The 442,226-nt window shown below is 48.4% G+C and overlaps 9 protein-coding genes, 6 long non-coding RNA genes, 2 other non-coding genes and 1 pseudogene across 35 annotated transcripts; 8 read left to right on the forward strand and 10 right to left on the reverse strand.

Annotated features, from left to right (window-relative positions):
* Positions 1-5,893: 5,893 nt before the first annotated feature.
* Positions 5,894-6,786, reverse strand: LOC101669986. The gene is made up of 3 exons (XR_199188.1): positions 6,702-6,786; positions 6,495-6,626; positions 5,894-6,371 (listed from the first exon to the last, which is right to left on the reverse strand). It is a non-coding gene; the product is annotated as an uncharacterized LOC101669986 (long non-coding RNA).
* A 3,564-nt stretch (positions 6,787-10,350) lies between these two features.
* LOC101692325 (somatotropin) lies at positions 10,351-12,605 on the reverse strand. The gene is made up of 5 exons (XM_013054253.2): positions 11,930-12,605; positions 11,525-11,685; positions 11,237-11,353; positions 10,929-11,090; positions 10,351-10,650 (listed from the first exon to the last, which is right to left on the reverse strand). The coding sequence occupies exons 1-5, from the start codon at positions 11,937-11,939 to the stop codon at positions 10,450-10,452; spliced, it is 651 nt and encodes a 216-aa protein (XP_012909707.1). The 5' UTR covers positions 11,940-12,605; the 3' UTR covers positions 10,351-10,449.
* Positions 12,606-19,944: 7,339 nt separating this feature from the next.
* CD79B (CD79b molecule) lies at positions 19,945-23,426 on the reverse strand. Of its 2 annotated transcripts, none has more exons than XM_004749159.3 (6): positions 23,269-23,426; positions 22,548-22,595; positions 21,373-21,675; positions 21,005-21,123; positions 20,697-20,738; positions 19,945-20,585 (listed from the first exon to the last, which is right to left on the reverse strand). In XM_004749159.3, exons 1-6 carry the CDS (start codon positions 23,330-23,332, stop codon positions 20,487-20,489), a joined length of 675 nt encoding a protein of 224 aa, XP_004749216.1. In that variant the 5' UTR covers positions 23,333-23,426; the 3' UTR covers positions 19,945-20,486. The 2 variants fall into 2 exon arrangements, with proteins under 2 accessions (XP_004749216.1, XP_004749217.1); XM_004749160.3 differs by having other exon boundaries at positions 22,548-22,592; positions 23,269-23,425.
* A 3,090-nt stretch (positions 23,427-26,516) lies between these two features.
* SCN4A (sodium voltage-gated channel alpha subunit 4) lies at positions 26,517-70,628 on the reverse strand. The gene is made up of 25 exons (XM_004749158.3): positions 69,772-70,628; positions 54,682-55,323; positions 54,482-54,600; positions 54,256-54,345; positions 53,831-53,959; positions 53,244-53,335; positions 51,281-51,613; positions 50,591-50,654; positions 50,206-50,347; positions 49,172-49,381; positions 48,425-48,578; positions 46,375-46,613; positions 44,455-44,628; positions 43,324-43,680; positions 38,856-39,344; positions 36,890-37,022; positions 36,087-36,241; positions 35,364-35,537; positions 35,155-35,277; positions 33,567-33,845; positions 33,248-33,301; positions 32,841-32,978; positions 32,330-32,434; positions 31,506-31,776; positions 26,517-30,743 (listed from the first exon to the last, which is right to left on the reverse strand). The coding sequence occupies exons 2-25, from the start codon at positions 54,952-54,954 to the stop codon at positions 29,518-29,520; spliced, it is 5,523 nt and encodes a 1,840-aa protein (XP_004749215.1). The 5' UTR covers positions 54,955-55,323; positions 69,772-70,628; the 3' UTR covers positions 26,517-29,517.
* A 5,169-nt stretch (positions 70,629-75,797) lies between these two features.
* PRR29 (proline rich 29) lies at positions 75,798-81,200 on the forward strand. Of its 6 annotated transcripts, none has more exons than XM_004749153.3 (6): positions 75,814-76,416; positions 76,713-76,767; positions 76,974-77,080; positions 78,041-78,270; positions 78,431-78,507; positions 78,691-81,200. In XM_004749153.3, exons 1-6 carry the CDS (start codon positions 76,357-76,359, stop codon positions 78,717-78,719), a joined length of 558 nt encoding a protein of 185 aa, XP_004749210.1. In that variant the 5' UTR covers positions 75,814-76,356; the 3' UTR covers positions 78,720-81,200. The 6 variants fall into 6 exon arrangements, with proteins under 6 accessions (XP_012909992.1, XP_044936836.1, XP_004749208.1 ...); XM_004749152.3 differs by having other exon boundaries at positions 75,819-76,416; positions 76,692-76,767; XM_013054538.2 differs by having other exon boundaries at positions 75,798-76,416; positions 78,431-81,200.
* Positions 79,572-94,306, reverse strand: ICAM2 (intercellular adhesion molecule 2). Of its 3 annotated transcripts, XM_045080900.1 has the most exons (6): positions 94,145-94,306; positions 93,829-93,866; positions 84,171-84,275; positions 82,215-82,478; positions 80,560-80,880; positions 79,572-79,885 (listed from the first exon to the last, which is right to left on the reverse strand). In XM_045080900.1, exons 2-6 carry the CDS (start codon positions 93,860-93,862, stop codon positions 79,737-79,739), a joined length of 873 nt encoding a protein of 290 aa, XP_044936835.1. In that variant the 5' UTR covers positions 93,863-93,866; positions 94,145-94,306; the 3' UTR covers positions 79,572-79,736. The 3 variants fall into 3 exon arrangements, with proteins under 3 accessions (XP_044936835.1, XP_004749214.1, XP_044936834.1); XM_004749157.3 differs by lacking the exon at positions 93,829-93,866; XM_045080899.1 differs by lacking the exons at positions 93,829-93,866; positions 94,145-94,306 and having other exon boundaries at positions 84,171-85,515.
* An 11,600-nt stretch (positions 94,307-105,906) lies between these two features.
* On the reverse strand, positions 105,907-183,994 carry ERN1 (endoplasmic reticulum to nucleus signaling 1). Its single transcript, XM_004749150.3, has 22 exons — positions 183,755-183,994; positions 158,702-158,822; positions 140,935-140,968; positions 139,889-139,961; positions 135,885-135,957; positions 133,429-133,551; positions 131,849-131,950; positions 130,740-131,001; positions 129,456-129,534; positions 128,469-128,634; positions 123,548-123,666; positions 120,884-121,075; positions 119,065-119,332; positions 118,218-118,308; positions 117,744-117,933; positions 116,872-116,971; positions 116,394-116,593; positions 115,808-115,955; positions 113,829-113,956; positions 111,530-111,653; positions 111,028-111,095; positions 105,907-110,504 (listed from the first exon to the last, which is right to left on the reverse strand). Exons 1-22 carry the CDS (start codon positions 183,806-183,808, stop codon positions 110,292-110,294), a joined length of 2,928 nt encoding a protein of 975 aa, XP_004749207.1. The 5' UTR covers positions 183,809-183,994; the 3' UTR covers positions 105,907-110,291.
* LOC106005495 lies at positions 124,263-129,489 on the forward strand. Of its 3 annotated transcripts, none has more exons than XR_006607012.1 (3): positions 124,263-124,307; positions 128,326-128,493; positions 129,361-129,489. It is a non-coding gene; the product is annotated as an uncharacterized LOC106005495 (long non-coding RNA). The 3 variants fall into 3 exon arrangements; XR_006607011.1 differs by lacking the exon at positions 124,263-124,307 and adding an exon at positions 127,451-128,234; XR_001178891.2 differs by lacking the exon at positions 124,263-124,307 and adding an exon at positions 127,451-128,234 and having other exon boundaries at positions 128,326-128,393.
* Positions 168,547-170,094, reverse strand: LOC123392287. Its single transcript, XR_006607013.1, has 2 exons — positions 169,752-170,094; positions 168,547-169,410 (listed from the first exon to the last, which is right to left on the reverse strand). It is a non-coding gene; the product is annotated as an uncharacterized LOC123392287 (long non-coding RNA).
* A 10,933-nt stretch (positions 183,995-194,927) lies between the features above and the next one.
* LOC101689014 lies at positions 194,928-195,317 on the forward strand. Its single transcript, XR_001178888.2, has 2 exons — positions 194,928-195,020; positions 195,232-195,317. It is a non-coding gene; the product is annotated as an uncharacterized LOC101689014 (long non-coding RNA).
* TEX2 (testis expressed 2) lies at positions 194,960-301,076 on the reverse strand. Of its 5 annotated transcripts, none has more exons than XM_045080904.1 (12): positions 300,945-301,076; positions 254,312-255,980; positions 236,370-236,570; positions 235,095-235,434; positions 233,473-233,720; positions 222,868-223,014; positions 217,968-218,067; positions 209,555-209,687; positions 204,046-204,171; positions 201,911-202,120; positions 199,636-199,756; positions 194,960-195,079 (listed from the first exon to the last, which is right to left on the reverse strand). In XM_045080904.1, exons 2-12 carry the CDS (start codon positions 255,953-255,955, stop codon positions 194,960-194,962), a joined length of 3,390 nt encoding a protein of 1,129 aa, XP_044936839.1. In that variant the 5' UTR covers positions 255,956-255,980; positions 300,945-301,076. The 5 variants fall into 5 exon arrangements, 4 of the variants coding, with proteins under 4 accessions (XP_044936839.1, XP_044936840.1, XP_044936838.1 ...); XM_045080905.1 differs by lacking the exon at positions 194,960-195,079 and adding an exon at positions 196,351-198,034 and having other exon boundaries at positions 204,046-204,165; XM_045080903.1 differs by lacking the exon at positions 194,960-195,079 and adding an exon at positions 196,351-198,034.
* On the forward strand, positions 195,082-195,153 carry LOC123392320. The gene has a single exon (XR_006607041.1). It is a non-coding gene; the product is annotated as a small nucleolar RNA SNORD104 (small nucleolar RNA).
* LOC123392323 lies at positions 195,347-195,482 on the forward strand. The gene has a single exon (XR_006607044.1). It is a non-coding gene; the product is annotated as a small nucleolar RNA SNORA76 (small nucleolar RNA).
* On the reverse strand, positions 280,585-280,758 carry LOC123392305 (annotated as a pseudogene).
* A 110-nt stretch (positions 301,077-301,186) lies between the features above and the next one.
* Positions 301,187-303,484, forward strand: LOC106005494. Its single transcript, XR_001178889.2, has 2 exons — positions 301,187-301,301; positions 303,068-303,484. It is a non-coding gene; the product is annotated as an uncharacterized LOC106005494 (long non-coding RNA).
* A 5,375-nt stretch (positions 303,485-308,859) lies between these two features.
* Positions 308,860-314,318, forward strand: LOC123392288. Its single transcript, XR_006607015.1, has 2 exons — positions 308,860-308,917; positions 313,842-314,318. It is a non-coding gene; the product is annotated as an uncharacterized LOC123392288 (long non-coding RNA).
* A 28,329-nt stretch (positions 314,319-342,647) lies between these two features.
* On the reverse strand, positions 342,648-400,800 carry PECAM1 (platelet and endothelial cell adhesion molecule 1). Of its 3 annotated transcripts, XM_045080906.1 has the most exons (17): positions 400,620-400,800; positions 396,974-397,130; positions 396,862-396,888; positions 386,158-386,451; positions 383,778-384,083; positions 379,896-380,171; positions 375,434-375,682; positions 373,900-374,175; positions 370,197-370,484; positions 369,450-369,557; positions 368,299-368,326; positions 367,016-367,092; positions 364,779-364,832; positions 363,162-363,224; positions 357,646-357,702; positions 348,468-348,490; positions 342,648-343,693 (listed from the first exon to the last, which is right to left on the reverse strand). In XM_045080906.1, the coding sequence occupies exons 2-17, from the start codon at positions 397,035-397,037 to the stop codon at positions 343,664-343,666; spliced, it is 2,220 nt and encodes a 739-aa protein (XP_044936841.1). In that variant the 5' UTR covers positions 397,038-397,130; positions 400,620-400,800; the 3' UTR covers positions 342,648-343,663. The 3 variants fall into 3 exon arrangements, with proteins under 3 accessions (XP_044936841.1, XP_004749204.1, XP_004749205.1); XM_004749147.3 differs by lacking the exon at positions 400,620-400,800 and having other exon boundaries at positions 396,974-397,221; XM_004749148.3 differs by lacking the exons at positions 357,646-357,702; positions 400,620-400,800 and having other exon boundaries at positions 396,974-397,221.
* A 25,708-nt stretch (positions 400,801-426,508) lies between these two features.
* Positions 426,509-441,736, forward strand: MILR1 (mast cell immunoglobulin like receptor 1). 3 transcript variants are annotated; one of them, XR_001178887.2, is made up of 10 exons: positions 426,510-426,637; positions 426,733-426,774; positions 429,314-429,589; positions 434,991-435,278; positions 436,921-437,031; positions 439,018-439,107; positions 439,660-439,716; positions 439,844-439,912; positions 440,783-440,996; positions 441,083-441,736. XR_001178887.2 is itself a non-coding variant. In XM_004749142.3 (9 exons), exons 1-9 carry the CDS (start codon positions 426,520-426,522, stop codon positions 440,833-440,835), a joined length of 1,104 nt encoding a protein of 367 aa, XP_004749199.2. In that variant the 5' UTR covers positions 426,510-426,519; the 3' UTR covers positions 440,836-441,736. The 3 variants fall into 3 exon arrangements, 2 of the variants coding, with proteins under 2 accessions (XP_012909989.1, XP_004749199.2); XM_004749142.3 differs by having other exon boundaries at positions 440,783-441,736; XM_013054535.2 differs by lacking the exon at positions 439,844-439,912 and having other exon boundaries at positions 426,509-426,637; positions 440,783-441,736.
* The last annotated feature ends 490 nt before the right edge of the window (positions 441,737-442,226 follow it).

Here is a 442,226-nt window from a genome sequence, read left to right on the forward strand (position 1 = left end):
AGGAAGTCTAGAGGCTCCTGCCTTTGCCTCTCATTGCCACTTGGTGTCACTGTTGACAGTCCTACACAGGCCCTAAAACCTCTTCCACTGCCCCGGATCTTTCAGGGAGGACTCTGTCTCCCTGATTCTCTTCCTGGGGCTTGGTCTAGCTAGGGTGATTCCTTGCGTGAATTTCCAGAGTTACAGACCTCACTACTTTAGATTAGCCGTCTAGCAAGGTGCTTCAGATTTCAGTAGGTCCCTCCCTGGGTAGACTTGGAACATCTGTCCCCTTCCTTTCCTTCCCCAGGAATCCACACCACCAGGGGGCAGGCAGCCCCTCCTAGCCAATTCTTAAAAGTACAAAGGATCTCATTCCATCTCTTTTCCGGAATAATAGAGCTGGTCTCTGCCCATTCTTCTGAGGGTGGCTGCCTTGCCTTCAGGGGACCCCACCCCAAAAAGGTCTGCATATGCCTTTCCTGAACAACCATCTCACACTTAACTGTAGCTACTCTTGATTATCTTCAGGCAAAGAAAGCTACCTTTAATACTCCAAAAATGTATTCTCTTAAGAAAGTCAAGGTGTGGGTGCCTGGATGGCTCAGTTGGTTGGTTGCCTGCCTTCGGCTCAGGTCATGATCCCAGGATCAAGTCCCCCCACTGGGCTCCCAGCTCCACAGGGAGTCTGTTTCTCCCTCTGACCTTCTCTCTCATGCTCTTTCTCAGTCCTCTCTCAAATAAATAAAAAAAATCTTTTTTAAAAAAAGTCAAGGTGACTTTCTGGTGTCTTTCTTTTTAAAAGATTTTTATTTGACAGACTAGCTAGAGAAGGAACACAAGCAGGGGGAGCGGGAGAGCGAGAACCAGGCCTCCCGCTGAGCAGGGAGCCGGATGTAGGGCTGGATCCCAGGACCCTGGGATCATGACCAGAGCCAAAGGCAGACACTTAACTGAGCCAATCAGGTGCCCCTGGTATCTTTCTGCATAGGCCTGAAAGAAAACAAGTTAATTCTTTGATAGAACCTTCTTACTATAGGGATACTACTAGTAGTTACCTATCATTTTAGGATTAGAGTTGGAAAGAAATGACATAGTACTTATAAAACACACTAGCATGATATACATGTGTACACAATATCGGTTCTCATTACACTAATAATGCTGGTAGTGATCATACCCATAATCATCTTGAACTGAAAACAAAAGTCAGAAAACCATGGCAGTAGCCATAGAAGGCCACCAAAAGCCACATACACCACGGACATCTCTTTTCTCTTTTCCAGTGAGTTTTTCTTCCTTTTCTATTCCTTTCCCTCTTTCTTTCTCTACTTTTCCCCCTTTTTTTGTTCCCTATGATGTAGGGCTACTAGTAGGAAGACCAGTTGTACCAGTCTGCATTGAGCTGAGGTGTTCTGAGACGCTTAAATCAGTAGTCTTATGCAGATCAGGAAGAGTTGATGACCGAAATACTTTTATCACTTTAAGTATTTTTCATGTTTGCTGGGGCTTCCCGAATTAAAGCTGAGATGCTAGGTGGCATGTTTATTTGACCCAGAAGACCAGGTCCGCTCATTCTGAGGAGTTGTGAAGAAAGGGGAAGGGTCAGTTCTGATCTCAAATCTGTATAAAGGATCAAAGCAACATACATGTTTCAGCAATGCTGATGTGTTAACCTTAAAAACAAAACTGGCAGTTATGTTACCAGCAAAAAGGGGTTTATTAGAGAATAGCAGAGATCTGTAATCCAGGATAAGCAAACTGTAGCAAAACCCTACGGAAATCTGTAGACCAGAGGTGTGACTTGGAAGTATGGTAGCTTCTCATTGGCTGAGTTGTGAGTGTCTCTCATTGGCTGGGCTGTTGCTGGGGGAGGAGGAAAGCCTTTCTTCCTCCTAAGTAATTGGCAAAGCAATATCCAGGTGCATGGTCTGTCTCCTCTTGGGTCTGCAATTACCAAGCGGTAGGGTATGAGAGCTCCCCCTGCTGGTCTCCCAATTTCTTTCTAAACAAGATTTCTTTTGATTAGTTTTCACATTTCCCTTTTATGATCAAGATCTTTCTTTGAAAGCATCACTAGTCAAGAGTCAGGTTCTCCACATTTCGTGATTTTGTCCCTCGGTACCACGAAGGACCCTTCCTAGCTGTCATGTTCTAAGTTGGTAGGAAAGTGCCCAGCAGCTGGAAACCACTCAAGCCACTTTTGGGTAACAAGGAATGTTAGGAGGGCTAACTCTCAGGTATTTCCCCTCTGTAGTCCATATGTGTCAACACTGTACGCACTGGAGATCATCTCCAAGGGCCAGCCAGCCTCACCTTATTGTGTACATTGTTTTTAAAAGTCTGATAGGCAACAAAATACAAAAACTCAAAATAATGATACAAAACAGAAAAGGGAATTTAACAATTCCACATCATACAATGGTTCTAAACCAGGACTCTAGGTCTGAAAGTAGCGGAGAAATTTATTTGCATTCATTCAGAGTTAGGGAAGAAAGGTTCTCCCTGTGAAGGCCAAGTCTCCACTTAAAGCAATCGTGAAAGGGGAATTGTGGCTCCTACAAGAGCACATGGAGAGAATCAGCCCCGTGCAGTTGGGAAGATACAGTGCAGGTATAAACATGAAGCAACAGTGCACTTTTTGCAAAAGAGCAAACTTTGAAAGCTGTTTAAGAACGGTCCTGTTGGGGCGCCTGGGTGGCTCAGTGGGTTAAAGCCTCTGCCTTTAGAGCTCAGGTCACGATCCCAGGGTCCTGGGATTGAGCCCCACATCAGGCTCTCTGCTCAGCAGGGAGCCTGCTTCCTCCCCTCTCTCTGCCTGCCTCTCTGCCTACTTGTGATCTCTGTCAAATAAAAAAAAATCTTAAAAAGAAAAAAAAAGGTACTGTTATCTCAAAAGAACTATTTGAACCAAATGTGTTATTGATAATAGTCTCTAAGGTTGCAGAGAGCCTGAAGTTCAGAGACTATGAATTTGGATAAGAGTCTAAATTCAGTTAACAATTCAGATAAAAGAAGCCTTTTGTGAATCCCGAACCTTCTAATACTTCAGAAAAAGCAAGTGTAAGATTCATTTGTCCTGGAATCATCATGAGGCTGTTTCTAAAAGCCCATAATCAAAAAAGGTTTCCCCCTTTTGCACAGGCTTAGAAAATGCAGACAAGGGAATTATCCTTCCACGAAAAAAAACAATGGTGAGAAAAATGTATACAGGCCCACCCTGATGTCTTGGAAAAGGGGTCTCATGAGATGTCATCTGCTTCAATTCTGGGCAGTCTTACTTTCAGGTCACCAGAGGGCATACGGGTCCAGTCAGGGTTTGGGCTTTCTTTAGGAGGGTCACTTGAATTTGAGAATCCATTCTCTGGAGTTTGGTGGCATAAGAGTTGATTAGAAGTTCTTGATAAAGTCCTTTCCAGTGATGTTGAAGAAAGTCTTTTTGGAGGGGTCTTTTCCAAGAGATGAAATCTCTAGGTTGCAGGGCATGAGGCTTAAGGTCGCCATCTCCCAGGAGTGTACCATGAAAAGACGGCTGTACCAAAGCATGGTTATGTTAACCAAGCAGTTAGGCCTCTGCAATCCTGAAGTGTATCTTCTTTTGTCTACTGGGGGTCAGAGGAGGCATGGGTCGAGTGCATCAGACATCCCGTTACAAGCTCAAAGGGTCAGATTCTGAGTTCCGGAGAGGGTAGATCTGAGATTTAGGTGTAATGGCAGTGGTTTTGGTCAGCGTATTTGAAGGATTTCTTCAAATTTTGCCAATTGAGTTTTAATAGTGCCATTAGTCTATTCAACCAAGGATTGGAGGATCAAGGATGGTATGAACAATGAAAAGCGTTCTGAAACCAGCCAATAGCACAGATTTTATTTATTTATTTATTTATTTGACAGAGATCACAAGTAGGCAGAGAGGCAGAGAGAGAGAGAGGAGGGAGGAAACAGGCTCCCTGCAGAGCAGACAGCCTGATGTGGTACTCAATCCCAGGACCCTGAGATCATGACCTGAACCTAAGGCAGAGGCTTAACCCACTGAGCCACCCAGGCGCCCGATAATTTTTTTCTAATGGAATTTTAGCCACAGAACATTGGCCTGTCTGCAAGAGAAAGCATGGCACTAGTGAGAAACATACAAACCATGACTTAAACATATCCACGAGACAGGGAAGCTGCAGGAAATCCATTTGTACACACAGGTTTCCCTGAATTATACTTTAGACAGATGGGACAAGGGAGGTAGGTACTTTTTGTGACCTTGTTAATATTTCCCCACCAATATTCCATGAATGCTATTACTTCTAGAAGACCAATGCTTAATGCAAGTACAGCGCTAAGGAGTAGGAAATTTAGAACTTCTGGTAGGGCTGGATTGTTATTTGGTCCAAACCTGAGGTTCCCCTTTTTAATGAGGCCACAATGACGAGATTTCCAATATTGTTTTTCCCTCTCTGGGGCCAACTGTTGGGTATCTCTGGTTAACTTTTCCAAGTTATCATCTGGGAGAACATCACTTTGGAACATGACAGAAGTTTAGCACTGCTGTTGGCAGAAAAATAAGTGAAGTGGTTTACTGTGGCATCCAGAAAGCTGATTCTTGAATGCCCAGGACCCTTAGTAATAGCCAGAGCAGCCAGCAAAGTATGGTATTTAAAAATTTTGGGACATAGAAACCATTTTAAATTTTATTTCCATCGGAGGTAGAGACACCTTCCTGTTTCCATAACATTCCAAAGTCATGAGCTACCCCCAAAGCATACCAACTATCAGTATAAATGCTAACAGTTTTATCCTCAAGCTAAGTTACAAGCTGGAGTAAGGCTAAATTATAAAGGTAAAGCTCCGGTCTCAATGACTTCAAAAGGAACTGCTATAGCAAACCCAGCACAAAATTTACCATCCTTTAAATAAGAACCATCAGTAAGGGGCACCTGGGTGGTGCAGTTGGTTAAGCATCCGACTCATGATTTCAGCTCAGGTCATGATCTTGACATCATGGGACTGAGCCCTACATCAGGCTCCACACTCAACGTGGAGTCTGCATGGTACTTTCTCTCTCTCTGCCCCTGCACCCCCCCTAGTACACTTGCCCTCACCTGTACTCTCTCTCTAAAATAAATAAATCTTTAAAAAAAGAAAAAGAAAAGAAAAGAAAGATGGGGCGCCTGGTTGGCTCAGTGGGTTAAAGCCTCTGCCTTCACCTCAGGTCACAATCCCAGAGTCCTGGGATCTGGCCCTGCATTGGGCTCTCTGCTCCTTGGGGAGCCTGCTTCCTCATCTCTTTCTGCCTGCTTCTCTGCCTACTTGTGATCTCTGTCTGTTAAATAAATAAATAAATCTTTAAAAAGAAAGAAGCAAAGAAAGAAATATCAGTAAAGCATGAAAACCCTGCATTGGTTAGAGGTGTTTCCTGTATATTTCCATGGGGGGGGAGGGGGTGTCAGAAGGCAATCTGTCAGTGTCAAGCAGTTGTGAGGGGTTTTGTCTGGGTCTAAATGTAGTCCTTGTTTCAAGATTAGATGTCCTAAGTGTCAAACCTGAGTTTGAGCAAATGGCCTTTTTTTTCAGACCTTATGTCCCTTTAGGGCCAAAAGTTTTAACAGGTGGATGCTGTCTCCTGTGAAGACATTTGAGAAAGGGAGCAGAGAAGTAAATCATATACAAATTGTAACAAAATCGAGTCTGGCAGAAAACTTTCTATCACCCAAATCAGCTTTTAAGGTTTGTGAAAAGTAAAAACGACTGTTTGTAACCCTGGGGGCTTACTGTCCGGGAGCATTTCCATTCTTCCCAAGTGAAAGCAAACAGGCATGGGCTACCTTTATTAACGAAATGGTAAAAATGCACTGCATAGATCAATTACAGTGAAAAATTTGCCTTCAGAGGGAATGGATGTCAGTAGCATATGGGGCTTAGGAACAACAGGTGCCAAGCGGTAACAATGTTATTTATTGCTCAGAGTTGGAGGACAAACCCCCATCCTCAGCTACTGGGCTCTTTCACAGGTAAAACAGCGGTATCACAGGGACTAGTGCAGGGGATAATGAGGCTCCGAGCCTTGTAATCTCCTACTATATATAGCCTTGATGCCTTGAAGGGCTTCTTTATACAGTATTGATCCATCCTAAGAAGAGATTTTGAGAAATCCAGTGAAATCCTGATGGGAGGTGCACTGTGCATTCTGCTAGTATTACCGGAAGGTGTTGCCCATAAAGAGGGCGGTAGCGAGGCCAAGAGGGACAAATGATAACGGCCCCCAGACTCTGATGGAGGGAGTCTGATCTCTGTCACACCAAAGGCCAACAGACTTCCAACAGGCACCGTTCCATCAGGAGCAGTCTGGTTCCAGACAGGAGTCAGACCGAAGGGCAGCCTAATCCGAAAGGAACGGTTCAGTTCTGGAAAAGAGTCAGACCGAAGGCCAAGTGAACACTCAGAAAAAATGCGATCTTAAAACAGATCCTGAATAAAGCCTGGAGAACTCAAAGAGAGCAGAGCTCAAAATCCAGGGCGAAACTTACCCTCCTCAGAGTCCAAGGTCCCAGAGGGCGCAGTGAGCCCGGTTGGCTCTGCGGGTACCAGCACCACTTTGCTCCCTAGCTTCAACATTGTTACAGTTTCTCTGGATCCCACTCACAAGCATTCATGTTAACCTTAAAAATAAAATGCCTGTTATTTTTACCAGCAAAAATGGGTTTATAGGGGAATAACAAAGAGCGACAACTCACTCAAAGCACACCACAGCAAACCCATACGGAAAACTGCGCACAGAGGACTGCCTTTTTATAGAGGAAACCTGACGTTGGGAAGACTGCTGTAAACAGAAAGTCCATTGGAGTAAAGTGAGAGTTGGAAGTATGGTGGCTTCTCATTGGCTGAATTGTGAGTGTCTCTCATTGGCTGGGTTGTTGCTGGGGGAGGAGGAAAGTCTTTCAGTCTTTCCTCTGGTTGCCTGATAGTAAAGTGGTATCTCTGCAGCGTCCATCTCTCACTGCTGGATCTGCAAATGCCAAGTGGTAGGACACGAGAACTCCCCTTGCTGGCCTCCCAACTCCGTTCTAAACTAGGTTTCTTTTTACTGATTTTCACAGAAGAAATTCAGGTTAGAGTAAATTTAAAAGAGTACATGGAGTCAGAAAAACATTATTCCGTGGGGGTAGGGAAGTTCCAGATTACTTGAGCTCTGGCTATTGAACTGTTTCTTCGGGAAATCTCACTGATCTTACTTTTGGGAAGATTTTGCATTTGAAGTTTAAAACACATTTTAAAGTTGTGGTAAAATATACATAACATAAAATTTACCATCTTAACCATTTTTTAAAAAAGAATTTTATTTTTAAATAATCTCTACACCCAATATGGGACTCAAACTCACAACCCCAAGATCAAGAGTCAGGTGCTCTACCAACTGAGCAAGATAGGTGCCCCCCATCCTAACCATTTTAAGTGTACAGTTCAGTAGTGTCAAGTACATTCACACCTCAATCAGTCTCCAGAAGTCCTTGCTTTGCAAAACTGATATTCCACCTATTAAATAACAACTCATTCCCTCTTCCCCCAGCCCTGGTAACCAACCACTCTACTTTCTTGTCTTTATAAATTTAACTATGGTAAGTACCTCCTGGAGAGAAATCATATAGCTCTTGTCTTTTTGTTACTGACTTGTTAAAAAAATTTTTTTAGAGGACTGTTTAGAATTAGAAACAGAGAGAAACACGACTGACCTAGGTCTTCATCATGGGTGGACCTGGATATGGGATCTTTGCTGTCCCTAACTCAGTGGTTCTCAGCTTTGTTTGCACATTAGACTCAGTTTTTAAAACCACCTCTTTCTGCATCCCTTCCAGACCAATTAAATCAGAATTGCAGGGAGTGGAGGCTGCTGCAAAAATTGTTTAGAAAACATTTCAGGTGTTTCTAATTTGTGATGGAGGGTGGCATCCACCGCTTAATTAAAAAGCTGAAAGGCAGAATAACATTTGTCAAATCAAGACGTTTAGGGGATGGCCTTTGAGGTCTTTTTAAAATTCTAAAATTTGGCAAAATCAGTTAGTGTCTCTCAACCAGTGTTGGTGGATTGGATTCTGCAAAACCCAGAAGGAGCCGAGAGGTCGCTCCCAGGACTGTGGCTCCCCCTGCAGTCTACTGCTGTCATGACAACCCCACTTTAGAACCCTCTCCCTAGTAGCTTACCCCTGTTCCATAGGCACCCTTCTCCTGCCACATTCATTCAACAAACACTGTACTTTTTAGAGATGGTTCACATTTCCTTCTCAAACACTTATGCAAGCTAAGAGGTCATTATATTTATGCTCATTACCTCAACTTCTGAAGAATATGAGATTTCCAAATAGTTATGAGATCAAATGAGGGATAATACACGAATATTGCTTTTTAGCTTAATGTAAGAAATACGTCTCTGAAAACAGAGTGGTTTAATAGAGTGAGTTGTCTTGTGAGATAGTGACTCCCTTCACACTAGTGCTACACAATGAGTACTATCTCTAAGCGATGCTATGGAATAAGAGTTCCTAAATTAGAATGAATTAGGGTTACCTATGAATCCTTTCCTACCTCCAAAGTCCATGATTTTAAGCAAGACAATAAAATAATGATTTATGGCAGAAGAATGGTTTCTGAGTTAAGAAGTGGAGCTTGGGGTTCTGATAATTCCATCTTTCAACCATTCCCCAAGAACTTACTAAATGTAAAATATCCAAAATGAATACAGGTGGGTCTTGTTCTAAAGAAAATCCATCATAGCTTACACAGATTTGAACTTTTCATAAAGATTAATTAGGACACTGACTATTGTGTTATAAAAGAATTGTTGATTTTGCAAAATCATACTTGGATACTAGAGTTCCTCTGAGCATCTAAGTATTGATTTGTAGGGCACTACTTAGCGAAGGTGTTTAGGTGACCAAAGACTTCATTCTTTGTAAGTTCATGTGGAAATAAGAACCAGTTGAGAAGCTATCAGCAAAACAGAATTTGATTTGATAACAAGTATTTAAACATTCCCTCAGAAAATATGGAACACTCCAAAATTCAGTGTAAAAGAGCAGCAATTTCATGAGGGCTGTAATGTGTCAACACTGTAGAAACATCATTTTACCTAATCCTAACACAGCCTTGCAAGGCAATTTGTTGTCATTCATTTTATAGGTGAGAAAACTGGGTCCCAGAGAGGTTAAGGAATCTACTCATGAGCCTAAATTCAAGTCCAAATATTTCTGATTCATTCTTTCACAAGTTATCCCAATCCACTACCCTTAGAACAAATTACGCACTGACAGCTTGAAGAGCAAATAAGTTTGGGTTCATTTTTGCCCTTAAAAGTGTTTTCAATATGGGTGCGCCTGGGTGGCTCATTCAGTTAAGTGTCCAACTCTTGGTTTCGGCTCAGGTCATGATCTCAGGGTTGTGAGATCGAGCCCCGAGTCTCACTTCCGGCTCAGTGCCCAGTCTGCTTGAGATCTTTCCCCTTCCCTGACTCTCCTTCTGCTCCCCCCACCCCATTCACACATGCTCTCTCTAAAATAAATAAAATATTTAAAAAAATTTTTAATGTGAATTAGTCACTGATGTTTTAAAAATCAGATTTCACATGAAAGTCTGTATGTCCTGTGTGTTTTAAAAATAACAACCTTGCCCCGTGGTTCTAAATGGGGCAAAGTCTGGCTAGGCCCCCAACTTCACTGGGGTCTGAATTCTTCAGGTTGCTCTGGTCCCTGTGATCTGGGCTGTACCTCTGATGCGGAAGTGGAGTGTCAGTTAGGACTTACCCCTTCACGCCCAGCCCTCCTTACTTTCATAATTATCTACCTGGCCCCCACTGGTACTTAATTTGCAACCCTGATTTAGTGTCTTTCCTCCACTTCCTTGCCACCATTCAGATCCCGAATATTCTAAAGCTGTTTTGCATCGTTCCCGCTTCCCAAGAGTGGCAGGGTCTAACTGTGTCTTCATCTTACACTTTCTGCACAAAAGTAATTCTGATTTCTCTTGTTGTTTTCTCCCATGTTGGGGCATTTTGCTTCTGTACTTAACAGCTTGCCTTGCTTTCCATGTCTTCCCGCTCTTGGGGGCTAGATTTGGTGTTGTGGTGCCCATGGGGGAGGGAAGAACGTCTCCAGGGAATTTATGGGGGTGCTCCTGACCTGTGGTTGCCCAGTGAGCTGGGGCCTGGGGCCTGGGGCCTGGGCAGGGGACTTGATGCACCATGGACAGGAGTGAACGTGTCAGTTTCTTTTTAGCCCAGGGAGAATGGGGTCAGTGATCCTCCCCCGCAGACCCCACAGGATGCCAACGGTTGTCTTCCCAGCCAGCCACTTGCCCCGCGAGATAGCATGACGCCCACTCAGACGCTGTGATGCAATTTCATTTTATTAGGAAAGCACAGTGGACACCGGGAGAGGCCCTTTCCAGGGTCAGGGGAGGCTGTGGGGATGGGGTGAAAGGAAAGCCCGGCAACTAGAAGGCACAGCTGCTTTCCACGAAGCGGCGACACTTCATGACCCGCAGATACGTCTCGGCCTTGTGCAGGTCCTTCTTGAAGCAGGAGAGCAGCCCATAGTTCTTGAGCAGCGCGTCGTCGCTGCGCAGGTTTGTGTCAAACTTGTCGTAGGTTTGCTTCAGGATCTGCCCGGCCCGGGGGCTGCCGTCTTCCAGCTCCTGCCCAAGGGGAGGAGGGACAGAGAGGCCCAGGCGTCGCCCGCTGCTCCTTCCCTGTCCCCCAACCGCCAGCGGCCCTCCCCTCCAGGGCTCCGAGAAGGGAATGGAGGATTCCCGGGAGGAACCGAGTAAGCGTTCTCAGGGGTCAAGGTCGGACTGCTTGCTCTACAGGAAGGGGCGCCGTCTCCCAGCCCCTGCAAGACCCCCCCCCCCCGCCCCTCGTCAGAACCAGCGGGGCCAGCAGGCCCAGGGGAGGGGACCCGCGGCGCCCTCCGCACCCGCATCAGCGCTTGGATGCCTTCCTCCAGGTCCTTCAGCTTCTCGTAGACTCGGTCCGAGGTGCCGAACACCAGGCTGTTGGTGAAGACCCTGCTGAGGAACTGCACGGGCCCCAGCCACGACTGGATGAGCAGCAGCGAGAAGCGGAGCAGCTCCACGTCCTGCGGGTGGAGGGGGTGGTGGGCCCGCTGGCCTCGGCCCTGGGGGGCCTCCCCCGGCCGCCCTCTGCCCCAGGGGCCGGACTCCTGCAGAGAGCAGGAGCCCCCTTCTTGGAAGGAGGCCCGCCGGCCCGCCCTGGGCCACTCACGGATCTCTGCTGGGCCTCGTCCTTGCCGGTGGGCGCGGGGATGGTCTCCGAGAAGCAGAAGGCGGCCTGCGCGTTCTGGATGGAGTACCTCTGGCCCTCGGGGATGTACGCCCGCTCCTGGAGGAAGGATGCCCAGGTCCTCCTCACTGCCTGACTCGGAGGCCCCCTCCGTGTGTGCTCAGGGGACAACCTCTTCGCTCCTCGGTTCCCACCCCCTTGCGTCCCAGGGGTTGGGGGAAAGTCACCCCTTCCTGCCCCACCCCCAGCACCCATTCCTGGGAAGCTCACAAAGTCTTTGTAGGTGTCGGCAGCCAGCTGGTGCAGGTGCTGGGCCCGGAGCACGGCGTTGGCAAACAGGCTGGACAACGGCATGGCCGGGAAGGCGCCCACCTCCTGAGGCCAGGGCAGGCAGAGCAGGGCGAACACCAGGAGCATGGAGTTCCGGGGACCTGCACACAGAGGGACACAGAGGGCAAGGCTGGGGCCCAGACAACGAGATGCCCGTTTCCTGCCAGCCCTTCCCCTGCCCCCAGGGGCTGAGAACATTTAACACTTGGCCAAACATCTGGGCAGAGCCCTCTCTTCTCCCCTCCAGCAGCCCCAGAGCCCAGGGTTAGCGCCCCAACCATTAGCAGGCCCCCCTCCCCAGCCCTCCCTTGCCCCTCAGTACATGCCAAGGCCAAGGGGACTTACCAGCAGCCATTGCAGCCAGGTGAGCTGTCCACAGGACCCTGAGCGCTTTGGGGAGCTGGGTGCTGGGATCCTGGAATCGGTCCCTTGCGGGCCCTTTTTATACCCTGGTCCCTTCTCTCTCCCCCTCTGCCCCCACCTATTTTCTCTATACATTTATGCATTGGGCCAGTGGCCGGTCTGTGCTGATGGATAATTTAGAGCCTCCTCCCTCTTGTCCTGTTCCCGCTCTTCTCGGGGTCATGTCCCCCAGGCCGGCCCTGGCATTTCCGCCTCTCCACCGTCGCCGGCCCTGAGGACTGTGCACACAGGGTCTCGGCTGCAGAGACCACCCAATCTGTCCTCATTTCCAGGGGCAGGTGGCAGGTGCGATGTGGTAGGGCACCATCATGGGGTGGTCTGCCCAGGGGAGGAGGACCCAGCCAGTCCCCGAATGGGGGGCCGTGTAGGCCAGGTGTGCTGTGAGGGCTGTACCTCCCCCTCTGTTCCTATTCCTCCTCCCTGCACAGCTGCCCTCTGTCCACCAGGGAGAACGTGTATTTGGGGAAAGGGCGCCCAGAACAGCCCAGGATCCTGGGGTTTCTGGGTACAATTCAGCCCCAGGTTCCACCTCTGCTGCTGTCACCATCCCCCCGCCCCCTTTCCCGCCATCGGACCACTGGGTCTGGCCTGAGGCAGGTGGTGCTGAACGCGGACCTCCAGAGGGCCCCGGCCCCACACTGTCTGCCCCTGCCTCCACCCCGTTTTCCTGAAGTAGGGACACCTCTAGGTGACTGGGGCGAGTCATAACCTCCCCCCCAGCTCCTCAAACATGCTATAGAGATGCAAACCAAGAAGAGAAGTGCCAGGGACAGACCCAGGCTTCTGGGGCTTCCCCCCTCCACCCCCCCACCCAACCCAGCCACCGCCAGAGGATCTCCAGTTCGGAAGAGCCCTTGAGAGTTTGGGTCTCGTCCCCATACTGGGAACTTCGGGTACAGCACCCCCAAAGATGCTCTCTCCAGTTACCTCAGTTACCTCCCGGTCCTCCTTCTCCTTTAATATTTGTATAGAACTCTTCACGTTGTGACCTGTTTGACCCTCATGACCATCTTGGGAAGGCGGAATTATTGCCTCCCCATTTTACAGAGGAGCTGACTGAGGCTCAGAGAGGCTTGCTCTCGCCAGCTACTTCAGCCAAAGTTGACCTCCCAAACCTTCCTCTTCCCCTGTTGATCATCCCAAACCCTTTCTCCAGAGCAGACTGGGTGGGCCACTTAGTTAGTGTATCTTTTAAATGTCTCTCAAAACAGAGATCCTGGGGCACCTGGGTGGCTCAGTCGGTTAAGCATCTGCCTTTGGCTCAGGTAATGAGCCCATCCAGGGTCCTGGGATCGAGCCCCGCATCAGGTTCCTGCTCAGAGGGAAGCCTGCTTCTCCCTCTCCCATTCCCCCTGCTTGTGTTCCCTCTCTCTATCAAATGAATAAATAAAATCTTAAAAAAACAAAAACAAAAACGGAGATCCCGCCCCTCATCATGAGGATCCCTTTGCTTCACTTTGTCCTCTGCCATGAGGCGGGCTGTGGTCCCTCATATCCCACGCAAGACTGGGCCAGACATGGGGTGCATGTTGGAGACCAGGTAGCCGTAGAAGGCGGCGGCTGGGAAGGCTGGGTAGGACAGTCACCTTTCAGCCTCCAGGCCAGGGCGTGGGGACATTGTGGCCTTGGCAGGCCACCAGCATCAGATCACCCCCAGGACTAAGAGCGGGAATTTCCCTCCCTGTACACCTTCCACCTCTTGAGTCTAAGAACATTTAGCACTTGCCCTGTGGGAAAATAAACAAATGAACCAGTAAACCCTTCTAGAGGTCGTTGGCTATGGTGTTGGCAACCAATGTTGAAAAGCCACACCCTTGTGGTCCAGGATGCAAGTGCTGGCCTCTTGCCACCTCCCACTTTTAGGTTACACTTCCTTTTCTCCCATCATTCGAGAATCATCGCCCAACTGTGCCCTGAATCATTGTCTGCTGGGGAAGGCACTGGGATGCACAGAGCTCTTCCCTAGGCAGGGCTGAGGGAGGACCAGAGGGGGCTGTCATTGAAGATGTAGGCCTGAGGAAGAGGGGGGCATGGGAAAGGCTCTCTGCTCTTCCTTGCAGCTCTACTACAGTGGAGGGGCCAGGAGCAAAATGGAGGAAGTTCTTGGAGCTCCACACAGCTTTCTGCCTGCCCCTTCCCTCTTTGTGGAGGACGGATGTGGAACCCTTCATGACCAGTTTCTAGCTAATGGTGGGGGAACTTGTATGTGAACTGTGGACCATGGTGAGGCCTCAGGCCTCCCTTAGGAGTGAGGGTACAGGAGCCCAAGTTGGGGACTGCTCAAGAACCACACAAGATGGGTACAAGGGAGGTGTGGCTAAGGTTCTCCTCAGGTGGAGATGGAAGAACAGATGGAACCAGCCAGATCAGGGGACTGGACCTTCTCTTCTCACCAAACCCACTTCCATTGACCCCAGAACTAGACTGGCTCACAAGACTCTGGAGGTCCCTGAGGATGCCCCATTGGGGTTACCACAGTGGCAGCTAGAATGGAAGGGTGTGGAAGTAGACTAGAGATTTTCCCTCCAGTGCTGGGGAGTCACCCATCCTTTCTTGGGGCACCACGGGGCCAGACCCCTGGCTTCTCCATGTTCAGAGACATAGAACCATGGCCTCCGTGTGGTGGCTAGTGGGAAGAGGCTGTGATTAGCATCTCTGGGGTCAGCCTCAAAAGGCTCAAGATGAATTGCCCATCATCTTGGAATCCATGAAATTCAGTGTTTGGAAGCCCTTCATATTTTCAGATTTGAAATCTGGGGTTTTCCGAACCTATTGTGGAAGTTACAGATCGGCTCTTGATCTGAAAGTGACTTCTTTCAGGCTTCAGGAATCCCTCTGAGGTTCAATCCATGAGGTCTGGAGTCATTTTTTGGAGTCATACTTACTGCTGGCTCAGGGACAGCCTCAGAGGGACGGGTGGCAGTTCTTTCCACTCCCGCCACCTTGGTCACTTGAGGTCCACATTTCCCACCGCGAACTCGGTGCTGCTTTTCTTGAGGCCAGACGCTGGGATTGTCCCTGGGACGTAACTCCGCCTCCTCTTTGCTTCCAGCATGAGTCCCAGCACCACGTCAATCATTCCGCATTGGGTTAAGGTCTCTAGAGAATATTATGTGGGGGTTCCCAAAGGCTTCCTCAGGGGAGTCGGGGAAGGAGAACAACATTTCTGAGTGCCCATGATGTGCCAGGCTCTGTCCTGGCTGATGCGAGCGGGACGCCCATTTCAGACAAGGACACTCAGACTCAAAGAAATACTGAAGTTTGCCCACGGTCTCTTAGCTCCTAAGTGACAGCTGTCCAAGGCCCCCATCTTCCCACCACATGGGACTCTTTAGAACCCTCATCCTGGAAAGACAGGGCCACTGCCATGCATGGACAGAACTTTCCTCAGCACAAAGCTAACAAAGGAGGGTCAAGTCCCTGCTCAGAAGATGTTCAGTGAAGCTGGGGGGAACTGAACGGAAAGAGCTTCACCCCAGAATGAGGTCCACTGACACCAAGAAAAGCTGCAGAAAAAAACAACTCGATGTAACCCGATTTAATGAACCAAATCACATCATCCTTCACATGTGAATTGCACGTTTCAGTGTGCATCATGTTTTCACTTCCTTTATCTCATTGGACCCTTGGGTTTGCCACAGGGCTCAAGCATGGAGGAAGGGCCTTGGAGGGGTTGGGAGGTGGGGCATAGGATAGGGGTAGGCACTCCTGTGGGCTGATAAGAGGGCTGTTTACCCTGGCTGAGAACCTCTGAACCATCTGCGAGTGCCTCACAGCCTCTGTAGCTGGCCCTATGAATGTCCACTTTGGGGATTATTCCCCAGGAAGACAGTCCTCTGGAAAAAGAAGTAGTGAAAGGGTGCCTGGGTGGCTCAGTTGGTTGGGCGACTGCCTTTGGCTCAGGTCATGATCCCAGGGTCCTGGGATCAAGACCCATGTAGGGCTCCCTGCTCAGCAGGGAGTCTGCTTCGCCCTCTGCCCCTCTCCCTGCTCTCTCTCTCTCTCTCTCACTCTCTCAAACAAATAAAATCTTAAAAAAATAAAATAAAAAAGAAAGAAAAAGTAGTAGTGAGTACCCAGGTGTGTCCAGCAGCTGTGGGAACTCTGGGGTGCTTTCCTGATTGGTGCCTTTAATTGGAAATCACCTCTGACTCCTTTAACCTGATTCAGTGCTTATTTATGGACATTTTATGCCCCTTGTGGGACTGTAAACCCTTTGAGGGTGGATTCTTGCCTTTTATCTATTCATTCATTCACTCATTCTTCACATACTAGCTGGTTCTAGAAGTAGTCATCGCTCTATGTGCTAGATAGCATACCCAGCAGATGGGCATACCCAGATGAACAAAAGGCACGGTTCTTTCTCTGCTGGAGCTTACAGTCTAAGGGGAAGAGAGGCAAGAGCAAACACATAATATGTAATGGCAAAATATACCAGGAAATTTCACATTGTGAAAAATGCCATGAAGGAAACAGCTAAGATAGGAGAGAGCAAACCCTGGGAAGAAGGGGCAATGGATAGAGGGCACAGTCCCAGAGCCAGGAACTCAACCAGCACGTGCTAGGTGGAGTGAGCAGAGGCGGGGACAATGCCAAGGGAAGAATGCAAATACCACCCCCCCAACTTGGTCAGGGAGGCCAGTTTGTGTCTCTGTGTCCTCCTTAGAGAGAATCTAAGTACAAAAAAAAAAAATCATAAAAAGTACAAGATCTAACAGTGCACAGCACCACATGCATGAAAAAACTTGAATGAAAAAAATAGACAAGGCGGTATGCCCATACTGATCACAAGTACACACAAATATTCTACACGGACTCATGACTTACAGAGCCTGAGCCCTAAGCGGGTCCTCCGGAGGCGTCCAGGACCACTCCTCCCTGCCCTCCCACCCCGAAAAAAAGTGGAGTTCGGTAAGAGAGAAAGAGATCTTTATTATTTTCTTTTTAATTTAAGAAATGCACTAGGATCCATCGAAATGTGCTTTAACAAACTATGCTCTGAACTTGGGATGTAATGCTGGTTAATTTTTGTGCTCTTCGGAATCATCTAGGTTTCCAAGTAAAGACTTTGGAGTTGGAGGGGCCACTGAGGTATCCCAAGTAGAAGGTTTGGCATTGCTTTGTTTTTGTTTGCGATGGAGTCCCCAGCAGATTCTGAGGGTGCCGGAACCAGGAGTGCCGTGGGGAGCCAGACACACCCGGGAATTTCACAGACACGGGACCTGAATCCAACCCCAAGGGTCATCTAAAGTGCAGAACCCTCACAGACGGAATCTGGGAATCCCAAACCCCGAGTTCCATGATGGCCTTTTGAAGCCCCTTCGCAGAAGATTCAGACCCCTGCCCGAGACTCCAAACACTACCTACCGGCGACACCCACACAGCGGCAGCTTTTTGACATTTTGTTTTGTTTTTCTCTCACCTCTGATTCTGCTGGAAAAAACACCCAACCCTCAGGTCAGAGCACCCCCAGCCTGGCAGCACCTGCATCGAAGGGGCCGGAAGTCAAGCTAGAACGAAGAAGGAACCAGCCTATGCTTATAGCGGGGCCCCGAGGGACCCGGCTGGATTCCCCCAGTGGGCAGTGGGGCTTGTGCCCACCAAGGCGCCTCAGGGCTGTGTTCTGTGGAAGGGGAGGCCTGGGGGACCCGGCCAGAGCGGGTCCCTGGAAGGATGGCCCCATGGCGCCAACTCCAGCCCGGCTAGGTTTCATGTCCCCATGTGCTGGAACCTGAGAACAATGAGAAGTGTCTGCAGATGGCCAATGTTGCCCCAGGATTCTCTCCTCCCTGGTTCTCCTCTTTCTTCACTTCCTCCTCAGTGTCTCCATACTGCACACTCCTCCAAGGGAGGCAGCGGCGAGGGACTGGGAAGAACGCTGGGCCTGGCATCAGAAGGTGTCCCGTGCCCCAGGAGCTCTGGGTTTGGCCCACTGTTATCTCCTTGAACCTTGATTAGCTCATTTATCAGATGGCGATGATGCTGCCCCCTTCCAGGGTTACAGTGGGGCTCGTGCAAGATTATGTACATGAACGTGGGGTTGTCCGATACAATTTTATTGGCATTTCAGAGGTTCTCATTATGTAAGTATCTTAGGGGCCCAACAAAAGATTTTGGTTCATGTTCCGTACCCGGATTGCAGTGGGAGGTGCGTGTTATATCAGTCTGCACAAATGATAAAATTCATCAAACTGTACACTGAAAGAAAACAAAGTCAGTTTAACTGTACGACAAGGTTTTTTCTTAAAAACAGATCAGCATGTGGTTCCTGACAAAAACTTGCCCTGAGACAAGTTTTTACGATTCCCATTCTACAGATAAAGCAACTGAGACCTGAGACGTTCATCACCCCCAGCAGCCTCATGCGGCTTCATCTGCATTGCCTTAGTCAGTACTGGGGGCTCCGAAGCTAGATAGAACCATAGCCAGAGCATAAGCCCCTAAAACAGAAAAACAAAAACAAAAACAAAGAAAAAAAAAAAAAAGGCAAAGAGACCAGGGAGGGTTTCTACATCATAACCATGAGGGCGAATACCCTCTAGGGTGTCTGGGGAAGGAGGCAGAGCTTACGGCTCAAATCCTTCTCTGCCAACAGCACTGCCAAATGTTAGGAAAACTCAGTGATTCAAAAGTATTGGTCTTTTGGTAAAGCCAGGGCCGGTCCTAGACTCAGGGCAGCCCCAGGTCAGGGGAGACCCGGCTGGGGGGAGAAGTGAAGACACCCTCCCACCCCCAGCCCGGCTGCTAGGGTCCCTGGCGGAGGCAGGAGGACAGAATTAGCGCCACTATGCAAAGCAGCAGGAGAGGAAGGGCTCCAGCTCAGTGGAGGCAGATGCCAAAACAAACCATTTTCCTTGGGCCACCAGGAGGCCACGGAGGCCTTGCCCAGCATGGCTCCTGGGGAGCGCCACTGAGCCAAGCATACACAGAGTGTTGGGAACCCCACGTGCGGGAACCTTAGCCCCCCAGCCCCGCCCCCGCTGCAGGTCCAGGGACGTGGTGGAGTGGGGGAAGCTGGTAACAACTGGTGGGTATTCTTACTGGTTCCCACATGCTGGTCTTGCTTCTCCAGTTAAATTGGCACTTCCCTGGGGGCAGGGATTTCTCTGGCCTGAATCCAGAGCATGAGTGGCAAAGAGGTGTCTCCGGGTCCCCCGAGGTCAACAGGAAGCTGAGTGACACCTGGCTTTGCACGCGGAGGTTCACTGCTCTTAAGCTCCTAGCTGGGAACTGTTCCCAGTTACTCCTGTGGATGGCAGATTGGGGTCCTAGTTTGTAGGGCCCTAGGGATCTTTTTGTAGGGACGTTGGGGCCTTAGAGGGCCTCTGATGTGTTGCTGGGAAAGGCTGAAGGAATCACCTAAGGACCCCCCAAACTTCACCACCACAAAGCCTCTCTCTTTAGGGATCTCTCTCTCTCTTGCATGGCTCTGGGTCAAACTTAAAAACAAAACTTTCAGGTGTGGTGGGAGTAGTTTAACTGGAGAACAAAGGCCAACACAGGCAGCGCGACGCACAAACGGGGCTTGGGCAGGGACGGGGGGCATTTCAGAGGACTTCTCGCAGATGGAGGCCTTCATGGACAGTAGGATTGGGATGGGCGGGCGAGGGCAAGCTCCTTCAAGGCTGAGACCCCCTGCCCTCAAGAGCAGGACCCAAGTGCTGCTTGAGGGCTAGAGGGAATGCAGGATGAAGGCGTCTCTGCCAAAAAGGGCTACCAGCCTTTCTCCCGTCTGGGCCCAGCTAGGGAGAGCCAGAAGGGCGTAACTGCAGACCCCAGCCAGACTTTCAGAGAGAAGCCCTAGTGAGCCCAGGAGAGGTCCACGAGACCCATGGCAGTCATCCTCTCCCGCACCCTACAGGGCCTAGAGGCCCAAACACTTGTGCCCAGAGAGATACGCTAACCCACCCCATACCCATAGATGTCACAAGCCTGTGTGTGGTTTCTCGACACACTGTTTATTCCATGGGAGAATGGGATCACGGCTGGGAGCCCCCTGGGTTGGGAGAGGGAGGAGCCGGTGAGAGAGGGAGCGAGAGGGAGGAAGAGTGTGGGAGACGCATGTAGCCCTCTGTGGCCCATCTGTGGCCAAGTGGGAGGGCCCATGGCTTTTCCTGGGCTCTGCAGGAAGCTGGTCTGCCTGAGTCCATTCGCAGGTTCCAGACAAGCCTCTGCCTTCCCCATTCTGAACGTGGGCTGGATCCCCACACAGCACCCCCAGAAGTCTGGGTCCAGTCTATCCCCAGAGAACTCCCCATTCCAAATCACTGCCCGGCCCTACAGCCCTTCTGCTCCAGTCTCTGTGGCAAGAGCTGGGGACCAGGCGCCAGGGCGGGGGGCCAGGCAGATGCGGTGGGCCAGCTTCGAAGGCTGGCCGAGGTCCAGGGGAGAGGGGACGAGCTGGGAGCTGGAGGCGGCTCTCACACAGTCAATGCAGGCCCGGCTGGCGGGGCCCAGGGGCGTGGGGAGGGCCGGCCCCTCACTCTTGACCTGGGTGCTCCCCGACTGACCATTTCACCTCTCCTGTCCGCAGAGTCACTATGTCCTCATAAGTGGCCGTCTGGTCGATGTTCAGGCCCTGGAAACACAGGATGGTGCTCAGGCCTTGACTCCCCTCTGACCACACCAGCGGACGGTGTCGCCAACCACCCCACTGCCCTCAGCGTCGCGGGGTCCCCCTCTGCCTTACCTCGTAGGTGTGGTCTTCATCCATCCCAGCCTTGCCGTCATCCTGGCGGGGCAGGGGATGGAGAACAGAGCGTTAGCTGCCCCCCATCCCATCCGCAGCAGGGCCAGGCTGGGGAGGGGCCGGGGAGACGGGGCTGGGGTGAGGGGTTGGGGGCCAGGGGTGAGGGGGTGAGGAGCACTCAGAACTGAATGGACGAAGGTGAGACTGCAGAGACGAGTCAATGGGTGGGCTCCAGGGCTGGGGAGATGGAGAGCCTGCCCACGTCTGGCCTGTCCCAGGGCCGCCCCCACCCCAGCCGCCGTGGTCACCTTGTCCAACAGCAGGAAGATGGGCACGATGATGAAAAGGATGATGAGCAGTGTCTGGATCATGATGATGCCATCTTTTAGTGTGTTCCTCCGCTTCAGCTGTGCCAAGGTGCTTAACCCTGTGGGGAGGTGGCAGGGGCGGTCGGGCCGTGAGGGGGGTTGGTGAGGCTGGACGCCCCCCTCCTTGGGCCTACGCCCCTCAGGACCTCCTCAGTGGCTCTCCTGGGAGATCTACGGCCGTGGCCACCTTCACAGTGTGGCCCCCCAACCAGTGGGAGTCTGGGCCGGGGTGTGGATGGCTCTCCAAAGGCTCCGTGGCCCCGAGGCCCCCTGTCCGACCCTGGTGGGAGGACAGGCCCCAAACACACCCATGACTCGCAGTTCAGTGCTGCAGCCCTTGCTCAGGAACCCCTTTGGGCACTCCTGCTGGCAGATGTAGATGCCGCTGTGCTGGGAATGGATGCCTTTGATGGTGAGCGTGGCGAAGGTGTCATTCCGGGTCTGCAGTATGTCGCCCTCTTTCAGCAGCAGCTTGGGCTCCAAGTCCATCTCCCGCTTCCGGAGCCAGCTCACGGTCCCCGGCTCATCAGTGTAGCACCTGATTTCCACCGTGGAGCCCCTTTTCCGGGCTATGAAGCGTGGGTTCTGCCGGATGCCGGAGCAAGTGCTTCCTGAGGGTGCCAAGGCCGGGGGGGGGGGGTCAGCACCCTGCGGTGTGTCTTCCTCGATGCCAGCCCCACTGTGGGCCCCTCCCCTTGTGGCACTCCCCTGGCTCAGCGCTCCCCCTCGTCTGCTCCTGGGTGTGGGACAGTCATGAGGCAGGGGTGTGTGGGAGCTGGGCCACATGAGTGGCTACAGGCCAAACCACTGGGTCCCGCCCCTTTCCGACTGCCCCCACCTCAACAGTTGATTTTCCTTTAGAAGGGCTTTAGAACCTTCCTACACCTTTCCATGCCCATATGGCAGCATGATCTGGGCCTCACTCACTGGGGCCCAGAGGCCCATAGGACGGCCCCCCCACCTGGCCTGGTGCTCCCACTTTCTGATTCCTAAACCTTCTTTCTCAGCTTGGCAAGCTCTCCCCACCCACCTGCTCCAAGAACCCCTCTCCTGCATCATTCCCAGTGTTCCCAGTGAGGGGCCCCTGGGAACCTCAGAGGCCCTGTGACCTGTCAGAGCCCCTAAGGTTACAGGCTCCTTCCCCTGCTGAAGCCGACTCCCCAACTAGACAGACCCAGCCTGAGTCCTCGGTACAATTCCCGCTGGCTTCCCCCCTTCACCCTGGGTTAAGCCATACCCCTTAGCTGCTGGGACTGGAGCACTTAGTCTAATGAGGGTGAGAGATGGCAGGAGGGGTGCTGGGGGGGCCCTCGGAGCCCGCCATCTGAGATGGAGACCCTAAGGTAGCCTAGAGATGGGTGTCCTGGCTGGGGAGATCCAGGGGGACAAGGGCACAGGGGCAGCTATGGGACAGCCCCTGGGACAGGAACCAGCACTGGACACACACATACTTGCCCCATAAGGGGCAGGGGAAGTTACTGACCTTTGGGATCCCGGTACTTGTCTTCTGTTTTGGCTGCGAGCGCACCTGCTGGGTGGGAGGAAGTAGGCGGGGCTGGCTCAGGGCTCCCCACTGGAAACTGGCTGCCCCACCCCTGCGGCCCCCTGCATTCCTAGACCCACTTCCTCCTCCCAGGCCATCAAGGTCAAGACCTCTGAGCCCTCCCTGGCACCGCTCTGGAGAGACTGGAGTGGGGAAGTCACCAGAAATCCACCTCCAAGTCCCCCTTTTGCCTTTGGCCTGTTGGCTGGCCTTGAGCAGGCACCTAGATGAAATCGGAGGAAAGTCATAACTGGAGGACTGTCCTGTCTTCCAGACCAGGGGACCATTTCTGGAATGTGCACATCCCAGGGTCTGGTTGGGGGCAGCGCCTCTCCTGTGTACCCCACCTTCCCACACACAATGCTCTCTGGGGACTGGGGGTAAACCATACTCCTCTCTTCCTTCCCAACCGCTCACCCCAGCTCAGCCTGACACCCTCCAAGCAGGAGAGGGACTGGGACCACAGACTCCTGAGCCCATCAGCATGGTATCCCCACAGACCCAGGCCCCACGGCAGTCCGAGAGAGGCAGGAGGCAGAAAGCGTGAGAGACAGAATGGGGAGGTTGGAGAGAGCAGGACACAGAAGGGTAGAAACAACCAAACAGCCAGTGACAGAGAGTGAAACCCGTGGGCCTCGTTTGGGGGAGGGGGGGGGCGTACCTGAAAGCAGCAGCAGCAACACCAGACAGTTGCTGGGCACGGGAGACAGCACCAGCCCGGCCATGGTCACCAATCCACTTCGGACTCCAAGCTGGTGACTAGGACAGACACTTCTGGGTGGGAAACGTGTAACTGCCTGGGCTGCAGCCTGTCCCCTCCCTGCCTCTTCCCCACCAGGCCCCTTCCTGCCATGCAAATTGGGACCCAGGGGAGGCACCAACTCTCTCGGGACCCTGGGGGAGGGCTGGGCTCTCTTGTCAGCTGTGCAGCTAAGGCTCAAAGGACACCACAGTGGATGACCCTTGGAGGCTGCCAAGTCTCTCGAGGGCAGCTTGTGCTTCCCTCCCTGTGTCCCCACCCCACTGACGGTCATGTCCTGGGGTCCCCAGGCTTCCATTGCATAGTCTAGGTTCCCAGACCCTTAGCTGAACACATCTGGGGCCTGTGGGTGAATGTGAGCACAGCTCCTCGGCTCTGGGACAGCCAGCACTCTGCAGGAAAAGAGGCACCAAGGAAAAATGGAGCAGTGGTGCTGGGGGAGGATTGCTATGTGCCTAGCCCAGGTTCCCAGAGGGCCCAGAGTGCGGCCTCTCAGTTGGAGTGTAGGCAGCCATGGTGGGGATTGATGAAGATTTGACCCTGGGGAGGAAGGGAGCCACAGAGGTTCTTGAGCAAGAGCCAGATGTGGTAGCTACTTGGGAGAAGACATAGTCCAGATCCTGGCAAGAAGCCTCCCTCCTTCACTTGGTGAGAGAATTTGCTAGAAGCTGCAAGAGGGGGTGGACTTAGGTAGAGAGAGCTTAGAAAAAACCCACCACTCAGCAATCAGGGGACTCCCAGAGAGTTGTCCAAAGCTCCCAGGTCCGGGGGGGGGGGGGGGACAAGAGACTAGTGTGGGGAAAGCTCCAGGTTCTGACACTTGAAGGCTCTCTGGCTTTATCTTGCCAGTCAGTAGAGGGGTGGATGGAACCACAGTGTTCAGAAACTTGTCTGAGTTTCTGTTTTTATGTCCCTGGGTCATACACAACTTTGGCACCTTGGGGGCCGGGGCTGCCCTTGTGCAGTGTACAACCTGCACAGCCACACAAGGCAGGCTTGCATACCTCATATATAAGCTCAGCCCTGCAGCTGAGCTCACTCTTAGTTTTATGTCTCCCCCCCTTGTCCTCTCAATCCCTCTCTTCTCCCAACTCCCAGGAGGGGAAGAAAGAGGCTGAAGCCTATGTGTCCTCTGTCTACATCTCGTTCTCCTGCCACCCTCCATTTTTCAAACAGCCTATGTTACCAGAGGGTCTGTTTGGGTTCAGAGAGATGTGGACCTGCTCCATGCCCCAGGGTTGGCAATGAGAAAGGCAGGGGTCTGGGTGGTGCCCCCTCAGTCCTGGTTGCTACAGGCCTTACCTGGACGGTACGGGCCACTGCAAAGGAGTGCCAGCCAGGACCAGAGCTATAGAAAACAGGGACAGAAGGGTTAAGCTTTCATCCAAGAACAACTCGTTCCTCGCAGTCCCCAGATGTTCTCGCTGTTTCCAGATGTTCCAAATGGAAAAAAAAAACCAACAAGCCAACAACATTTCTCTGAAAAGGTGTCAGATGTTCAGTTCACAGAACAAACAGCCCAGGAATATAAACATCACCTGAGGTCAGCCTGGGGACCACAGGCCCCTTGTGTGGGGGCAGTGAGGGGGCGGGGGTAGTTGGTTGGAGACCCCACCCCCAGAGGAATGGGGGAAATCCAGGGGTTTTTTCCTTTAGCAAAATACTTCCTCACAAGGGAGACCTTGGTTAGCTTCAGACCTAGTGCAGCCCCAAATTTGGGAAGATGATCGGGGAAGGGTTGGGGTACACCCGTGTGTATGTGCACGTGACTGCTCACACTGCGTGTTGCCTGGGCTGCCTGGTGTGGACTCTGCTCAGGAGCTGGGCCGAGGGCCCAGGGTGACTACAGGGGAGCACGGAGGTTGGGGGGCAGATGGCATTTTCCAAACACATCCACACACCCCCATCCCCTGTGGGCTGGCATGCAGATGTGTTCTTTGGACTTCATTCCCATTCATGCCTGGCAGGGATCCATTTTCAGGAGTGGGTGGAAGCAGTGGGGCCCCCACCGCCTGTGGGGTTATTTGTCACAGCTGGGGCTGTGCTGTTCCTTCTCCGATGACAACAGCACAGAGCTCTATCTGGGGTCGTGACGCCTTTTCTTTCCTGGAACAGGAGGCCCCATAAGCCCATTCCTGCCTCTGTCCCCAGCTACCCTGGGCTGCATACCCGACACTTGGCTGCCTCCACCTCTGCTTTCCAGGAAGGCAGCATTGAGACAAGAGATGGGGGTGGAGAGAGAGGGGACAAGAGGCTTAGGAATTGGAGTAAGCAAGAGGTCAGGGACCCCCAGCACTGCTGGAGAGGGTGAGAGAGGGCAGAGTCTCAGTTTGGAAGGAGGGGCTCAGACCAGTGCCTCTCCCCCTCAGTCCACTCTGCCTGGCTCTGCTGGGCTTGCTGTTTTGTGGGCAGAGGGTGGAGGCCCACTGGCTAAGAAGGAGGTGGGTTTGATTCCTGACCCTGCAGCCTACCAGCCAGAAAGCAGACCCAGGTTTGATTCCTGACCCTGCAGGGTACCAGCCAGAAAGCCGACCCTGCCAGAACCTGGCAGTTCTCATTGAGGAGTGGTCCCACCCCACCCCAGGGGGCAATTGCAAAGGCACTGGGGCCAGCTGATAGCTGATGGAGGGGAGGACTTTGAAATATTAGCTTGTGCTTTTCATCTAGTATTTTGCCTTTTTTCCTCCACTATTCAAGGCTCAGGGGAACAGTGGGTCAGGGCTCCTTGTTAGCTCTCCTGTCCTTGGAGCTGGAGAAGCCCCAGGCACAGTATGGAGAAACTTAGATTGGGAAGGAGCACCCCCAACCCAGGGAGTGAGGTCAGTACCCTGGTTAAGGGCTCAGAACCCTACAGAGATGCTGAACCCCTCTCCCCAAGCATAGAGCATAGCAAGGAGGGAAGGGGCCTTAGGAATATGGCGGAGGGACATCAGGGTGGCCTCCCCAGCCAGCACAGGGTCCATGTAACCTTAGGACCCAGGAAAAGAGGGTGTAGAAATATTGTAAAGTACTAAGTGTTTCCTCATTTGTGCAAATAAAGCTTTGGACGTTAGGAATCAAGTTGTAGAAAACAAAATTATATATAAAATTGTATTTCACTCACCAGGCTTGCGGACTTAGCTCACTATGTCATATTACTCATTATCACAGGTCCAGGGGACCCTGGGCTCTCTGAGGTCAGAGTTCAGAGGTCAGGTCCTCTGCAGACAGTATCCCTAACTGTGGGGAGGGAGTGTTCACACCATGGGTCCCTCAGGCACCTTGGGGCCTCTGGGGGCGCAGAGAAGTGAAGGGGGCTTCCAGAGAGGAGGGGCTGGGGCTACTGGGTCCGAGTACCATTTCCTGGGCACCATCATGGGTGGGGGAGGGACTGCGGCGCTGCCTGTTGGAGAGGGGCCCATGCCCCCTGACCTCGCCTGGCCTCCTGATAAGAGGTTGGAGCTGTAACCTTAAAAATAAAACTGCCAGTTATCTTACTGGCAAAAGACGGCTTAATTCAGGAAAGCAGAGAATTGCCACACCACACAAGCAAACCGGGTAAAACTGGAGGCACCGCCCCAAGGAGGAAGACAGGCTCCTTTATAGAGGAAAGGGGAGACTGGGAAGGCTGCTGTAAACGAAAAGTCCATTGGAGTGAAGTGGGAGTTGGAAGTATGGTGACTTCTTATTGGCTGAGTTGTGAGTGTCTGTCATTGGCTGGGCTGTTGCCGGGGAGGAGGAAAGTCTTTCCTTCCCCTGCCAGACAGTAAAATAGTAGGTACATGCAAGGTCCATTTCTTCCCAATGGGTCTGCAATTGATGAGAAATGATGGAAACTGAGAGATCCTCCTGCTGAACCTCCCGACTCCGTTTTAGTGAGGTTTCCCTTTATTAATTTTCAAAGTCCAAGTCTCCTTTTGGAGGGGGTCAGGAGAGAGCCGGACTGCGCCAGAAAGGGAGTTGGGGCCCTCCTTATCTTGCCCTCTACCCACATTGAGGCTCCCCAAGTCCTCCCCATTTTGGCTCCAATCCCCACCAGCCCTTCTTGCCTCTTGCAGCCCTCAGACCCTGTCAACATCCGCACGAGGAGGTGCAGAAGGAAGAAGCGAGCAGGTGAGGCACGGGGATTGGGGGGTGGGGGAGGGTTGAGGGGTGGCAGGTTTATTATAAGAACTGTACAAAGGAGCCCAGCTTGGGTCTGTTCCCACCCGGACAGAGTGGGGATGGGCGTAGGTGTGGACGGGGGCCACAGGTCAGGGCCAGGGGCGGGGTGGTCTCTGTAGTCTCCATGCAGTCTTTGGGTGAATATCCAGTTCAACAGATGCGGAGGCTCTTGGGGACACCCCAGTTTGGGGGAAGGGCAGGGGACAGGGTACTGGTCAGGGAGGAGGCTGCCCTCTCTAGGATGCATCTTCTGAAGGAAGAGACAGACGGTTGTGGGAAGGTAGGAATGGGGCTTCCTTCCATGGAGGACACAGGCAAGAGACAGGGAGCGGGGCTGAGGCAGTGGGTGTGATGAAGGGAATAGGACGAAGGGACAGTGGCTGGCCAGGAGGCAGAGAGTCAGGCAGACAGAAAGAGAGGCTCCAGCCTGTAGGCACACGCACATGCGCGCGCACACACACACACACACACATACACAGACCCACACCCACAGCCACATTGTTTTGGAGGTTTTGCTGCTTCCTGAGTTTTAATCAAACTGTTCACAAGAAACAAGAAAGAGAAGAGGAACTAAGGCCAACGGGGACTCAACGTGCAAATCTCACTATGCACGTTCACACTCATTCACACACTCACAGCACAGGCACACCCCATGGACAGGACTACACAGGACACACACACGCGCACACTCGTCACACTACAGGGGCACGCGGACACTACAGACAACACACACACGCGGGGGCAGGACACAGTGCTTTGAGGACTCGAATGCACACACAGCTGTACACACAGGCATGAAGCAGACCCAAGGTACACGCACAAGTGAGTAAATCCAGTGATGCCTGAGGTGTCTCCATGCCTCCTCTGAGCTCAGCCTCCATCTGTTCTCCGGGAGCCGAAAAGGCCTGGCGTGGCCATGCCCGGACCAGTGGTGCCAATAACACCAGGCAGCAGGAAGTTGGAAGGTTGGGCCCGAGCCAGGGGAGCTGCGCACATCCCGGTGTTGAAATCTAACACGGGCTCAAGGACAACACTCTTAGGATCACTTTGAGGATGGGGAGAGGAGGATGAGGAGGGACGGAGAGAGGGGTGTGGCAGGGGCTGAGGGGATCTGGAGGCTGGCTGAGGCTACAGAGACCCTGTGGTGCTAAAGCAGGAGGGAGGGAACAGAAACCTACCCCCAGGCTCCAGGGTCCCTGCCCTTGCCCCAGGTCTGGGTGCTCTGGCCAGGGAAGCCTCCAGGGCAGTGATGCAGCTGGCGGGACCCCACCTCTGTCAACCCTCCATGCTTCCTAGAAGAAGATCATTCTTGAGGGGAACCCTCCCTCCTGCTCTTCCCCCAGGCGACGGCCGGGGGAGCCAGGGGCTGCACAATGGACAAAGCAGGGCATGGTTTCAGGGGCCACAACCCCAGCCAGATGCATCAGGATCCAGTGGCCAACCAGACTCAGGGAACCACTTGTGGACCAGTGACATTTCTCTTCTCCAGTTAACTTGTGGTCTGGAAGGACGTAGCTGTATCCCAGGCAGGGGAGGGCTGGTAGGCTCTGGGTCAGGAGTCTGCTCCCACTGAGGTTAAGACATCTTTAGCCGGGAGAGGCCTGAGGGGCTTGAGCCACTTCCTCGGGAGAGGCCTATAGCCCTTAAGACTCTGGTGGAGGAGCGCAGCTCATCCCTCCACTGTAGGCTGACTCCTCCCCAATGTGGGGGGCAGAGATTTCTGATGTTCTGACCTCCCCCAAGAGGAGAGGCAGCAGGGCCCATGAGGAGGTGAGAGCAACTTGAAATGAGAAACCATGGACGCGGGGAGAGCCTCAGGCCCAGGGTGGTCTCCGAGTGCAGTTCCCATTTTCCACGGCCTGGGGGGTCAGCCCCCGTGTGGCCAAATCCTGTCCCAGCCAGGGAGCCGATCAGCTGCAGACTCAAAGCCTGCTCCCTCAGTGAGCAGGCACCATGAGGGTTTTGGGGGGGCTGTGCCAGGCTCAGCGGGCCACCTCGCTGCTGCTATTAGACGAGAGACTCTTTGACCCCCGGGCGCACTGTCTGCCCCAGGGGTGGGGAGGGAGGGAGGGCAGCATCAGAGGGGCTGATGGGTGTGAGCCCGATGGCCGATCCGGAGTCCCCCGTTGAGCCCCTGTCCTCACCCGTGCCCGGCACGCTGCTGTTCCCATTCTCTTGGCCATACATCCTGCTCATGGTGGTGGCAATCAGGCCCTCCTTCTCGGGGCCACCGTCCCCACCGCCATCCTGGCCGTGGCGGTACATGTAGGATGCCTGCTTCACCGTGCGCTGGAGCAGGTGCCGGCGGTAGGCCCTCTGGATCTTGATGGCACACACCTCCTCGTGCTTCCTCTTGAGGGTGGTGGTGATGGGCTCATAGGAGACCTTGGAGGGGTTGGCTGCCATGAACTTCTCCTCCATGGTCTCCTTGAGAGCGTCCATTTCCCCAGAGTCGCCTAGGACCTCCTTGGTGAGGGCAAAGAGGATGTCCAGGCAGTGAATTTTGTCCCCCGGCACCATGGGTAGGTCCAGCGTGATGAGCTTGATCTTGTTGGGCTTGGCGATCCTCAGTGGCTCCTGCAGGGTGTCTACAAAGTCCGAGAGGCGGCTATAGTCGATGAACTGCGTGGCATCGGGGTCAAACTTCTCCCACGTCTCATAGAACATCTCGAAATCGTCCTCGCTGAGGGGCTCGCTGCTCTCCTCGGTGGCCACGTTGAAGTTCTCCAGGATGATGGCAATGTACATGTTGACCACGATGAGGAAGGAGATGATGATGTAGCTGCAGAAGAAGCAGATGCCAATGGAAGGGTTGCCACAGTCACCCCTGACGCTGGTGCCCGGGTTCTCGAGTGTTGGGTCACAGTCGGGGGGCCCACTGTTGAGTATGGGGTTCAGGAGCCCATCCCAGCCGGCTGATGTGGTGATCTCAAAGAGACAGATGATGCTGTTGCCAAAGGTCTCAAAGTTGAACATGTCATCGATGCCCGACTCCTTCTTGACATAGGCAAAGTTGGACATGCCGAAGATGGAGTAGATAAACATTACGAGAAAGAGGAGGAGGCCAATGTTGAAGAGGGCAGGCAAAGACATCATGAGGGCAAAGAGCAGAGTCCGGATGCCCTTGGCCCCCCGGATCAGCCGCAGGACACGCCCGATCCGGGCCAGGCGGATCACTCGGAACAGTGTGGGTGACACGAAGTATTTCTGGATCAGATCGGAGAGCGCAAGGCCTGCAGGGAGAAAGAGTGAGGAGCTCTGTCCTTGGGGTGGGAGGCGGGGTCAGGGAGCAGGTGCAGGGGGAGGGGGGCGGGGGGCATGTGGGGCTCAAGGGAGCCTGGCTGGTGTGCTGTTCCCCAGAAGGGAGCAGGAGAGGCACAGCCTAAATGGCCTGACTGATGAGGTTGGGCTCTCCAGGGTCCTGGGTGTGGGAGCTCTGCTCCATCCTGACACAGCTGGAAGGAGGTGAGATATGCCCAGGCTGATGGGGTTGAGGGTAAGCCGACTCCCAAGGCTGTTTGTAGAAGCCCCAGGTGAGACAGAGGGAGGACAGCTCTGTGTGTGACTCTGAGCCTAACTTGTTTGTGACTCACCTTCCTCACCTGTAAAGCAGAGGTGGTAACAGCACCAACCTCTTGGGATAGCACAGTGTCAGGCAAATTGTAAATGATCAATAAGTGGTTAGTTGCTATCACACTGACACACGTTTGTGCACTTCTGTGTGTACAGATGCTAGAACCATCTGTCTTCCACTAGGCACCTCGGCAGCCGAGTGTGCATCTACTGATGAAGCGTGTCGTGGGTGTGCAGCTGACATCCTGCCTGTGAGCCCGGCCCGTGTGCTTTCTGGGCATGGTGTGGACGCCAGCGGCCTATGCACGTGTGTCCGTGTACATGCGTGTGCGAGATTTCCAGGTGCAAGGGCAGGTGTGTGAGCACAAGGACGGGAGCCACAGGCCTCCCTGGGTGGGTCTTCCCAGCCCGGCCCCGCTCACCCACGATGGACAGGATGACGACCACGAAGTCGAAGATGTTCCAGCCCACAGTGAAGTAGTACTGGCGCAGGGCGAGCATCTTGAGCACGCACTCGCCAGTGAAGATGATGATGAAGACCATGTTGATGTTGTACAGGATGTCCACCTTGAGCTGGCTCTGGTCGTCCGTCTCCACCATCATGGTGACCATGTTGAGGCAGATCAGGATCATGATCGTGATGTCAAACACCTGCTTGGTCACGCAGTCATACACCATGCCCTGGATCTTGTTCTGCAGCATGGGGAGGGGTGCGAGGGTGTGGGGGGTGGATGTGGGGGGCAGTGGTTAGTATCCACATTGTGTGGACAGGCCAGGGGCATGGGGTGACACACAGCATGACGGAGGGGTGTCAGGACTCGTGGTAGAGTCGGCCATGGCAGGGAGGGGAGACCTGTCTGGACAGGATGTTCTGGGGGTTCCATGGGTTGCTTCCTCCCTCCAGGACCCTTTCTCCCCTCAGGTTCCCCCGGCAACCTCTCTTCCTGCTCCTGAATTGTTGCTCACGAGGGAGGGTGTCTGGACATTCTCTTCTGCCCACTTCTAGGGGCCTCCCTCCCACTAAAGGGATGGGCAGATACGGCGGGCTGTGCAAGGCCAGGTGAGGGGCAAACCAGTAGCTGGGGTTTGAGGCCACTGCTGCCCCAGCCTCACCCCAGGTGGCCCCAGCCTCACAGTAGGGACACTGCCTGGTGGGTAGGGGGCAGCCTGCATTTGGTCCCCATCGGCCCCCTTGGGTGGAAGGTTCATCCAGGCTGTTAGGAGGAGGGGCTCAGAGGGCTGGTACCTGGGGCCGGGGAATTGGCTTCTGAGGCTTCTTGGAGCCAAGCTTCTTCATGGCATTGTAGTATTTCTTCTGTTCCTCTGTCATAAAGATGTCTTTCCCTCCAAAGTATAATGGGATGGTGCCAGTAAGGTTGAGGGCCCCTCTCCTGTGTCTTCAGGGCCTCCACATCTCAGGCACCACCCTTAAAGCAGCCCCCACACCAGCAAGGGGACCTGGAGGGGGCAGAGATAGGGGCTGAGGGAGGGGGGAAGGAGGGAGAGGCAGGGTCCAGGGAAAGGAGGGAGGGGGGCGGGGTGACAGACAGAGTGTGGAAGAGGACCAGCACTGGCTCATAGCCTAGGCCAAGTCACTTTCTCAGAGTCGCCGGGGAGGATCTGAACCCAAGCTTGCTGCTTCAGTCATCCCACCAGCACCACACAGTAGGGGCTGAGGCGGCATGTGGGACTATATGAAGGGTCGGGGGAGCGAAGAGAGGGAGGCTAGAGCCCAGGGAGGGTGGGTGGATACTCATCTTCTTCTTCTGCTGGTTGAAGTTGTCAATGATGACACCGATGAAGAGGTTGAGAGTGAAGAAGGACCCAAAGATGATGAAGATGACAAAATAGAGGTACATGTAGATGTTCACCTCGTACTGGGGCTGTTCTTCCTTCTGCAGAGGCCACAGGACAGGACAGGATGGGACAGCCACAGGGATGAGATGGAATGGGACGGAGAGGTTGAGGGGAATGTTGGCTGCTCCCTGCTCCCCATCTCACTGTTGGCAGGAAGGGCATCCTAGGACCCAGAGGTGGACCCTTCTACCCCTCAGGCTGCTGAGTTTGGGGGGCCCCTCAGGACGTGGCATGGGGCCACGTGTTTCTGATCTGCACCCTCTCCCCTGGCTTGCTTGCCAGCCACATTTCGGTGAGCCCCACTCACCTCCCGGGAGTCCACCGCCGCATACATGATGTCCATCCAGCCCTTGAAGGTGGCCTGGGAGAGTGTGTTTAGGTTTGAAGAGAGGAACTGCTTCCCATTTCTACCAGCCATGAGTCTCCCTCCTCACCCTAGCGTGGTCCTCCCCAGACCCCACAGGGCAGGCATCACATAGAGACCAGAGAGGTCTAAATATTACCTCAGGGTCCCACCACACCGGAAGGGGGGGGTCCTAACGAGGAGCAGCAGTGGGTGCAGGTACAGTAAGAATCTGGGAGCACTTCCATCTCAGTTTAGTGCAAGGGCAGCAGGTTACACTTACCACCTGTAAGAGGGAGAGGTAGCCTAGACCCACATTGTCATAGTTGACCTTGACGTTGAGCCAGCGGACCTGGCCTGTGTGCATAAGGCTCTCACAATCTGATTTGTTGTTGACCTCGGAGATGTCAAACCTCTCAGAGGTGGTGGTGTTGATGCAGTAGTAGAACTTGCCGGCAAACAGGTTGACGCCCATGATGCTGAAGATGAGCCAGAAGATGAGGCAGACAAGCAGCACGTTCATGATGGAGGGGATGGCTCCCAAGAGGGCGTTCACCACCACCTGGGGGGCCGGGGTGAGGGCTTGTTGCCAGATCTTTACCCAGGCTCCTTTGGGACAGGGCTCCCCACCTTCACTAAGGGGACCAGACAGGGCTGGGCATGGTTATTCAGGGAAGGCTTCCTGGAGGAGGGTCGCTCTGAGCCAAGTCTGGGGGAGAAGTCTGCTGGGCTCTATGTTGGGAGTGGGGGTGGGGAAGTGAGGAGTAGGGTTGGGGTGCTGCTGGCCTAGTGGTTGAAGAGGGCTCTCTGCTTGGCTGGAGCTATCAGCCCAGAGTCAGGGCATTAGGCTTCTCTGGAAGCAGCCTGGCCACGGGTCACTAGGCAGGAGACAAACACTCCTTTCTTGGCCCCCATAGGAAACTCAGCCCCCGTGACCTGGCACCCTGCTCATCCGTTCCTAGCATTAGAGACATAGATACAGAAAAGCCATCGGGGTCTTCAAAGCAGAAGGACCCTGTGCCCCACCCCCAGCCCTGGTTGTACAGGCTAGCTTCACTCTGTCGGGTTGGCCTAATCTTGAGAATCGTCCTTTTCTGAGGAGAAGGTGTTTCATGACTTCCAGACAGAGTGGGCGGCACAGACCTGGTGATGCCTGGGGTACAGCTCTATTCTTGGCCGGGGCACCAGCCAGCTGCATGGGCAGGTCATCTCGCCTCGGGGAGGAGGAGTCCCTGGTTCTGAGGTGGGAGGACCCAGCATTGGCTGGCCCCTTGCATGAACAGGAGGGAGCCCCTCTGGCTGAGGGCCCTGCTGGCCTGCGACCAGCTGCTTCACAGACATCTGTCCCTGTGATGGGTCTTATTATTCCCAACAGACCTCTCTTAGCTGGGGAAGTCCCAATTGTCTTGGCCAAAGCTTCTATTATTTACTGTCACTTCTGTTCTCAAGGGCCTGATGGAAGAGTGGGCAGGCTCAGAGCCCAGGCCCAGGCCCTGCCTGCTTGTCCAGGTCGCAGAGTTCTGGTAGGCTGGGGTCTGAGGCTGGGGAGGGACATCTTGACACCCACGGGCCTGCCTCCCTTCTTCCTCCGTCCTAGGGAAGGAGAGCCCTTCCTAGGAGCTGATGCAGCCTCTGCTGCCCCCCAGCGGTGGCAGGGATGAGCTAAGCAGGGGCTGAGCGATAGAAGTGGCATTTGGGTGGTATGGGAGGATGTCTGGGGGCCTCAAATCTGGCCTTCAGCGGGGCCCAGAGTCTCGGGCCTCTCCTCCCCCAGCGGTGGCTGGAGTACAGACCTGTGCTCACTGCACCCTGCCCTGCGGTGGCTGCTCCCCCAAACCCTAGCCCTCCTCAGAGCCCCCTTGGGCACCCACCCGCATGCCCTCAAATCGGGACAGTGCCCTCAGGGGACGCAGGGCCCGCAGCGTCCGCAGGGATTTGATGGGTCCCAGCTCCGAGTAGCCCAGCCAGTTGGCCACCAGACTGATGATGGAGACCTGCAGAGGGAGAGTGGGCTGGTCAGGGTGGCGGGACCTCCTCTGCCCCGGGGGTGCCTTGGGATCTGGCCGTGGGGCACACTCACATCCACAATGAGGAAGTCCAGCCAGCACCAGGCATTGGTGAAGTACACCTTGAAACCGTAGGCCACCCACTTGAGCAGCATCTCCAGGATGAAGATGTAGGTGAACACCTTGTCCGCATACTCCAGGATGGTGCGGATGACTCGCCGCTGCTCGATGTAGATGTCCTCAAAGGCCTGGGGATACCAGCATGGCTGGGGGTGGCCAGAGCCACAGAGGCCGGGGCAGGAACCCCATCCCCCACCCAGTCTACTGCCATGGCTTCCCCCGGGTCTGGGCTGGGACCAGGCCGAGGCCAGGCTGTTGGCTTTTCCCAGACTCTGTGGGGCCCATGGGGCAAGCGAGTTTCCCCACGGGGAGAAGCCGCTCAGCAGCCCTTCCTCAGGTGCAACACTCAGTCATCTGCTTGGGGGCCTGCACTGTGACACATGTTCAGCCCTGATCACCCCCTCATTCAACATTCCCAGGGCCTTCCCACCTCTGCCCTGGCCGCCACCTGTCACTGGGGGTGCACACAGAGTTGGACCCTGCCTGTCGCTTTACGGAAATGAACACTTTCTGTGTCATATCCTGCAAGCACAAGCTAGTCCCTTTAGGGTTCTCTGGGGCCGAGACCACCCAGGTCTCATCCCTCCCATGGTCTGAAAAAGGAGGGAGTCCCAGGAGGGCCTCCTTTGGGCCTGGCACCTGCCGCTGCCCACACCCGCCCCCCAGGGCATGCCTACCAAGGCTCCGCTGCTGAGCAGGATCATGAAGACGATGAAGGTCTCAAACCAGTTGTGCTCAACAATCTTGAAGCAGGCCCTGCGGAGCGCCCACCACATCTTCCCACGGCCCTGGGAAATGTCCACGTAGAGGACAGGGCAGCGTTGCACGCAGGCTGGGGGAGGGAAGGGGGCAAGGGTACCACATCACAGGACTGGGGGCTGGCCCCAGACCCACAGGCAGCATGCTCCCACCCCCTTCCCAAGATTGGCTGAGCCCATCTTCCCCACCCCTCCCTGGCAAGCTTCACACTGCCCAGCCCCGGCCCTGGGTGCTGTAGGGGGTGTGCAGGGCTCTCTGCTGCAGGGCCGGGCTGGCCTCTCTCTGCTGGTGAAGCCAAGGAGGGTAATAGTCCTAGAGCAGCCATTCCAGAGCACCTGCCCCTCCCAAGCACTGGGTCACACTCAGGACCTGGTGGCGGTTCCGTGCGGCAGTCCGCAGGGCCTGGTGTGCACCCACTGCACATGCCTGAGGCTCAGGGGTCAGGGGCTGGGAGGCATTTGGGCTCTGGTGCCCCTCCCTGGGGCTGTATTGCCCCCAGGCTGTGTCAGGGCAGGGCAGCATGGGGGGTTGGGAGGAGGCTCTGCCTGCTCTCAGTGATGCACATGGTCTTGAGATGTCCTCGAGGAGGCAGGTGGTTGGGGCTGGGCCGGGATGTCACCTGCACCCCAGCCCTAGCCTGGTCCACCCCTTCCAGGAGCTGCTGGGCTAGGGGAGGCGCCAGGGGAGGCGGTAGGGGGGCACCCACACAGCTCGCCCTCACCCTCCGTGAAGCACTCCTCGGGCTGTTCCCCATCGGGGTTCTCTTCAGCCTGCTCCTCAGGGTCCTCCTCAGGGGGCTTATAGTCGGCGGTGCTGCAGACGGAGGAATTCCCATCCAGGGGCTGCACTGGCTTCTGCAGGGGACCACAGGGTGACGTGAATCCTGTGTTCTCCCACCAGGTGAACGGAGGAGGTGAGGATGAGGGACCAGAAGGGAGAGGAGAAAGGGGGTAGAGCTGACCTACTCATTCATTCAGCACTCATTCATTCCCTGAGCCCCGGGTTATGGAGCCAGTGCTGTGACCTTCGCAGAACCACAGCAACCAAGGCAGCTATGGTCCTGCCCTCACGTACTTCCATTTGGAGCAGGGCTGGGCCGAGGCCTGGAAAGGGATGGTGAGGACAGGAGGAGGCAGGTGAGGGCCTCAGGTAAGGGAGGAGGCTGGGGGGTGGTTGAGCCAGTCTGGGGAAGTGGAGGAATAAGAGGCCTGAAGGGACTTTTGAGGGAGCATGAAAGGGGTCAGAATGGAGCCGGGGCTGCCAAAGCCCGCAGGGAATTGCACGCAGCGTCCTCAAGATCTTGGCCTTCCCATATCCAGGGTCTGCTGGGCTGAGGAGCCCAGAAAGGATGAAAATCTTTCCCCAGCAGAAGCTCCAGCCTGGGGCACAGGGAACCTGATGGGAGTGGGGCAAGAACAGGGAGGCGAGTGTCTGGCCTGCCCAGGCCCCTCCCCGTCCCGAACCAGGTTCTTGGCCCTAGCCGCCCTCCTCAAGGGAACCCCTTCATGGCTGGAGCTGAGGTCCCTGAAGGGGAAGATGGAGAGGACAGCTCTGGATCCAGAATGGCACCGGAAAATTAAGGAGGTCCCCTTGTGCCCAGCTGACAGAAAAGGAAACTGAGGCAGGCATTAGGTCAGCCAGGGCACCCACTAAGCCATTTGTCCTGCTTGTGTGTCCCAACTCCCACAATCACCCTGGGAGCCTTGTTTGTCCCCCTGAGAGTCCCCGGAGCCTTGGCCCTGGGTGCTCTCCTGCCCTCCCCCACCTCCGCTCCTCATACCGAGGTCGGTGCCACATTTCCCTGGGTATTTATAGCTTGGCAGGCACTTGGCCCCTTGGTAAGTCAGCGTGACACAAATCGGGGGAATAAGGAGTCAAGAGCTTTCAGTGCAAAATTCTTTGAGACTCCAGTGCCCAGCCAGGCCCAGGGCCGAGATGGTGGAGATGGGGAGGGGGCCCTGCCCTACCCGAAGTACTAGCCCTTCCCTTGCCAGAGCTGGAGGACGGGATTTGGGGCTCAGAGTCTACTCCCTGGAGAGGCTCAGGCTGAGGCTCCAGGGGTGACCACCAGTCCCTCTGTCACCCTTGCTGGGAAGAGGCAGGAGGAGGGGCATCTCCTGGATGGGTGGGTCAGGGCTACCCCTGAGTCTGCCCAGCTCTCTGCTCTCCTTGTACCCAGCCCCCGTGGCCCCCCCAACCCCCTCCACCCCTCAGAGTCCCCAGTCCAGACCCAGCACTTTGGCCCACCCTGGGAGGTTGGCACCAGCTCCAGTGAGATAACCGGAGGGCCTTCAAGTTCAGAGGAGAGCCTTAAGAGGGTCATCTTGGGTCCTAACCTTGGAGCCAGGGTGCCACAGATAGGAACGTCCTGTCCAAGAGCACCACCTGCTGGTGAGAGGGGGGCCCAGGTGGAGGTGCGGAGCCAGAGTGAAGGGACACTGGGCAAGGGCAGGCAGGGCCCATCTGGTTAATCGTCAGTCAGCATGCACAGAGAGCCTTCTGTGTGCTTATACACAGCATCTTACCTACTGCTCCCGACCCTGCCCTGAGAGAGGTGCCATACGCCCATTTTACAGATGGAGAAACCGAGGCTCAGGATTTGTGACTTGTCTAGGGTCACACAAAAATTTGAAGCCATGTTTATCTGACCCCTGGGCCCCTCAAGCTGGGTGCTGTGATGGGCTCACCTTGCTATCCTCAGGCTCTGAGAACGTGTCAGTCTCCTCCTCCGTGGGCATCTCCAGGTCGGACTCCTCGGAGGCGATGGGCACATGAATGGTCAGGTAGGGGTTGTTGATGAAGTTGAGGTGGTCCAGCTCGATGCTGGGGGGAGAACCGTCAACCAGGGCCACGTGGTTCAAAATGTGATTGTCCTTCTTCAGGTCCTTGTCATCCTCGTCGGGCGGTGGCTCCTTCTTCTCGTCCTCTGGGGTACTCTCCCCGGCCTCCCCGGCCTCCCCAGCCTCCCCAGGCTTCCCGAGGCTGAGCATGATGTCCTTGGGGCGCAGGACCTTGCCATGCAGCAGTCCCAGGAGAAAGACTTTGGCAAAGCTGATGCCCCACTTGATGCGCCCAATGGCGATCTGCAGGTTGTTCATTTCGCCATCTTCGTCGGAGGCAGCCAGGCTGTCAGCGCTGAAGGAGCTCAGCAGCAGGGCCAGGAAGAGGTTCAGGACCTGGGAAGCAGGGGTTGGGAGGAACCTGAGCTCAGCCTCAGGGGGCCTGCCGAGGGTGCCACCTTCAGCCAGCATGAGGTGCCTCAGGCCTCCAGATCAGACCTATCACATGGGGGCATTTGAAGGGTTATCACCTAATGGAATCCTCACAACTGCTTGGGGAGGTGGAGCATTCCTATCGGCCCCACTTTGCAGAAAGAGAAGTTGAGGCTTAGGCACATGCCAGGAGTCTGCAGAGAAAGGGTTTGGGGAGGGTAGAGAAAGGGTTTGGGGAGGCCCATTGGGTGACAAGGACTCTTTCTAGGACTCTGTCCTCCACCTCCGCTGCTTGAGAAGTAAGAACAAAGAACAGGTCTCAGGTTTCTGAGTTTTCAGGACTTATTGGGACCCTGAATCAGCTGAGCTTTCTTTTCCTGTCTGTTACTAGAGCTTGTGCTCCCTGGTGCTCAGAGCAACGTACCCTATTGCTCTGAGAAGGGCATTTGCTAGTCGCCCCCTTTTCTCTCCTTGGGATTCCCTGCTCCACCTGGCTTTCTTCCCACTCCCATTTCCCTGCTGGAAGATTTAATACTGGTCTACCCCTCCAGTCTCCAGCTTTATTTTCCAGAGACAGACCATAGCTGAGCCTCTCCCACTGTGATGTCAGGGAGCTCTAACCTAGTAGAGACAGACATTTGACCAGATCGGTGCGGTGGGTTTGCGTGGTAGTAGAGACTGGGGTGCGCAGGCTTTGAAACCATGCTGCTTGGCCTTGAAGCCCGGTGTACTAGTGAGGTGTCCTGAGGCAAATCATATCGCTGCTCTGTGCCTCCGTTTCCTCATATAATGGGGATGGTTCTAGTACCCACCTCCTTGCATTTTTTGAAGATTGAAAGATCAGCGTAAGTAGAGCACACAGTAGGCACTCAAAACATGCTGGCTGTCATGTGCGCAAGGGCAGAAGGTATAAGGTATAGGGAAGAGTATGATTAGCTCTGAGGTCAGCTCAGCATTTTATTAATAAGGAAACTAAGTCTCAGAGAGGTAGAGGGATATGCCCTGAGACATCCAACACAGTCAGGACTAGAATCCAGGTGTCCAGTCATTACATAACTTTGGAAGACATCATTCATTTAGACTACAATGTGAATGGCAGCCCCAGAGGTTGTGCCTCAACCTTCCTGGTAGCTCTGCCTTCCACCAGTCTCCCTTCCCCTGGGAACAAAGAGGACAGTGAAGCCCAGCTGCGGTGGGGGGTCCTGGTTCCTGCCAGCCAGAGGCAGGGCTGGGACTTACTCTGGGCACCTAGGGACAGGGCTGGTTGTATAAGTGGGCAAGAAGGAGTAGGGGAGCCTGTACACGTCCACCCTCGGCTGACTTCTCCATGTGGCTCTCATGGCCTGGTTTCACTGGGACTCCTCCAAGACCTTTTTATCATCACCTTAACTACCATGTTAGCAGAACGCCTTTAAAGTTCGTATTTCTATAGATACACACAACTGGGGAGAAGGTGTGTGGGGGGGGCATTCCTCCCCATCTCCCTGCCCTCTAGCTGCTTTTCTGCTTTTGCCCCCAACCAACATTTATGGGTCTTTCTTTCCCTTTGCTGGGGTGAGGGGGGGGGCATCCAGTGTTCAGAAACACATCTGAGATGGGAATTAGCTGCTCTCTGGGTCAGCAGGGTTTGCACACGGCTCCTGCCTAGGACAGAAATAGCTGCGTCAGGCAAGGCGTGGGGAAGAGGGCTGGGGGGAAGGGGGGTGAACATCATGTTCCCCCAGGGGCGCTGAGGGGTGGGTTACCTATGCCCTCATCATTTCCTCTTCTTCGCAGTAACCCAGAGCAAGAGCACAAGTGCCACAATGCAGGGGGCATGGGGCCCCACACTCAATGGCAGGATGCCTCCAGTGCCCTCTAACAGACACTGGCTTCCAGGAAGCCTGGGGGGGGCAGTAGGCGGGGACAGTGCCCAAGGAGCTGTTGGTGCCGCCTCCCTGGGCTGCTCTACTCCCCCTGAGCCAAGCGAGGGCAGATCAAGGCAGAGCTGGGCTGGGAAGGAGTATGGGTGGGGTGTGTGTGTGTGTGTGTATGGAGTGACACGCCTGTGTGACAGCACACTGAGGCAGTGCAAGGGTTCTAGACTGCTTGGGTTCTGATCCTGTGCAGGTTACTAGCTTCCCTCCCTGAACCTTTACTTCCCTGTCTAAAATGCAGAGATGAAACAGCACGTCCCCCTGAAGCGATGGCGAGCATCAAGAGATAGACACACAGAAGGCGCTCAGAATGCTGGACAAATGCACATGGAGGTCAGCTGTCACTGTCGTTACTGCCCGTGTTGACGCTGTCGTGCTCACCCCCCGCTGCTGTTACTGACGCAGACTCAGGTTCTAGTCCAGGCTCAGTCTTACACTAGCTGTGTGGTCCCCGGCAGTGGCTTCTCGGAGCACGGTGCCAACATGACCTCCCTCCCGGGGTTGGGAGAGCATTAGGGATAAGGCAGGGAAAGCCCTCTGCGCAGGCAGGAGCCCAGTCCTCGGGGAGAGTGGGGGTGACCCCTATGGCAGAGACCTGAACCACCACTCTGCAGCACCCCCCCCAGGGCCCCACCTTGTAGACCAAGCGCTTTACTGGGCGCTCAGACCATGTGCTCCAGTGGGTCCCCACCGTCACCATCCCCATTTTCCACGTGAGAAAAATTGAGGCCAGAGAGATGGTTAAATAATGTCTCAGGGTTTCCTAGTCAGTATGTGGCAAAGCAGGGGCTTGCAATGGTTTTGAGTTTGCCCACGTACAGACAGAAACCCCCGCAGACCCTTTCAGTCGTGCTGGGCCCTTAACCTTTACCTGCACAAGCTTCTACTCAGAGCTAGCTACCCACGCCATCCCACCCCCGTTCTGCTGGGACATCTTCTCTATCTCTCCCCCACACCCCAGGCCCTGGGGTTCTCCTGCCTAACTGTCCCTGGGGGCTCAGGACCTCAGTGGAGGTGACACTGGACGGCTCTCGCCGCAGCCGGAGCTTAGCGATATCTGAGAAGTGCTGACCCAGCAGCTCAAGGATTCCGCCGGCCTTTGTGGAACGTGGGGACGTGCGTCTTCCCACCCCCGTTGCCCAGGGCAGCGTCGGCCATGGGGGCAGCTGGGCACCAGGCTCCACAGCAGCAGGAGTGCTGCCCACCCTGAGCAGGGCAGGAATTGTGGCGTCAGGGTGTGGACACAGGCCACCCTGGGGCCCCAGCCACAGAAATGCTGGTCAGTGTGACGGCAGCCCGCACCCCTGCTCATCATGGGGCCCCCTGCGGCTCCTCCCCAGCACCAGCCCCACAGGGAAGCCCTGAGCCACAGAAAGCGGCAGGATGAAGGCCATTTATGCCATACTCTGGATTCTCCCTACTCCCGGGGCTTGATGCCAGGAACGGAAGAGGGTGAGAGGGTGAGAGATGGACAGGAGGCCCTGGAGTCCTGGAGCCAACCCCGCGTGCCACCTTCCCGCACCCAGCTGACCACAGAGCAGTCGCTCGTTCAAGGTCACACAGATGACAGCGGAGCTAGGCCTGGAGTGTGGGTCTGCCTCCAGCTGTCATGTTACTTTGCCCCAAATGCTAGGCTTCAACAGTACTACTCACAGTGTCGCCTCTGGACCTGTGACAGCTGCGCTGGTTAGAAAGGCAGATTCCCAGGCCCTGGCCCCCAGGCTGCTGAATCAGACTCTGGGGACGTGGGGCCAGGAATCTATCTGGGTTTTAAGAAACTTCCAGGTGATTCTTAAGCAGGTTAAAATTGGAGAGCCACAGTGTTAAACTGTTTAAAATTGCCCTTTTGGGTGGGGGAGGCAGACTATAGTCCAGTGGCAGTGATTTCATCCAGCTTAACTGCATGGGGCAAAGGCCCTGGAAAGACAGCCCAATTTAAAGGACTTAATTGAATGTGACATGTTCCGCTTGAGTTTCCTGGCAGTGGTGGGGGGGGAGAGAGGAGCCACCCAGCGGGCCCAACTCACCACTAGGTTGCCAATGACCATGACCATGAGGAATACCGTGAGGCACATGGCCTGGCCGGCCACCTCCATGCAGTCCCACATGGTTTCGATCCATTCCCCGCACAGGATGCGGAAGACGATGAGGAAGGAGTGGAAGAAGTCGTGCATGTGCCAGCGGGGCAGGCTGCAGTCGGCGGCGATCTTGCACACGCACTCCTTATAGCTCTTGCCGAACAGCTGCATGCCCACCACGGCGAAGATGAACACGATGATGGCCAGCACCAGCGTCAGGTTGCCCAGCGCGCCCACCGAGTTGCCGATGATCTTGATGAGCATGTTCAGCGTCGGCCACGACTTGGCCAGCTTGAAGACCCGCAGCTGGGGGCAGGCGGACAGCAGGCGCTAGTGAGGCCCAGTCCCCTCCCCCCACCCGGCCTGATCTGAGGGAACCCCATCCTTGGGAGAAACAACTCTCCGGAACAACTCAAATCCCTGCCCCGTGAGTGAGCTGAGGCCTCCGTCTGCTGCTCTGTTAAATGGGAATCCTCCTATCCGACCACCTCATCCTCTTTATGTGTTCAAAAGAAATGAGCTGTATCATTTAAAGATATAGGCTGAAGTATTTACGGAGACAGTTTATGTCAGGATTTGCTTTCACATGCTCCCCCCCCACAAAAAGTAGGGGAGAGATGTTGATGGCTGTTGGAATGTTGATGGCCGTTGGAGTGGGTGTAGGCACACAGATTTCAGTATACTTTATATGTTTGTGGATGAAGGACAGGTCCCGTAATAAAGTTTGGAAAAATTAGAAGTGTTCCTATGGGGTGGTGGAAAGGATCCTAAACCGGACTCCTGATTCTACTACTAATGAGCCTCCCGAGCCCCAGCCTTCAGATCTGCAATATGGTCTCTGCTCCACGGTCACCCAGGTCCCTGGGAGTCAAGCCCAAATGTCAGCTCCCAGGGCTATCATTTTGGTCCCTGGTAGCCCTATGTGATAAGGGAGGGGGCTCTCTTTCTCCCCATTTCCAGTCAGGAAGGTTCTGAGTGGTGGAGTGGCATGCACAAGTAGCTTCTTGGGGATGCCTCCTCCCATCCCCCTGCATACCCCCACCCAGCCCCTCCTCAGCCTGGCTGCAGGGCCTCACGCACCAGTCGGAAGGAGCGGAGCACGGACAGCCCTTGCACATTGGCCAGGCCCAGTTCCACCAGGCTGAGGGTGACGATGATACTGTCGAAGATGTTCCAGCCCTGCTGGAAGTACTCATAGGGGTCCATGGCGATGAGCTTCAGCGCCATCTCTGCTGTGAAGATGCCGGTGAAGACCTGTGGGGTGGGGTGGGGGAGTCCACATCACAGAATCTCAGTTTGCACGGGACCTGGGGAGTCCCCCCTGACTCCCACCTCCTGGCAGAGCCTTGAGCGGGGGCAGGCAGTGGTACCCGCGGCCTACAGGTGTGCATGCGTGCGTGTGTGAAGAGTGGAATGGTCCTGCCCCAGGGCACAGTGGGTACCACTCTGAGACACCTGAACCCATCCGCTTCTGGCATTGTGCCCATGGGCCAGTCACTTCACTTCTTGTGGCCTCACCCCAGTCATAGTATATAGCACTCATACAGCACTTTGTGGTTGATGTGATGACCTCACTGGGATGATGCCAATTTCTACATAGTTGTGAGCCATGGTCCCTTGTCCCAGAAACGAGAACATTGAGACTCCGAGAGATAAGCGGCCAAGTGCTTGCTCACGCCACCCACATGGGAATGAGTCAGACCTCAAACCCAGGTCTTGGGGTACTTAATTCAGTCTTCTTGTCTCTACACCCTACCCTCTCTACCCTGACTGGCAGGGGTCCTGAAGTCCAGCAAACCTTGGTCGAATTAGAAGTCTAGGGTAGGGGCCCAAAGGGGGAGGCCCAGGGATCCAGGAGAAGGCCCAGTGATCCAGGAGAAGGCTCCATAAACCAGGCACAGGGGTGTAAGGGCTGCCTAGCCTCTGAAAACTCCCTGAGCGCAGCCCCCCTCCTGCCGGGCACCAGCTGCCCTGGTCTACAGCCTGCCCAGGCACATGCTGAACCCTGCCCGGGAGCTGTCCCTGGCCATAGCAGGTGCCCAGACGGCAACGGAGTGTGGGCAGGGGGTAGGCAGGGGGCGGGCAGGTGGCAAGCTGGGCCCATCACGCACGGCCAGCAGCTGCAATGCGAGCCCAGGGCACACCCTTGCCCCCCCAGCCCAGTTTGGCCTGGCTGCCTCAGACGGATCCATGGGATAGACGTGCCTGCCTCATAGGCTGGGAGCCCAGGGTCTGATGCCCACGCCACCCACATCATACTGCCACAGGCCCCCACATCTCGTTCTCCTTGGGCTCTCCTCACCCTCAGGGTCAGGGGGAGCATCTCGCCCATTTGCTATCTGGAAACATGCTAAGGGAATGGGGAAGGGTGGGGCAGGGCTGGAGGACGAGGCGGCTTTTTCCCTTTGTCAGGCTCCACTGGGGCTGGAAACGAGGTGATAATGCTCCTAATGGGCAGGGATAAGCAGGCGGATCAGCGTGTGTCAACAATAGCCAGGCAGGAAAGGCCTGCAGGGAGCAGGCCTGGCCACGCTGGGGGAAATGGTAGTGGGCAGTGGGCTTGGGGGGGGGGGTGCGCTATGCCTGGGGCACCTCTTGGGCCTCAGTGCCGAGGGCCATATGCCCCCACTTTCAGGCCCTTTGGTCCCTCTTAGGCCCACAACAACCTCTGAAGGTAGAGACCTGTCACTCAAGTCCCCACCCCCCACCTCTGCCTCCATCCAGGGCATGGCCTGGACCACAGACACCCTCAATCCTGATCCTGAAATGTCTAGCACCTTATCCCCACTCTCTCTGCCTCCACATTCCCTAAAAAATTCCACATCCCATCAATCACCCCATGTACCTCCCTTACAGCTCAGTTCCTGTCCCCCGTATGCTGGGAGAATAAGCTCAGCTTGTCCCTGTATGCCCCCAATAGTGCCCCGTATTTCCACACATCCCAGGGGGCCCCTGCCCCATCCTGCCTGGGAGTGACACCTCTCCCTGTCCCCTCCTTACCAGGTTGCCCACGGTGAGCACATTGTCGAAGTGCTCTGTCATTGGGTAATGCTCCATGGCCATGAAGAGGGTGTTGAGCACAATGCAGATGGTGATGCCCAGGTCCACGAAGGGGTCCATGACAATCAGGTGGATGATGTTCTTGAACTTCACCCACGGGGTGCAGCAGTTCCATATGAGGACTTTGTGGGCACACTTGTACCACCACGGGGGGCACTTCTGGTGGGCCTCTTCCAGCTCTGGGAGTAGGGTAGAAACACACCTGATGAGCACCCCCAGGCCCCGTGTCCTCCTTCCCTGACCCAGGCTTATATCCCACCTTCCAGGCCTGCCCCCTGAATTTCACATCTCAAATATATCCCCTCAGCCAAGCCTACTTTAAGCCCGCCTTTAGGTGGGTTGCCCTCAAGACCTGCCCCTGGAGGCCCCACCCACATACCCCAACCCCCTCAATGTCCCACCCCCCAAAGCCCCGCCCATTAATGTGCCCTCAAACCCCCCCACCCCCTCAGCCAGCCCTACCTGGAGCCCTTCTCTTAATGCCTTGCCTCAGGCTGGGCCTTCTTGGGATACCTCACAAAGCCTGGCCCCCAGTGACTCCCACCTTCTGCCCATGGTCCAGGGCTGTGATCTTTGGCAGAGGAGACCCCTGATCTCTGGGCTGGGCCTGAGGGTCCCCAGGGAGAGGTGGGAGGCCCCTGCAGAGGGTTGGGTCCCATTCCACTTGCTGCTGGCCAGTGTCATTCAGAGCAAACCAAGGATCCCCCAGAGGGCTCTCCCTCCCATTGTCAGCAAAACTGACCCCTCCACTGTCCCCAGCCAGTCTAGCCTTTCCCACCAGAGTGGCTTTCTGGAAACATCCCCTGTTCTTGCCCCGCCAGCTCTAGAGCCCAGGGGCTCTGTCAGGCCCATGGATAAAGCTGCCCTTCTTGCTGGTCTTGAAGGCCTCCGCTGCCTGTGGGAGTCCTCAGCCTCAGCAGGATCTTATTTCATTATGAGAGAAATGCTATTAGTGTCCCCCATCTCTAGATGAGGAAAGAGTTGGAGAAGTCCCACGGAGACCTGGGTTCAAGTACACGACTGGGACACCCCCCCGAATTAGCTAATTGGACCTCTCAAAGGCTGCAGATTCTAGTCTGATAGTAACAGCCCCACCCCCAAACTGGTGACCCCCAAGTCACTTCAGGTGACTCAAACAGTGTCTGACACCCAAAACTTCTCACAATGGTCCCAGCCAGGGTAGCGTTAAGTGATCTTCTCAGCCAGTGACACCGAGGGGCATGCTCTGGGACAGATCCCTGGATGCCTGTCATATAAAGTCAGGTGAGAAAGGGTCCTCTAGAGGTCTTCAAAGTCCTCTAGACCCTCCCAGTCCTTCCTGGCTAAAGGAAGGGGAGTGGGACCTGAGAAGGGAACCAGATCTCTTCCATGTTGGATTTCCATTATTCTTCCTTCCCTTGTTTCCTCCTTCCTTCCTCCCTCCTCTTTTCTCCCTCCCTCCCCTCTTTCCTCTCATTCATCCATACACCCATGTCTCTTCCCATTCATTGATCTTCCAGCCCATCCATCCATCCATCCATCCGTGTTCGTGTCTATCCACCCTGCCCTTGTTACCTTATCCTGTTCTTTCCCTGAGACTTGTAGGACAGTATGGGGATTTGCGGGAATCTGTGACTCTACCTGGGCAGAGTTTGGCCTTCGGCCTTTAGTTTTTGCTCAGAAGACATATGAGGAGCAGGATTTCCAGTTTCTAGAACACTGGGCCTTCCTTGTTAGTATGATCCTCCTGTTCTTCCCCATTGTCTTGGCAACTCCCAAGGCCCTCCTGGAAACCCCCATTTCCCACAGCATCCTGGCCTTGCAGCCAGAACTGGGCCTGGCTAAGCCAGGACTATATTTATCCCGGCCGTTTCTTCGATGCCTATATTAAGTTACTGTCCTTCTAAAGCTGGGCCCAGCCAGGCCCCACCTGCCTCCCACCCCAAGAGTCCGAGTGGCCTAACGGGCAGGACAAGCAGAATAGGATGCCTTAGGGGTGTCAAGCACTCACCTTCCATAGCGTCTGAGATACCACTGTCTGCACTGCAGCTCTGCCGTGGGGGCCCCTTCTCCCCAAGCGAGGTGTCTAGGCTACCATTGCAGTCTTTGCTGTGGGCTGGGTCCCCATCGGCCTCCCCGCCTTCCAGAGCCTGGGCAGCCTTGGCCTGTGGATCAGCAAGGGTGGTGGGCACAGAGTCCAACTCAGAGCCTGGTGGATGGACTAATAGACTCTCAGAGCTTCTTTCCAAGTCCTTTAGGATGGGGCCCCTCTTCTTGTCCTGCGCTGTGCCTGGTGCGGGTTGGGGGATGGCCTCGGTGGTGATGGGATTGACAGGGTAGGAACCAAAATGACTGAAGACCTTCATCCCTGAAGACCCCCCACTCTTGGAAGTCTTGACAAACCCTACACTTCAGGTGGTGGTGAGGCAATGGGGGGGCTGCACCCCAGGGTCTCCCTAGGACCCACCTCTCCCCCAGCATGGACCCATATCCTGCCCAGAAAGAATCACAAGACCACAGATATTTGAGCTGGAAGGTTACTTCAGGTTTAACTCCTCCAGATCCTTTGCTGTTTATAGGGAAACTGAGGCAGAGAGCTGCAGAATACTCTTTCTACTGCCTGGATGTCTCTCATCCCACTGAAGCCCCCGGCCTGGGGCCTTATACTCACCCTGCCTTGCAGTCCCCGACCCCATGCCTCTCCCCCACTCTCAGCCTCCCCAGGAGAACCCTTAGCCTCCTCTCCCTGAGTCCAGACCTTCTCCAGCTCCTCCTGCTGCTTTTTGAATTTCTCCAACATCTGCTGAAACTCTTCTTCTTTCTCCTGATCCTCGGCCAGGGTGGCCTCATTCTGCTCTGCATAGGCCATGGCCACCACCGCCAGGATCAGGTTAATGAGGTAGAAGGAGCCCAAGAAAATGATGACCACAAAGAAGATCATGTAGGTCTTGCCAGCTGCTCGAAGGGTCTGGGAAGAGGGGGAGAAGGAGAGGGAGTGTAACATGGCCCCCTGCCTACTTTCACCCACCACCCCTTTCCACACACCCATTGTCCAGAAACAGGGAGGGTCGCTCACAGAGCATGGTGATTTGAGGACCTTGAGGCAGGGGATAGCCATCTTTGGCAGGCTAAACCACACTCTGGGTAACTTCAAAATACACACTTGAGACCCAGACTTTCCTGGTCTCCTGACTCAGAGAGCCCTGAGGACCAGAGACAGATATCTTGAGATCAGAGAGCCAGGATAAAAGAAAATTTTTAAAAATGGTGAACACGGGCTTTGGGGTCAACTTGAATCCTACCGTTGCTTGTCCTGCGCTGCGCCTGGTGCAGGTTGGGGCATCTAATACAAGCTCAACAAATAATAGTTGCCATTATTATTATCATCGTCGATATCATCCGTGTTAGACACATTACCAAGAACCAGAAGGCACTGCGGCTCCAGAGGCCACCTGCCTACCTATACAAACAGTAGAAGCTAAATACTTGTGTTGGGGCCATGTTGAATTTCTAAGCTGCCCTACTGGTTGCTGTGAGGCCTGGGGTCTGTTCCAGGCCCAGATCTCAGCGCTTAAGGCAAAGGTGGAGAAGGAAGAAAAGGCTGTGCCTCAGATGTGGCAGGTCCCCAGTGTCAGAGGCCTCCAAGAAGCTGTCTGCTGGGGCCCTGAGAAGGTTCTCAGAGAGGAGGGGGCCTTGTTTCAGGTCCTGCCCTGAGGAGGCTGTGGTGGGGGAAGGGGTGGTGGCGGTTGGGCTGCAAGGCAGGGCTTCGAGGCAGGGCAGTGGCAGTCCTACCAGCTGGAAGAGATTCTCCCAGTAGTCCTGGGTCATGAGGCGGAAGAGAGCCAGGAAGGCCCAGCTGAACGTGTCGTAGCTGGTGTAGCCATAGTTGGGGTTCCGCCCAGCCTTGATACACTCATAACCCTCAGGGCAGTGCCTGTGGATAAAACGAGGTGTTGGCTTTAGGAGGGAAGATAACTCGAGCCGAGGGACAGTCGGGGAATCCCAAGAGGAAAAATCCTCTAGTTCTGTCTGCGCCCCCCAAACGCGGAAGGGTTCCTTTCAGGTCCACGGGTTTTTCTTACGTTCCCATCCACCCCACGTCCTTGTCCCTAATCAGTTCCCGACTTCGACTTCCAACATCCCTCGGACACTTTTCCCTGCCACCCTGTACACTCACCCGGCATCGCTGCTGTTCCCACAGAGCAGGGCGTCATTGGCACCCTCCAGGAAATAGTAGTTCCCTTTGGGAGTCAGAGGCCACAAAGGAAACATGTCATCCACGTGGACACACTGTGGACACACGCACCCGTTGCACGCCTGTGGGCACATATGTATCCACCACATACACCAAGAGGAGGCTCTCTGGCTGCCCCTGCCTCTCCTGTAAGGTCTCTGGGTAGATACAGGACAGGGGGGGACGCCTGGGTGGCTCAGTTGGTTAAGCAGCTGCCTTCGGCTCAGGTCATGATCCCAGCGTCGTGGGGATCATGCCCCTTGCTCGGCAGGGAGCCTGCTTCTCCCTCTGCCTCTGCCTGCCATTCTGTCTGCCTGTGCTCGCTCTCTCTCCCTCTCTCTCTGATAAATAAATAAAAATCTTAAAAAAAAAAAAAAGATACACGACAGGGAGCCAAGCCGCTGGCGGCGTCAGCTCCGCACCTCGGCTGTGAGGTGAGCAGTCGGGATGCGGCAGGGGCGCAGAGAGCCGGCGGAATGGGGCGCATGCGCGTAGGCGTGCGCATGCGCGCAGCTCCCACGCACCTGCGCGGGCAGCCCAACTGAGGGATGAGCCGGTGTGGCGACAGCCGAAATCCAGGGGCCGGGTTGAAGAAGGGGTACTCCCCCCTGCCTCCCCAGGGTGAGTTCTTACTTTCGTCACTGATGTAGGCTTCCCAGTCAAAGGTCGAGTTGCTGGTCCAGCTCTCATGGGTGTTCCACGTGTCGTTGGCGTACCAGGTGTCATTGCCGTACCAAGCGTCATTGCCGTACCACGTGTCATTGCCGTACCACGTGTCATTGCCGTACCACGTGGTGTTCGTGTCATTGAAGGGCGGGGGCCAGCGTACGCACTTCTGCCGTAGGTTTCCCATGAAGAGCTGCAGCCCCACCAGAGCAAAGACGCTCAGGCAGAAGACGGTGAGGATCATCACATCGGACAGCTTTTTCACCGACTGGATCAGGGCCCCCACAATCGTCTTCAGCCCTGACCAGAGGGAGGGTGAGAGTAGGGGGTGGGCAGGTGGAAGGCTCCTTCTCATCCCCCCTTCAGGCCTTTGCCTACCACATCTCTTTCAAGGCTTGACTTACTAGGAGCACCACTACCCTGAAGCCTTCCCACATGTGCCCACTCTTCTCCCATCACATCCCAGATATGGAGCATTTGAATGGCACAGAGTCTCGGCCATGAGGAGAATGCACTATGAGGACTTTCCAGGCTGTTGCCTGACGTATAGAACAACAGACAGGCACATGGTGGTGTTGAATAAATGTCACCAAGTCAACACTCCCAAACTGTTTTACACAACACTGATCTCCCCCAGCTGTGCCCTTAAAAAAGAAGGGGTTCAATAAATGTTTGGGCAAGTCTCAGTTCTAGATTTTGCTCTTGGAGCATGACTGTAGATTATTCTAACAAAGGCTCTGACAAGTCCTGTAGAAACAAACACACTTTAATATCATGTTTCCTTAACTTACTTGACAACAGAACCCTTTTTCTTACAATGCCTATTCATACCCAAGGAACAGCAGCTCTAGACTGAGTTGGAGATGTTATTGCAACCTGACCCTTTGGACAGACAAGGCATAGAAACTCTTACAAACTTCCAGAGATGGAGTCTCATCATTTATGGAAAAGCCATAACTTCTTCTTCTTTGGGCCTATTCAGAGTGTTTCTTACTTCCATATCATTTCATTTCCTTTTCTTATCCTGATGCAGAAAACAGGCGCTCAGCACCGCCTTATCAAAACCGCCTTATCAAAACTCTCTGAGCTGGGAAGATGCTGGAAGCCTGGCATTGAGGAAATGTACTCTGGCCTTTACTCAGTGACCAGTGAGCAGTGTGGCCTTCAGGAAGTATTTCCCCTCCCAAGGCCTGTCAAGGTCTCACTTTCCTCAGACACATTTGCGGGTGTTGGACGAGGTGAAAATGATGGTGCTTTCCAGCATTTAGACCTAATCCTCCTCCTCCCAGGGTTCTCTCTTTTCAGACTGTCTTTCATGAAGCTTGTCCGGTTTCTCCACATGCTTTTTTGAGGGTCTGGGTGATCTGGATTCTATTTACTTCATACTTCTTGATGCATTACTTTGGAATTGCCCTGGCCTTATTGCTCAGTGGTTATGTGGCGTGTTCCTTATCAAGCTCTCAGGGCTGGGACTTTCCATCACTCATTCCCTTTGTCTCTCTCAGGTTGAGTTCTCTGCTCTGCCCAGCTGCTCATTTCATTTAACACACATCCATGCACACTTACTCCTCGTAACACCCCAATGAGTGGGACTATTACACACACATTTTATAGAGGAGGAAACTGAGTCATAGGTAGGTTGAACCAGTTACCTGAGGTCAAAGTTAGAAAGTGGTGGAGATGAGACTTGAGCTCAGGAAATCTGGCTCAGAGTCTGTGTTCTAACCACCTTGCTGTGCTGCTTCTTGTACGCCCATCCTCCAGCCTCTGGCTCCTTCTCCTCCCTGGCCATGGGGCCCCCTGACTATGTCCAGGTTTTGGCGTCAGAGCATTGTGACCCTGGGTCAGGCTCCTGGACCTGAGTGTTAGGTTCCAGGCCTGGGCATAGGGGGGAAGCCTGCTGGCCCAGGCAGGGGGTCCCCGCACCTACCTGGGATGACTGTGATGGTTTTCAGGGCCCGCAGCACCCGGAAGGTTCTCAGGGCTGAGATGTTGCCCAAGTCCACAAACTCCGTCAGGTACCTGGGCCAGGGGGTTGGGGTGAAGACTGTGTCAGAGTCAGGAGCAGATATGAGGGCAGAAGTCACAGCTCCTCTAGGCCCAGAATGAGGATTCCTGAGGAATCCTTGTGGTTGGGGTTACCACAGGTGTTAGAGGGAAGGCCATGTTAGACACCCCAAGGTTCCTCCTGGGCCCTGAGAGCTGGGAAGACAGTGCAGGAACTTTGATGGGAGTGGGGGTTGGATAGCTCAGCTCTCCCATGGGATCGGGGTCCAGCACTGCCGCGTGTCGTGGCACATGGTGCATGGTGACACATTGAGGAGGCATCAGGAGAGCCTCCAAGCCAGACCCCAGCCATGGCATCCCCTAGGATGAGACAGCTTACTGCACACCTGCCTGTCAGCCCTGCAGCACCCCCCCCCCCAAGAGGGTCAGCCCACTCAGCTTCCCCCTTTGAGGCCTGGCCCCCTTCTCTCCCACTCCTCTGCCTTGGGAAGCCCCCCAGGCCCTGCTTACGCCATGGTGATGACGCTGAAGTCCAGCCAGTTCCAGGGGTCCCGGAGGAATGTGAAGTCGTCAATGCAGAAGCCCCGGGCCAGCATCTTGATGAGGGACTCAAAGGTATAGATCCCCGTGAACGTGTACCTGGTGGGGAGAGGGTGGCCAGGGCCAGGCGTGGCCATGATGGACCTCCCAGGAGGGAGGTCACAAAAATGAAATATGCTGCCCGGGGGGTTGATTGGTGAAAGTGACAGTGTGCACCCCCTCCCGGGGGGGGCAGTGTTGATGGGGGGGACAATAAGAGTGTGTGTCTTCCTGGAAGACAAGAGCAGTACCACACGGGGCACCCTCAGGGTTCAGACCCCTGGGGTGGGCTATGTCCCAGACAGGGGTGGGGTGTGGGGAGGGGGCCTCCGAGGAGGAGGAAGGAAGAGACTTACTCCACGTGCTTGGACCAGGAAGGCGGGTTGCTCATGGTCATGAACACGCAGTTGGTCAGGATGGTGATCATGATGAACATGCTGAACAGCGTCAGGGGAGGGTCAAGGACAGTGAGGGAGCAGGTAGGAGCAGAGGTGGGGGGAGGGCCTCCTCGCCTATAGCACCTGGCTTTGCCCGCCCCCAGCCCGTTCTTGCCCCGGCACACGCCCCGCTTGGGCAGGATATGAGTGGATGAGCACTTTGATAGCGCCACGTCTGACGACACTGAAGGGACTCAGCATGTAGAGGGCGGGTGTCGCGGAGAAGCGGAAGATGGCCTTGCCCTTGTTAAGGACGATGAAGGTCTGTGGCAGAGAGGGAGCTGTGAGACCCAGGGACAGGCGGACGATAGACAGGTGGGGAGAGGAAACCCTACTGGCCCAGACCTTCTTGTCACTGTAGTAGGGGTCCAGGTCCTCCAGGGGGATGCCGATGACCTCGGGTGGGGGGTCCCCGTAGATGAGGGGCAGGTTCTTGCCAGCCTCCAGGTCACTGCGTGGCTTTCTTTCAGGCTCCTCGATCTCCATCTGCTTGTTCCGCTGCTGCCGGGCCTCTTCCTCCAGCGCCCGCCGCTCTATGGCCGCCAGGGACTCCCGGGTGAAAGGGCGCAGGCATTCAGGGCCCAGAGGCACCAGGGTGGGCAGAGATGAGCTCGCCATCCTCGCATCCTGGGCTCGGCGTCCAGGAGGGTGGCAGGTGGCCTGCGAGACTGCAGTGTGCCGCTCCCTGGGGGCTGGGCGCCTACCAGGCCCTGGGCCTGCTGTCTGCTACTCACCTCCTGTCTGCCCCGGGGCCAGGCCGGGGGTGCTGACGTGCAAGCCCTGTAGGGACGGGGAGCTGTGCCTGTAAGGCCTGGGCAGGTGCTGGACACAAGAGCATCCCCCCTCGGGCCTGCACCACTCTCCCCAGCAGGGGGTGGGCTGCCCTTGGGACAGACAGCAAACCACCAGGTCCTCTTCGGTGGGGCCAGTGCCCCAGTGCCTTCAACCACCTCCTGCGCCCAAGCTCCGGAACTGGGTGGCGTCAGCCTATGGGGACAGAGAGAACCACAGCTGGCTATGCTCAGGTGGTTCTGTCCTGCGGCGAGGAATTTGTCTTTCTAGTCAGATGTGAATGTGCTCGAGGCCCTGAGGGTCAAGAGGAAAGGCTTGGTGGGAGCAACCCTAAAGCAGGAGTGGCAGATGGATTTCATCTTAAGGGCTGACCTAGTTCAGCTGCTATGGGAGGCCTGGAGATGCAGGTGGATACCCTCCAGGCTGCAGCCAGCCTGGGTGGAAAAAGGACTGTTGTGATTGATTAGTGATGTCTGCCAGGGCACGAGAAAAGAGAATGTAGTGGATCTGCCTGTATTTACCATCCTTGGTCTGGAGGGAAGGGGAAAGAAAGACGTGGGGTGGGGGCTACTATATCCTGAGCTTTGGGAAAGCATGATTTGGATTAGGAGAGGGAAGAAGGAAGGCACCCAGGCTCTGCAGAGGGTCCCTCCAGTTCCCGCCCACGGAACCTGTGGGATCTATCCCATGGGCAAGCAGAGGGGTTGGAGCAGGAGGATACAGGGTGTGTGTGTGTGTGTGTGTGTGTGTGGCCACAGCAGGAGAGCCTGCAGATGTTAATGTGGAAGAGGACGACACAAAGCGACACAAAGGCAAGGTCCTGGGGATAATGACAAGGACAGTTTCAATGGTGGAGACAGGGCTAGAGGTCCCAGGGACTGTTTTTGGCTGGTGGTCCCTGTGTGGACTGGGTGCACCCCCCCTGGAGCTTTAGAGGCCTGTGAGAACAGTGTGGACTGTCCCTTGACCTCTCCTGATGGCCCCGTCTCCTGCCCAGCCCTCCTGAGCCCATTCCCTGTGCAAGGGAGGGGGTGGGTCACTTCTCTGAAAGGTCCTGGGGAATGACCCACGTCAGCAGGCAGGCACAGGAGGACCGCCGCAGCCCATTCACACGAGCCATTGCAAGGCCTGCCCAGACAGACACCCCAGAGCCACCTCGCCACCAAAGGGGCTTAGACAGACCCCGTCAGAGGCCCCCAGAGCTCCACTGGATGGTGGCCCTTTCTCAGTGGGCTCCGATGCCTGCACAGTGTCCCTGCTCCAGCCAGCACAGCACTTCCTTGGGCTTGGCCAACAGGTGGGGAGGGTGGCCCAGGGAGAGGCCAGAGCCATTGGGCAGAGCCGGCCACGCCCCCTGGCCTGGCGGCCCAGCTGCTCCCTGCCATCACCCAGGGAGTCGTGTTTCCACGGGGATGACTCTGCTCATCCCTGCTGACCCCATCCTTCAGCTGCTCCTCGGCCCCATTGTGGGCGTGGGAGCGTGTGTGTGCAAGCACGCACGCATACACACACGCACACGCCCCGCGGTCCCACCCTGCCGCCAGCCGCACACCTCCCCACCTTCATCCCACCCCCGCACCCACAGACACGCCCAGACCGAAGACGCTGACCTGCCTGATGGCCGTGCGGACAGCCCGTGGCTGCTGGGCGCCCTCCCAGTTCACAAGCCTCGCTTGGCAACCATCCTCTGGCCTGCCACTGCCCACTCTGCCCTTCACGGGGGCCCAAGTGGGACGACAGTCAACCAGAGACAGTTTGGCTCCACCCCATCCCTCGTGGAAGCCACACTTGCTGGAGTCCCCAGAGGCCCCCCCAAGTGCACAAACCCTGCAGCTTCTTCTCAGCTGGCCCTCCCGCGCCCCTCAGGCACCTCATGCTGCCGCTGTCTTTCTCCTTCTTCCCCTTTTTCTTCTTCCCCTCCTCCTCCTCCTTCTTCTCTCTCTCTCTTTTTTTTAAGAGACAGTACCGCTTCCTCGATGGCTCCAGACCAGTGGAGTCACGGCTCCCTTCCTGCAGCCAGAGTCTGCAAAGCTCTAAGGTCAGCGGTAATTCACTCCCTGCTTGCCAGATTGTCCCTTGGTATCTGTCTCCCCCACCAGACTCCTCACAGCCTGGGGTTTGGGGTCACCACTGAATCTGGTGCCTGGCCCATTGGCACAGGTCTGTTTAGAGACGGCTGCCCAGCTCTTGCCTCTCTTTCCTCCCCTGGGCTCTCCCCCTGCCAGACTCTGGACCCACACAGGCAGGCCTAGCACCTCTTCCTGCTGACCCCAGCTGGCCCCAGGCAGAGTCCGCATCTCCCCCTTCAAAATCTGTACTTCATCCTAAATCCCTGTCCTGCCCTCTTCACCAGGCCTGAAGCCCCTTTGGCATCTGGATGTCTTGTTCCAGGAGGGGAAAAGTGCGTCCCTGGCTGGGCCCGCTGAGGCATGGATTTGGCTGGTGGTACACCTGGTCCAGTCCCACGTCCAGCACCCACAGGGCTCTCCGTCCTTCAGGCTCTTGCTCCTTCCTCACCCTTCACCTGCTCTGTCCAGATACCCCCCACCTGCCTCCCTACTTCCCACTGGGCTCCACTATAATCCATCACCCACATTGCTGAAATCACAAATCTGATCAAACCTGGCTGCTCCTTCAGTGGCTTCTTACTGCTTTGTAGTGTGTCCACACCTTCCACCTGGCCTCCCCGTCTCCCCATGACCCCAGCCAACCCCTGTACCGCCCTCCCCTGCCCTGCACGTGCCCACACTCTGGCTGTGCCACTGCTGTCTCTCAGATGGGCCAAGCTGTTTTATAGCCACCCCCGAGCCTTTGCTTATGGTCTGCTTGCCTTCCTGGAACACCCCTCCTTTTTGTCACCCCAGAGAACTTTAATTTGTCTTTCTAGTCTCAACCTACACAAGAACCACTGCCTCCAGAAACCCTCCCTGGATGCCCTGAGTGGATTTCTTCTTTGTATCACCCATGTGCCTAATGCTGAGCAAAAGTGTTTGTTTGTGTTTTTTTGAGATTTTTTTTTTAAAGATTTTATTTATTTATTTGACAGAGAGAGATCACAAGCAGGCAGAGAGGCAGGCAGAGAGAGAGGAGGAAGCAGGCTCCCCGCTGAGCAGAGAGCCCGACGCGGGGCTCGATCCCAGGACTCCGAGATCATGACCTGAGCTGAAGGCAGTGGCTTAACCCACTGAGCCACCCAGGCGCCCCGAGATTTTGTTTTTAAGTCATCTCTACACCCAACATGGGGCTCGCACTCGGAACCCTGAGATCAAAAGTCACATGCTCTACCGACTGAGCCTGCCAGGTGCCCCATAAGAGGTTATTAAATGAGTGGATGAATGAATGGGAGGAGCCCTCCACCTTTGCCCCTCTTTCCTGTAAGCACACCCTGAATCTAAATCATGACCAGAGACCATATGTCCTTTAATAGTCTCTCCCCCGCTCCTACCTCTCAGCTCACAGTCAAGTGCCCTTTACTGTGATCCTTGGGATTCTTCCAGCCTTCACCCCCTTGTCCATGCATTTTCTAACTCTCCAGCAGAACCCTCTGACTTACCCAGCTTACCTATAAGCGCCATCATCACAATCCTTCCTCGAAAATACTCTTGACTCCGGCTTTCTCTCTCCTTCCATCTCACTCATCTGGGGAAGCCCCAACCCGTCTCCCAGCTGTGCTGTTTTTGGCTCAGCCCTTGAGAGGCTAGACGTTGCTGGAACGAAGGCTGGGCTGGACAGGGTTTGCAGCCGACGTGGTTACAAATGTCATGTGTGCCCTCACCTTTGTCCTGGAAGTACAGGTTTCTCTGGTGCCCTCACTTTTCCAATTTGTGAGAAAACTACTCCATGCCTTCTCTTCTTTCCTCAACACCCCCACTCCACGGTCCTCCCTGGGATGCGCCCAGGCAGTGACTTTTCCTGGCCTCCAATGCGAACATAGCATCGCACACCATCTAATTGACAAAAACCTCTTTGCTGCCCCTGCCCCTGCCCCTGCCATCCTGCTAAAACGGAAGATGAGGAGTCACCAAAGCCATGTGGGCTCAACCCTGACCCCTCTTACCTTCCTAAGGACCCCGTTCTCTAGTTATCTTCTCTCTACCACTGTCAACTTCTTCCTGTCTATGACTAGGCTCTCCCATTGCAAAAATAATGGTGGTGGTGACAGAAACCACCCTTCCAGCCTCATATTGCCCTATTTTTCGATTTCCCTTCATGGAGAAACTTCTTAGAAAGTGTCCACACCAGCTGTCTTTACTTCCTTACCTTTTGTTCACTCCCCAGCCCATTCCAACCTGGCTTCCATCCCCCTCCCCGCCACCAACTCAACTGAAATGGCTTTTGTCAAGTCACTAGCACCTTCTCTACTGCCAAGTCTGCTGAACACGTTTCTGTCTTCACCTCCCTCAACCTCTCATAAGTATTCAACCCACTTGGCTGCAGCCCCCTTCTGGAAAGGCTCTATTCGCTCAGCCTCCCTGAGAGTACATCCATGGTTTCCCTCCTACCTCTCTGGCTGCTTCTTTTCAATTTCTTCGCTTGTTCCTCTTTCTTCCCCAGTCTCTAAAGTTTCTCAGTCTGGGTCTAGATGGCGTCATTCCTAGGGCTGTAAGTAGTGTGACAAGAATAGCATCACATTTCCTTTGAACTCCAGACTGATGTATGCAATTGCCAACTGAACCACTCCATGTGGAGAGCTAAGAGGTATCCCAACCTATGTGTGGTATCTGGGACGAAGCATTTGTGCTCTTCAACTGTTCAACCCATAGTCTTCCTCAACCCAGAAAATGTCCATCCATCCATCTGGTTGCTCCAGGCAAACATCAGGGTGCCTCCTGAATGCTTTCTTCCCCCTCGCCTTCTACACCAAGCCCATCCAAAGTTCCATTAATACTATCTCCAAAATATACGCGACCTCCACCTTTTCCCCCTGGACCGTATCACAATAATCTCTTGCAATAGCCTGCTTCCTGCTAACTTTTTGCCCTGGCCCCTGCAAATCTGTTCCATAGAGCAGCCAGTGATCTTTTAAAAACAAGAAACTAATCATGTTGTTTCTCCTGCTTAAATTTTTCCAGCAATTTCCTGTTGTGCTTTGAACAAAACCTGAAAGTCTTACAGTGATCTGCAAGGCCCGGGTGATCCAGTCCCTGCCTCCTTCTCCACCCTTGTCTCCTGATTTCTCCCTCTTCCTTCTGCCCCAGTCCCACTGGCCCCTTTCCAGCTCACCCCCAGCCTAGGCTCAAATGTCTCTTCTCCAAGTGACGCTTTCCTTCTCTACTCTCTATCACAGTCTCCTGTGTTTTCCATCACATATTTTATAATTGATAATTACTTAAACAAGTAATTTGCCTAATTTTTTTAAAAGATTTATTTATTTATTTATTTGAGAGAGAGACAGTGAGAGACCATGAGCAAGGAGAAGGTCAGAGAGAGAAGCAGACTCCCCGTGGAGCTGGGAGCCCGATGTGGGACTCGATCCCGGGACTCCAGGATCATGACCTGAGCCACCCAGGTGTCCCAGTAATTTGCCTAATTTATTTTGTCTGTCTTCTCCACTAGGCTGAAATGCCAAGAGGACACGAGTTGTCTGTCTAGCTCGCTATAGCCAGTCCTGGGACTAGGCACACAGTAGGCACTCAAGACATGTTTGCTAAAAGAATGAGTGGATGAAGACTTAAATACAGACCTGCCCAGGGATAAAATGGATTCTGATATATTTAATCCATCAGTCCATCCATCCACCCATCCATCCATCCATTCTGTTCGTAAGCCCGAAGCTGAGCCAGCCCTGAATAGGACACAAAGATGCACCTGTTGGGCATCCTGCTTTCCAAGATCTGGTGGTTGGGGGAAGGTGGACACGAGCTCATGTGACTATGACATGAGGAGAAAGCGATGATTGCCCTAAAGAGGGTAGGTCATTGTGGGAGTTCATGTGGATGAATGGTTACTCCCAGGTCAGGGAAAGAAAGATGGGGTTTTTCAGTTGGGCTTCAAAGGATGCTTAAGTTATAAACACAGAGAAATAGTGGGGAAGAACCTTCCAGGGAGAGGGAGGAGCCAGAGCAAAGACAGAGGCTGGACATAGGGAGCTGCAGTCTTTGTGGGGCAGAAAATCTATTCAGGGATTTGGGGAAGGTGTGTTGGGCCGCTGGCCATAGCCTCGATTTTCAGGCATGGGAGTCTGGACTTCACCTTGCAGCCTTGGAGAGCCCCTCACAGGGGCAGTGGGTTGAGATAAGACCACAGTTAGTTGGCAAGTATGTGCCTTCTGTCCACCCTTTCAATGTGTCCAGAATAGACAGGACAAGCTATATTGTTTCCAGTGGAGGAATGAAGGGTTATCTGGGATGTGTGCACGGTGGCTTCCTGGCAAGGACAAGCACCACAGAACCCCATATCAAGAGTTAGGTGTCATGATGGCACATCTCCATGTGGCTCTTTCAGCTACAACCTGGAGTAAAGGAGGCCGACGTGACAGCTTGAACCTTCTTCCTCCCACCTGCCAGAAATCCGACTCTGGCCTCCACCCCCAGTCTGTCCTTCAGATGTGGCAGCTGAGGGCCTGCAGGGGGCTCCCGACAACCTCTTCCCACTGAATTTAAGAACTTTGGAGTTGCAAGGACTCAAGAGATCAAAGAGTCCAACTCCCTCGTTTCACAGATGGGGAACCTGAGGCCCAGAGAGGAGCAGCAACTCCCCCCAGATCATACATTTATTCATTCGACAAACATTTCTTGAGCATCTGCTGTGTCCTGGGTTCTGGTCTAGGAGCTACAGTATAACGGTGGCAAACTCCCTGTCCTCACTGAGCTTGCATTCCAGAGGGAGAAGGCAGATAATAAATAGGGAAGCAAATAAGATAATTTTAGAGAGTGATAAATGAGAGGCCACACCAAGAATAAAACCCAGCTCCCTGGGCGCCAGGGCCAGAGCCCATTTAGTAAGTGAGAAGCCCCAACGGAACTTGCATTGAAACGGAAGTTTGGGCGGAAGTGGTGAGTAAAGTCAGGCCATCTTGGGGGCCTGGAGGTGGTGAGCAGACAGGGATGAGGGTGGGGGAAGAAGGATCAGGAGTCAGGGAGCTAGGCTGGGGCCAGCTGTCCAGAGGCAAGGAGCCAAGTGTAAGGACACAGGAGGCTGAGGCGGCTCCACTCTGGAGCAGGTCCAGCCCAGCATTGTCTTTCTCTGTGGGGCTGCCAGGTTGGAACACCCAATTCCAGACATAATCTGACCACAGACAACGGCCTCTTCCCTCCGGCCTAGACACCCTTTGTATTCATTCATCCCAAGATAGGATTCATTTTTTCAGCAGCTACTAAAAAGGTGAAATTTGCAATCACTCCTGGATCTTTTCCTCATTGAACTATAGTCAAATTAGACCTTCCCTATCCTATAAATTGTGCAATTGATTTTTCCCTTTTAAATCCAGGTGGACCCCAAACAAAATATTAACAAATCAAATCCCACAGTGTATAAAAATCAGTATAACTACAACCAAGTGGGGTTTATCCCAAGTATGCAAGGCAGGTTCAACGTTAGAAAATCCGCTAACGTAATCCATCACATCCATAGGTTAAAGAAGAAAAATCACATAGAATCATATCAAGGGATGCAGGAAAAGAACTTGACAAAACCCCATACCCATTCATAATAAAACAACAATAACAACAACAACAATAACGACAACTCAGTAAACTAGGAATAGTAGAGAGCTTCCTCAGCCTGATAAAGAACATTTACAAAAAACCTATAGCTAAATAGTACTTAATGATGAGAACCTAGAAGCTTTCCATTAAGGTCAGGAACAAGGCAAAGATGTTGCCTTCTACCACTGCTTTCCAAAATCATACTGGAAATCTTAGCTAATGCAATATGACAAGAAAAGGAAATAAAAGGTATACTGTTTGGAGAGGAAGAAATAAAAGAATCTTCATTCACAGATGACATGATTATCTAGGTACAAAATCCAAAAGAACTGACCAAAAAATCCCCCAACCTGAAACTAATAATGGTTTCAAGATGCAAGATTAATATAAATTTAGGTGTTGGACTTTACATTCTACAAGTTCCCCTTGTCCATTGCACCTCTTCACTTCTAGGTTTTTTTTTTTTTTTTTTTAAGATTTTATTTATTTGACAGAGAGAGAGAGAGACAGCGAGAGAGGGAATACAAGCAGGGAGAGTGAGAGAGGGAGAAGCAGGGTTTTCGTGCTGAGCAGGGAGCCTGACATAGGGCTTAATCCCAAGACCCTAGAATCATGTCCTGACCCAAAGGCAGGAGTTTAACGACTGAGCCACTCAGATGCCTCTTACTTCTAGTCTTTGTGAAAGCCTATTGGATCTTGATTTTTCCTCTCAGTTCAACACCCTCACAGCTGGGTGTCTGTGATCCTGACTGTCCCAAATTATTGAAAACACAATTCAGGATAGACATCACTACCACATCCACCACCACATACTTCTAGAACCTTTTCTCCTAGGAAACTTTGTCTTCAAAGACGGTCCTTCAAACATCCAGAAACCCACCTCACTGCACTTGCATTGGCACAGGATCCTCCAAGAAGCGTCAGCCATGCCATACTAGCCTGAGATATAAAAGCCACATGAGAACTCTCCTGGAAGATTGAGAATGGATGTGACCTGTCCCTCGAAGCCTTCCCTGTTCATTCTAGGGCTAGAGCCCATCTCTGTGGATGCAGAGATGGCAGGTAACTTGCTGGCCTTGCTCAGGACCCAGTCATCATGCCTCTTGCCAACCAAGCATGTCTTTCCCTGGACAGCAGAGTACAGTCCAGGGGCAGGCTGTTTTGTTTCTCTGTGGACTGGAAGCAAGATTATTTCAGAGCTCCATGTGGCCAGTGGAGACCCCTTCTTAAGCTTCATCTGCAGTGAGGGCTCAGACTCAGAAGTTTCTGGGAAACTGGAAGAGATCAAACTTTTCCTAATGTGCCAAAGACAGCGCTGGGCATCCGGATGGCCTACTTCCCAAATTCCTGCATTCCCACTGTGGCCCAGCTCCAGGAATGCAAAACGGATCCCTATGCCCCCTCGTTATAAATCTCAAGTCACAGTCTTTCTCAGCTGGGGCAGTGTGGGGGTGGGGATGGGAAAGGGGTAGCTGTGTTGTTTCTCTGCCAGCACTTAGGGCTGAAGGGTTGGCAGGCCAGGGCCCTGGAGGAAGTCACCCCAGGTGCCCTGCACTCTTGATCTAACACTCTGTAGAGGAAATCTGCTCCAAGAGGTCTTGGAGGGAGGCCTGGAGCCGGAGTGGAAACCTCCGGACACTCAGGAGCCCCAAGAGTTCTGGAAACAATCAGGGGCACATGAGGGGTGCTGCAGAATGAGGGGTGGGCAAATGATGATTGTACTTTCCATGTGGGGCTCACTGGACCAAAAAATGCCTCCCCCTTTTTTAGGGACGTGAATCAACCAGCCTAATAATGTGTCTGCTGCAAGGGGTAAGTGTGATAGTGGTGACCACATTTATTTTGTACTTACTGAATGCCAAGTTTGTTTTCTTGTTCAGGATATATCAGCAGCCCCTTCCCCGCCCCCCTCCCCCTAGTCAGATCCATTCTCTGCCAACCCCCAACAGCTCTCAAAAGTTTTCGCCAACTTGCCTCCTCCTCTCAAACCTCTTTGCCTTCACCCAGAGTGTTTCTGGTTGGCTTGGGGCCCGATGAAATAAAAAGCCCACAAATGGGAAATAAATCCTCAAATGAGCTGTGTTTGGGTTTTGTGAACTGTGTCCCCTTCTTTCTAACCCCTCCCAGCTCATCTGTCAGCAGCTCTGGAAGCCTGGAAGCTTTTCTCCCTAGAAGCAGGGTTTTCCCCTCCCAAGACTGAGCTTCAGATCAAAGGAATTCGTCTAAAGATGTCCCACCTCAGTCAGCATGGGGAAGAGTCCGTTGGGAGTGAAGGAGGTTGGTTCCTTCAACCCCCAGACCTCAGCCCCTTCGCCCAGCCTGCTGATATGCATAGGCCCTCGAAGTGGAGGCTGAAGGATTATTTCTTGAAGAAAAGCAGTCATGGATCTGTTCATTTGGTGTTTACTGAGTGCCTGGCACTGTTCCAGGCTCGGCCTCCCAGCGGACAAGTGGCAGGCACAGAATTTGAACGCAGCTCTCTGATGCCAGTCCACATGCTTGCTCCTACAAACGCTGCCTCCTCCCAGCCCTCTGGGGGACTGGGCTGGCCTGAGTCTCACCTGTCTGTCCTCTTCAAAGGGCAGACCAGGGTCCTTGGGCCAAGCCCCTAAAAGGGACCAGTTGGGGCGGGCATCTGGCGGGCCTTGGCAAGACTAGACTCAGGCCTCCTGGGGCCATGTGTGTTGAGAACTGTGAGAGCGGGGACCATGAGTCAACAGCTTGGTAAAGAGACTTCCTTGAGGTATGGGTTTCTTTTAGACCAGTCGACCCTCATGTACCCACTAAGTCCCTTTGCAGCCCCTTGTACACACACACACACACACACACACACACGCACACACACACACATCGCTTCTATGAGTCATTTCTCAGCTGCTCCAAAGGGTGGGGAGGCTGATTCGTTCCACCCAGGCCTGGGGCTTCCTGCCCTCTGCTAGCTTGGCTCACTCTCAGGAGCCCCCAAGCATGACCACGAGGGTTCTGTGGATGTCACCCCTCAAACCTGTGCACGCACACCCTCTCCTGGACACATCTGTGCCACATCTCCCCCGCCTTTGGGCAGATCCACACCCCCCGCCCCCGCACACTGGGCTGCTCCCCTGCCCTGCCCGCTTTGACCTGCAGTCCAGCCCATGAGATGCCTGCTTCTGTGCTCTCCTCTCGCTGCCCCACACCCTTACCCTTCCCAGACCGTGGCCCTGCCCACTGGGGCCCCCCCCCACACCTGCCAGGTCCCGGGAGCTGGGGATCACGGTCACCAGCGCCAGGAAGAGTGATCCTCTTGCTGCCTGTGGAGCCCTAGTCCCATCACCGGAAACCCACAAGGAAGGCTGGCAGAGTCATTCTGCCCCTTCAGCCAGCGGGGCCCTGCCACTTTTTTTTGGAGAACTCCACTCTACACCGGAAACCGCTCTAGGGATGTTTTCCCACCAACAATTCCGGTACAAGGTCCTTCTCCCCAATTAAGGCCAATCAAGATTTTACAAGCCTCCAAAGAGACCGGAGTCACAAGCTGATCTTGCTGGAATGGGAGCCAGAGGGACTCGGCTTGGCTTTTGGAGTCACTGTCCTCACAGCAACATGAGTCAACGGCGGACCCTCCTGAAAGGGGGTCTGCCATCCGCTTTATAAAAGAATCTTCCTCACCTGAGGGAGACCAGATAGGAAAAAAACGCATTTCCCCATCCCAGCTATGCAGGGTGCCCAGCGCTGGGGAAGGTTGTCCTGCCGCCTGCCCGGCAGACCCGCCTTCGTCACGCCTCTCCCTCCTTCCGTTGCCCACCCTCCCCCCGCCCCAAGATGAGACATGGACATCAGAGTCACAGCCTGGTAAGAGCCACGATCATTAACTACTAGTTAACATGTAGAACTGACTACACGCCAAGCATTGTTCTCGGCACCTCCCATTCACGAGCTCTTACTCCTCACCATGATCCTCTCGTCACGCCCTTTGACAGAGAAGGAAACTGAGGCATAGAGAAGGTAAGTCACTTGGTGGAGGTGATTTATGTAGTAGACTGGGGCTGAAACCTGGCCCGTGGGGCTCTCAGGAGAACCCCGGCACTTGAACACTAAGCTATACCGTCACCCGGGTCTTACGTGGACCATGTCCTTCGAGCACCTAACTTGTGGGGAGCGGGGAGGCGGGCAGGGGCACCTGGCTTCACAAACCAGTTAAAAAACAGAGTGGGGTCTGGTGACCATTGTGGTTCTGTCCTTTGCATTTATGCTAGGGCTCCTGGCAGAGGGCAGTAAGGCCTGAGGGGAAGGGGCAGCCTGCCTGTCGAGGGGCACAGCTCCCTGCCACCCGTCTCTCTGTCTGCTCCTTGAGCCCCTCCTGCTCCTCCTGCTGCCCCATCCCCCAATGATGGCTGTTGACTGAAAACCTCCGGGAATAAAAATAGCTGTTGCTGACGAGGCAGAAGGGGGGCCAGAGCACATGAAAGGCCTGGGGCAGGGGTGATGGAGGTAGAGGGAACCTGGGATCCCCCCAGCCCCATAAGCACACACCTCCTAAAGGTGTAAAGCCCCTGTATACCATGGCCTGTCTCTGCTGATATAGAGTGGGGACCCCTGCCGAAGGCCCAGCCCCTGCCCCAGCCCTCAGGCTACCCATGGGAACCCCCTGCACTGCCCCCAAGTCTCAGGGGCCAGCTCTGCCCCCTATCCAGCCCTGCACCAGCGTCAGCACCCCTCACTAGCTGTGCGCCTTGGGCAAGGAACAGGACCCCCGGAGCCTGAACCCTTCCTCAAGAAGAGTCAGCACCTGGGGTGCTGACGACCACCCCCCTCGTCCTGTCCCTTCTCCCTACCTGCTCTCTTGGGACTCGGGCCTCAGATTTTTCATTTCCCATCAATGCATCTCTCTCCTGGAGAGAGCCCTTCTGCTCGTCTCGGTGAAGTCCAATCCCTTGTCTCCTCTCTTGCTGTGCCTGGCCCTGGGAGACTTCTCTGAACTCGATCCCCAGCTGGACTCCCCCCACCCCCTCCCTGCCACTCTCTACACTTTTCTCTGTTCTGGGGGCTGGAATGGCCTCCGGCCTCCGAAGGCAGGGCCCTTGTCAGGACCGCCTCCATAGTCTGGCCAAGAGATGTGTGTTTCAGGATTGAACTCGGGCTTCCCCGGGACCCTGGGCCCAAGCGTGGGACCCAGAAGCCCAGGCGAGGGAAACGGGTAGGCAGGCCTTGATGCTCAGGGCAGTCTAGAGCTAGGAAGGTGGTTCCAAGTCCCGAGTCCTCACTTCGGGCAGGTTCCCAACCAGAAACCACAAGCAAAGCCAGGCTGGGACAGGGGCACCTAGGAAAGACCCTTAATTATCTTCCCAAAACCCCAGTAAAAATCCCAGCCGATCCCCTGAGAGATGACTGGCATGGACACGGGAGGGGGCCCTTGGGTTATGTCTGGGACCTCATATCGCCCACATAGGTGATGTGGCTCCAATACGTATGTGGTCACCTCAACTGTCCATAACGTGGCCTCCAAGAGTGAGACCGCCAGCCACGGCCAGGGGGCTGGGGATGACCCAAGAGGAATCTGGAGGGTCCTGGGAAAACCAGTCCTGCCGCCCCTGGGGTCTCCTTAGCTCTCCAACTCAGGGCCCTGGGAGGCAATCATGGTCTTGGTCATAGAAGAATGACAATAGAACCCACCATTGGCTCTTCCTATCTCTCTGTCAGACCCTTCCCCTCTCCAGATGAGCCAGACTGGCCTCAAACTGGTCTCCAGCTGTTTTCCTCAAGCTGGCTGTTCTACAGAGGCTAAACTCAAGGGCCTTCCAGTCTCCCTTGGGCTCTGCCCTTCCCGGACTCTGGGGTGACTTATTTCCAGGCAGGCCCCCACTACTGCTGGTATGGGTGGACGGAGCCATGTTTAGGATCCACCCGGACGGCCCTCTCCCCACCTGGGGCAGTGTGAACCCTTGTGGTGCCCCGGCCTGGTGCCCCGGGCAGGGGGAGGGGCCGCAAGACGTGGTTAGCCTTTGCCGGGTGGACTGGGAAGGCGCTCAGGCCCTCTGTGCCACATCAGTGCCTTCTTGGAAAGACTCAAAAGCCCCCACCCCACCCTCAGGGCCCTCTAGATGGGGACTTCCCGATCTTTTGAACAAATGCTTCTCTCTGATAAGCAACACCACACTCCTCTCAAACTCTTTCTCCTACCTCCGCTCAGACCTTTCGGCTTCTCGAACTAGTGGCTGCCGGCCCCCTCTTCCCCGGAGGCCGAGGTGCCAGCTCTGCCAGCAGGGAGGGGGAAGGGGCTGCGTTCTGCCCTGGCGCCAGGGCCCCTCCTGAACTTCCCAGCGGCCCTTCAGTGCTGTGGCCCCATCTCCTTCCCCCTGGGCCAGGCTTTCTGCCTTCCCCACTTGTCCAGGAAAGGACACTTTCTGCCTTCCCCACTTGCCACAAGCTGCCCGGGGAGAGGCAGGGGCGGTGGGCAGAGCCTGGGCGGTGCAGCCTGAGATGTGTCCTCTGCTGGCATCTGGAAGATTCCTGTTTCAGCAGAGCAAAGGAGCCGCCACCACCCCCCACCCGGCCTCCCGCGGCTCTCCTCCCCCTACAGCCCTGCTTTCCCAGCCGGTGAACAGGCTGAGCCGCCACTGGGAACAGGCGTTTTCGCTTCCCCGCTCTCCTCTCCTGAAGACACTCAGCCCAGTCCCGTCCCTGGGGTCACCCTGTGCTCGTCTGTCTGGAGCTGAGACTTTACCACTGGGCCATTGGTGACCTCAGGACTCTTGCTGAGGGCAAAGACAGCCAGCCAGGGGCACCGAGGGCAGCCGAGGGGGGCCCCAAGAGGCGAGTTTGGGGACGGGGAGGGTCAAGGCCCAAGGAGCTCGGCTGCGGCCGGGGCAGAGCAGGGCCCGGTGTGGGCAGGAGGACAGCGGTGCCCGGAGCAAAGTGGTGGCTTCCTTGAAGCCAGGCTGGGCATGGGGCCAGGGTGCCCTGCTCCTCGGGGTGGCCGGCCCTCGGGGTGCTGGGCGGGGCGGGGTGCGGTACTCACTGCTGGACAGGAGCGGAGTGCTTGCGGCCGAGCCTGGAGCGCCGTGCCCACCTCGGGCTGGGGCTGGGGCTCTGGGGGACTTGGCCGGGGGGCCGGCCGGCGGGGACAGCTGCTGCCGCTGATGTCACAGGGTCATGAGTGAAACCTGAGGACTGGGCCAATCTTCAGGTGGGAGCCTGGGCTGCGCTTCACCGGGTGTGCTCGGGCTTAGCCCGGGACCGCTCGGGCCCGGGGCCGCTGGCACACTCTTGCCTGTTCACACTCACACACGCGCACACGCGCACATGCACGTGCACACACAGTGGGGCACGCGGAGGAGCCCATTCACATGGGTCCTTTCCCACCCTTGAGGAGCTTACCCAGGCTCATTCTACACAACAGGATCCCTTCACACTCATTCCCAGGAGCCCCGGCGGCATGTGCCAGCTCGCACACTCACACTCGCTCCGTACACACTCACGAACGTGTCTCCCTACAAATAACCATACTCACACGTGCTCAGCCATACACATAAATCACCCTTCATACATTCACACAAACCCTTCCACCGTGTGTTACCTCCATTCCCACACATGCTCATTGCTCACACAAACACGCAACCACACTCACATCAGGCTTGTGCATAGACTTGTATTATTACATACATATAGTCATATCTACTCTCCCGCCAAGGTGAACAAGAACACCACGTATTCCGGACACTAGACTTTTATCACTGTGTGTCCACACACCTATACTCACAGTCACGCTTGGGCTTTCACGCACGTCCGTGCATGTCCCTCCTATCTGCACCGTTGTCTAAGTCCACGCTCCTGTTCCCATGTGCACAGGGCCACCTGTGTGTACCTATGGTCACTAGATATTCATTAAGTGTGTGCCTATCTGTACACACACACACACACACACACACACACGCATAACTGTCCACTGGACGACACAGAAGTCTCTAGAGTCATTTCTCCACCACCACTCTCCCCACCACCCCCGCCACCATCCCACTCACTAGACGTCTGTCCCTCAGAGCTTGGGGAGCGGAGGGTGGGTTGGGGGCAGCATGAGGTGGGTTTAGCTGCCCCCCACCCCCCAACTACCCCCCGACCCCCTCTGCATTCTGGGGCTGTGAGGACCCCTAGTGGAGCTGATATGAAACAACCCACCTCCCAGCTCGCCCACCGCACTTGCCCCAGGCGGACTACAGAACCCCTCCCTGGCTGAATCCAGAGTCACTGTTCCCCAAAGCTCCCAGCATTGCTCCCCGTCTCCCATGCCTGTCCCTGACACCATCTTTTCTGGTAGCCAGAGCTCCAGCCGAGCAGAGCCCAGGACGGAGTGACCTTTGTGAGGGGCTCAGGGAGGCCTGGGGGGTGGTCACCCTCAGTCCGAGGCTGGTTGGCCTCTCTCCTCCCAGCACACTCTCGGTGGATCCAGCATCAGCCTTGGTGAACCCCTTCTTGGGGGCCAGGCCTGGTTGTGGTTGGAGAACTTTCTACTATGCCTGCACTGCCCACATCTCTCCCCAGGGGACCAACACCAACTTCATACCCTCAGAGGTATGTCTCCAAAACCTACAGGTGTGAAGTGGGTGTTCTCTGTGTGTGGTTCTTATGCTGCTTGGCTCCCACACCTTTCTGACACAAGTTTTCCATGTCGTTTTATTGCTAATGTGATCCGGGTGTCTGCACACCCCTGCCTCTTCTTTGCATGGATCCTCTTCTTTTAGCGCTCAGAGGAAAAGCAAACATTTTGTCTCTTCCTTCCCAAGTTGTCTCCCTGAAACTGTTCCCTAGGGTTCCTGTCATTACTCATGGCCCTGCCTTGGCTCCAGTTTGCTTTGCTGCTGGCTACTGTCCCCTTGGTAGCTCACTCCTCCCTGTCTGTGGGCACTGGAGAGGAGGTAGGCAGGCAGCTGTCATTCCCATTTATGGTCTCTACCTGGGCACTACCTAGAGCTCTATGGGGTAAGAATTTCTTTAATGAGGGGCTGAAGTAATTGAAGGGAATTGTAGCATATGAAGGGTGGGGAGGGCGGCTGTGTTCGGTTGTCTGGGTCGTACACTGTACAATTCTGGGCACCAATCACATTTGTTATCATTGTAGATTCATGTGTTTAAGATGATAATTGTCTAGCAGATGGTATCAAACTATCTGGAGGACAGGGCTAATGTTTCTAATTTACGTGAGGTGTCATTTGGACTAGGAATAAGACTGACTGGAAAACCAAAGCTGTATGTGAAATAAGACTTTTCCCCAAAGCCCAAGAAGAATGATTATCTCTCTCTCTTAATGACAATATTCCTCCTTCCTTTGGGGAACTTCTCTTTCCCTACCTTAAATATGTCATTCTGGTATGGCTGCTGATTACACCCTCCACCTTGGCCATGGAGGTGGCCAGGTCACCCAGGTCTGGTCAATGCTCTTGGCCACAGTGGTTGGTCCCAAAGGTAGATATGTGGCACAGGTAGGGTCAATCATAGTCCCTCCTGGGGATTTTTGTGTATCCATACAAAAGAAAGATAATCTGTCTCTCCTCAGGATTCTCTAAGTTTGTGTAGAGTAACTGAAGTAAGTCTGAAGGTGCCTGAAGCATGTCTCCCACCAAGTGGAAGAGCCTGTCTGTGGGATAAGGAACGAGAACACCACACACAGGTGAGGGAGATGAGAGAGGGACCTGAAGGCCCTGCTTGACCCTTGAGTCAGTGGGACTACAGAGCAGCCCTGTCACCGTCCTCCCCCATCACGTGAACCAAAACGCATCCCTCTTCCTTAGGCCAGTTTAGGCTGAGTTTCAGTTGGCCACAAACACAAGAATTCTGCAGAATAGGACCACCTTTCAGAAAATCCTACCCTGACCTTGTCGTATCCTGTCCTGGCCACTACCCTCCACTCCTCACCCCCACTTGGGCCTCAGTTTCCTCCCTGAGCCATTCACTCAGGGGGACTCCCTGGGATCTTCAGCAGGTGCTCCTCCATGGTTGGCGGCACGCCAATTCCAGGGAGTAGGGGAGGGGCTCAGGGCTCCATCCCACAGCTCACAAGGAGAGCCACAATCTGGAGAAACAACACAGTCAGAACCTTGAAGAAGAAAACTGGAATTTCTTTACTGTGGTATTTTCAAGGCCTTCCCAAAATAGCCAGTCAGTCAGTCATGTAAATAGCTCCTTCCAGTTAGTGTCCCCATTAGGACCAGGGCCCAAGAAAAGGGCCTGCAGTCGGGTCGTCTCTGCTCAGCACTTCCTCATCTGTACCAAAAAGAAACACTGAAATTTCCACCAGAGTCCTTTTCTTTTCTCTCCGTTCCCATCTGAGGAGGAGAGGAAGGAGCTCATGTTTTGTGTGTGTGTGTGTGTGTGTGTGTGTGTGTGTGTGTGTTTTTAAATGACTGCGCAAGCTTCCTTTGAGTGACTTGCCTTCAGTTATATAGCCATTCCCTTCTTGGAGGACACTGGTATGTTCAATTTTCGACCCTTAAAAATAACACTGTGATGAACACACTTGAAGAGAAATCTTTTGCTGTGTTTAGTTTATTCCCAGAAATAGATTTACGGAGGCAACAGGGAGGACTTCTGATACATGTTGCTGTGGGACACTCGGAAACAAACAAAAGAAAAACCCGGTAAAACAAAACAAAACAAAACAAAACAAAAGCAAAGATACGAACGAGAGTCCTCATGGGGACAAAATGAAAAGGAAACAGGTAGAGTGCTCAGTGCCTCAAAGAAAGTAATAGTGGGCCAGCCAAGTGGCTGGAAAGTCACTTCCTCCCGTCAGACTAATGTCAGATCTATAAGCAAAAAAAGCTCAGGCAGATAAACAAATGCAGTTTTGCCATTCTTCAAAAGGCAAATGCTTCGGTTTCCTTTGACAAAGAACTCGACTTACATACGGAAACCAGACCATTTTACCTCAGCCCTATCTTCCAGAACACGTGTGGGCTCAACAGACGATCTTATGTCTGAGGTACTGAAGTAATCGCCAAGCCCTGCCTGTTTTCCACAGCTGCCTCCAGCCTGCTCTGGGCTGCTTTTATTTATTTTTAATTTTTTATAAGATTTTATTTATTTGAGAGAGAGAGAGAGAGCGCACAAGCCGGAGGAGGGGCAGAGGGAGAGGAGAAGCAGACTCCTCTCTGAGCAGGGAGCCCACCGTGGGTCTTGATCTCAGAACCCTGGGATCATGACCTGAGCAGAAGGCAGATGCTTAACCTACCGAGCCACCCAGGCGCCCCTTTGGGCTGCTTTTAGAGGGAGGAGGATGGTGGCCTCCAGCGGGTCTGCCTGCTGCCTGTTTTGCCTCAGTTTATTCCATTGGCTCTTACACTATCAGATGACTTTTCTTCAGCATCTGTTTTGCTATTTTACTTCACTGAACACAGATTTATCATAGAGCTACTAGGACTGCGTTTTCCAGGAGTTTTTAGCAGCCCAGGGACAGAGACAGAGAGAATGGGGGGCTGGTGTCTTAGTGTGGATTCCCCCAAAAGCAGAGCCTGAGACAAGGATTTGGGAGCAAGTAGTTTATTTGGAAGGAGCTCCCAGGAAGCACTCACTGTGGAGGAGTGGAGAAATGACAGAGGAAGAAAAAAAGCCAGTGAAGTGTATATTCTCTTGGTAAGTAGGTTGTAACTGGGAAACAGGGAGGTGTTGACAGACTTCGGGGGGTAGGATTCTCCCAGAGTTGCCCCACTGAGGCCAGCGGGCTCTACTGTCAGTTGCTGTCCCTCAAGTGCATCAGGGTTGCTTCTGGCCAGAAGTCACTGGCCTGCCTCACCTGTAGCCAGAAAATATCCCCAGGTGGAGACGCTGTAGGTGAGTTCAGGAACCAACTGTATACCATGTATACCATTGGGAAGATACATCCCCGTCAGACATTTGTTCTTCCTAATTCTGGTTGACATACACGAAGACGTGAGGAACAAGATGAATCTTCCTAACACATGGCCGTGCACACATCACCCCCCCCCCATTTCTGTCCTGCTCAGAATGCACCAAGAGCTCTCTATTACCCACATGGCACAGCGTAAATTCCTGACGGGGCCTGTGAGTCTGACCTGTTTCTGGCTGGGCTGCTGGAACTTCTCTCAGCCCAGACCCTGCACCACAGTCAGACAATGTGCCCACTGCATCATTACAGGCCTTCCATGCCTGACCCTACACCTTTGCCTAGGCTGTGTCCCCAGCCTGGCCTGCCCTCTCTCTCTCCCACACGGTTTGGCCCCATCCCAAGATGATCCGCTTGAGAACGCTATCCCTCAGTGATCAATTCATCTCTATATGACCCCTTCTTCTAGGTCTCTCCCGCGGGAGCCTTGTATTTTCGCTCCCTTCTCCTGAGTACATTTTCACTTCCTAACAATGCTGGGACCAGCCAGAATACACCACTGTGCCTCCAGTGTTCAGAAGGGCCCCTTGTGGGCAACTCCTGGGTTAAGGTTTTGCTGATGCTAAACACAAGGACTGGTTTTGCCCCTCTTGCTGCCATGAGGGTGCAGAAGGAAAGACGGAAAGATGCCCCCTCTGGGCTCCTCCCACTCCATCCAGGCCTGCCACCAAATTGCCGGATGTCAGCTTGTTGAAGGCCACTGAAGTGGTAAGACTCCCAGCTAAAGCTCTGCCCACAGGTCCCCACCCAGGGACTAAGACACAAGCGAGGAGGTCCGAATGGTCTTTGTGGTTCTAGATACCAGAACTCCCGAGAAGAGGAGCTGAATAGAAGTAGAGGGTGGGGGAAAGACAACTCAAGGGCGCTAATCCCAGCTTCCTGTCTGGATTTTCCTTGACTGCTGCTCAGGGCCTATGTTAGGATGGTCACAGCTGCCGAAATAGATCTCTCCCCTCACCTGTTCCGAAGCCAAGAAGACCTTGATAACTTCCTGTCAAAAGAATGCATGCTTTGGTCATTTTTCCAGGATGTGGGATAATAATGGGGGCACTGGTGCTGATCTCGCCATGCTTCTCCACCTCTGTCAAGCAGCAGCCAGGAATGAGGGAGCAAAAAGCCACGGGGGGGGGGGAGGGAGGTTGGGGGGGGGTGTCATGGGGCCAGCCACCTGTTTCTGGCCAGAGCCCAGCCTTTTCTGTGAGCTTGGTTGATGTTTCCGTCCTTGGTCGGCTCCAGAAACCACTCCTGGCCCAAAGGATGCCCCTCGGATTCAGACTGACGGAGAACACACCCTTTGCCTTCAATCACCTGCCCTTCCCTGCCCAGCCTGCGTACAGAATGTTCTGTTCTTGCTTAACTCATCACCCTAGCCAATCCTGGGACCTGAAAACCAAGTGTTGGCTTTGGCGCCGGAATTCCCAGCCCCTCACTCATTCTTGGTCCCAGAAGTGCGCACGGGTGGAAGGTACAGCGAGGACCAGGGAGCTCGGCGGCGCAGGGGTGTTGGAGGTGGACATCCGGCAGAGGGAGCGGCCTCCTGGGGCAGGGAGTCCTTGGGGACTCCTTGTTCCCCGCCAACCCTCCGCCAAGGTGAGGAGAGCAGAGCGCGCCGGGAGCCCCGGCGCCCGGGAGGGACCTGCGCATGCGTGGGAAGAGACTTTGGCGTCGCCCTCGTCGCCCAGGTAACCCCGACCCGCAGGTGCCCGCATGGCCTCCGGCACTGGAGGGAGCTGGGGTCAGGCCCCACCGCAGAGTGCCGCCCGGACGGTGAGGGCTGAGCCGGCTTTTACCTGGGAGGCCTGGGGGGTTGGCTGACTGGGGATCCGTCCCCGGAGGGACAGAACCCTGGAGGAAGTGGGGTGGGTGCAGAGAGCGACTCCAGCCGCCCGGGAGACTCCGGGAACCGGGAGGCGTGCGGGCAGGCAGGAGAACGAGGTACTGCGGGGCGAGGCCACTCGCGGGGTGCACGGGGGCAGGGGGTGGGGAGAACTTGGTCCGATCCCTTGCCGGCCACGCAGAGCTGAGTCTCTCCCTGCCCCCAGCCCTGGGTGACGGTCCTGCAGCCCGTCGTGTGGGCGGTCCCACCGCCAACCCCGCAGCCCGGTGGACTGAAGGAAGGTGAGACTCCGGGCTCACCCGCCTTGGTACCCCACTCTGCTTCGCGCATTCTCTGGGCGCCCTCGCAGCACCTCCCTCCCGCGCGGTCCTGGGCTGGGCGTTGGGGGGTGGGGCGGGGGAGGTAAGGCCCTGGGAGCGGGCGGTGGGCAGTGGGAGGCCTGGCGTGGGTCTGCTGAACTCCCCTTTCCCTCCCGTCCGTCCGCCAGACCTGCTGGAACTGATGTTGCTGCAGAACGCGCAGATGCACCAGCTGCTGCTGAGCGGGCTGGTGGCCGCGGCGCTCAACCCAGGACCAGCCTCTTGCCACCCGCAGGTGCATCAGCTGGGGGTGGGGTGCAGGTGTGCCACCGCGTCACCCACCTGCAAGTCCAAGGGTGGGGATCCACCTTGGGTGGATCCTGGAGAAAAAGAATCAGGCAACAGTGCAGCTGTCCCCACTGGGTCCCTTTGGCATCTTATGTGCCAGGGCCCCAAAGCAGCATGGAGTGGGAGTCCCCAAATCCAGAGCACTCAGGTCTTGTGTTCAAGGAGGTCTCCCTGCCAGTGTACCCCCTACTAGACTGCAGGCTCAGGAGGATAGGCACCCTGTACCCAGAGTCTGCAGGTTGCCGAATACTTATTAGGAGCTCTGGTGATATTTGTTGAACAAATAAAAAGATAAATGAATAACTATGAATACAAGGTGACTTAGCCCGACCAACACAGGGAGAGCAGAAAGGTACGAGCGAGCGCGCACATGCGCGCACTGGGGCTTGAGGAAGGGCTCCTTGGAGGAGCAGGTGACCTTGGAACCAGTCCTTGAGAGCCACGTAGGATTTTGGCGCTTGGAGGAGGCCAGGTTGTGTCCACCATCCAGGCTGTGGAGGCTGCTGGCCCTCTTCACACCCTGGCCTTCGGGGGCACCTGGGATGAGCACCCCACCTCCCTGATGGGGCTGGTGGGTCCAGGGGCAGGGGGCAAGGCCAGATGCGGGTCACTGGCCTCCTGACCCCGCTCGCTCTGGAGTCATACCTGGATTCTTCCAGTCCCTGCTCAGCCACTTATTAGTGGGCGACCTTAGACAAGTTCCTCAACCTCTCTGAGCCTCAGTTTTCCCTCCTGCAAAATAAGGAAAAAACGTCTCCAAAGTACCTGACTTGCCCACAGTAGCTGCTCAGTAAAGGGCAGCCGGTTTATCATGCTCGCCTGGGGAAATCAGAGGAACAGAGAAGTGGGGGTGGGGACACCGGGTCCTATTTCATCCTCCCTCCTCCCTTTGACCCCCAATCCCCAGGTCTACCTGGAGGGTCAACAGGAGGAGGCGGAGGAGGAGGAGGAGGAGATGCAAGCCCTGGAGGAAGGGCCTTTGGTGATTCACCACCACTACCTGCCCTGCCCGATGCCCATGCTGGGCCCCTCGCTACCCTGGCCGGTCTCTTCCCCTTCCCTCCCCCAACATCAGCCCCACTTGCAGGACACAGCCAGGATTCAGCACTGCCCTCCTGCCTCTTGGAAAAGGAAGGGGTAAGTGAGGACAGGGGATCTGGGTGTTGCCGAGGTCCTGCTCTGGGGCTGGGCTGGAAGAGCCCACTAGGAGCTGGGCGTGGGTGAAGATACCTCTGGGTAAGGCCCTAGAGACCGCTTCTGATGCGGGGGGGTCTTTCTTTTCTTTCCTCCATGTTAGGAGAGCTGTAACCGTGCCCCCACCCCCACCCCCCAGTGCCACAGGCACTGTGGGTGCGGATGTGCCCCCTGCTTCAGGTAGGGGCAGGGCGGGTGGACAGTGGGGCCCAGGGATGGGTCAGGAGGCCAGGAGGGCCATGTTGGGGGCAGGGGAGCACCTGTCATCACTGCTGCCGGCCACTGGCCTATCCCCTTCCCTTTCACTCCTTGGGGCCCTGTTAGGCAGGCGGGAGCCAAGACACAGGTGTCGTCTCTCCCCAGACTACTATGATGCCGAGAGCCTACCATGAGGACAGACACCGGCCCTGGGACCCTGCCAGCTTCATTGCAGAGCTGGAAAGAGCCCTGGAGCCCCCGAGTGCCCCTCTAGAACCTACGACTCTGCACCCATGCCTGGCAGCCCTCCCCAACCCACCCCACAACCCCTCAACCACAGCCAGGCCCTCTCCTGTGTGAATCAAAACCCTCTTCACCACATGGAGACCTTGAACTGGCCTCAGCTCTGCCCCGGAGCACAGGCCCCTCTAAGCACATCCAGAGCTGGGAAGCCACCGCGGGTGGGGGGCCTTGGGTGTCTGGGAACCAGAGCCCTCCCTTGACCTCCTCCACTCACCCCTATCTGGGATGGCAGTGCTGTCGGGTCTTGGTGGCCTAGAGACAGAGCAGGAGGTGAGGGAGGACTTGTGTAAAGCTCTTTGAACGCCTAGAGCGATGGGGGAGAGGCCTGGCTCAGAGGGTCCTGGAGCTGAGCCAGTTCCCTTGGGCCCACCCTTGCCACAGGAAGCTGGCTCTTTTGGCCAAAAGAAGCCAGAGCCGCCCTGCTCCAAGCAGGAGTGGCCTGAGTCTCCGAGTACCAAGTAGGAACGGAACGTCTTTCTGCCCTCCTGGGCCAGGGCGTGTCTCCCCCGGCGTCCCTCAGGAGAAATGAGTCACTCAGGGCTCCGAGAGGATGGGTATCTGGTGCCTGGGCTGGTCAGCATGGGGACACCCCAGGGCCTGGGCTGGCTGGGGCTCTGGAAGGTCCCTGTGAGGGAGAAGCTTGAGGGAGGCTTAGGAGACCTTTGGGGAGAGAAGTTCAGGCCCGGTGGTTGCCTTTCCTGGCTGTGGAGTTCTATCCCAGGAGAAGACATGGAGGCACAGGATTGGGTCCACATGTTTATATGCAGACTAGTAAAGGAAACGACCCCATTGTCCTCGGCCAGGGCTAGACCACAATCCTGAGGAGTCCCGCTGAGTTCCAGCAGATGCTGCGGCGGTGGCCGTGCCACTCATGTAGGCTGTGCCAGTAGGCCCGACTCGGGCCCCACCTAAGCATCTTGTACCCCGTAGGCGCCCATCCGCCTCTGGCGCCAGTGCTGGCCCAAGATGAAGCACAGGAGGATAGATGTCACAAACAAGAACAGCAGCACTGACACGACGGAGATGATAACCACCATCTGGTTGTCCGGCGTGGGTTCTGGGGAGGGAAGAGGGGTCAGGGGTCTTAGATGTCCCCTGGTCCCTGATGGCAGGGCCCGGGGGGAGTAGTGTCTGCCTGTCACCTCCCCATGCCTCACCGCCACCTAGGCTGCAGAGAGGAATGACCAAGGGTGTAGGATCTCGGGGAAAGTTAGGTGGGGTCCGGGCTACCAGCCAGCCCTCGGTGAGGCCGTGGATGTTCTCCTGCCACCGGCCCTTGGCACCAGCATATGCTGGCCACTGTGGCCTGGATGGCAGCATGGTCCAAGCCCAGCCCTGCCCTGGGCAGAGCCGAGTGAGCTCCTACCAATCCTACCAAAGTCTCCGGAGACAGGGAACACCTTGACCATCGAGAGCCACGGAATAGAGGAGCTCCAGGGGACCTCCAGGCCCAACCTCTGAACGCAAAGAGGGGCCATGGCCAGAGAGAGGAGGGTGCCTTGGTCAAGGTCACGCAGTTTACTCATTGCTAAGCAACTAGTTCAGTTCCAAACTGGGCACTCAGAGAGAGCTCCGGGGAAGAGTGAGAGGGAAGCCCCGGGATTCAGTGCGGGGTCCCTGGGTGCCTGCCCCCTGAGCCGGCGCAGGGAGTGCTGAAGGCTTTTTTCCTCCCCTAAGGAACAGAAAGCGATTGTCCTCCCCCACCCCTCCCATCCTGGGGGCGCCCCTCACCGTAGACCTTGAGCATCTGGGGCTCGGAGACCTGGTGAAAGATGGCCCCGCCGCGCGAGCTCAGATCCAGGCGGGCGTGGCACGAGAAGTTGTGGCGGCCGTCCTCCCTGTGAGCCATGCCCTTGTGCGTGGCCGTGGCTCCTTGGGTGTCATTTTTCTCCCCCGTAAAGGTCTTGTTGCACAGGGTCTCCTTGCCACGGAGCAGCGTGAGAGTGAGGCTCTCAAGGGGTTTCACATCCGGCACGTGGCACTCAACGGTGAAGGACTTTCCCACAGCCACCCACGTGGGCTGTATCTTCAGGAGCATTTGCTTGGGAGGGTCTGTAGGGAAGGAGGAGGGAGAGCTGGTCGGGGCGAGCGTGTAGTCCCAGGCTCCCCACCCTGCCCCCGGCACTGCTGTGTTCTCGGGGCCTCGGCTAGACATGGGAAGGGGGGCCCCGGCCCGGCCTGCTCTAGAGCACAAGGTGGAGGATGGACGGGCTGGGAGTTTTACCAACATGACGTTTTCTGGAATCAAGAATCGAGGTGGTCAGGGGTCTATGAAGAGGAGGTCTAGAAATTGTACAGTTGACTAGAAACAAAAAAAAATGTTGTCTCCTTCTTTTCCAGAAATCAAACAAATTTCCATATCAAACAGCTCACCAGATCATTGTCCTGAGACTAAAAAGGGAGTGCTCACTGGAACTGGGCCAAGAGTTGTGGGGTCTTCACTTAAGGGGTGGGGGCTGGAGTCTGACCTGCCTTGCTTAGTTAGACCTGCCATCCCTTGTCTATTAAACGGGACCCTCAGTGGTAGCCTGGATACCCTGCCCCCCTCACCCCGAGGTCATATGTTGGATTTAGGACATGTTCCTTTTCACTTGATCCCCTGATGCTGGTCATGGGGAGCACCAAGCCATAGCCTTGGTGCCGAGATGCTGAGAGAATCCTGCCCTCTGGGAAGGTCTCCCCGGCCTGTGTGCAGGTGTGTATGTGGGGGGGATGGTTCCACATTTGCCAGGGGCCCTCAGGAATATAAAAGCAGGGGTGCCTGGGTGGTTCAGTTTATTAAGCATCCAACGCTCAGTTCCGGTTCAGCTCATGATCTTAGGCTTGTGAGATCGAGCCCTGCGTCTGGCTCCACACTCAGCCCCGAGTTGGCCCGGGTTCTCTCTCCCTCCCTCTCCCCTCTCTCCCTACCCACCTCTCTCAGATAAATAAATAAATCTTTAAAAAAAAAGAAAAAAGGAAAAAAGGACTATAAAAGCACCAGGTGATGGGTTAACCTCCTCTCCGTGAGACAAAGGGGTGACTGGAGAGCATGGTGGCCCTTCTGTTGGCACCCTGCTATTTGTGGGGGGGGGGGTAGGGGGTGTCTGGTGATGGGGCTGCTACTAAGCAGGAAGGAGACTGTGAGCATGGTGGGGAAATGACTTGTAAATCTGTGCAAACCTTGCCTGGACTGTCTTCTGAGCAAGCCACAGAGCTGGCGTGGCCAGCAGGCTTGAGGAAGCCAGGGAAGGTTGTGAGCAGATTCCAAGCCCACGGGCAGGTCTGGCTCCCTGTCACCCCAGGAGCCCCGGGGGGTGGGGGCCAGAGCGAGTGCCCAGGGTAGCTCTGCAGACAGCAGACACGGGCTCTGCCTGGTGAGGAGGGCCCCACAGGGCAGCACTCACAGAACACGCTGACGTTAAGACTCTTCAACTTCTGACTCCCGAAGCAGGAGAAGTAGCAGTGGACGACGGTGTCCTGATAGATGTTGGAGACCAAGAACTGCTTCCACTGGGGTCCAGACTGGTTCAGGGTCTTGGTGAGCGTGGTCTCCAGGCCCCCGATGTTCGGGTTTGCACAGCTGGTGCTACAGTTGATCAGCTGGGACCCTCCGGGCTCCACCACCAGCTGCTCCGGATACATGTGGACCTCGAACTCCTCCCCAGACCCTGGAAGACCAGAAAGACAGGGCAGCAAAGGTCTCTGCTGCCCTGCCCCCTGCTGGCAGTCTGATCACGGGGCAGGTGCCCAAGAAGATAGGCCAGAGATGGCCCCTCTGCTGCTCTTCTCTTGTTCAGGCCTTGCTATTGCCTGTGTCTAGACTGTGGGCAAGGCTTTGCATATTGCCCGGGTCTAGACCACAGAGGCTGCCCCACAGCCATCTCCCTACCTCTGGGTGCTCTTCCTCCAGCCCACCTTTGGATGAGTCTTCTCCGCGCACAGCCTCCCTCTCCATGCAGAGGGATCCTATGCAATCTTCAAAGCCCAGCCCAAATACCCCTTCCCTCCATGAAGGCCTCTCAGAGATGGAGGTGGACTGGGTCCTCTGGGCTTTTCCTCCCTCCTTTCCTTCCTTCTGCAAATACTGTTTGATTACCTGCTGTGTGCCAGGCCCTGTTCTAGGCTCCAGTGACACAGCAGTGACCCAAGCAGACCCAACCTTGCCCTTGCAGAGCTCCCATTATCACGAAGGACACAGACAATAATCAGCAAGTGAGATAGCCAGCTTGTCAGACAGAGATCAGTACCTGAGGCAGGACAGGAATGGGGTGGAGTTGCCATTTTAATAGGGTGGTCAGTCCGGACCTCACCAAGGCATCGACATTTGAGCAAAGACATGGAAGAGGTGGGTGTGAGCCCCGCAGATACTTGGGGAGCAGGGAGTGTTCCCGGAGTTAAGACCCTGGGTCAAGGGCATGCTTGGTGTGCTTGGGGACCAGCAAGATCAGGATGGGGTAGAGCCCAGTAAGGAGGAAGGCAGGGGGAGAGTAGTTCAGGAAGGTAATGGGACCACCTTGCCAATGACTGGTAGAGCTTCTAGAAGGCAGGGCCCAGATTTCCCTCAGTGCTCAGCACAATGCCCCGTGTGTGACGGACATTTGGAAGTATTTGATGCATCAAGACTGAGTCCTCGGAGCTCACCTCCCACTCAGAGGTCCTTGATCTCAACCAGCTGGGCCTGTCCTGTGCTCCCTCCACACCAGCATGTCCCCCCTCAGCCCTCAGCGAGTGGCATATAATGAAGTGGCAAGAAAGGAGCTTTGCAGGTGGACGGTGCTGGATTTGAATCCTGAGCTGTGTGACCCTGGGCAGGGTGCTTTCTCTCTCTGAACCTGTTTCTTCATCTGTCCAATGGGCTAGTAACCCCTTTCCTGCAGGGTTGTGGTGAGGTAGCCCTTGAAAAGCACCTGGCAGGTTGTCCAAAACAGGCTCAGCACACGGTAGCACTTTCCTCCACAGTCCCCTGACTCCCTAGAGGACTCCCTTGGACAGTAGTCAAAAGGCCATGTCCTCTGCTGCCCCCTGCCGTCCCTGGGCCACATCTGAAGAACGCCAGCATCGCCTCCGGCCTCAGGCCTCACACAGCCCACCCCTCAGCCTCCCCGACCTGCCACTTCCACAGGCCCTGAAGCCATGGGGCCTGTTCAGCCTGCTGTTCCACAGGCCGGCTTCCCCCACCATCCAGGATCATGGGGGAACACGGCCGGCCCCGCATCTAGTGCCCAGGCTGGGCTCCCTCTGTGTTCAAAGCCTCAGTGACTTCAGGATCAGCCCGGCCTCCCACCCCAGATGCCAGGGGACCGGCAGCTCCCATTATGGGCTGGCACGTGCCAAGTCAGGAACCCCGGGTACCAGCTCACCTGGGCAGCAGAACAGGGCAAGAAGGGCGGTGGGCAGACCCCAGCATCCAAAAGGGGACATCTCGAGGGGCATCCACGGGCTTGCTGGGAACAGCCGAGGGCCTCCTGGAGGGAGATGGTGGACCCAGGTCAGGGAGTGGTGGCCCAGAGCCGCAGCCCGGAACCCCAGCCTTCTATGAGCTGATGACCACATTTCCTCTCATTATCTGAGAGGTCTTCTGGAAGCCACGTGGAAGGCCAGCTCTCAGAGCTCCAGGCCTGCAGGAATGCAGGCAGAGGAAGCTGGGAGGGAGCCGATAAGCCAGGGTATACCCTGGCCTCCCGCCATGCTGCTGGGCAGGGGGCAGGGCGAGTGGCAGGCTCGCATGTGTGCGAGGGTTGTGTGTGCACATGGGGCTCGGGGCACTGTGTGCACACAAAGGACAGTGAGGCCTACAAGCCCCAGACCTGAGAACCCCCAATCCCACAGGTTACATTATTGAGTTCCCTTCTGGGAACAGAATATCTGAAATCAGGTCTGCCCAGGACATGCCGCCTCTGTCGCAAAGCGGGCCGGGAGCTGGGCTTCTCTAAGGACACCCGGGCAGGCCCTGAAGGTGCTCCAGGGGCCACCCCCACTGCCCCCTGACACAGCTACTGAAACCTCCACACCCACTGGGCTCACGACCTCAACCCTCCCTGACCCAGCCGATAGGGACAACTTGAGGGAAGAGCTCCATGACAGTCCCCAGCAGCCCAGGCGCTGACAGAGGTAATGGGGGTCGGTCGGGCTGTAGCCCAAACCCCCAGCCTCCATTTCCAGGGCCTGGCTTATATGGTGTCTCCCCCCCAACCCTTCAGGGGAGCCTTGGTCCAGGGAGGGGGGCATTACAGTGCTTTGTCACCTACTCCCGGAAGCAGGAGTCCCTGGGACCAGCAGGGAGAGGCAGGAGAGGAGTGATTCTCCTTGCTTTATCAAGGGGGGCCCCAGCATTTTCAGGGCTCAAGCCCAACTCTGTTCCTGGGTTGTGAGGTCCTGGGTTGTGAAGTTGTGTCCTTCTCTTTGGCTGCTGAGGCCAAAGGCTGTCATCACCGAGTATGGTGTGCAAGGGCGGCCGGTCAGCCTGGATGCGGGGATGTCCCCAGACCACACTGCTTCAGAGCGAGGCAGAGAGAGGATGGAGAGTGAGCTGTGACCCCAGCCTGGGATCTAGTCCATGCGGCGCAGCAGGGAACACTCCTCCAGCCCACGGAGAGGCAGAGGGTGCGGCCTCAGGGCTCAGACAGTGGGTGCTGCCGTGCTGGAAACTCTGTGGTCTCCAGTGGGTCAGAGTAATAATAATGAGGGCAGCGACAGCAGCAGAAATTATAACAAAAACCCTGCAAGAGTGAACTGACTCCGGGTCAGCACGGTCGTAAGTGTACCTCTGTGAGGTAGGTCCTCTCGCTGTCCGCATCTTAACAATGGGGAAACTGAGGCACAGGGTGATGGACTTGCCCAAGGTCACATCCCGAGGAGAGAGTGAAGTCTTTCTGAGTGAGAGGAGAGCAGGGCTAAAGGAGGGTAAAGGAGGGGCTCTTACAAGCTACATCCCCAGGAGACCCTTGAGAGAGAAATGCAAGAGAGCAGAAGCAGAGGAAATTGCTGGGCCTTCCTTGCCACGAGGAGCTGGGCGGGGGTAATGGTGGTGGTGGTGGTTATGGGGGGTGTTTTGTGTGTGTGTGTGTGTCTGTCTGTCTTTTGCCCAGGGAGTTCCAAACAGCTTCTGGAAGGGTCTGTGCCTGTGAATCCCAATGGCACACACAGCTGGACCAGCCAGACTCCATCCCCACCAGTCTTCCTCAGAAGCTTCTGGGGCCCACAGGTCCTGCTTTAAGCTGGTCAGCCCCTGTTCCCACCCACCATTTCCTCTTTGATCTCTAGGGAATGTGGTTTTGCATCTGATAGCTTACACATCAACGTCCCCCACCCCCGCCCCCTGCTGGCCTAAACCCCGCCCCCCTGCCCCCACCCCTCCGCCCCTGCCCCGCCCCCGTGAGGGTGGAAGCTCATTCTAGAGCTGTTTGCTGTTCTAGAGCGGATATGGTAGGTTGTACCTGGCAAAGAGTTGATGCTGAGTAACTGTCCAGTAAGAGGATAGATGGAGGGAGGAGGGAGGGATGAGTAAATGAACAGAAGTAGTTTGTCTTGGTGTACAACCCAGATAAGATTGGATCGGAGGGGGTCTTTCTCTTTGTGCCCAGTGTACCTTTCTCCTGGTGATGTCTCTGCTGACCCCCAGGCCACGGAGCTGAGCTGAACACCTAACAAGGCCAACCAGGGCTCCTCATCCCCCAAAGATGGGCCCTCAAACCGGGCAGTGTTTTTTTTTTTTTTTTTTTTTAAAGATTTTATTTCTTTATCTGACAGAGAGAAACCACAAGTACACTGAGAGGCAGGCAGAGAGAGAGAGAAGGAAGCAGGCTCCCTGCTGAGCAGGCAGCCCGATGCGGGACTCGATCCCAGGACCCTGAGATCATGACCTGAGCCGAAGGCAGCGGCTTAACCCACTGAGCCACCCAGGCGCCCCATCCGGGCAGTGGTTTTTCTGGGACTTTCTGAACCAGAACTGGTAGGAACTAGCCCTTCCCTTTCTGATCCTAGCAGAGGCCCCCATGAGCCAGCAGCTGTCGGCCCTTATGCCCCCAGCAAGTGAAGAAGCTGATAGAAAGGAACTTGACTCAGTGGAGGGAAGGTGCTTCAGAATTGTCCCAGGTCACGTGCTGGCTGCCAGGTGGCCTCTGGATGGCAGGGCTGGTGATGATTCTGTGTGGCAGAAATGAAAAAGCTTTCCAAGCTGGAAGGTCCTGGCCCTTCAAACCTGCCCACGGGAGTCAGGGTCCTTGGGAAATGGGCGTTACTTGGAGCCTCGTTCTGCCTCCTGGGACTTCTGGGGAAGACTTGGGAAGGCGGTGCTGGGGGCGGAAGTGCTGTCCTTGCATGAGGCCGTGAGGCCTTCTGGGAGAAAGAGTGAAGTGGATTTGGCAGCTTGATGATCAGACCCTAAAAGGCCAAGGTAGACGCTTCCAAACGAAGAGAGAAGACCAACACTTCCTGTCACCAAGAAGATGCCCAGGGATGACAGGAACCCAACCATGATGTTGATGAGAGAAGAAATTCAGGTGCTCCTTCTTGGAGCTCTGTTCTACTACCAAATAGTCCCTGCCATTATCTTTAGGTCTCTGAGCTCTCCAGTGGAGGGGACAAGAAAGCTGGAAGCGTTAAGATGCAGGAGCATTTGAGGGGAATGGAGATTGGTGTGTTGGTTTTTGGGAGTGAACTCATCTCTTTACAGGGTGGGGAAGGGTTTTATCATGACTGGGTCTTAATCCAACGACTTCTCTTGTGTTCCCAACAAAACCATCTTTCAAGAACCAAGATGAGAGAAAGATAAGCAGAGACTGAGTTTACCCTCAAGATACCTTCACTAAAGGAATTTTTAAAGATGTGCGTCCAGAAGAAAAAAATGATTGCAGGATAGTTTTCTATGCAAGAAGGAAGCATGGGAAAATAAAATGGCAAAGGAATATGGAAGATAAATATGTAATTTTTATAATATTTAATTTGAGAAGTCTTAAAAAGTTCAAAACTAAAATTCTGGGCAATAATATTTAAGAGAGGATTACAGTTAAAGCTTTCTAAACTCTGCATTGTTCGGGAGGGAGGATATACTTTAAGCTATAACAAGCATGGTAAAATTTCAAGAAAAACCAGCAGAGAGTGTTTAAGCTCTAAACCCCTAGAGAAGGTTAAAATGGCGTGAACACAAACAAGCTTCAGTCAAAAGAATTAAAAGAGGAATGGAAGAAGAGGGACAAATGTACATTTTTAAGAAGATGGTATTGAAGAGCCCAAATTTGTAATAATCCCAATAAAGATGAAAAATTTAACTATGGTTAAAGGAAAGAGATTTTCAGATAGAATTTTTTTAAAATCCTTGCCCTGAGGGGGCACCTGGCTGACTCAGTCAGTGGGAGCATGGGACTCTCTCGATCTCAGGGTCATGAGTTCAAGCCCTATATTGGCTGTAGAGATTACTTAAAAATAAAATCTTAGGGGCACCTGGGTGGCTCAGTGGGTTAAAGCCTCTGCCTTCGGCTCAGGTCATGATCTCAGGGTCCTGGGATAGAGTTCCGCTTCGGGCTCTCTGCTCGGAGGGGAGCCTGTTTCCTCCCCTCTCTCTGCCTGCCTCTCTGCCTACTTGTGATTTCTGTCAAATAAATAAATAAAATCTTAAAAAAAAAAAATCTTACAAAAAAGAAAATCCTTGCCCTGTGTGAACCTATTTCTGTCTGGTGTCTGGATTTTATGCAAGGACAATGCCTTGTATTCATAAATCAGTCAGAGCAGAACAGCCAGGAAGAGGAATAGTGCCTGGGCTTGCTGCCTTTATAAACCTTCAAACTTTTTTTTTTTTTAAAGATTTTATTTATTTATTTGACAGACAGAGATCACAAGTAGGCAGAGAGAGAGGAGGAAGCAGGCTCCCCTCCGAGCAAAGAGCCCAATTCGGGCCTCGATCCCAGGACCCCAGGATCATGACCCGAGCCGAAAGCAGAGGTTTTAACCCACTGAGCCACCTAGGTGCCCCTAAACCTTCAAACTTTTAATGGGATTCAGGGCAATTCCCTTGGAAACGACAAGGTCTCACGTGACCCGCATGACCTGGATCGCGATTCCCTCTGGGGCCCTGGCGACAAGCTTTTTCCTGCACATGCAACTGAGTTCTGAGTCACTTTACCTCTCAGACAGCTTAAAGCCAGAGTGTGCCCTGACCGTTTATCAGATGTAGGTCAGAGGTGTTGGATTGAAAGGACGGATAACATATGGATGGGAACCATCCCGGCAGGAAGCAGAAAGGGAGGGACTTCCCAAGATGGAGAAAGAGGGTCTGGGAGGCAGTAACCTCTTGTGTCCTCCCTTGCTTAGATTTCTGGTGATACCCCCATCACAGGGGAATCTGATTGGATGTGGAAGCCACATCCTGTTCTCAGCAAAACTTGATTTCCGATTTCTAAGAGAACAGAGGAAGGAATGGGAAACTAACATTTGATGTGAAACTAACAGTTGATGTGTATTCTCTGCTAGGAACTGAACGAGGTTTTAATACATTGTTTTATTTAATGTCACACAAAAATAAGGAACCATTCTGCATTCTGATTATGCAACAGAGAGAGTAGGGCTCAGGTGAATTGATGGCAGGCCGAGGTCATGGAGCTAAGAAGTGATAGAGCTAGGAGAGGAGAAATTAGGAAAGATCGGTGGTTGCTGGGAGTCGGGATGGAGGGACGGGTGAATAGGCAGAAGACAGAGGATATTTAGGGCATAGAACGTATACCGAGACTGAATGCTGATATAACCATGACTTTGGGTGCTAATGAAGTGCCGGCGTAGCATCACTCAAGGTAACAGACATACTCCTCTGGTGGGGGGTGTTGACGAAGGGGGAGTCTCCACATGCGTGGAGGCTGTTTTGTATTTTGCTGTGAAGATAAAACTACTCTAAAAAAATAAATTCTATTTTTAAAAGTAGCTCAAACACACAAGCTCAGAAGAGAAACTTCTGGATTAGGATTCTTGCCAACTTGTTGAAAATACAGGTTTTTAAACTCAACTCTTACTCAGTAGGGTGTCGTGGAAGTTGTGGACTCAGTCGTTCCTAAATTCTCATCTCGGATTAGATTTTTAAAACATGAAAATACAAAACCCAGGGTGCTTGGGTGGCTCAGTCGGTTGAGTGTCTGTCTGCCTTCGGCTCAGGGCATGATCTCAGGGTCTTACGATGGAGTCCAGCATTGGGGGGCAGGGGGTGGGGCAGGGTCCCTGCTCAGCGGGAAGCCTGCTTATCTCTCTCAAATAATTAAATAAAATCTAAAAACACACCCCACCCCCCACAAAACCCCATTCTCTGGTGTTTATGAGACACACCTAAGGCATAAGAGTATGGGGTGGTTGAAAGTCAAAGGCTGGGAAAGAATATACCCAGCAAACACTAACCAAAAGAAAGCTGGGAAAGTTCTGTTGATATCAGAGAAAGAGAACGTCTAAGACAAAAATACGAGGGATAGCATGAATGTCTGGACTAAAGGGAGAGATCAGCAGAAAGTTAAAATTCTTCTAAATTTGTAAGTATCCACCTTGAAAGAACCAGAAAGAGATCAAACCATGATTACAGCAGGGGATTGTAATGCACGTGCTCAATTAGGAATAACGAAGCCGACAAACAAGAGTGTGAGGAATGGATGAGTTGAAACACATAATTTAAAAGCTCGATCTGCACCTAAATTAGAGACCACAAGCTCTTCAAAAAGATAGATTTTAGGGCACCTGGGTGGCATGGTCTTCGGCTCCCGTCATGATGCCAGAGTCCTGGGTTTGAGTCCCGCACTGGGCTCCCTGCTCAGTAGGGGGCGCTGCTTCTCCCGCTCCTCCCCACTCATGTTCTTTTGTTGTCTCTCTCTTAAATAAATAAGTAATAAGTAAAATCTTAAAAAAAAAAAAAAGGCTTTATAGCCCCATATACTCAGTAATGTGAAAACGTACTCTGACCCACAGGTCAACAGAAGACATTGCAATGACCCGTTCAAAAAATCTTCGCATCGAGCGATACATATATTAAAATGTCTGGGATGCATCGGAAGTGGCACTTGAAGGGAAATGGATAGCCTTGAATGCTTGCATTCAAAAAAAAGTCAAAAATGAGTATTCAATCTTTAGGAGGTAGTCAAGAAGTTAGAAAAAGAACAGCAAAGAAAACCCAAAAGTGACTCAAAAGGGAATCAAGATCAGGGCAGAAATCAAAGTAAACAGAACAACAAAGTAAATGCAAAAGGGAAAAATAAGGAGCAAAACCCAACAAAATAGAAAACAAAACTATGGTAGACAGGATTAATGAAACCAAAAGTTTTCCGGAGAAGCTCATAGTGCGGGCAAGTCTCTGGGGAAATCTACTTACAAACCAAAGAAGGCACAAGTCGCCGTTATTCGTTATTCAGAATGAAGAGAGGATTACAACGAAGACAGTACAAACCTACAGAAACAGAAGGTTGACGTGGTTGCCAGTGATTGGGGGAGGGGAAGTGAACTTGTGTCTTTCGCATAGTTTCAGTTTGCTAAGACGAAAACACTCTGGGAATTAGCTGCCAAACAACGTGAATGCACTTAACCAATTCTACACCCGAAAATGGTTACAATGGTACATTTTATGTTATGTGTATTTTACCACAAGTAACAATTTTAAAACACTATAAATAAGTAACGCAAAAAAAAAAAAAAAAAAAAAAAAAAAAAAAAAAAAAAAAGCAAAGCAGGCCAAATCTTAGAAAGATAAAATTTACTAAAATTGATCTGAGAAGAAATAAAAAAATAAAAAGTCTGAATGGTTCTATAACTACTAAAGAAACAGGGGCGCCTGGGTGGCTTGGTTGGTTGGGCGGCTGCCTTCGCCTCGGGTCTTGAGATCGAGCCCCACATCGGGCTCCCTGCTCAGTGGAGAGCCTGCTTTTCCCTCTCCCTCTGCTAGCCACTCTACTTGTGCTATCTCACTGTCAAATAAATAAATAAATAAAATAAATCCTTAAAAAAAAAAAACCCTGAATCCATAATTTAAAATCTCCCCACAAAGGAAACACCTGGTCCAGATGGTGTTATGCAAGTTTAAGTAGAGGCAATTCTAATTTCATAAAAACCCTCCCTGAGAATGGAAAAAGCAGGAACACAACTCCTTCTACGAGGCCAGGGTAACCTTCACCTTAACATCAAAATGAGACCAGTGCGGGATGAGAAAGAAAGATTAGAAGCCAGTCTCACTCATGGATATAGATGCAACAATTAAACGAAAAATGCTAGCCAACTAAATAAATACATGTAGCAGTGTATAAATATACACATCATATCCAAATTGAATTTATCTCAGATATGCAGATGTGGCTTAACAATAGAAGAAAACCCACAGATATCATTTATTATGCCGGTAATAGAAGACTTTGTGGGGCGCCTGAGTGGCTCAGTGGGTTAAGCCTCTGTCTTCGGTTCAGGTTATGATCCTAGGGTTCTGGGATTGAGCCCTGCATCTGGCTCTCTGCTCAGTGGGGAGCCTGCTTCCCTCTCTCTCTCTCTGCCTGCCTCTCTGCCTACTTGTGATCTTTATCTGTCGAATAAATAAATAAAGTCTCCAGAAAAAAAAAAAAAAGACTTTGTGCTCTGTCATATCACTTCTGTCCTCCTCTGATATCAGTAGTACTTAATGTGGATAATTTCGTACAGACTTAGACTTCCCTCGCCCTGCAGTGTCCCGCCTCAAGTTTATACCATGTTTCTTTTTCTTTTTTTTTTTTTTTTAAAGATTGTATTTATTTATTCGACAGAGAGAGATCACAAGCAGGCAGAGAGGCAGGCAGAGAGAGAGGAGGAAGCAGGCTCCCCGCTGAGCAGAGAGCCCGATGTGGGGCTCGATCCCAGGACTCTGAGATCATGACCTGAGCCGAAGGCAGTGGCTTAACCCACTGAGCCACCCAGGCGCCCCTGTACCATGTTTCTTTTTGCTTCTTACCCCCAGTCTTCTTCAACGCTTTAGAAGCCACATATCAGCCTGCTAAGTGTTTCCCAAAAGTGTGAGAGAAGTTCCCTAAGACACATCCCTCCCCCAGTGAGGGACCAGCTAGAGGATGATATGAGCTTCAGCTTCCTGTACTCCTTGGGTGACTGTGGGAGGCCCCTGGCAGGCTCCTCTGAGCGGGAGTCAAGCTCCCTTTGCCTGTGGCCACGACATCAGTCACGCACCTTTAACCGGCTTTTCTTTCTCCCCCTCTCTGTCCCCCTGCTCTTTCACTCCGGGCTTTCTGGGATCACCTCTCAAATAACCTACCTGAACCCAAGTCCTTGTTCCAGGCTTTGTCTTTAAAGGAGCCCAAACTAAAAACTTACTTAACAGATTTAAGAAGAAAAAATAGGATCATCTAGAAGAAAACAAATTCAATATCCTTTCGTGAAAAAGATCTTAGATTAGAAGGAAACCGTTTTTTTCTTTTAAGTAATCTCTGCATCCAACATTGGGACTCAAACTGCCATCCCCGAGATCGAGAGTCACATGCTCTACCGACTGAGCCCGCCAGGCACCCCTAGAAGGAAACGTCTTTAAGCTGGTAAAGAGAATTTACAAAAAGCTTATGCATGGATTATATTTAATGAGTAAATCTCAGGAGCATTTCCTATAAAAGCAGGACCCAGAGGAGGATGCCCACTATCTTTGCTATTTTCAACATTGCTCCAGAAGTCCTAGACAAACTATCAGCGTTTTCATATGATAGGATTGCGTGGGTCGAAAATCCAAAAGAATGGTCTCACAAGCGATTCCAAATTACAAGGGATTTTAGCAAGCCAACTAGGTTTCAGATCAGTATCCAAAAACAAGTTGCTTTTATTATGTCTATGAGTAACACAGAATAACATAATTTTGAAAGCACGTCACTTATAGCAGCAGTAAAAGAGGAATCACCTAGCAAAACCCGTGTCAGACTGATAGTAAGAAAGTTATCAAAGGGATTCATCAGGAACCCCAGATGCCATCCCAAGAAGAAGGGGATGATTCCTTTCTCTCTGCATCTGCTCGGAGCACAGCTCTGACGGTTCAAGCCTTACCCACATGGGCCCGCCGACCAGAAGGCAGCCTCATGCTTCTAAATCCGTCATCCGAAGGCAGAGCAGGAGAGGAAGTAGGAGGACAAAAACAGGAAACAACCGTAAAAGCAAGGTCAATCTGGGCGGTGGGGTGGGGGGCCCACTTCACCCAGCGGGGAACATCTGCCCAGAAGGAACTCTGGGGATCTCTGCCCGCTTTCCTCCCCGTTCCCAGGGAAACGGGCCAAGAAAGGGGAAGGGACTAGAAGTGAGGCCTTGACAGTCCGTCGGAAACCCTTTCCATGCTGCCAAGAGGGAAGGGGAGTCGTGACCTTACCCGTCGTCGTGGTGGTGGTAGTGGGCTGGCTGCCGATGGGAGGGCTGTGCGGGGTTGGGGGGCAGGAAGCAGGGCAGCCGGAGCCCAGCGCCCGGAGAGTGGAAGGGGAAAACGTGCTCCCACTTCTGCGTCTCTGCGGTTCTGCGTGTGTGAACTCGGACTCCTCCCTCCCTCGGCACGTCGGAGTTACGTGCTTTCCTGTGCCAGGCTCCCCATTCGAATAAACCTCATTTTCAGACCCCTCCCGCTTGTACTTTTTTAAAATGTGGCAAAAATACGCGCAACTAGAAAAGGTACCGTTTTAACCATTTTTAGGGCACCGTGCTCGATTGCACTGTCCTGCTCCCATCACCGCCACCGGCATCGTCTCCTTTCGGGACTGCAGCGTGGTCCCATTAAACACTAACTCCCAGTCCCCGGCCCCTGCCAGCACCCCCGCAACCACTGTTCTTGCCTCTGACTGTGCAAATCAGATTACTCCAGGAACCAAGCCTCAGCAGGACCCTACAGTGTCTGTCCTTTTGCCACTGGCTTGCTTCACTTCACGAGATGTCCCTAAGGGCCGTCTGTGTCAGAGTTGGTGTCAGAAACTGCTTCTTTTTTAAGGCTGAGTAATGCTCGGCTGCCTGCGCTCACCCTACTCCTTATCCACTCTGGGTTCCTTCCACCTTTTGGCTACTGTGCATAACGCTGCCTTGGATGTGGGCACAGACAGCTCCTCCAGACCTGCTTTCAGGTCTTCAAAGTGTAGACCCCATAAGTGGAATAACCAAGTCCTATGACAGTTCTAGGTGCGAGGTTTTGAGGAACCGACATGGGCTCTCCCCCGACTCTCTTTCTGGATGTGCGGTGTCTGCACTGCTGGGGGCCTTTGATGGGCAGAGGGGTCCAGGATGAGCTGCCTGTTGTTCCCCTGCAGGAGGCTGGTCACTGTCCCCAGAGCTGTATGGACATGCCCTGCCACGAGAGACTTCTATTTGTGACGAAGAACCATCGTGGATCTTGCCACATTTGCCACCTCACCTAGCAATGAAAAAATAAAACCTACCCCAGTGGAGTGGTTTTGTCCCAATAGGCAGAAAGTATCAAAGCCAGGTGCAGGGGTGGGTCCGGGACCGCAAGCTTGACTCACACACCAGCGGGGGATCTTGCTCCCACAAGCCAGCCCTACATACTATTTAAATTCCAGGCTGAGCAAAGTCATAAATTAGATTATGTGACAGACCATGGGGCAGGGAAGGCCATGAATGCTGAGGGTCTGCTGGGTTCTGGAACAATCTCTCTTGGCATCTTCGTGCATTGGTACCTACACAAAAGTTCTTTTTGGAATCTCCCTGTCATACTGCTGGTGAAACAAAGCCAAGGTGGGATGTTGGGTGGGAGGGCTATCAGGGCCCAAGGCGTGGAGTTGCCCACGTGACTTGAACCTTTTGATGGCATCTGTCATAGACACAAAATAGAATGCAGTCTCATTGCAGTTTCCCTAGGAGTTATGCCTGGACTTGGCCCTTTCGAGAGGAACCCCTCCTTTCTCTATTCTAGAAGGTTTTCTAGGGAGCTTCTGTCCTCCTACTCGATACCACTTTCCTGGCAAATGATTGGTCCAAGGTTGGTGCCGCAGTGCCCCATGTTCAGGTCTAACCTTGAGGGATTTTGGTGGTGGTGTTGTTGTTTAACAAGTTGGAGAAAGAGCCTTTCCCTGCCTGGATGCAGAGATCAGAAGACAAATGCCACCTGAGGCTATCACCCCATTCACAGGAGAGGGGGGATCTGTAGAAGGTGAGGAGGTCAAAATGCACAGAGAAGAGGTGAAAACATTCTGATGGCATTCTGGCTCCTGGTTCCAGCTATTCCTGAAGGCCTGTTCTTGAAGGTGGGTTTCCATGAGCCTATCCTTTTGCCATTTTTGCTTAAGCCAGTTTCAGCTGGATTCTGCCCTGTGTAACCAGAGTCTGGAGTAAGAAACTATGAATCATGCCAGAGAACCTGATCAGTCAACCAAGGAATCTTCCAGAATAAAATTGCACATTGATTGGATTGGCTCTGGCACCGGTGGCTTCATCTGGTGCTGGGTCTTCACAGTAAGAGGGCGGGTGAAAAGGCATCAGTGCTTGAGAACATCTCCACATGCCTTTTGGTTTAAGGTTTAGGAAGTAATACAGCATTTTGGCAATTGCTTTTTGAACTCTCAGTGGGTGAAAGCAAAATTGCTTTGTGTTGAGGAAAATCCGAGCGTGTAAGCAGTTCATTGTAGATTGCTGTGCCTTGCGTAGGGTTCCTTCCTAATTCAGACTTGCTCTGTTTTGTCAGAGGTGGCATCTTGCTGCATCTAGACACTCCCTGGGCCAGGAGAGCAAAGAGGGGAATGCGTGGGTTGTCTGAGCAAGGTACGTGGCTCATGAGGCATCAGGCCCCAGAATCACTAATCAGAGCCAGGACTGTAATAACAGTAACAACTTGGTACTGAGGGGAGGGCAGGAGCCTGGCAAGACTTCCCTGATGGGTGAGTGTGATCTTGGGGACCCAAGCTTGCTTTTTAGAGGGGGCGTAATGAGAGAAGGGGCTCGGGAAGTAGGCTTCAGCTCTGGCATTTATAGGCTCTTATCAACCCTTCCTCTGTCCAGGGGGGTCTAAACCTGGTCCCCAGCACTGCTTCTGACTCTCCTAAAATACAGTGAAATTGGAATTTTATATATATTATTTTTAGTGTGTCTCAAACATCGCACATGGTAACAGTGGCAACTTGTGTATGTATAGATTGTGTTTTTTAAGCTCTCCAGCTCATTCCGGGGTGCACAATGCAGAGCACCAGCACGCGGGGTGGAAAAGCAGAAACGGGGTGAGAAGTCGGGAAGTGAGCAGGGGCAGAAGCATGAGGGCTTGGTCCTCTTTGGTGCACTGGGGAGGGCAGGGGTCAGCTGGGGGCACAGAGCGCAGAAGGTGCTTGAAAATCCCCAAGAGTGAGCTGAGGAAGGGGGAAGGCCACCGCAGTCCCTCTTCCGAAGGGTGGGTGGCATCTTCTTACTGCAAACAGTGTCATACTCCACCTGGATACCAAGCTCGACCGAAGCCTGGCTGTGAAGCCCCCAGAGCCGTCTCAGGAGAGGGCAGCTTTGAGCAGTCGAGATGCTGGGCCCACCTCAGAACTGTCTGATCATAACCCTGGGTGCCTGCATTCAGAGCTGCGCAGACAGTTCTGATGCCTCATTCAGGTCCATCCCTGACCTGCAAGCCCCCAACCCCTGTCTCTGCCCCCCCACTCCCACCGTTTTGTAGCTTCTGGGGCAGATCCTGTTTCATGTCTATTTCCTTCACCTCACTGCTAGGTTTCTGGGGCCCTCGTCTCTGAGCCACCGAGAGCAAGCTCAGGAAATGCTTGTTGGACTTAATTAAGCTCAGGGACTTGGCTTTCTGAGACATGAGCAAGTGCCCTCGAATTTTCACTCATATCACCTTGGAGAGGCCCATCCCCAGAGCTGCCGATTCACCCAGTCTGGGGCGAGGCCAGAGAATTTGGATTCTTAAAATCTCCCCTGACGATGCTGATGCTTCTGGTCCCAAGACCACATTGTTTTAGCAAGAATAAGAATATGCCCTCTGTTTAAATAAAGTCAAGGCGGAGGTCTGGGTGGCTCAGTGGGTTAAGCCTCTGCCTTCGGCTCCGGTCATGATCTCGGGGTCCTGGGATCAAGTCCCGAGTCGGGCTTTCTGCACAGCGGGGAGCCTGCTTCCCTCTCTCTCTGCCTAACTCTCTGCCTACTTGTGATCTCTGTCAAATAAATAAAGAAAAATATTTAAAAAAATAAAAAATAAATAAAGTCAAGGGAGTTGCAAATACAAGTAGAAACAGAGACTCAGAGTAGAAATTCCACGTCCTTGGAAGGCTAGTGCTTCATGGACTCAGCGGCCTTCAGGCCGAAGGATGGAAACTGTGGGTCATTCTGGCAGAGTGTGATTCTCTGCACAGCTTCTTGCCGGCTGTGTGACCTTGGGCAAGTTGCCTAACTTCTCTGAGCTTCAATCTGCCTACTTGTAACATGCAAGGAATACAGACAGCCAACGTTTCTGCTGCGCTTACTCAGTGTGGGTGTTGAGTTGAGTAGTTGGGTTTTTTGAGCAGCCATGCAGCAGCAGCAGCAAGAGGCCACACAAGATTATTCCAGGAGATTGGGATCCCTCATCTGAGCTCTAAGACTCTCTTGCCCACCTTAGAGGCCCCTCAAAGGGCTTCTGGACTACTGCATGGATCCAGAGAATGTCAGACCCCAAGACCACCCCATACAGGAGGGGGCTCTACATTTTATGTTACGTCAGTGCTCGAGTGAGAAGAGCTTGTGTATAAGCATTACTTTCATAAAGGACTTGAGTTGTTTACAAAGCCAGGTTCTTTGGCCTTTTTGGGGGGGATCCCAGTCTCATCTCATAGAGAGCAGACCCCCAGAGTTCGGAGGAGCAGTGGTCACACACGGGACTGGGGACAGCAGGGTGCTGCTGCTGGCCCAGGAGGAAACGAGGCTGCACACGGGCGCCATCTAGTGGCCGAAGTGACAAGGGGCCCGCCCCTATTTCTGAGAGGCAGAAATAAATTCTCCGGATGGAGTGGCAGTGGTAGGTCACATTTCTTTGCAAACACAAAGAGGCTGGAAATGGGCTGGGATCCTGGGGGGCTGTTTTTAAGGAAGGTGATCTATATAGATGCAGCAAACTTATCCAGAACCACTCAACAGCCCAAGTGCTGACCGAGAGCGAGTTGAGAAGACCTCTCCCAGAAGGAAGATCGCCTTTTCCCTGGAAAACGTGGATGCCAGGGTAGGCACCTGTTGTCTTTTTCTTCCTTTCACCTTTACTGCAAGGGAGAGAATAAACTGAGATGCTTGACTAGGCACCCCGATGGGGAAAAGAGCTGCTTCCTTAGGAAAGACACCAAAGGCAGCTCCTTGGCTTGTTGGAAAAGCAAAGGCAAAATCCAAGGGTGTGTGACGTTATTTTTTTTTTGTTTTACTGCCAGGCTGTTCTCTTTCGGGGCCTGAATGATAGATTAGGAGATATATGAATATGGGTAAAGATTATTTTTTAAAAATTAAGTATTGCAAGGTGTTTGTTTTTTTTCAGTGGTTCTGACTGCATATTCTTTCTGTGCAAGGGACCCGCTGCAGGGTCGGGACCCAGCAGCAGGGATAGGACCTCAGGGGGCAGGTGCTGGGGCTTGGATCCAGCTTCCCTGTTCCCCTCACGGCTGTGTGGGGCTCTCCGGCCACAATGAAGCCACCCGGCCAGTCAGGTTCGGTTGTAACACTAGAGAATTGCCTCAGTTCCTCTGCTGGGGTAGAAGAGGACCTCAGTAGCTGATAAAGTCAAGGTCCCACAACCTCCTGGGCACCCCATGTCCCTTCCGGCTGCTGAACAAATGTCCTTCCATTCACATCACAGCCTGAAGGTGAGTTAACCCACCCGTGTGTTGAACGGCCCTGGACCTTGTCAGTCTGAAGGACGCAGTGCTCAGTCCCCACCAGCCCCTGAGCTTTCGTCCATTTTTCAGGACGCTGCTTCTCTCTGCTCAAACCTCCCATTTGCCCTCTGAAACCTGGTTCACTGGAGAAAAATTTGCCCACACCCCTCCCCTCTTCACAGACCCTCCATTTCCTCACCTTGGCTGGAGCCTGGCCATTGGCCGAGGATGCCTCTTTCTTTGCATTCTTCCTGAGTGAAGACTGAAAGGCAGAAAAAACCTCTGAACCGGTGGGTGTTGATCATTGGTTGTCTCCTCATGGCTTCCTCATGGGAAGCAAGCCTACCCTCATGTTCTGTACCCCTCTTAGGCCCAAGGCAACTCCCCGTCTCAAGGCCATTGCCCAATCTGGAATTCCTGGAGGACTTTGAGTCTCTCTTCCTGTCTACTTCTACCTCCCCTGCCCCCTGACTCTTGCCGCCACTGTGGTCAACCCCAGTGTCTACCAGAAGACCCAGCTACACCTGAGCCTCAACAACTGCTTGCTTCCTCAAACTGTAAGAGTCTTCTTCACTTTCTCTCACCACCCACCCCTGCAGCCAAGTCTTACTTTGTCCCCATGCAATACTGCTCCACCTCCATATCCTTCATCTCCAGAATCTCTCCTGACCACATTCCTGTCTCCCTCCATCGGCTGGACCCCAAGGCCAACCACTGTCCCATCCACTCCCTCGATCTCCCTTCTTTGCACCCGTGCTGTGCCCACACAGTACCCCCACGCCCAGGAGGCTAGGTCTCCTCTACAGGCCGCAGCCCTAGCCAAGGCCTACAGTAACACACGAATGAGATGGAGCTGAGGAGGGGCGCATCTGTCCAATGGAACCAGAGAGGGGCTTCACCTTGGAGGTTCAGGACAAGGATGACGGAGGCTGGGAGTGACATGTTAGAACCAGAATGAATTAGAAGTTGGTTCACAAAACATTTGACCCCTAATGTAGAAGGACAGATAGTAGCGGTTCATCCCCAAGCCAACTGTCAGAAGACTCTTCTCCAAAAACTTTTAAGGACTCCAGAGCAAAGATATCTGCCCTCTGGCATTTAAGGACTCCCTGTATAATAACAAAAACAAAGCTTACCAGCTGACAAGCTCTACTTACCAACGCAGGGCTTCAATCAGCTTTTGCTGCCTCATTTTTTAGTTTGTATAACCCACCAAGCATCACCAACACTTAGGAAAATCTTCAACTTGGAAAAGAGAGATCAAGATAAACCAAAATTACCCCAAAGGATACAGAGATGATACAGAGAACTGAAGAAAGCCGTTAAAAAAAAAAAAGTCTAATTAGTATCCTCAAATACTAATTTCCCCATAAGAAAGCGACGGGGATCAAGAGCTCTTGGAAATGAAAAATGATTGCTGAAACTTAGAAAAGCGTCATGGCAAATTTTGGAAATAAAGCCGAGACGTTTTCCAGAAGGAACAAAATCAACAAATGTAATATAAGAAATAAAGCATAAGCGTCACGGAGGATCAAACCCAGAGTCCCAACATTCTACTGTTGAAAGTTAAAAAAAATACAAACAAAAAATGGAGTGGAGACAATGATTTAGAAGTTAGACAAACCAATTTCTCCTGACAGAAAGACACAGGCCGTTGGGTCGAAAGGACTTGCCAGTGTCCAACTCAAGGAAATGAGACCCACATGCAGACATGTCTCTGTGAACAGGCAATAGCGAGATTCCTTCCCAAAGTTTCCATGGAACACACTGTCCTAGGGACTGAGGGTGGGTGCTGGGGGGTCTCGGACTGAGGGCATGACCACGTTCCTTCAGGGAGCCAGTAGCTGAGGAAACCAAACTCTTGCTCTCACCCGCCCTCCCAAGGAATGGGATGACCAGCTGTTCCTCAGCTCTGGGGACCGGCTTGTGGAACCCAGCCTTTTTAAAAAGTATGTACAATATCAATCCAGTTTGGATTTAAAAACTGGTATTCATTTATTTTTGATAGGTGAGAGACACTCCGAAGATAATGGTGCTTATCTCGGGAACTTCCTTTCTGTGATAAGCACTATGGCCTAGACAGATGGTTTTTACCCTTAGGTTATGCCAGAATCACCTGGAAATCGAAGAAGACAGAGACCCGGGCTTGTTGAAGCAGGGTAGGACCGGGGCCTGTGTTAAGTTTCCTGTTTCCCACACCACGATGCTGATAAGATCAGAGTTCGAAAACCACTGACCTAGCTAAAAATTCTAAGACTTACCAAACAATGACACTGGGTTTTGTCATCCTGGTTATAGCAAGTCCTATCGAAGAGGGCTTCCTTGGCAACCAACAAGTTCTCCACTCTCTGTCTGCCCTTCACTCCCTGTGACAGCCACCCAGCTGCTGAGAGTGACATGGCTTCCCACGTTGGAAGGGAGTAGGTTTCTGAGTCACCAGAATGGAGGTCAGCCCCGCAGCTCTACACCACATGGGCCCTAATGTAAATTATCTACCTTCTGCCCCTTAGTCCCTACTTTACTCCCCTTTAAAATTGTTCCGGGAAGAGTGGGTGCCAACGAAAGGGACTCTCCTTCCCAACTTCACCCTCCTCGGGTCCCCGCCAACTTGGACATCCCAAGCCCTGGGCAAGACCACTGTGAACCCAGCAGGCCTTGTGAGGCCAAGCGAAGGCGGTGTGTGTGGGGTGCTATTGCCTCCCACTTCCCCCGTGGGGTTCAGCCGCTTCTCATCAGGGTTCAGGGTTCACCATGAGCACCGGTAACCACCAAACCATCAGGGGAACACAGGTAACCATAGAAGCCAAACGGGGCATCCAATCATGACGGGAGGGGGTGGATGAAAGACAGAGCGGCAGACAGAGAATCCTCTTCTTTGCTCCCCTCAGATTGTTGGCAGCACGAACTTTTTTTTTTTTTTTTTTAAAGATTTTATTTATTTGTTGAGAGAGAGAGCAGGCACAGGCAGACAGAGTGGCAGGCAGAGGCAGAGGGAGAAGCAGGCTCCCTGCTGAGCAAGGAGCCCGAGGTGGGACTCGATCCCACGATACTGGGATCAGGACCCAAGCCGAAGGCAGCTGCTTAACCCACTGCGCCACCCAGGCGTCCCGACAGCGCAAACTTTCTAGCTGGCTAAAGTCACAGATGGCTGCGTACGGTCCTTCAGTTTTTAGGTGACGGGTAGCAGCCTTTTTCTGGGACACTTTCTACGGGAAGGGTTAGTCAGGATGGGCTTAGCTGGGCTGTGGTAATTAGCCCAGACATCTCAGTGGCTCAACACAAGGGTTTGTGTGTTTGTGTATTTTACGGATGAGAAGTCTGTTCTGAATCGGGTGACTTTTCAGGACAGCTTGCTTTCTGTGTGGGGCCTACCTACATGATTCAGATGACTTCCATTTTGTGTCGTTTCCATATGTGGCCTCCACGGTGGCCTGTCACGCGTCAGAAGAAGAGCGAGCTGGAGGCTTGTGTCCCAGCTGGTCAGGGCTTTGGCTCAGAAGTGACACTGTTTATTTCCCCTGTCACCCATTGGCCAGAGTTAGTCACGTGCCCCAACCTAACTTCAGGCGAGTCTTCGGGAAGTTTGTCTTCCTAGGAATCCAGAAAGAGGAAAATATGATTTGATGAACATGTTATTATCTCTGCCACTCCAAACATCCTTTAAAAAAACAAGAATTAAAGGCAATGATTCAAGATATCCTGTTAATATATGGTGTTTTGGTTTTTTAGTTTGTTTGTTTGAGTAGGCTCCATGCCCAGTGTGGGGCTTGAACTCATGACCCTGAGATTAGGAGTCACACTTCACCGACGGAGCCAGCCGGGTGCCCCTCCTGTTAGTATATGAAAAGCTGAATGGTGTTGCGGTCAATAGGAAATCTGTCTGTAATCCATCATTTCCTGAGTTTATTTGGTCACTGGGGCCTTTTGCCTAAGTGCAGTATTCCTTGGAACTGGAATTCTGAGGCACATACTTGTCCTCAATGAGTCAACTGTGGCTTGTGTCACCACTCTTAGAGCACCTGTGTCTGGAACAGCAGACCATCCTGGCAGAATCTTGGAGAACACGAGCCCAGCCCCCTCCTATCATCAACAGATCCTTTGAGGGGGTCCCCCTCCCCGCTTCCTGTGATGCACACCCAGCCAGGCAGCCTTTTTCAGGAACTCATCACAGCGAGGGGCAGGCCTCAGTCGTAGATGCGTATTTGGAAGGGCCCTGAGTGCAACGTCTGACCCCAGGAAGAATTTCTTCCTGATCTGTTCAGGATGAGGCCCGACCCCTCTGCTGGATTCCTGCAGAGACCCAGCCCTCACTCACTTGTCCAGCCTCCTTCAGCACTGTGGGCAGCTCAGGCTCCGGTCTAGAACTGGCTCCCCACTAAGCTAGCCCAGACCATCAGGAACAAGGGAGCAAAGCCAGTTCCTCATAACGTGACAGATGTCTGAGGCCCCAATATTTCTGGTTTCAAGTGTCTATGGCAGTTTCCAAGCCTCTTACGGCCCTGCCCTCCATCCCCAACCTCATCAGCATGTCAAGGCAGGGCCCCCCACCATCCGTTGGGTTTGGGCTCAGCATTCCAGCTTCTTGCTATCTTCTGGAATCTTGACTGGGTCATGAATCACGCTGGTGAAGGGTCATTCTTTCCAGGTTTGTGATGCCGGCAGGCAAACCCAATGAGCACACCTTTATGGCTTCACCCAGATCACGAAGCGGGCTTGGGTGAATCTGGAGAGGCAAAGGTTGGGGAGGGCAGAAAAGAACACCCACTGAGCTCACCTGCTAACCCTCTCAGAGGCCAAGTTCACTCAGCCACTGCCCCGCCGGCCCTGCCTCTCCTGTTTCTGGAAACCGCTCCCTCTGCCCCCTGCCATCTTTTACTATGGTTTCCCAGGGGCTGCCATGTTCTTACCAGCCCTGCTCCCTCTGCCCACAGCTAAGTGGCTCAGATACAAGGTCATCACCTGATCTTTGGTCTTGGTAAAGGGTCCAGTCAATGCCTCACTGAAGTAAAAGATTACATTTTTGATCTGAAGGGAAATGCTGGTCTGCAGGGGGAGAGGAATAAGGTCAGGCACAGCGCCTGGCCCAGGGGGAAGGGCAGACCGGTGGGGCTGTTGTTGGCTCTTTTCATGAGCTCTTGTAGCTCAGGCACGCACCCAGCACAAATGAGAGATGGGACAAATAATAGAGTAAGAGTCGGTGCCTTTGCTGATGAAACGCTGTTGGTATATGTACGCATTTACCTGATGAAATGTATCCAAAAAAGCACCCTCTTTGCAGTCCAACACTGACTCAGCATCCAAGCAGCGAACGCTGCCTCAGTGGCCCGGAACCACGGCCCTGGCCATGTCAGTGTCTCGACCACCTGCTGGCCTCCCTCCCAAGGACCCGCGAGCGTCTCTGTTCTTGGACACAGCTGAGGGTGCTACCAGCAGGCTCCCTCCTTGGCCTGGACCCATTCCAAATGCAGCCCCTGCTCTGGCTTCGCAGCTCCCTGGGGACTCCAAGAGCTGGTTCTGCGTTGCCATCGAGTGGCGGGAGGCAGCGAGTGGGCGTCAACAGACTCCTGCAGCCCCTCCTGCTCCCTCGGGTTTGGGCCCATCCGGGGGGTTCCGGGATCCGAACTTCAGAGGGCCCATCCCTAATTCCCAGGCGTGCTCCTGGGACCTGGCCTGGCCGGAGGGATTGGGCCGGAGGGATTGGGCAGTGGCCAGGAGAGGGGAAGAAGCCGGTCCCCGGGCCTCGTGAGTGGTCCCTTCCTGCCATGCAAGAGAGAGGAACATCCTCGGCTTTTTCACCAGATGGAAAGGAAGAAGCAGGCTGGTGGGATTCTAGTTCCACCCAGACCGGCCACTGGGCTCATCCTTAGGCCTGTGGGTAAACGGATCAGGTGCCCCTGACACACCAGGTCACGGCTCTCCCAGTGCTGCGCAGGCTGAGTTACTAAAGCAGTTTTAACCCCATTACGGGCTCCTCGGTCCTCCTCACTGTACACCCCCCAAACTCGGCCTGGAGTCTCATTCTCACCATGGGGCGTTTCAGTCCCAACCCAACCAGGCCAGCTTCCTGGAATTCAGCCTGAACCAATACTTTTGGGGACTCCCTGCAGGGTTTCAAAGAACCTTTTCTCGCAGCCACCAAGGAGGATGTTCCAGCCCCCTGGACGGCGCCGCGGACGCCAGCGGGCAACCGCAGCCTCCCCACCCCGAGTCAGCTGCTCACCTTCACCGCCCATGCCCCTACGGCCAGGAGGACCGCCGGGAATGACCCCTTGTTTGAGAGCGGGCGTCAAGTCCTCACGGAGATGAAGCCGACTTCCAGGTCTAAAACTACCTTTATTTGTGGGGGGCGCCGCACAAGACGCCTTCATCAATCAGCAGAATTATAAAACTGTACAGGAGGTACAAAAATAGGCTGTGTAACTTAGATAATTACCCTCACATCAAGCTTTAAAAATACACATAAAAATTGTACAATCTGGCAGTTTATAAAATATAAAGCTAAAAAGAGGATTGTAGGTTCACAGAGAGAATTCTATCGCACAATTAACACATACCCACTAAACAACCGTTCACGGAGAAGACACGATGGCACAGAATTTTTTAAAAAAATCACTTAAAAGAGAAAACTTGAACCCTGACCAAATTTCTCACCCTTTAATGATAAAACTACTGTGAGGCGTCCATCCCTTGGAAGGATCCAGTATAACTTTTCCTTTTCCAGTTTTAGAATGGTCAGGGGTGTGTTGTCCAAAACAAATCTGATGTGCTTTAGAAGCAAGTGCAATTATAGCTGGATACACGTCAGAGTAAAAATTAAATAAATATAAATAGGTTAAATAAATAGGTCATTGCAAAAAGAACACTACGCAAGGTTTGCATTTGAGAATGCCGCCTGGTTGACGGGTAATGCTTCCTAGGTAAGTGGGGACGCCCCCGTCACAGCTTTTGGGATACTGAAAAGGAACACTGGACCCGCCAGACGCACACAGATCACAGGGGGAGGCGAGAGGGGCGGGGACTTGGGCCGGAAGTGGACCTTAAGGCTGCCCCAGGGGGAGGCTCACTGCAGATGCCTTCTTGGTGGTTGGCCAAGGAATACAGAAAGGATTCACGCGCAGATACAAGCAACCAGAACCAGGGCTACTCACAGCAGAAATCACTGCTTCATCAAGAAAACAAAGTAGAGGATGAGGAGACACTTTGGTTTAAAAGATCATGGTCCAACCTTGGAAGGCGGAACTTTGGCTCATCTCTATGGGACACCCAGCGACTTTCTTCTAGGAGAAAGGCCAAGGCCAGGCCAGACTCAGTTACAAGGACTACGCCAGGATGGTGAAGGAGTGAGCAAGGAAGAGACACTGGGATACATGAAGAAAAGGGAGTTCAGATACTAAATGAGCAGAGAGAAGGCTAAAGAGAACGTAAGGAGGCTCTTCACAGGGGCGCCGCGCTCTCTCTCCCGGCTCTTGTGGCACAGAAGATAGCAGCAGGTGAACCAGCCTACCTCCTGCCAGGACCTCCAGGCTGAGGACCCAATACACAGAGCAGGAGAGCGAGAGCAGACTCAGGAAACCCAAACCCGGCCAGAGTCCAACTTCTGGAGAGACAGCGGCCAAGAAGAGAAAGGCCTACAACCCAGAGGCTCCCCTACATCTGCGAGAGCTCACATCAGCGGCCAACGCGTCTCTCACTGTAGGGAGAAAGAACCGCAATGGGAAACAGATCACACAAAACTTAACCAAAAGTTGACTCTGAACAAGGCCTTCCTTCTAGAATCGGGAGAAAGAAAATCCTTTGCTGGGCCCACTGACCACCGTGTCACAAGTCGGAGTGAGGTCTCACTGAAAGGCGTCTGGGACAACTATGGCACGGACAGAGAGGGAGAGGGAGAGCCCCCCCTGCATCCAGGGTTTTAGATCCGCCACTAGATGGTTTAGTGACTCACCGCAGACGCCAGTGATTCCCCCAAAGTGCAAGTGCTCTGACGCCCAGGGACATGTGGGCTCTTGCTCAACTGTGGGTGAAAAGACTTGAGAAACAACAAGAGAAATTCTGGCAGGTGCACTGAAGACCGGTTCAACACAGGCTTCAACACCAGGCTGAAGGAGAGCGGCCCTGGGATTCCCAACAGAGGTGACTAGATGCTGCTGTAAAAATGAAGACCGCGCACTTCCAAGAAGTTAACAGCCTTCCTGGAATTGTGCTTAAGATCCACCAGCTCTGCTGTGACAGGACACACAAGGCTGCAGAACCCTGTTCTAGCAATGGTGCAGAGCACAACAGGAGACCAGGATTCTGGAGACGAGGGCGAGATGCAGCAGAGGATGCCCGAGCTGTTTCCATGATGACGGGGCCACAGGACACCTCTTCAAGCCACCTTAGGGGTTGAGGAGGGACCAGGTTCCTCAAAGTGGAGAACGGCTCTTCCCAGAGCCCTGATCCTTACTATTTGCTGTGTCGCTCCCTCCACGCTCTCACAAAAGCAGAGGTTTTGTCTGTCTCGTTCACCTCTGCGTCCCCAGCCCCCAGGATCTGGCCTGGCTCACCCTGCAAGTACTCAAAGTCAAATACATCGAATACACGAGTTTGAGAAGGTGCGTGGTTAGAAACAAAGGTGAGAAGTAGAAAGGGCATTTAAAAAACAGTTGTTCTAAACACAAGCTGGGCCCAAACAGGGAGCGGACCCAAACCCTGGGCAGCCAGCCGGGACTCGCTCCCCGGCCCCCCCCAAGGACACTGTTCAGCCACGCGACGGAAGCAGCACAGAGCCCACAGCCAGCCCACCACTTGGGGCACCTCCTGCACCTGACTGCCTGGGGCGGCGGAGGCGAGCAGGGATCACACTCAGGCCCGGCAGCAAAGTGACCGCAGATCCTCAGGGACAACAGCGCAGATGCAGCAGAGTGGGGGGAGGACAGCCATCTGGCTGTGTTCCTGAACCGTGGGTGCCGTGGCAGAAGCCGCAGCACGATGCGCGCCCCCAGCCCCAGGGCTCCCAGGTCTAGGCGGGGTAACCAGTGAGGAGTGAGGGTAACAGCAGGTGGAGGATAACGGGAACTTAAGAAAAAAGTAAGTCCGGTCACTATGAAAGGAAGGGAACTGAATTCTACGAAGACACAGGAGAGCTTCTGATGAGTGGCTCCCAGCCCAGCCCGCCATCAGGAAGCAGCTCCCAGAAGGAACGGTGCGCGCTCGGTCCGTCAGCAACATCCCTGATCCCGAGCAGGGTCTCCGAGCTCGCTGGCACCGAACGAAGGGCGAGGACCCACTGACCCGGCTGGACAAAGGACACGGGGGACATCGCCACACTGTACCCTGATCACACTGAACCGCTAAGGCTCTTGGTAAAGAAAAGACAGCAAGTTTGGACTGAGACTAAAGTCAAAAACTCTACTAATTTTAGCCAAAAAGATGGTATTGACATAATTGAGGGAATATTACTTTCAAGTTGTTTAAGGGATGCGGACAGCCTTGCTATACTGCTTTACTCTTCGGCATCAGAGCACGTTCGGAACGTGAGCGCTCTTTCCGGAGGGGATGGAGGCTTTTGGTACTACACAGAACAGAGTGTATTATGCATCTTGCATTTATCTTCTTCACGAGTAAGCTTCAAGTTCAGCTTACTTCTGCTAACGTAGCATTCTACAGTATGATCAAAGTATAAAGTTATTAAAATCTGCCAAGAGAAACACAAAAGCCTGCCCACGAAGCTCGTGGTGACTCCAACCTCTGCTCCCGACCCCCCGGCCCGTCCTCCTGTCCAGGGACAGAGCGCCTCATTGCCCACATGCTGGCCCAGGACTCCCCCCAGGGTGGCCATGAGTGTCGCATGTGGCCTTCTCCTCTCTGGTCCCAAAGGCCCGTTCCTGCCTGGGTGCTGCTCTTCTTGATGGGGCAACTTATCACCTTGCCCCCGCATGCTCCTAGACATCCCCCCAATCCACCAAAGGCCACCAAAGCACTAGACTACTGTGGACTCAGGACAGAGTAACCTCTTCGTGTCTAAGAGATCAGCAGACACGGCCTCGTCTTCCAGTGGGCGGCGCTCACCTGCCCCAACGCGGTGCCTCACACTCAGGACCCTCGCTGCCCCCAAGGAACACTGGCTCTAGCGACCTGGGGAACTCCGGACGCGTTCGCGATGAGTGAGGCATCTCCGATCCCCAGGAACGACGCCCTCCGAACGACTTCCTCCTCCCCAGCGCCCCTCCCCTCTGGAGCCCCACTTAGAGCAGAGGCTCCATTTCGTGTCCCTCAGCCTCGCTGCTCGAGGAGAGAGGTGCTCCTGCTCCCGCGCGGAGGCAAAACGCAGGACGGCCTCCCCTCTCTTCCTTACAGGCCACGGGCTGACACCAAACAGGAAGTTTAAAAAATAAACTGTAGGTCTGAAGCCAGTGCGTCCAGGAGAAGGCGGAGGATGCTTCTGCCACTGCGTCTGGGATGGGCCCTCCTCGGCCGAGGACCCCAACTGGAAAGGTTTCGTGGCCAACATCTTCCCAGCTCCCTACAGGTCAGAAGGGGTCGCGGTTCCCACCTCCTGGGGTCGGCGTCTTCCTCTGCTGGCCGCGGAGTGGGCAGCTCAAGGCACTTGTTTTGGGAGCCTGGTCTCCCTGCTAAGTGGAGAGGCGTCCGGCTCGGACTTGCAGAGACCAGGCCACAGTCACACCTGGGGCCACCAGAACGGACGGTCACCCCGGCTCAAGGGGTGTCTGCAGTCACTGGAGGCCAGGGCTCTGGGGGCTCGTGGAAGTAGTAGGGCTGGAAGAGCCGCTCGTGGCCGCACGGCTCCATGGCCCGGTAGGTGTGGGAGAGGAGGTGGGGGAAGCGGGACGTGAAGTAGCGCACGAAGTCGTCGGGGAGGGAGCCCAGCGTCTCCCGCACCTCCGCGGGGAGCTCCCGGTAGTGGTGCTTCTGCAAACAGGACGGACACACACACGGAGGTTAGCAGCTGGAAAGCCCAGGAAACACCGGTCAAAGATCCTCTCGAGAGTCAAGGAAGACAGAATGTTAGTTGGTTCTCTGTCGGGGAGAAAAGGCGCAGGTACTCAGCGGTCCGTCTGCCTACATTCCCTGCTCTCCCTCTCTCAGGAGGACGCCTCAGAGCCGAGTCAGGCCCAGGGCTGGGGAGGCAGGGACAAGCTTCCCTGCTGGAGCAGCCCGGTGGCCATCGAGGGGGTTTATACTGTGCTGTCTCAGGCAGGAACAGGGCACACACAGGTCAGCAGAGACCACAGACGACACCAGCATCAGACAGCCGGCTTGCCAGAACGGAACTACTCACATCTCAACATCGCAGAAGAGCAAACCTGTCTAAGGGAACGAGTTGGCCCTGCGAGGTCAGAATTCTAGTAGGAGGGGAAGGACCCACAGAGAACAGAAAGGCGGAAGGTGGCTGGACCCGTCGCCGGGCCCGCCGGGGGTTCACGCCGCTTACCTTGTTTCTCATGGCTCGGAGGAGGTCTCGGACGGAGCCGCCTTTATAGGTCCTGAATTTCCGCAGATCTAGGGAAGAAACCAGGAATGCCATATGACGAACCCATGTCTAAAGAGGAAAATTCCCGGGGCTCCTGGGGACCAAGCGATCAGACTGAAACACGACAGAACTACGCCATGCTCGTGGCTGACAGGAATGTGTCCCCCAGAAAGAGCCTGACCAGGGCAGTGCAAGGCTGAATTCTACCTCCGGGTCATACCCACGAGCACAAATAACCATTCAGAGCATAGCACCTGTCACTGTCTCTGTCACGTGAAGAGACAAAATGAAACCCACATCTGTGTAATGAACCCCAGAGGACACACCCACGAAAGCCTCAACCCTGTGACATCTGGAGCCCAAACCGCCCGGAGCCGCCAGCTCCACATTCACTTCTTAGAAACGGCTGCTGCTCTGGAAACGTTTCCGCCGACCGGCACGGCGGGGGCTTCAACGTGGTCACCTGTCTGCAGGGGGACGGTGATGTTCTCTCTCCAGTCCATCTTCACCACAGCTCTCCCGCCTCGCTCCAGCTGCTTCACTATCGGGCCGTCCAGGGACTCCTTTTCTATTCGGTCACTCACGTCCTGCGAGGGCGACAAGGGAAGCAGGCGATGGTCAGTGTGTGGAGAACGGGAGGCTGGAGAAGCGATACACTCACGCACAGAATGGTCACTGCCACATAAGCCTCGGTCCCCGGCACCAGCAGCAAGTGCTGTGCCTCAGTCCCTCCCGATCTGTCACCCTCTCTCCTGCGAGCAGCCCTGTCTGTGGCTCACTGGGGAGAGACCCACATAGACCACTTCTGTGACAGGGGGACGTGTCGCACCTCTCCACAAACCCAAATGCCACACCCGTGTCTCACCCCTGTGCACGCCTACTGTCTCTCACACGGAGGCGAGATGCAATCAACTGACTGTTCATCAGTGAACAACAACAGCTCAGTTCTGCTCTGCATCTTGGGCTTTTCCGTCTACGCAAGGAAACGGGACACGCTCAGATCCACAGCTGGTCAGAGCCCCTCATACAAACAGAAATGACAGATGAGGCCCTCTTCTAGAGGGAGAAAATTGCTGACGAGAGTGTGGGCTCTGGAGGCCCTGCCCTGGCCTCAAACCCTGCCCCGTGTCTGAGCTCGAGCTCCAGCAGCCGAGAAAACCGAGCGATGGGTCCCACACGTGTTAACGTGGCACAAACTCACTAGCCATAGTCTTTTCTTTCTTTGACGAAGGTGAGGCTAGACTGGCTGACTCAGACTTGCAGTAGCTAGAGGAAAGCCCTGGACGGGTTAGCTGCTCACCCCGGACGCCCTGCAGACACAGACTTCTGCCGCAAAGCCGGGACAGCTATACGGGGGGAGGCAGGTGTGGTCACAAGATAGGGGACTTGGAAAAATGAAGACTTTAAATCCTAACCCACAGCGGGCTGGAGGTCCCTTTGTGTGAGCTTTACTCCTGTTCTACATCTTGTCATCACCAAAGGAACCTGACTAGTTTCCAGAAGCCCCTGGAGGACACCTGACCTCCTAACTGTAGTATTACGACTCTAATGAACAATCCTGCCCACTGCTGCCCTGGGAAATGGCACGAAAGCCTCCCCTTCTCAATCCATTCAAATATCTACTAAGCACCTGCCACGAACCAGAAATCAACCACTCCTGGTCTCAGGGAGCTTCCATGTTGGGAGGTAAGGCTCTACTCGGACTGAGGGTTCAGGGTGACGGTCACTCCTAGACCCAAGCTTCACTCTGACCCAGACCACACTGCCCCTGGGGGCCTGCCTTCCAGGGCGGGTGCACTGGGTATGATGTATCTGGATGAGCTCTGCTGAACTGACCCCAGGGAGAATGAGAAACCCGTTTCCTTTCCACAAAAGCCACTAGGCGGGCAACACCACAAAGTCTTAAAACGGCCAAACCACCGGTGGAGCTCAGCTCTACCCATCCTCTGAGTATGCGTCTCAGAATCCACCGTAAGCAAAAAGAGATGTGGGCAAAGAATAGGTAAAAGAAGGTAGAAAGAATCCAGTGTAAGTAAATGTTTAGATTTTGGAGACTTGAATGAAATTATATAATGCCTAAGAGTTCCTGCACAGTAATCTGTGGTGAAGATTCGAGAAGAGTGCAGAGGTTCAGTTAATAATTGCTGGAGCTGGCAGACGGGAAAAGGGAAGTGCATGATCATATTTCCTCCATTTTTGTGTGTATTTGTAAGTTCCCGCAACATAAGGTTTTTAAATTACGGCACATCCACAGGACTGAGTACAAGAGTAGTTAAAATATTAGAATTAAAAAAAAATTTTTTTTAGAACTTTAAGATGAAAAAAATTGGATGCTAATATACTACATTAAATATATTAATAACATACTACTATTAGGGGCACCTGGGTGGCTCAGTGGGTTAAGCCTCTGCCTTCAGCTCAGGTCATGATCTCTCTCTCTGCCTGCCTCTCTGCCTACTTATGACCTCTGTCAGTCAAATAAATAAATAAAATTAAAAAAAAATACATAATAAAATATTGTATCAAAATATTAGGTGCTGAGGAAAAAAAGGACACAAAATTGTACATACAGTTTGACCCTAACACACTTTTATCTGTATGAAGAAAGTATGTTAAAATATCAACCATGGTTCTCTCTTGGTTATGGGATTAGGAGTCATTTGTTTCATTGTCTTTTGCCATATTTTTTAAAATCTGGGAAAAGTTAAATGAAGGCTTCTGATTAAAAAAATACCCCCAAACCCCAAACCCAAGAGGCTGACCTGGAAGAACTGCAGCTGCTTCTCCAGGCTCCAGAAGAACGGGTGCTTCAGCACGTGTTTCGCGGACGGGCGCTTCTGAGGCTCCATGGCGATCATGTTCTCTATTAATTCCCGGGCAATGACGTCTTCTACAAAGGAGGAAGACAAGCAAGTCGTCACTGTCCCCGGCCACGGTCACAGTGAAATACCCGAACCTTAACAGCACGCGTGCCTTTTGATTCAAGATTCTACTGACGGGAGCTCATTGCAGAAATGGTTTAAGAACGTGCACACGGGAAGCCTGGGAGGCTCAGTGGGTTAAAGCCTCTGCCTTTGGCTCGGGTCATGATCCCAGGGTCCTGGGACTGAATCCCGCATTGGGCTCTCTGCTCAGCAGGGAGCCTGCTTCCTCCTCTCTGCCTGCCTCTCTGCCTACTTGTGACCTCTGTCAAGTAAATAAATAAAATCTTAAAGAAAAAAAAAAAAGAACATGCACAAACTTTGGCCAATACAGGGAGTTCTCACCATGAGATCTGGGAAAAAGAGTAACTGGAAATACCCACTAGTGGAGGCTCTGGGAATGCCTCAGGGTCCCAGGCCATGCTCTGAACATGATGCCCCATTGAACACTGATCAACATGGAGAGGGACTCAACGGCATGGACGATTTACCTCCATGTTTTACACAAGGACACATACCTGTCTAATTAGATGACTGGAATAAGATATACAAAGGTATTAACAGCAGGGACTCCTCACTGTGTTAATGGAATTGGGGTCTTCATGCTAACCTATTGTTTCTATAGGGAATAAGGAAAATTAATCCATGAGCAAAACAGAAAATTAATTTTGATTTCTTTTACACATGATCTTAGCCAAAAGGCCGAGAAGCAATAGTTTTGATTTTTTTAAAAAAAGATTTTATTTATTTATTTCACAGAGAGAGATCACAAGTAGGCAGAGAGGCAGGCAGAGAGAGAGCAGGCCCCCCGCCAAGCAGAGAGCCCAAAGTGGGACTCAATCCCAGGACCCTGAGATCATGACCCAAGCTGAAAGCAGAGGCTCAACCCACTGAGCCACCCAGGTGCCCTTGATTTTTTTTTTTTTTTTTAAGATTTTATGTATTTGATGGGGCGCCTGGGTGGCTCAGTGGGTTAAAGCCTCTGCCTTCGGCTCAGGTCATGATCCCAGGGTCCTGGGATCGAGCCCCACATCGGGCTCTCTGCTCAGCAGGGAGCCTGCTTCCTCCTCTCTCTCTCTCTGCCTGCCTCTCTGCCTACTTGTGATCTCTGTCTGTCAAATAAATAAATAAAATCTTTAAAAAAAAATATTTAAAAAAAAAAAGATTTTATGTATTTGAGAGAGAGTGAGCAAGCATGCGCATGTGAGCAGGGGGAGGCTCAAAGGGGGCTGGAGAGAGAGAATCCCCAGCAGACTCTGCACTGAGTGTGGAGCCCAATGTGGGGCTCAGTCTCATAATCCTGAGATCGTGACCTGAGCTGAAATTAAGATGGTTAACCAACGGAGCCACTCAGGTGCCCCCGTTTTAATTTAGAGGTGGCACTGGGTATTATGGGTCAGTTACAACACAGGAAACCCTGAAGTTGGCAAGGAAGGCTTGTTGCCCCTGCACCCAGAGAGCAAGACTCAGCCTGTCTGTCCAAGCCCAGATTGCACCCACTGACCACCGGCCTGCACACGCAAAGTTTATGAAGCAGGGACTATTTGTTTTCCTGAATGTTTATGCAGGAAGGGACCTCAGGTTATTTAACCCTCACAGGTCACAAGCAAGAAGACAGAGGTCCCCAGAGGGGGTCTTTCCCAGGACATCGAGGGGCTTGAAGGAGCCTCAGAGTTGCCGGCCTTAGGAAGAGGTGCTCTAAGCCAACCTAGCCAACCTTCCACCAGCTTGGGAAAGCGTCCTCAATTCCCGGAGGCCCACAGAGTCTATCTGGGCAGCTGGGGTGGCTCCCGACCCCTCCTGCCCTGCGGCCCGCTCACCGTGCTTCTCAGGGTGCAGGCAGTCCAGGCTGTAGGCTCCCAGGAGGATGTTGGCCTGCCGCTGCAGGGACTTGCCAAAAGGGTGGCTGCCCTCCGATATCACGTAGTAAAAGACACAGCCCGCAGAGAAGATGTCCACCGTGTAGGTCTGAAGAGAGACGGAGGGGGTGAGAAGCCTTCTGGAGAATTATCCTCCTCACTCTGCAGCAGTGAGGACAGGAGTATTACTGCTGCTTCACCCACCCTGAAGGGGCCCGGGGAGACTTGACTAGCATATTCGAAGCGCCCAGGGCCCTGCTGGCCCCGGGCAAGGGCTGCGGGCATGTTGGCCTTCACAGCAGGAAACGTAGGCTCTAGAGCCGAGGCGCTGGGGCAGGAAGTGATTAGAAAAGTACGGGAGTGGGGGGAGAGCCACTGCCCTTGCATTCGTCTGAACAGGACCATATGGCAAGTGCCAGCAGCATGCTGTTCACATAGAAGCTCTTTGACAAACATCATTCTCCATGTGCCACAGTCCCCAAGCCTTGAATTCAGGGGCTGTGTCTCTTGAAGAGGCAGGAGGCCGAGAGCTGCGCCCGGGACTCACAGGGTTGTCCTTGCAGTCTTCGCTCAGCATCTCTGGGGCGATCCAGCCTTCCGTGCCCGGCACTCCGGAGCGGCGGCTGAAACTGTGCCTGCCTACGGCTAGCTTCTTGCACAGGCCAAAGTCCGAAATCATGGCCTTGATCCTGCCATGTGCGTTGGGCATGGAGAGGAGAATGTTGTGGGGCTTCAGGTCTCTGTGAACTAACAGAACGCTCCAGATCAGTCCCACACTCACCACGAGTAATGTCAGGGAGTGCACCCTCTCAGATTCCCAGTAAGCCTGCTGCCACCTCTAAGGGTTCTAGCCTGCAACTGTGAGAGTCCTCTTTGAACTCTTATTGTCAGAAGGCCACCAAACCTCGCCATGTGCATACCAGCGATAAAGCACAGATTCTCAGCAGAGGGAGGGACCACGCCTGCAGCCGCCAGCCTGCCCCTCCCCCAGCAGGGGTGCAGCCTGGGAAAGGGAAGCGTCTCACCAATGTTGAGGGAGTGCAGATGCGCCAGGCCCGAGGTGGTCTGCTGCAGCAGGGTGATGGGCTCCAGGCCGAGGTGGGCAAAGTCCTTCTGCTCCACGTACTGCAAGAGACACGAGGCCAAGGTCATGCACACAGCCCCTCTGCAGGGACAGCCCCAAACCAACCCAACCCCCTTCCCCTGACACCCCCCCCCACAATACATTCTTTTTTTCATTCCAGTGATTTAATTTTGTTTAGAAAACTCCTGCCTGCAGCTTTTTGCTTTAACATTTGGGATTCGGTCCGCTCATTTTCTTTGATCCTATTTATACTGACAACATTCTCTGCCCAACAGACTTTCTCCTGAAGCCAGAGGCTCAGTTAACCAAACAGAAGTCCCGAGGGACTCGTGTACAGTGATAAAGGTAAGAGTGCAAGGAATTCAAGTTCATGGCCTCATACAGGCAAACCTGCAAGTGCAGCCAGCTAATACCGAGACAGGTTCCCGGTGAGCCTAGAGATCGAGCTTGAGCAAAAGGGGTTCGCAGGAGGATCTCCAAGGCCTGACTGCTCGGCCAGCATCCTCCAAGCCCGCACTAGCCCTGTTCAGGGTGAGAACTGCAGGGTTTCCTGGGGGCAGTGGAGACAGACACCAACTGCAACCAAAGATTGTCCCACCCAACTGAAGATGAGGGGCTGAAAAGGCTCTCCTTCCGGGCTATTTGTGGTTAAGCGGGTGTGTCTGTCAAAAGCACCAAACTGTTCGCTCAAAGTCCTACACTGTTTTGTGACCTCAATGAAGTGAATATAAAGAAATAAAAGAAAAAGAAAGTGTAATCCCTCGAGCCACCGCTGCCCGGAGGAGGGAGGCTGCAGCCGCCCGGGGCTCCCACCTCCTGCAGGGTGGCGGCGCACAGCTCGATGGCAATGTACTGGAACTGTCGGTCCCTCTCCGTGCAGAAGTAGCGAATCACGTTGGGGTGCTCATCGGATTCTCGAAGCAGCTGGACCTCACGGTCCGCGAAACTGAAACACTCAGGAAGGATCCTCTTGACAGCCACGTCACGGTTGTCAAACATGCCCCTGAGGACAAGGATCAGGGGCTGGGTTGGGGATGCAAAGCAGGCTGTGGAGACGAGAGACCCACAGGCCCACGGTGCTCTGTGTCCCTTGAGGCAGCAGCCACCCCGTGAGCTCCCCAGCCCTAACCAAGCACCAGGTGGCCTTCCCTTCCTCCCCAGAGGTGAACTCCTCCATCTTGGCCTCTGCTATGACCCTGCAGCACTCCCGGGGGCCTGGCCTGCCACATGCAAGCGGACAGGTGCTCAGACAGGAGGTGACATCACAGAGCTCTCGGAGCCACTCACCGGTACACAATCGTGCCCTCAGCTCCATGACCCAGCACGTCCTTGGGACAGAATGAAATCTTCCCAACTATCACCATGTTGGTTTCCTCATCTGGGACGAAACAGGAAGACAAAGTGGTTACAAACGAACATAATCTCAAACCCCTCGAGGCTAGAAGGCTGCGAGCTGCCTGAGCCCAGATACAGAAACGGATCTCGCAGGCTGTATGTTCCCAGCCCGTGGCGAGCGGAAGCCGGCGGGCTCCACTCCCCCCTGACACCGGGGCCACAGGCTCCCCACCTCCTGCTGTCTGTCCCTGCCTCAGTGTTACTGTCGGGAGACAGTGGTCCACCACAGATGTACCTACAATTTGCAACCGAAGCCTTTGGGAAGCACAGCCAATGTGCAATGGAGGGGCCAGGAAAAGGCCTCAGACTGAGACTGGGGCTCAAGTCTCTTGCACGAGCTCCGCGTCCAGCCCCTCTGACTATTACCCCCAGACCAGACGGCTGGTCTGAGCCAACCCCCCCCTCCCAAAGAAATGGGGGTCAACAGCGGCAGTGGTAACGGGGCTGTGGGCTGCCTCAGCAACGCTCTCAAGTCAGACACCCAGGGGACCTCGGGCTAGCAGCAACTGCCAGCCCCTCCAGAGCAAGACGGAGGGAGAACAGGATGGTCCCCCAGAGGGGAAAGGCCCTGGGGTGGCGTGGAAGCCAGGCCACCAGAATGACAGGGCATGAGGTGAGAACACAGTGAACCCTTAGAAACGGCACTCTGTGATCCCGCGGACGCTCCCTGGGAGGAACTGGTACTGGATGGCTCTTAGACTATGTTGAAATGAAAAGAGAAAACAGCAACTCGTTTTACCCTCATCGTCCTGCTCCAGAAAGGGGCTGCTGCCAGCCTTGGAGGCAGAGCCACTGGAGTGCAGCGAGTGGTTGGAGGCTCTGGGGGACGTGCTGGGGCTGCTGGTGCCCGAGCTCTCCGAGTACAGGCCGGACGAGTCCAAGGGCTCAGCATCCTGAGCCACGTCTCCAGGTGGATGGAAGGGCAGCTGCTGCTGTTGCAGGAGCTGTATTTTCTCTAGTTCCTTCTGGAATTGCTGGTGCTGGAGCTGCTGCTGCTGATGCATGCTCTGGGAAGAGAAACCCGCATCCAGACAAGGGCAGTCTGCTCCCTCCAGGGACACACGCGGGCGCAGGCTGGTAGGGAGAAGCTCCCCATGGCAGAGGAAGCAGGGGCCCTTTATGAGATCCCACAGGGACCAGTGAGAAGGTGCAGGAGGCAGGATGGGTTCAGTGACTGGGGCTCTAATTGCCATCTAGGATTTCCCAGGAGAGCCCACGCCCCCTGCTGGAGGGGCCTGGCAGGGGCAAGAGGAAGGACTGATGTAGGTGGAGGTTGGGCCTGATGAAGGGGGGAGGGGTCCATTCAATTCTAAAATTCTAGGACTTTTATGGAAGTCTGGAGTCGTTATAAACATGGAACCAAACAGAGCATGGGAAGACCCGGGCTTGCTCAGGCTGTGCACTTGATAGAGGCTACGGCTCTACGTCCACGACGGCTGTGCACTTGATAGAGGCTAACACACAGATGGTCACTGATCCGGATGGGCAGGGGAAGCGGCTGGGGCTCACAACCTCACAGCCATCTCCCCACAGCCACACAGCCAGGATGTGGCTGTAACATGTGGCCTGGCCAAGTCCCACTTCCCCCATTTCGTCACGCTGCCTTCCCCACCTCCCCTACTCCTCTCATCTACCCCGCAAAATTCGGGGGTCATCATGTGAAGTAGCAGTGATCCGTGATCATTACTACCTGTGTGGGAAGAGCACTGAAGGGACGGCTGTGAAGCCGACCTCCCGTCCCCCGGGAGTTTTCTGGCTCTCACGTATACTCTTACACTCCCTCTCTGAACTCGGGTTCAAAACCAGGAAATGCCAAAGATCAGCTGAGTAACACTGGGAACGTTATTTAACTTGCCCAGAACTTAGCTTCTCTGGGAGTAAGGCAGAGCAATGATGACCTCCCGGAACTGTGGGAGGTAAGATATAAAACACTGCAGGTGAACCCCTCGGGACAAATGGAAGGGTTTGTCATTCCTATTCCTGAATGGGACATGAGCCTCCTGGACACTAGTACTCTAAAATGACACTTCAGTGCTCTGAGCAACTTGATGAAGGAATATTCTAGAATGTTTTATCCAACTGATAACCTATTCAACTATGTAATCTTAGCTCGCTCACTTCCAACAGAAAGTAGAAGGAATGCCGCCTTTTCCACTCTCGCTGGCATCTCTCACAGGCAGTTTGTAAGGAAGGAAAGCTAAGTGGATTTTCATCTATCATCCCTATTCTTAAAAAGGAAAATACAGTTAACTATTCGAAATGATCTGCAGAAGCAAGGTTTACAAATCAGTTTTTACGATTAGTTAACTCTATGACATAGGTAAAAAAAAAAAACAACAAAAAAAACCCAAAAAAACCAAAAACCTGTCCTTTCCTGAGAAGCTAGTGTCTTTTTAACAACAATGTTTCTAAAAATAAGCAAATACTAACTCTGAAATGTGAAAGGCAATGTGTGTGCTTGTCTGATCTGATGCGTGTGCGGAGCTCACGGGCACCAGGTGACCAGCCCGGAAGTTCAGAAACACCCAGGAGAGCGAAGGGAAGGGGCAGAGCTTTACCAAGGGGTAGGTGATGATGAAGGCCACCCAGCCGATGAGCAGGAAGGTGCTCAGGATGATGGTGGCGATGTCCTTAAGCACAGAGTCCATGGGGGCCTCAGGCTTGGCTGGGGCACGCTCGTATTTCTCTTCCACATCCTGTGAGACGGTGGTAGGCGCGTTTTCTGAAGTCTGGTCAACCAGGCTGATAACCTTGTATGGGACAGAGTGACTAGGTCACTGCACAATTTCTGGCCAGATATAAATGAGCCAAACAGTCAAGAGTAGCCGTGACTACCAGGCAGGATCATGCTGTAGAATGTGCTGGGCTTTTTTGGCTAGGCTCACCAAAGATCACACAGCCAAACAATGGCTCTGCCTTTGTCAAAGTGACTGTCCTGGGCCAGGCTGTACTGCAATGCAATGAGGTTATTATCAGTACTCAAAAACAGCTCAAGAGCAGTACTTTTGGAAGGGTCTTTAGATCCTATATTCTTTAGAAAATCCTCACTGAAGACAAAGATGTCCTCCTTTGAGGGTCGATTTGATATCTGAGAAAACTCTGACATCCTTGGTGACAAAGTCTAGTGAAAAGGTGGATAGTCACTTTAATAAAACCGTGTTACATTAAAAAAGAAAACCCTGTGTGGGGGCACAGATGTGGCTGAAGAAAAATAAAGCAGCCTGTTTCTGTCACTTGTAAACTTCCAGGGCAACTCCAAAAACAAAATCATTCTTTTCAAGTATCTCACTATTTTTCAAGGTTTCTGAAAAGCATCAGAATCATCTGTTAGTGTTAGACAAAATTTTACTTGGAAGCCCAAAATGGAACCAGATAAAAGTGGACCTTCCGTCTCAGTTTTTTGGAGTCTCTAGGACTCCAAGAACAGTTTGGGAAAATGTATCGATGTGTTCTCAAACATCCTGTGCCCCGGGAGCGCCATCACTGTTTGCCCGGCGAAGTGAACACAGCCCCTGGGCAAGCGCAGAACTTGGCATCCCCCACCAGGCACCCACCTTTCCCCGCAGCCCAGACTTCTGCCTTCGCTTCTCCCCGCCACTCCCCCCACCCACAGTGTATGGGGTGGTGGGGGGCTCGGCCGGTGGGGAGCAGGCAGCTGAGGAATGTCTGCTGAGCACAGGACCAGGAACAACCCTTGGTTACATTCGGTCTGAGGTGTTTGTAACAAAGGTTGTCTTGTTGCTGTGTAAATGCAACTCAGAGGATTTTAGGGGAGTTTTAAAAAACTCTGTTCAAGTTTGGATGGTTATTAAAATCTTAACTGTGGCTATCTCTGGCCTTAGAGTAAGGGTTCTGTCTTATTTTCTTCTCTATACTTTTATTTTCTAAGTGTTCAGTGGTAGATGCAAGTAAGTTTAATAAGATCAACATCAATGCTGTCCGAGGTCGCTGTCTTAGGACTCAAAGTACTTCTCCAACCTGCTATCTTCAGAGACCACAGGCAACTCGAGATATCTCGCTCTAGATTCTTAAACAGCTTCATGATTTTCCTTTCCTTTCTCTCTGGATCAAATCTGAGCCCTACAGTGAACTTGCCGTGATCGCGGCCCCCACATCAGCCAGTCCCCCTCGTCTTCCTCAGACCTTGCCCACAGTCCAGGCCTCTCTCAGGCTTGCGTCCCCCGTGGGGGGGGGGCTGCAGAAGCTACCAAGTCCGAATGGCTTCTCTAGACCCCCTTCTCCCACCACTGGCCATGCTGGAACCCCTCCTACCTCCTGCCTCCTCCCCTCGCTCTGTGCCACAGAAGGCTGCCCCACCTATGGGCACAGCAGTGGTCTCCCTGCCCTCTGGTTCCCAACTGAGACCCCAGCAGATGGGGCAGGAGGTGGGAAAGGAAGTCCAGGTCGGTTGCTGATTATGCCAACTGAAGCTCCAGGCTGTCCACTCCTGCCCCCCAATTTCAGGCTAAAGGATGCTAAGAGAACGCCTAGGGCTGTCCACATCTGTGAGAATAATCCCTTTACTAACTCCCCTCCGATCGTTCTAGTCTGGATGGCCACCTATGTCCGGCAGAGACCCTGCCCGGCACTCTGTGTCCCCAGAGCTAAAAGGGGACAGCCCAGGGCAGAGGCTCCCGGTAGCTACCACCCGGGGGGGCCTCCCTGCTGCCCAAATCTCTGTTCTGTGGGCACACTGGGCCCCTGCCACACCAAGCCTCTATCAGACCAAGCAACCGAGCCCACCGTTTCCAAAGAGCTACTCCTGGTTTCAAGAAGCTTCGGGTCTCCCACCTCCTCTCACCAACCGTTGGCTCCACTGCCAGGTGCAAGCAAAGCTGGGTGACGTGATTCCTCTGTAGCACATGGTCCCACTTCCCACCGCTCCCCACGTGGTGGCCTCAGAGCTGGTCTCGGGCCCAGAGCTGCACATGCAGGGTTCGTGCCACCTCCGGGTCTTCGTCTCTGCTGCCCTCTGTCCTCTGGTGCCCTTTACCCCTGTCCCATCAGCCAGCCCCCTCCCCCATCCCTCTGCCTTTCCCACCGCCCTCACTAAGTGCTCTGACAGTCTCCCCACCGGGCCTTCACTGGGTGATGTTTGCTGTGGGTTCCCGAGCAGTCTTCTCCCCTCCCGAGTCCACTGTGAGCCCCAAGGCAAGGGCAAATGCCTTCCCCCAACACCTGACCCGAGGAGGCAGGAACTAACTGTTCACGTCCCCACTCACTTCCTCGAAGCTCTTCTTGTCTGAGTCTGCAGGAATCACGTTTTCCCGATGTTTGGGCAGGTTGTTGGGGAATCTCTCCAGCATCTTGGTAGACGCGGACAGGGGGGTTTCATGGTGTCCTGGGAGAGGAAACACATTTCCATGAGACCGGCTCCCCACATGGTGGTGGCCGTCCATGTCAAGCTCAGGCAACTGTCGCTCCCTACTGAGGGGCCCAGAGGGTGAGCACCCACATTTGTAAAGGGAGAGAAAATGAGGGGCAGTTACCAGAAAAGTCTCATTAAGACAGAAATTTTATTACTCAGTGGCAGGTATACAGTGTTCTGAATCTCACAGTGAGGGGCAAAGAAGTGTCCTTGTCAGGAGAGGAATCAGGATCTTTGGGATATGTTCAGAGTAAGACTTGTGTGGGTAATTCCTAATTTACTTGTGGGCTGCTGAAGCTTCTTGAAGCTCCATTAAAAATTCAAGCAGTTTCTCCCTTCAAGCACTACCTCGTAACATCACCCTACTAAGGCTATCACATTCCCACCTTAGTATTTAAATCGCTCGGGTGGCGTTCTATTCCTATTATCTAAATTCCATCCTGGGGGGGGAGGAGTCAAGATGGCGGAGAAGTAGCAAGCTGAGACTGCTTCAGCTAGCCGGAGATCAGCTAGATAGCTTATCTAAAGATTGCAAACACCTGAAAATCCATCGGCAGATCGAAGAGAAGAAGAACAGCAATTCTGGAAACAGAAAATCAGCCACTTTCTGAAAGGTAGGACCAGCGGAGAAGTGAATCCAAAGCGACGGGAAGATAGACCCCGGGGGGAGGGGCCGGCTCCCGGCAAGCGGCGGAGCAACCGCGCACAAAATCAGGACTTTTAAAAGTCTGTTCCGCTGAGGGACATCGCTCCAGAGGCTAAACCGGGGCGAAGCCCACGCGGGGTCAGCGTGGCCTCAGGTCCCGCAGGGTCACAGAAGGATCGGGGGTGTCTGAGTGTCGCAGAGCTTGCGGGTATTGGAACGGGAAAGCCGGCTACAGAGACAGAGCCGACAGTAATCTCGCAGCTCCGTGTTACCTTGAACCGGTCGCAGGCTCGGTGAGCTCGGAGCGCGGCCGGAGGTCAGGCAGACGGGAGTAACTGGGCGCTGTTCTCTGAGCGCGCACTGAGGAGTGGGGCCCTGGGCTCTCGGCTCCTCCGGGCCGGAGACCAGGAGGCCGCCATTTGTATTCCCGTCCTCTGGAACTCTACGGAAAGCGCTCAGGGAACAAAAGCTCCTGAAAGCAAACCCGAGCGGATTACTCACCCCGGCCCCGGGTAAGGGCGGTGTAATTCCACCTGGGGCAAAGACACTTGAGAATCACTACAACAGGCCCCTCCCCCAGAAGAACAACAAGAAATCCAGCCGAGACCAAGTTCACCTACCAAGGAGTGCGGTTTCAATACCAAGGAGAGCAGCAGAATTCCAGAGGAGGAGAAAGCCAAGCACGGAACTCATGGCTTTTTTCCTGTGATTTTTTTTAGTCTTGCAGTTAATTTAATTTTTTCTTTTTCATTTTTTTTTTTTTTTTCTCGCCTTCGGGTAAAATTTTATTTTTTTTAACTGTTACCTTTTTCTTTTTTAACGATTTTTTACTAGTTTATCTAATATATATATATATATATATATTTTACATTTTTCTTAGGTGTTTTCTTTTTTTAAATTCCATCCTGGGAAGGGGTAAATTATTCACAAGAGAGAAACAGGATGGGGCGCCTGGGTGGCTCAGTGGGTTAAAGCCTCTGCCTTCAGCTCAGGTCATGATCTCGGGATTCTGGGATCGAACCCCACATCGGGCTCTCTGCTCAGCAGGGAGCCTGCCTCCCCCTCTGTCTCTGTCTGCCTCTCTGCCTACTTGTGATTTCTGTCAAATAAATAAATAAAATATTAAAAAAAAAAAAGAGAGAGAGAGAGAAACAGGACGCATTTGCTAGGGGAACCGGGGGGCACAGTTCTCTGGGCCCTCACTCTCATCTCTATGCTATTTGAAGACTACCTACTGTATGTTACACATTTATTGAGCATCGTCTGTATGCATATTACTGTAAGAGAGACAAAGTTGAGTAAAACTGGGATTCAGTATGGCTCGAAAATCTGTTTAGCTCTAACATGAAATGACGCCTATACTACCCAGAAGAGCCAGTTAACTCTCTCACAGTGCGCTGTTGGCTCCAGGACACACTTTTCTTTGTGTTCTCTCCCTGTGATGCGGATCTCACTCTATGATCTTTCCACTGTTGTCCCAAACCTACCAGAGATTCTTATGGTCTGTATTTCCAAGACAAAAATAAACAAGAAAAATCTTTATCTTTAGGTCAGTTCTCTATAAGATCATTCTTTCTTTCTTTCTTTCTTTTTTTCCCTAAGATTTTATTTATCTATTTGGGCGTGGGGAGGACAGAGGGAGAAGGAGACTCCCTGCTGAGTGGGGAGTCAGACATGGGATCCAGGACCCTGGGATTATGACCTGAGCTGAAGGCAGAGGCTTAACTGATTGAGCCACCCAGGCATCCCTAAACACGATCATTTTGTTCCGAACCACCACGTTTCCCCTTGTCTGTGAGAACTATGAAACATGCTTTACTCGGAAGTAGGATGTCCTCATGTGGGGTCTTCCTGCTTGAGACCCTGGAATCAGACCTGCTGATGGGGCCCAGAGATCTGAATGTGAGTGTCTCCGGGCACCTCTGAGGCTCACTAACAAGAAACCTTTGCTCTAGGAGAAAACAGGTCGCCCTCCCATGTGCTGCCCTGTGCTACAGGGCCCTGCCTGCCCCCACCCCCGCCCCCAGGGCCTGCTCCCTGTGTTTCAAGTCCAGCCTCCCCTGTAGGGATTTAGTAACAGACAACTACAGACAGGATTAGCCCAGATCCTTACTTCCTGCTATACTTCCGCTCACAGACAGGTGTCTCCCGTAACTGGGCCCTGGTGCCATCAGGCCGCACGCTCTGAACCAACTTTTCCACGAGCATCATCAGGAGATCCCAACACATTTTTGTACAAACAGTACCTGGTCTTTGGGATACAAACAGTACCTGGTCTTTGGGATTTATCTATCATCATCATCACGTCTGGGCTCTAGAGAAAAAGCACAGGCCCTGGCCCAGACCCATGGACTCAGGATTTCCAGGGGTCAAACATGCTTGTCTGACAAAGCTCCCACAGGAAGCCAACAGTACCCCAGGTTAAGACCACCAGACCACATAGCTCAAGCTAAGAGGACTCATTTTATTTTCAAGACCAATGTGGGAAGCGGGGATATCCTTAATGTCTTCTTCCAAAACTAAATCGAAGGACACAGTTGGACATAAAAGGGCATGTCATTTTACCTGTGGCCCCGAGTCTATGCAAAGATTGCCAAGTAGTTCCTTATTTAAAAATGACTAGCTCCGGAGTTCCTCCAGGGGATTTCAGAAGTGTGGGGTGATTCCCTAATGACTTCTTAGCACTTTGTTGAGTTTCTCAGTTTTCTTACTTGGACAACCTTTCCACTTTAAAAGGATATCATTTTGCAACCTAGTCATGAAGACTTTGGCCCCATATTTTTTGTAGTCTTAGGGACATATTTCCTTAGTTTTCAAAATTTTCTCTCTTCTTAGCCACTGGCGGGCTGGTTATGTATCCCTTAACTCATACAGAAAACTACATGACCTTGTAATTTTAATGGCCTCTACTCATCAGCTCTTTTCCCCCTCACATTGGCCAGTCACGCATGCTCTCAAAACTACTTCTGTTCAAAAGAAAGGTAGAAGTGGGGCGCCTGGGTGGCTCAGTGGGTTAAGCCTCTGCCTTCGGCTTGGCTCGTAGACTCAGGGTTCTGGGATCGAGCCGCGCATCGGGCTCTCTGCTCAACAGGGAGCCTGCTTCCCCCTCCCCCTCTGCCTGTCTCTCTGCCTACTTGTGATCTCTGTCAAATAAGTAAATAAAATCTTAAAAAAAAAAAGGTAGAATTACTCTGTTACCTCTTTTGCCCATTATTTGGCAGAAAAAATAAGCAGAAGAAAAATGACTACAGAGAGTCAGAAGAACAAGACCTGGACAACCATACAGGGACGGATCGGGACTCCGGGACGCTCAGGCTCCTATCTGCAACTCCCAGTTACACCCCTGCCCCCAGCCCCCATCCCAGCCTGGGTGCCACCACGGGGCCTCCTGGGCCCACATGCTTCCCAGCTACCCCACATCCTTTCCTGGTGCCTCCAGCATTGCCCTCTCTCTGCCCCTTCCACTCAGCAGCTAGCAACCACTTGCCTCCCGTGCCCCCTCACAAAGTGGCATCCCTGCCTCTCACATCTCTGGGGCTAGGAGGCTAAGAGGCAGCAGGAGTGGGGGGAGACAGGATGCACAGAGACAAATCAAATTTCCCCACATCCGGGGACTTCTGTTGTGGCTCCCTGACCCAAGCCCAGCCTCAATCTCTTTGCCACCTTCCATTCCTCCTGGATCTCCAACAACCCCCCCCCCCACACACCCTGTCTCCAACTCCCCCCAACCATGGAACTCTTCCATAGGAATCGCCCTGGTTTCCCAAAAGTGGAGCAACAAGGCTGTCTACCCCACAAGGGGCAGCTGGCAGAAATGAGGAGATGGGTTCGAAAGTGCTTAGTGCCAGTGCCTGGCATATAATGGACGGTCTGCGCGCCGGATAAGTGCACAAAGGTTATGTTAAGTCTGTACTTGGGTTTTGGAACATTAATGAATTTTGAGAACTGATGTGGTAACACAACTACCTTGTTTCTTTTCCTTGCAGATAAAAACAGTGCCAGGTCTGAAAGACCATCTTGGACCCGAACTAAGCACAATGCAGAGTTGACCACGGTAAGGAGCAAGGCCGGTCTTTGCCCACCAGGGGGCAGCACGCTGCGGCAGAAGGGATGAGAAACCAGCGCTTACCTATCAGAAGCCAGTAGTTCCTCAGGTAGTTGAGCTTGTTCTTGCCTTTGAGCCCAGGGTCAAACTTGACGTCTGTGCTGGGTGTGATCACACACTCCCCTTTGTCCCCGATGGTGACCCCATCAGTCTGGGGGCCTTCCAGCAAAGGCAGAGTGCTGCCTCGGGGCTGTGAATAAAGAACAGGAGTGAGGTCTGGGGCAGCCCTTGTAGAGAAGCACCCAAGGAAAGCGATTTCTAGTGTGGGGCTGGCCCAGGACAGCCAGAGCAAGACACAAAGCCCTCACGTGGCAGAGCCTCCTTCCTCAACACCTTCATCAGGGGCAGCTTTTTAAAGTTCTTTTGTCTGGGGAAGAATGTGTGTGGAATTCGCAGAGGCTACTATGAGAAGCAGAGGTAAGTGAAGGAGCCCACAGCCCACAGCCTCTGCCCGGACCAGGGTAGAAGTTCTGGCCAGGAGCCCAGTGCTGGCTCCGCACTTGGAAGAGGCTGGTGAGGTCTGAGGAGGCCTCGAGAGGTCACCAAAGGATGGGAAGGATTTGAGCAGGAAAAAGGAAGGGAGGGCATTTGATGCGTGAGGCACAGCCTGAACAAAGGTGGAGAAAGCCAAACAGGAACCTTCTGGAATGAGGGAGAGATGGCCTGCACAACTCCCACAGAGACCCGAGCAGTGTGGAAGAAGGGTCCTGAGGGCCTGGACAGAGACAGAGGAGGGTGTGAACACCAGCCTGGACAGTTCAGACTTGAACATGAAAGCAAAGCAGAATGTCTTGGGCTCCCGGGGCTTGGGAAGCTGCTCTTGTCATACATCTTCCCTCAGGAAGTAAAAAATGGTACATGGGCAGGAACTGTTTCTCGGGATCTAAGACCTGTGTCTTGCATTCTTTCCCCACAGGATGTTCAAATATAATTCAGAGTCATTCTTTGCCAAAATGGAAAAGGAGTGCTTGGGAGGAGGCTGCCCCTGTGAGCCCCGGAGAGGAGACTTACCACAACGGCGACTCCCTCGTGAACCATGGAGGGGGAGGCATACAGGCTGGTAGAGTACTTCCCGACATACAGGGTGGGCCTAGGAGACAAGCAGAAACATGCCTTCTACAGTCACTTAATTTCTATGTTCCACAGAAGGGGCCTTTCTGGAGAGAAGTGTGCCAGGCCCAAATGCCACGCTAAGAATAACCAGATTAACCACTGGCACTCCAGCAGCGGAGTGAAGGCAGGGCTACCATCCTGGGAACCTGGACTGCAGGCCCCGGCTGTCGCTGCCTCCAGAGGCGTGCACGAGTCAGCCAACTGCCAGCCTGGCTTCCCCTCACCCGCCAAGGGAAGGCTGCGCTGGACCGTCCCCATGCCTCCTGCAGAAAGAACCACGGACAGTGCTCACCCGGGAAGGACCAAATGCTCGCAACCACTGCCAAGACACTAAGGTGGCCCGGACCACAGCCCGCTCTGACAACCGAGCTGCCATTCTGTCTCGTGACTCGTCGGGAGTCTAGAGGTTCTACAGAAACCCTGAGGCACACTCGCTGCTCTCAGCTGGATGACTGCAGCAAAGGGGTACACAAGAAGTTCCAAACCAGTGAGGGTGCTGCTCCCCCAGCCGGTGGGCAGTGAAGGGGCAGAGGGGGGAGGGTCCGGCTTTGTCTGTGGGGTCGGCGTGAAGAGGCAGGGGCTGCACCTCCAGACCCTCGCGGTTACCAGCAATAGCCAGTGTGGGGTTGGTCATCACTAAAGCCTTGGAACCTCCCTCGACAGACACCTGCCGTGCGAAAGGTGCTGTGCCAACTCGGAGAGCGCTCACGGCCCCACTGCTCTCCCTGTAGCCCTGCGGAGCGGGAAACGGGGATTCAGCAAGGCCACGGGACCACGCTGCCGGCTGCTAACAGGTGGGGATGGCGAACACAAGCCAGCAGAGGCTCAGGCTTATTACACGCGGTAACACTCTTTCCCTCATTTTGGAAACGAGTATGACTTAGAGTGAGAATTTAGAAAATCCAGAAAGCTGAAAGGTAAAGACATCTCTTGTCCTCCCACCAGCTGAGACAGATGCAAACTGTGCTGGGGTTCTGTATCAGCGGTCTCTTATCCCTGTCCAGAATTTTGATTTATGTGATATTCGAGAACTCTGAAGCATCAAGGCATGCCCCAGTGCATAGACGCATCTCGAACTTTCCAATGGGGCCAGTCCTGGCTCTTTATCCACCCTGTGCCATGGCGTCCTGCAGACGGTCTGGGTCATGGCTGCCCTCTTCTGTCCTGGGTCCCCTGACTCACGTCAGCTTGCTCTTGGCCTCCGTCTCCTTGGGGAATGGGTACTTCCACTTGGTGATGCGGCCCACCTCCCCGGACATGAAGGTCAGGTAGCGCAGGGTCTCCACAGCGACGTTGATGTGCAGCACCTTCTTCAGACCCTCCCGCTGCCAGACGTAAAAGGCCACCACGGGTGAAGCGTAGTTTTGGATCCACAGGACGTCGCCAGATTCACTGTCCACGGTCACCACCAGCCCGTCGCCATTAGACACAAAGTGGGACATCTCTGCACAGATCAAATAAACAAAGCATGTGGTCTCACCCCATCTCACGCCCGACCACATCCTCTCTCTCCTGGCAAGAAGCAGTCACTCAGCTATAGGAAACAAGATTTCTGGAGCATTCTCAGATAGCCTCCCAACGATGTCACTCGTTTCCAGTGAACCCAGTGCAGGCTCTACAACATCAGGACAGTGAGAGCTGCCTGCTTCATAAACGTAAGCTAGGACCACTCTGGACGGTGGTTTACCTGGTGAGACTCTCGGGCGCTCTACACAATTAGCCGGAGTCGACAGTGAGGAGGAAAGAGCCAGGGAAGAGGCCCAGGATTCGGATATTTTATAGCAATCATTTCAAACCAACTGATGGAGTGGAAGGTCAAAGCTGACCACTGACACTGCCCCCATCTGCCCACAGAGGAGATCTCTGTCAGACGTTCAGGTATCAGTGTTCAGATGGCAAAATTGGCTTTCAGTTTTCATTTGAGTTGGGAGAACGTTTACAAGAGAAATAAACTAGGGGGATGAGTCACATTTAGGGGATGGACTGTTCCCGTCACAGCATACTTAGTTCTGCTTCCCAGGGGCTTGTGGTGTGTTCCTTCTGGGACACAGAGAGACTCAATATGGCGCTTGACCCTCCTCTCAGGCTAACTCCCCACCCACTCTACTAAGGTTACCTTCCACGCTTCTCACCTAGGCCCCTGCCTTCAATACCGACTGTCAAAGCCTTGGTATCTCCAAAAGCTGGTGGCCAAGAGCGCCTTAAAAGAACACCCGACATTTGGGAGTGACAGCGTCCTCAGTGGTCACACGTACCCCGCCAGCCTTGTGGAGCCTCCCGGGAGCACTTACTGTAGTCCCCGTCGTCCTCAGGCAGCGAGGCTGCGTAGTCGAAGTAGGTGGCGTTCCACCGGAGCTCGCGGGTTTTGGTGTCGTACATGGTGATGGTGTATTCTGGAGAACACACACCGGCCTATTACCTGCAGGGGCCCCAGCACCTGCTGAAGGGCCGACCTGACCTACATGACAATGGACAGACCCTTTCTACATGTCTGTAAAGTGTGCAGGCCATCCGTAGGGAGAGAGAAAGGCCATGTGGGCAGGAACCGAAGTCCCAGACACACGGGTGAACCTGGCCGACAGCGTGTGGAACAGGGACCAGCCACTCACACTGTGCCCTTAGACTCATGACTCACAGAATCAATATCACTGTGTTTATTTTTTATTTTTTTGCTATTGTGCATCATGATTTTATTATTATTTTTTTAATCACAGTATCATTTAAAACCACCTAAGTGGTGGAGTGGTTTAGTATATAGCAAAAGATAGCTGATGTTAGAAACTGGTACCCAGAGATGGGATAGGGCTATGACAACACAAGGAAACGTGTGGCATTGGCTGGGACAAGGTGGTGGGGGGAGGCTGGCAGGCCGACATGAAGACTGAAGGAGAGGAAGGAAACTGCTCCTGGGAGCTGCCAAGGGGTGGCCCAGGCTATGACACGGTGACACTAGCACAGACCACTGCTTGCAGTAACTTGGAAAAGCGCAAGAAAGCACCTGGCGATCTTGCGGGTTTGGCTGCGGGGATCTTCAGACAGAACTCAGAAAGTGCCAAGCAGGCTCTCCTAACTGCATGTGATGTATTGTGACATGGAGGGGCTGAAGAAGAAACCATTCAGTTTTTAAGCTGAATACAAAGAAAATCTAGAGGGGCCAGGACCAACACTCCAGCTGGAAGAGCCTCACTATAAAAAACGGCCTCAAGGTCAAGATCAAATCAAGGCAAACAGGTGCGTAGCTGGTGGAGAGGGATGGACCCACTGCTGAATGTCTTAAAAAACAGCAATGCTAGGGCACCTTGGTGGCTCAGTGGGTTGGGCCTCTGCCTTCAGCTCAGGTCGTGATCTCAGGGTCCTGAGATCGAGCCCCAAGTCGGGCTCTCTGCTCAGCGAGGAGCCCGCTTCTCCCCTCTCTCTGCCTGCTTCTCTGCCTACTTGTGATCGTGCGTGCGCTCTCTCTCTCTCTCTCTCTCTGTCAAATAAATAAATAAATAAATAAAATCTTTAAAAAAAAAAATAAATAAAATAAAACCAGCAATGCTTATTCTGGAAACTGACTGGAAAACGTTTAAGTCTGGAAAATATAGCTGCGGAGGAGGGAATAGAGGCCGTGGCCCCATCATGGGGGTTCTGCAGGCCGTGGTGCTTCGGGCTAATCCCTCCAGCCACGAAAACCCTGGTAGGGGGGCAGGGAAGGCTTTTAAAGGGGGAACCAACGTGGTAAAGTCTATGTTTGGAGAATACAGATCTGGCCACCTTCTAGAGAATGAAGCCCAGAGCAGCAGAGACCCAGGGGGAGGCTACTTAATGTCTTTTTTGGCAGGGGGGGGGGGGACAGACAGGTTGTACACAAGAGAAGGTTCCTTCTTACCTGTTCGCCCAAGATACAGCAAAGAGGTTGACGGGCAGAGACTGTCTGCAAAGGCCGACGACAGAGTCTGTTGCTTCTCCCCGGTCAGAAGGTCAATGACATACCAAATGTCCTGCTTTTTACCTGAAAAGTCACAAGGACACACTGTGGTTTATACTCACCCCGTATGGAAAAAAACATATCCCTGCCAAACTAGCAGGCCAAGGTGTTTCCTGTGCTGTGAGGCCGTGAGTTCTCGTGATGTTGAAGACATTTCTCTAATGCTCCGAGGGTGACAAGATGAATGCTACAGCAGAGAGAATAAAACTTCTTGGCCCACTGGGTCTTCTAATAACTTAATAACCTAATGATGGTTTGAAAATGCCTTCAAACCTAACAACCTAATAAAACTCACAGACTTCATTGCTTTGATGAATGGCCTTAAATATGAAAAGCCTGGCCTCCGAAGGACAATCCTCTTCCCACAGACCAAGCTCTGTGTAAATAGAGAAATTCACCCAGGGTTGACTTCTCTGGTAACCGTCATTCACAGACCTCTACACCCCTCCCTAAGGAGCCCACATGTAAAGAGGATCCACAGTTACTGTTTATAACTCTACTTAGCTGATACCTGGGACTGGGTAGTAGAGTTGGTAGCAACTTGGTATTCATGAGACCAAGCTTATCTCAGCCATGGACCCCAGCATACACACTACACCCCCACACCTTGGTTGGCTGGTTAAAAGGTATGAATAGGTGGACAGTACAGCCAGACAACACCACTGGGAAAACTCAAAGCATATGCCTCTGCAGTACATACTCCAGAGGGTCAGTAGCATGGGCCTCCCCTCTGAAAGTCAACACAGTCACCATAAGGTATGCATTTCTATTCTGTAAGGCATGGTCTCTGGTTACTGGGATCTTTCTAACTTATTGGACAAGGGTCCTACTTCAAGGGACTCTTGGAAGCAGAGTACAGAGATGTTAAGATCACATGTCTGTGACCACAGATCACAGAACAGGGCATCAGAATTTGCTGGAGCTACACTTAGTTCTAACAGATGGAACATACATGCCTAGTCTATTTAAGAGAAACTTGTCCATGGATAACGTTCTGTTCTCAACGACAAAATCTTAGTATGAAAAAGGTCTGCAGATAGAGTGAGAACATCACCAAATAGCCGTGCCCATGATCCCTCCCCATCTGGCATGACACCCTTCTGGTTACTTTGAGGACCATTACCATCTGGGTAGCTCAGCGACCTCTTAAAGGATGCATCGGGCAATTGCCACAGTTTTAAATATGCTTAATGAACTCACTTAAGAGGACACCACACAAGGATGATAGAAACACACTAGCCTAAATGCATCTTAAGTAATGAACCGCTGCCAAAAGCTAGAAACCCAGACAGACAGCAGTTACACAGATGGTCAGAAGATGGTCAGGATGGGGCGCCTGGGTGGCTCAGTCAGTTAAGAATCTGCCTTCGGCTCGGGTCATGATCCTAGGGTCCTGGGATTGAGCCCTGCATCTGGCTCCCATTTCAACAGGGAGCCTGCTTCTCTCTGTTCTCCCCCTGGGTGCTCACACTCTCTCTCAAATAATAAATAAAATCTTAAAAAAGAAGATGGTCAGGAGGGCCTGGGGCATGGCCCAGGAGAGAGAAGAGAAAGCTTGTGTGGATCACTTCCTCTGAATCTCGAGGCTTGGGGCTGCCTTGTCCTGAAGGTGTGGAAGAAAGCGACAGCTCCCGAGTCCCAAGCAAAAACTTAAAATCCAGCCTGTACGCGAGGCCCAGAAATGCACATAAAGCTCCGGAGGCAGGAATAGGCAGTAAGTGCTTTCAGTTCCTCAGAAGGAAAGCTGCTATGTAAATATAGGATATTATTACTACTATGATTTCAAGATAAACACAGCTCTCCTTTGTATTACAAATGCATTTTTATTGACATTTTGGCAGCAACACGATAAAAGAAAAGCAGGTGATCTGATGCTTTCAAAGAGGTGACCCCATAGGTATGAAGGCAGCTTATCTGGCCAAGCTGTTAAGTGCTGTTTTATCCAATATTCTGATAGCAGGAAATACTAAGAAAGTCCTATAATTAATAGGCAGAAGCTGGCTTCCCTTTCTTGGCTCAGACTATTGTGTTCACTTTAAATTTCATCCAATTGCTTCTGGGTATGTTGCAATCTTTAAATCACTGGGGTAAGTCAACACGGCAGCTAAAAAGCTTGTTAAATGAGTAACCATATTAATGGTGTCAAGTCTGCTCCCAAGTGGAGGGAACCCTTTCTTAATTGGTCAGCTGATCCTGGCATGAATAAGCACAACCGAGGTAAGAAAGACCTTTCCCAGAAGGGCTCATGGGGAGTCACTGCACACCTCTCTCTCTGACGTGCTACCTTCCCAGATTCATTTCCCAGGACTCATTTCCAAAGAGATCAAAGTTTCAATGTTGAAAACAGGGACTCTTACCCATGTAGAGAATTCCTTCTGAACTTCGGCATGGGGATGCCTGTACCAACTCTGGGATGGTAAAAGGAAGTTTCTTTAAAAAAAAGGCAAAGGAAAAATAAGTTAACCAAGTCTTGTGCAATTATTAGAATATTACTGCACAATCTGTTTCTGTTACCCAATTCTGCTAATAAGAGAGAGGCAGTGTGGATGGTTGATGCGAGTTTTCCTTACTGGAAACCAAGGAGAAGGGCTGCCCCAGGCTTCCATATCCACTTTGAACAAGCTTCGAGCTCCCGAGATACTTTAAGGAGCCCCTTAAAGTATCTTGTACAGAGCACTTCTGGGGAAGACACAAACCTTTTCTGAAAAGACTTATACAAATATGGAGAAGTTACACAATCTTTGAAATTGGGTGTGTGTGGGGGGAAGGCAGAAAGAATTCTCTTGTCTTTGAAAATTGACCCAGAACCAGCTAGGCTAAGTAGAATGGCATGGTTTTCAGAGTGTGGGTGAGCCATGAGATTAATTCTGAAGAGAAGCAACTTCAGCACCCAGCTGAAGCTTTAAGGGAAAGGAGACATCATCATTATGTGGGTGACCCAGGAGTTTGAGGTGGAAAAAGTCATTTTGATGGTTTCTTCATTAAATAATGCTCTTATTGAAAAAAACAAGAAAATTAAGTCTTGGTATTAGAAAGAAATTATGGTAGGTGCCAGGAAAGGAAACTCAAACTCAAAAGAATCCATGTGTTTCAACAGCATTTCATCATACAACTGAGTCTACAGCTGACATCTGATGAGTTCCTTTGGTTAGTGTTCGTTTCGGTATACTTTATTTTTGGAACGTTCTGTGTTCTTGAAACTATTCTATTTCTACTACACCGTCATCTTTTTCTCCAAAAAAGAAAAGATTTCTCTCTAGTTTTAATAAACAGAACTTGAAATAATCAATCATTTGGATTTCCCCCGTTATCCCCACATTTAAATTGAGCCTTAGAAAAGGAGAAATGCCACAGAAAGGCCGTCATAGCTGACTGGGTTTTGCCAGATGTTTTGGAGAATCACAAAGTCATTGCAAGTCTTCCAGTCTGGAGCCTATAGTCTGCTGAGCATTTCTACAGGCCCCCCTGTTTAAGGCCCAAGCTGGGAAACACACAGCTTGCAGAACTGTTAACCCACAACACAGGAAGACGTGAGGGCTGGTGGTCAGAGCATCTTTTGGAAGTTTGAGCTCAAGGCCCAAGTTACAACACTTGATGCTTTGGCCTTGGACACACTTCTTCACCTCTGTGGGCGAAGTTTCCACTCCTCTTATGTAGGAGAATATCTGTATCCCAGAGGGCTGCTGAAACATGAGACAACTTCCAGAAATCACTGTACACGGTGTCTAGCGAACAGAGATACAGGCTCTGGGGATGTGAAGGGAAATGCTGACGGGAGAACACACACATCTGGACGCAAGTCTTGCCTTCCTTTCATTCAGAAGATGAGGTTAAAATACCCCAATTAGAGCTCACAGCCACTTACAATCTAGACCACTGGTTCTCAACCTGCACATTAGAATCACTTGGAGACTTTCTTAGAAAAAAACTTTCTATTGAAGCAGGACACAAATGGCACCCGGAATTGTACACCTCAGCTCAGTGCAACGGCACGAAGTGAACCAACCCACGTAGCCAGAATGTACATGAAGCAGCAGGACATTTCCAGAGCTCCGAAATTCCTCCTCTTGCCTTCTCTTCCAATCCTAATCTTCCAGGGTAATCATTATCCTAACTTCAAAACAGCATAGACTAGTTTTTCCTGTCTTTGAGCTTTATATAAATGAATCACTGAGTGTGCAACCTTTCTTGTTTGTCATCTTTCGTCCAACCTCAGATCGGTGAGGTTTCTCCATGCTGCCGTGTAGACTCACAGACTGTTGGTTCTCGCTGATGCAGACTATTTCATTGTATCGCTGTTCCGTGATTTCTTTATCCTGTCTACTAGTGATGCTGTCTGGGCAGTTTTCACCTCTTGGTTATTTTCAGAAACGCTGCGGTAACTCTGGGTACCTGTTTGGCGAATGCTCACAGGTGTTTCTGTTGGGTACATAATAACCTGGGAAGGAGGACTGGGTCATAAGGCTTTACAGATTCTGCCAAACAGTTTCCAAACTGGATATACCAAGTGGCCCTTCTCCAGCAGTGCCCAGGAGCTCTGGTTGTTTCACTACTCCTGCCCCAACCCCTGTTTTGTCTATTTCTCTCATTTTAGTAGTGGGACACTGTGATTTTTATTTGCATTTCCCTAATGATTAATGAAGCTGAGTATCTTTTCATATGTTTAAATGACCATTTGGATAACCTCTTCTGCTATTTCTCTATTAGGTTCTCTTTCTAATAATCCATAGTTCTTTACATATTCTGAAATATGAATCCTTTGTTGGTGTCATATGTGTATTGCTGGGTACAGCGTGGCCTGCCTCTCTTAACAGTGTCTCTTAAGAAAGAAAAACTCTTAATTTTAATATAATCATATATATATATTTTCCCTTTATGGTGAGTGTGGGGTGTTTCTGTTTTGTTTATCTCATTCTATTTAAGAAATCTTCTCTGGTGCACCTGGGTGGCTCAGTTGGTTAAGTGTCCAACTCTTAGTGTTGGCTCAGATCTTGATCTCACAGTTTTGGAGTTCAAACCCTGCACTGAATGCCAAATTTGGCATGGAGCCAACTGGAAAAAAAAAAAAAAAGAAAGAAAGAAATCTTTTCCTACTTTAAGGTTGTGAAGATGTTCCACTACGCTTTTTTCTTAAAAGTTTTATTCCACATTTCACACTTCGTTACGCCATCTCTCTGAAACAGAGTCTCATGTGTCCTGTCTCACTCACGTGAGGCAGAAGTTAAGATACTTTTTCACGGACATCGCAGCTGACTCATGCCATTTATTCCAAGACCACCTTTCTCCTACTGCCCTGCAGTGTCACCCTTTTCATAAATCAGGTGACCATATGTGTGGGCCTGTTTCTAAATTCTCTTATCCGGGGAACTTTTAAAAATTGCTGATGACTGGGACGCCTGGGTGGCTCAGTTGGTTAAGCAGCTGCCTTCGGCTCAGGTCATGATCCCGGCGTCCTGGGATCGAGTCCCATATCGGGCTCCTTGCTTGGCAGGGAGCCTGCTTCTCCCTCTGCCTCTGCCTGCCATTCTGTCTGCCTGTGCTTGCTCTCTCCCCCCTCTCTCTCTGATAAATAAATAAAATCTTTAAAAAAAAAAAAAAAAAAATTGCTGATGACTTAGATCAATTAAACAGAAACTTTTGGGATTGGGGTACAGATTTTTTTTTTTTTTTTTTTTTTTTAAAGAGTGCTCCGGGTTATTACAATGTGCAGCTAAGGTTAAGAACCACCGGTCTAGATTCTCAAATGAAGATGGCATGAGAATGGAATCTCACCAGCTCCCTGTGCCGGAAGGGGACATTCGCTGGGGTGGGTGGGGGTAAACAATGCTTTAAACCTCCAATTTGAGAATCGCTAGTTACAGCAAATCCTGCTGCTAAAGGGAGTCTCATACCTCTCCAGCATGCTGGCTGGCCCATGGGAACCTGCTAGTCCAGGTCAGTGTTTCTGAATTCTGGCATGTAAAAGCTCATTTGGGGGGGGGGGGCACCTGGGTGGCTCAGTGGTTAAGTGTCTGCCTTCGGCTCTGGTCATGATCCTAGAGTCCTGGGATCGAACTCCACATCAAACCCCCCACTGGGCTCCCTGCTCAGTGGGGAGCCTGCTTCTCCCTCTCCATCTGCTCTTCCATCCTGCTCCTGCTCTCTTTCAAATAAATAGATAAAATCTTATAAGAATAAAAAATTAAAAGTTCATTTAAGAAGCTTTAAAAAATAAAAAGATATTGATGCCCAGATCTCACCCCCAGATCACACAAATCACAGTCTCCAGGGATTTTTTTTAAGCTCTCAGGTGATCTCAATGGGCAACAGTTGAGGACCACTGGTCTGGAACCTCGAAGTACACAAAGTTAAATACACTCACCGTCAGGCCTTCATTATTCTTGCCTCCAAGCGTATACAGGCTGCCGTCATTGGGATCTGGGAGGAAGGCAGGCCTAGAGATTGAGCAGTAAGTATCAATGATAAATTATAGCCCAGGGCACAGAACAACATCCCAAAGCCATGCATAGTCATGATTGGGGGAAGGGGGACATGTGTGTGTCAAAGACAATTCCACCCACCGCTCTTTTACTTTTAGCCACAAATAAAATATCCCTATGGTGATAGGCTATACTTGAGCAGAAAAAAAGCAACCTGCGAGAAAGAAAAAAAGTAAAAAACCATAGAAGAGTAAATCATCATTTGGTCAAAGCGCTCCAGGTGACGATGATGAAGTGAAAAAGAACCCATTAAGTCTGCTTTTCAGTTTCTAAATCAATTGTGTATAGAACGTCAACAATTAATATTTAATAGCATGGAACAGTATGTAAACAGGTAGGACAAATCTACCTTAGTGTTCAACAAACATTTATTTTTAAACTGGAGGCAATAAAAGCAGACTCGGAAAGCTTGACATCAGAGAGAACCTGCCAAGGAGAGGGATGAGGGTCTCTAGTCCGTGGCTTTCCATGGTCTTTGGTAAGGTTAACCTGGTGAAGTCTGAACTAGGACTAGGCACTCAGAAACCCCTTGCTGAATCTTTTCTGTGCTTAGGATGCCTCCAACATTTGAGCTCTGACAGGTGCCACAGCACGCACTCTAGTAGCAGGTCACGTTCGCGTTTCCTCTCCATGGTATGACAGTGAAGAGGCAGAGATCTAAACCCTCTGGCAGGACTTTGGCAGCTTAAGCTCAAAACTCAAGTTTCATCTCAAGGAAGCCTTTTTAATATCACTACCTCCTTCCCCCAAGGAACGGACCACCCAACAGAGACCATAGCACCTGTAAGACTTCCTGTCCCCATCATTCTCGTTATACCTCAAGTGTATGCATATATGCACTCCCAGCGACTAGATTCCTAAATATTGATGGAATAGTTTTTTAAAAATGCATTAAAGGGGAAGTACTGAAGCAAATCAGAAGACTTACTCTTCCACATGTGTTGGAACTTGCAGAACTGGATCTGTGCAAAACAACAACAAAGGCATCATCAGACTCTAAAATATCAGATTCTAAGAGGTCCCCAGGAAAGATTCACAAATGGTATCAAAACCTTAAATTTACCAGATATGTACATGAAGGCACTTTACAAAACACACACCCAGGGGCACATGGGTGGCTCCGTGTTAAGCATCTGCTTTCGGCTCAGGTCATGATCCCAGCGTCCTGGAATTGAGCCCCATGTCAGGCTCCCTGCTCATCAGGGAGTCAGCCTCTCTCCCTCTGCTCCTAACCCCCCTCATGTACTTGCTCTCTCTCTCTCTCAAATAAATAAATCTTTAAAAAAAAAAAAAGAAAGAAGAAAGAAAAAGAAAGCACACACCCAAAGACACAGATTGTCCCCGAGACTGGATAGAGAACATAGCAGAATGGAACTGATGCCAAGAAATGCGTACATGGGGGCACCTGGGTGGCTTAGTCTTAATTTCTGCTCAGGACATGACCTCAGGGTGATGAGATTAAGCTTTACATCAGGTTTCACGCTCAGCACAGAGTCTGCTTGAGGATTCTCTCTCTCTCTCTCCCTCTGTCCTTCCCCCACTCTCTAAAATAAATAAATATTTTTTTAAAAATGAGCACATAACTTGAGAGATGGACAGTGAAGGAAGAACCAGTCGCAACCCACAGTGGACAATGAGTCACAGTGTCACTCTCTGACACACCAAGGCCTTTTAAAACCTAAACCATCACCTTGTCACAGATTGCTGTAGAGGTACTAGGAACTCCCATTCAGAAAAACAACACTGTGGCTTAAGAATAAATTTTCCTGTTGATGAGAATCTGGTTGGTGGCAAACGGATACACCCCACTGGGGGATCAATATGACAATCTTACAGCCTCCAAGTGCTCGTTCCCCTTGACTCCCTTTGATCCATACATTTCATTTCTACAAAATCTAGTTTAAATGTAATATAAAACACAGAAAATGCTTTGTGTACAAAGATGCTCACAATAGCATTACAAATGAATTAATTATTCAATAATATGGTTCAGTTAGGGAATGTCCACTTGGCAGAAAATAAAGGCTTCTAAAAGGGCTTATACAATTTTATTTTTTTTAAAGATTTTATTTATTTATTTGACAGAGAGAGATCACAAGTAGGCAGAGAGGCAGGCAGAGAGAGAGAGAGGAGGAAGCAGACTCCCTGCCGAGCAGAGAGCCCGATGCGGGACTCGATCCCAGGACCCTGAGATCATGACCTGAGCCGAAGGCAGCGGCTTAACCCACTGAGCCACCCAGGCGCCCGGGCTTATACAATTTTAAAAACGTATAAATCTTTATACTGTGATGTTCAGGAGAAAAGATAATGTATACAGAGTAGTAATGCAGCTGAGGAGAAAATCTTCAATGCACATAGGAAAAAAAAATGATGGAAAGGCAAAAAATTTAAAAAATGCCTTCCTGTTAAAAAAGCTCCCTTCCCCACCCCGGGCTACACAGCCACACCATCCACAACCTAAGTCAGGGGTGGGGGAGTGGGGGATGGGGCGTGAGGACAGCACATATTGTCACGGGGTTTTGGATGCAGAATGCCAGGCTCCCCAGGCTGTGCTGCTGATTCCCCAGCCCCCCTGGCATTCTCAGATGAAGAAAACTCTTTCAAGCCTTATCATCTGTTGACTTTACAAGCCCAGCTCCCACATGAAAGCACACACGGTGTTCGCAGGGACAGAAGCACACACAGCACATGTGGTCTGTGGGCTGCAAACAAACAATTCATTACACCAGAAACATCTTAGGAAACAGGAGGAACTTTCAGTTAGGAAGCGTCTGTTTACCGTTCCCATTAATCACCTGCGGGCACATGTTCACAAACAGACTGACGCAAGACACAGGAAACAAGAGACAGGTCACCCCCCCGCCCGCCCCCCGACAGAGGGGAGGTGCAGCCACAGCCCTGCGCCCCCAACCCAAACCGGGGAGGCGACAATGCCATGGCGCCAGGGAAACACAGCGGCCAGAGGGCAGCTTTTTGTGTTGTACATTTCGGCTGCTTCAAGGTACCACAGATAAAAACAGCCGAAAGATGCGGCCAAATTCTCGCACTTCCCCAGAAACAAGACCCGGAGACTGACAGGATCTCGAGTCCTGGTCACGGGGTTATCTTTGCGGGACCATGCTTGCTCATGCTTGGGGACCTGTCCTTGGGGGCAGATCTCCCCAGTTTTCTAGAGCTCATCCGCTGGCCACCTGACACTGAGGACTTAAGTCCCAAAATGTGTCCTATACCTGACAGGTTCCAGTGAAGACAAAGGCCACTGGGAGGAGCCAGGGAAGGAGCAGTGGGACAACTCTCCGGGTGTGTTAAGAACTGTGCTTCTAGAATGGTAGGCTTAGGAGGAGAAGAGCTCCAGTAGGAGGAGCTTCTGGTCATCTTAGCGTCCCATCCACATAAAATGCAGTCCCTGGAGTGAACATGGGCAGAGAAGGAAGCCAGGTCACAGCACCCCCATTAAGTCAACTCCCACAGGTGAAAAAAGTGCTGCTTGGCTTCTGAGGGCCAGCCATGACCTACACCCTAGATTTTTGTTTTCTTAAAGAATCATTTGCATCTGTGAATATTAAAGTATTACAGAAAAAAAGGGGTGTCGGGGTGGCTCAGTTGGTTAGGCGTCCAACTCTTGATTGCAGCTTAGGTCTTAAACTCAGGATCATGAGATCAAGCGCTGTGCTCAGTGTGGAGCCCGTCCCCCCCAACCTGTGTGAACGTGCTCTCTCTCTCTCTCTCTCAAATACATAAACAAAAACCTTTAAGTACTACAGGGAAAAAAAAAAAAACATATGCAAGTGCAGATAAAACAAAAAATGGAAGCCTACTGATAAATATTAAAGACGAGGGGTGCCTGGGTGGCTCAGTTGGTTAAAGCCTCTGCCTTCAGCTCAGGTCATGATCCCAGGGTCCTGGGATCAAGCCCCACATCGGGCTCTCTACTCAGCCAGGAGCCTGCTTCCTCCTCTCTCTCTCTCCGCCTGCCTCTCTGCCTACTTGTGATCTCTGTCTGTCAAATAAATAAATAAATAATCTTAAAAAAAAAAAAAAAGTTAAAGACGACCGTGGCAACACTGGGGAGTTATTTTGCTATTCCTTCTCCATATGCTTGAAATTCTCCCTAACATAACAGGTTAGAGATTTTTAAAAAAAGCTTGGAAAGCCAGCAAAATAAAAGCAAACAGCATCATCTGAAAATGTGCAATGAAAGCCTAAGGTGGAAAAGTGGTTGTTTTTATTTAATAATGAGAACTGGTATCAGGCAAGATTCTTGCTTTAAAAAAAAAAAAAAAAATTCAGCCATGTGAAAAGAAAGCTGGCCTAACTATAAGGCTATAAACAAACACTGCTACAAAATAAGCCACTCTATCTATATGGAGACCGATAAGGATAAAAGGCGTCCCACAAAGCTGTTTTACTTTCAGAAGGGAAAAAAGGGGTGGTGCGGGGAGGGGGGGAGGTTCCTGTGCAAGTATGAAAACAGGTGTTAATCGAGGTACAGGTAAGGCTGGAGGAGAGCCAGACATGAACTTGCTCCCTGCTCCCCAGGTAGCAGCCACGGGACGGAACCCCCTTCCCTAGGGGGTCCAGCTCAGACTTGAAATGACATAATCTTTACACCCAGAGACCCAATGAGGTTGGGTGACCTCATTGCTACTGTTGTGCTCACTGAAGCCTCCTTTTGAACCAGGGACAGAAATGCCGCATAACAGATGGTCACACCCTTCCTTTGCCCAAGTTCACAAAGGTGAAAATGGAAACATTTTTATCTCCACAAGACATGGATTTTTATCTTTCCATGAATAGTTTTTCTGGTTTTATTCTCCATCCTGTCCTCTCTGAAGCCTCATGCCCTCTCCCTCTGTCCTGGGCCACACGTGCACTCTTGACCTTGCTCCCCTTCTGAGCTATGGGTCTTAGCAGTTCCATCCAGGAGCACCAACAGCTCTACCGTTTCTGCAGCTTCTTGACCATTCTGGCCACCGCATGCACCTGCTGCTCTGCCACCCACTAGGAGGCAGCCCCTCCACTGCCACTTCCCGTTCTATGGCTTGCCCTGCCCCTTGAGCACAGCCTGACTTCTGCTCCTCATCAATGAAGAAAAACATATATAATAACACCAATAACCCATGAGGCATCTCTCTGTGGATTAAATAAGGATGGAGTGTTTGTTAAGACTTAAAGTCTGTGCCTTGAGAGTGGTGATGCTTGTAAGGACAGAAGTCAGATTATCCTTCTCTACCACTCAAAATCTTTTGGTGGTTTCCATTTCAATCATAAGGGCCAGTGGTCACCCAGTGGCCTATAAATCCCACACAATCCCACCCTCCCAACCTCTAACGCTTTCTCGCTATTTCCTCCTTGCTTATTCCAGCCGAGCTCTTCATAGCCCTCAAATACTGTCTAGCCTGCTCCGGCCTCAGGCACTTTGCATTTGCTGCCCGCTCTGCCCACATCTTTGATCAAATATCACCATCTCAGCGGGGGGTCTTCCTTGACCACCTCCTATCCCTCAGGGATCCCCTACACCTCTTCCCTCCTTGATTTTTCTCCACACTTAAACCACCTCTGAAGTTCAGCGTATTTAACTTATTTTTTAAGAAACATCGACTCTAGCCACTGATTAACTTTTTGTTGTCTGCCATATCCCCAACACCTAAAACGGTGCCTGGCACAGAGGACTGATTGGAACAATCAGTTCAGGTTCGTTTCCTTCCTGCCTCTCTTCCTGCCCAGTCTGGACATCCATCCTTAATGACTTTTAATAATCCAGTAACTAGGTTCTACCACTCCTCAACCCAAAATCTACCCAGCCATCCCCTTTCCTCCATACCCAGGCTCTGAGTGCTGCTGAAGAAAACACTAAATCACTCTTGGAGAAAGCATTCTCCAGCTGGGCCCCAAGTCCTAAGAGATGCGCTTATCTACTTCCTGGTTGGCCTCTGTTCCCTCTTCCTCCCAGCTAATATTTCAAACCTTCACTCCTTGCCTCAAGTTCCCCTCCTCTGCACACCTGACTCTGCCTTCTGCGGCACAGGGGGGTAAGCGCGGGCGGAGTGAGCGCTCGCAAACTTCCCGCCCTTCTCCTCCAGTTTGCCCAATTTCACTCTTTCCTTCTAGCCCGCAGGCGGTTACCATGTCTCCAAGGCTCTTCTGGTCCTCCTCTGGCTGGCTAACTTCTTCCTCCCCAGCCCACAACACACCCAACCTCTGGGCTCTCCTTTCTCTCCTTTCAGGTGTACAATCCGAGAAACGCACACATCCATGTAACCACCCTCACACCCTACGATGTTTCCGTCACCCCAAAGCATTTTCTCACGCTTCGCTATCCCCACCTTCAAAATCCCCAACTCCCACTCCATGACCACCAATGGATTCGTCGTGTTTGTTCTAAAATTGCACGAATGCAGTTCCCCCGTTAGGTTCTCTTGAGTGTCTGGGTTCCTTCTCTCTGCATCTGTTTTTTTGAAATTCAGCTATGCTGTTGCACGTTGTCACAGTGCTTTTATATTGCTAAGTACTGTCCCACTGCGTGGATGTGCCACGATTTGTTTACTGATCTGCTGAGGGACACTGGGTTATTCCAGTTTGGGGCTGGAAAAACATGACTAAAGCTGTTAGGAACATCTGTGTGCAAGTGTTTGTTGGGTTTTCACTTCTGTTGGGAAAATACCCGGAACGTGGAGCCATGCTGGTTTACATCTGACTTGACAAAGAGCTGTCAAACAGCTCTTCGAAGTGGTTGCGCTATTTTAGGTTCCCACCAGCAGAGGGTAAGTGTCTGTATACTTGACTCTCCCCTTAATTCTAACCCACTCCCATTCAATTAGATCCTAGCTGTGTTAAGATTCAGTCCAGTAAACATTTCTCAAGATCTGCAAACTAGGCAGCCACCATTTCTCACTGGGTCTCCCCAGCAGTCTCCTCATCAGCCCCCCATCTGGGGTCTCTAGCTTTCAGACGTGCATTCTACCTACCGCCTGCAAGGGCTTGACAAAGGCAAATTCGTTCACGTCTTTCCTCCACAAAAAACCCTACAATGGTCCTCCCTCTGCCTAGTGAATACTTTCCATCTCTGTGGCTCAAGTCAGAAGATCCCAAACTTTCTTGGTTCACGGCGCCCTTGGGCCATACTTTACAGTTCCATTTATTAAATAGTTAGTTCTACACAACCTAGGTATATAGGGACTAGCAACTCAGAAGCCACGTGAAAAAAAGGAAAACACATAAATGGAAAGAAAACCATTTATTTCATTCTTAACCATAATTACTTGCTAATGGGATGTGTGCTTGCTGGGTGCCGTAAGATATCCCAAAACTTATAATCAGATTAGACACTGGCCCCCCTCGTTACCATTCCACATTGATTATCATGTGGTATTTTATCACAGCAACCACCAAAAATTGAGCTTTGCAAAGATACACTGTTGAAAGGAAAGGAACACAACCTAATGTTGAAACTAGAAACTGCCTTGAGTGTGGTATCTGACACTTGTTGAGTACCGCTAGGCTTCTCTCAAATATTTGAAACAAGGGGCACCTGGGTGGCTCAGTCAGTTAAGTGTCTGCCTCTGGCTCAGGTCATGGTCCCACAGTCCTGGGATGGAGCCCCACATTGGGCATCCTGCTCAGCAGGGAGCCTGCTTCTCCCTCTGCCTGCTACTCCCCCTGCTTGTGTTCCCTCTTTGGCTGTCTCTGTCAAATAAATAAATAAAATCTTCAAAAACAAAAAATTTAGAACAAGGTGCAATGCCTTTTGTGAATATACTGTGGCACCCAGGGCCCCTAAGCACAGCTTGGGAACCAGAGGCCTAGGCATTCAGGGTTCTGCAAAATCTGGGCCCAATTCTTCTCCAGGCTTCTTTTTCAATCACGTCTCTTTCCTGAATGCCCCCATGCTTTTGCGTTGGTCTCTGCGCTCCAGGAGACCAGAAAATGACTGCCCACTGCACTTGGTATCTTCTTAGGAGGCATGGATCATCCCCCCCTCCCCAGGCATAGGCGACCCTTCTGGGTCTCAGATATCACGAGGCTGGATTTTCAGCAGGTTGAAGGACAGAGCCCATCTATGTTGTATTCTGTGAAATATACATGGAAAAGTACATAAACCTTATGTACAGTTTAATGAGTAATCAGAGTGACGTCTGAGGTAACTGCCAAGGGGGCCTCTGTTCCCTCGTACTTAGTAGACGATGCTGTTTGCAGAATAAAAGGGAGTCAGGAATTTAGGATATTCAATACTGTATGTGGGATAGAGTCATTCCAATTTCATTTTTCCAAATGAAAAGGACTTTTCCACACAGAAACCTATGCGATAAAAGCTAAAGAGAGCTGCCACACACCATTGTTTGTTCACTCACATTTGAGATTTTACTTATTTGACAGAGAGAGAGAGCGAGAGAGCACACAATCAGGGCAAGCAGCAGGGAGAAGGAGAAGCAGGCTCCCCACTGCACAAGGAGCCCAACACGGAGCCCAAAGTGGGGCTTGAGCCCAGGAGCCATGACCTGAGCCAAAGGCGCTTAACTGACTGAGCCACCCAGGTGCCCCATGTTCACTCACATTTTAAAATTATTTAAATGTATGGGGAAAAAAATGATCTGGTATTTGCTACAGAAGGAAGAAACTGAGGGGCGCCTGGGTGGCTCAGTGGGTTAAAGCCTCTGCCTTCGGCTCAGGTCATGATCCCAGAGTTCTGGGATCGAGCCCCGCATCGGGCTCTCTGCTCAGCGGGGAGCCTTATTCCTCCTCTCTCTCTCTGCCTGCCTCTCTGCCTACTTGTAATCTCTGCCTGTCAAATAAATAAATAAAATCTTAAAAAAAAGAAGGAAGGAACTGAGGCCTGCCATGTGCTGACAGCCCCTGATGGTGGGCACTGGCTGCACGAGGATTTCATGACACTGGTCTACACTTTTGTGTGTTAAAGTTTTTATAAAATGAAAAAAATTTTTAAAGAGAACTTTAAAAAAAGAAGCCATTTAAGGAAAGCCTTTCTGGTATGTCCAGAAGAGACACCTGTTTTTCCTGCATTCACCTATAATACAAACCTTCACTTTTTTTTTTTTTTTTTTAAAGTAATATCTGTACTCAACATGGGGCTCGAACTCAGGATCCTGAGATCCCTACTGACTTAGCCAGCCAGGGGGACCTAAACCTTCCCTTTCTAAAGTGAAGCAGGGTTCATTTTAGATCCCCCAGGGTTTGAAGGCACTGGAGGGAACCAGGCTCGAGGGCAAGGAGGACCTGGTTAGCAGCACAGCACACTTCCCGAACACACGCCTAGCAGAACTGGCGAGGGTGTGGGAACACAGAGGGGGTGATTAGTCAGAAAAACCGAAAAATGTCTCTGATGAAGTCAACCAAAATTTACATAAGTGTCTCAAACCAGACCTCAGGTCTGCCAGCCTCTCCCTAGAGGTAGCTCTGGGCAGACTTTCTTCCACGTAGGAAGGAATGGGTTCCTTTGATTACGGATGCCACAAGAACAGGTTGCCCATTTGATTGGAGCTTAAGCAACCTTACAAGATCATTCTCTTCTCTTTCTCAGATGAGCTTTGATATTTCTGGAACACGCTGCTTCTCTGGTGAGATCTAGATGAGCCTCACCACATTCTTTCCAAAGCACAACCACCTCGCTGACCCCTACACTGTACCTGGCATTTAAAACTGGCTTACTCTCGGACTAGAAACTTCTCTAGGTACTAGATGACTTCTCTAGGTAAAACTAAGATGTCCCAGCACATCTGAAATTCTCCAAACCAGCTCCTACTATCTCCAGCAATGATTTGAACTCTTCTGGGTTGGCCTTTCTGAAAGGTATTTATGGACCCAAAAGTCAGAAATGAAGGCTCCTCATATACCAAATATTTAAGAGCCTTGTCCTTCCCTCCCTCCCTTTCTGAGAAAGAGTGTGACAACCCAACTACTGGTAATCATCTGTTGAGATTTACCACAGGCATCTTGAAAGCAAATGCTGGGCATGTGCCAACTGTGTGGGATATGAAAGGAGTTCATAAAGCCGACGTCCATGAACAGTGAATAATGAGCTGCTGAAACCTACAGTATGTACCACGGGATTTCCTGGGTGACGGAAGTCACTGAGGGCTAGTGTACTCGAGGAAGACAGACTTCATAAAGAAGGAGGACTCAGAGGGCGGGGATGACCAGACAGCATAAGTGAAGAACCATCACCTCCATGTGTGGGAATGAAGACACAGGCTTGGCAAGCGGCAGGTGTTCCTTCTGAGGAGCCACAAAAGTAAGGCCAGACAGTAGGCAGCGAGGCCATGGAGCAGAAAGTTGTGAAAACTCTGATGTGGTACCGCGGGCGCTAACCAGGGGCTGCCTGGAGGCTTCTGAGCAAAAGGCGCTCCATGTCTGTTGAAGGAAGGTTAGGCAGGCGGGCATCAGGGCATGAAGTAAAGGAGAAAGGGAAGGAGTCACAAAGGGCCGGGAGGAGGGCGGCCCGGTAACCCCAGTCCGGTGGCCTGCACCTGCATCGGAGTGGGGGCAGGAGGCAGGACGGCTGGAAGGGCGGCAGGAGGGCTGGTTTGGAACCAACAGGAGTGGGAAACGTCGCAGCAAACCCTCCTGTTCAAAAAATGCAGTGGAAAAAGGACGCAAAGAGGACATGAGATTTAATCCTAGCAGATGGTGAAGCTAGACTGGCTGGTCTGAAGGCAGTAAACCACTGGCATCTCCAGAAAATGCTGAAGGTTCTACTTTCTTATAAAAATTATTAGTAAAAACAAGGTCATTCACCCTTCCTAACTCCAAAGGTAAGTCTCCCACATAGGTTCAACGCACTCCAGTAAACCAGTCAGGGACTTCTTCTCCCCAGCGGCAGCTCACTTCCGTCCCCAAAGGAAAGTACTCCCGTAACCTAAACCTCAAGTTCCCATTAATTTGTAAGATCCAACGGGTACGGCAGCAAGTCTCAAATGTTCTTCAAAGTTCAGCTTTCATAGGAGAGCATTTTATTTTATTTTTTAAGATTTTATTTATGTATTTGAGAGAGAAAGTATATAAGGTGGGGGGAGGAGCAGAGGCAGAGGGAGAAGCAGACTTCCCTCTGAACAGCAAGCCAGATGCAGGGCTCGATCCCAGGACTCCAGGATTGTGACCTGAGCTGAAGGCAGACGCTTAACTGACTGAGTCCCCCAGGCACCCCAAGGAGAGCCTTTTCATGCAGGCATCTAACCAAGAGCGGATCCTCAAATTCCAAATCTCACCAGAACTGGAAAAGGACATAATGAGGTTTCTTGCAGGTGAAGCTCTGCAAGTCACCAAAATGTCACGTCAGACAGAGACAAGCATGCGGCGGGACCAAAGTCATCTGAAAAACCCCCCTTTCCACCGGCTGTCTGATTCTACTGTGTTCTTGCTCACCCTCCCCCAGCAGAAGTGACTCAGACCTCAAAGTGCACATTGATCACCGTAATCAACGGTGCAAGAATTCAAGGAGGAGAACAAGGCGACTCAGTGTACGGCCTGCGCCCAGACGCCTCTCCCGACGCAGAGCGGCACAGAACTCACTCGTGGGCAACGGGAGTGCTCTCAAACCTGGCACAAGTAACAAAGTCATAGCCTTCAACATTCACAATCATATCCCCAAACAGACCTAGTAATGCTGCGGAGAAGACCCCCAGAGTTGAAATCTGTGCCACTCTGTGTGGAGACTGCTGTTTTAAGCCTAGAAAATTCCGAAAGAGGAGACCGATTAGAACTGCTAACTAAATGTTCCTTCTTACAATTCCCTTCTTCTATTTCCGTCACACCTCTAAAGGCAGACCTCAGACTCTTCCAGAGGAACAGGCACGCTGTTTAGGGATAGGAGAGAAAATCAACTGCAAAAAGTCACGAAATCCACATGAAACTCAAGGTCAGGAACTGGAACCTGCTGGGACAATGGTTCAAGTGACAGATGACACATCCCACGGGGGCAGAGTCTAGTCTCATCTGTTCTCAGGCTTCCAAAAGACATCTTAGTGGGAAGGGTTCTGGGACCCAAGTCAGCATTAGGTTCCTGAGACATTTACAGAGCATCCCTGGCCGTCTAGAGAGCCCAGCCTCGGGAAGCTAGAATTTAGGGGGCAGCTGGAAGGTTCAGTGAGTTAAGTGTCTGACTCTTGATATCAGCTCAGGTCATGATCTCAGGGTCATGACATCAAGCCCTGTGTCGGGCTCTGTGCTGAGTGAGCAGCCTGCTTACGATTCTCCCTCTCTCTCTCCTGCTGCCCACCCCCATGCTCTTTCTCAAAAATAAATTAAAAAATAAATTAAAAAAAAGAAGAAGTTAGAACTCAGTGGGAAGACAAACATAAACAAAAATTCACAAGTACCCCCAAATCCACATGAGGAAGGGGCTCACCCAGCTTGAGGGGTCAAGCAGGTGGCCTCCGAAGGGGCTCCTGAAGGATGACTAGGAGCCTGTCCAACACTGCAGGCTGCTGATGGGGAGGGAACACAAGCCAAGGCCCCGTGTCTCTGAGGCCTGGAGGGGTGGGTGAGGGCCAGATGGTGAAGGGCCTTGCCTGTACACCAAGGAGGTCAGACGAGACCCTGTAAACCGGTGCTTCTCTAACTGTGGGGAAGGACCAGCTACTGAAAATTCCAGCCCATCGTGGATGATGCCTGGGATCCCTCTCGCAGACAGCTGGGCAGACCACACCTGGAGCGCTGCCTTGGCCGGCACAAGGCTAGCTCCGCAGGGGTATGGCATGGTCCGTGGTGTCATTAGAGGGCAGGTCTGACAGCAGCGTGATGGCTGAAGGACAGCCGGAAGCCCCTGTGGTGACCTAGGAATGGATGTTGAGAGCCTGGCTAAGGCACTGGCAAGGAGTGCAGCGAGGAGTCAGATTTGAGAGACGCTACTTCGGTCGCCATGACAGAATTCAGTGAGCGAGTGGCAAAGCATCATGCTACACTTAGCCAACTCGGGGCCGCAGCAGTGGTCGGCACCAGCAGGAACCATGGGAAGAGGCATGTGGTAAGAAAGGAAAACACACGTGACATCTGAAGAAAATCTTCCCCTATAACTCTAGTGTTTCTTTTACTCGGTTTTGTCTAGCTTAGTCTTTTAAATAATTCTAGTACATTTTAATAACTAGTATTTTCAAGGTGAACGCAAGAAGCCTGAAACCAGCCCTGGAGATACCAAAGAAAAGCTTTTCAGCCTCACCAAGCCAAAGCAGGTTTTAGAAAACGGACCTAATGCCACACACGGCAGCAATGCTTTCTGTTTGCATCTGGGCTGAAAGTGCAGAAAGCAAACACCCTAACTATCTTCACTGGTGAAATTTCAGACAAAGACAGACAGTTCTGGTGTGGCTACAGTCACAAAATCTCAGCCTAGGAAGATCGCACCTCACTTGGTATGTCACACCTCAAGTTAGTTTCTGAAAACAAAACTCATTTTCTGTACTAGGTGCAGTTTGCTGCTGCGGTGTAAGAAATCTCCACTTCTGGGAACAGCAACACATGTTTGGGTGAAGAACAAAAGCACCTGCCAAAACTAATCTGTGGAAAGGAAAAAAGAAAACAAAACTCTCCCAACTTGTTGGCCCCTGAAATGAGTAAACAAATCAGGAAACCATGAAATGGAGTAACAGGGATATAGTCTGTCCAACCTCAGTTTGGGGAGTCACAGGGGTGTCTATTTCCATCGGCAGTCTCTTCTATTTGACTCTGATTCCCCACTGCCACTCAGACCCAAACCCGTGACCTCCCTTGCCTGGACTGGTGCAGTAGCCTCCACCTAGTCTGCAGCTTCCTCCTGGCCTCATCAGCTCAGTCTCAACACAGCACATGCCGACCCTGTGAAGTGGAGGCCAGGTGTCTTAGTCATCGCGGGTTGCCTCAACAAAATACCACAGCTTTAGTGGCTTCAACAACAGACACTTCTTTCTCACAGTTCCAGAGGTGTTAAGTCCAAGATCAGGGTGTCAGCATGGTTGGGTTCTGGGGAGAGCCCTGTTCCTGGCTCGCTGATGGCGGCCTTCTTGCCGTGTTCTCTTGTGGTGAGAGAGAGTAAGAGCTCTGGGCTTTTCCTTTTCTCAAAGGGGCACTAATCCCATCATGGGGTGGAGATGGGGACTCCCTCATGACCTCATCTAAGCTAAATCCCCCAAGCTCCACCTCCAAATACTATCACACAGTGGGGTAAGGCTTCAGCACGTGAATTTTGGAAGGACACAAACATCAGTCCATAATACCACGGCATGTCACCCTCTGCTCAGCGATCTCCAATGGTGACTTCAAAAAGGCCAACCTCCTCATACCAGCCACCAGGCCCTATGGCTCTATGGGGAGGGCACAGCTTGCTGGTACTCGGGAAATCTGTGAGGGCATTTCTTAGTGATCCCAGGGACTGGTGGGGGGTGTATAGGAGGTGAGGGGGGAACACAAGCACTAGGTGTGGGGCACAGAGCACTGCAGAGCCAAAGCCCATCCCAAATCTATACATGCTCTCGCGTCTGTCAGACTCTCCCACAGGCCAAAAGCCTTTAATAGCTCCCCGATCCCACAGCCTCACTTGTGTAAAAGCACAAAGGCACTTTTCGCATAATTTTATACAGCTCATCTTCTCAGAATGTAACTACTGTATAAATCGGTTGAGGTCACACTGCTTTGGTTTGGAGCGTTACCGAGAATTATTCACCGTTTTGGAAACCCAGTCCCCATCAGGATCCTGGTGTTTTGCTTGGTCCGTGGTAGCGGGCACCGTGTTCACTCGGAGGTGGAGCATCATGGTGTGTCAGATCATTACGTGTTAAACTGCATACACGTGAGTAAAAGTTACTTTTCCATTATTCCAGTGTTAGCTGGGTAATACACGCATTTCTTTCTGAAATTGTGTGTGTGCATGTGTGTAGCTTACGGTCTTACACATTTCATTCCGGGACATTAGCGGGGGCATTTTTATAATAAATAGTCTAAGAAGACAGTCTATGTGTCCTCACGTGACCGGTGCTCTGAGCTCGACTTCTGCTACCCTTCCTCACCTTTACCCCCGACTCTCCCTCCAGCCACGCCAACACCATTCCTCCTCCAGCCCGAAGACTCTCCCACCTCTGCCCCTGCTAAGTTCTGCCTAAACACTCCTCTGCCGCCTTGAGTTCTTGCTCAAATGACACCTTCCCAGGGGCATCATTCCTGCTTAAAATTGCAGCTCCCCACCCCTCCAACGCCTGGTACTCCCTAATTCCACTGCCCTGCTTTACTTTTCCTCTATAAAATCCGCGAATTTATTTCCTTGTCCATTTTCCACTAGAATGAAAGCTCTAGGAGGGCAGGATTTTGTCTGTTTCGTTCACCTGCTGTATCCTCAGGGCCTAGAGCAATGTGGGGATACTTTTAAAGGTGATTCACAGATTAATGGTTTAAAAATACCAATTCTGAAAACTTTAGTTACAATTGCAAGATTAAGGGGTGCTTGGGTGGCTCAGTGGGTTAAGCCTCTGCCTTCAGCTCGGGTCATGATCTCAGGGTCCTGGGATAGAGGCCTGCATCGGGCTCTCTGCTCAGCGGAGAGCCTGCTTCCCCCTCTCTCTCTCTGCCTGTCTCTCTGCCTGCTTGTGATCTTTCTCTGTCAAATATATAAATAAGATCTTTAAAAAAATTTTTTTTTAAATTGCAAGATTAAAACTGAATTAAAAACTCAGGGTCTGTATATATTACCACTTCTAATCTTTGTATAGAAATACATATATATATATATGCACCTGGGTGGCTCATTGGGCTCAGGTCATAATCTCAGGGTCCTGGGATAGAGACCCTCATTGGGCTCTCTGCTTAGCGGGGAGCCTGCTTCTCCCTCTCTCTGTCTCTGCCTACTTGTGATCTCTGTTAAATAAATAAATAAAATCTTAAGAAAAAAATATATGTGTGTGTGTTGTGTGTGTGTGTGTGTATATATATATACACTGTAATAGACATAGTACATAGATCTGTAGAAATACATATTATATATTTTATACAGCTACTGGAATCCAGGACTGAATTTAACTAAAAAAAAGCCAACCTATTCTCGGAAAAATGAGACTTAGAACATCTTAAATATTACTTGAAATTACTAGACCTTGCTGAGATTTCTCAAATTCTCCCTTTAAGTGTCTTTTAACACCTCCCTGCTCTGCTTCCCTAATCTGTTGCTGGATTCTACTGATTGCATTTCTGTCCCACCTTTCCCCTTCCCCCTGCCCCCTTTGCACAACCCTGGCCTCCCTGTCGCCAGCCTATACTCCCACACTCCACTGCAGGATTAAAGGTTTAAACCTGTTGAGTCACTCACCTGCTGTCACATTAATGGTCCCAGCTTCCTGCTCATTCAAATACAAAAGCCTCCATGCTACCATAGGGGCCAACATCCCCTCCAGCTTCTCTCCTATCACCTCAGTCCTTAAGCTCCTCTCAGACAGGACCTGTTCCTACACCCCAGACCTGCGGCCCCTTTTGCAGGCTTCGAAGTCCCTACCACCTCCCTTAGAAACCCTGGGTCTGTGCTGGAGCTATGGCACCTGTCATTTCTCCCTATCAGGCTGCGGGCTCCTTGAGGACAAGGACGGGCTGCTTATTCTCAGTGCCCTACAAAGTATCCTTCACAGACTAGATTCTCTAAACACTTGTTAATTAAGTAAAAGAGAGAACAATTCTTTAAGTTCTACAGTATGGGAGCGAAGAGAGGCGCCTGGGTGGCACAGTTGGTTAAGCAGCTGCCTTTAGCTCAGGTCATGATCCTGGGGTCCTGGGATCCAGCCCCACACTGGGCTCCCTGCTGCTCCCCTTGCTTGTGCTCTCTGTCAAATAAATAAATAAAACCTTTTTAAAAAATTAAAAATAAAGTATAGGAAAGAAGAGATGGATTTTTATGTTTGTCTAAGTAACAAACAAGGTGAGACACAGCTTTGCCAATACAGCCAAGGCTACTTGTAGAAACGAAGACTTCGACAAGATCATTTTAAAACAATACATGCAGGGAGAAACAAAGCACAAGAATGAAGTAGCTTGGGCCAAAAATGCCCTGCCTGGGAATGCTGAGACTGAGGGCCCAGCCCTAATATTCAACAGTAAAAATGTTTATCTCAATCCTTCTGTTGAGGATTTGTTGAATTCGCCTTTGGACAAAATCAGAAATTGTGAAAATTTAAAGAACAGTCCTTTTGTTTTAAAAACGTTAAAAGGGGGACGCCTGGGTGGCTCAGTGGGTTAAAGCCCCTGCCTTCCGCTCAGGTCATGATGTCAGGGTCCTGGGATCGAGCCCCGAATCGGGCTCTCTGCTCAGCAGGGAGCCTGCTTCCTCCTCTCTCTCTGCCTGCCTCTCCACCTCCTTGTGATTTCTGTCTGTCAAATAAATAAATAAATCTTAAAAAAAAAAACAACACGTTAAAAGGTGGGCCACTGGGGAGGCTCAGTTGGTTTAGCGGTGAAACGCCCACCTTCCGCTTGGGTCATGATCCTGGGGTTCTGGGATGGAGCCCCAAGGCGGGCTCCCTGCTCAGCAGGGGGTCTGCTTCTCACCCTCCCTGCTCATGCTCTCGCACATGCTTGCTCTCAAATGAATAAGTTTAAAAAAAATTATTTAAATAAAAACTAAAAACATTAAAAGGCTCAAATAGGAAGGAGAGAAAGTACGAATAACATTCTGGGAGCCTGTAATGCAATGCCAAAGGCCAGATCCATAGTCTCCCTGTGGCCACCCCTCCTGAGAGCTCTGGTCCTTTCAGCTGCCTGGGGTTCCTGCTGAGCCCAGCAGGAGCCAGACAGGTGAGGCAGGTGGTCTGTGGTAGCCCAGTTGCCATCATCTCTGGGTGGCAACTAGGTTTGCTGTCGAACTGGTAAAATGGTGTGTGACCTTCTGACATATGCCAATTTTTTTCCACTTAAAACACTGTTTTGGAACATTTTATTATCAAAGGAAAAACACTCGCTGTGCTCATGAAAATAATGAGTCACGTCACAGAGCAGTGACGAAAGAGAGGCATGCTGGTCAGACCCTAATCTACAGCCAAATCAGAATTATTACTGGACAGAATAATAGAGATGACTCTGAAAGCCCCAAATCCTTGGATTTGCATGGCTTTATCCAGGAAGATTGCTTTGGAAATCAAATACCATTTCCCAGCTGTAGGACTCCACTCTGCTAACTATCACCAGGAAGACAAGATCATAAAACAGGAGGCATGGCAGATTAAATGAGAAACGAGCTCAGTCTTTCACTTCCCTCAACGTAAAGACCCAATAAAGTGGCTAACTTGGATGAATGTCAAATTTTACAGCCCTTGAGGATTTCAGCCTCTATAAAAACAAATGAGTAATATGAGGTTATAGAAGACAGTTCTTGTAATTATGATTACAAGATTCTAATCATTAGATAGAACTTAAAAAAATTTAATGTAGTATGCCTTTGTGAAAGACCTATCAGCCAGAACTATTAATAGAAAAGCCTAGAGCTACTCAAACATGAAATCTAGAAAGGAAAAAAAAAAGATAAAGTTTGCCTCTTCAGTTGATGCATTTGGTGAATGATCCCCATTCAAGCTGTAAACGTACCCTCTGAGTATAATTCCCTCTCTTCTCCTTGATGCCACTATCCTTGTTAATTTTATTAAAGATGTGTAACTGTTCTTCTCTTTTTTTGGAATAGATTTCCTCAGAAAGCAGCTGAGCAAATGCCCATGTCACCCAAGGTCCAAAGCCAAAATTACCTTCTTTTAAAGTCCATTTGATCGAGCCTGTCCTCTTGCTGACAGCATGCAAACTTCCATCCAGAGTTGACACAAACAACAAGGTTTCAGGAAGCGTCACTGTGCTGGGACTTCCAAAAATCTGCAATGAGATGTAGAAGAATCTTCATGTTCAATAGGATTCTTCGTCTTTGGCATGCACAACCACACACAGAACCCCCGGGGACACCCCAGAAGCTTTCCTTCTAAAATCCGCCACCTCACAGACGAAGACATTGCAGTTACAGAGCCTATGTCCAAGGGCACATGTCTAGATAACAGCCAAGTCAGCACTAGACCCCAGGTCGCTTTATGCTATCTAAGCAGCAATCCTCCCTGCAGACAGATAGGCTTATAACCTCATAGGACAAAGACAAGGATTCTGAAATAATCCATGGGTAGCCCCCACTGAAACGGGAGGAAAGTATGCTCAGCTTTCTAATGAACTTCCTTCTCTTGGTTATACTTCACCTTCAAAAAGGTCAAGTATTTGTCATCTTGCAAAGCTCCATGGTAGAGAAGAATGCCAACATACCACATATACCCACATGCACTTACAGAATTAGAAAAAGGTGAAACATTAGGGCAAAGTGTTTAAAGCAAAATAGGAAAAAACAGCTCTCATTTTATAAAAAAATTTATGTAACAAGAAAACAGCAAGATTTCAAAGAAGGTTATAAAATGTATGAGAAACACAACCCAAATTGTTCTTCACTTATAATCAAAATATAATTTAAATAAAAATGTACCTTTTATGCTTAATGAGTTAAAACACGCACTCTTTTTACAGAAAAGAGCCAAAGGTAGTGAAATTTACTTTCTTATCCATCGTTGGTAGCAATGAAAATTAGAAGTTGGTGCACTCTTTCTGGAAAGCACAAAAGTGCTCAGATTTTTGATCCTATAATTCTATTTCTACATCCTGAATAGTTTTCGGATGTGGAAAAAGCTGTGTGCCCAATGGCGCTCATTGTATCCCATTTACAAACACAAAAACTGGAAAGATCTGAATTTCCAAGATCTTAATGACTGAAATAAATTATGACACATACACTCAATGGAATATTATGCAATCATTAAAACAGCACTTCGGAAAATTTACAGCAACGCAGAAAAATGTTTCTATCAGTCTTCATGTGAAAAATACAGAATCCAAGATTTAATGTACACTGTGGTGACAATTATACTGGGCAGATTTTTTTGGTCTGCTTATCCTCTTGGCTTGGCTAAGAACTGTACCCTCCCCCACGCAGTCTCCACGGAAGCAGCTGTGTGTGAATGCACACGCATGTACACACGTGCAATGCACACATGTACAGGGGATGGCTGGTAAGGTTTCCTGGGACAATAGCCCTTTGAGGTCTGGGCCCATTCAGCCATGCCACCTTATATAGTAAGATTTTCTCTTCGTCAGCACACTGTCCCACAAATTATCCGGTTCCTGGGGGTCTTCAATTAAAAATGGGCCGACATAACTCTCTTATACTGTGAGAGTTTGGATTTGGGCACAAAAATTTCAAAATACAGGAGTATGGCTGGCTTTTAGCACTAAACAACAAGACTGGGGGTTTACTTGTGCACAGCAGCCTGACCTCAAAACACCTGCACACTCTTAGTAAGAACCAGGATGGCACTTAGTCGCTTAAGAAGGAAAGCCCCATGTCTGTCTCCAAAACAGCCCGAGATGGCAGGACAAACACCGGGTCCCTGCACTCCTTCTCCAGGGTGGAAACCTGCCAGCAGAGGGGCCAAAGCAGCTGCTACACTGTTCTCCCTTGCCGGCTCCTGGCCTAGAGGTGAAGAGGCTCTACCCTTTCCTTCAAACAGAGCCAGGGCCACTCACCTGGAATGGGAGAACCCAGAACAACCTTCCCCACTGCTGGCTCAGTCTATCCTCGGTATGAAGCCTCAACCCAAGGAAGAGGTGTCTGCTTTTATTATTTTTTTTAAAGATTTTATTTATTTATTTGACAGACAGAGATTACAAGTAAGCAGAGAGGCAGTCAGAGAGAGGAGGAAGCAGGCTCCCCGCTGAGCAGAGAGCCGGACGTGGGGCTCGATCACAGGACCCTGGGATCTGACCTGAGCCGAAGGCAAAGGCTTTAACCCACTGAGCCACCCAGGTGCCCCGAGGTGTCTACTTTTTACCTGGCTGGGAAAACAGAAGCCTCAGCAAGGGTGGTGCCTACCCTAGCAGGGAGTCCAGTGTTTTGGGGATGAAATCCTTTTAGCCTACAGGGTATAGGCGGTGAGAAGCTTCATCTGCACCCGCTCACACCCGAAACGCACATTGCCCAGAGCACACGGGCTTGTAGAACAGTGGCCCGCAGACAAGACCACTGCGTGCTGTCGCTCAGCGAGACTGAAGGCGAATCTCCCACGGAGAAGGTGGAATGGCTTTGCAGCTGATGGGGGACAGCAGGACCATGTCAGATGGGGGCAGTCTAGAGACTGAATAACTCAAAAGGGAAGAATGTGTGCACATCTGGGGACCAAGAGGTGGAAAGGCCTGCTGAGTCCCCCTCCACCTGTCAAAAATCCCCTCAAGAACAGGCATTTTGTAAGTAGGTCTCGGGATGACACAAGAATTGTACTGAGCTCTGTGGACCGCTCAGCTGGTAAGAAACTAAACTCAGGCGATTTCTGTGAATGTTTGCTGGGTGGGAGAGAGACAAAGACTGAAATGGGGAAAGAAGCCTGAGAAGAAACACAGCTGACAGACAGAGTGCGCGCCCAGGCTTCGACCCTTCCTCAGGCCAACTTCCTGTCCTTGGGCTCAAAGAACCTCATGAGAAATTCCCCCTTTGCTGACATTTCTTGGAACTAGATTTCTGTCCCTCACAACCCAAGACAAACACACACGCCCCTATGAAAAAAAAAGTTATACATATGAAGATGAAGGAAATATTACAAAATTATAGGAACACTTTTTTCTCCTGTATTTTCTTAAATTTTCTATAATACAATTGTGTAATCAGCAATGAATTTTTCGTAAAATAGAAAGGAGATGGCCCAGTGAGCAGGTGGGAGAGAAGTTCAAATTTAAAGGAGCTTGAGCAAGCCTGTAAGTTCCAGATGAAGTGCTTTCCATATTAGGATTCTCAGACAACTTGGCCACCTTTGATCATTAACGTCCACAAGACAGAAACAAAAGTTTAGAAACAAAGAGGTCCCTGGGTAAGACAGTTCGTATCCAGGAACGGATGAGTTCTGTCATTGTTATTAAAGCCTATAGTACAATTTTAATGAACTGAATGCCCCCAAATATATCTTATCACAGTATTAATATTCAAATGGGTCAATATTTACTAAAACCTATCAGTGCTGCTTCATTACTAGTGTGGAAACAAAAGCCACCTGCCTTGTCTGAGCATCTTGGAAACCACAGGAAGAGCAATTGTCTATGGTTGGTTGGTGAATCGAAATAAAACACTAATCACATAACTAACAGAGTCCTCTGAAAATCTCAAAAATACCAGGTTTGGCTAGAAGTTGAATTTAGCAACTGAGAGCACTGACAGTTAATCAGAGTGTCCACACTGACGTCACAAACCCTGTCACAACAGTCTTCTCTCTTCTTTGGAGGCTGCTGATGGTTTCCAATTAGAATGTTCGGGGAGCCACTGTGAACAGTGTTATTCTCTCACATGGCAAATTAACATGACAACATTTCTGGCTTTTCTCCCCCAGCATTTTTGAAAGCGCGAAAATGCCTGCTTCCGAAGGCAGTTGCTATTACTAAGGTGAATTAAATAAGCTTCCAGATACCTTCTGGGATACTGAGCACAGCTCAGAACCATTTGTACCTGGATGTCTAAAAATGCTGCTTTACAATAATGACCTTGCACGTTAGCTCACCCAGCCATTGTAGCCGCCAGGGCTCCCTTCTCTCTACGATGGAAGAAATGACCGGAGGCCCTATGTTACACACGCTCATTTATGGAGAGCCTGAAAATGTAAACAAAATGCTGATTCTGCAGATCGGCTTTAAGCTGACTACCTGGAATCTGACTCATTTTTCCAGCGAGCGGGATATGTACTCATGGCTTTGATGGCTGCTTCTAAGAAGTAATCACAGTGACACCATGGAGGGGAGAACTGGTAGCGGGTAACCAAGTCTAACCTAACACTGAACACCCATGAGCCAGCTGGTCCTCCCCCAAGTCTGACCCCGCTCGCTCTCTCCCAGGAGGGGACCCCGACGTAACAATGCTGTCTGCGAACAATGAACAAAGCCGGGCAGTTCCGGGCAGAGGATGCTGAGCAAAGGGTCGCTAGCTAGTACAACCCACTTATTTCACGTAGGTTCATTCAGTGATGGTAGAACTGCCCTCATGGCAGGCCTGCTCGGCCAGGACTTCAAGAGCCTTTCTCTTGGGAAAACAAAGGCAGTACTGGAACTGCATCCTCATGTTCAAGGTTCTGATGGTAAAGCAAAGCTCAGCATCTACACCACTTCATAAAACACACCACTCATTCTGCCTTTCTGCCAAGACGTGGAAGCAACTACCAACAGCTTAGAGATGGTTAAAATGAGAATTTCATTCTGATATTCTAAACTCCGCTGACTGTTAGTTGCTCTTGCATTTATTAATTCAACACCTTATATTTCAGGTAAGAAAAAAAATCTTTCCTAAAATGAGTTCTGAAATAACTTTGTTTAGAAAATGCCTTCAGGGGTGCCTGGGTGGCCCGGTTGGTACAGTGTGTGTCTTTTGCTCAGATCATGATCCCAGAGTCCTGGGTTGGAGCCCCACGTTGGGCTCCCTGCTTAGTGGGGAGTCTGCTTCTCCCTCTGTGCTCCCCCCCATCCCACTTGGGCATGTGCACACGCTCTCTCTCTCAAATAAATAAAATCTTAAAAAAAAAAAAAAAGAAAGAAAGAAAGAAAAAATATCTTCAATAAAGAGAATTGGACACCAGAGATTGGATCTGTTGAAGCAGCACAAAAACAGAGGAAACCACTTCTCCCATACCTGCCCCACCCCCATTTTTGAACTAGTACTTGGGACTGGTCAGGCAAGGAGGCAGTTCACCAGTGCCTGGAAAGCAACCAGTAAAGCTCAGGTCTTAGTTTCATTTTTGGGCGCTGTGTCTACCACTGAGGTGGCTACTCCTTTTCACTCACCCTCTGGCCCCCGCCAAGGAAGAAGAGCAAGGAAGCACACACCAGCTCCTCCAAGATTCAGAACATGGGAGAACCCAGTGGTCCCCATCAGGGTTTGCAGAAATGCTGCATTTTCCAAAGAAATACAGTACTTAAGTTTCAGGCACATATTTCAAGAAACAGGCCACACACTGACTACCTAACAACAAGGGTCAGAAATAAGTTAATAAAAATAGCACAGACTTTTCATCTTGAAGTCAGTGGGAAGGAGTGGTGCCACGCACATGTGTCTCCTACCAGCTTTCCAAAGTCATCTACGCTTGGTAAGTGTGGTAGTGCTGGTTCTGTTTACAACACTGGTGATGACCCACTCCCCTGAAAAAGAGGTGTACATACACACCCAGAAGACCCACCACCGTGAACAAGGGAGCCACATCCTTCTCAGGTGGCGTGCCCATCAATCAAGTCAAGCCCAAGTTCGATCTATATGACAACACTGTAGCAGTAGCTTAGTCAGATAAGCAGAAACAGTAAAACTAGTTACAATCTTTTCTCTGAATCTTCTCTACTTCCTACCTGCGCTCCAGCCACAGTCTGCACAATAATATTAGAATATAATAATCCGGCTAGTAACATCATGATTTTTTTTTTTTTAGAAGTACCACACCAATTTCCAGGATACACCATTGAGATGGACCAATAAACTATTGAGAGGCATTTAAAAAAAAATTTTTTTTTAAGTAATTTTCCTCCATCTTCATTGGATTACTTTTACATTGCATAAACCCAGCTTTAGTTTCTTTTTTTCAGGCTAAGAAAGTAATTCCTCCAAACTAAAAGTACAATACTTGCGTTACTCGAGCAAGGATACTGGCATGCTGCCAATAAAATATTATTACACAAGATAGCATGTACCTAAATTCCTGGAACCTACCACCTCCCAACTACAACCGGTCTGCCTTATGCAGTGCAGTGGCTCCTTGCCAGGCCTCAAACCCACTGGGCACTGGCAACAGAGGCAAAGTGAAGGTAAAGTGACTTACGAGCTCATTTTGGTTGGGATAATACATACACATTACGGTTTTGTCTTACTACTTAAGGATACATGCGATCTTGAGAACAGTTAAAACTGCATGTCCCCAGATGCAGAATAATGGATTTTGAATGGATTAGAATGTGCTACGGAATCAGAGTTTACAATTATTAATCTTAGCAACAATGCTCAGAGATGAGAAGGGCCTTCTCTGTGGGGGATGTACAATGCCAAAGGAGGGAAGAGAGACTGCTTGTGTGGATGGAGTACAGGAGGTGGCCTCTGATGGAGAAGAAGACAGAGGAGAGGGGTAGTGGCTAACAGACTGGATTATTCTGCTGGTCATAATTAGCTGAAAGCTACAGGATGGATGAACTGATTTTATAAGAGATCAGTAAGACACTTTCTGGCATGCCATAATAAGACATCACCCTTAGGGGCTTTACTCATGCACACATGCATGCACACGTATACACACACACGCCAACCTGTGTGGTAATAGGTCAATTCAGCACAAAGTACCTTTTTTTAAAATTTTTTAAAGATTTTTTTATTTATCTGACAGAGAGATCACAGGTAGGCAGAGAAGCAGGCCGGAGGGTGGGCAGGAAGCAGGCTCCCCGCTGAGCAGAGAGCCTAAGCGGGGCTTGATCCCAGGACCCTGAGATCATGACCTGAGCTGAAGGCAGAGGCTTAACCCACTGAACCACCCAGGCGTCCCCAGCACAAAGTACCTTAAAATAGTATTCTGTAACATGGTCCCCTGGCAGGCACTGAACAATATTCAAGAAAAAGGGCATTTGTATCTATAATTCTATTTACAGCAATATCATTTACTTCAGACTATAAACTTCAACAAAGCCTGGCTATTTGCAGTTCTGGTTGCTTTATAAAAGTACCTAATAGAGCCACTGATCACATCGTAGAAGACCATGCAGATGACTGCCAAAAAACTATCAAGATTCCATCAAAGCAGAAGACTGAAATCAGTGCCCAGTAACTGCCAGCACACTCCCATTACATAAAGATCTCTTATTGACCAAAAAAAAAAAAAAAGTCCTCAGGAGTTTAAGCCTCTTAGTAATCAGGAAAAGGGGGCTAAACTAGCAGATCCCCAAGGCCTACCTGTGAAGGTATCTCATATGTAAAAGCCTGATCAGAGAGACAGACAGAGATTTTTATTCGAATCATACTCTGTTCCCCAACCTCCATCTCACTTACATTTCTGATCCAACAGTAAAGTGCTCCTTTCCAAACATGGAGACTTCCATATATAGCCAAGGGTACCAAATGACACACAAAACTCACTGTGTTTAGTCTCCTGCCTGCTGCCTTGGGATAAAGATGAAGAACAGAATTGAGACATTAGGGATATTAAGAGATTTGCCGGTTTAACTGTGTCTGGTTTTAGTGACCTCTGTCTACTGCAGAATCATTCCTCCCCCTATTCTACTTTGTTGAGCTGCAGGGGTAGGTCAGCAATAATCCATCAGCTCGATAGTTCCTTCTAACCGGACTACTGGCTGTTATGTTTCCTGATATTAAGTCAATAAAGGTAACCATGACATTTGCTTTGGATGGGAGTCAAGTGTCTGGTTGGGATGCACAAAAGGGCAAGGCCTAACCGAACAGCCCTGTGTGGTTTCCAAACTGAGCGGCTAAGAGAGTTAAGGCTGCATTTGTGGCAATTCTTGTGTATGGTGTAATTAACCACCACCCAAGACAGTTACAATTCTTCAGTTTAGGCTACTCTTCTAATAGTTGTCATAAAAGGTTCCTCCCAAGTCCGCTTGTTCCCGAGCCCAAAGACAGGTTACTTTTACAACAGGTGAATATATTCCCCCCAAACTGGTTCTGGGGCCCCAGGCCAAGTGCCTGAGTTCCAGGAGCTGGCACTTCTGTTTGTCTTCATGGTCGCTCTGCCGTCCGCTTATACTGATACCACGGGAGGGGGAAATACATTTGGGCATGAAGGGTGCTACGGGAAACCTTGTGGCACACCATGGCCAAGGGAACAAGCCCTCATTGTTTCAGGTGCTATCAAATCCCCACAGCCCCCGAAGCATTTTATGGACATGAAAACTAAAACCCAAGGTTTCACAATCCTTTAGTGGCTGAGATTCAGAATACAGGTGTTGCCACTATTATTTAGTTGCTTTCGCCAAAGGGAAACAGCAGCAATTGGGATCTTGTAAAAACTGAGAGCCCTGGGGGAACCTGGGTGGCTCAGTGGGTTAAAGCCTCTGCCCTCAGCTCAGGTCATGATCCCAGGGTCCTGGGATTGAGTCCCACATCGGGCTCTCTGCTCCGCAGGGAGCCTGCTTCCTCCTTTCTCTCTCTCTGCTTGCCTCTCTGTCCACTTGTGATCTCTGTCAAATAAATAAAATCTCTAAAAACAACAACAAAACAAAAAACTGAGAGCCCTGTGAGGCTCACTTACCTTAATGGAACAGCATGGGAAATGAACTACACTACGAACAGTCTGCCGTCAACCGCCAGCACAGTGGGGAACTACCAGCCTCACAAAAAGCCTGATTCCATCTATTGGAGCTTGCATACTCAGGTGCAGTTAAACGAATTGTGAAGAAGTCCCCCTTCAAAAACTCCAAGGGGGGGGGAGCAGGACTCCATTAGATACCAAAATTTTCACTCCTAATAACTGCAACTGATTTCAAACTGTCAATTTCACCCTTTACATTGGCTAGAGATTTCTTTTGGGGGAGGGGAACAACTGGGGCCAAACAAAATGTGGGTAAGTGCTTTAGTGGAATAAAAATGATCTACAAACAACTATATTTATGACCTAATTGCCACCTAAGCTTGCCAGATGTTGCCAAGCTTTATAATAGAAGTTAAACACTATGAAACGCCACCTCTAGTTGAGAGAGATACCTGGCCAGTCTGTTCTCCCCTAGACAGAATCCCCACTGTTGCAACAAGTACATTTGAGGAATACGACTTCCCTACTGGCCCAGTGAGCCACACCCCGTTCTTCTCTCCAATTAGCCTGACAGGCATTGAAGCCATATGGCTCCGTATGATACAGATCAAACAGCAGGGACTATTTCCGGCTTCTGGGACAGGCCATTTTGGAGATGAAAAAGAGAGAGGAAGCCAAGGCCTGGAGAAGTGAAGTGACTTGCCCAAGGCACCAGAGATGGTTAACCGTAGACCATAGACGTAGGACTGGAACCAAGGCCTCCGCCTCTCCGTCTGGGCCTTGGCTCACTATACTACACTATAATTTCACTACTTTAAAATCACGGCTCTCTGACAACCATAAGCCTAAATTATTTCAGGCCTGGAGCTCCCCTTTGAATTCGGCCGGGGCAGCGGAAGATCAGTAAGCATCCTGCTCTGATGGGGGGGCAGGAGCTCTTGGAGGAGACCAAAATGTAATTTGTGGATTCTACACAGACACCCAACATACCAAAAGGCACTGCAAATTAGATGGGGTAGGTGGAGTCTTTAGAAAATGTTCTGGATAAAAATTCCCGAGATCCCACTGTAGTCTAAGTGGATGAGAATAACACCAGAAAAAGTGAAAGGCCACAGCCTCGGCCACCATAAAAATATTCCTGCGATACACATTTATCCAACCCAGTTCCAATGGTTTAAAAAAAAAAAAAAACACAACTCTTTGAACGTGATGATGATGATGATGATGACACAGTAGCCACTGCCAAATCCTTTGATGAAGCGAGTCATTTCTTTTAATGCCAGTGCCAAGGAAACACACATTACTGATCAGCATGGGACAACTCCTTTGAACAGCGAGAACCATTTTAATGACCAAACATATACTGACGGGCCTCAGGCAGTAAGCCGTGACTGCTGCACTTAGCAGGAACAAGAGGCTCACAGAAAAGGGAAGGAAATGCAGATCTGAAATATTGACTTTTTCATGTGGAAAAAAAAAAATCGGATGCCACCAGATTTCCGTAATTTCAGCCCAGGTCTCTATGTCCCAGGCTCCTCTGAGAGGCAAATGTATACAACCCCATGCAATTCTCACACACGTGGACAGAGCTAGGAAGGCAAAGGAAACTGATGGAAGACTGTTGGCACAACCAAGTCTACAGAGCTGTGGTTCGAAGACCCAGGGCTGAGAAACCAGAGCAAAGCAAGGGGACACGCCCGATGGAACAGGGCTGTTTTCTCCAGTTTATGGAGTGGTGGGCAGAGAACAGAAGCAGGAGAGCATTGCCGACAGGGAGTTAACCAGGCCTTTGGGGTCAAGGTAGAAAACCTTCCAGACACTAAGGAGTCTAAAACTCCCTCCTGAGAAAGGAAATATGACCGTCTGGCGTGGGGTTGGGAGGACAGTGCTGCTCAACTGCCATCAGGCTCTGTTTTCCCAGAGGCCTCTCCTCCCAAAGTCATCATGCTGGCCAGGCTTCTGCCTCGTCGGGAGGTCATCCAATCTTACTGCCGATTTCTTGGGTCAATAAAGTGGCTCATGAGGGCATCCGCATTGCGGGACAAGGTGGCGAAGCTCCCAAATCTGTTCTTTCTTTTGAAAACTGAGGAACAGCAACATCTCTTTAAATGCTAAGAAAGCAAAATAAATGTTAAGAATGTTAAAGGCAAAAGTTATGTAAACACTAGGGAAGATCACTGTATTAACGAAACTGGTGGTGGCCAAAGACGCCATCGGAAAGTAAACACACTCAAAAACCTGACTATCCACTCTGTCTCAAAGCTCAACTGCTCCGCATTTACCCTCATGGGCAGACAGCGAGGAGACACGAGCTGCTGTTAACAATCTGAATAATTAAGAAAAGGTTAAAATATGTTTGGCTGGTAGTATTTAAGCAGGGGGGAGAATATAACTGCTGAAGAGACTTTCACCAAACTGTACATTTCAAGTTCAGGGACTGTATTTGAATTACCTGGAAACTCACTCATGTCGTACCCTCCGTTCCCTGATGATGCTTGAGAATTCAACTTCCATTTGTTACTCTTCAATGTAGTGCCTGGCAGTGTGGCTGTTAGAAGGGCAGACTCCGGAGCCAGATCGTCCCTAGACAGCTCTCTGTGCCTCGGTTTTCTCATCCGGAAATGGGGACGGTAATAATACCTACTTCAAAGGGCTGTTGGGAGGCCCAGCATACCCCAAGTTCTTAGAACAGGGTCTAGTATGCAGCAAGCACCGGGTGAGGGCCCGTTATTATTATTATTTTTTAAATTTATTTATTTGACAGATAGAGATCACAAGCAGGCAGAGAGGCAGGTAGAGAGGCGGTGGGGGGAGGGGGGAAGCAGGCTCTCTGCTGAGCAGAGAGCCCAACGTGGGGCTTGATCCCAAGACCCTGCGATCATGACCTGAGCCAAAGGCAGAGGCTTTAACCCACTGAGCCACCCAGGCGCCCCGAGGGCCCGTTATTATTACGACAACTAATCAAGAACTACATAAGGCAACAGCATCTAATCACAACAGATCTATGCCTGCCCTGGCGGACTTTACAGTCTATTAAGGGGCCACAGTAGTCAAACAATCACACAAGCAGAATGATAAGCTGCAGGGAGTGCTGCGAAAAGGGCACACGGGGAAACCATGAGAGCCTAGCAGAAGCTGCTCTGGTCTCACGCGGGGGGTGCCCAGGATTACAGTGGCGAAGATCTTCCGAAAGGAGTGAGATTTGAACTAAGATCTATAGGAAGGAGGGGAAGGAAGGGAAGAATAGCCTGGGCAGAGGAAACAGCCTATGCAAAGGTCCTGAGATTAAGATCATTTAAGGTGCTTGAAGACCTATTGGCCCATGCTGCCGGAGAAAGCAGAGTCGGGGGATGGGCCAAGGTGGGGCTGAGGCAGCAGAGAAAAGCCCAGGGGCACATTCATGCACAGTGAGCCACAAAACCAGAACCTTCATCATGTGCTTGTTTGTTACCTTTGCAGCTTACAGAAAGAATAGGAAGGTGGGCTATTCTGATTGGTGTAAAGCTCATCTAGAAAGGAAAAGAACCCTCCCCTAACATGAAATATTTGATACACCAAACGCAGACAATCTGTGTTCATACCCCAGGTGAGGCGTCTTCGGTGTTTTAACTTAAACTGATGTTAGACTAGTGCTTCTTAGCTGGTTTAGAGCTGAGTCTGAGCAGAACACACCCAAACTTCATGGGCAGGTTTAGTAAATCACTTGTGAAATATGGCTACAGAACACACCCCAGTACAAGGGCTTCTGCTTTCCAAGACCCCTCACCCGAGGGACCTCTGACTGGCCACCCCTCTGAAGCTCTCTCTTTAAACTTCAGGGGTGCTCCATCCCCCCCAGTACCTGTGGTCAGTGCCAGGGCCATTCATGCCCTGCAGGCAGAAATCTTGAGGGTACTAGCCTTATAAAATGGGGTAAGTCACCGGATCACAGTCCCACATTACTCAAGAAGGTTGGCACAGATATGAAGGATTTATCAAGCTCTTCCAGGCACTCCCTGTTTCACACCTCTTCCTGTTGGCTGACACTTCCATGGCCAATCTACTAGTTCACTCATTTCAACCCCACCCCCAGTCTTTTATCCTACAGAAACACAGAAGAGGGGTCCTGTCATTCATAAGGCACTGGAGCTCCAAGGTCTATAAACTCCTGCCTTCAAGGAGTTTACCATCTGGCAGAGCAGTAGTACAATCCAAGGGAAATGATAGTAGGTTCCATATCCATGTCTGGAGCAATTCCCTAAGATTCTGAACCCACACTTCCCTGTTCAGGCCTTCTTCTCACTCTGTGGCCTAACCTGTGTTCATGTAACTCCAAAGCCCATTAATCATACTCTCAAAATTCCAAGTTAAAAAGCCCCAAAGTTCCTTAGGTGAGCCTCGTACATGGTCAATGCATGCTTCTGGGTGAATGAAGCTGAAAAGAAAGCAGATGGGGCATGGGGCTATGAGCTGGGGTTTGGGCTCTGGGCAAGTCATTATTATCTCTCTGGTTATCAGTTTCTAATTCTACAAAGTACCATGACTGGGCTGAATCTGCCTGTTAGCTTAGAGATGTGATCATCGGTGATTTACCAGGCCCTCACCCCTCCTCAGGCTTGACTGCAGATTCTTCTAGCCCCAACCAATCAACACATGCCCAAAACCTGCAAAAGAATTCAAGAATTTAAAAAGTCTTAATGCCTTTAAGCAGAGTCATTCCCAATCCTGGTCTTTCAACTTCCCACCATCTCTGCTTATCTTGAAATATTTCAACGTTGGAAATTAGTAATAATCTGATTCACTTAAGGTTCAGGGTGGAGAAAAGAAATACCATAGAAATCAACTAATGTTATGTGGGAGGAAGTGGGTGACTCCCATGCGCACACTCTTGCTATAGATACTAAAAACCAACCACCTAAACTGAAAGGGAGACCTCGGTCTTCTCCAAACCACAACTCAGATAAGTGATTGAACTTTACCCACGCACCAAAAGCCCTAAAGATTTCCAAGTACTGATCTAACAGACCAAGAGGACTTGGGATTGGCAACTGTGGTCTGGTTCGCAGTCAGCTGAGTGCCAGAACTACAGATAAACTTGTTCTTCATCTCTGTGCATAAAGGAAACTGTTTTCTTCTTTGCAAAACCTGCAAAAACAGCAAGTGGAAAATGAACCGTAACTCAACTATAGGATCAGGTCACTGGATTGTCCAGAGAGAGGTGGTGCCTTTGAAGTCAGAGATTCCCTGAATCCGGCTTTACATCTTTGTTGCAGTATCTGAATTTATCTGGAGTGCTTACAGATATTTCTACAATGGGAAAAAAAAAAAAAACTAATTTTGTTTGTAAAAAATATATACACACCACATGCGCATTTGGGAGCAGAGCCATCACAAAAATCAAAGAATTGCTGGCTCTGTTTCTTGGACTGGGGGGGTTTCTGAGATTTCTTTGATAGAATTTTAAACTTTCTCTTGCTATGCTGTCATCAAAAATTGGCAACAGTTACACTCAATACCTCATATTTGCTCAGTGTTTTCAAACATACTTGAGTTGTCAATACCGGCCCTTCAGGAGACGAGAAACAAACTCAGGTACAAACTCATATATTAACCCCAACACTGTGCAATGTGATGTCACTCAGAGTGAGGGAGGGGCTCTTGCCTAGGACAGGACAGTGGTCAGGGAAGGCCCCAGGCTTCAGCTGCGCCTTATACGACAGGTGAGTGACACCAGATGAAACCACAGTCCATCATTGTGGCAACTCCCTTGCTCTGCTCTAGGTTTTCTCTTTCCATAGAATTCTATCACTTTCTCACAAATACATATATGCATTTATCATGCTGTTGTGGCTTGACTCTCTCCACCAAGTAGAAGTCTTCATGAGGGCACAGGTCTTTGTTGTGTTCATCAATGGGCCCCAAGCCCCGCAAACAGTGCTTGGCATAGAATATATATCCATCCAGTAAGACAGGTGAATGAGTGAATGAACAGAGGGAATCTACCACATTCGGGAGCTAGTGAAGCTGGGCAGGGGGCGGCCCAAAGCAACCTTCCTATCTTTGACCACCCAGGTAAGAGTGGATGTAAAGCTGTTGAGGGGAGGTGAGGGGTGGGGTAACTAGTCATTTTAACCTAAATGGTTTCCCAATTTGGGAAGATATTTAGGAATTGGCTGGCTTAGATTTTCTAATTTCATGCCTTTATTTTATGGAGGAAACAGGAAATAATTCATTTGTCCAAAGTCTTCTAGCTGGCTAGCACCCAACCCCTCGTCTCCTACCTCCCACTCACTGAAAAAACACCCGTGTATCATATGGGTCAAAATACACATGAAAACAGAAGACTGTGCCTATAAACTACATTTCAGAACAGCTAAAATGACAAACTATGCCTGTCTGTCTACTGAAGGAGGCTCCCCTCCTCAAGTTCACCCCACTCTGTCAGGTCAGATGCCCAGGCCCAGGTAGAGGCTGTCATCAAAGAGTGACCTCCCAATCCTACTGATCTCTGTCCCCCATTGTTCCAGCAGGGCATTAGATGTGGTCAAGCCCAGTCAATGTAACACTTAGAACTGAGGTCCCCTTGCTTCTAAGCCACTATTCGGATTCCTAGGGTAACATCCAAGGTTCATCCAGTTGCTGAGACAACAGGCTGGCCAGCTCCTGAGTGCGTTCTACAGTCAGGCCCTTCAACCGTGCACCTGCTGCAGATCCCCAGGGGCTGATGAATAATCTGGATATCCAGGCCTCCCAGGAGAAGGGAAGGCGAGTATCACAAATCATACCCTCCCATGATTGGCTTCCAACCCCCATTCTCACCCTGATAAGAAAGGCCCTTTTTGTTTATATGCTTCATTCTTGTACTTTATCGAACCTACTCCTTTCACACATTTCTTCCACACCTACTCCCCTTAGCTGCCTCACTGTGGCTCCAACAGGCTCTTTTAACTCAGAGAGGGGGGGCACCTGGGTGGCTCAGTAGGTGAAGCGTCTACCTTTGACTCGGGTCATGACTCCAGGCTCCTAGGATGGAGCCTCACATCAGGCTCCCTGCTCAGTGGGGGAGTCTGCTTCTCTCTCTGCCCCTCCCCCTGCTTGTGCAGGCACGTGCACGCTCTCTCTCTCTCAAAAATAAATAAAACCTTAAAAAACAAACAAACAACTCAGAGAGGGTACTCCAAAGGAACCTGGAAGCCAGTATTATTCTGATTCATTAGGCCTCTTAACATATGGAGAAGGCAAAAATACTAAGTAAGCATGCACTAGAACTTTAAAGAATTCCAAACACCTTATAATTCAATGACTAAATTTATTTAATACAAAGCCAGTTTGGGGGCACCTGGGTAGCTCAGACAGTTGAGTATCTGCCTTCAGCTCAGGTCATGAGCTCTAGGTCCTGGGATCGAGTCCACTCCCTACCCCCACCAGTCCACCTCAGGCTCCCTCCCAGCTCAGCTTCCCCTCTCCCTCTTCCCTGCTTGTGCTCTGTCTCTCTCTCATGAATAAATAAAATCTTAAAAACAACAACAACAGAAAGTCAGTTTATAAGCTAAAGCTGATTTCTTAAAAAGCAATTTCAGTAGTTAGTACCCAACTGTCTGGAATTACTTGTTCTTTTAAAGTTGGAGACTATGATATATTAGAAAAAGCACAACACAACTGGCCTATGACTAGTTCAGCCACTAACTAGCAGGACATATCAATCCCAATTTCTCTACAAAATGAGCCAAGCCTGTCTCCAGTTTGGTCTAGTGCTCTGTGATGTGACGGGACACAGGAGAGAGACACATCTGCTCTGTCTACAATGAAGGTACAGGAATTACCTGACAGCACATCAGAATCATCTGGGGGCTTGGGAAGAAGAAAAAAAAAAAATTTTTTTTTTAAAAGATGGGTGCTGGGCTCCATTCCTAGAGATTCTGATTTCAGTCACTTTGGGTGGTACCTCAACAGAGGGTATTTAAAGAGCTCCCCAGGTGCCTCTGGGTGACTAATTCAGCCAGGGCTGAGAGGCACTGCCTCAAGTAACACATTGCTAGTTGCAGCTGTGGCCCTCTGGGCAGGTGTTTCTTTCACTCCCAGAGACCCTCAGGAGTGAGGGGCTGTTTAAGAGAAGAGAGATCTGATTCGGTTTCATCAACAAAGTCCCATGACCCTACTGTAGATCAATGACAATATCTAGGGATTCTGACAACACCGTTTGTTCAGAAAACATAAGAGAAAACTTGGTTTCCATGACAAACACTTCTGCAGCCCAGACAAACAATTATTCCCTCATCTGAAATGTGGGGAAGAGGGGAGTAATCCACTGGAGAAAGGGGTGGTTTTGAATGATAATGATAAATTAGTCTACTAACTAGGGAAATCATGTTTCATACATAAGAGGACAACCCTAGATCAAGGTTCATTTTTTTTAAACAATGAAACATCATGCTGAGTGAAAAATGAAACTGACTTGGCATAATCACAAACCATTTAGCTCGCAGGGCTTGGCAATGGACAAATTAATCTCATTACCGAGGTGAGGAGACCATGAAGAGGGTCCCAGGCACTATGGTTGACGCCCACCCAACCAAGTATCCTGGAACCCCTCTCACTCTGTAGAAACACTACTGATGAGATCCCATTAAAGAGTATAGCAACATCTTCCTCTCTCCTACTCCCCCCTAAGAAATCCACAACCCACATGCCTGACCATGAAACAGCTCCTTGTTTTATTGGTCTTAAAGAGCTTCAAAAAGGAATATTCAATCCTTACCTGCTGAGTGCTCACCGCAGTGGGTATGGCCAACTCCCATGCTAAATGCCACAGAGGATACAGATAAGTAAATCAGGGCCCTTCCTTCTAGGGCAAACCAGCAAGAAAACTGACAGCCCTCTCCCCCCACCAGGGCCCCTTCTTGGTGGCCTCCTGTCTCCCTCATTACACTCTCCTGAGACCCACCTAAACTAACCTTCATCCCTCCACTGTGGTCCAAGGGGCAAGGCCACTCTCTCTCCTGTCACCACAGACCCACTTCCTGGTGCCGGAACCGCTCCAGGGAGGTAAGGGCCCCTGCAAAGGCCAACACTCCAGGCCCAGCCTGATGATTAGAGGTTCTAGCTTTTCAGGATCCCATACCAAAGACTGACTGCACCATGCAACTCTGGGTAAAGGCTTCTAAGACCTGAACTTTCAGTTTTGCTATTTCAGAAACATTTCTGGGCAAGATCTTACTGAAAAAAAAAAAAAAAAAAAACATGCACCTGCTTGGATATTATTAGACCTAAGCAAAGAATTGAGCTTCAACTATGACCTGGTTTTAAGGGCTGCTCAATCTCCACTCTATTCACCTTCACTGGACTTGGCTCTAGAGTTGACAATGATCCTTCTCGCTGATGGACAGTCTCAGGTGAAGGCAGTGTTTCCACCTCAAAGCTACATCTTTCTACTACTGGAACAAAGTGTAAGAGGCCATGACTTTCTTGGGAGGAACAAGAGCATCATCTGCACACATTCCTGAAGCTTCCAAGAAAGTCTGCTTTCCTCTCTGCCCATTCCTTCTCTAGAGCCAATCTCTCCTTGCAGCATGGTCGGTCATCTGCTCAGGGTGTGACTGGGTAAACTGACGGGTTCTAACAAAGCCACCAGGACACAAGCACTGTGGGAGCCCGCTCTTCAAAGGGAAGCGGGAGGATTAGGCTCAAAGTTCAGTTCCGCCACGGAAGCATGACCTTGGACAGGTCCCCAGCCCTTTCTGGCCTCAGCGTCCTCATCTGTCTGCTCTAGGAAAAAGCAGAATAGCTATTGTTCAACTTGGGAGGGGAGGGCATGGTATATGCTCCAAATATCACCCTCCAAGGTGCTCCCACTCTTACTGATGGATATGCACTCTCTTATTCCTCACTTGGGGTGGGGAAAATACTGAGACCCATTGGGCTAGATCAACAAGACTCCTGCTACCCTTACTCTAGTTACTCGGGAGGCTACCCATTTATTTGTATGTGCTCCCACTGCTCACAATATTTCTGGAGTTTTTTGGAAATCCCCTTCAAAGAATATACTTTTGTATCCCCTAAGTGACAATTCATGCTTAGTTGGTTTTTAAAAACAATCAAAAATCAAGTCCAAGTATCCTTAATAAATTATGCAATCAAGCTGAGTAATAGTTTTGATCAAAATTTCAGCATGAACCATGGAGAAGTTATATTCAAGCAAACACCGGAAGGAATTGGGAAAGGTTTTAAATTGTGTAAGTATTATTGGCTTAAGAGTAAATATTTGCTTTTTTAGGGTTCCTGAATTATTAAATGGGTTAAATGAATTCCTAAATGAAATACTGAAAAGAAAAAAAAAATAACTGATTTGTATGACATGAACCCTGACCTCTAAAGGAGTGATTATTTGGAAAGACACAACATTCTTTTGGACAAGTAAGTTTAGGTATGTTTGTGGAAAAGACAAAACACCACCAAAGGCATAATTCCATTGCCAAGTGGTACCTGAATCTTCCCAGGAAAAACACTTGTATGGACAAATTATTAAGAACTATGGTCGGGGACAGTCAATGCTCCAACTCTTGATTTATTAAGAGTCTCGAGGCAAGACTTTAAATGGCCTCATGACAAACTACAGAAAGAATCTTGTCTGCAGAAGGTCGGCTACCCTCAAAACCAAACTCACAGAATTATCCCGAGGTATTTCAGGGCGCTCGTGGGAGTCACATCTGTTAGAAAGCTGATCTGAAACCACTGCAGACCAAGTTGCTTAACACATTAGAATAAAACATTTCTCAGCAGCTTTTATGTATATAAGTTGTCAGCAAGACACTGCTACAGGCATTTACATCTTCAAAACATAAACAAAACAAGATCTAGACGGTCCATTTTCGCTTGACCTAAAATCCACACTGCTAAAAGAAAACAGGTTACTTTAAAATGGTTGCTATAAAACCAATTTAAAGGTTAGTGTTGTGTTTTTTAAAACATCCAGCATTCCCTGGAGGCTGGGGAAGAGGGCAAGAGTAAATAAGATTAGCAAATTCTGATTCTGAGAATTTATTCCAAGGAAATAATTAGGCAGTTAAGATATGCTTAGCACAAGAGGGTTTATCACATTGTTGTTTTTTGTTCTTAAGAAAGATTGTATTTATTTATTTGAGAAAGAAAGAGAGAGGAAGGAAGGGAGAGAAAATGAGCAGGGGGAGGAGCAGAGGGAGAGGGAGAAGCAGACTCCCTGCTGAGCTGGGAGCTGATAAGGGGCTCTATCCTAGGACCCTGAGATTATGACCTCAGCCAAAGGCAGACACTTAACCGACTGAGCCACCCAGGCACCCCACCACACTGTTTGTAGTAATTAAAATTAAAAACAGCCTTCATAGCTAAATGGCTTACTGGCCAAATTATGGTATCCAACCCCCCCCCCCCAAATTATGGTTCATCCAATGAGAGAAGCAGTATGCGACAGTGAGAATAAGCTGCAGAATTAAATTTATCGGCACAGAAAGATCCAGGATATGTTCCAGTTTGAGTAAGAAAAATATCTACACAAATATGTGCACAGAAAAAATGTCTGGAAGGATATATATCAAATCATTAGGGCGTCCCTGGGTGGCTCAGTCAGTAAGCATCTGCCTTTGGCTCAGGTCATGGGATCGAGCCCCGGGTAGGGCTCCCTGCTCAGCCGGAAGCCTGCTTCTCCCTCTCCCACTCCCACTCCCTCTGCTTGTGTTCCCTCTCTCGCTGTGTCTTTCTCTGTCAAATAAATAAATACATAAAATCTTTAAAAAAGAAAAGGGGGGAAAAAGCACCAAACAGAGATTTGAAGAAAGAGAAATACACCTTTCCTTATAATAATGGGAAAGCTGAAAACAATCTATAGGACCTGGCAGGGTGGCCACTAGGCAAAGCATGGTTTATTACCGTATCGATCTTGGTCAGTGCGACCCCAGTCTCCAAACTCAGGCTGGACATAGAAGGCTCAAATGCTTTTGGCATGGATGATGGTTTACCAAGGTGCTAGTCGAAGTGACAAATTCAATAACATACTCAGAAAATTTCCTACCAGTTATAGAAAGCTTCTGTGAAACTAAACATAAATATAGAACATGTATTTTTATGCTGCTGTATTTGCTGTGTAGTTGTACATGAACAAAGATCATATGATAATCGGAAGTGATGTAGAGGGGCGCCTGGCTGGCTTGATCAGTAGAGCATGTGACTCTTGATCTCAGGGTCGTGAGTTCAAGCCCCACATTGGGTGTAGACCAAAAAATAAAGAAAAATTTTTTAAATGTAGAGACTAAAAATAAATTTTAAAAAAATGCAAGGAGGGAGCTTATGATTCCTTTTAAAAGTTCTACTTTTCCTAGCCCATATCTTGTCTGTGACACTCACTTAAATATCACTAAGAATGTGTTGCTCTGACACAAGGAAATCTGAAACCAAAGAGGGGGATATAGGTGAAGATAAAGATAGAAAAAAAAATCCCCAACCCCTAGGAAATACAGCCAACAAGCATGTTTATTATTCACAAACTATGATTCACTGTCCCTATTTTTTCAAGCCAGCATCACACTCTAATCATATTGCTAGGTTACAGGCCCCTAGTTATTTGTGCATAATAAAAACTGAATCCATTAAAATGATACATTACATTTTTCTTGCCTATATCATCTCTTCAGGGAGAACATTTGATCATTATAAAACATAGACAATCTTGAACCTAAAGATTACTTTGGATCCCCAAACCAGAGAGGTTTCCAGTGAAAATGAAATCATTATCCAAAAATTCCTCAACCTGAAAAATGGAGTCAAAATCTGACGCAGGCAAAGAACTCTCACCCCCAGGACCATGCAGGTGGCATGATTCTGTCCAGACAAGAAGAAACCTTTACATAGCTCACTAGTTTTATGTTCAGGAATACAGCCTACTCTTGAACACTGTCAAGAGGAACTCTCATACACACTTCTCTCCTGCTCTGAGAAACTAAACTACTGTGGAAAACCCAGAGGCCAGGCATGAAACAAAACACACACATGTGAACTACAGTCCAATTTCATGATCAGAAGCTCTGATATGAGCTTAATGAAACATTCTCCTCATGGCCTCAGTATAAATTCTTGATATCGCCTAGTAAGATCATTCGTGGAGGTGATAACTATCAGAGCAAATGATAAGCCAGGACATTTCTAGTTAAGCCTCTTGTCTCAGATGGTATCCTCAGTGTGTTTTTGTACACACATGGGCCTTGGTTCTCGGTGACATTGTTTACTCTCCTCTAAAACCAAAACACTGGCTGAATAAAAGAAATCGTATATATTGTAGCTGAAGATAGCATTTTGCCTCCCATGCTTCAGATCTGTTTGGTACCTGACAGAAACAGTACATAAACACCATTAAATAAGGACTAAAGGACAGTGATGATGTAATACAAACCAACACTGGGTACAAGATCCAGGTCCAGGGAGGAGGGAAAACACTCACTAAATAAGCACAATTTGGATTAACAAGAGGCAGCCTGAAGTTAGTAACACCAATGTTATTGCATTTTTGGATATGATAGCCTAGAGTCTCAGCCTAGGATGAGTCAATGTCTAGCTCAATCAGACGCGCTCGTGAAAGAAACTCACAGTATTGCTTCCAACGCACGAGTTATTTCATCAATCAGAAAGAAACAGCATTGGGGCATCTATCTGGCTGGCTCAGTCCGGTAGAGCATGCGTCTCTTGATCTCAGGGTCATGAGTGCGAGTTCCACAATGGGTGTAGAGATTACTTAAAATAAATTTAAAACTTAAAAAAAGAGCACTGAAAATATTCTTTGGAGGGGCGCCTGGGTGGCTCGGTGGGTTAAGCCTCTGCCTTCAGCTCAGGTCATGATCTCAGGGTCCTGGGATCGAGGCCTGCATGGGGCTCTCTCCTCAGCAGGGAGCCTGCTTCCTCCTCTCTCTCTCTCTCTCTGCCTGCCTCTCTGCCTACTTATGCTCTGTCTGTCAAATAAATAAACAAAATTTAAAAAAAAAAAAAAAGGAAAGAAAATTTTCTTTGGCGAGTGTATAACGTTAAAAAAAATAAAGACAGTAAAAAACACGGGGGGGGGGTTACATTTATTACCTACGATATACAAGGTGCCTTCACACGTGCTAGTTATCCCCATTTCACATATCAGTGAACAGACTCTCTAAAGAGTAAAATAATCTGAGGGCACAGCTGGCAAGTGACCAGTCTGAACTCAGGTTTGTCCAATTTTACACCCAATAGGTTTTGCGGAATATCGCTCCTCCCACTTTAACTGCAAACTCTGCAACAGGTTCCACTTAAAATTTAAAATAATAATTCTATGTTTGGGGATCAAAATTTTTACTGGTAGATACTTCCAGGAGTAAAATTCTGACATTTTACTTATAAAGCAGTTACACTAAAATGTAGCTTTTTGATAAGGGTCTGGAATATTGTACCATGAACTTTGAGAAGTTTGGATTTCTAAATACAATTTGGAAATATTTACACAAACTGAAACTATAGTCCCAACTAAAGCTAAATAGTTATTTTTGGCTCTAAGTTACTGAATAACTAAAATACTAGAATCCTGCGAAATAACAGCCAATGGAAAGATGTGGCAAAGAAAACCATATATACCTCGACCCTGATATGAAATGATCGATTTCCATGTCATTTGTTTGCTCATCATGTTTATACTCTTATTTATGAACAAATGCCGAGGAACAGTTAACCAATCCAGGGTAAAGTGTTCACATTCAAAATGTGACCCTAGTTGTGAAAGTGGATTCTCTTTTTTAATTAGAAGAAAAACTTGGGGCATCTGGGTGGCTCAGTGTGTTAAGCATCTGCCTTGGTCTCAGGCTACGATTCCAAGGTCCTGGGATCAAACCCCAGTGGGGCTTCCTGCTCAGCCCAGAGTTTGCTTCTCCCTCTCCCTCGGCTCCCCCCGCCCTTCCCCTGCTTGTGTTCTCTCTCTAAAATAAATACAGTCTTAAAAAAAAAAAAAAAAAAAAAAAAAAAAAAAAAAAAAAGAACAACTTACATGAGTTCTATCAGGAAATGTGTACAAATTTTCCCCTTAAAACACCCCCAAATTTGAAAAAGGTGATCTTATATTTTACTTCATCTATTTTCAAGGTCTTGTTACTCCAAGAGCACAGACTTTTACCAAACATGCATGACCTCTGAAGACTTCACACTTTGGCACTCAGGTATACACATGTCAATTCTCCACCCCGACACCTGGTACATGATATACCATATTAAAAGGCACATAGTGGAAGTCATTAAACAAGAACCTGAACCAATGTACCATACCCACATCCTGAACAACGAGGTGTTTTGTTGTGTTTTTTTTTTTTTTTTTAAACCACTAATTTAGGTTTTTTTCAACTAGAAGGAAAAAAGCCAAGTCTGTCCACAAAATGTCCTCCCCGGCCACGGGGCCCAAATCTACAGCCTGAGTGAAGGTCTTAAAATAGTTAAATAAATGTAATCCAGCCATTTCTCTGCAGGAAAAGATGAAAAGACCCTTCAGGGGCGCCTGGGTGGCTCAGTGGGTTAAGCCGCTGCCTTCGGCTCAGGTCATGATCTCAGGGTCCTGGGATCGAGTCCCGCATCGGGCTCTCTGCTCGGCAGGGAGCCTGCTTCCCTCTCTCTCTCTCTCTCTGCCTGCCTCTCCATCTACTTGTGATTTCTCTCTGTCAAATAAATAAATAAATAAATCTTTAAAAAAAAAAAAAAAAAAAAAAAAAAAAAAAAAAGAAAAGACCCTTCAGACCGCTCCACAGTGCTCTGACGTGAGGAGACAGTCTCCATTTAAAGTTTTGAAGAGGCTTCACTGCTGTCTCACATGGGATCTTTAAAAAGAGTGTAAATCCCACAGCTTAACTTGCTTAACGAAGTCTTGGTGCCCAAAAGGATGCCTCCTGCCTCTGCACATTTAGAAACCTGCAAGGCAGGTAAAGCAGAATCATACTCGCAGGTAAAAATGCTTACCCGCTCCCAGGGGCGTTCGTTTCCCGAAGTTCTCGAATTTTTAAAAGTTCAAACAAGGATTATAAACGCAAGACATTCCCCTCCTCCTCGATTATAGGGCCCCTTCTATCCTTGCCCCGCGGCCACCGCCAGACAGAGCCGGCGCCCACCTGTGGGAAGGGTCCGGCAGGTGGGGCCGCCTTCCAAGCGCCTTCGAGAGGCCCCACGGTGCCGCCGGGTCGACGCAAAGTTGTGCGGGAGCGCACGGGGCCCCGGGAGACGCTGCCCGTGACAGCCGCGCTGGCCCGCGAGGCCCTTCGGGTGGCGTGCGCCTCGGCCGGGCCGACCGCGGCCGCCACTCAGGCCGGCCCGGAGGTGCTCGCTCCCCGCCCGGCGCCGTCTCCTACGTCCTGCCCGAGCGCTCGGGAGCCCGGGCCGCCACCACCGCCGCGATCCCGACTCGGACCCCAGTCCGCCCCGCGCTGTCCCCCACCCCACGCTCTCCGGGTCACTCACCCCGGGGCCAGGCAGCAGCAGCGCCAGCAGCACCAGCAGCAGCCGGGCCGGCATGGCGAGGACTCGGGCCTGGCTCCCGGCCCGGCCGGCCGGCTCTGGGGGGCGGTGCGGGCGGGCGGGCTGAGGACGGGGCGGGGGCGCCGCGACGACAGCGCCGCGGCGGCCGGACTTCAGCGGACGCAGAGCTGACTAGGCGGTGGCAGCACCCCCATGCCCAGCCCTATAAGCGCCGGGTGCCGGCGCTTCTTCCGGTCGGGGCGGGGACGGGGGCGGGGCCGACCGAGGGGCGGCCCCGAAACTGGGCGGGGGCCGAGCCCTGAGGCGGAGCCTGGGGCGGGGCTGTTCTGGAGGGGCGGGGCCGGGGCGGTGCTGGCCTCCTGCGTTCAGGGAGTCACGCGGCCGCGGCTCCAGCGGAGAAGGACCAGACCTGGGTGTCCCGCGTCTAGGGGCACTGAGCGTTTGAGGCAGGGAGCTTTGCCGAGGGCTGAGGGAGGCTGGCAGTCCCGTCCCGCGGGTGCACCCCTTCCCCACGCGGTCCCCAGGCGGTCCCACCAGTTCCACGGAGAGACCCGCTGTGTTAAGACTGAATCAGGGGAAAGTCCAGGAGACTGGTGGTGCCGGCTGTCCAGAGACCCCGCTTCGTCTTTCCGTTGTGGTGGAATGATGGACGACCTCCAGAGCCAGGGTCCGCAGCTCTCAGGGACTCCAGCAAACACGACATTTCTGCCATGCGCGCAAGTCCACAGCTCTAGGGTGCTCTGTTTTTCAGCGAGCCCCAAAGCCCTTTCTTCCGCTTGCCCTCAGGAATTCCCCTCAAATCTCGTCCAACAATCATCTCTTCCCTTTGGAATAAACTACAGCCAAGGCATTCTCCAATAATTATAAGCAAAGAAAGAATCCATTTCAGCAGCTTGCGTTGTGTGTTAATGTGGCATTTCGTAGATGTGACTTCGTGGAGCTGGAGATGACATGGGTCACAACTCGTTGGAGGGAGTGGTTATGTTGAGGACTCATACAAGATCTATTTGAGGATTGTAGCCTATCAACCTGAATTTAAAAGTCTGGCACCCATTTGGTCACAGGGTCCCCAGCTGCTCTCCACTTGGATGGAAGTGGAGAGAAAAGACATATTGTTTGTAACAGGAGAAACTAAGACTCAAAGCATCACATTTGCATATCCTTGGAGAAAAAGAAATAGGGGATAGCGACTTCTCTAATTTTTCCTGACTTGCTCACATGACAGCCAAAGATTTTTCAGGGTTTGGGGGAAAGGAGTAGGCAATGCTAGAGAAAACAGCAAAGAAGTAGCGAGGGACAGCCCAAATATCTAGATCAACCCTATTCAAATATAAAATAGATAGATGCTCACTGGAAGCCAAAATCCATAAACAGAGTTCCCTATTCCCAGCCCCCAATGCCTGGATCGAAGTCAAGGGACCTGTCTCTACCACTGCTGGAGAGCCTAACACCAATTTTTTAAAAAAATATTTTATTTATTGATTTGACAGAGAGATCACAAGTAGGCAGAGAGGCAGGTGGGGGGGTGGGGGTGATTAGCAGGCTCCTCGACCCTAGGATCATGACCTGAGCTGAAGGCAGAGACTTTAACCCACTGAGCCACCCAGGTGCCCCCCTACCACCAATTTTTCAGAGTGTGATGAATCTTGGCAACTGTGAAAGAGGTAGACATATTTTGAAGAGTGGTATCCGCACGTTTCACTGTAGAGAGGTTTGGGACTGACAGAAAGATGGGTGGAAGCAGAGGGTCCATCACTCCTAGCAGAATAGCCCTGGGTCCAGGGAGGAGCCTACAATCCAGAGACTGGGAGGGGCTTTTTACCTGTCCCGCTTGCCAGCTGAAGACAGGATCTGCAAGACGAGTTGAGTTGAAAGAGGAGCTTGACTAGAAAATACTGCTTTCACATCCCTTCTCTGGTGCTTTTTCTCAAACAGTGTAAGTCTAGGAGGGGAACTTTCTGGCCTGGAACTCTGGCAGCCCTTTGACAATTCAGAATGTCACTGTGACCCTGTAAGCACAGTAGATGAAACACAAAAGGGAATCTGACTCATCTGACTCATAAATTAGCTTTAAAGATCCAACAAAGAAAACAAGAAATGTGTTCCAAGGAGTCTAGGCCAGGTAGGTATATTTTGTATCTCGTACGCAGTTGGACCAAATCCCCAGGCCTTAACTGTGCTATTATAGATTGTCAGAATTTCTCACGCAACACTTAGACTGTTCTTACACTTAATCAATTCCCATGTTTTATGTGCTTCTCCACTTAACTGGCAACTCCTATGATAAGCTCTGTTTTTATTTATGATAGCATTGCCCATAAGTCTGTTCCGTAATTACGTACTGTTTTGACAGTTTTTTGCGTATGATAAAACAAAAGCTGGCATCACTGATAAATAGAAACAGAAATGGAAATATTTTTGTAGGGAGCCTTTGGATTGGACCTGTAGAAAAGACCTGAAAATGAGCAGGCAGTAAATGACCTTTCTGGAAATTGCATTAAATAGCATGCTCTAAACAAGGCCAAGGTCATGATCTTTGTGTGAAGATAAGCCCTCTCTTTTCACCAAGGCAAGAAAAATATGTGTATGGGATTCGGCACTATGTCTGGAATATGTCTGAGGACCGGAATATGTCTGAGGAGCTGGGGGTTGGGGGAAAGTAAGTTCACAAAATCTTATTTTCACTTCTCTCTGAACCAGTGATTCCCCAACTTGGAGAATGTTTAAAAAACAGATTTCTGACACCTTTTCCTGTCCTCATCCCCCACTAGCATTTCCAGGGATGGACCCCAGAGGCCTGTATGTTTTCCAGTTTCCGCAGGTGACTGAGGGTAGCCAAGAGCCTTTGCCTCTGCTCTCTCATAATGTCCGGTGTTAATTCCTGCAGCCGCTAATCCCTTTTGTTTATTTTAGCAAATGTCGCCCTCTGGTGGGATAAATCATGACTCAGCCTCTTCATTTCTGTTTAAAACCCTTCAAAATTTCATTTAAAAATGATTAAGAGGTTGGCTTGCAGATAGCTATTCAGTGAGAGGGTAGCTGCCTTTGAAAGACTTTTTTTTTTAATTTAAAATCAATTTAATGAACATATGGCATATTATTCGTTTCAGAGGTAGAATTCAGTGATTCATCAGTTGCGTGTAACACGCAGGGCTCATTACATGAAATGCCTATTTAATGCCCATCACGCAGTTATCCCAGCCCCCCACCCACCACCCCACCAGCACCCTTCAGTTTATTTCCTACAGTTAAGAGTCCCTTATGGTTTGTCTCCCTCTCTGATTTCATCTTATTTTATTTTTCTTCCCTTCCCCTATGTTCTCTGTTTTCTTAAGTTCTGCATATGAGGAAAATCATATTTGTCTTCCTCATGAAGGAATCTTGAAAGGGAAAGAAGCTGGTAAAGCCGAAAAGAGAGGTCATGGTTGACAGTTCCAGGACCATCTCAAAGGAACAGTGTCTTTATGAGAATGAGGGGACTGACTTTTTTGTGATGTCGATGCTACTGCAGCTGCTTCCAAACGGATTTGACCTTCCAGCATGTCTAGGGTAGTTACGGGAGAAGTCAAACAAGGAGGCGAGAGTCTCTGGTAGCAAGTGAAATCTTTATCTCCTTCAGGTTCCACCACTGAAGGGAAATGCAAGAAACGCTGCTGTCATTGTGAGCAGTGTGTTTAGGTAAACAGAACTTTGGCTCGTCCTGTTCCAGGATGACCAGATCTGGAAAGAGAGTGACACTCTGAAGAACTCTTTACCACAGAATCCAACCTACTGCACACTTCCTTGTGTTGCAAAGGGGAAGTGTTCCTCATTATCACAGTGAAGGGTTATTGGCTGTTGGCTATTGTTTGGGAATGTGCGAGTACATGCTTCATAGGGTCACCTCACGTTATCTGAGCAGTTCCAGGAGTGGGTGTTGTTTGCCCTGTTTTACACGTGACACATTGAAATGTTAAAAGGTCCACAGTCTGGTGGGGGTAACACATAGCTAGAAGGGGCACGACCTAGATTAGGACCCAGCTACGTATATGACGTCAGAGTTCATCTGGTCAACCCCAGATGCTATGACATGCTCCCCCATTAGCTGCTTGTTATTCTTGCTCCTCCCCTAGCGTGATGACAAGGAACTATTATGTGACGTGTAAACATAGTTAGGAGCCCAGGTTGGCGTTTCCCTCGAGTACCGATAACCACCAGAAATGCATACAAATGTGTGGTCGTGAGGGGCATTGCCTCAAACAACGTGTAAGACTCCTAGCCTCATCGGGGGAGTGTGCAAAAGAAGGCGAATAATAGAGCAGCCACCTGGGAGAGAAGAGTGAGCTTCCTCCTGGCAGTTCTGCCCTGTGAGATAATCCAGTCTAATCCTGACTGATTATTTGTTCACTCGCCTGTGAGCTGCCGTATTTCCCACTCAGTTGTACCAAGTCTGTGTGCCACCATGGGGAAGCGTCCATGGTATCACCGTTTATCAGAAATGTATGTTCTCCAAGAGCCAACTCAGCACCAGTGTGAAAATGGCTGTCCTCTCAAAATGCCTCCACTTCCTCACTGGCCAGTCCCTCCTACTCCCCTGGGGTCTGGCTTATTTCCACAGAACTCTCTGGAAACTTCCTTCAGGCAGCTCATAAACATTCTTCCTCTTGTGAAATCCCAGTGGCCATGGTTCGTCTAGTTTTTCCTGAGCCTCCCTTCAGACGTGTTAATAGTTCTTCTTTCTGAACTTTCCCTCTCTGGGTGTTACCTTTTTCTGGCTCTTTTTCCTCCTTCCTGTGTTTCTCACAGCTTAATATGCAGACCTTACTTTCTCTCCTTTCTCCCTAGAACTCATTCACAGACATAACCGGATTTCAGAGCAGAAGGCAAACTTAGTTTTAATCTAGTCAGCTTCCTTTTGCAGATGACTTCATCTCTGACTTCTCCACAGATGATGACGACTCATTCATTCATTCTTTTAGCAAGTATTGCCAAGGGCTTCTGAAAACAAAGGGCCGTGAGGGAATATGACAGAGTTTGCAGGCTGGCGAAAGTGTTAGGACGTGCCCTAAAATAAGCACCGCGCAAGGGCGGCTGTGAAAAGTTTGAGAAAGCAGGAGTCAACTCAGAAACAGAATTATGGTGCTCCAGAGAGATGGATCCTGTGGAAGGAAAGGGATGGGGTGGATGGAGCAGGAGCAGGGCAGAGGCATGCACTGAGGGCTTCATGGAAGAAGTGGTTTCTGCACTGGGTCCTTTCAGATTTGGCAGGGGAAGAGGAGGGCCAGAACAAAGGCAGGAGGAAGGGGTGACCCTGTGTGGCTTCATGGAAGCCCATGCTGACTCCTCGGTGAGCCCGTGCTTGACGTCCACACTGGGGACCGGTAGGAGATGAGGTGGGGAAAGCAGCCGGATGGGCCAGTGGGGAGTACATAAATAAAAATTAAAAACTAAGTAAATAGGGGCTCCTGGGTGACTCAGTGGGTTAAAGCCTCTGCCTTCGGCTCAGGTCATGATCCCAGGGTCCTGGGATCATGCCCCGCATCAGGCTCTCTGCTCAGTGGGGAGCCTGCTTCCTCCTCTCTCTCTCTCTGCCTGCCTCTCTGCCTACTTGTGATCTCTGCCAAATAAATAAATAAAATCTTAAAAAAAAATAAAATCTGTTTAAAAAACATTAAGTAAATAAATAAAAGTTAAAAATAAAAAGATAGAGCTGTTTTTTCTCCTTTGAATCTAGACGGGCTCCAGGATTGGTCTTGACCAGAAGTGACGTTCAGGGACTTACCAGCCCAGGTTTAAGAGGCCTGGCAGCTTCCATTTCCTTCCTCTTAGAATTCTCACTTTGTGGATACTCCTTCTTGGAACCTGGTGGCTGTGTTGGGAGAAGCCCAAGCCACCCACAGGCCACCTGGAGGACAACAGAGTTGTCCTAATTAACAGCTTCAACTGAGCCCCCAGTGGCCAGCCAGCCCCAGCAGTCAGCCATCTAGGCGAGCCTCCTTGAATGTTCCAGCCCAGTCAAGCCCCTAGGTGTCATCATCGGACGCCACATGGAGCTGAAGAACTTCTAAGCTGAGCCTAGTGAACTCTCACACTTGCAAGAGATACTAAAATGGCTGATGTTTTTAGCTCTGACTCATGGCATGGTTTGGATATGCAGTATTACACAAGCAAAACAGCCACCCATCTGGCCACCTTCACTTGACCCTACTCCACCTAGAGTCAGAAAAAGAAACTCATTTCCTTTCTAGTGGCCGAGCCAGGAGGTAGGAGGCCCAGGAACTGCCTCCATCAGGTAGAAAGCCAACAGAAAAGAAATTGACTAGAGACACACAGATGGAGTCAAGGTGCCCAGGACAAGTGTACGTTCTGATTTGATTTGGCTTGAGATTGGCCGGCCCAGCCTGTCAGGCCTCCTCTACGGAACCAGAAGACCTTCCCCCATTTACCTCAGCTAGCTCGAGTTGGGTTCATCATTCAAAACCAATAAACCCTGATTAAAATGCTGGCTTAGCATTTCTAGAAGGACTAAATCAACAATGGGTTTGACCACATGTGGCCCACAGCTGACCTTTAGTAAAGCAGAGTTTTCTTTCTCCTTTTTTCTTCCCCACCTACACCAGCACTCTGAAGATGACTCTGGTCGAAAGAGGTTGAAAAAGGGACCTGAAGTACATAAAATGTAAGGGTTTTCTTTTTACCCTCATCTACACTGTGGGCTGCTTGAAGATAGAGACTCGGCTTCACGTTTGTATTTCTTGTGCCCAGAATAGGATGAAGCGTGGAAGGACTTTTAAATGTTTCCTGAAAGAGAAAGTGAATGAGAGGCCACATCTTCTGAGACCATAGAGAAGGGTCTCAAGGGTTGTGTTAGGTTGAGGTAGAGAAGAGGAAAGTTGAGGGAAGTTACAATGGGATGATTTGGGTCCCCTTTGGCTTCCACACATTACCTCTCTCCACACATACACCCGTGGTAGCCATAGGAGCAAGTCACAACGCTGGCAGGATGATTGTTCTAGACAGTGTTCTCTGTCTTCTCCATCTTCCTTTCTTTCATTTTTTTAAAGATTTTATTTATTGGACAGAGATCACAAGTAGGCAGAGAGGCAGGCTCCACGCCGAGCAGGGAGCCTAATGTGGTGCTCAATCCCAGCATTCTGGGATCATGACCTGAGCCAAAGGCAGAGGCTTTAACCCCCCTGAGCCACCCAGGCGCCCCTTCTCCATCTTTCATCCCCACATGCTGGTGACCCTCTCGCTTCCCAGGAGCCCTGTTCCACACTCACCTCAGGCCCCTCCAGACTCAGTACCCTTCTTGACTCTCCTCCCAGGGACTCAGGTCCTAGATCTTCTGTATAACTTCTGGGTCCATCTACCATTCTGAGTTGGGACTCCCCACCATCCCTTCTGCTCCTGGTCCCTTGGTTCACTGGGTAGTTCCTGGGGTGGGAAGTTAGTAAGCCTTCCTCAAAAGTGAGGTGTGTAGGTCTGTATGTTGGATGAGCTCCACATTCTCAGATAACGAGGAATAGTTTTGACCAAATGGGTGGTCCTGAGGAGGTTGCATGGAATAGTGATCAAAGAGCATAAGCTTTAAAATCAAATTGTTATGAATTCAAATCCCAGCTGTGCTTGGCCATCTGTTAACTTCTGCAAATGTAATCGAATTACTTAATCTCTCTGAGTCCTGGTTCTGATTGCTCTGGAACTTAGAGCTAAAAAACAGAAATAGCATTCCCTACCTTTCAGGACTATCCCAAGAATTAGAACTAAAGTATGTCAAGGGCCTTGCCTGTGGTAGGCACTCCCATATTAGTAGCTCATGTTATTCTCGGGGGGACGGGGGTTATAAATCTGGGCTCTGGAATGTCACAGGAAGCTTGAACTCCACCACACGGTCACTCTCTTGTTTAGAACCCATCAATGATAAATTGGATTTCATCAAAATTAAAAATGCCTCCTCTTTGAAAGACACTATCAGGAAAATAAAAAGGTAAATATTCCCAATACTTAGATATGAAAAAGGATCTAAAGAACTCATATAACTCATTACTAAGAAAACAATTTAAAAAGTGGGCAAAAGATCTGAGCACGTTACAAAAATAGATATAGTCATGGTCATATGAAAAGAGGGTCAACATCTTTGGACATCAGAAAATTGTAAACTAAAACCGTGATGAGCCCCATTAGAATGAGTGACAATGTCAAGTGCTGACCAGGATTTGAAATAACCAGACCTCTCATACATTGCTGGTGGGAATGTAAAATGGTGTAATCACTTTGGAAAATAGGCTCTTTCTTATAAAGTTAAAGATATATGCTTATCACATGATCTAAAAATTCCATTCCTAGAAGGAATGCAAACAAATGTCCATAAAAAGACTTCTAATGTTCATAACAGCTTTATTCATCATAGCCCCAGACTGGAAACAACTCAAATTCTGTAAACATGCGGATGGAAAAACAAACTGCGGCATATTCGTATAATGAAATCCTACTCAGCAACAAAATGGCATCGATCATTGATACAATAATATGGACAAATCTCAAAAACATTCATTTAAGGGACAGGAGCCAGACACAAGAGAGTACAAACTGCGTGAATCCATTTACAAGAAAATCTAAAACAGACAAAACCATTCTGTAATAACAGAACATGGGTCAGTGGCTGCCTGAGTTGGTGACTAAAGGCGGGAGTGGGGGGGCACTGATTACAAAGAGGCAAGAGAGAAGCATTTTGGATCAGTGAGAATTTTCTGTGTCTTGAGTGTGGGGGAGGCCACACAAATGTGCCTATTTGGTTTTTGGTTTTTGGTGTTTTTTAAAGACATTAAAAAAAAAGTATATTTTATTTATTTACTTGACAAACAGAGGGAACAGCAGGCAGAGGGAGAGGTAGAAGCAGGCCCCACGCTGAGCAGGGAGCCAGCCGTGGGGCTCAATCCCAGGACCCTGGGATCATGATGGAGCCGAAGGCGGACACTTAACCAACGGAGCCACCCAGGCACCCCCAAATGTATCTATTTGTAAAAACAAATAAGCAAAACCCAGGGAAATGGACACTTAATATGGGTACCTTTTACTGTATATAAAGTTTAATTTTTTATAGTTTAATTTTAAAAGAGCAACTGCAGAAGAGAAAACCCAATTGTCAGCTGATTGCTCAATGATCCTATAAAAATTAGTAAATGCTTTCAAAATTTAACTGCACTGAGATACCATTGTATACTCACGTATGAAAAGTCTGACAATATCAAGAATTGGAGAGGGTGTAGGCCAATGCGTGAGTGCAAAGGAGAGCATCCACTTTGGAAAGTTATTCCCTATTATCTAGAAAATTGGAAATGTGCCTACCCTACCGCCCAGCAATTGTGCCTCCATCTACATACCCCAAAGGAACTTGTTGGCACACCCACAAGAATATTCGGAATGGCTTCCTTTGCAATAATGCAACCTGAGCTAAATTTAAATTAAATTTAACTAAAGACTGTGTAGAAAATAATGAAAATAAGTACAATGTAACTACAAGCTCAGGTTGAAATGGTTTTCTTGTTTTTAATTAGGAGGAAAAAAGGAAAAATTTCCCCAAGAGAACATGGAGGAAATAAAACCAGATATTGTGACTGGTTGCTGTTCTCCCTCCAGGTAAATTAAGCTCTCTTGGGACAGTGCCATATTTTTCTCCATTACAGTTCACCCTTGAACAGCATGGGTTTGAACTGCGTTGGTCCGCCTTTTTTTTTTTTTTTTAAACAGATACCATACAGCACTGTAAATGTATTTCCTCTTTAAGAATTTTTAAAAAGATTTTATTTATTTATTTGACAAACAGAACACAAGTAGGCAGAGAACCAGGCAGAGGGTGAGGGAGAAACAGGCTCTCCCTGAGCTGAAGGTAGCCGCTTAACCAACTGAGCCACCCAGGCGCCCCTGATTTTTTTTTTTTAAGAGAGAAAGAAATAGGGAGAGGGAGAGTGTGCGCAGGAGCAGGGTGAGGGGCAGAGGGAGAAGAGAATCTCAAGCAGGATCCACGCCTGCCAGAGCCCCGCCTGAGGCGTATCTCACAACCCAGAGATCATGACCTGACGTGAAATCAAGAATCAGGAGCTTAACCTGCTGAGATACCCAGGCACCACCCCTTGGTGGTGGTGGGAGAGTCATAATAGAGTCAGGAATTTTCCACCGCTGGGTGGTGGGTGCCCCAAAGCCTCCCTCACCCCCTTCCTTGTTCAAGGGTCACCTGTAATGAAGAGGGTGCCTGGGTTATAGTAAGAGTTCAGTACTTAGAAGTACTTCTAACTTGCCCAAAGTTGGGCATTCGGCCCTTGGGGCTTCCACAGCAGATCGCTCATAGCTCTGTTTCAGCATTTATTTATTTACTTACTTATTTATTTATTTTAAAAATATTTTATTTATTTATTTGACAGACAGAGATCACAAGTAGGCAGACAGGCAGGCAGAGAGAGAGGAAAGGAAGCAGGCTCCCTGCTGAGCAGAGAGCTGGATGTGGGGCTCGATTCCAGGACCCTGGGATCATGACCTGGGCCGAAGGCAGAGGCTTTAACCCACTGAGCCACCCACTGAGCCACCCAGGCGCCCCTGTTTCAGCATTTATTAAAGCACTGCCCTCACATAAGTTTTCCACATCACAGCAGTCCTTTAAAAACAATTATTTCTTTACCACTCAGAACGTGCAGGGCAAATGACATCATTTCATTTAATGTTCACAACAACTTTTTTGGATATTCCTAATCTCCTCCAGTTGAGGGTCATACAACAAATTCGTTACAAAGTCAGGATCTGGTTGCACGTCCTCGACATTCAAAGACAGACTCTTCTTAACCGAACAGGTTACTTTCAAAAAAAGGACAAGGTTAGATTATCACCTTTATATGCTCAGCTCCTAGCATACCTCCTGGAACAGAACATCACAAACAAGTGAATCAGTTGGGTCCTATTTGTAAACTTTTCTGTAAACTGCAGAGAAACGGGCTAATTACAAGCCTGCAATCAATACAAGAGAGAGAAAAATGCAGACTGGCAGTCTTTCTTTGATTCCCATCTCTATGGTTGGCATGTGACCACTCTACACTCTGGAGGACTCAACGAGCACAGCCGCTCCTTAGGCTACGTTACGGCACGTGACCGGATGCTTCACTTGCTATTGGTTACTGCCGGCAAGGCCCGCCCAACCGCCTCCCATCAGCTCCTTTAAGTAGAAGCCAGAAGCAGCGCTTCATTCTTTCCGGGACTGAGACGCTGGAACCTTTTGGTGTGTTTGTGATGGGCTCTAGCGGGTCGGCGCGGGAACCGGGTGGGTCGCCGGGGGTCCTGCAGTGATGACATTCCCAAAAAAAAGCACGTGTTAGACTGCTGATGCGGGTGATGCGAACAACAATCTGAGCCGGGCCTCCGGGGTTGCGGCGGGCGGGGACCGGGCTTGCGGACGCAGCCCCACTAACCCACTCCTCTCGTTCTTGCAGGTTCTGGCCGGGCCGAGGGCGTTCGATTTCTCTGTCCTCCCCTTTGATCTCTCCCCACAGCCCCTCAATAAAATAATTTGATGCCAGTGCCGGCGTTGGGTGTTCTTGTCGCGACGCGCTGCCTTTGAGCCCCCGTTGCGCCTGCGCGTGGCGCCGGGGGTCAGGCTGCAGCGCCAGAGTACTGCGCTTGCGCATAACTGGGGCCGCCTGGTTCCCCCCGCCGGCGGCCCTTTTAACCGCGAGCTACAGAGCGGCGCTTGGCTGCAGGGAGCTGGGAGGTTTTCCGCGGGGGGTTGCGACGACTCCAGCCTGTCTCGTAGCCGGGTTGAAGCGCCCTGGAGAGACGTCGGGGATCCTGTAGGCTTTGCTACTCAGTGCCCGGCACGTTCCTGACCGTGATCCTGGAAACCTGATTAACCGTGGATGGCCTCTGAAAGGCGGGGGTTGCTAAATGAGCAGTATAAGAGCCCCGGTATACTTAACAGGAACTGGTTTCAGTCTTGATGCGGCATGAATTTGGAAACTAGCCTGGCCAAGGTGTAGCAGCAACACACCTAGGAAAACTATCATTTAGGGCCAACTGCGTATTTGTATCCTGTGCTGAGCATGGGATAAAGGCTTTGGGCAAATTAGCCCAGTTAGCCTACACAAGGTCGTTGTAAAGATATATTTCATGCATTACTGGGCCCATCAGGCACCAAAGTAAATGCAATGCACACTCCTTCCCAATCCAGATTGATGGTGATGAGCCATCTCACCCGGGTTTAGGTGAAAGGTCTATCAGTTCTGAGCACAAGGCAGCACTGCTGAAGGGCAAGGATGCACGAGGGCCGTGTTTAAACTACTTTGGCATATCTTAAGTGCAGGGCGCTTTAAGTTAACAGGATTAACTACGCTATTGAGGGTGTTAAGATGAGTGTAGAAACCAGACTCTCTTGGGTTCTTAAAAATCTATGACGTCAGGGTGTGGTGAGGACCACCTTGCAATATTAGCCCATCTGGTGGTCACCCAGGAATTGGAAGCCACTTGGGCAGCTGAGTGCCCAGGTGACTTGTACACACTTTATTCTCTCCCTATTATCCAAAATGGATTGAGTAGAAATAACTTGGATGCTTATCTAGTGTTTGACATTGAGATATTTATTTTGTGAAACAACGCAAGCGACTGTAAATCCCCACATACTATTTAAGTGCAATAGGGTAGTCATGTGTAATCTCTTTACACAGTAGTGCATCTAGTCCTCTGCCTTTAGTTATTGCACAAAAATTATAGACCAGTGAACAAGACATGCGGACTGACAGGCAAATCGGCCTACACACAGAAATTAGAACAGTACACCGACTGGAATGATCAAATAATTTAAGTCAAATGTTTTAATGGTGCAATTAAAGTAATCAAGGATTCAAATATATTTTTTCAATATATTAATTTCTTTAAAGTCATGTTCAGGCAAGGTGCTGTTTAAAAAACCACTATTAGCTTTGTCCACAGATGTAAGTTATCAAAAGTTACCCACAGTAGTTTTGATGTTGAATGCAGCTTTTAAAACAATAAAAAATTGTGTTTTAAGAGTACTTCTCAAAGCAAATTCTACAACTAGGGAGCTCCCAAACTTGTAAACTAAAGATTCTGACACAAATGCACCAAATAAGGTTGGCAACGTTAAAGAAAGGTCACATGGATTTTTAGATAATGTAGTGTTTAATGTTGAGCAAACTTGGTCTTGACTCTCAAAGGTGACAGTTTGTTTTGGCTGTCAGAAGAGGAAACTGTCCACAACCTCAAAACCAGTTAGATTAACCCCTAAACCAGTTGATTAACAAAGCATGTAGATGCCTATATAAAGCACAGAGCACATAGGAGGTGCCTGATAGAAAGATGTGGATCTGGCTCTACCCCGACCCCAATCCACTCATGATGTGCAGTATTTGACATTTTCACATATGCTCATGTCTCAGGAAAACATTTGGGATTAGTTAAAACCAGGTGATTGTATCTCATTGGTAGAAGGCTTGGGATGGTTTGATCTCATGGCTTTGCCTAATGTTCACATAAATCCCACTGTCCCCACCCCTGTCGATCGTATGTTAGTGTGTATGTGTTCTATGGCTACTTGCTTCCAAAATGCACAATATGAGAAAAAGTTAAGTTGCTATGCGTATCTCTTTATCATCAATGAAATGGTTCACAAAATTCCACTCCCCACCCTTCACATGTTCCTGAATTGACATTCTCTGGGAGCATGGAGGGCTATATCACCCACAAGATGCAGAAGTGAAAAAATCGTTCCATTGTGCACCAGCCGCCTGAGGAAAAGCTTTGGAGGAGTTGAGGCAAAGGGAAAGCCTTCCAGTTGTACAGCTTTGCTTTTACTGTGCTCTGGCTGCCACAAAAACTGGTAGACTCAAGAAAGCCATGGAGTGAGTCATCTGTAGCCTCTGGGCCCACTGTGGTGATTGTCCCACAGTCCCCTTGGCTGAGTCTAAGCTTTGCAGCCAGCAACCTGGACACCAGTTCCCCAGATGCGTGGAATGATACCTCGCAGTGGAATGGGCACCAGCAGGCAGAGGGCAGAAGCTGTGGCACGAGGAGAGGCCAGTGCTACAGCACGGATGACAGCCGAGAACCCCACACCTTGAGCTAGGTCTCCTAATACTGGGAAGGTCAGATCTTCACCCATCACAGCTGATCAGCAGCCTCCACAAGTGGGTCCTTGAGGAGGCAGGAAGCGGAGCGAGGGTCCATGGCCGAGTGCATTATAGGGATATAGACATCATCCATGTTTGGCATGACAAAAACTTTCTGTAGAAAGAAATAGCCATGTGGAAGAATGCTTGCTTTTCTCAGGGTGTCACCCTATTCTGTTCTGATCATTTTAGGATTTGGAGAAGTTTTAGAAGTACACATGAAACAGCTTCGTGCACATTCTAAACTAGTTTCTCTGCCATATTTAAAAAGTCGAATCACATTAGCACATGGACTCAAGAACTCAGCTCTGGGGCAGAAGCAGCCTTTGATTTCATGTACATATGATAAAATTCATAAATAATAATGAATTCATGAATGAATTCATAAATAATCAACACCATTACTTTAAGAAAATTGGCTTCAGGGACTTTTAGTATTTCCAAATTGCTAGGTCCAGAACACAAATCCCAAGTGAATTTTATTCATTTAGATCTTAGCAACAAATGTAAGCTCATTTTTTTCACCCAGAACCAGACAAAGCTATAAATGAAAGAAATCCTACTTTATAATGAACATAAGAAAAACAAGCAGTGATTGATAGTAATGGTGCTTTGCCTACCCTGTTTATAAACTAATTTTATGCAAGTGAATTTTGGCAATACGTTAAGTCTCCAGTAACACCCCTCTTACGAAAGCATACACAAAGCAAAAAAAAGATGGCTATGGGAGGTTGTAGCAATTACTCATCAACTTCCCAACTTGCCTCAAAAATACCAGATGCCAGGGTGCCTGGGTGGCTCAGTCAATTGAGTGTCTGACTCTGGATTTCAACTGAGGTCATGATTTCACAGTCATGAGATAGAGCCTCGAGTTGAGCTTTGCAATGGGCTTTGCACTCTGGAGGGAGTCTGGTTGAGATTCTCTCCCTCTCCCTTTGCACCTCCTCACACTCTCTCTCTAAAATAAATAAATCTTAAAAAAAAAAAAAAAAAAAAACCCAAACCCACAAAACCCAGGTGCCAACCTCCACCCCTTGTCCTTTCTTTGTGCTCTTTGTACCCCAATATCCCTGAAAGAGATGACCCACTCTAATGCCTATTGTAGGATCTAGGGAAAAGGAAAAAAACTAAAGATTGTCTTTCCCCTCCCTAGGTTCAAAGTACTTTTCCACTTGATGATATTGCTAAGCTTTCCAGAAACTGGTTTTCGGTTAACATTCATCCATAGCTTTTAAATATGAATATAAGTTTTTAAAGGCAAGAGCTCAAGATATACCCCTGCAAAATTAGGGGTCTCCTTCAAAAGGTGAAACTCATTTACAAAGTAAATTGTTTGCCAATTTATGACACCTTAAAAGACAACCATGCCTCGAATTCCTGACAGTTGATCCCAGGGCCTTGGCTATACCGCTGTTTGCTTGGGCGGCAGAAAGCAGAAACCAGGCTTGGAGAAAGAGCTCTGGCTTAGCGAACCCACCTTTGGGGCTTCCTCTGAACAACTTAACGGGGTTCTGTGGCTAGGGCTCGGGGTTTCTGAGACTGTACCTAAAGTGGTATGCCCGTTTGATCATGATGGGTACTTTCCTGGGATGAGGGCCCATAGCTTTCAGTAGATTCTCAAAAGCAGATCCTGACCTGGATGGACCTCAGAACCACTGCTCTGCCCTGAGCTTTGAGACTCTGTGAAAGGCACACCAGGTGACACCACACGTTTACCTGAAACTCTTGTTCCAGTTTCTTCTCTATCCAGTCTGTCACATGAACTAAAGTCACTTCTCTCTCTCCAAGTTTTGGCCGAGCTTTCAGCTCTACATGTGGTGGCTTCCGGAAACCGTACCTTTTGAAGAAAACAAGTAGTAAACAACTACGTTTAGATGCAAAGAGACAAGTGGACAAGTACCAACAGCAAACACTGTTCATTTACCCAGGGCTATCTGCCTAACTAAATGTTCTCTTGCTGTAAAAACCCCTCTAAAATGATTCAAGGCACCAAACAGGAATCATGAGCTCCCACATCCCTGGACTACGTGTAAGGCTGTGATGATCCGAGAACAGTTCTGACAAGCTGGGAAATTTAGGAAGCACTACTGGAAAAGTCTGACCTGGGCATTATTTTCTGTTTGGTTTTTGTTGTTGTTGTTGTCATTTTTCCTGAAACAGCAAAGATCTTTGTTTCTATTTTAATAAAGGTAGTATATGTACATTGCAAATCCCAAAATATACATGTGTACGAAGGAGAATGTGAAAGCTACTGCCTCTCTCTGAATCTCACCCCCAAGACAGGACCAGGGAGGGTCAACTTCCCTCACACTCCTAACATGCATATGTAAACAAAGAACATTCTGTAACCTGCTTTTTCTTCCCATCCCCCACAGCATGCTTATTAAGGCCTCCCAGTAGAGCAGACTGGCATTCAGAACTGTTGGCAAAGGATCCAGACACGAGACTGTGTGCTATCAAACTACCTAAAAACTTCCATTTGTCATGGATCGATGTTCTAAAAATTACAACAAAAATGTCAAATTGCTACAAGCATTTCTAAACACTCTCAAGATCTATACTTAACTTTATGGATTCATAATAAAGGCACTGGGTAGTAGGACCCCAGAAGCCTTTAATTTTGTCTTCCACTAAGCAGTGGCACCTGTAACTAATACATCTTAAAGCACGAAAGTGAAGAAATGTGTCAACTCTATTAAAAAAATATTTTTTGTTAGGTTTGGAAGACTGTACAGTAAGATATTAATAATGGTTATTTGTGGGTGGTAAGATGAGAGGCGTTTTTTCCCCTCCACTTTTTTCATTTGTTCCCAATCACTTTTTTTTTCCCAATGAAACTACTCTCAAAAAATCTAAAAAGGCATTTTACTCTTTTTTTAAAAAAAATATTTTATTTATTTATTTGACAGAGAGAGATCACAAGTAGGCAGAGAGGCAGGCAGAGAGAGAGAGAGAGAGAGAGAGAGGAAAGCAGGCTCTCTGCTCAGCAGAGAGCCCTATGCGGGACTCGACCCCAGGACCCTGGTATCATGACCTGAGCCGAAGGCAGCGGCTTAACCCACTGAGCCACCCAGGCACCCCTAAAAAGGCATTTTAAAGTTTTTACTGGGAAGCACTGGTATCATCTTCAAATGGTTAGTCAACTGAAAAACTGTCTTCTGATCATTCTCATAAACCCTTCTGAATGCCAGGGGTATGTACCAGCACGAGTTTCAACTCTAGGATAGAACAGAGCTATCTTTTTTATGCCAACATAGTTTCTGGTACAATGAAGTCTCCTGCAATCACTGTATACACTTATTATATACATTTTAAAGGATCTGGAATGTCAATTTTTAAACTGAAGTTCACAGATAATGATTTTCTTCTGCTGGTCCCATGAATAATAGGTTATTTCAGTGTTTCTCAATCCTGGCTTAGTGCCCCATGCCCTGGATCCTGGGGCTGGGTAAATCTTTGTTTTTAATGAGTCTGAGGTTGACTGTGATACGCAGATAGGGTTGAGAACCACTAGTTCATACGATGACAACTCGGTTAGACCGGCTACCACAATTACCAAGTGCAGAGGTTCTGCCTCCTTAACACGGAGGTCCAACCCAGGGAGTCTTCCCTAAACATCTCGGGCTCTGCTGAATGCTTAAGCAGGTAACAGTGGTACCCATCTCTGCGGGATGCTATGAGGACTGATGGCAAAGAAGCGACACCCCAGGCCAGGCAGAGAATAAGAGCTCTATGATGGCAGCTGTTCTAACTGGTGGAAAGAGCTGGCTTCCAAGGGGAGGAAGACCAAGAAGAGAAACATGTGAAGAGGAAGCTTTCAATGGGAATCAAGCATTCACAGAAGAAAGCACAACTGGATTTGCAATGGACATTAAGGTTCCATGATGGAACATCTGAGAGTGCTTCTGCCCAGGAGTGGGCACTTTCCATCATTTCGGGCTAGGGGGGAGGCAGGTGGGATATGTAGGGTCACGTGACCAGCGGTACGCACCATATTCGGTCAGTCGGCGGAGGTGGAATGTTGACTGCCAAGGTTCCTCTGCATTCCTGCACTTCCACGGTTAGCAGCAGGGGTGTGTTGGAGACTTCTTCAATCTTCTTCTTAATGAACTCTGTCTCTGTTGCTTTTTGGAAGTATTTTGACTTGGTAATTTTATCGACAAACCTCATGATCTTACTTGTTCGATGACCTCCAACATACCTTTAAATGAGGGACGCAGACAGGTGTTAGATAAACTTTGCCCTCTCTCCCCCGCAACCCTGTGGCTCTTCATTCACCTCACCTTAGACAGGAGTTTCTCAACCGAAGCGCCACCCACATTTTGGACTGACTAAGTCTTTGTTCTCGGGGCTGTTCCGGGCACTGTAGGTGGCTTAGCCACATCCCTGGCCTCAACCTTCTAGACCTCAACAGCATGCTTTCCTAGTCATGATAGTAAAAAATGTCTCCAGACATCGCTTGAGGTCCACTGGGGGCAAAATAACCTCCAGCTGAGGAAGTACTACATTAGAGAAGCTGCAGAGAGTGGACAGAGTCCACGTCATGTCCAACAGAGAGACAGAGTTCTCACAGCACAGAGAAGGCATCTCACCTGTCCTCCTCCTACCTCCTCTTTCTTCTCCTCCTCCTACCTCCTCCTCTTACTACTACACCTACTATGACTGATTATAAATCCTGCGTCCTGTTAGAGAAACTGCCCCATCTCTACACATCCAATAAGAAATCATGTCCCTGCAACGACAGGGACATAAAATCCAGCAGTTAACTGACTGCCTTTTGTTTATTTATTTTATTATTACTATTTTTAAAAGAATTTTATTTATTTATTTGACAGACAGAGATCACAAGTAGACAGAGAGGCAGGTGGGGGGCGAGGGGGAATAGGCTTCCTGTCGAGCAGAGAGCCCGATGCAGGGCTCGATCCCAGGACCCTGGGACCGTGACCTGAGCCAAAGGCAGAGGCTTAATCCACTGAGCCACCCAGGCGCCCCTTGACTGCCTTTTAGGTGATGTTATTATCAACTTTAAGTGGCAACTACTTTTCAAAGGGCTTTAGAACTCCTTTTTAAAGAAAACTACCCATCAAGCTGGCACGTCAGCAGGCCAAAAAAAGCAAGCTTTTCTATCAGGTCCTAGCTATATAAGACTTCCCTCAGAAGAGAGGATATTTGCTTTTAACAATCCTCCAGAGTTTCAGAGTGTCAGGCACAGTATGTGTGTATAGGGAAAAGCAGTCATTCTTAGGAAGGTGAAGAGGGTAGGTTTTAAATAACATATACAAACTTTAGTATCAACTCCTCAAATGTCCACACTCTCTCCATCTTGTTTCGGATTTCAGAAGCAAACAGGCTGCTCTTTTCTTACTAAGTGCTTCTCAATCTCTGGTGTCTTTATAATCTTCGTTTCTTCGACTCACTTTAAGTAACAAAAAGCTCCTTATGGAGAAGCTGTGTAAACCCTCCAACTATTCCATAATCCAAGTAACAGGCAATAAAATTCATGATCCAAAAGATCAGCTAAGTGACCCACATCTTCGAACTACACCAAAGAAATCCCCTGCAGTGTTCCAGTCTTGCAGGAAGGTTCCGGCAGCGCCAACAGAAACGCAACCTGACCAAGGGGGCGCAGTGCCCTCTGCCGACACCAGGGGGAGGTGTTGCGTAAGCTGTGTCTCTGGCCGCAAGCAGGCCTTTCAATTCTGTACTCCTAATTTTTTTACATGCAAGGGATGAATTACTAAATTCTAATGATATAGTATATGCTAATATATTAATTATAATGCAACATATGCTAATAATACAATATACAACATATGCTAATTATTTTAATTAGCTAATAATACAATATATACTAACTAATTTGAATTTAAGTAACATCTTTAGAAAATATTAGTTTTCTTCAATGGCCTGGGAAAGCCGTTCTGATGGGGGAACCTTCTCAGCTCAGGAAAGCTATTCAGGTGTTTTTGCTCTGGGGCACGGGGTTGGAAGCCACTTTGGGTTCTTAACGCAAAAACCGTTCGCTCAACGTGAAGGCGTAAGAAAGATTACTGCGAAGAGGGGGAAAAGCTCACTCCCAACTTGGCACCTTGACCCGTGGAGACTCTGGAAACTGGATCCACTCACCCTTCGGCCCCTGGGAGAAGGGGTTTGTCTCCTGCGCTGGGCTCTGGAGCGTCGTCTTCCTCTGAGGAGCCAGCACTGGAGGACTCCTCCTCGCTGTCTGCCAGACAGTACGCCCTGGGCCTGCAACTGAGGAGGGCAGAGTCATCACCGTAGCCTGCCCGTGGGGCTCCGCTTCGACAGAGAACACACATGCCCCACCGCAAACGTGTCCTCACTCTCCCCACCCCACCCAGAAAAGACGAGGCCCAATCCAAGAGCCTTGGGATTGGTCAGGGTACCCGGGACACTCTTCAGCACCAAGTCCCCCGAGAGCAGCACGGAGGACTTGGGCCTCAGGAGTTCCATCTTGCGCATGCGTCAGGACAGGTGGGGGCGTGACAGAGAATGCAGTGACCTCATCAGCAGCGCGCAGGAGCCACGTGGGAGGGAAAATGGAAAGAACGATGGTTGCAGGGGGGAGGTGACAGCTTATGTTGGTGACATGACCTCCTCTCACCCATGACAGGGATGTTCAGGCAAGTCCCTTGACTCTGGCTCAGCTCTGTAACTATGATGCTTCCTTCATCGCCTCCAGATTCATTTTGACTCAAGACTCCTTCCTAGTGAACCTACGTAGCCTACCCCATACCTGCCTTAGCTCCTAAAGGCCATAGAAAAAGTGACAAATCTCAACAATCACAAGAGACAAACCTCAAGGGACTCTGGGAAGCAACTGATGGGAAAACCCAGGAATTTTCCTGGAGAAATACAAAGTAAAAAACCATTTTAAAAATAAAGTAATACGAAGCCTCATCAAGGAGCAAAGTCCCTCATTAATCCTTCCAGGTTGGATACTCAGTGTCCAGAGGCAGGGGGGTTACTAGAACCCCAGCAGGGGCAAGTGCCCCTCTATGGCACAGGGCGGGGTTCCTAGCTGAGCTCTGGCCCCATGAAAGGCAGTTCCCTCCCTGGATGGCGGCTTTGCTTCAGAGGAGCAGAGAGGCCGGGTCCATCTCTGAGGCTCAGACACTTAACTGGGATGAAGCGAACAAGGAACAGATCAGTCTTGGAACACTACTAAGCAACCAAATGGTCACAAAGCAGAGGCAAGGCCTCGTATTTTTGATCAGGACAAAATTACCAGGACAGGAGAAGGCAGCGGGGCTTAGGTCCTATTCCTACAGGTGCAATCCCTTTTGGGGTCTTCCTCTGATGCTCAAGGAGGGGGCAGGGGGAGACAGCCATTTTTTGGCCAATGGAGGCCAAGGGCACCCAAGGGCAGAGTACACACATGAGTGCAGACCTGAAGGGCCAGCAGAGGCCCCAGCCCTGGAAGGGTGGGGCTGAAATCCCCACCCCTGAACAGGAGCCGGACTGTAAGAAGACCTCACAAGCATCCTCCCTGGCAGGACACCCGGCTCCTCCCCAAGCCCAGCTCGGAAACACGAGAGCCAGCTGTTTCAGCCAACAGGCTTGAGCGTACAGTTAAAGGGAAGCTCCCCCTGCAGATATGAAAGCCTCCTGTCCCTGGCCAAGACGACAGGACCGGACTGACTCCGCCTCCTTCCATCAGTGTCCGGGCTAGTCTGGGAACGCTTATGGGTGCCCGCTGCTCTCAAAGCCATGGCAGAGTCTCCCGTGGTCAGGCAGCCCTCACAGAGATCTTCTTTTATATAAAATATGCACAGCAAAATAGTATTCCCAAGAAAGCCCAAGCTGGGGGTTGGCCTGAGGAAAGTCAGGGAGGCAAATCCCCGAAGGTCACACAGCCACCTGAGACGTCTGTTTTGCTCATCCAGCAGCACAGCGCCCGGGCTCCCTGGCTCACAGACCCAGTGCTAGCAGGCGAGGCGTCTGTGTCCTCCCGGCTCAGGAAGCTGGTTCCTCAGCCACGCAGCACAGAAAGCTGCCTTGCGATCTGGGGCTGCGGTGAGACCCTCTGAGCCCCTATCCCCTCCTGTCCCCACTGGTACTTGTCATCTGGCAGCCCCCAGGCCTGAAGCAGAAGATGCCAAGGGCTGAGCACTGCAAAGAGCTCTCAGGTTCCCAAATTAACCCTCCGCAGGCCAGAGAACAGGAAACATTCTGTGGCTTGAAGTTAGTCATGGAGACAACACCCTATCAGTTAAAGTAGACCAGGTGACATCAAATTGTGATTTTGGAACAAACGGTACCTCTACATGGCACCAGCTAATTAAATGTGTCACTCTGTTTGGCAGATAGTTTTGTAACTGAACGTGCATCTGAAGATCTCATGATGGCAGCATGAGCTTCAGAGAAAGATACACTGCACTTTGTGTATAGTGTGCTAGAATGTGTTAATAATAACGTATATAATGCTTATTAGCCTCATTTTTTAATATGCATCTTAGAATCCAGATGAGTATGATATCCTTTCAAAAAGCCACCTTAAAGGGCTAATTCTAGTTTTGCTGCTGCTGCTAAAAATCTTTTTGGACATGTGCTTAGAATCAGACACATAAGAAAAAGTGAATTATTGTATCACTAATACTCTATCTTGGACAGACCATTTCATTTCTTGGTCTCATAATCACCATTGCCTCTGAACAACTATCAATTTCTCCAGGATCCAAAGCAGGATGATTTGCTGATGCTCAAAATAGTTAAAAGAATGTCACAGACTCGAGAGACAGTTCTAAAAGGCAGCTCCAAAAAATACTGTAAGTGAAGGATGAGACAGCCCAGCGAGATGGCCACCATACATGTGGCCTAGGCACGCACGTGTGCACACCCACAGAGAAAGGTCGGGTCACGGGGTGGGCTGTAGGCACCTGGCTCCCCAAAACCAGGAGCTTTGCGATAGTGGTGGTTTGGGGTATGCTATGGACTACAGACCCAATATGGAGGTGGCAGGGGCACCCCTGTGGGGACTGGCTCGCTGGACACAGGTTGCTGAGGTAGAGCATGAACAGGCCAACTGCCTTATAGGAAACGCCCTCCTCCAAAGCCACGGTCCCTTCAGAGAGCCCCCAGCATGGAGAACATTTCCCTGGCTCCCTCTGGTCCTCTTCGGGTCAAGTCCTAAAGTTACGACTGCTCAGCTTGCTACCTGAATCCCACTTTGAGCACCTTATCACCCCAAAGTGATGTTAACTACAACATATAAAATGGCAGCTACTTGGGCAATAAAGATTAAAGGAAAAAAGTCTACGAATAAAAAGTATACACACATTTAAAAGAGAAAGGACTTCACTGGACTAAAGCCACAGAGGCCGCCATTTCTTCCTATCATCCTCAGGGTAGTAACGTGAGGACACGAGCAAACTTTCTACAAGTGGGGCTTCCCGCAGGGTGAGCAGCATCTTCTAGAGAAACACCCCCGCCCCCAGAGCACGATTAGTTGCACACTTAAAGGGGGACTGAGAAGAAGCCAAGAGACAAAGCAGAGGCCCTTCCACAGGCTACTCTTCAGAGAGATTCACTGTTAAGGGTGTTCTAATACGCTCAGGACTGAGGAAGTAAAGGCGTGGATTCTAGAATCACTTCTGGGATTATTGGGTTCTTAGTCATGGATGGGCTTTCAGAGGCTCTCAATATTCCCAGAAATTGTGAACTCAAATGGTATATGCACAGGCATTTTCAGGGAGAAGGATCCAGAGCTCTTGGATTCCCAACGGGGTTCTTCATGTTTAAAAAAAAAAAAAAAAAAAAATTAATGGTTCATTTTTCCAGGCCTCTTTTACCAAATGAAGTACCTTTGGAGTGGCTCTTTTTCCCTGCTTTTAAAATTAAATGACAGCTGATTATCCATTAACATATAAGGTAACACCCTCATAGGAAGAAGCAAGATATTTTATACCAGACTCCACCAGGAAAAAAAAAATGATACTTCAGAAGTATACTACAAAATCATACTACCATATTCCCAAAGCAGAGGATTTTTTTTTTTTTTTCCATGCAGTCTGGAAAACACTGCTTGCTCAGAAACCTATTTCTCCTCTAATCAGCCAGGGTTTATGAACTTGAAATTGTGCCAAGAGAGCCATGTGAGTAAGGGTGAACGTGGAACGCCTACACGGCCAGGATCTCAGGGACCTAGCTGTGTCGGGGCCCCACCTGCTGCCCAAGACGCCCATTACCAATGGTGCTGGCACAGGGCTGTTTCCAGAATGGACTCCTTCTGACTGAAATGGGCTCTGTCCCTGGCAGTGCAGTGGGGGCGTCCAGACACAGGAAACTGAATCTGATTAGAGACTTAGATGAAAACCCCAGCAACTCAGATCAGGGAAGTTGGCAAGACTTTCCCTCCCAGGAAAGCCTCTTATAGACTCTGACCTCAATCCTCTTAGGTCTACACATTGAGCCTTTATGTCCAGGAACATGATGAAAGGACAAGCTTCCTAGTGGCGTCACGTGAGACCAAAACAAGACTCAGCACCCACAGGGTATGAAATGCTACACGGAGAGTTGATAAACACCACTCACCAGAAAATAAAATCCACAGATTGCCGAATCCAAACACATTTTAACAAATAGCAGAAAAATGAAAGGAAAATAGCACAGATACAGGTTAGATTGCATACAGGTGGGGAAATTCTCTAATTATTTCATTAAATCAGAATAATCTAAGTAAAAGCACATTCTCGAATGTATGAAACCTCCCTATCTGCTATGACCGCATGTATGAATATACGCATTAGTCAGCATCGTAACTAAGCACAAATCTAAGAGTCTGTGTGTCTTTTATCTAGACCTTGAGAAGGTGGCTCCTTGTGGGGTTTTCCTGCTAACGTACCGTTGATTCCATGCCAAAGGGATAAAAATGTGAGAAGCAGATCCTACTCAGCATTTTTAGTTTGGTCAAAACAATACCATAATTTAAATTTGTGGTCAGAGGCAGTCATTTTAAGGTACATGGGAATGTAAAGTTCTAGCTTACCCATTCTAGGCATCTAAGGGGGAAAAAATTAACCTTCATTAACTATCTCACGAATTTGAAATGTTTACCAAATCAGACAAACTCTGGGCATCAGATACAAGATCTTCTACAAAGAGAAGAATTCACTACTAAGCAAATCAATATTGTATTATTTAAGGAAAATACATCTCAAAACACTTTAAGAGCACCATGCTGGCTGCAAAATTAATCGTCTTATTAGAAATAATTCAGACTCTGCGTGATTAAAGCACATAGACCCCCTAGGGCCCTTAGCATTGCCCACACAATGCTATCTGGGGCTGCAAGTTGAAGGAGGAAGTTTCTGGATGATGATTCTCTTCACAGAGCATTTTACTGTGCAGATGAGCCTGTCCTACAGGTCTGGGTCAGTGATGCTTTCTGGGTAATTGATGCTGTGCGTCCCACCGGCAACACTGAGGTCACAAGGCGCTGAGCAGAGGTGGGGATGAAAACAGGGAATAAACCCCTGAAATCCTCTGTGGTCCGGAAGCACTTGCCCGGAAACTCACTCAACATCTAAGGCTACTACATATCTAAGCTGTTTCTCAAAGACTAGAGGGAGAGGTTGGTTCCCCAGGGTTGGGTTAGTAAATTCATACGGCCCCTTACCCTTCTTTGCCAATTTCTCCAACCTTCAGGGCTTCAACAAGAGGCTCTTTACCTAGTTTGGTCAAATTCATTTTGGTCTCGAGAGTCATCAGAAAGGACCCATTGTAGGACATTTCCAAATCGATCCAGAGTCCTGGAGAAATGGTGAAAAAACAGAAGTTTTTTTTTTTTTCACCCCAGAAAAACATGACTATAGATGACAGTATAAAAATATGTATTTTAAAGTATCGAAGTAGGTATCACATTGAAAATCTGTAGATTTATATCGCCTGACTACCCATGTGTGCAAGAGGAGGTCCTCCTGGAAAGGGTTCAAGCGTTTGTCAACTTGCCAACACGTAAATATCCATTAAAACGGTGAGCTCACTGCACCTGTGAGTGCTGGAGGCGTCCTGTTCTCTGGGTTCATTCTCACATGTAGTAGGAAAATACACTCCCACCAGGAGGATGGCTTGACCCAGGGTGAAGCCAGGACAAGGCCTGCTGATTCCCAGCCAGTTATGAGGCAGAAGAGAGGTGCGGAGACCTCACTGAATGCAGGGCTATTCTTTAAAGACGTGTGTGAGAACCACTGCCTTCAAATGATCTCATGGTGGGGGAATGGGGCACAGGAAATGCTTCAGACTGAGCTCAGTATGATAAGGAGAGGGACAAACATCGTTAGCACCCTTTTCTTTCTAGAAATTGCTTAGCAATGCACAAAAGAATTCACATTCAAGCCCCAGAATTACCTGGATAAAGTAGGGTAGCCTCTTGGTAACTTAGTTTAAAACTCCATTCTTGGAGTGCCTGGGTGGCTCAGTGGGTTAAGCCTCTGCCTTTGGCTCAGGTCATGATTTCAGCATCCTGGGATGGAGCCTCGAGTCAGGCTCTCTGCTCAGCAGGGAGCCTGCTTCCCCCTCTCTCTCTGCCTGACTCTCTGCCTACTTGTGTGCTATCTCTCTCTAACAAATAAATAAAATCCTTAAAAACAAAACAAAACCAAAAACGCTGTTCTTTACAAAAGACACCAGTGTCAGTGAGCTCGTATGTAAGAGGTTCTCAGCCTTGTAGAATTGCACTGGGATGGGCCACCGACAGAAGTGGCCACTAACCAGAAGGCCACAATGCCATCAGGGACCATCACCCGACCTTCCACACCAGGACTCTGGGGTTTGGGGGTAGAACATGCTATGCCGTGAGTGTTCAGACTCAGGGTTCCATAACACTTCACGGACTTTCAATCAACGTGGGATCCCTCAAGTGGGTGTTTAAATGTTTATCAACTTTATAGATCCTCATAAGATGCATGACAACATCGAAAAGGAAGCAGGAAACTAATTTAAAACCATCGTTGACACACAGCAGGATTTTCAAGCAATTACAGTAAATAACCAATCCCCCATTTGGCCACCGTTTCAGATGAAAGCTCTGCTTCACCTCTAGAGGCACTAATGGTGTAATTCCTTACTAAAGGCGGAATGAGTCCCATTTTGTTTTCAACAAAATTCTTTTTATCATAATTGAAGGTAATTGTTTTCCACAAATGATATTAAGTGATATGCAGCTCAATGCGACTGTCTTGTTGGTAGCAGCTCACAAAACTGCTTTATTTCTTGCTTAAATTAATAAAAAGTCATCAATTAGCTTGCTCTTCAAAGGTACTGTTACTAGAAACAAAGGGTATATCGGTTTTAATGAAGAAAGTCACCAATCACTTCCGGTGGAAAGGGATGGAAAGGGAACAGGGCAAAGGCTAGATACGAACAGGCTTTAAACTCAATATAGATAGAACATCAGTAAAGAAGATACTTATTGGGGCGCCTGGGTGGCTCAGTTGGAAGCGCAGGAAACTGCTGATCTCAGGGTCATGAGTTTGAGCCTCACATTTAGTAGAGATTATTAAAAAATAATAAGTAGGGGCGCCTGGATGACTCAGTGGGTTAAGCCTCTGCCTTCAGCTCAGGGTCCTGGGATCAAAGCCCACAGTGGGCTCTCTGCTCAGCGGGGAGCCTGCCTACCCCTCCCCACCCTCCTACTTGTCATCTCTTTATCTCTGTCAAATAAATTTTTAAAACCTTTAAAAAAAAACAAAAAAAGAAGATACTTGTTACTGTAGAATATCTCCACCTTTTTTTAACTTGAGAATCGATGGGCTCCGACTACCTGGCCGCTGTCTGTATTCAGAAATAACTTCTGAAAATCCTGGTCAGGTTTCTAATAAATATTAATAGTATATAGTGCCTTTGAGGATTGTTCTAATAAAGGCACCAGAATTTTACTTCTTTTCAAGTAGGTGGTTTTGTTTGTCTGTTTTTTAAATGAGGGGACAAGGCCATGGCTTAGGGCGCTGCTGGCTTATACCCGGGTAACTGCGACACCCCCCAGGGACGTGTGGGCCAGCGTCCCCTCTGCCAGGAGCTGAGGGGAGGCAGACAGAGGAAAGGGGCATATGGAGCGCTGTCACTCGGACCAGCGCTTGAGCTCCACTGGATGTTTCTAGACCTCTGTTCACCAGCCTCCTCATGAGCACAAGAGGGACTATACTGCCTCTTCAGGGGGAGGGCTGGGTCCTTCCAGCCAGGGCTCTTCCCTCACTCTGCTGTCACCAGCCCACTTCCTTGCCTCCAGGACTCTCTGTGCCCACCTAGCTTCCTGCTGTTGCCATGGTAGAGGGGAACCAGACCACAGGAGGCCGCTGGGCCAAGGGGGCACCGGGCAGGCAGAGAGCCCTGTTTGGGCTGGGGAAGGCACGAAGCATGCACCCTCTGACCAAGCCTCTGCGTGAGGAACGGGGTCTGATGTATATCATTGTAAGCGTCCCAACAAACCCACCCCCATGGCCTTGTTCCGCCCCGGTTCTCAGCAAGAATCGGAAGAAATCAAGAATGGCTTGACAACTTTTGAAAACAGATCTAAACTGCAACCATTCCAACAAATTATTTTACTATGACACGCTTGCATTTAGATGAGGGTAAGGAGACTATTTTAGCATTAGGTGCAAAGAAAAACTTGCTTCTGTGACAATGATTCAGCGAGCCAAAGAGCACCCCGAAAACCCTGCAGTACACACAACCTGGCGCTGAGACCGAGCGGTTATGTAACGGGTGAGTCAGGAGGCACCTGCCTGTGGGACCGAAAGATGAGATTCACAGCTCCTGGGGAGGCTGTCTTCCCATTGCGGACAAGCATGTCAACAGTGTGAGGACAGGGACACACGCGGCTCCACGAGTGGTGTCCGAGCTCGGACCGAGCTGACTGCGGCTCGTCTATGTGAACGTGGTCCCAGAGGTTTTTCTTTTATGCTCCTGACAAATGTTAAGACTCTTTTGTGAGGCATTTCATTTGAAATGCTGCTTTCTGTAACCATCTGCTTTTGGTAGCGCTCAAGGACAAAAACCAGAAGTTGAGCGAGATAATTTTTTAAGCCACTCAACAGGAGGAAGGCCGTCAGTGCACACAGAGGTTTTCCAGAAAGACCATGAAGACAGAGGGTCTCAGTGAGTCTGCTGGGGCTGCCGTAACAGCTAACACAACAGGCATTTTTTTCTCCCAGCTCTGGAGGCTGGAAGTCCAAGATCAAGGTGCTGGCCAACTCAGTTCCTAGTGAGAGCTCTCTTCCTGGTTTACAGAAGGTCACCTTCTCACTGTGTCGTCCTCACGTGGCAGACAGACACAGCCTGCTGACGTCTGCTCCTAAAACCCATCATCACAACCCCTCCCTCAGGAACTCATCTAAACCTAGTCACCCCTCGAAGCCCAGGTACCACCATGTTATAGGTTAGGGCTTCAACATCTGAGCTCAGGTTGGGGGACGGAGGGATGTTGAGTCTCTAACAGACTCCCCCCTCCTCCCCAACACACACACACACACACACACACACACACACACACACACGCACACACACGAGGTGAAGAGTGGCAGCTGATTACCACCAAGTCTCTATGAAACCAGCACATCATATGGCAACATGGGGCACACTCTGACAAAGACAAAGATTTTCATGCCAGGAGCTTTGAGGAGCTCAGATGGCGGTTTTTCCACTCCTCAGCTGAGGGCAGGATTGGTTACCATCATCGCCACTCCGAGGGAGACTGCAGCAGAAGTTACAGCCTGCTCCACCAAAATGTTCCTCGAGTTCTCAGGGCAAGACATCCAAGCAAACCCTGAGGTAAATCCCCACCCTCAGGCACCTGATGCTCAAAGACGAATAAAGATGGCGGGAGCCACCTGGGGCAGACTGACCATGGCGCCAGGAGAGATGAGCATGCCCTAGTGTGCGTCACCAGGGACAACTAGACTAAGGGTCCCTCAGCCTTCTCTGGTGTTCTATTTGATAGATGCTGCGGCCTCAGGAACAGTCCAACTATGGCCCCACAAACCTAATAATTTCACTCAGGAGCCCACTGCTTTATTACCACTAAAATAGCAAAAAGGCATCCGTCTCACTGGAGTGGGCTTAACAGGGTACCTGCCGCTTAGAAGGGGTAAGAGAACCCACAGCCTTGCCCGTCTGAGCTGGGCCCTTATCCGCTCCTCCATTTCTCTCTAATTGTAACTATTACTGGTTGATTTTTCACTTTGAGAGGCAACATTTGGCATCCAAAGAACAAACTTCTTAAAATGGAACATTTAATAATATATGACCAAGAACAGATGTTGGGAGTTAGAGGTTCTGGGAAAAGCATACCAGTGATTGTTTTGTTCCTGGTGCCATCCTGCTCGCTCATGTACCCCAGAAAACTAGCAATCCTTGTATGACAATGTGTCTTTCAGGAGAGATGCCATTCTGTCTGTCTGAACTGTTCTCAGAAACAGCTCCACGTCTCAAGACTGATTTAGTTGCAAATCAAGAGTCCCCCTCATGCACCCCAAGTTCCCCCAAAATAGCATTTTTCTCCTTTTCCGTGAAAAAAGTCCTTTCCCTTTCTGCAACATGATCTGGTTAGATTGTGTGGGCCCGCTCTGTCAGCACTGAGCCCCACTGTCTGGCCCTGTCACGGGGCTCAGCCCTGGGCTGCTGCTCTCCTATTTGCTCTTTAAAAGGGCCCAGTGGAAGGAATGGGCAGGTCCCAGTGGTTCCAGTTTTCTGCAATACTCAGTGGCAAAATCCCTTCAGCCTCAGCACTGGATAGAGACACGAGGCACTAAAGGATAAGGTCCAAAAGACAAGTCATTGATGGGGGACACCCATCAGTCACGCCAAGCACGTCTCTGAAAGCAGACCAGGTTCCTGTTCCTGTGGGACATGGTACTCCTGCCACAGAAGCCAAGACCTTTGTCAAAACTCAGGCTGTTACTTGGGTATCTTGAAACGGGGTATAATCAGCACAGCACTCTGTCTGTGGGAGACGCTCAGTGTCTATCTGCAGACCCACACCATGCGCCAAACGTCCTGAAGACTAAAGGAACTGATCTGAACCCGAGGGGTCGCAGCGCACACCTGTGGTGCATCCCGACACTGGCTGACATGCTGCACGCACTGCTCGGACTCCCCTGGGCGTCTGCGCCCACTGTGCCCCCACACACGGCCTCAGTCAGAGGTGCGCATGGAGCGAGCAGGGCTCAGAGATGAAGCACGAGGTGTGCAGCCAGTTTCCAAGGGACAGATCTTCTCTATCTCTCAGCCACCCGCCTCTGGTGGGGAGTGAACCGCCCCTGGGAAAGGCGGTCATTCAACCTGCGACACCAGCTGTGTGTCCTGGGACTCAGGCCCCTGGTGGCCAAAAGGTGATTTCAGAACTATAGACATCACTCCTTTTAGTGGCAAGGCCTCAACACCTGAGAATGGCCTTTTTCTTTCCATTTATTCCTATAAAATGGGTCAAATGGGCACCGGAGCCGCCCACATTCTAAAGTCTCCAAGGGCAATAGCGCAGGGGCCACAATGGGTGGTAAAAGTAACAGAAGCCAGCACTTATCACACGGGGCTTCTAGGAGCTCCACACACTCACTCACTCAGTCCTCAGACAAGCCTAGCTTACCGAGTCCTAGTCTCCTCTGTGGAGAGAGAGGTTAGCGGGGTGGACAGAACCTGCCCCAGTCCCCAGAGCCCTGAATCCCAAAGCCTGGCCCTAGAGCTATGTTCAGAACCACAGCTCATTCCTCATCCCAAGGATGGAGTGATCCAGCCAGCTCGCCCGGATAGCCACCCTCCTCCAATTCCCCAGCCATGTGCCTCCAAAAAACTGCACAAGTTAGGAAACAAGAAAGAAAAGAAAGGGGTGTGTTTGTGCATGGCGGGGGAGGGATTCCCCCAGGAGGTGCCCCCTCCTAGTGCTATGGGAGCCTTATTCTACGGGTCCCCCGCAAGGTAAGCTCTGCTTCCCAGCATCAGTTTTAGCCAATCACTGTTGATTTTCATTTCCTTCAAAGAAAAGTTTACCTTAGAGCAATGGAATCCAAAACAGAACATTTCCTTTACGTTTATTTCTGTTTTAACTACCATATGCATCCTTTGTTGACTTGGAGAAACCAAATTTGATCAAACTTTTAAAAGCCACAGGCTTTATGTCTTTTATCACTCCTTTCGTAACATTTCTTCCCTTGTTACATAAGCAGGCAGATGTCTAAAACTTGCCCTGAAAGGAGTGAAAAAAGCCTCAAATGGATTAAAAACTGGCAAAGCTTTGATCTGCGTAGTGAAATGTCTTGCTCCAGAGGAAGAGGAAAGAGACTTAGGCATTTGGTGAATTTCCCTCAAAGCCTGACAAAGCTGCCCTGGGAGTCTGCAGAGTTCAAAGCTACAGGGGACACTTGTGAGATGCGGCAAAGCCCAGCTGTGGCTTCTTTCTTGCTGGAAATTTCTACTAATTCAACAAAGGACAGAGATAAGAAACTGCCAACACATTAGGAAATAGAGCATGTCCACATGTTATTTACTTTCCTTAAGCCTGACTCTGTGGAGGTGCATGTTAGCTGATCATTTACCAGCTCGTTACAAGTCAATCCCTAAAGAGGCAAAGAACAAAGGGGAGCCCAGAGCCTGCCAGAGCCAGAGGAAGAAAGGCAGGCAGACCCATGCATACAGATGAGGTGGAGATCCTAGCCAGGTACTCAACACATAAATAATGCATCTTTTAAAACTTCACATGTGGTTAAAAGAACTCTAGCTAAACGATTTGCAGATTATCTTTTCTAGATTTACCCTCAGTGCACCAGAAATTCGCCAAATCCAGGAGCTCACAGATTTATCAAAGTGTAGACAGGATCCAGGGGTTACAGGTAACCTCAACATGCAGATATTGGACTTTTGGATTTGTAAATAGCACTCTGGTCTATTTCTGAAATCCACGGAATGCTAAAAACACGGAAATACGGGCTTGCTGTCAGCTGATATATCGCTAAGGAGATAATCAGAGCTGCTAATTGTAGGGCTAGGAAAAAAATCTCTGTATTTACATCAAACACAGAAAATGATTTCACTAAGTATGATTTAAGAGCTATCCAACGCAGCCATACAGAGACAAAAGTAGACACTGCAGTCTATAAATTTATAAAGAACACTTACTTCAAAACAAACGTCACTCTTAGAAAGTTGTAAGTATTTCCTCCCCTACCTTTTGAGGAATGACGTTCCAGTTTAGGCGGAAAGAGGTACATGGGGAAAGGAATACTCTAAAAAAGAAGTCGAACGCTTCCACGATGGGGAGATTTTCCTGACTGTTCTTGGATTATTCTGGCCTGTCTGGCCCATTGCTCTTTTCACCCCACTCCTCTGTATAAAATTTTCCATAATGGTCCTTTTAAAACTACGTGCCACAAAATACACGTAAATCTTCACGTCATAATTTACTTAAACTCAATACATCCTAATCAACTCTTCTTGCCCCAACCCACCAGAGTAGGTATAAATACTGTGTCAGGAGAGGGTCTTCAAAATCAAACTTGAGCACCTTCCCCCAGCAGAGAGCTCTACTCTCAAAATACTGCTGACAACATCTGTCTTCATTTCTTAAACATGTCCTGAGCACCTACTAGGTGTGGGAAGGAAGGCAAGATGCAAAACATGAAGGTCAAAGAACCTGCAACCTAGAAGTTGGGACAAGGTAAAGGCGTGAACGCGGATGGAGCAGTAGCAGCTCCTGGTGAGAGATGAGGACTGTGGGGGGCGCACACACGAGGCCACGAGGGACGGGGGCTATTTTCTGAATCACACAAGAGCCCGGCCCCGTCAACGGGCACATGAGCATGTTTGGACTGGGGCAGGACTGGCAGGGATCTGAGAGACTAGAAGAATTAGGAGGGGGATCTATTCCTGATTTGCTGCCCATCAGTTGAAGGCTGTGACTGTTCCCAACAAAAGATAATCAACATAAGACAGATGCTTAAATTGTCCCCGACCCCCTCCCAACACAAAGCTTCGGTGATCCACCTGCAGTGATGGAGACATTTCGACCTGCGCACAAACGGTCAGTTCTCTGCTCGAGTTACCTTGGTGATCAACGTAAGGCTTGAAGGCCTGAAGGATTTTTGGCACAGCCACCCCCATGTCAAGTTCCGTCAGAGTTAGTTCATTCATAAAGTAGGGGAGCTGGAGGAGAGAGGGAAACAATGATTGAGACGTTAGTTACCTGGTCAATGTTAGAATTCAGCATCCGCTCAGGAAGAGTCAAGGTCAAGGTTTTGGGGACACATTCACTTAACTGAAACTTATTGAGCATGTGTTACATATTAGGCATCATCCTACAGAGAGAACTGTGGGCAATCAGGCAGGTCCTTGTTCTCACGTTTTGTTTTTTTTTTTTAAAGATTTTATTTATTTATTTGATAGACAAAGATCACAAGTAGGCAGAGAGGCAGGCAGAGAGAGAGGGGAGGAAGCAGGCTCCCTGCGGTGCAAAGAGCCTGATGCGGGGCTCGATCCAAGGACCCTGGGATCATGACCTGAGCCGAGGGCAGAGGTTTTAACCCACTGAGCCACCCAGGCACCCCATCTTGCGGGGTTTTTGTTGGAGAGGCAGAAATGGATAAATAAACAGATAGATTTATTTGTAATCTTATTTATTATAAATAAGTAAATAAATAAATAAGATAAATAGATAACTTGAGAGAGTGATTGGTGTTCCAGAGAGTGAGCCAAGTGCTGGGACAGAGGGAGCCGGGGTGTAGGGCGGGGTGGCTATTTTGGCCAAGAGGTCGGTAAAGGCTTCGGTGAAGAATGCCGTTGCTGGGGGACCTGACTGAGGAGGCAGAGCCGGCCATCCTGGTCAGGTTAACAATGCCCGGAGCTGACCAGTGTGTGTGGAGCAGTGAACCCCTCTTAGATGCTCAGTGAGGAGTTCAGAAATTGCTACAGCCTGTCTGACAGGCAAACTCACAATATTTATTTAAATCTTTGGGGAAAAAAGAGAATCACATCCCTTGACCCGGTGCTGGACATTTTCTGTTTGCCCCCGGCCTAGATATGAGTTCCCCTGAGAGGCTAGTTTGTGCGAACCACACGGATGGGCTCTCCCGCCCTCTGGCTTGTGGCTTGGCCAATGGGAAACACCAGTGGGCAGGGAAGATGGGAGGTAATGCGGAGGGCTGTTGTCAGGTAGTTGTCCCCTCCCTCTGTTGAAGCCCATGGCTCCTGTCACTTAGGCAACCAACCTCTCCACGCGGCTGTGCTGCCCCAAGGTCTGGTAACTCCTTCCCACTTTTGCCCCTACAGGGAGTACTAACAGCTCCCAGTGCCGCCAGCTTTGGTCCTACCCTATCAGTTTCTCTACATTGGCCCACACATTTATAAATCTTTCCTTAATGAACTCTCCTCTCAGGTGACGCCACTTGAGAGTAACATCTGTTTTTTGCTGCGACCCCCAACTAATACAGTGTTGTAGGAATTGCTCTAAAGGAAATAACTTGAGTATTAATATCATGCTTAGAAATTTCTTCTTTGCCTCAAGACTACAGAATTAATTCATCTGTTTCTTTCACCTGCATTTAGGTATGTGTATATATTGTTATTTTTTTAAACCTGTGGCCCATTCCCCATTTCAGTGTAAGATATAGTTACAGCTCCACCTTAATTTTTTTTCCCCCAATGGCTTGTCAGGCGTCTTACTGAACACCCAATACTTTCCCTACTAACCTGCAGCAGTGTCCTTAAATGTGAGATTCCCATGACACCGGCACCTGTAATGACACCCTGTTTTTCTACCAGCATCAAACTGCTTTTTTAAAATAAATATACACTGAACATTTCCCATAAAACGAGGCAGCATTTAGCCAGGCATGGATTTAATGCCTATTGTGGCTGGAGCTCTTCGGTTGTCAAAGGCATACACTTTGACGATTGGCCAGAGAACTCCCTCTCTGCTTTTCTGCAGGGGTGGGTCGGTCAAAGTTACAATGTCTGTGATGAACAGAACGTGACCAAAGACAGTACTCAAATGCACAATGTGAATTGGTAGTTGCTGGGTTTGGAAAACCTTTTTCTAAGGTATCAATGTTACATGGTGGCTGGCCTCCCAATCAGCCCACAGAATGTTACTTGGCCAAAAATGTAGCCGAATTCTTGCACCCTTGCCCCAGACTGTCTATTAGTATCACTTGATACTAAGTCAGGGGCCTGCTGGGTTCCTATGGGAACAGGAGTGTGACACTGAGCAAAGGGGGTGAATGCCGTGATGGCATTCCCGGAGCCCTGTGCCACCTCCCACCCGGCCCATCCTGCACCCTGTGGGCCCTACCAGGGCAGAGGAGGGACCTGAGACAAAGAAGAGATGAGGAACCCGGGACTGGGACAGACTCAGCTGGGCTGGGCTGAGCTCTAATCATCAGTAGGTAGAACAAGGGCCTGCTTCCTACTTCTTCCCCTGGGGGCCCAATTCCAAAATTCTGGAATTAAGCACCTTTCCCCTCCAAATCACAACTGATTTGAATCAAAACTCTCAGGACCAGGCCGTAGTCTGGTCCATCTCCTTCCTACTCTGCAGGGAAAGGCAACAAAAGGTCACTCCTGCTCTTTTCAACCAGAAATTCTCTTTTTCCCATCCAAAGGTACCACAGTAAGACGAGAACCCACTGCCTGTTCTTTAACCTCCTGAGTGAACCCAGTTGGACACGCAGGTGTATAGAACATTCTCAGGTTGGTGGGGGGAACTGCTGGAAGCTGTCTGCAGTCGTAACATTTGCTGACACAGGGCACAAGAGGCCCTGACGACTGATGGCCCCAAGGAGGTGTTGGGAGGGACTGGCTGAGGCCAGGAATGTACTTGCTGTGGGGGCAGAAACTCAGCTTGTTTTAAACCATCCCTGGGCATCAGATACACACACAGCTCTGCTCTTTCACACCATGAGTCACTGTCACATGTGAGGGTGACAATCTGAGACTGCAGGGCAAGGCCAGCAAAGAGTTCTCCGTATGTCAGGACTTCAGGGAAAACCAGGAGACAGGGGAGATCTTTGTCAGAGCGGACAGCTCAGGCTCCTCCGGCCATTCTGGCTCTTGGACTGGCCATTAGCCAACACTCACTACTAGGTTTCCTTCTTCCCAGAATACTTGGCTCTTAGTGATAATAAGAGTCTTTTTGGCAGGGGTGGTGGTGGGTTGAGAACTAGAGTAACAGCCTGCTACCTATCTCTTCATTCCATTACATCCAGGGTCTCCTCTGGACTCGCAGGGCACTGAGGTCAGGGTGGAGGTGTGAGACTGGTGACAGAGGGAGCGCAGCCCACTCCTGGATCCAGGCCACTTGTCTCCATCCCCACCTTCTAGCACTTCTGACCTCTGTTCTAAGTCTGCAAACTGAAAAGCTCACATGCCAGCAAAGGGGGAGAAGAAGAAAAGCTTCCTCTGGGATGAAAGAAGCCACCGTTCTCCAAGACGGCAGAGGTTCCATGGGCTTCCAACACCTGAGGGAAGCACGACATGCTGCCCTACCCCTGTCGGTTTTGAAATGTGTGTAACACGAATAGGAGTATCCCATCTGGAGTTGAGGTGCACCCTGCTTTCTGCCTCCCCCTGCCGGGACCCCCAGCCCTCATACTCAGGGAAGGGCCTGCAGCAGTCTTTGGGAAGAGAGGAGTGCCAACCCTGCTTGTGTGTTTTGACCCAGGAATTCATCAAGCTCTCCATCTTTTTCCAGAAAGGGGGAGGCGGTGAAGTGCGCCCCAGCTCGGCTACTTGTCTGTGAACAGGGGAGGGTCACTGCTGCTGTCTGACCCCCCGCCCCCGCCGGGCCTGGCTAGTAGAGTGCATTCTACCCTCGATCTACCTGAAAACAACAGGCTGACTCGTGTCAATAGAACCCTCCCAAATCTTTGCCCCAAATTCTGCCTCAAAATCTGCTCTACCAGCTCAGAGCACAGACTCTCCTCTTCATCAGGGGTTAGGAAAAAGATGACACCGGTCTGCAGCTGGCAGATAGAGCTTGCCAGAGCTTGACTGAGCCCTAAGGGGTTGGGTTTGTCACCCAAAGGAATGACAAAGCCACATCGAAGCTCCTTCATGCCCTTATTTTCCTTCTAATGTAGTTTTCCCTTAGCTCACAGTTTCCTAACCTGGAGACCTTGAACCCTCTGAAGTCATGGGCAAAATTCTGCATCACTGTGCATTTTTCTAGGGAAAGGATCCATTTGTTTCTGTGTCTCAAAGGTATCTATGACCCAGAAAGATCCATGGATTTAAGCTGCTGACTGTGCAACTTCATCTGGGGATCAAAGGAACTCTTCCTTGGCTGGGTCTTTCCTGGGTCAAAAACTTACTTCTACGTAACCTACTGAGGTCTCTGGGTTGGCAGAGGTGATACTAAATGTGTCATTTAGTGGCAATCGTGAGGAATATTTATGCAGTTTAAACTTACTTCCAAGTGGGCTTGATCAGCACCAGGACTGTTGTTTTTCAGCAAAGACAGAGCCCAAAATAAAATACCATCTGGCCAGAAGTAAAGGTCGGGCCCAGACACATTTAGAGTGCCGTGCTAACTTTCCCGCTTTGAGAGCGAGCACAACTTGAGAAAGAGGTCTGGAGTCTGGCACTTTCCTCAGCAGAGATGTTGCGGCCCCCAGACTGTGAGACTGGGTGGGCTCCTAAAGTACACTTTAAGTTCCTTACTCATTTCAAAATAATAGAGGTCTATGTGACAAACCAGCTACAAGAGCTCCCACTGTCCCAAACCAGATTCTGGATTATCACCGAGAATGGCTAACGACGAGGGCAACACCAAGGAAAAAGTAAACAGGAACACTCATGAGTCCCCAGGTACGGTGAGTCATACGGCCAAGGTCACAGCTCAGGTATGTTATTGTTCTCATGTTATATGCTTTTCACTTAGGATATAATGATACAAAACTTCTAAATCAAGACATGTGAGGAACCGGAAATCTCTTATGTGGAAAACGATACCTTTATTTTGCTGAGTTTCATTTGGATTTTCTTAGACACCAGATCAGACCAATATTTCTCTCCTAAGAAGTCCCAAAACATTCTTCCGAGCAAGGCGTTCACCCAGGCTTCCTGTTCTTCCTCCTCAGAGGGCGGGGCCTCTGGCAACTGGCAGGAGAAAGGAACCAAAATTAGCTGGAAAGCAACTGGAGAACAAGACAGGTGCTTATTTTTACAAAGTCGCTGAAGGTCCCTCCCCACAGAGAGGGGCGCCCACGGCAGATGTATTCCTTCCCTACAAATTACCAGTCTCATGTTATGTCAGTGAATAGAAAAAGGGAGAAAACAAAAGCCATCACCCCAGATAAAAACTCCTCTTTGTTTTCTTTTCTTGCTAGTCGTCCTGTGATGGAGCTAGTATTTCACACAATTAGCTCAACCAGATTGCCCTGCCTCCCAAATGAGCTTGGGATTCATGGCACTTCTGATTCATGGCACCTCTGATCAAATGTCTGCCTCTCTTTCTTCCAAGTCCCTGGACATGCAAGGGTCAGGCTGGTCCTCCCGGGGCGGCCCCAAAGCCTCCCATGGCCAGGACTCTTATGGTCAGCTGTGAACTCACAGCCCTCCGGGGCGAGGGGCAGGGGCTACTTAAAAATACAGGTGCCTGGGCCCTACAGCCAGAGACACTAATTTAAGTGGGTATCAAAATTCCCAGAAGCGCTCTCACAGATGTCATGAACAGGTGAGATTGCGAACTGCAGCCTCAGATTAGAGAGAACCTGTTCCCAGGAATTCTGAAAATTCCTGTAGCTGTTCTCCCCAGTCCCAGCCCAGTGACATCCCCCAGGGCCTCCCCTCCACCGGGGACAATCTGTCTTAAACATCTAGCATGGCCAGTGTGAGCAAACTACGTTAGTCTCTGATTTCCCAGGTTACTCATCAGATGAGGGATTCTTGCCTGCAGAGGGCCCTGCGGGGTGAAGCAGGAGACAGAAGTGGGCACTGACGGCCGCTGAGGGGAGGGCAAGCCAGCTGGCAGCGCGGGGAATGCCTGCTGACCGCCACCGTGGGTCACCGCTGCTGCCGCTGGCCCCGTGCCAGGCCTTGCAAGAAGACCGCTTCCCAGGCTGCTGGTTTCCATCTTACGATACCCCAGAAAGACGGAACCGTGACTTCTATTTTAGGGATGAGGAAATGGACTTGGAACCATGCAGTGTCCTGCCTGAGGCCCCTGGTTCATCAGCACAGCCTGACTCAAAGCCTCCTTCTCCCTGATCTCCACCTGCTCTGTCCTGAGGGAGGAACGAGGTGGCGGTGGGATAAGCACCTGGTGTGACAGACCTTTCCTTATGCCGAGGTCTCTAATTAGACTTAGTCCTCACAGAAACAATTAGCCTTGGAAAGCAAGGACCAAACAAACAAACAAACCTAGAAAAGCAGAAATCAACGAATTGTTTACCCTTTCTCTTCCTTCTGGTGGTTTGTACAAATGCAACTACCCTGCCCTCATGGGCTGCCTGGAGCTGTAACACACATCAGACACCCTTGTCATCTCCACACTTTGTAAGAGTGTGCTCGTGCCTACACAATCTCTGGTGGGCAGCCGTGTGCCCAGGCCAGGGGGACTGTACCCAGGTGGCCTGGTACTCATGGACTTGACCCTCGGAGATTTGATGACTTCCGAGTACCCCAAAGGTCTATGGCACATTCCCGTGTGTGATTTTTCTGAAGCCTGGAGTTTGAAGGTCTGAAGCGGTCGCTGAGCTTGCGCCAGGGCTCCTGGACTGCCCAGCACCCACCTGTCCACTAGTCTTGTCAGAGCATGCGCTGTCTCTCCCTTTGGGGGTCTGGGAATTTGCCTGTGGTTTTTAATCTAACGTTATCCCGTGTAAGGGGAGATATTTTATGTTCTAGGAGCCCTTCAAATTCAGGTATTTTCACAGGTCTCCCTTATGAATGTTGGGGAGTCTCTTTATTTCTTTTCTTTTCTTTTTTTTTTTTTTTAAAGATTTTATTTATTTGACAGACAGAGATCACAAGTAGGCAGAGAGGCAGGCAGAGAAAGAGGAGGGAGCAGACTCTCCGCTGAGCAGAGAGCCTGATGCAGGGCTCGATTCCAGGACCCAGGATCATGACCCGAGCTGAAGGCAGAGGCTTTAACCACTGAGCCACCCAGGCGCCCCTGGGGAGTCTCTTTAAAAAAAAATTAAACTCCGGTTTAAAAAACAATACATGTTGGTCATTCCATTTCAAAAGACACGACTCTCCCTCACTCATTTCAATGGCTCTACAGCACCTCTGTGCTCCCTAGTGCTGTACTATCTTTCAATATTAACCAAGACTTTTAAGATTTTATTTTTAAGCAATCTCTACACCCAACGTGCAGCTCAAAGTCACAACTCTGAGATCAAGAGTCGCATGCCTCCCCCCGATGCAGCCCGCCAGGTGTCCCCCACCCAAACGCTTCTACCACCAGGTCCCGGATACAAGAGCAGATGTCTGGGATCATTGGGCACTTGGTCATGCCACAGGCGGTACGTGTTTCTCAGACTCACTTTTCTCTCTGTCTGAACATCTGCGCCCCACCCTCCGAGGGGATGTGGTCTAGTTTCTGAGGTTATAGTCTTTGAGTCTATCACATCACATCTGATGGTCTACACAGTCTTCTGAGTAAACAAACACCCATCCAAGGGCAATGCTCTCCTCCCCCAGGTAGTTCGGTAGTGCCAAGCTGTGGCCACACAAAACAGCGCGTGTCTTGCTTTGATCTGGAGGTGACCCAAGAAAATCGGTCACTTTCCCCTCTCAAGAGTCTACCCTCTATTAACCTTTCTTTACAAACCCGGATATTCACAGCAGGCAGGTTGAGCACAAAATAGCAAGAAACAAAGGCTATTTCACAATTTATGTCCAAGCCAAAGACATATGATGTGGAAACACATTTCTGAAATAACTGACAAGCAGGTTGTTTTTTCTTTTCAACAGTTCCTTCTACAGGCTTCTCTCCACAGACTTGTTGGGAACAAAGAAAAAACCCAAGAGCAGCAGAACACTGACAATGCATCAAAGCAGCTTTATGAACAAAATCTGGATTCACTGGGCTACTAGAAAGAACTCACTTCCAATGAGTGTCATAAAAATTTGAGAGCTTGAAGAATAAATATGCCTACGTTTCCTACCACTGCCATTTGCCTGCAGGAAGGAATGTGAGAAGAATATTCATTTCACCATTTCAACTATACAGATCCATTTAGATAGGGTACCTTTCTCAAAATGACTTCCAAAAAAAGGTGTACAGAGTCCGACAGCCTGAAGCTGAAGGAGGCTATTATGACTGTCTGAGTAGACCTTGGGATAAGTTTAGGAAAAGCTAACCTCCAGAGGAAAGTACAAATTTACTTAATTTTTTGGTGTAATCTTTCCTGCAACAAATGTGGTACCAGGGTTCCACAAAGGACTGCTGGGTCCAGGAGAAGGCACAACGGAAGCCCCGTCCCCCAGGTCTGTTCCCTGTTTCCCCAATTATAAAAACAGTATGTATTTATTGCAAGAAATACCCATAATCCCACTATCCAAATATAATATATAAAACATTTTCCTCTATTTACTCAGTCTTTTTTCAATGTATACATACAGAACTTGAAAAAAAAAATAAAATTGGATCACATTAACATAGTTTTGTATCTTTTTTAATAGCTTTATGAAAATATAGTTCACATAACACACAATTCACCCATTTAAAGAGTACAATCTATGGTTTTTATCATATTCACAGAGTTGTGAAGCCATCACCATCAACTTTAGAACATTTGAATTACCCCCCAAAGAAACCTTGTATCCCTTAGCAGTTACCTGCCACTCTTCCCCAACTCCATCCCTGCCACAACCGTCCCCACCCCCACCACCAGGTGCCTACCAGCCCCAGGCAAACTAATTTATCCCTGAAAATGCACCTATTCTAGACATTTCATATAAATGGAATCATACAGGGTGCCTGTGTGGCTCAGTGGGTTAAGCCTCTGCCTTCAGCTCAGGTCATGATCTCAGGGTCCTGGGATCGAGCCCCGAAATCAGGCTTTCTGCTCAGCAGGGAGCCTGCTTCTCCCTCTCTCTGCCTGCCTCTCTGCCTACTTGTGATCTCTCTCTCTGTCAAATAAATAAATAAAATCTTTTTAAAAAAATGGAATCATACAAGATGTATTCTTTTGGGACTGACTTCTCTCATAAGCATAACGTTCTCAAGATTTAGCCATGCTGTAGCAGGAGTTGGTACACTATTCCTTTTCATCGCAGAATAACATTCTATCCTGTGGATATACCACACTTTATCCACTCATAACGGACGTTTCAGTAGCTTCCACTTTTGACTACTGTGAATAATGCCACCATGAACATTTGTGTACAAATTTTTGGGCAGAAGTAGGTTTCCACTTCTCTTGGCCAGACACCTACAGGGGGAGCTGCTAGATTGAATAGCTGTGTTTACTTTGAGGAACCACCAAAGTGTATTCCATGGCAGCGGCATCATTCTGCATTCCCACTGCCAACACACAAAGCTTTCTCCACATCCTAATACTTGCTATTACCTCTTTTATTCTAGCCATCGTAGTGGTTGTGAAGTGGTATCTCATTACAGTTTTGATTGCATTTCCTGGATGAGTAACGACTGAGTATCTTTTCTAGGCTTATGGACCGACCATCTGTAGGTCTTCTTTGGAGAAATGTCTGTTCAAATCCTTTGTCCATTTCTTTTTTTTTTTTTTTTTTAAGATTTTATTTATTTATTTGACACTGAGGGAGAGAGAGAGAGTGCATAAGAAGGGGGAGTGGCGCTCAGAGGGAGGAGGAGAAGCAGGCTCCCCACTAAGCAGGGAGCCCAATGAAGGGCTTGATCCTAGGGCCCTGGGATCATGACTAGAGCTGAAGGCAGACACTTAACGGACTGAGCCACACAGGTGCTCCCCTTTGCCCATTTCTCAATAGGGTCATTTACCTTTTTATTACTCAGTTTTAAGAATCCTTTGTTTATTCTAAGTACTAGTATACAAGATAAATGATTTGCAGAAATTTTCTCCCATTTTGTGGGTTGTCTTTTCACTATCTTAATGGTATTGTTTGTAGTATAAAAGTTTTTCATTTGGATGAAATCTATTTTATCTTTTTTAAATTCTTTTGGTTGCATGTACTTTTGGGTGTCTTAACTAAGAAAGCTTTACCTAAGCTCAAACCACAGAGATTGACACCCAAGTTTTCTTCGTTTTATAGTTTTAGCTCCTACACTGAGGTCTATGATCCTTTTGAGTTAATTTTTGTGTACGGTGTGAGGTAGGGGTCCAACTTCATTCTTTTGCCATGTGGATACCAGTCGTTCCAGCACCACTTGTTGAAGACTATTCTCTCCCTCCCCCTCCCTGCTCCTTGAATTGCCTTGGCACTCTATTCTGGATCCTTTCTAAAATGTTAGCTTAAATTGGCTCTATGGCTTCATATTTTTTACTCACTGTACGAGGAGCACTTTCCAAGTCTACTTTTAAATGTTTGAAAAGGTGACTTTGCTCAGGAAAGGGAAAGCCTTGGAAAACCACTCTGCCAATTAAGATTTCCTGGTTTCTATTTGATGCCTATTTGCTTTCTTAGGGTTCTCATGTCCTGATAACAGCAAACAGGGAGTAATATCTCGTGATCCAGTTTATGGGTAACAAGATAATTAACTAGAAATAATGAAGTCAGAACTCTCCAAACCTGGGAAGCCTACATTATCTCTAAACGTTTAGGGTCTTCCCTGGATAAAGAGCGTGGGAAGTGTGTGGCACAATCAGAGTATCAGGGTCTTGCACCTGCCTGGGGCACAGACATAGCCCAGCCCCACCGATGGTCCTCTCTCCTAGCCAGGCCACTTCAGGGCATAAGGAACTAGCAGCCTCCCTGGCCTCACACCCCTAAGCAAATCTTCAGGCAGCCTGTGCGGTGTCCCTTCCTAAGGTGACCACACTAGGGATAATACTATGCAACCTTTAGACATTTTTAAAAAGAGAGTTTCCTTTAAAAATATATATATATTTTTTATTTAAATTCAATTAGTTAACATATAGTGTTTGAAACTTATAGTTTCAAAAGACAGTCTCCTTATTTTCTTATTTTCTAAATTACTATTAAAATCTCCTCCTCTAACCAAGAAGACTACCTTGACAAGACAATAAAGCTCTGGTCTCTTCCGCCAGCCTCACGGTCTCTCAACTATTCTGAAGGGTGAGAAAATGGTGCCAATACCATAGGGGTTTGGGGATTCGGAGGCTTGCACAGCCTGTGGCGGTGGGACAAAGCAGTCACAAGGGCAAGTCAGGGCTCAGTGACCGGTCACTGAGCACTAAATATCTGGAGAATAAGGCCCTTCCTCCAAAATAGTGATTTTATAATTCCAATTTTGAGCTCCAAAAGTGGTTTCCATATGCAGAATCCCCTGAATATGTTTTTAATGATTATAATAATAATCACCAAAATTATTTCAGCATTGTTTAACACAAACCTTGTCTGCATTTACTAATTGTATCCTGGATGTTTTTAACATTAGTTTGGCTCCTGTGCACCAGTGGCCCCATTCTCTTCCAAACCTAGTTTAGCACTGGGTGACATGCGAGAAAGGAGGCCCAGTGGGCAGAAGCTGCCATGAGACTTGGGAGCCCTCGGGGTAAGCGATGCTTTGACCATGGCCTACAAGAGGCAGCAGCAGGGGGAGAGAGGGGAGAGGAGAAGCTGAGACAAGGGCTAGAGCTGTGTCCCAAGCTCCCTCTGGGTGAGCTCTGGCTGGTGGCCAACACTGACGGTGGGACAGTGTCACTTGAAGAGATGTCAGAGGTTCATTTGTGTCTCTGAGCCCTTTGAGTTTCTCTTGGACTTATGATATCAGAGGTGATATGGACTCTAAGAAATAACCTGGCCCAGTCTTTGGCAGGAAGGATCAATACTACTGACCGCATCCAAAGGGTCCACATTTGGTGACCCCATGGAGAAACAGGCACTCTTACTACTGGTGGGAATGAACACTGGTGCAACCCTTACAGAAGGGAATGTGATAATACCTAACAAATACCTAACCTTGAAAATATACTGCCAATGGCACAAAAATACAAGTTCACAAATTATTCACTGCACCATTATTTGTTATTGGAAAATACTAGAAACCTAGATGTTCATATGAAAGAGAGAATGAATATACTATGAAACATTTGTACAATGGAGCAAGTTTGGCAGCTGTTTAAAAACAAGAGGAGGGAGAGGCCTCTATGAACTGATGTGGAGTGATTTCCAGAATGTACTAGGAAGCTTAAAAAGTAATGTTCAAAAGAGGATCCATAATATGCTATCATTTGGCTAAGACAGAAGGGAAAATAAAGGCAGAAATTATAAACCCAAGACTAAGGAGACTGGCTTACTTCAGGGGTGTGAGTGGGAATGGAATGGAAGAATAGAAGAAATAGGGTAGGAGAGACAGCCCTTTTCTGAGAACGTCTTTGTCCAGCTTTGATCTCTGCAACCACATTAATGTTTCACATGCACAAAACATAACCAGTTAAAAATGGAGGGAGAAGGTCCTCGTGTGCTCAAACAGCAAAGTTAATAAGAAATAAAATTAGTTAAGAACTGCTTTAAAGTGTGAAAAGTAATCAAAATAGCAGAGGAAACTGTAGCAGATATTCCATTCCAAAAACAGTGACACGATATTTCCCACCCTAAATGCTCTTCCAAGAATTTGCTACTTTCTCAGCAAGGAGAACCTCTGCCCCTCCCCGAACCTGGGAAGGTGTGCTGACTGCTCTAATAGAGCCTGACGGAAGTGACGTCACTTTACTTCCGAGACTAGGTCATAAAAGGTGCTACGGTGTCCGCCTGGCTCTTTCTCGAGGGAGACTTAGCTGAAGGAAGCCCAGGCCACGTGGAGAAGTGAGCTCCCAGCCAGCAACCAGCATCTATCTGTGTGCCGGCCCCAGGAGTGAGGCATCCTGGGAGCAGCTCCTCCAGCCCCCCAGCCCCACCCCGTGGAGCCTCCTCGGCTAACACCGTATGGAGCAGACAGAAGCCTTTACTGGCAAGCCTGGTCAAGTTACAAACGGGTAAGCAAAATGAGTAGCTGGTAGGCTTTTAGGCCACCACTTCTGGGGCTGTTACGCAGTAATAGTTAACTGTAACACACGCCCGTACCTTAGTCAAGACCATCTCAAGTAGCAGACCACCCCTGAGAGCCAGGACATGGCCCACACATGCTTCACGCCAAGTAGATGCAGGAGCCCAGCACCAGACCTCAGGCACCTTCTTCCGAAGCCCCCTTTCGAAGCACACGGTTCTGGCTTTCCGGTTTCCTAGCCCACACAGACTAGAGTGGTTACATATGGGGGAGGGGGATAAGCACTCAAGGAGAAGCAACTAGAAGGACATATGCCAACAGCTGCCAGCTGACCATCGAGAGAAACTATGCAGAATCTGCAGCCTGGGGCGGCTCAGATGGCCTCTGACCTCAAGCAGGCCTGCATGACCGACAAGCCTGAATTTCTGTTTGTTTTGTTAAGTCCTTAAATTATCAAGATTAAATCCTCTCTGTCTACTCTGCCTAAGGGGGTCAGGAAATGCAATGTGGTTTTTAAAGATTTTCGTCAGACTTAGAAAAGGAAAAACATGTTTTGGTGCTTAAAGAGGTAAATGCCAAGGACTCAGAAAGGACGTTTGCACTAGAGAAGCCCCTGGGTGACAGGGATGCTGGCTTGAGGGGCTGGGTTATGGGCCACTGGGGCCTCCCAGCCCCCCCTGGGGCTTCCAGAAATTCCAGCGTTGCCACGACAAGCACATGCCACACATACGAGGACATGCTATTCTAAAACATGGGTTTTTTTTTTCATATTTTTAACTTAAGGAACTCTTTTAAAGAGCAAGCATTTCATGAAATACACTAGTCTACTCGGCTCCTCCTGATTTCTCTCAATGTGATGAGAGTCCAGACAGCTGACAACCCAGGGAGAAAAGGGGTTTGGGGTAGGGGGATTCACGGGTGGTAAACAGGACATTCCCAGAATAGTTTGGTACTACCCGACTCCAGCCTAGAGAAAGGCCTACTTCCCACCCTAGTTGGTAACTTAGGTCAGAGGGTGGAGGCAGCGGGGGAGGGGCCAGCAGAGGCAGAGGGTCTCTTTGGGCCTGACCAAGTCTGCTGGATGAGGGTTCGGGACCTTCTCCCCACTGGAGAGGATCAACGGAATGAATCAAAGCCCGCAACGGGTTAACAGCACAAGGAAGGCACCCAGTGCTTCCCATTAAGAGCAGAGGTACAGCCACTGGAAGAGGCCAGACACTCCAGTAGGGAACTGGCTTTGTATGCATGGGCTGGCCCCATGCTAAGAGGACGAGTGTGGTAGCGGCAGGCGGCCTGACGGGCCGCACAGCTTCCGAATGCCCGCCAAAATGTCAGCGGCGGCAGCTGGGGGCCTGCGAGTGTCCTCTGCTTTTACACAAGCCGCCACTTGGCAACGGTGAAATTAAGCTACTTAACCCGTGTGAACCTGCTTCTCCTCCGACAGAGCGGAGGGAAGAGCATCTCGTCTGCAAGGCTGCCGAAGGGGGCAGAGGCATTCTGCGACAGGGCCTCACGGAGGCTGGCACAAGGCAGCTTAGTTATCTCACTGCAGATGATGCTGAGTGCGCGGCCAGCTGGTTACGCTGTGGGAAGAATGCTCGTGGCAAATCTTCAAAAGCCCTGGACATTACTAATGAGTCTGCGAATTTGAGAATACAAAGGTAACTCGGGAATCAGGCCTCTATTACGAACGATTCTGAGAACTTTCCCACTGACTGCCCACTTGCTCGGGTCAAAGGTTAGGAGTGATCTTTGGCCCCTCTGGCTCACTCACGCCCTACACATAATTCACCAGCAGATCCAGCCACTCCCCTCCGACACAGATCCCGAGCCGTTCTCACCACCTGCTGCTGACCCTCATCACAGCCCCATCGCCCACGGCCGGAAGCGCCCCCCACCCCCTCTCTTCCTCCTGCCCACTCTCCACAGACAGTCACTCTTAGACTTAAATAGATCAACATGACTCCCTGCTCAAAACCCTCCCAGTGCTTCCCTTCTTCCTCAGAACTGACCCAGGAGGCCCCGCTCTCTGTCCCCTGCTCACCGTCACCATACCAGCTTCATCGTGGTTCCTTGAATATTCCAACTACATCCTTGCCTTGGGGTCTTGGCACTTGCTGGTCCCCTCACCTGGAAGGCTCCTCTCACACCCCCACACCCTCCACGGCTCACTTCCTCACTTTGGTCAGATCTCTGTGCAAACGTCACCTCTTCAAGGAGGCCCTCCTTGACCACCATTCTAAAACAGCAGTCTGGCCACCTTTCACCCTCTCTTACTTGGCTTTAATCCTTGCCACTACCAGCTCTTTTATTTCTTTCTGTCTCCCTGTTGAGAGCACAAGCTCCCTGAGGGCAAGGCCCCTTGTCTGTCTTGTTCATTACTGTGTCCCCAGTGCCTAGGGCAGGGCCTGGTACACAGGAAGCCCTCGAAATGCTTCTGTAGGCAGAAAGGAGTTTGAGTAGAAAAGCAGAAAAGCCGCAGCCCAGGCAGCCAGCTTTACCTTCTTCCCAGTCGTGGGGCTGCTCTCCGCACTCTGCACTGGGCTCCTTTGGGGGCTTCGGTTTTCTTGGGGGACACACCTGGCCATGTACACGCTGTAGTCCAGAAGCATCTTCTGCCGCACGCCGCCCACCAGCTCCTTCTGCTTCGGCTGGGACATGATCTCCTCCACGCTGCCTTTGCTGCTGCTGCGGCTGTGGGTCAGGTGCCCCGAGGGGCTGCTGTGCCTGCTGTGCGAGGGCAGGACCCCTGCAGCAGAGAGGGGCCGACTGTTAGGACACAAAGTCAATGGAACATCAAACAAACTTCACTGGGCTAAGTCAACACCCAATGAAAATGCCTACAAACGATTGTTTAAGAAAATAAGGTTATAGGGGCGCCTGGGTGGCTCAGTGGGTTAAAGCCTCTGCCTTTGGCTCGGGTCATGGTCCCAGGGTCCTGGAATCAAGCCCCGCATTGGGCTCTCTGCTCGATGGGGGACCTGATTCCTCCTAGGTACTTCCTATCTTTTCCCTAGAAGGGAAAAATACCCTCCCTTCTAATAATAGCTCATTTTTTAGAACAGTTTTTAGTTTTCTCTAAGATAATTCGGAGGAACTGAAAGCCATGAAGTCCATGTGGTAAGTAAGTACCTTTTTTTTTCCCCTGGTGATCACTTAGGGTCAAATACGGAGCTGCCACACCCCCAGACAAATGGAAAACGGGCAGAAAGCTAACTGTTCACCCACAGCTCACAGCAATTCCAGACCTGTCATCTTTCATTCAAAAAAGGTTTTTATCAAGCACTTTCTCTGGACCAATTCCACATGAAAAGAAGAATGAGACATAATCCCTGCCCTTGAATTTGGGCACCTACGCAAATAAATCCCAGCCCTGTAAAATAACCATTGTAACTGAAGCGTGACTGAAGGGTTTTCAGGGCCGAAAGGAGGAGGTGCTCTCTCTGCCCAAGAGAGCCTCAGGACTGACTTCCACAGGTCGTGTCCTCCAGGCTGCCTCTCAGAGAAACAGCTGGCATTTTCCTGGTACTGGTGGGGGGGGGGGGGACATTCTAGGTAGAGGGAGGAACATATGCAAAAAGCGATGAAAGGGGAACGCTGGATGTCTGGTTCAGTGAAGGCCCAAGTGGGCTACATGGGGCAGAAGGGACAGGAAATGAGCAGAGGCTCATTCATCAGTACAAATTTGGGGAGTCAGGAGACCAGAGGACTCTGCATTTCTGTGGTGATCTGGGGCTTGGAGAACCTTGTTCGGGGCCAGGAGCTTGAGAACACTAGCCTGATATGCTGTTCTGACTCACCCGCCTGCTTATCCTCACCAGGGTTCTCCTGATGTTTCTCTCAGAGGAGTCACAGTATGTACAAATAAATATAACAATAAGGAACCAATGATGGCAAAAAAAAAACCCCACACATCTTCAAGCTGTTCCCTCACAGGTTAAATGATCCAGTACAAAGAGTTACAGCGATTGGCCTAAAAGGTGAATGGGTCCTGAGGACACTCCTCAGGTGGCACAGGATCATCGGTTCGGGATGGGCTTCCTTCCTTCCTACCTGGAAATCTCTGTCCGTTCTCCTATGGACCCTTTAAAAACACCTGAGCATCTAGCACACATGTCATTACCTGGTTTATTTGCAGAGACACCAGGGGCCTTCTTGATTTCCGACTTCAGTTTAGACGCCAGAACAAACCGCCTGAACCACTCCTCTTTCTCTCGGCCAGTTCTCCCAAAGAGATAGAGTATCTGGTCTCGCTGGCCAGATCGGGTTCCCTCCTGAGGATGGGGTGGCTTCTTGGGGTCCTCGCTTCCCAGCTCTCGCTCAGCTGGAGGCTTTTCTTCAGAAGTCTCTTTATCAGTCTGGGCCTTAGACATAAAGTCATCTTGTCGACCAAGCTCAATACAAATGGGGTACTTTTTATTCCAGATTCGTTTTCGAGCCAAACTTTTGGGTACAAGATAAATCTATGGGAAAGGGAAATGATGGTTGACATACAAAATTAAGAACTGGCCACACTGTGCAGTAATACTATGCAGAACACAAATGCAAACTTTATAGGCTTTTTGACTAAGATAATGAGTGTAAACTACCACCTGTCTACAATGTGAGTATAGAAACTGGGAGAGAGTTTTAGAAGTGACTTGTTATTCTTCGAACTCATTCCAGAAGTAGATGTTTAACAATTCTGCAAGAGTTACAAGCATCTATAATTTTTAGGTAACAGTGGCACAAAAATTATTTAGGAGGTTATCATCAACTAAGTTTCATGACCGGACCAACCATACATTTGAAAAAAAAAAAAAGTTTATCAAACTAGATCTAGATGAAGCTCAAGTTTATCTTTCTTAAGAGTGAACTTATACAAAAACTATTTTAAATACTTCTGTCATTTGAGGTAAATTTAAAGATCATTTCACATGAGTTATAACAAGAGAAAACCTACAGCTTTTTGGAATAACAGACAATTTACATTTCTCAACAACAGTAGTATATAACACTTACCAAATGTAGTTATTTTGCATTTCCATAATTTTCACATATACAGAGTCCTCACTCATTATTACCCTAGCACCACCACACTTGGCTTTTTGTTGGACTGAAAAAGTTAAAAGTTAACTCTCAAAGTCAGATGACTGTGTTATGCCTTTGCTCCTCAAAGTGTGGTCCATGGACCACCAGCAGCAGGGTATCACTTGGGAGCTCATAAAAATGCACTCTCAGGCCCCACCCAGAGTTACTGAAATAGAATCTACATTGAAAAAGATGCTTGGGTGATTTGCATGAAATTACACACACACATACAACACACACATGCCCTTTTGAGGAGGAAAAATGCAGTAAAACAATCAAGATTCCAAATGCTTTTTTCATTTCGGTCTCTCAAATTGGCCAGGCTCACCTTGCTGTCTGAAAGGTCGTAGATTTTCTGGCTGATGTAGGTAACCTCTGGCTTTGTTTCATTGTAGCTTGCCCTCCTGGATATATTTTTATTGGGCTTTGAAAGTCTTAAGGTCCCACCCTCAAGTCGAACAAAGACTGAATGTGTCAAAGTTGCATGGTAAGTTTCTGGATCATAGTTGTAAATCTCATTCATCCATCCCTGATGGAGAAAAATTTGCATTAGTAAAATTAGAGTAAACAGAAATCCTATTTGATACAAAAATGAAGATCACTGAGGTCGATGGGACACTGAAACCAAACCTGACTGTGACGCAAACATCGATTCATTGGTGACTGGGAGTTGCTCAGACAGGTGCAAAGCTTGAAGGATAATCAGTGTAGAGCTGTAAACTGCTAGGTTTCTGATAACTAAAAATGTGGATATGGGGGGACTAATGATAATGTCCATTTCTCTAAATAAACGGTTCTTTTCTTTCTTTTTTTAAAAGGTAACAAGCGAATCAGGAAACTCAAAAGTTTTATTCATGTAAATAGAGCAAGTCTTTCAGCCTAACCTCCTCTCAAGGTGAACACTACTACTCAGTCTGGTCTTCTTAAATCAGCCAAACCCATCCTCTTCTCACTCACCTGCAAACCATCTTTGGAATTTCACAGAGCATACTAACTCATGCTCCCATTCCAGAACTGAGACCTTCCACTCTATTTCTAGCTCACTGAAATCACACAGCAAGGCAGATGATCAGAAATTAGGCATTAAGAATTACAGATATGATCAGGGGCGCCTGGGTGGCTCAGTCGTTAAGCGTCTGCCTTCGACTCCAGTCAGGATCCCAGGGTCCTAGGATCAAGCCCCACATCGGGCTCCCTGCTCGGCGGGAAGCCTGCTTCTCCTTCTCCCACTCCCCCTGCTTGCGTTCCCTCTCTCTCTGTCAAATAAATAAAGTCTTTTTTTTTTTTTTAAAGATTTTATTTATTTATTTGACAGAGAGAAATCACAAGTAGATGGAGAGGCAGGCAGAGAGAGAGAGGAGGAAGCAGGCTCCCTGCTGAGCAGAGAGCCCGATGCGGGACTCGATCCCAGGACCCTGAGATCATGACCTGAGCCGAAGGCAGCGGCTTAACCCACTGAGCCACCCAGGCGCCCCTCAAATAAATAAAGTCTTAAAAAAATTACAGAGATGATCAACAGTATGTCACAATCCAAAGAGATATATGGTAACTTAAATGAGTAAAATTGTGCCCCAGCTTTCCACCCCCCGACCCACCAGTCAACATAAATGAACGTATACACTGATCTTCACATACAGCACATATATGAAAGTGTAAGGACTAACACACCATAAAATTATGGTAAAGCTCCTCTCATAGGGATGATCAATAATCATCATTTAATTCTCTACCTGTCCCACTGTCCTTTTTCAGATGATACAGTGGCCCAGATCTTTTTAAAAGAAGCTCTCTAGGGAATTTTAATTGATTCTCTTCCATACTCTTCATTTTCTTCTTCTTTTTTAAAAGATTTATTTATTTGAGAGAGAGCATGTGCACATGGTAGCAGGGGGCAGAAGGAAAGGGAGGGAGAGAGAGAGAGACTCTCAAGCAGACTCCTCACTGAATGAGGTCAGTCTCATGACCCTGAGATCCTGGCCTAAGCAGAAATCAAGAGTCTGATGCTCAATCAACTGAGGGGCCACCCAGACGCCCCTCTACTCCTCTTATTTTATAAATGTTTTTGAACCAAGCAGAGAGGTACTAAAAATCACAATGCAATTGGGAATGTCCTTCTTTTCAAATAACGGCCATTTCCACAGTGAGTACTTGGGTCTCACACTTAAGTTTTGACCTGTGAAATTTATGACACAATTACATAGTTTTATGTATCTTTTTTTTTTTTTTTCATGAGTTAGGAGTAGCTCTCCCTCCTCCCAATGCGTTGCTGCATCTATTAAAGTGTTGTATGACCAAGCACATGGCGACAGGGAGAGGGTGTAATCTAGATGTTGCAATGATTAGAGCAACGAAATGAAAAGAGGGACAAGCAAGACAGTGGGGCCTGCAGTGGACTGTACAGTTAGAGCATCAGTTTGGGAAGGTTTATTTCGCTAAGTATAGAACTAAGGACATTCTTTGGTTCATAGTTTTTTGTCTTTTTCCTTAGTCTGTTATTATGGTAAAGTATATTCATTGATTTTTGAATGTTGAACCAGTCCTCCATTCTTGGGAAAATTAGGTATTGGTCATGATGTGCCGAAGCTGGGTTCCACCAGCTCATGAGAGCTAATTCTACACGCTTCTTCCTGATTCCGTTGTCAGGGACCTCACACTGGTAGCTTACAGCTGGCCACGGTGGGAGAGTTTTGTTTGTTTGTTTTGTTTGTTTGTTTTTTGGTGGAAGTTTTTATATCATGGAAATCAGTGAAAAGTACAAACAGGGCTTCCCTTTGATCCAGAGAGCCATTTTATCAGCACAGTACTAATATCCTTTTTTACATTGCAGAATTTGGCTTGCTAATACTTTGTTCATTTGTCCCCCTAAATTCATAAGGGAAATTGGTCTACAGTTTTCTTGCAGTATCTTTCAATATTAGCTCGCCTCATAAAATGAGTTGGGAAGTGTTCCTTCTCCTATGTTCTGGAAGAATTTGTATAAAATATTTCTTCCTAAAAGGTTGGGTAAATTTGCCAAGGAAGCCATCTGGGCCTGGAGTTTTCTTTATTGAAAGGTTTGAAACTATGAGTTCAATTTATTTAATTTCTACTGGAAATTAGGCTATCTATTTCTTCTTGAGTGAACTTTGGTAGCTTGTGTCTTATAAAGAATTTGTCTATTTCATATAGGTTGCCTAACTTGTGGGCATAATGTTGTTTGTAATATTTCCCTATTATGCTTTTTAAATCTGTAGAGTCTAGTAATATTCTTTTAGTCCTAATATTGGTAATTTGTACTTCTAAAATAAACACTTAATGCTATTACTTTCCCTCTAAGCACTGCATCAGCTGCAATTTTTCATATGTTGTATTTTCAATATCATTTGATTAAAATATTTTCTACTTTCCCCTGTCACTGTCTTTAGACCAACAGGCTAAGGAGAAGTGTGCTGTTTAATTTCCAAGTGTGTGGGAATTTTCCAGATATCTTTTTGTTACTGATTTTTAGTTCCATTTCATGATGGTCAGAGAACATGCTTTTTATAATTTCAGTTCTTTTAAATTCATTAAGTTTTTATGGCCCAGTATACGGTGTATCTGGTGAATGTTCCATGTATACTATAAAAAATATGCATTTTCTGTAAATATATTTGTCTTTTTAAATTGTCTAAAATGTTTCAAACAACATTTTTGCTAAAGATCTCCTGGCATATAACCCAGTTTTCTTTTTATCCACTTTTGTTGCAGAAAGTACTTTCTTACCTAAATGGGTTTATACTAGGCCGAAAGTTCTAAAGGCAACTAGATTAATAAAGAACTTGAAGCAGATCTGATTTTTCTAGCCTGCTTCAGAGCCATGCTCAAAGGTCAGACTGTATTTACTTGCAGAGCTACTAAAACCAAGAAGAATCTGTGGAGGGAGGGATGAAAGGGCTGGTGCTGAAGAATTTCTTAGGGCCAGGGAATGACAATGAGATTAAAATAGCCACTTCGAGGGGCGCCTGGGTGGCTCAGTGGGTTAAGCCGCTGCCTTCGGCTCAGGTCATGATCTCAGGGTCCTGGGATCGAGTCCCGCATCGGGCTCTCTGCTCAGCAGGGAGTCTGCTTCCTCCTCTCTCTCTCTCTCTCTGCCTGCCTCTCCACCTACTTGTGATTTCTCTCTGTCAAATAAATAAATAAAATCTTTAAAAAAAAAAATAGCCACTTCTATCAGTGTCACTTACGAGCCATTTAGCCATACAGTCCCCACCAGGGATTGCTCTTCTTGAATTATTTCACTCTGAGTGTACATCTCCTGCCTAGAATAGAGGCTTTTGAGGATACACGGCATGTGAGATACCCTCTCTGGGGTCCATAATTACATCTTACCTAAGATGTTAAACCTTTTTTTTCTCTGATTCTCGAGTTATGATGATCATAATTTGATATACGTCGAACATTTTTACAATAATATCTCCATATAAAAGATTTTTCATTTGTTTCTAGCTATGTGAAATCGGGGAGGTTTATTTCACTAAGTATCAGGACATGTAAAAAAGTCAATAGAAGTAACATGATACTGGAATTTTGGACAAAATACCCAGCATTATAGTTGTCATCATCACCAGACCAGAAAGGCAGGAAGAAAAAAAAGTTAGGCATATTATGAAGTTATTCTCAAACAGGAGAGTCTCTGAGAAATAAAGTAATGTGAGCTGTAGAGGGTCTTCCCTTTTGAAACTCAGACTGCACAGGTTAACTGATCTATGAATAAGAGACATTTGGGAATAAAAGGCTGTTTCTCTCCAATTGCTTTCATTTTGCCTTTCCTAATAAGTCAGAAAATGCAGAACTGTGCAGGGTAGCACGGTCCAATGGAAATATAACACAAACCATAAATACGTACCATGAAAACACATAATTTTAAATTGTCTAGTAAACATAATAAAAAAGCAAAAAAGCAGGTGAAATTAATTTTAACTATGTTATTTAACTCAATATAGTCGACCCTTGAACAACATGGGTTTGAACTGTGCAGGTCCACTTATGCACAGATTTTTTTCAGTACATACAGTATACTACTGTACATTTATTTTGTCTTCCTTAGGACATTCTTAATATTTTCTTTAGCTTATTTTAAGAATATGGTACACAATACATATACTACACAAAATATGTGTTAATCACCTCTGTTAGTGGTAAGGCTTCCTGGTCAACCATAGGCTATTAGTAGTTAAGTTTTGGAGGAGTCGAAAGTTATACAAGGATTTTCAATTGCACAGGGTGTCGGTGCCCCTATCTCCCACACAGTTCAGTGGTCAACTGTGTATCCAAATATTATCATGTAAACACATCACATTAACATTATTGATTATATTTTACATTCTTTGTTTAGTACTAAGTCTTCAAAATCCAGCACATATTTTACACTTAGAGCATGGCTTGGTTCGAACTAGTGGCACTTCAAGCACTCAATGGCCCCATGTGGCCAGTGGCTACTATATTAGCACACAGCCGACTTGTGGGTTCTGCCTTTTCGAACCTAGACACCTGGCTCAAGCAGAATGATCAAAATCCCCCTCTCTTCTCTTGCCGACACTTTCAGGATTCTAAATTTTATTTCACATTAGGTCATCGCTATGTCCGTCCAATATGGGACTCAAAGTCATGACCCCGAGATCAAGAGTCATACACTCTGCTGACTGAGCCAGGCAGGTGCTCCTCTTGCTGACACTTCCAACATAAGCAGTTTTATGCTGTGTTTTACTAGGTGCTGTACAGAATCACATGAGAGAAAATGGTCTAAGTAATCTCCAGATGCAGCATTCAATCTCAGAAATTCAAAACCACTTTAAAAAGCTAACATGTGGGGCACCTGGCAGGCTCAGTCAGAAGAGAATGTGACTCTTGATTGGGGTCGTGACTTTGAGCTCCATATTGAGTATAGAGATTACTAAAAAAAATAAATAAATAAACAAACTTTAAAGAAAAGCCAACATGCAATCTTAAAAACTAAGGAATCAGAGTAAAAGTAATCTAAGTAAAAGGCTAAAGTTTTTGAAAACTGTTACAGTCCTATAAGGTCATTAAGACACTCAATTTGCAAACAAACTTACATTAAATTTTTAGCTTATTCTTCTGTTTTTTAGCAGAAAAGAAGATAGGCTACAGAGGCACATGTGTTAGGTCACACTGCTTCAGCTCATCTGTTTACAGGATTACCTGGTGAAGAGCCATCACTCCGTACTAGTTTAACAAACCGCTGCCCAGCTACTATTCCTGTATCTAGTTAATAAGGGCAAACACTTCAGTGCTTTGGGGATTTGCTCCTGACCCAGCAGCCTGAGCTCCTACCCAACCCAGAGAGCCAGCCCTCCGGAGTTGTTGCTAGGCTACAGCCTGTGACCCGCTCCCCCACCCCCAAAGTGGCCACAGTTCCAAGATGATACGTGGTCATCTTTGCTCACTGCTCTGACAGACAACAAACAGGTCACCGTCTACCGTTTGCCAAGTTGCAGAAATACTAGAACAACCTGATTTAGAGGCACATGGAGGAGAAAAGAGAGTTTCAAGTCCTAACCAGTTCGGGAACATAACCCCACACCTGTCCCACGAGTGGACACTGGGTAGAGGCAGGAGTAGGCCTAAGAAGAGAATCTAGGAGATGCCTTTCCTCAGGAAAGGTCCAGGAGGCTCCAAGCTGCCTTCTTCTGGTTCAGGGCTGGCTTGAGCCTCCTCCCCATCACCTGCTCCTTTCGCAACCACCACTGGCTGCGTTCCAACACAAAGGGCCCTGTGGCTTCTCTTTCCTTTTTATCTTCACAGTGCCTGTTCCCTAAACTACCATTTGCTTTTCTTTGTGTTCAGGAGCTATCAGAGGCTAAAGTCCAAAGCTGCCAACAGATAAATACAACCCATGAATCAGTATTTCAACTGCATGTCTATTGTGAACAATCATTTGTTAGCTTCAGTGAGGCCTGACCTTGACCATACATGACAGACTGCTGGTCAAAACACGTGCATTGCAACCTGCCCACAAACATTAGCAGAACTGCCGAGCCTGGCACACCTAAGTTCCAATCCTGGCTTCACCACTTGCTAACTGCCAAGCTGGGTGGTACTTATCCTTAGATGCTTGGTCTTCTTGCCTGTGAGGGGGTCTAACCCAGCTTCGTGCCTCCCCCCTCCCCACCTCACCCTCTTGCTCCAGCTGTAATGAATTCCTCCACGCTAACAGTGCTTTAGTGAGGTACAATCTTCATACATAGTAAAAGGAAAAACTCTTACCCATGAGATTTTTAAGATATTAATGTTTGTAATATTCGCTGACATCTGAGCTCACATTATGATCTGGGCACTTCAGCTGCACTAGCTACTTCTGCCGATTACTTAAGATCTTCTAAGTGAGCAAGATACTGAGAGGGGTTAAGTGATTTGCCTAAAGAGGGGTTAAAAAAAACAAAAACAAAAACAAAAACGTGGCCCAGCGAGGGGCAAATCCAGAACTTAAGCCAAATTTACCTGACTTTGAGGCCCAGGCTCCTACCTTCCCTCCAGAGCATGGCCCACCTTCCATCTGTCCACCTAGCCATCCCACAGGTCATGGCGAAGGTGACACTTTTCCCAGGGCACCTAGCTCTGTTGTCTACTGCCTTCCTCCTATCACTGCACCTGTTAACTGCCTGGTCTACTTGTGCACAAACATGGCAAGAAAATCAGAGTCATAGCACACGTTCACTGACCGAGTACCTGAATGCACTCTGATTCAGACGGCCCCCGTGAGGGTTACAGGGGATCTGTACATCAAGCACAAGTGAGCAGGACAAGCGGTGTGCCCTTCATGGCCTGGAAGTATTGTTCTATTCGCAGAAGCGGAGAGAAGCACAGAAGGAGTGGAGCGCGCAGAGGCCGGCAGAGGTTATTTTGAAGCAGAAGGCTTGGTCACTGCTCCCAAGGAGAGAACCAAGTTTTAACTGCACAAAATAGAACAAGAGAATAAGTAACCTCAGGAAGAATCTTAAGAGTAAAAGGTGTTCAAGCTTTTCAGGGCAGAAACTGAATTAGCTACTTCTCTATAACACAGAGAGGTAGGTGTTGTGACTGGTGCTCAGGTTTCTTGATTCCCATGCAGGGCTCCTTCCAGGACATTATGAGGTTTGATAGGAAAACTTGAGTCACAAGGCTGCTACTTGACCTGCATCAGTCAGGCATCCAGGATGCAGATGGCCATTGGAAGGCTCTGGCCAAGAGGTGGCCAGGCATGATTCTCCTGCTTCTGTCCCCTAATGCGCCTTACTGTCCCCAAACCACTCAGGCTGCCCTTGCAGAAAGTGATCTCCCAATGCAAACCCCGCTGGCTTTTGATATCTTCAACTGGCCAAACTTTTCCAGCCGTTTGACCAACTCCTTAGATAAAGCTGCAAATGGAATTTCCAGACCTAAGCAGTCAAATATCAAATCTAGCGAGCAGTACAGCAACTTCAAGGCCTTCCCCAGTTCCCCATATAGTACCCAGCTGTCTATTGCTTAGCTGTTCTACAATTCTTAACCTTAATTAACCTTACTTAACATGTAAGATACTTCTCCAGTTTGGAGTGCCTGGGTGGCTCAGTGGGTTAAGCCTCTGCCTTCGGCTCAGGCCATGCTCCCAGGGTCCTGGGCTCGAGCCCCACATCAGGCTCTCTGCTTGGCAAGGAGCCTGCTTCCCCCCACCTCTCTCTGCCTGCCTCTCTGCCTACTTGTGATCTCTGTCAAATAAATAAATAAAATCTTTAAAAACAAAAAAGGTATTTCTCCAGTTTTACTTTGTTATGAGACATAGGAGGGAGTATAAAGAGACTGAGTATACAGTTAGCAACTCATTCCATTTCAACAGCTCAACTAAAAAACTCAGAGATGCTCTCAACCCACACTAAAGCAGCTCAGACAAGCCTCGTTTCTTTCAGAGGCTGGAACTGTTAAAATGGAGACAGTTGCACACACTGGGGGACAATGACCACAGTCAGCTGGCCCGCAGCTGTCTGGCCCACAGACTGGTCCTGTGATCCTGTCTGTAAAAGGTCAGGGGTTTCTTTTCAATTCTCCACTGGATTTAGAAGCCGTATCTGGCTGAAAGTACAAACCACAATCTATAAAGGGACTCATTTAACACTCAGAAAGATTAAAAGCTGCAATTAACCTTTTGCAAAATAATAAAGTCTGGAAGAACTGCTATTGTGTTCACTTTCAGTTACAGTGCCAGTCAGGAGGTCAAGACCAATGCTCTCTCTTGGTCAGCTTGATGCTGTGCTGACCAGAGCGATGCGGCTTTCTCTATCTTCGGTGTCGTGTGGGCTGACATCCTGCTGTCACATGGCTGTGCTGGCATTTGAGGCTGTCTGTCACTCAGCTCCCCTGCATCATTCCTTCACCTAGCCTATCAGGAGAGGAACAAATCCTAAACATAAGGACAGAGCCAGGGCCCGAGGCCCCGGCTGCTGGAAATCCTCTGTGAAGCTGATAAAAAGGGTTGGGGACTTTTCTTTTGTCCCCAGAACTAGATCATAAGCATAAGCATAAGCATAAGAGTCTTCTCTTTGCAGGTTTTGACCCTTTTTGATGTATTAATGGTTTAGAACTGGAAGTCATCAGTTAAAACACGACCTCACAGATCATGGACTTAGAGACTATGGCAGAACAGTCTACTTAAATTTACAGAATGTTAGATACAAATTTTATTTTACCCATAAAAGACAAAAAACCCTACAGATATATAGACTTCATAGTATGAATGACAGCCTCAAGCAAATAGTCAACATTCAAAACAGATGCTACGCAAAGAAACCACCAAGAAGGGGAAAAAAAAAGTCCATTAGGGGAGAGAAGCACCAGCATCAATACCATCCACATCCTCCAACAGCCCACTCCAAGGTCACCTTCATGGCCACGTCACTAGAAGCTGTGGAGTCAGAGCTAAAGGCACAGACTCTGCCTGGCAAAATGGCCCTTATCTCAGCTTTTCCCATCCTTCAGGGCAGCATCTACTCAAAGAAGACTTTTTAAAATGTACTGGCAAATAGTAGAAGAGAAAATGAGCATTCCAAAAAAAAAAAAAATGTTTTTTAGAGAAAGAGGAAGGGGAGGGACAGAGGGAAAGGGAGATAGAATCTCAAGCGGACTCCAAACCCAGTGCAGGGCCCAATGTGGGGCTTGATCTCATGACTCTGAGATCACGACCTGAGCCCGTATCATGAGTTGGATGCTTAACCAACTAAGCCACCCAGGCGCTCCTGAGCATTCAAATTTGACAGAAAAATAACACGATCTCAGATGAACCACTGAAATAATCAAGGTCTGATTTACACTAACACATGATAAACATTAAATCATTATCAACAAGTATTGAAATTATAAGACAAGAGATTAGCAAGCCAATAAATTAGGAGCCTCTAAAATTTTAGATCACACAGACCCACTCTCTCAGATCCACTATGCCCACAGTTTCTCTCCTTACTCCATAGATGAAACCTGCAAAAAAACTAAAAAGCGGGCGCCTGGGTGGCTCAGTGGGTTAAGCCGCTGCCTTCGGCTCAGGTCATAATCTCAGGGTCCTGGGATCGAGTCCCGCATCGGGCTCTCTGCTCGGCGGGGAGCCTGCTTCCTCCCCTCTCTCTCTCTGCCTGCCTCTCTGCCTACTTGTGATCTCTCTCTCTGTCAAATAAATAAATAAAATCTTAAAAAAAAAAAAAAACAAAAAAACTAAAAAGCATGGTCCTGGAATACCTAGCCAGAATCCAGAATATATTTTCTCAAGGAAATGATGCTATAAACTTAGTCACATAAAAGTGAACCAGAATTACCATTTAGCCATGCTGTAAGCTAATGAGTTGAGTGAGAAATTGGCAAAATGTTGGTAATTGTTGAAGCTGAGACAGGGCATCGGGTACATGGGGTTTCACTACACTATTCTCTTTACTTCTGTGTATACTAGACATTTTCTACAATAAAAAGTTAGAAAATACAAGCTCAAGAAAAAAGTCATTCTGGAGTCACCTAACATCCTTAACCACACTATTCCGATGGAATTTAAGAAACATTTTCTTACAGTTAACTTTCCAACCAACTTTAAAACAAGGTACCTGCCTGCACTCAAACATCTCACCACCTGGTATTTCTCAAGCAACAAGGGACACTGGGAAATAGCCATATTTATAAAAGCCATCCATAAAAACTCAAGTGACCCATTATGGGAGCAGGATATTTTCAGTTCAGAATAATGTAGAAAGAAATGCTCTTTTATTTCTTGTACTCACTGTATTAGGAGTTATAGACACCAACAAAAAGCAATCCAAGTCTCTTCTGGTTGTAATGGAGCTGTTCTCTCCTTAATATCTGAACATTCTAATTTCTTGAAAGAAAGAATTGCTTGAAATTGAGATTAAATTTACAAGTTTGAATTTCTTCTCAAAATCTATAAAGTTCTCCCTACAAAATTATTTTTACATGTCAATACCAAAGCCTATTTTAGGGACTGTAATGATTTAAAAAAAAAAAAATCTATCCCCCTTACTAAAAACCTAAATGTGATATAACCTAAGAAAAAAAATAAAAAATCAAAACATTCTCCAAAATTTATTTCTATTAGTTTTGCGAGGGTGGAAATGTAATTTTAGTTGACTTTATGAGCCGTATCTTTTTTTTTTTTAAGATTTTATTTATTTTATGGAGAGGTAGAGAGAGCCAGAGAGCACAAGAGGGGGGAGGAGAGGGAATGGTGAGAGAGAAGGAGCAGCAGTCTCCTTACCGAGAAAGGAGCCTGATGCAGGGCTTGATCTCAGGGTCCTGGGTTCATGACCCAAGCCAAAGGCAGATGCTTAACCGATTAAGCCACCCAGGTGCCCTGTGAACCACATATTTTAAAAAGAGCCAAGTTGGTTTGATGTTTATGTTAAAATAATTTTAGAAAAATTAAAAAAGAGAGAGCGAGCAACAGTCATCACTCTAGAAACCAACATTCTACGGTTGTGTTCCACAAGTGGTTTGTAAGTCAGAGATAAAAAATTTACCCGTGACTATAATTCAAAACTGCATGAGCCATACACTCAAACATACATCAAAGAACCTTATGAAATCTTCAGGAAGCTTATCATTACACGTGGAAACCACAGTGTACAAGAATGGCACTGAATTAGGCGCACTCCTGGTCAAGTGACAAGTACATTCCTTTTTTTTTTTTCTTTAATATTTTATTTATTCATTTGTGAGACAGAGAGAGAATGCACGTGCACAAGCAGGGGGAGCAGCAGGCAGAGGGAGAAGCAGGCTCCCTGCTGACCAAGGAACCCAATGCAGGACTCGATCCCAGGACCCTGAGATTATGACCTGACCCAGAGGCAGACACTTCACCGACAGAGCCACCCCAGCTTCCTGGGACAGTACATTCTCAGAGAAGTCTCACCCAAATTGCTTAAGAATGCTGAGCAAAACCACACATCCCAAATGCAGTGCTGACTCTGAATGTCTTTCTCCCCGTGCCCAATCCCACTCTTTCCCAGGGTCCCCAGCTCACAGTATCTAGCCAGTCGCCCAAAATAAAACCCCTAGAAGGTTCCTACAGAGGGATTGTTACTCAAAATGAAGCCCTTGGGACTCTGCAGTACACATGAGTCTCCGTCTTGAGCTAGCATACCCAGACTGCCAAGCTTTCAGTCACATCCGTGTGTCCTAGCATTTTGGTGGCGCCCCTTCCTCTCACATGTTCGACTTGTCACTTGGTGCCTGGGTAGCCGCCCTTCTCCTATTTGCTGCTTCTCATCAGCAGCATGAATGTATGAAATAACAATGTATGAATTCCCAAACATGAAGAAAAAGCAGGCTTTCAAGGAGGTTCCAAGAGTCATTCTATGGACTTGGTGACAACTGTTTGGCCTTACAGGGGTTTTGACTGCTTCCGTCCCAGATGAGAGAGCTGCTGGCTGGCAGGGTTGAGTGAGAGATGGCGAAGGGTCATGAGGCCGGATCAGTCACATATCAGTCCTTGAGAACAGCTACTTCTGGGCTGCTAGCCAGTCTCTGTGACTCTTCATCCTATATACTCAGCACTGTAGCAGTGTCATTTTTTTTTTTTTTAAGATTTTTATTTATTCATTTAGAGAGAGAAAGTGAGTGACAGCACAGACGGAGGGAGGTCAGAGGCAGAGGGAGAAGCAGACTCCCTGCCGAGCAGGGAGCCCGCTGTGGGGCTCGATCTCAGGACCCCAGGATCATGACCTGACCTGAAGGCAGATGCTTAACCGACTGAGCCACCTAGGCACCCTCTGTAGCAGGGTCATTTTTCAATACAAATATCCACTGTGTGGACGGAACAGTAAAATCACCGGGAGAAAGTATAAAAGAGCTTTACTTTACTTTTCTCCTCCCTTTCATGTGAAGTCTCGCTGAAGAGAAACTGCAGTGCTTTCTGAATTGTTTATGGAGTCAATTTAGGACTTAGACTCTCAGTCCTGGGCCTATAGGTGAGAACCTCCATGACTCAGAGGCTTAAAAACACGCAGTCTCCTAAAATACTCCTGGAGCACTAACCCTCCTGCCTGTCTTGTTCATGGGGCCCTGAAGATACAGTCTACTTAGGGCACGAAGCTTGGAGGATCACTGTGCATGCTGGGCCTCTATGCTAGAGATCTTTATCACACGCAGGTTTTACAGCCCATGTCTGCAAATTTTTTTTTAAAGTTTCAATGCCTACCCTCAAAACTTACACCATTACATCCTCTGTAAAAACCAACAGAATAGTATCAGATCTGCTGAAAATAATTCGCAACAGCTAATTCCCCTAATTCAAGCCTATTTTCAAAAAGGGGCTTTTTCGGCCCTAGGAACAGGTTCACAGATCTGCTTTATAAAGAAACCAAGGCCCATCTCCTGCATCACTTTTATTTATTTTATTTTTTTCCCCTGCATCACTTTTAAAGCCATAAATCTAGAGAGCAGAAATCTAGAACTTGCCACCATCCCCATTTCTCTAATGCTCAACTTGGCAGACGCCAGCAGTCCTCTCCCCCTTTGAATTCAGGAGGCCAGCGCTGTAGGAGTGTAGGTAAGAGAAGAGCAGATTTGCTGCCAGAGATTTCTAAGCAGTAAAAATCAAGTTCCAAATCCTGTGAAAGATGGACCACCTTGGCTTTTCCACTGCTGTGGGGAAAGAAAAACCTCTTCATAATCTGTACTTTTTGGTAATTATTTTTTGTCTTCTTAAAAGACCACCTCTTTCAATCCAACCAAATTTTTTCTTTAAGTATCAGGGATTTCTGGGCACCTGGGTGGCTCAGATGGTTAAGCATCTGCCTTTGGCTCAGGTCATGATCCTGGGGTCCTGGGACGGAGCCCCACATCAGGCTCCTGGTTCAGCAGGGAGTCTGCTTCTCCCTCTGCCTCTGCCTCTCCCCCTGCTCATGCTCTCTCCCTCTGTATCTCTCTGTTGCAAATAAATAAATAAAATCCTTAAAAATTAAAAAAAAATATATCAAGGATTTCTTTTAAAAAGCAACTTGAGGAGTGCCTGGGTGGCTCAGATGGTTAAGCATCTGCCTTCGGCTCAGGTGATGATCCCAGCGTCCTGCTCAGCGGAGAGCCTGCTTTCTCCTCTCTCTCTGCCTACTTCTCTTCCTACTTGTGATCTCTCTCTCTCTTTTAAATAAATAAATAAAATCTAAAAATAAAAAAAAAAAAGGCAACTTCATTAGGAGATGACAAGGCCAAAACTGCCTCACCACCTACATTTCCTGATAAAGCCTCTTTCATTCATTTACTCATTCATCATCCAACCATCTACCCACCTATTCATCCAGTAATTACTTATCATGTGCCCAATATGTGCCACGTGCTGAGGACACAATGATGAACATGATGGACGTGGCCTGTGCATTCAGGAAGCCCATTGTGGACTGGAGGAGATGGGCAATAAACATACATATAACTAGGGCTCTCACAAGTACTATGAAAGTGAGGCAGAGAAGGCTGGCTGTCTCTCAAACTGGGGTACTCCTTTCTATAGTCTATAGCTGTTGCTGGGAAGAAGCTGCCCAGCCAAGCCAGATTCCCCATGACCCCAGACATTTCGGAGGATCTATGTGACTAGCTCACAATGGAGTGTGAGGAGAAGTGCTGTGTGTCACTTCTGGGTCTAGGCATTATAAGAAGGCATGCCTTCTTCTTTTTTTTTTTTTTTTTAAGATTTTATTTATTTATTTGACAGAGAGAGATCACAAGTAGGCAGAGAGGCAAGCAGAGAGAGAGAGAGGAGGAAGCAGGCTCCCCTCCGAGCAGAGAGCCTGATGCGGGACTTGATCCCAGGACCTTGAGATCATGACCCAAGCCGAAGGCAGAGGCCCAACCCACTTAGCCACCCAGGCGCCCGAAGGCATGCCTTCTTTTGCTTTTTCATTCTCCTTCTGCCAGGTGGATGTAAAGAACTCTAAAATCCTAGTACCCTAGGCAGGGATCAACAAACTGAGCCTGAGGCCTGTTTCTATAAAGTTTTATTGGAACAGGGCCACACCCATTTATTTACACATTGTCTGTGGCTGTTTTCCTGCTACAATAAAGAGGTAAGTGATTTAAAAAAAGAAGAGTTAAGTGATTGCAACAGAAACTATATGACCCACAAGCATAAAATATTTACTATCTGGCCTTTTAAGAAAGTTAGCTGAGCCACAAGATGGAAGGAGCTTGGGCCCCTGAATCAACATCTAGGGATGGCCACCAACCCACCAGGAATATCCAAACAGGACTCTTCCACAGGCAAGAAACAACTTCTCATTTGTTGTAATAGCTAGTGTTATCCTACCTCTTACAAAAAAATAAAGCACAATGTCCAATGAGAAAATGTAAGAAAACAGACGCTCGAAGTAAGATTCCACTACCCTTTCCTTTTCTTATTACACCATCTGAGTCCTAAATGTAATGTCAACACTGCTAAATGTTTTAGAGTGTCATACTTTTTAAACGGTTCCCAAGAGTATGATCTCCAACTCAGTAAAATTAAGCCCAAAGAACATTTGCATTTGAAATCTTTGCCTTACAATACACAACCTACCCTTCTAATCTGTAGTAGTGTTCCTTTTTTAAAATAAAGTAAGTATTTAATCACGCCTCTAAAAACAGCCCTGTATACCAAAACAAAAGACTTCCCGCTAAAATATAACTTTTCCTCAATAATAATGAAGCCCCCCTAAACAAGTCACGTGCTCGAACCAGTTTAAAGTGAATGTCATCATCGTTAGGTGCTGGAGTAATATAGAAGTACCATTTTCTTTGCTAAAGTTACAGTAACTGACTTCGAGGGCATGTAACTCAGGTAGTCACAGCATCACCCTATGAAAAACACAGCAACCATAATGAGTCCTTCCTACTCCGCTTCATATATTAATACTAAGCTGATGTGTGTCACATCCTCAAGACTCAGCACCAGCTTCTCTTAAAAAGAAGTCTCATATTGCCATGAGAAAGAAAAAAGAAAAAAATCAAATACATGATTCATTAAGTCAAAACAAAAAGAGTGAGTATGCACACGTGTGGTGTATATAGACTTGCAGAAATTTAAAAAAAGAACAAAACCAGGATATATAACAAAATTGTTAATCCCTTCCCACTAGTGTGATAAAAATAAATAAATTTTTTCTTTGGGTTTCCTATGTTTTTAAAATATTGTCTGTGTATTTACTTTGAATAAGATAAAAAGTTTATGAAACTAGAAAACAAACAATGTTTTGGACCCTTAGCTTTCTTCCTCCCCTTGTTTTGCTTTTTTGCTTTTGTTTTTTGGTTTTCTTTTCTTTTTTTTTTTTGCAGTAGAAAGACAGGCTGCCATTTTTTAAAGCATTCTTATTTAAACAGAGGGGAGAAAAAAAACCTATTAACAGAGAAATGAAACCAGCTTTGAACTACCAAAATACTACAAACTAACAAACCCGCCAAAAAAGCGCTGGCAAGGCTATGAAGAAATTAGAGCCCTGTGCTCTGCGGGTAGGAAGGTGAAATGGTACAGCCGCTGTGGAAAGCAGGACGGCAGCTCCTCGAAAAATCTGAAACAGAATTACCATCAGATCCAACAGTCCCACTTTGGGGTGTGTACCCAAAAGAACTGAAAACAAGAGCTCAAACAGCCATCTATACACCCACGGTCACAGCATTATTCGGCATAACTAAAACGGGGAAACAACCCAAGTGTCCGCGGCTAGATGAATGGATAAGGAAAATGGGAGTACATGCACACAACCGAATGGTATTTGGTCTTAAAAGCAAATTCTGACTAATTGTGATTACGCTAAGTAAAATAAGCCAGGCCCCAAGGGACAAATACTGTCTGATTCTACTCATATGACAGAATCTAAAGGACCAAGTGGAACTATGGTTTGCTAAGGCCTGGAGGGAGGGAAGAAATGAGGAGTTACCATTTAATACGTAGATGGCTTCTGGGGTACAAGATGAAAAGAGCTACGGGGACAGATGGTGGTGACGAGGCCATAAGAATGGGGATGTACTTAATGCCACTGAACTGTACACGTACAATGGTTAAGATGGTAAATTGTATGCCATTTGTATCTTACCACAATTAAAAAAAAAAAATATATATATATAAAAGTGTATATGAGCCTATGACTTACAAGCTATATAAGCTACAACTGTATGTTTATATCTTGTATATTCTGAAACATACAAAAAACACAGCAGCTTTTTAAATATACAAAAACAAATGTGAATGGAAGTTCTCCTATTTTCTTCCCGCACCCTAAAAGATCACCCGAGCAGCCGTCAGGGGGCCCAGATCCCGAGACCGTCACAGCCTGGAGATGTGAGGTCCCTTCTCCAGCCCGCATCTCACTGTGCACGAAGGCAAGAGGTGTGCCCGTAGCGGCCAACCACGGACATCGACTTGCCTTCTCTTCCTCCTTTCCTTCGCTGGCATTCCAGGAGTGCCGAACCCTTCTCCAGGGTGTCAAGAATATGCAATCCTGGCAGACTCAGCTATAACAAATCCTCAGCAAGTCGCAAATCCCAGGAAATTTCGAGAGAGACCGAAATACGAACCGCATGCAAATGCTGCTCTCCAGTGCAACAGAGATCTCGAGAAGCTCGCTGAGCTGCTAGCACCGGATCTAGAATGAGGTTTACCAGAGAAGGCTCTCGCATGCCCGGAGAACGAAGAGAGACCCCAAAGCCTAAGACACACAGCTTGTGTGAAAACCCGTGACCATCGACTAGAAAAACAAAGCTGGATCTAAACTCCGGCCATCCCGGAGAGAGCATGTGCACTCCGCCACGGCAGGGACTCACCTTTAGCATTTCCGGTTCTTGGATATCCAGAGACCTCGTGTTCCAGTGTTGTCGGTTTTTATGTAACCTGTGATATTTATGAGCACTTGGTGGTGTAAAAAACCAAATCATGCAAACTGCAGTCATGAATCCAAGACCAATTCCCAGGAGGAGTCCGTTCACGTAATGGGGCAAAGGGAGGACGAGGTACCCATACACGCACATTATCAAGAAGCCCAGTGTCTTCACGGGTAACTCCGGGTGCTGCACGGCCGACTGGGCCTCGTCCTCACTGTCAAGGGCCGGACCGTCCCCCGCCAGCACCGCAGGCTTGAGAGGGCTCTCCGGGAGCTTGTCGACTGTGCTCTCGGCCTCTGCTTCCAAATCGAAGTCCTCTGAGTACAGCTCGCAGAACTCCTCATCTTCCTTGCTCACTAAGGCAGACAAGGAGCATTTCTCAAGAACTAGTGAGCTCGTCTTCAGGCCTAAGTCCTTCAGGCCGCCCCCCTGGGAACTACTCTTGGGCTCCGCCTCTCTTGGGGGCTCACTGGAGGCCCTGGGGTGGTCGCCCGTGGGGGCGCTGGGGTCACTGCCGCCGCAGCCGTCCCCCTCGGAGTCACCGTCCTCCTCCTTGATGCTGTAGTTGTTACTGCTTTCCAGGTGACCGTTCAGGCTGGACAGATTGGAGAGCTCCGAAGCACTTGAAGATAAGGCTTTGGGCCTGTGGCTGCCACTTTCTTCCCCCATAATTTTACTGAGGAGCTGAAAAGGCTCATAGATGACTTCTGAAAGGCGTCGCTTCGTGTCCTCGATTTTAGCCTCCATCTCGGGCACTTTGAAAAAGGAGCGCGTATCGGAGGGAGAAGTCAGCGGGGAAGAGGGGGCGGTTTTGGAGTCTCCGCCTGTGTTTCGTGGCTGTGTGAACGGCTTGAACAGGGGCAGGTTGAGCTTGGAGTCAGGGGGCTTATAGGACACGGCATCTGACTCCTGCCGGGAGGTGTCCGTGGACAGAGACTTCACTAAAGTCTTCACCAAGTGCCTGCGCCTCGAGGGCTGTGGGAATTCTTTTGGCTCCACCTCGGTTGACTGGGACTTCGCATGGCTCATGAAGCGTCTGGTACCGGACAGGGTGGAGGACGAGGCACTGGAGGACAGGCTAGGAGACTTGGAAGGAGAGGACAATGGGGAGGAAGAGCTGATTTTCTGCTCGGAAAGGGAAGACACACTGGGAGAGCTAGCTAAGGGCCCCAACGAAGACGACCCTGGGGACAGAGCCGATGGCACTGTGCTTAATACTTGCACTGCCGGAGCAGGGGTCTCCAACAGCTTTACCGTGTTCTCGGAGACGGGCAGAATGGCAGGGGACACGCACAGGCCATCTGCCACGATGGGCTGGCCGGCAGGGCCAGTGGAGTCATGGTCACCCTGGGTTTCAAGGTAAAGGTCTTCCTTGGCTTCGAGCGCCGTCACAATGCTTTGGTCGTCCAGCCCCTCCTCAAGGTACTCCCTGAACTCCTCCTCCTCTTCCTCCTCCTCCTCGCCGGACGCCGAGAAGTGAATGGCGATAGTGTCTCGGGACACGGACCTCTGCACGTGCACTCTGGGGGCAGATGGTTTTGGCATGTCAGTGGTCTTCTCGGCATGGCGACCATTCAGACTTGTCATCGCCGGCTTCACGAGGGCTCAGGCTCTGTGGAAACAGCAAGGAAACCAGAAGTCAGGGAGCCGTTTCTCCAAGGAGGGGCTGTCGTGTGCACACGGGAGCGCAGATGAAGCTCCCTTCCAAATGGTGATTATGATTTTACTTGGCAGATGGCCACTCTTTTTCACCCGAGCGGGTTTGATGGTTTAATTTTCACCAGATAAATCCCAGTTAGGCATTCTCTTTTATGAGCAAGCTACAAACCGGTATTACAGAGGCCCTGCGATCTGTCTGACTTCACAACAGCGGAGTAATTGTTTCCTCCCTCCTAACTGGCTCATTTCTACCAGCCTTTCCCTATCTCAACCCTTGAAATACCTGCACAATAGATGTCACCAGAGTCATTTCAGAAAGCCAACAGGCTAGAAAGCAGCAGCCTGGGGATTTTGATGATCTTGGAACAAAAACGTCACCACTGTTTTCTAGCTATAAAAAGCCAACCCAGGAGGATCATTGCTTCCATTGCTATTTTCCCAGCAATCCTAACAATTATTTGGCTTGCTTCTCCCACCAGGACTCATACTATCTTGCCACGGCAAAGGAGCAGCCAAGTCTCCAAGGGTGGAAAAGGAAATCTCTAAATGGATTGCGATCAACTGTTGGGCTTCTTTGTTCCCCAGATGGCAGAGTACTTGGGTAGCCATGAAGACAAGGTCATATTCTGGAGCTTCAGGACAAAGGAAATGTATTTTAAACTAAACCCAAGATTCAGAGGGCACAAAAGTTAAGTCTCAATGCTATAATCTACCACCAGCCAAGAACTCTATTAAGAGCTGCAGTGAAAAACATGGGAGCTATGCTTTCTGCCCTTCTGGAGCTCAGCAGCCAGCTGGGAAGAAGACAGACACTTGAAAAGCTGTGCGGCACAACAGAAGACACCAAGCTGACCCTGTGGTATCTAGTACATTACCTCTCCCCCTATTCGTTAAAGGCCCGTTTCCTGGACACCACTCACCATGACAGAGCCTACAAAATGCAAATTAACACCACAATCCGGAAAGAGACCATATCAAAGGAGCTAAAACACACTTGAGGAATGAACCTCAAATGTTCTGAGGAGGGTAAGAGCAGTGTGGGAAGTAGGTCACCTGCTCAGCCTTTTCGGATGGGTATGGGGCGCCTGGCTGCCTCCATCAGTAGAGCATGTGACTCTGAATCTCAGGGCTGTGAGTTCAGGCCCCACACGGGGCATGGAACCTACTTAAAATTTTAATAAATTAAAATTATGAGTGGATGGGCAGGTTGTGGCGGAAGGAGCATGATCAGAAAGAAGCAAAAAGGTGTAAAGATGAGCATGGGCTTGATGTGTTCTGCCAGATGGGCCTTTACCTCCAGGAGGGTGGGCGGGCGCTGGGGAGCAGTGGGAGACCAGCAGCACAAGAGCAGCATCATGGGGAGCGGAAGGGCAGCCCTGGGGGCTGCTGGTATATACATGCGGGCACACAAATAGGGCTCCTGGGACCTGCTCCTTTTGCAGCTGACTCTGTGGGACCCGGAACAAGCCACAACTTCTCTGGTTCTCAGAATCTTCATCTGTAAAATGGAGGATCAAGAGTTCTTTCCAAATCTAAAGTCCTACACGATTATAGATGGTTGAATACAACCCAACATAACACACTTCGACAAATAATCTAGGATAGACGATCAATGTCACGTTGCGTGTTGTGTTTCTTTAGTTTGAAGAACTCCTATATTTGAGTCTTCTGTCAAATATTCATGTGCAAAATGCGGGTACCTGATACTACCAACTACCAACGAGAGAAAAAGTAAATCCATGGTGGGGGGTGTTGGGGGGCAGTGATCCTGTGTCATGAGAACAGAAAATACCCTAATGATGACAAGAACGGCCATTCAAGAGCACGGTCGCAACATGGACACATCTGAAACTACACATTTTTAGCATCAATGCTTAAGAGAAATTACATTCGTAGAAACTTTCCAACCGAGTTTTGTCCATGCTTACCACGACCCTCAGGTTCTCCTATCCCCAACAGATTCAGGAAAAGAAAATGATCTTTATGGACAGAGAAAGCAATTTAAATCCAGGAGCTGATGGCAAGTTGAAAACACATGCCTCAGGTCCAGAACAATCCTCTCCAGTTATCTTTAAACCAACAGGTTTGTAAGCTTAGTAAGGAGAAAAATACCAAGCCCAACACACGTTTTCTTCTCATTTAACTGTCACCTAGTTTTATAACAGTAATTTAAGAAGAAAATTATAGAGGTAATTTGAAAAGTTTGATACTTGATAATTCTCAGTAGACTGAAAGATAAGCTTCACTGAAATTGCTTTAATAATGGGGCACCTAGGTGGCTCAATCGGTTAAGCATCCTACACTTCGACTCAGGTTGTGATCTCAGGGTCGTGAGATCGAACTCTCTGTTGGGCTCCCCACTCAGTGAAGGGTCTGCTTGAAATTCTCTCTCCCTCTCCTCCTCCTGCTCATTCTCTCTCTCTCTCTCAAATAAATAAATAAAATCTTTAAATTGCTTTAATAACATAAAGGATGACCTGTAAGGCTCTGCTGCTCGGAGTCTGCATCCTTGGCAGCAATGGCTACATGTTAAAATGACTGTGGGCACAGGGGTAAAGACAGAGCCTAACTTGGGTGCTGAACAGTGTGAGTCAGTCCTCTGGGAGCAAGGCAAGAGTGGAGAGAGGCCTTAGTGTAGTCGAGGATGCCTGGGAATCCGCGGGCAAAGTCAGGGCCAGGCAGCAGCCAAAGGGAGAGAACAGTGTATCCAGGAGCCTGTGGTACCATGAGCAAGCACCTGCCCAGGAAGGGCCACCCCCAGGGGCCTACTTGCCCAGTCCTCCTCCACACGGTCAGGTCCCCTGACTTGCGACTTGAAAGCACCTCTGCTCATCTCTGATCAGACTATCTCACGGCCTGTGTCAGCCAATAGGGCCCAAGCTAGACCCCATGCAGAGCTGGCTGCCAGGAAGCCCACTAAGGGCGGGCAATCTGGCTTACCCCCCAGTGTCTTTCTCCAAGGCTCAGGTGGTAGCCTCAGGGACCCAATGTAAACTCTCCCACATCCCTGCTGACCAAAGCCTTGGCTCTATTTCACCAGTTTGTGGGTTTTTTCTTTTTCTTTTCTTTTTTTTTTTAAAGATTTTATTTATTTATTTGACAGAGAGAGAGATCACAAGTAGGCAGAGAGGCAGGCAGAGAGAGAGAGAGAGAGAGGGAAGCAGGCTCCCTGCGGAGCAGAGAGCCCGATGCGGGACTCGATCTCAGGACCCTGAGATCATGACCTGAGCCAAAGGCAGCGGCTTAACCCACTGAGCCACCCAGGCGCCCAATTTGTGGGTTTTTTCAATGCTTATTTTTATGTTTGTATTTGATCAGTTCTTTTCAGTTTCACCTGATAAAATATGGATAAAACAAGCCCTGTGAGGCCACAGCAGCACTACTACTGTTTAAACACAAGAAAATCTTGGGGCCCTGTTTGCTCATCTGAAAAATGAGGAGATGAGACCGAAGAAAAGCTGCTTCTAGGACCAACATTGCTGGGTAATGGAATGTCATGGAATCAGAGACAATGGTTTGGGTTCCGGACAACCCTTCAAGTGGTCACTGCCTCCGCTCGGTCCTCCCAATGGCTGGCTGCTGGGGCCTGCAAAACAGACCCTCTCAGTCACAGCCCTGCAGGACGACCAAGGTCAAGAGAAAAGAGCACCTGACTGCTGCCCAGGAAGATAACGTGGTTTGTCCAAGGCCATGGCACTGACTCAGAAGGGGGAAGTTAGACACGGCTTTTTGACACTGATGTCCTGATGCCCTTTTCACCAAGCAGGCTGCCTCCTCGGGCATGTCACACACGTTCTTTATGACTGCTTTGTCTTGGACTTGGTACCCGCCCTCTGCGCTCCTTCACCGACGTTTAGGGACAGCTCTCCCAGGAGCTAAAAGCTCAGTTTGCAGCCACCAGCCTGTGACCAGCTGTGCAGAAAAATTAAAAGTCATCTCATCATCCACCTGACAATCCAGGATCTTAAAAAATAACTAGCTCCTGCCCGCTACTTCAACTCAATTATAACCGGGCTCCAGAAAAGGAGACAACCTTATCAAGCCCTCAGAAAGTATAAGGCCAGAAAGGAAATTTCTTTCCCAACAGGTCTCCTTCATCCAAAGCCATCAGCAGATCACAGGACTCTGGGCTCTGACCCTGACTCCTGAGTCCTACGAGGGGAGGGCCTCTAGCTCATGTTGCCAAAGAGGAGGATTTCCTGCCAGAGGTGAGTCTGAACAAAAGTCTGATTTGGTTGTGAGCAAAATGGGGCTAAAGATTAACCACATCCAGCCCCAGAATGGAGGGGGGTAGCAGAGGCAACATTGAAACTGAAGCTAGAGGTCTGGTGTCTAGGAAGGCAAGGCCTATCATCAGGCTCACCATTCTGCTGCAAACAATTAACACTGAATTTGCTATTAAAAAGAAAAAAGAATCTTCTAGAAGCACTCAAGCTTTAACAATTGGGAAAGGAAAAACCAGGCTGAGGCTAAGGCCCACGGGAACCCAGAGAAGAGCTCTGGAGAAGCCCTTAGAGCACTGGATGATTCCTGGCAAACTGGAGCTTTCATTTTCACGATCTCCTGAGCAGAAATCGAAGTTCCGGGCTGACCGAGGTAGAGCACTAACTGAAGAACTTACCACAATGAACTAGAACCCAAGAAGGCTACATCCACTCAGCAGCAAGTGAACGACAGACCAACAGGCCCCCTTAGGCTCTGAGAACTTTGAGGACATCACACTAAGCAAAGTACACCAGTCACAGAAAGACAAACACCGAATGATTCCACTTACCTGAGGTACCTCGAGTAGACAAATTCCAATAAAAAGAACACAGAATGGCAGTTACTGGGGGCTGGGGGAGAGGGAAATGGGGAGTTGCTGTTTAGTGGGTACAGGTTTTCAGTTTCGTATGATAAAAAAGTTCTGGAGCTTGCTTGCATAACAAGGGGGATATACTTAACATCATTCACCCAAAAACAGTGAAGACAGTAAATTTTACGCTGTGTATGTTTTGGCATAAATTCAAACTAAAAAATATTTTTAAAAATATTCATTCAAAACTTTACAATGAAATACTAAAATACTTGGAACTCCTTATCATGCCAATGAAAACAATTCTACTCATAAAGTTCATACTGTTCTTCAGCTTTTACCATGTGGTTACATTCTAAGGTAACAAATGCAATTGTATTTATGCTCCCATACTTCTGGGAAGTAAAAAAAAAAAAAAACAAAAAAACAAAAAACAGCTATTTGGAACCCAATGCTCCCTGAACCTTAGCCTTGGTTGGGTATGTTTCAGGGAAAAAGGACATTTCAAACTGTTCTGCTTGACCTGTCTTTCCTAAGATCCTGACTGAAATTCTCCTTTAAAGTTCCTATGCCTTGTAAAGATGGTCACTGTTCTCATTAAGACTGAGAAAGCCTCCTCTCTCTATAAATAAATAAGGGGCGTCTGGGTGCCTCAGACCATTAAGCATCTGACACTTGATTTTGGCTCAGTTCATGATCTCAGGGTTGTGAGATCGAACCCCAGATAGGGCTCCGCCCGCACTGAGAGAGAGGAGCCTGCTTAAGATTCTCTCTCCCTCTCTGTCTGCCTCTCCCCCTCCTTAGGCACGGGCTTGTACTCACTCTCTAAATAAATAAGGGGCGCCTGGGTGGCTCAGTGGGTTAAAGCCTCTGCTTTCGGCTCAGGTCATGATCCCAGGGTCCTGGGATCGAGCCTGGCATCTGGCTCCCTGCTCAGCAGAGGAGCCTGCTTTCCTTCCTCTCTCTCTGCCTGCCTCTCTGCCTACTTGTAGATCTCTGTCTGTCAAATAAATTTAAAAAAAAAAAAATGAATAAATAAGACTGAGAAAGCTTCAAAGGAGGGCTTCTTTCCCTAGCATTTATGCTGGATTCGATTCTATCCAGTCTAAAACAAGGAATAAATCAATGGCTCAGCTCCCATCTAACCTGAACTCATAAAAAACAAAGACCTTAAACAGGAAGCCAGGAGCCAACTGCCCTCCCTGTCGTGAAGTCCAGGAGGCTCTCAAACAGTACAGTCAAGGTTAGGATATGAAACATCCATGAAATTTATTTTATTTCTAGTCACTCAAAAAGGTTATCAGCATTAATTAGGCCATGAAAAACCAATCAACAATAAATCAGACTATATAATGAAAAATGAAAAGCTATTTCAAGACTCAATGTTGGCATTTATTAACTCAGATGTAATAACCTTCCTGAATTCTGGTGATTTTCTTTTCGGGGCGGGGAGCTAATTTTCTAATAAAAATTGTCCTTCTTACTTCTAGCTGTCTTTGAAACAATTTAATCCTGGCATCCTACAGGGCCATAAAAAGAGAACACAGTTCCTTCCAGGTCACTCACTGACCAGCAATTCATCTACTTGGTCCTTCCACATTAAAACAAATAGTGAGGGGTGCCTGGGTGGCTCAGTCAGTTGAGAGTCCAACTCTGGATTTCGGCTCAGATCATGATCTCAGGCTCCTGAGACTGAGCCCCATCAGGCCCCAAGGTCAGTAAGGAGTCTGCTTGGGATTCTCTCTCTCTCTCTCCCTGTGTCCCTGCCCCCATTCACATGCGCACACGCACACATACACACACACACTCTCTCTCTCTAAAATAATAAGTCTTTTTAAAAAATGATGTGACCATTATTATTATCATTACTATTAATTTCTAAATCATATACTAGATTAGAGAAAGCACTGGAGGAGGGAAAAAGAGGAGGAGGGAAGCAAGGAAGAAAACAATTTTTTAAAAGATTTTATTTATTTTTTTGAGAGAGAGAGAGAGAGAGAGCACAAGCAAGGGGATCAGCAGAGGGAGAGGGAGAAGCAGGGAGCCCAATGTGGGGCTCAATCCCCAGACTCTGGGATCATAACTTGAGCTGAAGGCAGACGCTTAACCGACTGAGACACCCAGGGGTCCCAAAAAGAACAATTTTGATTAAAAACTCAGCTAGTCTCCAGATAACATGGGCACAGTAATAGAGCAGATCTTAGGAGGCAAGCCTGTCTGGAATATGCCTCATTTTTCAGAAGCATCACTAATCCTTCAAGATCATTATTAAAATGCTTTGTCTTTGTAAGATTCAGCCTGTTGGGTATTTGCTGCCTCTGAACAAGCCTGCACTTGGACGTATGATGTGTGAGTACCGTCTGCTAGCCTGGGCTGTGTCAGTCAATACTTTTAATTCAAAAACTTCTCCTGGAAGGGGAAAAGAGGCAAGCTGCATTGTGTGGCGGAGGATGGCTTAATACCCCTTATCTGTGCTTTTTTAAAAATAGGATTTGGTTTTATAAAAAGTAGGGAAGAGGCCTTAAGACTATTTTTCTGCCTTGATGGTGTAGAGAAAACAGCTGAATCTGGTCAAACCAACCATCACAGGAAGGTCTGACTTAGTCTAAAAATTTCAAGTGCACCCGAATAGCTGTCTCTTGATTCATTGAAATTCAATGAAGCAGCTGAGAATGGCCAGCCATTCTAATCTGTTAATACTCCACCTCGCAAACAAAAATCAATATTGACATTATAGATAATGAACTAGCTCTGGCCTTAAGTTTCATCTAAAAAAAGAAATGAAAGAGGAAAGAAAGTACTTTCAGCACAGGGAGCCTTCCCAAGGCACTCTGACTGTCAGAAACTGAGAACGCCTTTCCCATTAATTTTCAGGTTCTAAGACGCACACCCCAAAGTCTCTTCCAACCCAGCAGGGTCCTGCGCCTCGACCACAGGCTTACTGTGGTCACCCTCTTCGCCAATGCCTGGACCTTTTCACCTGCCACAGAGAAGGCCCACCTGGGAGGAAAAAGGTGTTCAAATGCAGCGACACAGTTAGGATTTTGCTTTATAGACTGCTAGCTAGTTCCGATAATGGAATCCAAGTTCAGTTCATAAGAACTCCTTCAAAACCAGGTGATGCCTCCAGCACAACCACATGAGGCCTATGGAGGCGGAAAGAGGATAACACCGCTGCTATCCACAGAGGGGAACTCAAGGAGCCAACAGATGGAATCGTGTAGGACATCTACGTGAAAGCAAAAAGACACTCAAGTAAAACAGAAACTTAGAACAGGTAGGCCCAGATCAGTTGGTGCTAATCAAGTAAAGAAGTCTGGAAATGAATTTTTTTTTTAAGCAGAAAAATCAGGTCTATGGCCTAGACATGAAAAGAAAATTGCAGATGTGAAACCTTAGCCCCTGAGATGGGAACAAGTCGGAAACAAGAAGCAGCTAAACAGCTGGGTCAGCTACAGCTGAGGGGCTCTGCTAGGGGGCAGGGGAGGAAGGTTAACATCCGAGTTGAGGGGCAGGGAACCAACTGTTCAAAGCTTTTAAAGTGTTTGGATTTATATTTAAATCTTAGGAAACAGAACCCCTGTAGGTTCTTAAGATATCTGAAAACTGGGTGTAGATGCTTTTGCTCAGGTGAGTTCCTGCCTGGAACCCAGGAGACCAGTGTTAGAAATCTGGAAGGAGGGTAAGAAGAAGAGTGGTTAGTGGCTGTGGTCACCACATAAACATGGTTCAGCTGTTTCAACTGCTGATGTTCATGGGGTCAAATGTTAACAAAAGGCACATCTGGGAAAGAGTACATAGTGCTCCTTATTCAGTTTTTATTTTTGCAACCATTTTAAATTTTGAAATTATTTTCAAGTTACAAAAAACAAAAAACAAAAAAGGCAATGTTCCTTGCCCTTGTTTGGCGTTGGATCTGTTGTCAAATGTTGCTGCCTTCCACACCCACCAGCTCTACCAGTCAGAATGATCAAGGCCTTCAACAAGTACTAACAGGAGGGACCCTGACTTTTACCATAACCTGAACTTTTTAAAACTTTATTTTGAAATAATCAGAGGCTTGCAGTAAGTTGCAAAAGTAGTACAAAGAAATGCCGTGTACCTTTCACCAATCATTCCTTAAATTTTATTTTTATTATTTTATTTTTTTTTAAGATTTTATTTATTTGAGAGAGCATGAGAGCAAGAGAGAGCAGGAGCAGGGAGGGGGCAGAGGCAGAGGGAGAAGCAGACTCCCCACTGAGCAGGGAGCCGGCCAAGGGGCTCGATCCCAGGAACCCAGGATCATAACCTGAGCCAAAAGCAGATGCTTAACCGACTGAGCCACCCAAGCGCTCCTCATTTCTTAAATTTTAAAGTCAAATAAATCCCAAGTGGTTAAGAAATCACGTTTTAACCATAGACCACCAATTCATCCTTGTAAGAAAAATGCATTCTACCTGAGATTGAAACTTCCCCTTATAAGGACTTCCTGATAGTCTTTCTTAAGTCTTAAATGATCAAGTTTAGGCAGGTATCATCAATAGATAATTCCTGATACATCATCAATAGATAACATAAACAGGCAATTCACCCAAAAGTTCAAAAGGCCAATACACAAACAAAAAAAGTTCAACTTACTAAAAATATCAGCTGGGAAACAAATCAGTGAAACAATCTGGGTCATCAAATGCCAACATCCCATCATTAAAATATAATGTATGATGTTGTCAAGGGCACATTGATATAAACCCACTATTGCACTAATGGTTGGAACAAAATTGGTAAGAACTTTTTAGAAACTAATTTTGCAGTACATTCCTCAATAATGTTCTTTCCAGGGACACCTGGGTGGCTTAGTCGGTTAGGCGTCCGACTCTTGATTTCAGCTCAGGTCATGATCTCAAGGCTGTAAGATGGAGCCTAAGCTTGTCCCTCTCCCTCTGTTCCTCCCTCTGCTTGCATGTGCTCTAATAAATAAATTAAATAAATCTTAAAAAAATAGTAAGGTTCATTCTACACATACACCAGCCAAAACCAGAGGGAGGCGGGCAGCACTGTCAGTTGAGCTTATCAGTAATTTTTATTTTCTAGATCTAAGTATTTCCAAATATTTTCATAATCTGGAAAAAAAATTACATGTAAATGGATGTCAATCTTTAAAATGAAATCATGATCTTTGGAATATAAAATTGCACTAGCCCATCTCCCATAAGTTACCCAAAAGAAAACTAAGGCACAGAAAGATTCATTTTTATAAAATGAGTCACACCATATGAATGCCTGCAATGTTTTTATACACAAGATTACACAGTGAAGTGATCTAGCATATGGGTATCAGTGAGGCCTTTGGCTTCAGTTCCACCAGCCTGGGAGGAGTCTGACCCTCAGGCGAGTTATTTACACTAGCCAACCCTCTGTTTCTCCATCTGTAAAATGGGAATGGTAAAAGACTTCAGATTAAATAGAACAATTTATATAAAGCACTGAGCATGGTCTTTGGTACAAAGCAAGCATTCCCTAGATGTTAACTGTGCTTTTAAGTATTTCCTCAAGTCAACAAGAGATTCTTCTACACATGATTTTAAATAGTTACCTAAAATTGACTATTCCATAACATAACTGTTTCAACACAAGATACTACTTGGAATTTGTTGCTATCACAAACAACTCTACAATGCATTATGATCCTATATGCAACCTTTGACTGTCTCTGATTATTTCCTCAATAAATGAGGTTTTAGAAGTGAAAATATAGGGTTACATAGCATCTATACATTTGCACTCCAGTTAAAAAAATACAAACAACAACAACAAAAACCAGTTTCAAACTCATTGTAAAAACCTTCCAAAACTGCTCCCCTCAAATCAACTGCTTGGAATGTATCTTTGCTTAAAAAAAAAAAAAAAAAAGTACCCTTCCTCCCTGTCCTTTTGTATTTATAAATACACACAAACACATAAAGCTGTTTCTTAGTCTTAAATGAGATCATATTACACATACTGCTTTGCAGTTTGTTTTTCACCTACTATTTTTTAAGATTTCATTTATTTATTTGAGACAGAGAGTTGGGTGGGGGGTAGGCAGAAGGAAAGGGAGAAGCAGCCTCCCCGCAGGTCAGGGAGGCCGATTCGGAGCTCCATCCCAGGACCCCAAGATCATGACCTGAGCCGAAGGCAGATGTGTAAGTTACTGAGCCATCCAGGCAACCCTCACTATTTCTTGAACTTTTTCGAACGCCTATATAGTGAATTGATAGGTATACACACACACACACACACATTTTCTTTACGTAATATAGATACACTATCATCCAATTACTCATTGCTTTGATAGAAATTTGAGGTTTTTAAAAATTTCCACTATTAGAAACAATGCTATCTTGAAAAGATAAATCTTGTGTCCAGGGCATGCCTATCTGTAGGATACATTTCTAGAAGTGGAACTGATGGGTCAAAGGAAGTGCATATTGACAATTCTGGAACTGTCTTGCAAATTTGCCCGATTTGCTAATTTACTCTCCTACCAGCAGCATATAAAGTATCCACCCTGAATTTTGGTCAAGACCGAACATTATTTTTAATTATCGTCCAACTGATCAATGGTAAAAAGGCATCTCAATGCTTTGATAATCATTTCAAGCTTTTCCCCATCTGTTTTCCTTCTTCTGTCAACTGGTCATTCATCATTCTTGCTCAAGGGTTTTTCTAATTTACTTTATGAGTCGTGGACAGTTACCACTTTGTCTACTGTCTATTGCAAATTATCACTTCCCGTCTCTGGCCTGCCTTTTAATTTTGAAATATACAAAGTTTTGGATTTTGAGGTGTTGACTCTCTCAATCTCTTATTTGCAGTTTCTGGGTTTTACACTTCCCAAGAAAGTATTCCCCATTCCATCAGCTTAAGAACATCAGTCTCCGAAATCGCTGCAGAAAACGATGACAATAGTAAACGTAACATGCGTATTGTTCTCTGGTGCCCACACAAGGATCACACTCTTAACTTTAGTAAAACAGACTGTCAGGAACAATCATTCCTCCATATTTTCTAGTCAAAATAAACAGTAAAGTATTGGATTTTTTCCCCTCCAAATCATATTTGTAAACTAGAAAACCTAGTTCACATATCTGAATCCATTCATATCAAAGGATGGCTCAGCTTTTCCATGTGAGGAAAGTATTTCAGATCAATTCCTCAGAAATGGAAAAAATCTCAGAGAGAGAGAGAGAAAGGAAGAGACAGGTGAAAGTAAGAGAAGGTAACTTGAAGAAAGTGGAGAGCTGGCTCTTATAGATTTCACAGGCTGACCACAAAGACTCAGAGAGTGTCGAGAGTACATTCTGTGAAGGACAGACCATGAGAAAAGGGAAGAAGACAAGAAACCCAAGGCCATGTTCAAGACCTGCAAGGTCACGAGGTACTATGTTCCTGGTAGAGACACAGTCCTGGATGGCCAAATGGCCAGACTGCAGTTCCCTCTGAGGAGGACTACTTGCCTATAGGCCCCATCAGGTAAAATCCCCCCATCCCACGCAACCACCATTGTGGATGTAACAGGGAAGGACTGGAGCTGGCGGCAGCCCAGTGATAAGACCGAGCCCAACAGTTCTACCCAAGTGTGAGATTTTGATAATTGTTCAGCTGGTAGTAGAATCAGCCTCTGAAAATTCATACCGAGTGAAGCCATGAGGCGGCAGGGCCAGGAACTCCGAGGGGGACCAAGACCCTCAAGTGACAGTGGTGGCGCTACTCCACTTCACCTCCCTGACCCTGGGTTGCTTCACTATAAACTGAGGGGACCCTCCTCGTCTTCGAGAAAGCTTTCCAGAAAGCTCTAGATTCTGTACGTCTATGGTTCTATGATTCAATGTTCATGGAACAGAACCTACTTAGAGTTCCAACATTTTCATTTTGCCCAGAGAAACTCTTGGCAATTGCCCAAGTCAAGCAAAAGGATGAGAGTACGCTTGAAATCATTAACGTGCCTAAGGCAATTAAGTCAAAATATTTTTCTAATAATATTGAAACAATTCATCTCAGATTAACAAATACTTCTAGATCTTGTCTTGCTTAGCCCAGCTGTGGAAACATCCCTCACTTCTTCTGGTCCTAGGTGGAGAGTCTGCCGAGTCTACGAAGAATGAGATGCAGACAGAAAATCAGTGCTCACGTGTGCTGTGGCGACAGAAGGCTTCACCCTCTTGTGGATTCAAACAATACCTCCTCCAGGTTCCCATCTATCCTTACAGGACACATTCCATACCCTCTCACAAAAAATGATCCCCCTCCTACTCTGCCTGGCTTTTTTTTTTTTAAATGGGGGAAGAGAGCAAGGTAAGAGAAAGGCTGGCCGAGTTTTTAAGACGAAACCACCATCTGTATTGTCAGATCAAACCACCATCTGTACTACCCCGTCTAAATCATTAACACCGCTATCTATCGCCTGCAAGACATCCCCACCCCCATGCCTACAAGTCCTTCCCACTGCTAGGGATCTTCATCCTGGGTAGGGAGGGTGTGGGGGGAGAGAGCGGGGTGGGGGATGCTCCAGATCCCAGCTACAGAGGTGACTACAGCATGCAGACCTGGGCTAGGACATTGCTGTTTCCAGGAAATTCCTGAATTAGCTCACTGATTTCCTGGTCAGATCCCCCACTGGTATGATATCAGGCCTTGTCTCTCATCCAGGCCTCCCATTTTCTCTCCCTCTTTTCTCCCTCTAAGCAGATGGCCTTGCCCCTAATTCACTGGGAACATGGTAGGAGTTGCCATCTTGTCTCCCATACCCAACTACATACACGAATCCATTCCTTGGCTAGAAATTCTAGCTGTTCCTCTCTAATCTACACCCACACAGAGATCCTATCTAGGTCTAAAGAGGCCTAATTCTAAACCAAATGGACCCATCTGTCCCCTCATTCCTGCCCACCCAACCTGACCCCACACTAACTCCCTCTCATCCATCAAGGGACCCCTGATCTTCCAACCACCAAGGCTCCAACCCCAGTGCTTCATCTCCAATGTTCTCCTCTTCTTTATCCTCTAAGCCTCTTTTGTTCCCCGAGTCCTGTTGATGGAGTTCTTTCATCATCTCATACCTCAACGTTTCTTTCTGGTTTCATCCCTCGTCCCCAGAATCCAGCCCACATGGCATTCTGCAACCCAGCTAGCCTTCTTTTTCTTCTTCTTCTTTTTTTTTTTTTTTTAAGATTTTTTTATTTATTTGAGAGAGAGAGAGAGCATGAGAGGAGAGGGGTCGGTAGGAGAAGCAGACTCCCCTCTGAGCAGGGAGCCCGATGTGGGACTCGACCCTGGGACTCTAGGATCATGACCTGAGCCAAAGGCAGTGGCTTAACCAACTGAGCCACCCAGGCGCCCCAGCTAGCCTTCTTTAAACACTGCTCTCATTATGTCCCTCTTCTGCTCAAAGACCTATCTTGTGTCTCATCTAATCTCTTTGGCTTTAAGGGTCCAACATAACCCGGTCCCTTCTATCTACTCAACCTTATTTTCAGTTACTCTCCAATGTGTTCCCAACATTCTGGTGGGGTCTGATGAGCCACTGGCTCGTGTGAGAACCATCCTCCTTCCCACCTTCATTCAGGCAGCTCCCTGTATTTCAAGTGCCTTCCCCTCTTGTCTCTGCCTCGTCAAGTGCAATGTCCTCCATGAAGCTAGTGATGCTTGAACTGAGCCCCAGGCCTTCCTCCTAGACAACTCTGGCCTGTCAGCTGACCTTCTACAACATTTATGCCATACAAGTAATCATAGTAAGTGAGTTCTCACCCAAGAGCGGGCTGAGTCTCAAAAGTTCATCGGTAAGTCAACTGTGTGAAATTTAAAATCCATTTATCCTGAAGGAAAATACATGGGAAAGAGGTTCCTAAGCCCACAAAATTTACGCAGTCCACAATGCCACCGTGCTACAAATGTACCTTTTTGACCACACAGAACATAACTCAAAACAAAATCACATTCTGAATTCAGATAATGTCAGGACCCTAGAACTAGGACCCCCCTGTACACACTCCAGAAAAAGATAGTTCTAGAGAATAGGAAACCAGAAACCCAGGGTGTAAACCCAGACACTTCTCACCCACCTGTTCCAACTGGACTTCTGGAGTCCAATCTCCAATCCAGCTCAAGGACATGAATCTGTTTTAACTCCTGTGTAAAACTTCAATAGACCCTGGAAAAATAGAGGAATTGGACCGCCAGTCCCAGACACATAGGGGCCAGGCGACAGTCAGAGGAAACACCTCCTCTCTGGCCCCTCCAGGCAGCGAAAGAACTGCTTCGATGACTTCTAAGCATTGACATGGAAAAGGCATAAGGGAGAACATGGGAACGTTTTTAATTTGTCCAGAGGACAGAGCAGGGCACATAGATAACTTCTAACTAGGAATCTGGTGGCCACTCATCAGTGGCAATTAAGTTCTAAGGTCAGGGCAAAAATCTACCAAGAGCCAAGATTACCCTACAAAGTACAGTACAAACACTTCAGGTGACCTTGTGCGGTCATTGTTGTGCCCAATCAAGTTTGAGAAACTCCAAGGCCGACTACAGGATGGAGTGAAAGAAAAGCCTGACTGTGGCCTGGCTGTTTGCCCCACTCTGCCCCAAGGAGGACAAACAAAGCTCTGATGCCGAGGGGGGTTTCCTGGGGCTTGGGCTCACCTGAAGCATTTGCTCCGGCTTATTCTAGTATCAAGCCTCTGTGACTTTAATGCAGGTAACAGATATGTTTGCGGGGAGCATGAAGGTGGAAGATAGAAGGTGGGAAGTCTTCTGAAGTCCGAGAAACCCGGTTACCAGTTTAAACGCTGGTGTTACACTGCCCCAGCCTCCGACCCCAGCTGCACTGCTGACCAGCGTGTGACTCTGGACAAATTATCACAAAAGGCCTCTTTCTCCTCATTATTCAAATAAAACAGAGATAACAGTGCCCACCTCAGAAGGGCTGCTGGGAAAATGATTTAGCACATGGAAATTATAATTATTATTATCCGCAGCACGCACGAGCACATCTTTTTATCCGTGCCCATGGGGCCAGAGCTGACCCCACCCAACCACGTTCTCAAGGATCAAACAGCTTGTCCCCAGCCTCTCTAACCACCTGAACTAGACTGTCCCACCTGGCTGACTTCAGCTTTAGTTCAGGCAGCTGTGACCATTAAGAATTACAAACATAGGGGCAAAGCAGAAATATGGAAAAGTCTATACATTACAGCACAACATGAAAAAGTAGAACTTGGGAGGGTGTGCATGGAAAAAAAAGAAAGTGCAGCCAACAGGATCCTAGGAGGCTACAGAGACAAAAGGTTAATAGTTGATGCTTTACTGTGAGTTGTCTTTTTTGCTTTTACTGTAGAGCTGGTTAAAAGGATCGCTTTTAAAATGAAGGCACCAGGCGCACCTTGGGTGGCTCAGTCATTTGGGCTTCCGACTCTTGATTTCGGTTCAGGATCGTGGTCTCAGGGTCATGGGATCAAGCCCAGCATCAGGCACTTCACTCAGCAGAGTCGCCAGGAGATTCGCTCTCCCTCTCCCCTCCCCACACTTGTGTGTGCGTGCATCCTCTCTCTCTCTAAAATAAATCTTTTTTAAAAAATACATAAAATAAAATAAAGACACTGAATGACATATGCAGTCCTACCAACATTTTTTTCTGTCCCTTCTGCACTTTAGCCACATATTTGTGGCCAAGATTCTAACAAACGATGTTTAGTAGTAATTGGGCTAATACTATATACTGCTTTTGCATTTCAATGCTGATCCAAATTTTAACCAATAATCCATACTTATAAAGGGTTTTAATTTTTTATTTATTTGAGAGAGAGATACAGCACGTGTGTGTGTATGCACGCACACATGAGAGAGAGAGAGAGCGCATATGTGCACACGAGCAGGGGAAGGGACAGAGAGAGAGGGAGAAGCAGATGCCCCACTGAGCAGGGAGCCCAACACAGATTTGATCCCAGGACTCTGGGATCATGACCTGAGCTGAGGGCAGATGCTTAACTGACTGAGCTACCCAAGCGCCCTATAAAGGGTTTTAAATAACATTATGAAATCAAATCACTGCCATAGGTATAAGGATGATAAACATTGCTAAGTAAGCAAGAAAGAATCAGTTGCTTAACTTTGATAGTCAAGGTCAACTCCATTCTAAAGGCAGTAAGAACATTCAGTTTGGGGAAAGAGACCTGATACCAGCTCTAATAACAATATCCAGAGTCAGACCAATCCTGTCTCAAAAGTTCTTATGTAACTCACAGCCAATCAGCACTTGGAATCAGCATGAAACCACACAGACTTGGCAATTCCAAACAGAAGAAAAGAAACTTGATGATTTGGGTAGCTTTTGTGTCCTTGTCCCGGGTAAATGCATAGCTTGTCTGAAGCCTTTTGAAATACTGAAAATGGCTCCCTGCCTCCCATGGGCTCCTTTGCAGATGTCAGGTTGGAACCACCAGCCTAGATCGGCCCCACCCAGCACACTGTGGTGGGCTCTTACCACCCAGCTCTGAGCACCTTCCTGTCCCTCGTAACCAAAGGGTAAGTGGGCAAGTGCATTTGGGGACTGGGTAGAGCGGAGGTGTGCCAGAAAATCCTAGGGAATGTATTTATGCCAATGACACAGCCACCCCTCCCCATCTCAAGACATGTAATAACTGAGAAGGGGGGATTAGAAGACAAAGAATTTGAAACAATTTCCCAGTAATCACAGCCTATGTATGTGCACACATTTGCCCCAATACCTGCCATGGAATTAAGACTCACCGGTCTATGGGGCGCCTGGGTGGCTCAGTGGGTTAAGCCGCTGCTTCGGCTCAGGTCACGATCCCAGGGTCCTGGGATCGAGTCCCGCATCAGGCTCTCTGCTCAGCAGAGAGCTTTCCTCTCTCTCTCTCTCTCTCTCTCTCTGCCTGCCTCTCTGCCTACTTGTGATCTCTCTCTCTCTCTCTGTCAAATAAATAAATTAATTAATTAATTAAAAAAATTTAAAAAAAGACTCACCAGTCTAAATCACCTTGGAATATCAGGAACGCAGTATACTCACTCACTTACTAACTTACACACACACACACACACACACACACACACACACACGAAAGGGTGATGAAATCATGAAATCCCCAGGAACTCAGCTGCAGGCACATTATCAGCTGTTCCTCAGCACCAGTAACTAGTTAACCCAGTCTACATCTACGTTAGAAGACACTACCTTAGAGGCAACAACTCCTTTGTAAGAGGTGACCTGGCTCTGTGCCTACATTAGAAAGGCAGGGGCAGGCCTACCTCCATCAAGGTTAATCAGTGAACTACTTCAGATCTTTCAGATGGAGAATGAGAGGTGGATCCCTGCTTCCATGGGCACAGGACACGACTGGACTGAATTCTGCTCTTGACCTTTGATATAACTGACTGCACTGTTTGCCCCTGAAACTGTGGCCTCATCTCCTGGGGCTTAGCCTATCCCCCCGCAAATCCAGACCCCAGGTACAGAGTTGACCCCAGCCAGGGCCTCCACAGCTGCCCATTGTGAAGGTCTGTTTCATCACTGTCTAAGGGCCCAAAGCAGGAGAGAAGGCAGAAATGAAGGGTAAGTGAAATACACAAACTTGATGCACAAAGTAACAAGAGAAAAAGCTGTTTCTTGGCGAATCAGGGAAAACACACACAAGGAGCATTTCATCACCAGAAAAACACGAGTACACAGCCTAGAACCAAACTGCCTCATCTAATTTGGGAGGCAGTCTAAACCTGACGGCTGTACTGGGCCTCCATCTGACATCTCAAAGGGGTGAACGGTATAAAGTTGTGATCTTGATGTTCTTCTGTTCATAGGTCCAGCAACTGCCTAACAGCAGTGTCCTGCCCTTTCCAGGTGACGATGCTGAGTCTGTTGTTGGCTTTTGTCTTCCAGCTCATGTGGGTCCTCAGAGAGGACTCTCCGCCAAAGGAAAATGCCAAAACAGGAGCAGAATTTTCTGGCTACCGAAGTGTAATTAAGGATACCATAAAATCCCACAGAGATAACTCAATACCCAAAGGCATAGCGGGGGACAGCTGAGGCTAACTGGGAAGAGCTCTGGCTCGGGAGCAGCCTCGCTGGGACTGTAGTTTCTGAGCTGTCAAATGAGGGTCATGATGGTGAAAACCCACTCCTCAAATTGCTGGGAGAAAGGATAAATGGGACAGCACTTCATGAACTTCAGTGAAGTTATGGGCACCAATGGCACAGAAATGTTATAATTAACCACGATGCTCTCTCCCCGTGGACAGGACGGAGTAAAGTATATCAAGGAAATATTATTACTTGTTCTCAAAAGACTCTGTTTGGCAGTTATTTTTATTTAAAACAATGTATTACGGTCATCATACAAGGGGTTTTTTCCTCCAAAAGCTTTGAGAGCCATTTAAATGTCCATGGTAAAGAACACCATTCACGTCCTGAGCATACACACCCAGTCACCTAAAGCAGCAGGAATTATTTCCCGGAGGAAAGGAGGGCCAAGGCCCACAGAGATCCAAGGGAGACACGATCTGGGCGTGGGAGGATGTAGCAGAGGGATTCTGATAATTAACTTCTACACGCGCCAGGCCTCGGGGCCTTACCAACAAGATCTCACCCAAGACTAGTGACTCAGTGAGGTAGGGAGCTAGTATTATTCCCACATTTTGCAGATGGGGAAAAAAGAGGAATGTTCTGGGCAACTTACCAAGGCAACAGAAAACTACCGACTAGCTTGGGGCTCACCCTCCAAGGCCATGCTCTACACCCCTATTAACTGCCTCGTTCATGTATTTCCAAAGGCAAATGGATCCATGGGCAACAGAAGCTCTCTACCAGTGGTCTGTGCTTCAAGAAAAGCTTCCAACCACTCCACATTTACTGAGCACGGGCTGTATGCCAAGCTCACTGCTGAACGACAAAGACCTTCACACTATCTGTCCAGGAGGGAGCATCAATTCCAGGGTGGACCCTGAGTATAACTCAGTGAAGCAATGAAAAGTACTTCTTAAAAAGTCCCAGTAATTCATAGGACAGGCTATAAAATGCTTTATTCTTCTCTCTACTCTTCCAGGCCCCTCAAAGCCTGCTTGGGATAGTAATCAACCTATTAGGGAACTACGTTCCACATTGGGAAGACTTTCTTATAGTAGATCACAACTTACAGCAAAAAGAAATCCAGCAGGCCGGTATCAGCCCTAGGGACTACATGTTCTACCCCCCCCCACACACACACTTTATTGCTGTACATAAGTAAATGTTCTATTGCATGCACAAAAATCTTAAGAAAACCCTAAAAATGTGGCACATTTCTTCTTGTGTGCTAGTGGAACGTATTTGCATCCTAGGGAAGATGGTCACAATTAGCTGGGACTTCACAGAGACAGTGGAAGGTGGCATCAGAGGCGACGGCTGTATGTAGCAAATGGTCCACCCATGTTATTGATTACCTGGTGACTTTACTGATGTCTCTGCCTTCCCTTTTATACTAGCCATCACAGGCAGTCGCTACCACAGGTTTTCCCTACGTGACCACTCCACGAAATGTTCATCCAAAATGTGTAAAGGTGTGACCATTCAGAAACTGACTTCAAAAACAGCACCTAAAGACATATTCATTTTCCTCTCCATTTATTATGTATCCAAAACAAGCATTTGGCGTTGATAGTAGATCTAAGGCTCTCTTGATTTCACAGTTTACGCACTGGTGCAGGTCTATTTGCACAGACATTTTAATCTCAGCCAAACCTTTCTAGTTGGACATGTGGAACTAAAGCTCTGAGAGCAGAGACACGTTTTAGCATTCAGTGCTTGCCACCTGCCTCCTGCCTTACAATGTCATAGCAGCACAGTACTGGAGCAGCCCTCAGGGAGCTTAGAGGACAGGGGGTAGAGACCATCAAATAGTCAATGCAAGGGCTACGAAGGAACACGAAGGGTGCCAAGAGAGTACAGCCAGAGGGGAGACCCCATCAGTTTGAGGCTCAGTCATGGAAGGGTCCCTAGAACAAGTAGAATTGGGCTGACATTTCAAGGATGAGGCAGAGCTGGCTGGGATGGTAGTGTGGGCGGTCCCCAGGCAGAATGGCATGAGTAAGGGACCTGAGGCAGGAGCACAGCTTAATGGAGGAATCCAAAGGAGAACCCTTGAATGTAGGTGTAGCGTACACAGCATGAGACTGGAGAGGTGGGCAAGGAACAGGTCATGCAGGACATTGAAGGCCACATTGAGGAACTGGTTTTTATCCCAAAAGCAATGAGGAACAACTGAAGGATTATTGTTTGTGGTCTAGAGGCAGCATGACGGTGATCAGATAGACATTCTGAAAGCTTACTCTGGGTACAGTGTGGAAGCATACTGGAAAGGGACAAGAAGGGACTCAGAATGATCAGTTACACTCTTACATTTAGGCGAGAGGTGACAATAGCCCGGACAAGGGAGGTGACTGTGAAGATGAAAGAAGGGGACTGAGAGAGAGAAGATGACATGTGAGGGACTTGAAGGGGAGGATAGGGAATGAGAAAGAAGGTGCTTTTAAGGACAAGCCTTAAGCTTTAGGCTTACAAGACAGTGGTCAGCAATCCCATTTACCAAGTCTGGGGATAAGAGAAGGATCAGTTTAAGGAGGACATAGTAGGTTCAGTTTGGGACATCTTAAGAGTCTGACATTTGGTGGCCTCCAAGGGTGGATGTTAGAAAGGTGCTGGAAGGGCGCCTGGGTGGCTCAGTGGGTTAAGCCGCTGCCTTCAGCTCAGGTCATGATCTCGGGGTCCTGGGATCGAGTCCCGCATCGGGCTCTCTGCTCAGCGGAGAGCCTGCCTCCCTCTCTCTCTCTCTGCCTGCCTCTCCATCTACTTGTGATTTCTCTCTGTCAAATAAATAAATAAAATCTTTAAAAAAAAAAAAAACAAAAACAAAAAAAGAAAGGTGCTGGAAGTTCTGATTCACTAACTGATACTATTACACAACCACCAGGAAGAGAGACTAACGGTTCCTCACAAATAATGGCAAACAAGGGGCACCTGGGTGGCTCCGTTAGGCATCCCACTCTTGATTTCAGCTCAGGTCATGATCTCAGGGTCCTGAGATTGAGCCTTGGGTCGGTTTTTGCACTCAGTGGGGAGTCTGCTTGAGGATCCACTCCCTCTCTCTCTCTCTGCCCCTCCTCCCACTCCTGCACATGCACACGTGCTCTCTCCCTCTCTAAAATAAATACTTAAAAAATAAAAATTAAGAAAGCAAACAAACAGTAGAGAGAGAATTTGCTGAATGACATTCTTTCTCATTCCCTATTTAAGATGTTATTTATTCATTTGACAGACAGAGATCACAAGTGGGCAAAGAGAGAGAGGGAGAAGCAGGCTCCCCGCTGAGTGGAGATCCTGATGTGGGGCTCGATCCCAGGACCCCGAGATCATGACCTGAGCCAAAGGCAGAGGCTTAACCCACTGAGCAACCAAGGCGTCCCAACAAAGTATTTTCTTTGTTCAAAGTCGAAGTTCAAAGTCATGAACTTCTAACAATACTGTGCAAGTAACATATGCAATAAAACCATTGCATATATCTGCCTACATTCAACTTTTTTAGAACATCTTTCAAGAGAAATTTAATGCCATCTACTATTCTACACACACACACACACAAACACACACACTTTTCTTCAACTTTTAGGACCCTAATTTAAACCAGGCAGCAAAGAAGAAACCTCAAATTGAAGCAGGAAAAAGAACTGTTTCCTAAAATGAGGAACAGGGTTGGGGTGGGGTGCGGGGAATCTTGGCATTTCCCGGGCAGCTCACTTGGCAGGCACCAATTCATCTGAAGTTCTGAGTTACAGGGAAAAATTATGATTGAAGATATAAGTCCTGGATACATCAAGACACTCCTCATTTCACTTCTGGCTCTAAGAGGCACGAACGGCGTTTTCATTTCAAATGAGGAATAGGAGATAGAGAAGTTGAGAGACTTGCCTAAGTCATCATTGCCAGTTAAGGGCAGAAATGCAAAGCAAATGGGTCCGGGCAACTCCCTTCAGTGATGCCCAACACCACAGGGGAAAAGGAAGAAGCAGCTATTTCCTTGATGTTAATCCTCTGCTGTAGAAGTCGAACGCTGGGATATTTATTTCAGAAGGTGTTTTCTGTGATCACCTGTCAATTTCATCCTTTGCCTCAAGATAATCTTAATTTTTAAAAAAATTCTAAGCTGTAACTACTTTCTTTATTTTATTTATTTTTTTTTTGAAGATTTTATTGATTTGGGAGAAAGAGTGAGTCGAGGAAAGGGCAGAGGGACAAGCAGACTCCCCACTGAGAAGGGAGTCTGTCATGGGGCTCCATCGAGCTTAACCCACTGAGCCACCCAGGCACCCCGAGATAATCTTAATTTTTAAAAAGTTTTGTCAATTCAATCCTCTCTGCTTTAGCTTCTGAAAAGGGTTTTGTCTGGTTAGATATGTAAATCACACCCAAGGAAAGTTTTTAAAAGTTTTAGTTATGATTGCTTATAACATTGGGATCCAAATGTAAACTCCAATCTGGAAAAACCAAATATTTGTTTTTCATCAAATGTCTACTACACGTTTCCAAATAAAATCCACTGAAACTATAGTGAATAAGTGTCTCTAACTTACAGAGCAATTTTTCAAAAACCATTTATTTTTTCTTAAGCCAAACTCAGAACTTGTCTTCCTGAAGAAGAAATGCTATCAGGTCCATTCCTTGTCAGGCCCCAGAGCTTAACAACTCAAATGGACAACCAAGGATCCTAACTGTGTTAATGGGAAATATTACATAGTCCTTACAAATAGTAAGTATGGGGCTGCCTGGGTGGCTCAGTCAGTTAAGTGTCTGCCTTCAGGTCAGGTCATGATCCCGGGATCCTGGGACTGAGCCTCAAGTTGTGGGGGTGGAGGGGTCGTCCCTGCTCAGCAGGGAGTCTGCTTCTCCCTCTGCCCCTCCCCCTGTTCATGCTCTTTCTCAAATAAATACATAAAATCTTGAAACAACAACAACACATAGCAAGTATGTACAGAAGTCGGGCGATACGCAAATGAAATAATGATAAATGAGGAAAAAACACAAACTAGCACCTATACTGATTTACACAATTTTAGAAATGTAAGAATGTAGAGTTTAATTTTCCACTGCATCTCCACACACACAGACACATATGTAAGTGTATGTATGTACATAAATGTGTGTGTATAAAGCTCTTCACCCACAAATGTGTAACACCTGTGAGCCCCCAGGGATCTCAGAAGCACTGCTCGGCTTGGCACAGCCCGGCCTGCCTGACCCAGGTTCAGGTACCAGGCAAAGTGGCTGAGGTGACACTGAAGCGGGGGCAGAGCAGGAGTTACAAAGGGAAGAAGGGAGCAAGGGCCAGGGGGCCTCAGCCAGGTGAGGCAGGCGCCCGGAGGGGAGTGAGAACGTGCTTTTGCAAACCCCACCTGGGTGACTCCCTCGCCAGCTGCGTGACCTCGGGCTAGTTACACAATGTTTTTGCGCTTCAGTTTTCTAATCTACAGAATGAGAAAAATAAACTCTACCCCGTGGCATCTGTGTGGGGATGAAAGGAGTTCCACACAAGCCTTTATACGGGCTTCTCCCTATGTGACTAGTGCCCTTCCTGCCTTGACAGGTGTGGTCAGTTTCCTGGTCTGTAAAGGGGCAGCAGTAACTACAGGATGTTGTGATGATTAAGGGCAGGGGTATGGCCCTGGCTCTGTCCATCGCAGCCCGATGCAAATACTGGTTATTAAAGTATCCCGGGACGACTGAGTACAGGCTTAAGTAAGCATGAGGCTAACAGGCCCCAGGTGTGAACAAAGGCAGCATCGCTGGCAGAAGTATATACTATTTCCAAAAAGGTTGTTTTATAATTTTATGATTCAGTGCTTACACTTGATCTTAGCCAAAAGGCCGAGAAGTGATGTGATTCAGTGCTTAAAAAATACACTGAGGAGAGGGGGGGTTAAAGCCTTAGGCCAATAGCTGTAACCCTTCAGTCTGTACCCAGGCCCCTGCGTTTGGGACTCGGCCACGCTCAGGTCAGCTGGCCTCTGGATGTGGGGACCCTTTCAGGGAAAGCATTCAGGTTGTCAGACCTCATGGAGCGACAAGTGGAGGGTCAGTTCGTGCGTTTTAAAGACTGCTGGGCACGCATAACATCAGAAAGCGAGGTTCAGTGGTCAAGTTCAAAGGCAACCCAAGAGTAGGGAGATGCTTGGTCTGCTTTGAACCACCAGCACGACAGCCAGAGGCAACTTGCTCTCCTCCTATTCCTGCCACAGGAAAACTGACAGTAAGAAAAAAAAAGAGGATACCAATCAGAATAAGGCCAGTCACTCTCTCAAAAGGTCACTGATACCAAAGTCCCAACTCCTCAAAAGATGCTTCAGATTAGTCGGTCAAAATCTCTGCAAAGATGCCTCACTGAATTCCAAGGCCCCCAAGACAACTGTTACTCCCCAAAATTTGTTGTAGTAAAAACAATGGCAGGACTCAGCTCTAAGGTTTCCTCAGAAAGACCTTCCTGACCACTTCATTCTAAAAGCATGGCCTCCCCAGCCCCTTATTTTATTTTTAAGAACAGTAATACTACCTGACATCGTGTTACACGGCTACTTACTTGTTACCTCTCAGAATATATGCACTACAGAGTAGGCACTTAAATATTTATTGGTTCAATGAATGAAAGAACACCGCACTTAATACCTATGTAACCTGTTTATGGCCTTTTCAGGATATTCCATACGGTATAGAAAATGAATATATCATTTAGAGTCTAGTATATTTTTAGCAACTGGGCACCAAGTTTTAGCGCCAGAATGTAACATATTATAACACCTGCTAGGAGAAAGTGAGATCTAACTTCACACCTAGATCACCTCTACTCATATCCTCTGCAGCAACACAAGCCTTTCCTAACACAGGCTATGAGCATGGTACCACTCTTTTCTACAGAACCACTGTGTATATACAAAATGTTGTTTCTGCTGGGAAAATGCGTTTCTTCTAGGAAACTGAAATTCCAAGTCAGCCGCTGTCAAAGGAAAGGATCCTTCAGGAGAAGGGGGGTATACCTCTGGGTGGTAGTGGCTTCTCAGATCATTTTTCTAAGGTTTTAAAAAAAATTTATATGAAAGAGAGCACGTGCACGTGCATGCAGGAGCAGGGGAGGCACAGAGGGGAGGGAGAGGGACAAGCAGACTCCCTGCTGCACGGGGAGCCCAACAACATGCTCGACCCCAGGACCCAGAGATCATGACCTGAGCCGAAGTCAGATGCTTAACCAACTGAGGCACCCAGGTGCCCTATAGATCTCGATGGCATAATAAAAGCTCCTCGGCAAGTCACCATCTACCAGGGATTCAGAAGTGGAAATCGCAGAGCTGTTGCCATCAACAGAACTCCAAGGTATCCACCTGTAGCTCCTGGGCCTGCCTTTGGAGCAGAACCACCCCACTCCCAGCTTGTATCACACGCCAGGCCCACTGGAAAGTGGAGCAGAGGATTTGAAAGCAGGACACAAATCCAATACATGCAGTTCTTACAGAATATATATTCTCAAATGAGAGAATTCTGAAATCCTGTTGTGCATAGTAAGTATGCAATGCCTCCTTTTTAACTTACATAACAAGCAATTTATCTAACAAATTAATTTTCGGCTCTTAAGTCCCACTAGATCAAAGTATGTATCAGTCTTTTTAAGGGGAAAAGGATATGAGCAATGAGGGAAATAAATGCAGAGTTGGTCCTGCTTTGTCACACACACATAATCAACAACGCACTTACAAAGGCCTTCTCCAAAAAGCCTCTGACAGCAAACACTGGGCCCAGATCTCGAGGGGAGCAGGGAGTTAGTTGCACCTTCTGGAAGCACTACTCTCAAACTGTACAACTCTCTCAAAATAGGCCTGGCTGGGGCACCTGGGTGGCTCAGTGGGCTAAAGCCTCTGCCTTTGGATCAGGTCATGATCCCAGGGTCCTGGGATCGAGCCCTGCATCGGGCTCTCTGCTCCACGGGGAGCCTGCTTCCTTCTCTCTCTCTCTCTGCCTGTCTCTCTGCCTACTTGTGATCCCTCTCTGTCAAACAAATAAAATCTCAAAAAAAAAAAAAAAAAAAAGGCCTAGCTGCGTATTCCAGCCCTGCTAAATCTTACTGTCCAACAACCCACAATGCACACTCCCCAGCGAGCACCTCAACCCTCCAGAGAAAAATCAGCATCAGCACCAGCAGCATACTCCTTCCTAACATTCTCTTCCAAACCTTCCATTTTACTATTTTATATCAAGGGTTCTTAACATCTTATGGGCCAAATCTGGTCTGAGCGTACGTGTGTGGTTTCCTTGGGAGACGGTGCGTAGCTTTCAGAGGCGCAAAGGGGTGCACGTTCCAAAAGTTAAAACGCTGCTCTTTCGAGGGAGTAGCAGAACTTCATCTGTTATTTTGGGAAACCAAAGTTTCTTTCTTTTTTTTTTTTTTTTAAAGATTTTAAAAATTTATTCATTTGATACAGAGAGAGAGCATGAGCAGGGAGGAGGCAGAGGGAGAGAACGAGAAGCAGACCCCCTGCTGAGCCAGGAGCCCGATGTGGGGCTCGATCCCAAGACCTAGAGATCATGCCTGAGCCAAAGGCTAAGCACCTGAGCCACCCACGCGGCCAAAACCAAAGTTCCTCAGAGCCAGCTCTGGTTTGAACTGTTTCAGATCAAACAGTCTTTCCCAGGAAAAATACTAGGAAACCAGAGTATTGGCTCCCATACTTGGTTGCTGGGTGTGGATCTCGTGCATTTCTGGGGTGTCCAACAAGAGCCCGCTGGACCTCCCAGCAGGGTAAATCAAGATGACATGTCAGTGTGAGGTCTGCACTGAGGATGTTGATTCTGGAATTTGTTTGGGATTCTTCGCTGTTGGCATTTTCCACCCCAGGGGCTCTGACACCTCATGAAAACGACTATTTTTTCCTCAGAAACAATATTGTTTTATCCAGCTTCGTAAGAAAGATCAAAATTAATGTTGAGTCTTCAATGCTCTAGTGCCTCACTCAAAATGCAGGGCACATCTCCACAGAGACCTTCCTCCTGGGCAAGTTTCTTCTTTGACTGAGTGCTTCTACATCAAATGTAATCCTTAAAGCACTATTCCCACTGCGCTCTGGCTCCCTCACCGGACTGTGTCCCGGGTTATCTTTTTTTCAACATCCTGTAAGATGCATACGTGTACATTCCTCCTCCCATTTTTTAAAAACTGATTTTCTATTTTGGTCTTAACAAACCACTGTTCTTGATGTGGTTTTTCTAACTTGGAAATTATATATCATACCAACTTAAATATCCTGCAGATTTCATGAATTCTCCCCTTCCACCAACCGCAGCTGTTAGACCTACTGTGATCACATATCCTTTGTTTCTACAACCTACGTAAGAAACCGGACCTTGTTACTCTGAAAATCTCACTTTCATCTCGATTCTATCCAGTTGCCAATATTCCTTCACACATGTGGCAATTCTTGGTCTCTCTTCAAAAATGTGGCCAAAGGTGTAATAAAAGAAAGGCTAAAAAAAAAACACCCTGTTCTCTGCTTGTCTCCTGGACCACAATCTTCCTCTACTGTTTCTTCTAAACCAAAAGGTACCACTGTATTTGGAAAATAATCAGTTCTGGGAAAAGGTACCTTCACACTATTATTTCCAGAACAACGAGATGTACAGAAGGAGAAATTACAATCTGCTGAGAAAATTGCAAAATTATTTCTGACACTATTTGCTATAATTTGACAATTCTGTCGTAAGAGTCTGAGAATGGCACCATTGTGAGATGTCTGAAAACCATTGTCCTAACTGAAATCTGTTCAAATAGAATAGTTAGTTGATTTTCAAGTCACATAAAAGCACAGATAGGGGCGCCTGGGTGGCTCAGTGGGTTAAAGCCTCTGCCTTCAGCTCGGGTCATGATCCAGGGTCCTGAGATCAAGCCTCGGCATCGGGCTCTCTGCTTAGCGGGAAGCCTGCTTCCCCTTCTCTCTCTGCCTGTCTCTCTGCCTTCTTGTGATCTCTCTCTGTCAAATAAATAAATAAAAATCTTAAAAAAGAAAAAAAAAAAGCACATATAGACCAGAGATCCTTCCTATTAAATCAAGGCATGAAATACCTACAAAGCCTATCACCAAAGCAATATAAATTTTAGTCTCAAAGTATCCTAGCCATTCATCTCAAGTCTATGTAAGTAAGGATCTTAAGATCTTTAAATTTTGACTTACACACTAAATGAAGTAATAAACAATGCTCCTTTATTTTTATTTTTTTTAAGATTTTAAAAATTATTTTAAAAATTAAAGATCTCCGCTGAGCAGAGAGCCTGATTCGGGGCTTGATCCCAGGACCCTGGGATCATGACCTGAGCCGAAGGCAGAGGCTTAACCCACTGAGTCACCCAGGCGCCCCAACAATGCTCCTTTAAAAGAAAAAATCAATGTCAGGAAAAGCAGACATGTTCTATTAATCTAGCTGGTTTTCACTCACACATATTTGTTCTCCATACATTTTTACTGTTTTCTTTTTTTTTTCTAAGATTTTATTTATTTATTTGACAGACAGAGATCACAAGTAGGCAGAGCAGCAGGCAGAGAGAGAGAGAGAGAGGAGGAAGCAGGCTCCCTGCAGAGCAGAGAGCCCAATGTGGGGCTCGATCCCAGGACCCTGGGAACATGACCTGACCCTAAGGCAGAGACTTTAACCAACTGAGCTACCCAGGCGCCCCATACTGTTTTCTTTTAAATACATCGGACCTTTCACTTCTCTGTGTTCACAGAAGAGAAAAGTAGAATGGATAATCCCAAGCAATTGATTTGGGAATAAATGGCATTTTTTGGTAGCTTCCCATTAAAATGGGTCTGCGTGGGAGGAACGTGAACCGAGCAGAGTGGAGTGGGAAGGGAGACCCCGGGCACAATGGGGTGCAAAGGGAAGCCAGCTAAAGGCATAAAGACGAGCAAGAAATAACCTACTCAGATAACTGAGGGCCACTGCCATAACTTCCTCTGTATTTAACATCCACAGTGCTGAGTCTTCATTAATTTTAGATGAATTTCACGGTAGGTTTTGTGTAATTACCAACAGCTTGCATTACTAGCTCATGAGACAGCTCTATCTATGAAGAGATCTGGTTTCCTAAGCAGAGCCTCCTGGACCGCATGCCCACCTCCGTGTGAAGGTGAGCGCTGCCAAGGAGCTAACGAGTCCTCAAAAGCAGGAAAAGAAGGAGACCTTCTGCCCAAACCCTTTCAGGGCCAGAGCCCTAGCTCCCCAGAGCACTGGGAGAAATTCGGAGAGGGAAAGAAGCTTAAACTACCAAAGGTAGAAAATGATCATCTTTCACTGTAATTTAAATTTCTGCTGTTGCAATGATGCACATTTGTCACCAATGCTCTCTTTCTTATATACTGGCCTGCCCCTGGAAGAACAGTCTTTCTGGAAGCAATAACTTCTGTTGTTTCTGCCTCTGGAAGCACTGGAATAAGGATTATAGAACAGAATCATACTTTCATGAACCGAGCTCACCATCATGGGATACATACAAGGTCCACAAGGAAAGGCAGGAGCCTGTGACAGCAAATGCATGTGTGTGTTCCTGGCTGGGTGGAGGCCACCAGAGCAGATGGCTGGACTTTGCGGATGGAAGCAGGTAGCAAGCTGAGACCCCCAAGACATCCCAGGGAGGGGCAGGATCCACCATCCAGAACCACAGGGCTGGGAGGCTTCCTGGTTCTCTGTCTAGCTCAGGGCCCCCTTTCTGGCTGCAGACAAGAATTACCAGATGGAACAGAAAAGCCAATGGCGGGGAACAGATTAACTTAGACTACATTAAGGGGGAAAAAAAAAAGGGAGGGGAGGGGGGAGGAAGAAGGGGAGGAAGAGAAGGTGGTATAAGAGAGAAACCCAAGAAAAATGAGAAGAGAGGCCTCGGAGAAGTTAGGAGGCAGTTAGGGCATTGACCAAAAGAAAGTGACTAAAGAAGCCAAGGACAAAATATCCTGGCGCATGGCACCGGGCTTGTAGGACAAGTTCATCCAGTGCTCTCTGAGCAAAGGGTACCTTACAGATTTGAAGAGGGGAGAGGGGCCAGTAGAGAGAAAAGAGGCTCTCGAGGACCCAGAGGTAGCCAGGTATGATGAGTGAGAAGCCAGGCTAGCGTGCATGGGCCCCCACCATGCCTCTGGCAGACTGTGATCTAGGTTCTTTCCCTACTGTTAATTGGTCCTTCCTTTCTCAAAAGCTGGCTTCAGAGCTTTCTAAGTGAGAGGTACAGAAACTTCAGCTCCTTCGAGGGCTGTGTGAAAGCTTGACGAACATATGACCCTATCACCACCAAACACAAATCCACAAACACCCGCAAGATTTCACATTCAATTTGCAAGCAGGTACAGACTTCTCCCTTCCCCTCCCCAAGGTTAAAAACCCCGATTTAATGGGCTCCCTGCTCGACGGGAAGCCTGCTTCTCCCTCTCTGACTCTCTGGATTGTATTCCCTCTCTCTATGTCTCTCTATCTGTGACATAAATAAATAAAATCTTAAAAACAACAACAACAACAACAACCCGGATTTCAAGAACTCATTACATTATTTTCAAGAACATGTATAGAGGTTCGATGTACACCCTTTGGGTAGTGGGGTATGCAGTCTTTTAGAAGTCTGGGCAGGACAAGAGAAAGGGCAAGGTGAAGTCCTGCCCCAAGAAAACAACAAAAGCTTTGTGGGGTGTTTTTGTTTTTTTTTTTCACTCCTGTGGCCAAGACTTTCGTGGGAAAATAGGTGGTTCCTTTCTAGACACTTTACAACCAACCAAAAGTTGAAAAGCAAATATTCTAAAACATACTTAAGTGCTTGCCTAAGTTAAAAAAGAAAGAAAAACTGGCACACTGACTTTTAAGCTATTAATCAGGAAGAAAAAAATTGAATTAGCCACTTTTTAATTGAGAATGTATCATGTTTCATGCTATGCAAATACTTGCTTTAAGATTCTTCGAGACCTTCCTTAAAAAGAATGACAAAGTGGGTGAACACTTTTAAGAGACTCTCATTTAAGAGACTTGCAGAAGACTGCCTTTCACTGCCCAGGAGAGTGTGGACCTGCCCTGTGACAGTCCCCAAGTACAGCCACTGCTTTGGGAGCGGCGTCATCTGCTGAATGCTCGAGCGTCAACGGATGCCCAGCCCAGGTTAACTCAAGGTGGGGACAACCCGTTTGATGAGTCCTTTCTCCAGCCCCAAATCACCATGAAATCTACAAGCTGGCTCGATGAAAGCTTCCAAAGCTAGTTTGAGAGCTCCCTGCTTGTGTCGCAGGGTCACCCCCTCCCTAAGCAATAGCATCACACCAGTGAGAGATCCGGGTTTGTACTCTACAACAATGGGCAGAAATACAAACTGACAGGGCTGACCCAGGGAACCACCCTGCTTTACGGTGGCAAAAACCTCATTTTCCCTTTACACGCCCATTGGGGCCCCTGTATGAACTCCAAAAATAGAAAAACGTGGCTCCCAAAAAAAAAAAAATCACACTTTTCCCCTTGGCTTGCTTTGAAGTACTGAACACTTACCAACCAATAGTGCCCACCCACGCTCCATGCCATGCTGGGCGAGGGACCACCGGCCCCCGCTGCAGTGCCGTGCCAGAGTCCAGAAGGAGCAACAGGATGTTTCTGGGCGGGAAAACTGGAGCTACTGGGTCAACTCTGCCAAATCACACAAAATGCTCAAATTCTTAGGCCACAGTACAGCTAAGGACTTTGAGATTTTGAATCCTGCAATTCCTGGAAGCCGTCTAAGCTGTGGGTCATATATTTTAAACGTTTAAAATTCTATTGTTTGAGATAAACACTCTGTATGAATTATAAATTCATACAGTTGGAAGGAGCTCTTGATCACCTGCCCCCAGAAAATTCTGGGCCCTGCCCTTGCTACATCTGCTGCCAAAGCAACTCTCACCTAATTCAGAATCTCAAGATATGTTTTTCCCTTCCACAAGACTTTCGTCCCACAAATCAGACCTCATGAGATAAAATTCGCTTCAGGCTGTTAAGCCTCTGCCAACAGCCCTCTTGATCGCAGTCAGACCTTAAAACAAAAGCTAGGCTGACCAAAGAAGTTCAGCCTCTGGCTCAGAGTATGATCAATAGTCATTTCTGTTGGGAGTTTTAGCCTTAAAAAAATTTAATGTTCCTGCTTTACTATTAACCTTCCCCATCAGGATCGAATACCACTCATCATATCCCCACAGACATTAGTCTACCCTGGGATACTAAAACAAAAGCAACTCCTTTCCCATGGGTTTTCTACTACTCTGACTTATTTTCCACTTCAATTTTGCCTCTGAACTTCGCCAGGGCAAGCAGCTCAACTTGCCCTGAGGACAAGTCCCTTCAGACTTCTAGGACAGGTACTGCAGTTTCTACTCCAAATTCTTCCAGGGCGGGGCGGGGAGGGAGTGGGGGAGTTGAGGCAGATGGCAGCCCAAGGAGGAGCCACATCAAATTAGTCATTGCCATGGCCTGATACTCTAAAGGTCATTTCCAAAGGGCATCTATATTGGAGGACACCAAGATGGCTCCTGTACAGCGAATGGGAGGAGCGGTTCCATCGTTTTTATCAAAGGAAATAGAAAGAGGCAGGAAATGCTCCAAGAGCAGGGGCTGTGGAGCAAGCCTGCCTTAAGCCCCAGCTCTGGGCTTATCTCCCAGCTCCCTTGCCCTCTGGATGGCTTTATCCTATCCACACCCTCAACTGGCTTTTCCTTATTTGTCATCATTAGGTCCAAACAGCACCCACCCAACACACACACACACACACACACATCCCTCTACCTGCTCTCAGAGGTAAAATATCAGCAAGGTGCTATTAAAATTTACCATGTGGTCCACTTCTATTAACACTCACCTACAAACATCTTCACAGTCTACTACATCTGCCAGGGGCCTCTTTTAAGATCTGCCTGTGGAACAAAATCACTGCCTGCTCAGTCTGGGAGGCCGTCCTACGATTACATACCTGGTCCTGCCATCATGACTGGAAGGCTTGCTGCCAGCCTTCTGCGGTCAAGGCACACAGAGGAGTCTCTCCTAGGGTTTTCTTTGGGGCCATGTGTGCCCATACTCCTTTGCTCTATTTCAGTCTATGCCAATCCAATTCCAATAAGCGGATCACTTATTTATCTGGCTGTGATGTTAAGGTTTCCAGTGCCTGGAGACATTGGCTGCTCCCCCTCAGGCATGAGTTGACAGATACCTGACCCCTTCCCTCTGCGCTGTTCTCAAGCAGCTTCGGTGCTAATTTCCACTGGAGAGTTTCTGGGCACCACTTTGGTGCCCACACTGCCGCTGAGTCACATAGGTCTCTATGTTATCTGGTTCTGCAAATTTCCTGTATGCTTTTTTTTAACATGTATATACTTTTCGATCCCCTTAATATTCAGACATGCAAGTCTCCCAGAAAACACATCACTCTTATCCTCGATAAATACCTCCACTCTGGTTATCAGAGGACCTGGTCTGGGGACCCAATCCATTCTTCCAAAACAAAACAAAAGAAAGGAAAGTTACCTAGGAAACCAGGTAATAACGTCCCACATCAGTTTTCTCTCTCAGAATCACAATCGCAAAAGCTATAAAGGAAATGTAACTGCCATCTCTGCCTCAAGTCCTTTTCCTGCTTAGAAATTGAAAGTTCTGGTGAAGATCCAGGTGTTTCCTGTAACTCCCTCCCAAGTGACAGGTGATCTGAGGAGGCAGACTCCTCCCCTCATCTAGAAGTTGGCCTCAGAAGGAAGGGCAAGTCTGCCCATCTGCAGGGCCAGGTCTAAACACAGTTGCCTCTTTTCTCTCCAGTGGTCAATCTCCCAACATCAGGAAGATCCCTCCACCCCTACTGCTGTCTAGCGCCCTCTTTAGGGCCCATCTAGCATTATTTTTGAGTAGTATGGGGGCTATTCACAAACACCTGCTGAACACCCAAGGGTAGAGCACTCTGGTTTGCTGATAAGAGCTGGGGAGGGAGTGAGGAGTGTCAGAGGGAGGAAATACAAATAGGAAAAGGGCACAATCTCCATCTTCTAGATAGAGGAAGACTACTACGTCCCTGACTGTGGGCTGCATATGGAAGACTCTGCCCTTGAGGCCTCAGTTTGGAGCCCCATGCTACCGATGGCATACTCAGCAAGTGATGCCTCCTGAGGCTGGGGCAGGAACCCTGGCAACGTGGCCCATATGAAGGCTTCAGGAGGTAAGGCAACCCCAGCCCAGAGGATGGAGAGGTGCGGAGGAGATGGGCTGAGGGCCTGGGCTGTCTTGCTCACCTATTTCTCCCCAGCACATAGTAGATGCTCGATGAATATGTTTCAAAAATGGGTGACAGTTGTCAAGAATAGATTTAAGAGCAAATAAGGAGAGCAGCTTTAAATTTATCTAGAAATTCTGAAAAACAGGTGCCAAGGGAAGTGTAATACCAGTGAGTTGCAGAGTATGCACAGCCAATGTTTTCTGCCAGAAGTAATTTACATTTCTTTTCACTGCAAATGCAAGCTGGCCCTCACCTAGTCCTTTACCAAGTGCTGTGATTTTTATCTTTAAACCTCTCCTCTCTCTCTTTCCAATTTCGCTGCCACCACTCTGGTCCAAACGACCACCTTTTTGCTTGGAAGACAGAAGCAGCCCCCTCATGGCTCTCCCCACAGTGACTCCCCTTTATTCGCCCAATAGCAGTGGAAGTGGTTTTAAAAATTCCTAATATGGGGGCCCGCTGCCTGGCTCAATCAGCAGCGCATGTGACTCCTGATCTCAGGGTGGGTCTTGCATTCAAGCCCTACACTGGGTGCAGAGCTTACTTAAAAACAAAATTTAAAAATTTTAAAAAATCCTGGGGCGCCTGGGTGGCTCAGTCGGTTAAGCAGCTGCCTTGGGCTCAGGTCATGATCCGAGGGTCCTGGGATCGAGCCCCACATCAGGCTCCCTGATCTGTGGAGAGCCTGCTTCTCCCTCTCCCTCTGCCTGCTGCTCTACCTACTTGTGCTATCTGTCAAATACATAAATAAAATCTTTAAAAATTTTTAAACACATAATCCTAACATGAGCATACCATATCCTTGCTCAAAACCCTATGAGAGCTTCTTGTGGCTCATGGACTAGGAGCCATGTTCTGAAAAGTGCTATATGGTCCAGCCCCTCCTGCCTTCTGCCTCAGCCGGGCCCATGCCTCTCTGCTCCTGGTTTATTATATTCTAGGCACCTTCCTGCTCCCAGGAGGAAGGGAGGGAGGCCTTTCAGGAACTGAACCACCTGCTCCCTCTTCAGGAAACAGCTCTACCCCCTCACCTCATTCCCATTTGTGCTTTCCTTTGTAGCACTTCTCACTATTCTTTAGGACGTATTTTTTAGCAGACCTCTGCTTTTCTCCTTCCTCCAGGAGGGCAAGGACCTTGTCAGTTTTGCCCACTGCTGTAGACACAGTACCTGGCACACCATCTGACCCATTGCGCAACCTCCTTTAATGTCTGTTGGGTGATGAATGAATGAATGCAAGCGTGGTAGAAAACAAGCAGAAACCTGAGATACGGCTCTTCAAAACTTGGGTCCATAGAAGGAGTCAAACAGTTTTTAGAGTAGAATAATCCAGAACGGGAAATAAGGGGGGAAAGAGTCTTGGGAATCCATGCCTGGAGCTGTCCAGTGGGTTCAGACCCATCTCACAGAAGAAGCATGTTCTGTGCCTTTGTCCCAGACTTGAAATGCATTCTCCTGCCAACTTTTAAGGGTGGCCTTCTCGTCTGGGTGGGCTTCCTGTCCCAGGCTCAGGAGGCATCACTCTCACGGAGTATGGGGCGCCAACCTGAGACCCCAAGGTTATAACCTTCCCTATATAGCCAGGTCAGGGACACCTAATTTTCATAAGCAAGACTATGCAGACTTGCAAGAAATGTTCATTTAGGATTCTGAATTTCAACTACTCACACCAGTCCTGTAATTAGGCAGCATGTGATATTTTTTTTTCTCTAGGACCATATCTACCATATAATTTTATATTACAAAGATACATTTATACTGTGACAGAAAATCCACCAAAAATGCTTCAAATGGAAACTATCTTGGAATAAGATTAGCAACATGTCGATAATTATTGAAACAATGATAGATACATGGGCCTCATTATATTATTCTCCACTTTTGTGAATTTAAAAAATGTTTCCAGAATAAATTTTTTTTAAAAGGAACTAGTGTAATTATATACAAATTTGATCAGCTCTAACAAAATACCCTGTAGGATACTAACAAACTCTGATATGGCTGGGATTCTATTTTACTGAACATCCCAAAACAGGCCAAAGAACCAAAGCCAGTGACTCGTTTCATGAAGTTTTCCTCTTGTATGATCCCGAGGTGTGGCCATTTCCCTAAGAAAGCACCACACCAAATCTCATCGAGCATGGAGTTCAGGTGGGTACCACTTAGCAACTCTTGAGTTGTCACCTTTGATCGCCTGGTAGTGAGGCCACTGGCCTCTGCCTCCTTTTATGGGGGGAAAAAGGGGCTAAAAATCTACCCTCCATATCAAACCCCAAAGCAGACAGCTGCAGGAAGGAGCTGAGCAACAAAGCTTCCTGTTGAATACGGCTCCCACGGCAGACAGGGCCCAGGCTCCCTGCCAAGTGCTCCCCAGGCACAGGTGCTCCATGGTTAGCACACCACAGAGCATCTAACACCAAGCCACCTCAGAATGTGCCCAGCAGATGCATATTAGCCATCTCGTCTCAACTTCAGCCCTGTGGTTACTTTACACATGGAATGATGGGAAATGCTGACCACGAACAGAAGCTCATCCATTCCAAGTCAAGATGCCGACTGTGTGAGAATCAGCAAACCCTTAGCCCCAGTCCTTCCTGTACGTGCCTCGCAACGTCCTCCAGAATCCCCAGACATCAGCTCATTCTATCCTAACGGCCACTTAGGATGCGAAATTGAGGCAGCAGGAGCCTAAGAAATCCCCAAGTCCCCTAAAGAAGTATCTGGCTCCTGAGCCAGGGGTCTTCACCTCTACCCTGCAGGGCTCTGATGACTGGCCGTCCCACAACCTCCTCCACACCTCTTCCCTTCTCTCCTCCCCATGCCACACTTTCTACATGCATCCTGTTCCCTCTAGAAATGCTTTGCTGGACACTCCCAATTGCTAGCTCCCCCCCTTTCTTCCTTCTCAGTCTCCCCCTTCCTAGGAAGGAGCCTTCACACTTAAATCACAATGTAATATACACATACAATGTATACATCTCTTGACTTGTTTACTGTCTGGACTAGATAATGTGCTATGTGCCCGCAGAGACCACATCTGTTTTGCTCCCCACTGGATTTCCAAGGACAGGCACAATGGTTGGCTCCAGTAGATGCTCAAATATTTATTGAACGCGTAATAATCATTGTTTAGTCAGTCCTTTCAGTGAAAAGATTTTTAAATTCTCTATTTCAAGCCCCAAATGATAAATATGACCATTTTTAGGAACACTGTTTAAAAGGCAGCGTTAGATGCAAAAAGGAATTTAAAATTGAATATGAAAACAGCCCAGCTTACGCCAGCTGTAAGAAACAACAGAGAAATGAAACTCAGAAGTGCCTGTTGTGATTCTGAAAGGTTACTGCAGGAGGGATCTGAGGGGTGGGTTTAATCTCAAATCCCAAAGAAGCTTAAGACTGAAGTGGGCTCTGCTTGCCTGTGCTATTCTCAAAAAACTTTTTTTTTTTTTTTAAGACTTTATCTATTTATCTGACAGGCAGAGATCACAAGTAGACAAGAGAGGCCAGCAGAGGTTTGGGGGGTGGAAGCAGGCTCCCTGCTAAGCAGAGCTCGAAGGCAGGGCTCATTCCCAGGACTCTGAGATCATGACCTGAGCCGAAGGCAGAGGCCCAATCCACTGAGCACCCCAGGTGCCCCCATCTCAACTATTAAGATAAGCCCAGGAGGCACTCAATTTGTTAGGTCCAATAACCTGCCTGGGGAAAAGCCCTTAGAACCAACACTCCAGGGGCGCCTGGGTGGCTCAGTGGGTTGAAGCCTCTGCCTTCGGCTCAGGTCATGATCCCAGGGTCCTGGGATGGAGCCCCGCATCGGGCTCTCTGCTCAGCAGGGAGCCTGCTTCCCTTCCTCTCCCTCTGTCTGCCTCTGACTACTTGTGATCTCTGTCAAATGAATAAATAAAATCTTAAAAAAAAAAAAAAAAAAAACCAACACTCCAGGCAAACCCAAAAGCGAAAGGCTCCCTGATTGTTTCAAAGCCCACCTGCGTTTCCCATCCCACCAGCTCCACAAAGAAGGACTGGATTCTGCTCTCAACGGTCCCACTTATGCTCCCGGTGACCCAGCTTGTGGCTTCTGTTCACCAAAGGAAAATCTTGCCTTTCAAGGACTTAGGTCGCCCGCAACTGGCACAGGAGCTATTCTTTAAAGGTTGAGCAAAATTCTCCCAATTCATAGTGATGCCCTGAACAAGAACTCAGATTTTTTTTTTAAGATTTTATTTATTTATTTGACAGAGAGACATCACAAGTAGGCACAGAGGCAGGCTCCCCGCTGAGCAGAGAGCCCAGTGCACGTGGCTTGAGAGGATTCCAAGAACAGGCAGAGTCCACCTGAAAGCAACCAAAGAGCTCGCATTGGAGAGCAACAGAAGCCCTCATCTTTGCTGTGTGACCTTGGATGAGGTTCGTACTTCTCTGAACTTCAGTGCTCTCATCTTACAATAAGATTGACCATGGTCTCCCCTACTCAAAGGGCCGTGTGAAACTGAAAAAGAGACAGTGCCTGGCACACACAGCAATTCTCCATAAATGAGAGTTACTCATATTGTTATCACCTGACTACTGGTTTCTGCTTTAACAGACACCCAAGTGAGACTTCACGAGCCCTGAATGAAGGAACTCCTTTCAACCATTTAATTTCTCAGATTCTGGGGCACCTGGGTGGCTCAGTCGTTAGGCATCTGCTTTTGGCTCCGGTCACAATCCCAGGGTCCTTGGATCAAGCCCTGCCTCGGGGGTCCCTGCCCTGCGTGGAGTCTGCTTCTCCCTCTCTCACTCCCCCTGCTTGTGTTCCTTCTCTCACAGTGTCCCTCTCTGTCAAATAAATAAAATCTTTTAAAAGAATAAATAAGTAAATAACTTCTCAAATCCTTAGTTCATAAACTCACAAAATCTGATACTGTGTCGAAGGGAGTCAGCGGAGGAGACTGAGAAATCAAGTCTTCATTTTGGAAAAGAGAGCCTCGAGGCCCAAGAACACACACAATACCAAGATAAACCCCAGGACTGGGAGCAGGCCTTCCGATGCCCACTCTAGAGCTCTCTCTGCCTCATCCAGTGCTAGTCATAGGCTTCTGCACATTCATGACCTCCTAGGCCCCTACTGTGTAATGGCATCTCATGATACTTTACCCAAAGCAATTAAACACCACAAGGAGTTTTGAAAGGGGAAACACAAGAATCTTGTATATAACCTTGAGGAGCATTAAAATTCACATGTAAGACTATGCAGGTTTCCAATCTTCTTACAATGATATTTATTTTTAACTTGGGATTTAAAGTTGACAAAGACCTTAATGAACAGGCAGGACAAAGGGAGCTGTCTGCCCATGGCTCGTTAGCTCCTAGAGTTAATGCTCCTCATGGGGACAAGAGTCAGCCAAAGGACAGAGTTCCAGGCAAACAGGAAAACGTTCCTCCGGCCCACAGATCAAGGATTATTGCCTAGGCTCCAAGTGGCAAATCTTTGGAGGTATTCACCGGCTTCAGCCCAGAGCCACCCACCAGTTAACCCTAACCCTGTCATTCAGTACCATCAACTGACATTGGGTGCCCACTATGTGCCAGGTACGGGAGTGGCTTCATGTAATCCCCACAACTACCTATAAAGACCGCACTACTGGGGTGCCTGGGTAGCTCAGTCAGTTCAGCGTCTGCTTTTGTCATGATCTCAGGGTCCTGGGATCCAGCCCCGCGTCCGACCCCTGCTCAGCAGGGAGTTCGTTTCTCCCTCTCCCGCCAGTCCCCCCGCTCATGCACGTACATGCTCTCTCTCTCAAATAAATAAATATTTTTTAAAAAATGAAGAATGCACACTATAGTTCATCTGATCTAGAGCCCACTACTGTAAGACGTACCATTATATTATGTACCAAAAAAGGACATCATTGCCAACTACAACTGTGAGACCCCATAGATTATAAGATATTTTTCTTCAGAAATGTTAAAATGAGAAAAACTGTACTTGTCTTACCATTGTTGGAATGTGAATACTGTCCCATTTTATAGATAAAGAAACTGATGTACAGAAAGAGAAAAAATAATTTGCCCAAAGTCACACAGCTGCTAAATGGAAGCATTGGGATATGCCCTGGTAGGTCAGGTCACCTTTTCACAGCAGTAAACTCAAATTTCCTGGCAGCCACACGAATGACCCAAAAAGGCACCAGGTAGAGACACAGGACATAGGGTGCTAACTCCTGGTCCACCATAAGCACAGTAACTGTGGCAATTCTCTGAACATCTCTGAACCTGACCTTTCATACGTCCAAAGAAGGCACTGTGCTACAACTGCCATACGTCTTCTGGAAGAAGCAACATAGTACAATGGAAAAAGCATGTTTTGGAATCACAAAGTCCTCGACTGACATTCTTGCTCCACTATCTAACCAGCTTATCATTCTAGACAAGTTACTGAGGCTGCTCAGAGCCTCAGTTTGCTTGTCCATAAAATGAAGCTCCCAAGATCTATCTCCCTTAGAGGGCTGCTCATGGACTGGAGAAGATACCTATATCCACATCCACATCTATCTGATAGAGAGATCTCCTGGAGAGAGAGAAAGATAGTAGTACAGAACAGAATTGAAATTCAGCAAACGCTTTCTTTTCTATACTAGTTGCCTTCTGCTTTGGGACAGAATCAAAGAACAAACATTCCCTGTGACCTCAACAATGCCCAAGGGGGACCCTCAGGGGAGAATAAGGATCAGAGAGAAGAAAGTAGATGCTGAGGGATAGTCTGGCAAAGAAAATGAAGTGGAAGCACCTAGAGGCCAGGGACAGTATTTGTCTAATGAACTTCCAAGTTTTTGAATAAATAGATAGCAGAAAGGGAAAAAAGAACAGGAACCAATACCATGAAATGATACCAGTGAATAGATATGAGAATGCAGATTATCTTATACCAAACCTGAAACAGAAAACCACTCTTTTTTTTTTTTTTAAAGATTTTATTTATTTATTTGAGAGAGAGACAGTGAGAGAGAACATGAGCGAAGAGAAGGTCAGAGGGAGAAGCAGACTCCCCGCGGAGCTGGGAGCCCAATGTGGGACTCGATCCCGGGACTCCAGGATCATGACCTGAGCCAAAGGCAGTCGTCCAACCAACTGAGCCACCCAGGCGCCCAGAAAACCACTCTTTGAAGTTTCAGTTTGATACCAGAAGTGAATTAAAGTGGGAAGAATTTCCCATTGTTCTGTTTTGTTCTTACATTAAATAATATTCTGTGCATTTCTCCCCTTTCTTTCCTCAAGAACTTCAAAACAACCTCAGAAGAGAGCTTTTGACTTGGAGGGAAGGCAAATCATAGGGCACATAGAACTAAACCCTCCACCCCTTTTGTTTTTTTCCACCATAACCCACAATGCCTTCCAGGTTCTGGTACACTACCGACTTAATAAAAATAAGTCGAATGATGGGGCGACTGGGTGGCTAGGTGGCTTAAGCCTCTGCCCTCCGCTCAGGTCATATCTCAGGGTCCTGAGATCAAGCCCAGCATCAGCACTGGGCTCTCTGCTCAGCAGGGAGCCTGCTTCCCCCTCTCTCTCTGCCTGCCTCTCTGCCTACTTGTGATCTCTGTCTGTCAAATAAATAAAACCTTAAAAAAAAAAAAACATTAGTCAAATGAATATTTTTCAGCTACATACAATTTCTTTTTGACGAAGACTCCAAAACACCCTGTACATTTATTCTACCTGAAAGCCTAATCTCTTCTGCTTTTCCAGAAGTATTCTAAAATCATCATCTCTAATGAACAAACAATACATTTGGTACATGTGATTTCTCCAACCCTCTCATAGGAGGACATTCTCCTCTCTTCAAACCTCCAGGCCCCAGAAACTCAGCCCAAGCAAACTCCTGCACTTGCCCTCCCCCACTCTGTCCCAGTCCCTGGGTCCCTTGTCGGTTGTCTCCATTACCACCAACCTCCAACTTGAATCGGGTTGTTAATCTCCTTCCTCTCAGGCACAGCCCCTCTTCCTGCAGATAAATGAACAGGCCAAGCTGAGTTCACCCAGAGCCCTCCATACGCTGACTGGAGGCCTTCACTGACACTCCTGGAGAGCCCCATGTGAAAGAAACTGTCTGCCTAAAGACCTACTCTGTACCCATCACCTTAGGAGGCTTGTTTTCTGAAAGTTTGGACAACTACCCATTCCTGGAAGAATCTGAAATACCAAAATATCTTAAGGGTTAAGAAAAGCTAATAAGGGGCACCTGGGTGGCTCAGTTGGTTGAGCAACCGCCTTCGGCTCAGGTCATGGTCCTGGAGTCCTGGGATTGAGTCCCGCATCGGGCTCCCAGCTCCATGGGGAGTCTGCTTCTCCCTCTGACCTTCTCGCCTCTCATGCTCTCTCTCACTGTCTCTCTCTCAAATAAATAAATAAAAATCTTTTAAAAAAAAAAGAAAAGCTAATAAGAATGATTGCTTGGAATGACTCTTCCAATACCTCCTACGAGATAAGCTTCACAGTGTCACCTAGTTCTAACCCCTCAAACCTAGACTCCTCAAATACCCCCTTACTCTGGAGTTCAAGGATCATTTGCCCCTCCGTTTTTCCTTATTGGTTTCCATATAACAGCCACTCATTGGTTTCTTCCACCTCACATCTGGCTCCTGAAAGGACTCCTTTAAATCCTTTGATGGGGATCATCAAACATGCAGAAGGCTGGTTCCTTTCAATTCTTGAGCAGAGCTGCCACGGTGGACTTCAAACAGGAATATGGTACCACCCCTGCCTTCAAGGAGCCCACGCTTTCCCTTCAACTCTAAAAAAGTATGCCCTTCCAGCGCAGCGTCTGTAAAACGTAGTGACAAAGTACTTCATAGCTTTGGAGAAAAAGAGCGAGGGTGGGAACAGACTTTGCCCTTATATTTGATGCCCTGTAACCATAACAACCGATGGTTTAAGTAACCATCAACCCACTGAGGGGCTAAGTTTTCCAAAAAACCGTTTTTAAAAGGGGAAAACTCCCCTGCACCAACTCCCGCGTCGGCCGTGCAATTCGGGCGGCGTGCATGGTGCAACTGGAGTTGCGGTGCATTCCTTCTCCGGGTCCCTCGGCTTCGCTGGTGTGCTCGCCAGCGGCCAGCAGCCACAGCCTCCACCGTCACACCCGCGCTCGCGGGCAGGGCACCTGGCGTTAGGCCTCAGCCCAATGTCACTTGTTAACCTTCCGATCCCCCGGCTCTCGGCACGCCGCCGCCCCCTGTCCACGGCCACCGGCGATCTCCAGGAGTTGGGGGAAACAACCCGAGCGCAGTGAGCCCCTGACAGATCCGCGTAAAAGTAACCGCGGTTCTTGACTTGCAAAGCGTTTCGTGACGTGGGCGAGGGGGGCGGCAGGAACCCGGGGCCCCATTCATAAATTTACAAGCTGTTTTCCCTAAGTTGCGTGTGGACTGCCCTCCCTGGTCCCGGCCGAGCCGGGAACCCGCGGAACGCAGGCTTGGGGTACGGGAGGCGGGGGCGGTGGGGGGGGGGGGGGAACGGACGGGCTGGCCGCCGCCACCGGTCGGGGTCAAGCCTAAACCGCCACATCCGACCCCGAAGGAAAGAGGGGTTCGCCCGGGGGCGTCGCGGGTGGGCGTCTCCGTCAACACGGGGCCGTGACAGCGGGGCGGAGACCTGGGGGGGCCCGAATCCCCGCGCCCCGCCTCACCAACGGCCGCCGGCCCCCAGCGCAGCCGGGACCCAGCGGGGTTGGACCGCCCCCAGCCCGGGCCTTCTCTGCGGACGCCCCTTCCACCGCCCCCCTGCCCGGCCCCAGTCGCGCTCACCCCGGCTCTGCTGGCTCCTTCATTGTACTGCGCCGGCGCCCGTGCTCCGCGGCCGCCGCGGATCCGGCTTGGGCTCCAGCTCCGGCCGCTGTCCTGCCGCCCGCCCGCCCCCGGGCACCGGCCGCCCCGCCCCGCCGGCAGACCCGCCCCGCGCCCGCGGCCGCCGCCGCCAACCAGAGGACGGCAGGGGCGGAGCAGGCCGCGCGCCAGGCCCGGCCAATCCAGCCCCTACCCGCGCGCCGGGGAGCGGCCGCGGAAATGGGCGCGCGATTGGCCAGGTCTGTTAAAGGGACCGCCGCCCACGGGGCTAGAGAGGGGCGGCGGCGGCGTTACTGTTAAGAAGTCCGGATGGGAGGGGTAAGAGCTTCTCTTCTCTTCGGGCTGCAAAGCTTTCTTCAGTTCTTTGCACTTATTAATTTACTCTTCCTGCAGTCTAGCAAACAAGTGGAGACAGAACCTGGCCGGGTTGGAGGGAGAAACTGAGGCTACGAGAACCAGGGGTCCCGCGCGGGGCATATTCACTAAAATTTGGGTTTTAGAAGGCCGTCATCTATCCCGCCCAGTCCCAGAAATTCACTTGAAAAGGCACATCCTCAGTCTCACCATGGAGGATTTTAACATGAAGATCCCTAGGTCCCACCCGAGTCTCTAATTGTCCACTTCTGGAATGGGTCTGGAGAAAATATGCCTTTTTCAACATCCCTCCCCCGAGGTGAATCTAATGTAGATGGTACAAACAGATCCACGCACGCTCAGGTGCATCTTTCGAGTCCATCATAGTCATGAAATTCAAATTTAACTGTCAAAAATAAAGCTAAACCCTTTTTTATCCTCAAAATCAGTAATATGGCTGGGAGACTCTCTAGTGGGCTGGAGGTCGCCTACTAAGAAACTCAGAGCAGTTCCCTGAGAGCGTCCTGCGAAGAATTGAATTTGAAGGGAACCGGGGTGTGATGAAGCAAGAAACCAGTCTTGTCCTCTGACTGGTGAGACAGTGTTGAAATATCTTAATGGCAAACACACCCAGACCCAGTCATAAGCCCTGGAGCACGCCTTGGCCCTCTGGAGCATCCCTCCAACGCGCCTGAGCCCTGCCCGCCCTCTCAGCCACATTCCTCTCCTCATCCCCAGTGTCCCAGATATACATCTGACCCAGAAGTTACTGCCTTCAGTTTCAAGGTCAGCCCTGTCCCCCTAGACCACTCCTATGAGGAGCAAATGGCCTCCACAGAACACCCCCTATTTTGTTGTAGTATCTGCTGGGTGCTGTGTTTGCAGGGACAGCTCCACACAGCGATCTCCCTTGTCAGGGTTCAGTCTCAGAGTTGCTGATATCACTGCCTGGTATTACCATGTCTCCTCTTGGCATTCCCAAAGGGAAATGAGCTCTTGTCTCAACAGGAGAGGGTTCCATTCATGGGATCTGTGGAAATGTCCAAGAAGGGTGATTATCAGTGGAGAAATAGCCCCAGATTCTTTTTGGACACATCTTAAAATCTCCACCTTGGTGGGGGTTTGGCGGGGAGCAACCCCTGAAGCTGCATGGCTGCAAGGGTCCTTGGAAACTGACAAGGTGCATCAGAGGGTACCCACCCTCCTTTGTGCCTATTCCAAGCCCTATATAAATATTAGATTAATTAATGCCTCATCAATCTGACCTCAAAGTGGAGGCCAATAAGATCTAGCACGAACACTTAGAAGAATCCCTTCTTTTTGAAAAGTGAGGAATTTGGATTCTTTGAAAAATAAATGAATATATAATAACAATAATCTAACACATCCTACCTATTAAGAGGCTACTATGGGGCACCTGGGTGGCTCAGTGGGTTAAGCCTCTGCCTTCGGCTTAGGTCATGATCTCGGGGGTCCTGGGATTGAGCCCTTGCATCAGGCTCTCTGCTCAGTGGGGAGCCTGCTTCCGCCCCTCCACCACCCCCTACCCCCGCCTGCCTCTCTGCCTACTTGTGATCCCTCTCTCTCGCTGTCAAATAAATAAAATCTTAAAAAAAAAAAAGAGGCTACTATGTGCCTTACTCTGTCAAGACCTTTGCACATATTAATTCACTGAAACCTTACAATAATCCTGTGTCGTAGATAGGATTGCTATTTTCTCCATTTTACAGATGCAGAAACTGAAGCCCAGAGAGGACTGCTGACACGTCCAAGATCACAAGACTAGCTAAAGAAAGAGCCAGCATTCATGACCCTAATGACCAGGATCCTCCTAACTGCTCTGCTCCAGTGCCTGGCAAAATGCCCTTTGTTGCTGCCAGAAGCAGGATGGATAACTTCAGAAGGCAAAAAGAAGCAAATATCACTAACCTTCACCATAAGACCCTGTGATATAGACACCGCCTGGAGTTGAAGTTCCATTGCTCTAACTTACATCTGTTTGACTCTGAACAAGTCACATAATTAAATCTCTTTGGCCCTTGATTGCTCATCTATAAAATGGGATAATTTTATAAAATGGGATCATTCACCAGGCCCTTGGGCTGGTATGAAAATCCAGTCAAATAAAGAATATGTATATGAATCTACATGGACTTTGAACTTATAAATGAAAAGAGTCATTTTAGAGCTTGGCATCTGTGACTTCCTATGGTGACCCTGTGACAAAGGGCAGGGATTGTGATGCAAAATTCAGATATGAAGCAAGATTCCTTACTCTATCCCCCTAGTAGCTGCTCCGTGAAACTTGGGATTTTTTATACAAAGTAAAATAAACTTTTGTACCTACAGTAGAGGTAAAAGTCATAGAAATTCAAGCCCAAGTTATTAGTATTATTCTGGCATCTGCCTCCCTCTTTGTCCGCAGCCATCAGCCCGGTCTCTCTCACAACCCGGACTGCAGCTTGAGCCTACCTGGGTTCTGGTATACTTGACTTATTCCCCGTTGTGATATTTCAAGATAAACCTTATTTTCTCCCGAAACTCTAAACAAACAAACAAAAATGCTCTATGGTTTTTAATTCAATGTTTTAAAATATTTTTTTTAAGATTTTTATTTATTTGACAGAGATCAGAAGTAGGCAGAAAGGCAGGCAGAGAGAGAGAGAAGAGGAAGGAGGCACCCTGCAGAGCAGAGAGCCTGATGTGGGGCTTGATCCCAGGACCCCGGGATCATGCCCCGAGCTGAAGGCAGAGGCTTAACCCACTGAGCCACCCAGGCACCCCCTTTTAATCCAATGTTTTGACACTACACTGCACTTTTGAAGCGAGAAGTGGTTGCGACATATACAAAAACAGAAAAGTTGATCCACTTGTATCCTCAACAAAGGCTAGGGACCCATTATGCTGCAAGCTGTACCATTAATGAGCAAACACGGAGAGCTCAGTATGTACCAGGTGGTGTTGTAAGCACTGAGGATAGAGATGAAGGTAACTATAAAAAAGTGTAAAAAAAAAAAAAAAAGAAGAAGAAGAAGGTTGAATTTGGGCACTAGAGCTAGTAGAGAAAGATCAACAAGTTGATAGACCACTATAGGCTTCCGCGAATGTAAGCCCAGGGGCTATGGGGGCACAGAGTAGATGCTACTAACCCCTGGGGAACAGATGAGGTTTTAGGGGTAGCCAGAATAGGGCTATGAAGAAGAGAAACCAGAAAGGCGATAAAAACCCCAGAAAGAGCGTTGTCACCAAAACCAAGGGAGAGGAGACTGGAGAAGGAGGAAGTGGTCGATAGCAACATGGCCTCCGAAGGTTCAAGTTGGAAGAGGTCTGAACCTTGAACCTTGGCATTTGGCTATTAGACAACAATTGGGTCACTGACCAAAGCGGTGTAGGGGGGGCCTGGAAATGCAGAGGACCCCCGGAGCTGGGCTGAAGAGAAGAGCTAAGAAAAGAGAATGAAAAGGTTGGGCAGAGGGCGCCTGGGTGGCTCAGTGGGTTAAGCCGCTGCCTTCGGCTCAGGTCATGATCCCAGGGTCCTGGGATCGAGTCCCGCATCGGGCTCTCTGCTCAGCGGGGAGCCTGCTTCCCTCTCTGCCTCTGCCTGCCTCTCTGCCTACTTGTGATCTCTCTCTATCAAATAAATAAATAAAATCTTAAAAAGAAAGAAAAAGAAAAGAAAAGGTTGGGCAGGAGAGGACCCACAGGATGGGGTCCCAGGAGGCCCACAGGGCAGGGGAGTAGTCCTGGGGCAGGAAGAGGGTCCTCGCTTCCACAGTAAGTTCGATGCCACTAAGAATGGGTGTGGGCGCAGCTTCATTCACAGGTGGAAAGCAGGAAGTTGAGGAAATTCCTGCCTGCTGGCTCCTACTTTTTTAGCTCTAAAGTGAGAAGCATAGTCATCTCTTGAGAGTAGGTGGGAGGTGATAACAGGGGTTTGAAGGAAACAGTAAAGAACTGGAAAAGCCTCTGAGAGAAATGAAAGAAGGAGCTGCCAGATTGAGAGGGAGAATTCTGGGCGGTGCCATGGGCTCCTGCACTTACTACGGCTGCAGGACTGCGGAGGGCTAGGGGGCTAGGCAGCGGGGGCCCAGGTGGGCGGAAATCAGAGTCACGAATTCACAGGGTCAGGAGCAGGAGGAAAACAAAACAGCCCAGGGCCACCTGGGTGGCTCAGTTGGTTAAGTGTCTGCCTTCAGCTCAGGTCATGATCCCAGGGTCCTGGAATGCCAGGGTCCTGGGATCAAGTCCCACGTGGAGCTCCTTGATTAGCGGGGACCCCTGCTTCTCCCTCTGTCTGCTGCTCCCCATGCTTGTGCTCTGTCTCTCTTCCTCATTCTCTCTGACAAGTAAGTAAGTAAATAAATAAACAAATAAAATCTTAAAAAAAAAAAAAAGAAAAATAGCTCAGATACTGACAACAGGGGATTTGAAGTGATGGGTCTCGGGTCCTATGTTGGATGGAGATAGAGGGAAACCCCGGGGGAGGGGATGGGGAGGGGAGCCTGGCAGGGGGAACACGTGGTGCCGGGAGAGATGAGGGGAACCAGAGTTGCCTTCATTCGGAGTGGGATGGTAAAGGCAAGGTTTTCAGAGAAGAATGATTTCGAGTGATGACAAGGTCAGGTGTGGCCAAAGAACTGGAACTTCTGAAGATGGTCAGCTCCTGGGTTTCCCCTCCCTCTGCTCTGTATGAAGAATGATCAGCCACAGTGAGACTTCTAGCACTTTCTGTTTACTCTGCACCAGCACTGGGGTGAGGCTTCAAAACAACGGGTGGTAGTGGGTAGAGGGTACACGGTGGAGAGAAGATTTTCTCATCTGGTTTTCCTTCTAAAATAAAAATCTGGGGCACCTGGGTGGCTCAGTGGGTTAAGCCTCTGTCTTTGGCTCAGGTCATGGTCTCAGGGTCCTGGGATCGAGCCCCACATCAGGCTCTCTGCTCAGCGGGGAGCCTGCTTCCTCCTCTCTCTGCCTGCCTCTCTGCCTACTTGTGATCTCTCTCTCTGTCAAATAAACAAAATCTTAAAAATATATTTTTGTTCAAAAAATAATAATAAAATAAAAATCTGCTAATAATCAGGACTCACACCATCATCAAGACACGAGCATCTGGGGGAAAGGATGCTTGAGAGAAGTCTTCAGGGCCTTCAGCGAGGCCTCCTCCATCAGTGGGCTGACGCTCTGTGATTTCCTAGCCATCATGGAACAGCAAACAGCAAGGTGATGTCAATTGTTTGCTCTGCTAGTTAGCATGTGAAACCTGCGTTTATCAAATACAAATGTCTCAAAGCTCTGTCATTCCCTGGGACACTGGGGGAATGGTGGCTTCCAACTGGTGTGGACCAGCCAGAATGAAATTTCTAGGGAGAAAGACTGATATTTCCTTCCCGTTCCCTGCCTACTCTAAGCCTTACCTCCCAGGCCCACTACCCCAATGCTCATAGAGAATGAATACACAGTACAGAGGTTATTCCCTTGCTTTCCCGATAATGTTGATGTCACCCACCATCCCTGCTGTCTTCCAACCACCAGGCCCACTGCTCCACTGCAGCATGGGAAATTCAATCTCCAGCTTGCCCAGAATCACCCTGGAGCATAGTTCTGACTCCAGGAATGAGAGCTTAGGAGTGCCGCCAATAAAGGTAGGCTCAGTCGTTCATCTTTTATCCCCACCAGAACACATCACCCCTTAAGCAGCAGAAATGGGAGGGCTCAGCTGGACATTTAGTGACATATACATCCACCTAAACATAGGGGCAGGTTGAGCATTTTGTTTTTGGTTTTTAAATCTTGGAAAGGAGATTTATATAGTATGTATTATATATTCACACCCTGGTATATTTCCCAGGAGTTAGTGGGAAATGTTAGCTCCTGACCAGGTTGTTAAACAGAATTGAAATGAAAGTGGGCTTGCTCGTCTTGGCCATTTCCGCATATCTATTCTACTCAACACCTCTGCAGTTCAGAAGAGAAGGGATGGTCTGTATTTGAGGGAGCGTTTAAGGAAAGGAAATGTTTGGGAAGCTCGTGGGGATATGGCCACGGAATCGGCCACGGTGGCCGTAGCTGGAAGTTCTCAAGTGGTGTGGTGCTTAAGACATTTCTGATACAAAGTCCATTTTCAAAAAGAGAACCTTGTACAGTCCTCCCCAAACTGCCATCATGGGGTATCGGGATACAAGCTTTCAAATGTCTTTTGATGTTGCTGTAATGTTCATTTTAGGGAATCGGCATCAGGCGAGTAGCTTTGGGGGCATTTTGGACCTGGTTTAGGTTTCACCTTTGTCATTTCTGAGCCGTGTGGCCTTGGAGAAGATATTGAATTTCCTGGAGCCCTGTTTTCTTATCTGTAAACTGAGATACCCACATCATATACTATTGTAAAGATTAACTGTATGCATAAATGCTTAATATAGCATCTTTCCATAGTAGTTGCTCAGTTAATGGAAGCTGTTGTTTTTTCACTCTAGGGAAAACACACTCTGGACCGGGAAGAAGACGATGGATTGACAGGCTTAAGCCTCAAATATAAAAGTGAAAGAAGAGATCACATGGTTGCAGGGAACAAAAAAAGGGACTCTTTTTTTTTTTTTTTAAGATTTTATTTATTTATTTGACAGAGAGAGATCACAAGTAGGCAGAGAGGCAGGCAGAGAGAGAGAGGAGGAAGCAGGCTCCCTGCTGAGCAGAGAGCCTGATGCGGGACTCGATCCCAGGATCCTGAGATCATGACCTGAGCCGAAGGCAGCGGCTTAACCCACTGAGCCACCCAGGCGCCCCAAAAAGGACTCTTAATACTTTAAACAACCAAATAGTTTCAACTATGATGGCTACCTATATTGGAGTTTGAAGGAAAGCATCAGTATCAAATATTCTGTCAGTATGTAAGCTCATATTTGAGAGGAAGTCATCTTGATCTCAGACCAGGAAATAACACGATAGATATATCCCATCAAGGAGAAACCTCAACCCTCTACTTTTCTTTGCCCTACCCAATCCTGGAGAGTGGGAAGCATAGGTCTTTTCTAGGACAAGGTTCTTCTTCCTACACCTCAGTGCAGGGCTCAGCTTTGTTTGCACAGGTGAGCTAATTAACAGCCAACAGCAGAGGAAGAACCCAAATCCACAGGTAGGGGGCTCCTTCCTCACTGCTCCCCCAGCGCCCCCTCAACCCCCGCAGCACCCCACTCTCCTCCTGGGCCTGTGTGGTCCACCACAGCAGGAAATGGTTTGTGGCTTTCCACTGTGAAAGTGACAGAAGCTCAGTTTAGAGTATTAAACAAACAGAAACCTAGAAGAAGGGGAAAAAAAAAAAACCCAAACAACCTCCCTCATTTTCTTACCACTTATTAAAAACTGTCAACATTTTGTTTGTATTTCCTTCTGTTCTTTTTATTTTTTTTAAAGATTTTATTTATTTATTTAGCAGACAGAGATCACAAGTAGGCAGAGAGGCAGGCAGAGAGAGAGGGAGAAGCAGTCTCCCTGCCGAGCAGAGAGCCCCATGTGAGGCTCCATTCCAGGACCCTGGGATCATGACCTGAGCTGAAGGCAGAGGCTCAACCCACTGAGCCACCCAGGTACCCCTCTTTCTGTTCTTTTTAAAAGCATAATTTGATTTATATAGCTGTTATTTCATACTCTATACAATGTTGTATTCCCTATTTGACATTTAACACTGTAAATAATGGATGGCAGTATAGGCTGTGGGAAAACAGGGCTTGACTGGGGGTCAGAAGGGTCTGAGTGTTAATTTCAGCTCTGCCACTTATGGTATGACTTTGGGCATATTATTGGCCTTTTTTTTTTTTTTTCTCTTCTCAGCCTCAGGCTTGCCATCTGTATAAAGAATATGATAGACACAGCCATTCTCTGGCACTAGTTTTTTGTGTGTGATCCTGGACTGTAGGAGCGAGACCTGTGGTCTGGACTGTAAATTCTGTAAGCACAAAGCTCTTTTGTCTAGTCCTCTGCTAACTCCCTTGGGCCTTGGGCTGTGGGGGAGTAAAGATGGTCACAAAGGCTTGGCCATTCTCCCCAACCAGATGTAGAGTTTATTTCTCTACCCGTTGGAATCTTGGACGGGCCTGGCGTGACTTCCAGCCTCCAGGATGGTCCCAGTGGTCCTCACTTCCTGGTCATTCGTGTCCCTTCACAGTCTCCTCTCATTGCAAATTGGGGCTGGCCTGTGTGACAAAAAGTTATGGCAGACACAATGAAGTCTGCCTTCGAAGCTCACTTATAAAGGGCTGCCTTAGTCTTTTGGATCGCTCACTCTGAGGAAGCCAGCCACCATGTCACAAGGATATTCATGTAGGTCATGGAGAGGCCCATCCAGAAGAACTGAGTCTTCTTGCCAAGGGCAAACCCAAATTTGCCAACTCAGTGAGTCAGCCATCTTGGAAATGGATCCTCCAATCCCAGTTGAGCCCTCAGGTGAGCACAGCTCTGGCTGACATTTTGACGGCCATCTCATGAGATATCCCAAGTAAGAACTGCCCGGCAAAACTGCTCCATATTTCCTAACTAACCCACAGAAGATGTGAGAGATAAATATTTATCATCATTTTACACCACTAAGTTTTAGAATCACTTGTTATGCAGCAGTAGGTAACTACTACACACACTATGACTGGCTTTACCCCAATAGAATGCAGCAGAAGTGGCCTTCCGGGACTTTTGAGCCTGGGCAATATGGAGACTGACAGCTTCCACTTCCCTGGCTCTTGGCAATCAGTCACCATGCTTTGAGATGCCCAAGCCAGGCAGAGAAGCCATACAGAAGAGAACCGAGGCATGCCAGGTGAGAGATACGGGTTATCTCCCAACCAAAGACCGGCACCAACCGCCATCTTTCTGAGTGAGCCATCTTGAAGGTTCTAGCCGAGTCTTGCCTTGTCCAGATAACTTGGGGCCTCGGCCATCACCCTGTGGAGAAAAAGAACCACAGAGCTGAGATCAGTTGAACCACAGATATGTGAGAAATAATAAAATGACGGTTGTTTTAGGCCCCTGAGTTTTGGGGTAATGTATTGTGCCACAATATTTAACCAAAACACTGGCCCGGCACTTGGGCCCATAATTGGCTCTTGAGAAATGCCCGGTGAATAAATGAACGACCTTTGTTGGACTTCAGTCTCCTATAACATCACAGAGGTGAGGCAATTGCGTGCCCTACATTCTGTATGTTTCCATCTGTCTATTGTTTTATGGCTCTTTACCTGGCTGCCTGCCACGTCGTCACTTTACTATTGTAGGAAAATCTGGTGTCTGTGGCAGCTCTGTTCCTCACCCCACACAGTTCCTTCTTCTTTCTTCCTGTGCCGCGTGCACACTCCAGGCCCCTGGCTAAGTTTCTGCTTCTGAGAACTCGTGTCAGCTTCTGGTTTCTCAGGTTCCCTTGTTTGCCACAAACGTGCTGCAATTTTATTAGTGGTGCCTATGGCCACCTGGGGTGGTAGATCTCTATCCATTCCATTAAAAAAAAAAAACAAAAACAAACAAACCACCCCCCCAAAACAAATTAAACAGGATGGAAGAAGCCAAGTCGTTAGCCCGAGGTCACTAAGCAAACCCAGCTCCCTGGTGGAATTGAACTTGCCTTTCTCCCATCTTCTGACCACCCCGCCCCCTCCAGCCACCCTGCCTGTGTTGCTCTGAGCAATCATGGTGTGACCCATTTAGCTGATTATTCAGAAGAGTAATTGGTCCTCGCTGACTGTAAGTCATCCCCAAATCCTTGTCATCATTGTAATTAGCAAGGTCTCTCTTGTGAAGCTCTGAAGGTATCTGTCCCAGACTCTACAAAGTCACCCAGTTTCTGGAGGCTGGGGGATCACTATTACAGGATCATCACCTGCTATTCATCTACCTTCACAGAAAATATTGATTAAAGCCTACTGCCTTCTAGGTGCTCTGCAAGTCGCTGGAGATACATCAGTGAACAAAACATGGGCCCTGTCTGCAAGGAGCTTGTAGTCAAGGGCTGGAGACTTTTCTCCTCTTTGTGCAAGTCAGGATGGTGAGGCCACACCCAGGTCCGGCTCCCGCGTCAGCCTCATGCACTGCAGAGCAGAGCAGAGGAGAAAACCTCCCCCTTATGCTCCAGCCTTCCTGCCTGCTTGTCTCTATGATGCCTCCTAGTCAGCTCATGTTAAAATTCCTCACGTGCATCTCTTGGTCCCTACCACCCCTATCTTAGTCCATGCCCCCGCCCCACTTGCTTGCTCGAGTCAATAACAATCAGTTATTCTTTTTTTTTTTTTTTTAAGATTTTTAGTTATTTATTTGACAGACAGAGATCACAAGTAGGCAGAGAGGCAGGCAGAGAGGCAGGCTTAGCAGGGGAAGCAGGCTCCCTGGCTCGATCCCAGGACCCTGGGAACATGACCTGAGCCGAAGGCAGAGCCTTTAACCCACTGAGCCACCCAGGCGCCCCAGTGAGTTATTCCTGATTTCATCCTCTCCTGGCCATATCCAGTCCACAAGCAAGTCCCTCTCCAATGTGTCTGCTTCTCTCCTTCCCCACAGCCACCAGCAGCCCCCGTGGGGACCCTCTGCTTTCACCCTCACTCAGTGCTTCGAGCTTACATCCATCCCGAAAGACTCCCTCCCCCCCTACATGGGCACTCCAGGCCGGACAGCAAGGCTGCCTTTCCCCAGTAGGTTCACGCTCCTGCTCTCTGGGACAGTCTGACCGCTCTCCCAGCAGATGCCCAACACCGCCTCCCCCCTCTCAGCTGCTGGTCTCATATCCTTCATCCGCAGACACAAGGGCCCAGGGGGACAGAAAGCCCCCCGTCTTCTCCTCAACAGTCTACCTGTGGCATCTTCATGCATACCCTCTGTTTCCTGTCCTTGGTCCTTTTATTAATTTATTTTTTATTTTTTTTAAAAGATTTTATTTATTCATTTGATAGAGAGAGATCACAAGCAGGCAGAGAGGCAGGCAGAGAGAGAGAGGAGGAAACAAGCTCCCTGCTGAGCAGAGAGCCTGATGCGGGGCTCGATCCCAGGACCCTGAGATCAGGACCTGAGCCGAAGGCAGAGGCTTAACCCACTGAGCCACCCAGGTGCCCTCCTCGGTCCTTTAGAGGCTGACGTAGCTGCCTTCCTAGGAGTTTGTTGCTCAATCTGCCCGTCCCCCTCCTCCAACTTCTCCTGCATAATCACTTTCTCTCCCTCCACTAGATCATTCCCACCAACACACAAACATGCCCTAGCAGCTCTCTTCCGAAAAGTTCCTTCTTTCTAGCCCAAGACTCCCTCCTCTGGTTCCCAAGCTCCACCATCCCTTCCAGCATAACTTCTCCAGAAAGTTCTCCTCCTCTCCTATTATCCTCTATAACCTGCTCCTGAGAAGCTTCTGCCTCCACTGCTGCCCTGAAACGCTCCTGTCAAGTCCTTGATATCTGGACCCTGCCAAATCTCAGGTCGCTTCTCTGTCTTCCTTGACCCTGACTCAATCCTTTCCAAAACGTCTACAGGCTACCGCTCACCTCCTCCAGACTTGGCTCCTCTAGTCTGGTTTCTCACATCCCCTCGGAGCCAGGTTGCAACAGAGATGGCAATCTTAGCCTTTCTGGTCTGGTTACACATTTCTGGTGGTCTGTTTCCTATCCAGCAGGCAGGACGTCCATCTGTCTGTTGGTGCCAGGAAATGTAAGAGTGGGGTGTTGGCCAGGGCAGGCCCGGGAATGTCTGCTGTGGTCACCAAACACTGTCCCTGCGGGCCTGTTCTCTTCATCTGGCACAAAGGGTCGGAAATGGAAATTTCAAGGCGTTGATATGGGGTGGTGTGATAGGATGGCTGGTGTTTCTTCCCTCCACCCCTCTCCGTTTCCATTATGTAGTGCTAATGGTGTTTGGGAAACAGAATACTTGGATGCCCCCCCAAAAAATAAAATGCCAGATAAGAAGATTTGGGGCTCCTCTGCAAGGACCTGGTCTAGGCAGGAGGTGCCCAGAACAAGCAATCTCCATGGAGGGGATCATAGCAGTAAAGGACAGGGCAGTCTGGGTGGGGCCTGATTGGCATCACTCAAGCCTCCCATGGAGCCGTGATTCTTTCTCAGTCACGTTTTCAAGAGCTTGGCTATAGAATTCTCAGATCTGTTACAATGCTCGTTAGTGTTTATGCAGACGGAGTGTCCAGGGAACTTCCTGAAACCTCCTTCCCTTGTCTCCCTTTCTGGACATCCAACAATTTAAATCCCAACTTGTCCAACCTTTCTCACCAATATCTACCTCCTTCTTCTCAATGCCTCTTCACTTTTACTAGAATCTTCCTTTTCTAAAGGTGAAACTGAGCCCGGTCTCCCCGGCGACCGTTTCCTTTGGCCCCGAGTTGTAAATCAGAGTGGTCTGGGTCCCGCGGGTGCTGCCGAGTGTCTGCTCTGTGACACTGACCGACAGGGTGATTCAAGTCATTACTGGCATCTCCACCCCTGGATGGTGAGTTCCAGGAGATCAGGAATCATACCTCGCTTCTCTCTCCTTCTGCAGGATGAGGCCCATCATGAGAAGGGCCCTTTCTGGGCCCGTTGGGCAACAGGAAACGTCCATCAACTCTCCTCTCCTTGGCTCTTGTAGACACGTATTCCACCAGCTTGAGCTTGGAAGGGTCCTGGCTGCCTTCAGCCTTGTCGACCAGAAGGCCAGACGGGCAAAGTTCCTGCAGTTGAGATACTGTTAGGCTAGATGCTGTTGGGATGAGCTGGAGTTTTCGTTCGCACTCCATTGGTGATCGGACAGACATCGATTCTTTCTAGGCGTTGGAAGCTTCGCCCTGACATGTCCCATCGAGGGAACAAAGCAGCCCGGTGAGAGAAAAGAGGCTCAGACTCTGAATGCATAGGAGGGAGTCTCCAAGGCCTAGGGAAAAGGGCAAAAATTCTTCCTCTGTGTGATGAGAAGAGAGCAGCGACTCCACTGACTGTATCCAACATCCACCAACCGAATAAAAACCTGAGGAGTACTGTTTGAGAGAGTGGATTCTCTCCCCTTGAAGGATTTTATTTCCTAAATCCTATGGAATATATAAGGATAGGTAGAAATTCCTGTTTCTCTGGCCAAGTTGGGGAAAAACAGAGGGAGAGGGGCATGCTAATGTTAGGTTCCTCTCAAAAACTCTTCCCCAACCCCCAGAATATCTAATATTAAATATCAAATGTTAAAAAACATATTTATAATTACTCATCTATTAAAAGCTGAAGGCTTGGGCGCCTGGGTGGCTCAGTGGGTTAAAGCCTCTGCCTTCAGCTCAGGTCATAATCCCAGGGTCCTGGGATCGAGGCCCACATCGGGCTTTCTGCTCAGCAGGGAGCCTGCTTTGCTCTCGCTCTCTCTCTCTCTCTCTCTGCCTGCCTCTCTGCCTACTCTGTCAAATAAATAAACAAAATCTTTAAAAATAAAAAAAAAAGCTGAAGGCTTCTTATATTTCCTAAGCACCTAGTTTATTTTTTTCTTGCCTTTCTTAATGGAGATGTAATTGACATGTAACATTATATTATTTTCAGGTGTTCAACATACTGATGCGATTTCTGTGTTTATTACAAAATGATCACCACAGTCAGACTAATGAACATCTAACGCCACCCATAGTTACAAAAAATGTTTTTTCTTGACATAGGAACTTTTAAGATCTACTCTCCCCGCAACTTTCAAATACGCAATACAGGATTAGCAACTAGAGTCTCCATGGCATACATTGTAATCCCAGGACTTATTTATTTTATGTTTATTTTTTATTTAAAAAAAATTTTAGGACTTATTTAATTTGTAAGTGGAAGTCTATAACTTTTGGCCCTTTTTACGCATTTCACCCACCTCCTAACCGCCACCTCTGGCCACCACCAATCTGTTCTCTGCATCTATGAGTTCTGTTGCTTTTGTTTTTAAGATTCCACCTATAAGGACTCTTGAAGACTGAAAAACCAAGACTGGTCACACTCTTTCCTCAGCCTCCTCTTCTGGGTCTACTGCCTGGGGACAAGTTGCCCTGAGTGAGTGCGGGGGTGGGGGTGGGGGGGCGGTGCTTGCTGGCAGAGTTGGCATGGTGAAGCCCATGTATCCTGGGGCAAGAATGCAGGTAGGTGGATAGAAGGTTCCAGCCCCAGGAAGAAGTGCCAGAGGGGAGGGATGGGAGTAAAACAATGGAAGGGTGCTAGAGCAGAGGGAAAAAGAGCATAACTAACTCTCTCTTTTTTTTTTTTTAAGATTTTATTTATTTATTTGACAGAGAGATCACAAGCAGGCAGAGAGACAGGCAGAGAGAGAGGGGGAAGCAGGTTCCCTGCTGAGCAGAGAACCCGATGCAGGATTCAATCCCAGGACCCTGGGATCCTGACCTGAGCCGAAGGCAGCGGCTTAACCCACTGAGCCACCCGGGCGCCCCTAACTCTCTTTCATTGTGATGCTGGGACCTCTCCTGGAGAGTCTCCAAATGCTCAATGCTTACCCTGGTCCAGAACATACAAAACATTTCACTTCTTAAATTTATTTATTTATTTATTTTTAAAAGATTTTATTTATTTATTTGACAGAGAGAGAGAGAGAGAGATCACAAGTAGGCAGAGAGGCAGGCAGAGAGAGGGGAAGCAGCCTCCCCACTGAGCAGAGAGCCCAATGCAAGGCTCCATCCCAGGACCCTGAGACCGTGACCTGAGCCGAAGGCAGAGGCTTTAACCCACGGAGCCACCCAGGTGCCCCACAATTTTTAAATTTAAAACGATAGGTGAGGTTGTCCCCTAGGAAGGGAACACTGGACAGTTCCAGAAACTTGAAGCCTACCCCAAGCTAGGGTTGGAAGTGAGTGCACAAAATTGTCATAGAGCATTGATTATAATTCAAAAGAGGAATCTCAGTCATTTAGAAGAATGAGGGCCAGATCTCAAGGACCCTCTCCATCACACTGTTTCTTTGGTCTTGCTGTGCCCTCCACTCCTAAATGCGTGATCTGGCCTGAATGTCTGGTCAGTTTCTTTTTATATTTTAAGACCCAGCTCAAATATCACCTCCTATGATAAGCCTTCTTTACCCTCATCTAGGTAACTTTAATCATTCCCATCTGTTTTTCCCTAGCATTTTCGACATGTGTAGCTGGATTTTAGCAAGATTAACATGATTCAGAGATACTTATGTGTCTCTCTCCCTAGCCTGGGAGCTTGGCGTATAAAGACCTTGTCTTATTCATGTTTTTATTCAACCTGCCTTACCTGGTAGAACTCCAGCTAGGGGGCTCACTAGATAGCTATGAAGTAATGTTGAATCAAAAAACCTTTTATATGTTTAATGGTGTTTATGAGGCCTTTAATGAGAAAAAATAAACTTTAAAAAATTAAAAAAAAGACCCTCTCCAGCTCTATGACCCTATTAAAAATAAAGAAAAGTCTTACCAAAACAAAAATGATTGATATGTTTTGGTTTTAGGGAGACCTTAACTCTTGTTCGATGGGAAGAGAGGGATGTGCTAAACTACTCTGGAGAGCTATCCCATTTTTCCTGCCTTTCTCACGGAATAAGGCAGAATAGGAATTACGGGTCTAGCTTCTCTGATTATAAGATTATTTTTATGGGTATTATTTTAAGCCCTTTATCATAGAAATTTTTAAACATAAGCAAAAGTAGAAAAAACAGCATTATTGGATACCTGTGTACCCATAATGGAGTTTTATCCATGATCAACACATGCCAATTTTTTGTTTTTATTAATCCCCTACTCCCTCCTCAACTGGATTACTTTTTAGTAAATTCTAGGTAATATTATTTCACTTGTAAACACTTCACTATGCATCTCTAGGAAAGATTTATTATTTTTTTAAAAGATTAATTTATTTAAGAAGTGATCTCTACACCCACCTGAGGCTGGAACTCCTGACACAGAGATCAAGGGTCATATGCTCCACTGACTGAGCCAATCGCTGCTCCAAGAAAGGTTCTCCAAATATGTAACCACAGTACCACTAGCATGCCTAGAAAAATGAACAATAATTCTTTAATATAATAAAATATAATATAATAAAATATCCAGAATTTGTTTTCCTGAAATTTTTCTCATATTTGGTGCTGTATCTTTATCAAGAGCCTTCCAGATATTTAGATGAGAGAAGTTCACCTCCAGCAATGAATCCGGAAAAATTTTAAGTGTAAAGATGTTTTCTGACGCTTTATCTAAAATAATGAAATTTGGCAATAAATGGAATGGACACACTAGGTGAATCGTTAAGTAAAACCCAATGAAATAGCACTATGATTAGAGAAAGGCAATTAAGCATCTTTCTACTCAGATAAAACATGGGTAATAGGTGTCCATCTAAGTGGGTAGGCACTACTATCATGAGGATTCTGGAAAAATGTGCTTAAAACATTCAGCTAATGTGCCTGGTTTCAAGTGAGCCCTTAATATATGTTCGCTGTCTAATGGACAGCAATAAACATGTTTATGATGAACTTGTAATAAGAAAAATATATCAAGTTTTAAAATGACTAACCAATCATACTAGTCCAAAGCCACAACCATGAAAAAAAAGTGTCCGAGTTAATATATCAAAATAACAGTTTATCATTGAGTGGTGGTGCCCCTCAAAAACTAGAAAGTGCAGAGTGGGTGGGGGGAATGTGAGATTTGATCAGTTAAGAAGCTGAGCAATCTTGGGTGTTTCTTTTTAAAGACCTCAAGGCCTAACTGCCCCCCCAAAACAATGGTCCGCCAAGCCCGTTAGCGCCACCTTGTGATAAAACTCAGCAACTACTTAGACAAAAATCCAATGCGGAATTAAACTGACAATGTTGTAATACGCAGCATAAATGTCACGCTGAATTTCCTGCCATGGGACTTCTCACGCAAGGTCCATCTCAGCCTGTGGGCATGGGGGGAATCCTGGGTACCTCATGTAAATGTCCTCAGATGAGAAACATGGCTCATGTCCTTTCATATGACATCCTACATGAATCTAACTCACCTGTCCCATAGCTATTCTATATCCGGCTGGAGCATTTCTGGAAGCTTGTGTTCACTGAGTGTGTCCAACTTACAGAGGAGCCCAGCTGTCTCAGGGTTTACCGCCAGTGCAGAGAAAACCCAGCTGACACCTGCCCACCAGAGAATCACCTGAGAGAAGAGTGGCCCCCTCCCCTATAGCTCCCCCAACACCTGACCCTTCCCATGTCACCCCTGTTCTCTAAGGCGCTAGACTAGCTGTCAAGTCTCTCGTCGTGTGAAGTGGAGGGAGTAGGCCTGAGGTTCCCTGAGGTTGGTGCCTAGATCAGCTGCATCTGAGTCATTTGGGGAAGTTTGACATAATGAGTTTTGTTGCTTTCGCCCAGAAATTCTAACGCAGGTAGTCTGCAAGGTTGAGCATGAGGTGGTGTAGAATCTTCAATTCACAAAACCTCAGCAGGTCTGGGGATCTGGGAGTCTCCAGATGATGTCCCTCCCGGAATTGCTGGTCTCTCTCTTCTTCCTGCAGAGTCTGGAAAACTTCCTCCGGAGTACGGTGTTGTTTTAAATACATCCAAAAGTAACACAGACGTCATTGTGGTTAAAAGCGGGGCTCTGGAGGCAGAAGATTTCCTCCTTTAACCTTGCTAACCCTTAGATTCATCTGTGAAATGAAGATAATGATGTTATACCTACCTCACGGGGTCATTGTGCGGTGAAGATTAGATTATTTATTATAATCATTTAATTACACTTGTATTTAAATTTAATTACAGTTCATTTATGTTTGCACAGCCCGAAGCCCTTAAAACAGTGTCTAATACATAAAAGCTATTATTAGCAGGGATTATTTTTTAACTATTATCACCATTACTATTATATACAGATGGGTATTTCTAGATAATAATACTTTTAAAAGATACAACACCAAAATCTTGAAAAAGAACCTATGAGTTAAAATACCGGGTTCAAACCACAGCCCTACTTCCTTCCCAGAGTGAATCCAGATGGAATACCCAGGACAAGGAGAAGCTTCATCATCTACAGAAGTAATACTCTCTGGGGGAAGGATGAATCGTGGGGTCTGAGGCATTTTGGGAGCACGCAAGTCCAGTTGTGGGGACAGGGTGTGTCTCCAGGCCTTTAGGTTAGTACATGATGATATGGATCAGGGTATCCTGAAGTGGGCATCCCTGCAGACACAGAGATGTTTCTGTTGGTCCAGGGACCAGTGGGTCATTAAGACCATGAACCACACCACTCTTTCGACCCTGACCATGATGGGTCAGCAGATACCAGTGCTCAGTGCTCTGGCTGCTCTGTGTCTTGGTTGAAATCAATTAACTGCAAATGGAGGTGCTGGACTGTAAGACACTCTACTAATGAGCCCGGGAGACCCCTCCCCACCCAGCACCTGATGCCTGGGCTTCACAGCGCTGTGCTGGGGGCAGTCAGAGCCGGTCAGAGGGGCCCCAGCCTCCGGCCCCTCCAGCCCCACTGGCCGAGTTTAAGTGTTCCTCGTGTGCACCCAGGACTGTCAGTGTACATAAGGCCAATAAGGTGAATGAGTTTCCATCACAGAAAGAAGCGCCATCTCTGAGATACAGATATGTGGCTGCTGGGAAGTAGGATCTGATTTTCAAAATGTGGCCCCCAGCCCACCTCAGGGGCAGGTAGCTGTTCTCAAGGGCAGAGCTCAGAACGGAGACTGCCACTGTTCCCTTCTCTGACGATCAGCACAAGAATTAGAAGAGTCGGGTGCCTGGGTGGCTCAGTGGGTTAAGCCGCTGCCTTCGGCTCAGGTCATGATCTCAGGGTCCTGGGATCGAGTCCCGCATCGGGCTCTCTGCTCAGCAGGGAGCCTGCTTCCTCCTCTCTCTCTCTGCCTACTTGTGATCTCTCTCTCTGTCAAATAAATAAATAAAATCTTAAAAGAAAAAAAAAAAAGAATTAGAAGAGTCACCCTGGGACACCACAGCAGCCCATTGGAGAACTGGGGAAGCGAGAGCGCCCCCTGGGATGTCCCACAGTCAGGATCTGTCACTGGCCTAGCGTCCCAGCATGCCCATGGAAGGAAGGTCTCCTGTCTTGGAGGAAGCAGTGTGAGGCAGTAGAAAGAGCACTGTCTTGGGAGTCCAGGCGGGACCCATCCCCCTCATGAGCATGAGGTGAGCTATGATGGAATCACTTATCAGGGGAAGTTTCCAGAGCGACTGATCAAGGGATGAACCTCTCTCTGGGCTGAAGGACGGGTTCAAGGTCTTCCCATCCTGAGGGGACATCATGAAGCCTGGGGGCCACTGCAAGAACCAGCTGGAAACTTCTTCACAGCCCCAGGCTCTGGGCACATCAGGCTCCTCCTGCAAATTTGCTGGGGACCTTCCTCTGTGCACAGAGCCCCCTCGGCCTCCCTTCACGTTGGAGATTAAAGGGAACCCCCACCTGAATTGGATCCTCTTTCAAACAAAGCAACCATAAATAATGTTTTTGAAATAACTGGAGAAATTTGAATATGAACTGGGTATTAAGGATATTAAAGGAATATTATGACTTATGCTCGGGTGATAAGAGTATTATATACAATAAAGTATCCTCATTTAAAAAAATTGTACTGAAATATTTAGGTGTGAACTGCCACGGTAGCTGAAATTTACCTAAAGTATTGTTCAGAAAAAATCTGGCAAGACGTTAACTAACAGTCCTTACACCCAGGTAATGAGTATGTAAGGCTTTCTGTAGGTTTAGAAATTTGTGGCGTACAATGTGGGAACAACAGAAGTCACCCCCTCTAAGAAGCCTTCCCTGATTTCCCAGAACTGGATGGAGGGCTCCTCTTGTGGGCTACTATTGTTTCAGGACAGGAACTGTTGTCACCAGGGAACTTATTATCCTGAAGGCAAGCACCTGCTTCTTCCACCAGGCGAAGACTCTTGGGTACACGTCCTGGAGTCTGGCAGAGAATAGATGCTAATAAGGGGAGGTGAGGGAAGGCAGGAGGTTACAGGCCCAGCACCCATCTCAGTGCCCGGCAAAAAGCAAGTCTTCGAATCTTGTTTATTAGGCTGAATTTGCTAAGAAGCAGCCTTCTCTCCTGTCTTCTTTCTCCTTGAAGCCCCCTCAGTGCAGCGGTCAGAACACAGACTGGCTTTCATGGCCACCTTCACGGACTTTGTCTCAAGCACACCATCACCCAAAGTGCCAATGGAAATTGACATTAAATATCTATGTCTACTGCCCAAACACTCGTGCATGGATGTGTCTGACAGTGTCTTTCATAAGACCCCAGACAACCCAAATGTCCATCAACAGATGAACGGACAAAATATGCTACTTCGATACAATGCTGTCTTATTTGGTAATAAAAAAGAATTAAGTACTGATTTGGTGATCTGGGAAAATAGGACGCCAAGTGAAAGAAGCCAGTCACAAAGGACCGCATACTATCTGATACATTTGTATGAAATAGACAGAACAGGCAAATCCATGGAAAGAGAGAGTAGATTGGTAGTTTCCTAGGGCTGCGGGCATTAAGGGAATAAGAGGGACTATCGGGGGTCTGGGCTTTCTTTCGGGAGGTGACAAAAATGTCCTAAGATTGATGGTGGCAATGTAGCACAACTCTGTGAATATATAAAAGTCACCGAATTGTACACTTTAAAAGGATGTGTTTTATGGCATGTGAATTATATCTCAATCAAGCTGTTATTAAATATATATGCATAAATATATATGGCCATTACCCAGTCTGTACCCAGGGGCGGTATGGCAGAAGAAGATGGATATGGTGTTGGCTATCTCCCCAGTTTAAAACAGAATAATAAAAGATGAACATGGCAGGGAAGGGGGGTGGTTTAGTAGGTAACAGAGCCCATAAATAAGGCCTTGGCTGTTAGTTGTCAGATGCAAGGTGATGATTAGGGCTGGTTATCTGTGACTCCGCAAGGCGCAAGGTTTGATCTCCATCTATTTGCTAAAGAGCAAGTGTGAGGCTACAGAGATAGGAAGGAAGAAAACGCCTTCCATGATGCTAGAGAAAGATCTAATTAAAAACATAAATTATACTTTCTAGGCTTTGGAGGCATTCATCATGCTGCTTTCCGCAGGCATGCACAGATAAAGCGGTGTGAAGAATTCTATTAATTATCTCGGTAAAGAAAAGGAGGGGCCATCTCTGGAGCTGTGGGCGCTGTGACTGCCTGGAGGAGGGAAGGAACGAGGACAGAGCTGCAGTTCGGTACAGCTCAGGGACGGGGAGATCAGGAGGGAGCCTCACAGCCCGGTCGTCCTCACCAGAACGTGTTTGGTGGGTGCACACAGCATCAGAGAATTTTCTTATTCAGTTGCCCTGAGAATGTAAGCTGTGGGAGGGCAGAGATTTTTTGTGTGTTTTGTTCATTGATGCCTCCAGATGGCTGGTATTCATTAATTTTCTGTGCATGCAATGAATGAATGAATGGATATTTAAAAAATTAGGATATTTTTTAAATCTCCTGAATTTCTCTAGGTTTAGAAATTTGGTCCAGTCTGACCAGGATGGAGTACCAGGAACCAGTCTGAAACAACTTAAAAATTGGACAAAAATATATGCAACGGTGGTGGTCCAAACATTGGATGTTGGGCAGCAGGGGTCAGTGATTGTGGAGAGATAGGTCACAGATGTAGTGAGCCCTGCGACTGCCCCAACTAACTGCCTAAAGGGTTTGCAGGTCCTGGTGTGGGCAGTGGGAATCAGATGGAATTTGGCAGCTTCCCTGAATTGAGGAGGTGGAGTTGGGTGGCCAGGGCAGCTATTTTGCAAGGTAGAGACCTGGAGAAGAAAGCTTCAGGAACAGAAAGTTCCAGAAATCTGCACAGGGTCCTGCTCAAGTCATCAGCTAAGTGCTGATCAGCACAAACACATGAAGAAACTACCAGAAGCCAGAGAATGGACCCCCCCTGAACGGAACAGAGAGAACAATCTCTGGAGCTCACACAGGGCCAGGAATGATCCATGCTGCTACCAGCCAGGGCAGAAAACCTTGTAATTCGTGAGGCTGCCCCCTGGATGTCCCCCATACTCTACCGGCAGCCATATGCAATGGGAGTAAGAGGCCAACAGAAGTGCCTTAGAGTAAAGAAGAGAAGCCTCTTTGACTACAGCGTCCTTCTAGCGCCCCCTACCGACAACGCTTAATACAGTGCCGGCAACAAAGAAGAAATGCTTGAGTTCAGGGTGAACCCTGACACATTCATTTGTAGCTGTGAGGGAATAAACTGGTAACTTGTACAGTCACAGGTTGATATCCAATAAAAAATTATCAGGCATTCAAAAAGAAAAATATATGACCCACAGTGAGAAAAAAAAGTCGATCAATAGAAATAGATGTAAAAATTGCAGATAGTACAACTAGTAGACAGGTCATAAGAACAGCAACAATACACCCTATGTATGAGAAGATAGAGGAGAAGGGGCATGTTTAGTAAAGATATAGAAAACAGGAAAAAAAGATCCAGACTAAACTACTAGGGATGAACAATACAATGTCCGAGAGGGAAAAAAATACACTGGATGGTATTAATTTCAAATTAGACACTGCGGGAGAAAAGATGAGTAAACTGGAAGACATAGCATTGGCAACTACCCAAAATGAAACACAGAGGGGAAAAAGACAAGGGGAAAAAAGGAACAGAGAGTCATTTCCCTGCTTCCCTTACCTCCCAGTGCAAAGATTGGGATTGTTTTTCTTAAAGGGTAGCTAGTGTTAAACTTGTGGGCCATATGGTTTCTATTGCAATCACTCAACTCTGCCTATTCACCTGTGCTCAAAAGCAACAGCAGACAATATGGAACAAATGGGCATGTCTGTATTCCAATTAAACTTTATAACAGGCATCCAGAAGTGGCCTAGAGTTTGCTGACTCTGTCCCAAGAGCATTTAGTCAGCACCTGGACTGCTCATTCAGCCCCCCTAAAACTCAGAGGGGCTGTCTGGCCCACCAGATGAGGGCCCAGCCCAGGCTTCTGGCCTGTCTCCTTCTCTTCCTTCCTTTCTCTCCCCATCTGAACTTCTCCTTCCAGCTCCCATCCCCCAGGGCCTCCAAAGCTAGCTAGCTGATAAGGTGACTTTATCTAGCTATTGTGGTTTGTTGGAAAATGGCCCTCCAAAAGATAGCCACTTTCAAATTCCTGGAACCTGTGGATGTTACCTTATATGGGAAAAGGATCTTTGCAGACGTGATTAACCTAAGGACCTTGAGACGGGGATGCCTGGGTGGCTCAGTTGGTTAAGCAGCTGCCTTCAGCTCAGGTCATGATCCCAGCGTCCTGGGATCGAGTCCCACATCGGGCTCCTTGCTCGGCAGGGAGCCTGCTTCTCCCTCTGCTTCTGTCTGCCATTCTGTCTGCCTGTGCTCGCTCTCTCTCCCTCTCTCTCTCTGACAAATAAATAATAATAATAATAATAAAAGGAGACTTTCTGGAGCCTCTGCCTTAGTCCAAAGCTGGCTTCTTGGGAATGGGTAAGGCAGCCCAGTCAAGGAAGTGAATGGAGTCCCAGCCAGGGAGTCAAGAGAGCTGAGCTTGTGTCCCCCTCTGCCTTCCTCACTTGCCTGAGGCCCAGGCAAGTCCCAGCTTTTGGTTTCCTTGTCTGTAAAACCCCCACACTGGGGTAGAAGAAGAGGTTTTCCTCCAGCTCCAATAGCCATTAAGCTTAAAGGAAATGCCGATGGGAACACTCAGCACAAACATGGGGCTGGGGGGTGAGGGGAAGGCAGTAGTTCTCAGATTCTACAACTGGAGTTTCAGGAATAACAATATTGATAATAGGATCAGCCCACCTGTACCAAGTGTCTCCTACGTGCCAGGCACTGTGCCAAGCATTTTATTTGTGCCCTTCTCCAAAGACACGAGGACATGGGATAGCAAGAGTTTGCACTTTTGGAACCAGAAAGACCTGAGCTGGAATCTCAGATCTGCCACAGTTATGCTGTATGACCTCAAGCAAGTGACTTAGGCTTGGGAAGCATCAATATCCTCACCTAAAAAATGGGGCTGCCTTGAGCTATCGTCCTAGGAGGACTCAAGGATCAGATTTGCCTTCAACCACACATCTGGCCAAGTCCTCTTATTACTATTTGTCTTTTATAACGAGTGGTGGACTGCTGGTGAACCCACAGGATCATAAGGGGTTTACTGATGTCTCTCGGGGTGGGAACATCAAAGTGCCGCTGGCATCTATTCAAAGGGTAGCCCCCCATCTGCCCCAGTCCCCATGGCTGCTGTACTATTGAACACCTTCTAAAATGACAGCACCCGGACACCTGCATTTGTGGAAATCTTCGGGCAAGAGCTGAGCAACTGATTTCCCTGCCTGAAATTTATTCTCCCTTCTTTTGTTATTACAGGCTGGGGAACAGACATAATAAAACCCCTCTAAGTCTAGCAGAGAGAAAGAACATGAAATGTGATTTGAAACTGGGAGTAATCATTGCATCTACAATTTTTTAAAAAATTAATAAATCAAGGAGAAGCTTTTAGAGTCAGGCTTAAGGGCCTGAGTTCAACACCGAGGGCTCTGCACACCCAGCAATTCAGTTGTTGTTTTTCTCCCTGTGGAGGCCAAGAAAAACAAGGCTGTACCTACCTTGAGTCTAGCCCTGACATAAGTACAGCCATCTTGGCAAAGCAGAAGCTGGCACCTTGCACCCCCTCTCCACCTGCTCCCCTCCGTCATATGTGTGACATTCCTCCGCCACCCCTGGCTGCCCTAAAAGAAAAACAAATAGTTAACCTGCAGAAATCACAATCCTGCAAAACAGGAGTCTCCCTTGGTTTACAAATGTCCTAGAGATTTAATAATGGCCCAATTTCCAGGGCCAAGTAACTCAGTTCCCCAAACCCTAATGTCGCCCTCCCCACCATAAAACAGAAGGAAATATAAATAAAGTTAAATTTCTCCTAAACCTAAATCTCACTAACAAGGACACTTGATAGGAAAAATGTGAAACTTTCTCGCTAAACCTCCAAGATAGTGTCAGCAATCAATCCCAAGCATATGACCCACTGATATACATCTAAAGGGTCTCATGAGAAGATTTTTATTACTGGTAATGAATAACCTTTTCTCCAGACAATAGCTAGCCCCTCAAGGTCCTGGAGACCTCGCTTCCAAAATTCCTTAGAGACTTACATCATCCACCCCACCGCCAAGTACCCCTACTCTGCCTTTAAAAACTCTGACTGTAATCTGGTTCGGGGTCCAGGTCCCTACTCCGCTGTGTCGGGTATACTTGGGCCCAAGCTTAAGCTTGTCAAATAAACACTCGTGTGATTGCATCGGTGCTTGGCTCCTTGGTGGTCTCTCGGATGCAAAAACTTGGGCTTAACACTCCCGAAAATGCTGCTCTGCCTAGACTTTCTGTCCCCGTAACAATTCCTACCAACCCCTAGACCCCCAGACTGGAGCTAGACTCAGTGATGCTGTCCATGGTCCCTTCTGGCTCCATCAGGCTGCCCGGTCCTGCGGTTTCCTGCCTCTTGCAGCTGCGGAACATTGCCCTCCCCCAGCAGCAGCAAGGCACGTTCCCTTGCCTGCAGGCCTGAAGTGGGCTGAGCACCTCCAGGCCAGCTGCCGAGGGATCTTTCTGAAACATGGATGGAAAGATCCTAACGGTGATCGACAACTACTTAGCGCCTACTGTCTACCATCTTGCTCGTACTTTCATTTCCTCTCCAAAAGCCCACCAGGTAGTTCGTCCTTGTCCTACTTTACTGATGAGGCACCTTGCTTCGATGACTTGGCGGGGTCCCTGACCTGGTAAACAGGGGGACTGGGATTTGAACCCAGGTCTGTGGGACTCCTAAGCTTTCATTTCACTCATTTTCCTCATGGGCAACCTACTACTAATCACAGTTGGATTTCCCAAACTCTGCCCTTGGGGACACCACTATGTAAGATGTTAATAATAATTTTTTTTTCTTTAAAAAAACAGTGTCCACAGCAACGAGGTGTGTGTATGTGTGGTTGTGGCGGGTCTATAGTTAAGTAGATCGGAGGTATATTCCCTAGGCTGCCTTGTCTTGGAGAATCCCTGGCATATTTGTCTATTGAAGGCTTTGATGTGTCCTGCAACTGAAAAAAAAAAATCAAAGAACACATTAGCCTTGAGTTTTCCAAAGGCATTTTGCCACGGGACCCCTTCACACATCAATCTGCAGGAGGACTAGTGTTCCTTGGCACACAGTCTGGCAACCACTGGCTCTCCAGTTCAAATTGCAGGTCCTTAACTTAGTGCACAAGCCCCAGAGCTGGCCCTACTTGCCTCTCCCAAGCTCACCTCTTCCTGTGCCTTGTAGAAATTTCTACTCCAGCCCCACCTCACTGCTCACATTTTCTCAAATACGTGAAGCTGTTCATGCCTCCATGTCTTTGCACGGGCTGTTCCCTTAATCTGGAATGCTGATCCCTTCCTTTCTTCCTTCCCTCCTCAAGGACTGGCTGAAAGGTCTCCTGCTCTAGAGATGGTTTCCCAGGGCTTTGAACCAGAACGAATCACTGCCTTGATGGCAGTGAACCTCGCTCTTACCTAGCTCATCACGTTTCTCCACATACATTGAAGATTTGTTTTCCCATGGCTGTCACCCGTGGAAGGCTGTGAACTTCACGAAGGGCCAGACCGTGCTTTCTCTATTTCTGAATCAATGCCTGAATAGGGCCCAGTACTTAGTCGGTGTTGGCAGGCTGACCCTCCTATTGTCTTCTGGTCTATTTTCAAGATACATTTTGCTGATTATAAAAGTATGTCAAGCCCACTGTGAGATTAATAATAATAATAATAAACATGGGACGCCTGGGTGGCTCAGTTGGTTAAGCAGCTGCCTTCGGCTCAGGTCATGATCCCAGCGTCCTGGGATCGAGTCCCACATCGGGCTACTTGCTCCGCAGGGAGCCTGCTTCTCCCTCTGACTCTGCCTTCCACTCTGTCTGCCTGTGCTCGCTCTCACGCTCTCTCTTACAAATAAATAAATAATAATAATAATAATAAACAAAATCATTTGTTTATTAAGATTTTATTTATTTATTTGACAGAGAGAGATCACAAGTAGGCAGAGAGGCAGGCAGAGAGAGGAGGAAGCAGGTTCCCCACTGAGCAGAGATGCGGATGTGGGACTTGATCCCAGGACCTTGAGATTATGACCTGAGCCAAAGGCAGAGGCTTAACCCACTGAGCCACCCAGGTGCCTGATGATAATAAACAAATTTAAAGAAAAACCTGCGAAAGGGACCAGGCTAATGGTTCTCAAACTGTTATTAGCATAAGAATGAGCTGCACGAGCTTGTTAAAAATAGAGATGCCCCCCCTGGAGCGAGGTCACCTGGCTTCTGCCCCGGTGTACACATGTGCACGTGTGCACGGGTGTGTGTGTGCCTGCGTGTGTGTTCATGGGTTCAGTAAACTTCCAGTTGATTCTAAAACGTAGCCCTCATTAAAGCTCACTGCTTAGGTGAATTCCAATATTTTTGTCCTATAAACAAGGCTGTGACGAGCATCTGCATAGATAAATCTTTTCTGTGGGTCTATATATTGCCTCAGGATAAATACCCAGAAACGGGCTCCCTGAGCCAAAGGGTGGGGAGGTTTTTAAAGCTCTTAGAAGGAGTGATTCTTCAGAAAGACCATGCTACTCCTCGCTCCCACCAACAGCTGATGAGGGGGCCTGGCCTGTCTTTCTCACAACCCGTGATTATGGCCACTTTGGATGAGAACGAATACAAGAATAGTTGCTATTAAATGCGGAAGAAAAATTGCCTCGCTGGGTGGTTCTTTGGGAGAGACATTTAGCAAGCTTTTGAGATGTAATTACTGTTTACTCCAGCCTAGGAACACACAGACTCATTTTCTTTTTGTGCATGGTTGGTTGGTGATTTTGCCCACTCTGTGAGGCGCCCGTCACTTCATCCGTCCCCGCCCCCGGGCTCAAACTGCTGGTGGGTTCTCCTAGAAGAAAATTTCTCTCTCGCTCTCTCTGTAAGGAATGAGTTTCCTCCTCCCCAGAGTCTCGGCAAAGAGGCAAGTGCCCCGACCTGAGAAGGTGAGAAGGGGGCTGCCCACCCCCTAAGCTCAGAGCTCAGGATGCTTGGCTATCCTATTTCATTCTTTCCCCCTTTCTGTCTCCAGAAACTCTGCCGAGCAAGGGCACCCCTGGCAGAGCTTCTCAAAGTCTAGACTCACCTGCACCCGAAGTCTCTCCGGCCAGCTCGTTCCTGCCTGAGGATGCCCGAGGATGGAAAAGGCCCCACCTGCCTCCCTGTGCTCAAGAAGCCAAGGGTCTCCGTGAGCTCCAGGGTGGTAGGAAACACGTTTGCGAGAGAAGGGAACCACCTGTGACTGAGTCCAAAGGAGGACAAGAGCCATTCGAATGCCAAATATGCTTGTGCTCTGACCCACGGTTCCCATGCCAGAAAATCCCCCCAGAGAACACTCACAGATGTGCACAATGGTGTTTGCAAGAACCCTGCTGTTTGCAATGGGGGTGGGGAGTACCCTTTAATGAGCGAACTGGTTAAACAGCAAAGGTCCTTCATTGTTATGGGATACCCGGCAGTTGCACCAGGCAGTTAAAAATAATGAGGCAAAAAGACGACGAGGCAGAGCCACAGAGCCGTCCAGGCACCAGGACAGTATCTGCTTTAAATGAAAACAACAAGCAGAGGAAAAATATGTTCCAAATGACCCCATTTATGCGAGAGAAAATACTTATTTTATTCAACCAACCTTTAATGAGAACCTATGCCAGGCCGGGCACTGTGGATAAAAAGGCAAACGATGCAAAACCCCTGCCCTCAGAGCACGTGCCTAGTCAGGGTTTAACAAAGGAACGCAGGCAAGACGGGAAGCACCTGTTCACGCTGGCTATTTCTAGGCATGGAGTATGGGAGCAGGGAAATGGTTTTTTGTTTTTTTTTTTTTTAATATTTTATTTATTTGATAGAAAGAGATCACAAGTAGGCAGAGAGACAGGCAGAGAGAGAGGGAAGAAGCAGGGTCCCTGCCGAGCAGAGAGCCTGACGCGGGGCTCGATCCCAGGACCCTGAGATCATGACCTGAGCCGAAGGCAGGGGCTTTAACCCACTGAGCCACCCAGGCGCCCCAGGGAAATGGTTTTAACGAGGGTTTTTCTATTTTGTTCGCTATGCTTCCATATTGTTGGAGTTTGTAATTTACAATAATACAAAATAAGGGAATGAAATGAATGAAAGATGCAGAAATGGAGATTTGGGGCTGGAGGCACAAGCCTGGACCGGGTCTCACTTCTATTCTTTCTGTGGCCCAGAGAGGCGGGATCCCCGTTGCTTCAGTCTTCCGTGGGCTCAAGGGCTTGACCTTCAAGTTGTCCCCCAGCTCATACAACCTGATTCACAGGTACTTGGTGTCCTTAAGTAGTGGGGGGGGGGGTTTGTTTGTTTGTTTAAGATTTATTTATTTGAGGGTGGAGGGGCAGAGGCAGAGGGAGAGGGAGAATCTTAAGCAGATTCCACACTGAGCATGGAGCCTGACACAGGGTTTGACCCTATGACCCTGAGAGCATGACCTGAACCAAAATCAAGAGTTGGATGCTTAACCCACTGAGCCACCAAGGTGCCCAAGTAGTTTTTTGCAACTTAAAGTGCGTCTAAAGATACTGGTTTCCCTTTCTTATTTTGAAAGATTTCAGAAAAGTGACAAGAAATAATACAATGAATATGTGTATATCCTTCACCTAGATTCATACTAGTTGTTAACATTTTGCCTGTTTGCTCCCTCTCTCTGTCTCTGTTTCTCTCTCTCTCTCTCTCTATATATATATATATATTTACACTCCACTTTTGCTGAATCATTTGAGACTTAGGTACAGATATCATGATGTTTTATTCCTAATATTTTAGTATGTATCCCCTAAGAGGAGGGACACCTTCCATAACCACCATATATTATCAAGCTTGGGAAACCTAACATTTAAGAACTACCCTACTACTAACACACATTCCAAATTCAAATTTCCCAAATTGGCCCAGTAATATTCCTTAATAGCTTTTCTTCTCTTTTCTTTTCTTTCTCTCTTTCTTTTCTCATTCTTTCGTTCCTCCCTCCTTCCTCCTCCTCCTCCTCCTTCTTCTTCCTTTTTTTTCTTTTGTTTTGTTTTGTTTTGAAGGCCTGGGGTTCCCATCCAGGATCCTATATGTGTTGCATTCACTTCCCTGAAACTAGAGAGTCTCCTTTAATCTAGAGCAGTTCTCAGCATATTCTGTCATTTCTGACATGGAGACTTTGAAAAGTCCAAGCCAATTGTTTTAAAACGACAATATCTTTTTTTTTTATTTATTTTTTTTAAAGGTTTTTTTTTTTTTTTTTAAGATTTTATTTATTTATTTGACAGAGAGAGATTACAAGTAGGCAGAGAGGCAGGCAGAGAGAGAGAGGAGGAAGCAGGCTCCCTGCTGAGCAGAGAGCCTGATGCGGGACCCGATCCCAGGACCCTGAGATCATGACCTGAGCCGAAGGCAGCGGCTTAACCCACTGAGCCACCCAGGCGCCCCAAAACGACAATATCTTTAAATATGATAAAGTACTAGAATCTTAAATGTGAGCCTTGTCCTAGAAATGTAAATTTTCTTAAGCCACCACCAGGTGGTGCTCTCGGCAGCCCTTGGACCACACACGTGGAAAGGCAATTTCAGACAAGCAAATCCACTTTGTCTCAATCAGATAAGGCTCTTATTTGGTAAAGCGTATGATGTTAAAAATGTCCACATATTTATAAAGATGCTATTCTTTTGAGCATGACTACTCACATATGATTCATAATCCCCAGGGCTGTTGCACATCGGGGTTCTGATTCAGTGGGACTGTGGTGGGTCCCCAGAGTCTGCATTTTCTTTTTCTTTCTTTCTTTCTTTCTCTTTCTTTCTTTCTTTCTTTCTTTCTTTCTTTCTTTCTTTCTTTCTTTCTTTCTTCCTTCCTTCCTTCCTTCCTTCCTTTCTTTCTTTCTTTCTTTCTTCCTTTCTTTTTTTCTTTCTTTCTTTCTTTCTTTCTTCTCTCTCTTTCTCTCTTTCTCTCTCTCTCTTTCTCTCTTTCTTTAAAGATTTTATTTCTTTATTTGGCAGAGAGAAATCACAAGCAGGCAGAGAGGCAGGCAGAGAGAGAGGAGGAAGCAGGCTCCCCACTGAGTGAAGAGCCCAATGTGGGGCTCGATCCCAGGACCCTGGGATCATGACTTGAGCCCAAGACAGAGATTTAACCTACTGAGCCACCCAGGTGCCCCTAGAATCTGCATTTCTAACAAGCTACGGTGTGACTGTGATGGTGATGGTCCTCAGAATACACTTTGAGGAGCAGGTGTTTAGAACAAGCATGTGAACAAACATATCTACTTACAATTCAGCAACTTCTACTTCTACACCGTAATCAGCCGGGAACCTGCTCCTGTGCCCTCCTGCTGAGACCCCAGCCCTCTGGCCTCCTTCCTCCGAACAGTAGGGATTTTGCTCTAGCTGTTCTCTTTGCCTAGAATGTTCTTTCCCCAGATGTCCTTCCACTTGTCTAACTCTCTTGGTGCCCCTCCAGCCTTTGCTCAAATCTTACTTCTCAATGAGACTTGCCCCGGCCACCCTGGATCCCTACTGAAACCGCCACCTGCCCCCAACCATGCTTCCATTTCCTTCAATCTGCTTGATCCTTTTTCTTGTAGCCCTCACCACCTTCTCCTATACCCTTTAATCTCCTTACTATGTTTATTGCTTATTTGTCTCCCCTTGCTAGAATCTAAGTTCCACAAGGGCAGGAATCGTTGTCCATTTTCTTCCCCAATATAGCCCAACCATCTAGAGCAGTGTCTGGCCCATAGTAGGTGCCCAAGGAAATATCTGTGCACGCTCATGGGACCTTCAAGGTAACAGAACCCCCCCCCCCATTTTTGCTGGTGAAGAAATGAGCACAGATCTTTAGGCAAGATAAAGACTTGCCCAAGGTCACACAGACTGGAGGAATATTTTCCCTAGTCTTCTACATGAATCTAATTTAAAAACAGGACTTGTTTCTATCAGTTAAATCTGAAGCTACCTTTTTAATTTTTATTGTCTTAGGCCTTTTCCCAAAAGGATCTGAAGCAGTGGACAAGATTAAAGGTCATATAAAATGGAACAGTTAGGAATCAAAATGCAAGAGATATCATCTAAAGGAAGAGGGAGCCACGTAACAGGCACTTGACAGTCGTTAATTACTCTAATGGGGCGCAGGATTTGGCTCGAAGTTCTTTGGCAGCTGAGTTAAACGGGAAGCACGTGGGACTACATAGTGTTCATTGTCTGACCTAAGAAAGCCTTGAGTACTCAGCAGGGACTCACTTCCAGGAGGAATTGGTACTGGAGAACTCCGTGTAACATCCATTGGGCTCCAAGTTGGCCAATGTTTACAAAATACCCAAAGTCACAGTTAAAGAATGCAACCCGCTTCCTCCACGAACACAGAGTATAGCATTAAACCATGTGCTATCTTTCATGGTTCAAGTGAATTCTCTTCTGATGCTCTCGCTGAACATAAAGATGGAAACTGGAGAATCTAGAAGAACGCAGAGTTCAACACATCCAAGAACATGTTCTACAAGTATCTGATGTCTTAAATCTTTGGTCAACATTGAACCCCAGGCAATTCATGGATTGGATTTTCTTATGACCAACAAATATTTATTGAGTTTTCGCCACAAACCATCTCTTTCCTTTTCTTGCTTGCCCAAAGGCATCTCCCTAGGCCCAGGATCTCTAGGGCAGAGAGGACAGGAGAGGAAGCCATGTGTGTTTCTCCAATTAGAATAATGTACTTGCTAGGGTTTACTATGTGTCCAAAAGAGAGAGACCGCACACAGAGCAAATTCATCTCTTCTGGCCACTTTTAAATTGTCCCCCCCACCACCAGGCAAGGACAATTGCTCTGTTTTCTGTTGATGTGCTTTCAAAACCCATTTCTCTTACAAAGCCTCTGACTACCCAGTGAATGAATTCTAGCCAACATATTTGAATGAACAAATGACAATATATACTTTCTTACAGAACGTTAGTCTTTTTCTTCTTTTTTAATTTAAAGATTTCCCAGAACTTTGGTCTTTTTTTTTTTTAATTTAAAGATTTTAAATAAAAGATTTTTTTTTAATTTAAAGATTTAAATTAAACTTAATTTAATTTAAAGATTTGCTTAGGCGGCTCAGTTGCCTTCGGAAGTGTCTGCCTTTGGCTCGGGTCATGATCTGGGAGTCCTGGGGTAGAACCCAGCATTGGGCTCTGGGCTCAGCTGGGAGTCTGCTGCTCCCTCTGCTCCTCCCCTGCTCATGTTCTCTCTCTCAAATAAATAAATAAAATTTTAAAAAGATTTCCCAAGGCATTTTTTCCTCCTGGTGCACCCAAAATTTGTGTGTGTGTACCATGTGTGATAAAATCCACATAACATAAAATGACCACTCTAACCATTTTTTTCAATGTATGGTTCAGTGATATTAGTCACATTCGTAATGTTGGGCAGTCATCACCACCTTCCAGCCCCATAACACTCTTCATCTTATAAAACTGACAGTCTATCCATTAATAACCCCCCTGTGCTCCCCCAAGCCATGGCAACCACCTTTCTACTTTCTATCTGTACGATTGTGACTGCTCTAAGTACCTCATGTCAGTGGAATCTTAAAGTATTTGTCTTCTTGTGACTAATTTATTTCACTGAATGTCCTTAAGTTTCCTCCCTGTTGTAACATAGTGCTGGATTTCCCTCCTTTTAAAGGCTGGACAATATTGCACTGTGTGTATTTACCATGTTTTGTTTCTTCATTCATCCATCAATGGACACTTGGGTTGCTTCCATATTCTAGTTTTTGGACATGCTGCTCTGAATACAGGCGTACAGATAATCCCTTTGAGCCCTGCTTCAATTCTTTTGGGTAAATACCCAGAAGTGGAATTACTAGACCATGTGGTAATTCTATGTTTAATTTTTTTTTTTTTTTTAAGGAATTACCACATTGTTTTTCATAGCAGTTGCACCACTTTACGTTCCTACCAACAGGGCACAAATGCCCCAATTTCTCCGCATTCTCGCCAACACATTATTGTCTTTTGATTTTCTTTGATAGAAGCCATTCTAATGAGTGGGAGGTGGTATCTCCCTGTGATTCTGATTTGCATTCATTCCCTAATGATCCGTGATGTTGAGCATCTTTTCATGTGCTTATTGGCCATTTGTAGGTTTCCCTAGGAGAATTGTCATCCAAGTCCTTTGCTCATTTTGAATCAGGTTGTTTTGTTTTTGTGATTATTGAGTTTTAGTTTTCTGTCTATTCTGGATATGAATCCCCTATCAGATATATGATTTACAAATATTTTAATATACTTAATATATTTCCCAAGACTTTTTTGTTTCTGTCTGGTGCTTTTTAAGACAAAAGTCATTGTGACCATGTCTTCAACTGAGTTCCCACTGTACGGTGCCTCTGCTGGTCACAGATACATCTTTTCTCTCTCTCTCTCTCTCTCTCTCTCTCTCACACACACACACACACACACACACACACACACACAGAATATTCTTTCTCCACTTGGCATTGGTTGTGCCATGTTAAGAATGGTAGGCTGTGAGAGGACCCAGAGCTTGCATTTGCAATGTGTCAGGTCACCTTGGCCATCACCCGGTCCTGGGTTCTGCACTGATCAAACCCTGGGCTTTTGCCTGAATGGCCTGGATCCCTCTGCTTCAACTACAAAGATCAGCCACTTCCCTCGTGAAAGAGAAGACCTGGTTGGGTTTGTCACAAACCTGCTGTGTGGGAAGGGGTGCCATCTTTGAGGGGCGGGGAAGCCGGTAACGGGCTTCTGGCCTGTGCTGGCCATTTGTGGGCTCCTGCTCCTTTGAGGCATCTGCTTATTCTGGCATCTTCTGCATGGCCACGGACTACGCAGAGCCTCACACAAGCCAGATGTTCGGTGTTTGTTGAATAAAATCTGATAAGCAAAAGTGATATATGGACTGTTTGGAGTCAGGCTGTCTTGACTTTCACTTTTTGACTTCAATCTCACATGTCCATATGCCAACACCTTCCTACAAAACAGAGGGAAGCCCCTGTGTTGGTCTTGGCACAGGATCTGTTCAGGGGGAGGGCTGGGGCTTTCTTGTTCTCTAGTGTGCTGTGCATGTGTGTGTTTATACGGGGAGCACACAGGCGTACTTACCCAGGGCTGGACAAAGTACGTCACTTCAAGACGGCAACAGGAACTCAGACAAACTCAGAAATGAATACGGCAGACCAACAGCTCCCAACCTGTTCAAGGGTAAGGACTCTTCTTTAAAACAAAAACGCTTGCAAAGACTCCCACATGAGTTTAATTGAACTTTTAGCATTTGTAGGTTGATAAAAATACGTCCCTATGTATTTGAGGATCCTTTGTAATGACTCCAAAGCTCTCCAGATCTGGGGGTCTACTTCCTGAGTAGACATTAAACTGGAAAGGGATAATTACTGTGAACATTTGACATTTTAGCATCTTTCCCCCTAAAAAGCATGACTTCTCTAAGCAAAGTATCACAAGTACCAGAGACCATGTCTGTCTGGTTCCCTGATGCATCTTTTTCCTTTTCCTGGGGTCCTGTCCTAGGATCCTTCGAAACCCCAACAATGGGAGGTTTTCTTGTGCTACAGATTTTGGCTTGAACAAGCTGAGCCCTGAGAAGGAAAGTGTTAGTTGTACCAGAAACTAATGGAATAGTTTCTGGCACTAAACCAGATCTTCCTGTGCCAAGAAGTTCCAGGAAAACCAGCACATCCCAGGATCTGGAGGAAGTAAGGCAGTAACTTGGGACTTTTTCCTAATGAATCCAATAAACCTTTGGAAAAATAATCCATCAATGGTTCAAATATAGACAGAAACCAAAAACAACTTTGCAGGCTTTTGGAGCCATTTTTCTTTTTTTTCCTAAAGAGAGAGAAAAACAGAAAATATTCCATTCCATTGGCTCTCAAAATAAATGAAACTATAACGCTCATCTATAAATATAAGAAATAGATAAAAGGGGCACCTGGGTGGCTCAGTCGGTTGAGCGTCCATCTCTTGATTTCAGCTCAGGTCTTGATCTCAGGGTGGTGAGTTCAAGCCCCGCATCAGGTTCCACACCCACTCTGGGGGAAAAAAAAAAAGAAGGAAATATATAGAAAATTAAAAATAGAAATTCCACTGCTGGGTATTTACCCAAAGAAAACACTAATTTGAAAAAATATATGCACCCCTATGTTTATTGAGCAATTTTTTATTTATGATAGGCAAGAGAGGGAAGCAACCCAAGTGTCCATCAATAGAAGAATGGATAAAGAAGATGTGGTATATATCTACAATCGAACATTATTCAGCCTTAAAAAATTAGATCTTGCCTTTTGCAACAATATGGATGGACCTAGGGGGTATTACGCTCAGCAAAATAAGTCAGACAAAGACAAATACCGTATGATTTCACTTGTATGTGGAATCCAAAAAACAAAACAAACAAAGCAGAAACAGACCCATAAACAGAACACACTGCTGGTTGCCAGAAGGGAAGAGGGTGGGGGTTGGGCAAAGTGAGTGAAAGGAAGTGGAAGGCACAGGCTTATAGTTGTGGAATGAATAAGTCATGGGGATGAAATGCACCACATAGGGAATATAGTCGATGGTGATAGCCTTGGATGGTGACAGATGGTGGCCACCCTTGCTGTGAGTACAGCTTTATAGACAGAATTGTTCAATCACTATATTGTACACCTGAAACTAAGGTAATACCGTGTGTCAACTTACTTCAGTTTTTTTTTTTTTTTTAAGGAAATCTTTCATAGTAAAATAAAGGAATAAGAGAGGAAAAAATATATATACAAACTTCAACTCTGTATCATCGCCAAGTAATCATAGATGGAGGAGGAAGGAAAAAGATGAAATGGAGGGGAAAAGGAAAGAAGCAGGGAAAGGATGAGAGATGAGAGATGAGAGAGATGAGCAGGAGGACATGAAGAAGGTTAGAGACAGAAACACAGCGTTAATTTCAGAGGCGGAGACATCAAACACAAGGGAGCAATCACAGTGAGCAAACACCAGACGTAGACGACTCCAGAGATTGTTATTTTTGGGTAAATCACTGGTGCCACACCTTTCTACTTATAGGAGCATCTTAGAAACATAGAAAGTCAGAGCTGCAAGGACTTGAGTTCATCTTGTCTATTTCCTTCTGTACCGGATTGAACAGTGTCTCCCTGAAATTTATGTCTACCTATAGGAGCCTTGGAACACAAGTTTCTGTGGAAATAGTGATTAGTAAAGATGGGGTCGTGCCGGATTAGGATGGGCTCTAAATCCAACAATTGGTGTCTTTATGAGAAGAACATGCGGCAGAGGCAGGGATTGGTAATGTAGCCGCAAGCCCAGGGTCACCATCCATTACCAACCACCACCAAAAACTAGAAGAGGCAAGAAGGCGTCTTTGGACACTCCCTAGAGCCTTTGGAAGGAGTATGTGGGCAACTTGACTGGGGACATCTGGCCTCCAGAGCAGTGGGAGAATAATTTTTCTTATTTCAAGTCAGAGTTTGTGGTAATTTGCCATGGGAGCCCTAGAGAATGAATACACCTTCTTTTTGTAGATGAAGAACCCAAAGATGTGTGACATCTCCAAGGCCACAGAGTCAACAGGTAGCCAATGTCTTAAGGCACCTTGCCTTTTCCTTCATCCTCTGGAAACATAGAAATAGTTTTCCTCTTCTATTCTCAAAGTTCATGTTGAAATACAATTTTTTTCCCTTGAATTTTAAAGTCCCTATGAAGGGACAATTCAGGCTTTATAAATACTTTGGACTATTAAGTTTTTAAATTAATTTACTGCCTGTTCCTTTGCTTTACCAAAATAGTCTAATAGCTTATTACTTTTGAGAGACGAAGGCTCTCTCTTTCTAACACTTAAATCACCCTTTCTTTCTTTATTTTGAGCAATTATCTCAAGGTGAGCCAACTCCTTCTGGGGATATTAGACTTAACACTGTCCACAAACTAGACTCTTTGAGAAAAAACAGGTTAACCATGCTTTTGGTTTTGTTTTCTCTTCTTTCTTTTTTTCTTTCTCTCTCTCTCTTTCTCTTTTCTATTTGTTCATTTGAGAGTGAGAGCAAGAGCACAAGCAGAGGGGAGACTTAGAGGGAGAGGGAGAAGCAGGCTCCCCACTGAGCAAGGAGTCCAACTGGGGTCTCCATCTCAGCACCCTCAGATCATTACCCAAGCTGAAGGCAGACGCTTAACTGACTGAATCACCCAGGTGCCCTTCTTTTGTTTTTGTTTTTGTTTTAAGATTTTATTTATTTATTTCACAGACAGAGATCACAAGTAGGCAGAGAGGCAGGCAGAGAGAGAGGGGGAAGCAGGCTCCCTGCCGAGCAGAGAGCCCGATTCGGGGCTCAATCCCAGAACCCTGGGATCATGACCCGAGCCGAAGGTAGAGGCTTTAACCCACAGAGCCACCCAGGCGCCCCTCTTTTGGGGGTTTTAACAGACATCAAATCATATGGAGCATACATGAGTTTTTCATTAATTTATAGGTTTTTTTTTAAGGATTTTATTTATTTGTCAGAGACAGAGGGAGAGAGAGCGAGCGAGCACAGGCAGATAAAGAGGCAGGCAGAGGCAGAGGGAGAAGCAGGCTCCCTGCCGAGCAAGGAGCCTGATGTGGGACTCGATCCCAGGACCCTGGGATCATGACCTGACCCGAAGGCAGCTGCTTAACCAACTGAGCCACCCAGGCATCCCTAATTTATAGTTCTTAACCTTGTTTTGGACCTTGTCTCTGAGAAACTGGTAAAAGCTACAACTCTCTTCCAGAAAACTGCATCTTCTCACAACCTTCGCCCTGACTCTCAGGGTGGGTGTTCACAGCTGCCATATCCTACCCATACCCATCCTGTGGGCCCTGACTGTGGAGACTCTCCTCAAATAGCCAGGCTTCCACTTCCCTGCAGTTCACTTTTTCATTTGAGCCACACAGGGCTGAGCAGGGGCAGAATCTGGTCTATGGCGGAAGATTTTTCTCTTCAACATGCTAATGACACCCATAGAGGGTCTTAAAAACAACTGTGTTCAGGAGCTGAGTTCTGGTTGAGCAACTTTCAGAAGGCCTCTCCTGAAGACTCTCAAATATTGAGTCAGGCCAGTGAGGTGACCAGCAGAAATTTCAGAGGACAATGGTGGCTTTTTGAAGAGGACTGATTGATTGATCCTCAGGCAGGAGAGGACCTGGGACCAATAGACAGTCTTCCTGTTATTCCTTGAGGACACCATTCTCTCCCTTACCTCAGGGCCTTAGCACACTCTCCCCCTTTGTCAGCCATGTTCATCCCGCCTCTTCCACCCAGTACCCTCTACCTGTTCTCAGGTCTCTGGTTAGACCCAGCTTCCTCTGGGACACCGTGGTTCCCCAAGGTCAAAGTGAGGAGCCCTTCCTCCGTGGCCCCATTGGCTCTAAATTCCTCCATTGCGGTCTTTGTCCCATCGTTGTAATCGGTGCTTTCCTCGCTATATCTCTACTGGATTGTGTGTTCCAGGAAGAGCAGGAGCCAAGTGATTCTTATACTCTGGCCTATTTCCAACAGTGTCGGGAAAACAGAGCATGACGGGGACAAAATAAATGAATAACTGGCTGGTTCAGAGCAGGCATTACTGGTATTTTCGACTTGATAATTCTTGGCGATGACGGGCTGTCCTAGGTGTTGTGGGACATTCAGCGGCATCCCTGGCTTCGTCCCACCAGATGCCAGGGGCTCCCCCGACCCAGTTGTGACAAATAAACATGTCACCAGACACGGCCCAGTGATCCTGGGAGGCAAAATCTCCCTGGTAGGAAAACCACTGCTTTAATGGATGAATGCTGACCTTGGCGTCACCTCGCCCATCTTGCGTTTGTCAAGGGGTGAGAATACAGTTTATCAGTTAATGCTGATGGAGTGCTCAGTGTATATTCCTGAAATGGGTGGCTGATCTCTAGAGGATCCTCAGAAGAGGGGAAAAAATTTCACTACGCGTTTGCAGAGAGTGGTAAGTCCTTTAATGACCCATTACAACACGAGAGAGAGCTCTGAGTGCCGAGGAGAACCAGGCTCTCCTGAAAAGGGTGACTGATGCTCTTCTTCAGGGAGGAGCTCTGGCTTAGACCCTTGGTTATGCCATCTGGTTAGGACAGCTGAACCAGGATCTTGGACTTAGATTTTTAGATACAGAATCTGCTATGAAAAATCCGTGTGTGTGTGTGTGTGTGTTTTCTCTCTCAGAAACACAGGTAAGAAGGAAGGACAATTAAAAACTCACTTACGCTTCATAAATAAGTCATAAGCTATAGGAATGGATCGTCCCAGCTTCTACCTCAGTGGCCCTGGTGGGAGTAGGGACTGAGGAGCTGACACGTGGCTCTGGGCTTTCCCCAGATCATCAACACTTCAACTGTCAGACTTTAAGTTCATTACAGACCATCTCCTCCTTCGCTTCCAACCTGAGTCCATGACCCTGGAACCTGGGAAATTATAGGACATTTTTGTGAAACAACTTGGTGTGTGTGTACGTGCATGTGTGAATGCGAGAGTCCATAGCTTTCATATTTTCAAAGGCGTCTAAACCCTCCAAATGTTAAGAACCATTAGTCCAATCTCCTCATTGTGGAGCTGAAGACCTGAGGCTCAAGGTTAAGAGGCTTCTTCACATTCCTGCTGCTGTCACGTGGCAGAGCCAGGACACGTACTCCGTGGCTCCCTCTGCCTTCGGGCCCAGGAGGGTGATGCTCTGATTGGGACCTGGCCCTCGGGGCAGTGAGGTGTGGTCCGAGGCCAGTGAGGCCGACTTATAGGGGTAGGAGGGTGCTTTGCCAGTATTGTTACCAAATAAAATAGGAGATGCCTAGTTAAATCTGAACCTCAGATAAATGAATACTTTTACTGTATAAGTACATCCCACATGCTATGGGGGATATACTTACACTTAAAATATAGTCCGATTACCTGAAATTCAAATTTAACCAAACATCCTGTTCTGGGTTTTTGTTGTTTTTGCTCAGTCTGGCAACCCCAACTGCCAGGGACAGCCTGGTAGGCTTTGGCTTGGGAAGCAAATACCTGAGCACCAGCCAATGGTATTAATGACTCAGTGATTGACACTCGGACTACCTCTGGCTCTGCTTTCTGCAAAGGCCAGAGGCCCTGGCCCATATGAGACAACCGGCTGGTAAGACCTGCTTGGTTCTTTGTGACTTCAGAAAGCCCGGAGTCCTCAAACACTACACACATCCTATATGCGTGCTGCCTCTTAGAAGAGAACATTTCACAGATCTTTGAAGAGTAAAGATCAAATTTATTTAATACAAAACCTTGCAGCTGTGTCACTGAGGCGGCTGGGGGGAAATGAAATGGATGGGTTCAGTTAGGTCTGCTCCCTAGTGAAATCCCACCACAAAATGGTCGCAGCTACTCATCCAACCACTCAAGACACCATCAGAAACATCTTAAGAACTCAGGAGACCATTTCTTTAGCAAGGAATAAATTAAAAAAAAAATTAGTAAGAAAAATATGTATTTCATTTTTCTATTAAAAACAGTATCCGCTGTAGGCCAACATCCTCCTGTCTTGCTGCCTTCAGCATGGTAGAGGAAAAGAAAGAAAAGGTATAGAAAATCAGCTTAAGAACATCTGTGCTTGGTCCAGTGTCGTTTTCTATTTTGTGCATTGCCCGGAATGAACCTGAGCTTCAAGTTGGCATCTCAAAGTGGACACTCCCAGGCAGCTTTGGTTTCGCGTTTGTGGCAGGCGAGGTCACAGAGGGAACAGGGTGCCGCTGTCTGGTCAGTGCCGTGGACCTGTCTACCCAGGAGCGAGGACTACCCAGAACCACAGGCCTTTGAAGGACCAAAGGCAAAGAGAAAAATTAGCCCCTAAGCCAGGCCATTCGCTAGGAAGTGATTGACAGCAAAACAAAAATGGTTTGTGTGTGTGAAGATACTTGGAAAAGTTCTTTATCTCTGTATGAGATAAAATATTCAAGTTTCAAAATATCCCAGTGGGCTGTTGACCCTGAACGTCCTTCTGCGGCTCTCCACTCCTGAGGGTGCTCCAACTTGGTGGGGGGGGGGCTGGGTGGGAATTCACCAGCCCCTCTGGATCCCTCTGTGCCCCACATAAAGGTCTTAGGAGGGATGAAGAACTGGTGACTTGGCCTGAGGAACTGCTATGTCCGGTGGGAGCAGGGCAGGATCATAAGGAAGCGCACAGAGCTCTTGGAATACGGGAATCATCTGCTCTTCTTGGAATGTGGGTGTCCCCCCCGCGGAGGAGTGTCTGCTCCCGCAGTCCTAAGTTCCATCGAGCGAGCCTTCCGTTCTCTGCAGAGACAAGAGAGAAGAAGACAAGCCACGGTCACACCCTTCAGGACTGAAGATGTGTCTGGTGGAAAGAGACGCAAAACTCCAGACAGCCCTTCACAAAGGAGCTCCAAAGCAGTGTTGTCTTCGGCAGGACCTCCACCCTGTGGGGCCGGCCCCTGGCCACACTCACTCTTCCCTTCTGTCCTTGCCAACTCTGTAAGCCTGCAGCCTGTCCTCCCCGGAGATACAGCGCACAGCAGAAGGTCTACCGGCTCTGTCAAGGACCTGCTGTGCCCCAGGGTTGTGTCCCTGATGGGGGGGGGGGGAGGGTCACCCTTAGCCACAGAGCAAGACTAGGACTGTTAAGAGAGACCCGGCTTCTTGCTCCAGCCCTGCCTCTAGGTCTGTTGAAAAGTTGAAGGGCTTCAACTGAAGGCTGAAGCCATTACACTGCTAAGGGAAAGAAGCCAGACACAAAAGGAACAAATACGGGTTCCACTTCCACAAGGTACCCAGAGCAGTCAAACTGAGAGAGATGAAAAGGAAAACTCTGGTTTCCAGGGGCCCCTGGGTGGCTCAGTGGGTTAAAGCCTCTGCCTTCGCCTCAGGTCATGATCCCAAGGTCTTGGGATCGAGCCTGGCATCCTGCTCTCTGCTCAGCAGGGAGCCTGCTTCCTCCTCTCTCTCTGTCTGCCTCTCTGGCTACTTGTGATCTCTCTCTGTCAAGTAAATAAATAAAGTCTTTAAAAAACAAAAAAAAAAACCAAAAAGCTCTGGTTTCCAGGGGAAATGGGGAGGTAGTGTTGAACAGGCAGACTCTTGGTTTGGAACGATGAGAAAGTTCTGTGGATAAAGGGTGGTCACGTCTGCAGGGCCATGGGAATGTACTTCATGTCACAGAACTGGATACTTAAAAATGCCTAAAGTGGTCAATTTTGTTGTGTATGTTTTGCATCATAAAGTTAAAAAAAAAAAAAAGAAGATTCCATCTTGTGTTCGCTGATTGCTTTGTATGGGATTTTTGATACCTGCACATCCGCCAGGGACTAGACCCACCTCGGACCCTGTTATCTGTACTGAGGATGCTCGAGTTTTATACCCTGCCCATCACGGCGGTGTGGCCCCGTGGAAGATTTCCCAACGATCCGCAGGAGCTCACTGGGGACTCACAGACGGCGTCATGGACAAAGCCTCCAAGGTGGGGCAGATTTGGACAAATGCATGTGGCAAGGGGGCGAGTGGATGGGGAGTACTGCAGTAGAGGTGCCCTGGGCCCCGAAGGGCAGGCAGCAAAGGAAGCCCTGACTCTGGCCCCTCTGGGAGCAGAGGGCGCCCTGCCGCAGGGGGACCTCAGGGAGGCCAGGTCTCGGGAGCCAGGTCTCGGGAGCCCTGTGGCCAGGCTGGTGGGTTCCTGGAGCTGGCGGCTGGGGTCGAGTCCCCCTTTTGTTCTGGCCCTGCCCCGTCAGAACAGGACGCAGGTCCAAGGAGCTCCAGCTGGCAGGCCCAGGCTCTGCCTCCTCCTTTGCCAGCAGAGAGCCTGGCAAGCCGGCCAAGAGAGAGGTGTTGGCCCCAGGGGGCTGGAGGCCTGCCAGGCCCTCGGCAGCTCCTTTCACTTCATTTCTTCCGCTTTGCCCACAGGGGTGACCCTGGTGTCCAGGCTTCCTGCAGGCCCCAGACCAAGCCCCTCCCTAGACGCCTCCGTTCTCCTTCTCCAGGCGAGGCAAGGACTGCGGATGCAAAGGGCTGGGCCCCCGGCCACCGGACCTTGAAGTAAAGGTTAACATGCTCACATCCAAGACCTGTCTGTCCCCGTGCTTCAGTCAGCGGCCAGCTGTCAGCCACCCAAGTACAGTCCTGAAATCGCCCCACTTCTGTCCAGAACATGGTGTGGATGCTCTCAAAGGTCGTTTTGCTTCTAACACCTCTGGGATTTCTACTTCCTGCTTCTACAATGTGCCCCTTATAGAGCGCTTGCAATAAACCAGGTGTGTGCTAGACCCTCATTTAATCTTTGCAATGGCCGGGGGGCGGGGGGTCGTTTTTACCTCCAATTTACAGATGAAGAAACCAAGGCGTCAAAAGGTTAAGAAACCTGCCCAAAGTGACATGGCTAGTGAATGGCTCATCAGGGAAAGGTTAGGTTTGGGGGTTAGGAGGGGGTCTCCGGCTCTTAAGTCAAAGCCTGGCTTTGGTTGAATCCTGTGAAGAGACATTTCAGGGCTAAGGGATGTAAATCCCCCATCCATACCTCATAAGGCCAGAGTGATGAAAAGGACTTTATCTTTTTTTTTTTAAGATTTTAAAAAATTCACTTATTTGACACAGAGAGAGAGATCAAAAGTAGGCAGAGACGAGAGGGGGAAGCTGGCTCCCTGCTGAGCAGAGAGCCTGATGTGGGACTTGATCCCAGGACCCTGGGATCATGACCTGAGCGAAAGGCAGAGGCTTTAACCCACTGAGCCACCCAGGCGCCCCAAAAAAGGTCTTTAAAGAGATAACCAAGCTGCATTTATATGGGCGTTTGTAAAATACTTTGCACACGTTGTTTCTGATTTTGCCCTTAAGACCCTTTTAATTGGGTCGCTGGTAGTGTTTTATGTTGGTCTCACCATCAACGTTTTACAGATTGGGAAGCTTTGAGGAGGACAGGATCACCCCCAAAGACGGCTGGAGGACTGGCCTTCGTAGTCCAGTTCCCACCACGGCCCAGGGGCCGGCTGGCTCCCTGGAGCGAAGAATGCCAGTTGTGACGGGGAGCTGCCTTTTGGCAATGAGAAGGCAAGGCTGTCTGCAGAGCCCCAGGAAGGTCCAGATTCACCCCTTCCGTTCAAGTACAAGGTGTTCTCTTTCTCGTTATCTGTCTGCCTGGGCCACAAGCACAATTTATAAACAAGGCAAAAATGGCAGAGGAAAAATGAAGTCAGCATGTGCCATTGAAGCAAGTCAAACAATACTAAATTAGTATTTGGCTAAGTGGCTATCTCATTGTTAAGATATTTCCTCCAATGTGTTTTCAGAAGCAACGGCCATTAAACAACTGGGAATGATCGCCAGGTTTGATTTCAGGAAGGAAATCTCCTCCCATTTCCCTGCTGGGCAATTGAATTAATTTTCTCCTGACCCTCACCAGCTGATTATTAGCAAAACTATACCTGCTGCTTTTATAGACAAAATGCATTCGCTTAAAGATTTCAAATCTCTCTCCCAAGGGCTGGGCACCCCAGAGCTCCCGCCAAAAAGGCTTTATGGTTGGGGTGGGGCAGACTGGGTTGCCAGTGAGATCTCAGGTGCATCCTGGGAGCAGACTTCAGGACCTACGGGCCATCTTCTGGGGGAAAGGAAAGTTCTATCTGTCCTGGAGTTCAGAGCCTTTGTCCAGAGAGACCCTTTGGATCAAAGACAAAGTAAATAAGTCAGTCCCGCAGATCCAGCAGACCTGCCTTGAAGGGTGATGTCACTTCTTCGAGGGAGTCTGCAGATCTGACCTAGGTTCTAGTCCTGGCCCTGTTATGACCTAGCTGGCTGACCCTGGCCGGGCTGTTAAGCCCACCTGTAAATTGGGCCCCCTGCCCTTCCAGTGCGAGTCTCTGGTTTGAGGAGTCTGGGTGGGTTTAAGCTGGAAAAAGACATTCATTCCATTCCTCTTTTCCTCAGATTGATAGCTTTCCTCCATGAAAAGAATGTCAGTGGTTTCCTGCCCAGCAAAGGCATAAGGAGTTCCCTTTTTTATAAGAATTAAACAAAGGAAGCCAGGGGGCCCATTGGAAGGTGACCAGCAATTTTGCATAGAGTTCTTCCCAGACCTTAAAGAAGCAGTTCCTTTTTTCTCAAGGTACTAGAGGCCCAGTGAGTTAACCCCCGCACTGCTGGGTAGTTGGTATAGAGGTCAGGAGTGGGAAGACAGAAGACAGGTCTTGGCAAAATTCGAACTTTGGATTTCTACATTTTTAAAAAACATTCCCATCTGCCAAGTAGCAGCTTCCTAAATCCTCAGCTTTCTACAGGGTGAAACCTTGTACTTAATGAGGCATTGGAATCCTTTGCATGCAAACCCTAACTGACCTCTTCCTGGCACTTGCCCCCCACACACTTTCTTCCCCCATTCTGAGCTGCTTGGCAAATATAGTGAGACTCATTCCTCACAGCCCATACCAACGACCCCTTCCTTGGCGAGGAGACCCCTAACCAGGCCAGTCTTTCTTCTGCATTTCCATAGCATCTGGTGAGTTAGGACCACCTTGCTTCCTCATCAGTGTTAACTTATCTAATTCCCTCATTGGGTCAAGGACCTTGAGATCAGAAGGCCTGGTGTATTGGGGTGACTGGCGTAGGTTCCCAGACTTCAAAGTTTAAATGAGCTGTTGGATCCTCTCCTCAAGCAGACTCTCCCCCACCCCCACCCCCCAGTCTGCCTCACTTCCAAAACCTGAAGCTGGACTAGGAGGAACTGTGCACTCTACTCATGGGCAGCTAGGGCATGCCCTAGGTTCCCATTCCCATGGTGGTGGTGATGGATGGGGGGTATCTCTTCACAGGAGGGCTGAGATGTAATGTTGCAACCTTGGGAGAGAGTATTTGAAACCACAACAGGCCCAGAGCACCCTGTCAGCCAGATGACCAAGCCTTCCCTGTCCCAGGGTAGTTGCGACGTACCTGGGGCTCCTGGTCTAATAAAACAGACAAGGCTGGTGTAGGGGTGTAATTCGTGGGAACACGGAATCTGGGTGAGTTTAGAAATATTACAGTGTTCACTGGACTATTTTAAAAAAATGTGAATGAAATGTATACTTACAGAATATCTGTTTTCCATGAAATCTGCAAAACAAAAGATAACAGGGAGGTGAGAAGATGCAGAGTGCCTTAGGCCCCCTCCCCTCAAATCTCAGGAACTCCAAGGTAAAAGGAAGGGGTGTGGGATGCAGAAGAAGCCCAGAGTCATAGGCTTTCTAGGTCCTCAGCCAGATGGCTGGATGGCTCCTTTGCCCACAGACAGCTTCCTCTGGACCCTGTAGCCCCATATGACAAGCCCATAAAGTCCTTGGCAGCTCACTAGACATTGAAAACAATTTAAAGATTTTATTTGATTTTTTAAGTAATCTCTCCACCCATGGTGGGGCTTGAACATGACCTGAGATTAAGAGTCACACATTCCACTGAGTCAGCCAGATGCCCCTTAAGTAGGTTTTTGTTTGTTTTTTAAATTAGTACCACATTAAGGTATTTCAGGGAAAAAACCCTGAAAACTACAGGGAAGTAGAAAGTAGCAGATAAACATGATCTCTGGTTCTACTCTTCAAACCTTGTTGATACTTTTGTCTTCCAGTGATTTTCTGCTCTCCAGAGGTTCTTTTCCCCCTGAGTTCTGATATATAATACCGGCCATTTCATAGCCTATCTTTCTTACATAACACGATTCCACGAACATTCTCTGGCACCTTCTTAGACGTAATTGGGAGTAGCTGCGTAATTATCATTAAATAGATGTGCAATTGTTTACTTATCCAGTTCCTTATTGTAAAAATTTAGGTTCTTTCCAAGTTTTCACTATTTTAAATAATGCTGCCATATCCTCTTTGGGAATAAAGCTATTTCCATATTTCCTATAGTTTGTCCATTCCCAGGAGTGGGATCAAGGTATAAACATTACCTATCGCTCTTGGGATACACGGCCCAAGGGCTGTCTCAACACCATGTTCTTGCCAGAGTGCGGTGGGGGGAACCAGCAGCCCCGGCCAGGCTGCGGTGCTGAAGATGGGCCTGACCAGAGGTCTGGAAAATCAGAATGAGGTAAAGAAAAGCAAAGGAGCGCAGAAGACATTATGGTGAGAGTGAGCCATGCTCGCCTACTAGTTAGAGATGGTTTTCACTACCATAAGCAAGAGAAGACTGTGGTTTGCCCCTTTGGAAAGGATCAGGCCGCCCACTAATAGTTTCTAAATGAACAGGGGCCCAAATGGTTGGGGCCGATTCCCCAAACAACCCCCATGGACACAAACCTGGAGATAGAGAAACTATGGGGACTTCCGGTCTGGGGAAGAAAGCAGATGTGGGCATGGGGGGTGGTTGCCATTCCTGAAGGCGGAAGAGGTAATGGCAGGAAGGTCATCACCCACCCCCTTCCGAGTCCTCAGTGTCATAGACGGTCGCGTTCCAAGGGGCCTCAGTTTCTGCTCTGCTGTCCAACCTTGAACCCAGTCCCTTCAGAGTCTGGGGAAGTCTCAGGGCCCACCTGTCGCAACGGGAGTCACAACCCTTCTGTTTCTTTCTCTAATTTAAAAATATCCTGTTTCCAAAAGTCCACTTCCCCCTCCAACCCTGTCTTATCACAGCTCTATTGTGCGTCCCCTTGAGAGGGAACAGGGCCAGAAGTTCCTAAGGGGCCCCCTTCTGTCCTGGCTGGGCCAGAGGCAGACGTCAACGGCCAAATGGATGAATCAGCCTGACCACGAAGTCAAGCCATTGTATAAACTTCCACGCATTGAGTGAGGCCCGGGCAGGACTCCCACCTCCAACCCAAACCTGACCTGGAAGGACCCAAAGGACCCCATGCTTCCCACTCCCCCTTAGCCCCAGCGGCTCTGCAATCAGACACAAGAAAGCGAGAGTCTCAGGCTATTTCTTAAAGCAATATGAATATAAAATACTAAAACTTCGAATATGCTGGTACATACTGAAGGAACTCTAGGTTTATGCACACTTGTAGTTTCTGCTTCTTTTCAGTAATAGAGCAATCACCACAAAGATAAAATATGGTGGGGGCGCCTGGGGGGCTTAGTCAGTTAAGCTAAGTGTCTGCCTTCAGCTCAGGTTGAGATCCTGGAGTCCTGGGATCGAGCCCCGTATCAGGATCCCTGCTCTAGGGGAGTCTGCTTCTCCCTCTCCCTCTGCCCCTCCCCCTGCTCATGCTCTCTCCCTCCCACCCAAATAAATAAATAAAATCTTAAAAAAAAAAAAAATAGGATCTTTTTTTTTTTTTTTCAAAGTACTTCTTTACCTGCTTGGATTCTCAAGTGGGAAACAGCAACCTGGGGCAGGTTTGACAGTGACCGCTGGCCTGATTGGCTCTGGACCCCACAGAATGGGTGGGGACTGACCCCCAAGTGCTCTTCTCTCCCTCCCAGAGGGGCTGGAACAGAGAGGCCCTCTGCTCTATAATTCTTTCTTGATGACAGCTACTCTTAGTATAGTCAATTTCTACCCCCTTTGGAAACATCTGGAATACCAGGAAAAGCCAGAGCAGAAGGCGAAGGCTGAGTGAGCAGATACCGGGATGGGAAGGTATAGGTTAGTGTCCCATCCAGAGTTAATGTCTGAAGAGGGACTTGGCATCTCTTCCCAGGGCCGGGAGCTCTCAGTGGGGTGTGCTCAGGACACCTTCTGAGAAGGACCCAGGCATCCAGGAAGGAAAACCAGCTCTCCTGTTCGAAGACTCACAGGAGCTAAGTTCTTATAAGTCAGGTTTGTTTTTGTTTTTGTTTTAAACACTGGCATTATTGACATTCTGGGCTGGGACATTCTTTTCTGAGTTTACTTATTATTTTTTTATAAGATTTTATTTATTTATTTGACAGAGAGAGAGAGATCACAAGTAGGCAGAGAGGCGGGCAGAGGCAGAGGGGGAAGCAGGCTCCCTGCTGAGCAGAGAGCCTGATACGGGGCTCGATCCCAGGACCCTGAGACCATGACCTGAGCTGAAGGCAGAGGCTTAACCCACTGAGCCACCCAGGCGCCCCTACTTATTATTTTTTAATAGTCTCTACTAAATGTGAGGCTCAAACTCATGACCCTGAGATGAATAGTCTCCTGCTCCTCCAACTGAGCAAGCCAGGTGTCCTTGGGCTAGATCATTCTTTGCTCTGGGGGCTGTCCCGTCCACTGTAAGATGGTTAGCAGTATTCCCAGCCTCCATACATTAGATGTGAGAACACCCCTTCTACCCTCCACCCCCTGCCCAAATTATGACAGCCAAAAATGTCTCCTGCCTCGAGAACCAGTGCTCCCAGCAGTGGAAATGTCATCCTAGACCTGATTTCTTTCATAGGGAAGAACTTGACTGTGTTTCTGATTGTAGGAAACCACTTCATTCTTCAGTTTTAAAATCCAAGGTAAATATACATGAATAGGTTTTGCTCTGAGGTGAGCAGCAAGTCGTTTTATGAAATGCCTTTAGAATGAGCAGGAGCACTAGAAAATGTCAGGCACTGATTCAGAGTAAAGATACACATTTTCCTGCGTAGCCAGAAACAGCAGTTTGCATGAGGTTCAACCAGGCTGAGTGAGGTTGTGGAGAAAGTCAGAGGCAGTCACGCCTTCATGGAGAGGCTCCCTGCCCAGCCCCGCTGTAATGTCTCTCTTTTAGGTCTTGTCACGAGGAGAGCAAGGGAGGAAAGGAAAAACAAGCCTTTCCCTGGATTAGTCAGAGGAGGAGGAAGCTGACAGCAGGTGAACAAAGAGGTTTTCGGGAGGTGGTGTTTGGGGGTGAAATGGGGGGCTCTTGAGGCCGAGTCACCCTGTACCTCAGAGCACCAAAGCTATGAACGAGCCCCCTGGGAGGGCAGCACCATGTAAATCGAGAGAACTCAGAGGCGTGACACATGAGAGTGTCACAACTGCAGTAACGATTGGTTCCTGTTACTATAACCTGTATGACTTTCTTTAAGCACTCACTTTTTGGACTACCTACATTACTGCTTAACAAGAGACATAAAAGCAGACTTCGTTCCTGTTTCTGGAAAGTCAGGTCCGATGCTGAAACCAGAGCCACTGTAGCTGACTGGGATTTGCAAACCTGACCTCAGGCAAATCACTGGAGAAAGAATAAGTACTTAATAAAAAAAACCCAAATGCTATCCTTGCAGAACCAAATTATGAGAAATTATCTGCGTGGTCTCCATTAGCTAAGCCTGCCCATGGTTACGTAGATGCAGAAGCTCTTTCTCAACCCCGTTCTGGCTCTTTTCCAGGGCTTGCTTTCCCTTCTCCTTAGGCTTCTCTCAATGGGGTTTCTTTCAGAAATAAATTTCCTAATACTGAGAACCCCTCTCCTTCTTTCCCTAACATGTTGTAATGAATCACCTAAGAGTTGGAGAGGGGAGAACTGTAAGATCAGGGGTTTCTTTGCCCTGGATGGAGTTAACGGCTGGGACAAGATGTTAGCTTAGCTCTTTGTCAATGAAATAGTAGATTCCCAGCAGAAGAGCAGACCTAACCACCACGACCCAGCAGGGGACACTGGGTTGGAAGAGATGTCCTCTTCTTCCCCATTTTACCCCCTACAGTACCCACTACTCCTACCCACCTGCCCACTACAGCTCTTAGCCCCAGCACACTCCCGAGAACACAGAGTGTTCTGCAGCAGTCCCACATGAGCGAGGGACATTTTATTGAAAATGAGAAAAGTAACACCCAAGGGAAAAATGAGGGGTGGGAGCCAAGTCATACAACTGGATAAGGGCAGGGCTGAAAATCAACCCAAGCCTCTATCTCCCAACTTAGGGTGTTCCCCTCAGGATTACAGTGCAAAGAACCATCCAGGTGGACGTGAGACAACACAAACACGGCAGAAGCACAGTGAGTTGGGCCTGGAGATCCATGACTTAATTCAGATTTGAAGGAAAACTCAGGCTTAGGTGCAAATACCTATAGGGTCTTGGAATCAAGGGTGAGTAAAAGATTGGGATTGGCTCCAAGGGACCTAAAAAGTAACTCTTAGAAGTCACTTAGAACCAACATGTTCAGGGGAAGGGTTCCAGACAGACCAAAACAAAGACGAATGACCATTAATTCCAAATGCCAGGACCGAGACTCTCCAAATGTTCTGACTGGAAGGCAACTTAAGATCATCCATCCAACTACCTCATTTGACATAAAAATGCGGAGCTTAGTCACATTCAGAGACGTGCAAAGGAGAATGGTTGTGGCCAGGGGCTGGGAGAGTCACGCGTTACTGTTGACTGGGTATGAAGTTTCACTCTGGGAAGATGGAACCGCTCTGGAGATGGATGGTGATGATGATTGTAGGATTGCGTGAATATATTTAATGCCACTGAAATGTACACTTAAAAGTGATTAAAATGCCAAGTGTGATGTATGTTTTCTCACAGTTAAAACTCCCACACAGACAAGGCGGAACTTGGAGCCGAAAGCCACGATTGCCAAGACCTGGCTCCTCCCCCAGCCTCCAGATGACCGCCAGCCCTCAGCCGGTCGCCCCGCAACCCTCTCCCCAGGGCGCTGGTCCTACCCAGAGCCCCGCCCTGGGGCTGCTCCTTGGAGGCAGGCCTGCCCGATGCCCTTTAGCTTATCTAGAGGAGCAGTTTTCCTTTGTATCACTCAGGGGAAAAAAGGGGGGTTAAGAGCCAGAACTACGCCCTGTGAGCCATTTCCCAAAATAGCCAGCCCTGAAGTGCGGCTAGTTGGAAGGTGGCGAGGACTGAGAAACTAAGGTGGGAAGGAAAAAAATCTAAGAAGGAAAAGTTAGAGAAGACGTAGCTCTGCACGCAGCCTGCTCACTGGCCTGTCCAGACACCCACCCTCACTAGGTCCCTTATTTTATTAGCTGTCACCCTTCTCCACCCCCCCGCCTCCACATCTACACCCGCACCCATGCACCCGTGTTGGAGGATTCTCTCTGCTTGCCAACCCTGAGGGATCCTTCCAAGACTGCTGACGAGGGGGAAAGACTCCAAGACCCCACCTGGTCAAACAAGAAGCACTTGAGTGGCATCACCTGAAGGGAACCCGGAAACTTCTAGAAGTGTGGTCCCCAGACCAATAGCCAGATATGTGAGAATCTGTGAGGAATGCAAAGTAGCCTCACTCCAGACCTACTGAATCCAAAATTCAGGGGGCTGCTTGCTGCACCGTCTGTGTTTTAACAGACCTGGGAACACTCCATCTAGATCGGGCATCTGCCCCTCATCTCACTGAGGTAGTGACCAGGGTCCCTAGAGGTTCCACGATTCAGCCAGGGTCACCCAGACCATACCGGCTGTCACTCTTAACAGAGGCGACTCCTCTAGGGAGACTGGTAATGATGGGAAGCCGACCAGAGAGCTGGAAAACGCAGCAGCGCGTGGTCCATCGGTTCGGCAGCGTGGAGAGGAGATGTGAGGAGCCGCGCTCCGCAGCCAGCCTCCCTGTCTCCGACAACCTGCTCTGCCAACCGCTGGCCTTGGGATCTGCTCCGGGACAAGTTATTTAACCTCTGGGCCCATTTCCCCATCTGCAGAACAGGAAGAGTAGTAGAGCTCCCGCCACCCCAAGCTGGTTTTGAGGCTTGCACATAGAGTAGCATATGAGGCTGCCAGCCTCTCCCCGCCCCCCGCCCCCATCCCGCTGGGGAGCAGCAGCCCAGCAGGAAATGTTCCAGAACAGCAACTCCTGAGGCTTCCAAGACGGAGCCTCTTCAGTGAGGGGCCAGCAGGGACTTCCAAGGCAGCACCGGGGATTTGACTACAAGACCCAGGGCTCTCTCAATAACCCCCAAACACTGGGCAGGAGCTGGGTGCCGGGTCGGAGACCAGATTACAGAGGTGCCCAAGGCCCCACTGACTCCGCCCAGGTTGCACAGGGGGAGCGCCCTGGCCGGGAATCGGGACACGGCTCTAGTCTCTGCCTGGGCTCAAGCTTCTCTGGCATCTTTCAGCTAAAAGGGCTTGGATGCTCACTGTAGGACAGGGATACTATGAGGACTGGTGCTTGGGGTAATGTGCACCATCTCCCCACTTCTCTCATTTAATCTCAGTGGAAGAAACTGGAGTCTCAGAAGAGTTAGATATCTTGGTCAAAGTCACACAGCTGCCAAGTGGCCGCACGGGGACTGGGGCTCCGATGTCTGTCAGCAAAATAGGGCCCTTCACCACCCCAAATCCCTACAGGGTTAGGTCCTACAGTCCATTCCTGCCTTAGGTCAGAGGGAGCAGTTGGGTTCCCACAGCGGGGGACCGAGGACTCAGGCCTAGAGAACCAGCCCGGGGACCCTGAGGGAACCCATCTGAACAGCGGCCTTAAAGCAGGGGTAGAAAATCACAATAGGCCTCCTCCAAACATGCCACATCAGCACAGGCAAATGACATGAGCTGAAGGCAAATGACAGTCAACGGACGCAGAAAGCACCTACAAAAAATTTTTATTGTTCTTGGTTAACTTCCTATATAAGCTCCCACTTCTAACCACTCTGCAGTTTCCCATCACTTGGTTTTTCTCCTGTTAACCTGTCTTTTGCCAGCCTAATTTGCGGGGCACCTAACACACACCCTTCGGGGTGCACACTGGGGGTGGCCTTTTCCAGCTGTAAAGAGCCTCCAGCAGCAGGCTCAGGACACAGCAGACTGCAGGCTTCCCGTGGGTCTCCTGTGGGGGGGAGGGGTCGCTCTGGAGGCAACCCCTGTGGGCTCCACAATCCACCAGCTTCCTTTCCCCAAAACCAAAGGCAGTGCAGTTCCCTGATCTGTGATCAGGACCGTGGAAATCCACCTCCAGGGCGGGCCAGTGTGGGGACCTGCTTCCTGTGCAAACTTGGGCAAGTGTTTCAACTGCTCTGTGCCTCAGTATCCTCATCTGTAAAATGGGACTTACTGTGAGGATTCAGAGATATTCCAACATAATAAGCTTTCTGTCCTTCTTGTATAACCAAAGCAATTAAATGTGAGCGATCTCAGGGACCTCTAGGAGAGCAGAAAGGGTGTTTTCATACAATTGGGTGAACCCTACTGGAGCTCTAGCTTTTTGTTACACTGGAAGAACAGAGAATGTCTATTTACTTCTCAATTTGCATTTTGCTGGCTCTGAATGTATTGAGATTGCAAAATGAAACACTGAAACCAAAAATTGCCCTCGGAGATGCTTTCTGAAAATTGGTCACTCAGTGTCAAGTTCCTCAAGAGGTTGAGTTTCTGCTCTACCCATGAAAATACCATTAAAAAAACATGTTCACTAAAGGGAGATTCCTCTTTCAGATGAAAAGGGGGTCTCCCGTGGTTCAGACAGTGCTTCTCCAATGTTAGCAATTGTCAACAGTATCTGGAATCCAGCCTGTTAGAGTTCAGGTTCTGAAGATTCTGATTCTCACGGGTCTGGACTTGCCCTGAGACCACCTCGGCCGTGGGTCTGCGGACCCTGCTCAGAGTAGCTGGGCTGTCCCGAAGCTTCCTGGCCAGTTGTAATGCTCCCCAGAAAATCCACTTAAATACAGGTCTGAGGCAAGATATCCACATAGTGACTATTTCCTTTTGGCCTTTTGGCCTGTGACCTATTTTCAGAATTGTAAAAGGAGTCTTTGTGTTCCATTCATTTCCCCCAGAATGGGATAGAATGATGATACAAAAATGATACTGCTGGGAGCTTCCCCAGTTCCATGTCTGCTTGGGTACCATGTTCAGTCCTGGGGGAGGATCTTCATGGGGGAAGTGGTGGAGACGGGGACTTGAACTGGGGTCTAGCACCAGAGAAGGGGAGAATGGAAGGTGCAGATCTACGCCCCCCCACCCCCAGGCAGTGTGTTCTTATAGAGACTGAGCTCCCCCACGTCTTGAAAGCAAAGCACTGACTTTGTCTATGAACTCTGGGTGCCCATCATGCACCAGGGCCCATGGGGGTGGGGTGGGGGGGGAGGGCAGATGAGATGCCCTGGCTGGCACCTGAGCACAGGTCGGGCCATGCGGCTTCTCCTGGGGTCCCGGGAGCACACAGTGGTGCCAGGATGCACTCCAGCCCAGATGCTCCTGAGCTGGGTCTGAACATGTGAGGTTCTATATCCCTGGCATGCAGTAAGCGCTTAATAAGTGTGTGTTGACTAAATTACAGCACATGTAACATGTGGCTATGTTTTAGGGGTGGCAGGAGAGAGGCAGCCACCAGCTTCGGTATAAGGGGCAGTAGTTCTCCTTCTCCCGCCCACTCCCAAGCCCCCATGGATGATTCTGGGGGAACCATCCCCCAGGCTGGGGGAGTCAAGGGCCCTAACTCACCAGGGTTAGCTTTCCGGATTTCACTGTACACCGTCTCTGTGCCCTTGGTTTCCAGACCTGGAAAGTGACCGGGTACAGGTCAATAGCTGCCTCTGGGCACCAGGTCAGCCCACCGCTGAAGCAGGAGAAGGTCCGAGGCTCCCTGCTTGCCCACGAACCCCTGCCCCCATGAGCACCCTTCTCCAGCAGGGGCTGGAGACCTTCTTGCCACAAAGCTCAGGCCACGTCCTGGCTTCAGAAGATCCTGGTCTCTAACTAGTGGCGCTCAGCCTGGAAGGATGAGGTCAACAGGCCAGTGCAGGGGCGGGTCCAGCTGCTCCAGGGGAACCCTGGGCCTGAAGGACCACAGGTGGAGAGGTCCCCAGTATCAGCCTCCAGCCTCCAGCTCAGGGGCCCCACCCTTCCTTCCCTGCCAGGGTGTCCCAGTGTCTAGCCACTCTCCTGGCCACTCCCAGGGGGCAGGGCTCTGGGCTCCCAGTCCCCTGAGGCCTGGGTTAGAGCCTGGGCATCGTCTGTGACTTTAAGGACCAGTTGGGACAAAGAACCACTTAAAATCTTGCCGGGCCAGCTGACGTCAAATGCCAACACCGGGGCCCCATTCTGGTTCTGACTGGTCTGGGGTAGCCCTGGCACTGGGGTTTTTAAAGAGCTTCCAGGGGATTCTAAGACGCAGACCGGGCTGAGATCCTCTGGTGTGGACTCTTTCAGAAGGGCAGACAGAGGACTGGGGAATGCATTAAGCCCTGAGGAGACTCAGGGTTTGGGGGACAAAGCACCCATACGGGCATCTATTTAAGTTCAAGTCTACGTACAGGTTGTATATACACATACTTGTACATACACCATACTGTGTCTACACGCAGCATACACACACACCCAGTGTGTACACACACAGCACGTACATATACACCCCCCCCCATAAACAGGACGGGGCCCAGCCACTTCCCCTGCCTCCCCTCACCTGCACAAAAGACCAAGAAGCCTCACTGTGGAAAGGTAGCTTTCTACATGTGGCCAACATTCTCCTTCTACGGATCCGGAAACGAAGCCCCAGACAGGGGAAGACGCTTCCTGACCGTCTTCTGTACCGAGTGGCTGTTGTTTTCCTTGGTGGCCGGCAGCTGGCTGGGCCACGCCCGTGGACTCTAACTGCACCAAGATGCCCTTGACTCACTAGGCTCCAGAGATGCCCCCTGACCCAAAGCGTGTCCCTTCACTGCCCGCAAGGCCCTTTCTCTTTGGCCCATTCCTCCTCGTCCTCCAAGTCCCAGGACAAGCTTTGTTCCTGCACCTGGGTTCACACACCCTCACACACCTACCTGCTCCCTAACACGCTCACCCCTTCCCTGTGCCCAGGGCAGTTACACAGGACCCCTGTGCTCACACAGCACTTTGGGGACACTTTCCCATGACCACACCAACATTATTTGTCCCCAAGACTATCTCCCTGGTGGACCCAGAGCTCTGGGTTCACCTCTCGGGCCCAGGCCTTGCATGGCTACCTGGAGGCATAGACGTTTGATAGGACAGTGAAGGCACCAGTCAATGTCCTTGCAAGGGTCTCTAGCTCTCTCAAACCCCTGAGCCTGAGGAAGGTATTAGTATAACCAGCCTGTTCCCCGAGGTTTTAGATCTTGGTGATCAAAGTCATGGTCCTTCATCAGACGCTGAATGGTGAACGGTAGTGGTTCCAGGAGGAAGGCTGGGGGTGGAGGGGTGGTTCAGATCCCCCAGCAGGCGAGTCTGGGACATTTGGGGTGGCCAGGCCCTTGCAGAAGGCTTCACAGGACTCCACCAAGACACCAAACAGAACCTGGTACTCACCAGTGTGGCTGAGCCACCAAGCACCCCTCTGCTAGGACACCTGCTTTTTTCTAAGAGGCCAGCAGAGATGCCTACCCCGCTCTCCACACTCCCTCCATGGCACCAGATTCGGGGGTGCACAGGGAGGCTCCAGGGATTTCTGCATCTCCTGGGAATCTGCCACATCCCCAAGGGATTCTGCAACGTGTTAGGCCTGGGTGAGTCTCGCATTCAGTGTGATCCTAACACTTGCTCTGTGCTGGGCACTGTGGACCAGGAAGGGAAAAGGTGATTTGGACCCAGAGCTTTCAGGAGCTCCGGGCTGTGGGGCAGACAATGCGGGGAGAAATGATGGTATAAGGCGCTGTATACCAGGTGTCCTGGGGCCCTGCCAGCTCATCCTCAGACCCTGTCCCACAATGGGAGCCGGCGCCAGCGGGGAAGAAAGGAAGGGATGGGGTGGGGTGGCCAAGCCTGGGGGTTGGACACCTTGTAAGATCCACACCCCCCCAGGCTGGCCGGTAGACCTCGCTGGTCACCTTGGGGACACTCTCACACCCTCTGGACTCAAGAACCACACTTGACTCCCTTCCTTCTCGTAACTGTGGATCAGTCCGGGTGGCAGGGTCGTTTCCACTTCTTGGCCGAGCGGCTATCTTTGCAGCTGCCCCAGCAATTCCTCCCGCTGCCCCCCTGTCCTGCCCCCAGTGATGGGCCGGGGCTGGCCGCTCACCTCCACCACCCCTGCCCTGCTCTGCAGCACTAATGAGTAACCCAGGCCAACAGGCTGTTTGTCTCTGCTGTCAGGCATGTTTCCGGATGGGGCTTTATTTTGGCTTCTGTTTTTCTCTGTTCTCAGAGAAAGAGATGGCTTCAACGTCATGGGGTTTTCCCAGCAATTAGCTTCAGAGCAAACAAGCAACAGACCGGGCTGAACAAGTTCCTTCCCACCCCGCCTCCATCCCCCAGTGATTCCTTGGTCAGCGGCCAGTCGGAGGCATTGCTGGACGCAGGCCTCACCCCCTCCCCCACCCCAGCTGTGGAAGAGGGAGCCTTGAGGTTAGGGAACTGGGTTGGCCAAGACCACATCAAGTTTACTCACTACTGGCCTTGAAACCACAAAGCCCTTTCCCCACTCTAGGGACACTCCACCCACCACCCATGAGAAAGCAAGGGGATAGCTTCCTAGGCCAGGCTGGCCCTCCCCTGCTGTCCCTGAGCACCCAAGAGGCTGGATCCAGAAAACACAACGTATATCTTCCAGAAACTCTCCATTTCCACCCACATGGCTATCACTCTAGCTCTCATGAGACCCTCGCAGCAACGTGGGGAATGGTGACCACAGCTGTGCACAGCCTAGCAAGGCACGCACCCCTTGTCATCCTGTCCTAAGACTTCTTTTCCCTTTAAAGCCCACCCCACGCTCACGCAAAAAAAGAAAACCAGACACTCTAACATGGAAACATTCCCCAAAGAAAGGAAAATGGACCCTTTTGCAAGGACACAACCCGGCATCCTTTCTCTATCATCGGCCTTCACTCCAAACCCTCCGAGGCATCAAGCCCGGTGCTCTTAATCCCACCTGGTCCTGGCCCAGCGGGCAGCAGAGGCGAGGACAGGACCTGGCCCTCTGCGGGAGGAGCATGAGAACCTCGAGGCCCGAGCCCGGGGCAATCCCTGTCAGCTCGAGCACCCCATGGAGTTTGGAGGGTTGGGGACAGCTGGGTTTTTCTACACATATGCAAAATCTTGGGGCAGCCCTGTCCTCTTTTTATGCTTCCCCTTCCCTTCCCGGGCCTGAATTCCCCTTTAGAGGAAGGAAACTGTTATCGCCAGAACTGAGCCCATGATGCACGGTGACAAAGGGGCATCTGTAGCGGCTCTGGCAGGACCAGGAAAGGCTGGAAGGGAGCCCCCTACAGCCCCTTTAGCCGCAGCCGAACCAGACTCTGTTCTGAGCACCAACCCCCGAAGGGGCTGTCTCCTCTTCGGCATCTCATGCTTAACCTAACCAGACCTGTTCCTCCCAATCTCAGATATCGGGACCGTCCATCCAGACCTGTGCTGATTTGGTCTCCATGATCCTTGCCATAAAATGTCATCCACGGTGGCATGTCTCTGAAATCTCTCTCCAGTCGACCCACTGCTGGGACTTTGTCTCCGCCTTCACCCCTTCTGGCCCGGGACGACACACCGACCTGTGCCTCCTTCCAGATCCTCAGATGAGCCAAGCTCTGGGCCACCGCACGCTGTCCTGCCCATTTCCTGGGTCCTCCCAACCCTCTCTCCTCTTATTGGGGCCACCTTCTTTGTGCCCTGCAGGCCCCAGCTTCAATGCCAGCCCCCAAAGCCGCCTTTCGTGCCGTCTCATTGCTCCCTTTCCTTCCGAGCACTAACCATCACCTGGCACTGTCTATATATTCTTCGTTTCCGTGTTTTCTCGGCTCCCTCACAGGCTCTACCCCCATGGGGGGCGGGAAGACGGGCCATATATGAACCTTTGCTGCTTGCACAAGGGCTGGCCCATCAAGGACTTTACTTTGTTAACAAGCGAACCTCTTTACAACAAAATAAAGAGGAAGAGAACTCTAGGCCTGCCACGGCCCCCACCCTTCCCATGTCCAGTCCAGTCTCACAAGTGGGATGCCCAGTGATCATGCAGATGGGGCAGCGTCAACCCTAGGGGCCATTCTGGTGGCGGACTGTGGGAATGGTGCCCCACTGGGTAGCACAGAGCCCGGGAGCCATAGGGGAACCTGAAGCTTCTGTGCACACACCCGCTGACATGGTGCCCAGGACCTAAGCAAGGAAGCAGGAAGGAACCCAAAACTCTTCCGGATTCAGGGAGCCAGAGAGGACAAAGGGATGCCATTGCCCTGGGACTCTGGCTAATGCTATGCATGGCCGGTCTGGAAAAGGGCCCTCAGCTTGCCAGGTGGAGTGGACCCAGCAGCAGTCCTGGGCCTCAGTGGGAGGGGGGATGTGTGGCTATATAGCCTTAAAGAGCCTCCCAGCAGGGCAAGAAGGCTCTGGGTGGCTAGGGTGAAGGAAAGCCAGGAGGAGATGCATCGTTTTTTTGACAGGGGCGGCAAAAAAGCAACTGCAACTGACATTCTGGCCTTCGCTGTGGAGCAGCCCGCTCTGCATCTGTGTCCCCAAGGGAGCCACAGAGCCAGGGACCCCCTGGGCCAGCTGCCCTGAGAGAACCGCACACAGAAAAACAAAACCTGAAGTGGGAGGCTCGTGCCACTGTTCACACAGAAGGGGACTCTGGTTTCAGAAGCACTTCCCCAAGAGTCCCTCTTTAAAGAGCCAAGCCCTCACCACCTTCAAATATGTGTTTCATTTCCCCAGGCTCCGTGTGCAAGAGGCTGTTTAAGGAAGATACTAGGCACGGGCAAGGAACATAGCTCTGGAAGAAAGTCCAAACACGGGCAGTGAGGCCCTCAAAAAGCTTCTCAACAAACACATTTCTTAGCACTTAGTAATTGCTCAGGAAAACCTACTCATTATTAATAGTGAGATAAATAAGAATGAAATTTATTTAATGCCTCAAAAGCCTAGGCAGGCGTCCCTGCTCCCGCCGTAGGCATGCCCAGCAGGTCTGACCGACTGAAGGGACCTTTGTCCTTGGGTCACAGCACACCTCCCCCTGGTGTCTACACCCCAGCAGAGAACAAAGCGTGGGGGGTCACCCCAGTACTGGTGCTTACCTTGGTAAGACTCAGGCGAGGTCACTTCCACTTCTGTGTATTCTACATCCAAGGTCAGAGGCTCTGCTCAAAAGAACCACAGCACCCCGCCGTTAGACAAAACCTCCTCTGGGGGCCTCCCCCTGCATTACAGATTTCCAAATGACTGCAGAAGTCCCTGTTTCAAGGAGGAAGCTAGACACAGGCTAAAGGCTATTTATTCCAAGTGAGAGGGACACCTCAGGCTGGGGAAGACCCTGACGAGTCCTGCTCTCCCCAGGACATGGGGAGACCCTCCTGCCCAGGTCCCCCTTGTTCCTACAGGGGAAGGATTGTTAAAAGCTCAGGATCAGCCACAGCAGTTAACTCTGGAAGCTTATTCCACAGCCACAGGCATAGAAAACTATCTCCAAGAAGGAAAGAATCTCAGTAAATGGGGAACAGGTTTCCCCATCCTAAAAATGCTCCGAGAACACAAGCCGTATGCATCGAAAAACAAGCTGATGAAAGCAGTCAGGCCACTAGGGTGAAATCTGGTAAAATGGCTGGTCTTTAGCTCAAAGTCACATTATTGTTTTATTTTTGAAGCCTCAGAGTCGGTCTTTCTCACCAGCACCAGAAACTGATGTGTGGTTGAGGACACCGGTGTTTACTGCTTTAGATCTTTAGTTCTTGTGACAGGACCCCGGAGGCGAAGCGACTTCTGCAAAATGAGTTAGCCCCATCTTTCTGAGCTTTAAAGCTGCAGCAAGGAATCTATTGTTCATTGTCTTTAAACATTAGCAGCAGTGGTATTTTATATTTTTTAATAGTGTGTTTTATTTTTATTAAATACTTAAGTATCAGAAAATATTTGTAAGTTATGTATAAAACACAAATAATAATAATAAATAATGGTGTACCCTTCACCCTTTTCAAGAAAAAGAACATTTTTATTACCCCTGAAGTATCCTGTGTGCCTCTCCCCATCCCAGACCCTTAATACTTTCCTTCCAGCCTAACTGAAGCATAAAAGACATGAAACCTTGTATAAGTGAAGGTGTACAACTTGATGATTTACCCCAATGCTATTATAGAAAACACCCACTTCCACTATTCAAGAGAAAGGCGGTCCTTCTATGGTGCCCGGTACACAGTTCCCTGTTATGTATAACCCAGCTCTTTCCTCCTGGAATTCAGGTTACCGTCTTTTTTTTTTTTTTTTAAGAGATTTTTAAATTTCTTTGAGAGAGAAAGAGAGAGAGAGAGGAAGTTTGGGGGCGGGGCAGAGGAAGAGGGAGAAAGGAACTCAACCATATTCCATGTTGAGCATGGAGCCCCACGTGGGGCTCAGTCTCCCAATCCTGAGATTGTAACCTGAGCCAAAACTGAGTCAGATGCTCACCCTCCTGAGCCACCCAGGGGTCCCTAGGTTACTTTCCAGTAAGGACACAAGATAGCACCTTTGGAGCAAATGACCAGCCACTTCCATTTTATACAGCAGCCAGGGACAGGGTCCCTGGGGGGTGAAGGGAAGGGTTACAATATCCCCAGGTCTTAACAGTTTTAGTTCTTTCCTAGAGGTCTTTTTTTCTATAAATGCTTCTAATAATAAAAAAATTTAAAAAAAAAAAGCCAAAAACTTAATTTGATAATTACCTTTATTTTCATTTATTGGTTTCATTGCATGGTTTCCAACATCTTCATTGTAACCTAGTTGAAAAATAACAAAGAGGATGAGTGGCAACAGAAATCCTAGTTTCCTATATAACTTGCAAAAAAAACTGGGTGCCACAAACACACAGAGTCAAGTTTAACCTCTTTGGTGTAGTGGGCCACCAGCTGCATAGAAGATTCTGGATTCTCTCCTCACCCCCCCTATGGCCCCTTCCAACCCCCAAGTGGTCAGTTTCTAACACCAGCGATGCCCATCATTCCATGGGAGGAATACATCTGCTTATGAATTGTTCAAGATTCAGAACTGTTCACTTTGAGCAAGCTCATTGGAAATGAAGCTTAATTCTAAAGGAGTGAGCCTGTAAGCAGAGACACGAAGAACGCTAGCAAACTAACCGTCTCCAACCAGACAGCTGGATGCAGGAGAACGTGGTTTAAAGAAATGGTGGTACCTCCAGGCTGCCACCTCAGTGGGCAAAAAGAACTTCTTAACTTTTGTCCCCCCATCAAGTTGTTCTTTATTAAAAATAATTCTATGGATTATAAATAACATAAATACTTCTGAAGAACACATGACTTTTCCATTATGCTTTTAAGTTAACGGCTTACAGTGATTACTAAAATACTTCATAAAGTGAAACAATCCACAAAGAGACAATATAATTAGAGTATTTCTTGTCTTTTGGAAATATGGGGGGGGAATCCTATTTCTTTTTAATGAAATTAAATTTTTTTCAGTGTTCCAAGATTCATTGTTTATGTACCACACCTAGTGTTCATGCAATACATGCCCTCCTTAATACCCACCACCAGGGTCTCCTATCCCTCTACCTCTCTCCCCTCCGAAACCCTCAGTTTGTTTCTCAGAATCCATAGTCTCTCATGGTTCGTCTCCCCCTCTGATTTCCCCCAACTCACTTCTCCTCTCCAACTCCCAATGTCCTCCATGTTTTATCTTATTTTAATGTAAGTCTATATTAGCATTCAATTTAAACTATGTACTTTCTTTATTGGTCCATTACTTTACTTTTGTTATTACAAATGTTTTTACATTTGTAACAAATGTATTACTTTTGTTATTACAAATGTTTTATTCACTTTTTAGTAAGGATTATACCTCACTGTGTGTTTTCTTTATTTCCTGTTCTATTTGATGGACTTTAGGAATTCCCAGGTTCTTCTATCTGCTTATTATTTATTTATTATGTTTTTTTGTTTGTTTTAACATATTAACATAACATAAACATATTGTTTATGTTTATTGTTTGTTTATGTGTTTATTTTTTTTTTAAAGTAGGCTCCATGCCCTGTGTGGGGCTTGAACTCACCACCCTGAGACTGAGTCTCACACTCTGCTCACTGAGCCAGCCAGGCGCTATTTTATTCACTTTTTAAAGGTGGGTGATTTGGTAGTTATAAGAATTGCTCAATTCTTAAAATATATTTCTCAAGTACGCCCTGCTAGAGGAGTATCCTAAAATTCTCATTTTGTGGATCACTTATACAATTAGAAAAGAACATCAGCATTCTCTTCCTTCCGAGACCTGCTGATAAAGAAAACTGCCCCCAACCTGGTCTGGGACAGGATTAGTTGCAGGGAATAGTATTATCGGCCCTGCTGGGAGTTTTCTCAGAGACTGGATGGGATTAAGAACTCCCCACCCAACTAAGCCGGCTCCCAAGCTTGCCCCAAGCCTTATCAGATACTCTTTGCTTGTACTACTTTTTTCTTTTAAATGCCTATCGAAAGCAGTTGAGGTAAAAGCTGAAAGGAAACTGTCTCCTGCTTGTGATAAATAATTCCATCTGAGATCTTTTACCGATGACTTCAGTGGAGGACTTCAGTGGATAACTCTCTCTCTCTCTCTTTCTCTTTCTCTCTCTAACAAAAGGATAATGATTATACCTGGGCCATGTTCAAAGTTTTAGACGATAACCCAGGATGGGGTATCTGCAGCCTTGTAATCATTCTACCTTTCGTTCCCCAGCATGTTTAGGAGGTGGTGAGATTAGGGTAAAATGTTCTGCCTTTCTTCCTAAATTTCTGTTTTGCTTATCAGCTCACCCTTGCACAACTGGTTAGATGAAGTGCCCCTGCTTGAGGACAGGGCCTCCCTTCCAACTTGAACTCTTGCCACCTATAGATTCTGCTTCTAAGAAGGGTAAGGAAGTGTGCAGCCAGCTAGGGGAAAACACTTAGCAAGAAACCACGACTCTACCGTAATGTCTGTTGGCTTCAGTATTGGGATCTGACAACATCTTCTCATTGCTGGAGTTCAGAAGGGGAGCTGCTGGCCTTGAAATGAAAAAGGAAAGAAAGAATATGACTTTTTTGGCTCTAACTTCAAGCTATGAAAACAATCAAGGAAAGATCATGGGAAAAACAGTTTTCTGAAGTGAGGAAAAGGTTACTCTCTTCTGTGGAAAACTAACCATTTTTCCAGAAGGTTGATAAAAACTCTTTGCTGTTAAAGTAAGTGTGAGGGCCCTCCTACACTGTAGCAAGCTCTGAAGAAGTAACGTTTTCTTGACCTCCTTTGGACGGTCTTCACTTATTTCCAGAATTGCTTGATTATTCTATTTATTCCATTCATTAAATAGTCTATCATCTCATAAATATTTGACACACCAAAATTATCCTATATTAATCAAATACATATACACATATGTCCTTGTTACTTTCACTTACATATAAATTACCTGTTAGGAATCTATTCTTGTATGTATAGAAATTGTTTCAGATAAATTTCTGCCAAACTGAATATTATTGTACACTATAGTTACTATAAATATAAAATATTTTGCCTTAAGTAGTATGTATGATTTCATTATTGTTGATCAAGAGTATTATTTGCTCTCACACAGTTTCTCATACATGTCAATATTAGCCTCAAACTAGAAATGAAAATGACACCTTTTAATAGTTTGCTTGGGAATCTGTGTAATTTCTTTTAATTTATATATAATATGTGAAGCTTTTTTATAAATTCGGTATTTGGTGTTTGTTAAAAAAAAAAAAAAAGTGTCAGGGCCAAGATGAATCCTGTCCCTCTGAATTCTTCATCCTATGCTACTGTTTTTCTCCAGAACAGAATTATCCTTTCCATACCTTCGGATTTTGGATTTCAAGAACAGTAAAAATATCACCACCTTTTTTTTTTTTAGGTCAACTCTATTTTGCCAAGTATGCAAATTTTAAAAATTCCATCTATTACCAGTATAGTTTCGTAAGGAAAAAGGGATCTCACAAGGAACAGTATAGGAGGGACATGACCTCAGAATAAAGCCCCTCTTTCCCATTGAAGGACAGCTGGCAATCGTCCATGGAGCCAAAGACACACGCACGTGTGCACACTCACACTTTCCTACGCTACTCACACCTAAGACCCTTATTTTTCTGGGCTTTCCAGGGGATACTGAAAACCCTCTAACGACCAGAATTTTCCTTTAGTTGATGCATGTCTACAAAGCAGCCACCTCCCTCCGAAATACACACACTGACCTGGACATCTCCACAGGTGTCTGCTTGGCTTTGAAAGAGAAAGAGAAAATCCAAAGTTAATATAATGTATCCATGTTTGTACCAGATAGGAACACTCCTCTCCACCATATTTGACTTCCTTGAAGATTGAATACCCATAAAAAGAAAAAAGAAAGCCAAATAATATTCCGCTTCAAAAAAAGAAGAAAAAACCAACCAAACAAAATTCTTTTGGTCTTATACCGAGAGATTTCGCATCATTTCCTCCAGAAATATGGACATTCTGACTGTTTTAGCCAGGAGCGAGTTTTTTACTGGCATGTGATGGAGATGAAGTCAAGGAACCAGGTCAGGGTAAACAGGCAACTCTTTCTTCAATTCAAGATGATTCCAAGAAGGAAAGGCTCCGTAGGTCCTATTCTCTTAATTCCAAGCTGGCCTGAGACCTTAGCAAGGGGCTGGTTCTGGAGCCTGTCTTCCCAGAAGGGTTGCAGCTTTCTTGTTCTAGAAAAAGCCCAGGGCCCCGCCTCATCCCATCTGTCCCCACCCATCCCAGGCTGCAGCAGGTCTGGAGCTCCAAAAGGAACTGCTGCACTCCACAAAAATTTATGCAGAATCTACTGGGGCTGTGCCCTTTTCCTTAAGTTCATGATGGCTGACTGATTCCTGAGTGTCTGGGTGATCTTGACTTCCTTTCCATGTGTGGTTAACCTCAAGCACAGGGTAGAAATCATGGCACAAACGGCAGATCAACTGGGAGGCATTCAGTGGATGGGAATCTATGCAGGGCAGGTGTCCGTAGCCTTCTGCCAGCTGCAGGACTAGGTGTGGTCAACCCCATGAAACAGTATCTTCTGACCACACATAGCTACAACCTCCCCCTCACCACCGCTCCAATGCATCTTTTCTGGGTTGTCCAACTAGGAAAGCAGTTGCTTTCATTTGTGCCTAACTAAATCCAAAGGGCAATAAAACCTTTTGGCCCACCAAAGCCAAAGTCTTTGATTATCAAGGTGACACCACAAAGAGAAAAACAATTGTTCTCAGCTGTGTCTCCTTGGTTCCCAGTGGGGCAGAGCACCAGGCCTCCACGAAACTGAAGCCCCTCCTGTCCATGGCCCATTTCCTGGACAGAGCAACCTATCAGAATGGAATGAAAGAACTGTACTCACCCTTGGCTTTCTTCAGAAAATAACATCTGGCCCCAAGTACCAAGACGGCAATTATCACTCCAATGACAAATACTGCAATAAGTCCTTTTATCCATGGGGCAAGAAAGACTGGAAACGAAGAAAAAAAATACACACACACACACAAACACAAACACAGGTTTTTCCTCTGCCAGCAAGAAATAATACCAGGTTCAAGCAACAAATAAGACTAATTTTTATAGTCCTTGTAACTAGCATCTTACTTCTGAAAGACACTGTTCACAGCTGGTGCAGAACTGTTCTTGTGTGTTTTTTGTTTGTGTACTATAGCATCAGTTTAAAGGACCACTGGGCTGAAGTTGACTCATTTTTGGGGTCTATTCAGCCCTTCTCCTTCGCTAGGAGAGCACCTTCTACAGACTTGTGTGGGCTCCCCTATGTCCCTTCTGCATGACCCAATCCCCTTGGCCATAGGTAGTCCATGGGTGGACATTTGACCCAACATGAACCAACTGGTATCTCTTGACCAAGAATTTGGAATTACGACTATGGGAAAAGTTTCTAATTTTTTGTAATAACCAATTCCTCTTTTATATAGTTTGGATGTGTGTCTGTCATTTGCAACAAAAGAGCCTGGAGGACATTGGTCTCTTAATCCTCAGTGAAATGAGCTAAACAGTGGTCCACCTCCTCTTCCAAGGGGTGAGGCCTTGGCCTCACCCTTTGAGGTCACACTAGGTCCCCCTGTTTTTTGAGACCCTGACTCACCTCTGACTGTCAGTATGTTGCTTTGGGGGCTGCTTTTAACATGATTGGCTCTGTTGGAGGCTGTGCAGTAATACCGTCCTTCATGCTCCTTGCTAGCCTTTGAGTTGTGCCAAATGGCCTGGGTTTCATTCAAGGTGGTTTGGTGGAAGGGCCTGGTCTCTTTTTCTCTGTAAAAACTGAAGGTGATCGGGCCAGACGCTTCATTCACGGAGCATCGGAGCACGACGGCCTTCCCAGACTCCACATCCTCTTTCAGCAGGATAGAGAGCTTGACCTCATCCACCGGGGCTGAAAGGCAGGGAAAGGGACAGTGCTGAGAAATGGGGGAGATGCAAGGGACAGAACACGACACAGCACTGCTTAAAGCCAGCCTCCTGCTGAACTGTGACAGAGACTAGGGCTGTCTGTGCCTTTTTTTTTTCCCCTATGCTAAATTTTACCCCTTTTTCTTTTTTTTTTTTTTTAAATTTAATTTTGTTTTTTCAGTGTTCCAAGATTCATTGTTTATGCCCCACACCCAGTGCTCCAGCAATGGCCACAGTTTGCCAAACAGTGCAAAGAGCCAAGATGCCCTTCCCAACAGATGAATGGATAAAGAAGATATGGTCATCTTCAGAAAGGATGAATACCCAACTTTTGTAGCAACATGGATGGGACGGTAGGAGATTATGCTGAGTGAAATAACTCAAGCAGAGAGAGTCAATTACCATATCTTTTCACTTACTTGTGAATTCACCACCCTCATCCCTCGTCCTTCATGTCTCCCTCCTCCCTCAGCCCAGAAGGGCAGCAACCGATGCCTCCTGGAGACACCTCCCTTCGCTTACCCCTCAAGTATTACTGACCCCTCAGCCTGACACTACAGCTCATCTCTGTATCCTGTTGAGTGTGTGTGTGTGTGTGTGTGTGTGTGTGTGTGATTTCCCTCCTGTGCTTACAAAGATGGATGGCACTTCCAGGTCTTATGAGTAACCTTGACCCACTATCTTTAGCTGTTCTTGTTTTTCTACCTTCTCCTTTATGAATGTTCGAAACCAGCTGCTCTCGCATCCCCATTCCCCACCTTGTTACCCCTGTCACCTGACTTCCATCCCTCTGCTTTGGAAACTGCTCTCCAACTCCAGTTTTGAAGAAACGGCAAAGGTCACCCGATCCCCTGACGATCCCATCCCTGAGTCCTCGGCAGATTAATTTCAGTCCTTAATAGGGGTCCATCCATTCTTCCCATCCAGAACCAGTGTGGCTTCCTCTGAGGCTTCTCTGATGCCTCCCAGCCCAGATTCTCTAACCTCCTCACCTGTCACTCCCTCTTTATTCACTAGTTTTTCTTCCTTTTGCCCCTCAAATATGGACTTTTTACAAAATTCAGTCCTTGGCTTTCTATCTCCGTTCTCCTCTTTGGCGATTTCACCTACATCATAGCTTCTGTTCGTGTATTTAACACATAAACACAGAGCATTTAATGCTGAAATAGATAGCTCTAATCCAATTAGTCTCCTGAATTCCAGGTCTTGATTTTGACCTGGGTGTTTCCACCAGGAAGCCCTGCCAACCTGGCATTCCCAGCAGATCCAAGCAGAACTCAATTTCCTCCTATAAACCATTTCCAAGTTTGATTACCAAAATTCTGATCCTCAATTGTTTTCCCAAGGAGATCTCCATATTAGTGTGAGAATGGAATGGTCAGCAGACTGATATCTGACTTCTTTTTTATTCATTCACTTGAGAGAGAGAGAGAGAGAGAGAGAAAGAGAGCAGGTGGAGGGGCAGAGAGAAAGAGGGAGAGAATTCCAAGTAGACTCCCCTCTGAGCTAGATGTGGGGCTCCATCTCACGACCCTGAGGTCATGACCTAAGCCAAAACCAACAGTCGGATGGATGCTCAACTGACTGAGCCACCCAGACGCCCCTGACATATGACTTGGAGATGAATCACCTCCTTGAGCATGCAGTGGGCGGCCAGGCCATGGAGAGGCCAGTACCACAAAAGGGAGCACCAGGACCCAGATGGGAGGGTGGAAGTCAACCATAAGGGCAGAGTCCTGGAGGGTATAGCCTGATTTGGCAGTCTCTCTCCTGCTGAAGCACAGTGGGGTGGTGGCAAACCAGCTTCAGGAGCCCGGCTGCCCAACCCCAATTCCCAGTCCCACTCCCCATCAGCTGTTCATCTTAAGCCTTTGCTGCATCATCATAAAGCAAGGATAGTATTTTCATGGGTCTTACAAGGCTATTGTAAGTATTAATGGGGATAATTTACTAGACTACTTCACATTGGGATGCCCACATGGTCAAGGTTCATGGTAAATGTTAGCTGCTACTATTGACCCAATTTAAACCAACTTAAACAGTTTCACATGGGCCTCTGCATTGACTTCTTAAGCTATTGTGAGGTCTGAAGTCTCCACTTCTAAGAGATAGAGCCCCCCAGTTCATCTCCCCCAAGCTCCATCCTCCTCATGACCCCCTTTCCTCTTCTGGCTCTTATTGCATACAGGACAAATTCTCAACTCTAAAGACCAGCATTCGATGCCCTTCACAGTTGAGCTCAGTCACATTTTCAGTTTATATCCAATGATTTTCCAGTCCCAATCTTTTGTTTCCAGCCATCTGATCTACCCAGTCTTTTGAACAGTTCCATGGAGACATTTTGCTCATGTATTTAACTGGTTGGCCATTTCTTGACCCAGTCCTTTCTTGACCCATTGTCAAGACCTGGCTCCCAACCCAGGTCTTTGGATTCAAGCTAGATGATCGCCCTTTCATGGCCCAAATTTCTATCACCATAGTTGTAAGGATAGTCCATGTGACAATAATGGGTTCCCTAGCAGCATTTTTTTTCTATGCTTACTTGCACTGTCATTCAAATACACTAAACTATTTCTCCATTATTTAATCAGGATATCCTGTGTTTCTTGCTATGTCATTGAAAACAATATGTTTTCTTTTTTTGTATGCCCTATAGCATTAGATGCTTTATATATATTGATATTAATTTGAAATATATGGCTCCTTTTGGACCATACATTAATAGAAGCAAGAATCTCTATCCTACTTAAGAGGTCCACAGTGGTACCTGCAGATAGGCAGTTATTAAACAAGAAGGAGGATGAAGAAGGAGAAGCCTATTAGGCTTTTTGCAAAAGGATGTGGAATATCTCAGAGATGCAAACAATGGTGGTCCTGAGGCCTTCTGAGAGATGACAAGTCAGAGGCTCAATGGAAAATATACACCCCCGCACAACAGTCTATTTCTCCTGAGTATGACAGTGTCAGTCCCATGAAACCACAGTCTGCAGCTCTCATGGCTGTGGGTTCTGCACATGATGGAATCTTCAACATCAAGGGTCAACAGCGGAGAAGAACTCTGGTCTACAATTCTCAGAGACGGCGGTCAGTTCCTCTAAAAAGGGAGCCCCATAACACAACTTTAGTGGTTCTTGATGTCAGGACACTTTGCTCTGATATTTCAGCAGTTCAGTTGAAAGGTTCTGCCAAGAGATGTCATTGGCCACACCAAGAGCAACCAGATATTTTCTGGCCCTGTTTACCTGGGTCTTGGTCCTGCTTTGCCACATGGCATGTTTAGGGCTTTTGCACGAGTACCAACCACTAGTGTGTACAACCCCTGGGGAACCCCAAACCTTTGAAGATGTGAAGTAAAGCCCCCAAACCACAAGATTTCTTCCCCCAGCACAGCAACTTACCTATGACCTTGACCCGCAGAACTTCGCTGACCATTTCATTATGGGAATGACAATTATCCACAATACACTGGTATTCTACATCTTTCGTTGGTTTGTCTTTGAATACTGCAGGCTCATTCGAGTTCATGTCATGGCTATATAAGATGGTATTTGCTTTTAAAAGGTGATAAGAAATGGGCGCAGTTCCATTTACAGACTGGCAACTGACTGCGATGGTCTGTCCTTTGATCACTTCAGAGCCGGAGTCATAAAAAATCCTGGGCGTGGAGAGCATTTCTAGAATGACAGAGAAACAGCTTGAACAACACTGAAGGCAGAAACAAAACATCCAGCCCAAGAGGGTCCTTCTCCAAACTCTGTTCTTCGCTTCTCTGGCTTGACCATAGTTACTTGCCTGTCTCACCTACCTTCACAGGACTATTTGAAGATGGACAGGTGATGTGTGTGGGCATAAGGGGAGGAGTGGGGGTGCGAGGGAGAGGAGAAACGAATGCTGTAAACAAAAACGAGGGTGACACCAATTTAAGAAAAACATTACATCTTCCTAAATACACGTTTATATGTTTGTACGCTCACACATCCGTATGTTGCTGTTGGGTTGAGAAAAGATACAGGAAAAGCAGAAGATCTATAACAAGTACCCAAATGGATTCGATTTGAAAACAAATCCTCAGTGCCTCAGCCTCGTTTGAGAGTAAATCGCATGCCTCGAGAAGCAAGAATTCTACTAGGTCCTTATTGAAAAGTTCGCTTATTTATAAAGCTTATAAAATGTAATAGTCCGCCATTGTCTCTTACATCATTTCCTTTGGAATTCTATGATGAGAGAGAGAGTTGACAAGAAAATATGACCCCGTTTGAGCAGAGACTAAGATCTTGGCTGCATAGAGCATAGCCATAGGTTAAACTAAAGGACAGTGACTGAGTCACAGCAGAGCCTGTGACAGCCTGACCAGAGTTCCACATTCACTTCGACCTCTACTTCAAGGGCGGTCCACGGCCCAGCATCCCCAAGGCAGGCACTAGTGAGAGATGTGGAATCTGGCTCCATCTCAACCTGCCTTCTAACCAGGTTTTGCACGCACGGTCAGCTCTGGGAAGCATGGCTTTAGGTGGTCCCAGCACCTACATTCTGCCCACCAGAAGACCTAGGCTTGCTTGTCAGCCAGGATATGGATAAAAAATGAAGGACTTAGATCCTAAAGTTTGCTGTTGAATAAGGAGTGTTTCCTCCCTGAGTGGGAGCCTGTTCTAGCAGCCAGAATCTTGTCAGCTCAGCTCCATCATCAGCAAGCAGCCACAATAAAGGCATGAACTTGACTTTTGCCTATGCTTGCCTTGTATTGCCTCCTCCTGGTACTCTGAGTGGGAACACACCCACTTGTTTGGCCTCTTGATTTCACTATTCTCTCTTTCTCCCAAGTTCTTCCCCTGCCCCAGTCTGATCTGCCTTCAGCCTGGAGAGGGTGGCAGCTGGTGACAAACAGCCTCTGTCCCATCCCAAGATTCTCTGAGCCAGTGAACATGTACCTACCACACACGGTTATCTGGACTGCATTGCTTCTCTTGACCACCCTGCCCACGCTCGCTCTGCAGGTGTATGTCCCACTGTCCCTTGCTGAGACGATTCTGGTGAAATTTTGAGACTCTGACACAGTCGTGTTTTCCTTCTGGATGGTGAAGTTAGCTGGAGGTGCTCCTGGAATGGAGCACCACAGGTCCAGGCTTTTTCCCTGGTCCAGACGGGTGGTGGAAGATTCCAGCTTTGGTTTGGAAAATAGCTCTGAAAGACCAATGAGTGGAAGAGGGTGAGATGTTTCTGGGCACCACTCCCACAGCCCCTTTACGGAGAGAGAAAAGAGAAAATCAGGAAAGGACTGTTGCAGGAAGCTCTCCAGAAGCAGTGAAACAGGCCTGGCAGGAAGCAGTACCCGAAATTTCAGGCATTCTGGAACATAGTGGGAGCAGAAGCAGTCACAGGAAGACCTATAGATTTGAAGGACCTTAGGAACCACCTAAAGAAGTGTGAATTGTATCTTAGGGGCAATGGGAACCATGGAGAGTCTGGGTCAGGGGAATGGCATCAGGCTCTGCTAGAGCGAGCTATCTGGAAGGAGAAGGGACTGACGGGGCCCAGACTAGAAGCAGGAGGGATGTAGTACAGGCTTGAAGCAGAGTGAGAGCATGAGGTTGGGGAGAAGTGGCAGCTGGCCACCATCCCTCCCACGCTTCCCACAGAGAAAGATGACGATGACGATGACACCTGAAGCCACCCAAGGTTGAATAATTTGTAAACTAGAACATTCTACGCCACTTTAAGGAGTCACCAGTACCATAATTCAGGTTGAATGTCAACAGCAGTAAAGACAGAAGTTGACTTTTAAGAAGTCTTGGCATCTCCGTGTTTAAATATTCCCTGATATATGTCAAGATCTTGTTATGGGATATGTTTTTATTTTCAGATACTGGAAAATTACTAATTAACTACTTAGCTGCTGTGAAGACTTGGTCCTTTGTGTAAGCAAGTACACTCTGGCTCAGGATTTTGGCTTTTGATGCAGAAGGAAGGAGTCAGTAACTTTTTTAAAAGATTTTATTTATTTATTTAAGAGGCACATATGCAAGTGAGTACAAGCAGGGGTTAGGAAGGACAGAAGAAGAAATAGACTCCCTGCTGAGCAGGAAGCCCAACATGGGGCTCAGTCCCAAGATCCCGAAATCACAACCAGAAAAGAAGGCAGACAACCAACTGAACCACCCAGGTGCCCCAGGAGTCAGTAATTTTTGACACTATCTGCATATTGAGAAAGGAACAGAGACCCAAAGTTCCTCCTAGGAAAGCTTCTTAGACTACAGGTTTGAGAATGCAGCCAGGAGTCAGGGAATCAAATTCTACTGATTCTAAATTTACCTGCCATACAGGTTTGTGGGTACAAATCAATGCTGTCATTATCATTGATGTTACATAGCTATAGAAATCATTTCCATTGTAATCAGTCCCCAATGCCTTCCTAGTTTCCTCAATAAAATCAAATAAAACTTCAAATAAGGTGGTAGCCTAATAATTAACCTATATTTTATTAAGACACACTCCATCTTTTTCTTCCATATAATCATTGACTTACTTGTGTTCAGAGCACCATCAAAAGCTCTAGGTTGGGGGGAGGGGAAAGGAACCAAAGAGACTGACATCCTAAAATGCCTTACAAGCTCATTGGGTGGATATCAAAAAAATGTGAAAAAAAATGATATAGCAAGAATCCCAAAGAAATGACTCTCTGTTTAAAAATATGTAAACAAAAATGTGAAAAGTAAAAACCATCCTGCAGAAGTACGTGTAAGATGGTTTAGAATGAAATGTTAGCGAACAATAGTCCCTTTGTAAAGGATGTAATATAACAGACAGGCCCATCACGTACACTAATCAGAATTAGTCTTTTATTTGCTCACTGAATGAATGTTTATTGAACTCCCACAATGTGTCATGTTCTGTTTTAAGTATCAATGATGTAAGGTGAATTGAGGCCCAGACTTGGTCTTTTGAGAGCTGACGCAGAGTGGTTGTGGCAGATGCTAAATCTTTGCAGGGATTGCTGACTTGAAGATGGGAGCAGAAGTGTGGTGGGAACTGAGGTGTGACCATGGGACTCTCCTGGGGGAGCCTCAAAGGAGATCTGGGGCTTGGTCTTTAAAGAAAACAGAAGTTTTTCAGTAGCCAAAGGGGAAAGGGTGGTCAGAGTAGGAGGCATGTTGGGACAGGGATGGGGTCAAAGTGAAGGATCATGACCATGCAGGAGTTTAAGTCCATGAATAGTGATATCAAATAGGGGCCATATTAGAAGTGCTTCTCCTACAGCTGGTTGAAGAATGAACTGGAACAGAGATGGTCCAGGATACCCCTGCAATAGATAATCCTGGTGTGAGGGCCAGTGTTAGGATGTGATTACAAATATAGGAAGACAGGACAGAGTTGAGAGACTCTCAACTATACCTGGTGACAGATTGGATCTGTAAAGGTGGATAGTTTCAGGGCTAGGGGAGGCAAAGGTGTCATTTCTCCCCAAAGACAAATGACTAATTCAATGACTTTTATCTTCATAAAATTATTGTGAGCTGCTAATATCACTATATAGAGCCATTGACAGTGAGGCTCGATAGTAACAGAAGTGAGTAACAGTGAGGCTCCATAGCAACAGAGGTATAAGTGGTCCTGGAGACATTTCCAAAGGCCTAAAAGAACTTGAACGTGAGGATGCATGCCAGCCCTGGTATGGCTCAGTTAGCTCCATGTAGAAAGGGCAGAGGTCAGGATCACAGAGCACTCAGGTTGAAGGGATGGGAAGGGCAGGCTGAGTATAACCTTGGACCAGGGAGACTGATCCACTGAATGAATTGTATACCCCACATGATACAGACTTCTGGGTGTAGGTGATCACCTACAACAGTAGTATCTTAGGGACCAATGATGCTCTATGCTTTCCTAAAGTAGCTTGGCCCAAAGGGTAGTGGTGCTGCTTTGACTGATACAAGAGTCAGTTGGTTCACCACTTGGTCCCTGTTGCTCTCACAGCAGTCTGCCCACCATGTTATTGTACTTTTTCATGATATCGCATTTGAATGGTCTATTTATGTCTGTGAATTCTTTAAGAGCAAAGCTCAACCTTAGAGCTGTCTATCTCCAATAAGTTGCCCAGCATACAGTAGGCACTCAATGTATGTTCAATTGAATACTTTTCGCTAATGAGGTACTATGTCTTACCAGTGAAAAACATCATGTACTATCAAGATATTTGTCATTATCAATGATAAATTGCTAGTACACACTATAGACCATCAGGATCTGACACATAGACCAATCACCACATTGGAAAGTTGGCAGCCTACCTGTGATACTATGGATTGTCCCTATGACTCTACATTCAGTGCTTGACACTTCGAAGGCTTTCAGTAAATGAAGGAATGAATGAACACCTTCATTTGGCAACCAAGAAGTGCTGATTCTCTCTGCCCTGAGAGAGGGCAGAGAGAATGTTCATTCATTCCCCCAGCAAATATGTATTGAAATCCTACTATGTGTCAGGCACTATTCTAGGTGTTAAAGACTTAACAGGGAATAAATAGGTAATGTCCCTGCTCCCATTGGCTTACAGTCGAGTGCCTAGATACATACAATAAACAGGTAGAGGTAGAGTATATTTTTTTTGTAATAGGTACTATGGAGAGAAGTAAATCCAGGAAAAGCGAAAAAAAGTCTAATAGAACTTTTAAGTGCATAGGTTTGGTAGTCAAATGGGCCTGGGGATGACTCATTCTGCCATCTGGTAACCCTGTGATTGCGGGGTGAATGACGTAACATCTCAGCCTCAATTTCTATATTCATAAATGCAGAATCATGATAGCTATTTCATAGCTTTGTTACGAGCATTAACTGAAAACATAGGTAAACCATTCACACCGTGTTCAGCAAAAGGGAATTTTTCCTATTGTTTTTGAATATATTAATGCTTTGTCACTCCTGACCCTGTCTGAGAACCTGTGTCTGGGATCTAGCCTACAATGTGGCCCAGAGAAAAAAATAAATGTGGTATATATCATAATAGACATTCTAGCTCACATTCACCAGGGGCTTCTTCTGTATGAGGTGCTTTATAGCAAGACATATCACTTAGTCACTGTAACAGTCCTACAGGTTGAGTGCTATCACTATCCCTGTTTCATAGAGTTGTGGCACGGAGCAGCTGTATAACTTAAGTAAGGTCACCGAAGTAGTGAGCGACAGTGCTGGTATCTGATGCCAGAGGTTCCACACGTGACCACCACGGCTAACTGCTTACCGGCTGTGCACTGACTTTCCCCCTTAAGCACGACACACCCACCTGAGCACATCATTGAGACAAGCAGGAGCAGAAGCATTGGCCCTCACTGGCCATTTTGCATTCTAGCATGGGGACTGCTCAGGCCCGCCTTATTCCCACACCCTCCAGCAGGAGCCCTACCTGTTATGTTGACCACGATGCTGCTGACCTTGGATATCCAGCTCCTTTCCACTTTGCACGTGTAGTTGCCATTGTGCTCCACCATGGCCATCACAGAGTAGGTGGCCTCCAGGTCCTTGCTCTCGTGCGCTACAATCTCCTTGTCCTTCTGGATTATGATTTCTGGAAACGCTTCAATCAGATGGGTCACTTGAATGGTGCACCTGATGTGAAGCTGATCTCCTTCTGTGATCACTCCTTCGGGGCTGATGTGGAATTTGGGAGTAGAGAAGGATTCTACAAGAAGAGGACAAGCTGGTTGGACTCAGGTTCAAACCTGGGGGAGGGGAAGAGGCACTTAGGTCCCTCCCTCTTTTGCTTTTTGTTGCCAACCACTGTTCTTCCTTGTTAATGAAAAAAATTCAATCTTTCCCCCCAAAAACCTTCTAAGTTGCTCTGATAACTTCTCACTTCTCCCTTCTCACTCATTCTTGCATCTTCAGCCTATTTTTTTTTCTTAAAGATTTTATTTATTTATTCATCAGAGAGAGACACAGTGAGAGAGGGAACACAAGCAGAGGGAGTGGGAGAGGGAGAAGAGGCTTCCTTTAGAGTGGGGAGCCTGATGCAGGGCCTCTGATCCCAAGGATGCTGGGATCATGATCTGAGCTGAAGGCAGATGCTTAATGACTGAGACAATCAGGCGCCCCTCATCTTTAGACTTAATTGCAATCCTCCCTTGAGCTTCCCAAAGGTGAAACCACCTTCTCTAGAGCTCATCTACAGAATCTTCTCCAAACGACCTCAAAAATAATCAGAGCATTAGAAACAGACTCTCACCCCTGCTCACAGAGAATTGTCTAGGCTCTTCTCACACCACTTCACGGAACTATGGCATCAGTATAAATATTCCATAGCTTTCAAAAGTGACAACAACTGTGCTGCTTCATGGAAATGCACATTTAAATAACGATATGCCCCCACCCAAAAGTGATTTCTTGTCTCTTCTGTTTTTTTTTTTTTTTTTTTAACGTTGGCCTTGACTGACTAAATTGATTTCATGACTTACGCAGTTTGGAAAACACTGCTTTGATAAGGTATGGGCTGGATGCCAGGGCATGGGATCTTCAGGAGCTGGTAAGAAAAGTAGGGACAAACCTTTGCTTCTGCAAAACGAATTGCAGAGCATTAGAGAATACACACAGATGGCCAACTATGCAAAATCAGATGGGACATTTAAAAATGCCCAAAGTAGTTTAATTCATTAACCTTTTTTCTGCAAAGTCATCTAACTTCACAATAAGTAACTATCATTAAAAAAAAAAAAAAAAAAAGTCTGGGGCGCCTCTGCCTTCGGCTCAGGTCATGATCTTGGGGTCCTGGGATTGAGTCCCACATCGGGCTCTCTGCTCAGTGGGGGGCTTGCTTCCCTTTCTCTCTGCCTGCCTCTCCATCTACTTGTGATTTCTCTCTGTCAAATAAATAAATAAAATATTTTTAAAAATAGTCTGTTTTCCTGAATAAAAGTCAAAAAAGAGAGGCCACCTTTTAGGACACTCAACAACTACCCTATGGAAGAGCATAATAATCACTAAAGGGTTTTTTTTTTCTTATATCTTAATTAATTCCAGATGTGCCAGAGATCTAAAGGCAGGAAATAAAAAAACATTAAAATAGTAAGAGCAAACATAAGTGCATTTTTACTTCAATAATTTTTTTAAAGATTTATTTATTTATTTATTTGTGAGAGAGGGAGAGAGAGAGAGAATGGGGGGGGGGCGGGGGCTTGATCTCACGATCCTGAGATCACAACACCAAGATCATGACCAGAGCTGAAACCAAGAGCCAGTTGCTTAGCCTGACTGAGCCATCCAGGTGCCCCTAATTTAATAACCTTTAGTAAGGTTCAGGTATGAATCATGAAACAAATGCCAAAAAGAAAAAGATGGATAGATTCAATTAAATAAAGATGAAACACTTCTGCATGCAAAACCTATCATAAAGACAAATGATGAACTTGGGGAAATTTGTGCATAGCATTCCAAAAAGAGCTAATGCCTTTCATTTATAAAGGACTCAAACAAACCAATCAGAAACAGTAAAAATGGGCCAAGTGTATATGAACGGGAAGTTTATGGAAGGAAATGTAAGAGGCCAATAAATGCAAAATACACTCAACCTCAGTAAAGACCAAAGAAATACAAAGCGTAAGAACAGTGATATATCACTGTGCCTCAATCAGACTGGCAAAAATAATGAAAGTAAATAATACTCTGTGAGAGTAGGGATGTGGGGAAACAAACACCAGCCTCACTTTTGATGGAAATGTTCAGCCATTTTGAGAAGGGCTTTGGCCAGACACGTCAATATTTCAAATGCACAAAACATTTGAATCAACAAATTGACTGCCAGGAATCAACCTTAGAAATAATAATGAAACAAAATACTTGGGAAAGTACCCAAATGATGAGTTTAAGAATGTGTATTCCAGGATTGTTTTAACCACAAAAACCTGGGAAAATATCTAAATGTCTATCATTGGAAAAATGAGGTAAATCATGGTACCTCTCTCTCTAGGATAAGGTTCTGAGATGCCACAGAGATTGACCAAGGTCTGTCTGTCTTGACACAGACCCAAGTTCATAAAATACTGCTAAGGAAAAGTCATAAAATAGTATGTTTGGCAGGTTGTATTTCTTTGTCAAAACAAAGAAGAACACAATAAAAGTTGTGTGTGTGCGTGAGCACATAAAGCAGAACAAGGCTGGGACCTACCAGTGATTTTCTCTGAGCAGTGGTGCTGTGAATGATTGTCACTTTACCCTTTATATTGTACCCTATTTTCTGAAAACTAAACCCACACCATGTATTATAATCAGAAAAATATTATATATACATACTATCATCCCTGTATATATGTGGACATATATCCATACACAATGGGGTGGTGACACAGATACCACAAGCAGGAGGGTATTTATGACAAACCTTGGGGTTCCTATAGATAAGACTTGAGGCTATCTGCACTAGGGTGTGCCTTCCCTCGACTCTTCCTGGCTCGTGAGTCCTGTCTCATCCTGCGGGCTGCCTGTCCCAGGGCTCCCATCATTCTGGACATGCACATGCAGGCTTCCCTGTTATGGCTTTTCTCTCTAGAGAGCATGCCTTAGGACACCTCATTGGTTTATTTGTCCAAAATCTCGGTGATGAGGGGTGGGTAGAAGAGGGGAGTCCTTTATCAAATGTGGGAGGCAAAGGCTGAGGACCTCATGCCCTTCCCTCCCTCCAGACTCCACCTCCTGGTGTCTGACCCGTGTTGGACTAAAGCTGTGGTTTCCACAGTGCATCGTTTCCCTGAGTCGTGATCAATGTTTTAAAAAACTAAAGTAGAGGGGCGCCTGGGTGGCTCAGTGGGTTAAAGCCTCTGCCTCTGGCTCAGGTCATGATCTCGGGGTCCTGGGATTGAGCCCCAGGTCGGGCTCTCTGCTCAGCAGGGAGCCTGCTTCCCCCACTCTCTCTACTTGTCTCTCTGCCTACTTGTGATCTCTCTCTCTGTGTCAAATAAATAAAATCCTTAAAAAAAAAAAAACAAAAACTGAAGTAGAATGGAACAGAAAATACCAAAATGCCCCATATATCAAGATGATTTGTGAAACTTTTGTTTGGGAAGTTCCTCTCTCTCTCTCTCTCTCTCTCTCTCTCTCTCACACACACACACACACACACACACACACACACACGTTAAACAATAAACATAATCTTTAGGTAGTTAAGAACAGTCTTGAGAACAGCAGCCCAGCCCAGAAGGCCCCTGCCTGCTTCCGGAATTCTGGGCCCTTTCTCCCCACCCCCAACCAGCAAACCAGAAAAATTGATTTTTAAAAAGGAGGGTAGGACTCTGACCTGTCACGGTGACCAGTTCACTCCTGATGGTTCTCGAGTACTCCATGTGGGTCTCAGAGAAGATGCTGGCCTGGCACTGGAAGTATATAATATGGTCCTGCTCCTCCACTGAGAATTCCAGCAGCACAAAATTCTGGTCATACGATTTTTTTTTTTTTTTTTGCTTTGAATTGTTTGTGTGTAGTTCGAGTTTTTCAATTGTGAACTGTACTGGGGGCTTTTCCTCTGGGACAGAACAATTGACCATCACGACCCCGCCTTCTATTGCCTCTTTCCTGTCCAGTATCACTCTGGGATCAGACACTCCTTGGGGAGAAGAGAAAGCCCATTAGTATCATTTGCTATAGATATGCAAGCTTCCCTCAGCTGGGAAATTCAGCCCATTGGAGGGTCTTCTGCTTTGTTTCTACTACCTATCAGGTAATTATTGAACCTGTATGTGCCTAGAGCTATAGCAGCTACTTTGAAAAATACCAGATACGTTTAAGAGGTGGTTTGTGCTTTCAGAGTTTATTAACCCATTGGGAAGACTAGTCTTCTCAACTGATAAATACAATTACAGACAAAACAAAACAGCCAGTATCTATTAGAAAGTACTCCCCTGCTTCATGCTGATCTCCCCAAAGGAAGGGGTCATGTCCTCCTCATTGTTGGGTTCTTGGCTTGGCTCAGAGTGGGACTCAATAAATATTTAATGAATGAATGAATAGCCTTTTGTCTACCTCAAAAACCAATAATGATTAAGAGTTAGAGAGGCCAATTTTGGAGTCCAAGAGATCTTGGTTCTAACCAGCTTTGCCTTGGAGCAACTCCAAGGCATGAACATGCCGCTCAACCTCTCTGAGCCTGTGACTGCCCCTGGAAATGATTAGATTGGGGGGGGGGCATGTTTGGCTCCCAGTGCTACTACAGGGGTTAAATAAAATGTGTGTAAAGCACTTCTAACTGTTGACTTCATGAGGGCCTAATAAGGGGGTAGTTCTTACAATGACTGCTCTGATGACCAACATGAACACAAAAATGCAGAAATGACAGTCATGGTGGCCACTGTCAAGGAAGTACAGGGCTCACCTCACTAACTCTACCCATTCAACCATCCAAGTTTTTAAAAAAATTACCCTAAGTTTCAAAAGCCTGCCAGCAGGTTTCTTTTCAACAACATTGCCCAAATTCAGCCCTGCCAATCTTTCTCAGTCTTTGCTCTTCCACCCATGCTATGTTCCACGTCTCTGCCTTTGCTCAACTTCACCGTCGAGCAAACTCCTATGCCATCCTCTGTATCTGGACCGAGTGTCCCTTCCCCCAGGAAGCCAGCCCTACCTTCTCCAAGAGGAATTGTTTCCACTCACTTTTGTGCTCCCTAAGCACTCAGATCATGTGACTATTAGACTCTAATTATTCTTGTACATGTTTCTCTTCCCCACCAGACAGCAACTGCCTCCAGGGCTGGCCCCGACCTAATGTTTTTTCACGCCTTGCATCTGGTTTTCTTCCTGACTTTCAGTGGGAAATGCTCCTTGAGGGAGGAAATCCATGCGTGGATGGATGGAATCCTCTATCTCTGAACCCAAATTCCCCACGATTTCTCTCGTTTCTCCATTTGTACCTCCCTTTTTCTTCTGGTTAATTTATTCCACGATCATCTATTGAGTGCCTACTATGAGCGAGATTCTTTGTTCAAGATACAAAAAGGCACCAAAGCCCATCTCTTTCCTTGTGATCGCACATTCCAGAAGAGCAGACAGGTGCGTGAGAAATGCTTCCAATACCATGAAATGGTAATTACCATTTACTGGGAATTCATTATGTGCTGGAAATTATACTAAGCACGTCACCTACGAGATGTCTTTTAATCCTTCCAATAACTCCCCGAGCTGGGGATCACTGTTATCTTCATTTCACAGAGGAGAATTTTAAAGTTTAGAGAGGCTGAGGGATTTGCCCAAACTAGACGCCAGGCAGAGGGGACGTAGCAGCCGGGGTCAGCAGTTAGCATATGGCCTTTCTACAAATACCACTGGATGCCGAGATTGCATAAGAGCTGTGAGCACCAGGACCCTGGGGGTGATCGATTTCGCTTGGGGAGGCGTCAGAGAAGAGATCACTAAGCTGATTCTTGAAGGAGGAAAAGCAGTTGGTAAGGACAGGAGGGGAAGACGGGTATTCCCAGGAGATGGACTAGCATATGCAAAGGCACGGAGAGGAGAGACAGCCTGGCATATTGGGAGCACGTCTAAAGCCCACATTTTCAGGTTAGGAAAATGCCAGGCAGGGGAGTGGGAAGAGTGAGGCCGGTGTTCCCGGCCACTCAATTACTCTTCTTGCCTTCACATCTGCTATAATGCATCAGCTCGAGCTTCACTCAAATGCAAGGACTCACCTTTCACCAACACCTGGTACTCCGAGGTGGTTTTCTCCTTGTTGTTGAGAATCACGGTGCATTTATATGTCCCTGCATCATAGACCCGGGCTTGGGGAATAAAATAACTCTCGGTGGTGTCCACGGAGGAGATGTTGTGAAACAGCACGTCATCCTTATAGAACAGCACCCAGTGCTGAGGCTTGATGTGCGAGGTGGTGCTGATGTCCACGACACACTGCAGGGTCAGGTTCTGCCCATTTTGCACCTCCCGGCCTGGCAGGATCTCCATGTAGATGTGGTTGATGGTGAAAGCTAAATGCCAAGGGAAGGAGAGCAGACACACCTGTTATCTCAGGAACATCGCCACGGTGTCCTTGACCACATCAGACTGGTATGATCATACCCTCTGCAGTGTAGCCTCCAGGGGCTCCTGGGACCCCAGCGACCAGGCAGCGAGTGGCTGTGTGTAGTGCCCATTCTCGAGGAGGCCATCTCTCCAACATCAGGACCTGGGGTTGGGAGCTACTGTGTCTGGTATGCTTCGTGAGCCTCCTGTCTCATCGGCTTCCATGAAGTGTGAATAGGACAATCATGAGATTAGAAACATTTTATTGAAACGTGTAAGTGGCCAGTGCAGTCAAGCGTTTCCAAACCCCCAAAGGCAGAGGATATGATGTCTATATTGTATAGGCATTATTTGAAATAATGCACGTTGAGAAAAGCAGAGGGAGATCATAAATATAAAAAAATCAGGATAGTGGTCACTTCTGAAGGGAAGAGGGGTATACGAATAGGAATACACAGAAAGATATAGTGTTGGTGATGTTCTCATTTTAGCACTGGGTGGCAGGCTCATGTGAATTCATTATGTTACTAAAAGCATGTCTCTATAAATAAAACAAAAGGCAGTTGTGCATAGATCACAGATGAAGGTATGTTACGAGCCAGGAATTATAATCAATTTAGTTCTGTGTCCCTGAGGTCCCCAAAAGAGAATGTATTTTCTGTATGAGGATACAGGGTAAAGTCTCTTTCCCATTCTTTTCCGGTCCACCCAGTTCCCACCTCCCCTTGCAGAAGTAAGCACTGATTTTCGTTTCTTCCAGCTCGTCTTTATACAACTATAAGCAAATACAAAGATAAATTCTTACTTATTCCCCCCCCCCCAACCCCACAGCTTTTACACAAGAGGTAGATTTCGACAGGCAGAGTCTGGCTTCTGACCTAAAGTTTATATGGCCCATGAGGACTTCAGGGGCCAGAGACAGTGTGGGGCTTTGGGCACCCCATGTTATTCAAGCAAAACAGGGTCACATGGCTTAAGTAAGGCTCCTCAAATTCAGTTCTTCTCAGATACTTTGATCACAAAAATATTCATGGGCTGTGCTTGATGAATGTATATTTATTGGGTATCCTGCATAACCTGAATCTCTTTACCCTGGGACAGAGGAAGATCTTCAGAAACCTGCAAGCTTGAACCATTCGGCTATGGTCCCTTATGGCCTGGTACTAACAAATTAAGTTTGGCACTCTATCAAACGCTGTTAGGTAGGGACTGAATTGCGTTCCATCCCCCCAATACACACACACACACACACACACACACACACACAACGTTCCTATATTGAAAACCTAACCCCTTGAACATCAGATAGTGATTGGGCTTGAGCAAAAGGCCTGACACAAGGTGACTGAGTTAAAATGGGCCTTAATCCAAACTGACTGGTGGCCTTATATAAGAAGAAATTTGGACGGGGGGGGAGGGGGAGGGACGTGCGTACAGAGGGTTGACCGTATGAGGACACAGCAGCAAACAGCCATCTGCGAGCCAAGGAGGGAGGCCTCAGAAGGGACCAAACCTGCTGACATCTTAGTCTTGGACTTCTGGCCTCCAGAACTAAGAGGAAATGAATTATCTTATTTTGGCCACCCAGTCTGTATTAGTCTGTTTCCTGGTAGTCCTAGGAAACTAATAGATGCTGGTGAGAAATTGTCTTATGGAAACTGATATTGTCTGGTCCAGGATGCCACAAGGATATTGTTCATGATTTCACTGGGTTTCAACTGCATCAGCAAATGCTGTGTTTAGGGAGCCTCGGTGCCTCCATCGGTTAAGCGTCTGCCTTCAGCTCAGATCATGATCTCGGGGTGTTCAGATTGAGTCTCTCATTGGGCTCCCTGCTCAGCGGGGAGTCTGCTTCTCCCTCTGCCCCTCACCCCCCACCTGCTCACCCTCTCTCTCTCTCTGTCAAATGAATAAACAAAATCTTAAAAAAAGAAAAAAGCTGTGTTTATTCTATCTTGTAGATTCTGAAATTTTTCTAATGGATGTTGTTTTCATTTTTGCTTTGACTGCTAAGAAGTATAAACCCAAAATTTCATCTCTGCTTCTAGCAAACTTTGGGATGAATTTCTATATGCTAAAAGAACCCCCCAGTTTTATTTGCTTGCCTTTTCTTCCTTCCCATTCTGATTTTCTCCTATTGAACAATAATAGTAACTGTTATAAGTGGTCCCAAATTATTTTTCAAGTAAGAAATGGTATAGATAGCTAGCTAGCTGACCAGAGATACTGGCAAAGATTGTCTTTCTTTCTCTCTCTTATTTATTTACTTACTTATTTATTTATTTATTTATATTTTTAAAGATTTTTTAATTTTTTATTTGACAGACAGAGGTCACAAGGAGGCAGAGAGGCAGGCAGAGAGAGAGGAGGAAGCAGGCTACCCGCTGAGCAGAGAGCTCAATGCAGGGCTCGATCCCAGGATCCTGGGATCATGACCTGAGCCCAAGGCAGAGGCTTTAAACCATTGAGCCACCCAGGCACCCCTCTTTCTCTCTCTTTTAATAAAGCCAAATCTTTCGGAACAATTTAGAATTTGGTTTGGCTACAATATGTCTCAGGTTTTAAAATGAATACAACAGTCCACACCTGTCCCTTTCTTCTGAGCAATTAAATGAACAAAAATAAAATGGCATCTGATCAGTTGACAAGATGAAGCAAAGTGGTTGTTTAAATGCAAGTTATTTCCTGTAGCATGAATGCTTAGAACTCCCTTTTTTGTTTTTGTCTATTCCTTACTAGTCCTGGTCTGAGGAGCTGCTCAGTGAGCTCTCAAAACAAAATCTCTTTGGATCATATTTAGTTTCCCATCAATTAATTTGGTCCCTTCCCAGGTAAGGACAGGAGTCTCATTCCCCTCCACACTACCTTCTCCTCATTTTAAACCATGCTATTTAGCACAGTGATTCTAACAGGAGAATGAGGTAAGTGCAGAGTCAGGTTGCCTCAGTCAAATCCCACCTCCGTTCACAAACTGTGTGGCTTTGGCCAGTTCCTGAACTCTGAGCCTCAGTTCGCCCATCCATACAATGGACGTAATGATAGTAAGGATAAATGGGAACCTAAGTTTAAGTACGAGAAACACAGTTCCTGGCACAGAAGAAGTGCTTGAGAAATGTTAGCCAGGTCTGCCAGTCACAGATACAGAGCCAAACTTTAGTCTCGAGGGTGCCAAAACTCTGCATCCATTCCCTATTTCTAACAAAATTTTCTCAAAAGAAAATCATTTCTTAATTTCCCAGGTTACTGACTTCTCCAGACTTCCTGGGGTTCATCACCCCCACTTTATTAGCTGGGGGATGCTGGGGGTCTCTCAACCCCTCTAAGCTACCACTTCTCCTCCTATAGAATGGGGAACATGAGTACCTGCCTTCCCTTGTCTTTCAGCCTTGAAGAATGACTGAGCCAAGGCAGCCGAGAGCCCTGAGGGGCAGATCCTGGTCCCCGGCTAACAGCCCCTTCCCTCTTCCTTAGCACCATTTGGCCCATGTTCAAGGGGCCTTCTCTGTGCTAGGCACCGTGTCCAATACTGGAAGCTCACAAAAGAGTGAGATCAGCACGGTCTTTGCTCCCCCGGAGCTCACCATCTGCAATCCCAAGCCTTCTCTATTCCAGACCCTCCAGCTTCAGCATCATCCCTGCCTGGGCTTCCTACCTATGTAGACCTAATGCACATCCTTCTTAGAGAAGCCCTAAAGCAAATCAGCTAAAGCATCAGGTGGTGTTTCTTTCAAAAGGATGAGAGCCACTAGCCCGGGGCACTCCGGCCAACTGCTTTTTCTAAGCCACAAACACACATCTGCTTAATAAATCAACTCAGCCTGGTCACTGGAAGAAACGTCACACTCCCGTGGCCAACAGCAACAGACAAGGGACAAGGAAGGCAAAATGGAAGAAGGAAAAGGATTTTATAAAATGTATCAATAACTTTATTGTAAATTTATGAAACCCAGCTCAAAACCTCATCGATGTGAGGCCAGCAAAAGCAGCGGCCCAGCTTTCAACACGCCCACCGTCCCCACCTCCATGTCCTCGCTCATGGTAGCCAGACCAGATGGCCCCCAGGGAGGCTCGTGTTCCACGAGTCCTACAGGCACCCTGCCACCTCATACCAGGGTTGGTCTTCCAACCAAACACACTGAAGTGTTGCTTTGTTGCTTCTGAAATGATAAAAGACGCGGCAACTTTTACCTTAAGCACTTTTTCCTTTACTAGGATCACTCCCTCTGGGCCAAGCCAAGCCAAGCCGTGAGCGTCCCTCTGGAGGGGTCCACGTGGTGAGAAGCTGTCACAAGAGTGAGCTTAAAAGCAACCCCCCAGCCCCAAACAAGCCCTCTGTTCACTGTATTCCTGACCAGCAGCGTTCTCTGGGCGATCTCCTCCTGACAGGCCCTGAGCCAGAGCCCTCAGGTTCCTGACTCTCAGACGCTGTGAAGTAAAAAACCGTTATCTTGAGTCACTACATTTGGGGGTAAGTAGTTCAGCAGCGATATGCCACCAATCTCCTCTTCAAAAATCTCTACCCGATTGTTAAGATAGTATAGAACACATCGTCGTCTTCGTGAATGAACTGCTGGGGAACAGCCAAGCTGGATTGCTGTGTACAGCTCTCACAATTCACACAACAGAGTGAGTGTTCACACCTGGCCCCCCTGGGGATTCACGGGCAGGTGGGAGGGGGCCCACGAACCGCCTTCAATTGTGGGGTTTTGGGGTGGGGTGGGGAGAGAGGAGCCACAGTTTTCTTTCCTGAGCCCAAACAGTTCAGAACCATTGTGATCAAAGTTTTTTTGGGGAGGCAGCAGCCTAAGGAGGTCAGATCTTTTCAATCTGGACAGAGGAAGGCTGACAGAGGGGGACCCATGTAACAGTCACCAGAGCACAGATAAGGTACCCATGAACCATTGTGCCAAATCACTAGACCCTAAAACAAGGGGCCTGCTCTCCTGGACCTCGAGCCCCCCATCAGCGGATGCGGGCTCCTTGGGAAGATGAGGCATCGTGACTCAGCCAGCCTCTCCGGCAACCTGGAAATGACTCAGAAAGGGAGGGAGAAGAGCACCCCCCTCCTCCCCCTTTGTCAGGAAAATTACAGGGAGTCAGCTAGCACAGAGCCCCTGGTGAACTCTGGGGCTCAGTGGAGAATGTGCTGACCCATCTCGTCTGGATCCCAAGCATCTCCCATCTCGGTTTGGGTCCCCTTCAGTGAGATGTTTATGGAGCACCTGTGTCAGATGCTGGGATTGCAGGTAGATAAGAAATCGTCCCTGCTGTCCTACACCATACTGGCTGGCGGGGACCCAGATAACCGAAGGACAATTCCAGACGCACCGAGAGGAAGGGCAGCCCAGGAGGGGCCACGGGAGTCTGAAGGACGAGCTTCCTGAACCAGCCTTGGACCAGGTGGGGCGCCCCAGGCCGGAGCTCAGCATGTACCAGGGCACAGGGGCAAGAGGACTCACAGGTTCGGTATTTCCACAGGGACCCTCTTTGCTGCAAGCGTTTTAACCACGTAACTATTTGCTGCAAAGCCATTTTTGCCATCAAAGATAAAATCACAAAATATAAAAGAGGGACATTCATTAAAGGGGACATAACAAAGCATGAGGAATGAATAACAAAATCAGAAAGCTATTGTAAAACACAAAATAACTGAATACGTTTCAAATGTGTGGAGATTCATGGCAAATCTATGTAAATAACTGATTGTATTTCATGGATTGTACCTAAGTGTGTGTCCCCAAAGTCTTTTGTTAATAGAATTATACTTTTTTTTTCTTTTTTTTTTTTTTTTTTTTGGTCTGTTGATGGGTCTCCTCATTTTTTAAAAAAGATTTTTATTTATTTGACAGAGTGAGAGCGGTTGAGAGAGCACCAGCAGGGGAAGTGACCGAGAGAGAAGGAAACACAGGCTCCCTGCTGTGCAGAGAGCCTGAGGTGGGGCTTGATCCTAGGACGCTAGCCAGCCTCAGGGCCTGAGCTGAAGAAGGGAGACACTTAACCTACTAAGCCACCCAGGCGCCCCTCCTCATTCTTTTTTTAACTGAAGTTTCTTCCTCAGGAAGAGAGGTAAAGTCCTGGAGCAGCTGGCTGCCTCAGTCGGTGTGGAGCTTACAACTCTTGATCTCACGGTCATGAGTTCAAGTCCCACATTAGGAGTAGAGATGACTTAAAAATAAAATCCTGGGGTAACTGGGTGGCTCAGTGGGGTAGTGGCCCAGTCGTTAAGCATCTGCCTTTGGCTCAGGTCATGATCCCAGGGTCCTGGGATCAAGCCCTGTGTCAGGCTCCCTGCTCAGCAGGGAGAATGCTTCTTCCTCTCCCACTACGCCCTGCTCCCCCTGTCTCACTGTCTCTCTCTCTCTCTGTCAAATAAATAAATAAAATATTTTAAAAATAAATAAATAAAATCTTAAAAATAAAAAAGTAAAATAAAAATAAAAGAGAGGTAGTGTTTCCAAATACTAGGATGCATATTTGTATCAGAACTCTGTACTACATCGAGAAGGCGAATTGCCTCCTACACTGTTGTTTGTTCTGGCCAATTGTCACAGGCCCATTAGTAGCTGTTCCCAAGTTCTGTGGGAAACGTGGGTTCAAACTCTGCACCACTGTATAGACCATCATGAGGGCCAAGATTTATGTAATATAAAAATGGAGGGGTGCCTGGGTGGCTTAGCGGGGTAAGCCTCTGCCTTCGGCTCAAGTCATGGTGTCAGGGTCCTGGGATCGAGCCCCACATCAGGCTCTCTGCTCAGCAGGGAGCCTGCTTCCCTCTCTCTCTGCCTGCCTCTCTGCCTACTTGTGATCTCTGCCAAATAAATAAATAAAATCTTAAAAAAATATATGGAGCCTGTGTCAATGGAGAAATGAAACCAAACTCAACCAGTTGATAAAACCAACAAACTGCCAACCTGTTACTTAGTCTTTCACAGCAAGATTGCCTACGGCCTATTATATGCAGCGAAAATGCTTACAGCAAAGATATTCATGGCAAAACCACCTAGAACCGGGAAATCAGCACATTCTGGGCACGTGCAGTTATAGGAACTGGACTATGGGGCCCGAAGGGGCGGGTGCCAGGTAGGAGGGGCCTTGCCTGGGGTGCTGACAAGCTGGACTGTCTGAGGGTATTTGGAAGGGGGGTGACAAGATGACACCCGAGCTTTAGAAAGATCACTGTGGGCTGGAGGGAGAGACCGGAGGCCTGTAAACATCCTGGACCACGGTTCAGTGATAGCCCAGAAGGCCTGTGCTAGGGCAGGCATGGAGGGACCTTGGGAAGGAGTAGACTTGAGAATATTTAGCGGACGAGAAAGGACTTGCTTTCTGGGGTGATGAAAGTGTTCTGGAACTAGACAGTGGAGATGTCTGTACGGCATTATGAATGTACTGTCATTAGTAGCCAAATTTGTTATATATAGATCAGCACAATAAAGAAAAGACTTGTGGGATTGGATGTGAGGGTTGAGGCAAAGAAAGCAAGTTTCCTGGGTCAGGTATCCAGGAGGGACTGGGTGCGGTCCACCGAAGCAGAGAACACCAGAAAAAGATAAAAAAACGGGACAAGATCCCAGTGGTGCCACTGGGTTTGAGGGGCCCAAGGGACCGCTAGGAGATGTCGGCCACTGGCTCCTCTCTGGAGCCGGATGCTCAGCGAAGAGGACCAGGGCAGGGATGTGGACAAGTGGAGGGATGCGTTGAACTTCAGAACCACAGAGACTGCAGAGACCAGGGAACGGCGTTCAGACCCTGGGAAAGTTCAAGTCTCCTCTGGAATAAGGGGAAGAAGGTTTGTCAGAGGGGCAGGAGAACACCAAGGAAGAGTCTAGAAGCTCAAGGCAGGAGGCTTTGTGCACAGGCATCACAGGGGTGCAGAAGACTAAGGGCTAAAGAGTATTCATGGCATTTGTTATTACAAGGTCTTTGATGACCCCTCAGTGAGAAGATTCCAGTGCCAGGGAGATGTGGGGACCAAGCACTAAGGCCAGAATACTAAGTGAGGGCAGACTGAGAGCTAGGGTTGCAGAGACAGGGGCCGTAAACCAGTCTGGAGGCAGGTGGGTTGTTTGTGATTTTTCTTATTCCTAAAAGAACAAGAGCTACCGATTGTGTCTGTAGAATGAGGAGAAAGAGCCAGAAGAGGGTGGGGAAGAGAGATACTAAGAGTGCGGAGGGGAGCTGAATGAATGACAGAGCGAGATTGGGGCAGGAGTGCTGTGAGGGATGGGCTCAGAGCCCAGATGGACAGGCTGCACCCCCCCCCCCAAAAACGTCAGCCACGAGGGGCGACAGGGCTGAAGCCGGGAGGATGGGTGGGGAGGAAGATAAGCCCGGAGCTGGGGCAGGGCGGGAAGTAGAGGGAGTTGCCTCCAGACTGCAGTGTCTTCTGAGGTCATCTCCTGAGGCCGGAGGGCTGGCGTGGGGGTGGGGGAGCCTGGGATAAACGGAACAGAAAGGGCCAAGGCTAACCAAGGACCTCAACCACAGAGCCCGCAATGTGGGGTGATCGGACGGGTCATGCCTGTCCCATGTGACATGAGCGCGACGGCAGGAACGGGAGAGCTGGTCCTGGCCCCCACGCTGCCGACACCCACTGGACGACACACAAGCCCCCCATGGCTTCTGCGCCTTGGTTTCCTCAAGGGTTAAAACAAGGTGAAGGATGGCGGCCTGAGGAAGCAGTGGGAGAGTCTCCCCTGCTCCAGTGCTCCAAGTCCTGCCGTTCTGAGGTCGGCCCTGAATGGACCAAAGGCTTTTCTCCAGGAACCCTGGGAAGGGAGCCGTGGACGTCCATGTGAGGTGGGGAAGGTGGAAGAGACTCGAGACTGGGGGTCCTGGGGAGCAGAAGGCAGCAGCCTGCGCGCCTGCAGGGCGTGGTGCGGACGAGAGGGGGGTATGTGGGCAGCAGCGGACAGATGGGGGGTACGCGGGTGGGGGGGCTGGCGCAGGGGCTGTGACTGTGAAAGAGGGCTAGGACCAGACAGTAAACTGTCATTAGTCACCGCCTGCCTTGCAGCTGAGTCACCTCCTCTTAGCTCACCTTATCCTCGAACTGACTCTACGGGATCAATGCTCATATCATCCCCATTTTACAGATTGGGGAAAAGGCTCCGAGAGGCCAGGTGAAAGCGACTTTAAAAATCTGAGCTGGGGGGGCGCCTGGGTGGCTCAGTGGGGTAAGCCTCTGTCTTCGGCTCAGGTCATGATCTCAGGGTCCTGGGATCGAGCCCCGCTTCGGGCTCTCTGCTCAGCGGGGAGCCTGCTTTCCTCTTTCTCTCTCTGCCTGCTTGTGATCTCTGTCTGTCAAATAAATAAATAAAATCTTTAAAAAAAATTTTAAAAAAAGAAATCTGAGCTGGGCTTCTGGTTCCAGACAGAGAGTCATATTTCAGACAGCAGAAGTTCTATTGCCAACGCCCGGCTAACTGGCTCTGGCTTGGTCTGGTTGGTTATTTCTCTGAGGACAGAGACCTTATCAGTTCATTAGGATGGTAGGAAGATAACGGATACCCTGCCTCCTCGGGTTATTGCAGGGGTCAAAAGCCAGCCAAAGCACATGAACACGGGGGCAGGAGACCCGCAAACTGGCTTTGCTGGTAGCTGCGCTAGCCTCCCCGATCCTGAAGCCATTCACTGCTCAGAGCCTGGGCTCAGCCAACCAGCCTCATGCACATATACCATTGCCAAAGAGCTGTACAACCATCCCCCATTCTTTGTGGAATGAAGTGACTGCGCTGGTAAAGGGGTCCTGTTCTGTGGGCTCTCCCTCCATTTAGACCCTGACGCAGCCGAGCATCTTAAAGATTCAAAACTAGCTCTAAAATGAATGATAAACGAAATTTTAAAGCTGGGCAGAAGCCCCCTCCATGGACATGAGTGCAAAATATTACAGATAGAATCTTAGCTTCCCAGGTCAGTGAGGAATTAAATCCAATGTCTGTTATAGATCATTTAGAAGAAAAAGCCATAACAACAAATTATGTTCTGTCCTCATGAATCTAACAAATTAATTACATCTCATTTGTGATGAAAAACAATCGGGGATGGGGAGACTACATTTATGGTAAAAACGACAAGAAATAAAATGCGAAATCACTCCTTTTCTTTTTATCAGCTTCCAATCCAAACAAATAGCAATTCACTTGTTTCTAGGGGAAAAAAATGTATACGACTTCTAGAACATGCTGATTAGAACTTGGCTTAGAATGAGGGTTTTCTTCTAAAAGCCTTCTAGAAATGCCGGGGGGGAATACATGTTAGCTGTTGACTGGAATATTTTTCCCAGTTTTTATACCCACTAAACCCAAGCAATTTGATGTGAGTTTTAAGCATCATGAAAAGACACAGCAAAGCTAGGTAGAAACTTAACAACTTACAGTTTTCTTGTCCCTCAAGGCTTGGACCTGGAAAACACAGAAGAAATATGTTGATTCCATCAGCTTCGAGTTTCATGAACTTTAAGTAATGTGGAAGAGGATAAAAACTCACACAGCAGAAGCATGAGCAGGACTCCAAGCCACATCTTGCCTTCTTGGGCCCACTCCAGGTGCATCTTGAGAGACAAGACCTCAGGCAGTTAGTTCTGCCTTTGGGCCATGCCCCTGGGGGCAGAAGACGCTTCCCACGTGGCCCAGATGAATCTGCCCTGAGAAAGTAGAGAAACCACTCTCGTAACTTCTGGCTGTGGTGCTGGTCAGGTAATGGCAGCCATTGCTGGAAACTGGAAACAATGAAGTATGGGCCCGCCTGATATCTCCTCAGGAAATGACTGGCCTTCCTGAGGGGCCACTGAACGCAGACTCTTTGTTTTAAAGGCACAAGTGACATTTGCCTCTGGTACCCCTGACCCTCCTGTCTCACCTGGGTTTGGAGCCTCTTTCACGGCAGTGTGAGAGGGTTCTTCCCTCTTTCCGACCTCTACCCAAAGGGCTTCTCTCTTTGGACACTCAACAAGATCTCTCCATCTTTCCTGAGCACATCTCTCCCACGCCCGCTGCCCAAGGGCCTCTTTCCACACAGCATGAGTTTGGACCTCTCGCCTTTCCTGGCAATGCTGTGGGACAGGGCTGACTTTTCCAGAAAGTTGCAGGTTCACCAGACAGACCAGCTGCCTTGTGGCAAACTCTGCTTGGAACCTAGTGTACCTAGGAGGCTCTCCCTGGCTCCTGCTATGCATGTTTTTCTGGTCACTCCCTCCAGCCTGAACCTTTATTTTACTTTTTATTTCTTAAGTAGGCTCCATGCTGAATGTGGGGCTTGAACTCACGAACCTGGGAACAAGAGTCACATGTTCTACTGACCGAACCAAACAGGCACCCCCAGCCTGTACCTTTAAATATGCACAGAGTGTATCAGGCCACAGAGAGCCTTCTGAGATATAAATCAGTTCCTTTCACTCCCGGGCTTGGAACCTTATGATGGCTCCGCACTGCCCTCCAGAGAGAGTCGGTTTACAATCCTCCACAACCCAGTCCTTGCTTACCTCTCCAGCCAAGGCGCTCACCAATTCTTTCTTGGCCCCCATATTCTGATTGCTAGAATTTATAGTTCCCAGGACACATCATGTGTCTGCGCCTTTGTCTATGCTGTTCCACTGCCTGGAGGACTCTTCCCCCTCTGCTTTTCTGGTCTGTTCCCACCCATGCATCGTAACTCAGTTTAGGCATCCACTCTTGCAGAATTGTCTCCTGTCTCCCCACACTGAGCTGCCATTCCTCTGGATTCCTCACCTCCCTACTGTTCCCTCTGTGAGACACTTTTTATAGTGTGCCATAATGGCCTGTCCTCCCCCAAGGGGACTGCTGGCTGCATGAAGACAGGGACAGAGCCTGGTACCTAGTAGGGGATCAAAACATTAGTAGAGGGGCGCCTCTACTTTGGTGATTTTGGCTCAGGTCATGGTCTCAGGGTCGTGAGATGGAAACCTATCCCCTCCCGATGCCCCCCCCCCCGCTTCAACCCTCCCCATTGACTGGAGCTGGGAGTGGAGCCTGCTTGAGATCCCCTCGCCAGCTTGTCCGCCCCTCCCCCACCCGGGAGTCCATACACACACTCTCTCTCTCTCAAAAAAACAATAACAGAAACAAAAATTCATTAGTAGAATCGGTGATTGGGTGAATGAAGATAAGTTAACCGTACTGTCTGAATCAGATTACTGCCCTGAGACAGAGAGCAGTGTTGTTTCTTTCTTTTTTTTTTTTTTAATATTTTATTTATTTATTTGACAGAGAGAGATCACAAGTAGGCAGAGAGGCAGGCAGAGAGAGAGAGAGGAAGAAGCAGTCTCCCCGCTGAGCAGAGAGCCCGATGCGGGACTCGATCCCAGGACCCTGAGATCATGACCTGAGCCGAAGGCAGAGGCTTAACCCTCTGAGCCACCCAGGCGCCCAGCAGTGTTGTTTCTGAAATGCTACCCCTCTGAGCCTGTACCCGGTAAAGCTAAGTCAGGGACAAATAGAAACCAAAGAAAACCAAAGACTTCTATTCTCTAGAAAACAACTTCTCTCTCTGTTCTATGATTCAGTGGAAGTTATGAGAAGAGATATTAAAGAGTCATGCAGCAAAAAGGAATGTTTTCTTTTGTGTCATTTACTTTCGGTGTTTGGTATTGTCTACTCCCCACTGTAAACTCTCTTCTTCAACAACTTACTGGAAATCACCTCCACCCAGCCACCAAATTTCTATTTGTGGAGAAAAAAAGAAACACCATGAGTCCCAAAATAGATGTTGGCTTCAAAGATAACTTTCGCTTATGGCAGACTAACCAAACTTTGCTTCTCAAAGGGACTTTCAATCAACGGTGGTTAATGCCCCACCCCATGTCCCCTAAGTCCCAAAGTAAACTTCTAGGACTTAGTCATTGTTTCGTACACAATGCTAATAGTTTTTAGAACATCATGAGAAAATAAAACTTCATTTCAAAATAAGTGTTAATATCTTAAAAAGAAACGTCGAAGAAAAACTGTATCCCACCACTCACAGCATGCACCAGAATAAATTCCAAATGGACCAACCATTTGAAAGGACAAATGAAGCCATAGGAGTTCTAGAAGAAAACATGAAAGAGTTCCTCATGACCCTGGAATGGTGAAGTCTGGTTTAACTCTCACTTAAAATCCAGAAATTATAAAAGACTGACAAATTATACTCCATGAAAAAAGTTCTCCTCATCAGCCCTCCTCAAAAAAAACAGTTCAGTCAAGAGAAAAAAATACAAACTGGAAAAAAATATTTGCAATTTACATCATAGACAAAGAACTAACCTCTCTAACACGTAAATTAATACGTAACCTCTCCAATAGCTACCCCACAGTCACCATCCCTCATTGCAAACACCTACCTGCTTTCCGTCCTTATAGGTAAAGTGTTTATTCCTAGAATTTTATAAAATGGAATTATACAGTACTTAGTTGGGGGAGCATTTATCTTCTCTCAGTCAGCGTCGTCAAATATTAATTTCTTTTTCTTGGTGAGTGGTATTTCATTGCATGAATATATCACAGTTTGCTTATCATTGTTTATTAATGAACATTTGGATAGTTTCTAATTTTGAGCTAATAGAGAGAACTGCTTGGACCACGCCCTTGTATGGACATACACTTTCATTTCTCTTGGGTAAATACCCAGGAGGAGAATGCCTGGATGGTATGGTAGGTGTATGCTTAACGTTTCAAGAAACTGCCAGGCTGTTTTCCAAAGTGGCTACACCATCTTACCGTCCCACCCGCGATGTGTGAGCGTTCCGGTGGCTCCACACGTTACCGGCTTGTTACCATTTCAGGTCCTGGGGCTAGCCAAGCAACAGAGAGCCCAAACTGAAAGTTCCAGACAAGGCTTTTACCGTGGCTTATGTTAGAGCTCGAGGGAGACAGCAGAAAGGGAAGGGTCCCTCGTGCTGGTTCTCTGAGCAAAGGCCAGGGAAAGATTGCAAAGAGGCTGTGAGAGGAAAGGGTTGGCTGGAGCAGATAAAGGCGGGGAGAGAAGGCAGGAAGCGGGGAGCATTAGTGTGGTGGACAGGACGTGCTTTATCATGCATCACTCATCTCATGGTCCTGTTAAATCTGTCCACCCAGGGCTGGATTTTTAGTACTTTGATGAGGGGGAAAGTCAGTGACAGGTCAGTGCTGGGGCCCACCTTAGCGCATACTGGCTTGGCTCAGTCTTCACCAGTCTAGGTAGTGGAGTCCCTCCTCTGGTGAGCAGCCTGCATCCACGTTCCTGCAGGATTCGCACAGAGATTCAGTCCTCAGGGGACGCCAGAGGGGCGCCTGGGTGGCTCAGTAGGTTAAGCAGCTGCCTTCACTCCGGTCATGATCCTGGGGTCCTGGGACTGAGTCTCGCATCAGGCTCTTTGCTCAGCAGGGAGTGTGCTGCTCCCCCTGCTTGTGCTCTCTCTTGCTCTCTAACAAATAAATAAACAAGATCTTTAAAAAAAAAAAAAAAAAAAGGGGTGGGGAACCCTGGGCTTCTGTGGTCTGGGTTGAGAGCACTCGAGTCCTGTCCCTTCCTCTGTCTCAATTTGAAGTTCCCTTATGAATTTTAAAATCATCTTCTCAATCCCTACCCAAAAATAAGCCTACTGAGATTTCAAAATTTCAACTGAAATTGCATTGAATCTGCAGACCAATCTGGGGAGAAGTGACATTTTAGCCTGACCGAGAGTCTTCTAGCCCAGGGACACGGCATCTGTCTCCATAAAGAGCAATGTTCTACAGTAGTTTTCAGTGTACTTTTCCTTATAATAAACTTTGTGTCTCTTTTATGTCATGCTAAAGTATTACCTACTAAAAATCAAATTAGGAAGTTAAATTCTAAAATAAAAGCTGCGCCCTCAGTGTTAGAAATCAGTAGGAATGTCTGTCGTATCCACCCCACGCCCCAGGAGCCAAGTCAACATAAGGCTGAGCCTTCACAGGACAGCATCCCCCCCGAACTCTCTGTAGGTCTATCTCCCCCTCTCTCCGGGAACCCCTCTCTCTAGCTTTCTTCCCCCTCTCTTACTCCCGGCCGTGATGTAAGAACGGAAGTGTATGTTCTGCCTCATTTATTTTAGTCACTGAAAAGATGATCAGGCCTCTCATTCATTGTGAAGTATGAATGCCTTATTAAAAATTAAAAATGTGGGGCACCTGGGTGGCTCTGAAGCCTCTGCCTTCAGCTCAGGTCACGATCCCAGGATCCTGGGATAGAGCCCCACATTGGCTCTCTGCTCGGTGGAGAGCTGGCTTTCCCTTCTCTCTCTGCCTGCTGCTCTGCCTACTTGTGATCTCTCCCTCTCTGTCAAATAAATAAAGTCTTTTTTAAAAAAATTCTTAAAAAAATTTAAATGTAGGGGTGCCTGGGTGGCTCAAATGGTTAAGCGTCTGCCTTCGACTCCCGTCGTGATCCCAGGGTCCTGGGACAAGCCCCACATTGGGCTCCCTGTTCAGTAGGAGATCTGCTTCTCCCTTATATTAACATATATCTTAATAAAGAAATATGTTAATATAAGGCCACATCTTATATTATCCTGCATATGTGTATATATATGAAACGTCCAAAATAGGCAAATCTCTGGAGACCGAAGTAGATGAGTAGTTTCCGAGGGCCAGGGAGTTGAAAGAAATCAGAGTGACTGCTAATGAGTAGGGAGTTTCTTTGTAGGGATGCTTAAAAGCTTCCAGAAGTTGTGGAGCCTGGGTGGCATAGTCAGTTGAGCGGCCGACTCCTGGCTTCAGCTCAGGTCATGATCTCAGGGTCTTGGGATCAAGCCCCGAGTCTGGCTCAGGACTGAGCAGGGAGTCTGCTTGAGACCCTCTCTCTCCCTGTCCCTCCGCCCCTCCCACTTGTGCATGCTCTCTCTCTCAAATAAATAAATAAATCTTAAAGAAAAAAAAAAAAGGCACTGAAAAAAACTTCTAAAAATTGAATGTGATGACAGTTGCACAATTCTGACAGTAGACTAAAGACCATTTAATTGTACACTTTAAATAGTTGAATGGTGGGGTGTGTGAAATATGTCTCCATAAAGCTGTTATTTTAAAAACCCTAGGAAGGGGGCACCTGGGTGGCTCAGTGGGTTAAAACCTCTGCCTTCAGCTCAGGTTATGATCCCAGGATCCTGGGATGGAGCCCTGCATCAGGCTCTCTGCTCAGCAGGGAGCCTGCTTCCTCCTCTCTCTCTGCCTGCCTCTCTGTCTACTTGTGATCACTGTCTGTCAAATAAATAAATAAAATCTTTAAAACAAACAAACAAAAAAACCCTTAGGAGGCCGGTGTTTTCCTTTCTTGTGGCTGCTGTAACAAATCCCCACAAACCTGGGGGCTTAAGACAACACAAACTTACGCTCTCACAGCTCTGAGGGGCAGAAATACAAAATCAGTACCCCTGGACCAAAACCACTGTGTCCACAGGGCCACACTCCCTTCGGACGCCCCAGCTCCAGCCACTCCAGCTGTGGGAGCTGCCGGCATCCGTGGCTGTGGCCAAATCAGCCCCATCTGCGAGGCCAGCATCTTTTTTTTTTTTTTTTTTTTTTTTTTTTTTTTTTTTGAGGCCAGCATCTTCAAAAGTCCCGCTGTTTTATCTTCTCATTGCCTTCTCCCCTGTGTGTCAAATCTCCCTCTGCCTCTTTCTTTTAAGGACACTTGTGATGGCATTCAAGGCCCACCCAGATAATTCAGGATAATCTCTCCATCTCAAGATCTCTGACTATACACATCTGCAAAGACCTTCCCCCACTCCCCATATTAGGTAACACTCACAGGTTCCTAATAGGACCTGATATCCGTGGGGGCCGTGATCAGACTTCCACACGTGGGGTCAGGATCCCTATCAGAGATGGGGAAACAGAGGTAGAAGAGGAAGCACCAACCAGTTCTCAGGGTCACATCTGCCAGGCTGTGTGTCTGTCTGACGCGCTCCGAGGCCTCCAGTAACTGGCCTTGAAGAATACCTTTCTGATAGAAAACTCAAACCCAGGCCCTGACCTGACACACGTGAGTCACGAGACCAGAACCAGCTTCTCAGGTGTGGAATCTGGGCAGTCACACAGGGCTTGTGCTCAGAAGGGGCCGTGCTTGGTTTAATGCTCTGCTGTCACCATCTCGAAATTATATTTTATTTTATTTATAGAACATGAAAACAGGGGGGGCAGAGGGAGAAGAAGAGAGAGAATCCGAAGCAGACTCCATGCTGAGCAGAGCCATACATGGGGCTTGATCTCATGACCCTGAGATCATGACCTGAGCTGAAATTAAGAGTTGGATGCTTAACCGACTAAGCCACCCAGGCACCCCACCATCTCGAAATTCTTTTTTTTTTTTTTTAAGATTTTATTTATTTGAAAGAGAGAGATCACAAGTAGGCAGAGAGGTAAGCAGAGAGAGAGAGAGAGGAGGAAGCAGGCTCCCTAGTGAGCAGAGAGCCCGATGTGGGACTCGATCCCAGAACCCTGAGATCATGACCTGAGCTGAAGGCAGAGGCTTAACCCACTGAGCCACCCAGGCGCCCCACAATCTCGAAATTCTTAATCATTTTTGGTAAAGGAGCACTGCATTTTTCCTTTTGCATTGGATCTGCAAAGTATGGAACTGGCCTTGTGTGTGACTTTGGGCAGGGAAAAAACCAATGAGATGAGGTGGGCGGGAAGGATACCCCGGAGAGTATCAGGCTCCCTGACCCCGCCAGCTAGCCTCTCTGCTTGGACACTCTTCCTGCCCCCCATTTCCCAATAGCTAACTCCTCCCCTCCAGGCTCAGCTCAGAGGAGACTCCCAGCCCCCAGCAGAATTCCTTCCAGTTGCGAACCCTCAGAGCACCTGCACTGTTGGTTACCCTCTATTTGTCTTCTTGAGCCTTAAGAAGTGTCACCCCAGCAGCTGTCAGCTCTGCAAGGGCACACGTGGGTCTGTGGGGCTCACTGCCGAGCCCTGGGACATAGGGAGCCCTGCGTGAATCTCTGCTGAATGAATTCAAGAGCCAGAAGCACAGCCGGGATGTGACAGTCGCCGGGTGCCATGGAGATGCCCGGGCCACGGCATCAGACTTTCTCTCCATGGCTGGCCACAATGCTGAGCTGGACTTCTGGGGGGCGGATGGAAAGCCAGGGTCGGCCCCTCACCCTGTGAGGCAAGATACAGCCCTGAAGGGAGGGCAGGCCCGAGACCAGTGGAGGTGCCCAGGGCCTGAGGAGTCCACAGGAACGAAGGAGGGAGCATGCGTGTACATGTGCATGTGTGTGCGTGTGCACGCGCGTGACAGTTTGCGGGACCTGCAAGCTTTTGCAGGAAAGGCAGTTTGGGTTGGAAGTGGGCAGGGCCAGCTATGCTGAGGCCCCCAGCAATCACCTCTGCCTGCCCTGGCTTAGCAAACAGAAACACCTGACAGCCAGTTACCTTTGAATTTCACGAAAGCAACAAGTCATTTGGTCATAGAGATAGGCCCCACGTATTGCCCAGGACATCCCAGAACAGGATTTGGTCTCCCTGAAATTCAGATGTAACCGGGCACCCTGTAGTTTAGCCGATAGCCGTCACTCGGGAACCTTCTGTTTCAGGAATGCTTCTGTGAAAGGGGAGTCATATGCAGAAAGGCCAGAATGTTTGGGGCAGAAGCAGGGCATTTCCCCATTTTTAAAAATTTTCAGGCGATTTGAGGGCACGCAAGGGAAAACAGGCACTAAGTGGGGTTGCAGTTGGGCGGGAGGGTCAGATATGCAGGTCCCCCCCCAGGACCAGGTCCCAGTCCTCTGGGAGGCCTGATCTATGAAGCAACAAAGATTCTCCCTGCAGGGGGATGGCTGGTCTCCTCCCTGGCAGGCCCCCAAGAATCAGGAGTGAAAGGTCTGAATAAACCTCCCCCCACCCAAAACTTGCTTAAGCCTGAAAGTGTTTATAAGCAGCTACTTCCACTTCTGTCTGAATGCTTGCTCAACGCGCGGACTAACCAGCTCCTTCCGCTTCTGTAGGAGCGCTTGCTTAACGCGCGCGCGGGCTCCCTGCACCAATCGACCAACGCCAGGTGTGATTTTTTTTAATGTTCAAATCGTCGACCAATCAGCTTAACTTGTTTGTACCCCAGCCAAAACTTGTTTGTACCTGCTTATAAAAACCCTGCACCTACTCTGATCAGGACCTCTTAGCGTCACCGGCAACGAGTGCGCGGAGGTCCAGGTTCAAACTCCTAATAAATGACCCTTGCTGTTTGGCTTTGACTCTGGACTCTGGTGGTCGTCTTTGGGAGTGGGGGGGGGGGTCTCGAAATTTGGGCACAGCATATGGGGGCTCGCCGGGATAGCCCCTCCAGACCCATCAGACGCCTAGTCAACAGGTCGCTGAAAACCGATCGGTAAGTGAGCCGGCTCTGTCTCTGTCTCTGTCTCTGTCTCTGTCTCTGTCTCTGTCTCTGTCTCTGTCTTGTCTGTCATTCTTGGATCCATAGCCTGAAGCTGTTTCTGGAAAGTCAGAGGTTGGAACTGGCAAATAGGCTATAAGGCTCCCAGTGGGCGGGTAGGAGACGTCCTCTGGACCCTGGTCCGGGGGCTATTCAGCCCATTTGAGTAGCCGCAGGGGCGGCTGGAAGCGCGCTTGGGGCTGTTTATTCAGCCCATTTGGGTAGCCACGGGCGGCTGGAAGTGTGCCTAGGGCTGATTACCCGGCCCATTCGATTAGCCGCGGAGCGGGCCTGAAGTGCACCAGCGACACCAGCGAGTTGTTTTTGTGTTGTGTGACCTCTAACGCCTAGGGCTGATTACTCGGCCCGTTCCATTAGCCTTAGCCGCAGAGCCGCCTGAAGCGTGCCTGTGAATTGTGTTTTTTGTGTTGTGTGTCCCCTGCGCCTGGGGCTGTTTACCCAGCCCATTTGAATTAGCCCCGGAGCTCATTTCCTGTGTAAATGGCTATAACTGGAGCCAACTGGGGTTGGTCTAACTGGGGACAGAGACTACAGGGAATATTCCCAAGCAGCTGCCGAAACTCCCTTTGTTTCAGGGAGCTTTCCCTGTCTTCACTGGCCGGACTTGGACTGCTTAGCCCCTTCCCCCCTCTTGCTGATAGGAAAACATGGTGTCCGCTCCTCTGTTGGAGTGGATAAGCTCTAAAATTGGGAATTCTTTTTCTGCCTTCTGGCAGCACTTTGTTTCTTCTGTCTCCCCCTTCTCGTGCTTCTGCACCAACGTGTGTGCAGCCTGCATGACTAGCCTCTAGATCATGCACCACGGCTCCTTCTCTCTTCACTGTCAAGGAGCAAGAAGAGCAGCCCCTGGACCTAACACCCCCCCACTCCAGATCTTCCCATCTGTGTCTCAGCCCTGCAGCGGGTCCCACAAAAGGATTTGGCCTAAACTGAAGGACTTGTATGAGACAGGACCACCGCCTGCATCCCACCAACTCCGCCCGGCAGACTGGGTCCTCGTCAAGCGACATCGGCCTGAGACACTTGAGCCCAGGTGGAAAGGACCTTACCAGATCATCCTGACCACCCCCACAGCCGTCAAAGTAGACAGCATAGCCGCCTGGGTCCACCACGCTCACATCAAACCAGTTGACCCCCTATCAGATCTCATTGGGAAACCTGACCAGAACGCCAGTTGGACGGTTGACAGCAGTAAAGACAATCCCCTGAAACTCACTTTGCGCCAACACCCTCCACATGGAGGACCTTCTCATAATCCTGGTTCTGTTATCAATGTCTTGGACCCCCATGACCAATCCTCATGCCCCAGCCACTCTGACTTGGCGGGTCACTAATAGTGCGGGCCTAGTAGTTTGGAACATATCACACACAGCTACTCCCTACACCTGGTGGCCTAACTTGTACCCTGACGTCTGTAAGTTAGCCATGGGAGCTCCAGCCAACTGGGACATAGAAAATTACTTTGACCTACAGAAGCCCCCTTCACAACCATCCCCCCGGGGGCGACTCGGGTTAGATCCTTGGGGAGGCTGTGGGGACTGGAGTCAGCGAAGTATGTTAAGCACACTTACCTTCTATGTATGCCCCGGGTTTCACAGACCCAGAGAATGGACCCACTCATGTAGTGGGGCAGCCCACTTTTATTGTCGCAATTGGGGCTGCGAAACCACTGGTGACACTTATTGGAAACCCACCTCAGGCTGGGACTACATAACCGTGACGGCGAATTATTCTCACGCCAGGAGCAGCCCCAAATGGACACAGAACCCAGCCTGTAAAAACCAGTGGTGTCACCCACTCAAAATAGCCTTTACCGAGTCGGGAAAAAGACAACTTAACTGGGTGAGGGGATATACCTGGGGCCTCAGATTCTATAAAGAACGTTATGACGACGGTCTAACGTTCACTATAAAACTTTCTATAGAAACCTCTAGAGCCGCTATAGGACCCAATCCAGTTCTCGCCTTACCTCCCCGGAGGCCAAGGCTGACACCACCTGCACGCACACACACACTGAGGGACGTGGGGCACACGTGCACGCACAGCCCGATGGGGCCGCCGGGTACACCACCAGGCTTTCGCAACCACACCAACCCTCCCAAGGCAACGCCAACCAGCCCCACCCCAAACCCCGAAAAGCAGCCTGTTGAAGCCACAGGCCCTGAGCCAAAAGACACACGCTCTCACCTAACCCAGCTAGTTCAGTATGCCTTTCAAGTCCTAAACTATACTAATCCTAGCGCCACAGAGTCCTGCTGGTTATGTTATGAGACCACCCCCCCTTTTTATGAGGGCCTGGCCACTTCTGGAAGTTATAATATCTCCAGTTCGCCTTCTGTGTGTCGATGGTCTAACTCCAACCATCGCCTAACGATGACAGCCATAAGTGGAAAAGGGACCTGTATAGGACAGGTCCCACTGGAACATTCACACATCTGCAACCAGACTATAGCCGTAAATGACACAAGAGAATATCTATTACCACCCCAAAATGCCTGGTGGGCCTGTGCTTCTGGACTTACCCCATGCATCCATCTGTCAGCACTGAATCGAACTAATGACTATTGTGTTCTGGTGCATCTTGTACCTCGCCTAATTTACCACCCCTATGAGGACATGATTTCATACCGGGAGGAGGGATTGCATAGGGTTAAGAGGGAACCCGTGAGCCTGACTCTTGCACCCATTCTGGGACTAGGACTAGGAACTGCCAGGGTGGCTACCGGAACCTCAGCCTTAATCTCACAACAACACCACTCTCGGGGCCCGCGAGAAACCATTGATGCAGACATACAGGAGCTAGAATCATCCATTTCAAAGCTACAAGAGTCCGTCAGCTCATTATCGGAGGTGGTCTTACAAAATAGACGAAGATTAGATCTCTTATTCCTCCAACAAGGGGGCCTCTGTGCTGCCCTTAAGGAGCAATGTTGTTTCTATGCGGATCACTCAGGGGTAGCCAAAGATTCTATGGCTAAGGTGAGAGAAGGCTTAGCAAAGCGGAAAAAGGAGCGAGAGGCAGCACAGGGTTTGTTCCAGTCCTGGTTTAACTCGTCCCCTTGGCTAACGACCTTAATCTCTTCCTTGCTGGGACCCATCTGTATCTTACTCCTCCTGTTAACTTTTGGCCCATGCATCTTAAACCGCCTGGTGACTTTTTTCAATCAACGCCTCCAGACAGTGCAAATCATGCTCTTAAGACAGCAATATCAGCCCCTAGACTCACACGACAACGACTGCACTCATGACGACGGAGGATCCAAGATTGGCTCCTCGGGTACTTGAGAGAGGGGGAAATGGAAGGTCTGAATAAACCTCACCCACCTGAAACTTGCTTAAGCCTGAAAGTGTTTATTAACCAGCTCCTTCCGCTTCTGTATGAACGCTTGCTTAAGGCGCGCGGGCTCCCTACGCCAATCGACCAACGCCAGGTATGATTTTTTTAAATGTTCAAATCGTCGACCAATCAGCTTAACTTGTTTGTACCCCAGCCAAAACTTGTTTGTACCTGCTTATAAAAACCCTGCACCTACTCTGATCAGGACCTCTTAGCGTCACCGGCAACGAGTGCGCGGAGGTCCGGGTTCGAACTGGTAATAAACGACCCTTGCTGTTTGGCTTTGACTCTGGACTCTGGTGGTCGTCTTTGGGGAGGTTTCGAAATTTGGGCACAACACGAGAAAGACAAAGGCCTGGCCCTGCCCTCAAGGGATCTGTAGGCTGATTTGTCAGCAGATTATTCAGCAAGGAGTCAGGCATGCTGAAAGGAGCTCCCCCTAGAAGACAGAAGATGGGAGGTGGCTGTTCTTGAATGTTCCTCTCTGGTTTTCCTCTCCTGTCTAAGGTGGAAAACCAGATCTACCTCCATGACCTGTGCCTTTATCTGCCCCTCCCCCCTTTTTTAAAGATTATTTATTTATTTGACGCAGAGAGGCACAGCAAGAGAGGGAGCACAGGGGGAGTGGGAGAGGGAGAAGCAGGCTTCCTGCTGAGTGAGGAGCCCAACATGGGGCTGTATCTCAGATAGATCGTGACCTGGGATCGTGACCTGAGCCAAAGACAGAGGCTTAGTTAACCCACAGAGCCACCCAGGCGCCCCCTTTAGCCATCTTCTCGACAATTGATTTTACCCTCTGACTTTTTTCTTCCCAGTTTTGAATCATCCACAGATTTTATCAGATGGTCACCAGGGTCCTCATCCGAAGTCATTAATAAAAATATTCAGTAGATAAAGATAGAGCCCTATAGCACTCTGCCAGAGATGTGCCCCAGGGATGACCCTTTTTTTTTTTTTAAGATTTATGTATTTATTTAAGAGAGAGAAATTAAGAGTGCAAACAGGGGGAGGGGCAGAGGGAGAGTAAGAATCTCAAGTAGACTCCCCACTGTGCGTGGAGCCCAACACCAGGCCCAGGAACCTGAAATCATGACCCAAGCTGAACTCAAGAGTCAGACACCTAACCGACTGGGCCATCCAGGCGCCCCTGCCCCAGGCTGATCTTAATCAAAACCCTTCTGATATAAATATTTAACAAGCTACAAATTCCTTCCTCTGCTGTCATGTATCCCACACATCTCCCTGAGGATATGAGGCTTCTTCATGAGGATGTCCTGGGTTCCTTGATCAAATCCAGAAGTACTAGCGAGCTACACAACTGTTCGATGGCAGCCACTCTCTATACTGTCCTAGCGGCCATGGTAGCAAATAACAATAATACTGGATTTTTTTTTTTTTTTTGTCTTCACTCTCCTTTTTCTGTCCTTTCTATCCAAGATGAAGTAAACTTTGCCAAAATAAGAGGAAACCTGAATTGGTTTATCATAAGTTCAAGGAGGAATTACCGTGCCAGGAACAACCCTTGGGGGGCGGGGGGCAGGGGTGGGAAACGGTCATGGTTTATCTAGAAATCAACAAAATGAGTTTTAGATACAAAAAGTGACTTTGGTTTAAAGTACAAGCAGTTTCCAGCTTATCATCAGATGGTTTTGATCCAGGAGTTTGTTTTTATGCTGGCTATCGAGCAAATGCTGAATGTACTCAGAAAACAGCCTGACAAACACTGATTAGGTTCTCTGCTCGGCCCCCACAAGCCATTTATCCACAATGAGGCTGAAATCATAACTGGGCCCCGAGTCTCTTCAAGCTCCCCGACTTGAGCCCCTCTTAATCCCAGGGGCAGATCTGGTGGTTTCCTCTCCCTGCAGGTGGGACCCAACAGGCAGTCATTGGCCTGCAGGGATTACTTTTAAGTCTGCTGTCTGTAACTTTAAGACATTTTGAATGGAGCATGATCCCCTCATTTGGGGGACTTTCCAGTAGGAACAGTGTCCCCATTCCTCACCTCACCCCATCCGTGCCTGTAGACTCCCACCTGTAGCGTTCCAGAGCCTCACCTGACCCAGGAAAAGGTGGAGGCCATGTCTCTCACCTGTTTTCTTAAGCCCACAAAGTGTCCTGAGTTTAAAAGTTTGGGGAGGTAGGGAGTTCCAAAACCACAGATCCCAAACTGTAGGAAAGACTGATGAGTTGGAAGGGTCCTGTCCACCATCATCGCTGGCCACATGAACAGAGGTAAGGAGTTCAGAAGAGGGGAGGATACAGCCCCACAGCCTGATGTCCTGCAAGCTCAGTTATGCAGGTCACACCCAGACACATGGAGACCTGTGACCAAAATGCTAAGGCAGGAGCTTCACAACCCATCCTGAGAGAAGCATTTGAAGGAAGTGGGAATGTTAAGATTAAGGAAGAAGATCTGGAAAGCATCTGATGATTATCTTTAAATAATCGCATTGTTTTAAGTGAAAGAGAAATTGGATTTTTTTTCTGCCTCTGGGTAGAAATCGCAATGAGGTACATTCCAGTTAGAACCATGCAACCAGACAGTGAGGACAAGTTTTACGAAGGTTTTTTAAAAGACAGCTGAGAGAGAGGGAGACGTTTCTAGACGGCTGTCCCCTGGGGCCGATGTTGAGCAAATACAGCTTCTAGCAAGGGGCAAGTGTGTGTGCTGGCAGCCACGTAGGCCACTCCCCCCTCTCTCTCGGGGGGGGGGAGGGGGGGGGGGAGTAATGCCCCTGAACATCTCTTCATCCTACTGATAAATAAGCTACTAAGAAGGTAAATATTGGTCAGAACCAACGCTGTGGATCAGAGCAGTGTTCCTGCTGATTGCCATGGTTAAGGACAAAGGAAGAGGAAAAAAGAAAGCTGTTTTCATCGCAAATCGTTAAGAGGCCTCTGTTGCTTGTGGGCTGGGATCACAGTTCTGGCTCAATGCGAGGAAGGGCCGTGATGTTGTTCACGGAGCTCGTGGATGACCAGCCAGAGAGCAAGAATTGTGTCCCTGTTGTGGAAATCTGAGCAGATCCGTCTGACCACTTGAATAGCAAGCACGAAAGGAACCAAAACAAAAAGGAAAACAAAACATAGCCTAAGAGTTCCCAGTCTTCATTCCCTAGAAGTGGGGTGCAGGGCAGGGGGGGGAGGGGTGCGTGTGGCAGAATGACAAGGGCTCCTGGATGAGATGCACAGAATTGAGGAAGAAAAGGGCCCATCTGGGAGTGAGCAGGACTGACTGGCTGACATTGGGAGGGCTTTCCTGGACTTGATTTTGAGGGAGAGGCCTCCATATTGGATTTTTTTCCTGAGATGTGAGGTATAATTCTCTCCTCACAGTCCCCTTCAAAGAACCTTCAGTGAAGCCCTGTATTACTTTAAAACAATTTGGAGGGTCACCTGGGTGGCTCAGTGGGTTAAAGCCTCTGCCTTCGACTCAGGTCATGATCTCAGGGTCTTGGGATTGAGCCCCGCATCCAGCTCTCTGCTCAGCAGGAAGCCTGCTTCCCCCTCTCTCTCTGCCTGCCTCTCTGCCTACTTGTGATCTCTGTCTGTCAAATAAATTAATTAATTAAAAAAAAAACGATTTGGAGAGGGGTTTCTGCTAAAATGTATGGAGCATTTAGCAAGTCTCACCTACTATCTTGTTGAATCCTGTGAATCAGAGGCTGGTAGTAACCTCATGTTACAGGACAAAAACGAGACTCTCAGAGAGGTTAGTACACTTGCCCAAGCTCCCACAGCCAGTTTAAGTGATAAAACCTGTTGGAAACTCAGACGCTTGACTCCAAGGCCAAATACCTCCAGAGGAAAAACATTTCAGGGTTTCTTGAAATGCCCTCGCCCACAGGAAAATTTTTGGCTTTGAACAGAGACCAACAGGGTCAAAGTCTGAAAAAGGTGAAAAACAGAGTATGACATATTTATTCACCAAGGTTATTCTAGGATGTAATCCTTCAATTTGTTCTATACAACTGTCTTAATGTTTCCTGTTTCTTTGTAGCTTCGTTACCTGATTAAATAAAATTAAAATAAATAGATACATACAAATTTTTTAAAAAGGCAGCCAAGTTGGGGTATGAGAATATGCACAGGAAACAGTGCTTCTGGACAGATGTGAGATCCATGTGACTTAGGACGAAGCTGGGAGCCCGGATAAGCATTTCTAATATGGAGAATATAAGGATGCATGTGGCTTTCCAAAGGAATTCCTCAAGAACCTCAAGGATCTGCTTTAATTAGAGCCGTTTAAAAGGTCACCGGTTGCCCAGAGAAATAACAAGCATGGGTTCACACAAAAACTGGCACGTGGACGTTCGAAGCAGCTTTATTTGTAATTCCAGCTCTCCCCAAAAAGCTGGAATCCGTTCAGATGTCCTTCAGTGGGCAAAGGGTTAGATAAATGGTGGTACATCCATACTATGGAATATTCTTCAGCAATAAAAAGGAAGAAAATAAAAAGGAAGAAACTACAGACATCTGGATGGTTCCATCGGGTAAGCGGCCAACTCTGGATTTTAGCTCAGGTCACGATCCCGGGGTCCTGGGATGGAGCCTTGTATCCAACTCCACGCTCGGTGGGGAGTCTGCTTGATGGTTCTCTCTCTCTTTCTGTCCCCCTCTCCCCAAATGCTTGCTTGCTTTCTCCAAAATAAATAAATAAATTTTAAAAAAGAACAAATTATTTGCAATTAATTGGATGAGTCTCCAGGAAAATATGCTGAGCAAAAAAAGCTAATCCCTCCAAATATGATTCTTCTTCCCTAACATCTTTAAAGTAACAATATTGTAAAAACAGAGGACAGAGTAGCGGTTTCCAGAGATTGGAGATGGGGGCTGGGAAGGAAGCGGATATAACTGTGAAAGGTTTGTAGGTCGGATCCCTGTTGTGCTAGAATTCTATCTGAACTGTGGCGGCAGATACACGGACCCACAGAGGTGTTAAAGCTGCACACGTACAGATACAAAGTCCAGGTAGAAATAGGGGGATTAAACAGATCATGACTTGTATTGATGCCAGTGTCCTGGTTGTTCCATTAGACTACACTTTTGCAAAATGTTACCACTGAGGGAAACCAGGCAAAGCAGGCAAAGTGTGCAGGGATCTCTATCATTTGTTACAAATGCATGTAAATCTACTGTTATGTCAATCAAAATCTCTTGTTTTTAGAGTTCCGGTGGCTCCGTCTGTTAAGCATCCACCTTTGGCTCCGGTCATGATCCCAGGGTTCTAGGATGGGGCCCCATATCGGGCTCCCTGTATAGCAGAGAGCCTGCTTCTGCTTCTCCCTCCCTCTCTGCTGCTCCCCCTGCTTGCTCTCCTTCTCTCTCTCTCTGTTAAATAAATAAATAAATAAATTATTTTTTTATTTTTTTAATGGACCAGGTCCCTGTCACTGAAGGATTCAAGCTCTGGCTGACCGCTGTGATACAGTTGTTGGAGTATGACAGTATTTGGTGGCCCCTCTGGCCTCAAACCCTCCAATTCTCCTGAGGTCTTATGGGGAGTGACACCCTTCAAGCTGAACGTTATGTGAAAATCCTCTCTTTCTGCTGCTCCCACAGGCGCAGAGTGAATCAACGAGAACCAGAATGTCCTCCTCAAAGAGGCTCATTCTCTTGTACCATGAGGAAGAGGTGATCTGAGCTGCTCTGAAGGCGTTTGGCAAGACTGTGTCTCTGTCACCATCTGCTTCTCCCTGACGCAGGAGCTCCCCTGGGATCTATAGGTTCAGGCCATTCCACTGACAGAAATAAAACATGAATTTTCACACTGCTACTTAGAACCTGGAAACAACTTGGAAATCCTTCCCCAGGGCGACAAGGAGCAAACATGCTCCGAATAAAGGGGCATCCTGGGTGTAAAGTGAACAGAAACATTTTGAGACCTAAGAAAGATCTTGGATGTTCAAAGAGGTCAAGGAGGGGTTTTGAACATGATTCTAGAGATGCACGGAAATGCCCAGCTCCTAAGTGGAACATTTCCCTCCCAGATAATTTCATGACCAGGAAATTATCCTCCTTTGGCTCTCTGGAACAGGGAAATGGAAAAATATGAGGTATCCTTGGGCCCCCCTTCCCCTATAGGATGAAGCCAAAGAGCCATCCCTTTGGCTGGCTTACAGATGTCCCTGAAGTTGGCCATGACTTAACCGTGCTGCCAGAGAGGGGCCCGTTGAACCTGGCCATGTCTCAAGACTTCCTGGCCAAGGGAGCTTCCTTCACTGTATCTGGGATCCCCACTTACCATGTGTCCTGGGTCCTCACATCCAGGATGTGGCACAGCATGTGCAATGACAGCCCCAAGGTGCTCTGACCCAGGCACTAGGCTTCCCAAGAGTAGCCTGAGTGCTGGGCCAACTCCAGGTGAGCCAGCTGTCACCAGAGCCCAGCTGACAACCCTTGAAACTCACATGAATGGGGAAGTGACTGATGATGACAGAGGGTGCCTGCCCCTTGAAGGCCAACCGCAGGCCCTTTTCATCTCCCCTCCTTTGCATCTGCAGCTTTATCCTCCCAGCCACAAACTTCCCTTGGGGGTCTCCACAAACAGATGGGCCCTGCCCTTGCAGAAGGCTTTGTCCACACAAAGGGACGTCGAGTTGAAGTTTTCAGGCCCCCTAACATGAGGCTACCTGCGACTGTCTGCAAATCCATTTTTGAAAACTTTCCTAGCTAGGAAAGCTAAAGAAAGGAAGGGGAAAAGCAGGGCCCCAGTTCAGCCCCAGAGGCCTTATTGTTCTCTGGTTCTCTGGCTGCCACTTACCCAGAAGGCCCCCCACACCCCACGCCCCCTGGGGAATCAAATGAGATTGTTTTTCCCAAGATCCAGCTCTTCAGGTGTGAGCTGCTGTTCTGGGGCATTTCTGCAACAGGAAAGAGGAAGGAACTTGTGAACTGTGAGCCATGGCATCAACAATGTGCGCCCCCAACCAGCCACCAGCAAAAAGGAAAAGAGCTCAGTTTCCATAGCGATAAATCACGAGGAAGCCAATGAGGGAGAGAACGGCAGGAGGATTTTTTTCCTTCCCCCCAGTTCCCTGCAAACACGTTCCCAGCTCCTGAGCTGGCTGGATGCCTGGCGCCTCGCCAAGCTGAGCCTCCAGAACCACACAGGTAGAGGAAGCAAGAGGAGGTCTCTGCCAGATGGAAATCCACACCGAAAACCCTCTGCTCCTGAGAGCACCGGGGAAGGGCATTGGGCTCTTAAAGGCCTGTAAGGGGCACGGGTGTGTGGGCCACCCAGCAGGCCCAGCGCGGTCTCACCCTGGGTGGCTGGGCGCCATCTTGAAGGCTCCTCAGTAAACGACCTTCTGTCATGCCCCGCACGAAACCATGATAGTAACGGTGAAAATCAGCCTTTTTTTTTACAGCAGAAGAACAGGCCTGGTGAGGGAGAGAGACTGGCCAGAGACAACTTATCCAGTTAAAACAGTTGGCTGTAATGCCAACTTAACTGATTGTCCTGGTTTGGGTTTTTTGCTGAATTTCAGCTGTATTTATATTTATATTTATGTACATATTTGCTCTATTTTCTAATAGGGAGAGTTGTGCAACTGCCATCATAATCTGGTTTTAGGAGGCTTCCAGAACCCCAAAAGTTTCCTCTTGCCTATTTTCAGTCAATCCCCGATCCCTCCCCCAAGTCCCGGGCAACCAGCGGTCTGCATTCTGACTCTATAGACTTAAGGGAGGATGTTTTTCAGTGGAGGGACTCAGCGGCTCCACAACTTAGTTTAAATCTAAGTATTTGCATGAAGAGTGTGGTTTCATTTTTCAAGCGAAACCACAGGAGAGACTGGCCGCCCACCAGGGGGCTTGGTTTGTCTTTTGTCCTCTGAGCAGCCTGTGGGTTACAGGTATAGGTGTTCCTGGAATCTGTCACCATTTACAGAGTAAATGGATCATGCAGGTCTGGTAAGGCTGAGGGCCTCCCGGCCTAGGCCTAGCGCCGAGAAGGCAGACACTTCCCAGGCCTAGCCAGGACAGGGCAGGGGGTTGGGAAGGGCTCTCAGGCAACCCAAGGGAGCTATTCAAGGATACTGCCTGCTACACTGGCCAAATGCTGGTTCTTGGCCACCTGGACCCTGTCACGACATGACCTACTGAAACATTACGGGTCAAGGTGCCTAACCTTCACGGCCGCTGCATAAATGGTAGCTGGAAAACTGCCTTCCGCACGTGAATTCAGAGTTCGCTGGACACACAGAGCTGAGCATCTTGATCTGAGGACAAGCATGAAGGATGGCCCTGCTTTAAGAGAGTTAATTCTGTAACAGCGAATATCTACTGAGCACTAATTGTATGCCAGCATTTTCTAAGCACTTTATTTGTGTTAATATTTAATTATTGCAAACACTATAAGGCATACACTGTTATTCTCCCCAGCTTGGATATGAGGAAGTGGAGGCTCAGAGAAATCAGTCAGTCCCCCAAGGTCACACAGCTTGTCTGGGCCTAGAAGAGCCTTTTCTTACCACCACTGCGTTGCCCCCATGATATGGTGTATGTAGTAAGTTCTGTGGGAGCCAAGAGAGCAAGTGTCTGAACCAATGAGGAGGAGGGGTCAGGCATCTCTACTGGGGAGTCCACTGACCAAAGAATCAGGGAACAGCATTCCAAGCAGAGGGAATAGCATATGCAAAGGTAAGAGGTAAGAGAACACAGCACAATGAGGCTCAAGACAAATGACCTTTCAAAAAAACCTGGAATTTTCCTTCGGAAAAACAGTCTGATTTTGGCAAGGGGAATGAATGAGTCTCTGATGAGAGCCATGAAGACCTTAAATTTGAATTTCAGGTAAGTAACAAATAATGTTTTTTAGTGTACATATGCCCCAAATATTGCATGGGACACACTTACACTTAAAAAAAAAAAAGTCGTTTATCTGGAATTCAGATTTAACGGGGCATCCCATATTTTATCTGGCAATCCTAACTAAAAGTCATTGAAGTGTACATTTCTAATGGGTGAATTTTATGGCATGTAAATTACACTTCATTGAAAATTTAGCACAGGGCCTAGATACCATGATTGCTTAAAGAAAAATGAAACTTTTCCTTCTGCACACTCTCTCCACTCTCTTTCTACACTGGCTCCTGGCAAAATACAATTATAAAAACCACCAGCAACCGAGACACCCATAGAGGTCACCAGTGCAAATTCAAACCGTTGCCATAGGTTTGTTTTGTTGGGACTCAGGGCTTGCGGAGGGCAAGACCCCAAGGTCGGAAACACCACAATGCAAACCCGGGAGTTTGCAGCAGTCCTCGGTTTGCTGAGCGCTCCCAACACTAAAATCATCCCCGTCCTACACGTTGCTAATGTCTGCCCTGCAGTTCAAGTCTTATGGGGTGGGAGAGCTACAAATACAAGTCCATACTTCCCTGCTCCTAAGGAGGCACCATCTTTTTTTTTTTTTTAGATTTTATTTATTTGACAGACAGAGATCACAAGTAGGCAGAGAGGCAGACAGAGAGACAGAGAGAGAGAGAGAGGAGGCAGCAGGCTCCCCGATGAGCAGAGAGCCCGAGGTGGGGCTTGATCCCAGAACCCTGGAATCATGACCTGAGCTGAAGGCAGAGGCTTTAACCCACTGAGTCACCCAGGTGCCCCAAGGAGGGGCACCATCTTAAGGATGGCACACCTATCTGTGGAGTTCGCTCATAGAATTGCATTTTGTAATTAATGGTAGAATATTACCTTTTTAGAATTAGGAGAACGCACCTGTAGTAAACACAAAACCACCTTCTGGGAAGTCTGGCTTCAAGCCATCCAAGTACCAAATTCTGACCTGCTGTCAAATTCTGATGATCTGTTCTTTCAGCTTCACCTGAGATCTGCGAACTGATTCTCTTCTGGAAGGAAAAGGACTTCTCAATATTCCACTCTGTACTCTTTACTTTCGTGGTAACATCTCAGTCCCAGAGGATTTCACAAAAAACTGCCCCCAAACAGTGGGGCAGAGGCAATTTGTACACGGAGAAACCCAAGAATCCCATTCCTTAGTTCACCAACTATATAAACAGGGTGATAGGCATTTTCAGTAGGGGAGGGAAGCTCTCGTGGGCATTCTTGTTATCCCGAGGCTGCCTGTGGATGAGGTGGTTCTTGCCGAAGAAACAGATGATAGTAACTGGCCTTTACAGGGCTGCGCTAAGTGTTTTTTCATGCACCGTGGTTCAGTCCGATGTCAGCGCAGCTACAGTAACTCGCCGGTGGTGCCGTGGCTCGTCAGGGGCCGACCCCAGGATCTTTGTTCTTACCACCCGGTTCAAGTTCCTTCTGCTTTTAGCTGGAATTACATCAATTTAGCAAGGCTGTTCCTTGTCCATTAGGAACTTTAATCAGTCAAATCCATACACACATACATAGAAAATAGAAAAATCATTAACGACTTCGTTAATGCTGTTTTGGATAAAATTATCCCAATAGTGAGATTTGAGAAATAAGAATAATTGGAGGGATTGTTGATGGGTGAAAAGGTAGGAAACCCAGCCTGCTCAGAATTAAGGAGAATTCTGAAGCAGCAAACAGCATTTTGCATTTCTGATAATAGGGTATGAGTGGTGAATTTTTACAGGACTGGGGGAGAGTAACTAGCTAGCTGCCTATTGTCAGTCTTTACATGCCTTTGGCTGTACTTTCCTTCTAAAGACTAAATTCCTTTACTAAGCATTCATTTCATTTACCCCGGGGGCTTGAAATAGTAGCGTGTTTCTGAAGGGAGATTTAACTTGTCCCCTCACTCCCACCCCCACCCCATGACTTAAAAGAAAAGCAAACAGTAATAAAAACAATTGGTTACAGGCAGAAACAGTTAATGCAGTCCACCTGTCTATCCCCCGCCCGTTTGAAACTACAGAAATTTGACAATGGCGCCATCTAGTGAAATATTAGGTTAGCTACAAAATCGTTTCTTTTGCTTTCAAATTTATTCCCAGCAGCTTCTAAGGATCTCTGTATCAGCTTTGGACACCCCCGTTGCTTATTTCACTTTTGGTTGTTATTCCCACTAACAATATATCATTGATGTAAAAAATTATATGAAATATGTAGCATGAAAATAGTATACAGAGGCGCCTGGCTGGCTCAGTTGGAGGAGCATGAGGCTCTTGGTCTCTGGGTAGTGATTTTGAGCACTGCTCCCCTCCATGAGGTACAGAGATCGCTTAAATAAAAATTTTTAAAAATAGCCTAGAAAAACGTATTTAAAATAAAACTCCCAGGGGCACCTGGATGGCTCAGTCACTTAAGTGTCTGCCGTTGGCTCAGGTCATGATCCCAGGGTCTTGGGATTGAGCCCCACATAGGCTCAGCAGGGAGCCTGCTTCTCCCTTTCCCTCTGCCTGCCACTCCTTCTGCTTGTGCTCTTTGTCAAATGAATGAATAAAATCTTAAAAAAATAAAATAAGGGGCACCTGGGTGGCTCAGTGGGTTAAAGCCTCTGCCTTCGGCTCAGGTCATGACCTCAGGGTCCTAGGATCGAGCCCCACATCAGGCTCTCTGCTCAACAGGGAGCCAGCTTCCCCCCACCCCCCACCTGCCTCTCTGCCTACTTGTGATCTCTGTCAAATAAATAAATAAAATCTTAAAAAAATAAGTAAAATAAAATAAAATAAAACTCCCAGATATAGCACTCTATGCATATACAAATAAATCGAATAAATACATAAATATAACTTTATAGAGAAATGTATGCTCGTATATACTATCGTAAATAAATAGGATAATTTGTTATAAAATTTTTGCAACGTGTTTTTTTGCACCTTTTGCCCATCATGAATATATTTCCATTTATATAGAACCACCTTATTTAAAATTTTTTAAATTAATTAATTAATTAATTAGAGAGCGCGGGGGAAGGGGCAGAGGAAGAGGGAGAGAGAATCTCTGAAGTGGACTCCATGCAGAGCATGCAGAGCATGGAGCCTGAGTCGGACTCAGTCTCTTGACCCCGAGATCATAACTTGAGCTGAAATCAAGAATTGGACACTCAGCCAACTGAACCACCAGGCGCCCCTCGCACTACCTCATTTTTATTTTTTTAAAAGATTTTTATTTATTTATTTATTTGAGAGACCACAGAAGGAGAGGGAGAGGAAGAAGCAGACCCCTCACTGAGTGGAGAGCCCAATGTGGGGCTCGATTCCAGAACCCTGAGATTATGACAGACGCTTAACTGACTGAGCCACCCAGATGCCCCAAACTACCTCATTTTTAAAAAAAAAAGTCTCCAAAAAATCTCATCATGTATGGGAATTCTTCTCAGGGTAGTAAAATTGTTCTAAAGTTATATTGTGGTGATTGTTGTAGAGCTTAGTGGTTATACTAAAAACCACCTAACTAGCATACTTTTAATTTTATGATATGTATATTTCAATAAAACTATTTAATAAAAGAACCAGATGTCAAAAGAAAACCATTATAAGAAGTGCCTGAATTTAAATAACTAGTTTCCGGGGCGCCTGGGTGGCTCAGTGGGTTGAGCCGCTGCCTTCGGCTCAGGTCATGATCTCAGTGTCCTGGGATCGAGTCCCGCATCGGGCTCTCTGCTCAGCAGGGAGCCTGCTTCCTTCTCTCTCTCTCTCTGCCTGCCTCTCAGTGTACTTGTGATTTCTCTCTGTCAAATAAATAAATAAAATCTTAAAAAATAAATAAATAAATAACTAGTTTCCAATCGATGAGCACATAAGTATTTGCGGTTTTTTGTGATGGCCAGCAAAAGAGCAGGGATGCCCTGTGCCTCTCTTTGCACCCTTGTAGATCCAGAGGGAAAATTCCAGGTCTATAAGACACAGCTCTGGATGCAGGGATTCTGACGTTAGCTGGTGTGGTAGAAGCCACTTCAAATTTCTTCCAAGAAGTATAAAGCTTTTAACACATGCTAAAGTAAATTTTTGGTTGAAGGTGGACCTGTGTTCCCCAGTGATTGCATATAGTGGAGGAGGGAGTTGGGGTTTCATCTCATGACAAGCTCCCATCGCTAGGTAGGGCTAGGCATCCCGGTTATCCCAGATCTGCTGTACATCAGCTGAATCCCTCTCATTCCTTTGTTCCTTCCCTTGTCCAGCCCTACTTCTCAAGCCCTTTCCCTTCTCCTTCTGTCACTCCCCCATAGGTCATATACTCATGAAACTCACATGAGGCTCTGTGGCTTAGGAACCGGTCCTCGGGCAGGTGTGTGGGGGGGTGTCTAACTCTTCAGTCATTTCTGGGTGATGTCATTAAGGATGTGAATCATGCTGAAACCTTCATGTGTGTGCCCAAGGAATTCTGTTTTTACCACCTTTCATCAAATAAACCTCAGAGACAGTTAAGTAAGTATCTCAAAACTTGGGAATGACGATGGTGAAAACTGGAAGGTTCTTGGACCTGTGCAGGCTGGTAGTGCCTACAGCACAAACAGTTTGGGAACTATAGAATCTTGCATATTACGGTTAACGGAGATGGTGAAGTCTTTGGAAAATGAGACCTTGTTGGGAGCTCTATCCTCAGTGATATTCTAACTGAGACACTACTTTTAGATTTACAAGATTAATTTGATGAAAGACAAGTAGAAGATACTAGAGAAATGTAGAAAACATGGCACATCACCTGTGTGTGTGTACAAAACAAAATAAAGTATCGATTCCCAGAAGAAAATTGTGGTATTTAAAAAAAAAAATTATTATGTGAAAATACATTTGCTGTCTGGGGGCAGAAGTGAAAATAAGTGAATTCTACAGTTACTCAAATGCGTTGAATCCTGTTACTTGACCAAATGATATTTGTAAAGTTCTATGGAAGGATAAATATTATACTAACAGATTAAATGACTTTTGTGATTTAGAAATATAAGATGATAGATATACCAGATTTAGAAAAACTACAAACATCGTTATAAGGGCTGAAATGTTTTAAAATTTTGTAATTATTATTGCTTATTGAGGGTTGAAGATTTAACACCATGAACAATGTTCTTTTTAAAAATTTTTGTTTAGGGGGCGCCTGGGTGGCTCAGTGGGTTAAGCCGCTGCCTTCGGCTCAGGTCATGATCTCAGGGTCCTGGGATCGAGTCCTGCATCTGGCTCTCTGCTCAGCAGCCCTTCCTCTCTCTCTACCTGCCTCTCCATCTACTTGTGATTTCTCTCTGTCAAATAAATAAATAAAATCTTTAAAAAAGAAAATTTTTGTTTAGGGGCACCTGGGTGGCTCAGTGGGTTAAAACCTCTGCCTTTGGCTCAGGTCATGATCCCAGGGTCCTGGAATAGAGCCCTGAATCGGGCTCTGCTCAGCGGGGAGCCTGCTTCTGCTTCTCTCTCTGCCTGCTTCTCTGCCTACTTGTGATCTCCGTCAAATAAATTAAAAAAAAAAAAAAAAAAACTTAAAAAAAATTTTTTTAAATTTAAACTCGGTAAAAATATAACATATTCTTAGTTTCAGAGGTAGAGGTCAGTGATTCATCAGTCTTATATAACACCCAGTGCCCATTACATCAAGTGCCCTCCCCAATGTCCATCACCCAGTTACGCCATCCCTCCCATCCCCCGCCCCTCCAGCAACCCTCAGTTTGTTTCCTATGAGTAAGAGTCTCTTACGGTTCGTCTCCGTCTCTGATTTTGTCTTGTTTTATTTTTTCCTCTTTCCCCTATGATCCTCTCTTTTGTTTCTTAAATTCCACATATGAGTGAAATCATAGGACAATTGTCTTTCTCTGATTGACTTAGTTCACTCAGCATAATACCCTCTAGCTCCATCCATGTCATTGCAAATGTCAAGATTTCATTTTTTGATGGCTGAGCAATATTCCATTGTGTATATTACACCACATCTTCTTTATCCATTCTGTGGATGGACATCTGGGCTCTTTCCATAGTTTAGCTATCTTGGACATCACTGTTATAAACACTGGGGTGCACATGCCCCTTCAGATCACTACATTTGTATCTTTGGGGTAAATACCTAGCAGTGCATTTGCTGGGTCATAGGGTAGCTCTATTTTCAACTTTTAGAGGAATCTCCATAGTGCTTTCCAGAGTGGCTGCACCAGCTTGCATTCCCACCAACAGTGTAGGAGGGTTCCCCTTTCTCTGCATCCTCACCAGCATCTGTCATTTCCTGACTTATTAATTTTAGCCATTCTGACTGGTGTGAGGTGGTATCTCATTGTGGTTTTGATTTGTATTTCCCTGATGCTGAGTGATGTTGAGCACTTTTTTCATGTGTCTGTTGGCCATTTGGATGTTTTCTTTGGAGAAATGTCTACCATGCACAATATTCTGATGTGAAGAGAAATTCTATTTATCTGAGACTACACATTGTCCAAAGGCCATCTATTTCAAAGAATTCATTGGAAAAGATCAAGGTAGTTCTCTATATCAAGTCATCCCAGCGAGCTCTGTATCAAAAGACCACACCAACCATTTCTAAAAATCAAAAAAAATTTTTGGAAATTATGAAAATGATTTGTTTAACAACTTGCATAAAAACGTACATCACTAGTTAAGTAGCTTAGTTTATTTAGAGATAAAAGAGGGGGTGGTGAAGGGATATATTTTTAAATTTTTGATCTGTGCATTGAGCTATATATTTCCATTGCTCTGCTGGTTGTTAGTTTTGTTTTGTTTTGTTTTGTTTTTCCCCTGTGTGTTTTGTTTTATTTGGTGGTTAAATATTTTTAATACCTCTGCATTCCTCATAGAGATTTTATAAGGATTAAATGAAATTATCAGTGTAAAGCTCTTAGACAACAGAAAGGAATATACTAACTTTACTTTAGTAAATGTGACAGGTCCATGGATAAACTTTTCTTTTTTCCATTTGAGACTTCACTCTTGATTTATTCTGTAACCCTAGACAGATTACTTTCCTTTCCTGGGGCCCCACTAACGCACTCCTAGCAACCAGTGTTTGCTAACAGCTGTAAGTAGCACTTCCTCTGGTTTCCTCAGCTGTCTTTGTGTCCAAGCTGTGGTCTGTAAGTTTCCCGACCCAGCTGAGTTTCACATGGAGAAAATGCCCCCGACACATCAGCTTCTCTGAAAGTATCACCCCTTTCCCGGTTCCTCCTGGTCATGAAGGTTCCCAGGAATTAGCCCCACCACCCACACCCCCAACCCCAGGCCAGGCAAGGATGCATGAGATATTGATGGGAAACTGTCAAAACAGCAATGTCTGTAAAAACTTCTGCAAAAACCCTTGGGCAAAAATTCTGACATGAAGGATCATCCCACCAGAGATTAAACTTGTGAGGTTCTTTCCCTCCCTCTCTTTAGTGAGAGAAATGACCATCAGTATCCCTAAATGGAAAATCACTGTCAGGCACTGAGGGTCATGTTTTTTTGAAGAGTAGCTGCTGAAGGAGTAACTTTTACTGTCAGAAGGGAATAAAGGCCTTCCAGGCACTGAGAGGTAACTCATGTTGGCTTGCAGATGGTGGTGGCCAGGCAGCAGACCCTGGCTTTGCTCGGTCCCCTGGGAATGGCCAGGTGTGGGACCTGGAATGACTGACCACCACAGGATGGGACCTGGGGAGCCCAAGCAAGGAGCACCTAGAGTGACTAAACACAGGAGTTTGGGCAGTGTCCCAGAAGAATGTGTACCTGCGCAGGGAACTGGCTTCCCCATAGAGAGGGCACTTGTCCACAGGAAAGTACCAGACCTATAGGGCAGGCCCGATAGTGGTAACAGAAATCACTACCAAAGGCGCCCGGCCAGGTCACAGCTCCATCCAGTTGGAAAGCCCCTCAACACTTGCCACTCCCCAACTCAGACTGGTGACACTGGAATATGGGGTTTTACTCCTGAGTCCAGTTCACAGAGCCAGGAGAATTTTAGATCAAATCGAAGGGAGTCACAAGCCCCTCTGGGTTGTAAGGTAGAGACTGTGAGACTTCTGGCCCTTCTAATTCAGAGGCCCGGGTTTTATCCCTAGAAAGTCTGGAGCAGGGCCTGGGGAATTAGCATGTAGCACAATGAGGCATTACTGATGCTTCTTTTATGTGTATCTACCCCAGACAGAATATTTGCTTCCCAAGACTAAACCAAACCTCCATCAAATCCTTTTGCGGTAGGCTGAATCCAGAGAGAGAGAGAGACCAGGTGGGTTTTTGCAAAGACAAAATCATAATCATCTTTTCCCTTTTCCATCCCATTGTCCAGCTTCCCAGGCAGCCAGAGTTAGGGTGACCTGACACATCACTCTCTTTGTACAAGAACTCATCGGGGGAAACACACAGTCACACCCATCAGTCCTATTCTCTCGAGCTCGCCCCCAGCAACTCCAATTTCTCTAACTTGGTCAAAAAAAGGAGGAAGTCCCTGAATGACTCAGAGTTCCCATATGAGCAACACATCTTCTTTGCCCTCCTTTCTGATTTCTTCTGAGAGAATGTGGAGACATCTGAACAAACTGTTCTTTTGGGGCATTTTTTCTTTGACATGTAAGGCTCATTCGCCATCCTGAAGCTTGCAGAGTCTCCAAGCCAAAACATGACGTGGAAAAAGGGTTTTCTCACATTCCTTTTCTCTCTTTCAGTACGAAAAGCTTCCCTGGATTGTGACACCAGAAGAACAAACAGTAAGTTTCATTTACTTCCTTCTCTCTTTTACCAAAGCCTTTTGCACCGACACGCTGCGGATGGTCAGCTTTCAGCGCCACCGTTCAGGATCAAGTCTTTCTATGCCTTTAGAGGAGCGACCAAAGAGTCAAGTCTTTGGTTTACAGTTTATAAAGTCTACAGTTTTAAGATGAAGCCATGTGAGGCCAGGACTTGAAGCCTCGTTCCTGAGACTTAGAGAAAAAATATTGAGATTCTTTGTACAATGAAAATTTTTTTAAAGATTTATTTATTTTAGAGAGAAAGTATATATGAACAGGGAGCGGGGCAGGAAGAGAGGGAGAGACACCTTGCCCCGCTGAGTGCAGAGCCAGCCGCCAGGCTCCATTCCAGGACCCCAAGCTCCTGACCTGAGCTTAACTGACTGAGCCATTCAGGTGTTCCTGTTGCCTTTTATTTATTTATTTTTTTTAATGTAGAAAATCATTTACATAATGATTATAAAACAATTTAAGCAACAAAATAAAAATATATATTGGGAGGTAGTTTATTATCATAGAGCTAGACCTGCTAGGGTCATGGTCGTAACCCTGGTTCTTCTGTTTACCAGCAGGCAGCTTGGGTACATGAAGAAATACCACTTAGTCTCTTGACACTTAATCTCTTTCCTCTGTAATATAATAAAAGCACCTACAGGGGTGGGGGACTTATGAGGACTCAGTGAGACAAACCATGTCCCTCAGCAGAGCGCCTGGCGTATCCTGTGGTGAACTGTCAATAAATGCTAGGCCAGGTTATTTGGGGAGGGAAAAATGCCTTTTCTATGAAGTCCGAAGTACAATTTTTAAAAAAGATTTTATTTATTTATTTGACAGACAGAGATCACAAGGAGGCAGAGAGGCAGGCAGAAAGAGAGGTGGGTGGGGGGGCGGGTTGGGGGGAGCAGGCCCCCTGCTGAGCGGAGAGCCCGATGTGGGGCTCGATCCGAGGACCCTGGGATCATGACCTGAGCCGAAGGCAGAGGCTTTAACCCACTGAGCCACCCAGGCGCCCCGAAGTCCAATTTATCCAGTTAACCGACCCAGCCTAAGCCCATAAACAGACATAAGATCATCTAAACTTTTTCACAGAGGAAAAGCACTTGTCAGTTTTTGTTTGACCCAAATACCAGGATATAATGAAGGATCTCTACCACTGTTACTATATGGAATAGGAAAGTGCTGTTATGCCCTCCAGTTCTCTTCCACTTCCATGAGCTATCATCAGCCGTTCTCTAGTCGGTTCTAGAGTAAACAAACTCTTCCATAACTTGTCCTTTTTTTTTTTTTTTTTAAGATAACAGTAATCACAGACATCCTTGTAAGCAGTAGATGCAGACTCTGTTCCCTTTTTATAACAACTGCATGGTGTTTCCTAATACAGCTCAGCCGTGGTTCATGTAACCATCCCCTTTACTGACTGTTCCATTTTTTTCTTTGTAATGTAAACAACACTACTAGAAATGTCCTTGCAGGAAACACTTTCGGATGCATGAAAGGTTGAGAGCATCTCTAGAGGATAAAATCCTAGACGGCATCTGGGTGTCTCAGTTGGTTAAGTGCCTGCCTTCAGCTCAGGTCCTGATCCCAGGGTCCTGGGATGGAGCCCTGAATCGGGCTCCCTGCTTGGCAAGAAGTCTACTTCTCTGTCTCCCACTCCCCCTGCTTGTGTCCCCTCTCTCGCTGTATCTCTTTTTGTCAAATAAATAAAATCTTTAAAAATAAACAAATAAATAGAAGACAGAAGAAACATATCAACTAACTACAATGGGCCATTTTGTATCCAAAAACAACAGCAACAGAAAGCTAGGGAAATTTGAACACTAATTAGATGTTTGATGACATTTTATTTTATTTTTAAAGATTTCATTTATTTATATGAGAGAGAGAGAGAGAGCAGTGCAGGGGGAGCAGCAGAGGGAGAGGGAGAAGCAGACTCCCTGCACATCAGGGAGCTCAATGTGGAGCTTGATCCCAAGACCCCAGGATCATGACCTGAACTGAAGGCAGATGCTTCACTGACTGAGCCACCCAGGTGCCCCGTTTGATGACATTTTAAAAACATTAATTTTCAGGTGTGATAATGGTACTGTTATGTTAACCAAAAAAGCCTCATCTTTTAGAGATACAAGCCATCAATCACTATCTCTAAGTCAGCATAGCCAGCGTTAAGAGTGCACTTCACTAAATTGTACATCTGAAACTAACATTACACTGTGTGTCAATTAACTTGAAATTAATTTGAAATAGGGGGAAAAAAATCAGAATGTCCCTTCAAGCTCTCAGGGGCAGAAGAGGTGGCAAGCATCAGAGAGCTTGTCAAGGCCCCCCGTGCATCACTGGAAGGAGCTTCTGTAGGTGTGGACGCTTCCTCATACTCAGGTTGACCTGGCTATGCAGCAAGTAAGTTTTCCAGGAACCAGTGTCTCTACAACCTTGACCCACAAGCAGTGGCCAGATTACCATTCAGTTATTAAGGGACATTCACAAAGGCTTTTTCTTGTGTTACTCTGTTTTCCAGAATTCCATTCTCCAAGTTTGGACTCGGAAACGAAAGTGGTCACGAGGGGTCAAAATGTATCCCTCACCTGTTCCAACCAGAACGAGTCACTACAGATCACCTATTTTTTGTTTCGGCGTGAAAAACACCTGAGAACCCATACTGGAAAAGGTGAACCCATGATTTTTAACCTGAGCATCTCAGAAGCCCATGAGCTGGGCCCTTACAAATGCAAAGCCCAAGTTTCTAACTGTTCAATGGTCAAATACAGTCGTGAGTTCAACTTCACATTTGTGGGTAAGTACAGCACTTGTTCCTGGGGGGTCCCTGTGATTTGTGGGACTCTTTCCTCTCCTACAGTGGGTTCTCTGCTCCCCTGCAAATACTCACTCAGGAGCCTGAAGAGGATGTCACTGAGATCTTTATTCTCTCTCTTTTTTTTTTTAAATTTTTAAAGATTTTATTTATTTATTTGACAGAGATCACAAGTAGACAGAGAGGCAGGCAGAGAGAGAGGCGGGTGGGCAGGGGGTGGGGAGGGCAGGCCCCCTGCTGAGCAGAGAGCCCGATTTAGGGCTCCATCCCAGGACCCTGGGATCATGACCTGAGCCGAAGGCAGAGGCTTTAACCCACTGAGCCACCCAGGCGCCCTGAGTTCTTTATTCTTAATAAGTCCATTTTACTTTCTCCTCTAAAGACTTTTCAAAAAATGATTAATAGAAGATTTATTTAAATAATAATACATAGAGTCATCATTGCCAGACTTAATATGAAATATTAAATGTCCATTCCAATTTTCCCTCCTGGATAAGTTCCCCACCCCCCCCTCTCTGTCAGGTTTAAAAACATAATACCAGAAGAAGAGGGGCCTGATTTCAAACAGAGCTCCAACCAGTGAGGTCCTGGGAGGGGGTTTGAAATTGAGATAGATATTTGCTGATCATGCTTAGGTCTAACAAATCAAGGCAGGATCCTCGTGGAGCCCCCCGTGGCTGGGGTTGTTGACTGAACCAAGTACTCCTGTTTAAGGAGAAAGGATCATGACCAACAGCTCAGCTTGTGCCTTCCCGGCTTCCAGAGATAAGTCGTATTCAGCTGGGTGCAGGGTAGCAGGTAGAGGGGCCAAACACAGTGGCTGGCACTTGAGGAACAACATCTCGGCAGCCCCGCATTCCTCTTCCAAAGACTTCTCTCTCCATTTCCGGTAAGAGTAGCCTGATTGCCTTAGACAAAAAGTTTTGCACGAACCATTTGGGAAATTGTTGAGATCTTTTCTAGATCCTTTACTCTAGGATTCCCATCATGTAGGCGAAAATTACTTTTTCCTCTGGAGATTCAAGGAGTCTTAGAATCAGTAGTGGACACTGCGGCAAGGGTCTTCAAAGTGCCAGAACTTTCCCACCTTCTCCCTTCTGCAGGGACCACCTACCAGGTGCCCCGTCAACCAGCACTCATCTTGCCTAACCACATCTTATTACGGCTATATTTTTCTCTCCCATCTTCCCACCCTAAACCTCTCACAACCTAGCATTAATGGTCTCATTTTTAAAGGCGACCTTGATAGTGGATTCCTAGGAGAGGAAGAGAGGGTTTCCAGCTAATATGTGTGCACTGTACCTGGAGGCTTTTAAACACAGAAACTCTGACTTACTGATCAAATCTTTGACTGATCCCTAGGTCTGTGTTCTCTAGCATAGTAGCCACTACCCACATGGGGTGATTTACATTTAAATCCAAATTAATTAAAATTAAATGAAATAAAAACTTCAGTTCCTTAGTCTTAGTAGTCACATTTCAAGTATTCAATAGCCACAGCCGGCCAGTAGCTGCTGTTTTAGACAATGTCGACATAGAATATTTCCATCATTACAGAAAGTTCTATTGGGCACCACTGCTCTAGCTCAATGGTTCTTAGCTTTTTAGGTTATAACCATCTTAACCATCATTGATAGGGGAACCTAGGTGGCTCAGTTAGTTAAGCGCCTGCGTTTGGCTCAGGTCATAATCCCAGGGTCCCGGGATCGAGCCCCATGTCAGACTCCCTGCTCCACGGGGAGCCTGCTTCTCCCTCTGCCCCCTGCTTGTGCTCACTCTCTCGATCTCTCAAATAAATAAATAAAATCTTTAAAAAAGATCAGTGATAGTCGGGGTGCCTGCGTGGGGCTCAGTCAGTTAAGTGTCCGACTATCCCCCAGCTGATAATATTCTCTGATGGTCAGTGTAGGCTGCCCCGGGCTGGACGGGGCAGCATGGTATTGCAGAAAGAGCAATGCGGTGAGCACTGGGGGACCTGTGTACCACGAGCTCCCTATGCAACCTGAGACCTTCCTTTGGCCACACCTTTGATATATCTCCAGTCCTCAATCCTTCAAATATGAGTTGAGAAGATAAGCAGTACAATCCTAACATTGGCTTTAACTCTGGGTGAGAGTCGCAGTCTACTGTGGGCAGAATGGGGTGAAGAGAGAAGGCACTCATTGGCAGGGAAAGCATCTGAATGCCCTTCAAATCACTGAGGTTCAATGTGAGAAAGGATGGCAAGACCCATCACTGGTGTAGGTTTCCTCTGTTTGAATAAGAGGGGCCTGCACTCCTGCAAGGAATAGGCTTCGTTGTAGATGACTGATGAACTCAATGGCTAAAGCCATTAATTAATGATTAAAAAAACCCAAGTCTTCATTTGCTGAGCTTCTGTCCCATAGAGGTGTATAAAATCTCCCCACATCCTGCCTTCCAAGTAGATGCACACGTTTCCTGCAACTTGTTACAGCAGCTCCCCTGTCCTGTGGAACGGTTTTGACAGATTATAAAACTGTTTCCTCTTCTCTTAGAACAGATTAGTAGGTATCTACCGAGTGCTTAGCCTGTACAAGTAATTGTTGGGCGTTGCTGGATTTTCAGTGATGCCTAAGACATGTTCTTGTCCCCAGCCCAGCAGGGATTCAAATTCATTGATCGCTGGTTCACTCATCAAATATTAATGACATCCCAAATGGGCCAAGTCCTGGCTCTACATTTGTTTCTGCCCTGGCAGACCTTACAGTCTAGTCGGGGAGGCACAAAACCCAAGTACCCAGACAAATTAATAATCACAAACTTTGTTGATTGTTATGAAGGAAAAACAAACTGGCGCAGTGAAGGACAGAAGAAGCAGGGGATGGTGGGGCATTCTGCTTAGGGTAGTTAGGGAAAGCTTTTCAAAGGGGACGACATTTAAGTAGAGCCCTGAAGAATGAGAAGGAATTAGCTACGTGAGGAGACAGGGAAAGAGGGTCACTAGTCAAGGGTCAATAGCCTGTGTGAGGGCTCCAACTTGGGAAGTTGGAGTTGGGCTCCAACTTCCCAACTTGGCTGGTTGGGAAGGATCTAACAGGAGGCTGGTATGGCTGAAGGTCAGATTAGGGGACTGTGTTCCCAAATGAGACTGGAGAGGGAAGGGGCCAAGTTAGGCTGGGCCTATGACCCAATCATCCTCTTCAAAGTTATTCCATTCTAGATGAGGTGGGGCAAGAGTAAAAGTTGGGGATGGTTGGGAGGTTTTTGCAGTCATCTAAGAGACAATGGTGAGGATGGACAGAGGTGGGTGGATTCAAGATGTATTTTGGAGGAAGAAAGAGCAGGACTTGTTAGATGATCAGATTTGGATTCAAAGTTCATGAAGGTGAGGAAGGAATCAAGAATGATTTCCAGATATCTAATGTGATCAGCTGATGAGGAATGGTGCATTTATTGAGATGGGGAAAATTGGAGGAATGGGGAGCTGGGGAAAATGGAAACTTGTTTAATGGATATAAAGTTTTGGGTATGCCAGATGTGTAAGTTCTCCAGATGTTGCATTACAACATTGTGCTTACAGTTAATAATACTGTATTGAGCACTTAAAATTTTAAGAAAACAGATCTCATGTTAACTCTTCTTACCATGATAAAATAAGTGAGTGGTTGGGTGGATGGCTGGATGGATGAATGAAAATATAAATAAAAACATTTCTTGAACAATGGCGTTTTAGTATATGTTTATCTACCTAGTGGTTATTCAATTATTAATAGAGTAGCTAGTGTTCAGTTTCAAACAGGTTCTATTTGAGGGGACCATGAGACATCCCGATGGATCATATAATGAGGATGGGAGGCAGAAGAGGAAGCGCATCAGTTTGGAGGATTTAGGAAAGGTCTTACGGGAAAGGTGGCAGCTGAATGAGTCTTAAAAGGGATCTTTGACATTTATAAAAATATAGCTGGTTTAGTGACAAGTAGGTACTCCCTTACTCTGATCACTGTGATGCTGTGATGCCCTTTACCAGTCTTTATACAGACTCTCAGGGAAGTGTACATTTTCCCAATCGCTTGAGATACCAATCCTTGGTCTTGTTTGGATCTCTGCCTCCTCGTGAATGATTCACCTGCCCCTTCCCGAAAATTACAGGGTAGAGTTCCATTGGAAGAATATCCTGTTGGTGCTATTCCCCAGGTTACTTTCCGAGACGATTATTATTCCCAAAGTCGTTCTTGGAGGCCACTGTTCCGGGTGCTGCTCTGTGAAGGATGTTTCCCCAAGGATTCCTGCTCAGGGGTGGGAGGGTGGAGTAAGGAGACTCTTAACTATTTTCTATGATTGTACTCACACTTTGATCCCTGTATTTCACTGTTTCTGTTTAAACTGATACTGTTTAAAGAAAAAATCTGCTGGGGAGTTGGTCCAAGCCAACTGGATCCACTGTTTAGGAGTTGAGGGACCCTGGGCAAGCTTCTTAACCTCTCTGAATCACAGTTTGCTCTTCTGTGGAATGGGCATGAAACTATCTTCCTTGTAGTACTATTGTGTAGTACTATTGTGTAGTACTATTGTGTAGTGCTATTGTGAAATGAGGTAATATGAATAGAAAGCCTGGCACATGAGGGATACTCAACAATTTTCCTTCCTTTCCTGTAATTCTGCTTTATTAATGAATCAGTTCTTTTTTATTTGAGAGTGAGTGAGTGAAAGGGTGAGGATGAGCGGGGGGGGGGGGCAGAGGGAGAGGGAGAAGCAGTCTCTCCACTGAGCAGAAAGCCCACAAAGGGCTCAGTCCCAGGACCCCGGGATCAGGACCTGAGCGGAAGACAGATGCATAACCAACTGAGCCACTAAGGCCCCCTGACAGAATCTAGCAGACCCACGTACTTCCTGTTGAAAAATTCCCTTGAATCTATTTATCAGGGTTACTTCCTGTTTGTGGGAGGAAGTAGAAGATAATTGTATAGCTGAATTCTATAAATTAAAATATAGTTAGAAAAGATGATATTTTTAGATTTCTTTGATTAAAAAAAAAACCACAGTAGTCTTATAAAGATTAGGAATAAAATCACCTCCGAACTTTACACTTTGAACTAGATCTTTGATAAAATTATACTCATTCTCAATAATGACCAGAGCGTGCTTCTGATGAAAGGCAAGTTTGTGCTCTGATTCCTCAAAGCAGAGAGACACCCTCCACCCTCTGGCATTCTCAGCACCCGGCTTGTGCCGCACTGAGTGGAGCTAACCACACACCATCGGTCTTTCTTAATAGGCTGCCAGCTTCTTGATGTCTCAAGACAGGTCTCATTCATCTTTGTGTCCACGGTTGGGAACAGAGTAGGGGTTTGATCTATGTTTGTGGACTGAGTGAGTGAATCCAATCTGCTTATCACATTAACACAAACATTCATTTTTCTAGACCCAGTGATCACACCAGTGTTGAACATTCGTGTCGTTAACACAGAAACAGACCAACATTTAATACTGCGTTGTATCTCATTCAATGGCTCTTTGCCCATCAGTTATACTTTCTTTGAGAAAGATGTTGCCATATCACCACCTATATCCAAGCATGTAAGAGAGCCTGCTGAATTCAACATAACCAAGAACAATGCTGGAGAAAGGGAAGAATATAAGTGCAAAGCTAAAAACGAGTTGCCTGACCACGAAAGATACAGTCAACCAGTCTCCATCAATCCTGCACCAGGTAAGGGCTACTTGAGCTTTTACCACAGGCTTTGGATTTGCTTCCAGAAACTACAGCTTCTCCTCTGCCCACCTACTTCCCACGTTGGCCGTCTGCATCCAAATGCCTTTCCTTTGGGAGGTTCCACACAAACCCTGATGGGGTTTATTTCTGCCAATAAAAGGAAGAAGACAAGCCTAGAAGCTAAGTCAGGAAGCGACCTTGTAGGGAGACTTCCTAACTTGACCCTTGTTCCTGCCTTGATCTTCCACTGCCCAGTTCTAAGCAATCACATCAGAATCTGCATCTCAGAGCTGCTGGGTTTTGATTCTCCCTTGCTTTTCTATTGACCTCTAACACCTGCGCCCACCTGCTTGGCTGTTAACTGCCCTCTGTCAAGGGTTGGTGAGTGTAGACCTCCAGGACCCCCCTGGGGGTGAGAGGGGCTCCTGTCCTGATGCTGTTTTGGAGGGCACTGTTCTAGTGCTTGGGGACTATGCATCTTTCCATTGGCTGAGGAGTTCAGGGGGAAACATGAGAATGTCCCCACCTGGAGCCTATATCCCCACTTTCCTAAACCATATCCTGGGCACCTGGACCCAAATTCCCTACCCAATCAGGTCAGAACCCACCTTCCAGGGCTTACACAAATCTCATTCTCGGCTCATCCTCCCAAGGCTGTCCCACAGAAAGGAACTGAGCATCCCCAGCCCCGAATGAAGGGGGCTGTTTGTGGGGGCATGGACAACGTTTGTACACGCAGGCTGGAGGGTCTGTGTGCACACAAGACCCCTTAGGGTGCGGGTCAGAGCCTGAGTGGAAAGGTGGGTAGAGCTGGGGCTGGGACTGGGGCTGGCTTTCTCCATGCTGCCATGTTCTGGTGCAGAACTCTAAGGAGTTTGAGAATTCGAGATTCAAACCTGCCTTTCCAGGTCTTTACGAAAGGACACTCGTTGAGGTAAGAGAAGGATAGAATGAAAAAGAGGTTAGCTAAGGCAGTAAAGCATGCTGGGCTGTGAACACCTCACCCAGCCTCATCTTCAGAACAGAGCCCACACCCCGGTGGTCAGTAAGTTCTAACAAATGAGGCAGCCTGTAGGGCTCAGGCCCCAGAATCAGGCTTTTGCCTACAGTCACAGCCCTTCCATTTACTAGCTGTGTGACCACAGGAAAGTCATTTAAGCCCTCTGAGCCTTACTTGACTCATTTGTAAAGTGGGAGTGATAACAATGAGATAAATAAGGCAATGCATGCAAAGGGCTTAACACAGTGTCTGGGGTGTGGTTAATAATGAATGGTAGCTGTTTAGGGGACATAAATCATGCCATTGTGACTAAGGGCTTTGCCCAATAAATGACCAGGCTCTTCTGAGCCTTATGATCCTAACAATGCTGCCAGGAATCCATCTGTTAAATGCTATCCTGTTTTTCTCTTCCTTGTATGACCCCGTGTGGAAGATGTGCTTGGTCGTGACTTCCAGAACTTCACTAACAACTTAACTCTCAAGAGTGGCAGGTGTCCATAGCAGTCTGGGGACTGGGGTGCACCGTACCTTAGTTAGCTTGGGAGACAGTGGTGACTGCCTTTTCCAGAACATTCCAACAGTTCAATGTCATTGGAAAAGAAAGCTGGGTGGTGACCAGTGAATGCTGTCTTCTTCCAGGTGGAGACAGCTGTCCTTTCTGCCTGCAGGTACTGCTTCCAGGGTTATTGCTGGTGCTAATTGTAATCATCTCAATTCTGGCATTTCGGATACTACCAAAGTACAAAGCAAGTAAGTTCTTTAGCTTTGTTTGCTATGGGAGTTGGGTACAGAAAGCAAAAGAGAAGGTGAAGAAGAGGAAGGGAAAGGGAAATACAAAATGGGAGATGAGGGAAACGAAGAGAGAAGGAAAAGATGCAAAGGCGAAGGTAAATGAAGCCAATTTCCTGCATGGCTTATGAAAGGACACTCGTATTGCCGCTCATCTGACAATACGCTCTTGGCTGGCTTCCACCTTTTGGCTACAGCAAATACTGCTGTCACGAACATGCGTGCACAGATCTTCATAATTTTCTAACAACCTAGGCTTGTTCTCATTTCTCTAGTGAAACCCTTCTTGTTTTGATGGCTTGGAGGTATGTGACCTGTGCGGTCACACAAGGCCCCCGCACTGAGAAGAGCCCTACCCTGGGTTTTGTGCTCTGTTGTCACTGTCTTCCAAATCTGAATACTTTTTTTTATTTTTTTACTCTCTTTAAAATTATTTTTTAATTTGTAAAATACACATACCAATATAATTCGCCCTCTTGACCCCTGTCATGTATACAGCTCGATGACATTGGGTGTAGCGTTGCTGTGCAACTGCCATCACCACCCACGCACGGACCTTTTCTTATCTTGCAAAACTGAAACTCCTCCCCCATCAGTCCCGCCACCCCCTAGCCCCTGCCAACCTCTACTCTTCCTTCTGTCTCTATGAATTTGGCTACTCGGGGGACCTTAATGATGGACTCCTACGGTATCTCCCCTTCTGTGACTGGCTCATCTCCCTCAGCAGAATGTCCTCGAGATTCATCCACGTTGGGCATGTGTCAGAATCTCCTCCATTTCTAGAGCTGAAGGGTCTTCTGCTACAGACAGACCCATAGATACATATGCGGATATACACTAAGTTTATCCGCTCATCTGGCAATACGCCCTTGGCTGGCTTCCACCTTTTGGCTACAGCAAATACTGCTGTCACAAACATGGGTGCACAGATCTTCATAATTTTCTAACAAGAGGCCCTAAATCTTCGCTGTGCACCCGGCCCTGCAAACGAGGTGGTGGGTGCTGAGTGCCAGCTCCGTAAAGGCTAAAGCCTTGCCTTATACTTGTCAGTGTGCTGGCTGGCTCTGTCCCTCCAAGGAAGCTCAGTCAAGGAAGGCCAACAAGAGCGCCACTGCCCTCTGCCTACCCTCAGGGCTGCATCAGGCCTTACTTAGCCACTGCTCTTCGCTCTTCAACTCTTAAGATCACCTCTACTTAAGATTTCAAAATGGCCTTTTCACTTGGCATGCAAGTGTAGAGGAATATCAAGATATGTGTACACAACAGTGTGTCTCAGCACCAGCCTCCTTCACGTGCCTGAGCCTCAGCGTTCTGACCTGTAGAATGGGCAGATACTGTCATAGCTAGGGAGAGAACCAAGGGATACTCTTGAACTTCCTGTGCTTCCCCTGGGGCCTCCTCTAAAGAGTTATCATTCAGAGAAGTCAGGAACTCAGTTGACACAAGACTGGAAAAGAGATGTCAAAATGTATATATCTTACACATTTAAAAAAAACAAAAACAAAAAACCTGTCTTCCCTCCCTACAAAAAGTCTTGTAAAAGTAGAATTAGTATTCTTGATTACTGGCCAGGGCTGAATAGAACTCAGCTGGGTAATTTACTGTCCTTTGCAGATATTACAAAGCTTTTTACAGACTGTTCTTTTCAGTGAAGGAAAGAAAATGTGTCTCTGGCCACCTCAAGTGTAATCTGATAAATAAAGGATGTTCCTCCCAGACCCAGAAAAATAAATCAGAAGGGCTTCTGGTTTGGAGAAGTGGGTGCTATGGATTCCTTGCTGAGTCCATGGTTTTCCTTCAATGGACAACAGGCAGGCTATCCGAGCAGGGCACTCTTTGTTTCAGAATTTTTGGGGGGAATTCTGCTCCTTGGCAGAGGAAATGAGAAAAAAAGCGGTTGAATCGGTTTAATTTAATGAGTCTACATAAACGATTCCATTTATGTAGGAAAAGCTATGAGAGATAAGACACCTGGAGACTATAGAAATACGGCCACGGAAGTTGGAATATATGCAAATATCTGTGAAAATCAAGCAGGTAAGAGAACTTGGTTGTGTATTTTGATTGGTATGGTTGGTTGGTGTCAGGTTTTTGTCTATTTATTTATTTTTTAAGGTTGTACAGACACATGGGTAAGAAAGAAGAAAAGGAAGAAAAGGAATCAGAATACAATGTCTTCCTCCCACACCTGATATCCAGTCCCATGTTACAGGGGCAACAACCAGCTTTTTAAAATCCTGGCACAGATCGTCTGTGTGGAGACTAGCATCTGCACAAAGGGTAGCAGGTCACAGATACGCCATTCTACAACTTGATTTTTTTTTTTTACTTAACAACATATCTTGGAGATTTTTAATGTCCATTGAAATGATCATGCTGTGTTCCAGAGCCTCTTAGTATGCCCTCTTAAGACAGGCATCATTCGCTCCTTTACGGTAAACAGACTTAGGGCCTAGATAACAATGAGAACAAACCCAGCCAATATTGACTAAGGGCCGGCCCTGTTCCCAGCATGGCGCCAAGCAATTTACCTGTCCTGTCCTAGGCAAACACCACTAACTCCCAGTTTATGTTGTTCCCATTTTACAGGTAAGGAATCTGTGCCAGGCTTGGAACCAAGGCAGTGTGTCCCCACAGCCCAAGATGGTAAGTGTGCTCTGTGAAGTCCAGAGGCTGCATACCAGAGGGAGGGGGACTGGCTAAACCACTGCCCTCAAGTGATCAGAGATTCAGATTATGGGCCCAGTAATTCTGTTGCTTGTCGTCTGCCTAGGAACCCAACACTCCCAGGAGATACAATATGCTACCCCTGTGTTCCAGAAGGGGGCACCAGGAGTTCATGGTGAGCCACACTTTGGGATAAAAGGATCCTATCAAAATCAGACCAAGGTCCCTGTAAGGCCACCCTACTCTGGGGCTTTAGAAGCCTAAGGATGGGGTAGATCGAGACAACATGCCCTCCCCAGGGAGCCAAGAACAACCAACACCACAGCTCCTAACAAATCTCACCAGGAGATGGCGGGGGCGGGGGGGGGGTAGGATGTGACACTGAGACTATTGTATTAAAAAAGTCCAGAGAGGAGGAAGCAGAGGTACTTCGAAACCATTTTTGAGAATAAATTATTAGGGCGCCTGGGTGCCCCAGTTACAGTTAAGCGTCTGCCTTTGGCTCAGGTCATGATCCCAGAGTCTTGGAATCAAGTCCTGCATTGGGCTCCCTGTTCAGCAGGGAGTCTGCTTCTTCATCCCCCTCAGCCTCTCCCCACTGATCATGCTCTCTCTTGCTTGCTCTAATAAATAAAAATCTTTTAAAAAAATGATCTTTCGGGGCGCCTGGGTGGCTCAGTGGGTTAAGCCTCTACCTTCGGCTCGGGTCATGATCCCAGGGGCCTGGGATCGAGTCCCGTATAGGGCTCTCTGCTCAGCAGGGAGCCTGCTTCTCCTCATCTCTCTCTCTGTCTGTCTCTCTGCCTATTTGTGATCTCTCTCTCTGTCAAATAAATAAATAAAATCTTTTAAAAAAATGATCTTTCAAAAAAAAAAAGAATAAATTATTCTTATATAGTCTACGAAAAAAAAAAAAGTTAATACGTGGTTTTTTCAGACTACCCAGCTACTAAAATGAGGTTTTTTTGGAGGGGGGGTTGGTTTTTAGAGTTTCTATGGATATATATCCAAATTTTACTGAATTATTTTCTCTTTTACATTTCAGAAGCCCGTAATGATTGTAAAACTGGATATATCTATTCTGAACTCATCTTCTGAAATTTAAAGATACAAGCTACATCTCAGAGTAATTTCCTTTTTATAAAGCTGATTTACATGAAGAAAATGCAAATGTGATCAATACGTAAAAATATCTCCCTGGCGGCCTAAAGTGAATTACTGTTTTTCATGATTGAACACTATTCCTTTGGCCTATTTGGGTACGTTCAATCTTGTCATCAGACAAGTTTTCTCAGGTGGGATCCTGACTGGTGACAGTTTTTTAAAATGCTTCTGCCATTTTTAGGCATGGACCAAAGGTTCAGAAGAAAAAAAAAACGTCTAAAGCCTAAAACAAAAAGTGGTGACCTTGAAAATGTGTCTGAAGAAAAGAGTCCCTGTGGTTACTGTGAGGAGAAAGCAAGATTATTCACCAAGTACCCATTTATTATCTACTGTTGTTTCAATTTGCTCTCAGATTCTGGAAGCCTGCAAAAATATTTATATTGATTTTCATGGATGTTCTCAATCCTCAAGATTTAGCCAATGTCAGAGGTGTGCCTTTATGTGCTGCATTTCCCATCAGTGTTCTGTAGAGAGAATACTGTTCTGTGGGAGATAGGAAAATGGATTGCTTGGACTGTCTTAACAAATCACCACAAATTGGTGGCTTAAGACAACATAGATCTATTTTCTCATAGTTCTGGAGGCCAGAAATCCAAAATCAAGATGTCAGCAGAGCTGTGCTCCCTCTGAAGACTGTAGGGGAGAATCTTTGCTTGTCTCTTACAGTTTCTTTCCTGGTGTTCTTTGGTTTGTGGCAAGATCTCTCTAGTTTCTGCCTCTGTCTTCATATGGCCTTCTCTTCCTTTGCCTTTCTCATATAAGGACATTGATCATTGGATTTAGGACCCCCCAGGATGACCTCATCTCAAGATCCTGAATTATATCTACAAAGACCCTTTTTTTGTTGTTGTTCTTTTTTTTTAAGATTTTATTTATTTGAGAGAGAGAGAGCAGGAAGAAGTAGAGGAAGAGGGAGAGGGACAAGAAGACTCCATGCTGAGCATGGAGCCTGACACAGGGCTTGATTCCAGCACCCCAAGATTGACCTGAGCGCAAACCATGAGTCAGATGCCCAACCGACTGAGCCACCCAGTACGTCTTCTATCTTTATTTCTTCCTCTTTCTTTCTTTCTTTCTTTCTTTCTGATTTATTTATGAGAGAGAGAGAGAGCATGTGAGCGAGCTGGGGGAGGAGCAGAGGGAGAGAGAGAGAGTCCTCAAGCAGCCTACCCACTGAATACAGAGCCTGACACAGGGCTCGATCCCAGGACCTTGAGATCATGACCTGAGCTGAAATCAAGAGTCAGCCATTTAATCAACTGAGCCACCTAGGTGCCCTGTGAAGACCATTTTTTTTTTTTTTTTTTTTAATAAGGTGATGCTCA

This window comes from Mustela putorius, unplaced genomic scaffold, assembly GCF_011764305.1.
Source record: "Mustela putorius furo isolate JIRA1106 unplaced genomic scaffold, ASM1176430v1.1 tig00000487_pilon_pilon_pilon, whole genome shotgun sequence".
Taxonomy (NCBI): Eukaryota; Metazoa; Chordata; class Mammalia; order Carnivora; family Mustelidae; genus Mustela; species Mustela putorius.

What these genes read in the sequence shown, in the direction of transcription:
- SCN4A (XM_004749158.3), bottom strand. Translation starts at nt 54,954, where the DNA reads ATGGCGAGCTCATCTCTGCCCACCCTGGTGCCTCTGGGCCCTGAATGC. An exon ending in AACCATCACAGTCATCCCAG is followed by an intron (nt 51,614 to 53,243) that starts GTAGGTGCGGGG and finishes CCCTCTGGTCAG; the next exon opens with GGCTGAAGACGATTGTGGGG. An exon ending in CCCGATTTGAGGGCATGCGG is followed by an intron (nt 33,846 to 35,154) that starts GTGGGTGCCCAA and finishes CCGGCCCCCCAG; the next exon opens with GTGGTGGTGAACGCCCTCTT.
- ERN1 (XM_004749150.3), bottom strand. Translation starts at nt 183,808, where the DNA reads ATGCCGGCCCGGCTGCTGCTGGTGCTGCTGGCGCTGCTGCTGCCTGGC. An exon ending in GAACTACTGGCTTCTGATAG is followed by an intron (nt 123,667 to 128,468) that starts GTAAGCGCTGGT and finishes TTCCTCTCCCAG; the next exon opens with GACACCATGAAACCCCCCTG. An exon ending in TCATCATCACCTACCCCTTG is followed by an intron (nt 119,333 to 120,883) that starts GTAAAGCTCTGC and finishes TTCTCTTCCCAG; the next exon opens with AGCATGCATCAGCAGCAGCA.
- TEX2 (XM_045080903.1), bottom strand. Translation starts at nt 255,955, where the DNA reads ATGACAAGTCTGAATGGTCGCCATGCCGAGAAGACCACTGACATGCCA. An exon ending in TGTCTCTGCAAATAAACCAG is followed by an intron (nt 233,721 to 235,094) that starts GTAATGACATGT and finishes TCTCTGCTGCAG; the next exon opens with GGGTCCTGCCCTCGCACAGC. An exon ending in CCGCCGACTGACCGAATATG is followed by an intron (nt 199,757 to 201,910) that starts GTGCGTACCGCT and finishes TTTCTTCAAAAG; the next exon opens with GTACGGTTTCCGGAAGCCAC.
- PRR29 (XM_004749151.3), top strand. Translation starts at nt 76,357, where the DNA reads ATGGCCTCCGGCACTGGAGGGAGCTGGGGTCAGGCCCCACCGCAGAGT. An exon ending in CAGCCTCTTGCCACCCGCAG is followed by an intron (nt 77,081 to 78,040) that starts GTGCATCAGCTG and finishes CCCAATCCCCAG; the next exon opens with GTCTACCTGGAGGGTCAACA. An exon ending in GCCTCTTGGAAAAGGAAGGG is followed by an intron (nt 78,271 to 78,430) that starts GTAAGTGAGGAC and finishes CCTCCATGTTAG; the next exon opens with GAGAGCTGTAACCGTGCCCC.
- PECAM1 (XM_045080906.1), bottom strand. Translation starts at nt 397,037, where the DNA reads ATGCACCTGGAGTGGGCCCAAGAAGGCAAGATGTGGCTTGGAGTCCTG. An exon ending in AGTCCAGATAACCGTGTGTG is followed by an intron (nt 374,176 to 375,433) that starts GTAGGTACATGT and finishes CTGTCATTCTAG; the next exon opens with AAATGCTCTCCACGCCCAGG. An exon ending in AATCCGGAAAGCTAACCCTG is followed by an intron (nt 348,491 to 357,645) that starts GTGAGTTAGGGC and finishes TTTGTTTTGCAG; the next exon opens with ATTTCATGGAAAACAGATAT.
- MILR1 (XM_004749142.3), top strand. Translation starts at nt 426,520, where the DNA reads ATGACTCAGAGTTCCCATATGAGCAACACATCTTCTTTGCCCTCCTTT. An exon ending in TATCTGTGAAAATCAAGCAG is followed by an intron (nt 439,108 to 439,659) that starts GTAAGAGAACTT and finishes CCCATTTTACAG; the next exon opens with GTAAGGAATCTGTGCCAGGC. An exon ending in TGTCCCCACAGCCCAAGATG is followed by an intron (nt 439,717 to 439,843) that starts GTAAGTGTGCTC and finishes TCGTCTGCCTAG; the next exon opens with GAACCCAACACTCCCAGGAG.
- ICAM2 (XM_045080899.1), bottom strand. Translation starts at nt 84,363, where the DNA reads ATGTGGTCATCAGCTCATAGAAGGCTGGGGTTCCGGGCTGCGGCTCTG. An exon ending in TGCCCTGTTCTGCTGCCCAG is followed by an intron (nt 82,479 to 84,170) that starts GTGAGCTGGTAC and finishes CTGGTCTTCCAG; the next exon opens with GGTCTGGGGAGGAGTTCGAG. An exon ending in TCTTAACGTCAGCGTGTTCT is followed by an intron (nt 80,881 to 82,214) that starts GTGAGTGCTGCC and finishes CCTTCCCTACAG; the next exon opens with ACCCTCCCAAGCAAATGCTC.
- CD79B (XM_004749159.3), bottom strand. Translation starts at nt 23,332, where the DNA reads ATGGCCGGGCTGGTGCTGTCTCCCGTGCCCAGCAACTGTCTGGTGTTG. An exon ending in GTTGCTGCTGCTGCTTTCAG is followed by an intron (nt 22,596 to 23,268) that starts GTACGCCCCCCC and finishes CCTCCCACCCAG; the next exon opens with CAGGTGCGCTCGCAGCCAAA. An exon ending in TCTTCCTGCTGTTGGACAAG is followed by an intron (nt 20,739 to 21,004) that starts GTGACCACGGCG and finishes CTGCCCCGCCAG; the next exon opens with GATGACGGCAAGGCTGGGAT.
- LOC101692325 (XM_013054253.2), bottom strand. An exon ending in CCGACACCTACAAAGACTTT is followed by an intron (nt 11,354 to 11,524) that starts GTGAGCTTCCCA and finishes TCCTTCCTCCAG; the next exon opens with GAGCGGGCGTACATCCCCGA. An exon ending in ACGAGGCCCAGCAGAGATCC is followed by an intron (nt 11,091 to 11,236) that starts GTGAGTGGCCCA and finishes CTCCACCCGCAG; the next exon opens with GACGTGGAGCTGCTCCGCTT.